This window comes from Sinohyriopsis cumingii, unplaced genomic scaffold, assembly GCF_028554795.1.
Source record: "Sinohyriopsis cumingii isolate HCF-2022 unplaced genomic scaffold, ASM2855479v2 utg000622l, whole genome shotgun sequence".
NCBI classification, from domain to species: Eukaryota; Metazoa; Mollusca; class Bivalvia; order Unionida; family Unionidae; genus Sinohyriopsis; species Sinohyriopsis cumingii.
In genome coordinates, this window is record NW_028315918.1 from 292,915 (window position 1) to 827,500 (window position 534,586).

General features: G+C 35.1%; 4 protein-coding genes and 4 long non-coding RNA genes across 10 annotated transcripts; 5 read left to right on the forward strand and 3 right to left on the reverse strand.

The window, feature by feature from the left end:
* Positions 1-23,926: 23,926 nt before the first annotated feature.
* Positions 23,927-56,373, forward strand: LOC149773636 (cilia- and flagella-associated protein 298-like). The gene is made up of 8 exons (XM_089946271.1): positions 23,927-24,021; positions 25,115-25,305; positions 30,036-30,203; positions 35,291-35,358; positions 35,952-36,110; positions 37,878-38,009; positions 48,988-49,083; positions 54,209-56,373. The coding sequence occupies exons 2-8, from the start codon at positions 25,167-25,169 to the stop codon at positions 54,317-54,319; spliced, it is 873 nt and encodes a 290-aa protein (XP_089802397.1). The 5' UTR covers positions 23,927-24,021; positions 25,115-25,166; the 3' UTR covers positions 54,320-56,373.
* Positions 56,374-61,478: 5,105 nt separating this feature from the next.
* On the reverse strand, positions 61,479-319,742 carry LOC149773637 (protein eva-1-like). Of its 2 annotated transcripts, XM_089946269.1 has the most exons (8): positions 318,738-319,742; positions 204,663-204,889; positions 115,941-116,064; positions 89,949-90,110; positions 83,787-83,930; positions 83,041-83,250; positions 80,928-81,155; positions 61,479-80,327 (listed from the first exon to the last, which is right to left on the reverse strand). In XM_089946269.1, the coding sequence occupies exons 1-8, from the start codon at positions 318,835-318,837 to the stop codon at positions 80,017-80,019; spliced, it is 1,506 nt and encodes a 501-aa protein (XP_089802395.1). In that variant the 5' UTR covers positions 318,838-319,742; the 3' UTR covers positions 61,479-80,016. The 2 variants fall into 2 exon arrangements, with proteins under 2 accessions (XP_089802395.1, XP_089802396.1); XM_089946270.1 differs by lacking the exons at positions 204,663-204,889; positions 318,738-319,742 and adding an exon at positions 125,023-125,311.
* Positions 97,115-111,989, forward strand: LOC149773638 (uncharacterized). The gene is made up of 3 exons (XR_016417341.1): positions 97,115-97,168; positions 108,755-108,862; positions 111,391-111,989. It is a non-coding gene; the product is annotated as an uncharacterized LOC149773638 (long non-coding RNA).
* Positions 227,957-259,685, forward strand: LOC149773639 (uncharacterized). Its single transcript, XR_016417326.1, has 4 exons — positions 227,957-228,384; positions 229,048-229,169; positions 250,828-251,032; positions 253,742-259,685. It is a non-coding gene; the product is annotated as an uncharacterized LOC149773639 (long non-coding RNA).
* A 415-nt stretch (positions 319,743-320,157) lies between the features above and the next one.
* On the forward strand, positions 320,158-345,624 carry LOC149773640 (uncharacterized). The gene is made up of 3 exons (XR_016417338.1): positions 320,158-320,214; positions 327,096-327,166; positions 345,602-345,624. It is a non-coding gene; the product is annotated as an uncharacterized LOC149773640 (long non-coding RNA).
* Positions 321,406-323,020, reverse strand: LOC149773641 (uncharacterized). The gene is made up of 2 exons (XR_016417331.1): positions 322,885-323,020; positions 321,406-321,800 (listed from the first exon to the last, which is right to left on the reverse strand). It is a non-coding gene; the product is annotated as an uncharacterized LOC149773641 (long non-coding RNA).
* On the reverse strand, positions 334,029-393,749 carry LOC149773642 (serine/threonine-protein kinase 40-like). 2 transcript variants are annotated; one of them, XM_089946232.1, is made up of 9 exons: positions 393,688-393,749; positions 390,774-390,983; positions 389,948-390,033; positions 384,274-384,408; positions 367,228-367,464; positions 357,384-357,552; positions 353,921-354,065; positions 351,790-351,909; positions 334,029-341,606 (listed from the first exon to the last, which is right to left on the reverse strand). In XM_089946232.1, exons 2-9 carry the CDS (start codon positions 390,943-390,945, stop codon positions 341,288-341,290), a joined length of 1,383 nt encoding a protein of 460 aa, XP_089802358.1. In that variant the 5' UTR covers positions 390,946-390,983; positions 393,688-393,749; the 3' UTR covers positions 334,029-341,287. The 2 variants fall into 2 exon arrangements, with proteins under 2 accessions (XP_089802358.1, XP_089802357.1); XM_089946231.1 differs by having other exon boundaries at positions 393,621-393,742.
* Positions 393,750-393,755: 6 nt separating this feature from the next.
* Positions 393,756-417,166, forward strand: LOC149773643 (large ribosomal subunit protein bL19m-like). Its single transcript, XM_089946233.1, has 6 exons — positions 393,756-393,899; positions 397,004-397,154; positions 405,509-405,633; positions 410,371-410,505; positions 413,533-413,720; positions 416,778-417,166. The coding sequence occupies exons 1-6, from the start codon at positions 393,845-393,847 to the stop codon at positions 417,078-417,080; spliced, it is 957 nt and encodes a 318-aa protein (XP_089802359.1). The 5' UTR covers positions 393,756-393,844; the 3' UTR covers positions 417,081-417,166.
* Positions 417,167-534,586: the final 117,420 nt, after the last annotated feature.

Sequence of the window (534,586 nt, forward strand, 5' to 3'; positions counted from 1 at the left end):
CCGACACCCCTCTTAGTGCGGCGGGGTGGGAAAGTGGGGGCGGGAGTAGCATACCGTTTACAGACGAATAGGGGTGAGTACCGCCAGTGAGCGGGCTGATGCTACACTTGGCACCTATCATCCACCTCGGCGCCTTGAGCAGTCCAACTGTATAGTTTATCAACACAATTTTTTTCTTTCTTCTCTCCTCTTTTCTCTTACTCACTCTAAACTAACAGTTAATAAGCAGTACATACTGAACTCTGCTTTAGTCTTCTGGAGATAATAAGAGCAATTCAAAAATTCAGAATTATCTTCGGACACCAACCTGGATCCAGAGGACAAACAACAGCCTTTCCTCGCATTTTTCCTCCCTTGCCCCGGCCGGACACCAATCAAAGCGTGCAATGCTCGCATAAAATATGTCCCAACATAACACACTGCATAAGAGTGAGTGTAGGTACCATTCCCACTCATCCAATCAAGTAAAGCAGAAATATTATACATAAGTGCGTGCTGGGTCTATTCCCACTTGCGTCAGCCTTCCATTCAGCTAGCATGAAACAACATGTTTCGCTAGCTGACGGCTAAATTAATAGCACTCTTTGAGGGCATAAAAGCCTGAGAGATGAGGCACTGTTTCCTTCCCTCGGGATCAATTATCATCATGCGGTGCAGGAATAAGCCAGAGGCACATGCACATCTGCGCGCAAACCTCTTTAATTCAGTTAACTAACTAAATGACCATCTTAGCACTTAACAACCCTCTGTGTGACTTTCAATTATAGGGAATAAATATCGACACATTTTTACCCATTGTTTAACCATCTTTTAACATTTTTAACTCATTATATCACTCAAAACCCTTTTTAATTAAAAATCCTTTGTTCACTTTTCTGGCGCCATTTCCTGAAAACAGGAACTAGGAATCATACTAGTATACACCTGGGCACAATCCTCACAAGTTCTCAAGCACAAGAAAACCACTGTAGAAGGATAATAGTAAATTGGACACATTATACTCACTCAGACACTAACTTCTGAACCTTTTAACCCTCTCTCTTGCATATCAACCAATATTTATTTCATTAAAAAATCACAAAACTAACCAAATTCAAATAATCTAGTAATCATACCGATTTAAGCAAACCACAATACAGGAAAATAACATAAATGGTCCAACCATTCTCAAACAAAATGGCCATTAAAATCAGTGTCAATAGGAAGACAAATAAATAAACAAGCAGCTTTACATAAACGAACGACAAATTGTAATGCAAACACACCCACCAGTACAGGAAACCCCAGCCTTTACCAACATAGGACAACTAGATCACACACCTGAACTAGACTGTAGGGAGATATGCGCCGAAGTATTTTCTAACACCAGAAAGGCACATTCTCATTCAGGAGCAAGCCAGGATACTAAATAAATCATCCCCTGTAAGATTTAGAGACATAACCAAATCATTAGAACTTGAGGATTTAGATTCAACCATACCTATGCTGGACTTTTTAGAATTCAGTCCTCCAATCCAGCAAGCATAGTAATTCAGGGAAAACCACCCGCCCCCACCTATATGCAGTTAATACAATCTCCAACCAGAAAACCTACTGGAATCACAATTGAGCTATCTAACAAGCCAATTAAAACAAAAACAACCTCAACCACAAACTGTACCAACCAAAGTGACCAAACAGCCAACAATAAACAAGGGCGGTTAATATCAACAACCACAAAAACAACAGCAGCGCCACCTACGAAGCAAACTCACAGCTCTCCAAAACTAACCCAAGCTACAGCCCCCAGGGACATAAAACATCAACCCCAATAATTGACAATAAGCAGCAGGGGAAAACAACACCAAATACAGTAGCGTCAAGTAACACTCAAACCCCACCATCCCAAAATCCAGTAAAACCTAACAAAAGTAGGTACCATAACAGCCACACCCCAGGTTCCTCTAGAATTCTAACCGAAAGGGATATTCTTCATAACACATAGGAAATTTCTCTAACTAGGGAAAACAACACGCCAAACAGAGAAACGACCCCCAACCCTATTTACAGTAATCAAACCAGTGGTAAAGGGAAGCAACCCATGAAATGGAAAAACGTTAAAGGACCCAAAAACAACAAACCAAACAACAGCTGAAATAAGGAATCAGTCACCAAATAATAAACAACCAAACCCATCTAAACAAACCAAGTTCCCCTACCACTCAAAAGAGCACACACTATACATAAGCAGCACCTCTATCAAATTAATCAATCGAAGCATAAACAGCTTAAAAGAGGCCTTACAAAGGGTACATAAGGGCCAATTTTATTTCGGCCCAACACCAGATACATAATTGTGCACTGTAGAACACTAAACCAAATAGCTAAATTCCTTGAAATGGAATCAATTAACAACACCAAGATAAAAGTGCAAAGACACCGCAAAAAAAGGAAAAACACCACAACATCCCAAACCCCAAAACAGAACCATACCAACTAACCAATAACTGTCAAACCACCTCCCCCCCCCCCCCATGAAGGAAACACCAAATTTAAAGCAGTGCTTAAATTAAAAGGCCCAAATAAAAGGATGGACAACAAAACTCTAACACAAAAATGAAAAGAAAATGGGGCGCTAATTGAAAGGGCTTACATACTCAATAAGTATAAAGGGCAGTCAACCAATACAGAAGTCATTGAGTCCATAACACCCATAACATCCATGGTAAGATTAGGACCGTATGGACTTCGCCATCGCCTAGAACCATACGTAAATAAACCCAGGTTTTGTAGCAACTGCCAGCATGAGGGGCACTATGCGTCCAATTGCAAATGCAACACCCAGTGCAATCAATGTGGGGGCCAACATAAGGGACCTTGTAAAAGGACGGCACCTAGATGCATTAACTGCAGGGGAGAACACAAACCTCAATCCCGTGAACGCCCTTATACAAATAGAGAAACTAGAACAATATATCTCATGAACAGCAAGCAAATGTCCTATTATGCAGCCAAACAAAATCACACAGTTAATTAACACCAACCTAGAACAAAGCAAGAAACACACTACTCAAATCAAAACAAAAGTCGAAATTCACACAAGCAAAACAAAATCCAAGCCCACAAATCCTAGGGAAAAAATAACAGAACCACCCAATCAGGAAAAATATAAACACTCTTCCCACACTCCAGCAGTTAAAGAAATTCTAAACATAAACAAGGGAAACACAGCAGCACCCCCAATTGAACAGGTTATTCATGAAATAATTGCATGCAAAAACAACACAGAGCAATATCTAGGCAAACTCAAACTAATATTAGCCAAGCTACCCTAAACCCCCTCCCCCCAAATATAAAACCAAATGAAATTACAATCATCATCACTCTGCAGATGGCGGTTCAAAACAACCCCAGCAACAAACACCCTAGATGGAAATATGACCAAGCTGATTGGGAATCCTTTAGAATACAATTAACCAAAATTAACACGAACCCCCCCCCCCCCCGAAAATGAGGACGTAAATATATTTTATGAAAATTTAATGAACACAATCCAAGCAGCGGTCACCTCCTACATCCCTAAAACCAGTGGTACACAAACCAAACAAACTGTACCATGGTGGATGAACCTATGCAAGCAGGCGCATAAGGAAAAAACGAAAGGCCCTTAAAAAATTCAAACGATCAGGAAACTCTTTAGATTTCTCAATATATAAAGATTGGGAAAAAAACCTAAAACAAATAATTAAGCAGGAAAAGGAAAGATCTTGGCAAAATTTCTGATCTAAAATTAATATCAAAACTAGCTCCAAGCAAGTATGGGACAAAATAAAATTGATTAAAGGAAAATCAGTAAACACCTACCCCCCAAAAGCAGGTACCACCACAAGCAAGAAAAAGGGAGACAAACTCGGCAACCACTTTATTGAGTAGTAACCTTAACCACACCCCAGCCTTTCAACAACATAGGGATACAGTAGGAAAAAAAAACACTCACACCTCTTTAAAGACATAGGGACAAAGGAATCCAACCTAAATTGTGAAATATCCTTATATGAGTGAAAAATAGTCTTGGGATCTAAAAAGGAAACCTCGCCGGGAAAGATCAAATAGGTTATGTTATACACAAACACCTGCCTGAAAATATTATCAACTCTGTACTAAAGCTATTTAACAAAATCTGGGCTGTAGGTAAATTACCTGAAAAAAGGAAACACGCCATAGTAATCCCAATCCCTAAACAAGGAAAAGACCCAAATGATATTAATTCTTATAGACCCATTTCCCTAACTAACAACATCTGTAAAATTGTCGAGACAATTATAACAAATCGTCTTAAATTCCACTTGTAAAGTAACAATCTACTCTCTGAAAATCAATGTGGATTTAGAAATAGAAGATCCACAACGGATCAACTCATAGGATTAGAAGCGGCAATCAAAGTAGCACTAACCTCCCGTCGCAAAGCAGACAGAAATTTAATAGCAGTATTCCTAGAGCTTAAAAAAGCTTTTGACCTCGTCTGGACTAAAGGACTGATAGCCAAACTAAATCATTTTAGAATCACCGGACGACTGTTCAACTTTATCGAAAACTTTCTAACCAACCGCACAACAATAACTAGAGTGGGGGACACTTGTTCTGAACTATGCTCACTAGAAAACGGTACTCCGCAAGGGAGCGTACTCAGCCCTACACTCTTCAAAATCATGATAAATGACCTCGATCTAAATCTAACTTCTAACCGAATTGAAATGTCACAATTTGCAGACGACAGTGGGCTTTGGCGATCAGGAAACCCCAAATGTCACACAGTTATCAGTGAAATCCCAAATAGTCTAAACAAAATAGGGAAATGGGCAGATAAACGAGGGTTCAAACTATCTCACGAAACACCCATTGCAGTCCTATTCTCCCCCGTACGTCAAATCAAATTAAAATACCCTAAACTTACCATATAAAATAAAATCATTAAATTTGTTAAAGTTGCTAGATTTCTGGGTATGTACTATGACGAACATCTAAACTGGGGACATCATATAGACCAAATAGTTAACAGTTGTAATAAGGATCAAAACTTACTTAAAAACCTTAAAGGGACCACATGGGAATCCAACCAGGAAACTTTACTAACACTATACAGGGCGTTAATAAGATCTAAATTAGACTACGGGTGTCAAATATAGAACTCGGCACCTCATAAACAGGTTAAAAAATTAGACTCGATTCAAAGAAAAGCACTAATAATATGCACCGGCACTCTGCCGTCTGTATCCCTGGCTGAAATCCAAATTATAACTGGAGAATTACCGCTGTACTTAAGAAGGCAGTGGTTAACCTTAAGATACGCAGCTAGATTATCAACCCACCCCAATACACCTCACCCGGGTAGCCATCAATAAATATAATAAACCATTCAGCAATAAATTAGTACCCAACGTACCTGCAGGGAAACACGTACATCAACTAATTGGACGATTACACTGGTCAACAGTGAAATCATTACTGACTTGAAAAGGCCCTAATCTGTAGTATTTTGGTGTGCCGAACACGAATATAACCGTGAAAAATTTGTATTGGCTCTCGTTTTGAAGATATTCATATACCTCATTTTCTATGTTTCACTGTGTAAATTTCTCCAGTAGGACTGCAGCAACATCCGGAATAATGATGTAACATTGCATAATACCATCATGCTCACATCATCCACAGTTGATTGCATCATTTTCTGATGCAATGCAATACTAATGCCATGCGGCTGCTGAAGTAAGTTGACGTCAGCAGTGTACTATACATGTGTAGGCCTATTATACTAATGCCAGGCGGCTGCTGAAGCTGACGTAAGCAGTGTACTATATAAAGCCCAATCAGATAGGTTCAGCATTTAAAATATTTTAGACGTTGTGCGAGACAGTTCAAGCTACTGTTACATAAAACTTATTATTTTATCCATTTACGTACAATAAAGAACAGTAATGCCTCGAAAGTGTGTTAATACCGCGGACAATTTTTGCTATATTTGTGGGGAAGTGACATTTGCCAACCAGAAGAAAAGTATCAATTCTCAAGTGAAGAAGGCATATCATCTTTACTTCGGATGCAAGGTTGGTGACCAAGACAAGCCTTGGGCTCCGCATATATGCTGTGCTACATGTACAACACAGCTTTCACAGTGGTTGAATTGCAAAAGGTCATCAATGCCGTTTGCAGTCCCAATGGTGTGGAGAGAGCCAAGCAACCACCTAAATGACTGTTACTTCTGCTTGGTTCCTCCTCTTTCCGGCGGAATAACGAAGCGAAAGAAGTCGAGAATAGTCTACCCAAACATTCCGTCTGCATTGAGACCAGTTCCACATGGTGAGGGACTTCCTATTCCAGAACCTCCAGCAGAATATTCTCTTGATTCATCTGACGAAGACAAAGGTGAGTCGACCTGTTCTTCTCCTGGTCCATCAGCATGCAGTGATCCAGATTTTCACTGTGGTGCATCATCAACCCCACACAGAATAACACAGGAAGAACTAAATGACCCGATTCGTGATTTGGACTTATCAAAGAACAAGGCAGAATTGCTAGGATCAAGACTCCAACAATGGAATCTTCTAGAAGAAGATGTCACAATTACTGCATATCGAAAGCGCCACCAGCAATTGGAGCCTTTCTTCAGAAAGGAAAGTAATCTGATATTCTGTTCCGATATTGAGGGCCTCATGAATGCTTTAAAAATCACTCATGACCCACAAGAATGGAGACTATTTGTGGACTCTTCGAAACTGAGTCTCAAGGCTGTGCTTTTGCACAATGGAAACATTCTTCCATCTATTCCAGTAGCGTATGCTGTCCACATGAAAGAGACATACGATAACTTAAGGCAGCTACTGAATTCCATTGAGTATAACAAGTACAGCTGGCACCTCTGTGGTGATTTGAAGGTAGTTGCCCTTTTAATGGGACTGCAGCAAGGATATACAAAATACATGTGTTTCTTATGCGAGTGGGATAGCCGAGCAAGGGAAATGCACTACATGAGGAAGGAATGGACTCACAGGCAGAATGTAGCCATTGGAGAGAAGAATATCCAACACCCAGCTCTGGTTGAGGCTCAGAAAATCTTGCTACCACCCCTTCACATCAAACTAGGTTTGATGAAGAACTTCGTGAAAGCCATTGACCGGTCTTTGCCAGCATTCCGATACCTGCATGAAAAATTCCCTCGACTCAGCGAAGCAAAGATTAAAGAGGGAGTTTTTGTGGGTCCTCAGATTCGAGAGCTTTTCAAAGATGACCGGTTCAACAACTTGCTGGAAGGTGACGCGAAACAAGCATGGAATGCTTTTCGCCTAGTTTCTACAAACTTCCTCGGAAATGTTAGGGCAGAAAACTATAAGGAACTAGTAGAAGACATGTTGATGAAGTATAAGAAACTTGGCTGCAATATGTCTCTAAAGATTCACTTCCTTCATTCCCATTTGGATTTCTTTCATAGCAACTGTGGCATTGTTAGTGATGAACACGGCGAACGTTTTCATCAAGATATCGCAACAATGGAACAAAGATACCAGGGAAAATGGTCCACTACAATGCTGGCTGACTACTGCTGGACACTCCTCAGAGATACTCCCGAACAGCTGTACAAGAGACAGGCGAAGAAATCTAAGATGTAGTCAATGACTTGATTTTTTATAGGTAGGCTATTACAGTTGACCTTTTACTACTGGAATGCATTTCGTTATGTAAACATTAATTTCTTGCAGATTACAAAAAAACTAGAGCCAATTTTGCAATTTGACTGTCATATTCGTGTTCAGCACATAAAAATTGATAAGAATTGACTAATTTTATTTCAGTAACATGACTTTTGTAAAAATTTGTTGTCCAGTGTTACCAATAGCCAGCTTCCATGCTGAAATCACAAAAAACTATGACACAATGCCATGGACTAACATAAAACCATCAATCAACATACAATTAACGAAACTTAGCAACACAAAGGAGCATAAGATAAAATCAATATCGACAATAGAAATAATGAATAAATACTCTACTTCAGTCAAAATTTACACCGATGGATCCAAAATAGCAGAACCCCCCAGAACAGTAGCAGCAGTAGTAATCCCTGAATTGAACATTAAAATGGGAAATATACTACCGGATCATTGCTCCATATACACAGCTGAATTCTGGGCCATCATGGAAGCCCTAAGATGGATTAAAGAAAATAATATAAAAAAGCAGTAATGTTAAGTGACTCGCTAAGCGTCAGCTCATCTATCCTCAACAATAACACCGACTCAAGAGAACGTTTCCTTGAACAAACTTATCTGTCAATTAAAGAGCTTAATAATAACCATCAAATAGTTGACTTCATCAAATAGTTGACTTCATCAAATAGTTGACTTCATGTGGATCCCATCCCACATTGACATCAAAGGAAATGAATTAGACTAACCTCTACTACAGTGTCAGTGAATTAATAAATATAACCAAAAATTATATCAATAGAATATGTCAAGAAACTGGAACCGAAATACTACAGGCAGAAAACTATACTCCATCATGAAAAACGTCACCAGATCTAGGAAAGCGCCAAAAGTGAACAATAACAATCAAAGGATCATAAATAGAATTTACACAGGAAAAACCAAATTGGCCAGCAGGTTTGGGCAATACATAGGACTGTAACCCCACAACCCAAACTGCTACCACTGCCGGGTTCCAGAAGACCTAACACATATATTCAACACCTGCCATGAACTAAAGAAAGAAAGAACTAAACTAAAAATAGAGCTAAATAAGATTGGATCCGCGGAAACATACAAGATTTTTAATGAATAACAACCCTAACCTCAATCTGACATATATATAAATATAGTTAACTTTTTACTTTAATCTGGGTGACAAAACAAAATATTAAAAAAAAACAAAATTACATAATTAAAATCTTATCAACTAGGAGACTGGCTAATAAACCAAACGTTAGAACCAATAAAATCAGAAGTCTTTGACCTGTCTTAAGCGACCCGAGTTCTTCGGCAAAGAAATCTATCTTATCCAAATAATTTCAGCCAGACAATACCATAACGCACAAGTACAGGCTAATAAACCTAAACATAGGGAACAAATAAGATCAGATGTCTTTGACTCCTCTTAGCGACCAGATTGATCGGCAAAGACATCTGTCTTATCCAAATAGACATAGCCTGGTAATAAACATCACATAATTAATATTCAGGCTAAGAAACTCAAATATAGGGAGGAAATAAGACCAGATGTCTTTGACCCGTCCTAGCGACCCGAGTAATTCGGCAAAGATATTTGTCTTAATCAAATAGACTTAGCCTGAAAAAGAAAATAACACCAAACAAATCTAAACAAATAAAATACAAATAAGGCAACTAGGAAACAGGATAGATGGGAGACATTTTTTTTATTTTATTATTCCTCACATTCACTCTAACCACTTTTTTCCACTTTCTCTTAACAATGCTTGACAAACCTGGCACGCAGAATACTCTAGCAAGAGGTGACATTAATATCTATACCGCGAGAAATTCTAGGCCCCCAAAATTAGAGCACATAAGGTGGTCCAGCACCCAAGACCATCAAGGCCCGCTACACAAAGTAGCAAAACTATAAACAACTTTAGGAAAGAAGGATCCCAAATTAGCAACTATAAGGTGGCCTAAACACCAACGACCATCAAGCCCAGCAGTACAAATCTGCAAATGATGACAATTTAGACAAGTAAGACCCTAAAAAGAGAATCATTCATATAAGGCAATCTCAAAAGTCCAAGACCATCAGGACCAGCCACACAAGGTGGCAAACTTTATTAAAAACTGTCACCTAAGATACCTCTCCTAAGCTAAATTCTAAACTCTAAAACAGCACCGATTTTTTTCTCTTCACAATTGTGTAGGACGACAATTTAGACCAGATACCCTGACGTGCAGGAGCACCGACCCGTGAACTTGGAGCCGCCTTTCCACCTAGTCATCCCTTGCCACGGCCAGACACCAAAATAAATAGCGTGCAGTGCACGCACTTAATACTACTGAAAATTCAGTACCAACATATGAGTGTGTGATGGGTCCATTCCCACTCATACATACCTAAATGCAGCTAAGTAATAGCGACTGAATATGTCGAGTGTGTGTTGGGTCTATTCCCATTCGCCATCAAGCCCTCCATTCAGACAGGTAGGAACTAATCTTAGTCCCACTGCATGACGGCTTCAATCAAACAGTGCTCCGTGAGCACATAAAGCCTGGGGGAAGTGGCTCGAACTCCTTTCCCTAGAAGTAATCAAACAGCCTACCGTGTAGCATAAAACAGTGGTACATGCGCGACTGTGCGAAAACCACTTAAATCTAAATTAACTAACTAACCAGTCTGACCATCAATCGTTGTATCATTCGCCTATGAAGATATGTTCAAGACTAGTCAAGCTGAACGAAGCTTACGTGAATTTACATCGTGTCATGGAAAGCCTGATACAGAAGTCTGAAGAGATATGGAATGTCAAAATGTTGAGAGTGACAGAAGACCTAATAGAAAAGCTCTTCAGAGAGGAAATCAAGAAAGAGAAAGAAGAATGAACGTAAAAGAACAGACTTCAGAAAAAGAGAGAGCATAGAGAAAAGCAGCAACAGCAGCAGGAACCAGGCAGACACGAAAGATATTTCCTTCTCTTTCCGAAGAAGCAGACCCTATCCAATACACTAGAAAAGAGAGACTAATTCACTTGCCAGTTGTATATTAGTAAGTTAAAGAAATAGAAACGTGTCTATAAGCACTTCATTTCTTTGTTTTATGTATTAAAAATATAGGAGTGCGTCTATAAACACTTTGTTTTCGTGGTTTGTCGAAATATATCTGTGTGTTTTTGTTTGTAGTTAGCGTTTGTATGTAAAACGTGAGTGAGTATTTCTTTTAGGTCCGCGCGTTCTATCTTTGTTAAGGGTTAGTTAGTTAGTTGGATTATAGTGGTTTTCGTTCTTTTGAACATGTACCACTTTTTTATTCACGCACTGCGTGATTTTTAATTACTCCTGGGGGAAGGAAAAGGAGCCTCATCCCCCAGGCTTTTATGTACTCAAAGAGTACTTTTTAATTTAGCCACTCAGGTGTAGGACTAACTAGTCCTTAACAACCTGACTGAAAGGCTAATAGACATGAGTGGGGAATAGTCACACCACACACTCGTGTTTCTTAGTTGGATTGAAATGCCCCAGGTGTCAAACCAAGCAGTATGTGACTCCCGCCACGATTGGTCGGCAGCGATGACGTCACATTCGGACACCCGGTCTTGTGGCATTGACGAAGTGGCCCGCTTTTTTGATATCATCAATTGCCTTTCCCAGTCCCATATTCCGGTAGACAGAGCCTTCCTTTTTTCCACTCTGTTTATGTCAAGGCGTATAATTTTGAATGTAGACAATACGTGAGATGCTCCATCATTACGAAATTCTTTTTTGGCGTTCCTGATAATATCAAACAGATCAGTCAGGGCTCGTCTCCGCGAGTCAGGGGTTAGTCTGTCAAGATCGAATCTAGAAGCTTTCCAGGGTTTGATTGCAGATAATCTTCAAACTCCTCCATATTATATTTAAGACAAACATTTAAATAAGAAATATTATATATATATATATATATATATATATATATATATATATATATATATATATATATATATATATATATATATATATATATATATATATATATATATATATATATATATATATAATGAGTCAGTGCAAGTGGTTTAAAGTTGGACCTGTAACTCCTTGTAACAAATCATACAGGAAAGAATTCTGCGGAGAACATTTACAAAGCATTCGGAAAGGGGGTTTAGGACCAATGCCATGTATGCGATGTGGTGTTGGGGTCAGGAGTAGAACACAGTTATGTGCAAGTTGCGGGGGAAAAGATACCTTGAATTTAAAAGATATTATAACAAAAAAAATAACAATAATGCGTTGAAATGTGAGCGCGATTATATAACTAAGTTCTCAGACAAATATAAATTAGACAAATAACATTTTTATATAAAATGAACCAGGAATTTGTCCGACACCCAATGATCAATAATTACGAAGCGAATCGTGAGGGAATAGTTAGAAATTGCAGGTTGAAAAAACCAGTTGGTTTTGTTACTAATACTGGTTATCTTAGATTTACTGTTGGAAAGAAACAGTATCTCTGTCATCGTTTTGTGTTCGAGGTATTTAACTGAGAGATCAAAGATGATCTTGTGATCGATCACATCAACGGTGTGAAAACCGACAATAATTTATCCAAGCTGAGGGTTGTCACACAAAGCCAGAATTGTAAGTCTGGTAATACTGGCTGTGGTGATAAGAGCGCCAAGAGAGTTGTATCCATAAATTTAGATACGAATGAAGAAATAATATTTCAATCGATGAACTCAGCTGGCAAATATTTTGATATTTGCATGCCCTCAGTACGAAGAGTCGCAGAAAATATATACAAATCTACCCTCTCAAAAAATATGGGCAAAAAATTGTTTTTCATTACTGTCAGGCACTTCACTAAAATTGAAGGTTTTTAATGTAAATGGGAGATAACTCCGTTAAGCATATCTCATGCAATTAGTTCCCTCCCCCTTGACTTCGTCAAGGCGACTTAGTCAAGGCGATTGTGCAACACCTTCCGCGGGTAATATATTATCCTGAAAAGTAGGACTAAATTCAAGTATTATTTTGCAACAACTGAAGTCAACAGTTAACTGTAACAATATACACTACAACGGGTAAACGGTTCTCTGTGCTACCTAACACGGAAGTAAACATCTCCAATTACTTCCCTTGACAAAGTCAAAGTGACAAAGTCAAGGATTTTATCAATAACGGCAGGTGTAATCGTTTATTTACAATTTCTTTTTCACAAACAATATATTTATTTTACTGAATTCGTTTGGTTTCCTGGTTCATCTGTATTTTTTCTGCGATTATATTTAAGAAAAGAAGTACGAAAAACCGAGTGAGCTATTTTTGAATTTCCAAGTATCAGTCAGTTTATATACTATAGCGTCCGAATTAACTACGGGGTTTCGAAACACAACAAAGTTGCACAACTTCCACGTTATCACCTTGACGTGGTGACATGTTACACCTCGCGGGATTGATTTTGGGGAGGGTGTGGAATTTTGTTGAGCGTAGAATATAACCCCGTATCTGTCTGTACTGTCCTTAGTTAAAAAATACTATATGTTGTGCTGTCCCTGTAAACTTGCTAAGATGCGGTGGCACCTTAGAAACTTACAAATGTAAATAGTGTATGTTGTGCTGTCCCTGTAATGCGGTGGCACCTTAGAAGCTTACAAATGTAAATACTATATGTTGTGCTGTCCCTGTAAACTTGCTAAGATGCGGTGGCGCCTTAGAAGCTTACAAATATAAATAGTGTATGTATATAGCTGTCCCTGTAAACTTGTTAAGATGCGGTGGCACCTTAGAAGCTTACAAATGTAAATAGTGTATGTATATATCTGTCCTTATATGAACCCGCTAGCATATCATTTGGGTAAGCTAGAGGTTCAACATGGGGAATGTTTCGTCTTTTGTAAACACACCCTCTGAGCCTTCTAGACTGTTATTTGACAGGTTAGGGGCTGTCATGGGGGTTGTGTTTCCGCTCCTAAGTTTGGTAGGATGTCATAAGACACCCTAGAGACTCAAGGAGATGTGGTGTGCAAATTTTTTTTCTTTCAAATATATATATATATATATATATATATATATATATATATATATATATATATATATATATATATATATATATATATATATATATATATATATATATATATATATATATATATATATATATATATATGAATTACCAAAATATTAATGATGTGATTGTTGCTATAAAAAAATTAGAAGAGCGCGGATTTAATATATCCGATGAACTAAATCCTGAAAAAATCATGTATGATTTTGAAACACTACACGAGGATAAATGCGCAGGGCGTTATATTTTTCCTGCTCAGTACAGATTTATAAAAGGTATCCAGACGGAATTACATAAATCGCTGGCTACAGTAGAAGAAGCACAAATAAATGAATTTGTTTCGTTGTCTCGTGCAATTGAAAAAATTAGGTTGGAATTAGCCCAAGAATATGAAACAAGGAAGGTGATAAATACTCGTGTAAAACAACTAAAAAAATGTATGTCCCTTGACGAAGAAGTAAATACCTAGAAATGAAATCAAGTACTTGGAAATGAAATTGAAAGTAAAAAAAGTAATACAGATACTTGCATTAGATAATTATTTTTTTTAACTTCCTTGATACTATTTCCCTTAGTCGATCGGATTTAATGCAAGAGTGCGCATAATCTCGGTTGCATACAATGCTCGCGTCTGAGACTCTGTGTTAGTAAGAAATCTTCGTTTCCGTATTCGTCAATAATGAATTTCTTTTTGGGTAAATGCGGTGCTCGAGCGCTTGTTTGTCATACACGGTGGTGGATTTATAAATCTAAGATCTAAATACGCGTATATATTCTAAAATTTGAGGTATACTGCAATGCGCGATCACAATATGATCTTTTTTTAGTCTTTGTAGTTGCGTATCAGTCAGTATAAAATCGTCAGTGCCGTATTCGTCAACAATTATTTTGTCCGGGGTAAGTTTTCCAATTTTGACAGCTTCATCAAGAAGTTCTTTGTTATGTATGAAACATTTTACACAGTGGCAAATTATATAATATTCGCTTGATTAATTGTCAGTCTAAATTTTCCTGCAGATTTCTACTCTACTGAATTCGCATGATTTTGACTAGTAAATACCCTATCAAAATTAACAAATCGGTCGATTTTTATGATTTTGACTAGTAAACACCCTATCAAAATTAACAAATCGGTCGATTTCTATTATTTTTACTAGTAAACACCCTTTCAGAATTGAGAAATTGGTCGATGTGCACAAAATATATATAAATAAAATATTCGTGCATAAAAAATACTTACTTGTGAATTTCAGTCGATTTCTATGATTTTTACTAGTAAACACCCTATCAAAATTAACAAATCGGTCGATTTGTATGATTTTTACTAGTAAACACCCTATCAAAATTAGCAAATCGGACAGTGTGCACGATTTTTACTAGTAAACACCCTATCAAAATTGAGAAATTGGTCGATGTACACAAATAAAATACAGTCCACCTTGAAAGTCTTTAAGATTTCACAAGTAAATTAATATGTAGTTTTTCATTTCGCAAATCAAGAAGGTGGCCAGACTGGTCTGTTAGTTTGAAATTTGTTCTGGTCAGCCACGGATTATGACATCGTAGATAGACTGGATTGATCGGCTCTTGCACTATTAGAAATCCAGGTGGTTCTTTCGGGGTGAATGAATAAAGAATAAATCCTTGCTGGACTTGATTTGATACTGTCGTGTCTGTGCTGTAGCTGCCATCGATTACATCACACACAAGATTGACCGCGACCACTTCAGTTATATTTACGATGCCCGGAGATACATGTCGTCCGTCTTCTTGTGGGCTATTATTGTATTTGAGAATAGTTGTGATCGCCTGTACTGTGCAAGTATGTCATCAAAAACCTCATTGATTAGATCGTTGACTGATTTCTTTAGCTCGGGAATATTATACCCCGGAAATTTAAAATTTGGCAGCGTAGCTTCTGTCAGTGAATATGCATTAAAAAATCGTTGTTTGTTTTTACCCACACTGTCAGCATAATTGATTGTTTCCTGAATTATTCGCTGGTTAATATATTCCATGTCGGATAAAAGTTGATTTAATATTTCTACGTGTTTGATGATTTCGCTGCGTGAACTTGACACATCAAAAAGATGTTCTTGGAAACTTTGTCGTAGTCGCTGCAGTTGAGTTTTGTGTTCTTGATTAATGATTTCAAAAGATTCAATAATTTGATCTAATTTAATGGGTTTAGTTGAATCTCCAATAGAATTTATTTTAGTAAAGAGCCAATTAATATCGTCCTTGTTGGAGAAATGAAATAAAACTTGGACATCACTCGAGTACTCTTCTCTTAAATGTAGCAGATGGTGTTTGTTAACTCCGTGGTATGATTTATTTTCCGTGACATAATCAGACTTTTTAGATTCTGGTGGTATTGGTGGTGCCAGTGGTGGATTTTCAGACCATCCTAACACTGTTCTGATCGAACTCTGATATATATCCACGGCGTAGTCTGGGGTGCTTATTTCGATGGCAGAAGACAGCGTTGGCTCATGAACAGTTATTGTTATCTTAGATTCTTTTCCTGTGATATTTTTTATTCGACGTTGTAATTCTTCATTGATTTCTTCGATTTGATAAGACCCGGTTGGTATCGAAATAACATTCCAGTCTGGTGTACCATCTTCTTTATTTTTATGTGCAAATACCAGTGAATTATTCGCTGGCAATCCACCAAATGATTTTGATCTGATATTCGGACAACTGTGACATACTCGTAATTGTGCTAACGCGATCTCGTTTACTGGAATCGCAGTTGGAAAATTAATACTGAATTCTGGTTTAGTCGAGATTACTGTTATTGAAGAAGTTCGTTTTGGGCTTGTATTTTCGACTATCTGTTGAAGTAATTCCGTCATTGTTATTTATCTTTTGTCTTTTCAGATGACTGGTGTATTCCTCGTATATCATTGCCATTTGCGTAAATTCGGAATCTGATATTGCTGTATCGTCGAGACTTGATGATATCAGCAACGATAATTTCGACTAGGCGCTCGTGGCCGCATTGTTTAACTTTTCATATTCGCGCAATTTTGTTAGCGCGCATGAGGATATTTTTTTTCGCGATTATATTAGCAACGCCTGCAATTGTCGTTGATGTTGAAACTGTAACTGTGATTGCGACTGCAGTTGTCACTGGTGTTAGCGCTGACAATAATACTCCCGTAGATGCAACTATCGCGGATACTGAATACACTATTGTGTCTAGGATGATTACACGTCGCTTGTATTTTTTTTACTTTTGATGTGCATTCGTTAATGGTATTTTTAAACTCTGATTGCCATTCGCGTACTTGATCGTATCTATATTGCTGAGCATCTGTTGACTCTGACGCCATTTTATTATTTTACGCAGTAACCAATTGAGGAGTTTCAGCTACAAATTCCAAACACCACCAGTAAGATGTTGCGGTTAATTTCTTGTCGGCGGATTCCAGTATAAATGTTTCTTCCGTTCCCTTGTTTAATATGATACTCACAACCCCGGAAATTTTATCGGTGGAATGTCGCCAGGGATATGTTGTGAAAATGTCAAATTTTGCAGCACTGAACACAGACAACCTGTACACTCCAGTGACTTGCTGTATATTTGATAGTATTATTTTGTTTAGACCATGTTGCAAATCCAGATGATACTGTGTATACTATGTTGGTAATATGCCCGGGAGTAACTCCAGGTGGGATTTTAATCAGACTGATTTTGTTAACGATCTCAGGAATCCCACTTATGATATCCTGTTGTGTTTGTTTGATGGTGTCAATGTTAGTTTTGATATCAGAAAGTTTTGCGTCAACGGTGAGTGGATCACCAAAGAATAGATTTCATTGATAATTGTTTTGCGATCGATATTGCTTTAAGAGCCATCCTCGCGAATAAACCCCGAACAACATCACGAATCCATTTCCATAAGTCATCCTGTATACGGGTACTCGTGAGTTTACAACCCTGACCATGACTGGTCTACGATTAGAATTGTGTACGATCATTTTATTTAATTAGTTATTTATTTAACTAATCGCTGTAGTAGCCATTGACACCGTCCGCCAGTTCATCAATAAGTTCTCGGTATATACTAGCATCCATGATACCACCTTGAAATAATCGCTGACAGATATCAGCTGCTTCATTAATTATTTCTGGTGAGTTATTTCCAGCTCGCTTTCCTCCTATAAGAACTTCTAACCGTGACACGTCATTGATGATATTGTTAGGACAAGTAAGACCACTTCCCAAACCACTGCCAGTTGCTCCTTCTTCTGTTGTTTTCTTAAATAGTCTTAAGGGTGATCTTTCTCATTTTGTATTTTCAGACCTTTTAAGTTCCGACAGCAGTGAAGAAGACTGTTGTTGTTCTATCTGTTGCAGAGGTGGAGGAAGTTCCTGCTGGGGTTCTAGTCGTTTTATTTTCTCTCTATAAAGTCTTTTTACTTCTTCATCAAGAATTCTGTAATTTAAATCATCATCTCTGGCTTGTTTTTTGTTTATATATATGCGATATATCCATTTAATAAGATTATCATCAGTTACTTTTTCAAAACCGGGTTTTAAGATACCAGATTTATTAAATATACTAATTAATAATTTTTCAGGCAATTTTAATATTTCTAATATCTTCGATAAAATCCTCCCTAAATTTTGCAATCAGTCCAATATGTTCCTTTACTGGTTTAGATGCAAGTTCAGTACGAATTTGTTCAATGCCTTCAAGTACTTTTTCACCGACGGGCGGAGGTTGAGCTGCAGCTATGTCAGATGGAAGGTCTCGTAAAAGTTTTTTTGTTTTTTTAGTTCTCGCTGCTATTTTTTCAGTCTGCTTAGCGGTCTGTTTTAATATCGGAAGAATACCCTTCTTTGTTTCGTCCTTAGGATCTCCAAATAAAGCTCTTTCAGTAACCGCCGCAGCTTTTTCAGTAGCTGTTGTAACGGGTTTAAATAATTGCTCTACGTCTGTTGCATATTCAACTTGTGCTTCTTGTCGTTCTTGAAGTTTTTGTTTGATAGAATCTCTAACGGGAAGAAATTTCTTTATTGCTTCTAGTCGCTCTCGAGCTAATCTAGCGGAATGTGCTTCTCCAATGTTGGCCATTATTGTTAACTTAAATTTTTAATTTATGACAACAGACGCGCAAATGGTACCTCGATAAAGACCTTAATTTTCGAAAAGGGACGCAGGAAGCAGCAGGGAGGGCAACGACAACAAAGGGCAGCAACGACAGCGACAATTGCGTTTACATAAAGCGTCATCGCGGTTTTATAAAGGGCTTATTTCGCCCTCCCTTTGCCTGAAAACTTGTAGGATTCGCCCTCCCTGCTGCTTCTGTGGGACATCCTGACTGGATGCCAGAGAAGGAAAAGAAGAAGAAAGGAATTACTGAGAAAGTGAGGAACTGTGGAAGAACTGGAGAAAATATAATACGAAGAAGAAGGAGAAATACCCTTTTAAGGATCACTCATATTCCTCGAAAAAACTTGCTTTCTTTCCTAAAACAATTTTTTAGTCAGTTGTAAAGTTGTTTGTGTGATAGATTGATGTTCATCCATCTATGTCTGTATGCTGTATGTATGTGTTCTATATATCTATGTCTCGCCAAGCGTTCTAGATTTTTTCCCGCTCTTTGATCCGATTGAGGTCAGCCCCTTGCTACATTGTTACCAATCTTCAGTACCGTGACGTCACCTTACCTGTTCCATTCCTATTGTCGCTATACAAAAACTTCACTTTCCCTTGTCCCTCAACAGCCACAATATTCCCCATGTTAATTTTCCTTTGTACCTAATCGTGCCCAGGGTGTCTGAAAAACGCTGTCCCTAATCGTGCCCACGACCATTTTGACTGGGATTTCCATTGTCCCTAAACAGCCCCACTATACTACTTGCGAGTCTATGGTCTTAAACTAAGTAACAAAACAAGCAAAACCAGCAAGTTTTGTAAAATTCAACAAAACAATTTTTTTTTCCCTGGAATACAAAGTGAAAATTTAAAAGGGACGGAAAGTATTGTGAAATAAATTCTAATAATACTAAATGTTATTCATCATTTCTAAAATTATAGAGTGTTTCGAATGAAGTCAATGTCTGGAATGTGCTGATGTACAAATAGCATCGAATGAGTTAAATTTTTCCACACTCTTGATGTATCACGCTAATATAATCTAGAATGTGTCTGAATGAATTCACAATAATTCCAAAATAGTGTTTTAGTTCAAACAGTCAAGGAACACTTTGTAATTCCAATGAGGAAGTTACAAAAATGGTTCCTCTAAAATTATAACTGAACAAAAAAATTAACGATCCAAGATTGATATTAAATATTGTGGTTCTCAACTTTATCCCCATTTGATCTATGTTAAAATATGATTTTCTATTTTTTTTTAAATACCACCAATAAAAACAACCTCAATCATCGTAAGGGAAAATTTCGCTTCTATAACTTATGAGGTCATAATCAATGATAGATCCTGAATTCTAACCCATGTAAACATTTATTTATTAACTACATGCAAGAAAAAAGCACTAAAGCTCTGCCTTAACCAGAGGCAAATTTCAAGCACATAAACTATGTTAAATATAACAGTATTAAATATATGTTTGACTGATATATAAAAGAGATCTTTTATGCATGAATCTTTCTTTTGTAGGTGTTTTGTACATGTAATTTATACTTATATTTTGACATTTGTGCTGATCGTGACTGAGGGTTGTGGAGTTTTGCCCTCCTGATTTTTGCAATATTAAAATGGTGAACAAGGTGTTTACTATAAGTTCAAGGCCTTAAATTTCTAACGTATTAGTGGAATTTTCTACTTGTTTCCAGAAATTACTATAGCGTTGCAGGTCAAGCGAAATATGTATATACAGAGGTTTGGTAATCATGGTTTTCATTCATGTTTTATATCAGTCTTTGGGAATCTCTGATTAGAGTTTCCAGCTATGTTTTGATATTGTTTAAAAGGAATTATATATTGAAGTCATTCACTGGAATTACAAGGTGCTTCTTTCTGTTTTGGACTAAAACACTACTTTGGGACTACTGAGAACTCATTCAAAGACATTCTGAATTGTCTCATTGTAGCAGAACAGGACATTCAAGACTACCAAATTCATTAAGAACATTCTATACCTTTGGACTTGTGATAGGACATTTAGGATTTTTTTAAAGGATTTAATTCACAATACTATAAATTTTCATGTTGTAACTTAAAGATTTTACTAAAATTGTTGATTTCCCTTCTGCGGATAGATCGTTTAAGGCATATAACACCTTCAATATTCTGACATTTATTTTAGTGGTAGAATTTCGAAAGCCAGTGGTTGAAGGTAAATGCTCGCATATGACAAAATAAAAAGAGAACAAGGAAGATGTTAGGAAAATTCTAATTGTCTGTTAATAGAGAAAGTCATACCATAACACGTTTAATAATCATTGCTGTAGTCTACGCCTTAATATAAGTAGCTTTGAAATATCACTTGACAGTAAAAGTAATCAGATATTCCACATTGGATTAGAACTGATATACATCACCATCTGGTTTATGTCATACATTCACTATTGTTTATGTTCCATGGGAAAAATGCTTTCGGGACAGTCTTTACTCTCTTTTTTAGCTGTATTGATATCTTGATTTAATAAATAGTATAGAACGCCTTCTGCAGTTATTCTTTAATAACAAATAACATTACACGGTGACAGCGGTAAAAACATAGGATTTAAATTATCAGAGTTGAAAATGGCTTCATTTCAGTTTACATATTAAGCCAAATTTGACTTGTCGAGGCCTGAAACTTGGGAAAAGTGGTTTCAGTGCTTTGAACGCTTGATTTATTCCATGGGAAGCGAGGCTGATAACATTTTGTGTTCGTTCAACCTGACAGAGGAAGATCAAAAGAAGTGGAAGCCCGTAACAGATAGATTCGTGAGATATTTAATTCTAAAGAGGAATGCAATTTTTAAAAAGGCCAAATTTAATCAAAGAAAACAGGAAGAGGGAGAAACGGTAGACAGTTTTGTTTCAGCTATCTATACGTTAGCAGATAATTGTAATTTCGGGCCACTACATGATGAAATAATCAGAGATCGACTTATAGTTGGACTGCGAGATTCAAAACTTTTGGAAAAATTGCAGATAGATGCAAATCCAACTCTAGAGTCTGTCGTTAGTCAAGCTCAACAAAACGAGGCTGTGAGAAAGCAACAATCAACTATACGAACAACGTGAGAACGAATGACTGAAATGGATGCAGTAAAATTGTCTTCACTGAAATATGGTCCAGCAGAAACAAAAAATACCAAACGTTCAACTGAATAATATCAGCAGAAAAGGATGCATGAGATGCGGAAACAAAGTTAATTATTCTCGGGACAAATGCCCAGCAATAGAAGCAGAATGCAACAAGTGTAAGAAAAGGGGACACTATGCAAAATGCTGTCTGACAAAATCGTCAGTTCGCACAATAGAATCAAGAGCAGAACCTGGATTTCTAGGGACAATACGCACAGAAAAGGGAAATCCGTGGATAACGCGGATAAGATTAAACAACGCTTCATTTGATACTGGAGCTGATGTGACTGTAAATCTTGAAAGTTTTTTTTTTTTTTTTTTTTTTTACGAGCCGTGCCAACCAGTCAAAACGGATATTTCATACGTTCGGGAAGATTGACAAAACCACCTGAGAGACTGAACTTGTAAAAATGAAGTTTAGGTAACTTGTATAGAAATGCAGTCATCAGATCACGTTTCATTTTAATGTTAACTTTCTCAGGAGGGGAGATGTAGTGTAAGCCTTAATCCAAGTAGCTTTGAAATATCATTTGACAGTAAAAGTAATCAGATATTCTATACTGGAGTAGAACTGATATACACCAAACAGCTGGTTTATGTTATACATTCACTAGGGTTTATGTTCCAACCTTTACTCCCCTTCCTAACTGTACTAATGTCTTGCATTTAATAAATAGTATAGAACGCCTTCTGCAGTTATTCTTCAATAACAAACAATGTTACAATATTTATTTCTTATTTCCAGCCATCTCCAAAAAGTCCATTGATAATTTCGACATGACAACATTCCTGGCATTCAAACAATCAAACACCGCTATCTAATTCGAGTAGGTGACATCTTCGCTAGCCAAGGTTCCTATATAATAACTCTATCTAGGCCTTGGCGGATCGAACAGATATATTGGTGTTTGGTCCTAGCGACATCTATTGGAATTCATGAGTTGCCGCCCTTGGTATGCTTTGCCAACTAACCATTAGCGTGGTGCATTGTACATCGGCCGCAAATGGTGGAGGCAATTGGCCTACAAAGGATTCTTTGTAAGTTTAACATAAAAAGTTTTACTATGTACCTGAGGAAAGCTATTACAGGTCTATTCGAGTGAAAGGTATTTGTGCAAACACGTACTGGCAGCGGGTACGTCATTTCAACTTTTTGAGGAGGGGAGGGGGCAAGACTTGAAGGAGGGGGGAGGGCAAAACTTGACGGGCTTGTTAATTTTCGTATATAAGCTACAGCAATTTTACAGCACATGCGAATTCGGGGTGGGATGGGGGTAAATGCCCCCCCCCCGTCCCACCCCCAAATGACGTCCCAGACTGGAAGTCGAAAATTACTTATTTATCAGTCCATTCAAACTGCGTGGTCCCCTTTGTCTCAGTAATGTAGGAACAGTGTTAAGATTTTAATAACTCAGTTTTGATTGGATGCTGTGGCCCAATTACAGAAATACCTTTCTGATTGATATTCCAAGGAATATATAGAGTTATCACATCGGAACCTTAACTAGGCGATTGGCTCAGTTGTTATCCTTTTAAAACTTTCTCTTTGATAGTGAATAAAATCGTTTTAGACTGCTATTTTGTTTTAAAACTAAATATGTTTAACCAATAACATGTTGAAATATATTCCCAAAGTTCAAGTTGAGCCTACGACATCGTAGCTAATATCCTCCCCTATTGGAACCGAAATTATCAATACACAAAATGATGCTGCGTGAATGTTTTGGCTGAAATGAGGAATTATGTTTGTCTTCTTAATCTATATATTATACACGTCCTTGATATTTCTTCTTAGATATATAATCATTAGATACAAAATCATGGCTGATGTCAAATTAGAGATGTTAGCCTTAAAAATGTCAGTTTCGTTACTATTGGTAACCATGGTAAATTTTGTGCGGAGCTGCAAGTACTCATTTCCGGTTTTGTTTTGTTTTGGCATGTTTTCTCGAGTTTCTAGAAGGAATCCTTAAAGCTGACAGGTTATGAAGTATATTTAGTTAAGTAAGTATGTTATGGTCATTGCTTCAGGATTATTCGTTTATATTTGGATAAATATGAGTACTTTTGTAGTTTTGTTTTAAGTAACTGTCCAGGTTATCTTATTTGTGTACTGGTTGCCTTATTTTCGTTGTTTATTATATCATATATGGGAGATTATGCTGAATTACAGTATTTTAACTGTGTAGGTATTTGTTGATGTATTCTGAATTTCCAGACACTTTTGTATAGATCAACAGAGGAGGGATCTAGCAGCTAATCCACAAATATTTTTTGTGTGTGACGAGATTCTCTATCCCAAAATGTTTAAGGGAGTTACAATTTTCGTTCAAAATTGTATTTTATAGTACAAGTTACAAGGGTCATGTATGCGCATTTACTCAATTTGACTTAAATATAAATTGTTCTATAGAATTTAACACTAATTTTCTTTAACCAAACTATACTCAATCCTGATTATTTAATGCTCTGCACCTTAACCGTCACTACGAAACTTCCAGACACAAAATATCTACTGCAATGGACTTTTACAGTGGTGGCCATGTACTAAACTTGGGTCAAAATAAGAGTGCGTTGAGTGGAATCGTCACAATGGAGTGTAGTAAGAATTTGTTTATCAATATGCATAGCTTTCATTGTGACATCACAGCGTGCAACATTCAATCTGGATTGTACTGGATTACACCTTTAGCTTCATTTCATCCAAAAATGTTTATGTACTTTAACATTGATTTTGCCATATGCACCCCATGTGACATCTAAATAATGACCTTCCAAAGGAACATGGACGTATGCCAATCCCAATGAAGGGGATACTTGCCACTTAAAGGTATGTAGAATCAGATTCTAAAAAATGACACCCATTACTGAAATAGTCGGTGTTCAATGCCTACATGACTCATCTGACTTGTACTTTAGAAAGGTCCAGCATGGTCACATATCAAGGTGACGTCTTACATTATAGGACTTTCAAAAAATTATGACAGCTTATCTTTACCTGATTTTACATTGTTCAGGAAGATTAATTATGTCGAATTATTGTATTTTTTATGAAAAGAGATTCATGATTAAAAGAATATGTCCTTTGTTTCATCAGATTGGGTGTTTGTCTTGTGCGTAATTACAAGTCCAGCTGTTTGCAAGAGAAAATGGTGAAGCTGAACATCAAAAGAGGAGACGATAGTCAATTTCTGTATGAAACGACGCTTGAAACAACTGTAGATGATCTACTGAAGGATGTTACAGCAATCTACAATGGTCGGCTGAAAGTACATCGAATATGTGCAGGTGTTTATATAAAATCAAAGAAATTAGTATTTATTGTAGTCCATTACTGTAACAAACACTTTATATTCCCATGTTTGACATGAACCTTATAACAAACAGCTGTCACATTATTAGTTTTAAATTCAATTAAAACTCCATCTGGGCAGGGGAGAAACAGGGTGTGTGACTTTCATGAAACAGTTATGACAATGCAGAAGTAACCCAATTATTCTGTAGGCATAGAAATATAAACTGACAAAAATCTGTATCTACAGCATTTTTATAGTAATACTCCAACAAGTCAGGAGTAATGCTATTTGCAGGAGTCCAAAACGGTTCTACAAGTAAGGGTCAGTGTTATTTACGGTTGGCAAAAATGCACTGATGAGTCAGGATCTGTGCTGTTTTTATCGATATTGATTACTGTAGGCCAAAATGCAACAAGTCAGGATATATGTTATTGGCACTGTGATAAAATATGGTATTCGATATACTCCCAATATATGTTGTTGCCTGCAGGTATTGTAATGTGGATAGATAACACAATGCAGTCATTGCCTGTAGGTATTGTAAAGTGGTAAAGTGGATAGATAACACAGTGCCTGCAGGTGCTGTAAAGTATGGATGGTTCTAACACAGCTCCACTCATTATTCAATGAATTTTGGTGTAATAACTGGTGTTAAATATGCTAATACCTATTACCATACTTTATGCTGTGGATTTATGACAATATTAAGTTAGTGTAAGAGAAATGTAATGTGCACGGTTTCATTTATTCAAGTGAATTTGGAAGCCTGTCTAAACAAAGGATTTTAGGTTATCCAAGATGGCTACCCAAGTGGATTAATTTGAAATTGAACTATGTTTACCATATCTAAACTTTAGATACCAACTCAAACACATCATGCAAGTTTCTTTTTCAAAAGTTTATGGCTATGTGCTGGTCATATATAAGGATTTCATAATATACTTTCTATCACTGTTATGAACAAGCTGAAAATATCAGAATCATGGAAACTTATTTAAATACCAGCCTTGTAGGTTCCATACACAGCACACTTAGCTCAACCTTTTCTGCATCATTTTCTGGCTTTAGTATGTCTGACATAACTGAAGATCACAGCCACACAGATAATCCCGTGCAGGAAAGTCATGTACAGAGTGAAAATGAAAACAATGGTACAGCTGATGATTTGAAGTTATCCAATATGGCTGACATTGTAACAGGATGGACCTGAATGGATGCTTGGATCAAATGACAACACAATGTGATGAAAGATGGAAGTTTATAATATAAACTCATAAAAATATATACACTACAAATACAGTGATTCTTTCACGCTCTAAACATACATCTTCTTCAATTACTGTACCCAAATATTCACAAAGAGGAAAACAAACAATGATATATATATTCAAATGTATGATGTTAAGATTCGTATAATCTCACATAATGGAAGTGAGATTCAAATAATCTCGTGTAATGTCATGTAATGAAAGTGAGATTCAAATAATCTCATGAGATGAAAATAAGATTCAGATAATCTCCTATGATGAAAGTGAGATTAAAATAATCTTATGGAATATAAATAAGATTCATATAATCTTATGCATTCAAAATGACCCAATTGCATTTGTAAAAAGTTGCAAATATGTCCGCTTATAAACCACACATTTCTTCCAAATTCTTGGGTTGGCCCACACTTGTATTGGCAGTACACACCCTTCATGGATCCACCATGCACACAAGTTTACAAATTAGTGGTTTCATCTTTGTATGGCCTTGATGGTTACATCAGCTTCCATATCCATGTAGATACACAGATGGCCAGACAGACAGCCTGATATACCCGCACACACATATGCACCGAAAGCACACAGTTCTCCTAAATTGGGTTTGTACACTTCTTTGGCCATGCCCACCCTTCATGCACAAATTCATACATATAGACATGCATACCAACAGGTACAGACAGCTACAATAAAACCAAACTGTTCATAATAACAGGTATGGAATTAAAATCTTTAGATTACATGCTACTAAATTAAACCCCTAATAGCAATTTGTAACAATTCAAAAGTGTGTACATCAAAAATCAGTTAGGAACTTGGAGGCCCAAATTGAAGAATTAAAACTACAGTTACATGCTATTAAGTCAGCACAGGGAAGGATTAATGAGCAAGTAACCTCATGTGAAATAGCAATTCAGACAGACTCCCAAATAGCAACAGTGTCAGATGCTCAGACACAGACAATCCCAATACCAGCCAAAAGAAAATGTAAAATGAGCATGCGAGTAACACCTGATACCCAAAGTAATATTGCATTGAAAACAACAGTATCCCCCTCTCAGTCATGTGTCACACCTGCAACAGCAATAAGTGTACACCCGTGGTACTCAGCTCAGACAGGTGTGTTGCCTGCACAACAACTGCATTTATCAGTGCTCAGACAAATGTGTCTGCATCAGCTCGATTAGCTCAAACAACTGAAACACCAATTTCAGCACCCCTTCCTCCATGAGATGTGTCTGAATTACAAACCACCAGAGTCCAACACATGAAATCACAAGCCAGAAAAGATAGGACTCAAATAATTGGCTCCTCAATATTGAAAAGTATAATACCAAGGAGACTTTTTAAAACAGATGTACAGACTCTAGGAGGTGCAAAAATCAACAAAATCACGGACAGAATAATGAATATTGACCTAACCAAATACAACCAAATTCTTATTTTATTAGGTGGAAATGATGCCAGTGACGGAAGTTCACTAAATCAAATTAGAACAGATTTTGAAAGTTTACTCTGTGCTTCTAGGTATTGCAGCCCAAATACATATAAAATAGTGATATCAGGATTACCTCCTCATGTGGATGCCAGGGTGAAAGAAATCAATGATCTGATAATTGACCTGTGGCAGTTATTGTCTGCAGGTACTGTAAGCTGGGTAGATAACATGATGGCAGTCAGTGAGAATTAGAGTTGTAACAGTTGACAAAATTTAGATCCTGTTTTTTTTGCAGCACAGTCTAAAGGAAGAGGAGTCGTTTCAGTTATTTGCAAAATGTGAAATGAGTGATGTTGGATGGAATTCAGAATCTTGGTTTGAACAGCTGGGATGAATTTTTTGTTTACATGAAACCAGATTTGTAACTTTAGTAGCCATCATACCTATTGATATACAGCTTTAGTAGCCATCATACCTGTTGATATGCAACTTTATTAGCCATTATACCTACTGATATACAACTATATAAGCCATCATACCTATTGATATACAACTTTAGTATCCATCATACCTATTGATATACAACTTTAGTAGCCATCATACCTATTGATATACAGCTTTAGTAGCCTTCATACCTATTGATATACAACTTTAGTATCCATCATACCTATTGACATACAACTTTAGTAGCCATCATAAATATTGATATACAACTTTAGTATCCATCATACCTATTGATATACAACTTTAGTAGCCTTCATACCTATTGATATACAACTTTAGTAGCCATCATACCTATTGATATCCAGCTTTAGTAGCCATCATAAATATTGATATACAATTTTATTAACCATCATTCGTATTGATATACAAATTTATTAGCCCCACATTTCGGCTGTCATTTAACTAAAACTTGCTTTTTTCTTCTCATAACAAACATACATTACACTAAGTTTATGTTTAATAATGCAAAACTGTCATTATTGTCCACAAGACTGCCATTAATTTGTACATGTGTGTTATCCAGATAAGACTGCCATTATCTTGTACCTAGATATGTACTGTTTGACTTCATGCTATTTTTTCTGATTGCAGCAATTGTGATTTTGATCATGAAGTGTAGACCCTGATCAGCAGTTGCATTATGCAATGGCTGATATATGCTGAAGTTTTTCGTTTGAGTGCTCATTACAAAGGAGTTCGATATGACATTATTAGTCATTATAATAAGCACAGCTTGATTTTCTGTAGTGTAGGCTTGAAAAATGTTTTACTACCATAATCTGTAATGAAATCAGAACAGAGATGTATATTGGTAAAAAGGCAAAGATCTTCAAACAATAGACTAATTTTGATCTTCATATCACCTGCTTAACTATAGACTGTCTTTCATCCTATATCAACTCTTTATAAAGCAGTATTTTTGAATTAAGTGAAAACAAGACAGAGAGCTCTGAAAGTATAAATGGGTCTTTTGTAATTAATATGCTAATCAGATTAAACAGTTTATATCAGTCTTTTTTTAATTACCCTAATCAGATTAAAGTGATGTAGGTTTGACACTATATATCGTTCTGTTCTAATGACCCTAAAAACATTAAAATACTGACTATTCTGACTTAATTTGGAAATATTAATTTAGTTACATTTCTATTAAAGTGTAAAGATCACACCTAGGTTAATTTGAAATTTACTGCCTTTGAGGAAAGTTTTACCATGTCAAATTCTTATTGTCTTGTTGTCCATACTGTTTAACAGACACGGTGATTGACAGGTGAAGCTTGACACCTGATTGGCTGAAGAGTTCGACTAATTGGCCTAAGACCGTGTGATGCGTGAGATCATCCAATATATCTTAGGTTTCACATCTTATTGAATATGGCTTGATCCCCAAGATCCACCTATAGGACTGATCAGATCTCGTGTATAACATATGCTGTGTGTCCCTCTTTCCCTACTTTTCAGTTTGGACTTTTAAACTTCAGATGAATTATCTTGTGAATTACATTGCTGTTTCAGAGGTGGAAGATCTAGCAGAGCATGGTATCACACTACCCCCAAACATGCAAGGCCTCACAGATGAGCAGGTGGAGGAGCTGAAATTGAAAGATGAGTGGGGAGAGAAGTGTGTACCTAGTGGAGGACATAGAGAAAATCCTGATAAAATAGGAAGAAGAAACGGGAAAGGTAAATAGAGTAATATGTTGTAATTGTTTGAAGCATGAATTTGGCAATTAAGACCTATCTGTTTGAAACATGAATTTGGCAATTAAGACCTATCAGTTTGAAACATGAATTTGGCAATGAAGACCTATCAGTTTGAAACATGAAGCATGAATTTGGCAATTAAGACCTATCAGTTTGAAACATGAAGCATGAATTTGGCAATTAAGACCTATCAGTTTGAAACATGAATTTGGCAATTAAGACCTATCAGTTTGAAACATGAATTTGGCAATTAAGACCTATCAGTTTGAAACATGAAACATGAATTTGGCAATTAAGACCTATCAGTTTGAAGCATGAAGCATGGATTTGGCAATTAAGACCTTACAGTTTGAAACATGAAACATGAATTTGGCAATTAAGACCTATCAGTTTGAAACATGAAGCATGAATTTGGCAATTAAGACCTATCAGTTTGAAACATGAAACATGAATTTGGCAATTAAGACCTATCAGTTTGAAGCATGAAGCATGGATTTGGCAATTAAAACCTTACAGTTTGAAACATGAAACATGAATTTGGCAATTAAGACCTATCAGTTTGAAACATGAAGCATGAATTTGGCAATTTAGACCTATCAGTTTGAAACATGAAGCATGTATTTGGCAATTAAGACCTATCAGTTTGAAACATGAAGCATGAATTTGGCAATTAAGACCTATCAGTTTGAAACATGAAACATGGATTTGGAAATCAAGAAGTGTCAGTTGTTCACCCACATGAAAATGACTTCCCTTGAGTGAACAAATCTTCATATATCCCCATGACCAAGATCTTGGCCAAGTTAAAAAATGAGCAAGATTTTCAATTTAAACAACATTTTGATGATTTGTTTCAGTTTATAAGCAAAATTTCTTTGTAGTATTTGTAAATAATGACAAACAAGAAAACCATGTCCTTCTATACTTTAAATTATAGACACATCACATATGAATGAAAGAATTTGGGGGGATTGCAACAGTATTTAAAAAATAACACAGTAGAAAAAATTTAATATTTTTATCAGGTTAACAGATACACGTTATTAAAAGAGATTACTCCTGTACATTTATTAACATTTTGAACTCTTGATTAAAGATAAAACTGTATAACAAACAAAATTAAAATTTGGTCTTTGTAACCAATTATAATGGATTATCAGTTGGTTAAGTGGAACTGATTATCAGTTATGGAATTCTGACCAATTCCCATCACTAATGGTACCACACCCTAGGTCTTATTTTGATCAGATTTGGAATATTGATTATCAGTTATGGAATTCTGACCGATTCCCATCGCTAATGTTACCACATTCTAGGTCTTATTTTGATCAGATATGGAATATTGATTATCAGTTATGGAATTCTGACCGATTCCCATCACTAATGTTACCACACTCTAGGTCTTATTTTGATCAGATTTGGAATAATGATTATCAATTATGAAATTCTGACCAATTCCCATCACTAATATTACCACACCCTAGGTCTTATTTTGATCAGATTTGGAATATTGATTATCAGTTATGGAATTCTGACCGATTCCCATCGCTAATGTTACCACACTCTAGGTCTTAATTTGATCAGATTTGGAATATTGATTATCAGTTATGGAATTCTGACCGATTCCCATCGCTAATGTTACCACACTCTAGGTCTTATTTTGAGCAGATTTGGAATATAAGTTTCTATCCTTAGGATCTCTATATTTATTTCTCAAGCACTGGTCATACTGCATGGCTTTACAAATTTTATAAAGCTTGGGTTGCGCAGGGCAGTCTGAATGGAAGATTAAACTTGCCCATTCGAGAGTTAAGCATGTCCCAAAATATGACAACATACTGTTACAACTGAAGTTAAAACATTTGTTTACACAAAAATATGGAATGTTTTAATGAAATCATGTTATACTTATTTTGCAAATAAAGAATTTTTCTTTTCTTTATATCTTTCTTTGTATATTAAAACCATGTGCAGATGATTAAAGTTACCAAAAAATATATCTGCTAATCGTACACATAGATAGATATGTAGATGTGAAGGAAAAGAAGGGTTATATTGCATATATGGTTAGAAATGCAAAGATTAACATATACAGTAAAACCTGTTAAGAGTAACCTCTATTCTGAGCGACCACCTGTCATTTACAACCACAATCCTAACGCACAGATCAATTTTATTTTATAAACATTCTGTCATGAGAGACCACCTGCTGAACATGACCAGCGATCACAATGTCTTGACAAAATATGCATTTCGACACTGCTATGAACAACAGAATTGCAAAAACTGGGATAAACTCCACTGAACTTTATTTTGTCCCAGTAATAATGACAGCTTATGTCGTTCTAAAAACAAAAATAGGCTGGCTACCGATATATGAAATTTTGTTCCTATGCTTATAGTATTTTCTATTTTCTATTGTAAACTAGACTAAAGTACATGTAGATTATTCCAGGACTTAGTCTGTTTCCCCACCCATATGTATGAATAGGACCCAGTATCAAGCTCTAGGAATGACCGTATTATGAGAACATAGACTCCACTAACTTATATGAAATCATTTGTCATAATGACCATTTGATTAGTAAAGATTGTTTTTATAAAAAATGAAAAAAATAGGCTTCTGGCCACTGGTAATTGATGCTACAGTCTGTAAACCAGGCTAATGTATGTTGCGAATTGTGGTGCTGAAATTAAGGTAGTGGTCACATATATTGTTTGTCTTTAGAATTAATCCATAGTGCCTTGGGGTGAATAAGGTCTTTGTCTATTGAATCAGCAAGAGAGAATCGTTTGCAGGATTTTATTGATAGTCTTAAAGGATTGTGATGCTTGTTGTTTTTTCCCCCAATGTTACTGTTATTACATCCCAATCACCAACCTGTCATCTACTCAAGTTGATGCGAGTGACCAGGTTAAAAATTTGTTTACAGAGATAATCATTGTATGTATTCTTTGAATTAAGCTGTTGACTTTTGTCTTTGAAAAAATGATTCTGTTTCTTTTTATTTCATTAATTGTTAGATATGCAATGCACATGTATAGATTTTTCATATTTCCCAAAGCCCAGTCAGAATCGACTTTACAGTTGATTACAACTGAGCACTAATAATTTTAACACCTAGTACCTTAATAACACTGGATGAACCTCCTACTAAAAAGAGACACATTTTTATGTTCGAGAAAATAATTATTGTAACTGAAAGAAATGAACAAGAGTAGACCACTTGCAGAATAGAAGTTTAATTTTCGGTAAAACAAATTTAAGGTGTTATAAAGGAAAAGAAGTAAATTAGAAACGATTTCATTGGCTTACACACATATATGTGATCTTCAGTTGTAAATTTGATTTCATGTTTAATGATAGAAGTATATATTTGTTGTTATATAATTTTGTTTTGAAATCAATACATACAGTATTTTAGCAAGACCTATTAATAAGGAATAGAATATATGTACAGTGATTATGATTATTTTTCTTGAAATTGTTCTGAAACTGGACCTTGGAAACTGGTCTTTTTGTACAAACCTGTTATGAGAGAACACCTGTCTAGAGAGACCAATTTTTTGTTGGCAGAAGAGGTGGTCTCTCTAAACAGGTTTTACTATACATGTATACATGTAAATGGGTAGACACATAAATGGATAGGTAGATATTTAAGAGAGGAGAGAGAGATATATATATTAGGTCAGAGACCTTGGACTGAATGAGTGAGTAAGTATTACAAGTATTTTTTTTAAAAACATTAGTTTGTGAAACTGTGTGAAGATTATTGTTAACAGACATTTATATGAAAATCAAAGACACAATAACAAAACTAGGCTGAGGGTAAATTCACCATCAAATTCATAAACAGCTTGTGTCTCGAACATTCTTAATATATAAATAAAGTTAGTCCTTAAACTCAACATCTATAACCATGTTTTCCTCCAAACAAAAATGATCTTGAAATATAACCTGAAATCATGCAGAAGTATTAGCTATGTAACATGTTGCTTACCAAAATGACTCAAAATGATGTGAGTAGTCAGGTAGGCCTTAAATTCAATTACTGATCAAAGTCAGTCACACAGTATAGATATCATGAAGTATGATCATGGTGAAAAGTCAAGACACAGTACAGTTATATATATACATAACACCTCCCTTCATAAAGAAAATGAAAGATTTATAAAATAAAGCTTTCTTTTACATAGTAATCAAATATACATAATGATATTTTAAATGTCTTATGAATGTCACAAGAAATACACAAAACAAAACAATATAGTACTTTCTATACATGTGAAAGTATTTTCTTTCCTTTTATGTGCCTGATGTCAATATTGTATTCCTGCAAGATCAAACTCTTCCTTAATAATCTCTGATATTTGGTTTTCATTTTGTTATTGTTGTTGTAGTTGTTATAGAGTTTAATGCCAATTTTCAGCACAAGATAGGCTCTGCATGGCAGCCAGTATAAATGGTAGGAGAAGAACCTGGGAAAACCCATTGACCCACAAGAAGCTACTGGCAGGCTTTCTCACATAACCACATTAGCCAAATCTGAGACTTTGAACCCATGCAGAGATTTTGTTATTGAATGTAAGGGGTTTGTGATCACTGAATACAATAATCAGAGTAAAATATGTGCCTCATATTTTTAAGCCCTACCTTTATATCTTCAATTATAATTCAGTCCTATATTTAAAAACCTCCCAGCTTTTCCATTAGAATAGATATGATGTGTCAAAATAAATTACAAAGCAAAAGTTAGAGAGGTATCTTATGGAAGGAAAAAGTAGACCTGTACACATGCATCATGGAGAAAAAATTAATTTCTAATTATTTATGAAAAATCTGTTGTTTATATTCAGGCTTTTTCATCTTAACACCTAGAAAGCTCCATTATGTCATATGTAGCCCGGAAACCTTTTACATAATAACAATAAGTTATTTGGAGAAAAGGATGTGATTATTTTAAAATAATACATAACAAGTTGGCATTGTAATTTGTTCTTTAAACTCTAACCACAGTTTTTTTTCTTTTTCTTCATTTAACCTCCATAACTAATTTTGTGTACAGCTCCTAATGAAAAAATGACAGAGATGTTGAAGAAGACAGCAAAGGAAGCTAAAGATATGATTTCAAAGGTTTGTTAATATTTTCTCATTATAGCTGCTAGAAAAGTGGAGGATTAGAAGAATGTTATGCTAAAGTATTTAGTAAATAACAATTAGAAATAAAAAGTTTACATATTGTAAATAATGATTAGTAACATAATGTTTACATATAACTGTTAGTAGAAATAAAAAGCTTACATATCTCATCATAATACAGTGGGGGGGAAAAAACATTTTAGAGTCTGCAGCTTGTTTTGTACGTTTTCTGAAGTAACATTTTACAAATGCAAAACATGTAATGGAAAGCCTGGAAAAATTCATAATCTGAAAAAGGCCATATTTTGGCTAATGAGTATATTGCCATTTTATCGTTAGAAACATTTAAAATCTTTATTACTGCATTCTTCATTATTCTGATGGATAAGATATCCAAGACCAAAAATAAAATACTAAAAAAACTGTGATTTTTTTAATAGCCTGTTTCATCGAATCATATAGCACGGAACAAGAGATTTTAATTTTTACTAATTGTTTGGGAGGGTGAGAAGAAGTGTTCTTTAATGCCCTATTTTTTGGATATAAACTCAAAAGTTCAAAATTGTTATAACATTATTCTTCTTCAGAAAAAAGTTCAGGCAGAAGAATATGTGACACAGGAGACGGTACAGGAGGCCCTGAACATACTGAAAGGGGCCGTCATGATTGTGTATCCCATGGGGTTGCCTCCGTATGAGCCAGTAAAGCTAGAACTGGAGAATAATGAGGATTTACAGGGCACTCAGGTATGTACTAATGCTAATTGCTGATTGGATCTTTCACAATGAATTGAACATTCTGATTGGATGAGTCTTTACAATAAAAACACCAGTGAGTGTGAAATAGTCTAAGTCATCTCTAAAATCATTGCTTTAAAATTTTGTGGCTTGGTTAATAAGTACATATTCATTGGTTCTTAATTTTGTGAATTTGTCAGGTGAAAAAAAACACAGCTATTTAAAATATTGAGAGACGATGTATAAATCTCAACTAAAGATGAAACCAACATTCACTTCCATAAATATTTTAGTGATAACCAATTTGAATCGATTTATCTCAATTTACATCTTTTGGGGCGTGAATACCAATTTAAACTGATTTATCGCAATTTACAGCTTTGGGGAGTGAATACCAATTTGAACAGATTTATCTCAATTTACAGCTTTGGGGAGTGAATACCAATTTGAACAGATATATCTCAGTATACAGCTTTTGGGGTGTGAATACCAATTTGAACTGATTTATCGCAATTTACAGCTTTGGGGAGTGAATACCAATTTGAACCGATTTATCTCAATTTACAGCTTTGGGGAGTGAATACCAATTTAAACCGATTTATCTCAATTTACAGCTTTGGGGAGTGAATACCAATTTGAGCCGATTTATCTCAATTTACAGCTTTGGGGAGTGAATACCAGTTTGAAATGATTTATCTCAATTTACAGCTTTGGGGAGTGAATACCAATTTGAAATGATTTATCTCAATTTACAGCTTTGGGGAGTGAATACCAATTTGAACCGATTTATCGCAATTTACAGCTTTGGGGAGTGAATACCAATTTGAACTGATTTATCTCAATTTACAGCTTTGGGGAGTGAATACCAATTTGAACCAATTTATCTCAATTTACAGCTTTGGGGAGTGAATACCAATTTGAAATGATTTATCTCAATTTACAGTTTTTGTGGAGTAAATACCAATTTGAACCAGTTTATTTAAATTTACAATTTTGGAGAGGGAATACCAATTTCAACTGATTTTTGTCTTAATTTTCAATTTTTGGGGAGTGATCACTGATTTATCTAAATGTACAGTTTTTGGGTAGTGATACCAATTTACAGTGATTTATCTCAGTTGACAGCTTATGGGGAGGGAATACCAATTTTAACTGATTTGAGCATATTGAAATCAGCCATGCAAACAAAAGGCAAACAGATGTGATTTTTCCATCTTAAACTATATGATGAGTCCATTTTTTGTTAGTTGTAATGTTTGACAGATGTCATCAAGAATGATTTTCTTGATTATTTTGTTTTCAGGAAAAATAGTTTGTCCTATTGATCATGGAAATGTTTTGATAAACTGGTAACTTTTATATATTACATGATGTAAGTGTCGATCATTTAAAATAGTTAAAAAGATTAAAATTGTACAAGAATGAATGCAAACCAAACAAAAATGAAAACAACGGTCCTGCTGAAGTTTTTATAATTTCAATAAACGTCAGAGTTGAAGTCACATATTTCTGTAACTTGGAATTAGTAAAGTGATTCATTGAATACTCACAGAAATTTATGTTGAGATACTTGTCACAATGTGCTTTTAGAATTTCAAAATCTAATATGTCCTTTCAAACTATTACTTGGACAGTGTTTTGATGAATGACATTTTTATGTCCTGTTATGAAAGCATTAATAAAATGACAAGCAAATTATAATTTGTTGAAAATATTTATTAGAAACAGTTTTTTCCCCCATAAAATTGGTGGATTACTTATTGGTTCAACTTTCAGGCTTCACTTGAAGTGATTGAAGAGGCCAATGCTTCCATATGGTTCTCTGGCAAAGAGATGCTGAGGGGAAAGAAGCTAAAGGATTTCATAGGCAAAAACGAGAAGACAAAAGTTGTAGCCAAGTTACAGAAGGTAAGTTCAATAGGGAATGTGGTTAACCTATAATTTTCTGTGGACATTGCTATTACAGTATTTTTATCTAAGTCTCCCTTAAAAAAAACAATGATAACCCATGCACCAACAAAAATATAAAAAAATATGGTGAATAGTTTACACTCTACATTTTTCATCCATATTACAAACAGATTTAAAACTTGTTCAGTTTATTCTTGGTAGCTTGGCTGCTGGAGTGAAATAGTTTTCCAAGTTAAAGAAACTTGAAAAACCACCGGAGCCTTTGAGCTTGGATTGATGCCCATTTGCCCATACACATTCAGGAACTGGGCATTGAACCAGTAACTGTAGAGGTGCAAAGTGATTGCATTTTCCATTGCATTATCCAGGCTCAAAATCTGTCTCATAATTATAGATTTATAAATTTACTGCTATTATATATGAGGCCTTTAGTTTCAAATTTATTGCCATTATAGATGAGGCCTTTAGTTTTAAATTTACTGCCATTATAGATGAGGCCATTAGTTTTAAATTTACTGCTATAATAGATGAGGCCTTTAGTTTTAAATTTACTGCTATTATATATGAGGCCTTTAGTTTCAAATTTATTGCCATTATAGATGAGGCCTTTAGTTTTAAATTTACTGCCATTATAGATGGGCCTTTAGTTTCAAATTTACTGCCATTATAGATGAGGCCTTTAGTTTCAAATTTGCTGCTATAATAGATGTGGTCTTTAGTTTCAAATTTACTGCCATTATAGATGAGTCCTTTAGTTTTAAATTTACTGCCATTATAGATGAGGCCATTAGTTTTAAATTTACTGCTATTATAGATTAGGCCTTTGTTATAAATTTACTGTTACTATAGATGAGGCCTTTAGTTTTTAAATTTACTGTTACTATAGATGAGGCCTTTAGTTTTAAATTTACTGCTATTATGGATGAGGCCTTTAGTTTTAAATTTACTGTTACTATAGATGATGCCTTTAGTTTTGAATTTAGTGCTATTATAGATTAGGCCTTTGTTATAAATTTACTAATATTGTGAAAAAGCTTTTAAAACCTTACATTTTTATTGGGCATAGAAAGGCTGAAACCCCTACATTTACCTATCTTTTATATGGTACAGATAGGCTGAAACTCCTGCATTTGTCTGTCATTTATGAAGGGAGCTTTTGTATCTCAATTAGCAGAGCATCAGACTCCTATTCTAAGGGTCATTGGTTTGATACCAACCACGCCAGTATGGATCAGCTGCCACAGCATGTCTTTGGGAAGGACATTTACCTCCCTTTAACATTGCATCATATAGCCAATACCATGATAAAAGAAAAACCAAACAAATTAAGTTTGATGATGCTTAAGTGTTGTGAGTTGTGTTCTGAAGGAAAGGACTCCAATGCAAATATAAATCTGGGGTAATCTCCATCAATTTATCTTAAAATGGAATCTAGATACACTGGTAAAAGATAAATAACATTTCATTGTACATCTATATATGTACAATAAAATCTTTTTAATCCAACACATGTTCAGTGAAGCCTTGTTAATCCAACACATATACAGTGAAGCCTTGTTAATCCAACACATGTACAGTGATGTCTTGATAATCCAACACATATACAGTGAAGCCTTGTTAATCCAACACATGTACAGTGATGTCTTGATAATCCAACACATGTATATTGATGTCTTGATAATCCAACACATGTGCAGAAAAGCCTTGTTAATCCAGCATAAACCTCTACCATTTAAAGCATCAAGTTTAACTGTCAGCAAAATGTTTACCCCAGTAAGTCTTCAAATCACGGACATTGCATATGAATATTAGGCCGTATGATACCGTCAGACTTGATTATAGTATACATGCGTGTAAAATAACCTTTCATTTAAAGGTCTTGATCTAAAATTCTGGTCATGATCTAAAATACATGTTCAATTTTTGATCATGATTTAAAATAACAATGTCTGGTCCAGGTCTAAAATACAATTTTCAGGTCCTCATCTAAAACACAATGTCTAGTCCTTTTCTAAATTAAAATTTCTGGTCATAGTTTAAAATACAATTTTCAGGTCCTCATCTAAAACACAATGTCTAGTCCTTATCTAAATTAAAATTTCTGGTCATAGTTTAAAATACAATTTTCAGGTCCTCATCTAAAACACAATGTCTAGTCCTTATCTAAATTAAAATTTCTGGTCGTAGTTTAAAATACAATTTTCAGGTCCTCATCTAAAACACAATGTCTAGTCCTTATCTAAATTAAAATTTCTGGTCATAGTTTAAAATACAATTTTCAGGTCCTCATCTAAAACACAGTGTCTAGTCCTTATCTAAATTAAAATTTCTGGTCATAGTTTAAAATACAATTTTCAGGTCCTCATCTAAAACACAATGTCTAGTCCTTATCTAAATTAAAATTTCTGGTCATAGTTTAAAATACAATTTTCAGGTCCTCATCTAAAACACAATGTCTAGTCCTTATCTAAATTAAAATTTCTGGTCATAGTTTAAAATACAATTTCAGGTCATAATCTAAAACACAATGTCTAGTCCTTATCTAAATTAAAATTTCTGGTCGTAGTTTAAAATACAATTTTCAGGTCCTCATCTAAAACACAGTGTCTAATCCTTATCTAAATTAAAATTTCTGGTCGTAGTTTAAAATACAATTTTCAGGTCCTCATCTAAAACACAATGTCTAGTCCTTTTCTAAATTAAAATTTCTGGTCATAGTTTAAAATACAATTTTCAGGTCCTCATCTAAAACACAATGTCTAGTCCTTATCTAAATTAAAATTTCTGGTCATAGTTTAAAATACAATTTTCAGGTCCTCATCTAAAACACAATGTCTAGTCCTTATCTAAATTAAAATTTCTGGTCATAGTTTAAAATACAATTTTCAGGTCCTCATCTAAAACACAGTGTCTAATCCTTATCTAAATTAAAATTTCTGGTCGTAGTTTAAAATACAATTTTCAGGTCCTCATCTAAAACACAGTGTCTAATCCTTATCTAAATTAAAATTTATGGTCGTAGTTTAAAATACAATTTTCAGGTCCTCATCTAAAACACAATGTCTAGTCCTTATCTAAATTAAAATTTCTGGTCGTAGTTTAAAATACAATTTCAGGTCATAATCTAAAACACAGTGTCTAATCCTTATCTAAATTAAAATTTATGGTCGTAGTTTAAAATACAATTTTCAGGTCCTCATCTAAAACACAGTGTCTAGTCCTTATCTAAATTAAAATTTCTGGTCGTAGTTTAAAATACAATTTTCAGGTCCTCATCTAAAACACAGTGTCTAATCCTTATCTAAATTAAAATTTATGGTTGTAGTTTAAAATACAATTTTCAGGTCCTCATCTAAAACACAATGTCTAGTCCTTATCTAAATTAAAATTTCTGGTCATAGTTTAAAATACAATTTCAGGTCCTCATCTAAAACACAATGTCTAGTCCTTTTCTAAATTAAAATTTCTGGTCGTAGTTTAAAATACAATTTTCAGGTCCTCATCTAAAACACAATGTCTAGTCCTTATCTAAATTAAAATTTCTGGTCATAGTTTAAAATACAATTTCAGGTCCTCATCTAAAACACAATGTCTAGTCCTTATCTAAATTAAAATTTCTGGTTGTAGTTTAAAATACAATTTTCAGGTCCTCATCTAAAACACAATGTCTAGTCCTTATCTAAATTAAAATTTCTGGTCATAGTTTAAAATACAATTTCAGGTCCTCATCTAAAACACAATGTCTAGTCCTTATCTAAATTAAAATTTCTGGTCATAGTTTAAAATACAATTTCAGGTCCTCATCTAAAACACAATGTCTAGTCCTTATCTAAATTAAAATTTCTGGTCATAGTTTAAAATACAATTTCAGGTCCTCATCTAAAACACAATGTCTAGTCCTTATCTAAATTAAAATTTCTGGTCATAGTTTAAAATACAATTTTCAGGTCCTCATCTAAAACACAATGTCTAGTCCTTATCTAAATTAAAATTTCTGGTTGTAGTTTAAAATACAATTTTTAGGTCCTCATCTAAAACACAATGTCTAGTCCTTATCTAAATTAAAATTTCTGGTCATAGTTTAAAATACAATTTCAGGTCCTCATCTAAAACACAATGTCTAGTCCTTATCTAAATTAAAATTTCTGGTCATAGTTTAAAATACAATTTCAGGTCCTCATCTAAAACACAATGTCTAGTCCTTATCTAAATTAAAATTTCTGGTCATAGTTTAAAATACAATTTCAGGTCCTCATCTAAAACACAATGTCTAGTCCTTATCTAAATTAAAATTTCTGGTCATAGTTTAAAATACAATTTTCAGGTCCTCATCTAAAACACAATGTCTAGTCCTTATCTAAATTAAAATTTCTGGTTGTAGTTTAAAATACAATTTTCAGGTCCTCATCTAAAACACAATGTCTAGTCCTTATCTAAATTAAAATTTCTGGTTGTAGTTTAAAATACAATTTTTAGGTCCTCATCTAAAACACAATGTCTAGTCCTTATCTAAATTAAAATTTCTGGTCATAGTTTAAAATACAATTTCAGGTCATAATCTAAAACACAGTGTCTAATCCTTATCTAAATTAAAATTTATGGTCATAGTTTAAAATACAATTTCAGGTCATAATCTAAAACACAATGTCTAGTCCTTATCTAAATTAAAATTTCTGGTCGTAGTTTAAAATACAATTTCAGGTCCTCATCTAAAACACAATGTCTAGTCCTTATCTAAATTAAAATTTCTGGTCATAGTTTAAAATACAATTTCAGGTCCTCATCTAAAACACAATGTCTAGTCCTTATCTAAATTAAAATTTATGGTCATAGTTTAAAATACAATTTTCAGGTCCTCATCTAAAACACAATGTCTAATCCTTATCTAAATTAAAATTTATGGTCATAGTTTAAAATACAATTTCAGGTCCTCATCTAAAACACAGTGTCTAATCCTTATCTAAATTAAAATTTATGGTCATAGTTTAAAATACAATTTCAGGTCATAATCGAAAACACAATGTCTAGTCCTTATCTAAATTAAAATTTCTGGTCATAGTTTAAAATACAATTTCAGGTCATAATCTAAAACACAATTTCTGGTATTGATATAAAATACAACGTCTAGTCTGAGTGTAAAATAAAATTTCTTGTCCTAATTTAAAATACAATTTCTGCCTCTGATGTAAAAATATTTTAATGTCCTGATCTAAAATTCAGTTTCTGTTATTGATCTAAAATAGATTTTCTGGTCCAGATCTAAATACAATTTTGTTTTGTCCTGAAGTAAAACACAATTTCTAGTTATGATACTAAATAAAATTGTTGGTCCTGGTCTGAAACACAATTTCTGGTTATGATACTAAATAAAATTGTTGGTCTTGGTCTGAAACACAATTTCTGGTTATGATACTAAATAAAATTGTTGTTTTCTGGTCTAAAACACAATTTCTGGTTATGATACTAAATAAAATTGTTGTTTCCTGGTCTGAAACACAATTTCTGGTTATGATACTAAATAAAATTGTTGTTTCCTGGTCTGAAACACATTTTCTGGTTATGATACTAAATAAAATTGTTGTTTCCTGGTCTGAAACACATTTTCTGGTTATGATACTAAATAAAATTGTTGTTTCCTGGTCTGAAACACATTTTCTGGTTATGATACTAAATAAAATTGTTGTTTCTTAGTCTAAAACACATTTTCTGGTTATGATACTAAATAAAATTGTTGTTTCCTGGTCTGAAACACATTTTCTGGTTATGATACTAAATAAAATTGTTGTTTCCTGGTCTGAAACACATTTTCTGGTTATGATACTAAATAAAATTGTTGTTTCCTGGTCTAAAACACAATTTCTGGTCATGATAACTAAATAAAATTGTTTCCTGGTCTGAGACACATTTTCTGGTCAAGACCTATTTTTTTAAGAGTTAAAACTGCAACATTTGCTGAAATTTGTAAATGTGTGCATTTAGTACGATAATTGTTTAATCTAAATATTTAGAAACTCCAACTTTGCCCTTGTCTTCAAATTAGACCTCACAGCTGATGGCTTATTATATTTAAAATACTGACAATGTGCAGTTCGTGCCTTACATTGCTCAGCTTGGGATTGTTTTATTTGTGGTATATGCCATACTGTCTCAACTTGGGATTGTTTTATTTGCAGCGCTTGCCATACCACCCTCAACGTGGGATTGTTTTATTTGCATGCTGTACTGACCTCAGCTTGGGGTTATTTTATTTGTGGTTCATGGTTGTTTAAAATGTGGCACATGCTATTCTGACATCAGTTTGGGATTATTTTATTTGCAGTTGATGCCTTACCTTGCTCATCTTGGGATTATTTTATTCATAGTTCATGCCTTACCTTGCTCAACTTGGGATTGTTGTATTCATAGTTCATGCCTAACCTTGCTCAACTTGGGATTATTTTATTCGTAGTTCATGCCTTACCTTGCTCAACTGGGGATTGTTTTATTCGTAGTTCATGCCTTACCTTGCTCAACTTGGGATTGTTTTATTCATAGTTCATGCCTTACCTTGCTCAACTTGGAATTGTTGTATTCATAGTTCATGCCTTACCTTGCTCAACTTGGGATTGTTGTATTCATAGTTCATGCCTAACCTTGCTCAACTTGGGATTATTTTATTTGCAGTGCTTGCCATACTGCCTCAACTTGGGATTATTTTATTCATAGTTCATGCCTTACCTTGCTCAGCTTGGGATTATTTTATTTGCAGTTCATGCCTTACCTTGCTCAACTTCGGATTATTTTATTTGCAGTGCTTGCCATACTGCCTCAACTTGGGATTATTTTCTTCATAGTTCATGCCTTACCTTGCTCAACTTGGGATTATTTTATTTGCAGTTCATGCCTTACCTTGCTCAACTTGGGATTATTTTATTCATAGTTCATGCCTTACCTTGCTCAACTTGGGATTGTTTTATTCATAGTTCATGCCTAACCTTGCTCAACTTGGGATTATTTTATTCGTAGTTCATGCCTTACCTTGCTCAACTGGGGATTGTTTTATTCGTAGTTCATGCTTTACCTTGCTCAACTTGGGATTGTTTTATTCGTAGTTCATGCCTAACCTTGCTCAACTTGGGATTGTTGTATTCATAGTTCATGCCTTACCTTGCTCAACTTGGGATTGTTGTATTCATAGTTCATGCCTAACCTTGCTCAACTTGGGATTTTTTTATTTGCAGTGCTTGCCATACTGCCTCAACTTGGGATTATTTTATTCGTTGTTCATGCCTTACCTTGCTCAACTTGGGATTATTTTCTTCGTAGTTCATGCCTTACCTTGCTCAACTTGGGATTGTTTTATTCGTAGTTCATGCCTTACCTTGCTCAACTTGGGATTGTTTTATTCGTAGTTCATGCCTTACCTTGCTCAACTTGGGATTGTTTTATTCATAGTTCATGCCTTACCTTGCTCAACTTGGGATTATTTTATTTGTAGTTCATGCCTTACCTTGCTCAACTTGGGATTATTTTATTCATAGTTCATGCCTTACATTGCTCAACTTGGGATTGTTTTATTCATAGTTCATGCCTTACCTTGCTCAACTGGGGATTGTTTTATTCGTAGTTCATGCCTTACCTTGCTCAACTTGGGATTGTTGTATTCATAGTTCATGCCTTACCTTGCTCAACTTGGGATTGTTGTATTCATAGTTCATGCCTAACCTTGCTCAACTTGGGATTATTTTATTTGCAGTGCTTGCCATACTGCCTCAGCTTGGGATTATTTTATTCATAGTTCATGCCTTACCTTGCTCAACTTGGGATTGTTTTATTTGTAGTTCATGCCTTACCTTGCTCAACTTGGGATTGTTTTATTTGTAGTTCATGCCTTACCTTGCTCAACTTGGGATTATTTTATTCATAGTTCATGCCTTACCTTGCTCAACTTGGGATTATTTTCTTCGTAGTTCATGCCTTACCTTGCTCAACTTGGGATTGTTTTATTTGTAGTTCATGCCTTACCTTGCTCAACTTGGGATTGTTGTATTCATAGTTCATGCCTTACCTTGCTCAACTTGGGATTGTTGTATTCATAGTTCATGCCTAACCTTGCTCAACTTGGGATTATTTTATTTGCAGTGCTTGCCATACTGCCTCAACTTGGGATTATTTTATTCATAGTTCATGCCTTACCTTGCTCAACTTGGGATTGTTTTATTTGTAGTTCATGCCTTACCTTGCTCAACTTGGGATTATTTTATTCATAGTTCATGCCTTACCTTGCTCAACTTGGGATTATTTTCTTCGTAGTTCATGCCTTACCTTGCTCAACTTGGGATTGTTTTATTTGTAGTTCATGCCTTACCTTGCTCAACTTGGGATTGTTGTATTCATAGTTCATGCCTTACCTTGCTCAACTTGGGATTGTTGTATTCATAGTTCATGCCTAACCTTGCTCAACTTGGGATTATTTTATTTGCAGTGCTTGCCATACTGCCTCAACTTGGGATTATTTTATTCATAGTTCATGCCTTACCTTGCTCAACTTGGGATTGTTTTATTTGTAGTTCATGCCTTACCTTGCTCAACTTGGGATTGTTTTATTCGTAGTTCATGCCTTACCTTGCTCAACTTGGGATTGTTTTATTTGTAGTTCATGCCTTACATTGCTCAACTTGGGATTGTTTTATTCGTAGTTCATGCCTTACCTTGCTCAACTTGGGATTGTTTTATTTGTAGTTCATGCCTTACATTGCTCAACTTGGGATTGTTTTATTCGTAGTTCATGCCTTACCTTGCTCAACTTGGGATTGTTTTATTCATAGTTCATGCCTTACCTTGCTCAACTGGGGATTGTTTTATTCGTAGTTCATGCCTTACCTTGCTCAACTTGGGATTATTTTATTCATAGTTCATGCCTTACCTTGCTCAACTTGGGATTATTTTATTCATAGTTCATGCCTTACCTTGCTCATCTTGGGATTGTTTTATTCATAGTTCATGCCTTACCTTGCTCAGCTGGGGATTGTTTTATTCGTAGTTCATGCCTTACCTTGCTCAACTTGGGATTGTTTTATTTGTAGTTCATGCCTTACCTTGCTCAACTTGGGATTGTTTTATTCATAGTTCATGCCTTACCTTGCTCAACTTGGGATTGTTTTATTCGTAGTTCATGCCTTACCTTGCTCAGCTTGGGATTATTTTATTTGCTGAACATCTTGTAACTCTTATTATGTCAGAGTCAGATGAGCTGTCCATAAATGTGAGGCTTTTGTAAGATCTACAATAAATAAATGCTTAAAAAACTGGAAATGGGGTTTCCGTTAATGAGGATGCATTCCAATGATAAATAATGTGCTTTTTGAAAAATCCCCACGACAGCAGCATCATCCTTATGTACAGTTTTGTGTAATTTGTGGTACAATAAATTTTTGTCAACTTCAGCTTTTTTCCTAGCAATGCCACTTTTGATGTGAGAATGATCCATACATTAAAAACAGGAAATAACAGAAAATTTGTTTAACATTTTGGGCAATTCCTGTGTTATTAAAAGCTACACACATATTTGTTTACACTTGCCAATTTTATAAATGCTTACTAGCAGTCAACTAAAATAAACTGTTTACACTGTAAATAAAATAAGCCATTTACACTATAAACTAAAATAAACTATTTACATTATAAACTAAAATAAACCATTTATACTATAAACTAAAATAAACCATTTACACTATAAACTAAAATAAACCATTTGCACTATAACCTAAAATAAACCATTTACACCATAAACTTAAATAAACCATTTACAGATATAAACTAAAATAAACCATTTACACTATAAACTAAAATAAACCATTTACACTATAAACTAAATTAAACCATTTACACCTTAAACTAAAATAAACCATTTGCACTATAACCTAAAATAAACCATTTACACCATAAACTTAAATAAACCATTTACAGATATAAACTAAAATAAACTATTTACACTATAAACTAAAATAAACCATTTACACTATAAACTAAATTAAACCATTTACACCTTAAACTAAAATAAACCATTTGCACTATAAACTAAAATAAACCATTTACACCATAAACTTAAATAAACCATTTACAGATATAAACTAAAATAAACCATTTACACTATAAACTAAATTAAACCATTTACACCATAACTTAAAATAAACCATTTACACCATAAACTTAAATAAACCATTTACAGATATAAACTAAAATAAACCATTTACACTATAAACTAAATTAAACCATTTACACCTTAAACTAAAATAAACCATTTGCACTATAAACTAAAATAAACCATTTACACCATAAACTTAAATAAACCATTTACAGATATAAACTAAAATAAACCATTTACACTATAAACTAAATTAAACCATTTACACCTTAAACTAAAATAAACCATTTGCACTATAAACTAAAATAAACCATTTACACCATAAACTTAAATAAACCATTTACAGATATAAACTAAAATAAACCATTTACACTATAAACTAAATTAAACCATTTACACCATAACTTAAAATAAACCATTTACACCATAAACTTAAATAAACCATTTACAGATATAAACTAAATTAAACCATTTACACCATAAACTAAAATAAACCATTTACGGATATAAACTAAAATAAACCATTTACGGATATAAACTAAAATAAACCATTTACACCATAAACTAAATCAAACCATTTACACCATAAACTAAAATAAACCATTTACACCATAAACTAAAATAAACCATTTATACCATAAACTAAATCAAACCATTTACACCATAAACTAAAATAAACCATTTACAGATATAAACATTGCTTTCTTATCATTATGACATACTGAGATTGCATGAAAATTAGGATGTGTATGAAAGGTAATCTATCATTATTTTGTTTTAAATATGGATATAAAAACGTATGGAGATAAAGTATGTTCTTTCTTGTTCATTCTTGTTTCCATAATGCAGAAAGGCCAAGGTGCCCCAGGTAGAGAGCCAGTTGTCAGCGAAAATGAACAGAAGCAGATGATGGCATACTACTACAAGAAGCAGGAAGAAATGAAAGTAAAATAGTGATTATTTATTTTTAGAAATACTAGGCATATGATTTAAGATTCACTACTGAATAAAAATTTTAAAACCTTCACAGGTACAGCTGTCAGGATCTGAATAATTGAAATGTCATATCAAGTTGGCAGATTCTTCTCACCAAAAAATCAAATTCCTAAACTTTTAGTTGAAACTATTGTTCTTTGCCTGTACTGTAGATTTGTAATAGAAGATTTAGAGTGGTTCTTATCTGCATCAAAAACAGTATTATTTTTATCTCTGTAATAATAAAGAATTAGTTAATTTCTCTTTGAAAACAACCAAACCAAGTATCAACAGCTTTGGATTGAAGTATGTTAGTGCATTTGAAAGGAATAATAAAGAAGTGTTTCTTCATTTTAGAATGATAACTCACAAAGAAGTGTATACCATTTCTTCATTTTAGAATGATAACTCACAAAGAAGTGTATACCATTTCTTCATTTTAGAATGATAACTCACAAAGAATTGTATACTATTTCTTCATTTTAGAATCATAACTCACAAAGAAGTGCATACCATTTCTTCATTTTAGAATGATAACTCACAAAGAAGTGTATACTATTTCTTCATTTTAGAATGATAACTCACAAACCCACTTCTAATGTGGTCCCAGTACTTTTCTAATGGAAAAAACAAACAGTACCTTTCTTGAAAATCACAATCTCAATGGGTAAATGAATGCACAGTTTACTGCTCATTTTATCATTGAAAGTGGTGGTTCATGCATGTTAATTTGGAATTGGCAGCATTAAATTGACAGATTTTAACAAGAAATCCCATATTTGGAATTGGTAGTATTAAAGACAAATTTTAATAAGAAATCCTATATTTGGAATTGGTAGCATTAAATTTACAGATTTTAACAAGAAATCAAGATCAGTATACCAATTAAAGAAGTCTTGTCAGGTGAAGTTCATGTTTTAATCTTATTTTTGATTTTGTAAAATCCAGTCATTATGAATGTGACGTACCTGCTTCTGTTCGAACATCGAAAGTACTCAGCTTTTTCAGTGATATCTAATAGTGCTTCTATGAGACCCTGATTATGCCAGTAGCTTCTTTTGGGTCGGTGGTTCTAACGTGGGTTTTCCAGAGTTCTTCCTCCACCATTAATACTGGCCGCCATGTATAGCCTATCTTGTGCTGAAAAATGGCATTAAACCCTAGAACAACAACAACAACAACAGACCCTGATTAATTGCTGTCTTTCTGCAGCTTGTCATGTGCTGTCAGTGAAGCAATGTTTAAAATCATTATCTTGAAGAATTAACCAGCCCATAAATATCTATGGTTTGGCCTCAGTAGTTTATGAGTTTGTTTCTAATTATGAAATTTTAGTTCATTGGTGTTCCCTTACAATGGATAACATAGTCTAACCTTAAAAGGGAAGTAACTCCAACTTTACTGATAGATGGGTTTGTGAGCACTGCATGTCAGCTTGATCTTTATTAGGAGTCTGTTGTCACATGACTGGCTTTAATTGTACTTCTTCTGATCTAATATCCATAAGTAAACAAACCTATTTAATGAATATTTGTGTAAAACATTGGAGATTATATTTCTCATGTATCAATGAGTTGTAAACACACTATTCTTCCCACCTCCCATCAAACTTGTAACCAAAATTTGAGACTCTCTAGCTATCCTACCCTTGCCTTTGTTGTGGTTAATGTTTATGGACCCCATCACTTGCAAGCTATCATGTGGTTAATGTTTACGGACCCCATCACTTGAAAGCTATCGTGTGGTTAATGTTTATGGACCCCATCACTTGAAAGCTATCATGTGGTTAATGTTTATGGACCCCATCACTTGGAAGCTATCATGTGGTTAATGTTTATGGACCCCATCACTTGCAAGCTATCATGTGGTTAATGTTTACGGACCCCATCACTTGAAAGCTATCATGTGGTTAATGTTTACGGACCCCATCACTTGCAAGCTATCATGTGGTTAATGTTTACGGACCCCATCACTTGCAAGCTATCATGTGGTTAATGTTTATGGACTCCATCACTTGCAAGCTATCATGTGGTTAATGTTTATGGACCCCATCACTTGCAAGTTATCATGTGGTTAATGTTTATGGACCCCATCACTTGCATGTTATCATGTGGTTAATGTTTACGGACCCCATCACTTGCAAGCTATCATGTGGTTAATGTTTACGGACCCCATCACTTGAAAGCTATCATGTGGTTAATGTTTACGGACCCCATCACTTGCAAGCTATCATGTGGTTAATGTTTACGGACCCCATCACTTGCAAGCTATCATGTGGTTAATGTTTATGGACTCCATCACTTGCAAGCTATCATGTGGTTAATGTTTATGGACCCCATCACTTGCAAGTTATCATGTGGTTAATGTTTACGGACCCCATCACTTGCATGTTATCATGTGGTTAATGTTTATGGACTTGTACACTTCTTTGTGAGTTATCATTCTAAAATGAAGAAATGAAGCCCTAAGTATTCTATCATAAATAAAAGCCTTACTGAAATACACATATCCCTTGATAACTTGCAAGTCATAGGGTCCATAAAAATCATCCACATGATAGCTTGCATCTAGGGCATTCTCACAATGACAGTCCAGTTTTGTGACATCTGGGGCATCCTCACAATGACAGTCCAGTTTGGTGACATCTGGGACAATGTCAGTTGTATATACAGCTATATAAGATGTAAGAAAGCCCATCTGTGTCCGTGACAATTTTCACCCCTGTTTGTACTGTGGAACACTCCCTAAAGATAGTTATTTTTGTGCCCTATTACAGTTTGTGCCAATGGGTACTGCCTAAAGATAGTTATTTTTGTGCCCTATTACAGTTTGTGCCATGGGATACTGCCTAAAGGTAGCTATTTTTGTGCCCTATTACAGTTTGTACCCTGAGATACTGACTAAAGATAGCTATTTTTGTGCCCTATTACAATTTGTACCCTGGAATACTCCCTAAATATAGCTATTTTTGTGCCCTATTAACAGTTTGTACCCTGAGATACTGCCTAAATATAGCTATTTTTGTGCCCTATTACAGTTTGTACCGAGAGATACTGCCTAAAGATAGTTATTTTTGTGCCCTATTATAGTTTATGCAATGGGATACTGCCTAAATATAGCCATTTTTGTGCCATGTTACAGTTTGTACTCTGAGATACTGCATAAGTATAACAAGATTTTAAAGCTAGTCACTGTGGCAGCCATATTAGACCCCTGAGCAATACCATTTTCATTTAGGACCATCTAGGCATTATGAGAAGTCTTTTGGTGAAAATTTCATGTTGATATAAACATCCATTCCGAAAACTAGCAATAACAAAAATTTCAAGATGACTGATGTGGTAGCCATAATAGAGTCACATTGACACCATGTTGATTTTTGGATTCAGCAAGATATCAAAAGAAGTCTTTTAGTGAAAACATCATGTTGATAATACCATCTGTTCAGGAGGAGTATAGTAGTGATAACAAGATTTTCAAGATGGCTACCAAGATGACCATGTTAGATGTCAGATCAGCATCATTTTCATTCAGAACCAACTAAACATCATAAGAAGTGTTTTTATGAAAACTCGATGTTGATATGCTATCCATTCAAAAGAAGTTATCGGTGACAAGATTTTCAAGATGGCTGCCATGGTGGCCATATTGGATGTCAGATTGGCACCATTTTCATTTTAGGACTAACTAGACATTTGAAGAGGTCTTTTAATAAAACTCCATGTTGATATGATGATCAGTTCAGTAGGAGTAGCTGTAACAAGATTTTCAAGATGGCCAAAAGTAGCAACCATATTTGATGCCCAAACAACACCATTTTCATTTAGGACCAACCAAACTGTGGGATGAATTAGTGTGTAAAGGTGCAAGGCAATTTTCTGAGTAGTTTAGGCGGAGTATCAATAAAGATCCATTACATCTCAGTGTCGCATAAAGAAATGAGAGTTTAAAGTCTCTTAAGTGTTGATGATGAGAAGCATTGCACAAGGTAGATGGACTGACATAGGAGTCTCAGGAAACAGTATAACAAAAACATGATAGCAACAAAGAAATACAAGGAAACAGAGTTTGCATGCCATACTCAGTACAAGAAACAAATTTGTCCTTTCTTCTCAGATAATTCTTGTCCCTTGCTCTTGTATACAGGATTTATAAATAAGCTCATTAGATTTGATCTAAGGAAATACCAGTCCTAACGTCTACACATATTAAAGGGATAAATGTGCTTTTCTACAACAAATATAACATAGAGTTTGCATGCATGAAAAGGACAAAATGTACTGATCCATGGGAATGACCACTTCAACTTTTTGTAACAGGTGAGATTAGCCAAATGGTGTAATTCTTGCAAAGGAAATATACTTCACTGTTTTGAATATACTTTAGGCCTGGGGATGCAATAAATAAACACTTCAAAACTACTTTATTTCTCCTATAAAGTTTTACTTTTTTCTACCCACAATGCAGAGAGGGGTGTGTGTGATACAGATTTAGAAACTTTAACATTTGGACCAAAGGGTGGGGAGGAGTCACCTTGTAAGTCTGCTAGTTTATCATAGCTAGACGTCTCGAGATCCCCCCTCCCCTGACCCTCAAGCATTTTGTACATTTCCTCCTTCAGCTGACATAGTCTACATTGATTGGCACACTTTAGTGCAATGTTTTTGTGGAATTGGATGCTGTCTGCTCATCCAATAATTTAATCCCATAATGCACCTTGTCACTGATGGTTCAATTGCATATTATTGATATATAGTGCTGAAATATTATGATATTATGGTTTACCCCAAAAATCAAATAGTAATATCTGAGATTTCTGAATATACTTTAAAGTCAAAACAATGCAGTTTTTGACTTAATTTAGCGCTCAGAATTTATGTAATTTCTCATGTGATAAACAGAAATCTGTATTTATACTCATGTCAGAACCAAATTTATGAAACTTTATTTCACTGTATGGTATCCAGAGTTTACAAATATAAAATATTCAACTGATTTGATATCAAGTATTTCATATATTGATACATGTATCAAGTATTTCATATATTGATATCAAGTAAGCAGTTTATTAAGATTATATATTTTTGCATTTCAGAAACTTGAAGTCCAACAGGATGACTCGTATCTCGACTCACCATGGGCTGACAACAACCAGCTTAAGAGAAGTTTCCAGGGAATCAAGGATATTAAATGGGGACCACGATAACATTCACTCATTATTATGATCTGATGTATGGTATGGTCACCACAGTGGCCATCTTGAAAATCTCATTATTGTTACCTATTTGGACATATCATCAGCATGGAGTTTTCACGAAAATACTTTGTCTACTTGGTCACTAATGAAAATGGTGCTGATCTGATGTCTAGTACTGTCACCACAGTGGCCATCTTGAAAATCTTGTTGGTGATGTCAACATGGCTTTCTTTACTAAAAGACGTCTTATAATGGTCTAGTTGGTCCCAAATAAAATCTGACTTTTGTTATAACCACCACAGCAGTCATCATGGCAGTTTTGTTATTGCTTGTTTTTATGAATGGATGATTATTTCAACATGGGGTTTCACTAAAAGACTGGTTGGTCCTATATGAAAATGGTGCCAATCTGGCAACCAATATATGAAAATCTTTTCACCACTACTCTTGAAAAGTATTATTGCTATAGGGATTTCACCAAAAAAACAACTCATGTCTAAATGAAAAGGGTGCCACTTCCAAATCCAATTTGGTTACCACAGCAGCCATCTTGAAAATCTTGTTATCACTACTGAATGGACTGAGTCATATGAAAATGGGGTATTTGATTGGTCCTAAAATGAAATTGATGCCACCCACTCATCCAGTATGACCACCACAGTGACCATCCTAAGAACCTTATCACTATTCCCAATTGAATTGTCATATCAGCATGCAGTTTTCACTTCGTCTGGTTGGTATAAATGAAAATGGTTCTGATCTTACCTCTAATATGGCCATCTCGAAATTCTTGTTATAGCTACAAATCCTAGATGGCTGGTCACATGGATTTTATGCTTTCACTAAAAGACTATTTTATAATATCTAGTTGGTCTTAAATGAAAACGATGCCAATATGATATCCAATATAGCCACCTTGTTATTGTTACTTCTACAAAATGGAAAGTCCTATCAACATGGGGTTTTCATCTAAAGGCATCTTACGACGTCCTAAAATAAAATTTTGCCACTTGAACATCCACACTGTAGCAATTTTGAAAATCTTGTTATTGCTTAGGAATACCAGAGATGGTTTCAACACTTGAGTTGAGCAGAAGAAATGGTCTAATCTTGAATTTCTGAAAGTTCTCTTTGGCTGTTAGAGCATCCGTAGTTTCAAGGGACTCTTGTCAACCAATATTCTGAGAAGTGCAGTTGCTTAAAAAATCATTTTGTGTTGACTGTTGTTTATGATGTATAAATCGTTTGTGGAACATAGAGCGAACATTATTAGTTTAAAAAAGTTGTGGAATTATCTTGTTATTTTAAGAAAAAATGTCTTCATCATTACTAAATGACAGCCATAAAAACCTACATGCATTTTGATAATGCAACTATACAGAGTAATTCAGATTTCTGGCCATCCTTCTGTCTAGTACCCACTAGTCTCCCAGTTTTTGATGGATTGCCACGATGGTCATCACCTGAAAATGTGCATATCGACAGATCCCTCTGCTATGGCATCATGGTTGTTAAATTTATTACCCTTTGTTACATGCAGCTTGTCTTGCAGTTTCTACAACTCAATGTGAAACTTGATACCCAGTGTGACTATCATCTAAAGATGACAAATTTGTGTGCTCCCAGACTTTGTAAGATTTGTTGCACTTTATGACTTTTGACTGCAGCTGCTTGCACTTTGTAATGAATAGTGGTGAAATTTTGCATTATTGTCATTATCAGAGGGTATGCATGTTGACAAAATTAGGCTACTCATATTTTTCAAAAGAGTTGTGCAGCATTTTATACTTTAGATTCATTTTCATCAAGGGGTATGGGTGTGATGGGGGGGGGTATATTTATGCATGCCAATTACTATTTTTCTACTTAATGTTGCTGGTATATGATAAATAATAATTTATTTGGGCGTTGGACTTGGTTTGTTCAAATAAAGCAGCTATTATATATTAAGCCATGTTTAAAGATTCATTGATTTATCAAATCTCAGATTCAGTTGTTTGTTTGTCAAGATTTGTGTTCTTATATTAATGATGTAAATTATTGAAATAAATGATTCTGCACAATGTCTTTTTTTCTAATTTGCCAACTTACAGTGAGAAGCAGACATAACCTCATTAACCTGACCATTTTATGATATCAGCTTTGTGCGACTGCTCTGGTAGTCTAGTAGTTGCAGACTTACAAAAATGGTACAAGCAGCTGTCTCGCTTGGCACTCAGCTTTAAGAGGTTAGCATTAGGTCCTGTCAGCTTGGTGTCAGGATAATGTGACTGGGTGAGACATGATGCTACATATCTGCGGCATGATGCCCTGGCGCTAGACATCACTATGAACTGTCACACTGCAGACATCATAGCGATATGACTGAAATCTTTTGAAGCCTAAGTTAAAAATCCAAATCACACATACACACACTTAGTTGACTATTTAATAGTCCTCTTTGTAGGCACTAGAATGGCATGGTTGACCGTGTTTATTAGTCTGCTTTGTAGGCACTAATTTTACATGGTTGACTCGGGAGGTTATTGACCCTTAAGTCTAAATGACCAGGACCTTTGTTTTAAACTAATATTGCTGTAAAGAAACTTAATAGATTTTACTACGACCTCTTATTGTTAGATCTCAAAATATAGGTTTCTTTATTTGCTCAAAATTTGGTCAAGAAACTTACTTTTGGTTTAGAACAAAACATTTTTCTTTAAGCTACAGTGACCTTGACATTTGATCTTCAAATCGTTAATTTATTTCCATACCATAAAAGACCAAGCTCCCCACAAACTGGTTGATGTATGTGGTCTTGTAACTAATGTTATTGTGCAGAAATTATTTTTCTTCTTTCATACACATTGACAACCTTTGAACTTTCGAGTTCCAAATTAACTGACTGCTTTGTTTTTTATGTGCAAGTTATTCACAAACTTTGGTGAAATTACATGATCATGAACTTAAACCATTTTTCTTATTTCAGTCTGTAGCCTAGACTTTTGACTTATTCACTCCAAAGTTAATAGATGTTTTCCTAACCCCAGGAAGAAGCCATCCACAAAGTTTGGTCCTTGTCCATTTTGTAGAAATAATATTGTGCAGATTAATATTTCCTCATTAAGATGCATTGACCATTAACTTCCACCTTTTGACCTCAAAATCTGTGGACTTTTTTCTAGTATCAAAAACAAGCTAACCACAAAACTTGGTCCAGGTGACGCAGAACTAATGTTATTTTGCAGAAACAGTATTTCTTCTTTCATTTACCTCAACATTTAACCTACAAACTGTTAGGCTTCTTCCTTACCCCTAGTGCAAACCATCCATAAAGTTTAGTAAATTTAAATTAAATGTTGGAAAACTCCAGATTTTGTGCAGATGTACTAACAACAACAAACAAAAAGACTCCAGAAATTAAATTAGGTATTACTATTATATGGTCTTAAACTAAGTAACAGAAAATATCAAAAACCAACATGTTTTGTAAAATTCAACATATAATTTATTTCTCTAGTATATAAAGTGAAAATTTGAAAAAGAACTTATTACTGTGAATTAAATCCCAAACGATTAAACATTCTACAAGTCCAAATGTATGCAGTTCCAACTGAATTCCAGTGGTAATCCAAATAAATTCCAATATACTGAATGGCTTGATGTGCATGTAGTCTTGAACCTGCCAATGTGCCAATGGCCTGTATTGTGGCTATGTGCTAACAGCCTTTTAATGTATCACAATAATATAATTAAAAATTTGCTTGTCTGAATTCACTATAATTCTAAATTAATGTTCCAGTCCAGGAATATTATTGATGAGCAGATTGTATTTCAAGTGAATAATAATTCAAATTTGAATAAATAAATATACCAAAATGAAAAACACAACAATAAGACTGATTCTGAATCAAGATGTTAAGGCAAGAATGAGTAATTTTTAGATAAACAAGGTTATAGAGCCCTCTGCTTTACCTTGGTCATAAATACCATTTTACATTCTGGAAGATTTTGAGGTTAGATCCAAGGGCCATCTTTTAACTCAAATTCAGGTAAACATATGTTAACAATGTTTGAATATTTCATCCACACTGAGAAATATTATCAGTGTATTTTGCTCCTTACAAAATATGTCCTTGTTCAGGTAAACTGCACTTGATTTTGGACAAGGTCAGGTGCAAAATATAAATGTATATAACATATAATCATTAAGAAAAGCCAATAAATAATAAAAATTAAATATACATAACAGTATATATAGATAACTTAATTAAAATTGTGCATGCCATTTAAATAATTTTTTTCAAATTTGTTGCACTTTGACTTTTGGAATCTTACAGAGCAATTAGCAGAAATGCCTTTATGATAGTGAATACACTCCAGCCCAGTTAATCTATGTTGTGGTGTTTCACAGGGGTCTGTTCTTGGACCCGTTCTCTTCATTCTATACACTCAGTCGCTCTCAAGTGTCATCGATCATCATCCAGTGTCTCACCAATTGTATGCTGACGACACCCAAATATACAAATCTAGCCACCCAACTGAAGTTGATGCTACTATCCAAAGTGTAGAGGAGGTCGTGGGTTCGATCCCTGGCCGAGTCATACCAAAGACTTACAAAAATGGTACTTACAGCTGCTTCGCTTGGCGCTCAGCATTAAGAGGTTAGTGTTAGGACTGGTTGGCCCGGTGTCAGGATAATGTGACTGGGTGGGACATCATGCTACATGTCTGCGGCATGATGCCCCAGTGCTAGACATCACTATAAACTGCCACACTGCAGACATCGTAGCGATATGACTGGAAAATTGTTAAAGCTACATTAAAAATCCAAATCACATCACATCACACCAAAGTGTAGAGATGTGCATTTCTGATGTGAAATCATGGATGACATGTAACAAGCTGCGGATGAATGATGATAAAACTGAGGCCATTCTGATCACAACACAAAGACTTTCTCAGTCGCATCCTTTATTACCTCAAACAATAAATTACAGTAACACCAACATTAAATTCACTCTGGACAGTACTCTCACGTTGCACCAACATGTCATGAACATATACAAGGCTGCATATCTTGAGCTGAGACCCATCAGCTCCATTCGCAAATATCTTTCAGTTGATGCCATTAAAACACTTGTATGTTCATCAGTACTTTCAAGACTGGACTATCGTAACAATTCTGTCTGGTTCATCTCAATATCTACTTAAGAAACTTCAAAACACAACTGCTCAGATCATACTTAGAGTAACACTCTGAGCACACCTACCCGCTGCTCTATACCCTACACTGGCTATCCATTCGATCCAGAATCAAACACAAAATTTGTTCTCTGTGCTACGTTTCACTGATGGACTCCAGTCCAACATACCTATTCAACCTCACCCATGTGTACATACCAGCAAGATACTTATGCTCTTCTTCTGACAATCGTATACTCGTTATTCCCACTATGAAAACGAAGTCATATGGACAACGTTCTTTTGCATACCAGGGCCCAGCAACATGGAATGAATTGCCCACTGAACTTAGACACAAAGACACAGTGATCACATTCAAGAGGGCTCTTGAAACTCACTTATTTCGACTGCAAGAACAAACTTAAAGACTTAATAATATTTCCTACCTTAAATATTTTCAGCATGTTTTTTATATTTTTTATTTCATTGTGTTTGTTTTTTGTAATAATATCATTTTACACTGTATATTTTTTTTATGTTATAGGTGTTGTCTAATGTTGTAAAGTGCTTAAAGCTTCTAAAGATTAGGTGCTATACAAAGTCCTCATTATTATTATTATAATTTACACATGATTTCTAGTTCACATTCTTATGGGTAGGACCATGACCTGGCTCGATTGGTTATGCATAAGAATTTTAAGATAAAACCTTTTTTCCTTTTAACTGCCGAGTATTAAAAACATCTCTGATACTCTTTAGCTATAACTAGATTTTCAAATTAGAATTAGATACTGTGTTGAATATATTAGATGTCAGATTGGCATCATTTACATCTAGTATAAAGTAGAAATCATTAAGTCTTTTGGTCCCCCCCCCATACCATAATGATCAGCCATTCAGTAGAGACGGGAAGATTTCATGGCAGCCATAGTGAATGTACAAATGGTACCATTTTCATTAGCACCAACTAGGTACCATAAAAAGTTTATTGGTGAAAACACCATACGCTGCTATAGCCATCTATTTGGAAGTCGAAACAACAATATTTTCAAGAAAACCACCACATTAAATGTTAGCATTTTTCATTTAGGACCTGAAACATGATGAAAACTCAATGTCAAAATAACTCCTTTTAAGAGTAGTGAAAACAAGCATGACCACATAGTACATTGGAAAAGAACCATTTTTGTCTATATATCATAAGAATTCTTTTAGTGACGTCTTGTTGATAGGACCATCCATGTTGGAGGAGAATCAAAAACAAGCTTTTCAAGATGGCCCCTGAGGCAGCCATATTGGAATCAAGAGCTGCACTGCTTTCATTCAAGACCAACTAGACATAAGAAGTCTCTTAGTGACAATCCATGTTGATAGGGCCATCCATGTAGAAGAAACCCAAGATTTTCAATATGGTCACTGTGGTGGCCATATTGAATGCCAGATCTGCACCACTTTTATTCACGACTAGCTAGAAGACTCCTAGTGACAACCCATGTTGATATGGCAATCCATGCAGGAGAAGTAACCATAACTAGATTTTCAAGATGGCTGATGTGGCATCTTTATTGGACATATATCAGCATTCTATTCATTTAGGATCAATCAGACATCATAAAAAACCTCTCAGTGAAAACACCATGTTCATATGACCATTTTATTAGGAGTAGCAATAACAAGATTTTCAAGATGGCTGCTATGGTGTCCATACTGTAAGTGTGCACAAACCCATTTTCAGCCATATCCAACAAGACCATGGGATGAATGTGTGTGTGAAGTTTCATGACAATCCTCCAATCAGTTTAGGAGGAATAGCAATAATAAACTGGTGTTAATGGACAGAAGGACAACAAACCATCCCATAAACTCTTCTAGTCAATCACCAGTAGAGCTAAAAGCTTATCATTAGAGCAAGAAAAGTGGGTCACTGTGATTGATTTGTTAAGATTATGTCTATAGTTTTGTTTAATTGAATGCATGTGAGAAAAAGGAAGACAAAAACATAATGCTGATTGCACAAGTTTTTATACGCTTTATCAGGATATACATAGTCAAGATGAAACTATACATGCTGTACAAAAGGAATTTGCTGTACAATACTAATATAAGTTAACTAATTTGTCCAAACAGCAAAACAACCTGACTGCTCCTGCAAATACAATCAATAACTGAAACTAGTAATTGTTTTAGATTCCCCCACCCCTTTCATTAATGAAGTGAGACAAACTATTCATGTTTCTGTTCTTTTATCCATCCACTGGTTCAACTTGTTTATGATTTCTTGTTATACTTAATATCCTTTGTACAAGGCTTACCTTACATATGACCTGACCTTACATACGGCCTGGCCTTACATATGACCTGACCTTGCATATGACCTGACCTTACATACAGCCTGACCTTGCATATGGAATGACCTTGCATATGACCTGAATAAGAGTGCCTTTTATACAAGTTCTTCCGCAACAATTAGCATTTATTTTGTAAAATTTGTGCATAAAGTCACAAGTCCCATACAACTTAAAAAAAACTTGAGGCATTTGGTTTAAACGTTTGGCTTTATTTTTATTTAGTTCTCTAGGTTTATAAACAAGGGCTAATTAGCAATGCTACATATTCATGTGACTAGTATCAGAGTTATCCAAGAGTTACTTTACAGATATGGCAAACAAACAATCTTTCCAAAACGTTTACATAATTAAATATCTGGGGGAAGTACAAATAAAGTACATTTATGTAAGGAAATGAATTGGTTATATTTCTCCCTCAAACCACAGTAAAGAAAGAGTTACAAAAAATTTGATCAATACATGTTTATTGGGGGTGGGGTATGTAAACTAAACACCATCCAAACTTACAGTAAATAATTTAAGTTATACAAATTAAATACATCATTTTCACTCAATTTTATTTATGCACTTAATTTTGTCAAAATATATGTTATAAAAAAGAAATAAAGTAGGATGCTGAGCTTAATGTTTTCTTTTAACCCATGTTGTCATACCACACTATACCCAGATGATGGTTTAATTTCTGTCACAGGGTCCATAGTCGTATCACACTATACCCAGATAATGGTTTAATTTCTGTCACAGGGTCCATAGTCATATCACACTATACCCAGATGATGGTTTAATTAATTTCTGTCACAGGGTCCATGGTCATATCACACTATAACCATATGATGGTCTAATTTCCATTACAGGGGCAATATTCTTAGTTTAATTTCTGTCACAGGGTCCATAGTCATATCACACTATAACCATATGATGGTTTAATTTCCATTACAGGGGCAATATTCTTAATTTAATTTCTGTCACAGGGTCCATAGTCATATCACACTATAACCATATGATGGTTTAATTTCCATTACAGGGGCAATATTCTTAGTTTAATTTCAGTCACAGGGTCCATAGTCATATTACACTAAACCCAGATGATGGTTTAATTTCTGTCACAGTGTCCATAGTCTTATCACACTATAACGATATGATGGTTTAATTTCCATTACAGGGGCAATATTCTTAGTTTAATTTCAGTCACAGGGTCCATAGTCATATTACACTATACCCAGATGATGGTTTAATTTCTGTCACATGGTCCATAGTCATAGCACACTATACCCAGATGATGGTTTAATTTCTGTCACAGGGTCCATAGTCATATCACACTATAACCATATGATGGTTTAATTTCTGTCACAGGGTCCATAGTCATATCACACTATAACCATATGATGGTTTAATTTCTGTCACAGGGTCCATAGTCATATCACACTATAACCATATGATGGTTTAATTTCCATTACAGGGGCAATATTCTTAGTTTAATTTCTGTCACAGGGTCCATAGTCATATTACACTATACCCAGATAATGGTTTAATTTCTGTCACAGGGTCCATAGTCATATCACACTATAACCATATGATGGTTTAATTTCCCTTACAGGGGCAATATTCTTAGTTTAATTTCAGTCACAGGGTCCATAGTCATATTACACTATACCCAGATGATGGTTTAATTTCTGTCACAGGGTCCATAGTCATAGCACACTATAACCATATGATGGTTTAATTTCTGTCACTGGGTCCATAGTCATATCACACTATAACCATATGATTGTTTTGATTTCCATTACAGGGGCAATATTCTTAGTTTAATTTCTGTCACAGGGTCCATAGTCATATTACACTATACCCAGATGATGGTTTAATTTCTGTCACAGGGTCCATAGTCATATCACACTATAACCATATGATGGTTTGATTTCCATTACAGGGGCAATATTTTTAGTTTAATTTCAGTCACAGGGTCCATAGTCTTATCACACTATATCCAGATGATGGTTTAATTTCTGTCACAGGGTCCATAGTCTTATCACACTATACCCAGACGATGGTTTAATTTCTGTCACAGGATCCATAGGCATACCACACTATACCCAGATGATGGTTTAATTTCAGTCACAGGGACAATAGCCACATAACACTATACCCAGATGATGGTTTAATTTCTGTCACAGGGTCCATAGTCATATCACACTATACCCAGATGATGGTTTAATTTCTGTCACAGGGACAATAGTCATATAACACTATACCCAGATGAAGGTTTAATTTCAGTCACAGGGGCAATATTCCTACCATTATACCTAGACAATGGTTTAATTTTGGTCACAGGGTCCATAGTCATAGCACATTATACCCTGGCAATCATTTAATTTTGGTCATAGAGTCCAAAGTCATACCACACTATACCCAGACAGTGGTTTAATTTTGGTCACATGGTCCAAAATCATACCCCATTATATCCAATGGTTTAATTTCTGTCATGGGGTACATAGTTGTATCACAGTATACCCATTCAACAGTTTAGTTTCTATCATGGGGTTTATGGTTGTACCACAATGAAGGACAAAATAATGATGAAGTGCTGTCTTTACCTTTTAAATTTATTTTTTCAAATATATGACTGGAATACCATGATTTAACACCAAGTCCTCCAGATGTATCTACTTCATTCTGATTTGGTGTTCATACTAATTCTGCATTTTTACTGATTCAATGTTTATACTGACCCAATGTTCAGTGATACTGTGATCATACTGATTCAGTGTTTATACTGACCCAATATACAGTGATCATACTGATTCAGTGTTTATAATGACCCAATGTTCATACTGATTCAGTGTTTATACTGACTCAATGTTCATACTGATTCAGTGTTTATACTGACCCAATGTTCATACTGATTCAGTGTTTATACTGACCCAATGTTCATACTGATTTAGTTTTCATAGTGATTCAGTGGCTTCTAAGCTTGGTCTTGTCCCATTTCCATAGTATGAATAGTATGAAGTGATGAGCAGCAAAATCACTCCCTCTTTCTGGGAATCCAGTCCATTACAAGCTTAACAATTCACCCTCATCTGATAAGGGCACCATTTACACCAAAGCATGCAAGTTTCAAATTCTGTAGTATACAGTAATGGCTGAGCTGAAGATTAAATCTAAGGATCATCTAATTTTGAATTTACCATGCCTACACAATGCCACATTGCCTCGACTAAATGCCGTTTCTACCACAAATCCATTTTGCTGTTCTACACAGTGCATGGAAAGAGTGAAACTTCCTTAAATAATATCCTCTGTAACATGGCCTCCTCTACAGACTGTACAACTATTCTGGTCCAAATGTGGCCAGATTATTTGGTCTAAACAGTGTCCAGTTTAGAAAAGCTCCACTATAGCTCTTGCAAAGAGATAACTCTTCTGAGGTCACATGACACAAGCACCAACTTGGTATGACTTGATATTGAAATATCATCACATGAGTGTTCAGCCATTGGTCGAGCAAGATGTTCATGTAGAGCACTATGAATGGATTAATTTATCATGATGGAATCAAACAGTGGCTTGCATCCCCTTGGGATGATGAAAAATCGAAAGATTAAAAACAGGTTCATATAATTAAAATATATTGTATCTATGAAATGGATACCTCTTTTCAAGTAATTATATCTTTATCAGATTATACATTTTGTCTCTTGAATAAAAAAATTTGATCAAAAAGTACCAAACACTAAAACAGAACTACATTTCCTGCAGCTCTGCAGGTTTCAATATGATTTCATTTAGAATGGTTTTATTTAGACAGGTTTTATTTAGACAGGTAATTAACAATAACAGTTATCTGGACCCCATTTCACTAAATTTCTCTTCGTTAAATTATCAGTTAATCCTTAAATTATACAATGCTTCAGTCACTAAACAATCATGCTGTTTGGACTCCACAACTTCTGGACAGGGCCTTAAACCCAAGGCTATTTTGGGGCCTTAAACCCAAGGATTTCTGGGCTGGACCTTAAACCCAAGGCTTCCTGATCCAGCAAATGAGAAAATACACATAAAATACATGTAAATGCAAAGAAATTACCCGTGTTTTCTTCTAGAACACATGCATGGGTACATCTATACTGTATGCCATAATAAACATCTCTATCTTGACAGTCTACACAAACTAAAACATGCCCCGACTACAATAAAAAAAAAAGATCATCTACCATTTATTGGTATCACTATTGTTACAATCCTGCAAAGAAACGAAAATTATGATGCTGTATGTTTGAGGACGAGATGAACATGGAATCTTCAACCACCTGTATATCATTTGTACATGCTTGCAAGTCAGGTCCAAATGCAAATAACGTAGAAGCTTATCTGACATAACTTAATGAGCTGGCAGACCAGGGTCCATGCTGTATGTTCTACTAATTGTTAATAATGAACTGCAGTGATGCCGATCTGCTAGAAAATGAAGTTGACAGATTTAGGTCAATGCAGTGATACAGATCTGCTGGCAAATGAAGTTATGACAGATCTGGGTCTATGCAGTGATACAGATCTGCTGGCAAATGCAGTTATGACAGATCTGGGTCTATGCAGTTTGCAACTGGATCCAACTTACAAGTAAGTAAACTTTATTCACACTCAATTATGATAACAATCTATGTATCAGGAAGAACAATGCATTTTCTAACAACGTAGTTTTCAATTTTTAATGAATTAAAAGCCAATAAAAGCTAGCAGGAGTTATCCAGAGATGACACATCTCATGGTCCCTGCTTATTAACAGGAGTTATCTGGAGATGACATATTTTGACATATTTTCCAGGTCCCCATTTATTTACAAACTATCTGGAGATGACATCTTCCAAGTCCCTCCTAAGTAACAAGAATCATACTGAGATGATATACCTCCCAGGGCCCTACTTATTAACAAGAATTAAATAGAGATGACATGTCTCCCAGGTCCCCACTTGCTAACAAGAGTTACGTAGAGATAGCATCTCACAGGTCCCCACTTATTAATAAGAGAGATGAGTGTCTCCCAGGTCCCCACTTAACAAGAGCCATTGAGAGATATATGCCCATAATCCCTACTTATGTAAAGACAGTTTTTTGAATAAAGGTTTTGAATATGAAACTGTTTAATGTTCATTAACAGCCGATAGAAACCTAAGGTCCAGCAATCGCTATTTATCTTTTACTGTGCTCGACGCTGTTTCCAAAACAAGATAAAAATGCTGATATTGTGGAAGATTCCAAAGTACGAAAAGGCATTTCTATGCAGTTTGCCTGGCATGCGTACCAAGTTTGGTTGAAATACTTTTAACAGTTTTAGTTATACTAAAAAATTGCGAACATTAATAAGCAGACAGAGAGTGATAGCTATAAAAAAAAAACATATGTTGTGGAATATTTCATGTATAAAATGGCAACTTTTCACATTTTGCTTGGAATGCATATTAAGTCTGGTTGAAATATGCCAAACAAAATGTTTACATATGGACAGATAGGCTGATGGAAATAGTGATAGCTATAAAGGGAAGATTAAAATTGTCAACAAAATGCATATGGGGCCTGATAGTGCCGACCAGACTTAAATAACTACACAGTTTACTATTTCATCATCTTTTTGTAACATTATAATAATATATCCTATGTAAACCATCTCTTTATGCCATGCTGACAAAAATATATTTCTAAAGATATGGGCATAAATAATATGCAGTCTCTTGCTCATAACTGAAGTCAACAAAGATCCTGATAATGAGAGTGGTAACAAAGTCAGCCAATACAAGATTACCTCATTAATATATGGGTCTTGACTACTTTCAAAATTATCCGTGATGTCGATATTCCAATTTTCATCAAAATCAGACCACAATTAAGTGTGGCAATAGCTCTGCCAATCAGATGCCAAGTTAGGGCTTCAAGAGTGGCAATAGCTCTGCCAATCACATGCAATGTCATCATGCATGGATTTCATTAATGTTACAGTCCAAGATCTTGATGACATAAGCTTGTTTTATGAATGCTTCTCATGTTCAGTGGATGGATGGTTGGTTTTTAAAGGCACCTTCTACACTTTGTTATAACATGCAAAGGCAACGGGAGATAAGTGCTTTTCCCAAGTACACACCAACACAGCCAAGCCAGACAAGTCTAGACTGATATTAAACCCCCACCCCACCCCTTTGATTAAATACAACAAGCCCAAAGCTCCACCAGCTTTGCTACTGTGACTCCTTTGCACATTATCAAACTCTTGATGACAAACTATTACCAAGTTTGATCAAGATCAAATAAATATACAAAGTGTGTCAACACAAACCTGTATACCAAGTTTGATCACAATCTAATGAAATATATACAAAGAGTGTCAACACAAACCTGTATACCAAGTTTGATCAAAATCTAATGAAATATATAACCTAAAAGTGTCAACATAAACCTGTATACCAAGTTTGATCAAAATCTAATGAAATATATAACCTAAAAGTGTCAACAAGCCCAGCCAATAAGATGCAGAATCAACTTGTATGTGTGGATGTCTCACAAAATAAACCTTGTCTATGTTCAAGACGACATATGACTAGTTCAAATTCTGTGTGGTAACGAGTTTAGCAAATCAAATGCAAGATCACCTCATTAATAAGCATTGAGGTAATTTATAATCAAGCTTTTCTCAGATCTTGATGATATCAGGTTGCAAAAAAGTCTATCAAAATTTGATCAGAAATATGGCTTAGTCATGAGATATCCAATCATCTTTAGAAGCAAAGATCTCATTTATAATTTATCTCGTCTATTGTCTTAGCAACATTAGCATCAACCTCATCTAATACGTTAGTGATGTTAACTGTGTTTGATAACGCATGAGTAGTAACAGGATCACTCCCCTGTTTCAGTAACAGGATCACTCTCCTGTTTCAGTAACAGGATCACTCCCGTTTCAGTAACAGGATCACTCCCCTGTTTCAGTAACAGGATCACTCCCCTGTTTCAGTAGCAGGATCACTCCCTTGTTTCAGTAACAGGATCACTCTCCTGTTTCAGTAACAGGATCACTCCCCTGTTTCAGTAGCAGGATCACTTCCCTGTTTCAGTAAAAGGATCACTCCCCTGTTTCAGTAGCAGGATCACTCCCCTGTTTCAGTAACAGGATCACTCCCCTGTTTCAGAAATAAGGACTTTAGTTTAATAAAAAGCAGTTGTCAACAGGCTGATGGTGTATACCTTGCGACAGACACAGGGTCATACCACAAACCCCAGGCTGTGAACCAAAGCAGCCTTAAGGCTAGGCAAACAAACAAATAAACAAAATAAAACAAAAATACAGACTGGTTTGCATTTCATATCTTTGGTCCACATGTTGTATTTCAGAACACGGATTAGGTTTCTAAAATATCATAAAAACTCTTCAATATTTGTTTCAAATGGCATGCATTTCAATGTTGTTCAAAATCATTTACATAATTCTACATTCCTGTAGACTAAATGAATGTGTAAAGAGTAAACATGAAAAAAACACCAAAAAACATAATATTAATAAAAAAGCCCTTGATGTGTATCAAATAAATACTGTAATATTTCACAGGAATCAAAGTGCCCTTCCAAAGCAGTGACAGCTCCCACTGGCACCATTACAATACATTTGTATGAAAAGAACGTGTCTGAAATGATAGCTAAAGACAAGTGTACGATGACCATAAAGCCATTTGTAAAATATAATGATGAATAAATTTAACGGTTGAGAAATGAACACCTGATAAAATTTGGTCATTTTTCTCATAAAAGAGAATATATACATTTTTAATGTGAAAAAGTAACAATGAATATTCTACATATTCTTTATACAGAAAAGAAACCTCTGTAAATGCTCTATTACAGTATAATGCCATTCTAACTTGGAATTAGCACTTGGCAAGAAATAACAAAGCTACTCTATGAATAAAAAAAATGCTTTGATCGACAGAAAAGAGAGAAAATATGATGACACTTTACATGCTTAAAGCACACTGTACATTATAAACTGTTTGTGAGACAGAATTGTTTCATACAATGTGATAAAACAAAATTATTTTCTTACCCATCAAGTGAATTGGTACTTTTGAATTATACTTGGTATCAATGCTTCCCAAAAAGAACAAAGAAACAATTTTGTGTCTCAATGACCCTGTATATTATCAATCACACAGTATTGTATTTAACTCCTGGTTTAATGTGTTGGATGTCTTGCATGGTCTAAGGGAAGTAACTCATGCAGCCTTAGATGAACTGCTTCAGACTGGAACAGGGTGTCACTCGTTTTTACTCATTATCTCTGAAACTAGGCCATATTTAGTGAAACAAATAAGACACAAAAAAAGAGAAATTTGCTAACCTTATAAATATTATTCTTGAAAATACCAAATCGGACTATATGAGGCACTAAGCCCAAGGAATAGCATGCATGGAATATCTCTTCACCAATTCAGTTTAATGGCACATGTATATAATAAACAGAAAGCAATGATAAAATCCTGATTAACACACATTCAATATGTTACCTAGAAACACAAGTCACACAAATATGACTTATGCTAGGTTTTTCAGGAATGCAAAATTTGCATAAATCTGGGATTTACTGTACAATAAACTTTCATAAACTGACCCTTCCAGAATCTGCCCTTCTGTACCGACTGGCCAGTATGGCCATCCTAATCCAACTGCCATAAAATAGCCACCTCTATAAAAAAAATAGCCACCTCTATAAAAACTACCCATGTTTGGTCCCAACAGTGTCTAGTTTAGGAAAGTGTCACTCAAACTACAAAACTAAACAAGAATCTATCAAAGGGACTGACGCTCTACTAACTGAAAAGAATTTCCAGGATAGGACAATTTTTTCCTTTTAATTGCCGAGTGTCAAAACCATCCCTGATATTTTTCAGCAGTAACAAGATTTTAAAATTTGCTGCTGTGGTGAACATACTGGAATCCAGATTGGTACCATTTTCATTTAGGACCAAGAAAACATCATAAGAAGTCTTTTGGTGGAAGCCCATGTTGACGACTTTGTATTTTGGAGGAGTAATGATAACAAGGTTTTCATAATGGATGCCACAGTGGTTATACAGAATATTACATTTGGATCACTTCTATTTTCTATGCATCAATATGATCATCCATCTAAGACCAGCAATATCAAGATTTTCAAGACAGCCATTGTGGCCACAATAATGGAGGTCAGACTGACAACACTTTCACTGACAACAAACTAAGCATCATGAGATGTCTTTACATCACCCTCCATTCGGGAAATAGCAACAAGTCAAAGATGGCCATTTTGGTGGGCAGGCAGCAGCAGTTTTATTTGAGACCAACTAGGCATCATAACAAGTCTTTTAGTGAAAACTGCATGTCTTTTAGTGAAAACCTCATGCTGAAATGACTATCCATTCGAGAGTAGCAATAACAAACTTGTGATAACAGATGAACAGACAATGTACAACAGACCATCCCATAAGCTCTCCTGGTGTATGACCAGTAGAGCTCAATACAATTTACAATGGTACAAAATTATAATATCTTAAAAATTACTTGTTAATTATGAAGAAAAATCAGAATTAAATATTGATTGACCTAAATCAGTGCAAGTCTTTAGTATCGTTCAATCCGCCCTGTGTAACGGGTACAGGTTTGAATTCTACAAATCAAACAGCCCTGGCTGTGATACAAGAAAAGGTACAGGTTTGAATTTCTGGTCAGAGCACATTACTCGAATAGCCTCACCACTAAATAACTTACATGTATTTTGTGCCATAAAAAACATTCAATCAAGCAACTTAGACTTGCAGTATACTTAGACATGCAGCATACTTAGAAACACTGCATACTCAGACACACAGTACACTTAGACTTGCTGTATACTTAGACACACAGCATACTTAGACACACAGTACACTTAGACTTGCAGTATACTTAGACATACAGTATACTTAGACACACAGTACACTTAAACACACAGTACACTTAGACTTCAGTATACTCAGACACACAGTACACTTAGACACACAAGATCCTGTGATATTAATCAAGGATTTAAACAAGGCATTCACAAAATGACTACTAATATATTATACTGAACTTCTATGTATGTAAAGAACAATGCATATAAATCAAGTATAACAGATGCTGTAAAATTCAAGTTGTTCCATGTCCTATGCAAAACCCATCCGATATATATCAGTTAAAAATTATAATAAGCTATCACAGAATATTGCTATTATTATTACTATTATTATTATTATTATTCAAAAACCATCTGGCTGTCACAACCTAATTCAGCACATTACTGGAGGTAAAGCTTGTCACAAATTACACAGGCTGAATATGAACAAAGAGAAATAAAAGGGAAGGCTTTTCATTTCTTCTTTCCCTTCGATATACCAATATATCGATTGGCCTTTTAAATAATATTTCAACTTCATATCAAAGTACAAAAACAACAATGGTCAAGCTAGCATGTTGTATATACATGTTTACAACTCCAGCTGCAAACTACACTGACCCCAATCTGTCAATGCATATTGTGCCAGTTGATTAGGGTCTATGCAGAGATCAGGATATGCCAGTGTATCATGTGATGACAGATCTGGTTCTGTGCAGTTTGCATATGGACTCAACCTTTAGGAAAATACAAATAGTTAGCTAGCCTCCATTTCACAAACTACTGCTTGATCACAACCAAATCCATGGAACCTTTTGCTAATTGTCACCTGTAGTGAAATCTGTTATATCCAACAATTTTATGGGTCAAACTTTGTAGTGATTTTCATCCAAATAATTTAACAGTTACATGTACTTTGGATATGTCTGCTAATATGCAAAAATGATAAATCATACATAAAACACTTCAAAATATAGACTATAAAACTAACATAAATGTAAAATGATATGTGACATGACCTAGATAAAAAGGCAAAGAATGAGGTTCATCTAATAAAGAAAAAACCTAATTAACTGGAAGAAATGAAGGATTGTAACATATACCATTTTAGTAAGACTATTTATTTTAGATCGAAAAAAATAATCTTGCCATTCGAATGCAATTTTCCATATGGTACGAGTGTCATTAGAGGACACACGGTACTAATGGTATGGAAAAATGGGAACCAGCCAGGAAATGGGTGAACATAAAATAGAGTATATATGGGTTAGGCTGACCAGGATTGGTTAATAATATAAGTTATGTTGTAGGAAAAAGAATCTTTTGAGAGCTTATCCTAGCTGTAAGTGAAAAAAAAAAAAATTGTTTTATTGATGGAATTTCAGTCCATTAGCAGTCTTGAGTTTGGAACACTCATTACTAAAATTAGCACCAGACTCTTTGGTGCGGAATTGAAAGCACGTTTCAAACACATGCAGGTCCAGAAAATGCAGCGGGTGATATCCTTTCCTCTACATAGAAGCTAACATCCAGGTTTCTATACTGATAAATATAGGTTTGATCATGAGCACTCAAAACTTTTAAGTTATTGAATTTTTAATATCATGGTGTTTGCATAGGTTTACTATGGGAACTAAATTAGTATCTTGAGTCCTAGAAGCTTCTAGCTGGGTTATCTCCACTGCTAGTAGCCTTTGACAATGATCTGGCCATAAAATCCATGCCCCCCCCCCTTTTTGGAAATTAAATCGATGCCCTCACCCAAATCGTAGTAATGTCACACCTGACTTTGGAATTAAATCCATGCCCATACCAAATTCAGTAAAATCAACCCTGATTTGGGAATTTAAAAAATACTAAAGTTGAACAATGACAAGTAGCCTATATGCTGATATAAACGTCTGAATCCTTTTCCCCCAAGAGGTCAACCAAAATTTTAAATACCTCTGAATGCTTATCGGTATTAAACACAAAAAGTTCTTACAAATCTCCTTATGTAACACACTTTATGACTGACCAAATAAAAAAATTTGAAGCAGAAAAATCACAATACTTTATCAAAACTTTGACCCCACTGTGACTCCCACTGAATGGCAGTAAAGAATTCATCCAGAACTTTACGATAAAAATATTCAACATCCAGTCAACCCTTATTTGAAAAACTCAAATGACTACCATTTCATGCCAGGCTAAAATTCAATGAACCAGTCATCATGAAGAAAGTTCAAAACAACCTGGCATCAGATGATCTAAATAATTTTAATCCAGAAGTTCATAGTTGAATTAGGTACTCTTCTACTAAAAATCAATTAAGTATCCCTGAAGAAAAATGGAGACATTTAAAAGCTGTTTGTAGGCAATGGTGTTTTAATATCTATCACCTTACCCTTGCTGTTTAAAACACAAACACAAAACATTGCTTTTAGTCCAAATTAGAATTGTACATTTTTTTATGAACCTGCCCTATTTGACTGCTTCCAACCTGCAAAACTACATATTTATGTGGTTTATGTACACAATATGAATACAATATATTTTAATGCATCTCAAACTCATGTGAGATGACTCTTTGGTATAAGAGACCGATGAGATTTTATAAAAATGAATGTTACTGAACTTAGTGCCACTTCGAACTAAATGTTCTCTTTCCCACACTGTGGGTAGGATTGCAATTCTTTATTTTTTGTGGATCTAAGGATGCTAATGTTGGATTAGTGCTTGGAAATGTTCTATTGTTGCTTGTACACATCGCTTATAAAAGTGAACCTGAGAAAAGCAACCCATTATTACTCTCCTCAAATCTTGTTATCCTCCAATCTGAATTCTGTGATAGATATTGTAGAAAGACCCAACCAGGTCATGTATGACCCCATGTTTTGATTTGTTTTGACTCAAATCCTGTTATTCCATAATTTGAAATCTGTGATAGATATTGTAGAAAGACCCAACCAGGTCATGTATGACCCTATGTTTTGATTTGTTTTGACTCAAATCCTGTTATTCCATAATTTGAAATCTGTGACAGATATTGTAGAAAGACCAACCAGGTCATGTATGACCCCATGTTTTGATTTATTTTGACTCAAATCCTGTTATTCCATAATTTGAAATCTGTGATAGATATTGTAGAAAGACCCAACCAGGTCATGTATGACTGCAAGTTTTGATTTGTTCTGACTTTGTATCATAAACTCCTGGTTTTTGACCGAATGTATCTCTTTCAATGACATCATAACCACACCATTTGTTTACATTTGTCAACAGTGACCCCAGGATATAGGAAAATGTGTGGAAAATCCTATCAATAACAGTTGTAAATTGAAACAAAGATAAACAAGATGAAAATAACTCTTAGCTAATTCTCTTTCCTCCAATCAGCAAGTCCGCAACACGATCTTCACTAACTGCCCTGACTGGGTGAATGAACTTAACAGGCATTCCGCCAGCTACTTTGCATGTGGGAATTAGATGTCTCAAAGTGGACAACAGTAACACTTCATAATTTTAAAGCTTAATCAGTGCCCTCTTTCTATTATTACTTTTTCTGTTGGTACTTTAGCAAATCTTTCTTTCTCTTTCTTAATGAATTAAGGCTTTTATAGGTATATTTATTTTGACCTATTTACTTACTAATTAACTTAATTAACTGAATCCTGATATTTTTATATATTTATTTTGACTTATTTACTATTCATTATTTGTTGATATTAGTATAAATGATAAGAAATTGAAATAAAACCTTTCTCATGTGACTTCTTTTCTCACCACCCCCCACTTCCTGGCAAGTAAGAATGCATTTTGCATTTCCATATACTGTAGTCCTTCCTGAGATGCATGACACATTTCAAGTCTTTAGTTCACAATGTAAATTCAATACTTTTCACTTAAAAGTAAACAGATTTTTTTTTATATCAGCACGAGTTTTACGAATCTGAATCTTTTAGCCTTTGAGAAGAAAACTCTCTCAAAATGAAAATGATGATAAAACTAAGAACAGATTTAGGAATGTTAACTTTTTTCTAGTGATTTTTCTAAAACATGTCTGTTTTCTATGTGAAAATGTTGTTACTCTGTCATATATTTTGGCCCTGGATCATGTCATATCATCAGCATAAGAAGATCCAGACTGTGGTATGATGTGAAGTCATGATTCAGATTTTCTGATGCTGACACTATGACATGTTCTAGCCAATTACTATGACAATGATCTTTTATTAAATACTTATCAAACTTCAGATAATTTAAAAAAGTCCCTATTCAAAACTGAAGAAAAAAAAACAGCATAGCATTTCAAATACGAACTTCATCATATATCAGAAACCAAATTACATTTTGATCAGCTCACATACAAATGAATATACAGTTTATGAATGAAACGCATGTAGTTCCAGCCTCGTTTATGAGTATGGCAATAACATACGATAGTAAAATTCTGGCAATTTCTTGAGTAAAAATGTAATGGTATATATATATAATATAGGTAAGAATCAAGGCCAAGAAAGATATATAATAAAGGCTAAAATTGTGGCCAATAAATGAGAATGTTTTTAAACTCTCACTGAAACAGTTATGTTATGATACTCATCAAACTGAAATAACTGTAAGCTAGATCAGCTGATCTTGGTTTGCAAAGTTTGTTCAACCAACCATTTAAACTGAAAAGCACAGGTCATATCTTGAGGAATATTATTCAATGGCATATCTGTCGTCTACAGTGGTTGGCACACATTATACATTCAGGAATATTATGCAGTGACGGATCTGTTAAATGTGTTTGCCACACATGAAAAGAACAACAGCAAAACAACCACATTATGAGATTCCAGTTATGAATTAAATTTTTTTACAATTCCATATTAAAGTTTCATGCCAAGAAAACAATCAGGGTGGGTGGGTGTGGGTAATACAAGCTGTCCATACTGGAGTTTGTAGAAATAAATGATAAATTCAGATGATACATACAGTGAAAAGAACTATAGTATATACATTTACATAAAGACACACATATACATTAAATCCATTATTCTCTAAGTTTCATCTGACTAGATAATAAATTAAATAATTCAATATTTTTGTCACATTTATTTACATGTTATTTATTTACATTTGCATGAAAAACTAAACATAACATATTAACATTCACAAGCAATGCCAAGACCATGCGGTCCCAGTCTCTTTTCAAAAATACAGATCTCAATTCCATAAATTAGTCAGTAAAATCAACTTGATCACTGTAAATAGCTAACACTGTTGATCACTGTAAAAAGCTAACCTCTCAATCACTGTAAAATGGCTAACACTGTTGATCACTGTACATGGTAACACTGTTGATCACTGTAAATGGCTAACATTTTTGATCACTGTGCATGTCTAACACTCTTAGGATGAAAACAAAACAAAACATTTCCCAAGCCCCCCCCCGAAACTAAGGGACTTTCATAATGTTTATAATGTCCAAATATTCCACGACAAAAATCTTTTTAAAAAGAAAGATAACTTCCATTAAAGCGTTCAAGTTATTCACTCCTATATGATTTACTGTGACAGTTCATATAGCAATTTCAATATTCTCATAGGATATTTAATTAAAATCACAGTTTCTGGTTCTAATGTACTGACAATATGTTTGACTAAATCTAATACTCTTGGTAATTTTAAAAGAAATGAAATCTGTTTTTTTCCCTTCATTTCAAGACATAACAACGCCATGAAAATGAATAAAGTATAAATCATCCTACAGTTACAAAGACATGTGACATAGCTATATACCCATTTCCCCTAACATGTGATATAACTATATATCCATTTCCCATAACAAGACATGTGATATAGCTATATACCCATTTACTATAACAAGACATGTGATATAGCTATATACCCATTTCCCTTAACAAGACATGTGATATAGTTATATACCCATTTCCCATAACAAGACATGTGATATAGCTATAAACCCATTTCCCATAACAAGACATGTGATATAGCTATATACCCATTTCCCATAACAAGACATGTGATATAGCTATATACCCATTTCCCTTAACAAGACATGTGATATAGCTATATACCCATTTCCCTTAACAAGACATGTGATATAGCCATATACCCATTTCCCTTAACAAGACATGTGATATAGCTATATACCCATTTCCTTTAACAAGAGATGTCATATACACTTGCTACTCATTTAATGAAGTTTTGAGTTAACAAATCTGAAATATTATTACCACTTTATCATCATGTGTAACAATTTTTTAAAACAATGAAAGCATGCCAAACCAGATATGAATAAAATGCCAGCACTACCAACCACCCTTTATACATCCAGTATTGATCATGTACTGTACTCAAGAACCCTAGCCACTTTTGTGAGTTTTATCTTAAATTATCTTACACTCCATCACAAGTTCCAAGCACTTGTCAACATCATCCACAAGAAGTCCAGACAGTCTGTAAGTCTTAATAAAAACTTAGAAAAAGCATAAAAAAGTGAACACTTAATGGTCCTAGCATGCAGCGTCCATCGTGCACCTTTAAGTGTTATTAACATTTGCAACAGTACTGACAAAATAAATTAAAGTGCCCTCAGTTTTGCTCCGTTTTTCCTTTACACTGTATGTTTATTTTAATTTGAACTGTTAATTTCAATTTAATTACTATTCACTGTAATAAATATCTGCATATATGTGTACTATATATTTACCTTCCTTTACAATGATTTATATACATACACCTATCTCTAATTATTACCTTTAAATTAATGGGAAAGTCTTTATTGTTTAATGAATTTTCACTCAATGACCTTAAAAGAACACATCCCATTCAATCAATGACCTTCAAAGAACACATCTCATTCACTCATTGACCTTCAAAGAACACATCTCATTCACTCATTGACCTTCAAGGAACACACCCCATTCACTCAATGACCTTCAAGGAACACATCTCATTCACTCATTGACCTTCAAGGAACACATCCCATTTGTAAAAATGAGGAGTTAAGTGTATACCCATTTCCCATAACAAGAGATGTGATATGGCTACATACCCATTTCCCATACCAAGAGATGTGATATGGCTACATATCCATTTCCCAAACAAAGACATGTGATACGGCTATGTACCCATTTCCCATAACAAGAGATGTGATATGGCTACATATCCATTTCCCAAATAAAGACGTGATATGGCTACATACCCATTTCCCATAACAAGAGATGTGATATGGCTACATATCCATTTCCCAAACAAAGACATGTGATACGGCTATGTACCCATTTCCCATTACAACATCTTTTTTCTCTTCACAGAGTTGTTAAATACATTCAAGTATTAGCTTAAATATTTTTCTTGTTGAGGTATGGCCTTTTTGTAGATGGTACTGTTATGGAACATAATCAACAATTAAGTGAAACAATTTGCTACACTGTCTCTACATATTTCTTAAAATGAAACATTAAAAATTTCCATATTAACATTCTCTGAAAAGTCTTTAGTAGCAATTTCTCACTTGAAACAAAACAAAGTACCTATGACTGAAAAATAAAAAAAACCTCTTTAATAATTTTACTTCCAAATTGACCCTGCACCATTATTTTATGCAGTCCCCAACATTTATGTCCCAATTGCTTTTTTAGTTTTCATTTGATCTCTCTTTCATTCTCTCTCTCTCTCTCTCTCTCAAATTATTTGCCATTAATACATGCCCTATAACGTAATTATGTTTAGTTCCTTTGTAATCACAGAATCTCAGTTACAAATATATTTTTAAAAAATGGCTTTCATTGCAATGGAAGTAAAACATTTCTTTGATTAAATCAGGTAGCATTGGGGCACTGTCAAACTTGCATTTACACAGCAATTAAAGGTAAAACATTAAAAATGACAATGTTTCACTTTTTCTCCCAATACAGTGTAGTCAATAAATGCTTTAATACAGCAAAATAAATGGGAAAAACACTGAACAAATTATAAGTGTTCAGAATTACAGAGATGAATACTGCCTGGTGATATCCAATTTATGCAAGAATTGTAATTACCGCTGTCCCAAAGTATTAAATCTAATTTGTTTAATGAATTTCCAACAAGTTTCTTGAGTTTCAGTGATGTACATGACAATCCATGGAATCCTGAACACAAAACGTTGTCATCACATTAAAGCATAGATGATTTTCATCATGCAATTTACTGATAATACATTCATGATATTGCAGAAAGACAAAATAACTGTCAATTTTGATTGACACATCACGAATCATTGTATAGTAACACTATCCATAATAGTTGGTGAGACTCCGATTTCCAATATCACTACGTAGTGTACATGTTGCAAAGTCTCTATGTCTAGGCGTGAAGCGAACCACCTCTATCCTGTCAACAGAGTCTGATCGCTCCAGAGTTGGAGCCTCAAGGTGATTTGCTGGGGTAGGGTGTTCAGGATGCACAGGCTCAGAAATATCCAGTTTGGCCTTTGCTTTCCTCCTACTGTCTATAGCTAGTCGAATTATTACAAGTAACAGTAAACATATCACTCCGAAGCTGACACCCAATGCAAGATATAGAAAGGCCTTCTCTTTATTTTCTGAAAAGATAAAATTTTCAGTAAATAAGGTGAATGCTGCAAAGACTTAAAACTCTGTATGTATGTATGTATGTATGTATGTATCTACATATATATATATGTATGTATATGTGTGCATGTATGTATGTATGCAAGTATGCATGCATGTATGTATGTATGTATGCATGCATGCATGCATGTACGTATGTGTGCACACATGCGTGCTAGCATGTATGTGTGTCTGTCTGTCGATGTGTCTCCATCAACGATAATATCTGAAAACATATTTAACTACAAGGCTTTGGAGAAGTGATTCAACCATTATTAAGCCAGATCCAGCCTTGGCCACTAGAGGGTCGTCAACATGTAAATTCACGATCTTTGAAAATTTCTGTTCTGTCAAATATAAATTCCAATGAAGTGATGCTCATTAAAGTGAAAACTTTTAGTCACATGTACAATGAAGTCTGACCATTTTACTGAATGCACTTCAAAGGTCAGTAAGTTATTTTATGCTAACAATACCAGTGGTTTATTCTATGCTATAAACACAAATGGTTTATTTTACGACTTATCATCATCACATTCATGGTAGAGAGAAGAAACTTTATGTCCCCTTACGCTGAAAAAAGTAGAAAGTATTAAGCCAGTCTATAAGGACCCCTGATGATGCAGCTTCCCTCTGATTCCCTATCGGCACCGAAAAATTGACACATTCTGTGGGGCTCAATACAGGAAAATCTGCATCATCCTTCCTGGTGGAGACATTCTGGGGAACTTTGTCCCCTGGTTTCTCCTCTTGTATTGGACTGCGAGTTTCAGTATGTGTTGGATGTTGCTGTGCAGCATCTGTTGACAAAAAAGAACATTTAAAATGATGTTTCAATGGAATATTAAGTAATGGAGGATTTCATATAACTTTTCATTTGAATATTAAATAATAGAGGATTTGATATGACTTTTTATTGGAATATCAAATGATAAAGGATATAATATGACTTTTCATTTGAATATCAAATAGAGGATTTAATACGAGTTATCATTGGAATATTAAACTAAAACAAGTTGAATATTACAGCATTTCACAAGTTGCCTGCAGCTGGTTGGATATTGATAAAATATAGTCTGTCATGCTACTTACAAACAAAAAGATACTACATTGCTCAATGATGAATTTATAGGTTACTGCATTTGTATGGGAAAATATTAACAAGTTTTTTGGATAGATATACTGTATGACCTTGGCAGTGCAGCAAATCCATTTGACAAAATGAGTTCATATTTTCCCCCACAAATGCAGTAACCTTTTTATTATATGCTCATTTTTTTATTCTACCTAAGTCTTAATTATATAAACAAAAATACACCATAAGAAACAAAGTAATTGAAGTTATGCTGCATTTTAAACTAAATACACATGTAGAGATTCATCAGTACACAGCAACAATAATGCACACATAACTCTGCCGAGCTAAATTTGAACTTAGTTGTGCAGTCAACATTACATTCGAAAGAAATTGTCGTTTTGGTCTATTTAACATTGAAATTTAGAGTCATATTGTGAATGAATGTGCACTGTAACAACTTTACAATCTGGTCTGGAATGGACAGATTTTGGTGTTTTTGTCAATCCTACTAACTTTTGTGATTATGGACTGGATTTATCTGTGTCAATTCAACATGAAATAACATCTGATTTGTGCAGCAGAGGAACAGTGTGTTGACTCCTCTGCATGTTTGTTTCTGTTCTGTCATTGAATGTTTGGAATCATAATGTGGGAAAAATATTAACTCTTTCAATTGTAGTTATCAAGAAGACACGATAGAATATAATGTTCATTTCATTTTGAGTGCAGTAAGGAGGATGCAATTGCACTTGGAATGTAGTCAAATTTACAGTACAATATTGAAATGTGTAATCATGCTTTGCAGCCCATGACATAGCTCATGTAATTTGGATTTGCAGAACTAAGAAGTACATTTTGAGTTAATTCAGGACATAAAACTCTATGTATATTTTTTTCCATTCTTATTACACTCCAAAATGTCTTTAAATAAATTCACAGAAATTCGAAAAAGCTACTAAATCTGAAAAGTCTGAGCACTTTGTAACTGAATAATGAAAGAAAAAATAAAATTAAAAAATCCACTCAAATGATCACAACTACTTATCTCTTCTAAGACTGATGTTAATGCTAGACATTATCAATTTCAAGTAAAAGAACTCTTGTATAAAAAACAAAATACTGAAAGCAGAATGAGACTAAACTAACCATTTCAAATTCACTTGCAACTACAGACAAGGTCAAGTACTTCAGCAGATAGCCTATCAGAAATTAGGTCAGCCAGATTTCCATTGGGGAATCCCATTGCCTGTACATAACTCATCAACATTTTCACTTAAATAAAAGTAACCTCACTATCTCTGAAACTATGAATGTGTTTACAAGCATGACCTCATCTTTAAAGTACAAACCTAACTATAAAGAATATTGGTATTTAATATGTTATTTAGTAAATGACTCTTTCAATCTAGAATCATGAAAATTAACAAACATAATACAGGTATACATAACACATGTCACCAAGGGATGGGCCAGGTGTGCTATATGACTAAACCAAAGGACAGACCAGGTGTGATACATAACTAAGTAATGAGACAGGTGAGATACATGACTAACAAAGGGATGGGTTGGGTTATACAGTGGCAATACCTGAAGCAGCTTTTACTTACCAGCAGGGAAAACTTCATTAACAGAAGCAGCTTTGGTGGTTTTTGGTGGATCCTTCCACAATGACTCTGTAGATATTTTTGGAATGATAATATTATTAATACTAGCTTGGGAACTTGTGTTGATGCCTTCTTGTTCAATGGGTTTTTTCTTCTTTTTCTCTTTTATATGGCCTTTTGAATGTCTAGTTGACTTCAATATTCTTTTAGGGACTGGAAAATAAACAAAACATGATCACTAGTATTACTATATTCTTGGACATTCTACAAATGACAGAACGACTGAATGAATGAAGAATCAGATTTGGTGTTTTAAAACACAGCAAGTAGGTTGTTTAGTGCCAAGGCAATTAGAGTCAAGTGCCTTGCTTAAAGACACATCGAAGAAGCTTACCCAAGATAATCTGAACCCGGACACTTTTAGCTATGGTTCCTGCATGCTAATCACTAAACCACCATGAATGAATGAATGAACTAGACCTAAATCTATCAATGAATGTAACTTTATATGTACTGTTTTAAGAGGAATCATATGCAGAACATTCATGGTCTTCATCTCTGTAAGTACACAGCCCTGGCTATAATGTAAAGAAGAACATTCATGGTATTTATGTCAGTTTTTGTGTGTGTGTGTGTGTGTGTGTGTGTGTGTATGTATGTACAGGGACTATAAGTACATCAGCACAGCCCTTGCTATAATGCAAAGAAGAACACTTATGGCATGTAATCGTCAAAAGAACTGTACTTACCACAGGTATATACAACATTGAGGTATTTCTGTAAACCAAGTGAACATGGATTTCCAAAAACCTTTTCTACTGCATCTACCACACATTTTCTGTTAGCATGGCAATGTTTCATCATAACTTCGAAGGCACCTTTAGACTGACAATCTGTAATACGAAACACATCACATTTACAATGGAAAAACTTAATTCATATGCATTCCTTACACAATAATATATAATGTGCATACTGTAAGTTCATCACACAAGAATATTTATACAGTAAAACCTGTCTTGAAAGACCACTGTTATGTGAGACCAGCTGTCATGAGAGCCCTTATTCTTAATGCACAGATTTATTGATTATATAGTGTTATAACCTATGAGAGACCACCTGTCTTAAGAGACCATAATTTTTTGGCAGAAGGAGTGGTCTTTCAAGACAGGTTCTATGGTGTGTGTGTGTGTGTGTGTATCTCAAAAAACCATGAAAACTGGTATCTACAAAATATATGGAATTCACAGCATATGCAAATAGAGGGATAAAATTGGCTGGTGCCCTGTTTCCACTCCCTAAGTCAACTGAATCTGTTCTTAACCAATTCTCTGATGCCAAAGATAGATAAATCTGATTATGCTCTCTTATAATAGATGATTTAATAAGACTTTGTCAATTGATGATAGTTGTTGTCTGAGAAATCGTGACTTTCTCGAGGAAAGCAAGATAAGACATTTTTTTCTTTTAACTGCTGAGTGTTTAAACCATGTCTGTTATACTTCACTGAAAAGAAGATATTGAACCCTTTGTAAATATGACCATGGGGATGAGTAAAGGTAATATTTTAGAAGACATCCATCATTAGTAGTGATAACAATATCCATTTGGAAAGTACATGTCGTACACCTTCGCTTTACCCTATGAAAAGCAGCACACTGGAAAACTTACCATACACTGCCCTGCATGGATGCCACAGACGACATCCATACTAATGGAAAGACAAAGAGAAATTTTATTGCAAAGTTTGTCTACTGAGTTGACATAAGGCGTGGTAGAATTCAGTTTCAGAAATTTAAATGAAGTATTAAAAGTGAAAAACATTAAATTAAAATAGATCTTGCATGAAATATTTTCCTGTAGGTAGAAAGTGCGATTATGTTTTTTTTTACATAGAAGTATTGAGGTATGATATAGGGTCTATTTAATAAATGGTATTATTTTTGAAAACAAAGAAAATGGTGGATTGGATCCAGTTTATTTAAGTTCTATTTATAGTAATGCTGTGGAAGCAAATTCATGCAGAAGGTAATTTCAGATTTGTATGCACATCAGAAACAAAACAAAAATCGTGACACCATCACTATCCATGCCAGCAACAAATCATCATTATAGCAGCTCCATCATGATTAAATTCCAAATCTACAAATATAGTAAGGCCACCCCCAAATTATGAGCGTTTCCAGTCAGCCAACTATCTTTGTTTCACAGTGTCCACCTAAGCACGTTTTTTCCACACGGTAAAAACAGAAATCCCATCAAATATATATAATGTTTAAAAAGAAGAAGAAGAAAAACTGACCTGATACCCAAATTTTAAAACCAGTGCAGTAGGAAACACATTTTTTGTGTGCCTAGCAAACATCTGCCAACCCTAATGAGTCCGTCTCAGTAAGGCAGTTGATTTTTGTCCACAAGTTTGACCAGGTTTTAGTAAGGTGTAACAAAATATCACACACTGCTATTATAAAGCTGGAAAACGTAAATAAAAGTTCGGTATTCGAAACATGCAGTGACAATAAATGTTATGTTCAACTGAAAAGTTTGTAAAGTACACGTAGACTTTATTTACCACTAGTACAGTTGCACAAACTTAAGATCCAAACCCTATGCAGCTCAATGGCTTGTTGCTGTCTCTCAACTTGATGTAATTCTAGGAAATTCGTCTTCCATTTCACAGGACGACAGCAATCGTATCTCCTGCCATGAGTTATATTCAAATTGGCATGTGATGTCCAATAAACATAATTGTGTCTCTTCTAGCTCTTTTCACAAGAATCTGAATATTCCTTTTATTTTTCTGTGTTGATTATTAACACTTTTCATCAAGCTTATTTTCTGTCTTAAACATGCATAGTTTGCTGGACGACAATTTTAAAAAAGTCTATAATCAACAGTTTGATCATGCAGATGCTTCGCATGAACAAATAGGTGCAGTTTAAAGTGTCTGAGATGCCCATTTAAAGTTAGTCTGATTCCCTGACTAATTTCACTAATTCTAATATGAAACCCAGCTCCAAATCAAGCAAGGATGAACAAATTTTCTGGATTTTTTTGGCAATGATATTTTTTCTGTAGTTTTTCTTTTATGCTGTAAGTCCATATTTTAAGGGTAATTTTTTTTAAGACTTATGGCAAAATCGTAAGGGTTGGCAGGTCTGCTAACATGTGTATGTCTTACAAGGTCAATACTTTACATGAAAATACCCATCAACAAATACCATATTAATTCAGGATAACTGATGCTTGACTTGGACTTCTTGTAGATTACTTGAACCGTATGAAAACAAATATGAAACTTCTTTCAAACCTAATGCAAGTCACATTGCACTGGAGAATTATATTCCAAGAGACTTGAGAGTTATGACCAGGAAGCAATATGCACATGACCATTTTTTCAGGATGAGTAGCAATAACAAGATTTGCGGTGGACATAATGAATGCCAGATAGGGACCATTTTGATTTATGACCAACTATTTCTCAGAAGTTGTTTGGAAAAACCCCCATGTCAATACGACTTTCTGTTCTGGAGGAGTTGTGATAACAAGATTTTGAAGACAGCTGCTGTGGCAGACATACTGGACATCATATTAGCATTATTTTCATTCATAAAATGTCTTTTAGTGAAAACCCCATGTTCATTTACGAAAACTGATGCTGTGGTGGCACATATTGGATGTTAGATCAGCATCAGTTTCATTAAGGACCAGCTTAAACATCTTAAAAAGTCTTTAGTGAAAACCCCATGTTGATATGTCCGCCCACTGAAGGAGAAGAAGCTTACAACAAAGGTATCAAGATGGCCACTGTGTCAGCCATTTTGGATGTGTGAGCAGCACCATTTTCATTTAGAACCAACTAGACCATGGGATGAATGTATATGTATAGTTTCATGACAATCTTTGAAGCAGTTTGGGAGAAGTGATAATGAACTTGTGCAGACAGACAGGTCAGATCATGGATAACAGACAACAGACCATCCCATAAGCTCTTCTGGTCTAAAACCAGTAGAAAGCTAAGAATACAAATAGTATTTGTGGCATGTCATTTATGCTCTTCGTTAAAAAAAATTGTTATTTAACTTGTGGGTGCTCATTACCTGTGTATTGTCAAATTCACAAGTTTCATTTCAGTGTGTAGTATAAAGGCAAGTTAATGAACCCTCTCATCTCTTCAAGTTGATCATAGAAGCCTTACAGACAAGGGGCACACAATTGGGTAAACAACAAATATTTCACGTAACATAACAATATTATAAATCATAACTGTTTATTGCAAGCTGGGCAAACACTGATCTTAAATAAATTAATGAATTTAGTTTAGAAAGTTGTATTGAATGTGTCAGCTTTACTTAACATTTCCAAAATAAAATAAAATTGGATACAATATTATTTATGTTCACTGCATTTCTCAGTTGCCATTGTAATAGGACATTCTCTTTAAAGTGCCTCCTGTCAGATTATACCTAGCACCTTCGCATACCCACTGATCACAAATAAAGATCATTCATTGTGACAAATGCCTCATATGTTGAAAAATGAAGCAGTAGGATATATACAAAAAAGTTAGGTGCTTTAAGAAAAATGACATCACAAGTTTACATCCGGGTCTCCACCAGAGGTACAATCTGGTCAGTCTCACTAGAGAAGATGGCCTTATCCATTAAAATATACATAAAGGTGCATCAATCTTGTGCAAAATGAACATGTCCATAATAAAATCACAGATAATCGAAGGGTGCTCAGTATTTAGTATTAAGTAAAACTGATGAACAGTCAAAAAATGAGTGGAAAAGGAAGATCTTATCTATGCGAGTAGACGTCATGACAATGGATCATTTTCACTCTGTTGACACCTGCAGCAGATGTTATAAAAATGGGATTAAATAAATTTGCATATTGATTCTTAGGAAATAGGCAATTTAATCACGTGTATACATGCAAGTTGAACTCGGAGATTTATTGTCCTATGCCAGTTTTATTTTAGGAATGACTATGAATCTCCTTGAACTCCTGCCTCAACCCTTAACCCATGAAGCCAACTAAATGCCTGATAGTGTACAAACGAAACTTACAAATCTTAATCAGAACCTTTCTAAATCACCAGCTAAATTGGTGAGTTGAAGAAAAAAAAATGACACTATATTTATATTGTTTCTATTTAATTCCCATATACTATTAACCTCCATAAAGGAATTTGAGTATGCTTAATTTTAACTAAGTACTGAGAGTTGGGGACTGACTATTTAACGATCAGATGAAGATGTAGTGTTTTTCCTTTATCTCAAGGAAAATAATATTCCTACATAATGTCATGGATTTAGAGTTTTCACAAATCAGAGCAATAGTACTTTTTTGCAAGCTATCTGAAGGTCACATTTTTTCCCCCTAAAACATTAACGCCCTCGAAAAAGAAAATATTGCAGTCCCTGACATTACTGATATTTTGCTTCAGCAACATCATTGTAACGATGATGGTTATGACATTGATAATAATGATGACGATAACAAAATCAAGTTGTAATTTTGTTGTGCCAATTACTCTGTTGACTTAAACTTCTATACTTTTGCAAAATCATGGACATGTTTACTCTCTGCAATATTTATTGTCGACTTGAACCTCTGGGAGATACCTGGATGTAATGCAATGACATCAAGACCTCTTTTCCTAAAGTGTTCAAACTGATAATTTGTTGGGTATGTTTACTAAGTAGTGACATGGCAATAAAATATACTGCCTATAAAACAAGGGTGTTCTTAACAGGATGTACTGTCCTATAAAACAAGGGTTATGTTAATAGGATGTACCGTCCTATAAACAAGGGTTTTGTTAATAGGAAATACCATCCTATAAAACAAGGGTTTTTTTAATAGGATCTACCATCCAATAAAACAAAGGTTTTGTTAACAGGATGTACTGTCCTATAAAACAAGGGTTTAGTTAAAGTTAATAGGATGTAGCATCCTACAAAACATGTGTTTGGGTGAATAATGTACAATGCATTCAGCACTGCAAGATACCTCCTTAAACATTACTTACAGATAGCAACAACAATCCTGTTTCTGTCACAAAATGATATTGATTTCAAACCATTTGCTAACACAAGTGAAACAAACATCAGCCTTGGCAATTCTTTTATTGTTTAAAGAATAGTGTTTTTCAAAACCTAAATTCCAGCAACCATACCCGCTACTTTTATTTATGAATTCAAACTAAGCTATCACACATGTCAACAGATAAGGAGTTTGTTTTATAAAAAAACTCTAAAACTACAAATGTCATTCAAGCATGAAAAATAGGTCACTGTGAGCTCTTTTGGTATGATTGTGTTACTGTTAACAAGAACCCAAAAAAAATAACAAATCTGATGAGTCTAGATGAAATAGGAACCAAGAGAAGGAGGGTGTTATAATCAAACTCAAACAACAGAAGAAACAACTCCAGCATGAAAAATGTATCATTCTGACTTACATTTTGTATTAATTGGTTACTCTTTCCAAGGTGTTCACACGCCAATTTGACCAGTGAATGTCAAACAGGGCCAAAGATATGATAGGTGTTTTTAATAAACCTCTACAAATAAAAAGGTCATTCGCACTTTAAAAATAGGTCACAAAGACCTGCGAGAGTACAGCTGACTTATTCTTCCTGAGATGCACAAACAACTGTGATGTGAAATATGGTTCAAGATATCTTGGGGAATTGTGAACAGTTAATGTAGCAATGAATACATGAATGGTTCTATATCTCATTGCATGTGTACTGGCAACACAATGATGCCATCATCACCTAAAGGGGCCAGTCAGAAAGTAATGAATCAAGACTAAGATTTCAGTAAAGGCAATAAAATAAAATAAAAATTAAAAAACAGTTCTGTACATCTATTCATTTTAAACTGAAATATACTAACTTGTTCTGTTAGTGGCAGAACTGTCTACCCTGGTCAGAGGACATTCCAAGATCCCACCTGGCGTTCTACCAAAAAGTGCAGAATAGATAACAATCCGTGTTGACTTGTTACATGAGAGCTTCAACTGTTCTCCTTCACAGACAGTCTTGCTCATAAATTCATCTGGAATGATGCAAAGTCAAAACTGTACATGTGCAAGGTCTAAGATATATAAAATGTGCAAGATCTAAAATTGTACAATGTGCAAGATATAAGACTGTACAATGTGGAAGATCTAAGACTGTACAATGTGCAAGCTCTAAAACTGTACAATGTGGAAGATCTAAGACTGTACAATGTGCATTAACATATCACTATATACTTGCTTATTGAGCCAGGTCCTATTGCAACAACATAAACCTGTCATATAACGTGCTTGCAGATTAGGGTTGACATTACCACAAAGACTCAGACTTGCCAGTGCATTATGCAATGTCAGTTCTGGGTCTGTGCTGTTGGCAGCTGGACTTTACTTATAAGTGAGAATGAAGTTGTAAATGAAATTGCCTTCAAACTGTACAATTTTAAAAAGAAAATACAATTTCTAACAGGTTACACAATCTACAAGGATAATGATGCAGTCAATGATCAAAACTTAATACCAAGAAACTTTCTCTTAAAGTACTAATTATCAAAATGGTGATACTTATAAAGTCGATATAAATGCATACCAAGTTTCAAGAAAATCTCATGGTGCAGGAGATGTCAGCAGGGGAAGAGTGTGCCATATAGATGGAGGAACTCTATTGGTACTAAACATCTAAACAGTACTAAACTGATAAAAATTGTACACAGGTCACAAATGACTCATGATGCAAATACATACAATGTTTCAGGAAGATACAACTGCATACAATGTTTCAAAAAGTGATTCAGGAAGTTACATATGCATACCATGTTTCAGGAAGATACAAATGCATACCATGTTTCAAGAAGACACAAATGCATACCATGTTTCAGGAAGATACAAATGCATACCATGTTTCAAGAAGACACAAATGCATACCATGACTCAGGAAGATACAAATAAATAAAATGATTCAGGAAGATACAAATGCATACCATGTTTCAGGAAGATACAAATGCATATCCATGTTTCAGGAAGATACAAATACAAAAAATGATTCAGGAAGATACAAATGCATACCATGTTTCAGGAAGATACAAATGTATACCATGTTTCAGGAAGATACAAGTGCACACCATGTTTCAGGAAGATACCCCCATATGGTTCAGGAGGTATTAACCAGAGAAAAGTGTGACTGATGGAGAATGATACGATTTGTAATAAAAATGGGGAAAATGCAGAACAAATAAACTGCATTTTAACAGAACTTTGTCTAGTCATGATGCAAAAGGATATCAAGTTTCATGAAGACATCTAGAAATATTAAGTAAGCAAAAGTGTGATGTACAGACAAGCTGACTCCGGTATACCCCAAATTTTGTCTGCATGGGATATAACCAAGGGTATTCAGCACAACTCTGTCTTCACTCATTATGTAACTTAGTTTCCAAGTTACAAGTTGTAGAACATAGTGCAAGTATGCATTCTCAAACCATCCTGATCACATTCAAACATCTGAATTTTCCATATTTAAAATATGGTTCCAAGTTTTCATTCCCATTACAAATGTAAGCCTCTTTGGTAGATCCCTGAGGATGTTTAACTCACACTCCAAAGTGTAAGCACCTTGGGCAGATCCCTGAGGATTTTTAATCTATACTCCAAAGTGTAAGCCCCTTGGGTAGATCCCTGAGGATTTTTAATCCATACTCCAAAGTGTAAGCCCCTTGGGTAGATCCCTGAGGATTTTTAATCCATACTCCAAAGTGTAAGCCCCTTGGGTAGATCCCTGAGGATTTTTAATCCATACTCCAAAGTGTAAACCCCTTGGGTAGATCCCTGAGGATTTTTAATCAATACTCCAAAGTGTAAGCCCCTTGGGTAGATTCCTGAGGATTTTTAACACCCATTCCAAAATGTAAGCCACTTGGGAAGATCCATTTAGATTTTTAACCTCAACTTCAAAGTATAAGCCACTTGGGTAGTTCCCTGATAATTTTTAACCCACACTCCAAAGTCTCTTGGGTAGTTCCCTGTCGATAAGCATTGTCTCAGGAGCAAATATCAGTTATGTATGATGATATGTATATTTAAATTGTGTGCTTAACTTTTATCCAGGACTGTAACTTAGATAATGTAAACATGATGCTTTGGTTCCATAACTGTAGGTTATAAATAGGTTGTTTATGAGCTTAGAATATTGTAGAAAATGACTTGTTTAAAATTTTCCATTAGAATGACTCACATTTAGGTCAAGTGAAAATGTGTATCAATAGGGAGTTGATAAACAAGATAATTTATTCCTGTTTTGGTCAGTCAGTGGAGGAATCCTTTACAATTGTGCTGTGATGCAACACATTATTCTGAAAATTATGCGAACTCATTCAAAAACTTTCTGGACTGAATCACTGTAGTACATCAGTACATTCAATTCTCTTGGAACATTCTGTATTTTGGGCATTTATGATTATTTGGAATTTAATTCACAATACTGTGTCTCTTAAATATTCACCTTGTAAATAAACTGTCTGTTGATTTTACTTAAATTGTTGGTTTCACTTCTTTCTGTTACTTAATTTAAGACCTTTAGGTCATAACAATGTACATTTGTCTTTCCAGTGTTATGAATATCTATATTACATGTTTAATTTTTGTCCATGACTGTAGATTGTAATATTCAAGTGTAAGCAACATATCACACAGCTAATGTTTGTCCAATATCATTGATTATATTTTAAGAAAATGATGCTATAATTTGCTTGCTTGGATTGTAGTTCTAAATCCAGTCTTCATAATGAATCTTTTGACAGTTTGGGGTAATTTTCCAAGGGGTCCCAGTTGACAGTTGGATCACTGATCACTCAAACCAAATTTCAGATATATGGGACAAATGGTCCAGCCAACCCTCATGGACCAGATCAAAATCCAAATCAAATAATCAAGTTTCACATGTCTCACTTTAATCATAGCGAAGGAATTCAAGAATTTTACAATAAGCCTACATACATATGTATGCCTGTAGTTCCAAATGGAATTTACATAAATGGATCTGTATGTACACATGTGGGTCTGTATCACATTATCATGATACTTCAAAGTTTCTGGATAAAAATTGTGCATAAACAACAAATGCACACAGACTGGCAGAATAACAAACAATAATAACAAAAACTAAGGCAACTATATCATTTGCCATTGCAAACCCATGCTTCTTAATGTAAATTATACACACCCACACACACACACACAGACATCAGAGTCATATAGTCACGTGATATCGACAATAAAAAATCTTCCTAAGTTGTTGTACATCGAATTTGGACATAATTATATAGAAGTCACTTAATGTTTGTAAATAATATAATGCACACTTAATTCTCAACGTATTTATTCTGAGAACAACCAACATAAACCTGTTGGTATTGCAGCAGGGTGGAGAAAACCATTTTCAAGAAGTACTGTGAGTGTGTCAGCGATGTTTTTGTTGGTGTCACGTGACTACCACATTGACATGTGCTCTCTGCATAGTGAATCTGGTTTTCTTCAAATTGCTGCAACATTTACAGATTTTTTGTTCTTGTTTCCTTTTTCTACAAAAATTACATGACTTTCAATTATATGTTAGATTTGTTTTCCTACAGCAACACTAGAAATGGTTCACTGTTGATATCACGTGACCATATGACCTCTGATGTCATTGACATGTAGGTTGCTAGCGTTGTGTAGTCATTGGCTAGGAATGCAAATGGCCAGATCCATGTCAATTACATCAACAATATACTTTCGTCTCATCTGTCAGCGGATTAAAGACATAACGAATGCTATGATTGCAATTTCTGAGAAAATAAATCATATTCCTATCGATTTCATGCAGGTATATCTTGATGAAAGGTCATTACAATTTGCTGGGCCTGCTAGTAAGCAGCTACCCCATCTTCCATCTTTTTGATAGGGATTGGACTCTGACCCTACACCCCAACATAAATGTCCAAATATCAAAAATAGGATTACAAGGGTCAGAGGAAACTCGGACACACACATACACACACAATCAGGTATTAAAACTCAGTTACAGGTAAGATTAAGGTCACCATGCTTCTTCTGTAAAACACCCCCGCCCCACCCCACAAAAAGAAAGAGAGAGAGGGGGGGGGTATTAAAACTTTATTAGTTACTGGCAAGATCAAGGTCATACTCTGTAAATTTTATAGGCAGTTCTCCACTTTATGCAGTTATCATCAAAAAAATAATGGCTCAAGTTTACTTCAAAACATGTTTTCTTTTCTTTCTTTTTATTTGATCTCATTTACAGTAAATATACAATTAACATCCTGGTACAGAAGCCTAACCTATTTAATTCAAGGTTATCTGCACTGGCAGCTACACTATCAAATTTCAAATCTGATGATAACTCTTGTACTTTAGAAGGCCAGTATTTGCTTTTCAATCAGCAAAAAGTTACAAAGGAGTGGCACTGTCAAACATAGGGCACTCCTGAACCTAGCAATTTTGAAACAGAAAGTGCATCTATGACAATCATCAAATAATTCCCTTTTATTCCATCCCATTTTTATCAATAGTACACATCCAATTAACCTAGATCCAGACTAGCCTTTGCATATGGCACCAGCAGATCTGGGTTAATTCTTAAATTCAAATAAGAAGTAGAATAAATGTGTCAGGGCATTATATGACATAGGTCTGGTCCAACAATGTTGCCACTTTGGTGTATCATAAATATATACACAGCATCTAGTAATCTGAAAATAAAGTACTTCCTTGACACCCTTCAAATCAGTTTTATACCAGGGTGTCAAGTTTAATATTGAGCAGAGCAGCAGTGTTGAATAAAAGCCAAAAGATTCTCCTTTACAGCTTCCAGCTTCACTTCCAGGAAGCTACTTTGTTTTTGTTTTGGGGCGAATGCCATTTTTCAGTGCATGATAGGCTATACATAGTATAATTGGTGGAGGAAGAACTGAGGAAAACCCTGGTAAGAACCACTGACCCATGAGAAGCTACTGGTTAGTTTTCTCATATACCCACATGGGCCAAGGCTGGCTGGTATGGTGAGTGCTGTAGAAAACTTGGCTACCCTGAGCCCACGAAGCAGTGTATGTGTGTGTGTGTGTGTGTGTGTGTGTATATATATATATATATATATATATATATATATATATATATATATATATATATATATATATATAATTACATGCTTCAATATACACAAGGCCTCCAACACAATTATTTTTCAAAAACTTGTCACTACAAAGCATTTAGAGTTGTTTTCAAGACTTGTCTTTCTAAAGAATTTAGAGTTATTTTTTAAGACTTGTTACTATACAGCATTTAGAGTTATTTTTCAAGACTTGTTACTATACAGCATTTAGAGCTATTTATCAACACTTGTTACTATACAGAATTTAGAGTTATTTTTCAAGACTTGTTACTATACAGCATTTAGAGTTATTTTTCAAGACTTGTTACTATACAGCATTTTGAGTTATTCTTCAAGACTTGTTACTATACAGCATTTAGTTATTTTTCAACACTTGTTACTATACAGCATTAGAGTTATGCAAAACAGGACACAACTGCAATCTTTGTATTTATTTAGGACAAGCAAAATAATCAAACAGAAAATTGCTATGGGCAGGAACTCATCACTCTGCAAAAGAGCACTTGTTTAAAACACCATTACAGCTAACAAAACATGCCATGGATTGATGTGGAACAAAGTGGATTGATGACCCTTGGCTGGCTAAATTGTACTGAAACATGAAATTTTATTTATGTCAAGTACCTTTAGTATGCGAAATTAGGCGGGACAGATGAAAAAGACTAATCCTTGGCACTGGGGGAATACAATTTCAAAATGAACTCTTACATGTTCTCAGTAACCTTGTGATACTTGTGGCAAAATAATATGAGATAGACAATATCATGGAAAATAGTAAGGTCTTGATACAGCATAAAATGTAATCCATGGAATGTTGCAAGAGGAATGCTACACTATGAGACAATGAGCAAAACAATAAAATCCTCTCTCTATACAAACAAGATCAGTTCACATGTCAAGAAGAATGAAAATTAGGTCACAAGGACACAGCTCAGCTGTTGGTAAGACTAACGACCGTTTGTTTAATCCCTCATTTAAACTGTTTATTATTTTTTTCTAAAATGTCAAAAGAATATTTTGTTAAAGTTGTGAATCACAACTTGTGATATCAGGCCGAGTTTTAGCCTTTGGGACATTTCTCATGCCTTTAAGAAGTTGTCTTGGGATTTAACACCAATCCTCAGCATGGGATAGGCTATATATGGCAGCCAGTATACCTGGTGGAGGAAGAACCAACGAAAACCATGGAAAGAACCATTCACCCACAGGAAGCTACAGACAGCTTTCTTACATACCCACATTGGCTGAGCCCGAGACTTGAATCTATGCAGACAGAGGTGAGATGGCAGTGATCGGTAAAGGTGAGTGCTTTAGACCACTAGGCAACCTGGGAGCCCTTCTTAATGAAACAGTTAATAATCACGACTACTTGATATACTCCCTTATAAGTTGGGTCCAACTGCAAATAACACAGATCCTGATCTGCCATTAAATAATGTGCTAGCAGATCATGGTCTATGTTGTTTATTCTACTGAATAATCCTAACAAACCCCAAAGACCCAATAGTGGGTCTGCTGTCTGCAGTTTCAATCACTCTTACAAGCAGGTATATGTGGTAACTCAGGGTGCAGTTGATTTTATTTGTGGAGTGTTCTTATGGTGATAAAGTACTGTCATTTGATAATTGTACAGAATATCCAGAACTTGTACTATTAACATAGTTCATACTGATTTAATGTACCAAGATAACATAATGACTAGCAGGAGAAATATGCTATTAAATGCTTAAATTTAAACCACTTTGTGCACTCCCTGTTTAAGTCATTTATTTACATAAATACACTGCTCATCTAGAACTTGGCAGTGATTTACTCTGATGATATGTACATATCAAATCATGGGACTGTATAAATTAGTACTGGAATACAAAATTGTTTACTTCATAGTCACCAAGCTATGGTGCTGTATTAATCAGTGCTGGAATACAAAATCAGGTACTTCATAATCATCAAGTCATGGTACTATATAAATCAGTGATGGAATACAAAATTATGTACTTAAAGTCACCAAAGCAAGAACAACTGGTTAAAGTAATATGTGGTACAGTTGCTCTCATTGTCATATCCTTATAAAAATTTATGACAGCACCTTATGAGAAAGTGGGAGGAAATAACTTTGATAAAAATCTATGTCACTAAAGTGTACAAAGTAGGTAACATTGACCTACTTTAACTATGGTGGTATATGAACTATTCATGCAATAGAGATAAATTGGTAACATGGCAGAGCACAAAAAGGTGAAAATGCAACTAACTAAACACAAAACAAAGTAGATCACAAGGTATTATGACCTCTCAGAAGATGTAAAGAAGTTCTAGGATATTGTGATAGTCAACATATATCAGACTGGGACTAAAGTGTCGACATTTAATAGACTGGGATGCAAGTGTAAGCATTTATTAGACTGGGATGTAAGAGTCAGCATTTACTTGACTGGGATCCAAGTGTCAACATTTATTAGACTGGGATCCAAGTGTCAACATTTATTAGACTGGATCCAAATATCAACATTTATTAGACTGGGATCCAAGTGTCAACATTTATTAGACTGGGAGTTCTGAGAGATGCATGCAGGATCTTTCCATACCCCTAAGAACTTAGCCTATGGGCCATAACCTCAAAACTATTTGAGACCTGCCCCGTAAAACTAAATATATACTTACTGTCCATGAAAAGTGTGTGTGTGTGTGTGATTTGGATTTTTAACGTAGCTTTAAAAAAATTTCAGTGATATCGCTACGATGTCTGCAGTGTGACAGTTTATAGTGATGTATAGCACTGGGGCATCATGTCGTATGATGTCCCACCCAGTCACATTATCCGGACACCAGGCCAACCTGTCCTAACACTAACCTCCTAATGCTGAGCGCCAAGTGAGGCAGCTGTTGGTACCATTTTTGTAAGTCTTTGGTATGACTTGGCCGGGGATTGAACCCACGACCTCTCGCATCCGAGGCGGATGCTCTAACCACTAAGCCACTGGAGCGGTTTGTGCATGAAAAGACAAAACTTGTACACCAAATGACTGAACCAATATCCTATATCCCAAAGGACTTTATTTAGGATCATAACATGGCAACTATTGAAATCCACATTCAGAAGCCATATATATACTTAAGTGGACATGAAAAGACAAATATATAAATGAAAAGTTCACTGGTCCACAAGTTAATCCTTTGGGCTTTGGGACTCCTGGGGCTTGGTCAAACCTTGAAAACTCAAGATCCCCACTCTATAACCATGTACATTCTTGATAGCCATGAAAAGCCAAATTTAGCACCTAACTCACATGGACTCCTGGAGCAGTAATTACCATAAGTATCAACCTATGAGGCTACATAATAGGTCATAGCAGGGAATAACAGCGCTACATGTTTTACACAATGGTGGAGGTCACAGCAGGGAATAACAGGGCTACATGTTTAATGGAGTAGTGGAGGTCATAGCAGGGAATAACAAGGCGACATGTTTAACATAATAGTCGAGATCAAAGCAGGGAATAACAGGGCTACATGTTTGACAAAATAGTGGGGGAAATAACAGGGCTACATGTTTAATGGAATAATGGAGATCATAGTAGGGAATAACATGGCTACATGTTTTACAAAATGGTGGAGGCCATAGCAACGAATAACAGGGCTACATATTTAATGGAGTACTGGAGGTCATAGCGGGGAATAACAGGGCAACATGTTTAACATAACAGTGGAGATCAAAGCAGTGAATAACAGGGCTACATGTTTTACAAAATAGCGGAGGTCATGTTTTACAAAATAGTGGAGGTCAAAAGCAAGGAATAACAGGGCTATATGTTTTATGTAATAGTGGAGGTCATAGCAGTGAATAACAGGGGAACATGTTTAACAGAATAGTGGAGGTCACAGCAGAGAGTAACATGGTTCCATGTTTTACAGGGCTACATATTTTATGGAATCGTAGAGGTCATAGCAGAGAATAACTGGGCTACATCTTTTATGGAATAGTGGAGGCCACAGCAGGGAATAACGGGGCTACATATTTAACAATAGTGGAGGTCATAGCAGGGAGTAACAAGACTGCATCTTTTATGGAATAGTGGAGGCCACAGCAGAGAATAACAGGACAGTGGAGGTCATAGCAGGGAATAACAGGCATGGTTCCCATGTGTTTCTAAAGAGAAATTTCCAGGCCATTTCCAGGGGTTTTCTAGGATGAAATTACTTTTTTTAAGGTTCACATATGACCATTACTGAATGGAATTAAAACATTTTAGATTATAAAACGTGCATTTTCTATATCTAAAGATGTTTCTTTTTCAAGACTGTCCAAAAACATCTTAGTCAGAAAAGATGATCATGTACAAAACCACAAAATGTATCACATGAAACAAGTCTGATTATGTTCCTACAAATTGGCATGTAAAGTCATTTCAATGTACAGAATAAAAATTCTAACTTTATTTTGCTGCATTATGTTGCTAAGTGAGAACAAGATAATGAACATAAATTATGTTTGGTTTCCTTTCAAACCTTTAATTCTAAAGAATTCTATAGCAATATATATATATATATATATATATATATATATATATATATATATATGCTTCTCATAGAAAGTACCATTTCTTATTACAGTATAATTTAAAAAAAAAACAATGCATGCAAATAATTAGAATCTTGTCTTGTAACGAAAAGAGTTAACCCTGAATTTATCTGTGCCAATAAAATCCCAAACAAGATTTCTCAAACAACCTAATCTACTTCAGATGATCTGGTTTAAAATCATTTAAAAAACATTTTCAAAAGGGTTGCTTTAAATTTTGACAAAAGACCTTCAAAATTATATACTGTTGTATAAACAAGGACTGAATATTCTGTAAAATAAACTTGTTTTCTTTTAATTCATTTAACCTGTCCCCAAACCTGTATTGATACAGGGGCTTGTATCATTTTTTAATATATAATACAAGGGATGACAATTTCTCATTTTAGCTCAAAGATTCAACAATCTGGACTACAAATTTGGCTTAAAACGAATAGCAGTCCGTTTTCTAATCCGAGTTTCCTCTGAATATTCCCATAACATTTTTCATATTTGGACATTTAGGTTGGGGTGTGGGATCATTGTGACTGCAAATAAAAAATTTGGAATTTGCTGCCACCGTGCAGTATGATATATGGTAGTTGCTTACCAACGGGCCTAGAAAATTTAAACTTATGTTATATTGACTCATACCTGCATGAAATCGATAGGAAAATGATTTATTTTCTCAGAAATGGAAAGTATTATAATCGTTATGTCTTTAATCCGCTGACAGACAAGATGAAGCTATGGCTTAGATGAAACCCGACCCAGTACTTGCCAAATGCATTACTAGTCACATGACTTCACAAATCTCAAATGACATTGGAAGTCCGATAGTCACGTGATATCAACAACAAACTCTTTTATACAAGTAATGTTGTTGTACAGAAATTCAATTATATTACACGAAACTCAGATACTTTTTGTAAAAACCAGCAATCAAGACGGACTGATTTATCAAGCAGGGAGCACATGTCAATGTGATGGTCACGTGATACAACAAAACTCCAAAAGCTGTTCTCGGAATATATAAATACGGAGAATTTTGTGTTCTCTTTTCGTTTTTGTTATTTTATTACAACCAATATACGACTTTCATTTAATATTTTTTATTTTTTTCTCAATAACTTTTGAAAATGTGGTCTGTTTGATTTGTGTACTCATGCCACTAGCAATGCAAATCACGAGTACCAGGCCACATTTCATCAATGACATAGTTTTATTTTGTCTTTCAGCAGATTAAAGATAAAACGATTTTAATACAATTTCTGAGAGAAAAAAAGTAATTTTCATATTGATTTCATGCATGTATCACTCGATCTAACAACGTTTAAAGTTTGCTAGGCCATCCGGTAAGTAGCTATGCTTTGCCACCATGTTGGCCTCTTGTGATGCTAGACTGGTTTTCATACCTTCCATGTAAGGGAAGAAAGGGACATAAAGCTGACTCTGAAAATAAAAGTCTACTAGATGAATCTAATCCACTGGGCATTTGTATTCACTCAGCATATTTGATTACTGCAATCAACCAAATGATCCATACTGTACCCTCCTAATATTCTGGTTAGAACCCAATAAATTTAACTCAAGATCAGTTTGGTTATGACTCAATTATGTGATTATTTCAGGTGTCACATGGTGGCAGAAAATTCCCAGGTTTTCCCTGACTTTCATCAATATTTGCAAAATTCATGGACTTTTCACGGTCGGGGAAAAAAATTGTCATTTCTCCTGATTTTTTCCCGATTTCCCAGTAGTGTGGGAACCCTGAACAGGACTCCATGATTTACATATTGTGCTAGTTTGTTACTTTGGAAAACAACACACAGATGTTAATCACAACAAGAAAGTTTCTAACAGTATGCTAATGTGATGTACCACATACTCTCACTTTTAGGTTGGATCCACCTGCAAACAACACAGACCCTTATCTGTTGGTGCATGCTGTGATGGCAGATAAGGATCTATATTCTTTGTTCTACTAAGTACTCCTAAGAAAATGCACAGAACCTGATCTGCCAACACATGCATATCTGATCAGGGTCTATGCAATTTGCAGATGGATTCAGCTTCAAGTGAGTATATACTGCATGCTCCTGTCCTCCCCAACCTGATCAATGCAAACTTGTTATAATTATCATAGAAATATATATTCTGTTCCCTGTCCTCCCCAACCTGATCAATGCAAACTTGTTATAATTGTCATAGAAATATATATTCTGTTCCCTGTCCTCCCCAACCTGATCAATGCAAACTTGTTATAATTGTCATAGAAATATATATTCTGTTCCCTGTCCTCCCCAACCTGATCAATGCAAACTTGTTTAATTGTCATAGAAATATATATTCTGTTCCCTGTCCTCCCCATCCTGATCAATTCAAACTTGTTATAATTGTCATAGAAATATATATTCTGTTCCCTGTCCTCCCCAACCTGATCAATGCAAACTTGTTATAATTGTCATAGAAATATATATTCTGTTCCCTGTCCTCCCCAACCTGATCAATGCAAACTTGTTATACAGTTAAACCCGGTTATCTCGATTACGTCGGGGGTGTAAAAAAATCATCGACATAACCGGGTCCCGAGATATCCGGGTTCATAAAAACCGGTAATTTTAAAAATGTCCTTGAGCATTACTCCTGTCTCTTGCTGGTGTTTACTGGAATCCCCTCCCACTGCATGTTACAATAAAATAAACAAAACGCTTAATTGATAATAAAATGAAATGAACTAACCTGGTGTTGTTATCATTTATTCCTTTTTTATCATCATAAGTAATTTATTAAAGAAAAAATATATCTATGAACTCCTTATATCACATGTAGCGTATGCATCCATTACTGTAGTGTGCATCACTTATGTCAGATAACACACGACGCATTTTTATAATTGATGTGAATATTGAAAAACAAATCATGTTTGGTTGTACTCAGAGGTTTGAATATGTTATCAGATTGAAAGATGGATCAAAGAAAATCACAAACGAGAGAGTGAGAGAGAAACATCCACCGATTGCTTTCAGGCACCCGCCATTCATGCATAACGCGGTGTTAGGTGCAAAATAACCAAGATTGTATTATATCCAGGTTAATATATGACAGTATCTTGCAGATAAAGATCAATAAATGTTTTTGAAAATACATGTACATGTACATGTACATTGACTGTGAGTGCAAATGACACTCCTTTCGCTAGCATGGGTTACAAAGAGTATTTATTAAAGCAAGTTAATGTTGAGTAGACTACTTACCCCGCAGGCATCAATGCGAGTTTGTATCAATTATGATTCCAGATGGCAAATAAATAGATGCGCGGGTGGTGAATAAACACATCCGGTAGCGAGCAGTAAACTAATTCTTTGAACTTACCGGCAGGATATCAAATACAAAGGTTATTTTATTTATATTTATTTTATTTTCTGTGAGATTGACGTTAAAAAGTTGCATTTCGTCGAATTAAGCGGGTCCACATGTTACTTCGGACCGAAACTTATGCCCGACATAACCGGGTTATCGACTTAACAGAGGTCAAGATAAGCGGGTAAAAAATAGCATAACAAAGAAGAATTTTTTCGGGACCGGACCAAAACGCTCGACATAAGCGGGTTGTCGAGATAACCAAGGTCGAGATAAGTGGGTTTGACTGTAATTGTCATAGAAATATATATTCTGTTCCCTGTCCTCCCCAACCTGATCAATGCAAACTTGTTTATAATTGTCATAGAAATATATTCTGTTCCCTGTCCTCCTCAACCTGATCAATGCAAACTTGTTATAATTGTCATAGAAATATATATTCTGTTCCCTGTCCTCCCCAACCTGATCAATGCAAACTTGCTATAATTACCACATATACCTCTATTCTGTAGGGAATTTAAAACAAAATTCACTTTTTGTGAAAACTGCACAACATTTATTATGAGGTCATACTATTTTATTAAAGCTATCACTATGGTTATAATAAAGAGATACAGTTTAGAAGTACAGCAACCTGATGAAAAATAATCTAAACTTATTGTTCTGGTATACTTTCTAATTTTGTAATAGCACCTGTATATTCTCTCCAGGGTACTAGCCATTTGATAGCAATGTACACAAGATGTAGGACTGAGTTCTGCCCGTTATCAACCTGTACCAACTGATCCGATGATTTAAAGAAATGATTATATCCCTGCAGCAGCTCAGATTAGATTCTATCTCATTATATAATTTGATATAGTCCAGATCTCTCATACTGGTTCTAAGTCAAAAAGGTGTTTCCACTCTTCAGTGCTGGAAGGCGAGTTTATGGAACCCAGTAGAATGTACCATATATTTTAAGTGTGTGTGTTTTGGGGGATGCAGGGTTGAGAAGTGCAGGAATAATACTTTACACCTGTACAACTCTGGGTCTGATCCCAATCCCTGACAGGAATAAAGGCTAAGTGGTGGCCAATTCAAGGGCATTATTCAGCATTCACCGTATCAAGAAAACAACCACAACAACAAAATAATGAAGACATATTTGAGTTAACTTTCAGAGTATGATACAGGGATGGAACGGTTATAGGAAGTCTGTGGGGATTGTTTGTGTGAGGATATGTGGTACTGATCAAAACTTAATGTGCCAATGCCAGACCAAGGCTTGCAATTTTTTTCTACTTCATATAAAAACATATCAGAGATCTGAATTTTTTTGTGGGAATCCCTCTTTACCCATAAAATAAAACTATCTTTACCCATAAAATCAAACAGTTGTGGCAGGCAACAAGGCAGGGACAATTCCCTCAAAGAGGTTACATAATACTGTTTACAGATCCCCAAGGCAATTTCACACCTGTTGCAATGTGCACCAAATGTGTAAGATTATGTCAAATAACAGCTTTGATTACATCAATTATTCCATCAGGTCTGATGAGTACAGTTTCTTAGCAAAAACTCCCATGTCAAGTTTGGGCAATTTAATGTCAGTCAAAACTTCAGTCCTGTGACAAATTCTGGATGCCTGATAAATTACACAATTTGATGTTATAATGCAAATCACGTGTGTGTGAAAAAATACCATTTTATGCTGGAAATTAGCAAATTTATGAATGAAAAAATCCAACATAATGCTAATGCTGATATTAACAACGACTGTACCAACCGAATGAGGAGAGTACTTAACCATGAATACATGCCTATAAGTCAGAATGAACTGCAAACTGTACAGACCCAGATCTGCCACTGTATTATATGACAGATTTGTTGTTGTTGTTGTTGTTGTGGGGTTTAACGCCATTTTTCAGCACAAGATAGGCTATACATGTCGGCCAGTATTAATGGAGGAGGAAGAACCCGGGAAAACCTCGGAAAGAACCACCGACCCACGAGAAGCTACTGGCAAGCTTTCTCATATACCCACACTGGCTGAATCTGAGACTTGAACCACCGCAGACAGAGAAGAGATGGCAGTGATCCGTAACGGACAGCGCTTTAGCAGCAGATTTGTAGAGATGCTCCTAGGATTTTATCATAAAGGGGCATTTCTGCTCTTGTCACCAAAAGATGGGGGAAGTAGAAGAAAATAAAGGGAGGTGAGGAAACAGACATAGTTCATTATATTTACCCAACACTTAAATCTCAGTCTCTCTTTATTCCTGCTCCATTCTATAAGGGCTCAATCAAGTCAAAATCTTCACTCTTTAAAACACTGGAGGCTGCAGCTTCAAAGCCAGACTTGAGTACCTTTCAAGCCTGCATATGACCATGTGACTCAGCATGTCATATAAGAGCTGACATTCTAAAAATCCAAATGGCAGATTTTCATGGGGTTTAACTTTTCCCCACAAATATGAGACATACCTCCTGTCTAATTGTGATGTAAGCATTTTTGCACTGATAACCAATAATTCAGAGAGTGTGTGTGTCTTGGATTTTTAACGTAGCATTAAAAAAAAAATCAGTCATATCGCTATGTCTGCAGTGGCAATTTATAGTGATGTCTAGCAATGGGGCATCATGCTGCAGACATGTAGCATCATGTCCCACCCAGTCACAGTATCCTGACACCAGGCCAACCTAAGTTCTTAAAGCTGAGTGCCAAGCGAGGCATCTGTCACTACAATTTTTATGTTTCGTATGACTTGGCTGGGCTTGAACCCAAGACACACACCCCCATCTGAGGCGGATGTTCTAATCACTTCTGCCAAGAATTCTGAAACTTTGCTGCACATTTTGTTTCTTTTTGGCAATATATCTAACTAAACATTTGACTTGCTGTTGAAATAGTCCTCTGTTTCATGGAAAATTCCACTATTTTCTTCATTCTCCTGTTCATTTTCCACATTCTTGCCACCACAGATTTAATGTCCACTTTCCATATTCCCACACATTAAAAATAATCAACAATTTTACCTCCCACCACAGTTAATTTCACTATCTGGAAATTTCTTGTGTTTGAGTAAGCACATATAAAAGGAAAGGGTATCAGATGCAGAATCCCTCAAGGACACACTTGATTTGGTTATAAATAATCAGTGGGATTTCCAACTATACAATTTTGTATTAACATATATCTGCAGACTTTGGAATGGACTGAGTCATGGAGATAAAAAAATATCCTTAGTTTAAATTTTTTTTTTATTCTTATGGTTCAATTTATCATAACAGAAATTGTTGTAGGGTTTAATGCCATTTTTCAGCACATGATAGGCTATACATGGCAGCCAGTATTAATGGTGGAGGAAGAACCAGGAAAACCCCAGAAAGAACCACCGACCCACGAGAAGCTACTGGCAAGCTTTCTCACATACCCACACTGGCCGAATCAAAGACTCAAACACATGCAGACAGAGGTGAGATGACAGTGATCCGTAACGGAAAGCGTTTTAGACCACTCGACACTCAGGGTCTCCATAACAGAAATAATATTTGGATAATGCCCCACAGTGTAAAGTTTTATATGCATGACTTTTAAATAATTTGCAAGAGTTCTTGCGCATCACCGCTTTCCAAGTGCACAAATTGTAAAACTTTTGCTTGAACTGCACACTCTGGGTCATCTCTGGGTCTGGTTCTAGACCCTAATGTACAGGTGCATCAGGATAGACCCTAATGTATAGGTGCATCAGCATAGACCCTAATGTACAGGTACATCAGTATAGACCCTAATGTACAGGTGCATCAGGATAGACCCTAATGCACAGGTGCATCAGCATAGACCCTAATTTACAGGGGCAGCAGTAAAGACCCTAATGTACAGGGGCATCAGTACAGACCCTAATGTACAGGTGCATCAGCATAGACCAGGGGTCTCAAACTTAAACCACCCTGAGGGCCGTATGAAGGGATTTTCAATGGCCCAAGGGCCACACCACCTTTGTTATCTCTCATGACACCCTGTGATGCCAATCGTTTTGCGGGCCACAGGATATGGCTTGGTGTTTGAGATCCTTACTCTATAGTCTTGTAGTGAAACTTGCTCTTACTGAATCTTCGTTGCACTGACTAACATTGGTAAAGAAACTTCTTTGTTTGCATAATGCTGATTTAAGTTGCATAACTTTATCCTCTCTAATTTTGCCCGCATAGGCGTCATATTTCTCACGGTGCATTGTTTCGTAGTCCAACGCACGTTATACTCCTTTGGAACAGCTATCGTTTGTTGACAAACGAGACATTGAATTTTATCGCTGACCTCAGTGACAAAATATAAATCCTCCCATTTGACTTGAAAAACTCTCTTTTTGTCCACGAGTTTTCTTTTTTTCAAAACAGAAGACATTTATACGGGCTTTTATGTTTATAAAAATGCAGCAAAATCAACTTTATAATTCACCATCAACTCGATCACTTTACTAAAAAACCGGAACCGAAGTCCGCATTAAGGGCGACAATTAATAGAAAGACTACAAATAAATAAGTCAGAGTTTCTTATGGTTAAAATGGTGCTAACGTTAAAGTTCAAAAGGCGGCGAGAGAAAAAGAAATAAATGAATAGTCAATTTTTTGAAAATCCCAAAATGCGTCGCAGACCGCACAATATGCCCTTGCGGGCCGCGTGTTTGAGACCCCTGGCATAGACCCTAATGTACAGGTGCATCAGCAGAGACCCTAATGTACAGGTGCATCAGCATAGACCCTAATGTACAGGTGCATCAGCATAGACCCTAATGTATAGGTGCATCAGCATAGACCCTAATGTACAGGTGCATCAGGATAGACCCTAATTTACTGGGGAACAGTATAGACCCTAATTTACAGGGGCATCAGGATAGACCCTAATTTACAGGTGCATCAGTATAGATCCTAATGTATAGGTGCATCAGCATAGATCCTAATGTACAGGTGCATCAGCATAGACCCTAATGTACAGGTGCATCAGGATAGACCCTAATGTACAGATGCATCAGTATAAACCCTAATTTACAGGGGCATCAGGATAGACCCTAATTTACAGGTGCATCAGTATAGATCCTAATGTATAGGTGCATCAGCATAGATCCTAATGTACAGGTGCATCAGCATAGACCCTAATGTACAGGTGCATCAGGATAAACCCTAATGTACAGATGCATCAGTATAAACCCTAATTTACAGGGGCATCAGGATAGACCCTAATTTACAGGTGCATCAGTATAGATCCTAATGTATAGGTGCATCAGCATAGATCCTAATGTATAGGTGCATCAGCATAGATCCTAATGTACAGGTGCATCAGGATCTATACTGCCTGCAGATGAATCCGACATACAAGTGAGTATATGTGGTAGTAGTTGCTACCTCCAGGTGGTTATAAATCTTACCTTTCCCCAAGCTACATACTTTTCAAACCTCATCCAATTTTACTTGTTGAAATCTGAATAAGCAGCCATCAGGCATCAGTATGTCAACACCTTACCTCCCACCTACATGCATTTTGTAACATGTACCTCTGTTGAGATGGCTGGAAGAATCCACTTACAGATTTGACAGATTTGAAATTATCTTTCCAGATGAAAAAAATCTGCTACAGACAATTCAAAAAAAGGGGTCTTCCAAGAAATGGGCTACATACTACCCAAACAGTTTATCCAAGAAAAGAATAAAAAAATCAGAGAAAGGTACAGTATATTTCATGCTTTTATGACTTGTAGAAATAAATGCCATTTCCAGGTTGTTTTCTGAAATTTTAATAAAGTTGTTTTTATTATCAATACATTTATGAATAGGTTCAATGGAATGAATTTAAAGCTAGTTGATGAAATGAAAAATTACTCCAACTGATCACCCAGATATAATAAATTTGAATTGATGACACAGTAAATTACTTTAATTTATCACCTGGATATAATAAATTTTAATTGATGCTTTTCTAAAGATAAATTTCCAGGTTTTTTCCAGGATGAAATTAATATTTTCAAGGTCCACATGTGATCATTACTGAATGGAATTAAAGAACATTTTAGATTGTAAAACATGCATTTTCTAAATCTAAAGATGTCTCTTTTTCAAGACTCTCCAAAACATCTAAGAAAAGATGATCATGTACAAAACCGCAAAATGTATCACATGAAACAAATTTGATTATATTCCTATAAAGTGGCATGTAAAGTTATTTCAATGTACAGAATAAAGTTAGACTTTATTTTGCTGCATTATGTTGCTAAGTGGGAACAACATAATGAACATAAATTATGTTTTGTTTCCTTTCAAACCTTTAATTCTAAAGAATTCTAAGCAATATACACACACACACACACACATATATATATATATATATATATATATATATATATATATATATATATATATATATATATATATATATGCATCTCATAGAAAGTAACATTTCCTATTACAGTATAATTAAAAAAATAACAATAAATGCAAATAATTAAAATCTTGTCTTGTAACAAAAAGAGTTTAATCCTAAATTTATCTGTGACAATAAAATCCAATCAAGATTTTTCAAACAACCTAATCTCCTTAAGATGATCTGGTTAAAAATCCATAATTTAAAAAACATTTGAAACTGGTTGATTTAAATTTTGACAAAAGACCTTCAAAACTATAGACTGCTGTATAAACAAGGACTGAATTTTCTGTAAAATCAACTTGTCCTCTTGTAATTTGTTAAACCAGTCCCCAAACCTGTATTGATACGGGGGCTCATATTGTTTTTCAATATATAATAAAAATGACGACAATTTCTCATTTCAGCTCTGAGATTCAACAATTTGGACTACAAATTTGGCTTAAAATGAATTCGCAGTCATTTTCTAATCTGGGTTTCCTCCGCATATTTCCACCCCATTTTTCATATTTGGACATTTAGGTTGGGGTGAGTGGTCATTGCAATTGCATATTGAAAATTTGGAATTTGCTGCCACCGTGTGTAGTGACATATGGTAATCGCTTACCAGTGGGCCTATCAAATTTAGACTTATATAGACTTATACGTTTATGAAATTGATAGGAAAATGATTTATTTTCTTAGATATGGCAAGTATTATCTGCTGACAGACTAGACGAAACTAAGGCATAGATGAAACCTGACCCTGTACTTGCCATCTGCATTACTAGTCACATGACTTCAAAAATTTCAAACGACTACATCGGAAGTCCAATAGTCACATGATATCAACAGCAAACTCCTTTATAATGTTGTTGTAACAGAAATTCAATTATATTAAATCAAAGTCAGATACTTTTTGTGAAAACCAGCAATCTGGCCAGTCTGATTTATCAAGCAGAGAGTACATGTCAACATGATGTTGTTCTCGGAATATATAAATATGGAGAATTTTGTGTTCTTTCGTTTTTGTATTTTTATTACAACCAGCATACAACTTTTATTTAATATTTGTTTTTTCTACAACATTTGATAATATGGGTTGTTAGATTTGTGTACTCATGCCACTAGCAATGCAAATTGCGAGTATCAGGTAACATTTCATTGATGCCATAGTTTTATCTTGTCTTTTAGCAGATTAAAGACATAACAATTTTAATACTCACAATTTCTGAAAAAATAAGTAATTTTCATATCGATTTCATGCATGTATCACTCGAACTAACAATGTTTAAGTTTGCTCTGCCATACGGTATGTGGCTACGCTTTGCCACAACCATGTTGGCCTCTTGTGATGCTAGACTGGTTTTCATACCTTCTATGTAATGAAAGATACAGATAAGAGCTGACTCTGAAAATAAAAGTCTACTAGACAAATATAATCCACTGAGCACATCGACTGACTCCAAACATTCTGGTTAGAACTCGATAAATTTAACTCGAGAAAAGTTTAGTTATAATTCAATTATGTGATTGTTTCGGGCGTCAAGTGGTGGCTGAAAATTCCCAGGTTTTTCCCCCAACTTTCATCAATATTTGCGAAATTCAACGACTTTTCATGGTCAGGAAAAAAATTATAATTTCTCCTGACTTTTTTCCGATTTCCTGGTAGCGTGGGAACCCTGAATTTATCACCTGGACATAATAAATTTTAATTCATGACATAATAAATTACTGTAATTTAGGTAAATATTAATCCTTTAAACATCTGCCTTTTTTTCCCCACATGAAGTCTATAATCTGACATGTCATGACCTCCCATTTCTAAACCCCCAGTTTTGTTTATCTTTTATACAGGCTCTAATGTGTTCCATGCATTGCAATCCCCTCTCTATAAACTTGAGGATGTGTGTTAGACTGTGGATTTCCCTCTATGAGCTTGGGCATGGAGATGTACAACAGATCCACACTGGATTCCCCTTGATGGGTTTGGAGATGTATAAAAGATCCACAATGGATTCCACTCGATGGGTTTGGAGATGTATAAAGACCCACACTGGATTCCCTATGGGACTGGGGATGTATAATAGATCGACACTGGCTGTGGGGGCGCTCACCAATTAATATGTACTTTAGAGAGAGTGACGTATGTAAGGTGAAGTAGTTCGCATTTAAAATATGCACAATGGAGAGAATGTTGGCATACCTATATGCTACAGTAATGTAATGTGGATGATATTTCTTTGGATATTGTATTTTTTGAAAGTTTACATGATTTAAGCATACTGCTAACTAAAATGACTGCTCCCTTGTGTTAAAAAATCAGCCTGAATTAGTCTAAAGTACACTATACATAGCAGCTATGTCATAGGGAAAATGAATTTTGCCAGACTAGACAATACCAGCTTCTGAAAGTACAATGAATGAATTACCAAATATATAAAATGTAAAAAATGTTATCGGCTCTTTTTATACAATTTACCTCTGAAGTTCAGGAAGCGAAAATGACCAAGTAGAGCTAGCACTTTTTTGAAAGGTGCACATTTGAAGTAAGGCCAAGCTGCATACTCTATAACCCATAGTACACCCATCAAGCATACACCAAAATAAAGGGAATTAAAGGTTCTTTTAATTATACCTAAGATATACAAGGTCTTTTTTAAATAGCCAGTATAACCAGTGAGGAAAGCCGGGGAAATTCTTTTTCTTTAAAATCCTAACCCTATGGAAAATACGAAACTGTATAGCGCCACCTATTGCTGTTGTTATGGGTTTAACACCATTTTTCAGCACATGATAGGCTATACATGGCAAACAATAGAAACGGAAGAACCCTGGAAAATCCTGTGCAGAACCACCAACCAACGGGAAGCTAGTGGCAAGCTTTATCACATACATTGGTCACATACTAGATCTGAATCCACATGAACAAAGGTGAGATGGTTGTTGTTATAGGGTTTAATGCCCTTTATCAGCACAATATAGGCTTTACATGGCGGCCAGTATAAATGATGGATAAAGAACCACCGACCCACAAGAAGCTACTGGCAAGCTTTTCCACACACCCACATTGGCCGAACCCATGCAGACAGAGGTGAGGTAGCAGTGATCCGTAATTGTGAGCACTTTAGACCACTCAATCACCTGGGCCCTGACCCACAATGGATTCTCCTCTGTGAGTTTGGGTTATGTATAATAGACCAACATTGGATTCCCTTCATTGGGCTTGGGGATGGGCTCCTTGAGATTCCCCTCAGTGGGTGTGGGTATGTGTAAAAGACTGCAACCAAGTTATGGTTTGCGACCCAAAGAGGATGGGCAGAGAGATATGGAGAGAAAGAAAAGAAATATGACAATGGTGACCTCTCACCAATGGCGATTTGGAAAAGACCGGAAGCAACCAGGTTATTCTGACATGCCAGAATATGAGTTTGATTAGTCACTCAATTCTATGATGAAATTTGTTTTATCAGTAAAATAGAATGGCTAGCTGCATTTCAAATACATTTTGTAATTCTATTTCTAAGACAGTTTATCATTCAAATATCATGTTCAGTTTCATTTTGTTTTTATAATTAATGAAATTTAGATTTTGCATAAGGGGGCTCATGTTTAATTTAATATTTTATTTAACTGTTTGCTTGATACAAGCAACAATACCATAGTCAATCATCTCCAAGATAATGATAACCAAAGCACTAAAGAGGTGGGGATCATATCATATATATCACACTGCCTCCCTAAAGAAACCCACTTTTGATTCTCCTCAATGGACATGGTGATGTATAATAGACCCAGAACATCATACTGCATGTTTAATGAACAACTAATAGAGACAACATTTTAACTTTGGGATGCATCCCACTGTGAGACTGAAGTGGTCTTGGTCTTCTTAAAAGAGCATAGTTTATTTTTGTTTGGTAACGATCCAACTTTGTGTTTTAATGATGCCTTTTAGAGGATGCCTAAACTTACTTAGTTTATAGTCAGGATGGTGCTCATTTGCAGTATATATATATATATATATATATATATATATATATATATATATATATATATATATATATATATATATATATATATATATATATACACACACACACACACACATACATGGATGGGGCAACATCTGACACTAGATGTGTTATTTCTTAACAATTTCAGCTTTGCTGATGATACATCACTGACAAGCCCTTCTACTGCAGGTTTAAGGAAATTATCAAAGATAGGTGAACATTACACATTTGAGAATGGTATCATATGTACTGTGAACATTACACATCTGAGAATCAACATTACACGTATGAGAATGGTATATGTAATACACAAAAATGATGATAGTATGCATGTGAACATTACATATTTGAGAACAGTATCATACATAATGTGAACATTACACAACTGAGAATGGTATCATATGCAATGTGAACATTACACATTTGAGAATTGCAGTGTATCCCCCAGGGGTGTAAAATTGAGGGTACAAAAAAAAAACTTGGAGTCAAAACTGGGGTCAAATAAAAATTGTGGGGGTCAAAAATGTACTGACAAATTTTCATACGATTCGTACTTTTTCAGCTTGAAATAGGATATTGCAATTTGCACAAAATACTCTCTCTCTCTCTCTAAACAAACAAATAAACCAACATGCACAATTAACAAACAAATGAATTGTCCATTCAAAAAATAATTTTATTAGTTCAATTTTCTTTTAAAGTGGTACTTTTAACAGTCTCCTGAAAAAATATTATAACCCAACACATTACATATAAGCCAATACAAAAAGCCAAATAAATCTTTTTAACCAAATGGGATTTAATTTCCTGCCTTTCATAAAATGTGTACTATCATAGGTTTCATTGTACTTTGTCCGATAACACATTTATCCAAACATCAATGAGGATAATGATTCATCTTCTTTCTAATAAGTTACACCTGAACTTTAAGATCTTTCTTTTATTGCAGCAAAAGATAAAAACCAACAAAATCTGCAATGACCCGCTGACTTTGTAACCCAAATAACACATTTGCCTTTGCAAGTTTACTGATTTCTTTGTTGTGAAATAATGTCTTAGGTTATAATGTGTTCTCCATATATCTTATGGCGAACGAGGGCAGATTTTTAAAAATTCTAAAATCCTGTCATGAAAGGATTATTCACTTTTGCAGTCTTTGCAATCATGCGATCAGAAGTCACACCAGTGATCCTAACGAATGTGCTGTATTCCAGTCAAGGGAATTATTTTCTCCAGTTTTCATTAAAGTAAGATCCACAGTTACTCTTTTGTGTTCTGCTTCTTTCACTTTCTTCGCTAATTCTTTTTAGTGCATGACGTTTTAATCTGGAGATCACTTCTAGTGCAACAAGCCTTGAGGTTAAACATCTAGATGACAGCTTGCTAAGCTCGATGGAAATCGCGAGAAGCTCGCGAGATTAGGGGAAGCTACTCCGTCATAACATTATAACATTGCCTATGCTAGCCTGGTTCATTGTTTCATATGTTCCCTGCGTTGCACTTTGCTATATGAATAGATGAGCGCAAGGCAGGGAGCAAACAAAGCGGGGAACCAGTCAATGCCTATACTCGAAGTATATACGATGCCATCCATCATCCAATGCATTGGGTATTAAATAAATCCTGATCATATTATGAAAATCCTTTGCGTCAAAGGCAACAAAATGTGTGCTTCAAATGTGCGTAAAGGGAAACACTGGAACTGTATCATATGCAATGTGAACATTACACATTTGAGAATTGTATCATATGTAATACACAAAAGTGATGATAGTATGCATAGTCTTCCAGCAAACTTCTTTCAGATTACTATCTCCTCTCTGTACTTCTTTCAGATTACTATCTCCTCTCTGTACTTCTTCCAGATTACTATCTCCTCTCTGTACTTCTTCCAGACTACTATCTCCTCTCTGTACTTCTTCCAGATTACTATCTCCTCTCTGTACTTCTTTCAAATTACCATCTCCTTTCTTTGTACGTCTTTCAAATTACCATCTCATCTCTCTATACTTTTTCACAGTCATGTTCTTGCATATGTCAACAGTTATACTTACTCGAGTCATAGTTTAAAATCCAATCTGTCAGATGATGAAGATATGAGGAAACATTACAATTTTTGAGTTATCAAACAAGCTTGTTATGTAAAAATTAACTTTCAACATCAGTAAGCTACATCAAGGTGTCTGACTTTGGCTTATTTTGTAAAGACCATCATGCTAATTTTTGGTTATTTTGTAAAGACCATCATGCTAATGTTTGGTCTTTTTGTAAACACCATCATACAAATGGCTGGTTATTTTGTCTATACCACCATGCTAATTTTTTGGCTATTTTGTAAATGCCATCATGCTAAATATTGGTTATTCTCCAATTCCAAAGAAAGTAACTTACTTGGTCGACATTTGTATGCCACTTCCAAATATTTTGCTGTTCCTGGGCAGGGGTCTTGCTGGAACGTTTTAGTGCTTGCCACTAACTTACAGTGCTGTTTATCCTGGCATTCATCAAGAATGATCTGAAATACAAACCAGGATGGCATTATTCCATGATAATTTCCAGACTGACCAAATTCTGTTGAGCAGTTTTTGTGAAGATGTTTAAATACTTGTAAATATTTTGAATAATCTGCCATTTTTGAGCATAATGTTTTAAACAGAAATTTCTTCCAATGTTACTGATGCAGAACTGTTGTAAGAATTTTCAATTTACTGTATCTTTCATCCAGATTTAACAACATATCTGTTTGTCCACTAATGAAAAGCCTTTATAGCTGGTTGTATTCCATCAATGTTTGTCAAGTTCTGAAGAATGCTTTCTGATTTAAAGCTGTTAAAATATTATTTTCAAATTTGTGTGACCATTTATGATTGTGAATTTTTTGCATTTGTATAAATTTAAAAGGCATCATGCTAGGATGCAATCTCTCAAATTTAGTCAAATTATTTAGAGATTTTTTTTGCAGATGCTTTTCAAGTTAATTATTTTATTTTTGGCAAGAACAGTGAAACATATTTATTTGTATAAAATTTAAAAGACTTTCATGTAAGGACACCTTATGTCATTTTTCTGTAATGATGGCCATTATGGCATCATTTTAACAAATTTTGAAAAACTTTCTTACCAGAAGCAAATTGTTTATATTTTTTTCTCTAATTTGAGTAACAGTATCCATGTATAATCATCGCAGCATTGGTCTGAACGAACTTTATGACAGAATGATTCCTGTTAAATCAAGTGCAAATTATCAAGTAGTTTTTTTTATTTTATAGATTCAAATAGCTTTGTGAATATACAGTGCAGTGGCCAACAGGAAACATATGATGAACAATGGATAACATGACATATGAAGGATCAAACCATAAGATCATCACTTAGCCTTACAGCTAGTTGAGCTACATACAGCAATGACAATGATCTGTTGTGTGGAAACATGTGCTTGCACCCTGTTGCATGTGCAATTGCAACCCTTTGCTGCCAAAATCACATTTAAATTTTTAAAATTCAAATGGTTTCAAGGACTCTGTTCTCTGGACCTGGAAAAATGCCTCATTTTTAGACCCCAACTGGTATGTAGCCATCAGACCTCTAACCAAACAAAGTTGCAGCCCCTTTAAAACTTTTGTGCAGTGTTCCCAATTTCCTTACTTTTCTATCTGGCCTGAAGCACCAGCAGCTTAAAAACGTTCCTGATATTCAAGAATATTTGCCGATCCTCCATATTGGCGTATGAAATGCTTATAATCACCAAAAGGACCACCACACATGAGAATTATCAATTTTTAACCTGTGAGCAGGTGCTAATTTTCAAATGTTGCTTCTGGTTACAAGCTTGCAACACAGACTAGCAGTAAAATACATTAAAAATCAAAGTTGATTCTAAGTGACCAATATTTACCACCTTTAACATAAACTGTCATGCTCATCTGCTTTGTCCTAACACCACCCAAAATCTGTGTACCTAGGATCAAATCCCAGATGGGTAAACTACATGAATTTATCTTTCCATTTCAAGTAGGTGTACATACAGTTACTGGGTGGGAATCACGAGTGTCAAAATTATGACCATGGGGCTAAGTCCTTAGGGGTTAAGGACAGACCCTAAGGCAATGTCAACTGCATTTATAAAGTTGTCTTGCCATGACCATTAATGGTATATATTGATATAGGGTTGGGATCAATAGTTTATATGATATGGCCTTGGGGCTAAATCAATGGTGGTAACTGAGGGTCCAAAGACTGTTGCACATCTTAAATAATCTTTTCATATATATTAAGTGCATTTAGGGTGGGGATCTCTATGGTTTCTAAGTTCCTACCCTGAAGCCAAAACTATATGCTTCTAATAAATAACACAGGGTATTCATTCTAACCCCTTTCTGTATCTATCTTGACACGAATGGCTTACTGATTACATACAACAATTCAAAGACATGATGGTCTCATAATCTGTGTTTTGTTTTAAATTTATGCAAGATCACCCTTTGCCCTCCCCTAAGGGCAATATCAAATTTTTTAAAAAAAGAGCACATACACTGCCCCCCGCCCCATTATGTCGCGAGGTTTTACATCACTATTTTTTAACCATTTATAATACGTTGTACAACCTTACACCTGCATGTACATGCATATGGGCATGGCAACAAATAAATAGAAAGTTTTAAATAATCCTGATTTTCTCTCAAAAGGAAAGTGGAAGTAACAAAAACAGTTCCCAATACTGTATCCGTAACACCATGCATGATACTGGAGGAACAGAGTAAATATGACACAACAGGGAATGCTAGCTGACTGACAGAAATAGTTTTCACTCTCCCAAGAGTTTTTCCTTTTCTTTTTTGATAAACTGTCTTTGCTTTATCCAAAATATTTCCCTCCTGCCAGATATGACTACAAGATTCTCCAAATTCTATTTAGGGTAGGGAACACAATTCATTATCAAAGTAGTAAAGTCATGTACACTGTAACTTGTTTATCTCAAAACCTGAAACTGTAGACAGGAAGCAAACAGTATTAAATTTCATCCCATTTGATATTAATAACATGCACACATGATGTATCACTGCCAAACAGATTAAAATACTGTTATATCAAAACATTTCCTTTTGAACTAACAGTAAAAACACTAATCAAATTATGCCAATACATATGGAAGTTTTTTATTTGGAATTTTTTTTTGGTTCTGCAAGAAATGTAGTTCTTTTCTATAACATGTACAGTGTTACCTCATATAAAGCCTACAATACACTTTGACCAAATTTATAATGCATGTATAATTATGAACCCATTTAAATTCTTTTAAACTGTATTATTATTACAGCTACTGCTAAATTTATCTGACTTACTGCATATTAAGAAAGAATTATAATGTGGGTTTCACATTTTTTAAATGCCCATTTTAGAGTTTTGTATGCTTTACTAAGAATTCCTATTTATTATTCATTCATATACAAACTGTGCAATATTTGTTTTGTGGTCTAACCACAACATATTACAATGCCAATACCAACAAACCACAGGTATGCTTGTGATTCAAAGATTTTTATTATTAAACATTCCAATTATTCATACGTGTTATAACCCTCAAATATTAAGCTGGGAATCATTTTTAAAATGTCTGGAATTTTCAGTAAAATCACATCTTTTTAAAAATCTGTTATGTATATCAGTTTTCCCAAATGTGTCTGCATATTGTAATTTTTTTGTTTTAATGTTCATTTTTTATTGCATATTTTCATTTGCAAATTTAATTAGGCCTTTACTCTATCTAAGATTAATTTGTTATTAATATTCACCTAAAAATATGGAGGTGTTAAGGCTGAGTTAATGTATAGATGTTAAGACAGTGTACCAAACACATGTTCAGACAGTGTACCAAACACATGTTAAGTCAGTCTACCAAACACATGTTAAGACGGTGTACCAAACACATGTTCAGACAGTGTACCAAACACATGTTAAGACAGTGTACCAAACACATGTTATGATGGTGTACCAAACACATGTTCAGACAGTGTACCAAACACATGTTCAGAAAAGTGTACCAAACATTCAGATAAGTGTACTACACACATGAGTACCAAATACACGTTCAGACAGTGTACCTAACATGTTCAGACAAGCTTACCAAACACTTGTTCAGACAAGTGTACCAAACACATGTTCAGTGTACCAAACATATGTTCAGTGTACCAAACACGTGCTCAGTGTACCAAATACATGTTCAGACAGTGTACCAAACATGTTCAGACAAGTGTACCAAACAGTATACCAAACACATGATCAAACAAGTGTACCAAACACATGTTCAGGCAAGTGTATCAAACACATGTTCAGACAAATGTACCAAATACATGTTCAGACACTGTATCAAACACATGCTCTGACAAGTGTACTAAATATATGTTCAGACAGTGCACCAAATACATGTTCAGACATTGTATCAAATACATGCTCTGACAAGTGTACTAAATATATGTTCAGACAGTGTACGAACTACATGTTCAGACATTGTATCAAACACATACTCTGACAAGTGTACTAAATATATGTTCAGACAGTGCACCAAATACATGTTCAGACATTGTATCAAACACATGCTCTGACAAGTGTACTAAATATATGTTCAGACAGTGTACCAATTACATGTTCAAACATTGTATCAAACACATGCTCTGACAAGTGTACTAAATATATGTTCAGACAGTGTACCAAATACATGTTCAGACATTGTATCAAACACATGCTCTGACAAGTGTACTAAATATATGTTCAGACAGTGTACCAATTACATGTTCAGACATTGTATCAACACATGCTCTGACAAGTGTACTAAATATATGTTCAGACAGTGTACCAAATACATGTTCAGACATTGTATCAAACACATGCTCTGACAAGTGTACTAAATATATGTTCAGAAAGTGTACCAATTACATGTTCAGACATTGTATCAAACACATGCTCTGACAAGTGTACTAAATATATGTTCAGACAGAATACCAAATGTATGTTCAGACAGTGTACCAACATCCCCTTGATTTTGCAAACTAGAAAACAAAACTTTTGGAGATTCTTCTCTATCTTCCAATGCATGTTTAACATCTGCAATTATCCTAAATGTTGGTAGAGCAAATTTCCCAAAATAATTAATTAGGCTTCATTGATGTGTCAGAGGATACATGATCTGAATATACAACAATGATTATTTTCTGTGGCCGTTTTGTTGTTCATTGAAAGCAACTGATACTTTTGATCACAACTGAAGGAGCTTATATCATCTTACCTGTTCTTTAACCAGATATAGGTAAAGTGGCTTTGGCATGTATTTCTATATGTTCTGAGGGAAACAAGTTGCTTTTATTTTCCCATATTTACACAAGGACCTTGTACTGAAAGAAGCACATGGCTTAAGAATGAAAATATCATCAAAATTCGATGACAAATTCAAAAGCACCAACAGTCTCTTTCGTTATAAGTCAATGAATGCGAATTCATTAATACCATTTCAGATTATTCATAATTTGCATCTAAGTGCACACATCAAAGACCCAAATCTTTTCAGCTGGAACATTTCACAAGATGCAGCAAAATGACTGCCTCCATTACGGAAGATACAGAATGCCTCCATGTCGTTATGATATGCATAAGGAAAGATACAGACTGCCTCCATGTTGTTATGATATGCACAAGGGAAGATACAGACTGCTTCTATGTCGTTATGATATTCATAAGGGAAGATACAGATATGTACAAGGGAAGATACAGACCGCCTCCATGTCGTTATGATATGCACAAGGGAAGATATAGACTGCCTCCATGTTGTTATGATATGCACAAGGGAAGATATAGACTGCCTCCATGTCGTTATGATATGCACAAGGGAAGATACAGACTGCCTCCATGTCATTCTGATATTCACAAGGGAAGATACAGACTGCCTCCATGTTGTTATGATATGCACAAGGAAAGATACAGACTGCCTCCATGTTGTTATGATATGCACAAGGGAAGATACAGACTGGCTCCATGTCGTTATGATATGCACAAGGGAAGATACAGACTGCCTCCATGTTGTTATGATATGCACAAGGGAAGATACAGACTGGCTCCATGTCGTTATGATATGCACAAGGGAAGATACAGACTGCCTCCATGGTGTTATGATATGCACAAGGGAAGATAGAGATTGCCTCCATGTCGTTATGATATGCACAAGGAAAGATACAGACTGCCTCCATGTTGTTATAATATGCACAAGGAAAGATACAGACTGCCTCCATGTTGTTATGATATGCACAAGGGAAGATACAGACTGGCTCCATGTCGTTATGATATGCACAAGGGAAGATACAGACTGCCTCCATGTTGTTATGATATGCACAAGGGAAGATACAGACTGGCTCCATGTCGTTATGATATGCACAAGGGAAGATACAGATTGCCTCCATGTTGTACATTAAGATACAAATTGCCTCCATGTTGTTATGGTACCTGCACTGCAGTTTGCCAGTTGCAGTCACTGAAAGAGGACTGTTCACCCTTACTCTCCTATTATGCAAACTACTGAAAATGGTAAATTTTCATAATTCCATGTTGGCCATTTGCTGTTACAAAAGAAGGACCGTTATTCTCATTTTATGCACTGAAACTGATACATTTCCACATTTGCCATTACGAAGGAAGGACTGTTTACCTATACTTTGTTATTATGTACTGAAATTTACAAATCTTTACATTTCCACATTTGCCAGTTGCCGTTATGAAGGAAGAACTGCATCTTTACTTTGTTATTATGCAATGAAATTGACAAATTTTCCTATTTCCACAATTTCTGTTTGCTGTCATGAAGGAAGGACTGTTCACCTTTGCTTTCTTATTATGTACTGAAAATGACAAATTTCCGTATTTCTTCTGGCATGTCACCTGGTGTTGGAAAAGTCATATAACTATAGGACTTGGTTTCTATCTCCTTTGAACCCCTGTTACACCTCCATGTCATTATGGTATGCACAAGGCAAGATCTGATCTATACTACATCCCCAAGCTTGAAGTTCGGAGTCTACATTCTACAAAATGGCTTCAAATTAACCAGGTACACCTTGATATGCTGACTCATAATATGACATCAGACCCTAGTTTACTCTGTTCCCAATCTGGTGCACTATAAAGCACAGACTGGTTCTCCCACCCATCTTTTGAAGCTGTTCATTTTGCAATGAAAATGAAGCCTTATGAAAGGATACACAAATCAGGGGCCATAACTCTGCTGAATGACAACAGAGAAGGCTGAATATTGAACTCTTTTATGGTCTAATCAATATAAAACTGCATAACAAATCTGGTTAAAACAATTCCAAGTAAAGTTATCTTGTGGAAATAGAATTGATGGGCCCCACTAATGGATTACTGATTACAATACAGGTCCACCAATGAAATCATATGTAGACTTGATCGAGACAGGTACAAGAATAGGTTGACATGTCAAACTGAACAAACTTGCATCAATCTCATGTAATATTAATAATGATGGTTGGTGATTACATCAGAAAAGACAAGAGACCATCCAAGGGACTGATGCTCTATTGGGTGAAAAGAATTTCCATAAATTCAAGATAATGTCTTTTTCTAACTTCCAAATGTTGAGACCATCTCTACTTTTCCTCAGTGATGACAAGATTTTCAAATTAGGTGCTGTAGTTGTATTTTGATATCATCCTCATACTATTTTAATTTAAATTACTTTTGGTGAAAACTCATGAAAAAATGATCATCCATTCAGAGGAAGTAGTGACAAGATTTTAATGAAAGTTCTTGTGGCAGCCACATTTTCATGAAAGGCACCATTTTCATTGAAGACTAACGACCCAGAGAAATAAAGTTCTTAAGTTCATGAGCGCTTCATGAACTGTTCATGAACTTGTTGTCAAAAGTCAAATATGTTCATGATCATCATTTCATGAAATTAAAGTTCTTGAACTTCTCTTCCGAGTTCAACTTCGTAGACTCATTTTTCGGTTATGTCAAGAGGGTATAAAGTTGGTGCCTCGAGTCAATGCTATGGGTGCCATAACCCACAGACCCAGGTTTGAATCTCCATATAGCATCAACTTAAATTCTCTAACCTGTACGATATTTCTTTTAATTAATAGGAATAACTCAGGTACTGTTATTAAGCATTCTCCTGTAGGATCCAAGCATAGCACTTTTGCTGCACGTTCATGTCAGATAAATTAAATAAAAGCAAACAATATATTGTACCTGATGAAGGCTATCTCCAAAATTTACTTGTGTTAAATATTCACCCAGTGTATTACACCAAGAGATCAGGGTTTAATCTGCTGGAGTGAAACCAGTACAATCATAAGTAGAACAAAAACACAGCTGACTCGGAGATTTGCCCTGGCAATATACTACAGTATTTATTGGCACTGATATAACTGTTTTTTTCTTTCTTTGCCTTTTAACGGCACTATTATGATATTGTTGGTTCTAACAGGCCAAGGAAATGGGAGCTAAGTTTAACACACTAAAGCATATGACCCAAGCTGGCATGGGCAGGTATCAAACTTGCGACCCTTTGATTACATGTTCAATGCTCTAAAAACTGGGCAATTAGGATTTTACTACAGTCTCTTACTATACTGGAATAAAATGAACCTTGATATAACTGAGGTAATCTATACTGGGTTCATTACTTGGAGAAAATATAATACAACCAGAATAACGGGGTACATGACCTTACCCATGTCATGTCATAGATCATGTTATAATGAAGTATTTTATAGTGAGTTATCTTTGAGGTGTTTGTAAGGAGGACCACTGAAGTATTATAGAGTTACCACTGAGGTGTTTTATAATGAGTGACCACTGAGATCTTTTATAGCGAGAGACCACTTAGGGTGCTTTATATCAAGGGACTAATTAGGTGTTTTATACTTTGGGAACAATGAGGTGTTTTTGAGTGAGTACCACAGGTGTTTTATAATGAGAGACCACAGGAGTTTTACAGTGAGGGACTGCATAGGGTGCTTTATAGTGAGTTACCACGGAGGTGCTTTAAAATGAGGTGTTTAACAGTGAGGGACCACAGAGGTGTTTTTGAGCAAGTTACCACTGAGGGACCACTGACATGTTTTATAGTGAGTTACCACTAATGTGCTTTATACTGAGGGGCCAGTTATGTATTTTATAGTGTGGGACCACTCAGGTATTACAGAGTTACCAATTAGGTGTTTTATGGCAAGTTACCACTGAGGTACTTTATAGTGAGGGTCCACTGAGGTGTTTTATAGTGAGGGACCACCTAGATATTTTATAGCAAGGGTTCACTGTATATAACCGTTCCCAGTTCTAATGCATTTTGTACAGGAATAAATTTCGTAGTAAATAGAAACATAGTGATATGTACAGTTTGTAGGTACATGTAATTAGCAAAATGTAGTAATATGTACAGTATGCAGGTACAGGTACTTACTATCACAAAACTTGTATAAATCCATGCCAATGACTGGTTTCTCCTTTTCCATAGCATGCTTGAGAATACAAGAAAAAATGGCAGTGATGTTCACTTCTTGGAACCAAAACATGAATGTGAATTCAAGAGCCCAATCAGTGATTATTCTTGAAAATACATCCCCCTGCTTCTAACCTTAGACTAGCTCAACTGTCATCACATCACTGGCTTCAACAGCACTGAACATAGAGCCAAACCAATGTGGTTGAAAATATCCCTTTCACACTTTGTCCATGAATCTTACTTTGGAGTGTTCTTTATAAGTGGGCTTAATTATATCAGGAAATTGGACAAAAATCATTTATAAATAGAGGAGTGCCCAGGCTGAAAACACAATAACATCCTACCTCACATGGATAAGCACTGAAACTAGTGAAATTTAAAGTAGTGAAACACATACCAGCTCACTACATTCAAAATTTCCCTAGTAGACAGTCCCAAAATCATTCTCTCTTCCTATAGTTGTGATTAAATAGGGCCAACTGCCTTTTGTAGACCAAACATACTAACAAGTAAAGCTCAAACCAGTTTAAAATATCCCACCTGTTCATTCATGAAGATTCACACATAACAGAACTCGAAGGTGTTCATACCAACATCAGGAAGTTAACAATTTAAAAGATATTCAAGCCCTGAAAGTCTTGACAAAATTAAGCACATAAAAGCTTAAAATTTGCCATGTTCATTTTATCCAGGTCAAGAAATGACACTGCAAAAAATAAGTAATCTCTACTCAATTATTAGTCCAGTCCAAATATACTCCATAGACCCAGATCTGCTATCACATAATGCACCATCCAATCTGGGTCCATGCAGTTTATGTGCAGTAATAAGTAGAACAAAGAACAAAGACTCTGATCTGCTGGTGCATTATGTAGCAACAGATCCGTGTCTGTGTAGTTTGCAGCTGGCATCAACTTCTCAGCTAGTACTTTTAAGCTGTAATTCAAAACAACTAAGCATATTACTTCAAATTCCAAAGATGCTAAATTCTTCAAAAATTTAGGAACTGTGATGCTCAGTGGTTGGCTTGCCAGGCTTGCTATCAAAATGGTGTGCAATTTAATCCTACCAATGTAAGATCAGCCCTGGTTGGCCACAAGGGCATACCCATGGGCAGGGCACTGAATGATCTACTTGAGTTTCTGTGTGGTAAAAGCAAAATCAAACCAATTGTCAAAATTGTTGAAAGTGCATATCAGACAAACTGTATAATGAACCCATCATATTAAATCAGCATTCAACATAAAAAAAGAAGAAATCAACCATATGGTTTCAAAATACTTAAAGAAAGGGGCTTTCCTTGCATAAAGGTGAACTGATATCAGTAGCTGATTAGTGTAACTCATGAATAGGTACTGGCAAATTACTACAGTGGTTACATAAACACTTCATTCATGAATCATATGAAAGAAGACCTCATCCAAGGTTACATACTGACTGGAATGTTGCAAAAGAAACCCCAGAGTGCCAGTGCAGCAGAGATATAAAGCTCTGAATGATTATCACATTTTACAAAGTTCAAACTAGCTTTTTATCATACCCAAAGAACAACTTACAATTCAAACTAGCTTTTTATCGTACCCAAAGAACAACTTACAATTCAAACTAGGAACTACAATAAATGTATAACACAAATTGCAATACACACTAGGAACTACAATAAATGTATAACACAATTACAACTCAAACGAAGAAGTACAATGTGTGGCACAAATTGCAATACACGCAAGGAATTATGATAAATGTAAAGAACAAATTACAATACAAACAAGGAACTGTAAAAAATGTATAAGACAAACTAGGAACTACAAAAAATGTATAAGACAAATTACAATTCACACTAGGAATGACAAGATTATCATTACAAATGTCATAACCCATGGTTTACAATTCATTTCTCATAGATCACAAGGGGAACTTTAGGAAGCAAGAGTTTGACATGAAAAATGACATCACTACCTATGCATACTTTGCCCATCAAAAATGACATCACTACCTATGCATACTTCTGCCCATAAAAAATGACATCACTACCTATGCATACTTTTACCCATCAAAAGTGACATCACTACCTATGCATACTTTTACCCATCAAAAGTGACATCATTACCTATGCATACTTTTGCCAATCAAAAATGACATCACTATCTATGCATACTTTCGAACAAGAAAATGACATCACAACCTAAGCATACTTTGCCCATTAAAAATGACATCACTACCTATGCATACTTGTGCCCATCAATAATGACATCACTACCTATGCATACTTTTACCCATCAAAAATGACATCACTACCTATGCATACTTTGCCCATCAAAAAATGACATCACTAACTATGCATACTTTTACCCATCACAAATGACATCACTACCTATGAATACTTTTACCCATCAAAAATGACATCACTACCTATGCATATTTTTACCCATCAAAAGTGACATCACGACCTATGCATACTTTACCCATCAAAAATGACATCACTACCTATGCATACTTTTACCCATCAAAAATGACATCATGACATATGCATACTTTACCCATAAAAAATGATATCACTACCTATGCATACTTTTACCCATCAAAAATGACATCACAACCTATGCATACTTTGCCCATTAAAAATGACATCACTACCTATGCATACTTGTGCCCATCAATAATGACATCACTACCTATGCATACTTTTACCCATCAAAAATGACATCACTACCTATGCATACTTTTACCCATCAAAAATGACATCACTACCTATGCATACTTTGCCCATCAAAAATGACATCACTACCTATGCATACTTTGCCCATCAAAAATGACATCACTACCTATGCATACTTTTACCCATCAAAAATGACATCACTACCTATGCATACTTTGCCCATCAAAAATGACATCACTACCTATGCATACTTTTACCCATCAATAATGACATCACGACCTATGCATACTTTACCCATCAAAACTGACATCACGACCTATGCATACTTGTGCCCATCAAAAATGACATCACTACCTATGCATACTTTTACCCATCAAAACTGACATCACGACCTATGCATACTTTACCCATCAAAAATGACATCACTACCTATGCATACTTTTACCCATCAAAAATGACATCACGACCTATGCATACTTTTACCCATCAAAAATGACATCATTACCTATGCATACTTTACCCATCACAAATGACATCACTACCTATGCATACTTTTACCCAACAAAAATGACATCATTACCTATGCATACTTTTACCCATCAAAAATGACATCACTACCTATGCATACTTTTACCCATCAAAACTGACATCACGACCTATGCATACTTTACCCATCAAAAATGATATCACTACCTATGCATACTTTTACCCATCAAAAATGACATCACGACCTATGCATACTTTACCCATCAAAAATGACATCATTACCTATGCATACTTTACCCATCAAAAATGACATCACTACCTATGCATACTTTTACCCATCAAAAATGACATCACGACCTATGCATACTTTTACCCATCAAAAATGACATCACTACCTATGCATACTTTTACCCATCAAAAATGACATCATTACCTATGCATACTTTACCCATCACAAATGACATCACTACCTATGCATACTTTTACCCATCAAAAATGACATCATTACCTATGCATACTTTACCCATCAAAAATGACATCACTAACTATGCATACTTTTACCCATCAAAAATGACATCACTATCTATGCATACTTTTACCCATCAAAAATGACATCACTACCTATGCATACTTTTACCCATCAAAAATGACATCACTACCTATGCATACTTTTACCCATCAAAAATGACATCACAACCTAAGCATACTTTGCCCATCAAAAATGACATCATTATCTATGCATACTTTACCCATCACAAATGACATCACTACCTATGCATACTTTACCCATCAAAAATGACATCACTACCTATGCATACTTTTACCCATCAAAAATGACATCACGACCTATGCATACTTTACCCATCAAAAATGACATCACTACCTATGCATACTTTTACCCATCAAAAATGACATCACGACCTATGCATACTTTTACCCATCAAAAGTGATATCACGACCTATGCATACTTTACCCATCAAAAATGACATCACTACCTATGCATACTTTTACCCATGAATAATGACATCACTACCTATGCATACTTTTACCCATCAAAACTGACATCACGACCTATGCATACTTTACCCATCAAAAATGACATCCCGACCTATGCATACTTTACCCATCAAAAATGACATCACTACCTATGCATATTTTTGCCCATCAAAAATGACATCACAACCTAAGCATACTTTGCCCATCAAAAATGACATCATTACCTATGCATACTTTACCCATCACAAATGACATCACTACCTATGCATACTTTTACCCATCAAAACTGACATCACGACCTATGCATACTTTACCCATCAAAAGTGACATCACGACCTATGCATACTTTACCCATCAAAAATGACATCACTACCTATGCATATTTTTACCCATCAAAAATGACATCATTACCTATGCATACTTTACCCATCACAAATGACATCACAACCTAAGCATACTTTGCCCATCAAAAATGACATCATTACCTATGCATACTTTACCCATCACAAATGACATCACTACCTATGCATACTTTACCCATCAAAAATGACATCACTACCTATGCATACTTTTACCCATCAAAAATGACATCACGACCTATGCATACTTTACCCATCAAAAATGACATCACTACCTATGCATACTTTTACCCATCAAAAATGACATCACGACCTATGCATACTTTTACCCATCAAAAATGACATCACTACCTATGCATACTTTTACCCATCAAAAATGACATCACTACCTATGCATACTTTACCCATCAAAAATGACATCACTACCTATGCATACTTTTACCCATCAAAAATGACATCACTACCTATGCATACTTTTACCCATCAAAAATGACATCATTACCTATGCATATTTTTGAACAAAAAAAAAAGAATAATTATCTATGCATTTAGAGATTTGAGATTTCAAATTGCTTGATACAATAATTACTTCCTTAACACACATTAACAGTGCTTCTGTAACACACATTAAGAGTGTTTCTGTAATACACATTAGGAGTGTACTTCCTTAACACACATCAGGAGTATTTCTTTTGACACACTTTAGGAGTGTGCTTCCTTAACCCCCACTAGGAGTATGCTTCCTAAACACACACTAGGAGTATGCTTCCTTAACACACATCAGGAGTTTGCTTCCTTAATAAACATTTGGAGTGTGCTTCCTTAACACACATTATGAGTGTTTAGCAGTGTATGAACTCAAGTACATATTTGTTCCAAACTCTGGTCCAAGTCAAGGTCTATGTTTTGTTGTATTGATTACTCTTAACACACTGTACAGACCCTGATCTGCCTTCAAATCTATGAAATTTTCAGTTATCGTAGAACCAAGTTCTTAGCAAGTATATATGGTATGTAAAGAGTTCTTTTTTTCAGATAATTACCAAACCCTCTGAAGTTGTAACCTATGTTCACCTCATGCATGTAATAACATATGCCTAAGGGAGGGCAACCTTTTGGACTGGATATGCATCACATGACAGAAATTAAACTAAGGTCTTGGACTCTCTTTTAAAGTCTATAAAAAGCCAGACTGTGTATTTAAAGGATTTTACACATTCTGCCAATACCTTGGTGTTCATTTTCCAAGATGCCTAAACTTACCTGGCACTATATAGCCATGAATGTACTGATGTGCCATCAAACCATACCCATACATAGAGCAATTTACCAATGCAAAAAAGATGGCACCTAAGTGGCTGCAATGTTGTTTTTGTCTTTGTTTTTGTTGTTGTTGCTGGAACAAAATGGGGTAATTTAACCCCTAACCTCCTGAGGTGCTGCACAATTAAAGCTTGAAAGATACCGCGGCTGGGCTGGTTTGCTGTAATCAAGTGCACATTTTAAACAAAATCATTACCAATGAATGATGGAAAGGGTGTGATAACAAGCCAACCCAATAATTATTATGCCACTATAGGAAGTAATATAACAGATGTTGTCATTAAAAAAAACAACTGGAGCATAAAACAGGAGGTCCAAGTGGGGATCACATCACCTGGCTTTAGTAACCTAGCATTTGAGCATTTCCTATAAAGCGGGCTTATGCAGTATTGCAAAAACACAACCTATACGTGTGTTTTGATTTGGATTATTAATGTAGCTTCAACAATTTTTCAGTCATATCACTATGATGTCTGCAATGTGGCAGTTTATAGTGATACTTTTGTAAACCATCTTCCAAATAAATTTTAAATCATATTGATTCCACTCTTTTTATTATATCCTGAAAAAAAAATCTACCAAAATATATGGGTATAATTAATATGCCCACCCAAAATCCCTTGTTCAAAGCCATCTAAGAGCTTGATATATAAACCCATTTATAAAGTTTGAAAGAAACTGAACAAAGAATACAGAATAAAAAGTTCAGCCAATTAGATATCAACAAATGATACTGGCAGGTGTCCATTTCTGAAAATGCCTGGTGTCCATTTCTGAAAATGCCTGCATGTTAATGGTATTTGTGACTCCTAAAGGTCTTTACAAGTTTAAAGTTGTTCCCTTTTGGTCTGGTCAATCCCAGTGAGTTGTTTGGTCAGCTTTTGTGCAAATTGTTAAGGTATGGAAAACACAGCTTCATTGACGATATTCCTGTATAAACACATACCTGGAAAGAGCATATTTACATAATAATAATTGTGCTTGACAAACTGCAAGGGCAGTCTCTCAGGGAGATGTGGGGGAACTTTCCTCTTCCCATTAATGATAATGTAAGAAATATAACTTGTAGCATATACATGTATCAGCTAAAAACTGTTCATTACACACCAGAACACTTCAATGATGATAGTGATTAAGGTACACAGTTTCATCATCAAAAGTATGGCATTAGTAACTGCAAGTGAAACTGCCGATGCATCTGATAGTGAGGACATTACAACCAAAGAGAAATATTTATTTCCAAAAGAAAATCAGAATTTGTTACACCATTCTATTGAAGTGTTCGCTGATCCCTGAAACACATAGTGGCACACAAGTCCAGGACAGCAGTGTTGTTGTCCAATTCATGCTTACTTGGTCTCTCAACTGCTGAAACAAATACTAGAATTATTTGAAAGTCCACTAAGATTTTTATTCAATTATTCACTGAAGTAGGGCTGAGTTTAGTCAAAAGTGAAACTGGTCCTTTGACCAAAGAATATTTCAAGAATGTGATATTTGTAATATTTGTAGACTCAAATCTCGACTGATATCATAAGAACAAAGACCATACAGTGAACACATTAATGACAACATTCATTTATTTAATGCCCCAACCCGTAATTCCATTAAATGACACACACACAAGTTCATAATTCTCTTTAAATTTTCTTATTTTAATTATTTATTAAGTATTTTTCTTTCTACAAATATGCTCTTGGCATTTGCCATTCAGCCATATTAGAATGTGATGAAACTACTGGTAGTCTTGTTTCCATATCTATATTTCAGATCAAGCAATGGAATAAATTTCTAGTCAGTGAGTGAAGTTTTTTTACTTTATTTATTTCAAAAACTGTGACACTTATACTAATGAATACTTGATGCTGGTCAAAAGTCATCATATAAATTGCTCTTCTGGTCTATGACCAGAACTGCTAAAAAGTAGAAAAGTCAGCCACCTCTATTGTCCCAGTTCTAAAAAAACTTGTACAAAATAATACTTTCCATAAACTCGGGCATTACGATATTGGATGTAAGATCAGCACCATTCAAGTGGAATAGCAATAGTGAGATTTCCAAGATGACTGCCATGGCAGCCATACTGAATGTCAGATAAGCATCATTTCCATTAGGACAAAGTAGACATCACAAGAAGTCTTCAGGTGAAAACCCCATGTCAATATGAGAAGGTGATACAATTTTCAAGATGTCCACCAAAGGATGCATGACTGACATGAAGCAGGCCACCACATAAAAAAAATCTGGTTTTTGATCAGTAAAGCAAAAATTCAAAACTCAGTGAGTCTGGAATAATAAATCAAATCAACTGGTTGGCCGATCAATATACCCAATATGTGATGAAAAGATTATATGGACAAGAATTCCTGTTATACAGGTAATTAGGGTTTTTCAAATAGGACATTTTAATACCATGAAAAACTATTCTTTTGTAACTTTCTCACATCAAGTTCCTGGTAAATATCAAACCTAATAAAGATTTGAACTCTTCACCATAGCAGCTTGATGTGAAATAGTCACTGGCATATCTTACAAAAAAATATAAAGATGCATTACAAGCTCATTTAATCTTATATGGCTGATCTAGTATTCTCAACAGGTGCTTAATCTGTAAATTTATATCACACGCCTAGACTATACCATATATACTTGCTTACAAGTCATTTTCAACTGCAAACTGCATAGAGCCAGATGTGCCATTGCATATATGCAAGCAGATATAGGTGTATGCAGCTTGATAGAAGTAATTACTAGAACAAACAACAAAGACCAGTAAAAAATGTGACACATGATCATAGTCTGTGTATTTTGTATACCATCATATAGGTATGTACTGTAACTATTTAGGTGTTTTCAATGACATTGACACATCAACATTCTTCTGTGCACTATACTGAATTTGTATAAATTTCAATCTGCTGAGATTCTCTGCTGGTAAAGATATTTGGAAAGTGTGAAAACACATGGCTATGTAATAAATATAAAACTTCGTACATTTTTTGTACCAAGTTAGAGAAAATATCTTGTTTGATATCATACAAGAATATTTTTCAAGCTGATGTCCTTGCTACACTCCTACACCATATCAAACTGAGTCTTTCCACTGACATGGTTGTTGTTGTTGTAGGGTTTAATGCCATTTTTCAGCACATGATAGGTTATGCATGGCGGCCAGTATTAATGGTGGAGGAAGAGCCTGGGAAAACCCCGGAGAGAACCAACGACCCATGAGAAGCTACTGGCAAGCTTTCTCACATACCCACATTGGCTGAATCCGAGATTCGAACCCATGCAGAAAGAGGTGAGATGGATGTGATCCTTAACGGACAGCGCTTTAGACCACTCGGCCACTCGAGGCCCCTCCACATGGAGCAAGTACTAGGATTTTGTTACTTGCAACCTTTTGAAGACAATGATTGACTAAATCCTGCTCTTTTGTATACACATATATTAATGACAACTCCCCACCCATACAATATGTTTCAAAAGATCGAGAGTCAAAACCTGACAAAACTAAAGATGGTTTGTAATTTTTTTTAACCACCCAGTGGTTACACATGTAACTGAAAAGGAATGTGTACAAAAATGTTGCTGTAGATTTCTATTAATTTCATCTGTATCAACATGGTGAACATGGACAGGTGTAAGTGATGTACAATAAAGCCTGTTGTAGTTGATGATGGTTTCTGTCATTACTCTTTATAATGCTGTAGCCATAAAATGAGTCATGTTGAAATGAGGTGGTTACAACTTCAACAAATTTGTGTCAAGATGGTAATGACTTCAACAAATTTGTGTCAAGATGGTAATGACTTCCACAAATTTGTGTCAAGATGGTAATGACTTCCAACAAATTTGTGTCAAGATGGTAATGACTTCCACAAATTTGTGTCAAGATGGTAATGACTTCCACAAATTTGTGTCAAGATGGTAATGACTTCCACAAATTTGTAAGATGGTAATGACTTCCAACAAATTTGTGTCAAGATAGTTACAACTTCAACAAAGCCATGTCAACATAGTTATCACCTCAACAAAGCTGTGTCATGATGGTTACGAAACCAAAATAATAGTAGCTTCTGATCTGAAACTGCCTTATTTCATAAGCCAAAAACCAGTCCAAAGAAAACACTAAGTAGCAATAATACCAAAATTTTGACGAATTTAATTGAATACATGACTCTACAAAAAAATTTAAGAAATTTAATGGAATCCATGACTTAACAAAAAAAATTCTGACCAATTTAACTGAATCCATGTTATAAGAATAGTGGTATAGTGACAGGCTTTATACTGAGGGGACATATGCATCTAAATTAAACACAGGAAACTGAGTAAAAAATTTTCAACATCTGTGCAGTACAATACTTTTTAAAGAATTTTTATGCTCTCTTCCATCTACCTTCTAACAATGAAACCAAACAAACCAAATATCTTGTAGTATTTTCACTTTCATTTACAAAATTGCATGCATGTTCTGTGGTCACTTTACACTGTATTCAGAGGGGCCCAGGGTGGCCAAGTTGGCAAAAGCACTTGCCATTACCAATCGATGCCATTCCACTTCTGTTGTAGGTTTGAGTCTCAAGCATGGAAAATGTGGGTATTTGAGAAAGCTCGCCATTAGCTTCCCATGGGTTGGTGGTTCTTATTGGGATTTTTCCCAGGTTCTTTCTCCACCATTTATACTGGCTACAATGTATCATACTCTGAAAACTGGTGTTAAACCCAAAGCAACAACACTGTATTCAGCTGAAAGTCAATAACTCTATATAAAATAGCATGAACCTGACTGATACATCAGCATGCACATCTAAAGATGATACCTTTTATAATCTCAAGTTTCATAAAAAGTAGCTGCATTCAGTTTTGTCAAATACAGCACTGAACTGGAGACAAAAAGGGCTGCAACTCTAGCAAGCACTGCAGAAGCTAAGTGATTTATCGACAGATGCATTTAAAGATGATGAACATAACAGTTACCAAGATTCATGGAAATCCACTGAAAACAGAGATTCCAGTCAAGTTCATATGACTGTCATACCACTACACTACATTCTGCAAGTCAGAAAGACAAACAGTTTTTAAAATTTGTAGAAGCAAAGTGATTTGTCAATATGTACATCTTTCGGCAATAATCAAACGTTATGACAATCCATCAGACTCTGAAGCAATGGTCAGATTCCCAAGATTGATGGACAGACGGAAAATTTATATCAAAAGATGACAACTGAACTGAGATCATATCTGCTGATTCAGGTGAAATTAACCAACTTTTTTTAATGAGTGAAAGAGGAATGTAATGATGTATCAGAACACTAAAAATATGTGCCCAACTAAGGCGCACATTCTATCAGTCAGAACAAATGCGCCTATTCTGATAGAGATTTCAACACCCAAAATATCCACCAGTTTATACCTGAAAACAGCTTTGGTCACAAATTGATTTCGTTTGAAATCTTTTTGTTTCACTTTATACAAGGAAAGATATGTTTCACTAACTTTTTTCCTTTTTCAATTTAGTGGTTAAATTTCTTTGTTTGCATCTAGTGACATCCACCTATCCACCATCCTGCCACATTTTCACAACTGAGGGCAAGGACCAGTTGCACTTTCAATGGAACTGAGACATCACCATATCAAAACAAAATTGTGAAAACTGAAATATATTCATAACCAGAGCATTGCCAAAACACAGCTCTGAGTAGACCCAGAACTACTGCTGTATAATGCTCTGATAAATCATAACCTACACAGCCAAAACATAACCCCAAGTTGACCCAGATCTACTACATAATTTGATTGATCATGGTCTACAAAGCCAAAATACAGCCCCAAGTTGACCTAGATCTACTACATAATGATTTGATTGATCAGTCTACAAAGCCAAATAACAGCCCCAAGTTGACCCAGATATACCATATAATTATTTGACTGATGATGGTCTCCAGTCAAAGCATAACCCCAATTTGACCCAGATCTACTACATAATGATTTGATTCCTCAGTCTACATAGCAAAATAACAGCGAAGTTGACCCAAATCTACATAATGATTTGATTGATCATGGCCTACACAGCCAAAACATAACCCCAATTTGACCCAGATCTACTACATAATGATTTGATTGATCATGGTCTACACAGCCAAAATACAGCCCCAAGTTGACCTAGATCTACTACATAATGATTTGATTGATCAGTCTACATAGCCAAATAACAGCCCCAAGTTGACCCAGATATACTATATAATGATTTGATTGATCATGGTCTCCACAGTCAAAGCATAACCCCAATTTGACCCAGATCTACTACATAATGATTTGATTGATCATAGTGTACATAGCCAAAATAGAGCCCCACGTTGACCCAGATCTACTACATAATGATTTGACTGATCATGGTCTACACAGCCAAAATACAGCCCCAAGTTGACCTAGATCTACTACATAATGATTTGATTATCAGTCTACATAGCCAAATAACAGCCCCAAGTTGACCCAAATATACTATATAATGATTTGATTGATCATGGTCTCCACAGTCAAAGCATAACCCCAAGTTAACCCATTAACCCAAATCTACAATATAATGATTTGATTGATCATAGTCTACACAGCCAAAATAGAGCCCCAAGTTGACCTAGATCTACTACATAATGATTTGATTGATCATAGTGTACATAGCCAAAATAGAGCCCCACGTTGACTCAGATCTACTACATAATGATTTGACTGATCATGGTCTACACAGACAAAATACAGCCCTAAATCTACTACATGATTTGGGGCCCCTAGTGGCTGAGTGGTCTAAAGCACTCTCGGTTACAGATCACTGCCATCTCACCTCTGCGTGGGTTTGAGTCCAGGATTCAACCAATGTGGGTATGTGAGAAAACTTGCCAGTAGCTTCTCACGGGATGGTGGTTCTTCCTGGGGTTTTCCGGGGTTCTTCCTCCACCATTACTACTTGCCACCATGCATATCCTATCGTGTGCTGAAAAATGGCGTTAAACCCCACAACAGCAGCAACTACATTATTTGATTGATCTTGGTCTACACAGCCAAAATAGAGCCCCAATTTGACCCAAATCTACTACATGGTTTCATTGATCTTGGTCTACACAGCCAAAATAGAGCCCCAATTTGACCCAAATCTACTACATGGTTTCATTGATCTTGGTCTACACAGCCAAAATAGAGCCCCAATTTGACCCAAATCTACTACATGGTTTCATTGATCATGGTCTACACAGCCAAAATAGAGCCCCAATTTGACCCAAATCTACTACATGGTTTCATTGATCATGGTCTACACAGCCAAAATAGAGCCCTAATTTGACCCAAATCTACTACATGGTTTCACTGATCATGGTCTACACAGCCAAAATAGAGCCCTAATTTGACCCAAATCTACTACATGGTTTCATTGATCATGGTCTACACAGCCTAAGTATTTATTATGAGGAACAGTGCAAGATAAAGTGTTTTATATAATATAATATTTTCTCATTTTTAATGACATTTTTAATTAAATTTTTTTGGATTCTTTTTGATACCATGGGTTTGATTTTGTCTAGACTATACTGCACTATGTTACATGTGCTGTCTGAAGGAATTAGTTAATGAGCTTAAATTTCTGGTTCTCTGCCTTTTTGGGTCAGAATTGCTTTAGCCATTTCTGCTGGAAATTGAAACAATAATCTAAGGCCAAGTGGTCTCACTATATGCCTATGGGCCAAATGTGGCCAGCACTCATACATAAAGTCAATTTTATAATTTTATTATAATTAATATAATATGTATCATGTTGTTGCATTCTTCTAGTTTTAATAACAACAGAAATATCTGATGGTAGGTCAGAATCAATTGAAGAAATTTTAGATTACTTTATGTCTGGATTGATGCTTTCTTTCAAATTTGGTCTATAAATATTAAATGGCATTTTAAAAGATGTAAATAGTGAAATGTACATGTATGATAACCCTGGATAGATGAAGGATCAATAATGGTAATAATAATGCTATAAAAGCTAGTAACCTATCTAATGAGAGACACAGACATTAATTGGGCCCTATGTAAATATATTCCTGCTCATGTGAAACCTTGTAAAAAAAAAATGGAGATAAGGGCATTCCCATTTGCTTGATTCATATTAATACTAATCTAATAAGACCCCTAAAAATGGACAAACATGACTATACATAATGAGTCATCAACGACATGGCCAAATGTCCAACTCTCTTTATCAACAATACAAATGTTGCACGTTTGTTTCTCTTTGATGTGGTTTTCAAGTAAGGAATTAAAGTCACTACTCATTAGCAAGAAGATAATCAGTCAAAGGTACAGGTACATGTAAACATGAAGCATTGCCATGTGTTGCAATCAACACTTGTCACTGCACATTGCTGGATATAAAAGGGATGACAGTGGCACTAATGGATTTGTACATATAAATGGGAAGAGTTTTGCTAATGGCCTAAGTTTCACGAACAGTGTGGATGTTAAAAAAATATAAAGTACTGCAACACTGTTACACTGTATCTTTTTTCTATTGGTACTGATCAACACTGATACACTGTATTTTGAGCTATTGGAATTGATCAACATTGTTGCATTGTATGTTCATCTATTGAAATTGATCAACACTGATCAACATTGTTACATTGTATTTTCATCTACTGAAATTGATCAACGCTGATCAACATTGTTACATTGTATTTTCATCATTTGGAACTAATCAACATTCATTGTGCAGCAATTCATAACAACTGGAATTAAAACTCCTTGTAAAAGTCTTAAAATATGAAATAGACGGGGGATTTATTATTGTTAAAAATTATTAAAAATTGTTAAAAATTATTATTATTATTAATGTATTAAAATGATGCAGAAAACTCAAATGTAAGATATTTTCAAGCATTTTATTTTTTAAGCTGAACATTATTTCATTGTTATATCCCTCCTATAATTCCCTCTCCCCTGCTTACAAAAAAAATGAGGATTCCCTGCCATAATTAGTTCTAAATTGGTGAAGCTAAATGTCAAGAATCATAAATAAAAATGAAATGCCTTGTATTATTAATGAAATGAATGAAATGCCTTGTATTATTAATGAAATGCCTTGCATTATTAATGAAATGAATGAAATGCCTGGTATTATTAATGAAATGCCTTGCATTATTAATGAAATGCCTTGTATTATTAATGAAATGCCTTGTATTATTAATGAAATGAATGAAATGCCTGGTATTATTAATGAAATGCCTTGTATTATTAATGAAATGAATGAAATACCTTGTATTATTAATGAAATGAATGAAATGCCTTGTAATATTAATGAAATGAATGAAATGCCTTCTATTATTAATGAAATGAATGAAATGTCTGGTATTATTAATGAAATGAATGAAATGCCTTGTATTATTAATGAAATGAATGAAATGCCTTGTATTATTAATGAAATGAATGAAATGCCTTGTAATATTAATGAAATGAATGAAATGCCTTGCATTATTAATGAAATGCCTTGTATTATTAATGAAATGAATGAAATGCCTGGTATTATTAATGAAATGCCTTGCATTATTAATGAAATGCCTTGTATTATTAATGAAATGCCTTGTATTATTAATGAAATGAATGAAATGCCTTGTATTATTAATGAAATGAATGAAATGCCTGGTATTATTAATTAAATGAATGAAATGCCTGGTATTATTAATGAAATGCCTTGCATTATTAATGAAATGCCTGGTATTATTAATGAAATGCCTTGCATTATTAATGAAATGCCTTGTATTATTAATGAAATGCCTTGTATTATTAATGAAATGAATGAAATGCCTGGTATTATTAATGAAATGCCTTGCATTATTAATGAAATGAATGAAATGCCTTGTATTATTAATGAAATGAATGAAATGCCTTGTATTATTAATGAAATGAATGAAATGCCTGGTATTATTAATGAAATGCCTTGCATTATTAATGAAATGCCTTGTATTATTAATGAAATGAATGAAATGCCTTGTATTATTAATGAAATGAATGAAATGCCTGGTATTATTAATTAAATGAATGAAATGCCTGGTATTATTAATGAAATGCCTTGCATTATTAATGAAATGCCTTGTATTATTAATGAAATGAATGAAATGCGTTGTATTATTAATGAAATGCCTTGTATTATTAATGAAATGAATGAAATGCCTTGTATTATTAATGAAATGAATGAAATGCCTTGTATTATTAATTAAATGAATGAAATGCCTTGTATTATTAATGAAATGAATGAAATGCCTTGTATTATTAATTTAAATGAATGAAATGTCTGGTATTATTAATTAAATGCCTTGCATTATTAATGAAATGCCTTGTATTATTAATGAAATGCCTGGTATTATTACTGAAATGCCTTGTATTGTTAATGAAATGAATGAAATGCCTTGCAATATTAATGAAATGCCTTGTATTATTAATGAAATAAATGAAATGCCTGGTATTATTAATGAAATGCCTTGTATCATTAATGAAATGCCTTGCATTATTAATGAAATGCCTTGTATTATTAATGAAATGAATGAAATGCCTTGCAATATTAATGAAATGCCTTGTATTATTAATGAAATGAAAGAAATGCCTTGTATTAATAATGAAATGAATGAAATACCTTGTATTATTAATGAAATGAATGAAATGCCTGGTATTATTAATTAAATAAATGAAATGCCTTGTACTATTACTGAAATGCCTTGTATTATTAATGAAATGAATGAAATGCCTTGTATTATTATTGAAATTAATGAAATGTCATGTATTATTACTGAAATGCCATGCATTATTACTGAAATGCCCTGTATTAATAATAATGCCTTGTATTATTAGTGAAAATGCCTTGTATTTTTAATGAAATGCCTTGTATTATTAATGAAGTTCTTGCAAAAAAAGGAAATCCTTTTATCTATATGTTCAATGAAATTTCCCCATCATTTTTTTTTTTTTTGGGGGGGCTGCTGCATCATAAAACATTAATGGCAGATAATTATCACTACTAGCTCACCGACATCATGAAGTTCATACACATACCTGCCAACCCTGACAAGTCCATCTCAGTAAGGCAGTGGATCTTTTTCCGTAAGTTTGACCATTGTTCAGTAAGGTGTAAAAAATATATCATAAACTGCTATTGTACAGCTCGAAAACCTAATTAAAAGTTCAGTATTTGCAATATGCAGCAAAAATAAAGATTATGTTCAACTGAAAAGTTTGCAAAGTACGTGTAGACTTTATTTACCACTAATACAGTTGCAAAAATCAAGTTCCAAACCCTATGCAGCTCAATGGCTTGTTGCCATCTCTTAACTTGAGGTAATTCTTATCTTTTTCATTTCACATGATGACGGCAATCATATCTTCTGCCACGAGTCATTCAAATTGGCACGTGATGTCCAATAAATGTAATGGTGTCTCTTCCAGCTTTTATTCACAAGAACATGAATCCTTTTTATTCTTTAGAGTTCATTATTAACACTTTTCAAGAGGCTTATTTTCCCTTTCGTCTTAAAGGACACACGTTACTAATATGGAAAAATGGGAACCAGCCTGGAAATGGGTGAACATAAAATAGAGCATATATGGGTTAGGCTGACCAGGATTGGTTAATAATGTAAGTTATGTTTTAGGAAAAAGAATTTTTTGAGAGCTTATATTGCTAGTTGTAAGTGGAAAAAAAAATAGAGACATTGTTTTATTGATGGAATTTCAGTTCTATAACAGTCATGAGTGTGGAACACATATTACTAAAATTAGCACCTGACTCTTTGGTGCGGAAATGAAAGCACAATTGTTTCAAACACATGTAGGTCCAGAAAATGCTCGGGCTCATATCCTTTCCTTTACACAGAAGCTGACATCTAGGTTTCATCTATACTGATAAATATAGGTTTGTTCATAAGTACTCAGGAATTTTAAGTGATTGAATTTTTTATATCATGACATTTGCATAGGTTTACTATGAGAACTGAATTTGTATCATGTGTCCTCAAGACAGCCACATCAATACAGTGACTCCACATATGCAAGTGCAATTAACTTTACTATAAATGCAATCATTTGGTTCTATTTGTGGATAACAAGCAAACTTGATACCTTTTGTAAACCAAAGAGTGTCTTTCAATGGGATATTAAACACATATTCAGATATATCAACTGTTGACAAGAAGAGGGGAGGGGAACAGTGTGTATATTTGACTATGTAAGGTGGAGTGTTTTGCACTTTGTTTTATATCTAAGCAATATATATATAAAATTTATACAATTTACCATTTATTGAGTAATTACGGTAATTATTTCCAAGTTGTGTTTTGAAACATAATGCTTCAGATATGATCACTTAGGTCTCTTCCACCAAGCTTAATGGTGAAGACGTCTCATGACTTTGCATCCCTCTAATTTCTTTCAGTGAATGTTTTGAAAGTTCATATTTTGCATTTTAACACATTAACCCCTGGTGACGAGTTTACGTGGCATGAGGTAGTAGCCTACTGCCGAGCTCTGTAGTGTCAAGGTCATGTAAGATACATTAAAGTGGGTGGTATTACAGAAAAGTAGACAGATGTAGCTCTACAATGATACCAAATAATCTGGAAGTTCTAGTTGCACTACAAAATACAGAGGGAAAAACCTCATTTCTTGGACCTGATTTTTTTCCACCCAAAATTCACCTGTGGTTGGAATCCGATTGTGTGTCCGGATTTTAGACTTTTTGGTCTCAGATCTAAGGCAGACTGGTATGAACTGCAAACAGACAGATGAACCTTTGCAAGAAGTAGAATAAGATGGGCATTTGGTATAAGGATTGGTCTCGATATGAAAATAATGGGTCCATTTAGCAAAAAATAAAAATAAAAATATAAAAATATCCTAACTTTTACCCTTCTGCTCATGTGCGAGCCAAATATCCAATGAAAAACAATGTTTCTAATACAACTAGGCATTATGTTATTGGGAAATCACCTGGTAGTTGATTTATTAGGATTTATTCAGAAATAGCTTTCAAACTGTGTTTCCTACTCAAATTTCAGGCGAAAACGACAAAAACCTCCAGGGGTTAATGTGTTAATGGACCTTCATGTCTTCTGGGAGGAATTTTAGGTAATTTTTGTTATTTACATATCTTTTTCTGTAATAATACATATACATATAGATGGTCACCTTGACTGTTTACTTATTAATTACATAATATGACAAGGCTGGTAATGTATTTCAGTATTAAATTGAAGAGATAAATGGTGACATAAAAAAAGATGATTCTTATTGGACAGCTTTGTTTTAATATATTTTTCTGATTTTCTTAAATAAAGCTCAAATATTTAAATGTTGCCAGAAATGCACCATTGCTGTTTAGGTGAACATGAACTTCCAATATAAGTTAATATTCACTAATGTAATCTTTGACAAGCATAACTATGCACATCGCTTACTTATGTATTGAACTATTATTATTCCAAGGGCTGTCAAGGGTGGATATAGGACACAATGTACTAATGATATGGAAGAATGGGAACCAGCCTGGAAAAGGGTGAGCATAAAATAGAGTATATATGGGTTAGGCTAACCAGGATTGATTAATAATGTAAGTTATATTTTAGGAAAAAGAATCTTTTGAGAGCTTATCCTAGTTGTAAGTGAAAAAGTATAGACATTGTTTTATTGATGGAATTTTCAGTTCTTTAACAGTCTTGAGTTTTGAACAAAGATTACTAAAATTAGCACCTGACTCTTTGGTGCGGAATTGAAAGCACATGTTTCAAACTCATGCAGGTCCAGAAAATGCTGGGGCTCATATCTTTTCCTCTACACAGGAGCTGACATCCAGGTTTCATCTATACTGATAAACATTGGTTTGATCATGAGGAATTTTAAGTTATTGAATTTTTAATATGATAGTGTTTGTTTGCATAGGTTTGTTATGGGAACTGAATTAGTACCGCGAGTCCTAAACATGCACCTTTTGTTGGATGCCATTTTAACAAATTCTATAATCAACAATGTGATCATGCAGACGCTTCACATGAACGAATAGGTGCAGTTTAGGTGGTGCTCTAGTTTCATATTTTGCATAGGGTTAGGATTTTAAAGAAAAAGAATTTCCCCAGCTTTCCTCACTGGTTATACTGGCTATTAAAAAAAAGACCTTGTATTTCTTAGGTATAATGCAAAGAACCTTTAATTCCCTTTATTTTGGTGTATCATTGATGGATGTACTATGGGTTATAGAGTATACAGCTTGGCCTTACTTCAGGTGTGCACCTTTCAAAAAAGCGCTAGCTATACTCAGTCATTTTCACTTCCTGAACTTCAGAGATAAATTGTATAAAAAGGAGCTGATAACTTTTTTTACATTTTATATATTTGGTAATTCATTCATTGCACTTTCAGAAGCTGGTATTGTCTAGTCTGGCAAAATTCATTTTCCCTATTTTAATAGCTACTATGAATAGTGTACTTTAGACTAATTCAGGCTGATTTTTTAACACAAGGGAGCAGTCATTTTAGTTAGCAGTGTGCTTAAATCATGTAAAATTTCCAAAAGTACAATATCCAAAATTAATATCATCCACATTACATTAATGTAGCATAGAGGTATGCCAACATTCTCTCCATTGTGCATGTTTTAAATGCGAACTACTTCACCTTACATACGTCACTCTCTCAAAAGTACATATTATCTGGTAAGCGCCCCCTTAAAGCATCTGAGGTGCTGCTGTAAAGTTAGTCTGGTTCCCTGACTAATTTCAATAATTCTAATATGAAACCCAGATCCAAATCAAACACTGATAAACAAATTTTCAGAATTGTTTGGCAATGATCATTTTTCCTTAGTTTGTGCTCTTATGCCATAAGTCCGTATTTTAAAGGTAATTTTTGTAAGACTTATGGCAAAATCGTAGGGGTTGGCAGGTCTGCATGCACCATTGCTACAGTAAGTTGCCTTTAAAATGTATTTTTTTTTTTACAATGTAGTTTAACATGCACACATATCACATGTTAAATTAAAATCTTTCTAATTCAATTTGTGGATAACAAAAATCTAACTGACTTCTATTTTAATAGAGTTATTGTTACTTTGTTCCCTCTAATATCTGATCCGGGCATCACTGTCCTTGCACTCATGTTGAATCTAGCCTAGTTCTTCCAAGAATAAAACTGTTAGTTTCAAAAGATGACATGAGCAAAATACAGTTTGTAATTTTCCAAATACATACAGAAGACTTTTCTCTTTTTTCTTCATATTTACAACTGGATACAAATATGAAGGTCTGTGCTTCAGGAAATTCTGCATAATGATATGTCTTGCCTACTTGGCCTGTACGCTATATAATCCAAAATCTTGGCACAGCCAATATTGGAATTAACCCTTTATTTTTTGGTAAGTGTGATAGTATTTTCTCTTGAACTATAATATTGTTTTCTTCCTTAATTCTAGAGTGTCCACCTTGATGTGGGAGGTCATGGGTTCGATCCCCGGTCGAGTCATACCAAAGACTTACAAAATGGTACTGACAGCTACCTCGCTTGGTGCTCAGCATTAAGAGGTAAGTGTTAGGACTGGTTGGCCTGGTGTCAGGATAATGTGACTGGGTGGGACATCATGCCACATGTCTGCTGCATGATGCCCCAATGATGGACATCACTATAAACTGCCACACTGCAGACATCGTAGCGACAGGACTGAAAAATCATGATATGACTGAAAAATTGTTAAGGCTACATTAAAAAAATCCAAAGCCTTCCTTAATGTAACAGGTATGTTTAGTTCGTTTATGGTAATATTTTTCCCAAAAAAAACCCAGCCATGCATCCCCTCTTCCTCCAAAAAAAATTATTGGTGGGTCATGTAGCAAGAAAGGTAGGTCATTACAAGCACACACTGCTTTTACACATGTTAACATAAATCATAAATGTGGATAGACACATCAAATTTCACAACCATAACATGTACAACATTAGGAAACTCGGCTACCAGTGACAAAGGGTGTCTGGTATACTTTGCCAAAGCAAATGATCACTGGACACGTCTAGCTACAATACAAGAGAGACAGAGAGACATAACATTATAGCAAATACTTTCAGTCAGTAACACACTGAAATAATCACCATGATTCCATACTACAATAACTGATTTGATTCATTTATTGCTCTAGAATAAATCAGAATTGCTTGAATCCAGGGAGATTACTGTGGCTAAAATTATTTCATCACAGATATGCAATAGCAGTAAATTATCTTTAATTACCACAGCATTTTAAGGTGAAGCATCAAAGTCGATTCTTGAGCTTGAGGGGCCTTGGGTGGCTAAGTGGTCTAAAGTGCTTGCCTTTATCAATCACTACCATGTTACTTCTGTGCGTGTGGGTTTGAACCTCTAGCTCAGCCAAAGTGGGTATGTAAGAAATCTTGCCAGTAGCTTCTTGTGCGTCAGTGGTTCTTCATGGGGATTTCCCAAGTTCTTCCTCCACCAGTTATACTAACATCCATAGCCTATTGTTTGCTGAAAAATAGCCCCAAAGAACAACTCTTGAACTCGACTTTCTATTTGCACCACTGACTCCATTTTGAAATCTCATGCATTACTCTAAATTTTTAGCCCGTTTACATTTTACACAATTGTAATTTTATAATTTTTCTACACTACATGATTCGGACCCCCTCAGTTTTGGACCCCCTCAATTATTAACAAAACAAGAACTGACATACAAGTTATGAACACATCAAACAATACTTTAAATTTGTACATGGTTCCCACGCCTTTCTAAAGATAAATTTCCAGGTCATTTCCAGGTGTTTTCCAGGATGAAATTACTTTTTTCAACGTTCATATATGACCATTACTAAATGGAATTAAAGAACATTTTAGATTATAAAACAGACATTTTCTAAATTTAAAGATGCTTCTTTTTCAAGACTCTCCAAAAACAGTCAGAAAATATGATCATGTACAAAACCACAAAATGTATCACGTTTTATTATATTCCTATAAATTGGAATGTAAAGTCATTTCAATGTACAGATGTACAGAATAAAGTCTAACTTAATTATGCTGCATTATGTTGCTAAGTGGGAACAACATAATGAACATAAATTATGTTTAGTTTCCATATATATATATATATATATATATATATATATATATATATATATATATATATATAAGATTTTTCAAAAGACATAATCTCCTTCAGATGATCTGGTTAAAAATTCATCATTTATAAAACATTTTCAAAAAGTCTGATTTAATTTTTGACAAAAGACCTTCAAAATTATATACTGTTGTATAAACAAGGACTGAATTTTCTGTAAAATCAACTTGCCTTCTTGTAATTTTTTAAACCAGTCCCCAAACCTGTACTGATACAGGGGCTCATATAATTTTTTAATCTATAATACAAGGCACAACAATTTCTCATTTCAGCTATGAGAGTCAACAATTTGGACTACAAATTTGGCTTGAAGCGAATAGCAATCCGTTTTCTAATTCGAGTTTACTCCGAATATTCCTACCCCATTTTGAATATTTGGACATTTAGGTTGGGGGGTGGGGTTATTGCAATTGCATATAGAAAATTGGGAATTTGCCACCACTGTGTGGTAGCGACATTTGGTAGTCGCTTACCAGTGGGCCTAGAAAATTTAAACTTATCAACTCATACCTGCATGAAATTGATAAAAAGTGATTTATTTTCTCAGAATGGAAATATTATAATCGTTATGTCATTAATCCATTGAGAGACAAGAGGAAACTTCAGCGTAGATGAAACCTGACCCAGTACTCGCCATTTGCATTAATAGTCACGTGACATTCACAAATTTCAAATGACAACATCGGAATTGCAATAGTCATGTGATATCAACAACAAACTTCTTTATAATGTTGTTCTGCAGAAATTCAATTATATTAAATCAAATTCTGATACTTTTTGTAAAAACCAGCAATCTGGTCAGTCTGATTTATCAAGCAGAGAGCACATGTCAACGTGATAGTCACATGATACAACAAAACTCCTGAAGTTGTTCTCGGAATATATAAATATGGAGATTTTTGTGTTCTTTCATTTTTGTATTTTTACTACAACCAGTATACGACTTTCATTTAAAAAAAAATCTTCTTTCTTTCTCTACAACATTTGAAGATCTGGGTTGTTAGATTTGTGTACTCATGCGACTAGCAATCGAAATCATGAGTACCAGGTCACATCTCATCAACGACGTAGTTTTACCTTGTCTTCCAGCAGATTAAAGACATAACGATTTTAATACAATTTCTGCGAAAATAAGTAATTTTTATATTGATTTCATGCATGCATCACTCAATCTAACAACGTTTATAAGTTTGCAATGCCATTTGGTGAGCGGCTAGGCTTTGCCACCACCATGTAGGCCTCTTGTGATGCTAGACTGGTTTTCATACCTTCCATGTAAGGAAAGATGTGGATATTGAGCTGACTTTGAAAATACAAGTTTTCTAAATGAATGTAATCCACTGGGCATTTGGACTGACTCAGCATATATATTTATTGCAAGCAACTAAATGATTCATACTGCACCCTCCAAATATTCTGGTTAGAACTCATTAAATACATTAAACTCATGATCAGTTTAGTTACGACTCAATTACTTGATTGTTTTGGGTGTCAAGTGGTGGCAGAAAATTCCTGGGTTTTCCCCGACTTTCATCAATATTTGAGAAATTCATGGACTTATCACGGTCGGGAAAAAAGTTATAAATTCTCCCGACTTTTTCCCGATTACCCGGTAGCGTGGGAACCCTGTTTGGAACTTTCCAATCAACCCTACACCCAATCGAATCATAGCCACATGGTCTGAATAGATTAAGGTTTGTTTTTCTTGAAATTTGCAGCAAACAAACTGAATAATTTTTCTGTATTATATACTATTCTCCCATTATGGTAAAACTGTCTTTAAAATGGTGTGATGGATAGATAGTCCAAAACAGAAGTACTCTTTTACTTCAGGAAATAAAAAGAGCCCAAAATACCATCCGTAAAAATACCCAAACTAAAAGCTGAGGACCCTTGAGTTTCCTCTAATAATGTGAACTTATTTTTTTCTGGGCATCCATAACATGCCTAAAGATCTGCAGATGAGTCACATATATTACTCCACCACCTCCATGGGACAAATGTGAAACCTCCAATGCCACCCTTTATCACAAAAGTTTATAGTTGATAACCTCTTTGAAACCATAAATTAGCACTGCCTTTCCTAATGAGATAGTTCGAAAGCTATTGTCTCATTTACAAAACAGATATAGCAAGCTCCAGCTGTAATGAGCATGCTTTGGGGTGTACTTTCACTTATCTAGGGCTGAGAAAATGGTAAATTTCACACCCTATCTTCTTTATTTACAAATACTGTTGAACTGTGTAAAAAGAACATTAGAGAAGGAAATTCAATCAAAGACCATAACTAACATGCTGGTGGCTACACAAGTACAAAACCCATTTCAAAGACAAATTGAAAAATCTATGCCTAATCTCAGTTGGGCAAGTACTAAAACATTTGCCCTGAAGCTCTTATTGAACTGGATACTACACATCTCTTGATTCAGCATGATACACACTACCCAACAATGTTCACTGATTAATTTGTGCACAAAAAAAGTGTTAACAAAAATAAAAATCATAAACATTCATTAGCTTGGCAAAATACACAATCTGAAGTACAATTTGTAGTACATAAATTTACTAGCTTCATTTTATCAATACAACCCTTCACCACACTTTCAAAAAATATCTAGGCAACTAAAAAGAAAATCTAAACTGCTTAAAGCAGATATGATTAAATATTTCATTCATGAAGTGCAAACATTTTGTACTGTCATTCATGGCTCTGCAACACATTTCAATGAAATGTTTCTACTTCACTCATGAAACATTTCCTTATATCTAGGGCCTAACCGAGTAGATAATTTTCACCGAGTACCGAATCCGAGTATTTGGATGTACTATTTGCCAGATCCAGGCACGAACCAAGTAGTAGGTGCGATTATTTTACAAATGGCATCTCTACACTCAAATATTTACCGGAAGCAGAAAAGTTACGCCACCTGGGGAATGCTAGTGAAATTACTAAAGGAAATTGAGTTAAATAAATTAACATCAATCACGATTCATGAAGTCCAATGGAATGTTAACTGTTTGTGTAATTATAATTTATTATTAACTAAATTATTATGTATTAAAAAACCTTTTCTTAATAGTTCGATATTTATTGAATTATTTTACTTGTAACCATTTGTGCGCGTATTATTTGCCAAGGCGAATACTTCCGAATAGTACTGAAAAACGGGATATTCAGCCAAGGCGAATGTCTGAGGCGATTTCCAGTTAGGCCCTACTTATATCATGAAACTATGGCATTTTTCACCTCAAGTTAAATTTTTGTGCGAAAAGTTTTGTGACTTGGGCCAACTGAACATACAAAAACCCATGATATGTACCTGTTCATCAGACACTGATTACTTTCATATGTACCCTGTGCGTGCATAGAACACCGATTACTTTCATACGTACCCTGTGCATAGAACACTCATTACTTTTATACATACCCTGTGCATAGAACACTGATTACTTTTGTATGTACCCTGTGCATAGAATACTGATTACTTTCATATGTACCCTGTGCATAGAACACTGATTGCTTTTATACAAACCCTGTGCATAGAACACTGATTACTTTCATATGTACCCTGTGCATAGAACACTGATTACTTTCATATGTACCCTGTGCACAGAACACTGATTACTTTTATACATACTCTGTGCATAGAACACTGATTACTTTCATATGTACCCTGTGCATAGAACACTGATTACTTTCATGTGTACCCTGTGCATAGAACACTGATTACTTTTATATGTACCCTGTGCATAGAACACTTATTACTTTCATATGTACCCTGTGCATAGAACACTGATTACTTCCATATGTACCCTGTGCATAGAACACTGATTACTTCCATATGTACCCTGTGCATAGAACACTGATTAATTTCATAGATACCCTGTGCATAGAACACTGATTACTTTCATATGTACCCTTTATATAGCTGACACTGATTACTTTCATGATTTGTGCCCTGTGCATATAACACTGATTACTTTCATATGTACCTTTTTGCATAGCAAACACTAATAATTTTCATGGTAAATTATGAAACATCATTGATAGGAGAATTGTTTGGACCAAAATATCTTCCCTATTATTAGTCTAGGTTTTGCTTGCAGACTGACAAAAACTTACTAATTTGTTTGATATGCATCAAGAAGCAAACAAACCAAATCGCCAAACTAACCAACTCTATCAGCTCTCATTGTATTAAAGGCCACAAAAGTAGCTAATGTTAGGCCCATGCAAAATGAGGACAACTGAAGAAAACAATTTGCCAGTGCAAACAAAATCGTGCTGAATGGAAATTCAATAAACCAGTGCTTTTCTTTACAGTGCATCCCAATTATCCTTGCTGCCTCTATAGTGATCAACAGATTTTGCTAACTGGACTCCTGTCAGATTATAGGACACCTGTTCTCCAGTTCAGCAGGGTTATCCTCTGGAACTATCTTCCAAGCTTGTTCTTCCATGCCAAATCAATGAGGCCCTTAACTGAAACATAACCTATTACATTGTAATCAAAGTTCATTTCATGCCTAATTCAATTCTTGGTCAATTTTCTACTTCATGGCTGGAAAGACCTCACACAAATTAAACAGGTTTCCCCAGAATATGCATACTGTGAAAATTCACAGTGGTGATATATCCAGTGATAAAATGAGACCCATGTGGGCCTGGGATTGCTCTCCTGGCTGACATCTACATAACAGACAAATGCAAGTACTATTACTAAACAAATCTGATTTAGCATGATGGGTTCTGAGATCAAACAGTTTTTGGTGTTTGTTGTCAGATTTGGTTTAATTCTGCTAAGCAGTTTTGGGGAAGTCATTTAAGTTTTGGAGTCTGTTGCTTGTTTCTTGTCAGGATTATCTGTGCAGTCTTCATGGATGGATGTTTTTGTTTTTTTTTTTAATTTGGATCTGGTCAAATTCTGTTAAACAGTTTTGAAAATTGTTTTAAGTTTTTTTTTTTAAATATTACTTTTAATAATGGCAGCTATATTTAATAGTGGATCAGTATCATTTGTACAAATTTCTGAGGCCTTCCATAAAAGGATCCTTTCTATCCAAATAAAATCTTTTATAAATGTGAAAGCTGTACATGTAATTTGATTGGTGAATCTAAAAGTTAACAGAAAATAATCTCTTACTGGAGTCCAGCCGATTTTTGTCACAGACCATACTGTTATCTCCATTTTAATTAGACAAATCTTATAAAGATAACTGTAATAACAAGAGACCTCAGCAAGCCCGCCACTGCTCACTGGCTGACAGCTGCTCAAATATAAGTGCAATTGAGTAATAAATTTGGACCACAATGATGTTTTCTGAAGAATGCCATACGTAATGAAACATGTTTCAAGGTTTCTCTAGTTTTCAATTAAGTTTATACCATTTCTTTTTAATAATCATGCATGCCAACCTCGAGATAAGTATCTATGTAATTTTTTTAAAATATAACTTTGCCTAAATAAATGCATTTAGAACTTACCTTGTGCATCTTGAGATCACTCGGAGTTGCAGGTCAGCTTATATGTGGGTCATGAACTTTTTAGTTGTTGTTGTTATTGTAGGGTTTAACGCCATTTTTCAGCACACGATAGACTACACATGGTGGCCAGTATTAATGGTGGAGGAAGAACCCAGGAAATCCCCAGAAAGAACCACCGACCCTTGAGAAGCTACTGGCAAGCTTTCTCACATACCCACATTGGCCGAATCCGAGGCTCGAACCCACGCAGACAGAGGTGAGATGGCAGTGATCCGTAACGGACAGCGCTTTAGACCACTCGGCCACTTGGGGCCCCGAACTTTTTAGTGTTTATACCTGTTCTGTTTGGGGGTCGGCTTATACGCAGATCATGCACTTTTTAGTGTTTATACTGTTCTGTTTGGGGGTCGGCTTAAACGTGGGTTATGCTCTTTTTAGTGTTTATACCTGTTCAGTCTGGAGGTCAGCTTATATGCAAATGGGCTTATACGCGAGTATATATGGTAACATTGTAATGCCTTCCAAGTTTAACTGAGACATGAAATTGGTAATAATATGTTTTCAAATCATTCATGTTGTAAGAAACAAAGGGAGTTAAATGGAGGCACCATTAAATGGCCTAAAACTTTGGATAAAACTCACTTTCAACCAACAGGTAGTCCGTTTGAAAGTATTGTTGATATCTTTTCATCAATGCAAAAATCTGATAACTATATGTCTATCTGTAGTCTGCATACTGGAAATAAACCAAGAATGTCAACATACATGAAAGGGTATCACCTACCTTCCAAAGATGGAAAAACCATCAAGTTCATATGTGTATCAATATGTATCGTATCGCAGGCTGCATATCGTTAATCATATTGATACGTGGCACAGGTGTATCATTTCATCCCTAGTAGGTACCAAAAAAAACCTCTTCTGATGAAAACCCCCATGTCAAAATGACTTTCCCTTTAAGAGATGTGGCTAACACAAAAGTTTCAAAATGGCCACATAATAGACATCAGGTCAGCACCATTTTAAGATCAAAAAATCATTATAAGAAGGCTTTTAGTGAAAATCTCAATACAATATGACCATTCATTCAGGAGAAGCTGCGACAACAAGATGTGCAAACTGGCCCTTGTCCACATGACCTTCCTATCAGAGGAATGAGTAGCAATAACTAGATTTTATAGAGGGCTGCTGTGGTGACCATATTGGATGTCAGATCGGCACTTTTTTAAATGTAGGTCCAACTAGACATCATAAGAAGTCTATTAGTGAAAAACTCATGATGATTAAAGCCTTCCAAATTTCTGACAACTTCTACTGGGTTCCTGTTGATCCCAAGGGAAAGTGTATTAAATGTGTACAAACCTTAAGTCAGGATTTTTTATAATTCAAAGTATCCTATAAAATTACTACCTGATGTCATCAAATACAAATTCCAATAATTCATCTTCATTTTTTTGATAAAGTTCTGAAATTCTCCATCATCATCTAATAAATCATCGTGATATAGTAATCATTATTATAGATGCTTCCCAATAAGATCAATAGTAGATGATATTACCTGGACGATGGACAGCCTGGCAGTTTCTCCTCTCTGCAACCACCATAATTGAGCATTCTGAACAAGGCACACTGAGGAAAAATAAATTTATAAATTACAAATACAGATACTAACAGAAAGCCAGATTTGCATTCTGTTTATGTATTTTTTGTAACAGTATCTTGAGATTCAATGAATATATTTCAACATCCAAACACCATATGAACTCAATGGTAAATCTGCCAACATACCACAAATATGGCTGCTGATAACCTCATTTGGGATCTATAGATAGTTCCCGAATGACGTCATCAGCCGCCATCTTTGTGGTCATTTGGCAGATTGACTATTAACTTTATATGGTGTTTGGTTGAAATAAATTCATTGAATCTCTGGATACTTTTACGAAATTTACATACATAAACAGAATGCAAATCGGGCTTTCTGTTAGTATCTATATTTGTGAATTATAAGTTTACCTTGCTTCAGTGTGCCTTGTTAAAAATGGCAAATTTTAGTAATCAGCTATAGGAAAAACGGCCAGGTTACCCATCATCCAGGTAAAATGAGCAGAATATCGTCTGCTAGTAACCTCAACAGGAACCATCTATTGTTCAACTCCCTTTCCTTGGCCTTACTGTAATGTGCTGATGCTTATTTAGAGACTGAGCTTGAGCTTCATAATTGATCATACAATGTGTGAAGTCTGCTCATGTTTGGAACTGAACATTTCAGTTGTGCAGCAAGATCAAATAACCACCCTATGTTACTTGCAACTGTACCACACCTGCAACTCAATCAAAGAGTTGTCATGTGGTTAAACAAACTATGTGATTAGGGTCAATTAATTACTAGAAGAAGCAGACCTCTGCTTGGCACTGAAAATTACATGTATCTGCAACTCAATCAAATAGGATTGCCAGCTTGAAAACAAGGCAGTGCTCCTTTAAAGCACTGCCAGAAGACCTGTACATGTACATGGTAAACAAGTACCCCATGGCTCACTTTATTACTTGGGTTACTATAAACAAGTAGGCATCCGAGTACCCAGATATACATTAACATCTTTAGTGTTGATATGACCATCCATTCAGGAGAAGTAGTAATAACAATTTTATGATGGCTGCTGTATGGTGCCCGTACTGTTATATCAGATTGGCACTATGTACATTTAAAACCAACTGGACATCTTATGAAATCTTTTGGTGAAAATACCACATTAATACAACATTCTTTTCAGGAGGAGTTGCAGAAATATTTTCAAGATGGCTGCTATTGTAGTCATATTGGATGTTAAACTGGCACCATTTTTATTTAAGAGCAAACTATACATCTTTTAGTGGAAACCTCATGCCATATTGGACCCCAGATCAGCACAATTTTCAACTTAAATCAATAAGACATCTTTCGGTGAAAACCCCATGTTGATAGGACCAACCCATTCATGGTAAGCATCAATAACACGATCTTTAAAATGGTTAATATTGTGCCATATTGGACGACAGATTGGTATCGTTTTCATTCAGAACCAACCAGACATCATTAGAAATCATTTGGTGAAATCCCTGTGTTGATACAGCCATCCATACATAAGTAGAGCAATAACAAAATTTTAAAGATGGCTGTCATGGTGGCCATATTGGATGTCAGATAGGCAGCATTTTCCATTACCAGTATGTCAAACTAGACATTACAAGAAGTCTTTGTAAAAACACCATGATGATATGGTTGCAACAGCAGTGCGATAGTGAATGTCAGATTGGTACCGGGGCCCTGAGTGGCCAAGTGGTCTAAAGCGCTCTCCATTACGGATCACTGCCATCTCACCTCTGCGCTGGTTCGAGTCTCAGATTCAGCCAGTGTGGGTATGTGAGAAAGCTTGCTGGTAGCTTCTTGTGGGTCGGTGGTTCTTTCCAGGGTTATCCCGGGTTCTTCCTCCACCACTAATACTGGCCGCCATGCACAGCCTATCATGTGCTAAAAAATGGCGTTCAACCCCACAACAACAACAACAAGATTGGTACCATTTTCATTTTGGAACAACTACACAACATAAGGAGTCCTTTAGGGAAAACCCCCATGTTGATATGACCATCCATCAAGATGGTCAATGTGGCAGCCATAATGGAAAAGTGAGTATCACTATTTTCATCTTGGACTACTAGACCACAGGATTAATGTAAAAATCAGAGGTCTCGGAAACACTTAATCACGCATATTTTGGACACCAATGTTTTATCTTGGACGCCGAAAATCACTTAGGTGGGACTCCTCCATAGATATGTAACAGGTTGGCAGCTAGATTCAAAGACTTGCCAATCCTGCTTCAGCCACCTGCTTAGTGGGAAAATATGTTGATTAATTAACTGTGCTGCTATTTACAATGACATAATTTAGTAGCTGAAAGACCCATTGATGTACATGTTGCCATTATAAGAGTACGTCAAAATAACATGATGCAATAGCTGGGCGACAGGTTCAAAGGTTTTAATTGGCGGCTGGGTGGGAACATGTATTGATATTTACTATGATTCAATTCAGAGGCAGAAAGACCCAGAGATGTACATGTGGTCATTTATAAGAGTACATCAAATAAACAAATTTATACATTATTATTGTGTTAATTTCTGAGCATAGCGGAATAAGCAGTGCATGTGACCTCGGAATCAAGACATGTTGAGACTTAGACAAAATGCCATTCACAAATTTGGATAAGTATTTTGGGGTTAAATGGCAAACTGACAAGACTGTAATGAGTTTCAAAAGAGTACTCAAGTTTCTAGAACTGACAGTTCGGATGGGACAGTAGCTAAGTGTAAGAAAGAGTGTGATGCCTAGCTTTGTGCTTGGAATAAGACATTCTTTGGACTGACACAGATTAGTCTCACTCTGATGGACAAACAAAAGCTATGTCGGTGTTATAAATAATGTAGAAATTAAACTCAGTGGCAACCAATAGTTCTTCTAATTTACATAGTTTTTTGAGAGGGGACTGCATCTTCTGCTGGTGGGACTCCTATTTTTACCAAAATGGGAGTCGTGGACTCCTAGTTTTAAAATCCTAGTGAGACCTCTGTTAAAAATGTATGTAAGTTTCATGGTAGTTTAGGAGGAGTAGTGATAATGGCTAGCTGGATGATGGACATCCCATATGCTCTTCTGGTCTATGACCAGTACAGCTAAAAACCGGTGCTGCCCACATCAATATTGGAGCCTGCGTCTTATCTACTGAAGCATTTATAGTCACAATTCTAATCATCCAAACTCTAGAGTGCCAAATGATACCCACAACCTCCATTCTGGAGTGTGGAGAATCCTACCCAATTACATTAACTATTTGTGTTTTTTATTGCACTTGTTTTAAAATTAGGGTAGGTTGGTTGGCTTTTTTAAAAAAAACAATGGGGGAAAAAATGCTTGGGTTGGCAGTGAGAAACATGGATGGTCGGCTGACCAGAAACACATTTTTTAGTCCTGTATCTTAAATAGCAACTACAAGATGTGACATGATGGTCATTTAGTTCAAAGTCTGTAGTTTTTACATGGGTGGGGTAGAGTATTTTAACCTGAAGGTGGTGCTTTGAAAAGCATGCAGATAAAGCACAAGCACTTGTATGTGAATTGAATGGAGGCATCCCTGAATGGTGCTTCCATTGAATCTAGAAGAGGCATCCAAAAGTGCATTTATGATGCAAAGGGTTAAGAAGCTTTAAGATTAAGTTACTAAAAGATTTTCTATTTTATTAGTAGCAGCCATATATGACAGCAGATTAGCTTCTGGTCAAGATGCTTTTGGTCAAATTTGGCCAAATTCTATTGACAAATTTTGTATAAAAAAAAACAAAAAGTAAATGGTGGACATATTAGATGACATAGTGGCATCAACCAAATAAACTTTAAAGACCTCCATGCCAAGATGCCTTCTTTCAAAGTTGGTCAAATTCAGTTGGGTGGTTCTGGTGGAGAAGTCATTTAAAGGTTTTTCTATTTATCTAGTGGTGGACCATTATAACCTAAAAACATCTGAAAGAGCTTAAATTCTGCTGAATTGTTCTGTGAAGAAGTTGTTAAGAAACAACTGTGAATGGATGTTGGACAATGGATGGCAAACAAGGCACAACTAAAGATGATTGATGGACAAGGACCAAACCCCAAAAATGGCTAATCTATACTCTTAACTCATTCAGCTCCAATCCTGCCTGTAGGCGAGTTTAAGATACATCAAAGTGGGTGGTATTACAAAAAATCAGACAGATATAGTTCTACAATGATAAATAATCTGGACGTTCTAGTTGCACTACAAAATACAGAGGGAAAATCCTAATTTTTTGGACATGTTTTTTTTTTACACCCAAAAATCGCTTATGGTCATAATCCAATTTTGTGTCCGGACTTTTAGACCTTTTGGCCTCAGATCTAAATCAAACCGGTCTGAACTGCACACAGACAGGTGAACCTTTGCAAAAACTAGGATAAGGTAGGCATTTGGAATAAAGAGTGGTCTCCATACGAAAATGATGGGTCCATTAAGCAAACAAAAACAACAACAAAAAACAAAACAAAACTCCCAACTTATACCTTTCAGCTCATGCACAAGCAAAATAACCAATGGAAAATGATGTTTCTAATATAACTAGGCATTAGGCTAATGGAAAATCTGTTGAGAGTCGACGTCTTAGGATGTATTCAGAAATAGCCCCCAAAATGTCTTTCCTACTCGCATTTGAGGCGAAAATGACAAAAACCTCCAGGGCCAAATGAGTTAAAGATAGGACTGCAGTATTGGTAAGAATGACAATTATTTTCTGATGTTAAAACATGTAATTTTCCTTTGGAAGATGAACCTGGTTTCAGGATTTGATGTAATTTTCCTTTAGGAAGATGAACCTTTTCTCAGCAATTGAATCTCTCATGTAAACAACAGCTGAGATTGATCGTTGATTTCAAATCTTTAGCAAAAGTAATTGCTGGTAATATTGATTTTGTCAGCAGCTCATGAACACTAACAATTGTTAAATTAATTATTCAGATATAAACTTGAATTTCTGTTATGTCAGATCAATCACTGTAAGATTTCTCTCTCTTTATCCAAAGATAAGCCCATGCTTCATGACAAGCCCACATTCCAACCCAACCCCATTTTTACATAATGTCTGCAATAATTACAAAGGATACCTTTGTCAGAAACTTAGCCCACTCCCAACTTTTTAAGAAATTTGTCATGCCCCCCCCCCCTCCATCTTGTCAAGTGAAAAGCACTGTTAACTGAATTGACAAATCGATATGAATTTCACTGAGTATGAAAACAGATCAGATTTCTGCAAAACAAATATCCACTCTCAGCTCTCACCCAATGTACTTTCAAAAAACTTAAAAGAAAGTGAACAAGTATTAATGAAGTTTCACCTTTAATTAATGTGATTGTTAAATCTGTTCAAACATCTAATTTCACACGAGTACAACATTGTTCATGTTGGCAAGTAAGTACTGCAATGAACTAAGCACTGGATATAGCCTGAGACTCATTCATTTCAGGATTTACAGTAGATTTCAAGTTTTTTCTTGCAACAAATACCCGATATAAAGCTAGATCACTATGCAATCTTGTGGCAAATACTCCATATTAAGTACATGTAGGCAATCTTGTGAGAAATACCAAATATAAATTACTATGCAATCTTGTGAAAAAATGTGATATAAACTACTATGCCAGGAGTGTCAAACATGGCTTGCCAGAATCATTTGTCTTGCCCACAGACTAGGTCTCTTGTTAGTGTCAAATTAAGTATGCTTATCATAGTTCAGGGTGGTCAAAGCCTGATCTGAAGGGCCCAAAGTGCTGCCAGGCACTTGTGTTGCTGATTCCCAAATTCTGTGATTCAACAGAGGAGATGAGACCTCTGATGAGCATCTCTGCCTCAAGAGGTGCAGTCCATAACCTTCAATATCTCCAAGGTGGCATCCTTGTGGAGGTGAAGAAGCTATGCCGAGATTTCCATAGACATGGACAGTGCATGATGTAATGTCTTCGCCACAGTCTCCAGCAAGTGCCAATTCACCATTGGAGACAATGATTTCTCATTCAAGAGACTCAAGGAGGCCATCAAATAGAGATCAGCATGTGATGCTATCATCGCTAGAGTGCATGCTTTAAGCTCCAAGGCCAGCAATGTTTTAGCAGGGAGGTAAGCCAAGCCCCAGCCCATGTATGCCATTTTTTATTCTCCCTAGTTCAAGGAGGGGGTGGGAAGTTTAAAGGGCCGAGCTGGAGAATGAACTCAGTGGCCAAAATGCAGGAGAGAGAACAGACCACTCCTACTGCCACATGGCAAACTCTAAAGAACAGAAAGCCTCTCAAGACTGAAGAGAATCTTCTTGTCCTTCTTGCACTTAGCATAAGAAAGCTTAGACTGGAGGAATGAGGTGTTAAACTTGGTTCACTGCTCTATAAAATGCCCAAACTTCCTTCTCCTCCAACACCTGATACAGCAGATGGAAAGAAGCAGGGGACCCAATATCTCATGAAGAAGCCCACATCAGATTGATCCAACTAAGATTACAGCTCTACTCTCTCAGGATTCACTTGTCCATGTCACCATCAGGCCAATCTTAAGAAGGCAATGCTCATCCCTAAGCAGGAGGCTCACTCAGTGTTCTTCCTCCCTTGGGAGTGCTCAAGGCTCATATCTCACACTGTAACAAGCATCAGGGTTTCTTGACCTTTCAGCAATCTCCAAAACCATCAAGGTCACAGTGCATTCCTGACCCAACTGGGACAGACCCTTCTTTCTCCTTCTCTGTGTGTGGCAACTTTCTGCAAAGTTCCATATTTGGTCAATCTTGAGACAAGAAATTGAACATACCTCTGTGCATGCACAGTCATTGCATGACAAGCAGGTGAGGTGCATGTCCAACTGAGCATTCATGTGCCAACACATGCCTACAGGAATCTCTGAGAGAGCAAAATTCACACAAAATAAAAATATCTAGAACCTAAAACTTGTAGAAAATGTCTATCCTAGGAAGGGAATTATGAAGGTGGATACAGTTTAGCAAGGTGCACAAACCTTCAAAATGAACAAAAGGAATACATATAAGACTTCAATAAAGCATGGACTGTGGAGATAAACACTCTATGGACAAAAATGATATGTGATACAGTGAAAAGACCATCAGGAAAAACACAGCAATAGCACACATGCACAAGGAGAAAAGAGGAAGATGATATCTGTGTTGGCTTTGACTTAAGAGTCAAATTGGGATCATATTCCTTTCATTTCTGACCCTCCAATACTAACTGGGAGAGGGAATAATTAGCTTGGACTGGGAACAAGGGGTCTGGAGAATTAAAACAATGCAACAGTAGCAGATAACATATAACTGCCATTAAAAGAAAGTTTTATGTATTTGTTTAACTTTAGCCCTGGGGTCCCTGAGATAACAGAGGAATTCCATGACCTTAATGCAAATCTACACCCCACAGGGAAGTCACCAGCCAAGTTTGTATAATGCACAACAAACAAGATTTTGCTTTTACAAAGAAACTTGACAGACAGAGAGACATACAGTGAGATGAAAACAATACTCCCTTTACCTGCTCAATTCCAGACAGAGACATACAGACATAGAATGAGATGAAACCAATACTCTTTACCTACTTATTTCTAGACAGACGGAAAGGCAATGGGATGAAACCAATACTCCCTTTACCTGCTCAATTCCTGACAGAGACAGACATACAATGAGATAAAACCAGTATACTGTGTACTTGATTATTTTCAGACAGAGAGACATACAATGAGATGAAACCAATACACCCTTTACCTGCTTATTTCCAGACAGACAGAGATACAATGAGATGAAACCAATACACCCTTTACTGGCTTATTTTCAGACAGATAGACATACAATGAGATGAAACCAATACACACTTTACTTGCTTATTTCCAGATAAACAGACATAAAATGAGATGAAACCAATACACTCATTACCTGCCTATTTCCAGACAGACATACAAATAGATGAAACCAGAATACCCGTTCTGTCTGTCTGTATAAAATGATGTTTTGTGAGCAAACTATTTTTCACTAAGTCTACTAGGTCTCCCTGCAGTTCTTGTCTACTCAAGACAAAATCAGTCATTTTCTTACTGTGTCTACCAGGTCTCCCTGTAGTTCTTGTCTACTCAAGACAAAATCAGTCATTTTCTTACTGTGTCTACTAGGTCTCCCTGCAGTTCTTGTCTACTCAAGACAAAATCAGTCATTTTCTTACTGTGTTTACTAGGTCTCCCTGTAGTTCTTGTCTACTCAAGACAAAATCAGTCATTTTCTTACTGTGTCTACCAGGTCTCCCTGTAGTTCTTGTCTACTCAAGACAACATCATACATTTTCTTACTGTCTTTACTAGGTCTCCCTGTAGTTCTTGTTTATTAAATCTCCCTGTAGTTGTTTACTTAAGACAAAGTCATACATTTTCTCATTGAGTCCATTAGATCTCCCTGTAGATTTTGTCTACTGAAGACAAAATCATATATTTTCTTACTGAGTCTACTAGGTCTCCCTGTAGTTCTGGTCTACTCAAGACAAAATTATATTCCCTTTGGTGACTATCAAGCATAAAGATTGGCATCATTATGGCTTGATTTAACCAATAAAAAGACAACAAAAAATTATAAAGACCAACATTCAATTAATGTTAATTATGAGTAATGGATGAGAGAGACTAATTTGTATCAGATGACACATTTAATAGTCTCTCTAGACAATAAATAAACAATTAAAATGCCACAATATCCTGTTTGCCAACCAGATGACCAGCTGAATAAGTGCAGCACTAATTGACTGTGTTATCTTGGTAGATGGGTGTGTACCATATACGTGCATGTGCAAGTCCAATTATAAACAACATGAACCCTGATGAAGGTCTATGGTGTATGCATGCATGTACAAGTCCAACTGTAAACAACACGGACCCTGATCAAGGTCTATGATGTATTATGTATGCATGTACAAGTCCAACTGTCAACAACATGGACCCTGATCAAGGTATGTGGTGTATGTATGCATGTACAAGTCCAACTGTAAACAACACAGACCATGATCAAGGTCTATGGTGTATGCATGCATGTACAAGTCCAATTGTAAACAACACGGACCCTGATCAAGGTCTATGGTATATGTATGCATGTACAAGTCCAATTGTAAACAACACGGACCCTGATCAAGGTCTATGGTATATGTATGCATGTACAAGTCCAACTGTAAACAACACGGACCCTGATCAAGGTCTATGATGTATTATGTATGCATGTACAAGTCCAACTGTCAACAACATGGACCCTGATCAAGGTCTATGATGTATTATGTATGCATGTACAAGTCCAATTGTAAACAACACGGACCCTGATCAAGGTCTATGGTATATGTATGCATGTACAAGTCCAACTGTAAACAACACAGACCCTGATCAAGGTCTATGGTGTATGTATACATGTACAAGTCCAACTGTAAACAACACAGACCCTGATCAAGGTCTATGGTGTATGCATGCATGTACAAGTCCAACTGTAAACAACACGGACGCTGATCAAGGTCTATGATGTATTATGCATGCATGTATAAGTCCAACTGTAAACAACACGGACCCTGATCAAGATCTATGGTGTATGTATACATGTACAAGTCCAACTGTAAACAACACAGACCCTGATCAAGGTCTATGGTGTATGCATGCATGTACAAGTCCAACTGTAAACAACACGGACGCTGATCAAGCTCTATGATGTATTATGCATGCATGTACAAGTCCAACTGTAAACAACACAAACCCTGATCAAGGTCTATGATGTCTTATGTGTGCATGTACAAGTCCAACTGTAAACAATACAGACCCTGATCAAGGTCTATGGTGTATGCATGCATGTACAAGTCCAACTGTAAACAACATGGACACTGATCAAGGTCTATGATGTATGCATGCATGTACAAGTCCAACTGGGCCCCGAGTGGCTGAGTGGTCTAAAGCGCTCTCCATTACGGATCACTGCCATCTCACCTCTGTCTGCGTGGGTTCGAGTCTCGGATTCGGCCAATGTGGGTTTGGTAGAAAGCTTGCCAGTAGCTTCTCAAGGGTCGGTGGTTCTTTCCGGGGATATCCCGGGTTCTTCCTCCACCATTAATACTGGCTGCCATGTATAGCCTATCGTGCGCTGAAAAATGGCGTTAAACCCTTCAACAACAACAACAACAACAAGTCCAACTGTAAACAATATGGACCCTGATCAAGGTCTATGGTGTATGCATGCACAAGTCCATCTGTAAACAACACGGACGCTGATCAAGGTCTATGATGTATTATGCATGCATGTACAAGTCCAACTGTAAACAACATGGACGCTGATCAATGTCTATTGTGTATGTTCTGATAATTGCTCCCAAGAAACTAGAGAGACCTGGATCTGCTGGTGCATTATGGGAGGTTTAATATGGGTTTGTAAAGTTTACAGCTGAAATCATAAACAAGTGATGACAAGCATGTTCATACAGACTAACCATAATTGTGGAAATGGTTTCTAACACTTTTGTCTACTGACATCACAGACCATGGTAACAAAATCAAACAAAGTTGAATTGTACTATGTATACAGTACTTGTAGTTTCCCTTCACCCTCATTTGTGCATCAGATACGCCCAAATTTTTTGTTTGCCCCCCCCCCATCACCCCAGTTCTGATGCAAAGTTTTGTTGTTGTTATTTTATAACTTAATGACCAATAGTTCTGACACCATGGAGACTCCTAATTTTGCACCCATAGGTAAACACTGATTTATCATACCATACATTTTGTACATATTTAAGTCCTGAAGCCCAACAAAATTTACCACAATATACATAAACAGTTACTTACTATATATGTGAATATACATTCATTTTACTGTAATATATTCTATTTCATCAACATGAGTGTATTTAATGCATAATTTGTCCACAACAAACTAGTGGGGGGGGGGAGGAGGGTTTGCTGAACACAATAATAGCTGGATATTTAAATTCCATTTCAAACTTCATATAAATAACTTGCAAAACTTTCATTTACAGAGCTAAGAAAGCTGCATGCCTCTGGAACTCAAAGTTTACTCATTAAAGTTTCCTGATTCCACTGTGGTAATTTTAACACATTGCAACTCATTCGGATTCAGCCAGTGTGGGTATGTGAGAAAGCTTGCCAGTAGCTTCTCGTGGGTTGGTGGTTCTTTCCGGGGTTTTCCCGGGTTCTTCCTCCACCATTAATACTTGCCACCATGTATAGCCTATCGTGTGCTGAAAAATGGCGTTAAACCATACAACAACAACAACATTGCAACTCATAGTAGAATCCCCATAGCCCCAATCCCACTGTGGTCATTTAAACACATTGCAACTCAAAGTAGAATCCCAATAGCCCTGATTCCACTGTGGTCATTTTAACACATTGCAACTCACAGTAGAATCCCAATAGCCTTGATTCCACTGTGGTCATTTTAACACATTACAACTCATAGTAGAATCCCAATAGCCCTGATTCTACTGTGCTTATTTTGCAATCATTATATACAACATCTATTTTACTTTATTAATTATCAAATAATTTGCAGTTAGTATATATAGTGTCTAGTTTACTTGAGTAATTTATAAAGCAATTAATTTACAGTCAGTATATATACCATCTATTTTCTTTACTTTATGGCGCTTGTACTTTTTACCTTTGTGAAAGTCACATGCAGTGATCTCAGTTTCTAAAAACAGCCATTTGGACAAGGGGAACCGGCATAATGACATTCAGTCTTCTTTTCCATGTTATTATTCTTATTATTGTTCTTACTGAAAACCATGTACCAGGCATTAAATTTGTTCATCTGAATATAGGTGTGCATTACAATATTTAGTTACAGCGGTGCTTAAGCCTGCAGACTGTATAAAACATATAATGAATTTTGATGAATTTTCTAGAACAGTATAATACACAAATTTCTTGTATTTCATCACCAATAAATATACCCTGAATATTTTGGGATTAAATTCCTAAGGAACTACCAGCCACCACCACCCCCAATTAAATAATGTCGATGAAGTATTCTTGTATGTGATTCATGTTTTAAATAGAGGGGGGTGTATGTAGTAAAGTGGCTATTTCTTATACTTTGTTTAGCGCATACAATTACGCCCTGCTTAGTTGATATGATATTATGTATGTAGAATCTAGAAATGTTGCATATATATTCCATATGTTTAAAAACAATGTATCAATGTTTGTTTGTTTTATTTATTTATTTATTTTGTATTATGCATTAATGATTTTATTAACCTTTTCTGATTCTGATGTGTTAATTGGTAACAAATTTAAGAAAAAAGGGAAGAAACTTGTTATGTTTATTTCAATGTCTGTTTTACAGACAAATTGTCTTTCTGAACATAAAAGAATGCATTATGTTCATTAGAGTTATGGTGTTGAAAAGAGCAGCACTGGTTGATTATGTTTATAGTAAACAGATAATACATTTCCTTAATTAAAAGAAATATACGATTACATTTTGTTGGGAAGTATAATTGTATGCATATATTGATGGAAACAGCAATACAAAAACTGCTGTCCCTAATGATGACAGCCACCCTTAAAATGATACACATTTTACACACAAAAACTAACTGAAATGGAAACATAAATGAATATTACTGGTTTCAACACATTCATTTGGGACACACACACACACACACACACACATATATATATATATATATATATATATATATATATATATATATATTCTTTTACATTGGAAAACAATACAGAAGGATGACAAAGAAAAACTATACAAAATTATTACTGTACACACTCATATATTATAGTAGAATATATAAAAACATTTCATAGCAAGGGATTAGAAAATAAAAATAACTTTATTTTTAGTTTTGCCTATTTTTAGAAAAATGTTTAATTCAGTACAAGTGCCATTCTCAAGCAATTTGCACCTACTTTATACATTGTATGTTTTACCTAATTATCAACCAATTTTCAGTTAATATATACAGGGTATATTTTACTTGATTAATTTGTATAGGTTTCTGTAATAAGACAATCAAGCATGACAACAGGTGCATCCACACCTGTGTCCATACACAATATTACCAGTCACAAAGACAATGATTGTTCTGCATTCCTCATTTTTTCTTGACAATTCCACATTTCCTTTCAAACAATCTCATTTCTTTATCCTTTCTTTTTTCCACACTAAAGTATTCTTCTGGAATGAACTGATAAACAAATTTCAATTTCTTGCAACTCTTTTTTCTTCAACATTCTTCCATGTGCACACTATCAGTAAGTGAAACGGCCGATGAAACCTGTAATTATCTAATGCAATTATCAACCTTGAAGGGTCATTACAGGTAATTTAATTATGTCAGATCTAATTGGCAGGGTTTGTTTTGATGATGTTACAATGGTATGTGAACCTCGGAATGAAATCAAAATCACATCTAGCCATTATCCTCATACCCTTAAACTGTAAAGGCTTTGTCTCCATGTTGGACCATTACTGTCCGAACACAACAAAGGAGATTGACTGCCTATAATGGTCCAACACTGTTAGAATGCATACAAGTGGACACACACTAAGCTTCACTTGTGGTCAGCAAGATAATGTGATAACCTGCATTAACTTTGATTATCTGTGATTTTGAAACTTATCTATTGTACTTGACACTATTACATTCGGATATACCGCAGGTTTGTAATGCTAGATCACATCAATATTTAATTTACATAACATACAATCTGAATTTTATCTTTTTTATTCTGCTATTGATAATGTATCAGTTGTCATGTATATTTAAGTTGCATTTTTGTTGGCTATTCTTAATGATGATATGTTATGCTTTTTGGTAATTTGTAAATGAACTTAGTCCAAAATCAAGATCACTGTATACCTGACTAGGGACACTGGTTTTCTAAACAATGTAACAGATAGTTAAAATTTTCTCTACATGTGTGGACTAAATATTCAGGTCATCTGAGTCTAAGATAATGAAATTCCCCCATGAAAAACCTGGTCTACCTGATGTTTACGATGTTTGTTAGTAACAGATTTTATCTTGGTGACAAATTCAAATTTTCTACAAATGAACTTTTGACTCTCATCCTAGTTCAACTATTGCCTTTTTTAATAAATATAATGTTTATTTTGAGAAATTACTCATTCCTGCATTAACATCTTTAGCAGAATCAGTCTTATTGTTGTGTTCAGTATTTCATTTGGGTGGAATCATTTATTCAAATTATTATCTACTGGAAATAAAACTGCTTATCAATAATAATATTCTTTGACAAAAGTATTAATTTGGAATTACTGTTAATTCAGATTCAAACCTTTTTGGATTATAATATTGTGATACATGTAAAGACTATTCACAGATTGCCACAATCTATGCTATTGGCACAGAACCATGTTCGATACTACAAGCATATAAACACATTTAGTATTTGAATTTCGTTTGAATACCACTGGAATAAAGTTGGAACTTTATATATCTGGTCTTGTTACAGAAATTTTAGGACTATTGGGGATTTACTATACAATACTGTAAGTGCTTTATAAATTTCACTTTTTATTTTTGGAAAATAAAGCATTTTTGAATTTTACAAAACTTGTTGAAGCATTTGTTGAATTTTACAAAACTTGTTGGGAGGCCCCGAGTGGTCGAGTGGTCTAAAGCACTCACCGTTACAGATCACTGCCATCTCACCTCTGTCTGTGTGGGTTTGAGTCCCAGATTCGGCCAATGTGGGTATGTGAGAAAACTTGCCAGTAACTTCTCGAGGGTCGGTGGTTCATTCCGGAGATTTCCTGGTGTCGTCCTCCACCATTAATACTGGCTGCCATTTATAGCCTATCGTGTGCTGAAAAATGGCGTTAAACCCTACAACAACAACAACAAAACTTGTTGGTTTTTGCTCTTTTCTTTTACTTATTTTAAGACCACAGAGTTGTATTACAGTATGTGTGGACCTTGATAAAACTGTGTCATCTATTGATATCAAAGGACCTTGATAAAACTTTATCATGTATCAGTATATACTGACCTTGATAAAACTGTGTCATGTATCAGTATCAAAGGACCTTGATAAAACTGTATCATGAATTAGCATCTAAGGACCTTGATAAAACTGTATCATGTATCAGTATATATTGATCTTGATAAAACTGTGTCATGTATCAGTATCAAAGGACCTTGATAAAACTGTATCATGAATTAACATCTGAGGACCTTGATAAAACTGCATCATGTATCAGTATATATTGATCTTGATAAAATTGTCATGTATCAGTATATACTAATCTTGATAAAACTGTGTCATGTATCAGTATCAAAGGACCTTGATAAAACTGTATCATGTATCAGTACCTAAGGACCTTGATAAAACTGCATCATGAATCAGCATCCATGGACCTTGATAAAACTGTATCATGTATCAGTACCTAAGGACCTTGATAAAACTGCATCATGAATCAGCATCTAAGGACCTTGATAAAACTGTATCATGTATCAGTACCTAAGGACCTTGATAAAACTGTATCATGAATCAGCATCTAAGGACCATGATAAAACTGTATCATGTATCAGTACCTAAGGACGTTGATAAAGCTGCATCATGAATCAGCATCTAAGGGCCTTGATAAAACTGTATCATGTATCAGTACCTAAGGACCTTGATAAAGCTGCATCATGAATCAGCATCTAAGGGCCTTGATAAAACTGTATCATGTATCAGTACCTAAGGACCTTGATAAAGCTGCATCATGAATCAGCATCTAAGGACCTTGATAAAACTGTATCATGTATCAGTACCTAAGGACCTTGATAAAACTGCATCATGAATCAGCATCTAAGGACCTTGATAAAACTGTATCATGTATCAGTACCTAAGGACCTTGATAAAGCTGCATCATGAATCAGCATCTAAGGACCTTGATAAAACTGTATCATGTATCAGTACCTAAGGACCTTGATAAAACTGCATCATGAATCAGCATCTAAGGACCTTGATAAAACTGTATCATGTATCAGTACCTAAGGACCTTGATAAAACTGTATCATGAATCAGTACCTAAGGACCTTGAGAAAACTGCATCATGAATCAGCATCTAAGGACCTTGATAAAACTATCATGTATCAGTACCAAAGGACCTTGATAAAACTGTACCATGTATCAGTACCTAAGGACCTTGATAAAACTGCATCATGAATCAGCATCTAAGGACCTTGATAAAACTGTATCATGAATCAGCATCTAAGGACCTTGATAAAACTGTATCATGTATCAGTACCTAAGGACCGTGATAAAACTGCATCATGAATCAGCATCTATGGACCTTGATAAAACTGCATCATGAATCAGCATCTAAGGACCTTGATAAAACTGTATCATGTATCAGTACCTAAGGACCTTGATAAAACTGCATCATGAATCAGTACCTAAGGACCTTGATAAAACTGCATCATGTATCAGTATATATCGATCTTGATAAAACTGTGTCATGTATCAGTATCTAATGACCTTGATAAAACTGTGGCATGTATCAATATATACTGACCTTGATAAAACTGTATCAGTATATATGGACCCTGATATAACTGGACCATGATAGAATTACATGATGTACCAGTAAAAAGGGACCCTGATAATACTGTATCATGTATCAGTATGAATGGATCTTGAGAAAACTGTATTCAGTTACCATCAGGCAAGAACATTAATGGAAGTTCACATCCCTGTATACTTTGTATGCACGATTTTCTTTATTATACAGAATAACAGCCAAGTAATTGATGATTAGGCTTAGAAACAGTCCAAATTAATGTGTATGCAGTTCAGTTTTACTAACTCACCTGGTCTGGAAGTAACACCTGTGTATATCAGTGACCTATTATACAAGGATCAACAACTGCATTTCTTTATAGTTTCTTGCATCAAAATCTGTTATGAATTTACATCTTAAATTATCCTTGATCAAACAAAGTAACACAGAAATCTAAGACAAAGCTGAAAATAATACTAGTTTTGCATGCTAATGTACACATGTTCAATTCTATTACCTCTACTAATACAACTGTATATTTTTACATGGGCTTACACACCCCAAGTTAAAGGTGAAATTCAAGTGGCATTCTAGCAAATAGTTCAATGGATTTATAGTGAAAATGTCTTTTTTCATTTGAAAGTTAGATGATATCTTGCAGGTGTTGTTTAAATAAAAGTGAAAGGTAAATATGAACAGCAGTTTTGAGACATAATAAGCAGAAGTGAAATCCAATTGAAGAAGGCACTATGTTTCAGGACTGCTTTTAAATTAGATATGTGTTTAATTCTTGGGACAGTAATCCCTCACCAAAGCACAACACTACATGATCCAGTACATTATTTAGTGCAGAGGCAATTGGAGTAAAATTAATTGCCCAATGATGCAGCATGTCAGACAGCCCAGGCAAATCTGATTGCAGGATTCAAACCCCCACCCAACTTTGTGCATGAGTCGGGCAGAGTAACCAATGAGTCACCATAGGTCCTGCCTTTAACAGTCTCCTCTTAAAATGTGCAGATGGAACATCAGGTCTATTCTGCAACCCATAAGTTCCAAAAGAATTGTCCCTGATGAGAAATCTATTACATGATATAAAGAGACACTCAATATCACCATGGATACATAGTGTTTGATATTATTCAAGGATTATCTATACATTCGGACATTGAGCATAAACATATCCATTTATTTCTTGATATTATACATATTAAACCAACCAACAGTATAAAAAAATGAATCACAACATGGTTCAAGGCAAATACATAATAAATATGACATCCAAATTTACAGTTTCAAAGTCTTTTCAATTTTTCATTAACTAAAGACCCCAAAAAACAAGTGACTTTTCTTGCGTGAAAAGTAAAACTTTGATTATTTTTATTATTTATGTAATGTATCTAGAATACAATTTATTATGAAGAAAAAAAATAATTATGAATATTGATTGAAAATTCTGATATGTAAAAACCAAATAATCCAAGTGGTACTTAATTTAAATGTATATTAAAAAAAATTGTGACAAAATTGGGATGGGACTTAAGTCCCAACTGCAGTAGGATTGGCCAATCCCATTAACTTAGTAAAACAGCAAAAGCTTCCTCTAAAATATCTTCCCATCTTCCAAATAAAACCACACTGTATTAGTCTTCTATATAAATAACTGAAATATTTGTGCAGAAAGTGTTTTTCTTTCAAAGTGACCTTGACCACAGACCTTATCTCCCCTAAATAAATTTGCTTCTTCCTTCCCCCAGGTGAAAGCCATCCACAATGTCTGGTCCAGGTCAGTGATAAAGAATTAACATGAATTCAACAATAAAGTAAGATCAAGGCTCTCAAAAGGCCCAGCTTGTGGTTCAGATATTCCTTTGTTTGTTTTGGCAAGACAATTACATGTAAATGAAATTTGAGGCCATGCCATAATCATGTTATATTAAAATTCATATGTTTTATACATTACTTCTCCTATTTTGAAGAAGAAGAAAAATATGAAATTTTGAAGTCACACACCAATCATACTGGATCCATATTCTCATTATAATGGCATATGCTATATTAGGGTTACACTGTATATCCATTTCTAATAATTAATACTCTCTGAAATTTATGGAATACAATGAAATCCGGAAACCTGTGAGAAACTTGGCAGCATTAATGTTCAAGGTAATAAAATGTAAATCAGTTTCCACTTTTATAAGTGCACCTATCCTTGAATAATATCAAACACTATGTATCCATGGCAATATTAAATGTCATGATCATGAAGGCAGTGTAGTATCTACTGTTTCAACACTAATATCATGATAATTAAGGCAATGTAGTATCGACTGTTTATACACTGTCTAATGTCATGATCATGAAGGCAGTGTATTATCGACTGTTTATACACTGTCTAATGTCATGATCATTAAGGCAGTGTAGTATCTACTGTTTATACACTAATATCATGATCATGAAGGCAGTGTATTATCTGCTGTTTATACACTAATATCATGATCATGAAGACAGTGTATTATCTACTGTTTATACACTAATATCATGATAATTAAGGCAATGTAGTATCTACTGTTTATATACTAATGTCATAATCATGAAGGCAGTGTATTATCTGCTGTTTATACACTAATATCATGATCATGAAGACTATTATCTACTGTTTATACACTAATATCATGATAATTAAGACAATGTAGTATCAACTGTTTATACACTAATATCATGACCATGAATGCAGTGTAGTATCCATTGTTTATACTAATATATTGATAATGAAGGCAATTTATTATCTACTGTTTATACACCATCAAATGTCATGATCATGAAGGCAGTATATTATGTACTGTTTATACACTGTCTAACATCATGATCATGAAGGCAGTGTATTATCTACTGTTTATACTCTGCCTAATATCATGATCAGGAAGGCAGTGTATTGTCTACTGTTTATACTCTGTTTAATGTCATGATCATGAAGGCAGTGTATTATCCACTGTTTATGCTCTAATATCATGATCATGAAGGCAGTGTATTATCCACTGTTTATACTGTTTAATGTCATGATCATGAAGGCAGTGTATTATCCACTGTTTATGCTCTGTCTAATATCATTATCATGAAGGCAGTATATTATCTACTAATTATACACCATCAAATGTCATGATCAGAAAGGCAGTATATTATCTGCTGTTTATACTCTGTCTAATGTCATGATCATGAAGGCATTGAATTATCCACTGTTTATACTGTCTAATATCATAACCATGAAAGCAGTGTATTATCCACTGTTTATACTCTGTCTAATATCATGATCATGAAGGCAATGTATTATCCACTGTTTATACTCTGTCTAATATCATGATCATGAAGACAGTGTCTTATCAAGTGATGATACACTGTCTAATGTCATGATCGTGAAGGCAGTGTTTTATCTACTGTTTATAGATTGTCAAATGTCATGTTCATGAAGGCAGTGTATTATCTACTGTTTATACACTGTCTAATGTCATGATCATGAAGGCAGTGTATTATCCACCGTTTATACTGTCTGATATCATGATCATGAAGGCAGTGTATTATCTACTGTTTGCAGACTGTCAAATGTCATGATCATGAAGGGAGTGTATTATCTATTGTTTATACACTGTTCCATGCCAAATATGTTAATGTGAAAGCAATTACCATTTCTGATTCAAACATCCCACATTTCATCAACAAAATGAAGTTTTAACTGCATTTTTGAGTGTGTTGATTACAAGTAGTATTATCTGAGCAAATGGGACATAAAAGCTCTGTTATTACTAACTACAGTTCATACCTAAACTGACTCCTGAATAAACAACCAATAGATCAGTACCACATTCTCAAGCCCATTTTAATCATTTCTGCCCAAAGTGACACTTTGTCATGTGTGGAGATAATCCACTTTGTGTGAATTAGCTTAAGGAGGGATGTTTTCTGGATGAACTAGACTTTACCTGAGAGTGTCCTCCCATTCATTTAGCTAAGCAATCACCTAGACTGAATACCACTTATAAAAGAATGATTTGATACCCGCCCCCCCCCCCCCCCCCCCCGGCAGAATTTACTGACAAATAAATCTATGGGCTACAACATATCAATGTATGTGACTGTCATGAGACAAAAAGCATCTCCATCCAATTTGCTTTCAAAACATCAAAATAGGTTGCTTTTTATGGGTCTACACCTGTGGTTCCCAATCTGTGGGCAATGAACCCCCAGGGTTATTCCAAGGAATGTTACAGGCAAAACCTTTAGCTTGTGGGGAGTCTGCAAATTTCTGGGGAAGTTAAGAAAGGGTCTTCAGACCTTTTAAGGTTGTAAACCACAGGTCTATACCATATTTCAGCACATGACAGGCTATACATGGTGGCTAGTATATCTGCTGGAGGAAGAATGCAGGAACACTCCTGGAATAACCAATCTTTGGGAAGCTACTGACAAGCTTCCTCACATTAGCCAAGACTCAAACCCACATGGACTTAGCTGAGTGGTCAGTGATCTGTAAAGGCAAGTGCCATACTGGGTTTGTGTGGTATCTGAATCAAGTCAACTGGAGTCCTTAAGATCATCAAGGCCTGCAATGCTAGATGATCTTACTTAAATTTTCCCCCTCTTTGACCACTGTGTCTGCAGCTATGTGGTAGTTGCAGCAGTGACACCCAGTTTCCCCTTCTTTGACCACCACGTAAGTAACAATGTGATACCTGTAATAGCAACACTCAATTTTCACCCTCTTTGCCCAATATGTCAGCAACACAGTTATAGCTGCAACAGTGAAACTCAATCCCCTCCTTGCCAAGTGTGTTAGCAACAGTTATAGTTGCAACAGTGACACTCAATTTACCTCTCTTTGACCACCATCAGTGTGATAGTTGCAACAGTGACACTCAATCCATCCCCTTTGCCAACCGTCAGCAGCAGTCAGAGTTACAACAGTGACACTCAATTTACCTCTCTCTGCTGAATGTGTCAGCAACACTGTGATAGTTACAACAGTGATACTCAATTTCCCCCTCTATAACCAATGTGTCCCTCCTCCACCACTCTCAGCTGACACTCAATTTCTCCCTCTTTAACCACTGTGTCAGTGACACCCTATTTCAAATGAACACGTACAGCTTATGGAAAAGATAAAAGCTTTGTTTTGGAATAAGTCTAACTTGTTGTTGGTTTTCTTTTAGCACCTAATCTCTAACTGTCCAAAGCTTTAGGTTGTTATTGCTCTGTTTAAGAACACTGAAAAACCTAACAGCAATCTTAATTTCAGTAGTGAAATTTAGTTTGTTTGATTGTACTTGCATGTAAAGGATGTCAGCATCCTCTTTGATTCAGATCACATTTATGCTAAGTCATGCAAAGGATGTCTGCATCCTCTCTGATTCAGATCACCTTAATACTAAGTCATGCAAAGGATGTCAGCATCCTCTTTGATTCAGATCACATTTATGCTAAGTCATGAAAAGGATACCAGAATATTCTTTGATTCAGATCACAATTATGCTAAGTCATGCAAAGGATGTCTGCATCCTCTTTGATTCAGATCAAACTTATGCTAAGTCATGCAAAGGATGTCAGCATCTTCTTTGATTCAGATCATATTTATGCTAAGTCATGCAAAGGATACCAGAATATTCTTTGATTCAGATCACAATTATGCTAAGTCATGCAAATGATGTCTGCATCTTCTTTGATTCAGATCACAATTATGCTAAGTGTTTGCAATGAATTACTTACTTAATCAATGTAATTACTCTTGTTGAGATTAAGCCTGTTAACTTGAAATGCATTAAAATGAACGTTGGTAGAATAACCGATAGATATGTATATATACATCTTCTGAACTATTTTATCAAGTTTCTTTTTTACACCTCTGACAAAACTCCATGAAATTAAATACCCACAGATACATATTTGTTTACCAAATTGCCAATTCATAGTAGCTATTTTCTAAATAATTAAAAAGAATTGTACCAAAACTCTCAGGACGAAATGACAGAAATTTAAGACAGATCAATACGTGTGTACAGCCATATATACTCCCTTATAAATGAAGTCCAACAGTAAGTTGCACAGACTCAGGTCTGCTGTGGGATAATGCCACAAACAACACAGACCCTGATCTGTCAGCACATTATGAGATAGCAGATATGTGTCTATGTTGTTTGCAGTTGTACTCAAATAATTAGAAACTATACACTGTACCTATATTCAATAAATCCTTCCTGTTTCCAAATTGAGGGTGGAGGATTTCCCTCGTAAATTACCAGTCCTGGAACAGACCTTGCAATCTATATTGATACATACTGTAACATTCCTTCTGGGTACGTAGGTGGATATATTTAATTTTTAAACTGAAGAATCTACTGTAATTTTAATCAAACCCCCATTACTCTTCCTGTGTATTCTTCCCTAACACATCCATACTGATAATGATTAATATTACCCATGATCTCTTGCAATTTATATTTGTGCATCAAACATGCACAGGCTCTAGACATTAGAATATCATATCTGAAATGGAAGAAACGATTTATAAAAATAATCTACTTTATCATCCAACCTGAAATTTTGGGTCATTGTGATGATTCTTAAGTTATCATAAATTTTCGTTTATCAGTAAACACAGTAGGAAGAATTGATTCAGACTTCTCATCCTGTAATTTTGACCGCTAGATATCCTACAATGCTTCTGATAAACTTGTTAAAACCAAGCGAAAATTCTATGTAATGTATGAAATGTTATCATATGCTATGATTGCATTTGTCACCTTCCATTACACCATAACGTGTATCCTTGCATGTAAGTCGAGTCTAGCTGTACACAACACAGACCCTCATCTGCCATCACAAAATGTACCAGCAGATTAGGGTCTGTGTTGTTTGTTCTACTGATCACTCTTTACAAACTGCATAGACCTGGATCTGCTGGCACATTATGCCAATGTAGACCTGTGCAGCTATCAGCTGGACTTGGCTTTTAATTGAGTATATATTGCAGTAATGAGATTTTTTCATTTATGGCAAAAGACCATATATATATATATATATATATATATATATATATATATATATACCTACCTCTCCCTCAATAACTTGTGCACAACAGGGTCCACAAATATAGACCACATTATACGCAAGTTACCGAGGGACCTCCAAAAACTGAAGAAAAAAAAATCATGTTGACATCGAGAAAACTGTTGTGGGGGGGGGGGCATTAGGGAACTGGGCTGTTTATTGACTAAATCCTCATTTTACAATCACGTCAATAAAAAATTTTAATAATGCGCTTTTTCTAATGGAATTATTCGTTATTCTGTTTAAATAACATTTATTTTCAAAATGTCCAACATATGAAAGATAGTTCCAACGTGTTTCAACAACCATCACATGCACGCGAAAAATTCTGTGTATTACATTATTGCTTTTTGTTTTCTTGATGAGTCTGGTTCCCGTAGTGGTGTTTAATATTATTCTGCTAAATCGGGAGTTCAGAGGGCAGGGAACTAGACTAACTGTTGATACACCACCAAACAAGATTCCTTTTTTTTTCAGAAACACATGACATTTATTTCGTGAAACAATCATCAGGTTGAAACTCAATTTTTGTATTGCTCAATTAGTACAATATTAATGTCGTGATTAATTAATTGGAATTAATAATGAAACTTTTTATCATCCTTGAGGATATCCCTAAATGCCAAGAATTCTCTGAAACTCGCTTGCCCACAATGGTCCGTATCTGTGAAATCTAGCTCTTTATTTTATGAAGTATTCATTTCACTTGGCTGCCTTGTTATCTTTGATCACAGTTATGAAAGAGTTGGTTAATTTAAGGTAGTTTATGTTAAATACACAATAACATTTATAAGTGTTTGATTGATCAAATGAAGTGAGTTCACCCAACACACGACCAGGGCTGTTAGATTTTAAGTTTTAAGGATTTTCATGCCTTTTAACTTTTCTTTTATTCCACCTCCTTTATTTGATTCAAAAGACATAATTAACGTGATAATACAAAGGACGCCAGCTTTTAATTCAGTGCAACAATACAACAAATACTTCCGGAAGTCAGTTATCAAAACATGGTCAGCACCTAATTAGGTTCTCAAAGAAACGCTCGTGGACATAGCTGTTAAGTTAGATTGACACATTTTATGTTTAATTACAAGAGGACACATTGCATTTATGATGATTACACTTAAAAGGAACTAAAAGATAGAACTAGAACACAAATTTCAACTGATAAAAAAATGATTTAATTTGTACTGAGTGACATTTTCATTGATCGAAATTTCCATACATATCGTTAATTGTGGTGTACTAGGAATGTCAGAAAGAAAATGTAAATAACTGTATGACCTATTTTTAAATTTGATATTTCATACTGTTGATTAAAATTTCCAGGTCCTATCTACCGTTTTCGACAATAAAACAAGTGATACATTAAAGTTTCTGTTACCAATTTTGATTGCAATTTTCTTCAAGTTCAACAAATAGGGATGAATTTTTGGGGTATTTTCTGGTTTAAAAAATGGGATCCACGCCAGACCCGGCATTATAAGCGGGTTCACGAGTTATCGAGGGAGTGGTGTGTGTGTGTGTGTGTGTGTGTGTGTGTGTGTATATATATATATATATGATCTCTTGCAACAGTTGATATAAAACAATCTTGAATTCCTAGAAACAAAAAAATCATCTTGTTAAATGGCCTAAATCTATAATTAGGATCTGAATTTCCATAATGGTACAACTATAACTAGGACCTCAATTTCCTTAATGATACAACTATAACTATGACTTCAATTTCCTTAATGATACAACTATAACTAGGGCCTAATATTTCCTTAACACATTAACCCCTGGAGCTTATTGTCATTTTTGCCTGAAAATCGAATAGGAAACACATTTTGAAAGCTATTTCTGAATAGACTCGAAAACACCAAATCCCCATTCATCTTTCAATAACATACTGCCTAGTGGTGTTAGAAACATTGATTTTCGTTGGCTATTTGACTCACACATGAGCAGAAGGATAAAAGTTGGACTACTATTTTTTTTTTTTTTTGCTAAACGGAGCCATTATTTTTGTATGGAGACCACTCTTTATTCCAAATGCCCATCTTATCCTACTTTTTGCAAAGGCTCATCTGTTTGTTTGCAGTTCATACCGGTTTGCCTTAGATCTGAGACCAAAAAGTCTAAAATCCGGACACAAAATCTGATTCCAACCACGAGCGAATTTTGGGTTAAAAAAACGTCAGGTCCAAAAAATGAGGTTTTTCTATCTGTATTTTGTAGTGCAACTAGATATTCCAGATTATTTGGTATCATTGTAGAACTACATCTGTGTACCTTTCTATAATACCACCCACTTTAGTGTATCATGCATGACCACGAAGCTACAGAGCTCGGCAGTAGGCTACTACCTCCTGCCCCGTAAAGTCGTCGCTAGGGGTTAATGTGTTAATGACACAACTATAACTAGGACCTCAATTTCTTTAATGATACAACTATAACTAGGACCTCGATTTCCTTAATGATACAACTTTTGTACATAGATGCTGTTACAAGTTAATCTTGCTGAGAAAAATATGATCATCTGATATAATATCACTGACATTGTTTTAAAAAATCTTAAAAACTTTAGAATAATAATAATGAGGGTTTTGTATAGTGCCTAATCTTTAGAAGCTCTAAGTGCTTTACAACATTAGACAACACCTATAAGATAAAAAACATATAATGATATGATTACAAAAACAAACACCATGAAATTAGAAAACATTAAAAAAAACCAAAAAAAAACCATGCTGAGAATATTTAAGGTAGGAAACATTATTAGGTCTTTAAATTTGTTCTTGCAGTCAAAATAAGTGAGTTTTGAGAGCCCTGATGAATAATCATACTTCAAATTTTGGTGCCTTAAAAAAAAACATTTCTGGCAGAATATTATATTTCTCCTAATTAACTTTGATTTGTCAATGGGAGGAGACATAGATTTAAATTTCACAGGTGTATCAGAGTTTATCCATTCCTAAATTTTGAGGTTTGTATCAACTACCAAGTCCACAACAATTTTTATCCACTAAATAAAAGTAACTTCTAAAAATTTCCCCATGACTAAGTATGCTAAATGAAGTAAAATTTCCATGACTAAGTATGCTAATCTAAGTAAGACTTCCTGATAACAAAGTATGCTAATGTAACTAACATTTTCCCATGACTACGTATGCCAATGTAACTAACATTTACCCATGACTAAGTATGCTAATGTAACTAACATTTTCCCATGACTAAGTATGCTAATGTAACTAACATTTTCCCATGACTAAGTATGCTAATGTACCTAATATTTCCATGACTAAGGATGCTAAGTAAAATTTCCATGACTAAGTATGGTAATCTAACTAACATTTCCATGGCTAAGTATGGTAATCTAACTAAAACTTCCATGACTAAGTATGCTGATGTAACTGACATTTTCATGACTAAGGATGCTAAGTAAAATTTCCATGACTAAGTATGGTAATCTAACTAAAATTTCCATGACTAAGTATGGTAATCTAACTAAAATTCCCATGACTAAGTATGGTAATCTAAATAAAACTTCCATGACTAAGTATGGTAATCTAACTAAAATTTCCATGACTAAGTATGGTAATCTAACTAAAATTTCCATGACTAAGTATGGCAATCTAACTAAAATTTCCATGACTAAGTATGGTAATCTAACTAAAATTTCCATGACTAAGTATGGTAATCTAACTAAAACTTCCATGACTAAGTATGGTAATGTTACTAAAATTCCCATGACTAAGTATGGTAATCTAACTAAAATTTCCATGACTAAATATGCTAATGTAACTGATATTTTCATGACTAAGGATGCTAAGTAAAATTTCCATGACTAAGTATGGCAATCTAACTAAAATTTCCATGACTAAGTATGGCAATCTAACTAAAACTTCCATAACTAAGTATGCTAAATCTAACTAAAATTTCCATGACTAAGTATGGTAATCTAACTAAAATTTCTATGACTAAGTATGGTAATCTAACCAAAACTTCCATGACTAAATATGCTAATGTAACTGATATTTTCATGACTACAGATGTTAAGTAAAATTTCCATGACTAAGTATGGTAATGTAACTAAAATCTCCATGACTAAGTATGGTAATCTAACTAAAATTTCCATGACTAAGTATGGCAATCTAACTAAAATTTCCTTGACTAAGTATGGTAATCTAACTAAAACTTCCATGACTAAGTATGGTAATGTAACTAAAATTTCCATGACTAAGTATGGTAATCTAACTAAAATCTCCATGACTAAGTATGGTAATCTAACTAAAATTTCCATGACTAAGTATGGTAATCTAACTAAAATTCCCATGACTAAGTATGGTAATCTAAATAAAACTTCCATGACTAAGTATGGTAATCTAACTAAAATTTCCATGACTAAGTATGGTAATCTAACTAAAATTTCCATGACTAAGTATGCTAAATCTAACTAAAATTTCCATGACTAAGTATGGTAATCTAACTAAAATTTCCATGACTAAGTATGGTAATCTAACTAAAACTTCCATGACTAAGTATGGTAATGTTACTAAAATTCCCATGACTAAGCATGGTAATCTAACTAAAATTTCCATGACTAAATATGCTAATGTAACTGATATTTTCATGACTAAGGATGCTAAGTAAAATTTCCATGACTAAGTATGGCAATCTAACTAAAATTTCCATGACTAAGTATGCTAAATCTAACTAAAATTTCCATGACTAAGTATGGTAATCTAACAAAAATTTCTATGACTAAGTATGGTAATCTAACCAAAACTTCCATGACTAAATATGCTAATGTAACTGATATTTTCATGACTACGGATGTTAAGTAAAATTTCCATGACTAAGTATGGTAATGTAACTAAAATTTCCATGACTAAGTATGGTAATGTAACTAAAATCTCCATTACTAAGTATGGCAATCTAACTAAAATTTCCATGACTAAGTATGGCAATCTAACTAAAATTTCCTTGACTAAGTATGGTAATCTAACTAAAACTTCCATGACTAAGTATGGTAATGTAACTAAAATTTCCATGACTAAGTATGGTAATCTAACTAAAATTTCCATGACTAAGTATGGTAATCTAACTAAAATCTCCATGACTAAGTATGGCAATCTAACTAAAATTTCCATGACTAAGTTGGTAATCTAACTAAAATTTCCATGACTTAAGCATGTTAACGTATCTAACATTTCCAAGACTAAGCATGCTAGTGTAACTAAAATTTCCTGTTATGTATATTTAATTTGTACTATTTGTTGGCTTTTCTTAATGGTTGTATGTTATGTATATTTGTATTTTGTACCTGACACTGACCAAAATCAAGTTCATTGACATTAATTTTGGAATTCTAGACAATTTAGACATGAACATTTTTGAATTATATTATTGTGATACATCAAAAGTCTCTAAGCACATAGCCATAATCCAGGCAACTGGCACATTAGCATGATCAATACTACAGGCACATCAACACATTCAATACTGGAACTTATTTGGAATATCACTGGAATTCAATTGGAACCTTATGCATCTTGGATGTAATAGATTTTAAAACTAGTAGGGATTTAATTCACAATACAGTAAGCTCTTTTAAAATTTTCCCTTTGTATCCTAGAGAAATCAATTATTTGTTCAGTTTTACAAAACTTGTTGGTTTTTGCTCTTTTCTGTTACTTATTTTAAGACCAAAGACTCGTAACATTCCCCATGACTAAATATGCTAATCTAACTCAATGTCTGACATATGATAAACAGTTCTGATGATTTGTATATTTATAACATTTGAACACTACTGAGATGAATGGGGAAAGACTGGTTTGAAGCAGGTTCACAGTACTAATAAGGCTTATTATATGCATGCCTATTACATCATGAATCTGAGTCTGTAGAAAATGAAGTAATAAAATCTGACATGGACCTCTACAATTTAGCTCACTTGGTAAAATGTCATGTGATAATATGGTAAATGGGAAATGGGGTTGGGGGGAAATAATGAGATTCTGACAGCATTTTTCTTTCCTTTGTCATCTGCATTATGTTAATGGCATCCTTTGTATCAAATCAAATAAATTTCAAAGGCATGCAAATGCAACCTGCATAAAAGCTAGTGGTCATGTGTCAGGTCAACTCATACTGTTAGAAATATTATGCAGCTAATATAATTAAACTACCTTAAATTGTGATCACCTACAAATGCAATGAAAGATAGTAAGGCACACCAATTGAAATAAGTTTTTGCTCTATAAAATGCTTTTTTTCACAGATAAAGTTCATTATGGAGATACGAGTTCCAAAGTTCATACTGAAATTAAGACACAAGAGTCTGTAATCTGTAATAACATGTTTGATTTTTTGAGTAAACAAAAAGAGTCTCATGAAGGGACTTACACTCTACTGGGCAAAAAGAATTTGCAGGAATTGAAGATAAGACCATTTCTTCCTTTTAAATGCTGAGTGCTGAAACGATCTCTGATATTCTTCAATGGTAACAAGATTTTCAAAGCAGCAGCTGTGATGCACAGATGGCTGCCATGATATGACCATAAATGTAGAACTGGTAGCTATAAAAAGATTTTCAAGATGGCCACTATTGTGGCCATATTTTACATCAGATTCCACCCATTTTCATTTATGAACAACCTGACATCATAGGTAGTCTTTCAGTGAAAACATCATGTCGATGTAACTATTCGTCCAGGAAAAGACGTTATAACAAGATTTTCAAGATATTGGATACCCAAGCAGCACAATTTTCATTTAGGACCAACCAAACCATGGGATGAATGTGTGTGAAAAATTTCATGGCAATCCTCCAAGTTGTTTACTAGATGCAGCAATAACAAAACTGTGCTACCATACAAAAAGATGGGTGACAGATGAAAGACCATAACATATGCTTTTCTGAGGTACAACCAGTAGAATTAAGAACAGGTAAAGTTATTTGTAATCACTAATCCTGTTGTTTTTTTTCCAAGGCGACCCTACTTTTTGACCTGTCAGGGGCCACTGGACCCTGCTTTTTCCATTTCTGTAATGAACACTGTAGAGAAATTCTGCCAGTATGACTGAACCAATCTAAAACACCAGAATAAAACCTAATCCCATACAACAGGGCCATAACATACACACCTATCCCATACACACATGAAAATCTTGAAACGAAACCTTAAAAAAACAGTTGATAATGATGCGGTCATGTCAGTTATTGCTGTTAGAACAGTTCCTGATGCTCTAATGGAAAAAATGAATTTCCAGAAATTCAAGACAAGACCATTTCTTCTTTTGACTTGCTTAGTGTTGAAACCATCTCTGATATTCCTGATTTTCAAAGTAGCCAAAGATCAGCACCATTTTCATTTAGGACAAAGTTTTCACCAATAGAAGACTCTTGGTGAGAACTCCATGTTGACATGACCATTCATTCTGGAGAATTTTGTACAATAGGCTCATTGTGGCAGCCATAGCTGAGGTTAGACAGCACCATTTTCATTCAGTATTAACCAGATATCACAATTATCCTGGTAAAAACCCCATGTTGATATGACTTTCCATTCAGGAGAACCTGGAGTAACAAGATTTTCAAGATGGCTGCAGTAGTGTCCCTATTTGATGTCAGAACAGCACCATTTTCATTTAGTGCAAACTGGACATAATTAATCTTTCTGTGAAAACCCAATGGTAATAAGACCAACTATTTCGAAGCAAACTTTTTTAGATATAAGTAACACAGCATTTTAATTTAGGACCAACAAGCCTTTGAAATGTGTGTGTGTTTCCTGGCATGGCTCCAAGATATTTATTAGAAGCAATAACTTGTGCTAACAGAGCAACAGATGCTGGACAATGGATGACAGAAAATAGGCCATCCCATAAGCTCCTCTGGTCTGTAACCAGCATAGCTAAAAGCTCAAATGCTAGGAAGGCTTACAGGAAGCTGGTTTGAAAGTTCAATGCCTCTATATGGAGCAATGTGCTAGTGACTTTGATACTGATCAAAATCCAAAATTATTACTGATGGAAATAAAGTTAAGCTTTCTAAAAGAAGATTGTTAATTGTCAAACTTCATTATTCAGAAGTTGTTTACTTCCATATACAAATAATCCCTTCCCTGTGGGAAAAAAAACTCCTGTCATGACTGAACGTTTCAGCAAAACATAGTAATCTTTAAAAAGATTTCTTTTTTTTTACAGAATTTTAAAAAAAATTGTTTAATTAGGTGCCAACTAATACTGCATTGCTCATCTAGGCTTTACACCTGGATGTTGTTGTATTAGTCACAACACATGCAATAAGGAATCTCTTTAGAACTAGCAGCAGGTGAACAGGAATGAAATATTTGGGCTGCCAGTATAAAATATCCTGATCAATACTAACATGATAAAAGGCAAATTTAAGGGGTTCATTGTATTGATAAATTGATTTAAAAGTCATCTCTACCTCTGACAGGTGCAAACAAAACATGCAACAAAACAAATGCAGGTAACATACCTTTAATGCCATATCAGTTCTTCTTCACAACCTGTCAATCATTTTTATGAAAAACATTCAAATTTGGGTTTATAAGGAGTAAGTTTATCAGCAGTAGGTGAAAAACACATAATACCTTTTAAAAGCAGGTAAATGTTTATCGGTCATATGTTCAGAAAACCCATCATTCATCCTGGCAAACACATTGTAATCCAGGCTTTATCAGCTCTACGTTTACAAGCTACACACTTGGAATATGCATACAGGCATAAAAAGGATGAGAATCAAAAACATCCTTCCATCAGAATAAATGACCTGATATGCATGGATCAAAGCAAATTGCAACATTCAATAATATTTGCCAAAATAAAAATCAGAAGATTTTGGGCCACATGATTCAACTTGTATAGAAGTAATGGCAGCATAATGAACTTGATATTGAAGATATAACAAATTCCCCTATTTATATTTTTTTTGTTGATTCCCCACTCCAATAAAGAACTTCTACCAAATTACACTGAGGCCAAATCTTTAATGATGAACAAAATTTTGCTGTTCTCTACTCATGCAAAGGAAACACTGTACTAAATATAATCACTATTAGTTTCTTGGGATTAAAAGTTTACTATTACAATTTCGTATTATATACAAAGATGTGAGTTTGACACCATATTCTTTCTTCAATATTATTATCAGAAGCTTATTTCAAAACATGGTAGATAGAAGTTTACGAACTTAAGTGCCACTGGCCCATATTGCTTTGCTAAAGTGCTTGGATTTTTTTAAGTTTTCTGAGCTAAGTGGTCTTTATCTCTAATTTGTGGTGGTTTAATGACACTTTATTGGTTGTATTAAGGAAATGGGAGCTAAGTGCCTTTCCAATGTGTACAGCAGCAAACCTGTGTTTGCCAGGGCAGGTATTGAACCCACAACCCTTGGTTTACAAGTCCTAATCTCTACCAGCTGAGCTACTGTGGCTCACTCTGTGTGTCTGGATGGACTAGTCATTAAAACATTTATAACAATGATTGGTGCTTAAGCTGTTTAAGTTCTACAATTCAGTGGAAACAAATCCAACTGATTATGAAAACTGGGCAAGAATCATGGCATGTGCAGACTAATTTACAGATTTGATTATGAAAACTAGGCAAGAATCATGGCATGTGCAGACTAATTTACGGATCTGATTATGAAAACTGGTCAAGAATCATGGTATGTGCAGACTAATTTACGGATTTGATTATGAAAACTGGGCAAGAATCATGGCATGTGCAGACTAATTTACGGATTTGATTATGAAAACTGGGCAAGAATCATGGTATGTGCAGGCTAATTTACGGATTTGATTATGAAAACTGGGCAAGAATCATGGCATGTGCAGACTAATTTACGGATTTGATTATGAAAACTGGGCAAGAATCATGGTATGTGCAGACTAATTTATGGATTAGTCAATGTTGCTAATCAAATCTGACATCTTGTAAAGTGTAGTAAAGACATACTTTATTTCAAAAGAACTGATACTGAACTTTACATAGGTATGCTTTGATGTAAAAATAAGTGTCTATTTTGAGCACTTCAATGTCTACATCACTTCTTTTGATGGATAAATAAAGACAGTCATTACTAAACTGATAAGTACATGTTATTCAATTTAATTTACAACCGAGTTTTTACCTATGAGATAAACATTAAGGTATTTCTGGTGGAGTCAATTATGCACTGTAGTATTAAAGACGTATATTCATTCTGATTTGCATGACAACAAGTATCAGTACCATGTAACATTATTTGCTTGAAGGTAAAACTAGAGCATATAAATAATTGTGCGAGTACTAAGCCATAAGCATGTACCTGTTGATTTTAAATAACATAAAGCTCTCTTTTATGTAGTTTTGTAATCTTTGAAGTGACTAATTAGACAGTAGTGTTTGTGGGTTTTTTGGGTAGTTTTGTGGGGCATTTTTGAGGGGGCTCGCATTTGTAAAAAAAAAGGGGGTTAGAGATTCAAATGTTAATTGTGCTGCTATTTACGTTTTATTTTAAAATATAGCTTTTTCCAACCTAATAGATTAATAACATTTTTATAATTATTACAGCTATTTTCAACCTACTAAATTGATGACATTTATCTAATTATTACAACAGCTATTTTCAACCTACTAAATTGATGACATTTATCTAATTATTACAACAGCTGTTTTCAACCTATTAATTAATGACATTTATAATTACTACAGCTATTTTCAACCTATTAATTAATGACACTTATGTAATTATTACAGCTATTTTCAACCTATTAATGACATTTATATAATTATTACAGATATTTTCAACCTACTAAAATAATTACATTTATATAATAATTAAAGCTAATTTCAACCTATTAATGACATTTATATAATTATTACAGCTATGTTGAAACGTACTAAAATAATTACATTTATATAATTACTAAGCTATTTTCAACCTACTAAATTAATGACATTTATATAATTACTACAGTTATTTTCAACCTATTAATTAATGACATTTATATAATTATTACAGCTATTTTCAACCAACAAATTAATGACATTTATATAATTACTACAGCTATTTTCATTCATTAATGCAACCAAGGAGAAAATATATACTAAATATTTTAGAATTATTACCTTTGTATGAATTTATTTAATCTCACATAATTTCAATTTAAAAACTGTGACAATAATTAGATCTTGTATAACAATTTGAACATAAAAAATTTCAATCTGCATTTCATTTGTAAATGTCACAATCTATCCCAAAATATAAGGCTTATTGCAATTTGGGACTGAAATTAAAGGAAAATTTCACATCAAATGACATCAAAAGACAGATGACTGCTCAAGGTTCTAATATGGTACTGTATTACCTTATTATTTCATTCTCAATTCAGGAGACAAGGAACATTGTTTGCACTGAAGTGGACATTGTGTTTATACACTTTTTAATGCAGAGAATCCAATTTGAAAACCTATCATAATTAACCCATGCCCATGTTCACTCCTCCATAGAAGCCATTTTTTTAAAAAAATCACTTAGGTTCCATGTCCTTGGCATGATGAAGCCTAAATGTGATTGAAGTGTCATTAAAACCCAACCAACCATTCCATAGGTGTCAAGATTTTAGCCACTCCCTAAATACAAATGCCATACCTTATAAAGCAGTTTTCCAGAGAATGACAGAAGAGTACTTCTCCCTTCTTTTAGTGTCCCAATCCCCCACCCTCAAATCCCACCACTTTGAGCAATACACTCTACGTCTCTCTTTGGATCCATTAAGATAGGGTGGTTTATTAAAATAAGTAATGCAGTAAATTAGGAAAATATCTGGAAAGTGAAAATAACACTGAAGAGTAAACAAAAGTCAAAGTTGCATATTACCTTCATTTTTATTAGGAGTCCCTTGAAGGGACTTGTGTTCCAGGATAACCCCATTACTTCTTTTTAACTGCCAAGTGCAAAAACCATCCTCTGTGATAACAAGATTTTTATAAATTAGCTGCTGTTGTTAGACATACTGAATGTCAATCTAGCACCATGCCATTTTCATTTAGGACCAACAAGGCATCATAAGAAATCTTCTGGCTGAAACCCCATGTTCATAAGACTTTCTATTTGGAGAAGCAATGTTAAAAAGTTCAAATAGACAAATTAAGAAGTCTTCTGGGGAAAACCCCATGTCAATATAACTTTCCATGCATCAGAAGTATTAATAACAGAATTTTCAAGATGTTCATGGTGGTGACCACAATGGACACAAGATCGACACCACTTTTATTTTGGACCATCTAGACATTACAAGAAGTCTTTAATTGAAAACTCCATATCGATATGACCATAAATTCAGTAGAAGTAACGATAACAAGATTTTCAAGATGGCCATTGTGGTAGCCATATTAAAAAACAGACTGGCACCATTTTTATTTCGTACAAACACAACCCTCCAATTAGATTAGAAGGAGTAACTTGTGGTAATGGATGGATCAATGATGGTCTAAAGACCACAAGCTCTTCTGGTCTATGACCAGTACAGTAATAAATCTCTCAAGTGATCAATGATTGGGAAAATCCTTCCATGTAGAGAATGCCAAGTTACACGAGGTAGGCCCAGCTTTAATTTGCATCTTTGCAACTTTGGCTGCAATGGAAGATATGGTGGGATGACGGTAAACAATGGCAGTCAAATTTACCATTGTGTCCACAAACTCAAGACTGCATTACATTACTGACAAGAGGCAAAATTATAAATTAATTTAAAATTTTTTTGAAGAATTTCAGACAGAAGTGTTGCCAGATTAGTATTTTGCCTTTTTGTTTGGGACCAGCTCATATCAGACTTCAGGCTCCATGTCTGATGCTTTCGGATGTAGCTATGCAACAGATGGGATATCGCCACAAGTCACGTGTCAATCTGCTACACTTCTTTATCACTCATGGTCACCTGTGTTTAGATTTCCTCTTTTCTCACAAATATGCATCAACCTGCTTAACCAATCAGTGATAGAACATGTGACATTGTGACAAAACATAACCTTTTAGTCTGAATTGGCAAATTCAAATTTCTCTTCCAACCAGTCACTTATTGTGTGATGAAATGGAAATGTTAATTGATGTGTAGGAGATATTTTACACATTTGTGTTTATGCTTTTTACATTTTTGTTGATGACACATTTGTGTTTATGCTTTTTACACATTTGTTGATGACACATTTGTTTATGCTTTTTGCAATGTTGTTGATGACACATTTGTGTTTATGCTTTTTACACTGTTGTTGATGACACATTTGTGTTTATCCATACTCATAAAAACAAAACAGGCAGCCATAGGTGATAAAGCAGACTGTCACCTTTGGCAGGATATAACATTTAATTCAATCGTTTTCTCAGTGGTCACATATTCCTAAATATTTGGGGAGTTTTAGAACAACAGACACTGAAAGAGATGAAAACTTGAAATGAAACAAACTGATGCTGTAGTGTAACTTTTACTACTAACAGAAATATAATTTTCATGATGATTTTATTTATGTATAAAAAGAAATGTTTTTCTCTTTTTCACCAAGATTATACTATAAAATACATTAGCCTCAAGTTGAGAAAAAAAATGTCCTCTTTTCATGAAAAGAAATGTCCTAGTTCTAAGTGCTTCCCATCTGGTCCAAAACCTCTAAAAGAAGTTTCTCGAAGGATAGCTGAATACCATGCGCTCTATGTTCCATCCTCTTACTTGGAATGTTGATCTGGGACACACCTCTGTGACCTTATTTCACTCAACACTCCTCTTGAGCTACATGGCTGGTCCCAGGGTATTACAAAACAGTTCACATTCCACCTTGCAATAAATGTTTCAAATGCCAATTTCAGGTTTTACTACTTGGAAAACGATGTTATTCTGCCTCAAAATGAAACACACAGATCAAAGCATTTAATACATAATAATCAGAATGTTAAAAATAAGTTCTAAAAAAAATCCAAAAAAAAATAATCAAACAATAGAGGAAAATCTGGAAAACTGCTCTAATGGCATGAAATGTAATCAGGTTATCTACTTAACTGCATCAGTCTACCTGTAGTATTCTATAGATTTTACCTTGATCTTTTATTTCATATACCTTTAACGGAATTTTACAATCTTCTATACTGATGTACAACATATTTATGTTTATACGGAAGATTTATCTTCATAAAGTTTTCATTTGCTTTTGTGTGGCGTATCTTTATCTTTCAGCTGGCACCAGATAACCAGTGTTGCGCTGATGACCAGTGGTTTCCCTCAGTAATGGTCATAGCTGTTGATCTTTCATGATAGGTAGTCTTCTAAAACAGATCTTTCATGGCAAGTGGTTTTCCAAAAAACAGAAGTGGTTAAAGTTATGTTTTAGTGTACCTTATTTTTTCTTGTACAAGGAAAGGGGATAAACTCTGCAAATAGGACTCCAATATTTATTAATTTTTTTAATGGATTTTAAACTCTATGCTTAATGCTTCTTGTTTACAAATTCAAAAAAGTCTTTTTCACTTACATTTGGAAACATGGTGTATACGTCACACAATCTGAACTTTGAAATTTTTTAAAGATCAATTATTACCAACAGAGAGATACTTGTAATAACAACATGATTAGATACATTTTCAAACTTTCCTATCTGATTTCAAGTAGAACCTGCATAAATGTGTGCAATGAACTGCTATAGCTCAGCTGGAAGAACATTGGTCTCATAATCCATGGGTTGCAGGTTTAATACCCAACCATGCCAACTTGGGTTAGCTGAGGACTCGGTGTGTAAAGTCATTTAGCACACATTTCCTTGTCATCATATAGCCAATAATGTTAAAAGTGCCGTTTCCTCATTAAGTTAAGAGCCAAATAATGTTAAAAGTGCCATTTCCTCATGAAGTTTTAGCAAATATTTTCCATGTGCCATTTCCTCATTACAATATAGCCAATAATGTGCCAAAAGTGCCATTTCCTCATTATGCTGTATACATGATGTGTTAAAAGTGACATTTCCTCATTATGTCATAGCCAATAATGTGCTAAAAGTGCCATTTCCTCATTATGCTGTATACATGATGTGTTAAAAGTGCCATTTCCTCATTATGTTATAGCCAATAATGTGCTAAAAGTGCCATTTCCTCATTATGCTGTATACATGATGTGTTAAAAGTGACATTTCCTCATTAAGTCATAGCCAATAATGTTGTGCCAAAAGTGCCATTTTTTCATTATGCTGTATACATGATGTGTTAAAAGCATCATTTCCCCATGTCTATAGCCAATAATGTGTTAAAGGTGCCATTTCCTCATTACGATATACCCAATGTGTTAAAAGTGCCATTTTCTCATTAAGATATAGCAGAGATCGGCCATGCGTCATGTAAATGCGTTATGCATATCACGTGCTGGGATAGGGTCGCGATGATCCGTCATCATTCTATTCCCACCTATGAAATGTTTACTGCAGATACACGTCCATCTTGTGATTTTGTCAGTAGTATAAATTCCCCTTCCACAAGCACGCACCTAACGCCCGTACTTGTCAAGATTTTTGTTCAGTTTTGGAAATGGAGTCCAAAATACATGCGTCATATGTTCACGATCTGAATAACTACTATAGCTGTTACAAAGTCCAAAGCAACAAGGTCTTGAAGCACCATGATTTTTTTCACTTTTCAATCTCTTCAGTGTGTTCTGCTATTTATATTGTATTAAAAAAAGCTGGTTTATTTGTCCTACATTCTGCAGCTGAGTCTGCGAGCTATAAATAGGTGTGCTATTTTTAGCAATTAACAGTGTCAGTCAATCTCTGCTATAGCCAATACTGTGTTAAAAGTGCCATTTCCTCATCGTGATACACCCAATTGTGTTAAAAGTGCCATTTCCACATTACAATATAGCCACTAATGTGCCAAAGTGCCATTTCCTCATTATGCTGTATACCTGATGTGTTAAAAGTGCCATTTCCTCATTAAGTTATAGCCAACAATGTGCTAAAAGTGCCATTTCCTCATTATGCTATAAACCTGAGGTGTTAAATGTGACATTTCCCCTTTTGTATAGCCAATAATGTGTTAAAAGTGCCATTTCCTCATGATGTTATAGCCAATAATGTGTTAAAAGTGCCATTTCCTTGTCATGGTGTACCCAATAATGTGTTAAAGGTGCTATGATTCTCCTTAAAACAATGAACTTTTCACTGAGTTTTATCATTTTACAATTCTGAAATACAGTCATCCATGTCACAAAGGAGAACATGGTAGCCATAGTTACAAATAACTATAAGTATTATGTGATACATAAGGTCAGATTAAAGTATCCTCAAAGTAAACTTAAAGGATTACACTGTACACAAACATACAGGTCCAGTCAGAAAGGATTACACTACACAAAACCACAGACATACAGGTCAGTGTCATAAAGGATTATATTGTATACATAACCACAAATGTACAGGTTGTGACATAAACGGATTAAATGATATAAACTATAAATGAAACCATACATGTACAGGTCATGTCATAAAGGATTATATATGCATGGTGTCATATATATATATATATATATATATATATATATATATATATATATATATATATATGATACCATGCATGTACAGGTCATGTCATAAAGGATTATATTGTACACAAAACCATAGATTGGGCATTTTATGCATAAACTACATACCACATGTAAGTGGGATCCAACTGCAAACTGCACAGACCAAGATTTGCCATAATGTGCCAGCAGATCTGGGTCTATTCAGTTTGTTAAAATAAAAAGTATAGCAAACAACATAGACCCTGACCTACCTGGCATTATGTGACAACTGGACAAGGTCTGTATTTTTTGCAGTGCGATTTCTTGTACAAAGGGGAGCCACGCAAGATAACCTTGATTATGCTGCAGGATCTTGCCACAGTGATGGAAAGGAAGGTCTACAATTTCAAGACAGTCATCAAGGCAGCCATATTGGATGAACAACTGGCGCTATTTTCATTTTAGACTAACTGTATATAAGGAGGAGTCTTTTGGTGAAAACCCCATATTTATATAGCCATCCTTTTGGGAGGAGTAGAGAATATTTGCAAAATGTGACCTTCCAAACTGGAAGCAATATTTTTAAGATGGCCACTATTGCAGCCATACTGGATTTCAGATCAGCACCATTTTTATTTAGTATCAGACATGATCTTTAAGTGAAATTCAATGTTCATATGATCATACATGTAGGAGGAGTAACAAAAACCAGATTTTTTAAGATGGCCAATGTGTCCTTCATAATGGACATCAGATCTGTACATTTTCATTTAGACCAACTAGACATCATAAGAAGTTTTCTGATGAAAATCCCAAGCTGGTATGACCATTTATGCAAGTGGAGCAACAATCATGAGATTTTCAAGATGGCCTCTGCTGTGTACATACTGGACATCCAATTGGCACCATTTTAATTTAGTACCAACAAGATATTATAAGAAATCTTCTGCTGAAAACCCCTTGTTAATATTCATTAGGAGTAGCAATAACAAGATTTTCAAGATGGTTGCTGTGGCCATCCTGGATGTGCAAGCAGCACCAGTGCCATACAAGTCCATGAAGACCATTTGATGAATGTGTATATGATATTTCATGGCAATCCTCAAAGTAGTTTAGACTGAGTAGAGATTAACAAATTTGTGCTAACAGAAGGATGACAGACAACACCACAAAAGACCATCCTTAAGTTCTTCTAGTCTATGACCTGTAGCCTTAAAAAGCACCAAAACTATTTGTAATCAGTCAGGAATCAAAATCAAGTGATCTGAATAGTGGTAATTAGAACCAAATTTAGTAAATTTATGGGATTAGCTAAATTTTAATGATACATGTATTATACAGTATTATTATTCTACAGTACCATCTATACTCACCTAAAAGACAAATCCAACTGCAAACTGCACAGACCCAGATCTGCTGTTGCATAATGTGCCAGCAGGTCTGGGTCTGTGCAGTTTGTTAGGAGTAATCAGTAGAACACACAGCACAGACCTTGATCTATACATACAATATGCTATGGCAGATCAGGATCATTGTTGTTTGCAGTTTGACTCAACTTGTAAGCAAGTGTATAAAGTACTTTTGAGCATAAGAAACTACTGAATGTATCTACATAGCAGACTCTAAAGGGACCTTCACGATGTGTTTGATACCACTGTCCCATCAATGCACCACACACTGCCCTAAAGGGACTGTCATCCTGTAGTTGACACCACTATCCCATCACTCCACCACACACTGCCCTAAAGGGACCTTCATGCTGTGTTTAATACCATTGTCCCATCACTCCACCAAACACCTGAATTATCTTAGATGACACTTGAAGATACATCATGGTTTTTGATACAGAAACTACTGGTCTTACAAATTGAGGTCACATACCAAGAAGATAACCTTGCTTATTTATAGCCCCAGTGTCATGGGATACAGCTATACACGAGGGAAAGATGTGCATTTGTTTTCCCATAAACAAGAGAATTACAAGAGAGAATTGGATATCTAGGCATTAAAAGTATTCCAAGACAAAGCACAATTCAGAATCCTTTAAATGTGATGTTGGCCCACAATACGCACTATGTTGACCCATGATATGCACTAATTAACTTTATATGTGTTGACCCAAGATATGAACTAAATAAATTATATATATACATATATATATATATATATATATATATATATATATATATATATATATATATATCAGCATCTGTTCATAAAAGTGTCAGAAAATGTAAAGAGCTTTCTGGGTGGAATCTTTCCCTATCAAAACCTATTTTCATAATTTTCCATCTGGAGGCACACACAAAAACCCACCATTGTTTATTTCAAGAAGATTTCTGAATCTGTTCGAACAGTCCCTTAAAATGTAGATTCAACTGAATCTATTCAAACAGTCCCTTCAAATGTAGATTCAACTGAATCTGTTTAAACAGTCCCTTAAAATGAAGATTCAACTAAATAATTTAAGACAAACTATTTAAAATGTAATATTGGCCCAACCATCAGGTAAACTTATCTTACCGAATAAACTGCTTGAAATCATTCCTTTTATCTACACATGTACTACTAAATGAACTGCATGAAATCATTCCATTTATCTACACATGTACTAATAAATGAACCACTTGAAATCATTTCTTTTATCTATATATGTACTACTAAATGAACCACCTGAACTCATTCCCTGTATATGTACTACAAAATGAACCACTTGAAATTATTCCTTTTATCTACACATGTACTAATAAATGAACTGCATGAAATCATTTCTTGTATCTACACATGTGCTACTAAATGAACTGCATGAAATCATTCACTGTATATGTACTATTAAATGAACCACTTGAAATCATTTCCTGTATCTACACATGTGCTACTAAATGAACTGCATGAAATCATTCACTGTATATGTACTATTAAATGAACCACTTGAAATCATTTCCTGTATCTACACATGTACTACTAAATGAACCACTTGAAATCATTCCTTTCATCTACACATGTACTAATAAATGAACTGCATGAAATCATTTACTGTATATGTACTATTAAATGAACCACTTGAAATCATTTCCTGTATCTACACATGTACTACTAAATGAACCACTTGAAATTATTCCTTTTATCCACACATGTACTAATAAATGAACTGCATGAAATCATTTCCTGTATCTACACACGTGCTACTAAATGAACTACATGAAATCATTCACTGTATATGTACTATTAAATGAACCACTTGAAATCATTTCCTGTATCTACACATGTGCTACTAAATGAACTGCATGAAATCATTCACTGTATATGTACTATTAAATGAACCACTTGAAATCATTTCCTGTATCTACACATGTGCTATGAAATGAACCACTTGAAATCATTCCTTTCATCTACACATGTACTACAAAATGAACCACATGAAATCATTCCTTTCATCTACAAATGTACTACTAAATGAACCACTTGAAATCATTCCTTTCATCTACACATGTACTACAAAATGAACCACTTGAAATCATTTCCTGTATCTACACATGTACTACTAAATGAACCACATGAAATCATTCCTTTCATCTACAAATGTACTACTAAATGAACCACTTGAAATCATTCCTTTCATCTACACATGTACTACAAAATGAACCACTTGAAATCATTTCCTGTATCTACACATGTACTATTAAATGAACCACTTGAAATCATTTCCTGTATCTACACATGTGCTACTAAATGAACTGCATGAAATCATTCACTGTATATGTACTATTAAATGAACCACTTGAAATCATTTCCTGTATCTACACATGTGCTATGAAATGAACCACTTGAAATCATTCCTTTCATCTACACATGTACTACAAAATGAACCACATGAAATCATTCCTTTCATCTACAAATGTACTACTAAATGAACCACTTGAAATCATTCCTTTCATCTACACATGTACTACAAAATGAACCACTTGAAATCATTTCCTGTATCTACACATGTACTACTAAATGAACCACATGAAATCATTCCTTTCATCTACACATGTACTACAAAATGAACCACTTGAAATCATTTCCTGTATCTACACATGTACTATGAAATGAACCACATGAAATCATTCCTTTCATCTACACATGTACTATAAAATGAACCACTTGAAATCATTTCCTGTATCTACACATGTACTACTAAATGAACCACCTGAAATCATTCTTTTCATCTACACATGTACTACAAAATGAACCACTTGAAATCATTTCCTGTATCTACACATGTACTACTAAATGAACCACATGAAATCATTCCTTTCATCTACACATGTACTACAAAATGAACCACTTGAAATCATTTCCTGTACCTACACATGTACTATGAAATGAACCACTTGAAATCATTCCTTTCACCTACACATGTACTACTAAATGAACCACCTGAAATCATTCCTTTCATCTACACATGTACTATAAAATGAACCACTTGAAATCATTTCCTGTATCTACACATGTACTACTAAATGAACCACATGAAATCATTCCTTTCATCTACACATGTACTACTAAATGAACTGCTTGAAATCATTTCATGTATCTACACCTGTGCTACTAAATGAACCACTTGAAATCATTTCTTGTATCTATGCATGTAGTCAGTGTTTCCCTTTAACATCATTTATGGATTAGAGATCACCAACTTTTTAATCTGATCCCAAGTTCTGACATCAAGAGAGATGGTGGGTTACAGTCTTGCACCCCTTGGGAAACTGTGTGTACTTTTAAATGAACTGCCTGAAATTCTTACCTTTGTCTATACATGCTATCAATCAAACTACATGAAATCATTTCCCATACCTATGCATGTACTATTAATAAACCACTTGAAATCATTTCCCATACCTATGTATGTACTATTAATGAAACCACTTGAAATCATTTCCTATACCTATGCATGTACTATTAATGAAACCACTTGAAATCATTTCCCATACCTATGTATGTACTATTAATGAAACCACTTGAAATCATTTCCTATACCTATGCATGTACTATTAATGAAACCACTTGAAATCATTTCCCATACCTATGCACGCACTGTTAATGAAACCACTTGAAATCATTTCCCATACCGATGCATGCACTGTTAATGAAACCACCTGAAATCATTTCCCATACCTATGTATGTACTATTAATGAAACCACTTGAAATCATTTCCCATACCTATGTATGTACTATTAATGAAACCACTTGAAATCATTTCCCATACCTATACATGTGCTGTTAATGAAATGACTGAAATCATTTCCCATACCTATGCTTGTACTATTAATGAAACCACTTTAAATCATTTCCCATATCTATGCATGTACTATTAATGAAACCACTTGAAATCATTTCCCATACCTATGCTTGTACTATTAATGAAACCACTTGAAATCATATCCTGTACCCATGCATAGCTGCCAACCTTCCAGGCTCACAATTAGTGAAAGTAGGGATAAAAAGTCGTGAATTTAGAGAAGAATTCGTGAAAAATACCATGACAATAACTCCATCCACTCTGACCACTCCGACCGTCAATACTACACTATATAAAGTTCGCAATATAAAACTAAAACACTACATATATGCAGAAATATTTATTTATCAAGACATGATACTGTGACAGACTTAAACTTCCTCAACTGCTTGATCGTAACTTTGTTTTCTAAACAGTTCAGACTTCTTGCCGGCTAAAGTCTTATTTTTCCTCACAAGAGAAAATACACTTCGCTTGCACTGTTGCTGTGAGGAATGCACAGGAGCTGCAGCACTTTTGGTCCTTCCACAGGAAAATTTGGAATCGATTTTCAAGTCTGGCAACATTTGTCAGAACAAATGTTTAGCATGGTCTCCAGCTGATAAAGGTAGATTGTGTTCGACAAGAAAACTCACAAATAATGCTTCAGTGTTGGTAGCCTGCATTTCCTCCGCCAATTGTTTAAAATATTCCGGAGCTGAAATCTGCGAATTCTTAATTTTCCCAACTTCTATGTGTTTTATGCAACCGACGTGCTTCCTCACATCGTCTTTGCGATGGCGCACTGAGTGCAAAAAGCATGATGAATATCGATGTTTAATAGCAGAATGCACGGCCAATTTTTTATTTATTCCAAATTAAACTTCACTTTTTGAGTAATAGAGTTCTTTTTTCTTAGTGGTGAAGACGTTTTCAAAATCGTACATGCGATGCTGAACCGTAACTCAAATCAGTGTTAGTGACGCTTGCGCGGAGCAAAATTCCGGTTAGGCCCTGGTTTCTCTCAAAAGCATTTGTAAAACTACTCTTATACATACAGATTAAAATAGGCTAAAATGCTTGCTACCGGGCCAACTGTACTAATCGGCTGTAGATCTACTAATATCGCGTCCAGCAGTACCGGACCGTTTCGGCAACTGCTAATATCATGACTAGCGCTTAACGGGAAATCGGTTATTTTATTAAAAATTTAAAATAATTGAGGATTGGAGAATTCGTGAATTTTTGGCTTGCGGCGTGAATCCGTGAATCGCTGAAAAAGTCGTGAAATTCACACCAAATTCGTGAGGGTTGGCAGCTATGCCCATGCATGTACTAAAACCACTTGAAATTATTTCCCCGTACCAATGCATGTACTATTAATGAACTGCCTGAAATCCTTGCCTTTGTCTACACATGTACTACTAAATGAACTGCCTAAAATAATACCTTTAATCTATGCATTCACTACTAAATTAACTGAGTGAAATCCTTGCCATTGTCATTACAGGTACAAAGAACTGTTTCAAATCATACCTTGTATCTACACAAATACTACATGTACTAAAGTTAACGAATCAGTAAGACCGATTGGCCTTGTCAGTTGCTAAATGTTTACACAAGTTCAGAAATTTAAAATACTAAATTGGATAAAATTCAGTTAATTATGTGGGTTCTCCGGAATGTATTAATTTTTTCAGTCCTACAGTGATCAGAGAGCATCCTTGATACCAGGAAAACTGTTTGTCTTTGTCTACTGGTGTGGTATAAAAACAATATTGTAATAGATATAATAACTGGATTGTGCATTTGAACAATTATTTATGTAAATTTCTTGATGTTCAAGCTCATGTCAATAAAACTCACAAAAACGATTTAACAAAGAAAATCCCCATCATGTTTGTGCAAACATTAAAAGTTATCTCCTTTTGTTGATGGCTGGGAGCTCTCCACTTTAGAGGTGCATTTTCTATTCATATATGGTTAGAATAAATAAAACACGTACACAATAGAGACTAAGTTAACATGCAAAGTTAAATGATATGGAGACACCAGGCCATACATGCCAACCCCTGGTGAGGAAAAAGTGTAATCCAAGTGGACAAAAAGAGTAATCCAAGCAGAAAAAGAGTAATCCACATATAACATGATAAAAATTCAATGAGCATATAAAGTAAAACCTGTCTTGAGAGACCACTGCTATGAGAGACTGCCTGTCTTGAGAGATCGGGTTCTCCATGTACAGATTTAGAGATTATATAGTGTAATAACCTGTTATGAGAGACCACCTGTCATGAGAGACCATGTTTTGGCAGAAGGGGTGGTCTTTCAAGACAGGTTCCACTGTATGTACAAAATGATTTATTTATTCCTCTGGAACTTTAAAGAACCAATATTCCTATCATAACCTGACAAAGAAGAGAAAATTTATATCTTACAGTTATTGGGTCTTTTAGCTGCGAAATAAGATGAAAAAATCAACTCTGTCCATATGAAGTACATGTATACTTCTGGAGTTCTTCTAATTTATCTGCAGCCTTTCCTGCAGCATGGTGCATCATATGACAGAAACAACCTGATATGTACAATGACAGAGACATTTTTCAAAATATAGAATGCAATTCCTTTATGAATTCCAGTCATCACTGATGCAGTATCTGCTTAAAAACCCATACAATTATGCCAACTTAAGTATATTCAAAGTATTATCAAGCAAATAAATTAAACAAATTCTCCAGTGGTTAATTCTGGTAATGAAAGAAGAGCACTCTGACTTTGCCCTTTAAGTTGTCAAAGTCTCTTACACAGACTGGGTACAACTTTTTGTCACAATCACTACTCCTGTCTGTTGCAATACTAAATGGCCCAATTTTCATGGCTTCTGCAATTTTAAGTGAAGTATCTTCTGCTAAACACCTAACAATATTAGATGACTTTGTTCTTGCACATGCATATTTTCTGCAATTTTGGAATCAGGAAACAATTGTCTGAACAAAGGACCAATGTAGTCTTCTACTGCTAGAGGCTGTCCGTGTTTTATTACGAACTCGGTAGATAATGCATCTGCATTTATAAAATTCACGTCCACAATTTAGTTCTGCTGTATAAAAAGAAGTTACCTCAGTACTGGAGTTAGTAAACGAGCTAATTCAAGGTTTCTTGTTTTACAACCATGACCAATATTAAAATCCTTTCCACAGAGCCATGCAAGGTGCATGAAGATCACTAGAAAGGAACACTGTATTGTGTAATTCATGTACACTGTATTCATCTCTGATTCGGTTTTTCATCTTTTCCTAATCCATCTGTGAAACTATTTGAAAAATACTTTTGCTCAAACACGCATTGACTAAATTAAATCTGACTTGACTTTTGGCGCCAAATACCTACAGACTGGTTTTGTTCTGAATTAGAACAAAGAATCTGTGAGCCAAGATTAAAAGTTAGAAAACCAGTCTGTTCTCTCCTAACTAAGCCATACAGAGCTGCTATAAATAGAAACCGAGGTCAGAGGTTCAAAGTAGAAACCAGCATGTTTCTTGAAGCAGGGCAACTGCTATACACAGAACATAATACTGTTAGGAAAGTGTATGCAAGTCTTTGGACAAGTGTACTCTTATGTCGTAGTTACATAGAAGTCGTCTTTTCTAGAATACGGTCTGTGGGATTAATGGGATGTTAATAAAAATGAGAAACAAATTAATAATCCGAATAATTATGCGTAATTTGGTGAAAAAAGCTTAATGATACATTCAAGCGTAAAGGTTGGCATGTATGACAGGCACACATGGAGGTCAGATCCAAGAAAATATTTTTGTTATAGATGGGTTTAAGCAGATGCTTCCCCCCATCCACTGGAGACATGGCACTTAGTAATGTGCATTTTATGCAAATTGTTATGAAAAAAATGGGGAAGCACTTATTTAAGCAGGTGTGGGTATCACAATATCATTATTGGATAAAAAGGCAGTCAAGTAAATATAGACTGTATAAGGTATGGAACAAATATACACCAACAATACCTGTAGTGAGGTTGTTGCCAGGCAGTTGGTATCTTCCTTCATTAGAGGTAGGTACCGATAATTAAAGCTGGAAGAGCCTGTCTGGTTACACATCTGACTACTGGGCACTCGTCGGCCATACTGTGCAAACTGGATACTGGTCAATGTACCTTTGGGACAGTGTATAGTCATGGTCTTCCCATCACATGTGCTCTTTTGAAATGTGTGTAGTGTACTTGCTAACAGTCCTAAAAAGACAGACAAAATTTCTTGTCAATACTAGGGGAGCATACTGTACTTGAGGTATTTAAAAGTTCTGAACACTGTACAACAAAGTTCTTTAGCAGTGAACAGCATGTCAATGCATTTCCTCAAAGTACTCACCATTCACTTCTAAGACACTTTCTCAGTCTGGTTATATAATTACTAAATGCCATTTTGTGCTCAAATTTTGATAAGTAGTTCTTACACTTTAATATAGCTCTTCCAATCACATGGAAAGCTTCCAAATCATCTGCATCTCAGGGAACCTTTGAAAATATGATTCAGCCAAAAGTTAATTAGTACTGTAACGAAGTTGTTGATAATTGTATAGATAAGTTCATGCAGATTAACCAGTCTAATATATTAGTATTCAACTGTTTTCATTATGAATGCAAGTCAAACTCTAGATGGCTGAAAAATTTACATGGAACTGATAGAGTGTACAGGGGACTGCATGATGCTACTCTACATGATCATGAAGTCCATTCATATAACCAAGGATATAAACTAAAAGAATAAAACTTGACCCAAATTTTCTTAATGTAAAGTCCATAGAAAATTTTATTTCAATCAACGAAGTCCTTTGAAATTATTGATCATAAACTGAAAGGCAAATTTCATAGTCAAAACAGGGACCATAACTCCTGAAAGTTCTAAAAGAAAATGGTGAAAACTGAACCTAAGTCTTTCTAATGAAAAGCCTGATACTACATTTGTCTGCGATCCATAATGTTCTTCAAAAGTTAACAAGTGGAAAAAATTGATGGGAAAAGGTCTAAGAGAAACAGAGGCCACAAATCCAAAATACTGTTCAGGAAAATGGTAAAGACCACATTTGACCTACAAAAAGGTCAGCCATAATTCTTTATAAGTTTATTGGAAAATAGTGAAAACTGAACTTACTGTATTTCATGTATGCTTTCATACCCTTTAATTTTTCATACACAATCCAGTTATCAAAATGCTAATTATTTAAATGTATAATAATTTTTCATTCATGTTTTAAATTATTTTAATGCTGTCAGTGTACAGATTTTACCTTCTAAATCTGCTCTAATTATATATATATATATATATATATATATATATATATATATATATATATATATATATATATATATATATAAAATTTGGTTAGGGACTGAATCAGAATTTTGAGAACAGCATCCAGACGATAATGCACTAAAAAGAACCGAAGACAGTAGACGGTGTGACATATCCTGTGGTACATTTTGATGTCACAGTGAATTTTCCATTCATTCCCTGTTTACATGGTTTGTATAGCTTCATAGCTGATATGGATTCCTAAGGCCTCACAAATTGTATCAGCATTTGCGTCAATAATTATGTAATTTTTTTATTGCAGAAAAACTACTACAATGTATTGGTAATATGTCAAACTTTATGATCAACCTTTAGTTGCAAAAGTAAGCAAAAAGATACATTTGTCAATTATTGTTTAGACATGCAAAAGACTTCATGTGTGACTACCATACCTATGCAAAGGCATGAAACACATTTTTCATACTCTTATTACAGGGACTAGACACACCATCAGGATATATTGCTGTTCAATGTCAGAAGCTCAGTATTATTATGTAAACATTTGACCTGGTAGACCAAGCACTTTTGAACTTGTTATTATTTAGCGATGATGCACTTTAATTGATACACATACTTATGAGAAATCATCATCTGTGTGAAAACCACAATGATCAGTATACAGTAGTCCCCCTCTTATAAGGCCACCCCTACTGCAGCAGGGAAGTGGCCTTATAATGAGGGTGGCCTTTCTAGAGGGGGATGACAAATGTGAATAGTAAATACATATGAAGAAAGTCACAAGTACATTTAATTCTAAAACATTTGATATTTTCATTAAAATATCACATGCATGTTGTGAAATAAATGAAAAACAAACTGTTTCATCATTTTCAAAAGAATGTTATGAATAACCATTGATATGGTTTTAAAACTGTCTTGACAATTATGTTACAGATCACATCATCTGTCACTCTGTTGGTAACAGTCTAAAAAAACAAACCAGTCTCGTCACAATTACAAATATCCTTTCTGTCATATCCCCTGCATATATCGTTTAGTCTTTTGTTCCAATCTCTGACAACTTCATTATTAACATCTGCTGATTCTTCACTAAGGACAGAACACTTAATATTGTGTCACACTTGAAATCTGTGCAACCATCAGTTACTTGCGGTAAAGTCGTCATATCTCAATTCAGCTGACAAAATTGTTGCTTTTTCTTGTCATTCAAATCAGGATACAAACATCTCCTGGCTCAAACAATCTTCCTTTCTTCGTCCATTTCACCTTCCCACTTCTGCAGAATTGTTTCTTTATCTTTCACGATATTGTTTATCTGAGTCTTTCCGACATTAGTTTTCTGCAAGGATCCTCGACCCAACCCCAACCCCAACCCCAAAACATCTCGGTCAGTTGAATTACTTTCACTTTCTGTTCTAAACTGATAATTTTTCTTTTCCTCGATGACATGTTGATCTTTTTGCAGTAAGTTATTCATGTTGCCAACTACAATACTGATAAAAAAATTTTATGCATCTAAACAAATTGCCATGTGTTTATAAAGGAAGTGATCTTGTCATGTGATTTGTTAGTTGCAGTCTGGTACCTTATCGTTTTTATATATTTCTTTACACTAAGTTAGTGAAGCCAAAACGGCTTCGATATGTACCATTTAACATCATGCAGATTTGATCTTGCAGCCATTAGGATTTGTTGTTGTTGTTGTTTTTGTTGTAGGGTATAACACCATTTTTCAGCACACGATAGAATTTGTAATTTTGACAATCATTGTCATTAGTAATAGCCACTAATTATCAGAGTGAACATGTTACTAAGGGAAGCCACAAAGGCTATCAAACCATTTTCCTGCTGACTTGTGTATTGTACATCGATACTGCCACTTCTCAGCTGTTACTACTGTTCAATAATTGTAATTTTAACAATTACTGAAGCGACTAAACCGGACATCTTATGATAACAGAGCAGTAAGGCTAATTGGATTACATGTACTTATCCTTTTGTATGGATTAAAATTTGAGTCTTTCTCGGCTTTATGGAATAAATGTGGCTTCCCATGAGGCGTAAATGATATAATATTAACCTTAGTGGTACATTTACTTTAGTCAACACTTCTTTCAGTAACGAAAACCTGACATCGGGAAACAGTAATCGGAATACTTAACACATGTTATGAATAAAATACTGGTTCTGGATACATATCAAAATAAAAATGCGGCCGCTTGTGAGGGGTAAATTTTATATTATTGCACTAATATGCTGGCCGCTGGTTGCGTTAGCCAGGTGGCCTTTCGTGAGGGGTACTTTTGAACACAAACTCGTCGATGCCAACGGATTCTGGCCGTAAGGAGTAGGTGGCCGCTGGTCAGGGGGACCGTTCAAAAGGGGGACTACTGTACATGTTTCAAATTCACCTATTACACAGGTTGTGAAGTAAATGTCCAGCAAGTAAAGAGAAGAACAAATGCATTGCAAACTTTCATGTACTTGTCAGCATTCATACATGTCACACTCATGCAAGAAAATGAGCTTACTTTTTCAATGTTCCTTATGCACAAGTCCATTTTTAAAATTTTGGTAAACACATTTAAGCTATGTAAAAGTGACGTCACATTTCAAGAAATAGAAGTATTGTTAATTTTGATCAACACCTTTTTTTCTCTTTTCATCAGAACAATGAAGTGAAGAATAGTTATGACATGGAGAAAGAGGGACTTTGAAGAGCCATAAAAAACTGCAGAACCAGTGTGGAGGTGGACAGTTATTACAGTCAGGCATGTTTAGAACAGAAATGGATCAGAGAGAATATGAGAGCCACACATTATTATGATGTGTGACATGTAGCCAAAGGTATGTAGATATTGCAATTTTTACTACAGTGAATGATACCATTTGATAAAACTTGTATACAAGCAGGTATAGTAATGTAACAGTTGTATGTTTAAAGTTATATTAAAGTTGAACAGTGAACATATCACTAGGAATACAGTCAGCCCTCCCCCATTAATATTTCTGGCCCATCTCCCACCCACCAGGTAAATACATACACAGAAGGGAAAAACTAACTAAAGCAAAGCTACTCGAACTTGAAAGATTTCAATCAAAACAAAGCTAACACAGTCTGTTTTTGTAGGATATATTCACAATCATATATCGCAACAAAAATTATTATAATTATTATTATTCATTCATTCATTAAACTATGATTTATATGTATGTTAAAATTAATACAATTTAAGTCTTGTTTCCATTAATTCTCTTTGGTAAATTGTCTGTGTGAATATAGGCAGTGGATGACATTTTTTAGTTTCTTGAATTACTGGGATAAAAAAAATTTGTCAGACTATGCTGAAGAATTGATGGCAGTGATGGAGGAAGTGGTCAGGAAGCCGGAGTCAGTTGACAGTTATTGCCACCTCTATGCAGCCATGTATCTATTATGACTGAAAATAAAATATACAAAAAATTTTTAAACTTGAATAAAATTATGTTATTTCATGTATCCGGTTTTCTGTTACTTATTTCATGTTTTCAGAGTCAAGGCCTTTAGCATAATATTAGATTTTACTACAACCAGTGTTAGGAAACTAAACGAATCAAATGTGAACATGAACAGAGAGCAATGTTCATAATGTCATAGTATAGAATCTGTACAAGAAATCAAATTACAGAGGATTAAAGAATTTTTCATGAGAATTTCCACAATATGGATAAATGATTTCAACAGGATCTATTATCAAAATGAAAGGTTTGGGTAAAAATTCCACACTCAAGTGATAGTACTGATACATTTTGTCATAAAGGAGGGCTTTCATGAAAAGGAATTTTAAGCATAATTTTCACATGCATATAAAGCAATCACTTGTCCCATAATTGACCCTGATAGTCGCATCATAGCTACTGTAAAAATATTTTGCCTACAAGTGTTCTTGTACTCGGACAGGATTTCCTTGCAATTTCCATATTGCAGATGTAGATACAGTATGCTGCTTCCAGGGCATAATTCATCCAAGCAAACTGTATGAAATCTTGGATGATCAACGATACAATCCACCTTGACCTCCTCAATCTTATTCAAAATCATAATCTCTTTACAGCATCTACACTTCTCGACTATTTATTTACTGCTGCAATTTCCACAGGTACACCAATATACATGGTAAATATATTCCATCATTCATTATTGTGTTACATAGCAAACTTGTGGGTAAAATGTATGAGAAGTTCTTGCATGTTAAAGTATGAAATATATGTATATGTGATGCATGGTTAGACTTTGTTCTACCTTTTATACCACAATAATGAACATTTAATCAGCAATGTATTATTCTGTTTCCCCATAAATCTGTATACTTCCTCTGCCACTAATATTATACACCTAGACCCCAGAGAAAATATGTTTGCTAAACATCTGGATACACAAGGTCAATGATTACTTTTTCTTTTTAATAAAATTCTTAAAGTTTACTATCTGTGGTGGGTAGTAAACAATCACACCCAAAGTAAATTCGGGGTCTGCATTTCATCAAGCTTTAACTAGAGAGCGAACATTGCTGAACAAAGGGAATTATTTTTGCTTCGATAGTGGCAAAAAGAGTGAAAATATTTAGATCAGAAAATGATGAAAATTACAAGAATCAGCCGCTGGGAGTAGACTTTTACTTAATGGACTCGGACAGAATATTCACATGAGGTTAAGCTTGCAAGAAGATGGAATTTCTGTGTACATAAAATATCATGTGTAAATTATTCAGTGTGAATTCATCATGGACTTTATGGATTATTCGAGGCAAGAGAAACAAATTGATAAGAAAATCATTTATTTCATCTTTATGCATAGTTTTATTTCTGCATTTAGCTTGAAATTTATACCATTATGTACATAATTTTATTGAGAACTGCTGTACCAAATTTTAGCTTAATTAAAGGAACATAAATAAGAAAATAACATTTACTGCAGGTAGCTCCATCTGTAAAAATATGCAAACCAAGTACTCTCAGCAAGTCTCTGGGATACAGGCACTGGTAAGGCTAACACTGCTCAAGGTGATCTCTCTGCACTGCTGTAGGAGAATGCCTAGCTCTTAGGCTCAGGGGTTAATGAGTTAAAAGAACAAACTTGAGTCATAAAGTTAATAAAATATTTATTTCTACACCTCACACTGTCTGAGTCTTAAGTGTTTAACTTATAACACCACTAATTACTGATGAACCACACCCACATGAAAATCTGCTCTGAAGACATCCAAGTTTCACCCAAATTCATGCCCTTCTCTTTTCTTTACGAAATTGAAATAACATTAACGAAAGAATAATAATAATTGCCATAGTGATAATAGTAATTACCAGAATGAATACAGTAATTACCAGAATGAATATAGTAATTACCAGAATGAATAGCCCAAGCACTGCTCAGCCTCATTATGCCCTATGTTCTCATTAGGGTCCTTGTCCACGTCTCATTACATTCGCTATCTTCTAGGAGTTCACCTTCCTCATGAGTATTCCAAATCTGCCGTAAATTCACTAGAATCATCACTACATTCAGCCATCATCAACACATATGCTAAACTTGAGGGACTTCCTGACAGTATGTCACTTCCAGAAATCCTTTTATCACCAGAAGTATACAAATATTTCTGAACGTTTTCCGTAAAACATCGATAAACGCACACATCATCTTCATTTTCTTCTCGGAGAGTTAAAATATGCGTTTTAGATTCACATTTGTGAGTTATTTAGTGAAAAATGAATATGATATAAAGTGTGTATTAAACTATAGTAGACCTTTAACGTAAAGCCTGTTACCAAATTTAAATTCAACAATCCAAGTTCTTCAAACGTTAATGATAAAAAACAAATTGAAGGGCAAAATTCTAAGAGAAACCTATAGTGTCAAGTTTAATGCCAAGTTTGAGTTCAATCAATTAGTCCTTCAAATATTATCAAGCAGAATCAAAATGGAAGGGTGGAGGTTTAAGACAAGCAGGGTTCATAACTTTCAAATTCACTGGAAAGTGGTAAAATCTAGTTTGGCCTAGGTCTTCTTAATGTAAAGCATTAAGCCAAATTTGATAAAATCCATGATGTCCTTCACAGGTAAATAAGCACACATAAAATTCAAAACAGCTTTATGTCCAAAAGGGTCCATAATTCTGAAAAATTGTGCTAAAACCTCATACTAAATTTTCTCTGAATCCAAGAAATCCTTGCAAAGTTATTGAGCAGAAAAGAAATTTGTAATACACTTAACAGTGTGGCCTGAAGGGAAGTGAAGGGCATGGGTAACAAGAAATCTGTGATACACCATAACAGTGTGGCCTGATGGGAAAGGAAGGGCATGGGTAACACAAGAAATCTGTGATACACATAACAGTATCGCCTGATGGGTGGAGAAGGGGATAGCTAACACAAGAAATCTGTGATACACATAAAAGTGTGGCCTGATGGGAAGGGAATGGCATGGGTAACACAAGAAATCTGTGATACACATAACAGTATCGCCTGATGGGTGGAGAAGGGGATAGCTAACACAAGAAATCTGTGATACACATAAAAGTGTGGCCTGATGGGAAGGGAATGGCATGGGTAACACAAGAAATCTGTGATACACATAACAGTATCGCCTGATGGGTGGAGAAGGGGATAGCTAACACAAGAAATCTGTGATACACATAAAAGTGTGGCCTGATGGGAAGGGAATGGCATGGGTAACACAAGAAATCTGTAATACATATAACAGGGCCTGATGGGATGGGAAGGACATGAGTAACACAAGAAACCCACTCCCTAAACACAACAGGAGGCATAAATAGGGTTATAATAAAAGTTTTTGATAATTATAGAGACAAGTCTAGAGATTAACCAGAATCTAGTGCATTAGCATTCATTTGTTTCCATTATCAATGCAAGTAAAATTCAAATGATTGAAAACAGGCAAATACTGTAACACGTTCACTTTATTATTTACCTGACATTCCTATTAAACCTTCTTGTATTTCAGAAAGTACAATCTTTAATTTGCTTTCTTTACTCTTTGATACCCTATTTCCTGTTCACCTTCCATCAAAATAAACTTTACACCAAATAATCAAAACATATATCTTACTTTACATTCAATTCACAAAAAATACAAAGGTCTAGTGCAAATTTCAACATATCCACATTCCTTTGCTGTGTTTAACTCCTATGTGATAACACCACTTTCAAGAAAATAGTTACAAAAATCTGAGCAGGCTTTATCTTTTTGATACTTCTTTATGATTTTCCTTTAATAAAAAGTCACCTGAGCATGAACAATAAAAATACAAGTGAACACTGATACACTCTCCTTGATTGTTATTTGCACGGTTTCTGAAACCCTTAATGGCATGAATGCTAATAAAACAACATCTTGTATTGCCTGGAAGATGATTGTACAAGATACAGCTAAATGATTTATTTACCTCGTTAAGCAGGGTTAGATAACCTTTTCAAAACCAATATCATATTTGTGTTCTTGTACAAAGAGCTGTATTGCGATACAATCTATCCAAGATCTTTCAGATTTTGGGTAGCGCAGTGAAACACAAAAAAGGCCAGCCTTGTGCCACTCAGCCACACATGGGAGGTCAAGCATATCTTGTTAATGATATGTTTGATGTGCCTTGTCAAAGCCAACAATCAAACCACACTATTAAATTTCTTTGGGTTCACAAAGATTGATACAAAGTTATGCATAACAATGTTGGTAAATTGTAATTCAATGGGATACCTCACAAAGACAATGTTGGTAAATTTTAATTCAATGGGATGCCTCACAAAGTTGGCAGCCTTACTATGGAGAGCATTATACTTGTTGCAAAATGATTCTTTGCATGTCATCTATCTTGTCCGGTGTTGATTATAGTGAAGGGAGATGAGGTCATGTCACAACAGGTAGATAAAGGTCATGCCATGTATATCCTTTTTATGGTCATACCCTATGTATCCATTTACATGCAGTCTGGCAGGTTGGGCTAGGCCTACTTTAACATGTTTTGCCTTGAGGCCTTATTGTCTCAGGCCTTACGACACAACACCATTTTCATTTTTTAGTCCATTCACAGTAAAACAGATTGATCCTGACTGGCCAAAGTTAAACTGATTATCACAGAATTCAGCCTGTGGTTTTCCAATCTAGGTTCATCTTGCAAGGCCTTATTTTGAAAGAGCGGGCTATTTTGGGTTCTGATAATCTTAAACTCAATATCAGATTTTATACTCCCAATTAGCAGGTGCCATTAGAGCTGTTTTCTTGTTAAGTATTAAATGAACGGCTGTCATCTCCAGGTACCTCTCATTATCAATCTTGTTGTGCCTCATTGTCAAGAATAATCTTTTTGTGTCAAAATTGTTTGGAAACCTTTTCTAGTAATAAAAGAAAGATCGTTTTAAGTTGGTTCCTTATGACTTACCAGATTTGTCATTAAATATAATACCATGTGTGTCACCAAATATTTTGGTCAAAATAGTTAGTAGTACTATTAAATTCCGCTAAGTATACCTGATTAAACAATTTCAGTGCACAAGGAATAAAATATAATAAAAATTATAACAGAGTAACACATACAGCCCAAACTGCATCGGGACAAGATATGCAGCAGAAATAATTAAATTCTGTTACATACAAAACTGAATTCAAAACCACCCTGAAAATGAATACAGCTTGCCCTCATTATTACATGCTTCGTTATGTGATTCCTGATAGAAGTATTAACATGGACCTCATGACCAAAATCATACTAATGTATAACAACATGGGTTGAAAACACATTGTGAAGCTTAGTGATGGATCTTTATTTCTTAAAAAAACAGTATTATTTAGAAATTATTATTTCTGCTATACCACAAATAAGTATATAATGTTGCTATCACATACATCAGTTCCCACCATAATGCGACTTGGTACATGCATCTGAGTTATCAGCATAATGTGGTTCAGCACATACATCAGTTCCCACCATAAAACAAAACTTTGGTACAAACGTCAGTTATCACCAAAATGCAATTCTGTACACACATCCGTTATCACCATGATGCAATTCTGTACACACATCCGTTATCACCATGATGCAATTCTGTACACACATCACTTATCACCACAATGCAGTTCTGTACACACATCAGTTATCACCATAATGCAGTTCTGTACAAACATCAGTTATCATCATAATGCAATTCTGTACACACATCACTTATCACCATAATGCAATTCTATACACACATCAGTTATCACCATAATGCAATTCTGTACACACATCAGTTATCACCATAATGCAATTCTGTACACACATCAGTTCTTGCTCTAATGCAAAATTTCGGTACATACATACGTTATCACCATAATACAATTTATTACATCAGTTCTCACTATATCATCATTCCGGTCCTCACTACAAAGCAGTTTGGTACATACAGCAGTTCTCACTGTATTGCCATTCAGTACATACAGGAGTTCTCACTGTATTGCCATTCAGTACATACAGCAGTTCTCATTGTATTGCCATTTAGTACATACAGCAGTTCTCATTGTATTGCCATTCAGTACATACAGCAGTTCTCACGGTATTGCCATTCAGTACATACAGCAGTTCTCACTGTATTGCCATTCAGTACATACAGTGGTTCTCACTATACTGCCATTCAGTACATACAGCAGTTCTCACTACACATATATTGCCATTCAGTACATACAGCAGTTCTCACTGTATTGCCATTCAGTACATACAGTGGTTCTCACTATATCGCCATTCAGTACATACAGCAGTTCTCACTAAAATACAATTTGGTACATACAATAGTTCTTTCTATATCGCAATTTGGTACATTAATGCAATCAATGGATATGGCCCCCGACTACCACAGTATAATGAGGGACAGGTTCACACAATAGCTTGTTAGTTTTGGCATAACACAGAAAGTTCCATATAAATTTTTATAAATGCACATTTTAAGTCAAAAGACTCCCAGAGTTGCCATGGATCCTTAACTGCCACAAGATCTCCAGGATGTGGCAGCTCCCTGCCCAGGGATCAAAAGAATGCTTGGAGGTGGGGTGATTGCTCAGGATAGACAAACCACCCCACCCACATACCAATACATTAAAGTTACATCAGAAACCAGTTTAATTAATACCTCTCCTTGCTTGCTTTGACATTGCTTTTCTACCACAGTAATATGCCAAAGTTTTCAGTTTTTTTGTGTCCTTCCGTCTGATTTGAAAATTTGTGAACAATCCAATTAAAGTTTTTATAATGCAATTTGTTTTGTGATGTTACTTTTACAATGGCTAGGCTGAATGGGCACATCCAACTTGTTTCAATCAGTAACTAAAGAGAAATTGCAATGAAAAGTCTCAAAGAAAATTTGTACTGCCTTTTAGATGTACATATATACTACCCAATGAACCTCTCCAACTGCATAGTTTTCCCCAGAGTCAATGTTGATTCTAAAAAATGACGACATGACGTCCATTCTGTCTTTCTCTTTGTATTAATTGTTGCATATAAGACAATTTGGAAATTCGATCGGAAAGTTTACGATTTTTCAACCATGACTTTTGGATCATGTTACACATGATCTTTCAAAATCTTCACAAATACAGTAGTGATGATGGTGCTCATTTTTAACAAATGAAATAAAACCACATCAAAGAAACTTAGACTACCTTCAAACTTGATGATAAGTTTGACTCGACAAAACATAAGATGATATTTACACCATTGCTGCTTACTCACAGTCAGTCAAAACAATCATTAAAACGGTATTCAGTAATACTTACAAGCTCCTAAGAATCCAGAGAATTCAGTTCGATATCCAACCCCAAATTATGATATCCAACAACAAACTATATATATCCAACAATAAAGTTAAACTATCACATCTCATATGAAATATATTATTAGAACAAAACCATTACTGGAAGGTGTACACCCATTTTACTGAAATTCAATCACTTACTACTAATATTTCAACATGGCCATACATTTTATATTATATGTTGCATACATGTTACTGAGTTTTAACTTTTAAGCCTTTATATTTTATTTTATAGTACTTCATGTCTACATTTACCTGGAGGGGTTTATCTTCCTGTATTTTTTTTTACAATTCTTCAATCTTAAATGTTTAAATTTTACTTTTAAGTAGCAACATATGGTCAGTACTGTGCTGACGTGCCATTACCTACTAACTCATCAGTGTTGCATCCAGAAACTGATAATTAAGGGGATGTCCCCTTACCCCAACCAATCTCCCAAAAAGGGGGTGGGGGTAACATTGTTTCAAAGGACATGAGGATAAACTAATCAAACTGCAACTAATTTTCCTAACTTACTATTATTATGAAATTGGGGTTCTGGGAAAATAGTCTCTTTTACTGCCCCTCTCTCCAGTATCTGATAATCAAAGGATTCTGGTGTACCCCCTCCCAAACGTGAGCAATCATCCTCAGAATCTTCATTAATGTGAACATTATCTCCGATTCATCTGCCATATCCATGAGTTTCAGTAGCTGGCTTACCCCTCCCCACCCACCACCCACCCCGTCATTTCAAGTTCAACAGGAGCATTTTCACCAAATATTCACATTATCAGGTGACCATTTATATCCTCCCCATCGTCAGTAATACCCTAGAAAAAAAAATCCTTTATCCAAATTGTTTTAAGAGTTGGAATACTTGATAATTATTAAGTATGGCAACTTTTGGTATGGCCATCTGGTAACTATTTTAATACCCATCTTGGCAGAATTACATAAGGAAGAAAATTGGCTGATTTCCCAAGAATCCCAGTTCTAAATATAAAACTCTGCTGAATGGTACTGGCTTAGAGAAAGGTGACCTTGAGATGTTTCAATGCAAATAATAAAACTATTTGAATTTACAATTTTTCTTTTATATATATTTATTGCAAACCATATAAAAGATGCGGAATTCCATCCATCCATCCATCCATTTAAGAACAGAAAACAGGAAGCCTTGGGACTCCGTGTTACACTATGATGGCAGCCTGGTCAAAAGATTAAGCAAGACTATCACATAATAGCATCATCACAATTCATCTGTACTATAAAGAAAACCCATTATAGGGTTTAGGAAACAAATGGCATGAAAAACTTGTACCATAACTCTACCAAACATTTTCTACAGCTGTGATCTTACATCAAAGCCCGTCACAGAATGAACCGTCTTAACTTGATTATGATTCATCCAAAATGAGAAGAAATTCATCAACAGCTTTATGAAATATAAGCAAATACAAATAAGTCAGAGCAAAAAACATAATGCAAATTGTCGCTATGAGCTCGACCACGAGATGAAAGAGGCAAATAAGCAAGCTTCATATGTCAAGAATAAAATTAGTAAGTTACAAGGTGCTCAGGAAATGTATGAAAATGACCACCTTAAACCAAAATCTTATGAAACTACTGATGACAATATCAGTATTCAAAGAAAACTTTAAAAATATTGTCTTGCATCAATGCCTAGTACTTGAATGTGAACTTCTTCCACAACCATGACCTAATGATACTTTTAACTCTGCATGATTGGGAATTTTTCATATTTCTGATAAACCTGGAATTGTGAATCCAATTATCCTCATACAATGATACATGGGTATTTCAATATTTTGGATGATAAGAGCTTAATGCTGAATAGATCAGATATGACCATGTCTTGGCTATGTAACTTTTATTCACTTGATTATATTACTTGCTGGTCTGATAAAAATGCAAACAAATAAACAAAAGACCCATGAAGGGACTGATGCTCTGCTGGCCAAAATGACTTCATAGGAATTAATATGAAGTGAATCTCTTCCCTCCTCTTATCTTTATTTAATTGCCAAGTATGGAATCATCTTTATTCTTGAAAAACTACAAAGCACAGACCATTATCACTCTGACTTGACCCAAAGTTCAAACAGGCATTTTCAAACTTGTTCACAACAGGACAAACATGCTGGTGGTCTTTATTCACAACCAAGTATACATGACCACTGAGAAAAGATGGCATAATGTCACTCATAGCCTGTACTAAATAATGGCAGCCCTACAGAAATTAATAAGTTAAGTGTTACTACAAATAAAGCTGGCAACAAAAATTATATAGGAAGAAAAATGACACAGACTGTACAAAGTATAGGCAGTGTCAGAGTGATTTATTGCAGCTGAAGTAATAGTTGGTAAATTATAGAAAAGTGTGAAAATTGAGTGGAAGGGTCATTCACAGCCATCATGTGACTGTAATTTTTTTTCTTCTGCTATCCATTAGTCAGTCTGATGACCAAGCCTTTTATATATTAAGTTAATAATGTTAGTACCACAATGTAATGGTGCAAAAGTTTGAAGATTACTTTGTCTGCAGAATAATTTCACAGGACACTGGTGGTCAGTGTGACATTTAAACATTAATTTTGATGTATTGGCTAGGATCACTATAGCTTTGGCAACATGTAATAAATAATCTGCGTGGGGCATGAAATGAATTTTGATTAGAACCTTTTTGTTAGAGCCAGATGAGTACAATGTTAACACCAGGTCATAGCAGTAAAATGTCCATTGATGTGAACCAGGGAAAATTTTAGGAAGTTGTGGTCCATTTGAAACAGGTGTCATAAAATGATATTTTCCAGGAGAGTTATTAATAAAGGCAGACTAGAGAGAACTATTCTAACTTTGATGGGAGTGATAAAGATTTTTGGTGGTAATGTAGTAATCTTGATTGGCTAAGCTAAATGAGGGTGTGTTTTACCTGTCAAAATTCAGGCTTTTAAAGTAATCCCCTCATGAGATTAGGCAGGCCAAGTTTTACTGCCAAGAGGAAAAGTCAGAGGGACTTAATAAACAATATCTCTTGTTAAACAAATTATCCACAGGACAAAGGGGTCTGGTTCTATTAGAGACCCATATCCAAAGAAGGACCAAAGGAATTCTCTGATCACAAGAGAGCAAGGGCTCAAATAAAGCACAAGGAGACAGCACCATATGGTTGCAGAGTGGAAAAGTCTGTAAGCAAGGGATGACCTTAAGAGGAGGAAGAGAGGAGAAGAAGCAATATGGGAAAGACTGAAGCACCAGGTGATGCTGTGATGCAAGCAATCTGACTTCAAACTGTCACTCAATCATATGTTTCAATTTGTTCTATTAGCAGAAGAACAGATAACTGAATTTCACATAATTTTGTAAATCCATTTCTGAGAGAAAGTGAATCATTACATGTCATGTTTAATTTCATTTTTATGTAATTGATTAAATTGTTGTATTTTCATTGTGGGGGCTTCTCTTCTATATCTCTGCTCAGGTCTGTTATTCCATCATTAATTTTATATTTTATTTTATTGTTTACTCGATCCTGACAATAACTACATGGTTGATCATCTATATAACGATAACCAAAAACCATAAGGAGTGGGGGAGATCACATATTTCCACCACCTCCTAACACATAATATTAACCATTTCATTAGGTTAATGATGATAATACCAAAATATATCTACCCAGCATCTTGACTTCTCTGGTGGCCTAAGTGGTTTAAGAGCGTCTGCCTCAAGTCATACCAAAGACTTATTTTAAAACAAAACAATACTAGCAGCTGCCACGATTGGTGCATAGCATTAACTCATTAACCCCTGGCGCCGAGTTTACATGGCAGGAGTACTGCCAAGCTCTGTAGCGTCAAGGTCATGTATGATACACTAAAGTGGGTGGTATTATAGAAAGGTAGACAGATGTAGCTCTACAATGATACTAAATAATCTGAACATTTTAGATGCACTACAAAATACAGCGGGAAAAACCTAATTTATTGGACCCATTGTTTTTTTCACCCAAAACTCACCCATGGTCGGAATCCGATTTTGTGTCTGGATTTTAAACTTAGTGGCCTGAGATCTAAGGCTGACCAGTCTGAACTTCACACAGACAGGTGAAACTTTGCAAAAAGTAGGATAAGGTGGGCATTTGGAATAAAGAGTGGTCTCGATATGAACATGACGGGACCGTTAAGAAAAAAGAAAAAAGTTTTATATGATAACTAGGACATTATAATTCTGGTTTCATAAAACACCAATAAATCAGGACATCTAAAAAGTTATAATTATGAATGAAAGATTGATATATCTGGAATCACAATGCAATGAAGGACATTAAAAAAAGACAGGCTACTACATATACTTTGATTCTATTTAAACTATTTATCCAATGGTAGTGTTGAGCAATAAGGAACATCTTGATAACAGTGTGCATGATAGAAGATATTACTAACAAAGATCTCCAATTTCAAGTTCCTCAATTGTAAGGCATTAGTTTTTTGACATTACATAATTAACTCTCTTTCCAGTATGTTATCACTGTCGTCTATCCCCACTTTTATCAATACTTTACATAACTGTAATTGAAACTTCCCTTGAAGTGCTCAATGAAGGGAAAACTCAAGGGTCTGAAGACTACCATTTAACAGTCCCAGTCTTCATAAGAAGGTAGGGGGGTGGGGTTTGAAGTGGCCTTGATTACAGGTAACAGGTGAAAGGATTACAGAGCAGATCTGTGGCTCTACCTGTGTAATAGCAGTTATTACCTGTGGGGTATGTAATCATATCACTACCTACCTATGCAAAGGTGTGTTTTTGTAACTTGTTACATCTACCAAGGTCATGTAAACTAAATCATCACCAATGCTATTTAATTTTATAAACCTTAATCTGTAGCAAACAGCATAAAACCATCTGACACTTATTTACCTCCCTGCGTGTAGTCAAGGTGCATCAACAGTTCTGCAAGCCACATGTTAGATTCAGTTTCTTCTTAAATCAGCTCAATGCTGACTGCTGTGGAGTGTCTGTATGCAAGGCAATTTACTCTTTGGGTTGGCACTATGCAGCTTTGTATGTCATACTGAAAACCAAACAAACAATTCCCTGTGCAGTTAAACCACTACAATCACTTCCTCCCACCTTCATGACCAATTGACACATTTGCATGTCATTACCATCCATTGTATATCTGTTGGCGTGATAGTTTCATCTTTGACAGAAGTTGTACAACCTCTCCATCCACTGTAATATATACTTACAAGTCCAGTCCATTGCATAATGAGCCAGAAAATACAGGTATATGTTGCAGGTTTTTTTTCTGCTGATTACAAATCTGCATGCTATTACCTTCCATTGTCTTGATGTTTTCATCTTTGACTACTGTGAGAGAGAGAGAGAGAGAGAGAGAGAGAGAGAGAGAGAGGGAGAGAGAGAGTGGAACCTCTCCATCCACTGTAATGTACCATATATATATATATATATATATATATATATATATATATATATATATATATATATATATATATATATATATATATATATATATATAACTTACAAGTCCAGCAAATCTGTGTCTATATTGTTGTTTGTTCTACTGATTACAAACTGCAACAAATCAATACCTGCTGGTGCATTATGTGATGGCATCTTGTGGTTAGTGTAGTTTGCAACTGGACTTTACTTATAAGTACGAATACAGTGTTCCCATACAGTGTTATGCATATCTGATTTAATTCATATTTATTTTAATTTAATTGTTTATTCTATTATATGCTATTATAATGTAAATTTATTCACTAGAGATATTTTCCAGAAAACTGGTCGACCTGAATCATTGTTTTCATGAACACCAGGTGTTGGCCTGGATGCTGACCTTGATTCAAAATTAGTAAACAAAGTCCTATTTTTATTTTAAAATAATTGGTTGTTGTCAAGGTCATGATGGGGCTTTGGGTTTACGATGTAAACAACTTTTTTAATTCTTTTATTTCTTAGAGAAAAGTACTGGTCTAATCAAGGCCATATTCTGTGTACATGACATAAACATGATCACGTGCCTCCCCCCCCCCATTTGGCAACTTGGAGGAATTTCGAAACTGCGTCTTATAATACAGTATAACCTTTGTTTTAGAGAGAGAGATCTCAGTTTGGGGCTTTTTACACTGATGTCAAGTTAGTCTGTTGTTGCCAGATTTTAAATTTAATTTTCTTCAGATCAGTTGGATTTCAAAAGGATTAATTCTTTTTTTTCTCTGGAAATATTTTGAGGAGTGCTCACACAGAAATTTTGGAAAGACATTGCTTACAAATTTAATTTGAATTTCCAATACTGGAGTGCCATTATTTGTATTTCTACAAGGAAATGTAGATACGCACAGTGGGGCCCCGAGTGGCCGAGTGGTCTAAAGCGCTCTTCGTTACGGATCACTGCCATCTCACCTCTGTCTGCGGCGGTTCGAGTCTAAGATTCAGCCAATGTGGGCATGTGAGAAAGCTTGCCAGTAGCTTCTCGTGGGTCGGTGGTTCTTTCCGGGGTTTTCCGGGTTCTTCCTCCACCATTAATACTGGCTGCCATGTATAGCCTATTGTGCTGAAAAATGGCGTTAAACCCCACAACAACAACAACAAGATACACACAGTACTGACTACAGCATACATCATTGTCATCCATCTTGGATTTTCCATCGGGGTTTGAACTTGAAATTATTAGAACATTTGTTACTCGGACTTTTGCAAAATAATTCATGGATTATTCTTAGATTATTTCTGGATTTGATTCTTGAAACCATAAGTTCTTCTTTGTTTTCATTTTTACAGAATTTTGCCAGGAAATTAAATTATTTGTTAAATTTTAAAAAGCTTGTTGTTTTCACTCTTTCTGTGATACTGGTTATTCGAGCCTAAACACGTAACAACAGAGATGGTTATCAAATCGAGGAGTAGGATCAAGTAATCCTATGATAATCTTAAGCTGTGGTGACAAATAGTTTTGTCCATTTTCAAGTAATAAAATACCTCTCTACCCAAACAAGAGTCCCTTGAAGAGGCTGATGCTCTACTTAGGAATTTTTTCCCCCATGAATTCCAGATAAAATCATTTCTTATTTTTCAAGTGTTGAAACCATCTATGATATTCTTCAGTGAAACAAGATTTTCAAATTAAATGTGTGTGTGTGTGTGTGTGTGTGTCATTTGGATTTTTAACCTAGCTTTAACTTTTTTCAGTCATATCACAACAATGTCTGCAGTGTGGTAAGTTTATAGTTATGTCTAGAAGTGGAGCATCATGCTGCAGGCATGTAGCATCATGTCCCACCCAGTCACATTATCCTATACCAGGCCAACCAGTCCTAACACTAACCTCTTAATGCTAAACGCCTAGGGAGGCAGCTGTTAATACCATTTTTATAAGTCTTTGGTATGACTCAGCTGGGGTTTGAACTCGCGACCTCCTGCATCCAAGGTGATGCTCTAATGACTAGGCATCTCAAGTGGTCTTTAAATTAAATGCCGAATGTTATGTATGTGTGTGTGTCTGTGTTTTGGATTTTTAGCGTAGCTTTAACAATTTTTCAGTCATATCACTACCATGTCTGCAGTGTGACAGTTTATAGTGATGTCTAGCACTTGGGCATCATGCTGCAGACATGCAGCAAGTTGTCCCACCAAGTCACATTGTCCTGACACCAGGCTGACCAGTCCTAACACTAGCATCTAAATGCTGAGCGCAAAGTGAGGCAGCTGTTTGTAACATTTTTATAAGTCTTTGGTATGACTCAGCCGGGGATCAAACCCATGACCTCCTGCATCCGAGGCTGATGCTCTAACCACTAGGCCACCAGAGCGGTCATGTGTGTGTGTGTGTGTGTGTGTGTGTATATTTCTTGGCTTTTATTAATGATTATATTATATATGTTGTATAAATTTGTATTCTGTACTTGACCTTGTCCATAATCAAGTTTGCTGTGCACCTGACCATGGACATTTATTTTGTGAACATCATAATATATAGCTGTTATTTCTCTACTATTGTGGATTAAATATATTTACATGGGTCTGGGTCAAGGACACAGATTTCAACTGGAATTTCCTGAACTTGTTGACAACCTTCAATGTTTTGCAAAGGAAGCTGTAAAACCCACATCCAGGAGCTATTACTGTGTCCTAGTTTTTATATTACTGTTTATTTAAGAAATTACTCATTCTTGAAGTGGAATCAGTCTTATTGTTGTGTTGAGTTTTTCATTTGGGTGGATTTATTTATTCAAATTATTATTCACTGGAAATGGAAAGTGCTCATCTATATTACTCTTGGACAGAAATATTGATATGGAACTATGGTGAATTCAGACAAGGACATTTTTGGATTATATGATATATCAAAAAGACTTAGCACATTATCACAATCCAAACCACTGGCATATTTGAGACTACAGGCACATCAACACATTCAATATTGGAACATCATGACTTCTAATAGAATGTTTAAGACTATTTTGGGTTTAATTCACAATGCTGTAAGTTCAATTTTAAATTTTCTGTTTGTATCCTACAGAAATAAATTATTTGTTGAATTTTACAAAACTTGTTGGATTTCACTCTTTTCTGTTACTTAATTTAAGATCAATGAGTCATAACACTAAGTACACATAATGGATGCCAGCTTGGTACATGTACCATTTCCTTTAGGACAAAGCAGATATTATAAGAAGTGTTTTGGCAAAACCCTGATGTCATAATAATCATCCATTACGGCAGAGAAGTAGCAGCAAGATTTTTATGGCAGTCGGTATGTCAGCCATATCGTATGTATAATAGGTACCATTTTCATTTAGAACCTAGTGAAAATCATATATAACCATACTGATGGAGATAAGTTGAGGCAACATATTTTCAAGATTCGACTTTCCCTTCTGTAGTAGCAATAACAAGATTTTCAAGATGGCTGCCATAAGAGCCATAATGGATGTCAGATTAGCATTATTTTCATTTAAAACCAAATTGACATCATAAGAAATCTTGTGGTTAAAACTATGTCAATATGACTTTTTGTTCAAACAGTTGTGATAACGAGATTTTTAAGATGGCTGACATCCTGAATGTCAAATTTTCACCATTTTTGATTTAGGACCAGCTACACATCAAAAGAAGTCTTTTAGCAAAAACCGCATGTTGATATGATCATTTATTCTGTGTAAATAGCAATAAACAAGTTGTTCACGATGGCTGCTGTGGAGGACTTCATCTCAGTACTATTTTCATTTATGACCAACTCACTGTAAATCTTTCTGTGGAAACCCCATTTTGACATGACCATCGATGTTGGAAGAGTAGTTATAACAAGATTTTCAAGATGGCTGCCATGGTGGCCATATTGGACATTCAAGTTATATCACTTTCACTTGACAACAACATCATAAGAAATCATTTAGCGAAAACCCGATGTTAATATGACCATCCATTCAGGAAAAGTAGAAATAACAAGACTTACAAGATGGCTGCTAAGTCAGCCATATTAGAAATCAGATTGGCACCATTTTCATTTAGGACCAAGTAGACATCATAAAAATACTTTTCTTAGAGCCAGAACATTATTCTATCAGCTCCATGTTTCTATAATAGAAAAATGGATCATTTGGAAGGACTCAGTCTTATTGGTAACAATCTCCTAGAATCTAAAGAGGAAAACTATGCTTGTTTGATTCATCAAAACCTCAAAGCTATATATATATAGAGTTAAAATGTACAATTACAGCAACTTTTGTTGTAGACATGTTTAAACTATAAACTTCTCTACCAATGATTTTCTTTCAGACATAAACTTGATATGCCAAAAAACAACACTGGCTATGTCCCTCACCTTTTGCAAATGAAGCTGTAGTCAATAATACCTAGCTTTGTGGGATCAATTAAAATAAAAAATATTATACAAAAACTGTACAAAATTATCTAACACTAATAAAATAATAACAATTTATCTATAATATACCATGTATATGGTTTTAGTAAATTTCAGGTTTGAAGTGGCATTGATTACAGGTGACAGTTGAAAGGATTATCTGGAAAATCAATGAATTACCTGTAAAATAGCAGTTATTACCCGAGACATGTATTCAATTCATATAAAGGTACGCTTTCAAAATTATAATCATAGTGGGGAGATCTATTTGAACTAAACTGATTTATGATCAAGTTGTAAAATAGATGTCTTCAATTCATTAAAAAGTGTTTTGTATTTATTCTGTTACCTTTTAAATCCAATTAGTTTGCATGTATGTCAAATTATGTAAAATGGTGTGCATCAACATATCAAATTATCTTTCTCAGCCTGTATCATATTTGTACATCATGCTTTATGGTGTTTAATAAGATATCTGTACATCATACTGTATGGTGTTTAATAAGATATCTGTACATCATACTGTATGGTGTTTAATAAGATATCTGTACATCATGCTTTATGGTGTTTAATAATATATCTGAACATCATACTGTATGGTGTTTAATAAGATATCTGTACATCATACTGTATGGTGTTTAATAAGAAATTTGAGGCTCAAAATATCTTTGCAAATATCACCAGGTTAGATGAGAATATTAAAGTCTCATTTACTGTTAACGAAGTATTCAAATTAGTCACAATAAAATCTTTAGTGCACTGGTATTGTCAGTTACAAAACTTTTGTATATGCTCAATATATGACTGTGTTTTAAATTTTTAATTTAGCTTTAACAATTTTTTGTCACATTGCTACATTGCTACAATGTCTACAGTGTTACAGTTTACAGCGACATATTACACTGGGAAATCATGTAACATCATGTCCCACTTAGTAATATTATCCTAACACCAGGCTGACTAACCTCTTAAAGCACAGCAGCCATTAGTACCATTTTGAACTGTCTTTGGTATGACTCAGCTGCGGTTTGAACTGCGACCTCCCATATCCGAGGTGGATGATCTAACCACCTAGGCCACCGGGGCAGTCCAAATATATGACTGGTATTGTCAATTAGAAATACATGTATTATGGCAATTACATGATGCACTGTCATATAGAAAACATGACAACATGGTAAATATATGACCGATTTACTGTGAGCTTGTGCACAATATTTCAGGTTCAATTTCTATTTTGAAGTGACATTAATTGCAGGCAGGATGTGAAAGGATTACATAAAGAGCTCAAGCTGTACCTGTGTAATAGCTGTTATTACCTACAGAACATGAAATAAGTCACCACCTTCTTGTGTAAAGGTGTGCTTCATAACGTATAATTATGTATATACTAATATTAAAGGGTGTAACATCACTGAATACAGTGGAAAACTTGGTGAAGTAAAAAACATCTGTTACAGGGGATTCATGCAGCTTGAGCACCTCAGTTGTAGAAAACCACTGGTTGTTCAGGTTTAATTTTGTTGACATGAATTTTGGAATTCTAGTTTTTAGTTAGACTTTGATAAAAACTTTACCAATGTGTGGATCTGAATCAGAACCAGCTGCTCATACCAATACTTGTGACCATTCCACAACACATATTTACAGCAAAAAACGTCCTACTCTTATTGTGGTGGAAGGTAAGTGAACCTGCCTCAGACAACCTTAGGATATCATCATATGCTAAGTTTAAATTAATGTTTAAGTATTATTTTTCTGAAGAAAACAAATGAAGTGGAATCATTCAGGGTATTATTTGGAGAGATATAACTAATAACTGGGTAAGATAATAAAAATCCATTTACTCTGAGATATATAACTACAGGCTGGATTAAATATAAGTCCATTCATACTTGTTTGCTTACAAGCCAGTACAACTAAAAAATCAAGTCAAGACTTTTGATCTTAAAATCAACTGTAATGCAACTAGCTACTGTGGTGCATGTACTGACTGTCAGAATGGCACCATTTTAATTTAGGTCTTTTGGTGAAAACCCCATATCATAATGATCATCTATTCTAGAGTAGTGAAAACAAGACTTTTAATACAGTTGTCATGGCAGCCATACTGTATGTATAACTGGTATCATTTTCATTTTGTACTTGATTTAAACCCACTGTCATCCATTTAGAGGAAGTAAAGACAAGATTTTTAAATCAGTCATTGTGGCAGTCACACTGGATGTAGAACTGGTACCACTGTCACTGTCAGGATGAGCTAGTGATAACCAGATGTTGATATAGCCATCTATTTGGTGAGGAGTAGAGATAACAATATTTTCAATATAAGACTTTCCATTCAGGATGAGCATCAACAACAGGATTTTCAAGATGGTTGCAGTGATGACATATTGGACAACAGATCAACACTAACTGGACAACAAAAGAATTCTGGTTTAACCCTTATGTAAATATGTCTTTCTGTGTAAGTATATCTGTGATAACAAAATTTTTAAGATGGCAACATTTTTTATCAGTAGCAAATAGACATCACAAGAAGTCTTTTAGTGAAAAGCCCAAGTTAATATAAGGAGTAGTACCTAAATATTACCTAATCATTCACTAATGATCTTCAGGGAACTCCTTTTGTTGTGTTCAAAGTAATTCTTTCTTTTTGTCAAACTGCAGAAGGTCCATAATTATAAAAAAAACTTATTATTATATAAGTGTCATTGAAATTATACCATAATTAGCTGTGTGGGAGACAGGTTTCTAAGGTATAAAATCTGGATTTGATTTATTATTCATTAATTGCTAATGAAACCATTCTCCAATTACATTCTACCTGTCCTAATTATATGATTGAGGGTTAACTGTCAGGTGTGAACAGGTGAAAAGATGTTTAGCGTTAGTGTGACACCTCAACTTCTTATCTAGATCATCTGATATCATGGCAAATAGTGGTGCACTATCACTGAGCCTGAAGGAAAATGTTTCTACCTTCCAATATGTGTAGTCTTCCTGGCAATTCCACTCATACATCATAACAGTTAACAGTGCTGCAATTATTAATATCTACTTCATCAATTTCAATTTTTGATCTAAACCATACTCTTGGTCTTTCTCTAGGCCAGAAAAGCATGTTACTGCCACCATGCCTTGCGTGCCTGACATGCTTTTTCACAATGCTTCATGGGCACCTGCACATTGGGGTGAGTGGGAGGGAACTCCCCCCCCTTGGATTTCACAGCTGACCACTGCATGTTTGCCCACTCCACCCCACCCACAAAAACAATAATGTGGGCACCCCTGCCATGCCTTAATTTATTGCTAATGATGCCTGGAATTTACCAACTTAATATCAAAACTGTAGCAATTCACTGATAATATGACCTTGATCACTATTTTCTTCAGGTATCCACAACAAGTCCGTAGCTGAAATTTTCTGTCTATTTGATCTGGATCCTAGATAAACTAACATTATCTTCTGTATTAGGTTACCAAAACTGCAACTGTCAACTTGGACAAGATCAGCCTATATATATATATAACTACAGAAGACATTGACAGAAAGCCTGATTTCTGCACATAAATTACAAATATAGACATTGACAGAAAGCCTGATTTCTGCACATAAATTACAAATATAGACATTGACAGAAAGCCTGATTTTGGCACATAAATTACAAATATAAACAGTAACAGGAAGCCTGATTTCTGCACATAAATTACAAATATTGACAGTAACAGAAAGCCTGATTTCTGCACATAAATTACAAGTATAGACAGTGACAGGAAACCTGATTTCTGCACACAAATTACAAATATAGACAGTGACAGTAAACCTGATTTCTGCACACAAATTACAAATACAGACACCAACAGAAAGCCTGAATTATGCACATAAATTACAGATAAAGACACCAACAGAAAGCCTGAATTATGCACATAAATTACAGATATGGCACCAACAGATGGCCTGATTTTATAAATTACAAATATAGACAGTGACAGTAAGCCTAATTTCTGCACACACATTACAAATACAGACACCAACAGAAAGCCTGAATTAAGTACATAAATTACAGATACAGACAGCAACAGCCTGATTATTTCTGTAGATAAATTAACAGTGATAAAAAGCCTGATTTTTTAAACATAAATTACATATGCAAACAGTGACAAAAAAACATTTCTGCAATACATATATGTCTATCCATTCAGAAGTAGCATTAATAACAATTTCAGGATGACCACTGGTGGCCATATTGGCCACCAGATCAGCACCATTTACATTTAAGACAAACTAGACCTCATAAGAAATCTTCTGAAAACCTCATGTCAGTATGACTTTCCAGTCAGAAGGAGCAGTGACAAGATTTTCAAAATGGCCATTTTGGCAGCCATATTGAATGTCAAATCGGTTCCATTTTCATTCATGATCAATTAGACATAATAAGAAGTGAAAACTCTATGTTGATAACCATCCATTCAAGAGGAGTAATGAAAAGATTTTAAAGCTGGAGACTGTTGAAGCCATATTGAAAGATCTGAACAGCACCATTTCACTCAGGACAAACCTGACTTTTGGGAAAATGTGTGTGTAAAGTTTCATGGCAACTGTCCACCTAGTTCAGAAGAAGTAGTGGGAACAATCTTGTGCTGACAGACAGACTATAGACAACAAACCATCCCATAAGCTCTTCTGCTCCTTGACCAAATAGAAAGTTAACAAGAAATTGTAACAAATTAATTATGCAACTGTATGTCATGTCTTTCCAACTACATGATACAGGCATGTTTTCACTTCCACATGACCTTGACCATAAAGGTCAGATGGAGGGTTGGTTTGCATATATATGTAAAAGCAAAGCTTCCTGATCCTAAGGTCCAAATGATATATCGATCTCAAGGGGCTTGGGACCCATGACCATACCAAACAACTTTAATGAAAAATTTTGCCAAGATTTTAAAAATTACACTGACATTGACTTGGGAGCAGAAGGAATACCAGCAATGCATGCAGCTGAAAAACTATAAAAGCTTAGAATGTTTTCTAGTTTTATAATCCAAGCATGACAGCTATCCTTCTAAGGGTTTGTGACTTATAAAGGTCCAGAAAAACTTCAATCAAGAATTTAAATGAAATTTACTTTTCTTGGAGGATAGAAGGAAGGAGAGGCTCCATGAAGCATAAAAAGCAACCCCTAATGAGTATACTATATTATAGCAATGGCTCTCAAAATCTGCACTTAAGACTATAAAACTTTCACCTAAAACCAAACCAGGATTATCAACTGACCTTGACCTTGGAGGGTAAGAGTGAGAAAAATTAAAATGACAATGCTTACTAATAATACTTTCCAAACATGACAGCAATCCCTCAAATGGGACTTTTAAAAATACGGAAAAAAAACTTAACCAAACAGTATACCACGTGACTTTTACCTTGCCTCAGCTGACAGAAGAAGCTACTGCAGCATGGGGATATAAAATCCAATGCATATTTATTATTTTTTAAAAACCTATCCATCAAAATGTTTGAGATTTACGATCATACTTAAAACTTTAAACCAAAACCTCAACCGATTTTAATGCCAATACTGTAGCAAGAAAATTTGGCCTTCCCCTCCCAATAAAAAAAAGTTTGATTGGAATTTTGGGACCCCATTGGGCTGTCCCCCACCCCCACCAACAATTGTATGGATTGCATGTGTGATTGCTATGCTACTGTTGGAATGAATGACCCATACTTCTTACCTATGCTAATGATCAAAATATGAACTATTAATTATAACTTTATTAATCAAAATATATATCAATGAAGTATTAAACATAACTGTATTAATTAAAATAAATATCAATGAAGTATTAGTTATAACTTTATTAATCAAAACATATCAATGAAGTTTTAAAGATAACTGTATTAATTTAAATATATATATATATCAATGAAATACTGACCATACTCACCACTGGCTTTAACTTTTAATGAAATTTTTTAAGTGTCAATTTTTATGACCAGGACTTAATTTCACCAATATAAATTTTAAGTCATGTCTGGACTAAGACACTGATGAATATAAGGCAATTTATCAGATCACTGAATTTTAAACTTAAATCTAAGTTTAGATGAATGCTTTGGTGAAGTTCGTATGTACTAAGTAGTCAGTAAGTTAAATTGTTCCTTTATAATATTAACATTTGTGTGTGAGTCTGTGTAGGTATGTGTGTGTAAAAATGGACCTTTCCTTTTAATCTAGTTTTTTAATTTTCCATTGGCAAAACTCCACTATTCACTGTGTTATAAATTTCTATTGCATCATTTACAAAATAACTTCATTCAAAAGATGTCCCTCAAAAAGTTTGTGTATGTATTACCTACCTGCTCTTAAAATGCATTTGTATGCAATGAACCACTAGATGAAAGAACTTGCTAGCATAGAGGATATGGTGAAGGGAATTTGTGATAGGTCATGAGCAGTAATCATGGTGAAGGGAATCTGTGATCAGTTATGAATGAAGTTACAAATTTTGGTGTTGAGAATTTGTGATGTTTGTTATCAATTTATGTGCTTTCATCTTAATACTATTTATAATGAAGAAAGAACATTCAATTTGCACCACTATGTTTGTTTCTACGTCTCTGCTGGTGCTTAGATGCACTGTGCTTCATGCACAACTTACAAACATGCATGCAAGCACATTTCTTGGCTCAGAGATAGAATAGTTGCTTTCGATTTACTTTTGATTTATGCCAATATTCAATTTATGCCATAACCTCAGGAATGCATGGATGGTGTAATTTAAACGTCACTTGTATCTAGAACTAAATTCTTTAGGCTATATTGTACTTAGGAAAGCTTGCCAATCTGAGGGTGTTTTGTTCTTTAACCAAAGTGGCTGTTCTAACAAAGAATTATTCAATGAGGCACACTTTAAGCTGTTTCACAATTGAAAACAGCTAGATAAGGACAAATATAGTGCCTTCTGGACTGTTACCTTGCTTCAGTTCATATACTGTCTCACCCCAGTACCCCACTCCAGTTGACAATCCCACTACCCACCTGCCACCCCAGTATATGCCATCTTGCATCTGCTGAATACAGGGTAAGCCTAATGGTTGCACTTTGTTTGGAAAAATGATATCACATTACACAACCAAGGTCATAAAATGGCCAATGACAGGCCATAGTGAAATATGTTCCTGATTTTAGCAAAGTATACTGAACACAGCCTTACAATCTACTGACATATATGGTTAAATCACTTTGCATTCCACCTACTTTCTCATTTCCAGAAGAATGCATTCTTTAAAATTCTTAATCAAAATGGATGTAAACAGATCAGCTCTAAATTTGGTTGAATTGTAATTTTATTTGCAAGTACATCCCATTGAATCATTTACACATAATTACATACTTCAGATCTCATACCAGTTACCTGGAGACATGATTCTCAACTTGTCAAATTTAAACACTAAATAAAAAACTTTGAATGTGGCATTACCACACCTAGTTTTATGATCACATTTCATGTTTACATTTTCGAAAAATATGAATGTACATATGTGCCACAAAGTGTAACTTTGCTTTAATAGTGTTCTTTTTTATATGTAAAAAAATGAAGACATCAAATACATTTCATTTTTAAAAGTCAAAATTTGTTCATTGATTAGTTAGCAATAAATATAAATCCAACATATTGTATACACCAGCACACGGGGACATACAGTATTCACAATATTAGGTTTATAGCTTCTAATCTGACACAATTGACAATATTTGTCGAAGAGCGTCTCTCTCTTCTTTATTCAACTGCCCTCAGAAAGGATTTCATTCAAACCAAAATGGCATAAAGTTTGAAGGATGGCGCTGAGTACGATTACCAAATACCCCAGTATGTATAACTGTACCATTCAGATGTACATTACGGTGAATTCCGATGTATTTATGAGTCATCAAGTACGTGGTAAAAAGCTGTATTATTCTGCAGCACGTCCTTCAAACACTGAACCTATTTCATCATAAAACATTTAACAACAGCTTCAGTGCTCTCCAATTTTATTCTACACTATTTATTCTATATTATGTGTCATGTAGAAAAATTGTTCACATACCACAAACAACAATGAATTGATTAGTGACATTTTTTTTATAATACTACTCACATTCTTGACACACTCAGGAATGAGGTTCTACTGGGTGAAAACAATTTCCAGGAGTTCAAGACAGGACCATTTCTTCCTTTTATCTGTTCAGCGTTAAAACCATTTGAAATTTTTCATTGATAACAAAATTTTCAAATTAGCTGAATTTCGGATTATCACGAATTTCATTTATGACCAACTTGACATTATAAGATGTTTTAGAGTGAAAGTTCATGTTCATACGAACATTCATTTGGGTGGGGAAGCTGTAACAAGATTTTCAAAATGTCTGCTGTGGTGATCATTAGACTGGCACAATATTCATTTAGGACCAACTAGACATCATACGAAGTCTTTAAGTGAAAAGCCCGTGTTGATAAGATAATCCATTCTGGAGGATTAGAGGTAATAAGATTTTCAAGATGGCCAATGCAGTGGCCATATTGGACGTCCAAGTTGCACCATTTTCATTTTGGACCAAGTCGACTATGTGGTGAATGTGTGTAAAGTTTCAAGGCAATCCTCTAAGTAGTTTAGGAGGTGCAGCAATAAAAAATGGATGGGTGGACAACAGACCATCCCATAAGCTCTTCTGGTCAATCTCCAGTAAAGCTAAAAAAAATTTGAGAAAAAAGGAGGCTGAAGGGCAAAATTCCAAGTCAAATATGTGTCAATATGTGTCATTACTACCTACAATGATGAGAATGAAACTTTACCAAAATTGGCCTAACATAAAGCCTCATATCAAACTGAGTTCCGTCCATTGAATCCGTCAACTTGAACCATAAATAAACTGAAGGGCAAAGTTCCAAGTTAAACACCATCCATAACATTGTATGAACCTTTTGCATGTAGAATGTGAAAATCAAACTGGTCTAAGTCCCTTTTGATATAAAGCTTCATATCAATTTTGATTTCAAACCATCAAGTCCATTAAAAGTAATTGTGTGTTAAGTAAATTTCTGACAGAACAGGATGGGATAAAACAATGTGATATAATGTGATGGATGGACACTGACAGCACTATACCCCTCCCTCCTCTTGAAAGATATGACAGGGCCATCACAAAGAGTCCATACACTAGTGTTTGCAGCATTTTTTTCTGGCTTGAAATTAAAAACTTACCAATATTTGCCTTTTTTCTTTGCTGATTGTTCAATAATACTGTGAGCATATTCTCTGATTTAAGCATTGAAAAAATATTCTTCTTTGCAAAAATAGATGCTTATAAAAATATACAAATTCATATTAAATACAAATATTTAATATGTCATTTCCTGTGTTTTTTTCTTTTAAAAATTCTTGTCTCCATTATTTCTGTCTCTTCAACACCATGCCCAACTCATAATGACAACAAAAGCCTATGGACTCCACAGCCTTTCTCCTTGTCAAGTGGTGTCAAGATACCCCATACCAGCAATGGATGTCTTTGTTGCTAGAACTTAACACTGCGACATTATCAATGGCGGGGAGAGGGTCTTATAGCTTCAACCCCCTAGAGCTGGCAGGCTTTGCAGCCTTGTACAGGTCAAAAAGCCTTTTAACTTTTGGTAATACAAAGACATATAACCCATGTATAACCCTATATGATAAAACTGAGGCCACTAGAGCTTACTTTGGGCAAGAGAACTCTGTCATACAACCAGCCAAAAGCTGGCCTAAATCAAGAAGACCCATGTCATAAATACATGAAATATAGACCACAGTGACATCTTTAACAGACAGGGTAGAATGTTATATCAAGCTGTATTTCAACAAAATAGGTCATATGACTCTACACTCAACAGTGAACAAGAAATTACAAAATATGCATGACCTCCTTAATCAAAGTCAGCGAAACATGAAATGCAGGCCATTGAGACCTACTTTTGGCAGGAGGGCTATGCTGTCCTCAACAGGATGCGTTGACCTAAAATGAGTCAGTAACATATGGCCACAAGTGTGAAAGAAACTATTATGGATGGATAGATGAATGAAATGAGGGATAAATGTGCAGCTGTACCTAGTGTTAAGAATGATAAACCATCATGATAGCTACTGGTATACATCATTTACAAATGCTCAATGCAAACTGTGTAATACTTAACCCTAGACTCAAAACTCTGGAACTGATCCCTCAAGGTACTGTATACAATCCTGTACAAGTCCTATCCAACAGAAAAATCTCAGACCCAGATCTGCCATCACACAATGCACTGTCAGATCTAGGTCAATGGCATTTGTTAGGACTAATCAGTATTCAAAGCATCATAGACCATGACCTACCAGTGCATTGTGCAGTTGGATCTATCTTATACAAGCAAACCACTGAAAGAAGTAGTCAAACATCAATAATTGATTTAATATTGTTGAAATCAAACAGTATTATCTAAGGCACAAACACAGAGTGACAACAATTGTTAGATTTAGGAACTCAAGTGTTGTAAACCGAGTTCATAATTAATTATACTTCCTTAAACCTATTTTAAAATAGTAAAAACAGCATTAATGGACACTTCCATGCAACGGACATATCTTCAGGGGCCCTGGGTGAGCAAGTGGTCTAAGGCACCGGGTGGAGAAGTGGTCTAAGGCACCGGGTGGAGAAGTGGTCTAAGGCACAGGGTGGAGAAGTGGTCTAAGGCCCTGGGTGGAGAAGTGGTCTAAGGCCCTGGGTGGAGAAGTGGTCTAAGGCACCGGGTGGAGAAGTGGTCTAAGGCCCTGGGTGGAGAAGTGGTCTAAGGCACCGGGTGGAGAAGTGGTCTAAGGCCCTGGGTGGAGAAGTGGTCTAAGGCACCGGGTGGAGAAGTGGTCTAAGGCCCTGGGTGGAGAAGTGGTCTAAGGCCCTGGGTGGAGACGTGGTCTAAGGCCCTGGGTGGAGAAGTGGTCTAAGGCCCTGGGTGGAGAAGTGGTCTAAGGCCCTGGGTGGAGAAGTGGTCTAAGGCACCGGGTGGAGAAGTGGTCTAAGGCCCTGGGTGGAGAAGTGGTCTAAGGCCCTGGGTGGAGAAGTGGTCTAAGGCACCGGGTGGAGAAGTGGTCTAAGGCCCTGGGTGGAGAAGTGGTCTAAGGCCCTGGGTGGAGAAGTGGTCTAAGGCCCTGGGTGGAGAAGTGGTCTAAGGCACCGGGTGGAGAAGTGGTCTAAGGCACCAGGTGGATCAGTGGTCTAAGGCACCGGGTGGAGAAGTGGTCTAAGGCACCAGGTGGATCAGTGGTCTAAGGCAATTGCCTTTACAGATCACTGACATCTCCGCTCTGTCCGCATGGGCCCAAGTCGCTGGCTCAGTCAACATGGATTTGTGAGAAAGTTTGCTGCTAGTTTCCTGTGGATCAGTGGTTCTTTCCAGGTCTGCCTGAGTTCTTCCCCCACCAAATATACTGGAATCCATGTATAGTCTATGCGCTGAAAAATGGCATCAAACCCATATCAACAGCATCTCTTCATCAAGGACAAAATCTATGAACCCTGCTCCGCTAATTGTAACTGCACTAGTGGTCTTCATAGTTTTAACTCAATTCAATTTACATATTAATCAATATAGCAAAAGGAAAAATGGACAACACTGCATGGTCACACTAGTGTTCTGCAATTCAATGCATCAAAGACAACATTTATCTGTGTGGACAGAATTAACTGTGTCAAAAACAACATCATTCTGTATAGATACAATTCACTGCATCAAAGACATTTTTCTGTATGGACAGAATTCACTGAATGAAAGAAAACTGTGTTCTGTATAGACAGAATTCACTGCATCAAAAGACAACTGCTCTGTATAAACAGAATGAAGACTAGTAGTCAGTTATCTACCCTTGGAAATATATAGGAGGGCACTGCTACCGGTCCAGCAGTTGATATACACACATGGTAGAAATGTTGTTAAAAAGAATGTTTAGGTATTGCTCTTAGAATCAAAATTTTGTTTAATGACAATTCATCTGTTGAGAAAAGAACTAAGGAAAAAATTTTTGAGGAATTCGTGCCAAAAGAATGAGCTGGTTGAATTTTTTTTTTTTTAAATGCATCTCTTAGCACAAGTTGCATGATGTCATTAATGAAAGCAAAAGTAGAAATTCATCACAAATGGGTCATATGTAGAGTTATTTTATAACCCTGATGTGGTCCCATGGTTGAACGCACTAACAAGTATACCACAGCCAAGATGTTCATTTGCAAATGAAGTGTAATTTAATCTCCATAAAGTGAAATAGTAAGTCAGTTTGGACACACCCCCCCTTTTGTGTCACCTAGGTAGTAATGATAACTCACTACTAGCTCTCATTAACTGTATCAAAGACAAGTGTTCTGTATAGACAAAATTCACTATATCAAAGAAAAATGTTCTGTATAGACAGAATTCACTGTATCAAAGACAAGTGTTCTGTATTGACAAAATTCGCTATATCAAAGAAAAGTGTTCTGTATAGACAGAATTCACTATCAAAGACAACAGTGTTCAGTCCATATCTCCAAAATGCTACTAAAGACCTTGAATAATTCCTATATAAAAATGAAGTCAATAATTCAAACAATACTGTAAATATTGTTCTAAACCTGGTTATTGTATACCGCATAAAAACCAAGCTTTCACCTCATTTAGATGATGACTCATTGAAAAATACAAATACATCTGTCCTAATGATTTCATTTTTTGTGTACTTTTGGTGGTTTTATCAGCACTATTAACACATTATTGGCCATTTCACTGTAACCCAGTATCTTTCCCAAGGGTACATGTAGTTATCCTGGGCTGGCCTGGATGGGTGTTGAACTTGGCCTGGGCAGGTATTTAATTCATTACTCCAGAGCTACCAAAGCTCACCTGTCCAACTTGCTTTTATGTACCTTGAGTCCAGTAAATAATGCCTTAAATTTGTTTTTCATTGAAAAATCAGCATTTTATTTATTTATTTATTTATTTATTATAAAAAATATACATGCCATATAACAATGTTATCCCACATTGTTTTTCTTTAAGTTAAAATGAATAAGAGACCTGTAAAGTAATTTGTTCATAGATAGTGTGTGCGTGTGTGTGTGCGTGAGTGATTTGGATTTTTAATGTAGCTTTAACAATTTTTCAGTCATATCGCTACAATGTCTGTAGTGTGGCAGTTTGTCTAGCACTGGGGTATCGATCATGCAACATACACTCAGCATCATGTCCCACCCAGTCACATCATCCTGCCACAAGGCAAAGCAGTCCTAACACTAACCTCTTTATGCTGAGGGCCAAGACACATGAAAATCATAGAGATAATAAATGAAAATTCTGATACTTTCCATGCATTAATAAAAAAGGTTTAAAACAGTGCTTAATGTGATGGACTGGCCTGGCAAAAAATTGGAAGAATGACCCCCATTATTGGATGGTGCTATTTGGTTGTAAATCTCTTTAAGATACTTATTTCAGCTATTTGAAAACCATAAATTTATCAACAAAATCCTAGGCTTGCCCCGAATATTAAATTATAGTCTGTAATTGCTGAAAAATGTCATTACACCCATAACAACATCTCCTTATAAAGGACAAAATTTATGACCCCTGCTCTGCTAACTGTAATTGCACTAAATGTCTTCCTATTCTTACAGGTCTATTTCAGATTGTCAGCTTTCCTCAATTCAATTTACAAATTAACCAATATAACAAAAGAATACCATTTAAAAAAAAGGACAACATTTAGTGGTTACACTAGTGTTCTTTGTAGACCGCATTCACTGCATCAAAGACAACATTTTTCTGCATGGACAGAACTGACTGTATCAAGACAAAAGCATGCTGTATAGATATAATTCACTGCATCAAAGGCAACTGTTCTGTATAAACAGAATGAGAACTAGTAATCAGTTATCTACCCTTGAAAATGTATAGGAGGGCACTGCAACCAGTCCAGCAGTTGATATACACACATGGAAATGTAAGTTCCAAAGAATGTTTAGGTATTGCTCATGGAATCAAAATTTGGTTCAATGACAATTCATCAACTGAGAGAAGAACTAAGGAAAATAAATGTGAGGATTTCATGATGAAAGACTGAGCTGGTTGAAAGATTTGCACATAAAATCTATCTCTTAGCACTTGTTACACGATGTAATTATTGAAAGTGAAAGTAGAAATTCTTCAGAAATGGGTCATATGTTAAAGATTTTTAAATTCTAAAGTGGTTCTTTGGTTGAGTGTACTACCCAGTATATCACAGCCAAAATGCTAATTTGTAAATTTAATCTCCATAAAGTGAAATATTAAAGATTTTAAACATATTTTTCCCTCTTCAAATTAACATATGTATTCTGTTAAGTTCAGTCAGACTTTAAAGTTATGCCAGCTGAATATTTTACATGTAAGTGAATTTAATTTCCCATTGCGCTCATTTTTTTAAAAATTTGTATTTTCATATGGATGTAGACATTATTCTTGCAATCAAATATAAAGCAAGACATTAGTCACAAATATTTACTGGGTTCTTCATTTTTAAAATTTTAAATTTTTGGATAGACCAATGATTCTTTCACTATGTACTCTTACTACATATAGTTATTTTTCCATCATTTCATACTACCCACACATAACAATAACACATACTCAGCATAATTAACCTTTTTCAACTTCATGATTCAATCTAGGAAGTGTACCGGCAAATATGTATGGCAAAAAAACAGAACTGATAACGCCAAGTTAGCCAAATAATTTACTACTGTGGCAAATGTCAAGTCTGCACCTTGTTACTGAACATGGGAACAAACACGAATCGATCACTTTACAGGGACGTACATGAAGGACTTTGCGAATTCAGTACATTTCTGCAGACCTGTAGTTTCCCAAAATGTTCCAACTGTCCAACTTTCTTTTATGTACCAGGTCCAGTAAATAATACTTTATTTGTCTTTTCAGCATTTATTTATTTTATTATTATTTATTATTATTATCAATATTATTATTATTATCATCATTATTATTGACATACATGCATATAAGGATGTTATCCCACATTGTTTTTATTTGAGATAAAATCAACGAGAGACCTAGGTAAATTCATTTATTCACAGATACATGTAAATCAAAGAGATAATAAAAGAAAATCCAAAAACTTTCACCTATTAAAAAGGGGCCAAACCAAAAATGTGTAAAGGGATTGACTGGCCTGGCAAGAAATTGGAGGGATGACCCCCATCACTAGCGAAAATCATCTTCTGTCTGGAAACATTCAATACCTACTGAGATTAAAATGAGTGGAAAGACTGCACACAATAATTAAAAAACCGTACCTATTTTTTTTAGATTTTTATCTTTAGCTCTGTCAAAGACGTAGAACTGATATATCAGTTAAGAGTGGGACAAAAGGAAGTTTTTGAAAATAACAACATAGTGCCAAAACTAAACTCCAGTTATGTTGTGTAATTAGGCCATACAAAGAAAACATTAAAATTCCATTCATGTTATTTTTTGTACTATTCTTGTACACTGCCTTGCTAAAAGGAAGGTTTATGAAATGATGCTCAAATAGTAAACAACCAAATAATTGAATTTTATTGTATTCAGGATTATGTTATGAACATTGTTTATATAGATACACTGGTAAATATCAACCTGAATTCGTAGCATTCTTCAGAGTCTTTAAAAGAACCCATCTAATATCCACAACCATATTCATATTTGACCCAATTGAAATGGGCCAAATGCCTGCCATACCTGGCATCTAATCTCTTTCAAAGACAGGAGTTGACCAAATGTAAACACGACAGGACATTGTATTTACCAACCTGGAGAATGCCATAGTGGTTTCATTGCATAAACATATATACGTAGGTAAACAGCAACTCTATTTCATGTCCCTTTAATTCTTAATAGTAAAAAATGTCACTCATGAACCTACCTGATTAATCAAAATTTAATAACCAAAGACAAATGTATGTATGTATGTATGTATGTATGTATGTATGTATGTAAAGTTATCATAGTTATCATAAGCTATGACCAAATTTGTCACCTTCCATAACATCATACCATGTATAATCATATGTAAGTCAAGTCTAACTACGAACAACACAGACCCTGATCTGCCATCACAAAATGTACCTGCAGATCAGGGTCTATGTTGTTTGTTCTACTGATCACTCTTTACAAACTGCATAGACCTGGATCTGCTGGCACATTATGCCAATGTAGACCTGTGCAGCTACCAGCTGGGCTCAACTTATCAGTGAGTATATATGGCAGTACTTTGATTTTTCATTCATGCTAAAAGACCACATACACACACATATATATATATCTATATTAAAGAATCTGATGTGATAAATGTGTGTTACAGCTCATATTTCTTAAATTTCAAATTTATTTAACTTGTCCAAAAATACTTTACATATTTATAAAACAACTGATAATGGGCTATTTATTTTGCAGGAAAGGAAATACTTGCTTCTGTGTTCTCTGTCTTACTGTCCATTTGCTTACTAACAGAAAGTATCATTGTTCTAAAAATAACCCAGCAATATATCCCTACTTTTTGTCACAGTTATTCAATGGGGAATCAAATATTTGGGCAAGAAATTACACCATGAGATGCAAGAAAGATACAAATTATTGTTTTCCTTGCCATATCTTTGTTGAGCAGTTACATATCAATTAATCTCAAGTTTTTACAAGAAATATTATAATATTACATATTATAATGTAATAAGTGAATTCTGATTTTGTTTTCTAAGTGCGAGTATTACGACAAATATCTTTAAATACTCCCAGGTTTGCTAATCTCAACACAATAAATGACACAACACGTGGGTACCGTAGACTCTGGTACATGTTACATTTAAGCTATCTAATATGAAATTACCAGGATGTTGTTACACATTATATGTAAATGTCAAAGTTACCTATTTTTTCTCCCCTGTAATAATTAGTTGTATGAAGTCGTTACTCAAGCAAATGAATAAGTATATTTAAAAAATCCGATGAAGAATAAACAGACCCAAAATTAGGATACTGTAAATGATGTACATGTGACATCTCCAATAATTTTAAATCAGCATGTTGTAATGACTACACATGATAAATATCCTTACCGTTATAAACCAATATAAAAAAAAATGTTAATGGCATATAAAATTTAAATGATTATGTAACAATAGACACGAAAATTAAGCATCATCAGCAGGTTGAATATATATATATTTCTTGAAAGTCATTAGCTAAACTTAACTTGTTTCCAAATAATTTTCAGGCAAAAATTTAAGTAATATAAAACCTGTGCCAAAGTATGAATAAAAGGGATATTTTTCCATCTGTCTTGGGCAATATTAGCTACAGAAACTGTTTTTTTAACAGACGTAACAGCCATATTTAAACATTTATATCCCACTACAGAAACCATTTTTTTAACAGACGTAACAGCCATATTTAAACATTTATATCCCACTCATCTGCCATTCTTCCAAGCCACATGATTTGTCTATCATGCAACACTATTGTAAACTGGTCACATGTTCGAGTCATAAAATAAACACAGCTTGATCATGATAAAGTCAGCCTTTTTTCAAGTTGCTGTTACTTTTTAAAAGTCTTCAAGATATAATATTCTGACACCACACCAATTTACGTTATTGGGAAAAAAGTTCAGAAAAGCTCATTTGTGATTTCATTTTACGACTTATATCATGAATTACATCACAGATTCGTCATTTCATCTCAATGTGAAACATGTCTGAAGTTTAACATTTTGCAATAAACATGTCTGAAGCTTAAAAGTTTCAGCTGAAACATGTCAAAGCTTAACATTTCAACATGTCTGATGCTTAACATTTTAGCATAAATTTGTTCAAATTTTAGTATGTAACAGTTATGATGCCTCATTACATAACAGACGCACTGACCAATAATGTGTAGTTTTACCTTTTTTTGTTTTAATTCTGAGGATGTATTTATTATTCGGAGTGTTTAATTTTATTATTTCTAAGCAGCTTTAATGTCAATGACAGCTCACTTTTTTTTAGAAGATTGTCATTGTGATGGCAACTGATTATGACACCCTCACCTTAAGACTTGAAGAATGTCCTTAACATTTCACACAAATAGGCAGTGCCAGATTACCAAATAGGCCGAGTAGGCACCGGCCTAGGGGCCCCACAAAAACGGATCAAAATAATATTGATAAAACATATTAGAAGATAATTTGCGAGGGGGGCCCCAAGATTTTGACTGCCTAAGGGCCTCCACAGGGTTTAATCTGGCACTGTGAATAGGTGTCAATGCTACTGCTTTATCATTGACTGAAAATGACACAAATAACAACTTTTAAGTTTTATTATTTCTGGAAATATTGACATTTTTCAGATGTATCATTTATTTTATGACATCAAATTCTGTACAATATACATGATAGTGGATACATTAATGCAATGGATTTAAGCCCAGCAAATCTGGACTGTTTACAAAAGAGAAAGAAAGAGGTGGCAAATGAATAGCTTTATAACATAACATCAGAACTGAGAACTCTCCAAAAGTTAAATGTACTGCTTGATAAAAGCAATTTCTGGTCCTATACATAAAAATACAAAGGAGTAAATGAGTTAACGAGTACACGTATTCTATCAAGTGAAGGAAAGCACAAAAAAAAAGGCAACACATTTATGGATTCATGTGATAAAGATCTATTAACATATCCTTTCAATTTTAGTTTGGTGCTACATTTTAATAGTTTATGACCATCATGACACCATGCTGTACTGGAAATCTTTTAAACACTCATCAAGTATTATCAACCACTAATATCTAGAGTTGCATGATAGTACCAGAATACCGCTATATTTTTTCCAGTGGTAAGCAACACTGTGCTTTTTCATTTACCTGTACTTCTGTAGTTTTCATAAGCAAGAAACGTATGGACATTCCAAATAATCTTTTTATGAACTGAATGATATTAATAGCAGGTATTCACTTTTAATGACAAAACAATTATAAATTATATTTTTTGAGTTATTACAAAAAATAAATACATTTATGAACCTTCTATTAACTGTTTGACATGTGTCATGTATGCCAACATTGTGGCAGTGGGATGTTTCTAGTAGATATTTGGACTAAATGTAAATTTTTTATTTTACTAGTGTATGTTAATGAGTCAAGTACATGTATTCCTTTTTAAGGCCAAGAATGCATAGATGATCAGAGACCATTTGTTTTCTTTTCGAATTAAAATAAATTCTGAAGTCCAGTATGTTTTGTTGATTCAGTGCATGCCATGTTTACAGGCCCTCTTCATCTTCAAGCACTGTTTACACTTTCATCTTGCCTGGGTGTTGGCATCCCACTCAAAGTTTCCATGCCTATTATATATATAGTGTAGCTAGTAAACTGTAGGCTTCAGTGTCAACACTTCCTATTTTTATCAACAAGCTCTCCATATTCAACAGTCTTTTACAGGGTGCTAATTAGAGTGCAAGTTTAGTCATCCCACTTTAGTTACAGTGTTTAGGTGACAAATTATACAAAATTATTAACATACAAACAGAAATTTCATGTGCTATAAGATAAAGACCATTTCATTTTCAGAGGGAGGGGGCCGAGTTATTTATTTTATTTTCCTTTTGTCTCCAGATAATTTTTTTTCATCAAGTATTATCATGGATATAATATGGTGCAATATGGTTGTAAATCTGAGCAAGATATTCGTTTCAACTATTTGAAAGCCATAGATTTATCAACAAAATCCCAGGCTAATGCCCCAGAATATTAAATTATTGATTCTCTAATATAAATGCCATATATCATTGTACATATCATAGTATGTTCAGAAGTAAAATATTTCATGGTACCCAGATATAATGTTAATGTAATGGTACCCAGATATAATGCTAATGTAAAATGGTACCCAGATATACTGCTAATGTAATGGTACCCAGATATACTGCTAGTGTAATGGTACCCAGATATACTGCTAATGTAATGGTACCCAGATATAATGCTAATGTAATGGTACCCAGATATACTGCTAATGTAATGGTACCCAGATATAATGCTAATGTAATGGTACCCAGATATAATGCTAATGTAATGGTACCCAGATATAATGCTAATGTAATGGTACCCAGATATACTGCTAATGTAATGGTACCCACATATACTGCTAACGTAATGGTACCCAGATATACTGCTAACGTAATGGTACCCAGATATACTGCTAATGTAATGGTACCCAGATATAATGCTAATGTAATGGTACCCAGATATACTGCTAATGTAACGGTACCCAGATATAATGCTAATGTAATGGTACCCAGATATACTGCTAATGTATAATGTTAACTTTTATCTGGTGCAAGTCTGATCAGCACATACTAAGGTAAACTGTTCAAACAAATCAACCATAATCTACAAAATTCAGTAACTCAAACTTTAATAATTGAGATTTTAAAAAATGTTTACTTTCTTCATGTTAAAATAATCTGTATGCTTCCATGTATGACAGACTTTGTTCATTATGAAGCATTTCTGTACACTTTCATGCATTACAGACATGTTCTCCATGTTAAAATAATCTGTATACTTCCGTGTATGAGACTTTGTTCATTTTGAAGCATTTCTGTACACTTTCATGCATGACAGACACTTTCTTCATGTTCAAGCATTGTTTACTTTCATGCATGACAGATACTTTCTCCCTGTTCAAGCACTGTTTACACTTCATGCATGACATACTTTCTTCATGTTCAAGCATTGTTTATTCTTCCATGCATGACAGACACTTTCTTCATGTTCAAGCATTGTTTACACTTCCATGCATGACAGACACTTTCTTCATGTTCAAGCACTGTTTCCACTTCCATGCATGACAGACACTTTCTTTATGTTCAAGCATTGTTTACTCTTCTATGCATGACAGACACTTTCTTTATGTTCAAGCACTGTTTACACTTCCATGCATGACAGACACTTTCTTCATGTTCAAGCACTGTTTACACTTCCATGCATGACATACACTTTCTTCATGTTCAAGCATTGTTTACTCTTCCATGCATGACAGACACTTTCTTATGTTCAACCAATTTGTATGCAACAGACACCTGAACATTTTATAAACTCAAAAAAGACTGAATGATACAAAATTTTTGAACAAGTACCTTAAAAATGATGCTGACTAAGCAACAGACAGGAATGTATGCAAACTAGCTACAAAAATGCAGTTTTTCTTTTTTCAACTTTCTATCTGACCTAGATCAGATTACAGACAATTCCAGAATAATCTACTTTAAAATTCAAACATGGCAATAGAAAATCTCTCTGCACACACCCTATGCCAACATTAAAACAATCTGAGAGGAATTTCTTTTTTAATACTTCTCACGAAGAGACTCAAAGGACAAATACTCACCAACATGTACATTGTGCATCCCATGCATCAATGCTTCCTAATTTGAAATTATGTCTTGTCAACAAAGATCTAAAGCAAAGAAGAGCAGAAGGAATGGTAGCACTGTATTACTTACCATCTAGCAATGATTATGAATTATTTTTTTTAATACAGTGACGCTCGTCGAAATACTAGTTTCTTAGATCCAATAAATTAAATTCTTGTAGAAATACACCTGTTACTGTAGGTAGGTTGGAAGCGACGTAGGTTACTTATGTATGTACGCAAGTATACATGTATATATGTATGTATATATCAGGGGTGCACAATCCCCAACCTGCAAACATGTTCTGTCCGGCGCTCTGGGAAAATTAAAACAACATACAAATCTGGCCCATGAACAGTAATTATATTAGAAAAATTAGTGTTTGCAGCCCTCAAGTGGTCTTAGAAAATGGAATCTGGCCCTTGGCCAAATAGAAAAAGGTTGGGCACCCCTGGTATGCACATATCTAAGTTATAAAAGCATGTATGTATTTATGTATAGGGTTTAACAGCTCATTGGCACAGTAACGCCTACATAGTGTTGCTCAAAAGGCAAGTTCCAAAAATGCAAGACTAAAAATTATTAAACACTTTAGGAAGATAAACCCTTCCCCCAAAAATTAAACATTTAGAAAGTTACCGATGCCAAGTTCTAACAAACCCTTAGTACAACTTAGAGATTATGGAAATCCCAGAGAACTTTATGGCAGAATGGTCAATGCCAAGATCTGCAACCAATATATGGATGTCTGGATCCAGTTTAGGATTTCCTAGAATTTCAATGAATTTTCAGGATTGTATTTTAGGCCGTTTTTGAGTTCAGGATGAGAAATATGAGCTATACTAGGAAGTAGGGTACTCTTTGACACAGAAATACTCTGGGAAGCCAATTATCCTATAATGTGACACAAAAATATTCAGGGAAGCCAAGTATTCTTTACTGTGATACAGAAATACTTGGGGACACCAAATATTCTTAAATGTGACAGTGACACAGAAATACTCTGGGAAGCCAATTATTCTGTAGTGTGACACAGAAATACTCAGGGACACAAAGTATTCTTTAATGTGACACAGATATACTGAAATAAAGCAGTGTCTGTAATGTTCAAGTAACAGAGTGACACAAAGACAGTCCTGTCTTTGGTAATAGACTGTACAACAGAAAAAAAAAACAAACACAAAATGAAAACAATCAGGTTATTTTTGTGCAATTTAAAGAATGAAGATGGACTTCTCAATACCTGCTGATAAAACCACTAATTGCCTAACAAAATGTAAACAGGCGCCTACATTCAACTTTGATTTTTTGTTGCTGTTGTTGTAGTAGGGCTTAATGACATTTTTCAGCACAAGATAGGCTATACATGGTGGTCAGCATTATTGGTGGAGGAAGAACCCGGGAAAACCCCAGAAAGATCCACCGACCCACGAGAAGCTACTGGCAAGCTTTCTCACATACCTCGGCTGAATCCAAGACTCAAACTCACGCAGACAGAGGTGAGATGGCAGTGATCCGTAATGGAGAGTGCTTTAGACCACTTGGCCACTTGGGGCCCTTTTCAACTTTGACTATTTTAGTGATGAGTAACTGAATGATGTTTAATGGCAATTTGACAACTGATGAGTAACTGAATCTCGTTTAATGGAAATTTGACAACTTTAAGTAAATAAAACTATAACTGTTCAAAATCATAAAAACAAACAACAAAGAAAGTGGTCATTAAATTTCAAAAAGTATGCTATCATGCATACCAACAGACTCCTGAATGCAAACATGAAGATAGAATCAGACAATGAGGGAGTCTGACAAAGGATTGAACATTTTTGTCAGCAATAGTCCTTGTCTCAGGGGAAGATATCTCTTTCTCAAGTTATTATCCATATTGTTGATGTTGGCATCACCTTTACATATTTGCATTTAGCTCAATTTCTGGAACACTGCTGTATGTACAGTCATGATACTTATTCTGTGGTCTCATCAGAGCCATGGTGACCATATTTTCATGCTCCAGTGTCTGCCACGATTGAGGAGAGACTTGTCGTGCATACCTGCTGTATGTCTTATTAGCAAGCTATAAATAGATTGTTTACCTGAACAAGCCTTGATTATGACCCTAGAAGATTCTAGAAATAAATTTATTTACAGTTTGGGGTAATTTTCACTCAAGATACTTTTTTTCAGAAAAGGTTATTGTGATATAACACAACTGGGGATGTGTACGAGTTTGAGATCAACATAATTATTAATTCCTCCTTTAATATCAGTATGTAGAAGTATTCACTGTCATGTTCAGATATAATTTGAGAGGAATCATGTATTTAAATTATTCAATGGAATTACAAAGTGCTCATTCAAGGCTAATGGTTTCATTTCATAACGTAGGGATTTGTAATTATTTTTTTGAATTTTAGTAAACTTATTGGTCTTGCTTTTTCTATTACTTAGACCATAGAGTCATAACAACATATAGCTCAATAGCTAATAATATTTCAGCTTGAAATATATGGCCCAAAAATTATATTAAAATATGCCATTATCATAAAATTAAACCTAATGTGAAATTTTAAAAAAATACTTTTATCAAACTGTGTTTATAACCTAATGCTTCATACTCTCATTTAGCATGTAAATGGTTCTGAATAGCCAATGAAGTACTGATGTGGTGGTAAACAACACTGTCCATGAATAGCCTACAAAGTACTGATGTGGTGGTAAACAACACTATCCCTGAATAGCCGATAAAGTACTGATAGTGGTGAACAACACTGTCCCTGATTAGCTTTCAGAGTACTGATGTGGCAGTAAACAACATTATTCCTGACTGATGGTATGTATCTGTCAACTAGTGCACACAACTGCAAATCTTAATTTTTTAAAAATTTAGGAAACAAAAACTTAATTAGCTATAATAATAAAAAGGGGTTTCATGTATATATTCTACGACAACTTTTAGAAATTTGTGAACATTTTAAGTCACGACTATACCAGAAATATTACATTCCTGAAAATGTATGAATTGAAAATATTTATATGTATCCAAATGTGAATCAAAGCAAGGTGAGCATGAAATTGTATTGTCATGAATGCCTTTTTAAAATCTTGGGATGAAAAATACCATTAGTGTTCAATAAGTACTTAAGACATAGTAATTGACTAAATTACATCTATTACACGAATGTAAGAGAGTTTACGGCCAAAGTATTGGGTGTGGGAATACAATGTGGGTTTTGTCATTTAATGTACTGGTGTCCAATGTTAATGGATTCTTTGTACAAAGATATCAAGGTCCAGACTACAATGTGTCAAATTTTAATTGCAAAAAATACATTTTCTCTTTTTGCCCAGGACTGTTCTTTCTGACAAATCAAATGTGAAAAACCATAATTAGAAAAAAAGATTACACATAACAAATTAACATGCTCACTCAACTTTATGAAGCCAAAATAAAATGAGAAGGTCAAGTGGGATTGATACTGCTCACATCGTACATTTGTCCTTAAGGAAAATAATGAAGGCAATCTGATTTATGAACTTTGATTTTAACGCCATTAATAATAAAGAAATAACATTCAATTTGCAAAAATGTATTCATTTTCATGCAAATGCTGGCAACATGGACTGACTCACGCAGATCATGGGCATGCCTTTACATTACTTTTGATATATGCCGATTTCAATTTATGTCTTAACCTCAGGAATGCATATATATTGCAAATTGAGCATCCCCTCTCTCTCTCTCTCTCTATATATATATATATAATTAAATGATCATGGTTCAGTATTTATCAATGTAACTTTTACCAAATCACTCACAAAGTAAATAATATCCAGGGGACTTTACGTTAAATTTGTGAGTGAATAGGTCAAATGTACACATCGATAAATACCCAACCATGATCTTTTAATCCTTATAATTCCAATTTACTTCCCTTCTGTCATCAGATATATGGATTTCATCAAGAAAACATTCACTCTTATGTAGATCAAAATTTGAACCGATACAGAATACATAGCTTGATCTTTGCTAGCCAAGAGTCGTTGATTCTTTACACAGTGATATAGAGTAGAGTATCATAGTGGGTCATGACAGTGATATATTGTTATGATCATTATTTAAATATATTTAAAAAAATGTCTGATGCTGTTTAAATGAGGCTATTCCTATTTTTTCTTCTAAAATTACGCTTGCATATGGCATGTGTTATTATAGCAACGTCATTGTTATTTAACTACACATTTCAATATTTCAAAAGCAAAATCATGTCCATTTTTAGTGAGATTCCTTGCTTGACACATGACCCTGACCTTTAATAACAGCTGCTGGAACATGTTATCGAGGCAAAATGAAATAGTTTGTGATGACTGGCTTCTAAAGCCTGCCATATGCCTTCTTTGGCAAAAGGGACGAGTGTTGCAGTTCAGGAAGATCTGTGCAATTACATTGTTTCAACTTCAAATGGCTGATTTTAACCTGGGGTTTGTAAATTTTGATTGGATATCACGGTACTGGGTGGGTGGCGGCTTGCAGTTATTATTAGGGTGCAAGGCGCTAATATAGATAAAACTTCACATCAAATGACCTGGAAACAGGGAACCAAAAGTAGTCAGCAGAATTTATCGATGTGTAAAAAATTCCAGATCAATATCATATGCCCGGTTACATCCAATCAAAACTTTGAAAACACGATGAATTAATAAAAGTTTAATTATATAGTGGACATGTGAAGTACTGAATAGTTGAAGATATGACTGCATAACCTATATTATCCAACTAGGCTGTCATGTTCCCAACCAGATCGTGCCTTGCATGATAACTACGAATTAGATTTGTTAAAATTTCATTTCAAAGCTATATATGGGGCTGCTGAGTGGCCGAGTGGTCTAAAGCACTCACTGTTCCAGATCAGTGCCATCTCACCACTGTCTGCGTGGGTTCAAGTCCAAGGCTCGGCTAGCGTGGGTATGTGGGAAAGCCTGCCAGTAGCTTCTTGTGGGTCGGTGGTTCTTCCCTGGGTTTTCCAGGGTTCTTCCTCCACTAGTTATACTGGCCGCCATGTATAGCCTATCTTGTGCTGAAAAATGGCATTAAACCCTAGAACAACAACAACTACATATGATAAAGGTAACTGGATGATTAAGAATGGAGCAAGGGCATCATATTTCTGGACAAATTCTAACGTTTGAGAATACAATTTTCAAAAGTAAGTTGCCAAGATCTGGAACTGAATAATTTTAAAGCCATTAATTTTAAAATTAAAGGTCATAAACACTTATGCTGCATCTGGGACAGTTCTTAAGCTCCAGGGGATGCCAAGACATTCCTGAAAATGGTCCACAATTTATTCAGCTCCTTTAGTATGTTAAACAGCCTGGGGCAAGTTTCATGATTCTAAATGCACAGAAGTTTACAAAGAAAAAGGCCAGCAACAAAAAATGTGTTTCCTAATACAATGGTTTTAAAATTAGGGTAATTAGATATAGTTTATCTTATATATATTATAATGATTAGTATATATAATGTTCTAATCTTTTCAAGTACTGGGCAAAACTGGCTCAATTAGACACTAAATCCCAGAGAAAGCTCTTTGTTCTTGACCAAGAAGGGGAGCAAGGAAATCTGGATGGGAGGTCACCCTGGAGAGTCTCTACAAACAGGAGAGAATTTCAGTGTATTCCAATCCTGAAGGCACGGGACACAATTCCTAGGGATGAAGAAAATAAACTTTGATGACTGCCTTATCGAAGGACCAGATTTCTTCCTCCTTCAGTATCTGAGACAGTATCTGAGACAATATAGTTGGGGGAGAATGAGGATTGGAAGGGAGAAAAAGTCACCTAAGCATGTTCCACGTCAAACTCCTGAGAGTCCATGAGGACTAACAGAATATCTTCATCCTGCTCTCTCATAGGAACCAGGATTTTGTTGCCCAGTATCTCTCTATTGTGGGGGAGACATGGGGTGGTTTGGGAAACTCTGGACCACAAATCCTCATGTTGAGTAAGGGGACTGACCCTGGTGGAGGATTTAGAAAGATGCGAGTGACTGGCGACCATCATGGGAGAAGAGGACATGAACCACAACTACAAACTCTGGTGTAACAGATGTACTGCCATGATTCAGTCTGCTAAAAGAAATTTTTATAAAATATCTGTCAAAAAGGCAGACAATCTAAATGAAATGTAGAAAATTCTGAGTTTACACCAAAAAGAAACAGTAAGATCCCAAATCAACTAATAAATGATGGGTAATAACTGATGACATGCATGATATTGTCAACAAATTTATAGCCCACTTCAATATTATATGCTCATTTTATTCTCTGTTAACTGTATATTGTCAGAATCATTCAGTATTTTATGATATTGCACACCTTCATATTGCATTCACGTGCATAAAGGAACTACTTTCTATTGTAAACAAACAACAGACGCAGACACCAGCACTTTTGATTTGTAAACAAATCATGTACACTCAAGTAGTAGGCGCTTTACGTTTTGGTTGATTAAATTTGTTTCTGAATGAAGATGTTTCATGGACTGCCACATACCAGCTGCTTTGACACATTCTGCGTTAACTTTTCTGAAACAATGTTTTGGATTTAGGCTAGCTATACAGTTGATGCCAGGAAGGTCCTTACAAATTACAAGTGACAAGGGATAAACTGTCTTCTTTGCTGGTAAAAAGAATGGCCAAACATTTCCTTAACAGTTTTACATCCTGAATTCCCTCAAAATGTACTTTCCGAGTTCTGCAAATCCGAATTACATGAGCCATGTCATAGGTTCTCTGAATCTTGATTACACATTTTGAAATTGTACTGTAATTTCGAACATAAGTGCAATTACATCCTCCTTACCGCACTCAAAATGAAATAAGCATTAAATTCCATAGTGTCTTTTTAGATAATTGCAATTGAAAGACTTCATATCTTTCCCACATTATGATTTCAAACATTCAATGACAGAAAGAGAAACACATTTGCAGATGTCAACATGCTTCTCCCTCGCTTCTTCAATCCAATGTATTTCATGTGGAATTGTCACATATAAATCCAGTCCATAATCACGATATTTTGTAGAATTGAAATTTAATACCAAATCTGTTCATTCCAAATCAAATGTACAAATTGTTACAATGCACAATCATTCACAATAGAACTCCAAATTTCAATTGTAATTATACATGCCATTTTCTTTTGAAAGTTATATCGAGCATGTGACTAAGTTCAAATTTATCTGGGCAGAGTTATGTGCGCAAGAATAATGTTGTTGTGTAATGATGAATCTGCGCTTCTGTATTTAGTTTGGAATACGGCATACATTCAGTTATTTGTTTCTTGTAGTGTATTTTGTTAATATAATTAAGCATTAGATAGAATAAGAAAATAAGCATATAATTAAAAGTTTACTGCATTTGTATGGGAAAATATGAACTTGTTTCATCGGAATGATATACTGCACTCCCAAGGTCGTGCAGTATTTACATCTGAAAAACTCATTTATATTCTTCCATACAAATGCAGTAACCTGTAAATATAACATGAATTCCAGTATCTCAGATATTAATGTAAGAAAATAACAAGTTACAAGATTTGATTAAGTCAAATTCCTGAGAACGTACAATTCTCTATTCCATTTATGTAATGTGCAGATGTAGTAAGTGAACTAAAAAAGTTTACTTCTAAGAAATCAGTTGGATTGGTCCAATTATGTCCATTCATCCTAAACAAATGTGTTGTTATTATTGCTCCATCTCTTACCTATAAAATTAATCAAAATAATAAAAGTAATTTCCCTTACCTACATAATTGATCAAAATAATAAAAGGTAATCTTCTCATCATAAATGAAAGCTGCTAAGGTTATACCTGTTTATAAAAAAAGATTCAAAATCAAATCCAAATCAATATAGATCTATTCTGCCAACCGTATCCAAACTGTTTGAAAGACACTTTTCCAAACATGTATATGGTTAATTAAGTATAATTTAATTCATGCATCCCAATCTTGATTTAGATGAAAGCAGTATGCACTAACAAAACTCTCTGGTAAATGGTTGCTTGCAACAGACAATGGAGAATTGGTTGGAACCATACATTTTAATTTTAAGAAGGCATTTGATTTAGTTGACCATACAGTAATTGCACGAAAACTTTAAAAGTAGAAATGTTCTCACTTATCACTCTCATGGTTCAAATCGTACATATCTGACAAAAGCCAAGTTGCCATGGATAACATTACACCAGATATGATATCCATCAACAAAGAAGCTCCACAGGGATCTATTTTAGGACCTGTGTTATTCATACTGTTTATAAATGACTTGCAGTTGCATGCACACCATTCAAAAACTGATATATGCAATGATAATAACATAAGTCTGTGTCTAATGTTTGGATGACGATTCATATCAAGTTGAATAATGATACTCAATGAATATCATGTTTATCAATCTGCTAAAAGGCAATGTTGCTTAGAACTTAGACAAGATTATCAGTGAACAGAAATCCAAATCTTGAGCTGTGTATCATCAAAAATAAAATAGAAAATATTGACACAAAAAACTTTTGAGAATTTAGCAAGTGAAACATGTTTGTCAAGAATTTACTTTAATGGAGGATACAATATATCTGCCAATGAACTATCAGAAATTATTTTACAATGCATTCCTTCTTCCTCTTTTGACTCCTGCTGCACAGTTTGTGGAAATACAACTGATAGTAACATTGAAACAATCCACAAACTTCACTTCAAATTAGGGTAGCAAGAATTATCCTCAATTTACCATTTGATACAGCATCCAAAATTCTATTCTCAAAATTGAATTAGCTGAAATGTGAATACAAATAAGCCTTCCAAAAAATCCCCTATTGAATTCTGACAACTGAAAATTAGCAAAAATCCAGAAAGGTAATACAAAAGAATAAAAAGAAATACTATCCTTTAATGACCATATAGAATTTAAGGGTGTGCTGAACATGAATGCTGGTGTGAGACCCACTTCTTCAATTAAAACTTGGCATAAATAACATGGAATATTAATTTCAGAGATTCTTATCTCAGCAAAGATACTGAAAAGGAGGCCACAAACTAATGTGGCAAGGATAGAATTACTAAATACCTACCCAAAGTCTTGAAAATGACCTTAACTTAATTAAGTCACAACAAAAAGTTACCTTAATATGTTGGATGTGGGGGAAAAAACATATTAGGCAAGGTTATGAATGAATGTACAATGAATGAATGAATCAACAGAGCAATTCATGCTGCAAAGCGAAAGTCTTTTGTGTAGCGTAGTTTTCCCCTCTAAATAATGGAGTTATCCAGAAAAAGGATGAGGACTACTGGGCATGCATCACTGATGCAAGGTTGTGTTCCAGAAATGTCTGGAATGTCAAACAATTGGAGGATGACAGTGGTAATTTCTATTCCAGAAAAAAAGTATGCTAAACACATTGACAAGAAAAATAGAGGATTTCTTCTAACCCTGTTTTTGGCATGGGTTAATTTTTAAGACTAATTTACAACCAAGATTACTTTTTAAGACTAATTTCTAGCATTGTTCTTGGCACGAGTTAATTTTTAAGACTAATTTCCAGCCCTGTCCTTGGCATGAGTTAATTTTTAAGACTTACTTCCAGCCCAGTTTTCGTGGCACGAGTAAATTTTTAAGACTAATTTACAGCCCAGTTCTTGGCATGGGTAAAATTTTAAGACTAATTTCCAGCCCTGTTATTGGCATGGGATAATTTTTAATACTAATTAATGGCCCCATTATTGGCATGAGTTAATTTTTAAGACTAATTTCCAGTCCCATTATTGGCATGGGATAATTTTTAAGACTAACTTCCAGCTCTGTTTTTGAGTCAAATTTTAAGAATAATTTCTAGCCCTATTATTGGCATGAGTTAATTTTTAAGACTAACTTCCAGCCCTGTTATTGGCATGAGCTTATTTTTAGGACTAATTTACAGCCCGATAACTGGCATTAGTTAATTTTTAAGACTAATTTCCAGCCCCATTATTGGCATGAGTTACTTCTAAGACAAATTTCCAGCCCTATCATTGGCATGAGTTACTTTTTAAGACTAATTTACAGCTCCATTATTGGCATAAGTTAATTTTTAAGACTTATTTCCAGCCCTGTTATTGGCATGAGCTAATTTTTAAGACTAATTTCCAGCCCTGTTATTGGCATGGGATTATTTTTAAGACTAATTTCCAGCCCTGTTATTGGCATGAGGTAATTTTTAAGACTAATTTTGAAGCCCTGTTGTTGGCATGAGTTAATTTTTAAGACTAATTTCCAACCTTGTTATCAGCATGAGTTAATTTTTAAGACTAATTTCCAGCCCGGTTATCAGCATGAGTTAAATTTTAAGATTAATTTCCAGCCCTGTTATTTGCATGAGTGACGCAATTTGTTATCATACTAATTAACTTTTTCAGTGCTTGCATGAAGAAATAATGTTTTACATGGCAGCTCCCAACAAAATCGCAATATATATTTTAAATCTGCATACTACATGTTTATATATTTTATCCGACAAAAAAAATGTTAGGTTTTACAAATATTCTAATTTGGAGAAAAGAAAGTACAACATAATTTAATGAAATTTGCATTTTTTATGATACTTCATGATACTAATGACAACTTTTGTTACAAACAAAAGTTTGATTCCCATGACCTAACTTCAACTGAGAATATCTAATAATTGGGGAGGTGGGTAAATTCACCACAACCACCACTTCCAACTCATCTTGACCTAATATTGGGCAAAGACATATCACAAAATCCTCTCAAGTACCAAATGGTTGATCCCCAAATGTTTGTAAAATGATCCAAGCAAACAACCATCCACCCAACTCCATTATCAGAGATAGCTTCAATTAATTAACTTCCTTTGAACTGGAGCAATTTATCAGAATAATTTGTTTCCTGTTGTTGGTGATGTTTATTGTGTAGTAGACAAAAAGTCATTGGATATGGCCATTTGGTAGGATATAGCAGGGCAGATAATTGGGGCTAGTTCTTTGATCATTGATCTTCCATACCATGGGTCCTATCAAGCAAACTGTTGTCAAGACCCAAGCACAGTTCAAAATGGCAAACTCTGCAGACTTAATGGCAAAGTTACACAGACCCTTTAACCTCTCTGGCTGATATTTCTGTCTAATAGACAACAAATAAGAGGAAAACAAAGGAAGATATTTATTTGTACTTCATCTTGGCAAAATATTCCCCAAGTGGTCTGAAGCGCTCACCATTACAAATCACTGTCATCTCACCTCTGTCTGCATGGGTTCAAGTCTCGGGCTCGGCAAATATGGGTACATGAGAAAGCTTGCCAGTAGCTTCACGTGGTCAGTGGTTCTTTCTGGGGGTTTTCCGGGTTCTTCCTCCACAATTTATACTAGCCACCATGCATAACCTATCTTGCGCTGAAAAATGGCGTTAAACACAATAAAACATCAATCATCTTGGCGACTTGAAATTTTTTTAATATATTCAGCTGCAGGTCAATGCAAACACAAAATATCACCAGTGTCACAGAATGGCTCAAAATGGAATACTAAATGTAAACTTGACCAAAGATAAATGTATTCTGGTAGAATCTAAAATGGAAAAATTGTATGCAAACTTTCCACTTTTCCATGGAAATTAAATCTATAGGAAAGTAATCTGAAAGGTGTTCCATTTCTGCAGAACTCAAGCTTAAAGATATTCTAAATTTGGAGTAAGGTATCTAAAAGCATAAACTAGCAATAACAAATACATGTATTAAGAACCTGCCCTAGTCTATAAGGCACTTAATGGGTGCAATTTGATGACATCACCAAATTTGAATATTCTCTGCATATTTATTTAATCACTTGTACATCAACAATGCATATAAATTATAAAATTCTACCATTCCTTCACAATTTGTAAGAAATTTCCAAAACCCTTGTTAACTTATTAATCCCTGGTGCCTCATTTACTTGTCAGGAGCTAGTAACCTACTTCTGAGCTCTGTAACATCAAGGTCATTTAAGATACACAAAGTGGGTGGTATTATAGAAAAGTAGATAGATGTAGCTCTACAATGATACCAAATAATCTGGACTTTCCAGTTGCACAATAAAATACAGAGGGAAAAATTAAATTTTTCTGGACCCTATTTTTTTCTCCACCAAAACTTTGCCCATGGTCGTAATCCGATTTTGTGTCCGGATTTTAAACTTTTTGGCCTTATATCTAAGGCACAAAGGTCTGACCTGCACACAGACAGGTGAACCTTTGCAAAAAGCAGGATAACATGGGCATTGGGAATATAAAATTGCCTGGATACAACAATGATGGGTCCATTAGGCAAAACAAAACAAAACAACAAAACTCCAACTTATAACCTTCTGCTCATGCACAAGTGAAACAGCCTATGTAAAACAACATTTCAAACACAAGTGAAACAGCCTATGTAAAACAACATTTCAAACACAAGTGAAACAGCCTATGTAAAACAACATTTCAAACACAAGTGAAACAGCCAATGTAAAACAACATTTCAAACACAAGTGAAACAGCCTATGTAAAACAACATTTCAAACACAAGTGAAACAGCCAATGTAAAACAACATTTCAAACACAAGTGAAACAGCCTATGTAAAACAACATTTCAAACACAAGAGAACATTAGGTAAACTGGAAATCTCTTGGAAGTTAATATATTAGTTTGTATTCAGAAATAGCCCCCAAAAATGTGTTTCCTACTTGCATTTCTGGCAAAAATGACAAATTCTCAGGGTTAACACATTAACCCCTGGAGCTTTTTTGTCATTTTCGTCTGAAAATCAAGTAGGAAACACATTTTGAAAGCTATTTCTGAACAGACTCGAAAACACCAAATCCCCAGTCATCTTTCAATAACATACTGCCTAGTTGTGTTAGAAACATCATTTTTCATTGGCTTTTTAACTCACGCATGAACAGAATAGTAAAACTTGGAGTTCTTTTTTTTTTTTTTTGCTAAACGGAGCCATTATTTTTGTATGGAGACCACTCTTTATTCCAAATGCCCATCTTATCCAGCTTTTTGCAAAGGCTCATCTGTCTGTTTGCAGTTCATACTGGTTTGCCTTGGATCTGAGACCAACAAGTCTAAAATTCGGACACAAAATCAGATTCCGACCACGGGCGAATTCTGAGTAGAAAAAAGTCGGGTCCAAAATAATGAGGTTTTTTATCTGTATTTTGTAGTGCAACTAGATATTCCAGATTATTTGGTATCATTGTAGAGGTACATCTGTCTACCTTTCTATAATACCACCCACTTTAGTGTATCATGCATGACCATGACACTACAGAGCTCGGCAGTAGGCTGCTTCCTCCTGCCCCGTTAAGTTGTCGCTAGGGGTTAATGTGTTGATGAGTTAAAGGGATAAATTAAGGAAGTCAACTTGCTTAACATTGTATATTTATCTTGTGTTTTGAGTAGACCTCCCTGATTTCAATCTTAATGCAAATATCTGAAGATGCCAGAACCTTGTCAACATCAATGAATACCCCTCTTCTCCTAACTTTAGTTTTCCAACAAAAGCTCTTCTTTTTATGGTTTTGCTGAGCAAATCATACAGAGTGGGGCATTCACTGATGCATCCATTGCTAGCTTCAGTTTTACACAATATTAACCTATCTTGCATTCTGGCATACGTTGCTCATTTGATCCATCTTGCATCCTGGCATAGGTTACTCATTTGATCCATCTTGCATTCTGGCATAGGTTACTCATTTGACCCATCTAGCATTTTGGCACTCATCTGACCCATCTAGCATTTTGGCACAAGTTACTCATCTGACCCATCTTGCATTTGGCACAGGTTACTCATTAAACCCATCTTGTATTTTTGCATAGGTTACTCATCTGACCCATTTTGTGTTTTGGCATAGGTTACTCATCTGACCCATCTTGCATAGGTTACTCATTTGAACCATCCTGCATTTGACAGGTTACTCATTTGACCCAACTTGCATCCTGGTACAGGTTACTCATTTGACCAAACTTGCATTTTGGCACAGGTTACTCATCTGACCCAACTTGCATTTTGTCATAGGTTACTCATTTGACCCAACTTGCATTCTGGCATAGGTTACTCATCTAACCCATCTTGCATTTTGGCGCTGGTTACTCATTTGACTCATCTTGCATTTTAGCATAGGTTACTTATCTGACACATTTCTATTGCTGTATTATTTCTTGATTATCACTTGATACAATTTTACCCGATTTTAGATTTTTTTCAAGCAAGTAAATAAAATATGGCAAAAGACTATTATACAAGCCACACCATGACAATTTTCTAAGCTCACTTTTTAACAAATTCATAATGACTCTCTAAAAGCTTTAAGGTCTGGAATTTATTTTTTCCTTCATGACTCTAAATGTTGCAAATTTGATTCTAATCTGAAGATCGGTGATCAATATGTTTTAATCAGAGATATTTGTTTTGTTTTTTTATGGAAAAAATGTTGCAATATTTGTAAATTTTGCTTTGTGTCCCTGAATTCATGGAGGTATTGCTGTCAGCGGATTATCTTAATCAAATTTTGCCTGAAAGATACTATTCATTAATGACACTAACGAGTACATGTCTGATATGGTCTATCATTAAACATAATGACAGTTCTGCATGGTTACAATGTGCTGAAGACATTAAAAATTGAATGTATGAAAATAATTTTCTGAAGAGGAAAACTTGAATCATTTAAAACTGGTTTTTGAAAATCATAATCAAATGATTGGTTGATGGCTTTTGAAGCAGTCTTTTATGTTCTGATTCATTATCACAATACTGACAATAACTAGTCGAGTACAACCTATCTTATGAAAATATTAAGTTAATTTTAAAGGGCTACAACTCTAACCGAAACAGAATCAACAAAACAACTCTAACCAAAACAGAATCAACAAAACAAAGTCCACAAAATGCATATCTAGAGCTATGAGACATGCATGCACCAAACTGAAGAAGATCTTGAATGGTTCTTGAGCTAATCTGGTTACAAGGATCATCAAAACTGGAGATGCATTGTTGATGGGGAAAAGGCAACAAATCCATCAAAATTGGACCTTAAAAAATGAAACATAGAAAAGGCAAATATACATGTCATAGGCAGCTCACCTACAAAATGTCATTCAAAGCTGTGTAAATGTTGCAGGAATGGTTATAAGAAGTGTGAATGGAAAATGTGATCAATACAGGGCACTGTAACTCAACATTAAACCTTAATTATTCCCAAATTATATAATGAACCATCAATCAATATTGATCATTTTATTCTTAAACTGACAATGAGAAAAAGCAGACTACAGTGACATACCTTCCAACTTTAATTTGTTTTAAATACTGAAAGGAACTCAATTAAGTACAAGTGATGAGGTTTGTTAATCAGCTAAACCTGGATTTCTTGCACACATGTGTGAAAAGAACATGACCTCCACATTTAACACGCATAAATTGTGGTTAGCTATTCTAATTTGTTATGCAAATTAGTTATGCTAATTTTCAACATAATTTTGTATCATCAAAGAAGAGAGCATAAAATAATTGACATCACGCAATGATTTGATGGTCAAATTGCTTATTAAGTAAAACAAACCAATGCTAATTACATTCTATATGTCAAACTCACATAAACGTCAATGATAACCCATTTAATTGTGAATGCTGTATAAAATTAAGATGTCATAAACCTAGTACAGTACACTCCATCATAGCACTCCATTACAAACACAAATTTACAACAGCTTTTTGAAATGGGATCAATAACATTTCATGACAGAAACCCTGTTATAATTAACAATAAACTCAAACACAAATATTACCATATTGTTATTAGATCCAACTAGCAATATTTTCATAAGCAGGTGTAAATAGTAATTACACCCACCCACACATTAATTATGAGTGTGTGACAATGTAGGAGTCAATTTCCCATGAACATAGTATTACTAGAAGAATAACACTGGAAGTTTGAAAAGTTCTAAGATAACAATCAACGAGGCATGAAAGATGCATGATGTATATTACTTCTGCCTACATGTACCCTTTACTGTGGTAATTTAAAATATTGGGAACATGCACATCAAAATTTCATGACTATTACACGTGTCTGTGCCATCTTGACAATGAAAAGTAGTACAATGTGACTTACTTTTGTCACCTGTACCCTCTACAAAGAATGAACAATTTAGCAAATGAGTTACAGGACTGGTCAGCCATGACTTGAAATTTTGTATATGACACAACAGTCAGTGTCTACCCAAGAGTTTTGCTGAATATTTTGCCAATGCTGGATATATTATATGACATTTATTATGCATCTGAAAATTCTGTTTTACTCAAATATCGCCCCTAAATTATCTGCTAACATTCATAACAAAAATTTAAACTACACGATTTTAAGTTGATCTACTATCACGACAAACTATTAAAGCGTCCCACATAATTGTTCAGGCATTATAAAATCCATGTCCGATTGAAAAAGAATATCCAAAGAGCAAATAAGATCATTTTGAAGTCAATTGTTTTTTTTAATCATGCGTTTTGATTTAAAATGCTAAATTGCATCATTTCATGAATCAGCATCTCCAAAGAATTGTGCATGTAAAAAAAACAGAAAGGATATATCAATAAAAATAAAGTGGTTTTTTGGGTAGCACCCCCACCCCCATGAACTATGCATGCACAGGAAGCAGAAAGGACACATCAATAAAAATAAAGTGTTTTTTTTGGTAGCACCCCCACCCCACCCCCATGCACATGAAGCAGGTAGAGGACATCTATTATTAAAAATACAGGTAAGCTTTTTTTGTGTACATTGTTATCTTTACAATCCAGGTATTATGTTGACTGGTCCCTTATTACAGTCAACCTTGATAGAAGATGATGAAGACTGTCCAATTCTGTTTGAACACTATTCTCTGTACAATCCAGGAGCTATGTTGACTGGTCCCCTATTACAGTCAACCTTGATGGAAGATGATAAGACTGTCCAATTCTGTTGGAACACTATTCTCTGTACAAGATGAATGACAGGAATTCCTCTTCTCTTATAAGAGACAACATATTTTGCTCAAAATTAATACAGACAGTCTAATATGGAAGTATTAATTTTCTTCAAGATACAAAAATGACCCAAAAATATCTATATGAAGGAAACAAAATCAACAGAAAAGATGCTTTGGAATCTTCTAGTTAGAAAAATTCAATCTAATCATGCAAGTGCTTGATATAAACAAGCATTTAGAATGTGACTATTTACAATTAAGCAACAAGACACTTTCATTAATGATCTAGTTATTGAAAACATTGTACCAACTGCACTTGGCAAGGTTGTACAAAAGGTAGACATGCAATCTTCAGTATTTAGATGTAATACATAAAATAGTAATTTAAAAAATTCCAAAATCATAAAAATAACTATAAAAAAAGATTTGCATATTCAGACCCATTGACCCAGAATACATTACGTAAAGATGTAAAAGAAACACCCTCATTAAATGTTCTTTTTGCATCAATGAATAAGAAAATGGCTCCTAGCTACATCTGTATCGTTAATATCTTCTTTCACTGCTCCAGTTTCTTCCCGTTTCTGTTTTCCTAAAATATAGTTTTCTTTTTTTTTCTCCTTCAACCTCTCTCTTTATGAAATTGTAAGTAACTGGTGAACAATCATATTTTCGACATTTACTTCAAAACATTTGTATATTATAGGTCTTAAGGTAGACAGGTTTTGTAAACTATTTAGGCTACCTTTTGAAAATAAAGGTTATTATTATTATTATTATTATGTCTCTATTATTACATGCAGTTTTAATGCACACAATATAATGATACTGTCATATTACAATATCACAACTACTCTGCCAATAATGACGAACAACAATTAAGAATCTTATTTTTATTTATATTGATCAATATTTATCACACACACATTTCAAGCATGCTGTAAGTTATTTATATCACAAGCATACTCCATAGTAATAAGCTTATTCATAGACACGCCTCTCAAAGAACACCCAAACACCTTCAAAATGTAAAATCCCCTCTTACAAATACACCAGACTAGAAATTCTTCCTCTCTCTAATACTGGCCGCCATGTATAGCCTATCGTGTGCTGAAAAATGGCGTTAAACCCCACAACAACAACAACAACTTCCTCTCTCTGAAAATTCTTGGGAAATTACCTCATCTTTTTCAAACATTCTCCAACACAATACATGACTCTTCAAATTGTTTTGCATGTGAATTAGCTTGCCAGATATAAAAATGGAGTTTTAGTACACATTCAAAGTTCAGGAGATTCAGGATTACAAGGCCAGAGAACATTCCACTGTGATGAACAACAATGACCTCTTTTGTCACAATAGAAAGGAAATTAAATCTGGACTCTTTTCTTCCTCTTTTATTGTTATTCTTCTTTTTCTACTCTGATCAATTGGACAGGTCTAAATCCAGTTCTTGAGACATCCCTACTGCTAATAGATTTTAATGGCAAAAGAATAGCTGCCAAGTGTTCACAGATGACTGTGCATTTGTTCCAGGCTTGATACTTTGATTTTTAAAATCACTTAATTATTCATTGTCAAGCCAGATTCTTTACATCATGTTGTATATACGGTATACATTGTACCTAACAGATATAAGGCCTCAAGGTAGATTATTTCTGTAACTGAGTTACCTTCTCTAAATAAAGTCTTTATCATTATCATTATTGTTATTATTATTATTATTATTATATTACCTTATACAACCATTTATTAGAGGCTTAATGGAATCCAAAGTCATCTGTTAGAGGCTTGGAACTGATAATCCAGGTGCAAAGGTGGCTCCACCTACTCAACAGTATTGCAGTCTATAATTTTTAAAAAGTGTATGTTTTTATTGGGATCAAAAATAAAAGAAATGAAAATTTCCTGAACACTTCAGTCAACATTAAGTTCTGACAATCTGAATTTGTACATTGTTTTCATTATTTGCTGCTCTATGAAGTTTGGTGACCAGCTCTAAGCCTGGACCTCAGTGGTCAGCAAACCATTGTTAGCATCAATATGTCTGTTTCAGAATGACAGGTGGATGGAGCTGGCAATACCAATTTTTTTGAAGTTAATGAAGCAAACTGGAAAAAAAATGGACCATACCTGTCCATCACACCTAATGCAATTCTGTGTGTGGTCTTGACTTGAAGGTCTCTGAAGCACACTTGACCTTGGCCTTTGTGTATGATTAAAAAAAGACACAAGCAACACTGAACAAGTCAAAATTCCAGTTGGGAAATATGAACAAGAGACCCTCATTCACTAAACTAGATTGCAAAAATCATTATCATTAAGCCTAATGTAACATTAACTTTGATTTAAACTTAGGATATGGGATGACTTACATATGGCCTAATTCTAGAAATGCACACACACACACAAAAATGATGTTATGGTCCACCATGGTGGGCTTATATCACATCATGGATCCAATAATGCTGCACATGCCAGTGTACCTGTCATACTTCCCATTGGAACCAGGCTGTAAAGAGCCATGATGACCCAGTGGTTAGCATGCCAGACTTGGAACCAAAAGGATGCAGGTTTGAATCCTACCATCAGATCTGCAAGGGTATGCTACCATGGCGTATCCTTGAGCAAGGCAATTTACTCCAATTGTCTCAGTACTACACAAAATACCTCTTTGTGGCTGTGCCATAGAACACAAAACCAAACCAAATAAATGCAGAAGATATAACAAATGATTCTATGAGATCCTACTAAATTCTCGGAGATCCATTAACAATCTTTTCAGATCAAATACATTTTTTTATTTATTGTGTTTTACTACATGCAGATTGTGTATAAAATGAGTATATTGTGTATAAAATGAGTATATTGTGTATAAAAGGTGCATAATCAAAACTGAAATGATTCTCATTACATTCCACCTACAGGCACACTAAAACCTTGCACACCATAATGCTCGCTTATAAAACAAGTCCAACTCCAAACAACACAGACCCTGATCTGCCATGGCATTATACACATCTGGCTAAAAGGAAATGAAAAAAAATGTATTTCCGGTCATCTGAGCATCCCTGCTTTTTGCTGCCAACTCTAGCCCCCCCCCCCCACCAAACTAAAAAAAAAAAAACATTCAAAGAACCAAAAATTTTCAAAGAAATTGCTGAAATGGATTTGTACCTCTAAATGAGCTGTGTTAGCATAATACTTGAAGCACTTAGTGCATTATATACACTAATTATTATAAACAAAATAATCTTTCACTAATAGAAAATATGAAAACTTTTATAAATTTTTTTATATAAAAATCCCGAAATTGATTTGTGCATCTAGAGCCAGTTTAGCCCAGCACTTGAAGTGCTTATCAATTATATACACGTATAATTATAATACAAAAACAAATATACCTACCATATCTCATAATTTTAAAACCAGTGTAATAAGAAACATACTTGGGGAGGGGGGCCTTAGGGTCTATGTTGCTTGTTAACACATTAACCCCTGGAGCTTTTTGTCATTTTTGCCTGAAAATCAAGTAGGAAACATATTTTGAAAGCTATTTCTGAATAGACTCAAAAACACCAAATTCCCAGTCATCTTTCAATAACATACTGCCTAGTTGTGTTAGAAACATCGTTTTTCATTGGCTATTTGACTTGCGCATGAGCAAAAGGGTAAAAGTTGGAGTTCTTTTTTTTTTTGTTGCTAAACGGAGCCATTACTTTTGTATGGAAACCACTCTTTATTCCAAATGCCCATCTTATCCTACTTTTTGCAAAGGCTCATCTGTCTGTTTGCAGTTCATACCAGTTTGCCTTAGCTCTAAGACCAAAAAATCTAAAAATCCGGACACAAAATTGGATTCAGACCACGGGCGAATTTTGGGTACAAAAAAGTCAGGTACATAAAATGAGGTTTTTAAAATCTGTATTTTGTAGTGCAACTAGATATTCCTGATTATCTAGTATCATTGTAGAGCTACATCTGTCTCCCTTTCTATAATACCAACAACTTTAGTGTATCATGCATGACCATGATGCTACAGAGCTCGGCAGTAGGCTACTACTAGGGGTTAATGTGTTAATTGATCACTCCAAACAGACTGTACAGATACAGATCTGCCGGCACATTGTGCAATCTGGGTCAATGCAGTTTGCAGCTGTACCCAGCTTTAATAGCAATTATATATGCAAACAAAACACTAGATGATCATTTGGTTCAAATATCAGGACATCAAAAATTTCTTATTCTGGAACTTGAGGAGTGACCAAGAGAGAGTCCCAACACTTCTACAGATTATTTCTCACACTGTGACTGAGAATATCAAAACATGAAAAGATCTGCGGACATTTGTGTCAATTTTCATGCCCAAAAGAACCTACATCTCTAGTGGCAGAGACAAGGTAAATGGTACAGAAAATATTAGTTTATGTTTCACTACTATCTAATTACAATTGCCAAACAATAATTTCTAACTGTCTGAGGAATTTAATGAGGAAGTAAATGTAAGAATTCAAAAACAATTATGCACCACTTTCATGCACTAGGCATATTATTTTGTATAATTTATTAGAGAAAACAGTAATACCCTGGGAATGTCCATTCATCTGCCACATCTTTTCTATTAGATAGGACAGAGTGGTATCTATGTAGGTAACTAATGTACAGTTCCAGTTAAACCTCTACACTGACTTGTACTGTAATGCGACTCAATATACAGTATAATTTCCTGAGAACTTTCCACTGACCTGTACTGTGATGTGATTAAATGTAGTGTAATTTCTTGACAACTTTCCACTGACCTGTGGTTAAATGTAGTCTTATAAAAACTCTGTACATACTTGTACTGTAATTCAATTTACACTATAAAGTCTCTTGAAAACGTTCCAATTTTTTTTCTCTAAACCATGTAGTAAAGACAGCAATGTAACAACGAAATGTCCAAGATAAGAAGAGCAAGTCCCTTTACAGGTCTTTACTAACCTCAAAAACACTCATCCAACCGATTGGTGAGTCTTCATCTTTTTTCAAACAACTACTCTCAGACCTAAAGCTGCATTTATCCCTTAAAGTTTAAATATTAAACTGTGATCTTCTATGAAGAAAATTGATCCTATGCTAGTAATGACTTAATACTAATGATTAGCTTTTTTCCTCCTTAAGATTATTATATAGTGCCTAGTAGAGATTGAGATTAGCAGCATCTAGTAGTCTGATAAAGAGATTAATGGTGTCTAGTAGTCTAATAGAGATTATCAATGTCTCAGAAGTCTATAAAAGAGATTATCTGTGTCTTGGCAGTCTGATAAAAAAGTATCAGTGTCTCAATAGTATAATATTGAGATTAATGGTGTTGATTAGTCTAATTAAGAGATTAATTGTGTCTAGTAGTCTAATATAGGTTATCAATGTCTCAGAAGTCTATAAAAGAGATTATCTGTGTTTCAGTAGTCTGATAATGAGAGTATCAGTGTCTCAGTAGTATAATATTGAGATTAATGGTGTCAGTTAGTCTAATTAAGAGATTAATTGTGTCTAGTTATCTAATAACAAGATTATCAGTGTCTCCACAATCTAATATTTAATCTAATCTAATATTATCTAATATCTCCACATTCTGCTATATCACAAACAGTATTCTCTAATAATAAACTCGTGGCACACAGCCATTAAATTGTTTTCAAAGTTATGCTGGTCTTAAGCTTAATACAGGATGTGGCTTTTTAAAATAAAACATGAAAAGAAATGCTTATAGTTGTGGATGGTCCCACAATGGAAGTATTATGGTACTCTCATAAAAACTTTCATATAAAAAAAATTTCAAGTTGTTACTGGCCTGTTGAGGAAAGAAAACATCATACATGATTCTGCTCGATCAAATTAAGGATTAAGGATTCCTTGATTGGTTTCTAAAAGAACATGAACACAATAGAATACCATGGTGATAAAACTGGCCTACTGGAGCACTAATCAGAAGTAACACAAGGGACATTCCATGGTGGTCAAATTAGCCTGCCTGGGCAGTATTTAAAAGTACATTAACTTTAGAGACACAGCATGTAGTCAAACAACCCCTCCTGAGCAGTATTTAAGAATACATGAACATCAGAGACACACCATGGTGGTCAACTGGCCTGCCCAAGCAGTATTGAAATCTGCATCTTCTGCCCATGACCTACTTTCTAATATCACAATGAATACCTGAATAAGGATTTTCTTATCATTGTTATTTTGTGTTGCTGAAAAAAATATACTGTACTGTATTTTACCCCCTGGCAGTCTGAACACTGGAACTGTGAACCAGTCCAGAGGAAGATCTCAAACTCTTCAATTACAGTAAATCAAGGGCGCAGATGGTTCCCATTTCCTTTTAATACCTGCACTATATTGTGTGATCTTTTATTTTAAAAAATTGATCTTTGGATAATAATGATAGAATGTTTAGTACCATCCAGTACTTTACTGGATATTTGCAGGGAGGTAAAACCGAATACAACCACAATGTCTTCATACCTCATTATTGTCAGCAATGTGCTTTCACTGTCTGCCAAAATCATTATCAAATATGGTGTTAGTTGCTTCTTTTTTTACTTTATATCCTAGGTAATTACAATGTAATTTGAACAGTCTACTACAAGTATAACAAATCATGGTCTCCTTATTACATCCCTATTCAGGGTTTATGAAAAGGTTTTTCATGTAGGATTGGCATGGGCTCCATTTTCGAGTGCACTGTTCAAAATTGTCAGATGTTATCATACTTAGTCTAATTACTGATATCAATAAAGATAGATGTTTTGGATTCCATCAAGTTTCACTTTCATTATAGCAAAGCATTCTTGTCAGTTTTTTAAGCTTAGTAATTTTTCTTTATAAGAAACATTTCTTGGCACTCAACAGAATGATTTAATGTTTTTTTTTAATTTGGATTAAATCTTGCCTTGGCCAGATTCCTAATAACGCTGGGGTGCACAACCTTTTTCAGCCATGGGCCAGATTGCATTTTCTAAGACCACTCGAGGGCTGCAAACATAAATTTCTTTAATATAATTACTGTTCACGGGTCAGATTTCTGTGTTGTTTTAATTTGCCCTGAGAGCCAAACAGAACATGTTCACAGGCCAGATCTGGCCCACATGCCAGGGGTTGTGAACCCATGCAATAAAGCTATCCATGCTGACTGAAGGATGTAGAATTGGCCCGATGTGCCCTCCCACATGTCATAAGATGGGACTAATAGATACAGAAGCCATTTTGGCTCAGGTGTTAGCATGCCTGACTTGTGACCAAAAGGGTGTAAGTTTGAATCCTACCAATGGATCAGCCCAGCTCAGATTATATGGTATGTCCTTGGGCAAGGCACATCACTCCAACTGCTTCAGCTGTACATAAAAAAAACTATGCTGCTGTGCTGTGAAATGCCAAACCCAATTAAGGTGACATACATGGCTGATATCCACTGCATTAATTCCTACTCTCAGACTCAACATAACTTAGCACAAAATGTGATCACTCACTCACTTATCCCTCACTGTACCTTAAGCAAGATACAAGGCAACAAGAGAGTGTGACGACAGTGTGCAGCCATTTGTGTGTCAGTGTTCAATGCTAGGCAGCAATCCTTCATCTCTTTTTCTATAGTCCTCCTCCAGGCCTCTTTTGACTGACCCCTCTTTTATCTCCCATCATACCTTAGCCATTATCTCCATTATGCCCTAGCCAAGATCTCCAATCATGCTATAGCCATTTCCATCTTCCGTTCTTGACAAGCAATGTTCATTTTGTCCTAGCCACTGCCATCTTCGTGTCTTCACAATCTAGACAAGCAATGTTGATTTCGTCCTAGCCACTGCTATCTTCCTGTCTTCACAATCTAGACAAGCAATGTTAATTTTGCCCTAGCCATTGCCATCTTCCTGTCTTCACAATCTAGACAAGCAATGTTGATTTTGTCCTAGCCATTGTCATCTTCTTGTCTACACAATCTAGACAAGCAATGTTGATTTTGCCCTAGCCATTGCCATCTTTCCTTCTTCACAATCTAGACAAGCAATGTGGATTTTGTCCTAGCCATTGCCATCTTCCTGTCTTCACAATCTAGACAAGCAATGTTGATTTTGCCCTAGCCACTGAAATCTTCCTTTCTTCACAATCTGGACAAGCAACATTGAGTTCGTCCTTTCATGAAGATCTGAAGTTTTAATCCTGTCTGGCCAGATGATGACAAGTATCTTCCTCAGACTTGTTTTAGAAGATTTCAAGCCTTTGTGCTTTCTCAGTGTTAACTTCCAGCATTCAGAGTTGCTGAGAAGCATTCTGATGCCAACAAAATGTACATCAGATGTAAATAAAATTGTCATGAATAACAAAACATTAACTGATCATTATGCACCGCCATCTCCACCATTTGTTGCAGGAATCTCCAATATATATATATATATATATATATATATATATATATATATATATATATATATATATATATATATATATAAATGTAAGTAATAATAACAGTAATAATAATGATTTATTTTGAGAAGGCAAGTCAGATTAAACTACCATTATCCCATCAATCCATCAGCTAACTAGTAATACCAGTGAAACTAAATACAAATCAATATTCAACATAAATTAATGGTAAAATATATTCAAACATGCTAAATACATGTGTACACATACATACAACAAAAACAGAAATTACAAAAGAGAAATTGATGTCAACAGTTCAGATCTATGTGCATAATGGAATTCGTTAAATGTGGGTGCAGATTTTGAATTTAATGTGAAGGAATTCCAAACTATAGCATCTGAGCAGTGAAGACTTCATGGCCTTAAAATTTTCAAGATTACTGCTAACTCTATGTATCTGTCCATAGCTTTAAAATTTTTAAGATTATAGCTAACTTTAGAATGGAAATTATACTGATATTTTTTAAATGCATAAAACGAACATGTTTTCAAGATATTTAGGAGCTGCTCGATTAACAGACATGTATACAGGGATTTCCTTTTATGTGTTCAAGGGTTCCCTTTTATGTATACAAGGGTTCCCTTTTAATATTCAAGTCTTTGATTCACACAGTGAAATAAGGGAAATACATCAGAACGGTTAAACAAGCATAAAGAATTACATGTATAGACTTTCTTGTAATCTGTATACTTTGATTAACTGATACCTTGAAGAGCTACCCAATATTGTGGCATAGCAGACAAAAATATATCAAATGTAGGAATTAAAAAATGCTCTCTGATGTCATTAGGAACAAACATTTTAATACAGCACTGCCTCATTATACCACTGATTATTTGAGCCATACAGCGATCTGCCTTATAATGAAGTACCTGATACAGTACTCCCTCATTATAACACCATACATGAGAACCATACAGCACAATACCTTATAGTCAAGTACATAATATAGTACTACCTCATCATAATGCTATCCAATGGAGCCATACAGCACAATGCAGTACATAATACAGTAATACCTCATTATAATGATTTCATATGAAGCCATGAAGAACACTGCCTATTAGTGAGAATGCCTTATAATGAAGTATGATAGTTTTGATACAGTACTCCCTCATTATAATACTGTCCACAGAGTATGCTGCCTAATAGTGAGACTGCCTTATAATGAAGTATATGATAATTACTTGCTCATTATAATACTGTCCATAGAGCTATAGAGCACCATTCTACCATGCAGTGACTATACTGCCTATTGGTGAGAGTGCCTTATAATGATGAACATGCTCGTTATAATGATGTCAATGGGAGCCATAGAGCACACTCCCATATAGTATGATTGCCTTGCAATGAAGCAAATGGTAGAGTACTCCATCATTATGTTTCCCATGGAAGCCTTACAGTATACTGCCTTAAAGTCAGACACCTTATAATGAAGAAGATAATATATACAATTTCACTATCACTTAATTAAATGGAATCCATGACCACACCTGCCTTATAACAGTAACCATGTCAAAACAAATGGAGATACTGTGCATGACCAAGCAACTAAATTGTCAAATGCAAAGAGAGATGGTTAGTAAGTTTATTCCATTATAAATTATGATCTATGAACACGTGTAGAAGTTTTTTACATTTTACATTCTCAATTCTGCTATGTTTAAGTTGGGCATCCTCAAATCTCATTAAATTTTGTCTTGTACCTACTTCCATGGTTTTCATTAATTGATCCACAATATCAAGACTACAATTAAGTTTCATTTGGTTTGTTTAACTGGTCTGGTCACCTGCAAAGGGAAATGATTGCATATTAGGTGTGTGTAATGGAAGCTCATTAAGGGAAATGGTTGCATAGTAGGTGTGTGTAATGGAAGCTCGTTAAGGGAAATGATTGCATATTAGGTGTGTGTAATGGAAGCTCGTTAAGGGAAATGATTGCATAGTAGGTGTGTGTAATGGAAGCTCGTTAAGGGAAATGATTGCTTATTAGGTGTGTGGAATGGAAGCTCATTAAGGGAAATGATTCTGTATTAGGTTGTGTGGAAGATCATTAATAAGTAAGAAAATCAGAAGTGGTCCTAGAATTGTTCCTTGAGGCAGAACTGATATAACATGCAGTACTTCTGATTTGCTAAGTATGTTTGTTGACACCTAGCAGTGAGACAAGATCTAAAAGCAATCAATTATTTGTGATGCAACCTTACCTATTTTTAGCTTGAACTTGGTGATCCACCAAGGTCAAATGTCTTTTCAAAGTGTAGGAAACATAGTCCTATTAATTTCCAATGTCAAATGTCTTTTCAAAGTCTAGGAAACATAGTCCTATTAATTTCCAATGTCAAATGTCTTTTCAAAGTGTAGGAAACATAGTCCTATTAATTTCCAATGTCAAATGTCTTTTCAAAGTGTAGGAAACATAGTCCTATTAATTTCCAATGTCAAATGTCTTTTCAAAGTCTAGGAAACATAGTCCTATTAATTTCCAAGGTCAAATGTCTTTTCAAAGTCTAGAAAACTTAGTCCTATTAATCTCCAACATTTATGTCACTTCCAAGTTTTCTAAAATTCTTTTTGATGCAATGACTTGGAGTCTCAAGATCTGGATTACCCATTATCCACAATTCTTTACATGCATTTACACATAAATGGGAATGTCAAAATCCATATTTCCCATTATCTATAATTCTTTTAACGCATTTTCGCATGAATGGGAAACTTAACATTTGGATCACATGCTATCCATAACTCTTTCAATGCATTTATACATGAAGTGGGTCTCAAAATCCAGATTACAAATTATCCATGATTCTTTAAATGCATTTACACATGAATAGGAGTCTCAAATCGTGATTACCGTATCCATAATTGTTTTATTGCATTTACAAATGAATGGGAGTCTCAAAATCTGGATTTCCCATTATCAGTAATTCTTTTAATGCATTTACTTACACATGAATGGGAATCTCAAAATCTGGATTGCTTGTTATGCGAAAGGCTTTTTTTAATTGTAAGGTAATTGTTCAGCTGCATAAGAATGTTTTTCAAAGATTTTTTATTTTTGTTGGAAGAATTGAGAGTCAATATTTTGCTGCTCCCCTTTTAAAGTGTCACAAAATGAATCTATATCAATACTTACATGGTGACCAAAATGTAATGGTGACATACAGTGTGACCCCACCATAACGCACACCATGATAACGCGAATTTGGATATAATGCAGTCATGGCATGGCTCCCGAAATATAGCATATTCATTCGCACATGAAAACAAAAATTTTGTTGTTCAAAGTATGTGAAACAGTGTATAAGAAATGTATTATCATTTTGGAGAAGAGATCGCATATGGATTCAAATAATTCCTGAAATTTTAAATACATGTATGTGTATTTTTCTCTTTTTTAAAGTATGAGAAATAGTGTGTAAAAAATGTTTATTATCATTTTGAGGAAGAGTTCGCGTATGAATTTTAATATAATATGATTGTGGCATAGCTTCTAAATTTAAAATTTTTACCAGGTTCTTGAAGTGTTATGCCAAAATAAACATTATCAGAAATGTTACTTATGACTAATCCATGAGTAAAACCAGAAAGTCGTCCTTGTGATTGTCTTCAATTGATTCTGTATACAATCAATGTTCAAACAATAGCCAACATGTGTTTTTTCTTTAAATGCATACACAACCAAGCAGCAGACAATGTGGTGGTTGATAGCAAATTCTCACAAATTAATGAACATCAAAAAATGAAAGCCACCAGCATGTTTTATGGGCTTGGCGGTGTTATTAGACACAATCAGTTGACCAGTAAATTATATCTGCTTTATTAGTTTGAAATTGAAAGGGTATGAAATTGTACATGCGTTTAGCTTAAAAAATATTTTATAAATGACTCATGATCATTGCTGGCTTTCTGCACTTAGTTCTCGGGTTTTACATGTGTATGGTGTTTGCTTACAAACTCATTATTAATTTCCTATTTTTTTTAAAAAATATTTTATCATTATGGAAAAGCAAGTTCACAAACACAAGTCGTTCTCTACATTTTGCGCTATGATTTGTATAGTAGTTTTCACATGTTTCTTTCAATATTCACAAGAAGTAAAAGTTACATGCACGCTGAAAGCATGTGTTGATTGTTAAATTTGTTGCTTTAGTCATTCAAACAAATAGGCCTACAAGCGTTAATTATTGGAAATTTACAATAGAAAAATGTACATGGAAATGCATATGAGAAAATTTTAGCAGTATGAAATTTGTACAGACACCGTTCATAGACCCTAGAACGTAATGAATTGTACATGTGCTTCGTCTTTCTTAACCTAATGTTGCTGTTAATTTTTCACATTGAATTCAGACACATAATGATCTGTGACAATATTATTGAATAGTTTAAAAATGTATGCCATTTTTGCAAAGGAATTACATGTACTATAGATTAATTGCAGGTCCAGATGGTACGATATCAGACTGCAAGTAAACAGTGTTAATACTCTGTTTATGCTATGTATTAGATGCTGAATTCAGACAAAATTATCTGGGACAAAATTACTGAATATTGTAAATATGTGTGCTATTTTTCAATGGAATTACATGCATTATGAATGAACTGCATGCCACAATGGCATGATAGTAAACGGTGTTGATACCCAATTCATCATATACATTAGACATGATTACACGTTTCTGTGCCAATGATTTGTTCTCTGAAAAAAGTAAAATACTGTAAAACCCTGCATTAATGCGACCCCGCTATTAATGCGATCCAATTATCTGGACCCCAATTATCGCATTATAACAGGGTTCCACTGTAGTAACCATAGTAACACAACAGTTTTCCACAATGACTATCATGAGGAATAACAGAAACATTAACATTAAAACAAAGAATTAAAAAGACATATCTCAACTAAAAATCTGATATTATATAAAGTTTCTGACAGATATCTTGAACATTTTCTTCTGGAAAGAACAGCATCTGTTTGAACTTTCATACCAAAGGACAGCTGAAGGGACTATAACTTTCATACGAAAGGACAGCTGAAGGGACTATAACTTTCATACCAAAGGACAGCTGAAGGGACTATAACTTTCACACCAAAGGACAGCTGAAGGGACTATAACTTTCATACCAAAGGACAGCTGAAGCGAGTATAACTTTCATACCAAAGGACAGCTGAAGGGACTATAACTTTCATACCAAAGGGCAGCTGAAGGGACTATACTTTTTATTAAGATTTGATAGTGCAATATCATCTTTTCTAGTTCATTTCTGAAATACTTAACAGGTCTATAGAATAAACATACAATCTGAAACCAAACGACCCCTAGAACCAGACTACTTAAAACCAAAAGACCCTTTGGACCAGACTACTTGAAACCATAAGACCCTTAGGACCAGACTACTTAAAACCAAAAGATCTCTAGGACCAGACTACTGACACAAGGATGGATGGCCACCCTGATACAATATAGCAGGAACATAAAAATTCAAGATCCACTCTGCCATGTCAATACAGTGGAACCCCGCTATAACGCGCCCCGCCATAACGCGAATTCGGATATAACGCGGTCGTAGCATGGCTCCCGAAATTTCGTATATTCATTCACACATGGAGAAAAAAAATTTGGAGAAAAGTAAAAAAAACAAAACAAGAAATTAACTTCATTTTGGGCATGAGATTAGTTGTGACTTTTAAAATAATATGATCGTGGCATGGTTCCTGAAATTTGAAATTCATTTACGTGTATTTTTATCGGACCGTGAAAATATTTGTTTAACATACGAGAAATAGTGTGTAAAACGTTTATTATAATTTGGTGGAAGAATTCGCGTATGACTTTTAATAATAAACGATCGGAACTTAACAATTTATCCAGGTTCTTTAAGTGATTTTGGAGAAGTGATCGTGTATGAATTCTAAAATAATACGATATATATAACGTACAAGAAATAGTGTGTACAACGCTTGGCTTCTGAAATTTATCAATTTGAACAGGTTGTGGTGAAGCTCCGTATTCTACTCTAGAAGAGAAAACTGGTTTCATTAGGTTTTTGAATTGTTAAGCCGAAGTAAACATTATCGGAAGTGTTACTTATTACGGATCCATGAGTAAAGCCAGTAAATCGTCTTTGTGATTGTCTTCCATGAATTCTGTATACAGCTGTTGCTCAAACAATAGCCGATGTGGGCTTCTTATTTAACTGCAATCACAGCCAAGCAGCAGACAAAGCTGTGGTTGATACAAGAGTCGCACAATTTAATAAACATCAAAGGACGAAAGCCGCCAACATGTATGCTGTGCTTGGCGGTGTGATCAAACAACAAACAGTTGAAAGTAAATAATATCCACTTTATTATCTGTAATTAAAAGGGTATGAAATTGTACATCCGTTCAGCTTAATTTTGTTTTATATAAAAAGTGATTCGTAACCATTGCAGGCCTTCATTACTTAGTTATCGAGCTTTATCTGTGTACGTTGTCTGCTTATATAAAAAAATATTTTACTGTTATGGAAAAGCAAGTTCAAAAACGCAAGTCGTTTTCTGCTAAAGAGAAACTGTATGCCCTAGATCAACTAAAGAAGGGCAAACAACAAACTCAGCTTGCCAGAGATCTAGGAATCAGCGAGTCCACTTTGTGAGGGTGGAAAACAGATGAAGGAAAGCTCCGTAGTCTACCCAACATTCTTGAAGAGGAAACTGGTTTACAGCGTAAAAGGGTTAAGTTAGCTAATGACAATGTCCTAGATTCAGCTTTGTACCAATGGTTTGTACAAGCTCGCTCAGAAGGTGTTCCAATTTCTGGCCCAATTCTGAAAGCCCAAGCAGAGAAATTTGATCGCCGTATCAATGGAGATGATTCCAAATTTAAGGCCAGTAATGGCTGGCTAGACAGATTCAAGAAAAGGCACGCTATCAGCCAAGTTCTTGTGTCTGGGGAAATCCGCTCCGCTGACAAAGAGGCTGCCAATTCCTACCTGATTGGGCTTAAAAAGTTGCTGGAGGACGGTTGCTACACAGCCGACCAAGTTTACAACTGCGATGAGACTGGTTTATGTTATAAAATGTTACCCGATCGCACCCTTGCAACCAAGACTGACAGTCACAAACGAGAAGGTTTCAAGAAGAGGAAGGACAGAGTGACTATCTTATTTTGTTTTAACATGTCTGGCAGCCACAAAGTCAGACCTCTGATGATAGCGATAGTCTGGTATTATCGGTCAATCTGTATTATCGTTCAAACAAATAAAAATTAGTAAATGTTTTTAATGCACAGTAATAACCTATAAATATATTAGCCATCGATTATTTTGAATATATCTTAATTAATGCATTCCAGTTAATATTCATCTGATGATAAGCCGACTTTTGATCATTGTACATGTATACACATATATGTTCTCAGAAAAAAAGTTAAATATTGTAAAACCCCGCATTAACGCGACCCCGCTTTTATGGACCCCGATCATCGCGTTATAGCGGGGGTCCACTGTATATATTTTGCCATGTGTCATGAAGCATCAACCCTGACACAACAGCAAACAAAGTTGTACTAAATCTAGTTCTCTATAGATACGAAGAAAAAAACATGGCTTTAAAGTCACTGTAGCCTCAAAAACTTTTCCTTCTTGTTTGAAATGACAGTATTACATTAAGATATCCTCATGATTTGTCCTTGTATCTACATTACATAAAATTCTTTTTTCTATATCTGTGGAGTAAAACCTTCCATTTGATCTTGGCGAGGTACTGCCCATTTAATTTTCGGTGAGGCTTGAACCTATTATATACCATTAGTTGAAGAAAAATACATTATCTTGATGTACAAGAAAAAAATACCCTGGCCTGAAAGAAAATCCCAGACCCTGATGGTGGTCTTTCCAGCTCTGCCATGCCTTAGAGCAGCCATTGGCAACTTCCTCATTTGCAAGGGCTGGATAAAAGTGATTTTAAAGCCATACCCTATGATGTAAATTAATGGATAAAACCAGGTCACTAGCTGGATCCTGCTCCTCAGGCCATATTTTGCCCACCAAGGCCCTGAAGGCAACTGTGAGATAATGTGCATGCAAGCTGGTTTTATTAGCAAGACAATCAAAGAGAGTGTGAAACTTCATGACTTGGCTGTCAAGCTGTTGAATAATATCTTTGCAGTGATCTTGCTGAAGCTACAAGCCAAGTGACATACATACTCACTTTTAAGTCCAACTGTAAATGGCACACACCCAAATCTGCCAACTATGCAGTTTGTTACAAATATTCAGTAGAAATAATCAGATGAACACAGGCCCAAATCTGCCATCTATGCTAATTTTTTACGAATATTCAGATGAACAAAGACCCAAATCTGCTATCTATGCAGTTTGTTATGAATATTCAGTAGAACAAACACAGAACCAAATCTGCTATCTATGCAGTTTGTTATGAATATTCAGCAGAATAAACACAGACCCAAATCTGCTATCTATGCAGTTTGTTATGAATATTCAGAAGAACACAGACCCAAATCTGCCATCTATGCAGTTTTTGTTACAAATAATCAGTAGAACACAGACCCAAAGCTGCCATCTATGCAGTTTGTTACAAATAATCAGTAGAATACTCACATACCCAAAGCTGCCATCTATGCTGTTTGTTACAAGTAATCAGATGAACACAGACCCAAATCTACCATCTATGCTGTTTGTAATGAGTAACCAGATGAACACAGACCCAAATCTGGCATCTATGCTGTTTGTAATGAGTAACCAGATGAACACAGACCCAAATCTACCATCTATGCTGTTTGTAATGAGTAACCAGATGAACACAGACCCAAATCTACCATCTATGCTGTTTGTAATGAGTAACCAGATGAACACAGACCCAAATCTACCATCTATGCTGTTTGTAATGAGTAACCAGATGAACACAGACCCAAATCTGGCATCTATGCAGTTTGCTACAAGTAATAAGTAGGACAAACAAGCACAGACCCTGATTCTGCCAGTGCATTATGTGACAACATATTTGGGTCTATGTTGTTTGCAATTTGACATTAATGAATACAATACGGTACATCATGATACAGGTAAAACCTGTTATAATGCAGTTAGTTAGAAAGCAATTCCACTTTTAACGTGATGGCAGAATAGCTCCCATTTTTTAAAATTTAAGGTGACCTCTCTTTTTAACATCCTAAATACATGCTCTCAGAAAAGCCAGTTATTTGTATCCATAGAAGATCAAAAGATCAAGAGGTTAGTTAAAACTGATGACATTGAAATTTCAATGCACTTTTTGCATGGGGAAGGTTTTTGAAAAATTGGTTAACACGATCCTACTTATATTACGATGTTATTCTTTGGACCCCGAGCATCACTTTATAACAGGTTTTTACCTTTATGAGGGTCCCTATAGCTTTAAATCTAGAATACATACTTAGGCTTGTAGCCGCACTTGCTTCAGGAGGAGTGACCACTAAAGAGTACATCCACATGTTAATAATCTACAGGTCAAATGCCTACATGTATTATAAAATACTATAATGACAAAAATATATCAAAATGTGCAAAGGGTGTACATAGCAAGATGTAACTATAATGTCCACTTTTCTTTAAAATTCCTTGTGATCATTCAAAACAGATGTTTTTGGTACAAATAGATTTAGATATGCAGATCAAAACAGGTGTGTACCCTACAACGGATTTAGGTATACAGCTCAAAACAGTTGTGTGCCCTGCAATGTATTTACAGCTTGAAAGAGTTGTGTGCCCTGCAACTGACCTGGCTATGCAGATGAAAACAACTGTGTACATTGCAATGGATTTTGGTATGGAAATCAAAACAGTTGTGTGTGCTACAAAGGATTTAGGTATAGAGATCAAAATAGTTGTGTGTGCTACAATGGATTTAGGTATGCAGCTTAAAACAGCTGTGTGCCCTACAATGGATTTAGGTATGGAGATCAAATCAGTTGTGTGTGCTACAATGGATTTAGGTATGCAGCTCAAAACAGCAAATAAGATTATGTGCATCTTGTGAACAGGACTGAACATTTTCACGGAACAAAGATGTATGCATGAGAAACACCAAATTTCCTTGGCTATGTACAACATCCATGGTAAAAATTTAAATAATACACAATTATCAATTATGCAGTGATCTTCCATGCCAAAACTATTTTAACACAAAAGGATATGACTTACATTTATTTTAACCATTTGGTAATCTACATAGGCCATACAACAAACCATAAGGTTTGGGTCAAGGTGTGAAAAATAGGGTATGCTGTTGTTATTGTGGGCTTAATTCTATTTTTCAGCACACAATAAGTGAGATGTCAGTGATTTGTAAAGGTAAGCTTCTTTGACCACTTGGCCAATTGGGGTCCAAAAACAGGTACTAATTTTTATTAAACCATTTTCAAACTCCAGCTTATGTTTGATCGTTTCACAGTTTGTAATCTAAAGTTACTATTGTAGAAATGGTAAGGACTGATTTTAATTCTGGGGGCATTTATAATGATAGTTATAGGTTCAGGGCCATTAAAATAGAGCAGGTCAGGTTACTTCCAATCCTTAAAGGGACTCTTATTTAATGGTCCTAAATGAAAATGACTTACACTCAGTATAGCCACCAAGTTGGCTTTCTACAGTACGAAATAGTGTTATCTCTACTTCCAGATGGATGCCTACAGTATTCACCAGTAAATTTCTTTTGATATTTAGTTGGACTCAAATGAACAGATGCCAATCATCCTTCCAGTATGACTGCTATGACAGCTATTGTGAAAATCTTATTGTTGCTACACTTCCACCTGGGATTTTGAACAGAAGACTTCTAAAGTGGTATCTGTATTATCCTAAATGAAAATGGTGCCAATCTGACATACAATATGTCCACCACAGCAGCTAATATTTGAAAATCATGTTATTGCTAAATAATATCAGATGATTTATACACTCCGCAGTTAGAAGTAAGAAACAGTCTTATGTTAAATACCAGGAAATTATTTTTGCCCTTTTTTTTTGTTTTGCCAGCTGGGCAAAATTAATTTCCTGGAATTCAACATGGTGGCTATACTGAGGTACGTCATTTTCATTTAGGACCAAGCAGACACCATAAGAGGTCTTTTGATGAAAATACCATGTCAAAATTATGTAATGATGTTGCTGTTAAAAGTAGTGATGAAAAGTTTCAAGACGACCATAGAATGAAAGTAAGATCAGCACCATTTTATGATCAACAAAAGAGTACAAGAAGTCTTTTAGTGAAGACCTACTTAAGATGTGACCATTCATTCAGAAGAAGTGATTACAAAATTTTCAAGCTGGCCACCATGGCAGCCATATTAGACCTGAGATCAGCATCATTTTCATTAAGACCAAATAGATATCGTAAGTATTTTAGTGAAAATCTCCTGTTCCTATGACATCCATTCAAGAGGAGAAAACAGAACAAGGTTGTCAATATAGCTGCTGTTAAGACCAATTGGATGTTGTAAGAAGTCTTTTGAAGAAAACCCAATGCCAATATAACTTTCTGTTCAGGAGGAGTTGCAACAAGATTTTTAAAATGGCTGCTGTGATGGCCATATTGGACTTCAGATCAGCAGCAATTTTATGAAGAACCAACCAGACATCATAACAAATCTTTTAGTGAAAACCCATGTTGATATGACCATACATGTAGTAACAGTGGCGGTAACAAGATTGGGGCTACAACAAAACAGTTTGTGGACCTAATTAAGAAGACAAGACTGAGCAGACTTTCTTCATAAATGTAAACAGGGCCATAAAACTAAGGCAGAAGTAACACTAGCCATTTCAGTTACGCTATGCAAGGGAAAAATTCAGAACATCAAATACATCCATTCCTGAATATGTAATGACCTAATATATACAAGTCAAGAAAAGGTAAAGGTATGTACAGGCCAAGCTGGTATTTGAATTGGCTGGCCATCAAACATCACTCTACTTGTAAATTGAGTGTAATTGGGGGCACAGGTCAATTTCTGGTTTGAAGAACTTGCTAATTGGCAGTTTTTAGTGACAGACAGATAACAGAGTACAATTTCTTATTCAGAGGGTAATGGAATGGATCAGACTCAAAGTCTCAACCTGTCAGTGAACTTTTTCACCCTTTCATAAAAGTTGTTATTTATTAAATTTTTAAACAGTAATATGCAACCTATCTTAACCGATGTCCAATAATACCAAGTTTCCCAATCATTAACATTAAGTGCCAACATAATTCAAAGGTTTTATACCAGAAAAACTTAAACACCCCCCCTCCAACATACACACAAAACAAGAGTCCCTCAAATAGACTGATGCTCTACTGGGTGTAAAGAATTTCGAGGAATTCAAAATAAGACCATTTCTTCCTTTTAACTGCCGAGTGTAGAAACCATCTTGGATATTCTTCAGCAGTAACAAGATTTTCAAGCATTAGCTACTGTGGTCACATATTGAATGTCAGATAGATATTAGTTTCATTTAGGGCAAGGTAAGTCTTTTGGTGACAATCTCATGTCATTATTATTGTCTGTTTAGAGGGAGTGCTGACAAAAAAAAATTTCAAGACAGTCATCATGGCTGCCATACTGTATGAATGACTGGCATCATTTTTATCTATAACCATTTAGATATCATAAGAAGTCAATTGCTGAAAACATCATGTTGACATAACCATCCATTCGGCAAGAGAAGAGATTACAATCCTTTCAAGACTGACACCACAGTGGCCATACTAGGGGTTAGTCGTTTTCATTAAGGACCAGCTAGATACTGTAAAAACTCTTCAGATGATGTTACATTTAAGACGAGTAGCAAAAACAAAGACTTTTATGAGGGTCACATATTGGATGTCTGTTCAGCACCATTTTAATTTAAAATCACTAAACATAAAAAGTTTTGTCATGAAAACCCCATGCTGATATGACCATGTTAAATCCATGACAGGGGTTAAAGACAGAGCTTTAATGTGTATTTTGTGGACATGACTGACCTGTAACAATGTTCTCTATCTTAACTGTCCAGCAAATTAGTCAAATTGAGAAACAGCATTTGTGCTTGCTGAACAATTTGTCCCAGGTTGGGAAGTGCAAAATATCCAGAATCTGTCTAGCTTCAATGGGCATTTGTTAAATTTGGTGGCTAAATAAACCTAAAATCTTGATTGTCTAAGTGACAATCAGGTGTTTTTCATGCAAAGTGTCATGCTTTTTTAATTGTCTTGCATCACAAAAATAGCTAGCCTAGTTGAGATTGTGAATGAGTAGTAGGAAGTATTTTCTTAGAAAATTGTCCAAGGGATATGTACTGGAAGTATTTTCTTAGAAAATTGTCCAAGGGATATGTACTGGAAGTATTTTCTTAGAAAATTGTCCCTGGGATATGTATTGGAAGTATTTTCTTTGAAAATTGTCCAAGGGATATGTACTGGAAGTATTTTCTTAGAAAATTGTCCAAGGGATATGTACTGGAAGTATTTTCTTAGAAAATTGTCCAAGGGATATGTATTGGAAGTATTTTCTTAGAAAATTGTCCAAGGGATATGTACTGGAAGTATTTTCTTAGAAAATTGTCCAAGGGATATGTACTGGAAGTATTTTCTTAGAAAATTGTCCAAGGGATATGTACTGGAAGTATTTTCTTAGAAAATTGTCCAAGGGATATGTATTGAAGTATTTTCTTAGAAAATTGTCCAAGGGATATGTACTGGAAGTATTTTCTTAGAAAATTGTCCAAGGGATGTGTACTGGAAGTATTTTCTTAGAAAATTGTCCAAGGGATATGTACTGGAAGTATTTTCTTAGAAAATTGTCCAAGGGATATGTATTGGAAGTATTTTCTTAGAAAATTGTCCAAGGGATATGTACTGGAAGTATTTTCTTAGAAAATTGTCCAAGGGATGTGTACTGGAAGTATTTTCTTAGAAAATTGTCCAAGGGATATGTACTGGAAGTATTTTCTTTGAAAATTGTCCAAGGGATATGTACTGGAAGTATTTTCTTAGAAAATTGTCCAAGGGATATGTACTGGAAGTATTTTCTTAGAAAATTGTCCAAGGGATATGTATTGGAAGTATTTTCTTAGAAAATTGTCCCTGGGATATGTACTGGAAGTATTTTCTTAGAAAATTGTCCAAGGGATATGTACTGGAAGTATTTTCTTAGAAAATTGTCCAAGGGATATGTATTGGAAGTATTTCCTTAGAAAATTGTCCAAGGGATATGTACTGGAAGTATTTTCTTTGAAAATTGTCCAAGGGATATGTACTGGAAGTATTTTCTTAGAAAATTGTCCAAGGGATATGTACTGGAAGTATTTTCTTAGAAAATTGTCCAAGGGATATGTATTGGAAGTATTTTCTTTGAAAATTGTCCAAGGGATAGGTACTGGAAGTACTGATAGATAATTCTGAAAAATGTGGAACATGGAGCAAGGAACCCAATCCTAGTTTCGTACAATTTTTCTTTGAGAGAAGTTGCAAGATAATTGTTTGAATTCATTTGTCTTGAATGTTAACTGATCATGTATTCTGAGAATTTCTAACATTTGCTTATTAGGTCTTGATATAATTGTTTTAATTTATTGGTTTATAAGTCATACGAATTATGTCCACTAGGAATTAATAACTTTATGGTCTGTAGTAACTTACTCTGAATTGTTAGTAAGCAAATATTGTATAATTAAGATGTGAATTGTCTTAACCTATGAAACTGAGTATTAGCATTGATGCAACAAGGAAGGTTGTTTATTGTCAGCAATATGTTTACATGTGTCTGACATTAGTCAAGAGATTGATTAGTAGTTCACAGGGAAGGGGCTTAACTGTTAATTATCTAGCCAGACTATGCTAGAAATTGATCAGTGATATTAAGTAGTTTGTTACAAAAATACATTAATCTTCCTGTACTTTTATATTTATGGAAGGAACTGAGCTAATATTTGGTAGCATGATATACTGAGGGAATACAATAAATTCCTATACTATTTAACAGGTGGTATTTATACAAATTACTCCATGTTATACAAAGGTTGTGACCTGGAACCATACTAGTAGTAGTATCTGTTTGAATTGGATTAGAATGATAATGAGATAGGAGATGATGTTCTATCTAAGTAGTAAGGATATAACAAAATATTTTGGTTGCATAATTATACATTTTAACAAAAGCATAGCTTCACACTACAGGGACATCAAAGAAGTACAATCCATATTGCAGTTGAGACCCATAAGAGGCTGGATGCAAGAGGGAGTCGTTGGCAGCATCACAATGAGAAGCCAAGAAATAGGTCGACCCCAACCTACTATTTAAGTGTGGTTGAGTCTGGAGTGACCTGTAATCACAAAGTTATGCAGGCATGCTGGACAATGAGTTTCAAAATGCTCACTCAGTTTTATGAAGAAATTTATCACATCTGTGAAAACGTAATTTCTACTGGCATTTTTATATAACTTTCAGTAATTATTTTTTTCAATAAGTGTATCCTTAAAGTATCTTGTACAATTTTAATTTTCTCTTGTACAATTTTAATTTTGTCTATCTGATTAAATTGTTGTATATAATATACGGGGTTTGTGTTGTTTTATTCTATTTTTTCTCATATTCCCATTTATTTCATCCATTAGTTTTATATTTTATTACTCACTTGATCCTGGCAATAACACATGTAGATTCCCCTCTAGATAAGGTTAACCCCATAACACACTTATTGCAGATACTATCAGTAGACATGGCCTTGAATTAACTGAATCTAAACAATGAACATAATCTCACTAAAAATGAAGAACTGTGGAACTGTGCACAGAAAATGTTTTATGCAAAAAAGCATAATTACTATTTTGCTGATTATCATTTGTGTATCTTACATTTCTGAACAAACAAAATACCTCCCTCAACTAATATGAAAAAGAATTCAATAAATTTGCATTAAAATGATGATTTCTGGGAAAACATGCCCTTCTACAAGATGACAGTGGCTAATTGGTTAGTATATAAGATTCAAAACCAAAAGGGTAGAGGTACAGGTTTTATGACTGGATCAGCCCACTGGATCAGCCCAGGTCAGCTCCTGTGGACTCACTGTGTCCTTGGGTAAAGCACTTTATTCCAACTGCCTTGGCACTAACCCCCAACCCACCCAGCTGTTAATGTGCTTTAACCAAAGCCTTGCCACAGATGGCAGTGTTAAGCTATGGTATATACTCGCGTATAAGCTGAATAATTTAGGAAAAAATAAAAGCCTGGAAGAACGTGGGGGGGGGGGGTCGGCTTATCCACGGGCCGACATCTAAACTTGACTATTTTTAGGTCTTTTTGTTGACTAATGTAATGGTTGAAAATCTTGGGACACAAAACAATAATATTTTCTGTGTCTTATGACACTGTAGGCATGTAAAAAAAAGTAACTTTCAGTGACAATTATTAAACCGTTATAAAGTACTGATTTTGTTATTATTTTGCATGTGCATATTTTCTGATTTCTCCAACACGAAGTTAAATAAAGGCAAATACAGACTTCATACTTCGCGGGCTGGTGGAGATCACCAGGGAGACAATGCTGAACTATAATTCACAGTACTTACACAGTGCAAAGCGTGCATAGCGTCACTTAAATCCTTACTTGTTCCCAAACATATTAGATGCAGATTTTGCTTTACTCATTGTTTCAACCAAATTGCATTCTTCTAGAGAACATTTCAGCCAGTCCTTAAATCATTAATTTATGTGAATAATGTTTAAACTTAACATTCTATTTAGTGAAGAAGCCAATTATTTATAGTAAAGTAATTATTTCGTCACAATAATAATTCATAGGTGATACAACAGAACATGTAGGACTTTCCTTGTTTAGAAGAAATGAAAATCAAAGACATAATGTAATAATCAGGAGTTCTCTGCAAAAATTGGAAGATATTATGAAATCGGGAGGTTGGCATAGAGCAACCTTGAATATCGGGAGTTTTTTTTCTCCTCCCGGCGTGAAAGTTGACAGGTATGGTGTAAGGTCGCTTACAAAGCAAACTACAACTCAGCTTTTATGGTATTAGCATAATTTTTTAAGCATTATTTCTGAACCTTTATTATTGTATTTTGGAGATATCATTAAAGTTTAGCGCAATGGTGCCCATGATTCAACTCCAATGGATGTACTTAATTCAGCGATTAATCAAACCTACAATGTAGGTGGCGCCATCATGTAAATATGTTCAGTAGCCTAATTGTGAGTGTTGAATCAAACTGTATTGTTTGTTCACTGTGTTGTCATGCTGGGATTACATTTTAATGAGTTAGGTATTTACAATTTCAAAGCAAAGTAAAAACGTAATTACCAGTGCACTGATATAAAATGTCCAATGCAATAATGCATAAATAAACAATAATCGAGTCAAAAGGGAGAGGTAGTATTACAGCAACTCACGATTGCTAAATTCTTGTCATCGTTCGATCAAATTATACACAAATCTAAATTACGAAGAAACAATAAGAGAACAGAAAATAAAATAAACTACTTTTTACAATTTCTTTTTAATAATCAGGCATGCCAACCTCAAGATAAGTATACATGTATTTTTTTTTAAATATAAGTTTGACTAAATAAATGTATTTAGAAATTACCTCGTGCATCTTGAGATGTCTCTAAGTTGTAGGTCGGCTTATACACTGGTCATGCACTTTTTAGAGCTTAGGGGTCGGTTTATACACAAATGGGCTTATAAGCGAGTATATACGGTAATTTCTGCTAAGGCTGCCTGCACTTGTATAACAGCCAAGTTAAGACTGTGGTGGTGAAAAACAACTGCTATAATCACTTGAACCTTTTAGGGCCTGTTAAGAGAGTCAGGAAATAAATCCTGTATATAAATGATTGTCTGGTTCAAAGGGCTGGACAGAGCTAAGGGTCAGACATTTTTATCAGCTAGTATAGTTAATCGGAAGGGGCTACCTGACAGCAACACTGATAATAACACTTCCACAAGCAAACTAACATCAACATGCCAAGGATACTTCACAAAACATACCGCATTATCTAAATGCCAGATTGCACTATCTAAAATAGAGTGCCTACAGTTTGAACAAGAGATATAAGTGGGCCTGATATCACTCACCTAGTTACATAATTTTCATTCACCATTTCACCAAACAGATTTATGCGATGTTGTAAGAAGTCAACCCTACATAAACTATCTCTGAAGCTGTAGATCATATCGATTTGATCCAATTTTTTAGAAGTTTACAGAAAAACTATTTTTAAAGATAAAGGCAAAATTAATATTTCGTCTCTGGCTCATATTCAATAGAGATCATGGTCATATAAGCATATTTACCAAGTCTGCTCAAAATGCTTTAAAAAATACAATCTTCAGAGTTGTAAATATTCATCCAATCAGATTCAAGGTCTGCACATAAATATGCATAGAACTTGCTAATAATAAAACCCTTCTAACAACATAACAATATCTGCCCATTTACCAGGTCAGAAAGATTGTCTCTCAAGTGGCAAGAACAGGGGAATACCCACCACATTAATATGCATAGATCTTCTAATAAAATTCACTGGATGTTACAAGTACACCTATTTAACAAGTTTTTCAAAATATCATTAGAAATAAAGTTACTAAAATATTGGCAAGCTCAGCTAATCAGATGCAAGATTACCTCATTATTATGCATGGGTCTTGCTCAAATAGCAAGAGTTCCTCAAACGGAACTGAAACACTAATGAGTGAAAAGAATTTCCATGAATTTAATAAGACCACTTCTTACTTTCAACTGCAGAGTATTGAATCATCACTGATATTATTTAGCAATAATCAAATTTTTAAATTAGCTGCTGTTGTGGACATATTAAATGTCATTTAGGACAAATTAGACATCATCAGAAGTCTTTTGGTGAAAACCCCATGTCATATGATCAGTACCATTTTCATTTACAATAATAAAAAGTCTTTTGCTGAAACACACAATCTCAGTATGTCTTTCCATTTAAATGGAGTAATGATAATAAGAATTTCAAAATGGCTGCTATGGTGGTATATTGGACTCGAGATTGTCATAATTTTCATTAAGACTAACTTTATATCATAAGAAGTCTTTTAGTGAAAACCTTATCTTGATATGACTATCCCCTCTGGAAAAAAATATTCATGAAGACCACTATGTGTAAGTGATATTGGATTTCAGATTTACACCATTTTCATTTACAACCAACTGGACATCATAAGAAGTCTTTCAGTAAAAACAACACATCAATACAACTTTCTGTTCAGGAGAAGTTGTGACTCGATTTTTAAGCTGGCTGCCATGGTGGCCATACCATACATTATATCAACACCATCTTTATTTAGGTCGAACTAGGCATCATAAGAAATCTTTCAGTAGAAACCCTTTGTTGAGAAGACCATCCATTCAGGAGAAGCAAGATGGCCACTGTGTTGACCTTATTGAATGTTGGAGCAGCACCTTCTTCATTTAGGACCAACCATACCAGAGGATGAATGGTCCAAGTACTTTAGGAAAAGTAGTGATAACAGACTTATGCTAACAGACAGACTGATTTAGGACAATTGACCAAAGACCATCCATAAAAAATTGTACATATTTGAGAAACCATCCATAAGAATTGGACATATCTGAGAGCCTGATGTTTTAAGTCAAGTTTAATTAAAATGAGTTAGAAATACTGATTCTTAATTGCTAATAAACCAATCAGATCAACTCAATAGTATGCATGAATCTTGCTCATCCTGAAACTTGTCTGAGATCTTGGTATGAACCCATATTTCACACCTGATCAAAACCAGATGTGAATTACAGCGTACTGCTACTAGAACAAACAATTTATTTTAGTTTCCACAAGCACACTAAAATCTGTCCAAGTCCAAAATATTTGAATTAATGTTTAAATTGACCCCTAAGAGAAGCAGTTGTAAAACTGAGATTACTCAACTATCAGTGAGCAGTAAATGCATTCAAATCAAAATCACATGACTATTATCAGGAAAGGCAGTTTTAATTGTAAATATTGAAATACATGCACTCCAAAACACTTTGTGCTTGCATACTTAAAGTAACTGGGCATGCTTTACTATTCTCATTAATTGTTTTGTATTTACAAGTTTGTTTATTCTGAGGGCCTCAGGTGAGAAAAGTATAACTAACCCTGAACTCGTGCAACAGTTGTGTTCCGAAGTGATCGCATAACTTGAAATTACACAACTCAAAATGTTTTGAATAACTGCCTTTTGATTTCAGTGAAAAATACTGAATTCAATTAACTCTTAACACCATTTTAACCATTTACAGATACAATTTTTTTCGTCTTAGACAAATAATTTCATTATTTTGTAGTATTCACTGAAAAAAATTAAATTAAAAAAATTCATATGAAATTGCATTAACTCAAAATTTGCATATGTTGCAATGTCATAAGTTTGCAGATACCTGTATGTAAGGCACAAAAAATGTGTATGGTTCTTACTGCACTGGTTTTAAAAATAGGGTAGGTAGATAGTGTTTTTTTAAACATTGTATATATATATATATATATATATATATATATATAATGTACTAAGTGCTTAAAGTACTGAGCAAAACTGGCTCATTTAGATGCACAAATCAATTTTGGTAATTTATTATCTTTTTATTTTATTTTTTTACCCTGGAGGAAAAAGGTGCTAGGGTCTGCAACTAAAAGCAGGGATGGATGGCAACCATAAACATGCATGTTTTTTGGCCTTATAACTAAGTTACCATCATTAAATATTATTATTATTATTATTATTAAGAGATATGTGCAAGTGCTCTCCTGCGCCTGTAGAAGGGCGGTTTTCAAAACAGGTATAAAATGAATTGGTCTTCTGTAAGAAAATGTTAGAAAATAACAAAATTTAAATTGGATGTTATAGTGACAGTTTAATAAATATATTTACTTCTTTGTGATTACCATAATATAATCTAAACAAACAGAATTAATTCAACACTGATTTTCATCTTTGTAAACTGCTCATCTAACTAACAGAGATCAATGTGAAACATTCTACAATGGCTCTTGTCTTTATAAACAGCTTTACAGACACCATGTTTTAAGTCTCAGCATCATGCCAGCATTTTCTTTTTTTTGACAAGTCAACAGCTACTTAGTTTTATGTAGTTGTTTACTTTATCAGCAGTAAAACTTCATCAAATGCTATGCCTTCATATTCAACTTGCCCCTATTGAAAAAGCCACCAGTCTTATAATAATGTTTCCCATTTTTATTCCCTAATTTACTAATTTGGGAGGTTGCATTATGTACCTTTATGGTCAGAATGTACCGGTACACCTGGTAATTACATGTAGACGCCCCTGCCAATTTAAAGGAAATAATGGAACTGTATTAAACAAAACCCCATTTAAGGCTCAGAACAAAATCTAGTTTGTCAATAGATGTAACAAGTGTCTACTGAAAGCATTATTTAGCATGTTTTTATACAAGTTAATTTGCAAGTTTTTCAAAATTTCAACACTACTATTCTTCACATTTATTATAGCAAGTCAAAGACTTTAACAACCATTACTTTGCACAAATCTTTGCTTGTGATTTTGTTTATATCACTACCAACTTAGGAACCCACTTGTCAATTTCAGGGAGATGGGTAACTTAAAAAAAATTCATACTCCGAAATGCTTGAATAAACACTCTAGCCATGAACTGTAGAAAAACAGAATTAATTATATCCTTCATATTAGCTCAATCAAAAATTATCTTGGGGTAAAAGAAAGAAAATATCAAAATTAAATGGTTTGGTCCAGTTCATTTTTGGGGCTGCGGGTGGGTCTGGGATTGCCTTTTCGAGTAAGGATATGTTTTTTTTGTTTTTCTTACAATCTGTTTCAAACTATCATTAAGGTTATACCTGGTTATATTTTTTAATTAATCAAATCCGGAATGTTTTTTCCCTTCAATTAATCAAAATCGGAATATTTTTTCAATTAATCTAAATAAAACAGAATTTGTTTTTCAAGCTGTATGAGGGCTGGAAATATTTTCCTAAGAATCCCAAGTCTCCTCCTCCCACTCTCGAAAATTAAATGGTTGGTCTCTTTACCCCCAATAATGATATCCATGAAACTCAATTAAACATGACTCTTGTTTTCAAATGTCTCCTATTGCTGATGTTTGAATTACAAAGCTGTTGGGAGAAACACCTGTTCCAAACATTAAGTATAGTACTGTCCATGTGACAGCTGTACCAGGCAAACATCAACCAAATAAAACCACACATCAACATGTTAAGCAGCTCCACAATCAGCTCAAAACAGTGCTTGAGATGCTGACCACAAAGGGCAGGTGTCACATCATTATAACATAACCCTAGCAATAAAGCTCAAAATAAATACTGGCACAACAAGAAGGACAAAATTTATGCTAAATCTTTTAACAAAGGACATGTTACTCTTCAAAATCACTGCCTAGGGATGCAGGCCGTAATGGACAAGTGTCACACTGCCATACCATGTCTGCTGACAAGAAACCCAAAAACAAATACTGCGACAAAGGAAACTGAAGTATCTAAAAAAAAAATAGAAAAGAGAAAAGAAAACGTGATTTGGGATTAATGTTATCAAACTCATCGGCATTCAAATCTACATCCTAATAAGTAACTTCTCTAACTTTGGACAAGTGATAATTTGCCACAGCAAGAGTCCATCTAAAATTTATGTCTACTCAAAAGCAGATTAGATATGCATAATACAACTTAATGTTCTAATCACACACCTGCCAACCCTAACAAGACCCTCTCAGAAAGGCCGTTAATTTTTGTTCCATAAGGAAGACCAGTTTTCAGTAACATGTAACAAAAAATCAAGTCCTGGTACTGTAAAGTTAGAAAACATGCATTTAAAAGTCCAGAAGTATGATTCACGGACTTTAATTACCTATAGTACAGTTTTACAAAATGCAGTTCCTATCACTATGGTGCTCTATTGCTTTTTTCAATCTCTGAACTTGGTACTTTAAATAATGGGGGCCCAGAGTGGCTGAGTGGTCTAAAGTGCTCACCATTATGGATCACTGCCATGTCTCCTCTGCGTGGGTTCGAGTCTTGAGTTCAGCAAATGTGGATATGTGAGAAAGCTTACCAGTAGCTTCTCATGGGTCAGCGGTTCTTTCCGGGGTTTTCCCGGGTTCTTCCTGCACCATTTATTATGGCCACCATGTATAGCCAGCCTATCTTGTGCTGAAAAATGGCGTTAAACCTACAACAACTTTACATAATCCTTAACAAAATTTTTAATTTCATGTGGGCCATGGTGACAATAATTATCCTTCCTGCTACAAGACAGACTGAAATCAACACATGATGTCCACTAAACATAACTCTGCCCTTCGTGCTTTTTTCCACAAGAATATTAATGTTCCTTTTTATTATTCTGCACCATTAAAACTTCATGAGGTTTACGATCCCTTTCATCCTGAAAATATATTACCAGTTGGATGCCATTTTTAGAAAATAAGCAACAGCTTGCTCATGCAGATATTTTGCATCAAAAAATACATGAGTTTAAAGCATAAAGATACTCCTGTAAAGTTAGTCTCGTTCCCTGACCAACTCCACTCAATCTAATATGAAATACAGATCCAAATCAATCACAGAAATGCCAATACATGTATCTGGATTTTACCACAAACAATCATATTTCTCTAATCTGTGCAGGGTCCTTTCCTTAGAGACCAGAAATAAAACTTTTCCTTTTATGTATGTATTTCTCTACAAATTTTAATTATACTCACAGTAATGTTTATAAATTAAATATCGTAGGCGGGTCATGATTATATTGTGTGGAAGATACCATGATTCTGTAAATTGCTTAGTTTTTCTGAGTTTTGATGAGATGACAGATCATGTGGTCCCATGATGCAATACTAGCCAGTCCTTGAATACAAACAGAAACATAGCAAGGGAGACAGACAGGATGAGACCAGATTTGGGTTGCACATTCAAAAGTTAAATCTGCTTCTGAGATATGCTCATAAATATATCTGTTGAACTGTGTGTTAACAATGTGTTTAAGACCTGACACCAGAAAAGTACAACAGTAAGAAGTAGTCCAAGTTTCCTATGACCCTGTCACCCCATTTTTGATATTTGGACATTTATGTTTGGGTGTAGGGTCAGAGTCCATTCCCTATCGAAAAGTTGGAATTCGCCAACACCACTTGGTGTCGGCATGGGGTAGCCGCTTACAAAACAGCCCAGCAAACTTGAATGATCTTTCATCAAGACACACCTGTATGAAATCAATAGGAATTTGATTTATTTTCTCAGAAATTGCAATCATAGCATTGATAAAGTGGCATAGTGATAAGTTTATTGAGTGAAATAACATGACAGGGACAAGTACAAGTTACATATATGCACCCCCACCCACCCCTGAGTCCTGCAAATGTTTAACTGTTACAATCTGAATAAAATCAGTTATCAACCCTTTGGTTCTCCAATTAAATTACAGCTTTCATTTTTATGATAGTGAAAACAATTCTGGACATGTTTTACTTTACAGTAGCTCTCCTTAACACAGAATGCATTGCTGTATCTGATAGGTTCTCACAAATAAGCGGATGGCTGTAAATTTAATGCCATTTTTAAGCAAGTGGCAGCCAGTATAACTGGTGGAGGAAGAACTAAGGAAAACTTCAAAAAGAACCACCAAGCTACTGGCAAGCTTTCTCACAAACACATGGGCCTAACCCAAGACTTGAACCAATGCTGGAAGCCATGTGGACTGAGGTGAGATGGCCATGATTGGTAAATGCAAGAACATTAGACCATTCTGCCACCTGTGGCTCCTGCTAGAGCAGAATTAACGTAATAACAAACCTGCCAACCTTTATGCTTTTGCCTTAAGTCTTATGGTGACCAGAAATCAATAGAAATATAGAATGATAATAAAAGCACTATAGAAGAAAACCTTATTCTCAAGTATCATCTGTGACTGTAATGCCAATATTTAAATATTGGCATATCTTCTAAAAGCTGAATTTCCAAGACCTCATATGCAAAATTTCCGCACATATTCAGTTACTTTTATGATGTATGTCATAGTAGCGATGCTGTTTTGCGTTGCTTACAGGTGTGTGGACAATATTTTTTGTTCTTTTCCAAAAGATAAAGGCATAAAGAAAGTATGGATGTATTATTACAAGCCAGTTGAATTCAAAGCAACACCATACAGCACTCTGTGCTCATTACATACATATTCTCAAAGGAATGTTATGAGAGGGACCCTGAAAAAATGGCAGCTCTAAGATATGCAAATGCTAGGCCTAGTCAAAAGTGAGTTTAAAACATTATGATATATGTCTCCTTTGATAAATGTATTTTAAAAAATGTCAATGTTTGTAGCTTGAGACACTGCACTTTCACACACTGCCCTTGACTTCCTAATGGGTTTTGTGTGTACAGTGATGCTTTTCATTAACCCTGGTGTCATTTTACAAAGTTTTGATTTTCAATGAGCCATCTATCTTTACAAGTTAGACATCTAGAAATCTGGGAACCTGAAAATTTAATTTTTTATATATATTTAATCTGGGTAAAACAGTGTCATGTTCACCTCTGATCAAGACAGTGCAGTGTTACTGACTCATTGTTTCACCAGACTGCCATCCTAGATGGACACTGTAACCATCCAAGAACTTATTGTATAACCTGCAACAGAAATGCCAGGCAATGACCTGGCATTAAGGTGGTATAATATCTTTCACAGTTCTCCCCAGGCTTAGGTAAATATTAACTGTCCATAACCAGAGAATTCCCAGTTAATCTTAATGTCACACCTTAATGCAAATTTTATCCAGCTTTGAAGTTTGACGTTAGCAAATACACCACTACAGAAACACTAAATGCTCTCCAAAACATTTAAAGCATATATGGTACTGAAATAAATTGGGAGTATGCGCATTTGGTTATAGCAACCCATTTTAAGGAATTCTTTGATTTTTGTGATTATTTGTCTGGCTATTGAAGTTTGGTGCAGGCCAAAACCGAAAGAGTGTCCCTGGAAGAACAAAGTCCCTATTAAAATCTAGTGGTGTACATTGGTGGTGTGACTGCAGTGGTAGTGTTTATGATAGGAAACCAGTAAATTACACAATGGAATCAATATGAAGGGACTCTGCAGATAATGTTTATGTTGCCATGGTGGCAAATGTAATGCAGTAGTACTTGTGAAATGTGCCTGGAAACCACAGATTGACTGGCCTAAGGTGGTGTGGTTAAAACAGTTCCCTATAATTGGGGATATGCATAAGGTTTCTACGTCGTAAACTGCTGGCGATACAGAAACCTAACAAAGAGAAACCATGCAGCTTGATAGATATTTGGCAGGTTGTGAGATCTGTGGTCTTGCACTGATTAGGTTCTGTCCATGTCTGTCTATTTATAGTCTTCCTTTATTTGAAAAAAATGTAATCTGCTTTTAAATTTTCATATGTTTAACCAACACTTATAAATGTACTTCAGTTTGATCAATGTGATAAAAACAGCCAACAAAAGTCATTCACAAATCAAGGATAATGGGTATGAGGTCAAAAAATCCACCAAATTTAAGATAATTATGCTAAATAATTAGCACAGCATTTTCTTTAAAATCAAAGATTTTCTTTTAAAATGTTCTTTATTTTAAACTGATTCTTGGTTCACAGTTAAAAAAAAATTAATAAAAGTTGGTTAAATGAAATGCTGCAATTCTCTGAATTTATACATGTTATTACAACTGGTTTTGTAGTCAATACAGTTAACACCCAGGCACAATGGGTAATAAATCTAAACCTGAGAATGGGTAAATAGTGTGCAAATTGGAATGATAAATGAACAACACTTCACTGAAAAACTGGTAGGAAGTTAAAACCTGGGTACTCTCAATTACAATTAGGGATAATGTTTAACCTTGTGCTGTACCATTTTATAACCTACAAATGGGACTAGAATTTACACTGGCACAGCTATAGAAGTGTTGTCTAAACCTCCATTGATATGCAAATGAAACACCCACCCACCACAGTTACTGCTTTGGCACTTAGATTAAATGACCATCAAAGAAAACAGATGGTTACTTATCCTTGGGCTATTACCTGGCTATTTATTACCTATGGAAGAGGTTTCCAAAGGTGAAATTTGGTGCTGATTGATGCTCAGGTCAATTTAATGTTTACCACAAATCTAACTAGCACACAAAATAAACATTAAAAAAAAAAAAGTCTACAAAAATAAACATACCAATGTAAAAATCTAATTTGACTTTGTCAGTTCATATGTATGAACGAGTTTTCATGTAGGGGATAGAAAGGGAAAGGGAATATAATAAAGGGAGAGGGGCATTTGTAATCTTTGTTTGGTTGGGGAATTTTATACTAGTTGAGTGACTTGGATCTTGGGTGGGGAAGTGGCATAGCTGCTGTTCAGTCAACCCCAACAACTGGGAAGGGTCTAGGCCCAAAAGGGGCCCAAATTTCCCATCAACTTTTTTTAACATTCAGTTATACAAAGAAGGTGTGTGTGCATAATTTCTTACTATGCCACTGAGAATATTATGGGCAATGTTAACAGGCTGCCTGTACAGGAATAGTGAATGCAAATAGGCAGGAGCAGTTATTGGAGATCTTGTGCATTTATTTGCTCTCTCTTAAAATGGTTTGGTTTTTCAAGGGTAATATTTTGAACTTGTTAGCTAGGTTTTGTCGGACTTCTATCTGGTCTGGTATTAGTTGAATGCTCTTATACGAGGACAAAAGCTAGTCTTGCTATGTTTGTATCATGTGAATTACCAAAAATAGTATCACACTAATCTAAATAGGGTTGTATCATTTGAATTGCCCAATACAGAAGTATTACAGTATCCTAAAATGGGCTGTATCATTTTAATTACCCCATACAGTATTACAGTATCTAAAAAATGGCTGTATCATTTGAATTACCCCATACACTATTATAGTATCCAAAAAGGGCTGTATAATCTGAATTACCCTAAACAGTATTACAGTATCCAAGAAGGGCTGTATAATTTAAATTACCCCATACTGTATTACAGTATCCAAAAAAGGGTTGCATAATTTAAATTACCCCATACTGTAATACAGCAATCTAATTAGGGTTGTATCTAACTTCTAGCAGAAAATGTCATAGAAGCCATACATCTGAATTAGCTTTATTGTACTGATATATTTAATATGTTCTGTCTGTGATTTTTACCCAAAAAAATACCAAATGCAAATTTAATCCTTCCATGTAAGACAGTTCATCTGAGTATTAAGATTTATTTCCTTTTTAGCTGTGTTGAGATGAGATTTATTTTGGTTTTACCAGTATTAACTGCCATGCCATTGATAGTGCACCAGGTGTCCAGTCCAGTTTATTTAGGGCAGCTTGTCAAGAAATTTCCAATTCATACATTGGGTGTCTGATAATGAGGAGTCATTTGCATCGAGACTTGTTGATGAAACTGAATTGCCCAATAAAAGGAGTAGGTCAGTAATGAATACTATAAATAGCAATGGACCTAGAATTATGTGTGGATGTTTTCATTAGGATTTTTAACGTAGCTTTAACAATTTTCAGTCCTATCGCTACGATGTCTGCAGTGTGGCAGTTTATAGTAATGTCTAGCACTAGGGCATCATGCCTCAGACATGTAGCATGATGTCCCACCCAGTCACATTATCCTGACACCTGGCTGACCAGTCCTAACACTAACCTCTTAATGCCGAGAACCTAGCGAGGCAGCTGTTAGTACCATTTTTATAAGTTTTGGTATGATTCTGCCAGGGTTCAAAACCAGACCTCCCGCTTCCCGGAGCGGTTGACCTAGAATTAAGCTTCTGTGATTCCATATCTAATTGCTCTGGGTTCCGAAAAGGCATTATTTACATAAACATGATGTGACATGTGTTCTCTCATTTATGTACGAAGTAAACCATATAATTGTTCTGTAATCACATTGGCAATTTAGTTTGCTCAAAAGGATTTCATGATAAATCATATCAAACGTTTTCCTCAACTATATAAGTACAGACCCTTATTATTTTACCTTGATCCAGTGCTGGAAGCCATTTATCAATTGGGAAGATAAAGTCTGTCTTACATGAATGATTATGCCTAAAGCCTGAATGGTTATGCTGTAACAAGGAGGGCTTGGTTAAACATGATCAACAGTTCTGGTGATGTTTTTCAATCAGTTTTGATGAGATTACTACAAATAAAGATGCAGTCTGGTGTACAAATCTAGTAAATAATATCAAGTGCCTGGAAGCCACATGGCACCACATAGATATTCAATGAGGAGGTAGAGAAGACAAGGGATCCTACACATACTCCAACTGCAAACTGTACTACCCCAGATCTTTTAATACAGCAGAAGATGTAGGTCTATGCAGTTTGTTAGCAGTAATCAGTAGAACATGCGACAATGACCCTGGTCTGCCAGATTATGTGCACAGCAGACCAGGGTCTACAACAGTTGGAACTACCTAATAAGCAAAGTATATATGGTATATCACCCCCCACCCACCATGTAATTCCACTCCCACACTACAAATAGAAATGTGTTCATGGAATACAAATGCCGAAAAGCAGTGTCTGTAATTTGACCTAATGCAAAATTTAACTGGCTATAACACCCTTACAGTAGCAATTACAAACTGAGACATTAAAAACAAAATGGCATATTTCTTATGTGACTGTTCTGGTAAGAACTTAGTTTCAAAATATACACTTTTAACAGAAATATTGACTATTTTATTATCACACAGATTGTTTCCCTATCAAGGAAGAATTTTGGTAATAACACATAATATATATATATTATTCCTTTTTCACTAATAGTACTTATCAGGAAAATAAGAACTGCAGGTTTAATTTTATATTTGTTGTTGTTGTTGTGGGGTTTAACGCCATTTTGCAGCACAAGATAGGCTATACATGGTGGCCAGTATTAATGGTGGAGAAAGAACCCCAGAAAACCCCGGAAAGAAGAACCGACCCATGAGAAGCTACTGGCAAGCTTTCTCACATACCCACATTGGCTGAACCCGAGACTCGAACCCATACGGACGGAGGTGAGACAGCAGTGATCCGTAACAGTGAGCACTTTAGATGGGACCCCCTTAAATTTGTACATAATTTTTTTAATTTATTAAAAAACAATTTATTTCCATTCAGGTACAACCCATAAAAGTGCAGATTCAGCGAAATTCTGTAAAGTTAGATACCAACTGTAAGGAGGGGTGATTTGCAGTAGCTCAGTTGGTTGAGCACCAGATTCACAAATCCATGGGTCAGATGCTCAATACAAGGTGAACACAGACAGAAAAGGCACTTTGGTCCTACATTTTGCCTGATATCAATATTTTAAAAGTGCCATACCCCCCCCCAAAAAAAAAAAAACATGGGAAGGCAATTGCTAGCCAGAATGGAAGGTAACCTGTACAATACACAACTCTGGAAATAATATCCCCAAGCATCCAGGCACTAACTAATGACATTATATTCACCCTAATGTGAGAATGTATTATATACTGTTGAAATAGGATGAAAATGGTTTTCATCTTTGCATGACTGCATGACTGGTTCCCACCCTGTTCATGTCTATCTCTTACTCCACGATGTTGGTAGTTTTGAGCAGGGATTATTAATCACAGAACAAAGCCTGTACGTGCCCTAATGGACATAACTGTCTCTTAACTAATTTGCACATGTAGCTATACAGGCATAGCCTAATTACACTGGAATTATTCCATGGATGGACCCAATAATTACTTGTTTCTGTAAAACAAGTATGACAAATGACAATATCCCATGTCACTTCTGCAACACAATTCTCAAATGCTTTCTCAAAGTGACCAGAAACAAAAGAAAAGTTCTAAAAATGTACTTACTTGAAGTGACACGTAATTGGTTTACTCTTTAAAATGACTAATGTGTCTCCAAGGAAACAATTTATAATGCAAGTGAGAAAGAAATAACTATACGGATTTAAACCCTTGCCAGGATGCAAAATCAAAGACTTGACCCATGACATTAAAATAGTCAAATGTGTTTTATTTGCCATAAAGGGAACATTTATACTATAATGAAACAGTCTTTTATAATAACCAAAAGAATGTTCTCACTGATTATTATTATTACACAAGCCATTAACAATAATCAAGAGTGATCTCACCAATTACTATAACAAAAGCCTTTAATAATAACCAAGTGTCCTCACTGATTACTACTATAACACAAGCCTTTTATAATAACCAAAAGTGTCCTCACTGATTACTAATATAACACAAGCCTTTTATAATAACCAAGTGTCCTCACTGATTACTACTATAACACAAGCCTTTAACAATAATCAAGTGTCCTCACTGATTACTACTATAACACAATCCTTTAATAATAATCAAAATTGTCCTCACTGATTACTACTATAACACAAGCCTTTTATAATAATCAAAATTGTCCTCACTGATTAATACTATAACACTAGACTTAAGATTTATAATAATCAAAATTGCCCTCACTGATTACTACTATAACACAAGCCTTTTATAATAACCAAAAGTGTCCTCACTGATTATTATCATAACTACAATATTGATCAATAAATTCACTTTCAATTTTAACAATTAAAGTCCATAAAACTGAAATTCAAACCATATTAATTCAAACTATTAAATTTGCATACTCATGCCTAAATTCTCTATGCCATGTACACAGCCAAGCTTTCAGCTCTGAGCAAACTTGTCTATAGATAAACATGCAATGCAAAATACAAAATCTCATTTATAGAAACCTATATCTGCATTCCAAATACCTTACTACTTCCATGTTCATACACAGTTGTAATTGAAACTAGAAAGTACACAGTGTTTGGTGTCTAAATGCAAACCGTGTTGTCAAGTCAAACACACTTTTAAAGTGAATTTGTCTTTGGCAAACTTGTCAGTCTTTGAATGACATGGAGTTTACACAGCCATGGTGAATGTGAAGGGTGTGCAGTATTTTGTATGCACCAAAGCAAATTTTTTTCATGATGTTTGATTTAAACAAAGCTTGACCTTAATTGAATAAAACAGCTTACATTATGTCCCAGAGGCTCTGCACCAGCTGTCACATGAAACCAGTAAACATGTGATGGTTGTTTATTTTTTATTCTGTTCGGTATGTTTTAATTGTTAGGACAGCAAATAAAATTACATAAACAATGCAGTACATTATTCTCTAGTATCATCAAAGCTACTGTACAGGTTAACAAATTAACCCCTGGTGACAAGTTAACGTGGCAGTAGGTAGTAGCCTATTGCCAAGCTCTGTAGCATCAAGATCGTGCATGATACACAAAAGTGGGTGGTATTATATAAAGGTAGAAAGATGTAGCTCTACCATGATATCAAATAATCTGTAAGTTCTAGATGCACTACAAAATACAGAGGAAAAAACCTCATTTTTTGGACCCGATGTTTTCCACCCAAAATTCGCCCGTGGTTGGAATCTGATTGTGTCCGGATTTTAGACTTTTTGGTCTCAGATATAAGGCAGACCAGTATGAACTGCAAACAGACAGATGAACCTTTGCAAAAAGTAGGATAAGATGGGCATTTGGAATAAAGAGTGATCTAGATACAAAAATAATGGATCCCTTAAGCAAAATGTTATTTTTTTTAAAATCCAACTTTTACCCTTCTGCTCATGCGCGAACAAAATAGCCAAAGAAAAATGACGTTCTAACACAACTAGGCATTAGGTTATTGGAAAATCATCTGGAAGTTGATATCTTAGGATGTATTCAGAAATAGCTTTCAAAATGTGTTTCCTACTCAAATTTCAGGTGAAAAAAGAGTGTGTGCATGTGATAGATTTTTAACGTAGCTTTAACAATTTTTTAGTCATATTGCTACAATGTCTGCAGTGTGGCAGTATATAGTGATGTCTACCAATGAAGCATCATGCTGCAGACATGTAGCATGATGTCCCACCCAGTCACATTATCCTGACACCAGGCCGACCAGTCCTATCACTAACCTCTTAATGCTGAGTGCCAAGCAAGGTAGCTGTTAGTACCATTTTTCTAAGTCTTTGGTATGATTCGGCCGGGGATCGAACCCTCGACCTCCCGCATCCAAGGCGGATGCTATAACCATTAAGCCAACAAAAAAGAGAAAAACCTCCAGAGGTTAATGTGTTAACAAATGTAATACCACAGTACAATAAATTGACAACTGGTTCAAACCTTCTACCAGGGTTTATTCTGCAACTGACTAAGTTTTATAGTATCTAAAGCAACAACCTTTCTGCAAAGTCATCAGTAATTTGAAACCTTTAATAACCCCTGCTTTAGATCTGTGGACAGATGCAAAATATCTGTGGACAGATGCAAAATATCATTTGAAAGATGAATGGTCAAAAACAAGTGAAAATTCACTGCTATAGAATTCCTGTCAAGGCTTGGTTGTACTTTCCAAGATTCAAGTTCAGGATTTTACTGGGAACAGTTGAATTATTTTAAACAAGAAATGGGCACTACAGCAATACATATTTCTAAGGAGATCAAATGGGATACAGTCAAATGCCGATCTTTTACCAGTCACAACTGTATATTTTTCTGTGAAAAATGGGATACAGTAAAATGCCGATCTTTTACCAGTCACAACTGTATATTTTTCAGTGAGAAATGGGATACAGTCAAATGCAGATCTTTTACCAGTCACAACTGTATATTTTTCAGTGAGAAATGGAGTAAGTTTTGCAGAATGAACCACTCCTTGTCAAAATCAAATTTTCAGTGTATATATCCTGGATCTGACCTGACGCATACCTCTGTAAAGTATATCAACCCAATTACAACTAAATGGCATGGCCCCACACCTACTTACAACTAAATGGCATTGCCCTACACCCAACATACAACACCCAACTTAACTGCATGGCCCTACACCCCACATACAACAAAATGACAGGCCCCACACTCTCATACAACTAAATGGCATGGCCCTACACTAACATACAATTAAATGGCATGGCCACACACTCACAGAGCTAAATGGCATGGCCACAAACTCACACATAACTAAATGGCATGGCCACACACACAATTAAATGGCATCATGGCCACACACACAAGGAACATTTAGCACAACCATCCTAACCATTCTTCACAACATTTAAGAAAAGAAACAGTAGAACCTGTTTTGTGACATATAGACCACCTGAATATATGATGATCCATTTAAACCATATATACTCTCCTATTGGTCAGGTCCAAAAGCAAACAACACAGATGAGGGTATGTGTTGTTTATTCACTTATAAATACAAACTAAACAGACACAGAATAATTGGTGCATTATGTGATAGCAGATCTGGATATATACAGTTTGAATTCAGATATGGCTTTTGGATCCAAAAAAATTAAGTGTTACCAGAGTCAACCTTATGCTCTATGGACAACACAAGTTTTACCCTATTGTTAACTTTGCAGTTAATATGCAATAAATAATCCAACAGATTGCATGTGAATTAAAAAAAAAAATGTTCATAATCAAGATATTTTTAATAGCTTTCTTATATGAATGCTATTAACAAAGAAGTCTATATTATAAGGTCTACATTAATCTTTATTATAGCCAAATCAATTTTAACCACCATGCAAAATGGCCCTTTTACTCAGACCTGCTATAAAAGGCTGCCTCTATTGAAAAACTACCTTTGCAGAAAAGATGGTCTCTAAGACCGATTTTACTTTACTGAGTTTGAAGATAAACAGGAAAATTAATACCTACACTAACTGTTGTTCGCTTATGCCATTTTCCAGCATATTATAGGTTTGACATAGCAGCCAGTATACATGATGGAGGAACACCCTTGGAAGAACCACCGACTCATGGAAAGCTACCGGTAAGTTCTCTCATACCCATAATGGTGAAAATAGAGACTTGAACTCACATAGAGGTGACATGTGATCTGTACACATTAACACTGATGACTATTCAAGTCCTACCCAAATATATTCAATGAATTCAAGTCCTTCCTAAATATATTTAATGAATATTCAAGTCCTACCTAAATATATTCAATGTATATTCAAGTCCTACCTAAATATATTCAATGAATATTCAAGTCCTACCTAAATATATTCAATGAATATTCAAGTCCTACCTAAATATATTTAATGTATATTCAAGTCCTACCTAAATACAGTGGAACCCCGCTATAACGCGATGATCAGGGTCCATAAAATCGGATCGCGTTAAAAGCGGGATCGCGTTAATGCGGGGTTTTACAATATTTAACTTTTTTTTCCGAGAACATATACGTGTATATATGTACAATGATCAAAAGTCGGCTTATCATCAGATGAATATTAACTGGAATGCATTAATTAAGATATATTCAAAATAATCGAAGGCTAATATATTTATAGGTTATTACTGTGCATTAAAAACATTTACTAATTTTTATTTGTTTGAACAATAATACAGATTGACCGATAATACCAGACTATCGCTATATCATGAAAAGTGTATCAACACCGTATGCTACCGTGCCGTTGTGGCATGCAGTTCATCCATAATGGATGTAATTTCATTGAAAATCGTACAGATTTAAAATATTCAATAATTTTGTAATAGTCTGAATTCGTCGTGTAAAATATAGGATGAACAAAATATTGAAACCATTTACTTGCCGTCTGATATCGTACGGTCATTGCATGCAGCTATTCCCGGGTCTACATACGGTGTCTGTACAAATTTCATACCGCTAAAATTTTATCATATGCGACAACTGCAAGAATAATTAACAATCAACGCATGATTTCAGCGTGCAAATAACTTTTATTTCAGATTTTGTGAACATCAAAAGAAACATGTGAAAACTGCTAAATTAATACTTCTTTTAAGTTGAGTAATGCCAATGATGTGTCGACGGATGCGTTATTATCTGCTACCATTCCCTTTATCATTTCACGGCGATAATTTTGTTTAAATACGGAAATTATGCCTTGGTCAAGTGGCTGGATTTCTGACATAGTGTTTTTCGGGAGGTACGAAACTTTGATCTTGCCATCACTGCTGACAAGATTTTCCGCTGGGGGGTGGGCAGGGCAATTATCCAGCAGGAGGAGAGCTTTTTCCTCCAGCTTGAGTTTTCGTAAATGAGCCCGAACATCTGGAACGAATGTTTTGTGAAACCAGTCATCAAATATGGAGCTATTCATCCAAGCATTCTTGCTGTTAGTGTACTGAAATGGAAGTGCCTTCATATTTACATGATGAAAACATCTGGGAGCTTTCGATTTTCCAATCATCAGAGGTCTGACTTTGTGGCTGCCAGACTTGTTAACACAAAATAAGAGAGTCACTCTGTCCTTCCTCTTCTTGAAACCTTCTCGTTTGTGACTGTCAGTCTTGGTTGCAAGGGTGCGATCGGGTAACATTTTATAACATAAACCAGTCTCATCGCAGTTGTAAACTTGGTCGGCTGTGTAGCAACCGTCCTCCAGCAACTTTTTAAGCCCAATCGGGTAGGAATTGGCAGCCTCTTTGTCAGCGGAGCGGATTTCCCCAGACACAAGAACTTGGCTGATAGCGTGCCTTTTCTTGAATCTGTCTAGCCAGCCATTACTTGCCTTAAATTTGGAATCATCTCCATTGATACGGCGATCAAATTTCTCTGCTTGGGCTTCCAGAATTGGGCCAGAAATTGGAACACCTTCTGAGCGAGCTTGTACAAACCATTGGTACAAAGCTGAATCTAGGACATTGTCATTAGCTAACTTAACCCTTTTACGCTGTAAACCAGTTTCCTCTTCAAGAATGTTGGGTAGACTACGGAGCTTTCCTTCATCTGTTTTCCACCCTCGCAAAGTGGACTCGCTGATTCCTAGATCTCTGGCAAGCTGAGTTTGTTGTTTGCCCTTCTTTAGTTGATCTAGGGCAAACAGTTTCTCTTTAGCAGAAAACGACTTGCGTTTTTGAACTTGCTTTTCCATAACAGTAAAATATTTTTTATATAAGCAAACAACGTACACAGATAAAGCTCAATAACTAAGTAATGAAGGCCTGCAATGGTTACGAATCACTTTTTATATAAAACAAAATTAAGCTGAACGGATGTACAATTTCATACCCTTTTAATTTACAGATAATAAAGTGGATATTATTTACTTTCAACTGTTTGTTGTTTGATCACACCGCCAAGCACAGCATACATGTTGGCGGCTTTCGTCCTTTGATGTTTATTAAATTGTGCGACTCTTGTATCAACCACAACTTTGTCTGCTGCTTGGCTGTGATTGCAGTTAAATAAGAAGCCCATGTCGGCTATTGTTTGAGCAACGACTGTATACAGAATTCATGGAAGACAATCACAAAGACGATTTACTGGCTTTACTCATGGATCCGTAATAAGTAACACTTCCGATAATGTTTACTTCGGCTTAACAATTCAAAAACCTAATGAAACCAGTTTTCTCTTCTAGAGTAGAATACGGAGCTTCACCACAACCTGTTCAAATTGATAAATTTCAGAAGCCAAGTGTTGTACACACTATTTCTCGTACGTTATATATATCGCATTATTTTAGAATTCATACACGATCACTTCTCCAAAATCACTTAAAGAACCAGGATAAATTGTTAAGTTCCGATCGTTTATTATTAAAAGTCATACGCGAATTCTTCCACCAAATTATAATAAACGTTTTACACACTGTTTCTCGTACGTTAAACAAATATTTTCATGGTCCGATAAAAATACACGTAAATGAATTTCAAATTTCAGGAACCATGCCACGATCATATTATTTTAAAAGTCACAACTAATCTCATGCCCAAAATGAAGTTAATTTCTTGTTTTGTTTTTTTTTTACTTTTCTCCAAATTTTTTTTCTCCATGTGTGAATGAATATACAAAATTTCGGGAGCCATGCTACGACCGCATTATATCCGAATTCGCGTTATGGCGGGGCGCGTTATAGCGGGGTTCCACTGTATATTCAATGTATATTCAAGTCCTACCTAAATATATTCAATGTATATTCAAGTCCTACCTAAATACATTCACTAATATGAAAATCCTATTCAAATACGTTCAATGAATATTCACGTAGGACAAATTTATATTCATTCAGCTCGAGTCAATACCAAAGTGAAAAAGAAAAATCCAGACCAGACAAGATGTGAAATTAAGTTTATTGGATTTTAGAAGATTTAGTGGGATTTCAGGAAAAGCCAATTTTTCACTTGACCTAAGCAACTAAACAGTTTAATAAGATTTTTTTCGACAACAAATGAAGGCCAAAATATCTGGCATAAAATCTGCATCATAAATAAATGTTTAATGGCTCAAGATTGCCAAGGTAATTAAAGTTGTGCTGCAAATATTTATCAGCATTTTAAGTTGCACACTTGCTGAAGCAAAAATTTGAATTCATGGATCAGTAACCTACGGCATTATATTCTAATAAGTATTACATTTTACACTATCTAGGATATGCACTTAAAGCTGAAAACACAGTACTGTATATTGCTGTCAGATACTGCCTAGCACATACACTTACAGCTGAATACACATAACAGATTTCTGTCAGACTGATCTATTTATTACATACTATTTGGTACATGGTGTCATACTGGGTCTAGTCATTAACCACTCTCTCTCTCTCTCTCTCTCACTGCAAAACCTTGACAATGAAACTATCTATATAAATCGATGGCAACCCTGACTACAAAATGATTAGTTCTTTTTGTGATTTATACATTTTTGAAAATAATTAATTCCCGAGGTTTAATTAAAGTCAGGAAGAGAGGATACACCTATGCATTATCTCCAAGATAAGATCAATGATTTTGTCCAATAAATCCAATAAATGCACTAAAAGATCTAATCCTTGAAAAAGTACACAACTGATTCAGGCCGTCATTTTTAAGTGTTCTGCCAGCAAACTTTCATTTTCCAAACACTAAATGAAATAAATCAAATAAATTAAATGTAGTCCTATCACTTGTTAGAAGGTGGAACAAATGTAATGTTATTTTTATTCCACATTTTAGGCTTAAATGACTTCATGAAATTTTAAATTGTCTCAATGAAAGGTTTGTTTAGTTTGGTGTTTACCAGAAAGAACTAATCAACTAACTTTACCTTTCTTTCAGACCAGACAGCAGAAAAGTAAAATTATTAGAGGATGAAGTTTGTAGGTTAAGGAGGAAAATTTGAAAACTGGAGGATTTTCCTATGGCCAAGATGGAAGAGACATTAAATTGTGACTGCTGCATCAATGTCAAAGATCCAAATAGTAATCGGATGGAACAGCTTAAGTTGCAGATGGAGACATTCAGTAGTGACAATGGACAGGATTTGATTAAATTATAGGCCCTGAACATCTTCACAAAAGAGTTATCAGACAGGTCAGTCTCTGGAAAAAAGATTGGTCAGGAGAAACCCCATTTGAAAGACAGCCTGTTGATGATGAAATATGCTTCAACAGTTGATTGCATACAACTGCCCCAATATCTCTTGAAAAAGTTTCAAAGAAAATTACAAAACATACAAAAAGTGTTGCTAGGAGTAAAAAAATAATATCACTTGTCAGTTTACAAGTTCTTTGTTGAATATTAAAAATTTATCTGAAATTAAATACCGTTTTTAAGATAATATGTTGCATTTTATACTGTATTAAAAAACCCACATCTAAGGTTATTTTATGATTCAGGATGAAATATGTATTTGTGACTGTCAGGTAATCAATTTTTTTTTATAAGCACTGTTCATGAAGTCATGAATCATGAATCATTGAGAAACTTTGTTCATCATAGTTCATGAATATGTTCATGAATGATGATCCAATTTGTGAACTGTTCATGAATAATTCATGAACTTTTCAAGAACAATTTGTGAACTGTTGGTTCATGAACAGTTCATGAACCTTCTGATGCACTTTCATGAACCATTCATGCCAGTTCATTAATTATTCATGATCATTTCGCAGGGGGACTGAAGTAACTCTTCAAAGTACTGGGCAGAGCGGGGTGGGGGGGGGGGAGAGGGGGGTAACATGGGGGAGTGCTAGGGTTGGCAATGAGAAACAGGGATGGTTAGCTCACTGTTAACACACCATGGGGAGGGAGAGAGAGTACTATATTGGTTTGTGAGTAATTTTTCAAGTCCATTAGCAAGATTGGTGTGTGTGTGTGTGTGTGTATAGAGACAACTGCAATAATTTACTGGGCAAACATATTGCAAAGTTACTTACCCAAGACAACCATGGACTTTCAAATTTTTTATATGCATTAACTGATAGCTTATATGGTCACAAATGTTACACCTACAGATAGATCATGTTATATACTATTTCAAATTTTACAGCTACTGTACACACTATGCCATGTTTGACTAATCTTTAATGCCAACACAATAGAATGTGATACTACACACAGTTAATAGCACAGGACATACTGAAATTCATCAAATGTGAAATGAAATGCACTGTCATATGCATTTTTTCCATAACAATCATGGTCAAATGTAACAAACTGAAAAATGGTATTTACTCTAAGAAGCCAAACACAAAAAGTGTTTCTTGTTGCACTGGTTTTAAAATTAAGGTAGGTTAATTTTTTTAAAACATTATATTCAATTTTTTTACCATGGTGGGGAAAAGTCTTTGGGTTGGGAGTGAGAAACAGAATGGTCAGCAAACCAGAAACATATTATTTTACAATGTTGATTGGTCAGCTAGTTTGTTAGTGCAAACCCAAAATGAGAAAACAAGTTGGCTAACTAGCTGGTTTGTTGATGCAAGTCCTGAATGATAATACAATGTTGGATGGTTGGATGGCTGGGTGAATGCTGATATTAAATTCCTGTCAAAGACATTAATTTGATCTATGGAATAGGAGTCTAATGCTCTTGGAAATTTGCTAACCTGACTCTAAAAGTGTTTAATCAAACTTACTGGTAGATGCAAAATTTGATCTGCATTTTAGTATAATTTCCTCCATTTTGGAAAGAAGGATGAAGGCCTCACCCATCTTTGTTCCAGAAACTCATATCTGTGAGTGAAAGCAACAACCACATGAAATATTCTATTTGGACTAGAATGAGGAACATGGACATCCTTGACGATTTGATGTGCACACCACTGTGGGAACACTGGCTTCAACAACAATAAGACACCACTGTGAATGCTGGCTTCAACAATAAGACACCAATGTGAATGCTGGCATCAGCAACAATAAGACACCACTGTGAATGTTGGCATCAGCAACAATAAGTCTCCAATGTGTGAAAACTGTCCCGGGCATCAGCAACAATAAGAACCACTGTGTTAACGCTGGCATTAGCAACAATAAGACACCATTGCATGAATGCTGGCATCAACAACTTTAAGACACCACTGTGAATGCTGGCATCAGCAACAATAAGACAGCACTGTGAATGCTGGCATCAACAAAAATAAGACACCACTCTGAATGATGGCATGAACAACATGTATGACTCGGCCGATGTTCAAACCCACAACCTCCCGCTTCCGAGGCCACTATCCCACCCGAAGGAATATATATATATATATATATATATATATATATATATATATATATATATGTATGTATGTATGCATGTATGTGTGTGTATATATATATATATATATATATATATATATATATATATATATATATATATATGTATGTATGTATGTATGCATGTATGTGTGTATATATATATATATATATATATATATATATATATATATATATAAAACTTTGTAATTCCAGAGAATATAAATTTAAAAAAATAATTCCAGCCCAAATCAAATACTGAACACAACAATAAGGCAGATTCCGATTAAAGATGTTAAAGCATGAATTACTAATTTCTCAGGCAAACAAGATTATAAAGCCCTCTATCCTAACTATGTCACATTTAGCATTTTCTAGAAATAATAAGACTTAATGGAATTTTCCATTCTTTATTATTCTGGGTTCTCTAAAAGATAATCTGCTATAAATGTATATTACAAATTAAAGTGTAAGCAAAACAATCATTTTCATGTTTTAACACATGAATATTAGAGAATACAAATGAATATTTATCCAATACTAATGCTTAATTAATGAAAAGAACAGGTACATGTATTATGTATTTATTATGCATTAGTGTCTTTAACTGATGTGATATCATTAGATAAACTTTCAATGAAACATGGTGGATGATTTAAGTGTGTTTCAATTAAATGTGATTTAAGTGTGTTTCAATTAAATGACATGGTGATTTGTGAGTTACTGTTTATAAGTAATTGTCTATGTGACTGTACAAATCATTAAATGACCTATATAAATTACCTCTGATATAATATCAAGTAATCTACACACAGCAATTCTTCCTGAAATCAAAGTAAAATCAAGGGATTTGCAGAGTGATTTTCCTTCACAGCTAATTAAAATCAAGGGAAAACACTCCTGTGGAATTTGTAACAATTATTAGTCATGTATTTTGAACACCTCTTTAAAAAAAATTGATGCAAAATTTGAAATAAAAATGTGTATACAAATAGTTTATAACAAAATAAATGAGGGAAGTATGGTACACTACCATTTAATGAGGAAAATGTTTTAAAAAAATATAAAATTAAAGAGATTTTAATGCGAAAGCATTATTTTCCGTAAGTTATCGTAAATAGTGCAATCAACCAATACTATCAATCATTGATAATATCAATGCCCATGTGTGTGATTGCTTTCTTATTTTTGCTTCTTGGTACATTTTTGAGAGCTTTGGTGCAAATAATTGTAATATTGGAGTGTTCAGTGACCACCGCATACTAGGTAAACTTTTACTATTTAATATAGCTGTAAAGTCCTAACATTTTTTTATTGCTGGTAAGACAAACTGCCTGTCAATTTCCCACATTAGAAAGAATTTGAATGAAAAATCCCTCTTTTCATAAGAAATTCATGAAAAATTAGATTTGGAGAAACAGAAACCATTTTAGTATTTACTTCTAAAGCCCTGAACTAAATGGCAAGGAATAAATCACATGAATCAATATTCTTTTAAAATATTACCATGTAATGAAAAATAAATGTTCTTCATTTGTGATAAACTTTTGACAAAAATTGGATAAAAGAGAAAGTTTTTAAGTATTAGTAATAACTACTAGAATGTCCTGCAGCTTAACAGCAGACAGCACTGCCTTTTAGCAGATCCCTGTGTACCTGATAAACACTGAACTGGATAATGATTCTCACAAGGCATTATGGCTGTTGGCAATCCTTTGGAATTTTGAATATACAACAACTGACAGCTCATGGCAGACAGGTGACATTGTGTGATTTGACAATTTTTTCAGTAATTCCTGGACTGCTGATGTATTGTGTAAAGGTAGATTATGCTAGAAACAACAATTAATTTTGGGGGTGGGTTGATCTCCCATCTGCATCAAATCAGAAAAAAGTGTGCATTTTCTAAATACAGGAGATTTAAGAAAGTAATCAAACAGAGCTTACAAATATGATCAAGATAACGCGTGCTTTTGACCCTTAGCATGATTTCCACAACTGCATATCCAACGGACCTAATAGATTTTATAGTATAGTATAGGTCATTTGGAGATGCTAAAAAAAAAAAAAAAACGGTATTATGCATGGTGGTTTTATGCCAGGGGTTTTATCATGTTTATTTAAGGCAGGGTACAGATTTAGTACAAAAATTCAGATGCTTTGTCAAATTAGATTTAAAAACTGAAGAAAACTACCACTTACTGTCTACTCTAAATAAAAGAAGACCTCTTTGAATTGATGTATTCAAGTACAAACACTACATTCAAATTACAAAAGCATTACTTTAAGTAGACAAATGTACATGCCAGTCATTATCATTTGAAGTCTAATAAAGTGAAAAATAAGAGCTAAAACAAACACAAGTTTCTCCAATTTATTTTCATAATGGACACTTATTTATTACTAAAATATTTCTGCAAACAAATTTCAAGAACGAAAGAGCATTCTTAAATGTAAAAAATACTTTAGAAGATCTGTTTATCTCCTTTAAAAAAAATAAAAAATTTTTTGTATAATTTAGAATAAGTTCAATTTTCAGCAATATGTTAAACAGTTCCGTTTAGGGTTATTCCTGTACACCGCGATATAGTCATTCTCAAATTAAAAATTAGCCACAGAAAGGATCAAAGAAAAATCCATTAGTGCATTCAAGGAACCGTAAAATATTATCGCCAGAATGGGTCATTCCTAACGAGCCTGAATGATGTCTTAAATATGGTCACGGCACATTTGTTGTCAATACTGTCAGATATACATAAAACGTGCTTCCATCTAAAAAGGCACTCGACTGAACGGCCGGTAGTAGAACGAGGTGTATCTAATGAATTACACTAGTTACCGCTCTGAATATCACGAGGCTTTTTGAAAATGTCTCACACAATGTTTCAACCGAGACTACTGTAACAATTGGTCATTTCTATCTTGATATTTAAAACCAAAATCATCACATTGAGAGAGAGAGAGAGAGAGAGAGAGATTTAGCTACTTTCCATTAACATTTATTGATGAAAAGTCATATATGCCTGTTAAAAACTTAACACAAATGGCATCTTATGTGTTATTGAGAACACATTTTCAAAGCAAAATCGTTATATAACCTTGTCAAGTGCAAACCTATATACACTTGTCACTGTCAAGTGCAAAACAAAACGTGCGCTTGTTTTTTTTTTTTCTTTTTTGGGAGGGGGGCTTAAATTTCACGTGCAGTTTTTGCGCTTTCTATATTTTTGAGTGTAATGCTAACTTTTTAAAGATCTACCATTAAAACCTAACAATGGCAATAAAATGTGGACATTCCTGCTTTCAATGATTACATGCAGATCTGTCAAAATCAAACGTCAAGGCTGCTTGTAAACAAAATCAAGAAATCACTGTTCTATTACTCTACCTCTAACATGAAAACGTACAACTGTGCTAAAGTAAGGATTAACATACCTGAACTTCCACGAGAACGTAAAACCGCCAGGACAAGAAAAAGAAATGCAGTCAGTGGCAGACGAGTGATAACCCCTAACCCTGTTGATCTTGGGGGCATGTTTACCCCTCGTCACAAACGCTTTGGGGCTATTTTCACCACTCTCCACAAATCTAAGTAACATCCACATATGAAGCATCCATGTAATTCCAAGAAACGGGACTGCTTGTTAGACAGCGCATTTTTCCTGATATCAAACAGGAGTTTTAATTCAAAATACATCCATGATTTTGTATGATCTGTCTTAGTTTTCCATAGTTATGCATTGTGGCCTTCATACCCACTCTACTAGAGTGTCATGCCGTAGCTGTCTTGTACTTAGCACTAACAGCACCTGAACGTGACGTCACGAGCTTTTGTGGACAGAAGAGCGCGTGGTCATTGGAGTGGGCGGGGTCACATTTCTTACACAGAGCGCGGGAAAATCCTCATTGCCGTAGGTCCCAAAGATGTGGGAGTATAAATAAGTACAGAGTTGTCCCAGAAGAGATTAAAAACAGATTCATTTCAATCGTTAGTACTTTGTACTGGTTTATAAGGGAAGTTGGAGAGCATCGCGCACAAGAAAACAGTTTATAACCTGGGAATATTTTATCTAATACCCGATATCAAAGCGCCGATTGCATATTATCATATACTTGACGTAATATCAGGATGATTGTTAGTTTCATTCAGGCGCAATTGAATTTGATCCGTGTAGATGGATTGTTACATTCGATCGTCCTATACTCTGGTCTGATAGAATACCAAGAGAGAAAAAAAAAAAATTAAAGGTAGAAAGTATCCAGTAGTTTGTAATTAAATGCCACGACTTGCAAGCCCCGCTATGTAAGCAAGTATTGTGAATGAAAAAGGAATTCAGATAAACTGTTCAGATCTGCATTAGACGTGACAGTTTTGATAAAGACGGAACGCTATTAGATGGCGGTATGACATAAATGAAAATTCGCGCACGAACCATTTTAGGTGCAAATTCGACCAGGAAGTGTTTGTGCAGTGGCAACGATTGGGGGTGGAGTAAGGGCAACTGCTACCGGGCGCCAGACCTAGGGCAGAGCCGAATGGGGAGGGTTTCCGACCCACTCACCCGCTAAAAAAACAAGTACAGTAGTCACTTGTTAACTTTAAATTTAACCATCGTGTTATTCTTGCGCACGTTTATTAGGTACTAATTAGGTAGTATGCACACTGAGTAAATTAATACTGCGTACTTACGTTTATTAGGTACTAATTAGGTAGCATGCACGCTGAGTAAATTAATACTGCGTACTTGAAGACAATATTTTGGTTTGGTGCCCTTTCAAGGAAATTCAGGGGTCTGTTGAAATTTGGGACCGCCACCCCACCCCCACCCCACTCCACAAAAGCACAGCATATAAAGAAGTTTGTACATCATAAAGTACAAAAGCACAGCATATAAAGAAGTTTGCGCATCATGTAAGTACGAAAGCACATCATATAATAACAATTCTCATCTTAAGACAGCTCTGGCGTTCCATAGGCAATTCTTCAGAAAACATTGAGGTAGGTTGGCAACAGATTCCTTTCTCACGCACAACTGAGTTTCACGATCTGAGCAAGAAATTGACGAACTTTAACAAAATATCGTCTAGTTAGTAAGCTGGTATTCGTAATTGAGCGCTCGATAATAATTATTTCCTTTTAGTTAACACTATCATCATCTTTGCTTTGCCTAGATCATGCCTTTATCTTACATTACAACCTTTTTTTCTTCATTCTTATTTCTCCCCACTCTTTTCTAACTAACCAAGAACAAAACAGAAATTCGTAATTAGAACAGCTACGCTTATTAAGCTCTACGTTGCACATTATTCTAGTATAGGTAGAAAAACGCAGCTGCGGCATTGTTTGATGAGGTGTTTTGCTAAAGAGGACTTATTCTAGCAGATTTGTTTTATATATTACAAGCAGCTTACCTCGTATTCCATTTAAATTATTCTAAACGGTGTTAATGTTTCACATGTTTTTAAAAGTATATGTGTGACATATTTTCAAAGTGTATTTCAGTAACATATACTTTAAGTCAAGCGTATTTCAATAACATATACTTTAATACAAGTGTATTTCAACAACATGTACTTTAATACAAGTGTATTTCAATAACATATACTTTAAGTCAAGTGTATTTCAATAACATATACTTTAAGTCAAGCGTATTTCAATAACATATACTTTAATACAAGAGCATTTCAATAGCATACTTTAAGTCATTTAATATCACGTTTACTTTAAGTCAAGCATATCTAAATATCACATATACTTGAAGTCAAGCGTATTTAAATATCCCATATTTTAAGTCAAGCGTGTTTCAGTATTACATATATTTTAAGTCAAGTCTTTTTCAATATCACATATACTTGAAGTGAAACGTATTTCAATATTAACACATACATGAAGTTAAGCGTATTTCATTATCACGTACCAAAAGCGTCCACAGACTTATGTGTTGGGGTGGGGGTGGGTGGCAATCATGTTGCGCTCAGTCATTAAATTTTATGGATACAGGCCAAAATATGTTTAGAGATGAAACTCGGGTTGGGTTGAAAGTGCAGTGCGGGAGACCATTTCACGCACACTTAAAGTCAAGCATTTCAATAACTCATATACTTTAAGTCAAATGAATTTAATGAATTTCAAATAGGCTTCAGCATTATTTTATTGAAATTCCAACACTCTTTACTTAGAACAGCTGAATGCAAAGTTTCATTCATGTTTTACCAGAACAGAAATTGTTAAAAGCACGCAGGCCTGGCCCTAGGATGTGCGGGGCCCAAGGCAGCAAGCGATGAGAGGGGCCCCAAGCCCAAAACTTGTATTGCGGAGTTGATTTCCTGAAAGCGCGGACTCCAAGGCGGTTGCCTCGTTCGCCTTGCCCCAAGGCCGGGCCTGAAAGCACATACCACCGGATGGTCACTCTTTGCAATGAAAATTGTTTTCTCTTTCTTTCTTCAGAATGTTATGATTCTCGTTATTTTTCCATTTTTGTCTGTCTCTCATAGATTCTGCAATACATATGACATGACACCAAAATAAGTCAACCATGTATTGCTGGACATCTAAACAAGGTATACATGTATTTATTGCTGGACATCAAAATAAGTTATACATGTATTGCTCAATTATGGATGAAACGTAAAGATAAATATGAATTTAATTTTAGTAAAAATCAATATCAACACGAACTAGTCACTTTAATACCATTATTTATTTAAAAACTTTTTATTATTGTCTTTTTCGGAGGAGGGAGAAATAAACAAAAAGACAAAAACACAATATGTGGATACAAAAGTAATATTTCTTTAGATTCGTTGTATGGTTTAATATTAACACATATTTGTACATGCAGTTTGATAGCGGTAAGTATAACTAAATTACTTTCTTCGAACAATGCTAGTTGCAACATAGAATTAATTACTTTGTCACACCTTTGGATATCAGGTTGCATAACCTTGTTCGATATACGTAGAAATATAAGCTTAGAAGAAGAAAACAATGCATTTTAGAGACGACGGTTCTGCACTTTAGTAGAGGTAGGTCCAAGTTGTTCACATACAAAAATGGCTCATATGGATATAACACGAGCTTTAAATCACAGTTTGATTGGCATATGCCTTTGTAAGGATGCTTAACCACTCCCCACACACACTTTAATTGGTTAATTTTAATTAATGGTAATATCCAGAGAGAACAAGCAGGAAGACTACGTGATAAAAGTGATACTGAAGTAGCAAGTTATCCAACACCAAAACAAGAATTATTTGATGTCAGCAAAGACTGATCATTGGAATAATATATATCACTCACGATGCATTGGGAATATATGTATGTATGTATATATATATATATATATATATATATATATATATATATATATATATATATATATATATATATTAAAACAAAATCAGTTTTAAACCAATACTTTTTGAGTTCCAGAGTCAGAGAAACGTCGTTCAGAGGACTTGACGAATTATTATGTCCATCGGTGTTCAAATGATTCTGGGCACAGGAACCTCTCATACATACATACATACATACATACATACATACATACGTACGTACGTACATACATACATACATACATACCTCATCTTCAGACAGTCGAAAGGTAAACAACAAGAATCTCCACTGGCAGAATCTTCGATAAACTTCAAGTGGTAGTTCTAAGATTTCTCTCCTCCATAACCAGTCTTATGCAAGACGTTTCTTACACTCATTACGTATGTATAAACCATGTGATGTTGTATACAAAATTTAGGAAGTATATACGAGCATTTCGAAAGATGAACTGTTGTAGCTGTATGGCGTCAAAAATTTGCCTGATAAAATTTCGTTTTAATTTGTCTCAGTTTTCTGTCTATCACAAAAGGGCATAATGGAAACAGTGAAATTTTTTTTACCATTCGTATCTTTTTTCAACGACGCAGATAAATTTGACCCAGGTCCAAGTATGTTTCCAAAACTGTTATCTTACTTTTATTATTGTTATGTTGTTGATCATTTAACTACCTTCTGAAATAATCTATTGGTGCAAGTGTCAGATATTTTAAACCGGGTCAGTGGACATTAAAGAATGCTCTCCAGTTGGCGACCTACCTGGGATGGGCTTCTTGTGCCTAACAAATGCAACATTAACGCATTCGCCTTCCGCCTCTGCAGTCACAGGTTCGAAGTTGTACAGTGAAGTAAATAATATGTCCAAAGAAAACAATCAGCATACGAAACTGTTATACTTCCCAGTGCAAATCAATGCCAGCTTAATTCATGCTTTGCCCAAGAAGCATTTTCGTTTAATTAGGATAAACTTGAATATAAGATACGTACAACGTAATAAAAGCCCAAACCCCAATCTCAACTCCCAAAAGAGACTGATTTCAATATAATTCTTATTTTTGGCCACACAAAAAAAATAATGACAAACAAAACAACAAAACCCAGAACAGACGTAGACTTTGCAGTAAAAATCGTGCTGCCAAAAACAAAGAAGTTGCGATTTTGTCCAAAATAGGTCTATTTAAAGAAACACATATTGGATACCATTTTAATGTTACGTCACACAAATACATGAAGAAAAAAATGCAGTGTAAAGAATATATAGCATTGAAATTTACTATCGCACGAAAGTGAAATGGGTATACACGATCAGTAAATCATTTGCCAGTAACTGACACAAAACTAATTTCATATCAAGTACGATATTGCACGCTTGGTCGCATCACGATTATCAATTATTACTGCTCTATTAATAGAACACTACAGTTATTTTAAATAGCTAATTTGTCTGCTGAATGTTAACACAACATTCTTGCAAAATCAATTACGCGCTATATTTACCAAATCACGTTTCAAGTTGCCTACAAAAATTAACTAAATTTCCAAAGTAACTAAAAACTAAAATACTAACGTAACTAAAATACCACAGATGTTTTTGCTGCCGATGTTGCTGCAGTTCTTGTTGTTCCTGGAAACACCATTTTATACACTGGAATTAGTGCGACAATTCACCGAACTGTTTAGTCCTGAAATTCTTTTATTATTATTATTATTATTATTGAATGCAAAATTTCAACTGTCTACAGTAGCATCGGCCTGTTCTTGTCCGCTTCCTCGTTGCTATCTATTTTAAACTCTGTTACCGCGATTTAGAAGGTAAAGATACGAAAGGCTGTCCGTTCATACGTTTGTATGTATGCATGTACTAGTATTACGATTCGTCATTACGTCTTGTTACCACCATATGTATATTCCTATAAAACTTTTATTAATGTTGATCCGCACTGCGGACGAAAATGACGGGTTTATGTGTATAGTTGGAAGTACGGTGATGTACACCTTATCTGGTTTGGTGAAGTTATTTACGGTACAGTAACACAAGTATGTTATTTTTGTGCCAAGTCAATTGGATACAAGCGCCTTCCTCAAGGACACACACCGGTAGCTGATCCAAGCTGTTCTGGTGCTAGGATTGGAACCAATACCCTTTCGAGCGTCAGCCACTGAGCCACCACGGCTCTGATTTCTGGTGTGAACTATATCTTTGAAATCAGCGAATAAACCTCCTAAATCATCGTTTTTTTCTGCAAGCTGCATTTATTTCTTCCATAAAATTATTTCACTTTGGAGTGTTACGGCACAGCAGTACAAGTAGATTATTTAGTATCGAGGCAGCTGAAGTAAAGTGCATTATTATATAAGGGCACACCAGGGTGACCTATCTGGGCTGATAAATACAATTTTGATTATATACATTTTTTTAATTATAAAATTGGACGTACACAAGTAAAGAATGAAAAGCATCATAAATCTACACTTCATTACGCCGGTAGAAATACATTCAGAGATCACAAGTAGCACCATCGCATTTGCAAAGAAAATATGGTGACTAATGTGGCTTTCATGACTGACCGCTAAATCGTCACTTAACTAGCGCATGGGAAGCCAAATTTCAGGCAGCGATGTGATAAGCAGCTTAAGTCCTGGAACACTAGTTTGAACTTCCAGGCTTGACTGGGGGTGGTGGTGGTGGTGGTGGTGGTGGTTGTACATGTGCACAGCTATAAAAATACAAAAAAAACAAAAAAACAACAAATAATATAAAAAAAACTGACCAACCCAGCTTCTGCCCCTCTTACATCAAAGATCTTCTATCGGTGCTCGTGATTCCCTATCCAGTAAGCTCACACGAGTTATGCCCCTTTTGCCTCTATGGACAATAGAATTGAACGAATTTGTTCGGCATCTGCATTATATGCGTGGGAAAGGAACACAACAGTCACGTGTGTGTCACATTCGTACCCATTTACGGATCTCTCCATTTTTCTGTCACACAAACACAGAGTTAGAACAAAACTACATATATTAATCAATGAAAACAATGATTTCTTGAGCAAATATGGAATATTTCTGCTCAGTAAATATGGCTGACAAGGTGTACAAAATACATACTAAAAGAATGTCCTCCTCCAGTATTATAAACCATTTATTTACGATGCAGTTTAATACTGTACACAAAGTCACGTGGGTAAAGGAATGGAGATTATTACTCTACACAAAATCATGTGGGTAAAAGGGTTATTACTTACTAAAATGCTAATATTTGGAAGAATCTATAGAGGTATCATTCCCCTAGTTTTCCAAATTAGTAGGTCTAATTGACTATTGTAGAGGTATTTTACCCCACATTTTCCAAATGAGTAGGTGTAACTGACTATTGTAGAGGTATTTTACCCCTAGTTTTCCAAAATTAGTAGGTCTACTTGACAATGTAGAGGTATTTTACCCTTAGTTTTCCAGATTAGTAGATCTAATTGTCTGTTGTTGAGGCATTACACCCCATTTTTTTTCAAAAAAGGTGTAATTTACTTTTAGACTATATAAATTTGCAATGCCATCCAATGATGAATGAATTACATTGTTGCTATTTAACAGTATGTGACATTTATATACATTGTGTTCTTAACCTTTGTCCATGGTTGTAAGTTGTAAACAACATTTTAACATAGCTAACTTTTGTCCATGATTGTAAGATGTAAACATGTTTATGTAGCAAGTGTTCAAGGTCAGACTTGTATACAGTTAGATTAGGATTTTCTGTTGGAAATCATCATATTCTATTAATTGATCAGTCAAGTGAAAATGTGTATAAACAGAGATTTCATAAACAAATAATTCCTTTTTTTTAACACCAGTCTGTTAGTTCCATTACAGTTTTGTTGTCATTTAAGATGAAATATTCATTTAAATTAGTCATTGGAATTACTAAGTGCTCATTTACTTTGGATTAACATATTATTTTGAAAATTACTGTGAACTCATTCAAGGGCATTCTGGATTGCATCATTGTGGTACATCAGGACATTCCAGACTATGGGAATTCATTTGGAACATTCAATAATTTTAGACTTGTGATAAAACATTAAGGATTACATGAGATTTAATTCACAATAATGTGTCTCTCAAATGGTCGCTCTGTAACTAAGAGAAAAAAATTGTTCGATTTTACATAAAATTGTTGGTTTTACATAAAATTGTTGGTTTTACATGAAATTGTTGGTTTCAATTCTTTCTGTTATTTTATTTAAGATCTAGATTTGTAACAGAAATTTATGGCTCATCCAGGATATGTGTTATTTTAAAATATTCTGAGATAATAAATAGATTCTTTCAAAGTTTAGATCGCCCTTGTTTTGGGATTTTCATTGTTCCTGGTAAAGATTTTTATGTCACACACTTGAGAAATATTAAGTGAAACCAGCAAGCATTCACAATGTCATGTAATGTCAAGAACCTTGTTTCAGATCCTACCCAGGATGACAAAGGATGAGTTGCCTGAACTTGCTAGACTGCTTGATCTTTCTGATGAAAAAAGGTAGAAATAAAGAATATTTTGATTCAGTATTTGATGAGAAAGGATATTCTGGTAATTAATGCTTTTGGTTTGATTATTAAGTCTGTCTTTGATTTTTAACGGAAATGACATAAACTACAGCTTTAAAAAAAATTCAGAAAGAAATGATGAAATATAAATTCAGAGAGAGAGAGAGAGAGAGAGAGAGAGATTGTCCAGAGGAAGATGTTAAAGTTTTTAATATCTCTATTAAAGAAATTCAGATCATGGATGAGCCTCTACTGATATCTGTTGTGACTCTATGTCTTAAAATATGCAATAGAAAGTGTGAGGGGGCAAATTTCTGTTGATCTACAAAAGCACATTAGTTTCGGCCAGAGAACAATCAATTAGGTTTATGGGGACAGGCGCTTGTTAAATCACTATACTGCAATGATTTCTCATGTCTGGTCAGTAGAGGCAGAGATTTTTAAATTAAGCATTTGTTTACTTAACCGCAAGATGGACTATTAGGAACACAGCTAACTTCGATTTCATAGTGGAACTGTCAGAATTGAAATTGTGCAGAACTGTTATTCTGGAGTAGATGTCAAGTTGACCCCAATTTTGGCGCTTAGTTATAAAAGGCGGTAAATATATTTCATCTTGGTTGGTTACGCTAAATAAGGGACGTGTTTCCCACACAAAATTTCCTAGCTGTAAATATTCCCTCCATCGAAAAATCTAATTAGTCTAAGCTTTTGCTGCAAGAGTAAAGGTACAGGGGACTCCGAGATTCAGTTTGGAAGAAATTCCCTTGTAAAAAATTTGTCCAAGGGACCAGATGTCTGGAAAGTCAATGGACACAATTTTGGTGGTATAAACGAAAAACACTTGAAAGCACAAAAGGTATTTGCGTCAAATTCATGAGATTTGTTAATACTAATATAATGTTTTGCTTGAATTATTTGATAATAGGAGCATGAATTTAGTTGTTTAAATTCGTAGATCAATTCTCTTGATAAAAGTTTATCTGTGTTGAGTTTATATATATAGTTTATATATATATATATATATATATATATATATGAACTCGTACAATAATCTTCTTTATATAAGGTTGTCAAATTGTTTGAATTAGTCTTCTATTAGTCTTCTTGTTTTTATCGGAATTAGGTTCTAAGATTTCAGGTATTACTTTGGTTGATATAAGTTATGAGAATCCGTGTGAATTCACCAATCTCAGGTAATTTCATGTATGATAAAGACTTGAGTACATATTGACTGAAATTTAACGTTGTTAAGCCATGCAGTGTGATTTTATGCATGCTAAAGACTTGAATGTGTGTATTCGCTGAACATAACATAAAGCCAGGTAGTGAAGTTCATTCATTCATTTGTGTAACTGAGACGAGAGCAGAACTGAGTCTTGTGTTAATGCGAAGTGATGAATTAGCCATTAGGAAGTACATTAATCTTATGAACCCAGGAATGTTTTGGTCTGCCAGGCTTGGGCCGACTAATATCTTTCGTATCTGTTGAATGCCAATAGTATGATCTGATAACAAGAGGGGAGTAATGTTTCTGTCCCCAGTAGGATAAAAGACAGAACATTTAGGTTGTTCTCTGTTTTAAAAGGGGAAACATATTCTCAGACGTATCCTCAAATGTACCTATGCACTGACATATCCAAGTATCTGTGTATCTACATGCTTACATATCCACTTACCCACACAAAGTTTGAAGGCCGAAAGGAGACGAGACAGTAGGGAGTTTGTGAGAGAAAAAGAAAGGAAAAAGGCGAAATGACAGAGAACATAGTGAACATGGAGTGACCAGAGATAAGCAGGTTATACAATTGTACAAGGCAACGACTTCGATTGTCCACTCATTCGCATGATGAACTAATTCTATCAGGAAAACAGATCATCTATTTTTATAAATATATTTGTGTTTTGAAATTCGGTGAAAGAATTATTAAAAAAAGAAAAAGAAGTGCATCTTCCTAATGTATTGTATTATCACCATTGTTTATGTAATTGATTAAATTTTTATTTTTAATGTACGGGTGCTCAAGTCGTTCTGTTCTATATATCTGCTCAGATCTCTATTTATTCTACCTATAAGTCTACTCGATCCGGGCAATAACACCGAGGATGATCATCTCCTAGATAACAAGAACCAAAATAAAGCGGATACAATGAAAGAAGGTACATTCCACGAATCAACCCACCCCTTTTACAAAAGGGGGCAGGGGGCGTTACAGAAAGAGAGAATAACAAGTAAAATAAAAGCAACAAGTAATTTCTTTCTCCTCAATACAAAATGAAAAGTTAAAAGACACATAGTTTGGTGAATCAAATTCCTAATAATCATAACAGTCCAAAGATATAAGATGTTCCAAATGAGTTCCAAAAGCCTTGAATGTCCTGATGTAACATAAAGATGCAATCATGAATGTCTTTGAATGTAATGTATTAATCCAAAAGTCAGGGAGTATTTTAGTAATTCCAAAGATTAATTTAAATAACAACACAACTGTACACTCTGATCACAAATGGATTCCTGCATACCGACCTAAAACAGGTGTTGTGTATATTTAATTTGCTTTGTTAGTTACTCTTTTCATACATTTTTTATGTAATTTTTTTTGTACTTGACATGAATTTTTGAAATTTTTATTCTGTAAATAACTAGTATATAGCTAAAATATTCTCTACATGTATGACTGGAAGGAGGGACACATCATCAAGATCCCAAAGAAAGGCGAACTCAGCAACTGCTCCAACTACAGAGGAATCACACTCTTATCAGTACCAGGGAAAGTCCGGCAGAACAGAGCATGTATGGACCAAATAGCTACTCTTCGCACCATAGTTGAGCAATCGTTGGAGTGGAATTCTTCACTCTACATCAACTTTGTCGATTATGAGAAGGCATTCGACAGCGTGGACCGAGAGACACTCTGGAAACTTCTTCGCCACTACGGCATCCCAACCAAGCTGGTGAACCTGATCAAGAACACTTACAATGGAATGTCCTGCAGAGTCATTCATGCAGGACAGCACACAGACTGCTTCCTAGTGCGGACTAGCATGAGGCAAGGCTGCTTGCTGTTGCAGTTTCTCTTCCTTCTCGCCATCGACTGGATTATGAAGACACTCACCAGTGGGCCAAGAAATGGGATCCAGTGGACATTGTGGAGTCAACTTGAGGACCTGGACTTTGCCGATGACCTAGCACTCTTGTCCCATAGTCAGTAGCAAATGCAAGAAAAAACCCACAAACTGGCAGCCGCATCAGCACAGGTTGGCCTCAACATCCACAAAGACAAGACCAAGATCCTCAAGATCAATTATGCCAGTAACAACCCAGTCACACTGCAAGGAAGTCCCCTGGAAGAGGTGGAGTCCTTCACGTACCTGGTCAGCATTATCAACCAGCAGGGTGGCACAGACGCAGATGTCAAGGCAAGGACCGGAAAGGCGAAAGCAGCTTTCATACAGCTCAAGAAAATCTGGAGCTCCAAAGAAATTTCCTTAACTACCAAGATCAGAGTGTTCAACTCCAATGTGAAATCAGTCCTACTGTATGGAACAGAGATCTGGAGAACCACCAAGTCAACCGAAAAGAGAGTTCAGACCTTCATCAACAGATGCCTAAGAAGAATTCTCCAGATCCACTGGTCAGACACCACCAACAACACCAACCTGTGGCACAAAACCTCCAATCTTCCGGTAGAGGATGGATGAGATCAAGAAGAGAAGGTGTGGTTGGATAGGACACACCCTACATAAGCCGCCAACCGACATTACCCGACAGGCATTAAAATGGAACCCTCAAGGCAAGCAGAGAATTGGACAACCAAGAAACACCTGGCGACGCGACTTTGAGGTGGACATCACTAAGATGGGTCACACCTGGAGTCAGCTTGAGGGGATGGCACAGGACAGAAGCCTCTGGCGATCTTTTGTAATGGGCGTATACCCTGGCAGGGGTGACGGGCAAAACTGACTGATGGGTTTAATATCAGGATCATTATTAACACATTAACCCTTAGTGACAACTTTACGGGGCAGGAGGTAGTAGCCTACTGCCGAGCTCTGTAGCGTCATGGTCATGCATTATTCACTAAAGTGGGTGGTATTATAGAAAGGTAGACAGATATAGCTCTACAATGATACCAAATAATCTGGAATATCTAGTTGTACTACAAAATACAGATAGAAAAACCTCATTTTTTGGACCCGACTTTCTTTAACCCAAAATTTGCCCATGGTTGGAATCCGATTTTGTGTCCAGATTTTAGACTTTTTGGTCTCAGATCTAAGGCAAACCGGTATGAACTTCAAACAGACAGATGAGCCTTTGCAAAAAGTAGGATAAGATGGTCATTTGGAATAAAGAGTGGTCTTGATACAAAAATAATGGCTCCGTTTAGCAAAAAAACCAAACAAAACAAAACAACAGAACTCCAACTTTTACCCTTCTGCTCATGCGAGAGTCAAATAGCCAACGAAAAACGATGTTTCTAAAACAAATAGGCAGTATGTTATTGAAAGATGACCGGGGATTTGGTGTTTTCGAGTCTATTCAGAAATAGCTTTCAAAATGTGTTTCCTACTCGATTTTCAGGCGAAAATGGCAAAAAGCTTCAGGGGTTAATGTGTTAATAGAAGTAAACATGTTTGTTTTGGTCTGGACCTAGGTCATTGGAATTCCCCTACAATTTACCTGACTTACCTGACATAGTCCAGGTTATATATTATAATTTTAATAACACTTTCTAATTATAACTAACATTTTAATTTGTAAACATTAATAAGTTTCAAAAAAATTGTTTTCCATTAGAGTATATTTCTGAAAATGCATACAGTGTACTGTGACCCGAGGTCAAGCAGAGGACTGGATAATCTTGTCACAGGAAAGATTATTCATTCATGCTTTAACATCCAAGCAGAATAGAGTTATTTTTTTGCACAATATTTGATTTGAAATTATTCAAATTATTTCTTATCTGGAAATACAAAAGTTCTCTGATAACATTCTTTGGAAACAGACTTAATTTATACTGAAATTTAAAATAAGATTTCTTCTTGGATCGTATTATTGTGATCCAACAGAGACTGTTTGCACATAAACACTTTACAAGCCATCTTGGGCACATCAACACTTTCAGTATTAGACTTAATTTGGATTTCTAGTCAAGTTTGTTCAGAAACTTTATTTTTAGGGCTTGTGTCTTTAATTCCAGAATTATCAGGGATTTAATTTGCAATGCCATAAGTTCCTCTTATTATTTTCACTATATATTCTAGGGAAATAAATTATTTGTTGAATTTTACAAAGCTTGTTGCTTTTCACTCTTTTCTGATTCTTATTTTAAGAGCATAGACTCGTAACACAGGAATGAGTTATTTTTCAAATCTCTATTTATACACATTTTCACTAGACCTACATCATACTAAAATGTGAAGATTTACAACGGAAAAACCTAGTCTGAATTTAAAAAGACTGGCCTTGAACTCAAATGAAATAAAAACATTCTGTTTACAACATACAATCATGGACAGTAGTTATGTATAAAACATTAAGCACACAATATAGATTAGACATACATAACACACAGTATAACTAATTTTGTGAGATTTGAAATGAAAGGAACTCATTTAATGGTATAAACACCATATAGATTATTACATGTCCTCAGTATCCAGTCATCTTTACTGCTACAGTTAACATTTTGACATGTTTTTATGCCATTGGGTATATAAACTATTTAACAAGTAAATTTGCCTGTGAATGGTACTGGCTTCATTGTACAAGTCATTCCTTTTTACCCGTTTTATCATTTCTCATGAACAGCAAATGTGAAGAATCAGAAGACATTTTTGTATGCCATCATTTAATCATAGCAGGGTTAAATATGGTTTTTCAGGGTTTGACTGCTGTCAGATTTATTGCACTTGTAAATTCCACACTACTTTGTGATAGAAATGGCTCTGCCATCATTGACATACATTAGAACCTGTTTACAAGGCATCAACAGGATCTGTTAAATGTTTCTTTAAAAATCAGAATAGAGTTTTGTTATAGATAAAAATAATTACATCCTTTATAATTTATATTTCAACCTAAAATCTGATCAATCCAAGTTTGTAAAAATCAGGTTTCACTTTTCTTTGCCATGAGTTGAGTTCCCATAACTTTGACTTCTGACCTTGACCCTCAAATCTACAGGTTTGTTTCTTATCCTAAACACAAGCCACCCACAAAGTTTGGTCTAGTTAGGTGATATAATATTAAAGTTACTGTACAGAAACCATTTTTATTCTTGCAGTCTCAATGACCTTGATTATGACCTTCCAATCCCCCTAATAATAAGCTTCTTCCATACCCGAAGTGGAAGTCATACAAAAAGTTTGGTCAAGGTCTGTTATAAAAAAAATTAACTGTGCAGAAACCATATTCCTTCCTTCGATGTCAGAGATATTGACCTTTGGACCTCCCATATCAATTGACTTCCTCCTTATGTAAGCCAAATAAAAGCCATCCACATTTGTCATGCTCAGATCTGTGATGTGGAACTAATGTTACTGTGCATAAAAAAATTTCTCCTTTCAGTCAGTGACCCTGCCATTGACAACTTCATCTCAAAATCTTTCTGTTTGGTCATGGTAGATAACTCTGCCATTGCCGGTCCCAAGACTGGGTGTAAAAGGAGGAGGGTTGGGTGTGGGTTAGCGACCAGACCCTGTAAAACCCAACTTGCTACAAAAATGCAACTGACTGAACTGAATGGTAGATGGTATAGAACTCCCATTATTGTGTGGGAAGGAAATAGTGAACAAACAGATGGATGCTCAAAACTCTCCATTTTTTGGCAAGCATATAAAAAAGAATAGAAACTTAATCATATGTTTTATTTTTAAATGTAACATTATTAATTCTATGTACATCATGTATATATTTAAATAACCTCTTTTATCTCTATACTTCCAACACATATACATAGAAAATGCACTCTTTGTTATAAAAATATTTGAATACATGTAACATTTGCATATGCCGTTTATAATTTATGATCTTACAGAATACAGTGATTATATATGCAAATAAAAACACATCATTGGACAGAATATTTCAAGTAGTGACGTTATAGAAGGGGAAAATGCATGCAACACAAAAATTGTCTGTTTGCATATAATGAGTACTATCTTCCATAAGCAGGAACTTAGGAAATTAAATTTTACATAGTCATGAAAAACATAAGAAAGAGTAAATGTCTTTGAAAGCAGATCCTATAAAGAAAGTGATTTTCTTCTTGAAAATATGAAACATGATTTGGCACATAAATAAAACTTGGAAAAAATATAAATCATTGTGTAGGAGTTGTGACATGCAATGAAAAATCAATTTGTAAAAAGATGACATTAACTTATTGACTTTAGCAGTGATTACAGTATATATCAGGTGTAGGAAAAATATGTCCCATTGGCCAGATCTGCCCCATGAAATGGTTAATCCATTAAGTTACGTCGCTAGGTGTGGCTTTAAAAAACTTGCATGCCACCTGCACATGGACAGATTTGAGATATCATTAATCTGTAAAGGTGTTTTTGACCACTTGACCATCCAGGGCCCCAACCAGACTTTTCTAAGTTGAAAATAAGCCTAAGACAGGTCACCATCAAGGCCTATGGAAGTCTCCAAAGCAACATCCTTGATAAGGTGAAGTAGCTCTGCAGAGATTGCCATGCCAAGGACATCAACAACACATGCCAGGCAGTACTAAACAATGTCTTGATCCCCAAGCACCAATGACTATCAGTTTCTAACTGGGGGCATTGGGGTTGAGAACAAGCACAGGTCCCATGAAAATCCCCACTTGTGATGTCCTGGCATCCAAGGGAGATGGGGTTCTGAGGGGCCTTGCCAGCAATGGACCTTAAAGCTAGCAGCTTAACCCAGTCAAATCATAGAAGGGACAGACTGTTCACCATTTCTATTGCTTAATAAACCTTTCTGAACACTTGCTGACCCTCATAGAATGCATTATGAGCAGAAGGTCTGAGCTCTCATTTGCCTCTGAGACCCACCCCCATAGTTTGTGTTTGAGCTAAATCCTCACAGGAAGTGATGGGACCACACTTTTTATTAGCAGTCCTTTTAGACAGACAAGGACTCTCATCCTTCGTCTAGAGGGGAGATCATCAGCCTCTCTCTTCTTTGTTAAGATCCACTGGTTGGGGGGTGAGGGTATTGACCAATGATGGAGCATCCTGGAAAGCAAGCAATGCAGTACTGGTAGGAATTATATTACTGCTATGAAAAGTTGAGTTTCATGACACACTACAAAAACAGCAGGAATAATTCTGTTTTTTTTCTTCCAAGAATCAAAGGTCCCCGTCTAAGAAAGGGCTTTCCTACTGAAGAGACAATTGGATTAAAATCGCTATTGCTGACATGAAGATCTGATGGGCACAAATAAAAATGTTCCAATAACCTAATAAATTCCAATTCCACGTTTTAAAAATCTGAAAACTGTGATCTGGTTGGTGAATCAAAAAGTGAGCAGAACATGATCTCATATTATCAGATAGATATATCAAAAGATCTCAATTTCAATCCAATTTATTGATTATAGTGATCCATTCTTCTCAGTCAGTAATGTAGAAGGATATTTAGAGTGGAAATGTAGACCATGATCATGCAAAAAATGATGACAGTGAAAGTTTACAAATTGTACATGCCAAAAACTATCACAAAAAGCACACAGCATAACCTTTTGAAAACAATATGGACTGACAATTAGAAGTTATTGTTTTAAACACAATATACATACCAACAAATGACAAGCATATATCTATATTATATATCTATACACCTTGAAAGACAGTTACATAGCACAATGTTTGAGTTATAATTTCTAGAACAGTTACAAGTCACAGCATGTTTGAGTTATACATTCAAAAAGACAGTTCCATACCACAATGTCTTTGAGTTATAATTTCCAAGACAGTTGCATACTACAGTGTGTTTGAGTTATAATTTCCAACACAGTTACATAGCACAGTGTCTTTGAGTTATAATTTCCAACACAGTTACATAGCACAGTGTCTTTGAGTTATAATTTCCAACACAGTTACATAGCACAGTGTCTTTGAGTTATAATTTCCAACACAGTTACATAGCACAGTGTCTTTGAGTTATAATTTCCAACACAGTTACATAGCACAGTGTCTTTGAGTTATAATTTCCAAGACAGTTACATAGCACAATGTCTTTGAGTTATAATTTCCAACACAGTTACATAGCACAGTGTCTTTGAGTTATAATTTCCAACACAGTTACATAGCACAGTGTCTTTGAGTTATAATTTCCAACACAGTTACATAGCACAGTGTCTTTGAGTTATAATTTCCAACACAGTTACATAGCACAGTGTCTATGAGTTATAATTTCCAAGACAGTTACATAGCACAATGTCTTTGAGTTATAATTTCCAACACAGTTACATAGCACAATGTCTTTGAGTTATAATTTCCAACACAGTTACATAGCAAAATGTCTTTGAGTTATAATTTCCAAGACAGTTGCATACTACAGTGTCTTTGAGTTATAATTTCCAAGACAGTTACATAGCACAATATCTTTGAGTTATAATTTCCATGACAGTTGCATACTACAGTGTCTTTGAGTTATAATTTCCAAGACAGTTTCATAGCACAATGTCTTTGAGTTATAATTTCCAAGACAGTTACATAGCACAATGTCTTTGAGTTATAATTTCCAAGACAGTTGCATACTACAGTGTCTTTGAGTTATAATTTCCAAGACAGTTACATAGCACAATGTCTTTGAGTTATAATTTCCAAGACAGTTACATAGCACAATGTCTTTGAGTTATAATTTCCAACACAGTTGCATACTAGTGTCTTTGAGTTATAATTTCCAAGACAGTTACATAGCACAATGTCTTTGAGTTATAATTTCCAAGACAGTTGCATACTACAGTGTCTTTGAGTTATAATTTCCAACACAGTTACATAGCACAATGTCTTTGAGTTATAATTTCCAAGACAGTTGCATACTACAGTGTCTTTGAGTTATAATTTCCAACACAGTTACATAGCACAGTGTGTTTGAGTTATAATTTCCAAGACAGTTGCATACTACAGTGTCTTTGAGTTATAATTTCCAACACAGTTACATAGCACAATGTCTTTGAGTTATAATTTCCAAGACAGTTGCATACTACAGTGTCTTTGAGTTATAATTTCCAAGACAGTTACATAGCACAATGTCTTTGAGTTATAATTTCCAAGACAGTTGCATACTACAGTGTCTTTGAGTTATAATTTCCAAGACAGTTACATAGCACAATGTCTTTGAGTTATAATTTCCAAGACAGTTGCATACTAGTGTCTTTGAGTTATAATTTCCAAGACAGTTACATAGCACAATGTCTTTGAGTTATAATTTCCAAGACAGTTGCATACTACAGTGTCTTTGAGTTATAATTTCCAACACAGTTACATAGCACAATGTCTTTGAGTTATAATTTCCAAGACAGTTGCATACTACAATGTCTTTGAGTTATAATTTCCAAGACAGTTGCATACTACAGTGTGTTTAAGTTATAATTTCCAAGACAGTTGCATACTACAGTGTGTTTGAGTTATAAGTTCCAACACAGTTACATAGCACAATGTCTTTGAGTTATAATTTCCAAGACAGCTGCATACTACAGTGTCTTTGAGTTATAATTTCCAACACAGTTGCATACTACAATGTCTTTGAGTTATAATTTCCAAGACAGTTGCATACTACAGTGTCTTTGAGTTATAATTTCCAACACAGTTGCATACTACAATGTCTTTGAGTTATAATTTCCAAGACAGTTGCATACTACAGTGTCTTTGAGTTATAATTTCCAAGACAGTTACATAGCACAATGTCTTTGAGTTATAATTTCCAAGACAGTTGCATACTACAGTGTCTTTGAGTTATAATTTCCAAGACAGTTGCATACTACAGTGTCTTTGAGTTATAATTTCCAACACAGTTACATAGCACAGTGTCTTTGAGTTATAATTTCCAACACAGTTACATACTACAATGTCTCTGAGTTATAATTTCCAAGACAGTTGCATACTACAGTGTCTTTGAGTTATAATTTCCAAGACAGCTGCATACTACAATGTCTTTGAGTTATAATTTCCAAGACAGTTGCATACTACAGTGTGTTTGAGTTATAATTTCCAACACAGTTACATAGCACAGTGTCTTTGAGTTATAATTTCCAACACAGTTACATAGCACAGTGTCTTTGAGTTATAATTTCCAACACAGTTACATAGCACAGTGTCTTTGAGTTATAATTTCCAACACAGTTACATAGCACAGTGTCTTTGAGTTATAATTTCCAACACAGTTACATAGCACAATGTCTTTGAGTTATAATTTCCAAGACAGTTGCATACTATAGTGTCTTTGAGTTATAATTTCCAAGACAGTTACATAGCACAATGTCTTTGAGTTATAATTTCCAAGACAGTTGCATACTACAGTGTCTTTGAGTTATAATTTCCAACACAGTTACATAGCACAATGTCTTTGAGTTATAATTTCCAAGACAGTTGCATACTACAGTGTCTTTGAGTTATAATTTCCAAGACAGTTACATAGCACAATGTCTCTGAGTTATAATTTCCAAGACAGTTGCATACTACAGTGTCTTTGAGTTATAATTTCCAACACAGTTACATAGCACAATGTCTTTGAGTTACAATTTCCAACACAGTTACATAGCACAGTGTGTTTGAGTCATAATTTCCAACACAGTTACATAGCACAGTGTATTTGAGTTATAATTTCCAACACAGTTACATAGCACAATGTCTTTGAGTTATAATTTCCAACACAGTTACATAGCACAGTGTGTTTGAGTTATAATTTCCAACACAGTTACATAGCACAGTGTGTTTGAGTTATAATTTCCAACACAGTTACATAGCACAGTGTGTTTGAGTTATAATTTCCTGGAGGTTAATACTTCCTACATAAAAGCAAAATGTAAAGGCAATTCAAAATATCATATATATGTAACACCATGTACAATTTCTTAAAACGTGATTGGATGTCAAAATAATTACTGGCAAAAATATAACTTCCAGCCTGTACTGAAATATAAATACATGTATATGCAAAATTTTCCTAAACTTCTTAGCAAAACTTGAAAGGCATGAGAAATTACAAACAGAACATTATAATCCTTTCATTCCGACATTATGTCATTCTGCCTTATTACTGATCAATGAAAAATAGAAACATTTATTTTACTTGTAATTTTTGTTTCATATTCTTTAACATAATGTTAATTTCTGTTACATTTTATTGCTAATTATCTGTTGCACTTCAATATCATGCTAACATTGTCCTGTCTTATTTTGCATTTATCTCTTACAATGGTGTAGTCATGCTAATTCAGAAAACATTTGTACCATGTGGCTACTATTGACTATACATTGTTGATCAAATTTTTGCAAATCTGGAAAAAGTAGACACCATCAAATTACCCTGTTGAGTTCCTGGTATAAGGATTGGTGTAAACATTTCTGACAATTTACTGTATCGCCATATGCCACTCAAACGTTTATCCATGCCGATACCTACGGATTATCGATGAATACTGCTACAGTCTCACTGGAATCTTCATGGGCTTTCAGGCCTAATCTACATCATATATCTGACAAGCACTATACATATCTCCATTGATAAGTCACATACAACAGGGTCCAAAAAAAAATAGACCACACCATCAACAAGGGTGCAAGTTACCGATGGAACTAAAATAACTTATGGGATGCTATACCTCTGGACACTGAGAAAACCTGTGTGTGGGGGGGGTCAATAAGATTATTTAATTATTCAATACTTGTTTTATGACTGCACTCGGAATAATTGTCAATAAACACCTATTTCTAATGAAGTTATTTATAAATTACCTTTCTTTTCAAGATACCCAGCTTTTGAAATATTATCATGAACATTAATTACTTCAAGAGGTTTCAATAACTATCAGGTGTATGGAAAAACTATTTACATCACTGCTTTTTGTTAACTATGGTTCCTTTTTTCCCCCAAAACTAACAACAATTATTTCATGAAACAACAATCAAAGTCAAGACTCATTTTTTTTGTTCTGTTAGTAAAATACTGATGCCATGATTTTGCTACAAGAATAGCAAAACTTATGATGGTTACACTGAAACCAAAATTAAAATATATGACTAAAACATGAATTTCACTTGAAATAAAACTGATTTAATTGGTATTTATTAAAGTGTTGACACCAGTAGGCATTGGTGACACTGTCAATGACCACAATTTTGCTGAATATTATTATTTGCAGTGTACTAAGAATGTTTGGAAAGAAAATTTAACAAAATATGACTTATTAAAAGTTCATGATTCAAAACTCCAAGTATAAACCATCATCTTTGATGATAAGAGGAGTGATATATCAAGAGCTCATTTATAGATTCTGATTGTCTAAAAAAAATTCAGACTAATTCTTTGGGTATTTTCTGGAAAAGAAAATGGGATCCAGGACTGACATGCCATTATAAGTGGGTTTATGAGTTGTATAGACATAAATTATTGAGGGAGTGGCGAATACCATGTAAAAATTAAAATCAGCACAATTTCAACATTTTTCAGCCATTTTTCAGGAAATGTTCAGCAGGCATTAAAAATTAACAATAATTAATATTAGGTAAGTCTCAGCATAAATTAATTTAATTCATAATGCTATGCTAATTAATTTAACACTAAATAACACAAGGTAAGTGCCAGCATAAATTACTTCGATCCTATATACTATGCAAATGAGCAGAAAACATGAATATGTCTGCTCTGGCAATCAGTCAATTCTACTGTGATAGATTTTACAAGTGACCAATTACAGGATAGACTATTTACAGCAATATCAAATGCATATATTATCCTTTTTACTGCATAAATCTATGCCACCTTACTCAATGGGTTCTTAAATTTTTTGCTAAGTCTATGCCAGCTGAGTCACCAGGTTTTTAAATCTAATAAAACAGTTCAATGCAACATTAAAATAAGTGATCAAGATTAATATATAAATCTCTGCTATGTTCTTTGACTGAAAATCAAAGTGCTGTGAGCAACAATCTCTGCTTGATTTAAAGGCCTGGCATCAGTATCTAGCCTTCGTATAGGAATCTGGGTGGGTGGAACACGTCGCTTTATAATGGGAGGTCTTGGTTGTTGTCTGGGTAACACATTCTCAGAGTTGGCAGTAAACAGACTGGTCTCAAAATCACTCAGACTAGCTCTGGTGTGCTGCCCTCTTGACTGGTTATCTGACTGAGTATCCTCCTCATTGTCAGATTCACTACCTATATTAGGCACCACTTGCAGACTGTCATAACTGTTGGCTTGTGTTTGCCTGTGTAAATAATTCCATAACAAAAATTTAATGCAAACATTAGTATTAGTGCAGTAAAACTATTTACTCTAAATCAATGCAACCAACAAATCAATTCTGAACAGTTTCTTTTCACTTTCTATTCTGAATCAATCTTTACTTTCTAATTCCAGTGGTATCATAATTAGATGAACTCAGATCACTGCATTGTTTTAATTATATATTATTGTTTTTAATTACTTGTATAAAAAAAATGAGAAAATCTGAAACTATTAACTTAAAACTATTGGTGAACAACTATTTTCTTCACAACAGTCTTTGACACATACACACATTTGGACTAAGGAAAGCAACTCAGAATCAAACTGGAAGATAAATGGACCTTGCAATAAATGCTGACAAGCAGGTTGGTTCTTCTCAAGCCTAATGTAATTATGCAGTACCTAAATAAGATAGTAACATAGCTGTCAATGTCAGATGCTGTTAATTTATTCACTTTGACGGGAAGGTGGGGAAAGAGTGATTTTAATGGTTTTTTTAAATAAATATTCAAATGCAATGCACATACACCCTCCTCACCCGATGATCATATACACCCTCCTCATCCAATGATCATATGTACCCTCCTCACAAAATGATCATATTCACCCTCCTCACCCAATGATCGTATTCACCCTCCTCATCCAATGATCATATACACTCTCTTCATCCAACGATCATATGTACCCTCCTCACCCAATTATCATATTCACCCTCCTCACCTGATGATCATATACACCCTCCTCATCCAATGATCATAGACACCCTCCTCATTCAATGATCATATGTACCCTCTTTACCCAATGCTCATATTTACCCTCCTCACCCAATGATCATATGTACCCTCCTCATTCAATGATCATTTGTACCCTCCTCATCCAATGCTCATATGTACCTCCTCACCCAATGATCATATTCACCCTCCTCATCCAATGATCACATAACCCTCCTCATCCAAAGATCACATGTACCCTCCTCACCCAATGATCATAATCACCCTCCTCACCTGATGATCACATGTACCCTCCTCACCTGATGATCATATACACCCTCCTCAAACAATAATCATATTCACCCTCATCATCAAATGACCACATACACCCTCCTCATCCAAAGATCATAAGTACCCTCCTCACCCAATGATCATATTCACCCTCCTCACCCAATGATCATATGTACCCTCCTCACCCAATGATCATATTCACCCTCTTTACATGATGAGCATATACACCCTCCTCACCTGATAATAATATACATCCTCTTCATCCAATGATCATATGTTCCCTCCTCACCCAATGATCATATTAACCCTCCTCACCCAATGATCACATGTCCCTCCTCATCCAATGATCATATTCACCCTCTTCATCCAATGATCATATACACCCTCCTAATCCAATAATCATATGTACCCTCCTCACCCAATGATCATATTCACCTTCCACACCTGATGATCATATATACCCTCCTAAACCAATGATCATATACACCCTCCTCATCCAATGATCACATACACCCTTCTCATCCAATGATCATATACACCCTTCTCATCCAATGACCACATACACCCTCCTCATCCAATGACCACATACACCCTCCTCATTCAATGACCACATACAACCTTCTCATCCAATGACTACATACACCCTTCTTATCCAATGATCATATACACCCTCCTCATCCAATGATCATATAAAACCTCCTCATCCAATGATCATATACACCCTCCTCATCCAATGATCATATACACCCTTCTCATCCAATGATCATATACACCCTTCTTGTCCAATGCTCATATACACCCTCCTCATCCAATGATCATATACACCCTCCTCATCCAATGATCATATACACCCTCCTCATCGAATGATTTAAACGATTGAGATAAAATATCCTGTATTTAATTCACACAGTAGCAACCTGGACAAACTTTAAAAAAATAAAACAAAAGAAACTAAGGGTAACAATAAATAAATGCAGAAATGTGTCAGACATCATTTTCTTAATGCATGTCTCTCACATATTATCTATATATATTATATACTTGGTATTAAATGGTCCATAATGTTATGCAAGATCATATTAATCAGTCTTCACAAGGTAACTAAACTGACTCAGATTTTCTTCTTTAAACAAGTTATCCAATTACCTTAGAAGAATTACGACTACCTCACAAATCGAGCCCTCCAAGATAAAAACTTAATAGCTAAAAAGCTAAAACTTATCTGTCCATCAAGGTTGCAGTTAGATAGAATGATCTCCCTTCGATACTGGAATTGGCACCAAATCCTGTGAATTCTTTAGTTTTAACTTCTGCTTGTGCAGAGTAGCATTCTCTCTACAGTGAGACCTCACGAAATACATACAAGCATTTTGGAAGTTTTCATGCTTAAGGTGGCGCTATACAGTTTCGCATTTTGCATAGGGTTAGGAATTTAAAGAAAAAGAATGTCCCCGGCTTTCCTCACTGGTTATACTGGCTATTTAAAAAAGACCTTGTATATCTTAGGTATAATGCAAAGAACCTTTAATTCCCTTTATTTTGGTGTATGATTGATGGGTGTACTATGGGTTATAGAGTATACAGTTTGGCCTTACTTCAAATGTGCACCTTTCAAAAAAGTGCTAGCTCTACTTGGTCATTTTCACTTCCTGAACTTCAGAGGTCAACTGTATAAAAAAGAGCTGATAACTTTTTTTACATTTTATATATTTGGTAATTCATTCATTGCACTTTCAGAAGCTGGTATTGTCTAGTCTGGCAAAATTCATTTTCCCTATTTTAATAGCTGCTATGTATAGTGTACTTTAGACTAATTCAGACTGATTTTTTAACACAAGGGAGCAGTCATTTTAGTTAGCAGTGTGCTTAAATCATGTAAAATTTCCAAAAGTACAATATCCAAAAGAAATATCATCCACATTACATTAATGTAGCATAGAGGTATGCAAACATTCTCTCCACTGTGCATGTTTTAAATGCGAACTACTTCACCTTACAAACGTCACTCTCTCAAAAGTACATATTATCTGGTGAGCGCCACCTAAAGCATGTCAGAGGAGTTTCATCTTCTAAGGGAAGTAAGTCCCTCTATAAACTGCTAACTTTTCTGTTCTTTCTTTTGCTGTTGACAAAGTTTGTGACTTTTCAGTATTATCACTTTAGGTCTTGGTACCGTATTTCATGTTATTTTTTGTACACAAAAAAATAGTTATCAATTTCAGTGTACGAAAAATTATATGTAAAATAAATAATTATCATTTGGTGGTACTGACCATGTACATAAAATAAAGGGATCATACCTGAAAATGTTTTATGGAACACACGCTACTCAACAACCTAATGGTACAAATGTACAATGTAAACATACATTTTCTGTTTTATTCTGCTCTCAAGAATCTAAAAATAAAAGTGCTCAAAGATTTTTGTTGTTATTGGTGAACGAGAGAGAGAGAGCATTATGTCTCAGTGTGCAAGCTCATCTGCTTTTAGAGCCTATGCAGCTGTTATGTTGTGTAATGTTGGCAAAATGTATTATTTATTGGTAAATTGTATGCAACGATATGAGACCACGTTGTCAAGAAATGAAGTGCAACTTGCATTTTTACATTAACAGTAATCTCATCATATTGCAATAAAAAATAAAGAACTTGAAATCAAGTTTTAGGTAATGCGTGCGAGCATGCGCATATGTGTGAGAGAGAGAGATGAAACAAAATTTTGTCAGTGTACAAGACTGTATTTATTCAGGGTAGTTTTTATTTGTATTGTTTGCAATGAGAAAAAATGACTGTTACCTGATGATTGTGATAATCCTCATGTATTACGATCCTACTATATTCCATTATCAATAAACACCACTAAATCAACAATTCATTCTTGTTTTAATTACGATGTACATCGTCACAACAACCACATGGCTATGCAGTGTTATTTACATGGTAATTAAACTTGCTTAGCCTTTGTGTTATTCCAGATGAAACCAGACTGAGAGCAAGAATCGACAGAAGAGGTCAAATCAGCCAAGCTGCCAGTAGGGAAATGGGGCTCTCTTTAGGGTAATGAAAATCTGTTAATGTGCCATTGAAGTTGTTGTCCATATATAGCAGATGTTATAAGGACAAGCGATCATACGCATTACTTGTTATTCGAACTTGCCAATAAGGATAATAGTGGGGTATATCGTAGAATAGATTTGCAATAAAATGATAATTATATCCAAGTCAAAACAGAACAAATACTTAAAAGATAGTATATGTTATTATACAAATCAATTTAACGGAGTCCATGACTTTCATATTTACGATAGAAAATGACAAGGTTTTTATAGTTTATGTTTGTATGACTATAATGAAAGAATAAGACTAGTTGACCAATGGTCTGTCTTCACTTTAGCATGTACTGAGAAGTAATTTTTATTGGATAAGGAAACATCAAAGGTCTTCCGAACTCATTTTAAAATGTACGTGGTGTTTTATTACAGTGACAGACTTAATAAGGAGAACTAATTAACAATAATATTTTAAGGTATGGTCTGTGAAGTCCTTTGTCCATTTGTTAATAAAGACCAGTAGATATCGTAATGACAATAAGAGAGCTTATGCACATGAGCATCTGCAGGATTTTTTGCAATGGTGGGGTCAGTCAGTCATGGTCAGGAGAGTTAGTATAGTATACAGTATGAAACGAAAGCTAATATTTACTAAGGATTTTGAACAGAATCTTGTGGCATATTTTCAGCTTCATTTGCATGATTAAACTTTTTGGAATATATATATATATATATATATATATATATATATATATATATATATATATATATATATATATATATACAGTCAAACCCGGTTATCTCGATTATGTCGGGGGTGTAAAAAAATCGTCGACATAACCGGGTCCCGAGATATCCGGGTTCATAAAAACCGGTAATTTTAAAAATGTCCTTGAGCATTACTCCTGTCTCTTGCTGGTGTTTACTGGAATCCCCTCCCACTGCATGTTACAATAAAATAAACAAAACGCTTAATTGATAATAAAATGAAATGAACTAACCTGGTGTTGTTATCATTTATTCCTTTTTTATCATCATAAGTAATTTATTAAAGAAAAAATATATCTATGAACTCCATATATCACATGTAGCGTATGCATCCATTACTGTAGTGTGCATCACTTATGTCAGATAACACACGACGCATTTTTATGATTGATGTGAATATTGAAAAACAAATCATGTTTGGTTGTACTCAGAGGTTTGAATATGTTATCAGATTGAAAAATGGATCAAAGAAAATCACAAACGAGAGAGTGAGAGAGAAACATCCACCGTTGCTTTCAGGCTTCGCCATTCACGCATAACGCGGTGTAAGGTGCAAAATAACCAAGATTGTATTATATCCAGGTTAATATATGACAGTATCTCGCAGATAAAGATCAATAAATGTTTTTGAAAATACATGTACATGTACATGTACATTGACTGTGAGTGCAAATGAGGAAAAGCGATCCTATAAACCAACTCTGCTAGACGCCATCATGTATGCCCGTGCAGCTTGGAACAGTGTATCGCCGAAAACCATTCAAAACTGCTGGTTCCATTGTATTTTTCCGGAAATTTCTGATGAAGAATTTCACCAGCAGTGTTTAATTGCACAAGAAATTAAAGAGCCTCAATCAGAAATAGGTCTTGAAGCGATGGCTGATGAGATTGCGGACTCCATAGGCATTGCTCGGGATGAATTTTCTAATTATGTTCACGTGGATGATGATGCCAATGCCTATGGTGAACTTACTGATGAGGAAATAATCCAATCGGTGACAACGAAGCAGATACAATCATGCAAGCAAGATGATGATGATGATGATGATGATGATCAGCCTATCACTATCCCAAGCTACAGTGAAATGGCTGAATGCATTAAAAAAATGAAATTGTTTGTGGCAAGTGTCGACGGTGCCGAGCATATGTATGAAAACGTAAGTGCTTTTGAATCGTTCGTTACAGATCAGCACCGGAGTAAACAAAAGCAGACTGATATTACTACATATTTTCTACAAATCGATCGCTTTTGCTGACTATTTCTTGTACAATTTCTGTGAGATTGACGTTAAAAAGTTGCATTTCGTCGAATTAAGCGGGTCCACATGTTACTTCGGACCGAAACTTATGCCCGACATAACCGGGTTATCGACTTAACAGAGGTCGAGATAAGCGGGTAAAAAATAGCATAACAAAGAAGAATTTTTTCGGGACCGGACCAAAACGCTCGACATAAGCGGGTTGTCAAGATAACCGAGGTCGAGATAAGTGGGTTTGACTGTATATATATATATTTGCAGTATGATTTTGGGGGGTCACATGACCCCCTTGACTTATGCTGCAGGCACCCATGCTTATGCATCAATCTTTGTATTTTCTCACCAACAATTATTAATTTTTGTAAAAACAAAATGGCAATATGCTATTTTTTAAAATCTTTTTTGCAAACATAAATCTTCTTAGTAGATAAAATAATGGCTTTTTCGAAAAATACAAAGTGATATGTACAAAAATTTATGATACATTTAAATAATTATTATTTTGATAACTGTATTGTGTATGAAAAATTAAAGGGTACAAAAAATATACATGAAATACAGTAAATACCTGCATGGGTCATGATGGCTATAGTCATATCTGCTGTGCGGTGTAATTTTTTTAATAAATATTGCTGTATATTTTCCACTTCATCTGGATACATACAGGTAAGTTTTCTATATTATCTCATCTCAGTGTCCACTTCATAGTTATATATGTGACACTTTATTTATTATACCTGTAAAGAAGTTCATTTAGTATTTCCTATGCCTGCTTGGTTTACCTCGATGACTCTGCCTGACTGCAGAAGTAATTTGAAAGTAGATTCTTCTTTTTTAGTTAATATATCAACTGAAGCCAAGGCTTTAGTCCAAGGTGTTTTTGAAGATGGTATAGGGCAGAACAATGATGGTAAAAGGCAGTAACTTCTTCAAATGAAGTGTGGAAGGCTAGGTCTTCACACACCATAATAAAATCTAATAATGACAAAGGAACATGAGAGCAAGCATTGTTGTCTTTGGATACAGGTGGTGAGGCTGACATATCTTTTGCTACATGTGATGTAGCTGGAGTGTCAAGGATGGTAGCTCTCTATAATCGTAGAATGTTTTGAGTTAGATGTGGTAATTTACAAGTGGTTACTAAGAAAAGGCTCCGTCTGAGTGGCAAATTCTTAAGAAGCAGCAACATCTCTTGAATACTGAGGCAGCAAGCTGGGCACTGTATGCAGTGAGTGCCTAGTGGGTTAGATACGGTATGAAGTTCAGTTCATGAGGTCAGAATGGGGTACGGGATGCTTGATTCAAGTAACCAGTTGGTGAATCTGATGAGCTAGATAGTAACTTAGGCTCTCTATCTTGCTTCCTACCAAGTGATATGGAACCAGCATGGATACTTATGGAATCTTCAAAATGTGTTTCTATGCCTTCAACTTTGGTGCCGCAAGAACAGTAGCCCATTGACATTCAGTCCATGCTAAACAGAATTTCAGCATGTTGAGAGTTTGACAACTGGAACACACTCCATATTTGGGATGATTGTCAGTCATATTTTTCCAACATTAGCTCTTGCCATCATATAATTTGTAAGACAAATAGAGCAGACTGTAAAAGTAGCTGTAGACCTGCTTATGTTTCTTTTAAACTCAGGGTCTGTGGAGAGTTATACCTTGAACAAATATGTTTACCTGGAATATGGCATAAGTGCCAGCCAACACAATGGTGGTACTGAAGCAACACTATTGATAATTACAAAGCAGATATTATAAAATCAATTAAAACAATGTTACATGTAGGAAGGCCAAATGACAGGTATATTCATCGAATATGACTATATTGGTAGATAAAACTTACCTGTCTATATCTGACTGTAGTGGAAATTATACTGTATACTAAGATTTTTGTGCAGCCACCTGCCCCACCCCAAAATGCGAAGGGATGCTTAGGAAACCGTACAGGTAAGTATTCATGCTTAAATGTGTGAGGATGGCAAAGTTAAACTAATGCAAAGATGGAACTTTGTTGTCAAAGAAAAGTTGCAAATATTAGATGAAGTATACTTCCCTCCTCCAACTTATTAATTATAGTACTTTTTGAAACTGGTAATGGCTTTTACAAGGTCACTTTGTCGAGTGTATTGTGTGTGTGTTTTGAATTTTTCATGTAGCTTTAACAATTTTTCAGTCATATCATTACGATGTCTGCAGTGTGACAGTTTATAGGTGTGGCACTGGGGCATCATGCTATAGACAAGTAACATTATGTCCCGCTAAGACACATTATCCTGACACAAGGCCAACAAGTCCTAACACTAACCTCTTAATGCTGAGTGTCAAGCGAGGCAGCTGCTAGTACTATTTTTACAAGTCTTTGGTATGATTTGGAAAGGGTTTGAACCCCCAACCTCCTGCATCCAAAGTGGACATTCTAACCACTAGGCCACTGGAGCAGTTGAGTCACCCTGTTCAGAATGTGACACAAGTGGAAGTAGTAACTGAGGTATTCACAGTATTTGCCACCAATCCCTTGTGTCATGGGGAGATCACTCTAACTGCCACCTAGGAGGGATTATGATCAGGTAAGTAATACCGAATAATTTTTTAAAGAAAAAATTGGTTTCATTCACTGGTATTTTGTAAACTTATGAGCAAACAAAAACAATTTTGTCAATGAAACAACTGACCACTCTGGTGGCATGCGTGGTTAGTGGTTAGAGCATCCACCTCAGATGCAGAAGGTTGTGGGTTTGAATCTAAATTGAGTAATACAAAGGCTTATAAAAATGACACTAGCAGCTGCCTTGCTAGGTGTTGAGCATGAAAATGTTAGTGTTAGGACTGGTCTGCCAGGTGTCATGATAATATGACAGCTGGGACATGATGCTACATGTCTGCAACATGATGTCCCAGTGCGAGACAACACTAAAAACTGCCACACTGTAGACATGACTAAAATTGTTAAAGCTACATTAAAAATCTAAATGACAAAAAATCTAAATCACAATGCAACAACTGATGATTACTGAGGGACTCAATAACAGACAGACAACCAGTATATGTGGTTTAGTTCTCACATACTGAACATTTTTACTAGAAATAGCACAGTTTCAAATAATTATCACTTTTTAAAAAATATCCATTAAATATTTCTAACTCTAACCCTAACCCAATACTAACCCACAGTACATACCTTTCTCCCTTTGGGTAACCCTAACCCTAACCCAATATCAGCCCGCAGTACATGCCTTATTACCTTTGGGTAACCCTAACCGTAACCCAATATTAGCACATAGTACATGGCTTGTTACCTTTGGGTAACTCTAACCCTAGCTTAATAACAGCCCACAGTACATCCCTTGTTACCTTTGGGTAACCCTAACCATAACCCAATATTAGCCCAAAGTACATGCCTTGTTACCTTTGGGTAACCCTAACCCTAACCCAATATTAGCTCACAGTACATGCCATGCTACCTTTGGGTAATCGTAACCCTAACCTAATATTAGCCCACAGTACATACTTTGTTAGCTTTGGGTAACCCTAACCCTAACCCAATATAAGCCCATAGTACATGCCATGTTACCTTTGGGTAACCCTAACCCTAACCCAATATTAGCCCCTAGTACAAGCCATGTCGGGTGGAGGTCTAAAACAATATGATACAGACCCTAGGTGGACAATTTTTGTATCACAAAAGCAATAACTCAATGATAATTCCATTGACACACTACAGAATGAGGAGGGCCTTAATCTGTAATGTTTTGACACTAGCAGAGAACAGTTACTTGCCATGATGCATAAATGAATGCCAATTCCATTAACATGATACTGTATGGGGACAGCCTTAATCTGTACTGCTTTGACACAGTGACACATGGGGATAACAGTTACTTACCATGATGCATAACTGAATGCCAATCCATTAACATGATACTGTATGGGGACAGCCTTAATCTCTACTGCTTTGACACAGTGGGATAACAGTTACTTACCATGATGCATAACTGAATGATAATTCCATTAATATGATACTGTATGGGGACAGCCTTAATCTGTACTGCTTTGACACATTGGGATAACAGTTACTTACCATGATGCAATAACAGATTGAAGAGCATCTAGAACTTGTGAGGCTGTCATGCGGTCTTGTGGGTTCATGATCAATAATTTACAAACAATGGACTTAGTTCTCTCTGAGATTCGAACATCACTGCAAAAGACAAATAATAATAATAATAATAATAATAATAATGATAATAATAATAATATTATTATTATTATTAATAACAATAACAGCAGTACAGTATATGTACATATACTTAAAAATAATTTTTTTGATACAACTGACCCATGGTGCATATGAATTCACTCTGAAAACACGAAAACAGTTCAGTTTTATTTCTTTATAAAAACATCAAAATGGTTCAGTCTGGATTCACTGTTAGAACATCAAAATGGTTCAGTCTGATTTCTCTTTGAAAACATCACAATGGTTCAGTCTGGATTCACTGTGAAAACATTATAATGGTTCAGTCTGAATTCACTGTGAAAACATGAAAATATTTCAGTCCAAATTCACTGCAAAACATCAAAATGTTTGTCTGATAATCACTGTGAAAACATCAAAATGGTTCAGTCTGATATTTCACTGTAAAAACATCAAAATGGTTCAGTCTAGATTCACTGTGAAAATATCAAAATGGTTCAGTCTGGTATTCGCATTTAAAACATTAAAATGTTCAGTCTGGTCACTGTAAATAAGGTTTCGCTTTTCCCTCTTGTCCATTAAACACTGTAAATAAGGTTTGCCTTTTGCTCGCTTGTCCATTAAGCATTGAAAATAAGGTTTCACTTTTTCTTTCTTGTCCATTAAACACTGTAAATAAGGTTTACTTTTTTCCTTTTGTCCCTATTTTGGAATTTAAATCATCACTTCTCTTCATACACTGGTTGTTGTTGTGGGGTTTAATGCCATTTTTCAGCACACAATAGGCTATACATGGAGGCCAGTAACAATGGTGGAGGAAGAATCTGGGAAAACCCTGGAAAGGACCACTGACCCACGAAAAGCTACTCACAAGTTTCTCACATACCCACACTGGTCAAGACTTGAACCCATGCAGACTGAGCTGATATGGCAGTGATCCGTAACGGAGAGTGCTTAAGACCACTCGGCCACTCAGGATCCCCCATACACTGGTTGGAAGATTGAATTGAAACATGTTAAGTTAGATATGTGGTTGATGCAGATGTACGATAAATCTGACGTTATTGCTCTGGCCCATTAAAGAAATTTGTGTCATTTAATGTAGCTAAAAGTACCTAATTCATTAAAATACTTTGTGTAAAGCAAATAAGGTGCTTTTAGCTACATTTAATGATGCTGATCTGAAAATTTACTGAGTCATAGATAAGATAAAATTTGCGATACTATGTGGAACGAACAAGACCAAGCCAAGGTATCGATCTGGCCTCAACTGATTCTAAGCATCGACTTAAATATAGATGAAGGGTGGAAAGTTTACAAAATATGCAACTTCTACTTGTACATCGACTTATTCACCAGCAAATAAGGTAAGCAAAATTTTCAATAAGACACTATATGTCTGACTCAATAATGTATGACAATAACATAAATCCATTAATCAATTATGTATCAAAAAAATAAATAAAAAAATTTTAAAAAATAAAAAAAGAGAAAAAATTCCTCATCACAACTAGTGGAAGAATTTGTAAGTGTAATTATGCCGTTGTTGTTGTTGTTGTGTTTAACGTTATTTTTCAGCACAAGATAGGCTATGCATGGCAGCCAGTATTAATGTGGAGGAAAACCCTGGGAAGAACCACCAACCCACGAGAAGCTACTGGCAAGCTTTCTCACATACCCACATTGGCCGAATCCTAGACTCAAACCAACGCAGACAGGCATGATTATAATAGATTGTTGAGATTATAATGCTAAGAGTGGATGTTTTATACAAAATATTTTCTCATGTTCACAATGTAAACTTATTCAAATTTACGAAAGATTTTCTTACAGTGGCCTTCAAATATGCTGATGTCATCTACCTGAAAAGTAACTCTGAGAAAAACTGTCATAATATGGAAAGTGTTTGCAATGGATTGCTGCTTTTCTTTACAAAAACTGATGATTTACATAATTTTTCTCATATAAAAATTCAAAATCTGCTGAAACTGGTGAAAAATTCAAGTTGTCTTACGGTGGCAGTCTAAATTCTGCTGACTTAATCTTTCTGAAAAGTTCCTGTGGAATACTGTCATAAAATGGAAACTGGCCATATAGCATGGTGAACAGAACTACTCCTAAAGCCCACATGTCACTTGGCTTTCCCAGGTATGGTTTGCCTGGTAAATAAAGTGAAAAGAAAATAAATATTAAATTTTCATAGAATTTTTTTTTTATTGGGATCAATTTATAAAAACAAAACCATAACTGATCTAAATCTCACTAAATTAAATGCATTTTTGTTACTTTTAGTGCTATTGGACATTTAAAACGTTTCAAGTGAATAATTTAAGGAACTGAAATTATAGACACGGTAACTGCAGCTACCATTACACAATTCAAACAATGTTATCTTAGAAACTTTCAAAATAAGTGCAACCCAGGCCAGTCCAGGTCAGCTACTTTAATGTGTCCTTTAATGTGCTCCCATTTCCTTGGCATGATATAACCATTAATGCATTCGACGTGTCATTAAAAACAAGCAAAGCAAAAGAAACTGAAGTGCATATAAGTAAACCCTATTATAACACCATGTTTGCAATCCATGAAATTACATCATCATGTAAATGGAATCAATCTTATAATATGATCTACCTAACCAATGATGAAATGTGGAAAACTGGTTTTGTGGATTACTTTGTCTTTGCTTTCAAACTCTGATATGTGCTCAGTATTGTCTCTAGCCCATTTTAGAGGGGGGCATTGCATCTTACCTACCTAATAAGCACCCGTTCCCCTCTGGAGTGCACCCTGCATTGAATCTCTCAAGATTTAATACATGGCTAAATTACCCATGAATATGGCATTTTTGGGCACCAACCTGGCATTATCCAAACTATATTTTCACTTGCAAATTCACTTCTCCCACATTAACTTGTGCCAAGATAACTCATGCCCTGATAATTTTCATCCTGATAACTCAAACCTGTTTTTTAACATGAAGTCTGGCTTGGATCACATTTTATGTTTATAAAATACCAAAACAATTGGCCGCTATTTGTAGAAGTTAAGAAAATCATGAACACGAAAAATTCAACCTTGCTATACACCTGATTTTACTGTTGAAAATGGCAGTTACTATTTTAGAATTTACAATCAACATTCTGAAATTCACAGGACTTAATAAGAAATCATACATTTTGTTAGTCTTTCATGGAAAAATATTTTCTCAGCATTCTGTAAAAAATATATGATGAAAATATTAAGCAGTTAAAATGTCAGTAATTCCTACTAATGGGAATACTTTAAGACATAAATACCAGTTAAATAAGTCTTGCAGGGTGAAATCTGAAGTTAAGTTAAAATTTTCTTTAAACAAATGCAATACGCCCTCTTGTATTCAAATGTTAAAGGTATTAATCAACCGTCATCATGTCGGTGAATATACCATTAGAACCAAATTAAGCATTTGTTGTTTTGTTACAATCAATTAAACACTGACCTGCAATTTATTATGACATTAATTAGTCTTCTGTGTCAAATTAAGTAAAGGCTAGTTATAGGGCATGCAAATGCTACCTGTTTAAGAGCTAGTAGTCATGGTTGTGTGCTTAGTCAACTCATTTAAATTGATTCTTTGAACACTATTCAGTACATGTAATGTAAATAAAGCACCTAACATTAATCAGTAGTTTATTTATCATACTCAGTAACAAATGTGATCAAGAATAGCGAAGGAACCAGTTGAAAGGTATACTTGCTGCATGAAAAGCATAGTTTCATGAAAGAATTCATTATGGAGAAGCAAATTCCAGTGAACTTAAAATTCCTTAATTAACACTTATAGGTGTGCTCAAGAGTGAGCCAAAATTTCACTCTAACTAGCAATGAAAACACAGCATTGGTATTTTACAAATACATCAATATTTTACAAAAATAGATACCATGTTTTTTCCTCTAAATAAATAACACTCTTGTTAAAATTAATGATAAAAACTTCTGTTATTATGATCCTAAAGTAACCTTAGAATGTATGCACATTCACATGCACAAAAATAACCAATGATGCAATGCACAGTGCTTTCACTGGTACATATATCATGTGTGCTGAAATTGCTTGGAGTTTAAACATTTGTCAGAGACTTAATATATTGAAAATAAAAGTAATTTATACATGAAAGCAAGAACTTCGTTAGAAAATGTTATTTACTGACATTTATTCCCAACATGATTATCCAAACAAATGTTTTTCCTCTCAAATATTAACTAAGTACAACATAAAACACGCCTGCAGACTTGATGTTACAACAAGAACACAACAAATTACAATGACTATAAAAATAGGAATGAATATTGACTGCACAATTCTCTCCTTATATACACTTTATATTATGACTATATTTCACAATATACCCCCAAATGACAGATCTTACTACTCTTTCTAATGTTTCAAATATCTATTCATGTGACTTAACTCATCCAATTGAAATTAATTCTTCTAAGATACTACCTGATGGATCTGTCCAATGGGAAAGAGGCTGAATCTCATAAGTATGTTTACTAATAATTCTATTATTAGTAACTGTCAAGATGTATACATAAGCAGCTATTTATAGATCTTACACATTTGTGTTCTTTAATATCCTTAAAACAGACCCATCACCAAGGCAAAATCTAGTACAATTTATAGCCATTAATAAAAATTACAAAAAATTAGATAAAATCATGTACTAGGAGTCACCAAAATATAGAGATATACATAAGAGTAGAAGAATAACGTAATACATATAAATACTAAATAAACGTGTTGATATATGTATTGTGGAGAGATCACAGGGTACAAAACTTGCAGAATATACATCATTAGGAACTGATCATGATGCCTTGTCAATAAAATAGCTAGCAAGGAGGTTGTTGTTGTTGTTGTTGTTGTAGGGCTTAACGCCATTTTGCAGCACATGATAGGCTATATATGGCGGCCAGTATTAATGGTGGAGGAAGAACCTGGGAAATCCCCGAAAAGAACCAATGACCCTTGAGAAGCTACTGGCAAGCTTTCTCACGTACCCACATTGGCCGATTCCAAGACTCGAACCCAAGCAGACAGAGGTGAGATGGCAGTGATCCATAATGGAGAGCGCTTTAGACCACTCGGGGCCCCCAAGCAAGGAGGAAGTGTTTTATGTATTTTAGCCAAACCACTGGCATAAACAAATATTCTTGTATCTCATATCTCTCTCTCTCTCTCTCTCTCTCTCTCTCTCAATTTTTTAGACTTGCCCATGGGCAATTGTTTTGCAAACATGAGCTTGCCCAAACATAATCTGAGCTTGTACCAAGCATCGGGCAAGTGGATTTGCAAATCCCTGCTACTCTATAATATAATGTTAAAAAGAAAGTCATGACAATGCAATCCAACAGTATATTATGTATTTTTTAAGTCAATCAATCAAAAAGCACATTAAATTCACAGATGTGTTAGAACAATATTCATTTACCACTTAGGACATCAGGGCTGATATAAGCTGGACTTCCTCTCTGATCCTTTAGTAAATCGTTCTCACACACAAGATGCTTTCCTAAACAAAAGTTTGTTATCAGGATTCGTCTCGTTCTTTTGTTCAGCACCATGTTACCAAGTTTCAAGTCCCTGTGGACAATGTTTTTCTGGAAAAAGAAAAAAATAATCTTGAAGTACAAGAACGATTCCCAAGATATATACATACCCAAGGATACTGACACAACAAACATATGACCATCTCAAATAACATACTGATAAGAAATTCTACTAATGTAGTGTCACCAATTTTCATAGGGTATCAATTTTAATGATCTTATTGTTTCCCTGAACCATGAATTTAAAGACCCAACAAAAAATTAGTCACTTATGAAAAAAACACCCCTACTTTTTTTTACTGTGTTTAATTTCTAGAGATCAACACAGCTAAATCAACATTATTTATGTAATCTGGCTAAAATAGTTGGTTTTATCATGAATGTTTTATTTTCACCATCTAAAAAAAGAATTATAAAACATTTTATATTGTTCTGATGCACACATATCTATACAGTATCCAGAAGTGTAATTTCTACTCATGGTCTTAAATCAGTGTGTTATCAGAAAACAAAGGATAGAAAGAAACAAGGAAAAGTTAAAGGTATTTAAAATCTTTAGTTACTGAAAATTTTGAGAAAGAATAGAAATTTATACCTTAAATGAAAATTAGACTTGATGCATATTCAAACAGACTTAAGTAAAACAGTCATCAAATAATTTATGTCCTCATGATAGCATAATTCATTTTATTTATGCATGCTTAATTCAAATGAGCACCATGACAGCAAATTATTAAAACTATTGTACCAGGCTAAATTATTAATTAAACACCATGTATATACACTAATTATGGCCAAGAACTGAAGTTCACACTTCATTAATTTTCAGGTAATATCACTGAATTAGCAACACATCACTCCTGTCAGATGGTACATACAAGTGTTTGTCAGGTGAATAATCCTGAAATTGTTGATTTAAACAAGTCCACTATTCTCAAAGCCATGGACAATTAGGTCCGATCTTTCAAACATTTCCGCAGGAGCTGCTATTATCAGCTAGCTGACGATGTTTAAATCAGAGTCTATTGGTTGACAGTAGTTTCTAAATGAGGTGAAGGAATATTTCATTGTTTTTCAATCTAGTTAGCATCTTTACATCTTGATGGGCTCTGAACACATCAAATACTGACAATGCTTGCTTATCACACTGAACAAGGGGTAGCTGGTCAAATGTTTGGTTCACATGTGAAATGATGATATATCCTAACATGTGAAATGATAACATTATCCAAATATGTGAAATGATGATATATCCTAACATGTGAAATGATAACATTATCCAAACATGTGAAATGATAACATTATCCAAACATGAGAAATGATAACATTATCCACACATGAGAAATGATAACATTATCCAAACATGTGAAATGATAACATTATCCAAACATGTGAAATGATGACATTATCCAAACATGTGAAATGATAACATTATCCAAACATGTGAAATGATAGCATTATCCTAACTGATGTTGATTTTTATCATTCTTAGACCACTGTGTTAATGCTATGCACATCAGGAAGTAACTGAAGGTGCATCTTTATGGACAGTGTTTTACAGAAGAGATCATATACATGTACTTTGATAACCAATTAGAAGCTTAGTGTTGCTACCTGTACCAGCTCCTCCTAAGTGATATATCTTAACTGTTTTAATTATTGAAATGGCTGCCATTTATTGTCCTCACAGATTTCTTTTTGGTATTTTTTTTATATCTGAGCTATTCATTGAGGTTAATCCATGAAATTAAATACTAAAAGTACGCAACCTTCGACAGGCAAAAACATGAAATTAAAAACCTACAAATATGCAAACTTTAACAGTAAAATAAAGAACTGAAGTATCCCTGAAAATGTCTTTTTCAAACCATGAACACTAAGACCCAGAAAAATAAATATACCATAGTATTCCCAAAGATTATGTATTTTATTGTCACTCAAAGAAAATTTCCTTTACCAAAGAAATCATTATTATTTTTTCTGTGAGTTTTTCCTTTCAGTCCCTACAACAATTGTGGTATTTTATGATAAATATGGTGGTACATTATGAAATGCAATGGTATACTGAGCTAAAAAAAACTGTGGTACCTAGCTCTATCCATTATATACCTATGTTGACCTAGTACATCCATTATGTACCTATATAGACCTAGTACCTCCATTATGAACCTATATAGACATAGTGCAGCTATTATGTACCTATAAAGACCTAGTATATCCATTATGTACCTATACAGACCTAGTACATCCATTATGTACCTATGCTGACCTAGTACATCCATTATGTACCTATATTGACCTAGTACATCCATTATGTACCTATGTTGACCTAGTACATCCATTATGTACCTATACAGATCTAGTACATCCATTATGTACCTATATAGACATAGTACAGCTACTATGTACCTATAAAGACCTAGTACATCCATTATGTACCAATGACAATCTAGCACATCCAATATGTACCTATACAGACTCTGTACATCCATTATGTACCTATGCAGACCTAGTACATCCATTATGTACCTATGCAGACTCTGTACATCCATTATGTACCTATGTAGACCTAGTACATCCACTGTGTACCTATGTAGACCTAGTACATTCATTATATATACACACAGTACATCTATTATGTACCTATACAGACCTAGTACATCCATTACGTACCATATATACTCGCATATAAGCCTACTCACGTATAAGCCGACCCCCAAACTGAACAGGTATAAACACGAAAAAGTGCATGACCCACGTACAAGCTGACTTACAACTCTGAGGCCTCTCAAGATGCACAAGGTAAGTTCTAAATGCATTTGTTTAGGCAAACTTTTATTTAAAAAAATTAAATGTATACTTATCTCGAGGTTGTCGTGCAGGATTATTAAAAAGAAATGGTATAAACTTGCTTGAAAAGTAATTTAATTTTCTGTTTTCTTAATGTTTCTGCCTAATTTACATTTGTGTATAATTTGATTGAACGATGACAAGAATTTAGCAATCGTGAGTTGCTGTAACACTACCTCTCCCTTCTGACTCGATTACTGTTTATTTATGCATTATTGCATTGGATATTTTTTATATCAGTGCACCGGTAATTACATTTTTACTTTGCTTTGAAACTGTAAATACCTAAACTCATTAAACTGTAATCCCAGTATGACAACACAATGAAACAAACAATACGGTTCGATTCAACACTCGCAATAAGGCTAATGAACGTATTTACATAATGGCACCACCACATGTACATTGATTACGCGCTGAATTAAATACATCCATTGGAGTTGAATCATGGGCACCATTGCGCTAAACTTTAATGATATCCAAAATACAATAATAAAGTTTTGAAAATAATGCTTCGAACATTATGCTAATGCCGTAAAAGCTGATTTGTAGTTTGCTTTGATGTAAGCGACCTTACACCATACCTGTCAACTTTTATGCCAGGAGGGAAAAAAACTGATTTTTGGGGTCGCTCCATGCCTACCTCCCGATTTCATATCTTCTGATTTTTGCAGATAACTCCTGATTTTTACATTATGTCTTCGATTTTCATTTCTTCTAAACAAGAAAAGTCCTACATGTTCTGTTGTATCACCTGTGAATTATTGTTGTGACAAAATAATTATTTTAGTATAAGAATTCGCTTCTTCACTAAATAGAATGTTAAATTTAAACATTATTCATGTAAATTAATGATTTTTTTTTACCTCTACAATAATACAAAAATAAAAAAATAAACCAGAACATTAAAATCATCCACAATTAATTTCAATCCCAAGATTGATCACTACAAATGATGTAACTCCATATGCTATAGCTCTATTCCCATGAAAGAAACTTACACGAGTGAACACCTGGCTCTTTTGTAACGTATATACCAATGTTAAACAGGTATAGTTACCGGTCAAAGTTCCCTCTTATCACAAGCCAGTTTCGGGGTTTTAATGACTAACTGGCCTGTACTGCTGTCGCAAAATGAAAGACAAATTTGACAACTATCAACATAGGAGATGCCAAAACATCAAGCTTTCCATTGTGTGGAAAGTTATATTTGTTCAGCTAAAACACAAAACTAAAATTGATGTTGATTTTAGCTGATCTCTATGAGAATTTTAGATATTATTATTACCACTCTTCGTGAACATGTAAATTATGATGGTTATGTGCCTTGTATAAATAAACATGCAAACCTTTTTAAAAATGTTACCTCAGTTTGTAGGAACGCTTATATCATTGAAAATGAGTAACTTGTGAGCGCATGATTCAACGTAAATGAAACAGCTGTTAAGGACTAGCTGAAATGTTATCTGGAAGAATGCAATTTGGGCAAAACAATGAATAAAGCAAAATCTGCATCTATGTTTGGGAATAAGTAAGGATTTAAGTGACGCTATGCACGCTTTGCACTGTGTAAGTACTGTACATTATAGTTCAGCATGATCTCCCTGGTAAACTCAACCGGCCCGCGAATTATGAAGTCTGTATTTACCTTTATTTAACTTCATGTTGGAGAAATCTGAAAATATGCACATGCAAAATAATAACAAAATCAATCATAGTACTTTTTAAGTTTAATAATTGTTGGGTCACCGAAAGTTTTTTATTTTTTACATGCCCACAGTGTCTTAGGACACAGAAAAAATTATTGTTTTGTGTCCCAAGATTTACAACCATTACAGTAGTCAAGGAAAAGACCTAAAAATTGTCAAGTTTCCACACTGGCCTGCGGATAAGCCAAGCCGCCTTCTTCTAGGCATTTATTTTTTCTTAAATTATTCGGCTTATATGCGAGTATCTACGGTACCTATGCAGTCCTAGTACATCCATTATAACCTATGTTTCCACTATTAATTGAATTACATAAGAAACATTTTTAATTTTAATTTTCAAAATTGTATATGTCATCAGATGAGCCATAAATAGGTACAAGAAAGCTTGATAACAGTTAATACAGCAATGGTAGCAGATACAAATTTTTTTTCAAATAAAAAAAAAATTAAACCATTATTTGCAATGGCAGTAGATATGAAATTTGTTTTAAAGAAAATAACTGAAATCATTTTTAACAATGGCAGCAGACATGAAATTTATTTTCAAATGAAAATACTGAAACCATTATTTGCAATGGCAGTAGATATGAGATTTGTTTTAAAGGAAATAACTGAAATCATTTTTAACAATGGCAGCAGACATGAAATTTATTTTCAAATGAAAATGCTGAAACCATTATTTGCAATGGCAGTAGATAAGACATTTGTTTTTAAATAAAATAACTGAAATCATTCTTTGCAAAGTTCAGCACAACAAATACGATTTTTCTTTCATGCCAATAAAAATAAGAATATAGACAACTATCTGGAAAGAATTCTGTGTCTTTTAGACAAGAAGACTGTTTCAAGAAGGAATTCCTTACAAACTGTCAATAAGCAGTGGGGTCATCATTGACTCATTCTGCATGTAAGGAATTCCTTACAAATGGGCAATATACAGCCAGACCATTATTCTGTGAGAATGACATGTGGAAAGTCTCGTATAAGCAAGATAATGTATTTGGTTTCTAATTAAGTTATTCCTGTGACCTTGTTTGACACAAAAAAAGCAAATTTTTAGTAAATTGTGTTTCTCCGAGAATACTTACCTGATCACATTAATGTTAGGGATATAAGCCTTCTACCTCTCGAATCCAGCCCTACTAAAAGACGAAAATTCATCTTTTTGATCTAGCTCATAGACCAAAGGGCAATAACTCTTGCCCCTTACCTCCCCTTGCCATCGCCAGGTGTCACTAGTTTTTTAAGCTGAGCGATATATATTATATAAGGATGCTCGCATAGCGGGGTGGTTGGGAGGGTTTTTAAGTAATGTGATCGGGTAAGTATTCTCGGAGAAACACAATTTACTAAAAATTTGCTTTATCCTTCAAATACGTTCCCCGATCACATTAAGAGAATAAGTAATAGGAGGAGGGAATGCTGAGCATCCTACCTCCACTCCGGATACCTTCTAGGGAATGATGGCTGGATTCCCCATTTGAAAGGTAACCCGTTCTCCTAATTTCATTAGCAACACAGCCTAGGGTCCCGTTATATGTGACCGCTATATACGGTTAAGAAGATAGTTACTGAAATCTTCTTACCTACGAAATTTCACTGGCAAATCCAGCGAAGCTGATAGGCTGTGCTGATTGTTTTAAATGGGTCTGGTGGTCATCTGGGCTGCCGACACCGGACTTACCAGATTCAAGGTTTGCCTCTGCAAAGCCAAATCTCTGAGATAAAAACTGGAGAAGGTTGACTCTGCATGCCAGCCAACAGCTTCTATTATATCTCGGATTGAAACATTGTGTTCGAATGCCAGGCTCACCGAGATTGCTCTAATCTCATGAGCCGTAATCTTCATGAGGCGACTCTGATCTTGTGAGACCTCAGGGTACGCTGAGCGTATAACCCACTTCAGCCATGAAGCAAGGGCTTGAGGGGTGATATCCCGTTTACCAGCTTTGACCGGAAGAAAGAGGCGCTTACGTGTGTCCCGACATGCCTCTGTGCGTTTTAAATAGTGCTTGAGTGCACAAACAGGATCTTGCATGGCTGCTGCTCTTGACTTATCTATGGAAGAGAGCGAGCGAATGATGATTCTTTGATTGCCAATGGATGGTAACCTATTTTTGGCTACAAAGCCTGGTTGCGTCAGGAGGACCACCGAACCATCTGATCTGAACTGAAGAAAGTTTGGGTCACTTGAAAGGGCATGTAACTCACTGACCCTGCATGCTGAAGCAAAGGCTATCAAGAAACATGTTTTGTATGATAGTAGCTTTAACGAAGTGTGGGCTAAAGGTTCAAATTTGTCTGAATTGAGCCATGTTAAAACCCAGGAGAGATTCCATTTTGGAAACAGGGTGAGGGATTTTGGTCGATTGAAATCAAAATTGGCTAAAAGATCTAAAAGATTCTTGTTATGCCCAATATCACATCTACCATGATGGCGGAATGTGTCTAATATCATGGAGTGGTAGCCTTTGATAGTAATTGGGGCCAACTGTTTCTCCTCGAAAAGCCAGAGAAAAAAGTCGGCCAGTTGAGGGATTGAGACACTCAAAGGGACGATGTTATTGATATGGCACCAGTCCCTGAAAACACACCACTTTCCCTCGTAAGCCTTCAGAGTGGAGGGCCTTCTTGCTCTTGAGATTCTCTCCACAATCGAAGGTTTAAATTGTTTGTCTCACAAGGCTGCCCGGACAAGAGCCTTAAGCGTGAAGAAGAAGACGGTCCAGGCAGGGGTGGAACACCTGTGATAGTGGTTGTTTGAGAAGATTTGGGCTGGTTGGAATCTTCCTGGGTAGATCTATCACTAGATCGAGTAGATCGGTGACCCAGGACTTGTTCCATCTGAGAGGGGCAATCAGAATCATCCGACAGTTCTGACCCCTTAACCTCTGGATTATTTTCGGTACCAAAACCGTGGGAGGGTAGGCGAATGCCCACAACCCCTCCCAGCTGATTGACAGAGCGTCCACATCCCAAACCTCTGGGTCTGGAACCGGAGAGATGAAGGTGGGCAACTTGCGATTCCACCTTGTCAGAAAAAGATCGATCATCGGACGCCCCCAAAGTGTGCAAATCCGAAGAAAGACTGATTGATGGAGTGACCATTCTGTGTGAATGACTTGACCTTTCCTTGATAGAGTGTCGGCCAAGACATTGAGTCTGCCGGGAATGTGTTTGATTTGTACGCTGATGTGGAGGTTGTCGCACCAATGTAGAAACTGCCAGATCAGAATGCACAGGTCTGGTGATTTGGTGCCCCCTTCTTTGAGGAGGTAAGTCACCACAACAGAGTTGTCTGACATAATGAGGAACATTTCCCCAAAGAGTCAGAAAAAGCTGTGGAAGTGAGCGAGGGAAATAAGGGTAATATCTGGCCTGATGTCAATAGCTGTGTCGTCGTTTCCTGGATGAAATGATGCATCTGTTCAAAGTTAGACTGTTGTACCCTGTCAACATTATTTTCCTCCATTGCAGCTGATGTTACTGTGGCTGACGGTTGCAAACGACGAACTTTAGGTGGAGGGGGGGACCCCAACGTCCCCCACAAGGCTCGCAATGGAGGCTGTCTTCGGATGTATACAGAGGACATTAATGCTATCTTTCTTCAACTTATTCCGTCTATCCCTCTCTTTTGCTGCCTTCTGGACTACATCAGCCCACGTTTGCTCTGTCCAAATATTACACACGCTGCATCGTATAAATGACGTACACTTGGTACATACAATGCAAGAGTCATGGTTGTCTTCTTTTGCTTTGACCTTTTTGCATTTCATGGATTTGGTTGACATTTCTACTGAAACGACACAAGAAAAGAAAACAAAGCACAAATTATCAATTCAACATGTTATTAATTCGATAATACCACAACTGTTACCAACGGAGTAAGCGAAATTAGTCAGTGTCGCGTTAACTCTTAATTGACAACACGAGTTCCGCGAGTGACAAAGTCACTCAATTTTGAAAAAAAATTGTTAAAATTATGTATATGACCTGTAGAAGAATGATTGTCCAACACAATAAATCCAAATTTAACTTCGGATGGTCCAATTTAACGCTAAGATGGCTTGGATTGTTTGGAGGTATAATGTACATGTTATCAGTACAAGCGAAGCTTAAAAACTAGTGACACCTGGCGGTGGCAAGGGGAGGTAAGGGGCAAGAGTTATTGCCCTTTGGTCTTTGAGATAGACCGAAAAGATGAATTTTCGTCTTTTAGTAGGGCTGGATTCGAGAGGTAGCAGGCTTAGGAGAAACCATGGTGACTGCTCAGCTGGCAGAGCATGAGAGTTGTATTCCAACAGTCACAGGTTTGGTACCCACCCTGGATATATCCTTCTTAAACAGTGCCTTAAAAACTCTACAAAATCAAAACAACAATGTCTAAGAATGTAGCCTGAACTAAAGTTATTGTGTGAAACCATTTTCTTTGAGTTCAATGCTGACTTGATCGCTGACCTTTTGACATCCAAAATCCATAGACCTATCTTTGTACGCAAAGTACCAGCCATCCACAACAGTCTGGTATTGGCAGGTGGTCCAAAACAAAAGCTAAATGTGGAAATGAAAGCAGGCACATGGAAGGCGCCATATCATGATATACTTTGCCTTACAGCAGGCACACACAAAAGTGAGATTTGTTTAAAATTGAAAAGTCATCCAAATCATACGGACGTCCACATACATACACTAAATGATGTTAATGACAATCGGATATCACTTAATTATTCACTGTACACTAAATGGTGCTAATGAAAATGGGATATCAGTTAATTATACACTGTACACTAAATCATGCTTATGAAAATGGGATATCAGTTAATTATACACTGTACACTAAATGGTGCTTAAGAAAATGTGACGTCAGTTAATTATACACTGTACACTAAATGGTGCTTATGAAAATGTGACGTCAGTTAATTATACACTGTACACTAAATGGTGCTAATGAAAATGGGATATCAGTTAATTATAACTGTACACTAAATGGAGCTAATGATCCTTGTTCCTGAATTACTCTATTGACTCTTCTTATGTTTTCTCTTGCCAGATCTCTTTAAGAAAATGACAAAAATGAAATGAAAAGAGAAAAACAGTTTGTTCAAGCTTGACACTTTTTATATAAATAGGAAAAAATTATGCTTGCTTTTAATCAAGAGAAACTTACTTTGTGCAAACTCTCAACAACTCTGATGATGTCATAGAAAATGATCACAGCCTCTTTCTCTGAAAGTTTTTTCTCTTTAATGACATAGTGCTGGAGGTTCATCAGATCTGTATTTTTTTCACTGTATCCATGGGGTATTAGGCAGTCCAGAACTAGACACAACCGTTTTCTTCTACGTCCAGTAAATTCCACATGTCCATTACGATCTAGAGTCTCTCTCTCTTCCCAGGCCTCATCCTACAGAAATTCATCTCAAAGTAATTAAAAAGGTTCCATGGCAGGGTCCAACAAATATCAAAAAATTTCTCTGGGCAACCATAAGTGATTATGATAGTCCAGTTTAAATTAAGTTCCCCAGAGATAGCACAAACTAATTAAAATATTGCTTTAAAAATATTTTTCTTAAAGATTTAGAAGAAGTCATGATATAATGTAGAAAGTTAATGGGCCACCTATATTCAACATATGGTAGCCCAAAACTTGGTATTATGATAGCCCTTGGGCTATTGGTATATGATTTGTTGGACCCTGCATAAAATGCTGTCTTGCTGAAAAACCATGTGCAATGTAACTTCTCTGTATTTGAATTTCACAAATGTTCATTCACAATATTAACAATGATAGCTTCCCATGAAAGCTTGATGCACCCTCATGCATATTGTTTGAGGTGGCTAAGGGAGGTGGAAACAAGCAGTCGAGCTGTGGAACAATGGTTAGCATGCTGAAATGGTGTTGGCTTGACTCCTACCATCAAATCATTCTGGGACAGTCACTGTGGTGAGTCCTTGGGCAAGGAAAGTTACTCAAACCATCTCAGCACCAAATAACATACAGTAGTCCCCCTCTTGAACGGCCCCCCTAACCAGCGGCCACCCGCTCCTTACGGCCAGAATCCGTTGGCACTGACGAGTTTTGTGTTCAAAAGTACCCCTCGCGAAAGGCCACCCGGCTAACGCGACCAGCGGCCAGCATATTAGTGCAAAATCATAAAATTTACCCCTCACAAGCGGACGCATTTTATTTGAATATGTATCCAGAACCAATATTGTATTCATAACGTGTGTTAAGTAATCCGATTTCTGTTTCCCGATGTCAGGTTTTCGTTACTGAAAGAAGTGTTGAGTAAAGTACATTTACCACTAAGGTTAATATTATATCATTTACGCCTCACGAGAAGCCACATTTAGTCCATAAAAACCGAGAAAGACTCAAATTTTAATCCATACAAAAGGGTACGTACATGTAATCCAATTAGCCTTACTGCTGTGTTATCATAAGATGTCCGGTTTAGTCACTCTGATAATTGTTAAGAATACAATTATCGAACAATAGAAACAGCTGAGAAGTGGCAGTATCGATGTACAATACCCAAGTCAGCAGGAAAATGGTTTAATAGCCTTTATGGCTTCCCTTAGTAAGATGTTGAGCTTGTTCACTTTGGTAATCAGTGGCTATTACTACTAACAATAATTGTCAAAATTACAAATCCTAGCGGCCGCGAGGTCAAATTTGCGTGATGTTTAGGGTACATATCGAAGCCGTTTTGGCTTCTATCACTTAGTTTCAAGAAATGTATAAAAACAATAGGGTACCAGACTGCGACTAACGAATCACGTGACAAGATCACTTCCTTTAAAAACGCACGGCAATTTGTTCAGATGCATACAAAATTGTTTTATCAGAACTGTAGTTGGCAACATGAATAACTTACTGCAAAAAGATCAACATGTCATCGAGGAAAATAAAAATTCTCAGTTTAGAGGAGAACGTGAAAGTAATTCAATTGACGTGGGGGGAGGTGTAGGGGTCGTCGAGAATCCTTGCAGAAAACTAACTTGGGGAAGACTCATATAAACAATATCGTGAAAGATAATGAAACAATTCTGCAGAAGTGGAAAGGTGAAAGAAATGGACGGAGAAAGGAAGATTATTTGAGCCAGGAGACGTTTGTATCCCTATTTGAAAGACAAGAAAAAGCAAAAAATTTGTCAATTGAACTGGGATATGACGACTTTACCGCAAGTAACGGATGGTTGCACAGATTTCAAGTGCGACACAATATCAAGTGTTCTGTCATTAGCGGCGAATCAGCTGATGTTAATAATGAAGTTGTCGAAGATTGGAACAAAAGACTAAACGATATATGCAGGGGATATGACAGCAAGGATATTTTTAATGTGATGAGACTGGTTTGTTTTTTAGACTGTTACCAACAAAGTGACGTGATGTGAACTGTAACATAATTATAAAGAGTTTTAAAACTGTATCAATGGTTATTCATAGCATTCTTTTGCAAATGATGACAAAGTTTGTTTTACATTTATTTCACATCATGCATGTAATTTTTTATTTAAAATATTAAATATTTAAAATTAAATGTACTTGTGACTTTTTCATATGTATTTACTATTCACATTTGTCATCCCCATCTAGAAAGGCCACCCGCATTATAAGGCCACTTCCCTGCTGCATTAGGGGTGGCCTTATAAGAGGGGGACTACTGTACCTGTATTGCTATGTTGTAAAATGTTAAACCAAACCAAAATATTGAGACCACAACTGTTTTCATTTGTAAAGTGGTACATATGCCTCACTACCTTGGTACTGCATATTGTTTTAGATTTAATCAACTGACATTACCTTGGTATTGCATATTTGTTTTAGATTTAATTAACTGACACCACCTTGGTATTGCACGTTTGTTTTAGATTTAATCAACTGACACCACCTTGGTATTGCACATTTGTTTTAGATTTAATGAACTGACACCATCTTGGTATTGCACATTTGTTTTAGATTTAATCAACTGACACCACCTTGGTATTGCACATTTGTTTTAGATTTAATCAACTGACACCACCTTGGTATTGCACATTTGTTTTAGATTTAATCAACTGACACTGCCTTGGTACTGCACATTTGTTTTAGATTTAATCAACTGACAACACCTTGGTATTGCACATTTGTTTTAGATTTAATCAACTGACACCATCTTGGTATTGCACATTTGTTTTAGATTTAATCAACTGACACTACCTTGGTGTTGCACATTTGTTTTAGATTTAATCAACTGACACAACCTTGGCACTGCACATTTGTTTTAGATTTAATCAACTGACACCATCTTGGTATTGCACATTTGTTTTAGATTTAATCAACAGACACCACCTTGGTATTGCACATTTGTTTTTGATTTAATCAACTGACACCATCTTGGTATTGCACATTTATTTTAGATTTAATCAACAGACACCACCTTGGTATTGCACATTTGTTTTTGATTTAATCAACTGATACTACCTTGGTACTGCATATTTGTTTTAGATTTAATCAACTGAAACACAGCTGATCATGTGCTAAAGACAACCTATCACCTGTCTTAAGGGAAAAGTAATTTCTTTGGTTTGGGGGTTGGGGTAAAACTAATTTTAATAATGCAATATTTACATGTTGCCTTTGTGAAGCATACACCTTTTTATGCCAAAAAATCTTGTTTGTTTGTGATGTGAATAATTCTCCCACCGAGTCAATAAAACATGATAAACTCATGCACCTTGAATACCCTTAAGCAGAACATTCATCTTTTTCACAAATGATGATTACACCAGGACATCAGAGGTGGGTGGGATGAAGGCAACTAATGACAGCAATGGGTAAGTAATGCATAATTAAAATCAGTTAGTGAGTAGGCTGATGTATTAAAACTGATCCAAGACAGAAAAATAGAATGCACTCCCCATTTTAGGCAGAGAACCACTTTACTTTATGTTGGTGGCTCCCTGATCCACATAATGTCGACAAATATGGGTCCCATTGAAGACAAAAAATGCATGTGCTTTCTTGTGCAAATGAGCAGAGGTAGAAGAAAGATAGTATGGGATTACCAAAATGTTGTCTTCACAAATTAATCCAGGGAAGAATGATTTAGACTGGCGTATGAGGCAGTGAAGGCTCAAAACTCATGGGCTTTGAATTTCATCAAAAAAAGGTCTCTATCAGTAAGGGACTGATAAGTTCTTTGAAGACAGTGGTTATCCACTATGAGATTGTGGAACCCAAAATATCAGTGAGCCCTTAAGAGGAAGGAAAATACATTTCCTACCCATCCATTTCTTTTGGAGGTCTTAAGATAGGAATGTAGAGCCTGAACAGGACAAAAAAAAATTATACTGATCAACTCATGCATCACAATTTCAACTAAAACTGGGAATTTCTATAGACAGTGGAGCTACCAGAGGTTACTGATGTTTTGCTCAAAATCCCAGCTGACAAAGGTGAGAAATGGATTCATGATTCCCATTAAATTCCCATTAAAGCAGAGACAGTCAGTATCACTAGACATGGTATGAAACTCATTCTGTCTATTACAGAGCCAAAGAGAGTAAAATGAATGTGACTTCCTGAAAGGAAGCCTCAATCAATGGTGCATAGGGGTTTTGGTCAAAGAGCACAAAACACAAGAAGGATTCCATCTGGGTGGAAGAGAATGGGAGACAGGTTTCTGCAGCTCAACATATTTAACGAGGTCAGCAAGGTGTGAACCGGAACTGACTTCTGTGTCCTGTGAGAATTTAAGTTTGTTGGAACTGGAAGGCCTATATCGCATGATAGTCGATAGTGAACACTGTTTGATCTTGAAAAGAAATAAAAGGAAACCAGTGAGAAAACTCACAGGGGGACAGCTAGGAATGTGTTTCATGCTGCAGCAATCACAATTACAGAAGATTTTCCATCTGGCAACATAGATCATGGATGTAGAATCTCTCCTGGCCTGGATTAGGCAACTGCAATTTGCATCCTGACCTGAAAATCTTTTCTGGTGGATAGATCACTTGAGACAAGACAAGCATGTAGGTGGAGTATGTATGAGCTGTTGTGTAGGAGGGAGCCCTTGTATTGTAACAGGTCTCTCCTGTTAGGTAGGGACTGGGGTTGATCTACCAAAAAGGCTAGAAGATTGATCAATCATTATCATTAATACCACATTATGGCTATAAAAATGATTTGAACAGTGGAAGTTATGGCTTTATGTAGAACCTGAAGCAGCAGTAGGAATGGTGGGAAGGTAAACAGATGACATTACCAAATATAAGTGTATATACATGTGCAAGGAATGAATCTGCTTTTCCCAATCTTGATTAATTACTATTAAAAAGAAAGGGTTTTTTCAGATGAATCTAGTGAAAGTTGACAGGTCCTACATGTGAAAGGGTTTGTGTCAAGAGTGGATACTGTCTGGGCAGCTACTACAGGACCAATGAGAGTCATCTCCTTATTGTGCTAGGCAATGTCATGCAAATAAAATAGGAAAAAATGGACTGAGCATACAAACCAATTGATTTCATTATATCTTAATCGAAAGGAGAAGGCTCAAAGAAATCGCTCATGAGAAGAAATCCTTATCAGATGTACCTCTACATGTTAGATCAGAGTGTGCTGACTGAACAATACCTTTCAGCCAGGATTATAACACTTGCAGTGTTATGTCTTGTTTGCCTGATTTTGGTGGGAGGAAAAGCATCTGCATCCATTCCTGACGGACTTGTATTCTTTAGATAGATTTGGAGAACATGTGCTCAGTCCTGTAACACTGTCTCTCTCGACCGATGAGATGAGATGTATACTTATTTTCAGCTTCCAATAGAAAGAGGTACATTTTTAGTGATGACATCTGGTAGTGTCATTAAAATTACTGAACTGTCAGAACGAAACTGTAGATAGTTTGGATCAATGGAGAGAATGGAACTTGTTTACTCTTGACGTGAAAGCCAATGCTATCAGGAAGCAAGTGAAGACGAATTGAGACATGTCAAGACTCATTATGGATTCTACTTTAGGAACAAGTTTAGAGATTGAGATCTGGATACATCAAAGTGAGTGACCAAGTCTGAGAGATCTTTGTTGAGACCAATGTCAAGACACCCACGATATCAGTCTGTGTCAGAAATCATGGAGTGATATCCCTTCATTGATACTGGTGCCAGCTTCTTACTTTCAAAGAGAAAAGATAGAGGTTAGCCAGCCAGGGAATGTAGGCTGACAATAATGTGACAACATTCACACAACACCTGTGACAAAATATGCGCCATTTCCCCTCGTACACTTTTAAAGTGGAGGGCTGGCTGGCTGTCAAGATCCTCTCCATAACTGAAGACTGGAAGCTACACTGGACAACAAATTTTTACAAAAGTCATGTTACTGAAATAAAATTAGTCAATTCTTATCAATTTTTATGTGCTGAACACGAATATGACAGTCAAATTGCAAAATTGGCTCTAGTTTTTTTGTAATCTGCAAGAAATTAATGTTTACATAACGAAATGCATTCCAATAGTAAAAGGTCAACTGTAATAGCCTACCTATAAAAAAAATCAAGTCATTGTCTCTTGTACAGCTGTTCGGGAGCATCTCTGAGGAGTGTCCAGCAGTAGTCAGCCAGCATTGTAGTGGACCATTTTCCCTGGTATCTTTGTTCCATTGTTGCGATATCTTGATGAAAACGTTCGCCGTGTTCATCACTAACAATACCACAGTTGCTAGGAAAGAAATCCAAATGGGAATGAAGGAAGTGAATCTTTAGAGACATATTGCAGCCAAGTTTCTTATACTTCATCAAGATGTCTTCTACTAGTTCCTTATAGTTTTCTGCCCTAACATTTCCGAGGAAGTTTGTAGAAACTAGGCGAAAAGCATTCCATGCTTGTTTCGCGTCACCTTCCAGCAAGTTGTTGAACCGGTCATCTTTGAAAAGCTCTCGAATCTGAGGACCCACAAAAACTCCCTCTTTAATCTTTGCTTCGCTGAGTCGAGGGAATTTTTCATGCAGGTATCGGAATGCTGGCAAAGTCCGGTCAATGGCTTTCACGAAGTTCTTCATCAAACCTAGTTTGATGTGAAGGGGTGGTAGCAAGATTTTCTGAGCCTCAACCAGAGCTGGGTGTTGGATATTCTTCTCTCCAATGGCTACATTCTGCCTGTGAGTCCATTCCTTCCTCATGTAGTGCATTTCCCTTGCTCGGCTATCCCACTCGCATAAGAAACACATGTATTTTGTATATCCTTGCTGCAGTCCCATTAAAAGGGCAACTACCTTCAAATCACCACAGAGGTGCCAGCTGTACTTGTTATACTCAATGGAATTCAGTAGCTGCCTTAAGTTATCGTATGTCTCTTTCATGTGGACAGCATACGCTACTGGAATAGATGGAAGAATGTTTCCATTGTGCAAAAGCACAGCCTTGAGACTCAGTTTCGAAGAGTCCACAAATAGTCTCCATTCTTGTGGGTCATGAGTGATTTTTAAAGCATTCATGAGGCCCTCAATATCGGAACAGAATATCAGATTACTTTCCTTTCTGAAGAAAGGCTCCAATTGCTGGTGGCGCTTTCGATATGCAGTAATTGTGACATCTTCTTCTAAAGATTCCATTGTTGGAGTCTTGATCCTAGCAATTCTGCCTTGTTCTTTGATAAGTCCAAATCACGGATCAGGTCATTTAGTTCTTCCTGTGTTATTCTGTGTGGGGTTGATGATGCACCACAGTGAAAATCTGGATCACTGCATGCTGATGGACCAGGAGAAGAACAGGTCGACTCACCTTTGTCTTCGTCAGATGAATCAAGAGAATATTCTGCTGGAGGTTCTGGAATAGGAAGTCCCTCACCATGTGGAACTGGTCTCAATGCAGACGGAATGTTTGGGTAGACTATTCTCGACTTCTTTCGCTTCGTTATTCCGCCGGAAAGAGGAGGAACCAAGCAGAAGTAACAGTCATTTAGGTGGTTGCTTGGCTCTCTCCACACCATTGGGACTGCAAACGGCATTGATGACCTTTTGCAATTCAACCACTGTGAAAGCTGTGTTGTACATGTAGCACAGCATATATGCGGAGCCCAAGGCTTGTCTTGGTCACCAACCTTGCATCCGAAGTAAAGATGATATGCCTTCTTCACTTGAGAATTGATACTTTTCTTCTGGTTGGCAAATGTCACTTCCCCACAAATATAGCAAAAATTGTCCGCGGTATTAACACACTTTCGAGGCATTACTGTTCTTTATTGTACGTAAATGGATAAAATAATAAGTTTTATGTAACAGTAGCTTGAACTGTCTCGCACAACGTCTAAAATATTTTAAATGCTGAACCTATCTGATTGGGCTTTATATAGTACACTGCTTACGTCAGCTTCAGCAGCCGCCTGGCATTAGTATAATAGGCCTACACATGTATAGTACACTGCTGACGTCAACTTACTTCAGCAGCCGCATGGCATTAGTATTGCATTGCATCAGAAAATGATGCAATCAACTGTGGATGATGTGAACATGATGCTATTATGCAATGTTACATCATTATTCCGGATGTTGCTGCAGTCCTACTGGAGAAATTTACACAGTGAAACATAGAAAATGAGGTATATGAATATCTTCAAAACGAGAGCCAATACAAATTTTTCACGGTTATATTCGTGTTCGGCACACCAAAATACTACAGATTAGGGCCTTTTCAAGTCAGTAATGATTTCACTGTTGACCAGTGCTATTCATGCATGAGGCCTGCCAGACAATAACCATGTGTGGAGTAAAAGTTTATCCAGACATGGGTGAAAAACTAGCAACTAGGGCTGTTGTGGTTGATGGTATTTTCCTTGGCATGTCTGTTGCAAAGTTGAGAAGATCAGTGACCAATGATGTGTCCCATTAGAAATATCCAATCAGGATTATTTTGTGATTTGTGCCCCTCATTTTCTGGATTAACTTCAGGATCAGAACTGCTGGGTGGTGGTGAATGCATATGCCTAGATTACCTCTGGGTCAGGCATGCATTCTGATCTAAGAGATGAACCTGCCCAGAATGTGTCATATCTGAATGCTCATTTTATTTTGGGAATATCAATGAAGTTAGTCCCATATCAAAATGCATAGTTGTGGCAACTCCATTCCACCTTGTTTTCAAAGGTATTTTACCATCACTGAATTGTTAAAACTGCTTGAATGCATGTGATGCCTTAAGGATTGCCTTCCTTTCTAAGAGACTGATATAAAGTATTCCCCTTTGTTGTGCCACACATCACTATCTATCTCAAAGTCTTGTAAGTAGGCTCCCCAACATAAGAAGCTTGCATCTTGCATATTCTGGCCTGCAGCGGCAGTGCTTCCAACAGAATTTCCAGTGCTAGTCATTCTCTGTTTTACCAGTGAATTAGAAAGAGATCTATATCAGCCTATTTAATGGATAAGAAATTGGATGGCAGTGAAAGAGAATGGCCATTTGAAAAGACATCGGTAGAGGTGGCTGAGATTCATGAGATCTGCTATTCCAATGAAGAGGCTAAGGAGTTAAAGGAACTACATTGCTGTGATAAATTTTCCTAGAAAAAACTCTCAATGATGCTAGACAATACATCTGTGTTTTGGGAGTCAGGCAGACTAGGTTCATATGGGTGAGGAACTCCATACCCAAATGAATGAAATGTTGGAAAGGAACAAGGGCTTACTTGTTCATATTCATTATCCACCCTAAACTTCAAATGAGACAAAAAAGGAACAGTATACATGTATTATGAAGAAAAACTGAACTTACTGGTACTGAGAGTTTCTATAGGACAGTGTCTAGGTACACTGATGACCTGGATGAGGATGTTGTGCAGAAAAGGGTGATGAAGGAGTACAATATTTGGGTACAGTACCAGGGCTGAGATTAAAGCCCAAAGTAGGGCATGGAACTGATACACTACTCCCCTGTACGTGAGATGCAGGTATTTTCTTGATGTTACATTAGTAGTAATATGGAAGTGTGCATCATACAGATCCACACTTATTGTGTATTTGTTTGATCATATTGACAGACAGACTCTGATGTTTCCATTTTGAGTTTTGGGGCTTGTATGACACACTGAGTTTGCTTACATCTGTAGTTGGGCACAATTTCCCACTGGCTTTTTTGAGCAGTAACAGACTGGGATTGAAAACTGAGGATGCTGGATCTTGAATGATCTCTACTGTCCTTTTGTCTAGTATTGTTGTTATCTTCCGCAATATATTAGCCTTGATGGTTCAGTCGGAGTCATGAATGGAACTGACAATAAGGGAGCTGGCTGAATGAAATGTAAGGCCCCTCAAAAATCAACTGTATCAACCACTCATGATGATGGAACAAGTTGGTTGTTGTTGTTGTTGTTTTTTTGGGGTTTAACGCCATTTTTCAGCACGATAGGCTATACATGGCGGCCAGTATTAATGGTGGAGGAAGAACCCGGAAAACCCCGGAAAGAACCACCGACCCACGAGAAGCTACTGGCAAGCTTTCTCACATGCCCACATTGGCTGAATCTTAGACTCGAACCGCCGCAGACAGAGGTGAGATGGCAGTGATCCGTAACGAAGAGCGCTTTAGACCACTCGGCCACTCGGGGCCCCCCTGGAACAAGTTGGCTCATGAGCCATAGAACAGAAGGAGCCTGGCACCCAACTGAAGGTTGCCATGGGATGGTAAAGAAGATCAGTCATTTTTGCATTTGGGAGGCCCAGAGGAAGAGAAAACCTGCCTTTCTGTGAGAATATTTATTGCTCACTCTGTCTCTTTAATTTTGTCATGTCTGATTATAACCTCTATCTCCAATGCCTTTCATTACATCTCTGAGGCTGCTTGTGACTAGGGCACACTGAGAACAGATTCTGTATCGACAAAACTGTAGAAGCAACTCTTGTGCTGCCTGTTGTCTGATTTCTTTGATACCCCCCCTCAAATATGAGTGGGGACCCAAAAGGAAAGGAGCACAAAGTCACTACATGGTGTGATTTGAGCCACCAGAACGTAATATGAAGGGGTTCCATTTGAGTAAATTTGAAGATGCATGATCTTTTCACCTTCTCTGCCCAGTGGTACACCACAAGAGAGACCAAATGCAAAAGCGAGAAAACAGAAACTGCATTTTGTACAAGTTTTGAAGTGCGTTAAAACCATGTCCATCTACCATGTAATACAGATGGGAGGACATGCTGACAGCAGTGAAATCTTTCTCAAGCCTAGGTATGATAGGTGCTGTAGAGCACCCTGTACCAATATGGAGAAAAGGTGGCCAGAAGTTGACTTACCCCAACCCCAGGATTCATTATTACCTAGACTGCTATTTTTTTCTGATAACTGACTAGCTATTTCAACAATCTTCAAAGATTGGGGTAAAACTCTAAGGACAGATGTCTCTTCATCCTTATCAACCAAAGCCTTCACATTGTTGTATTTGTAACTGATAGTTGGAGACATCCTGTAGAGGATTGGTTACCAAATATTCTTCTATGGCAGCTTTAAACTGAATTCAGTTCTTTTCAGGAGACTCTAAGTCAGAGTGGTCATCAACCAGAGGGTCATCTTCCTCAAGTGGGTATGTAACGGGATGTCATTCATATGGCAAAGACTGCTGAAAATTTTCTGCACTGGAAGGCTATAAAGGGTTTTCTTGGGACAACCCCGATTGCTTGAATTGTATACTAATATGATGATCTGGGATGGTTGGCTGGATCAGCCGGGATGGCACAGACAGTTGGGACAGCATAGCTGGCTGGCCTTGGCTGCTTAAGACTGCTGCACTTGTGTGGGACTGCAAATATATCTGCAATTAAATTGTTGGCAAGGTGGGTATATGGGTTGGTTGACAGAAAATAAATCACTCAAGATCCCCTTAACTGTGATCGTATATGACTGTAGCAATGTAGGATGGACAGATCATTCATTAAGATCATTGCCTGGTAAGACAGACAGAACTTGTAGTAAGATTCCCTGACTAAGATAGCTGGACTATGTTTAATGACATTTTAATTGATTATAAAGTAACTAACAACAAATACGTGTAGATTCAAGGTAACTAAGGTATTACCAAAATATCAAAGTTATACAGTTAAACATCTTGATAATGATTTATATGTTAAATAATGAACAGCAGGATTCAAATTTTCAAATGCAGCCCAACAGTTACTGCTGCATGAAAAAATACATTAGCTTTGAAAAGAAAGAAAGAAAAAAAAACAACAGTCTCTCAACAATGTCTGCCAGTAGACAACATCTGTTGCTGGACAAGTTCTTGCCAGAAGCAATGAATAGACGTTCACATGGGACACTTGTTGGAGGCACTGCAAGATAACATTGGGCGCAAGAACGGAGTAAAGGAACCTGTAAGCATTGGTGTGCCATTATGACACTGGATCACTATCCCTCGGAACAGAAGGCTCATTCAGAAATTTGTTGAAATGGTTGTCGTTATGAATTGAAGTACTCTTTTCTGATTACAATGAGTCTGCTGTTCACGAAGGTTGACCTAATTGTACTATTCATATTCGGCTGCATAATACTATTCGTCCAAATACAAATACCTCCTTTAATAAACTATTTGGGGCCAAAGCAAATACGAAGTGAATATTCGGTACAGGCCTAACTAAAATTATACTATCCCGTACAAAGTATGACTGTCTGACTTACTGTCCTACCAAAAATGACTGTTTGATGGCTAACATAAAAATAGAAATCTGCAGATTCTTGGAGGCCTGTTGACAGTTTCCAGTGAAAGTTGAGACGCACAATATCTGGTATACAAAAGTGACACATAGTGAGATAAAAGGAGGTAATCTGTGAGAGTTACTTCCCCTTTGTATATGCAACGTATTAACAAATAGACTTTTCAAGTCCAGTGGTAGGTTGGATTCTCAAGATAGCAGAAGCAGGGCTGGTGCAAGACATGTGCTAACACAGGGACCATTTCCAGAGGAGCACCAAACAGGAGATGAAAAGGGACAAAAAAGGAGCTAAAATGAAACAAAATGTTTGTTTTTTCTTCGTATGAAAATCTTTTTGTTTGGTCATAACTGATGTGATTTCTTACTGGCAAACATTTTAATGGGGGGGTGGGGACAAATATCTGTCTTCCACAGAGCAGCTTATTGCCTTGTGCTGAATTAATTCTAACATTAATGTGATAGGATAATGTATCTGATGGAGAAACGTCCAAACAAAAATCTGGAGGTATTTGTGATGCGGAGGAAATATCAAGATGTGCATCAAGAAGGTTGATGGAGACCGCCCAATCTGAAGGATGCATTGCCTCACTGATTGAAGATATGGTCTCCATCTTAAAAAGTCCCTCCAGGAGAAAACAGTTTAAAAGCAAATATCAATTATGAGATGAAACTTCCTGCCTTTTTTTGGTGACCAGGAAGATTTTGGAGTAGAATGTGGAGACTGATTGTTCTGGACCCTCTTGAGTGTCTCTTTCTTTAAAAGGGTGTGCAACTCTTCCTTTAATTTCAGCAGAATGGATATATGAAAGAACATGAGGGTCCTTGACAGAGGGGGCTGTTTCCAATATTGAAGCTGGTAATACTCACTCACAATGGAGAGGACCCATCTATAGAAATTACTAAAAAGTAAGCCCATGAATATAAATGAATTCACAGTATGTATCTCTCCAGGTTCAAAATTAACAGTAGTAAGACACAAAAAGACTGGTTTCTGTTGTATACTTTTGAAACTAATTAAAAAATATACAAAAGTCCATTTTTTGGTACCAAAAATATAAATTATAGAACTCTGGATGTCAACAGCATACTATATTACAGACTAAATACTTTATGTAAAACACTACTGATGTCAATATTAAAAGCTGCTTGTGGGCTGATGTCAATATTAAAAGCTGCTTGTGGACTGATGTCAATATTAAAGGCTGCTTGTGGACTGATGTCAATATTTAAAGCTGCTTGTGGACTGATGTCAATATTTAAAGCTGCTTGTAGACTAAAGACAAAATTAAAAGCTGCTTGTAAACTAAAGACAAATATAAAAGCTGCTTGTAAACTAAAGACAAAATTAAAAGCTGCTTGTGGACTGATGTCAATATTAAAAGCTGCTTGTGGACTGATGTCAATATTTAAAGCTGCTTGTGGACTGATGTCAATATTTAAAGCTGCTTGTAGACTAAAGACAAAATTAAAAGCTGCTTGTAAACTAAAGACAAAATTAAAAGCTGCTTGTGGGCTAAAAACAAAATTTAAAGCTGCTGGTGGACTGATGTCAATATTAAAAGCTGCTTGTGGACTGATGTCAATATTTAAAGCTGCTTGAAGACTAAAGACAAAATTAAAAGCTGCTTGTAGACTAAAGACAAAATTAAAAGTTGATTGTAAACTAAAGACAAAATTAAAAGCTGCTTGTGGACTGATGTCAATATTAAAAGCTGCTTGTGGACTGATGTCAATATTTAAAGCTGCTTGTAGACTAAAGACAAAATTAAAAGCTGCTTGTAGACTAAAGACAAAATTAAAAGCTGCTTGTAGACTAAAGACAAAATTAAAAGTTGCTTGTAAACTAAAGACAAAATTAAAAGCTGCTTGTAGACTAAAGACAAAATTAAAAGCTGCTTGTGACTAATTACGAAATTAAAAGCTGTTTGTGGACTAATGTCAAAATTAAAAGCTTTTGTGGACTAATGCCAAAATTAAAAGCTGTTTGTAAACTATAGTCTGATAATACAAACCCGTTTGTTTGTACCCCCTACCGATTTAAATAATGGAAATCTTTAATGTGATAAAAAGTGCAAGGAACTTAGTCAATTTATTCATTGATTTATAGTATCTAACCTGACTCTGAGTAGAGTGGCCCTAACACTGTCATCTTATGCACGTTTCATGCTTAATGGAAGTTTTCAGTGTAATAGGCGGACAATCTTGGATCCATTTCCAGTTTCTGGACAAGTCCATTTTCAGCAAAGGGGTGTATCACGAATACAAATGTACATACATAAGTCGTCTGCTTCCGATATTTACAATGTTGAATCAAGCAAAGGAAAATGACAACTACGCTTTTCATGTGGATTTAACAAGCAGTTTAATTTCTATGTTCATGTATGCAGATGGATATAATTCCAAACTCCCAACGTTATGTAATTTACAACATTTTTCAGCACTGCCGAACAGGATGAACTATGTCATTATGTTGTCTGATGGAAATAAACTAGCCTATAGTGTACACAATATGGTGCTGTGTTAGTATGGAAAGTCCGTTAAGCATGAATTGGTGCAGGGGATGCCAGCATTAGTGCCATTCTGGTCAAAGTCGGGTTAGAAATTATAAATCAGTGATTCAATTGACTTAGTTCTGTGCACTTTTTATCACATTAAACGTTCTCGTTTTTGAAATCGGTAGGGGGGGTACAGACAAACGGGGATGTACAGTCAGACTATAGTAACACAATTAAAAGCTGCTTGTGGACTAATGTCAAAATTAAAAGATGCTTCTAGACTAAAGACAAAATTAAAAGCAGCTGTGGACTAATGTCAAAATTAAAAGCAGTTGTGGACTAATGTCAAAATTAAAAGCAGTTGTGGACAAATGACAAAATTAAAAGCTGCTTGTGGAGTAGTGATAAAATTAAAAGCTGCTTGTGGACTGATGTCAAATTTAAAGCTGCTTGTAGACTAAAGACAAAATTAGAAGGTGCTCTTGGACTAGCGACTAACTGCTTGTGGACTAATGCCAAAATCAAATGCTGCTTGTAAAGCCATTCCGGTACCGGATTTTCAAGTGGACAGCAACAACCTGCTATTTGCTATTGTTTATTTAACTTAAAACTTGTTTCCTTTTCTACATTTCAGGCAAAGCCACTATGGTCAAGAGATTGGCATGATGGATTCAGTCTGTGGGAAGTTGATTAAAGTCATGTAAAGCCATGGTGGTTCAGTGATTAGTGTGCTAGATTTACAGCCTGTGGGCTGTAGGTTAAAATCAGGCATGACCATGGTGGCTCAGTGATTTGTGTGCTAGATTTATATAGCCTGTGGGCTTTAGGTTAAAATCAGGCATGACCATGGTGGCTCAGTGATTTGTGTGCTACACTCACAGTCTGTGGGCTGTAGAGGTTAAAATCAGGTATGACCATGGTGGCTCAGTGATTTGTGTGCTACATGCACAGTCTGTGGGCTATAGGTTAAAATCAGGCATGGTCATGGTGGCTCAGTGATTTGTTTACTACACTCACAGTCTGTGGGCTGTAGGTTAAAATTGGGCATGACCATTGTGGCTCAGTGATTTGTGTGCTAGATTTATAGCCTGTGGGCTTTAGGTTAAAATCAGGCATGACCAGGGTGGCTCAGTGATTTGTGTGCTCCACTCACAGTCTGTGGGCTGTAGAGGTTAAAATCAGGTATGACCATGGTGGTTCAGTGATTAGTGTGCTAGATTTACAGCCTGTGTGCTATAGGTTAAAATCAGGTATAACCATGGTGGTTCAGTGATTAGTGTGCTACACTCATGGTCTTAAACATTCAGGACACTCATATGATTACAACAATATATTTTTTTAGGGTCATTCACTATCACTGGAATACAGGTTCCAATCTCTCAGGTGATTTCCATTTATTTTTTCTGTATTTGTTACTAAAATTGATGTTTGCTTATTGAAAAGCTTTTACTTCCTTCTGATTATTTTTATAAATTATTTAAAAAAAGCATTTGCAGAAATGATTGTCTGTAACATGTAATAATTCTCTCAAAACTCACTTATTTCGACTGCAAGAACAAACTTAAAGACCTAATAATGTTTCCTGCCTAAAATATTCTCAGCATGTTTTTTATTTTTTTTTGATGTTTTTCTAATTTCATGGTGTTTGATCTTATACGTGTTGTCTAATGTTGTAAAGCGCTTAGAGCTTCTAAAGATTAGGTGCTATACAAAGTCCTCATTGTTATTATTATTATTATTATTATTATTCAAGGGAGATAACTCTTGTATCTTTGTGAGAGGTTTGGGTCAATGTTCTATGGTGATGCAACTTCACATTATGAGTGCCTTGAACTTTTAAGAGTGAATCAGAAGCATACAGTCTCCATATAACTTATAAACAAATGGTATAAAGCTATTAAAACGAGAGTCTTTTTATGCTGTTTTCATGAATGCATTGTATATGCAGCATTGGATATGAGGCCATGCAATTTGAAAATGCCTGACTGAAATAAGCTAAGGCTGACTGAGGTTTTGCTATAAAAAATCCTAACTCTGCACCTTAAAAAGTCCATGGTGGTGGATTACTCCATCTTGATTCTTCAGTAAAGACAGAAGAGAGTATTCAGTGTGGATCAACATCTTTCCCTGACGGTCATCTTGACTTTCTTTGTTTGAATCCTCCAGGGTCAAGATCTGCATTGAAAAATAAATTAAATAAACATAAATTTATCAGAAAATAAGATTTTTGTGGAAAAATCATCTCAATGCTGCTTTGTATATACCTACTTATAAGTCAGTTTTACCTGCAAACTGCATAAACCTATATCTGCAGGTTCGTTGTCCATTTTGTCTTTCAACAGACTGTTTGCTGGGTCTTTCAATTAATTGCTCGTTGGGTCTTTCAATTTGTTGTTCACTGGGTCTTTCAATTCATTGGGTCATCAATTCGTTGTTCACTGGGTCTTTGGATTACTTGTTCACTGGTGTCTTTCAATTCATTGGGTCTTCATCTGATATTTCATTTAGTAGTTCATTGGATCTTTCAATTTGTTATACATTGCATCTTTCAGTTTGTTGTTCACTGGATCTTTCAATTCATTGTTCATTGGATCTTTCAATTCACTGTTTGTTGGGTTTTTCAATTTGTTGTTTGTTGGGTCTTTCAAATCCATTGTTTGTTGGGTCTTTCAATTTGTTGTTTGTTGGGTTTTCAATTTGTTGTTTGCTATGTCTTTCAATTTGTTGTTTGTTGGGTCTTTCAATAAGTTGTTTGTTGGGTTTTTCAATTTATTGCTTGTTGGGTCCTTCAATTCATTGTTTGTTGGGTTTTTCAATTTGTTGTCTGTTGAGTCCTTCCATCTGTTGTTTGTTGGGTCTTTTAATTTGTTGTTTGTTGGGTCTTTCAATTTGTTGTTTGTTGGGCCTTTCAATTTGTTGTTTGTTGAGTCTTTCAATTTGTTGTTTGTTAGGTCTTTCAGTTTGTTGTTTACTGGGTCTTTCAATTTGTTGTTTGTTGGGTCTTTCAATTTGTTGTTTGTTGGGTCTTTCAATCTGTTGTTTGTTGAGTCTTTCAATTTGTTGTTTGTTGGGTCTTTCAATTTGTTGTTTGTTGGGTCTTTCAATTTCTTGTTTCTTTGGTCTTTTAATTTGTTGTTCACTGGGTCTTTCAATTCATTGTTCACTGGGTCGTTCAAATCACTTTTCATTGGGTCTTTCAAATCATTGTGATTCTTTCAATCATTTTTCAATGGGTCTTACAAACTGTTGTTTGTTTATTCTTTCGACAGTTGTTCATTGGATCTTTCAATTCATTGTTCTTTAAATGTTTTAAATTGTTCTTTGTTGATTAATTCAATCATAGCTCATTAGGTCTTTTAAATCACTGTTTGTTAGGTCTTTCAATTCATTGTTCATTAGGTCTTTCAAATTGTTGTTCATTAGGTCTTTCAATTCGTTGCTCATCAGGTCTTTCAATTCATTGTTTGTTATTCGTTAATTCTTTCACATCGTTGTTCGTTAGTTCTTTTAAATTGTTGTTCATTAGGTCTTTGAAATCATTGTTCGTCAGATCTTTCAAGTTGTTGCTAGTTAGGTCTTCCAATTCAGGATGCTGAAGCAACCATGAAGTTTACTAAAACTGGTACCCCACAGAAAGAGAAATTACAGTAAATGGTATCATATATACACACTTACTGAATCCAATTGCAAACAACATTGATTCTGAGTTGCTGTCTCATAATGAACTGGCAGAACAGAGTCTATGTTGTTTGTTGTACTGATTAATTATAACAAACTGCACAAACCCAGATCTGCCAGCACATTATGCAACAGCAGATCTGGGTCTGTGCAATTTTGTAGTTATATTTGACTTATAAGCAAATATATGCAGTATCAACAACAATAGAAATCTTACCATACTGAAGTTGATTGATATTGTTATTTAGTATGTAACAAAAAAACTGACTGTGATATGGCCAGATTACATACCATCTAATATACTTCCCAATATACTACTAAAGCGCTATCTGTTACGGATCACTGCCATCTCACCTCTGTCTGTTTGGGTTCGAGTCTAGGATTCGGCCAATGTGGATATGTGAGAAAGCTTGCCAGTAGCTTCTTGTAGGTCGGTGGTTCTTCCTGGGGTTTTCTCAGGTTCTTCCTCCACCATTAATACTGGCCACCATGCATAGCCTATCGTGTACTGAAAAATGGCGTTAAACCCAACAACAACAACAACAGGTTTTTCTGTACACATCGTTGTATAGGTGGAGAGAGCATGGAGAAGATTACAAAAAGCCCCTCCATGCTGTCACCTTGTCAACTTGCAAAGCTGCAGCATTTGAATGTAGAGAATGATATTCATAAAGCCCCCTTCATTGTGGAATCCTGTTGCTGACTAGTAGTTGAGTAATTAGTACATGGAAGTGCAAACCCACAAAGTTTGGTAACTATGAATTGTGGTAGTAAACTCAAGTTATTTTCAACAAACCATTTTTCTTCTTCAGTCACACTGACCCAAGTCTTTGAGCTTTTGACTCCAAAATCAACAGGCTAATTCCTCATTCCATGTACAAGCCATTTAGATAGTTTGGTAAGACAACCCACACTATTTTACCGAAATGAAATTGGGAATGGACAGACAGATGGACAGAGAAAACATCATGGCATATAAATCACCACTGATCATAATGTACAGTTGATGCTGATAAACTACGCTGTTGAAACTGAATTAGGAATGCACACAAATATTTGATACTGGTGATAAAGGTAATGAAAAATCATGCAAAGAAGCAGATGAACATATTACTTGACTCCAAAATGATTAATTATTTGCTAAACATATAACCAACACAGAGATAGTTTTTCCATGGTATTGGATTCTGAATTTCTGAAATCTCAGTCTCTCCCAGGACAATCCTCATCATGCACTGACTTTTCAACTGTCAATCACGCCGACATCTTCGAACAACTCAAATAAGATTGGGATTGATTTAATTTTCAGCGGCAATTAGATGAAGAAATTTAACCATATCTGTCATGTTGACTCAAAGTTGACTTCCGCAATGAGTACCTTTCCCCATCATCAAGCAAGAAAAAAAAAATGTTTTCACCCTCTACCCCAGCACTAAAAATTGCACTCTTTCAGAGCTGACATATTGACACTTTTGAGTTATACTGTCAATGTGATTGGAGTCATGAGTACAAGCAAGATAAGAAATGTTTGCTCAAGAATTCACATAAAATACCTTTATATAACCAATTCCTTCCTAATGAAACGAAAATTGAATTTGCATTGAATAAGCAATCACTGAAGTTACACATCAGTAATCATTTAAGGCAGGGAGAAACCATTTTTTGGTTAGCAAACACTTCATCACTGACTGGAAGGTAGGTGACCATTATACACCACTCCCTTGATACCTCGCGCCCTGATAACTCGCGAACCTGCTTATAACACGGTGTCAGGCATGGATCCCATTTTTTAAACCCGAAAATACCCAAAATTATTATCCCTATTTGTTGAACTTGAAGAAAATCACGATCCATATTGGTAACGGAAACTTTGATATATCGCTCATTTTTTCGTTGAAAACGGTAGATAGGACCTGGAAATTTAAATCAACACTATGAAATATCAAATTTAAAAATAACTTGTACAATTATTTACATTTTCTTTCCAAACGGCATTCCTAGTACACCGCAAATAATGATATGTAAGGAAATTTCGATCAATGAAAATGCCACTTATCCCGAGTGGAGACTTGTTGTTGTTGTTGTTGTGGGGTTTAATGCCATTTTTTAGCACACGATAGGCTATACATGACGGCCAGTATTAATGGGGGAGGAAGAACCCGGGAAAACCCCAGAAAGAACCACCAACCCACAAGAAGCTACTGGCAAGCTTTCTCACATACCCACATTGGCTGAATCCGAGACTCAAACTCACGCAGACAGAGGTGAGATGGCAGTGATCCATAACGGAGAGCGCTTTAGACCACTCGGTCCCCGAGTGGAGGCAGTACTTTAATAAATAAATACAAATTAAATAATTTTTTTATCAATTGAAATTTATGTTCTAGTTCCATCTTTTAGTTCCTTTTAAGTGTAATCATCATAAGTGCAATGTGTCCTCTTGTAATTAAGCGTAAAATGCGTCAATCTACCATAACAACTGTGTCCACTAGCGTTTCTCTGAGAACCTAATTATGTGCCGACTGTGTTTTGATAACTGACTTGCGGAAGTATTTGTTGTATTGTTGCACTGAATTAAAAGCTGGCCTCCTTTATATTATCACGTTAATTATGTCTTTTGAATAAAAAAGGAGGTGGAATAAAAGAAAAGTTAAAAGGCACAAAAATCAGACTAACTTAAAATCTAGTGGTCTCGGTCATATGTCGGGTGAACTCACATCATTTGATCAATCGAACACTGTAATAAACGTTATTGTGTATGAAACAGAAACTACCTTAAATTAACCGACTCTTTCATAACTGTGATCAAAGATAACAAGGCAGCAAAGCGAAAAGAATACATCGTAAAATAAAGAACTTGATTTCACAGACATGGACCATTGTGGGCAAGCGAGTTTCAGAGAATTCTTGCACTGGCATTTAGATATATCCTCAGGGATGATAAGAAATTTCATTATTACTTCCAATGAAATCATGACATTAACAATGTACTAATTGAAAATAAAAAAGTTGAGTTTCGACGTAGATGTGTTAAGAAATAAATGTCGCGTGTTTTTTAAAAGAAAAAAAAGGAATTTTGTTTGGTGGTGTATCAACCATTAGTCTAGTGCACTACCGATTTGGCAAGATACTATTAAACACCACTACGGGAACCAGACTCATCAAGAAAACAAAAAACAGTGACATAATACACAGATTTTTCGCATACACGTGACGGTTGTTCAAACCAGGTGGAACAATCTTTCATATCTTGGATATTTTGAGAAAAAAAAGTTATTTAAACAGAATAACGAACAACTTCATTAGAAAAAGTGCATTATTAAAAATTATTATCGATGTGATTGTAAAATGTGGATTCAGTCATTAAACAGCCCGGTTCCCTAACGCCGCCTCCCCCCTAAGGTTTTCTCAATGTCAAAGTGATTTTTTTCATTTTTTGGAGGTCACTCAGTAATTCACGCCTCGCTTATAGTGTGGTCTATGTTTGTGGACCCTGTTGTGCGCAAGTTATCAAGGGAGATGTGTATATGGGACATATATCTCATACATATGCAGGAATGAAAATAAGAATGGCCTTTGTTAACAGGTGACACCTGAATAATGGTGACCAGTAGGACAGAATTGACTGTACATACTAATATACTACCATAAGTGATTTTGTTTAATCATGCTGTCATTTAAGTTCAAGTCAAAAATGTCGAAAATGGTTTTAAAATTAATGTAATAAACTGAAAATCTAATAAGGTTTTATGCATGCAAATCTGTCTATTTTAGTTGGTTTGTCTACCACAAGTAGTCTTTTCTTTAATTTTGCTAACATGGTTTTCATTTTTTGGTAAAATTCATAAAGTTAAAAAATGTGCAAAAAAGTTCTGTAACAACCTAAAAACATATGCATACAAACATGCCTGCCGAATTTTACTTGTCCATACATTTATCTAAAATATGAAGTTTAATTCTGCTTTTGATCAGTTTCATGAAAATTTTGAGCTTAGGCAAAGAGACCATTTAGGATTTTTCTAGCCCTGTATATTACCTTGATTGTATAGAAGTCATCTGTGCCTTCCTTCCTGGCAAGGCAAGGAACAATGCTTCTTACTGGAGAGGACCCTATTCGTGGACCTGTAAATGAAAGTAAATATACCATGGTTCAAAATTGGAAACAAGGATATGGACAAATAATTCATGAAAATACATTTAAAAGAAATATCTCCCAAAGTAGTATTAACAGATATGCTGAACCATACATATTGCAATTTAATGATTGGCACATCAATACTGTAATTTAATGATCAGCAGAATGATGTTATTTAATGATCAGCACATCAATATTTTGATTTAATGATCAGCACATCAATAATGTAATTTAATGATGAGCACATCAATATTGTAATTTAATGATCAGCACATCAAAATTTGAATTTAATGATCAGCACAACGATATTGCTGTTTACTGATCAGCACACTGATATTGTAATTTAATGATCAGTACATCAAAACTTTAATGATCAGCACAATGATATTGGTGTTTAATGATCAGCACAACAATATTGTAATTTAATGATGAGCACATTGATATTGTAATTTAATGATCAGTACATCAATATTGTAATTTAATGATCAGTACATCAATATTGTAATTTAATGATCAGCACATCAATGCTTTAAAAGCCATTGACACAAATATAAACATCTATGACACCGCTAACACTGGTGGAAAGTGATACCGGCAATGCAGATATGACAAAAATTTGAAATCTATTTTCTGATATCTAATACCAAGAAGGTATGGTCCTGCCCTCTTTATGTCTGCCAATGCAGACATGACAAAAATTTTAAATCCATTTTCTGATAACTAATACCAAGAAGGTATGGTCCTGCCCTCTTGATGTCACCAAGTACTGGAGGAGTAAGCGGTTGATCAGAAGCTTTCTTTTTGGCAGGAAGTGGAGTCACATGACAAGCACTGCAAGGTAGCCGGGGCCGCTTGGCTGACAGAGGCTGCAGTGATGTAAAGCACTGTGTCCTCTTCATTGAATCAGAGGATGGAATTCATTTTAAACTCATTCAACCTGAAATAAAGGAAAAGGACTACACTACTTTATGTGTATATCATTTGCACTGTTTGTTAGTTATTTTTTTAATATTTTTTTTTAATTTCATTAAAAGTGGGTAATGAAGCATTATATCTAGTGGATGACCCTTGTCTAAAATCAGTGACAGTTTTGGTAAACAACTTTTTGTTCTCAAAGTGAGGATCATTATCTTAAGCAGTCAAGGACATTATTTTAATATATAGTTATATTTAATTATGTAATTTCTGTCACATGCGTTACAGTGACAAACTTTCTATTCCTTAAAGAACAATTAATTTTTTATCAACATCTCGGGCTTTCTTTTGTGTCTAAGTTTGTCATATAACTGATGTTTTCTGAATGTCTGTTATTTGTGCTTTAAGATCTAGCAGAATTAATTGTATTATTGTTGTGTCCAGAAGCTAATTTGGGCTGGAATTTATTTCTTCAAATTAGTTATAGGTGTCACTCTACATTTTCATATTTTGCATAGGGTTAGATTTTCATAGTGAAAGAATTATCAGGTTTTCCTCACTGGTTATACTTGCTATTAAAAAAGACCTTGTATATTTTGAGTACCGTTAAAATAATGTTTAATTCCCTTTATTTTGGTGTATCATTGATGGGTGTAATTTTGATTATAGAGCTTACAGCTTGGCCTTACTTCAGATGTGCATCTATCAAAACACTACTAGCTCTGCTTGGTCATTTTCACTTTTTGGAGTTCAAAGGTAAATTGCAAATGAAAGACCATAACTTTTTTTTTGCTTTTATATATTTTTTTTATTCACTGCACTTTCAGAAGCTGGTAATGTCTACTCTATCCAAAATCCTTTTCCCTATTTTGATAACTGACAGTGTACATTTGACTACTTCAAGCTGATTTTTCAAGCACATGGGGGCAGCCACATTGGGAAGCTTGTGTGTGTAGCTCAGGTACAATTTTCATAAGCACAATATCCAAAGAAATTTCAGCTAAAGTATATAAAAGTTAACACAGATTAGAGGTATGCCAACATACTCTCCAATGTGCAAGTTGCAATGAAACAACTTCACCTTACACCTGTCAATTTCTTAAAAGTAAATAATATCTGTAGAGGCCTTCCCATAAGTCAAAGGAAGTCCCAAACTCCATGCACTCAAGCTACTCACAAAGCAAATACATCAATAAGAGCATGCATTCAGGCCACTCACAAAGCACACTCTCATCAATTAAAGCAAGCAATCAGGCCACTCACAAAGCAAACTCTCATCAATTAAAGCAAGCACTCAGGCCACTCACAAAACAAACTCTCATCAATTAAAGCAAGCAATCAGGCCACTCACAAAGCAAACTCTCATCAATTAAAGCAAGCACTCAGGCCACTCACAAAATTCTCATCAATTAAAGTGAGCACTCGGGCCACTCACAAAGCAAACTCTCATCAATTAAAGTGAGCACTCAGGCCACTCACAAAGCAAACTCTCATCAATTAAAGTGAGCACTATGGCCACTCACAAAGCAAACTCTCATCAGTGAAAGTGAGCACTTCACATTATTTGGATCGTCATCGTTATTTACATGTTCTGAAAAGTACATGTGGCAAAGTCAATGTTAAATTATTTGGACATTTTTGGAGGAGAACAACTTAAAGACATGATTCATTACTGGGTATCTGATTACTCATACCAGCCCATTAATAATAACCCAGGTAATAAAGTGTGCCATATGGTACCCACTGACTGTATACTAGTTTCCTGCCAGTGCCAGTGCTTGTAAATGCAGAATTCACTTTGTTTTTAAATCCAATTTACCTGCAAATAAATGTACTTTTTTCACTGCCAAACTGAGGTCTGACTTTGTAGTAATAAATTAAATTAACTTACAAAGCTTGTCTTTCCATGTGATAACTCTTTGATTGAGCCACAAATGTGGTACAGTGGCAAGTTACAGAGGGTGCTTATTTGATCTTGCCACACAAATGACATATGTGTTCAGTTGCAACCGTGAGTAGATTTCACAAATTGTACGATCAAAGTGTTAGTTATAAAGCTCAAGCTCAGTCTCTAAATAAGCATCTACATATGACAGTGAGGCCAAGGAAAGGGAGTTAGATGATTTTTATGATGACTAGACGACAACAATTTACTAGACGACAATGGAGGGTTTCAGAACTTTATCTGACAATGAAGATGTTTTCTCTGACTTTGTACCAGATGGCATTAGGTAGTGATATTTATAGGATACTGTGAATTAAAAAAAGTATTAACTTAAAATCGGCTTTATATACATTTAATAAAATTTCCCTTTGCGCAAGTACTCGGGTAACTCATCATTAGGATCGACAGGTACCCAGTAATAGTTTTCTAAAATTTTGACAGCTTTATCCAGTACAATCTAGACTGAATGTTGCGTGCTGTGATGTCACAATAAAAGTTATGTATGTTGATAAACAAATTAGTTAGGGCTGTACCAAATATGTGATTATCACTATTCGGACGAATACGAATAATGTGTGTTTTAATCAAATAAATGTTTCATGTGATTTTATTTCAAAAGATACACACTAATGATAAGTTCATTACAGTACAGCAGTGATCAGTCGAGACAAGTGCTTTCTTATATTAATACTCCTCTCAATAAATTTAACATACCGTGCCCCGTATATAAGTCTGCCTTCCTTACAAAAATGACTGCGGGGATATCGCAAAAATATGTCACCTGATATTAAGCTGCACAAGATTAATGAACTTACTGCCTCTGTTTTGCCGGAAGTCTTCAACCGGAACATTACGAAATCACTTAGAAGTTTAAAATTATGCTACCTTCAGCTTCAATAAGGGACTAAGCCTTCAAATGATCTAGGTCATCATCCGAAATGGCCTCACCATGTCGAAAAGTCCTTTATCAGTTTGTTAAAAGATCATTGAAGAGTAAGTTTCAGATCGAATGTGTGTTGTTTAAGTACCATATCTGATGTTTTCCATATTAATTTTTGTTTGCTGCAAAATTCAGAAAAGTTGTTTTGCATTTTTACGTGTTTGGAATTTTGTGTACTGAAAAGTTATTGTTGAGGAACATGTTTTCGAGAAATAATACAGCTCTTTGCACAAAGTCATAAGAGCTCGCTGTAGTTTTTTTGGGAGTTATGTTTAGTACAAGTCATGAAGGTCATATCGGCTTTCAGTACCGACAGTAGTTTCCGTAATGGCTATAATCTCTTTAGAATTGTATTATTTTAAATGACATTTATTCACATTATTTTTTATGCACACACATCCATATTCCTTGGAATGTCATTATATACAAGCCATGAGAAATACCTACAACGGATCATTGTTAGAGTATGTGGACATTTTCGGAGAGGGTCAGTCTAAATGTGTGATCTAATTAATACTGTATTGAATGTCAGGGACTAGTGTAGCAATAAAATGATTATTTGTTATTTCCCTGATGATTCTTTTAAATAAGAATTCATCCAAGACAGCTGTCACAGGCATATGCACTGACAGTGTAAATTTTTTTTTACAACAACCACTTCCAAAAATTAATTAAAGGTGACTAATGTGATTTGAAATCTGCACCTGCCAATTCTTTTTCAAACATTTTATCCCATTGGCATGTTCAGGCAATGATTACATAAAACAACAAGGAGAAATACCAGAGTTGTATGATTAATATAGTTTACTAACCATTTAATAATCACTTTTATGTGAAGCATCTCTTTTGATTTGTATCATGTCTGTTTGGTTTGAATTTGAAGGTTACACTTCCATTGTGTCACATAGTGAAATATGTTACATTAAAATCTGATTGGTAGTTATTGTTTGTTCAGCTCCACTGTAAAATAATAGCAGCCAATCAGAATTAATTTTAGATTATTGACAGCATGACACCCCCTAATCATGGTATCAGAACTTGATAAAAATAGATACAAAGCACCTGATAAGCTTAAAAAAATTTGGCTATTAAATCTGTAAAGGAACAAGTGTGTGTGTGTGGGTCTCCTATTTGTTGATTAATATTATCAGCAATTAAACGTAATGAAGGGATAAATGAACATTAGCTCAGGATCGGCAGCAGATTCCAATCTGTGTGACTTATAGTCACCTTGTATTATTAATTTGTAGAAGAGGAGTAGGTGTTTTTCAATGACAGAAACGAGTGCATATGACCATGGTAGTTTACATATGCAGGAAGTACAATGAGATGGATCTGGGTGTTAGTCATCTCCCCTCCTACACATGAACTTGTTCCAGTTGAGATTTTCCATGCAGGAGGAAATTGGAATGTTTCTTCTGTTTTGAAAATAACACCTTAATGCATTTCAAATTTAAGTGAATACATGAAATAAGATTTTTTTCATTGCATTTTTGTTTTGAAAAACAAAGGACATGGTAACCTAAATGAGTCCTGCGTTTGATAAAATCACTTTTAACTAATAGGTAGCCTGTTTGGGGTTATTTTTTGTATTACCTTGTCAAGGATGAGAATGACATATGAATAGATAATAAGTCTTTGTCTGTAATCAGCATTCTTGAAATACAGCCAAGATGTCAACACACATAAAAAGGAACCACCTTATGACTGACTGACCATCTAAAGATGAAAAGATCATTTGTGTATCAATAATATATTGAATCATAGGTTTTTTCATTATAAATCATATCGATACACTGCACAGATGTATTGTTTCACCCCAAGTAGTCCAGCATACATATTGTGAAAGAAAAAGCGGCTAATAAATGTCAAAACTTCAAACACAAATGACAATTACAATTAGTTAGGCAGATCCGATCAGCAAGCTTGTGTTATTTTTAAAATTAGACATGGATTTTGAATTTTGTGATAATTTAGTTTCAAACACACAAATACAATTTCTTGAGCATATCCAGTGTGTGTTTATTAGACTCAGATGTTAAAAGTAAGATTTTCTAATGCAATTTACAACTCATATGAGAGAGAAAAATAGTTTGGGCTGGATGAAAACCTTGAAACTGAACTTGCACCAGGTAACCAACAAGAATATAGTTCATCGTAATGGTATATGTAAACTTTCCTTGGGATTTAGCTACAGTGTTTAAATAAATGTATTAAACAGTTTAATTACCTCTTGTTGGTTCGTTGTTTTGCTTAGTTTCTATGCCACACTTATTTCCATGTATTTGTACGTGAATGGCTTAGCATTCAGTGTTTGAAGTGATCTCCTTTCTTCATTAAAACCATCTTTCATGTTAAATCATAAGTGTGTCTTATATTGATTTAATCAGTGTAAATAAAAAGAGAAACTCCAGAGGAAAAAAAACAATCAACTTATCATTATGCAAAGGTGATTGTGACTCACCACAAAGGCATAGAACTAGATTTTTATGGCGGACACACCTGGCAGGGATGTGAGGTCATTCACTCAGTCAATACACAGTTCCTTGTCATCAATCTAAACTTCGCTCAAAGGGTAAATATATGTATTTGTATGTGATATAAGTATAGTGTGTACACTGTATCAATGATATACCACAAGATGTATACATTTTTCATTTAAAGGAAACTCTGCAAGCCTCATTTTCTTTTAATAAAAATGTATACATCTCATCGTATATGATTGATACAGTATATATATATATATATATTATATAGATTATGATTCTTCAAGCAAGATAGGTATTAGTTTAAATTTACTGAAAGACATGGAATGTCCTGGCAAAATTGGAATTTTGCATACTAACAGCTTAATTATCTGATGCAGAATTTGTACCCAGATTATATATCATTTTTATTTGATGATGAACACAACAGTGATTTCCTGTATTGGGGTTAAATTACTAATCATCTACTGTCTTAGTATGGAAATGTATCTTTGCACTACTGATATTTGGATTTTTAATTATGTTTGTGAGATAACTCATCTAATAAATTAAAATAGAAAGAAATGGCCATATTTCTATCAATGGCTGAGTTGTTTTATAAATTTTTGGAAGTAAAAATTAATATTAGGAATGACATTTAATTCTTTGCACTCTGTAATTCCTCTGAACAGGTTTTGAACCTCGTGTGATACCATGCCGTTGGTCCAACACTCTTAGGAATCAAACAGTTGAGAAACACAGGCATAGTCCATTGTCATCAACCCGTGAGGTTGTCAAGCGGCAAGACAGCCCAAGTGATGTGCTGGTTCCACGAGAATTTAGGTAAATTGAAATCTGTGTGGTTATCTCATTTTGAAGGCCAGTCAAGTTGGGAAGGGATGTAGCATTTTAATTATTCATTTGTTACTTTGTGTTCCTTCATTTGTTATTCTCTCAATATTTTGAATGCTATTTCACATGAAAATTGGTATATGGATGCATCACAGAAAGAGTAATTCAGCATTATCAGAACTAGATCATAGTGACCTAATTTGAACACTTTATTGACTTTTGTAATTTCAACTATTTGTTTGTTATAAACTCATTATCTTTAACCATTATTCTCTTACGCATGAAAATTAATATGTTGATGCATGTCAAAGGAGAGTAACTCATCCACACTAAAAGTGGGCCGCTATGACCTAATTTCAAAGCTTTGGTTACTTTTGTATTTTCAGCTGTTTGTTCTATAAACCCATAATTCTTCGACCCTGTATTACCAAAACTTACCAAATGGTGAGGATGCATTTTAAAGAGAAAGTTAAACCTTACAAAAAATACATCTGTGTGACCTAATTTGCATCATGCTTGAGTGACAAACATTTTCAGCTAATTTTCCTCGACACTTGTTACAACTCTAGGGTATTAAAATAAGTAATAGAAAAGAGCTAGATGCAACAATCTTGGTCAGATTCAACAGATAATTTATTTCCTTAGAATACAAAGTGAAAATGTGAAAACAAAAGAACTTACAGTATAGTCAAAATTTCTAGAAAAATCTTAGTTATAATTAGGTCTGTTACTAAAATTATAACAAAGAACATGGTAACCACAATGTCCTTGACTCAGACCAAAATATGTATGTTTACTTCTGCTGATAATAATCCTAATATTAAACCCACATTCATAGAGAAAATATTACTTATGTATTAGTTGTTAACTAAAATAATTTTAAAAAATCAATGATTTTGGTCAGGTAAAAAATTAATTTGATTTTGGATAGGTCAGCTACAAGATAGAATTTTACATAACCCATATCATTAATGAATAAATAAAAAGTTATAAATATTGCAAACTAAATATACATAACAATATAAAATGTATTTGAAATGTTCTATGTAAAATGACTGTATTTGTAATGTCCTATATAAAATATGGTATTTGTAATATCATTTGTACAAGGGCTGTATTTGTAATGTCCTGTGTCAAAGGACTGTATTTGTAATGTCATGTGTAAAAGGACTGTATTTGTAATGTCCTGTGTCAAGAGACTGTATTTGTAATGTCCTGTGTCAAGAGACTGTATTTGTAATGTCCTATGTAAAAGGACAGTATTTGTAATGTCCTGTGTCAAGAGACTGTGTTTGTATTGTCGTTTTAAAATGACTGTATTTGTAATGTCCTATGTCAAAATACTGTATTTGTAATGTCGTTTTAAAATGACTGTATTTGCAATGTCATTTTTAAAGGATGGTATTTGTAATATCCAATGTAAAATATATAGGGCCTTCTTGGTCTCAGAGTTTTCCTCATGGAAGGGAACTTAATATTTTCTGTTGAAAAACATTCAGGTTAAGAAGTACAGGGATCGTCCTGGGCTTCGCCAATGTCGCAAATTGCGATTTTTTTCCTTATTGGCGACAAAAATATCCCATCTGGCGATTTTTTTGGTGACATAGTTTTTGGTTATTTAATTTGTACATACAATCATGGATTTGGACTGGATAAATTAAAAGGCAGAACGAAAGGAAGCCACAAACTTGACTAAGAAATGCATTGGAATCAGTCTGTTACACAAACGATCCTTTGTTCTTATTGACAACCCCATCTTTACAGTGCATTGTTACATCATAATCTGCTTATGCTGACATCTGGGCTGAGTACTGTATGCTGCGATACAGTCAATCATGCTACCGCACTATACCTACAACTGACCGACTTCTGAAGACGCGAATAGAACAGATACAATTAATTGTATGGCTAATCCTTCTGTTGTTTTTTTTTATGCATATACCAATACAATAGTTTTGCTGAACCTTCATAGAAAACTGATAACCTTTGAAGTACCGACTACTGTGTATAAATACAAAGCAAATGGAAAAAAATCTCAATCACAATTACATCTGTCGCCAGTGCAGCATTTTACTCATTGATCTTTTCCTTTTGCCATCAGTCCCGTGTTACGGCTGCAGAGGCTTAAACTCCGCAACAAGAAATAGCAACAAAAAAAAAACAGTTTTGCATAATTAATAATAATTATTTATTTCTCAAAATACAGGAGTGAAAGAATCCCTAAATTGGGTGTGAATTTATGCTTATATATACGGTCCAGTATTGCCAGGTGTTGACTCGTGTAAGTTTCATTCGTGGGAATGGAGATCCTATTTTTCTTGTCGAGAAAATTTATACAGCATTCAGTGATCATTCTTGGGATTTAGGAAGCAATTCGCTACAAGCTTTGTGAAGCTAGCCATAAAAGGGGGGGGGGCTGCTGAGAGACTAATGGTGTCACCTGTCAGCACTGTAGACTGTGAACGTGGATTCCGTAAGATGAACCTCATAAAAACTGACATCAGAAATAAGCTCTGCATCTCATCTCTCGAGAATTTAATGAGAATTAGCATGTACAGATGTGAAAATTTAGACTTTGAAACTGCATTCAACAAGTGGGCAGCCCTAAAATCGCGACGGATCTTCATGTAACACTTTGCAACATTTTGTTAATACTTGTTGTAATTAAAGTATTAACTAACCCATCTTTTGTAATTTTCATTGCCTGTTACGTTAATAGACTAAATTAACACTTGGAAAAATGTACACTACTTGTTTTGGCGACACTTTTTGAAAATTGGCGACAAAATATTGAGGTTGGCGATTTTTTTTGCGACAGCTTTTTAGAAGCCAGGACCATCCCTGAAGTAGGTGATTTCAGAACAACTTGGATACTGTCTGAAAGAAACATTATAGGATGGCAACTTCATCAACAAGTTGTGAGAATAAATGTTAACATTAAATTTCCAGAAATTAAAAAAAAAAGCATTTTTATCCCCAGGGATTGGTCTTTTTATCTTTAAACTGTTGCTATAGCTACCCTATTTTCAAAACCATAAATTGTGTTTAAATTATGTTCACTGAAGTTGTATACAGTCATACTTTAGTCCAGGGAGGTGCAAATAGTTTTAATGATACTGTAGTATAAAAAGAGTCAGTGTTTTGTTTAGGTAGGGCCAGATAGTCTTAATGCTAGTAGTAGAGTCACAGTTTAGTCCAGGCAGGTCCAAATATCTATAATGATAGTAGTATAGAGTCCGTGTTTGGGTGTAGGTAGGTCCAAATATCTATAATGATAGTAGCATAGAGTCTGTGTTAGGGTCTAGGTAGGTCCAAATATCTATAATGATGGCAGTAGAGTCTGTATTTGGGTCTAGGTAGATCCAAATTTCTATAATGATAGTAGCATAGAGTCCGTGTTTGGGTCTAGGTAGATCCAGATGTCTATAATGATAGTAGTAGAGTCTGTGTTTGAGTGTACGTAGATCCAGATATCTATAATGATAGTGGTAGAGTATGTGTTTGGGTCTAGGTAGATCTAGATATGCAGAAAATCAGTTTGTATGGGCCACTTGCAGACAATTAAATTGTATGGGTCACTCGCAGAAAATCAATTTGTATGGGCCACTTGTAGAAAATTAATTTGTATGGGCCACTTGCAGAAAATCAGTTTGTATGGGCCACTTGCAGAAAATCAGTTTGAATGGGCCACTTGCAGAAAAGCAGTTTGAATGGACCACTTGCAGAAAATCAGTCAGAGTGGGCCACTTGCAGAAAATCAGTTTGAATTGGCCACCTGCAGAAAATTTAAATGGGCCACCTGAAGAAAATCAGTTTGTATAGGCTACTTGTGGAAAGACCACTCTGTTGGCCTAGTGGTTAGAGCATCTGCCTCGGATGCAGGAAGTCGTGGGTTCAATCCACGGCTGAGTCATCCCAAAGACTTAGAAAAATGGTACTAACAGCTGCCTTGCTTGGCGCTTAGCATTAAGAGGTTAGTGTTAGGACTGGTCGGCCTGGTATCAGGATAACGTGGCTGGGTGGGACATCATGCTACATGTCTGCGGCACATACTTGTGGAAAATTAGTTTGTATGGTTGGGTATAATTCTTGATTTTCATTATACGATGTATATTTTAATATGTTTTATCAAAAAATGAAGTAAATAGAAGATATGTGCTTAAAATGAGTGAATAATGTATATATTTCATCAAGTGTATGTGAAAAACTAAGTATTTCCATGTGTGGCAAAGCCACAAGTGACAAAAACTTAAGATGTCACCCATTATTCACTCATACCAACCAAGTTTTCTTTTTATTTTATGCTCAAACATACTGGCTAGCAAGATGTACAGTAAAACCCGTCATGAGCGACCTCTGCTATGAACGACCACCTGTCATTTCCGACCACAATCGTAATACACAGATCGATTTTACTATATAAATGCTCTGTTATGAACGACCACCTGCTGAATGCGACCAGCGACTGCTATTTCTTGGCAAATTATGCATTTTGACACTGCGATGAATGACCGCATCGCCAAAAAAACAAAACAGATTGACACCACTGACCATAACTTAATCCTTTGTAAACACTAGAGCTCGGGATAAATGTAGTATGCAAACAAAGTGCACATTAAATAACACTATAGTTGAACAACCATATATCGAGATAAACACCTCTAACCATCATTTAATCCTTTGTAACAAAGACTGCAGGGGCCCGAGTGGCCGAGTGGTCTAAAGCGCTCTCCGTTACCGATCACTGCCATCTCACCTCTGTCTGCGTGGGTTCGAGTCTCGGATTCGGCCAATGTGGGTATGTGAGAAATCTTGCCAGTAGCTTCTCGAGGGTCGGTGGTTTTTTCTGGGGATTTCCCGGGTTCTTCCTCCACCATTAATACTGGCCGCCATGTATAGCCTATCATGTGCTTAAAAATGGCGTTAAACCCTACAACAACAACAACAAAGACTGCATAAATAGTAAAGATTGCTCTAATAAAGTATTTAAAAAGAATTTGTCTTGCTACAGTACCATTTTTGTGAAATTTACAACTCCAGTGTACGGTGTCATTTGTAAACTGCAGTAAACCAGACTAAAGTACATGTCACTAACTGCCATTGTAGTACCAAAGTCATGTGAATAACCAGTAAGAGTAACATCAAAGGGAGTAATGATGGATATACGCAGTCAATTTAGAGGTTTGTATTTTTTCTTTATCTTTATGAAAACTCACAAAACGCTGGTAGTCCTTATGTGAGAAATCATTTGAAAGGGCTTCAGTGTAGGTTTGAGTACATCGTTTGTCTTTCCAGTTAATCCATAATGCCTGGAGGGTGAATGAGCTCATTGTCTTTAATACTAGTAAGTGAGAATTATTTCCAGATTTTTTTAAAATTATTTTTTATTTCTTTTGTTAGTGTTTCACCAAGCCACCATCTGTTTACCCAGGTGCAGATGGTTGCAACCTTTGTTTATCTAGCTATAACGGTGTTGATTTAAACTTCGTCTCAGAATAAATGTATTGTTTCTTGATGAGTTAATTATGTCTTTTGGTTTCATTCATTGGTACATAATATATATTTATTCCACATTTCCCCAAAACCTGATCAAAACTGATAGTCTTTATAACGTCAACACTAATAACAATGGCAGAACCTTCGCTGAAAAAAAGAAAAATTTTAACACTGGAAGAAAGGATTAATGTCATTGAAAGAAATGAAAAAGGGGAGACTGCTCGCAAAATAGCAGTCAGCTTAAGCGTCGATAAAACGCAAGTTCAAAATGTAATCAAAGACAAGGAGTTCATTCGAAACGAATGGCAGAAAGGTGCACAAGCACAGAGGAAATATGCCATGGCACAATGGACAATTTACGGAGATCTGAACGAGCGAGTATGGGAGTGGTTTTGTGTTGCAAGGAGTAAAAACATACCAGTAAGTGGAAAGTTGATTCAGGAAAAGGCAATAATTGTCTCAACAGAACTGAATTACGATGACTTTGCTGCATCAAACGGATGGCTGGAGAGCTTCAAAAATAGATACAATATCACAGCAAGTGTGCTCAGTGGAGAATCAGCTGATGTGAATTTACAGACAGTTGACGACTGGAAAAAAAGACTACCGACCATCACAGAAGGGTATAATCTATGTGATATTTTTAATGCTGATGAAACAGGACTCTTTTACAGAGGACTTCCTGACAGGTCCCTAGTGGTGAAAGATGATGTTCGCAAAGGAGGGAAAAAAGCAAAGGAGAGGTTGACACTATTGTTAGCATGTAGTGCAACTGGAGAAAAACTGGACCCCTTAGTTATAGGCAAATCGCGCAACCCAAGATGTTTTAGGTCATTTAAGATCTGTGGGTGTTGCCTATGAATCCAACAGAAAGGCTTGGATGACATCAGACATCTTTAGTAAATGGCTTGTAACTGTCAACAATAAAATGAAAAGGAAAAATCAGAACATTTTAATTATTGTAGACAACTGCAGTGCACACCCAGATTGTCAGTTTAGCAATGTAAAACTGGTCTTTCTGCCCCCAAATACAACATCTAAATTACAGCCTTGTGATGCAGGGATAATTCAGACTGTCAAAATTCATTATTGGAAGAAACTGCTGCGACACATTCTTTCCAAAATGGATGAGTGCTCTACAGCAACTGAAATATCTAAGACTGTCACTGTTCTAGCTGCCATTTTATGGATCAAGTCTGTGTGCTCTGTCTTCATACACCATTGAAAGGTGTTTTGCCAAGTGTGGCTTTTCTGTAAGTGTTGAAGCCATAATGCCAGAGAGTGAAGAGAGTGAACAAGATGTGCATCCATCAATGGTACCTCTTCTCAATGGCATGACATTGGAAGAATATGCCAATATGGATCACAGTCTAGAAACTTCTATTGTATTCCCAGGGCCTGACAGGGAGAAGGATATTCTTCAGAGAGGTAAATCTGGTGCTTCTCCAACTGCAGACAGTGATAGTGACAATGAGTCATCTGTTGGTGAAATTCTGCCTCAGGTTATTTCACATTCTACAGTCATAGAACATTTAAAAGAGATTAAAGAATGTGCTTTAAAACATGGTGATCCCAAAATTTTGCTTCTTTGCTCAGAAATGGAGATACATGTTCAGACCAAACAGCTGAGTAAAACATGTCAACAAAGAAGTATAATGGATTTCTTAAAAAACAAGTGAATAAGTGTATTGAATAAGATATATATACATCATATCTATTAACTGTTCATTTTTTGTACATATTAATGTGATGTTGAAATATAAATTTTATTCTCGTTTTTTGATAGATGTATATCTTTATTATATAAAGATATTTTGAGAGGAATGCATGCAATATTTAACAAGATTTATGAATAAAGGATATGATACATGTACAGTGAGTATGGGTATTATTTATTTTTCAACAATGCTAACTATTGACCCTGAAAACCAGTCCGTTTTCACACACCTCTTATGAGAGACCACCTGTCTTGAGAGACCGCTTTTGGTTGGCAGAAGGGGCGGTCTCTCATAACAGGTTTTACTGTACTGTATTGTAATAGCAGATTTCTTACTGGATCCCGTGCGATGTCAGTGGTTTGCCATTTATGTTCAGCTGTTTTTTGTGCTTATTCACACAGAAACTATAAACAGTTACACAATTCACACATTGTTGGATATGAACTTTTGTCATCTTTTTTGGAAAGTGGCAATATTTACCACTCAGCCATGTAAGCACCTAAGAATAACTTTAAATCTCATGCTTATCATTTTGATGCAGCAGTGAAATTATTTATCTTATTTCATTCCATTGAATTGTCAATATTATTTTAATTGAAAAATCCATTAATTCTAGCATAAAATAAATAATAATTGGCTTGATTGCATATTTTGCAACAATACTTGACTTTGCTGTTGGTTAGTCATTTTCTTTGGAATTGTATTTGGGAATTTCTAATTGTTTTACTCCAAATATATATTTTATATAGCATGGGTTTGTTTAGTGAAGGTGTGCATGGACAAGGCTTGTTTAGCCTAGGTTCATACAGTCTAGGCTTGTTTCGCCAACGTGTGCATAGCCAAGGCTTGTTTAGCCAAGGTGAGCATGGCCAAGGCTTGTTTAGCCAAGGTGAGCATGGTCAAGGCTTGTTTAGCCAAGGTGAGCATGGCCAAGGCTTGTTTAGCCAAGGTGAGCATGGCCAAGGCTTGTTTAGCCAAGGTGAGCATGGCCAAGGCTTGTTTAGCCAAGGTGAGCATGGCCAAGGCTTGTTTAGCCAAGGTGTGCATGGCCAAGGCTTGTTTAGCCAAGGTGTACATAGCCAAGGTTTGTATAGTTTATATCAGTATAAATTTTCACTACTACCTTTCCAGGTTTGTTCATCCAGATTTTTTGCCCTACCCATTATGGAACAGAAGAGACAGAGTAAGGGAGAAACTTGAGAGGGAAGATATGCTGAAGAGGAGGGCAGTAATTGATATTCCAGAATTCTACGTGGGTGAGATTAATACAGTCCTTTTACACATGACATTACAAATACAGTTTTTTTACACATGACATTACAAATACAGTCCTTTTACACATGACATTACAAATACAGTCCTTTTACACGATATTACAAATACAGTCCTTTTACACATGACATTACAAATACAGTCCTTTTACACATGACATTACAAATACAGTCATATTACACATGACATTACAAATACAGTCCTTTTACACATGACATTACAAATACAGTCCTTTTATACATGACATTACAAATAGGCATTTTACACATGGCATTACACATACAATCATTTAGCTTACCTGGTTGTATGCTTCTTTGGCCATCATCAGCTTGATATTGTTTTTTGCAACATCTCAAAAACCACTCAGTCAGTTTACACATAATTTACAGGGATAATTCTTGTATTAAGGACTTTCAGATTTGTTCAGTTCATGCTGATCCATCATTCAATATGGCAATCACAGCTATAGATAGAAAAACCTTTGAACAGCTTATCAAAAACTGCTTGGCATAATTTGCTTAAATCTTCCTGGCATAAAGGTCTTTCAGATTTATACACATGATTTTGATCCATTATCAAATATAGCTACTGCTGCTAAAAATAGACAAGCAATATTGGATGTTCTGTTGCATTTAATTTATTGTTGGTTCATAAAGATTTTTAAAAAAGGTTGCATGTGATTTGAGAAGTACATCAGGTAATGTATTATTTTTTGTTAAGTTCTTTTAATTGTTGATCATGTGTGAGATTTCACTTTAGTAAAATAACTTGTTGTTGTGAAGAGGAGACAGTGACCTATTTTTCAGACTCGATTAATCATATCTACCAAGTACATTTTTAGGACTCATTTGCATGCCCAGTCTGAACAGGTTTGTAGTCATAAGTTCCCACCCTTGCAATTCTGTTGAAGATATACATGACTGAAATAAATATTGCATGCCTAATGCCTTTCAATTAAAGTTTTTTCCAGAATGTTCTTGATGCAGATCATGTGACATTTAATTCAACTGTGAATCATGCTACATAAAACTTAATAAATCTCTGAAGCAACATAGATTGACATCTTGTTGACTTACAAATATGACCACTGGCATGTAATCCCTATTTGTATCTTCTGAAAATGTAACAATTTAATTATCAATTGGGCTGTGGTTGCCCATCTTTTTAAATAACTGACACTGCAGTAAAAGAAAGTCGGCATTCCTTGCCTTCACCAGCATGAAAGAGTAATTTAGTATAGCAACATTGTGTCACTTTGTCACATCAGCGAGTCAGGAGCGCTTCTCAAATGGATTTTGTGTACATTTACATAAAAATAGCTGAAATACCTTCTAAAATCAATATACTTCACACCATAATGTGTAGAGCAGAAAACTCTAAACAACTTTTCCAAAAATAGTGTTTATCAAAATTTGATAGAAAGCATCTAAACATTAGGCCTTTATAAAGTTTAAGTGTATAGATTGTACCATTAACATAACCCTAACCTAATCCTATTCCACCATCAAACATAATTCAAGTTACTGCAAAATAGACAAACTTTGAACTTCTAAAAACAAAAACGATGAACAAAATCAGACCACAATGGACAGGAAACACCAAAGCATAAAGGGCTTACAAGCTTATACTAATGATTAGTATTAATAAATATAGAAAAATCTTTAAACAACTTCTCAAAGAGTGATGAACAAATGTAAACCAAATTTAAAAGTTAACATTATTGTATGGATAACTTTGATTTTTATACAGATGATGTCAGGCCACCTTCAGGTATGATCACCAATACAAAAAAATTCATACAGAAAGGATTCTGGCCCAGAGGACTCTCAAGACTGTATTTACTCTCACTTATACAGAAAGCATTCTGGCCCAGAGGACTCTCAATATTGTATATACATTCACATATACTGGAAGCATTCTGGCCCAGAGGACTCTTGAGATTGTGTTTAGTTTCACATATGCAGAAAGCATTCTGACCCAGAGGACTCTCAACATTGTATTTACTCTCACATATACAGAAAGCATTCTGGCCCAGAGGACTCTCAAGACTGTATTTACTTTCTCATATACAGAAAACATTCTGGCCCAGAGGACTCTCAATATTGTATTTACTCTCACATATACAGAAAGCATTCTGGCCCAGAGGACTCTCAAGATTGTATTTACTTTTCATATACAAAAAGCATTCTGGCCCAGAGGACTCTCAAGATTGTATTTACTTTCACACATGCATAAAGCATTCTGGCCCAGAGGACTCTTGAGATTGTATTTACTTTCACATATACAGAAAGCATTCTGGCCCAGAGGACTCTCAAGATTGTATTTACTTTCATATATAGAGAAAGCATTTTGGCCCAGAGGATTTTCAAGATTGTATTGACTTTCACACTGTAAGATGTAATTGTTTTAATGTGTACTCAGTTATGATATTTTAAAATGTACCTACTACCAGATAAAATCTTGGACTTTTTGAGGGAATGTGGTATTTATATAAAAAAATTGACTCTATATTTTAAGGATTTTTTATTCCTATATCTTCTATTTCACTTACCTTTATTTACCTTTCATCTCTAATCTTGCTTTACTACACATTTTAATCATTGAGATAAAACCAGTATTGTGCTGATGGGCCAAATCAGCTATATACATGTACAAAGTTTGCCTTGATGCTATCAGTGATAACAGCCATTAGCGAAAATAGGAAGACCCTTAAACATTCATTTTTTAAAAGTACTAAACAGAATTACACAGAATTTGAAAGACATTCTTGCTTTAAGAGCTTTCGATTAGATCCCATATTGTCACTGTTACTAAAAAGGGAACAACCTTGAAACAGCTCTTTTTCAAAAACTACTAAACAGAATTTGATGAAAATTTGACAGCAAGCACCATATCATGAAGGGTACCAGTGTTATTGACACACTGTCAAGTACAAAATTAAAAAACCTCAAAACAACTGTTTCTTTCTTAACATGTTTGATCAATGGTGTTTCAAGACATTTTTACAGATGCATCCAACTTACTCAGATTTCTTGGCCATCTACTCTTGCATTTCAGCATTTAGCCGATGTCAGTCAGGAGAAACATCTTGGATCTCATTTGTAATCTATATCCCACTGATTAGGGCTGAAGTTAATTGGTAGTGAGATTTATTGGATAATGACTTTGAAATGTTTCTGGGATTTTTGCTTGTATGTTTTCCTAACTGTAATTCTTTCTTTGTGTTCATTCGTATTGTATGCCAGCTTTTGTTTTTTGTTTTTGTTATGAGATGTAATGGGATCATCTGGTATTTAGGTTGTCTGGGTGCATGTTTCTGATTCCATCTCATAATGTTTTAATGAACATTTTATCCAATCCAATTTTGATTTAGAATTAATGATCCTAAGCCCCCTTTTCTTTCTTTACTGTTTTGTCCCATACAGCATTTTTAGCATTTCTGACGAGATCATGGATTATATTTGTGGCAGTTCTGATCATTGTTAATCTAAACTTTAAGGATCCAGGTTTCCTTAAGAGTAAGCTTGACTTTTCCTCACCACAATCACCAATAATGTCATCGTCATTGTAACTACAATGAAACCTGTCTTGGGAGACCACCTTTTTCTACAACAAAAAGCCCCTCAAGTTTCCACTGGTCACCATGTCAGTATGTAGGGTTCCTTTTGAACAACGGTTTTTGTTCCATATCTTACCACTCTGGTGGCCTAGTGGTTAGAGTGTCTGCCTCTGATGCGGGAGGTCATGGGTTCCATCCCCGGCTGAGTCATATCAAAAACTTACAAAAATTGTACTAACAGCTGCCTCTTGGCGCTCAGCATTAAGAGGTTAGTGTTAGGACTGGTCAGCCTGGTGTCAGGATAATGTGACTGGGTGGGACATCATGCTACATGTCTGCGGCCTGATGCCCCAGTGCTAGACATCACTATAAATGTCACACTGCAGACATCATCGTGGCGATATGACTGAAAAACTGTTAAAGCAACGTTAAAAAAATCCAAATCACACATATATTCCATATCATTGTTTTAATGAACCTTTTATCCAGTTCAATACAAATGTGAAATATATAATGATCCCAAATTCTCCTTCTCCCCATGCAAAACAAATTTGGTAACAAATAATAGTTTTTATCTTGATTGGTCATTATCCTTGTATACATACAACCATACATCTATCCGTTCATCTGTCCCACAAAGCTTGGTGAAAGATTGTGCAGAAAGAGTGCTGCATCAACAAATAAACTTTTGATAACACTTTGCTCACTTGATTTCTCCTCGTTTCTTTTGCCAGTCTAGCTATTTTTTGTGCCATAAGTCCTGATGTTTTCTTCTTTAATTGCCATGGTCCCTCATGGCTTAGGCCATCCGTCATTCAACCTCGATCATCATACAAGTATTATAATAGCAGTGGTTGACATCAATCACTGGCCAGGACTATCTGCTTACCTGAGGGTTCCAATCATGTAATATGAGCACACCTAACTGGCTGCTACTCATATCACATGAGGCACTGACTGGTGTGATTAGAGGTGGCCTAATTGTCTGTTTTTTAAACAGTACTTACTGTGAAACATTAATTATAGTTGACTTTTTAGAAATGGTAATTACTGTATAACATTAATTATAGTTGGCTGAATAATTTTTTTTTTAATTACCAAGGCTTTTCACTGATGTTTGATAAAAGATTTAATTTTCTTTTTCTGTTTTTTTCTTCTTCAGGGAGTATAATGGCAGTGTCAATTGCAGATAAAAATGCTCCTGGCAAACAGAATCGATTTGTTGGAATCTGTATTGAGAGAGCAGGCCATGGTCTTAATCATTACTTTGTCCTTAGGAATGCTATTGATGGACAAGGTATACCACATTGTTTTTTATGTTGTGTTTATTTCTTTTTACTATTTCATATGACCCCAACAAATTCAAACTTTCACCTGATCTCTTTTTAAGGACATTAAGATTGGTAAGCCAGATTTAGAATTCCTACCTCATTTTCATTTTCTCAGTTTATTTTGCCCATAATCACTGACTTAAGAGAGCCATGCACAATAGATCATTTTACAGAATTTCACACCTCATAATTTGTTGAAAAATTTTACATATTTGATTTTTTAATATATGTACATAAAATTGAGTTCTTAATTTAGAGAACTAATACCAGTACTTGACTGTAGTCTTTCCATATGTTAGTAGTGAGGATTACCATGACAACCAGCAGTAATTACATACAATCGATATCTAGTCTTATAAGAGTTTTTCAACAAAAGAAATTGTACAAAGAAGCTGGACCAAAGATAAACAAGAATGGGTGTTTTGGTAGTGATGAGTTGCCATTAAATAACAAGAGGCTAGTGTCATAACAAATATGGTAGTGGTGAATAGCCATTTAATACTGAGAGACTAGTTTCATAACAAGAAATCTTGAAAGTATGTTATCTGTAATCCTCTCTGTAGGGATGGCTACATCAGCATGGACTTTTCACCAGTTGACTTCTTATGATACCTAGTTGATCCTAAAGGAAAATGATGTTGGTTACACATCCGTTATGGCTGCCATGATGACTGTCTTAGTAATCTTGTTGTTACTAAATGAAAATGGGGCCAGTCATACATCCAATATGTCTGCCATGATGACTGTCTTAGTAATCTTGTTTTCACTGCTTTCCCTGAATGGACAATAATTATGAATTTAGGTTTTCACCAGAACACATCTGATGTCTAATCTGTTGACTACTCTGTTGGCTTAAGTTGTTAGAGTGTCTGCCTTAGATGCATGAAGTCATGAGTTCGAGCCCCAGCCAGGTCATACCAAAGACTTATAAAAATTGAATTTGGAGCTCAGCATTAAGAGATTTGCATTAGGACTTGTCAGTTAATAGGAAGAAATGAATTTATCTTGAATTCTTGGAAATTCTTTTCACCCAGTAAAGTATCAGTCCCTTCAAGGGACTCATGGTTATTTAGACAGGCACTAAACTTTATATTTTCCACTATAAGAATGGTTTACATTTTAATTCTTTTTTTCTTTGCTGGTTCATAAAGAGGATGGAAAGCCAGTCATTTTCTAGAAACTTGCATTTCAACTGATTTCAGCCATGAGATGTACAAAATATTGCAAGTAAAATGAAGGTCAGTCCCAAAAAAAGGAATTTCTGAAAAGGATTAGTGCTGCTTCCTTGCTGAAAGTAATGTGACTTCTTGCCTGCCTAACCAGAGGGTCAACTTCGAGTGCTGAACATAATGTGACTTCTTATCTGCTTAACCAAACCATCCAAGCTGAAGGATTAATTTTTCCCATGCCAGAGGGATCCAATCATTTTTTGGGGAAATACAGGTCAAATGTGCCCAAACACTTGGTGTACATGGCCTGAGAACTCCATACCGCTACTGAGGGTAATTTTGTCAAGACACTGTGACTTGAAATCATATAAGTTAATATTTAGATGTATCATGTGAAGCCAAACGTAGGTCACTATATTTCATGAAAGTTGGTCACTGATCAATATTTCATGATCCAGGAATTCAAAAAGTAGTTCATTGGTCGATATTTCATGATCCAGTGAATTAAAAAGTAGGTCACTGATTGATACTTCATGATCCAGTGATGCAAAATGTAGTTCAGTGATTGATATTTCATGATCCTTTGATGAAAAAAGTAGGTCACTGATCTATATGTCATGATCCAGTTATTTTGGTTAACCTATTCAATTAGCTAAATTTCTCAGCTACATTTGTCTTAGCAATCACACAAGTTGGCATGTAATTGTATCAGGATTATTTGAGTGTTCAATTTTTATGAGTGTTAAAGAGCGTTAACTAAAGCTTTCATATCTTGTCAAAATAAAAAATGTGCTTTGATGAAATTGCAAATGAAGCTAATAGTACTGCAGTAAGTGTAAATATATAGTTATAAAATATTTGTCAGCAACATTTAATTTCTAATTTAAATTCTTTCAAAAAAAGATGCAGATGTAGATGTAAGTGCATAAGTGTGCTTGTTTCTTATGTTTGACAAGAACAGTGTCACAGCTTGTAAAGGGCTCAGAATGGTCTATAAAAAATCTGAACCTGGATTACCTTGGAAAGGAATTTTGATCCTGTGAATTTAGTGGCAGCTTGAAAATTATTTATTTTCAAATCCATTGTAATGCATTTACATTTTGTTCCATTTTCATTTATCTTTGGGGGCCTCGAGTGGTCTAACGCACACTCCATTACAGATCACTGCCTTCTCACCTCTTGTCTGCATGGGTTATAATATCGGATTCAGCCAATATGGTATGTGAGAAAGCTTGCCAGTAGCTTCTCATGGGTTGGTGGTTCTTTTCAGGGTTTTCCCGGGTTCTTCCTCCACCATTAATACTGGCCGCCATGTATAGCCTATCGTGTGCTGAAAAATGGTGTTAAACCCTACAACAACAACATCATTTATCGTTCATCATTCTGTGGTTTTCATTTAATCTCTCTATTGTTTTCTTAAATCTATTTACCTTTTAGTATGCATTCATTCTGCATATTATTTTATTTGCATTTATTCTGCCTTGTTTGTTTTCATTTTGCTTTCCGTTTTCATTTCAGCAGGAAAATTATCCATTTCATGCTCTGTATATATTGTGCTTCAGTGATTTGTACTCATCTTTGGTCTGAGGTTAGTTTCTCATGGTTAGGATTTGCATTATGGTCATTTTCTCGGACACTATTACTGGTTGAGTAACATTTGTATGCCACTGCCTGTGGTTCATAAGAAATGAAAAACTTGAAAGTTTGGTTGGTACGACATGAATAAAAATATCTTTCTGCAACCTATCCATAATGCCATTGGCAGTTTTTTTCTTCTTGCCTTAAATTATTTAAATATCAACCAGTTTAAATGGTCTGTTTCAGGAGTGGAGATCAAATATGACATGTACAATCCCTTATTACTGAAGATTGAAGTTCTGAAGTTGGAGAAAAGACTGGATCCCCAGCTGTATTATCTCAGAGATGCACCCCTGGAATACTCCACATTTCGGTTTGATATGGAACCAGTCCCAATCCCAAAAGGAGCACACGTGCCACTCAATGCAATAAAGGTACACATTGTGCATTAAATCTCTTATGTATGTCATGTCATGGTATCCATATTGGGTTTTCATTAAAAGAATTCTTTTGATGAACAGTTGGTCCTAAATGAAATTGGTGTTGGTCTGACTGTAACAAGATAACTGGGTTATATTTCGGATTTACAACAGAACACTTTTGATGGTGATACAAATACAGTGTTTAATGATGAATGACTTGAATGGGAAAAGAATTATGATTAATACGTGTGTGTATAAGATCCAGATATTGGACAAATTAACATAATCCACACGAACCTAATAATGCAACAAATGAAAATACAAATAAACGACCTTACACATTACAAGAACAAAGGTGAGTGATTCAAAGTGACTTCACACAACAAAAAGAATAATGTGTTTTACTCAAATAGTAAAAAATATGTGGTACTTTACTTGTATATTAAACTGTATTCACTCAAATAGTGAGAAAATGAGGTATTTTACTCAAAAAGTAAAATGATGAAAACAAAGCTACAGATATACCAAATATCTTTACAGTCCCAAAACGCTGGGTATTACAAACCCCCCAAAATTAGCTCATGGCTAAATGATTACATGTATGGAATTACAGTCACCAGCACACTTGGCTACCAGTCATAACCAATACATTAGCACTAACCAATACATTAGCACTTTTGTGATGGAATGTTAAAAACCAGACCTAATTGACATTGTGGTCAGTCAAAGGTAATTGCATTCATTTTTGTCCTTCACTGAGACATTCCAATAAAGAAATTGATAATTATCACTCTGATGTTGAATGGTCATAATTTGAGCTGTTGTTGTTGTTGTTGCTGTACTGGTTTGTGAGATATTAGCACAAACAAGAATGAGTGATTTTCATCAAACCTAGTTTGTGGATATATCGAAAGAAAATCTGTAATGATACAACTTCATTGAAAAAATTGAAAATATTACTTACAGATTTAATCAAAATTGTGAGTTTATCTTGACATCATCTGAGACAAGTTCATGGATCTTCAGTCCATGATATGAGGTTCAAGGTCAAGGACCCTGACAGAATTTTGTCATGCACTTTTATTTGCTTTTCTTCTTGGGTATTAATACTTTATTTCTTATATGATTCCCAGGAAATGAGAGTTGTTGCTGAATAAAAATTGATCAGCCCTACCTAGATTGAATGAATTCTCAAGATGCAAACATTTCAAACAATTTTGTTGCTGAATGTGGAGATTTTTTCCAATACACTATGATCAGAAAGTACTCACTAGGACAAGGGAAACAACTCTGATTCAGACATGATCTGATTCTAATTATATTTGAATGTTGAATATTTAATTATCATAAATATTCTGTTCAACATGATCACTAAAAATTCATATAGCAAATAAGTGTAAAATACACTGTGTGAAGCATCTCTAGCAAGCATAATACTGCAAAGATATATCCAGTCATGTAAACAATGGTTGGTAAAGCGGTCCAGATCATAGGTTGTAAATTATTTAAAGCATAATCTAAAGTTGTCTTTTTCAATCATGAGACTAACATGTCTTGAAGCATAGTCAAAAGTTGTTGAAAGCATAGTCTAAAGTGGTCTGAAGCATAGGTCTAAGGTGGTTTAAAGAATAGTCTACAGTGTTTAAAGCATAGGTCTAAGGTGATTTAAAGAATAGTCTACAGTGTTTAAATCATAGTCTGTAGTGTTTAAAGCATAGGTCTAAGGTGGTTTAAAGAATAGTCTACAGTGTTTAAATCATAGTCTGTAGTGTTTAAAGCATAGGTCTAAGGTGGCTTAAAGAATAGGCAACAGTGTTTAAAGCATAGTCTGCAGTGTTTAAAGCATGGGTCAAAGGAGGTTTAAAGCATAGTCTACAGTGTTTAATGCATAGGTCTAAGGTGGTTTAAAGAATAGTCTACAGTGTTTAAAGCATAGGTCTAAGGTGGTTTAAAGAAATGTCTAGTGTTTAAAGCATAGGTCTAAGGTGGTTTAAAGAATAATCTAAAGTGTTTAAAGCAGAGTCTACAGTTTTTAAAGCATAGGTCTAACATGGTCTAAATTAATCTAAAGCATATTCCTAAGTGATCTGAAACTTAAGTCTTAGGTGGTTATAAACATGGGTCTACAGCATAGATCTAATGTGATCTAAAGTAAAGTGTAGATGAAGTGGCCTTAAGTGCAGCTCTAAAGTAGCTTTGAATCTACAGCCATGGGTGAAGTTTATCTAAGTCCTAAAGAAAAACTAAAGACCATAAAAAGAACAACACCACCACACATTCTTTGTTTCTCATAGATCGGCCTGGACGCAGGTAAAAAAACAGTGGTTAAAAGGCCAAAATGAAAGGAATGTACTGATATCATATTCTTTGACTATACAAGTCATTTTTACTAATGGGATGTTCTTTGACTGTACAAGTCATATTTACTGATGGGATATTCTTTGACTATACAAATTATTATTTACGGATGGAATATTCTTTGACTATGCAAATCATTATTTGCTGATTCGATATTCTTTGACTATACAAATCATTATTTACTGATGGGATATTCTTTGACTATGCAAGTCATTATTTACTGATGGGATTTTCTTTTTACCTAACAAATCATTATTTACTGATGGGATATTCTTTGACTGTACAAGTCATTTTTACTAATGGGATATTCTTTGACAATACAAATCATTATTTACTGATAGAATATTCTTTGACTATACAAGCCATTATTTATTGATGGGATATTCCTTGACTATACAAATCATTATTTATTGATGGAATATTCTTTGACTATACAAGCCATTATTTACTGATGGAAATTTCTTTGACTATACAAGCCATTATTTATTGATGGAATATTATTTGACTATACAAGCCATTATTTATTGATGGGATATTCCTTGACTATACAAATCATTATTTACTGAATATTCTTTGACTATACAAGTCATTTTTACTGATGGGATATTCTTTGACCATACAAGCCATTATTTATTGATGGGATATTCTTTGACTATACAAATCATTATTTACTGGTAAAATATTCTCTGACTATACAAATTATTATTTCAGGTGAAAATGAATCCACGTCCTTGGTGTCGAAGGTGGGAGAGATACAATCTAAAAGGAGTCGAACCTTTGGATGACTATATAACAGAAAAGATGAAAAAGCAAATGCAGCATCCACAGATTGAGAAACCGTGGGAAAAGCATGACCTTATGCTTAAAGCAAGGAGGTCAATTGATGACAGAGAAGTAGATCAAATCATGAATGAAGTATACAAAAGTAAAGAAAAAATTCAGAAAGAAAAATTACAAAAAAGAGGCCAGGAAGGTAAAAGAGAGGCGAAAAAAGCCCAAGAAGTCAAGAGGTGAAAATTAAGTATAAAACTTTGAAAACAAAGGAAAAATGTTTTATTCTCACTACAGTGTGTTTTGAAAATAAATCTGCTTGTTATCAGTCTTATTGTTTCTCCGACATAGTAGCATTGGTATTGATTTTTTAAAATAAGAATTGTTCAACAGTTCAAATTGGGAAAATATTACATATGTATGCATGTAGGTCATTCAGATTCTCATATAAGATAGTGTAGGGACTTAAAACTTCAGATATTATTGGTTTATGATTTGCATAGGCATCATCCTTTGATTTGAATGAAGCAAAAATCAATGATAGCAAGAAAGACATAGACTGCTGTAGAGAATTTCTTTGTCTTGCTTAATGTGGGACTGAAGAAACCACTAACATGGGCACCACAGTCAACTTACTCAGTCAGCAACCTTGGCCCTTTGTTAGTCTATACTTACTCAGTGAGCAACCTTGGCCCTTTCTTAGTGTATATTTACTCAGTGAGCAACCATGGCCCTTTATTAGTCTATATTTAGTGAGCAACCCAGGCTCATTATCAGACTGTACTTAGTGAGTAACCTTGACTCTTTATTAGTGTATACTTACTCAATGAGCAACCATGGCCCTTTATTCATCTATATTTAGTGAGCAACCCAGGCTCATTATCAGACTGTACTTAGTGAGTAACCTTGACTCTTTATTAGTCTGTACTTACAGTGCTCCATGCTGGTTAGGGTAAAACATTAAGGTCATAGGGCATCAACTCATGATCCTGATGCTAATTCACTTTTTTCTTTTCTTTCTTCTTCTTTTTCTTCTACTTTTCCTTCTTGTTATTGTTCTTCATCTTCTTCTTCTTCTTCTTCTTACCAGATTCTTGTGCAATAGGAGATAGAAATGGTCAGCAGTACTGCATATATCTGTGCATGTATAGGGTTTAACAGCCTACCAGTACAATCATGGATGTATGATACTGATTAAAAATTAAACCCTGAAAAGCTAAAGGAAACTTGCTACAGGTTTTAGTTAGATAAGCCTTTTCAAATAATCATAACCATATACTTGTAAAAGATAAATATCAATGAGGTTAAAATTCCTTACAACCTGTTTAAAATAGAACAAAAGTATAAAACTGAAAACTAAAGTTAAAGCCTTAAAATGTAGGGTGAAAATATATCAGTTGCACTTATTCAAAATGTCCATGATTTTCTCTAGTGGCACATCATCTAAAAGCATCTTAATTGAGTTCACATCTAAAAAAAATTCTGGTTCATGCTGTTGGCACGTATTTGTCTATCTCTCTGTAAGTTCAGATTTGTTTTTGCCCAAGGTAATTGTTGTTGTTGTTGTGGGGTTTAACGCCATTTTTCAGCACGATAGGCTATACATGGCGGCCAGTATTAATGGTGGAGGAAGAACCCGGAAAACCCCGGAAAGAACCACCGACCCACGAGAAGCTACTGGCAGGCTTTCTCACATGCCCACATTGGCTGAATCTTAGACTCGAACCGCCGCAGACAGAGGTGAGATGGCAGTGATCCGTAACGAAGAGCGCTTTAGACCACTCGGCCACTCGGGGCCCCTCCCAAGGTAATGAACACTATATCAGTGGGTGAAAGGTCTTTGTTATTTGATTGAAGTCTATCTTTGGAATGTTCCCACAAGTCGATCTTCCAAATCATGTAAAGCCATTGATTGGGGGTGGGGTAAATGGGTTAAAGTCATTGGAAAGCATTTACTTGGGAGAAAAAAAACATTGCTTAGGGCTGTTCCAGTAAAACATATATCTCCCCCCCCCCCCGGGGGACGGCACTCCAAAAAAACTTCTGTAGAAGGGGTTGTGTTTCGAACTATTTTGATTCTGACAGTGGAAGGTTGGTTATGAAAATCACTTCTGTTGTGGGTTGTGCTAACAAAATGAGAAATCGCTGGTGGGGTTGTCAGAAAGAAGAAAAAAAACCAAACTAATATATATTTAAAATTGCATCACCCCACCACCCCAGCGGTCTAACGTGAATAAAACATTGGGTCAGAAAATGATGCCAGTACACGCGAGTGCACGTAATTTGTACGAATTTGCATACTTTTAAAGTAGTGATACGTGTTAAGACAATTACGTCAATGCCGCGGATATAAAAAATGTGCTTTGCTAAGTATGCAATTTTTAATAAACTTTTAACTTTAACTTTAAAAGTGCATTTCGCGACGTAATTCGAACTGCCGAAGCTGTCTCACAGCGCTTGATGCGACATCCAGATATCTGGATACTTCGGTTCGACATGAATTGCTGTTAAACTAAATTTGATTTGTTCATTGGCCCTGGAACAGGCATTTTATTAAATTTTAGCCTTACTTTCATCGTGGAAGTTTTACAAATGCATGTTTCCAATAAGGGCCACACAGGAAACCAAAATGGTTGAATCACAACACGGTTTGTCTTCAGACGACGTTTTCAATTCGGCAAATACTGGCTGGTGATAGCTATGATGACAATTAATTTCATGTATGTCGATCTGTTGGACATTGGCAAATGTCACTGGAAATACCAGTGTGTGATTTTAAGCCCAAAATTGATGTTGAGTGCGAGTCTGATGTACGTGTTAGATGGACAATATGCCAGTTATATTTATTAAATATACCCATGTCTAAACAAGCAGACTATGGGAATGTTGGACTTAAAACCCTAATACAGCATTATGGAAGAGAAAAATCTGGCATAAGAGGCAGCAAAACACTGATTCAAGGAAGTGAATCTTTGGCAGGGTTCATGTTAGTGAAAACTGACAGAGGTCTCAGAAACGCTTATAATCACGCGTATTTGGACGCCAATTTTTTTTATTGAGGTGGGCGGTAAAATTTAAAGACTTTCCAGTCCTGCTTCAGTCACCTGCATAGTGGGAAAATGTGTTGATCAGTTAGCTGTGATGATATTTACAATGACAGAATTTAGTGGTTGAAAGCCCCCCCACCCCCCATCATCACAATTATCAGAGTACATCTAAAGAACATGATGCAGTAGCTAAACGGCGAGATCAAAGGTTTTGACTGGCAGCTGGGTGGGAGAATCTACTGATATTTACAGTGCTTGAATTCAGCAGCAGAAATACCCAGAGATGTACATGTGGTCATTATAACTGTACATCAAATAAACAGCTTTAGCTTTCATTATTGTGTTCATTTCCGAGTGTAACGGAATAAGCAATGCACGTGACCTCGGAATCATGACATGTTGAGACATAGACTTGAATGAGTATTTTGGGGTTCAACGGCAAACTGACGAAGATTGTGAGATTCGGGAGAGGGCTAAAGTTGCTAGAACTGATAGTTTGAAAGGGACATTAGCCAAGATGCCTAGCTTAGTGCTTTGAATAAAACCTTCCTTGGATTGAAAAAATTCAGACTCACTCTGTTGGACAAGCAAGAGCTATGTCAGTGTTATAAAGAATGTAGAAATTAAACTCTATGGCAACCAATAGTTCTTATAATTGGCATAGTTTCCTGAGAGGGGACTGCAACTTTTCCTGATGGGACTATATTTTTACCAAAATGGGAGCCATGGACTCTTTGTTTTAAAATCCTAACGAGACCTCTGGTTCAAAACTTTTCTTTCTGGGACAGAGATATCCAAGAGAGAATACCCATGGGGCCATACATGTGAGATGTTGAAAATTGCACAACCATAAAGAACAGTCACTTGTTCAAGCTAGTTATGCATATGCGTTTCAGACAGCAGGCAATGAAAGGAGTTCACAGCACAGAATAATATTCATACAAAGAGGAGGAGGATCATATTAAATTCAGAAACAATTAACAGATTAATGCTCATAGGGAACATCAGAGAATCCCCATACAACATAATTAAGTGTGTGTAGATCTCAAGTTGGCAGAACCACTGAGCAACAAAAGAATAAAAGGACAAACTTTTGTATCATGCAGATGTATGACCAAATGATGTACATGCCCTCTATGTGCAAAAATTAAATGACATTAAACATAAGAGACTGACTGATCTGTGTAAACTCAAAGCAAGATGGATAAAATTTGTCCTGTTTGTGCTTGGTTCTTCCTATGTATATTTTGATCATGGTGGTATTTTCTGCGGACCTCATTGGCACTTAGTTCCAAACCATCATTTGGTATTTGTATTGCAAAATGGATAACTAAAAAAGTCTATTATCTAGTACAATACATTTTTAAGCAGTATCATTAACTGTTGATGAAATTGATGAAAAAATACTTGATGTCATTCTGATATATGGATTCTTTACTACACTACCAATCTGTTCATCCTGATTCTTTTATTTTTTACCATCTCCTTTAGTCTTACTAATACCAGTGCTTTTAATAAAATTGTAACTTCTATTTTCTTGGTATCTAAATATTTGTAATGATGTGTTATTGTCAAAAGGTAAAATGTGCTTAGTGTTGTAAAATCTAAAACTTATAATTAGCAAAGGACTAAAGTAAAAAGTGGACAGAAATTATTGCCATATTACAGTGCTGTTAGAAACAACAGAATAGTTGTACAAGATTTATTTTGCACAAAGTTGTAGAACTAGCGCTCGTATTGTCACCACATATTCTACTTAAATAATTATATCATTATTTCTGTATATTCCTATCAGTATTTTCCCAGTGGTAGTAATTTTCTGATCTGATGTTGTTCATTTCTTGCGCAATTTTTACACATCAAGAATTCTCACCGTATCATTAAAAAACAATGTAATTTGCACCAAATTGAGTTGTTTGAGAAGAAATTATTTTTTTTAACCCAAAAATCACTGAAGCTACGAGTTCATGCATTAAAGTCACACATTAAATAACATTTGAAGTAGCCACGATAGTAGTTTAGGATGCATCTGTACCAATTTCACCTTTGGCATATCCAAATCTTGAATGTGATGGAGGAACATAGCTCCAAAATAAACACATCAATTTTAGAACCTGTTCATTGACTATGAATCAAGTATCCGAGTCCAACTGAATTGCTAGAAATTTTTGAATTCTTTTGACAACATCATAATTAGCTGTCAGATATGGAGTAAGCCTAGTCTTTATGCCATCCCAACCAAGACCCCATCACAACCACATGACCATGCCCAATGACATCACAGTAATAATTGCTATACAACTAGAGATGACATCTCTTCGAGAATTTTGATTTCAGTAGAGCTGTAACAGAGTGGAACAGTAAGAAAGAGTGACAGATATTTAAGTGTTAGGGAGATATTTAACAATGGAAATTCCCACCACCACCACTTCCTCATTGGAGATCACACACACACAAAACATAGAGTACATCCTGAAATCGTGGCAGCATCCCTGCAGAGGAGATAACTTGACTATTCAATTTTATTGTTCTCTGGTTATCCCATGGTATTTCTGTTACTTGAACATTATCTTACAGTGTGTCCATCCAGCATGGTCGAAAAAGGCTTACAACCATTGAGAGTTGTTCAAGGACTCGCATTACTACAGATGTGAAAGAACGAGAACCATACTATAAATCAGTGAAGATAAAATAGAGTATATATGTGTTTTACTGTCCCTGATTGGTTGATAATGAAAGTAAGATTTTAGTAAAAACAATCTTTTGAGAGCTTGTCCTACTTGTAACTGAAAAAAGTGAGGGACATTGTTTTATTAACATAATTTACATCCCTTTACAGGCCCGAGTTTGGACGACTCATTGCTGAAATCAGCAGCTGACTCTTTGGTGCAGTATTGAAAGCACACATTTCAGATTTGAATAGATCCAGAAAATGGTGCTGCTGTTATGTTTTTTTTTCTTGACAAAAGCTGTCATCATAGATGTGTCTATACTGATATAAATTTGATCATGAGCACTCAAAATTTTAAGTAACTGAATTTTAATATCGTGGTGTTTGCACAAATTTACAGTGTGAACTGAATTAGTGCAGAGTCCTGAACTCTCGAGTTTTGTGCAGAAATATGGAATCCAAGCAGAATACATCCAGAAATGTAGAGGTTTTCAATCTTGGATTTAGTCTCCCCATTGTGTTTCCCACTGATATGCATATTCACTGAACATTTGTATAGTATTAGTAGTAGGAAAAGTAAGTGAGAAATTTAGATACATATCATAAACAAGACAAACAGTATGTTGGGGGAGAAGATCATAAGTACAGGCTGGAATGGTGAAGTATAATAAAAACAATAATGAGTAGAAGTGTGCCTCTTTTTTTTATGTGTGCAACATTATTTTCTTAGCTTCAGTAGGAAATTTCATCAAAAGGAAGACAATAAAGCGTGTACAGCTAACTAAACCAATATGAATTTAGCTACTTAAAAGATGTATCAAATTGATTTTAACCTTCTGGTCTGTTTCTGTCCATTCTGGTGATATGTCCACTGAATCAGTATGGTTGGAAAAAATATTTGGCAAATTTAAAAAATTAAAAATCTTTTGGCAGATTATGATTATACCCTACTTCTGCCTGAGAGAAGTGAATAATTTTATTTCTTGGTTTGTTGATTGTGGTTGTTACTCAATTCAAATGCATCATTGAAAAACATTGATGCATTCTCATACTTTGTTACAAATATTTATTACAGATGCATATCATCAGATATTGGTGAATATAGCTTGAATAAGTTATAACAGTTCTAGTTGGAACAATGAACATTGTTAAGAGAAAATTTAAGTGAGCTAAAATGTAAACTTTTCGGCAGTGTGTGATGCAGGATTGCTCAAGACTTTTCCATCTCATATGCTCACCATGAAAAATCCATTTGCACCAACTGATGATGACTTTTAGGTAACTGTCAGAAAGGCATAATTGACGATATTCTAAGGTCTACTAAAATTACTTGAGTCAAAAGTTATAAACTCATACAGCTGTGGCAAAAATGATTGACTAGTACCTTTGCTGCTGTTGCCACAGTTGATTAGTTGGTTGATTCAGTGTGGTTTGATTTTGGGTTTTTTGGTGATTTTTTTTACAATATATTAGGTGGAGGAAGAACCCCGAAAGACGACCAACCTAAATTGGTTGATCTGCGACACAAACTCACTCCATGCGATGTTTAAGTGATGTAAAAGCAAGCACCTTAGTACACTTGGGCACATGGAGCCTCTGTTGATTTGACGTTTATCTCCAACAGCTGAAGTCATTTAGACATGAGATCTCGGGTTTTGGTAGATCATTATGGCCTTTACACCATTTTCAGATGAAGAGAATCTATATATGGCAGCCAGTTTTACTGCTGAAGAAAATCCAAGTCCTTTTGAGACACCAAACACCAGTTATGTAGAACCACTGACCTTCCACAATTTACTGGCAACATTCTCATTAGCACATTGGAGGCAAGTAATCACATGACAAACATCTTGTACCACTGCCATGGAAGCCCCTCAGATCTGTTTCACAAGACAAGCATCTTATACCACTCTGCCATGAAAGCCCCTCAGGCCATAGGTATAAGTCTCATATGAAAGACTAGAAGTGGGAGATAGAACCTGTGACAACTTGATTGAAAGTGCAGAATGTTACTGCTATGCCATCAGTGTTGATTATGATGCTGTTGACAATACAGTTAACTGCAATGACATTGATTTTATGAGTGCTCTGGGAAAAATGATTCCTTGACTTTCATCCATTTTTTAAATTGGTGATATAAAAATGTTTGACTTGCCATAATTTTTTATAACTTTATATTAGTCTTGCAACAAGGCGTAAAAATAAGACATCAGTAACTGAAAAAGATGTTCTTACAAGAAATGATATAGTGTAAAAGTAGACAAATGATGCAACATCACTTCCACAGGCATCATTGGTTTTTTTCTGACAAATCATATTAAGTTAACCAAAACATTTATTGGAAAAAATAATAACAATGAATCATAGAATCTGACCACACATTTAAAGTAATACAAGATTTAACTATTATTCTAATCAAAAGCAGCATGCCTGAGAACAAAGAAAAATAGCAAGACATATTGATCACTTTAGGAAACACAGAGTTTAGTGAGGATACAAATTCATGATTTCTGTATTAGAATAGAAATATCTATTATAAAATCTGTATTCATGGATGTTAAATTAGTAGGTATTAAGGGACTGATCAGTGACATCTACAAATAATAAGCCACCATGAAAATCTGTGATTTCACAGTGTCAGAGACATACTTGGCTGACAGACAAACAAACAAAAGAACAAAAGACTGATTATAATGAATGAATACAAATAAAAATATGCAGTAGATTATATGATGTATATGAATTCAGTAGATTACCTCCAGCCAGCTGTCATTTAAATCACTTCTGTCCCCAACCCAATATTAAAATCGCTTCTACCACCCACTAACCCATTGCCAGAAATTATGTTAAAAAAATATACTTCTGTAGGGGGCAGTGTTTCTCAATTAAAACACATCTGATGTTGGGTCATAATTTTTTTAAATTGCTTCTGTTGTGGGTTGGTTGAATTTGAAAGTACCTTCCCCCCAGGAGGTATATGTTTTACTACTAGGGATACTAAATTTTAAACTTTCATTTACTGTTGAGTGAAAAAATGGAAGATTTCATGCAGTATTCATTTCATTCCTCGGATGTGTTCTGCTAAATCACGAAGTTTATACTTCACTCCATAATTCAGTGCCATCTGTGGAAATCCCAGAAACACAAATAACTCAGTCGTTATATTCAACTGCTATTCGATTCCTAAAATTTCCTCAGAGGAATGATAGTAGCTAGAGGGTGCTGAATTATTTGAGTGAGATGCCTTGGCTGATTCTATAACTGCATGCATATCATTCTACCTTTGTTTTCTCTACCCGCTTCCCCTTAGCTTGATAGATTTTTGAAAACCTTTTTTGAAAAATTTGTTGCATTATTTTGGCTTGGTAGTTGTCGGTCAGGACGATTTAAATTTTGCCCAGACAATAACTGCATTTTCTTTTTCATTCTCTCCAGTTCAGTATAGCTACAAATGAATAGTTGCAGTTGCATCAGTTGATAATTGTAGGGAAGATTTCCATTGTTACGAATATAACCATGTGATCAGACACAATTGCTTTTATTTCTGTATAAACTGTACAGAGACTACTTTATAATAACTTATGTAAATAGAGTCATGTGCAATGCAACTAATGTAAACACTGAACCAGAAGGAATGCACACTGCATGCCTTTAAAACAAAATAAAAGCAGTGGGTTTATATTTTTTAGAATATTTAATGAATTGATTTGACAGAATCAAATAGCAAATCTTTGTACTGTTTCTGAAGATAATTCTTTCTTTGATTACATTTTTTTTAAAAAGCTGGGAAACTAAAAATCTGCCAGAAAGAACACGAGCATTTGGGCGGCTCTTTACAAATGAATTTAAAACTATTGGTAAATGGATACTGGAATTGGGAGGAGATTGGGGTCATATACTAACACATACATGCCAACCATTACGCTTTTGGCATAATCATTCCTCTTTTTTTTTCACTAAATTTTGCCTTATGCGTAAACATATTTGGATTACACGTTTTTGGTATGTCACCCCTCCAAAAAATTAATTTGTTTTCTTATGTTTTTAACATCCCATTCATCTATAAGACTGTATTCTTGAAAAGACAGCCTTTACCTAACAACTACGACATAAGAGCACCCTTTTCCGTCCTTGCATGCACTTTCCTAACAGTATTATGTTCTGTTGATAGCAGCTGTCCTATTTCCAAGAAACATACTGGTTTTACTTTAAAACTTTTGATCTCAGTTTATATTTATAGCAGCTGTTTGGCTTAGTTAGGAGAGAACAGAATGGTTTTCTAATTTTTAATCATTGCTTGCAAAATTTTTTCTTCTAATTCATATCTGATACAGAACCAGTCTGTACATATTTGGTGCTAAAAGTTGTCAGATTTATTCTGGTCGATGCGAGTGATAGAACAAAAATGTTTTTCAAATTATTTCACAGATGGATTAGAAAAAGATGAAAACCCAATTCAGAGATGAATACATGAATTACACAATACAGTGTTCCATTCTAGGGCAGCTTCATGCCCACTGCAGGCTGTGTGGAAAGGATTTTAATATTGGTCATGATGGTAAAACAAATAAAACTTCAATGAACTTGTTTTACATACTTCAATACTAAGGTAGCTTGTAACCTCTTGTTTATAGCAGAACTAATAAATGCAGAGGCATTATGTACCGAGTTCTTAACAGAACTTGAACTACCCCTAGCAGTAGAAGACTATGTTGGTCCTTTGTTCAAACAGATGTTTTCTGATTCCAAAATTGCAGAAAATATACATCTACAAGAACAAAATCATCTAATATTGTTAGATGTTTAGCAGAAGATATTTCACTTAAAATTGCAGAAGCCATGAAAATTGGGACATTTAGTATTGCAACAGACATGAGCATTGATTATGATGACAAAAAGTTCTACCAAGTTTGTGTAAGGTACTTTGACAATGAAAAGAGCAAAGTCAGAGTGCTCTTCTTTCATTACCAGAATTAGCAGTAGATTCTACAGGAGAAAACCTTTTTTATATGCTTGATAATGCTTTGAATAAACATAAGTTGGAAGAACTGTATGGGGTTTTCAGCTGATAATGCATCAGTGATGACTGGAATTCATATAGGAGTTGCATTCTGTATTTTGAAAAATGTCTCCATCAGTGTACATTTCAAGTTGTCTCTGTCATAAGATGCACCTTGCTGCAGGAAAGGCTGCTGATAAATTAGCAAACCCCTGAAGTATCAAGTTGGCATTCTACCTGACAATGTACTTCATGCGGACAGAGTTGATGTGCAATGGCACCTTATTTCCCAGTAAAAGATCCAATAACTGGAAGATATAAACTTCCTCTTCTTTGTCAGGTTATGAAAGGAATATTGGTTCTTGACCGTTATAATGCTGACTGTGAGAGATTGTTCAGTCTTGTTAACAAAAATAAAACTGAATTCAGACCCAGGCTCAGTAACTCATAATCTCAGCTGGTACAAAGTGTTTCGAAAAGCTCAAAGTGCTATATATGAAAATTTGAAGCAGCAATTGATATTAAAAGACCAGAAAGGGTACATAAATCATTTGGTCATTTTATACATATGCTCATTGAATTTTATTTTGTTATATGTGGATTACTCTTTTTCTGCTCGGATTACTCATTTTGTCTACTTGGATTATGCTTTTTCCTTGCCATGGGTTGGCATGTATGCTAACATGCTGACTAATTGGATTCACAATCCTACATTGTAAGAAATTGATAGGTACAGTGTGGGATAAAAATCCCTCTACTCGCCCAAACTTTACTGCCAGGATTGGAGTCTTGCACTGTTTGACTGTGGGACCCCCATCAATATAATCTTTACGGATAGTCTTGATTTCATTTGTAAGTAGCCCCTGTAGGTAACCTAAACTGTTAACTATCACAAAATTAGATTTAAAGAAATGAAAATTGGTTCCTCATGCTACTGGAAAAAATAATTCAGCCAAGACTCAATCAACTCATGAGAGCATCAAATCCAAGAGTCATTTGTATGTTAAACAAACAACACATCCTTTGCTTTGAATATTAAACTTCTACTCAGATCACATATGCCAATTTAGATAAAAGATTAAGACCATGCTGTGAAATATTCAAAACTTTAGCTCGCCCACCATTGATAGAATTATTTGTTTGATATTAATGTAACTATTACGTTGCAAATGGAGAAACCCCATATCTATAAATAGCTATGTAGCAGACGCTCACAACAAGAATTCATACACTTAAATAAGGCTCTAAAACTGATAGGAAATGTATCTTAAAAACAAACTAAAAAAAAAACAAACATTAAAGTTATAAAGAATTGCAATTATAAGAGTATAATGTTGTTTTTTCTGACTTTATTGTGGTATAAACTGTCATTTCCCGACTCGCATAGCTTACATAACACCCTTCGGGCATTATTTGCTGTGTGATTCGGAACTGACCGTTTATACCATGATAAACTAAGAAAAAGCAACATTAAACTCTTCAATAACCATGTAACCATCTACTTCTCCTGACTGCTGGTTCTGTATGGAGGAAAAAGCATTGTGTATTTCAGCAGCTTGATGGAATGTATATCTACTGACTAACTTTCATGGTGAGAACACTCCAGATGCAGTCATTTAGAAAATAAAGAATGTATTAACCAGCTTGATCTCAACAGATTTGTACTGAATAAAAAATAAAACAAAGCACGGGAATTTTATCAGTATTTAATTGTCAAAAGTTAAGAATATCTGATATTTTTGGAGTTATCCATTGTGGGTACATGTTTCTTTTTTGATGCTTACTGTTAGTGTTGGATCATTTTTGAATTCTGAAATACCTGGATTTCTCTTGGTTCTCTCTCTCTCTCTCTCTCTCTCTCTCTCTCTCTCTCTCTCTCTCTATATATATATATATATATATATACTTGAAGAAAACATTTCCATTTAAAGTTTATGATCAGATTCTGAATTGTCACATTTGCAAAGTGATAATGGAAAAATTGTGTTGAGAAAGGATGCACATTTTTTTCTTCAAAATTTATAATGAGAAATTTATGTATTAATGATTCCATAATTGCAGTTGCATCGATTGATAAATGTAGGTAAGATTTCCATTGGCCAGAACATAACCATGTGATAATACCCAGTAGCATTTATTTCTGTATAAACATTACAGAGAACAACTTTATAATAACTTCTGTAAATAGAGTCACATGTAAACACTGAATCGGAAGGTGTATAATGCTTGCCTTTTAAATGAGGTAAAACAGCATGTTTATGATTTATTTGGAAAATTAAATAAATTGATGTGACAGAATCAAATAATAATAATAATGAGGACTTTGTATAGCACCTAATCTTTAGAAACTCTAAGTGCTTTACAACATTAGACAACACCTATAAGGTAAAAAACATATAATGATATGATTACAAAAACTAACACCATGAAATTAGAAAACATAATAAATCATGCTGAGTATATTTAAGGTAGGAAACATTATTAGGTCTTTAAGTTTGTTCTTGCAGTCAAAATAAGTGAGTTTATAGAGTACTCTTGAATGGGATCAGTGTGTCTTTGTGTCTAAGTTCAGTGGGCAATTCATTCCACGTTGCTGGGCCCTGGTATGCAAAAGAATGCTGTCCATATGGCTCTGTTTTCATAGTGAGAATAATGAGTATACGATTGTCAGAAGAATAGCATAAGTAGCTTGCTGGTGTGCACACATGGGTGAGGTCGGATAGGTATGTTGGACTAGAGTCCGACAGTGAAACATAGCACAGAGAACAAATTTTGTGTTTGATTCTGGATCGAATGGATAGCCAGTGTAGGGTAACACATCTCTCTAGTTTTTCTGAAGATAAATAATTTCTTTCTTAGACTAGATTTGAAAGAAAAAATAAGAGCTGAGAAACTCAAAATCTCCAGAAGAACATTGAGGCTCCATCACTTTCACTGACCCAAATGAATATAAAACTGCAAGTAAATGGATACAGGGATTGGGAGGAGGTTTTTTTCAAAGACTAACATTATAACAATTGGATTCACAGTCCTACAATGTACAATGCTGACCCTTATAGTTATAATGTGGGGGTGGATGGGTGATAGATGCCACTACTCCCTCATTGTAAATGTCAGTGTTGATGCCTTGCTCTGTTTGACTATTGGACCCCCATCACTATAACTGTTTACTGATTGTCTTAATTTCATTTGTAAGTATCCCTTGTAGGTATCCTCAACTGTTAGTGAACTCGAACATTGATCTAAAGAAATGAAAATTGGTTACTCAGGTGTCTGGACAATAATGATTTGGCCAATTCACAATGAACTCATGAAAGTATCAAATACAAGTCATTCATATGTCAAACAAAACAACACATCATTTGCTTTGAATATTGAACTTCTACTCATATAACATATGCCAATTTAGATTTTGATTAAGACCATGCTGTGGAATGTTCAAAACCTTAGATCGCCTACCATTGGTAGAATTTATTTGATGCTGACTTAGCTATTACATTACAGATGGAGAATCCCCTGTTCTATAAATAACTACTTATCAGAAGCCCTCAACACGAATTCATATGCTTAAACAAGAATCTAAAACTGATAGGAAATATCTTTAAAAAAACAAAAATCAAAGAATAAATAAAATTATAAAGAATTGCGATTATAAGAGATTTATGTTGTGTTTTTCTGAGTTCGTCATGGTATGAACTGTCAGTTGCCCACTCGGCTTACATAGTGCCCTCGGGCATTATTTGCTGTGTGATTCAGCAACCTCAGTTTATACCACGATGAACTCAGGAAAAACAACATTAAACTTAAATGGCTGTATGCATCATACCAAAGAATTCTGGATTGTTCAATTACAATTTTCTTACCAAAAAATTGGGGGGCCCTCGAATGGCCGAGTGGTCTAACGCGCTCTCCATTACGGATCACTGCCATTTCACCTCTGTCTGCGTGGGTTCGAGTCTCGGATTCAACCAATGTGGGTATGTGAGAAAGCTTGCCAATAGCTTCTCGTGAGTCGGTGGTTCTTCCTGGTGTTTTCCCGGGTTCTTCCTCCACCATTTAATACTGGCCGCCATGTATAGCATATCATGTGCTGAAAAATGGCGTTAAACCCTATAACAATAACAACAACAAAAATATAGTGTCAAAATTACTCCATTTTTAGCTTCCAATGGGGCTTTGCCCCCAAAACCCACAAGGGCTTTGCCCTGGACCCTAAAGAGGGCCTAGGTTGACCCCTGACCGACATTTAAGTTATTTGGTTTTTTCCAACTCTCACCCATGTATCTTCCACATTTTCTGCTTGATTTGAACCAAATTTATTATGAAGCTTTATCCCAATAATGGCTAAGAAAACAATTTTCCTACATTTCTGAACAGTTTGTCGTCCAAATCACTTGTAAAACTACAGCATTATTATTTTCTAAACTGGAGATATTGCACTATGGCATTGTCTATTCATGAATCCGTAACATTTGCTTATGTGGGCCATGACTTTGCGATGGTTAGAGATATTGTAACGAAACATCTGCTGTCATGTAGAGATAGTGTTTTATACTCTAGCTATGCCTCCTGCCTGAAGGTCAAGGTCATGGCTATCAGGAGTATAACTTCAGAACCACTGAATATATTTGAATGAAATATATTTTAGATGGTCTGATCCATGCCACAGCCTCAGCCTCTGCCTCAAGATGAAACTCAAAACATTTCTATATCATCACAAGACAGTCACAGACAATAGCCATACACTGAACATATTTGAATGAAATATATTATAGATGGTCTGATCCATGCCACAGCCTCAAACTCTGCCTGAAGATGAAACATTTCTATATCATCACAAGACAGTCACAGACAATAGCCATACAAGTATAAATCAGTAAACTCTCTGTATGGGTATAACTTTTAATCTGATTATGATATTCCAGTCTATTATATATCTTGACTTGATAGTGTCACATATCCTTTGTCATACCTCTTGCTACATGGTCAGTGACTCAAGGGATAATGCAGATTGCTTAGAAAATGTATTTTTTGTTTTGTTTACTTTTTAAAAAATTCAGTTTTCAATGTTTCTGTTTGAGCTTTACTTTATAAAGATTTTCTTGCCTAAAATTTTATTGTTAAAAATGGGTTTTCTGTTTTAAAATTTTTTGTTTCAAATTTATTTGCTAATAATTTGGTTAATAAATTATGAAAATTTGTTTCTGTTTTTATAAAGTTTTAAATTTTGTTTGTTTATTATTAATTTTTTTATTTTGTTATTTTGTCTTTTGTATTTCTGCTGAAAATGTTATTTAAATTTGCTGTCTAAATTCTGATTTGTTATACATTTTCCTGCAGTATATATTTTTTTTTCCATTTTTTTCTCAGTTGTTTTCAAGATCGTTTTTGAAATGTTGACTATTTTTAATTTGGTTTTGATTTTAATCCGATCTTTACCATGCGAATGTTTGTGCAACCCAGGAATCATCATTTGTAGGAAGAAGAAAAAACTAATTCTATCCATCACATTAGTTGGAGAAAACTTATATTGAACCCCATCCCTAGCTCTTTCCTCCACCCAAAATTTAATGATTGGTCCGCAATGCTAAAGGCTCCATCTTAAAATACACACCTTCTTCTTCTTCTTCTTCTTCTTACTATTATTATTATTATTATTATTATTGTATAATCGGGTGGAATCTACTGCTTGGACTAGTAGATCCCATGCAGCATGCTGTATTCAAATATGAAAATAACTTGTAACTATTGTGCGGTGTTTATTCTAAATCCTTCTTTTTGTAAGCAATTTAGACAAAATATCTATATGATCCTAAATCACGAAATAACAACAATCACATTGTGCATCCTAGGTTCAAACATCTGTCAAAACCGAGGTCCCATCTTACCTCTGTCCACCTGAGTTCGAGTCTTGTCTCTACCAAAACGGGCATTCGAGAGAAATTGGCAATACCTTTCCGTGAATCGGTGATTCTTCCCGGGTTCTTCCTACACCAAATAATATACTAGCCACCATATATAGCATATCACGTGCTGAAAAATGTCGTTAAACCGCCAAAAAGTAAAAGCCTTGCCGGACTGATCTGGAGAAATTTTTTTTCGCCAGAGGACACTTTTGCCTGAACACGTTATAAAGAATACGATCACAAATATGATCTTGTTTTAAATCATATTTTCTGGGATCATCAATAACTAAAAAGGACGTATAGTATAAGTAGAGTGACAGCAGAATTATTGGGTGGGCGGTGGTAAACATGTAGAGTTCGGCTATTACGTTTTACGGATGTAGGCCGAAACATATTTAGATGTGAAATCCGGAGATGGGGGAGCAAGTTCTGCAGTCGGCAGTATGTGTGTGTGCCCATGTCTCTTTCACGAGGAATGTTTCTTTGAGGTTTTCTTCTTAGGAGCAGTTAGTGCAAGGTGTGAGGTCACTGCAACACTGTTCTGTTTTGTCTGTTTTGGGGTTTTCAAATAAGTAATTGTCGTTTTCGTTATGATTATCCAATTGTCGAAGCAAACGAGTAATGACCCTACTTGGTTACAATATAATTTGGGTTGACTATCGATTCTCAGATGAGTATATTGTGTCAGAGCTATTTAATATTTTCCAGCAAAGTTTTAGAAAAAATATCTGAAAGAAACCTTTTGTTTGACGAGGAGTGTGAATAATTCCTTTTAGTAACTGACGTGCTGTCAAAGAACAATCATCGTAACACATCTTTATGATTGTTGTATAACAAATGCAAACACCCACTTGTTCTATTCCTTTGCGACTGATGGCATAAAGTGCACGAATCAATGTCACAGGAGGAGGATATTTATTGGACGTCATCTTGAATACTGTCAGAGAGGAATAAAGTATTTTCATAAGGATAGTTTGCTTACACCAGAAATACGAAAACAATGAAGGCGACGAGTAAATTACTGGTGTTATGCTTGTTTAAATTGTATTATTTTTGTTGTTGCTTTTCTTAGTGATTTTATGTTATGTAGTTCTATATTTTGTACCTGACTTTGTCCAAATCAAGGTCATGGTGTTCCTGACCAGCAACATTTATTTTGTAAACAACATAATAAATACATAATATTATCTATAACCGAGGATTGACTATTCAGATAATTATTAATAATGGTAAACATGTTTATTTTAATCTGAGTCTAGCACAATAAGTTTTTAACTTGGAAATTATTAAACTTGTTGACAACTTTGAATGTTTTTAAGAGGAGTCTGAGCTACATCCTAGCTCTATTATTGTGTATTAGCTTATTTCCTAATTACTAATTCTTGCCTTAACTTCTGAAGAAGAACCAGTCATCTTGTTGTGTTCATGTTTTCATTTTGGGTGGATTTATTTATTTAAAAAATATTATTCACTGGAATTTTAAAGTGCTCAATAATATTCTTGAATAGAAACATTAATTTGGAATTAACATTTTAGATTTTATTATTGTGATGCATTTAAAGAATGTTAGCATGTCGCCACACTCAAGGTCATGTGCACATTAGCATGTTCGAGACTACACGCGCGTCAAAACATTCAAGATCTTAATTAGAATTAAATCAGATATACGTTACACTATCGTTAGGGCTGAGAGATCAGATCATCAAATTACTGTAACTGCGCCATCCCATTTACATGTTGATTGCCGAATTTGTTAAAAATGTGATATAACAAAGTGAATGGAATTTGCTGGACTCCTTTCAAAAGATCAAACTTATTGAAATATTTGGCATTTCCAATTTTGTCAATGCAGTCATCGAGTTTTGGAAATGGAAATTAATGTGTTTTGGACATGCCGTTCAGTCTTCTATAGTCCGTGCACATGCGGAAAGTACTATCTCGTTTCGTCACTATTTCTTTAATCTATGAAATCATTCTCCAGAAAATAGTGATTTATTTTAAATAAACATCCTTGTTTGAGATGATTCATTCAGTACGGATTCTGTTTCACAGGTGTGGAATCTACAATTTCAATGTCACGGTAGATTTTCTTTGTTCATGTTGGAACACATGGAAACAAGTGTTCAGATTCAAACAATAGCTATTTTCACTCTTTTCTTTTAGCTGCAGATGTGAAAGTTTCTGTTCAAGATTATTCAATATTTATGAATTCCCAGAACTGGTTACACCAAGTCACTACAGTAGGATTTCATTCCATCTCTTAAATCGTCACTGTGTGGGACATGTATAGTTAAATTTACTGCATTATTAGCAGGGCTATCCCTATCAACATATTCCTTTAATACATTTATATGGCAAAGCTGTTTTTTATTTTCGCCTCCCATAACTATTTAAGTCACTTTTTTTCTTGTCAACTGTATTATGGCCATACTACTTAGCCCGAAGAGGATTTTTAGGTATGGGCATAAGAGACAGAACTATCATAGGGTTGAAAACTCATCTCCCTTGTATTTCTTCCATACATTAATTTCATTTTAGTTTTGCCTCGGTCATAGGTAAGTGACCGACACAGTATACCATTATTGTACTTAATAGTTAGTCAAATGCAGGAATAGGTTCAACATGAGTCTTAAATATTTTCTGATTTGGTTTGAAAAGTGTTACAAGATTATTTACAAACATCACTTTTATATTTTGGCAAATAAAAATTATTCATGATCATATGATACGTCTTATTGACCTATAAATTATCAGGCGGACGAATTTAATGGGCTAGACTAAGAATTTCATGTCTATACAACTGAGAATCAACCATTCGATAGCTGACAGACCATTCGTCGCCAGTGGGTGTCTCTTCGTGTCTCCATTTCATCATAAGGACCCCATTTGTAATAGCCCTCTGAAACAACAGGAGATCTTAGGATCTTTTTCGATTTCATCCATGCGTGATTGTCGTTAGTTACCGTGACTAGAATAAAGGGACTGAGCAGTAAAAAGTGGTTCACTGTGATCAATACATTTTGGTTGATCCTTGCCAGGAGCAAAATTGACCTCATCAAAAGCTTGAATAATACACGTGTCAGCTAGATGAATAATTTCCTGATCAACGTCATTCTCAAGGCTTTGTTTATCCAAGTTCTAATAACAGCACAATCTGGGTATAAATCAGAGATTCCATTTCCAATAGCAATTACTTTCTAATCCAAACAAGGCTTGACAGTTATTAATGGACTAACCACAACCTTATCTCCAGCTGGAGCATTGCATATTTATAAATGAATACCTCGATAGGTAAAGCAGACACTCTTCCGACTGTCACGGTTCCTGCGATTAAACCTGGTGTGGAATTTACACACTGTAGAGGAACATTAAAAAAGCTACACTCTACTCCCTGAATAAGATCACTTTAATTAGAAGTCTTTTCAGAAAAATGGAAAATTCCTGATAATAAGCTTCTGCGTCCCTTAAAATTGTAATAGGGATAGGATTGGCAGAATCACTAATGAGTGATATAGTACCATTCGACAAGAATGGTTCATAATTATCCATTATAAAATCAGACTGGGTTTGTTTGACCAAACAAATGTATTGCTTTCAATATATAACCGTGACCCTGACCTCTTAGTAATGAGAGCATTTGAAATCGATCTGTTTTAATTCTTTTGCGTATTTGTAAGTTTGCATTAATCAGAAATAAAGTGCCCTTTCTTCTTGCGATAAGGATTTCTAATCAGTTTTATCAGAAACTTCAGTCCTTTAAGTTGTACCAGGTTTGTTAGTGCTCTTATGAGACTGAAATGTCTTTTACCAACAACAAAAAAAGCTGCTGAGAGGAAGACTTGCTGATAAAAGGAACTTTGTGAATCAAGATAAAATCGTCAGTAGTATGAGCAACATTTTCTAACGTTTCGTTCTTTTTGTGCTTATGAAGTTAAGTTTTACCCTCACTGTTGACGCAGTTCTTGAGCCCTTCAATTAATAAGAGTTGTCTGAGATTATCATAGTAAATTGATCAATCGTCTTGGCTGAGAACCACTTATGAAAAATAACATCTATTGCTATTGAAAATTCGATATGGGTTTGCCCAGTTTCTTTTTACAGTTTCTAAACCTTAGTTGATAAGTCTAATGTACCAACTCACAACCCTACAAGATACATTCCTTAACCACGTCATAATCAGTAATTTGTTATATTGACAGTGAAGTGTAGACTTAATTATCTTCGGCAATAAGTACACTTTGGAATAACAGATTCCAAAACTCTCATCACCATTTAACGTTTTTAGCAATATTTTCAAAATTAGAAAAATATTTGTCTATTCTTTTTATTTTAAAGGAGGCACCAACTTAGTATTTCTGGTAGCATCAAAAACTGAATTTGTGTATAAAGGGGCGGGGTGTTTTCCACTTGACAGTCCTAAGTCTTTTAACCTAAATTGAAATTCTCTTTCTTAATTTGCCCTTTTTCTCTGCATATGAATTTCTGTCTCTCCTCCTTTAAACTTTGCATTTGCATTAGCCTATCTTCTCATTCTCTCTTCCTTTCCTCTTTTTTTGCAATTGCTTTTCGCTTTGTTTCTGTAGCTGCCTTTATCTTTGTTTCCACTTTCTGCAGCTATAATTCTCTTCTTTCTGTGCTACACTTGTCTCTCTCTCTCCATTTCTCCATTTCCATTTGTCTCTTCTTTCCTTCTCTGAAACTGAAGCTTTCTTAAGTCTATTTCCATCTTGTGTTTTGATTTCATTTCTATTACTTTCATTTCAGAGCCAGACAGAGACCTACTAATCAAATTCAAAGCAATTTTATCCCGAAATTCTTTTCTTCTAAATATTGGACCAAAATATTTTTTATTTCTTGCTTCGTTTAAGAAACCATCATATTGTCTGCCAAGCAGGAGTAATTCATTCTGTTGTATGGAGTTTTACTCATCCTGGGTAGGATGGAAAACACAGTTCTCTACTTTAAATGACATTGTGAAAGCTTGTTAGTTTCACTATAGATTTCTCAAATATTTGAAGCAATACCTGGGACTTTGAAAATTGTGAAACAAAGTTAATGTACATTTCAAGAACAAATCGAATTTTTTCTGAAACATTTTAGAGAAGTTTGTAATCTCCGACGAGTCACCGATTTTCTTGTACGACTCTATAGTCTTAAAATAAGTAACAAAAGAGCGACAACCAAGAAGTTTCGTAAAATTCAACAAATAATGTATTTACTATAAAATACAAGGTTATAATTTAAAAAGATCATATAGTATTGTGAAATAAATACCAAGTAGTCCTAAAAGTTCTATCATACGTCCAAATGTGAAGTTCCATTTGAATTCCAGTGGTATTCAAATGAAATTCCGATCTTGAATGTGTTGACGCGACTGTCAATCTCGAACGTGCTAATGTGCCAATGACATTGAGTGTGGCGACATGTTAACATTCTTTTAATGCATCACAATAATATAATCTGAAATATTAATTCCAAGTTAATGTTTCTATTCAAGAATATTATTGAGCACTTTGTAATTCCAGTGAATAATACTTTTTCAATAAATAAATCCCCCCAAAATATAAACTTGAACAAAACAGGAAAACTGGTTCTTCTTCAGACGTTAAGGCAACAATTAGTAATTAGGAAATAAGCTAATACACAATAATAGAGTCAGGATGTAGCTCAGACTCTTCTTAAAAACATTCAAAGTTGTCAACAAGTTTAATAATTTCCAAGTGAAAAACTTATTGTCCTAGACTCAGATTAAAATAAACATGTTTACCATTATTAATAATTATCTGAATATTTAATCTTCAGTTATAGATAATATTAGGTATGTATTATGTTGTTTACAAAATAAATGTTGCTGGTAAGGTACACTATGACCTTGATTTGGACAAAGTCAGGTACAAAATATAGAACTACATAACATATAATCACTATGAAAAAAAAAACAAACAGATAATACAATTTCAATAAACTTAAGACATAACACCAGTAATTTACTCGTCTCCTTCATTGTTTTCGTATTTCTGGTGTAAGCAAAATATCCTTATGAAAATACCGTTCACTTTATTCCTCTCTGACAGTATTCAAGATGGCGTCCAATAAATATCCTCCTTCTGTGACATTGATTCGTGCACTTTATGCCATCAGTCGCAAAGGAAGAGAACAAGTGGGAATTTGCATTTGTTATACAACAATCATAAAGATGTGTTACGATGGTTGTACTTTGACAGCACGTCAGTTGCTAAAAGGAATTATTCACACTCCTCGTCAAACAAAAGGTTTCTTTCAGATAATTTTTCTAAAACTTTGCCGTAAAACATTAAGTAGCAAAGACACAATATACTCATCCGAGAATCGATAGTCAACCCAAATTATCGTGTAGCCAAGTAGGGTCATTACTCGTTTGCTTCGACAATTGGATAATCATAACGAAAACGACAATTACTTATTAGAAAATCCCAAAACAGACAAAATAGGACAGTGGTGCAATGACCTCACACTTTGCACCAACTTCTCTTAAGAACAAAACCTAAAAGAAACAGATTCCTCATGAAAGAGGCATGGGCACCCACACATAAGGGCGAATGGGGAACTTGCTCCCCCATCTCCGGATTTCACATCTAAACATGTTTTGGCCTACATCCGTAAAACTTAATAGCTGACCACTACATGTCTGCCCCCTCCCCCAATAATTCTGCTGTCACTCTTGGAAAGTGCGCTCATTCTTATGGAACGCGCATGTGTCCCAAAGCCTCAATCTGTTACTGTCTTCCTCGTCTCCTGCTGTTCGTCCTTTTTAGTTATTTATGATTTCAGAAAATACGATTTAAGGCAAGATCATATTTGTAATTGTATTCTTTATAGCGTGTTCAGGCAAAAGTGTCCTCTGGCGACAAAAAATTGCTCCAGATCAATCCGGCAAGGCTTTTACTTTTTGAGGGTTTAACGACATTTTTCAGCCCGTGATAGGCTATATATGGCGCCTAGTATATTTGGTGAAGGAAGAACCCGGGAAGAATCACCGATTCACGGAATGGTATTGGCAATGCCCGTTTTGGTAGAGACAAGACTCGAACTCAAGTGGACAGAGGTAAGATGGGACCTCGGTTTTGACAGATGTTTGAACCTAGGATGCACAATGTGATTGTTGTTATTTCGTGATTTAGGATCATATAGATATTTTGTCTAAATTGCTTACAAAAAGAAGGATTTAGAATAAACACCGCACAATAGTTACAAGTTATTTTCATATTTGAATACAGCATGCTGCATGGGATCTACTAATCCAAACAGTAGATTCCACCCGATTATACAATAATAATAATAATAATAATAATAATAATAATAATAGTAAGAAGAAGAAGAAGAAGAAGAAGAAGAAGAAGAAGAAGATGTGTATTTTAAGATGGAGCCTTTAGCATTGCGGACCAATCATTAAATTTAGGGTGGAGGAAAGAGCTAGGGATGGGGTTCAATATAAGTTTTCTCCAACTAATGTGATGGATAGAATTAGTTTTTTCTTCTTCCTACAAATGATGATTCCTGGGTTGCACAAACATTCGCATGGTAAAGATCGGATTAAAGTCAAAACCAAATTAAAAGTAGTCAACATTTCAAAAACGATCTTGAAAACAACTGAGAAAAAAATGGAAAAAAAAATTATATACTGCAGGAAAATGTATAACAAATCAGAATTTAGACAGCAAATTTAAATAACATTTTCAGCAGAAATACAAAAAACAAAATAACAAAATAAAAAAATTAATAATAAACAAACAAAATTTAAAACTTTATAAAAACAGAAACAAATTTTCATAATTTATTAACCAAATTATTAGCAAATAAATTTGAAACAAAAAATTTTAAAACAGAAAACCCATTTTTAACAATAAAATTTTAAGCAAGAAAATCTTTATAAAGTAAAGCTCAAACAGAAACATTGAAAACTGAATTTTTTAAAAAATAAACAAAACAAAAAATACATTTTCTAAGCAATCTGCATTATCCCTTGAGTCACTGACCATGTAGCAAGAGGTATGACAAAGGATATGTGACACTATCAAGTCAAGATATATAATAAACTGGAATATCATAATCAGATTAAAAGTTATACCCATACAGAGAGTTTACTGATTTATACTTGTATGGCTATTGTCTGTGACTGTCTTGTGATGATATAGAAATGTTTCATCGTGAAACAATTGCTTACAAAAAGAAGGATTTAGAATAAACACCGCACAATAGTTACAAGCTATTTTCATATTTGAATACATCATGCTGCATGGGATCTACTAATCCAAGCAGCTAGATTCCACCCGATTATCAATAATAATAATAATAATAATAATAATAATAAAATTAAGGAGAAGAGGAAGAAGAATGTGTGTATTTTAAGAGGGAGCCTTTAGCATTACGGACCAATCATTAAAATTACTGGAGGAAAGGGGTGAGAGTGGGGTTCAATATAGTTTGTCTCCAACTAATATGATGGATAGAATTAGTTATTTTTTTCCTACCATGGATGATTCCTGGGTTACACAAACATTCGCATGTTAAAGATCGGATTAAAGTCAAAATCGAGGCCAGTCTTTCTTAAAACGTTTAAATTTGAGTATGTAGATACTAGGCGCGAAATTGTGTCTTTCTGGTAAAACTGTTTATAAAGATAAATTTAAGATCAGCTACGCAATGTTAAGATGAATCGATGTTTGGCGAATAATCATCACAAACCATTAAGGAAGATTAATCAAACGACCATCAGTACTTAAGTCCCATTGATGTGTACTCTCGTAACAGTTGTCCAGCATGAGAGAATTTTCTATTGAAAAGCTGATCAGTCCACTCTGTCCAAGGCATACAGGTCTCGCGAAAGTAATTGAATTCATTAGATGGCAGTACATGTTATTTCAGAATTCATATAAATTAATGTTTGGAAACAAATACTACAAAACAAAAACCTCAAATGTAACTATCTCAATGTGCATATTTTCAATACGCATTGAATGATAAAGAATATGGCTAGCCGTACGGTTCTTTAATGAAGTTATTGCGTCTTGACCAGCAAATCTGCATGCAAACATTGTACCGGAAGTGGTCTTTAAGTCCTTAATTTTGAAAAATTCCATGCATATAAGTGTAATAGCCTGCAAGGTACCATACGAGTGTTAGTCTGAGTAAAATAGACATCCACCTATGCAGAACAAATGTATAGCACCTAACGTCATTCAATGCGTTGTGGTACACTATAGAAACATCAAGTACTACCGTGTTTTGAGGGACACCGCATCACATTTGATGCGTACAGATTATTGTTTGTACACAAATTGTATAACTAACATTATATAATGTATCTGCTTTGTGTTCTGTAAACTAAGTTTCTTTTTTGTCCAAAAATAACATTAATTTGCTTCGTTTTGTTTTCGGTTTTATTTTATTTCTATGATGCTGTTCTAGAGGTGTTTTTCCTTAGAAAAGTGTCACTATTCACCCAATTATCTCACCCAATTATCTCAGATATTTTCCCCAGGAAATACCTCTTCATGAAGAGAGACAATTCAGCTATAAAACATGTCAAAGGATTGCGTTATGTTCCAAATGCACAAATCTACGTTGTGCATCACGTTACCTAAAGTTGAGACAAAATGTTTTAATTTGTGCGTCCTGCTACCTAAAGATGGGACAATATATTTTATTTGTGCATGACGGTAACAAAAGATGGGACAAAATATTTTAATTTGTGCATCACGTTACCTATAGAAGAGACAGAATGATGAAATTTGTGCATCACGTTACTTAAAGCAGGGACAGATTGTTGTATTGTGTTCATCGAGGTACCTAAAGAAGGGACATAATGTTTTAATTTGTGCATCACGTTACCCAAAGAAGGAACATAATGTTTTAATTTGTGCACCACGTTACCCAAAGAAGGGACAAAATGTTTTAATTTTGTGTATCACAGTACCCAAAGAAGGGAAAATATGTTCTGCTTAGTGAATGAATTACCACTCGCTATTTTTTTCCTCGAAAAGAAATGATGCAGGTGGCAAAAATAAATCGGCATAAATAGCCAGAAATGTCTTCTCATATCACACGATCCACATTCTTAAATGATGGTTCTAACTTTATATTTTGGAGTTCGCTTGTGACAATCATTACGGCTTGTAAATACCCCATAACGGTTATTGGGTCAAACTAAACAAACCGATCCATCAATAATTAAAATAGATATTGTTCGATGATAGGAAATTACTTTTCAAAACAACAGAAAAAGAAAACACCTGCCCCGTTTGCATAGTATTCTTCAAAATAAAATAAAAAAAATATTGGCATAATTATAGGGATGCAGATATGTCAAACTAATAGCCAATTAAATGTCTTAGGGCGGACCGTTGTACTTGTTATTAATTTTATTTCTACTCGTGATTATCGATATATTGTTAGCCGTCTCCTACCTCCTAACGACACCGAAAAAGTAATCTAGTAAAAATAGCTTAGTAAACAAAGTTACTAATTAATACATGTTGTCAATTTGATATCCTATAACTGATTGCCAAAGATAAATGGCATGTTGATGACGTTCTTTGATCAATCTACGGTTGGAAAGGGAATTGTTTATCAAATTTGCCAGATCCTAACGAGCCTATGAACGTAAATTGTTTTTATTTTCATTAAGGCAATGTAACAATCCGGATTAAAATAATCTTTATTATGTCGAACATGAAATATTTTCCTAAATGCAATTTTTTAGTTACATTTGTTTGCTAGAATTATATCGATTGTCTATAATACAAACAGTACCATGTGTGTGTATGTGTGTGTGAGAAAGAAAGAGACAGACATACATACAGACTCAATTAAACTGTCGAGTAGTCATTAAAAAGTTATTCAGTAAAGTCCAAATCACACACACACACACACACACACACATATATATATATATATATATATATATATATATATATATATATATATATATATATATATATATATATATATGCAGACAGACAGTTCCACAGTTTACTTGAATATAGCTTAAACATAATTTTATTTTCTTCTGTATCAGATGGTTTGATATGCAATGCAAATTTCATTGCCAGATAAAATTATTATCTCAATATTAACACTCATGTCCTGATAGTCTCAGAGAAAAAGATAACTTCTTGCGATGTTAAAGAATTAACTCTTTAAAAAATTATGCTAGATTTGTATTGGAAATCCACAAGAAACGAAGGATCGGCCTGAAGATTACAACTAACAAATTGTAATTACGTGAACTGCATTTGTGTCTTAATCGGTTGAATAGCACTGAAGCTAGTCATTACCAAAAGCTAAATAACGGGGAGTGTAAACTTCGCGCTGGATAATGTCTTTCTGAGAGTTAGTTTTGAATGATAGTTTTGAAGGGTAGTTCTGAATGTTAGTTTCTTGTGGAAAGTGACAGATATTTCTATGTTTCATAAGTGTTGGTATACCGGAATATAACTTTTTTTTAATAGACTGGTTCTACGACGATGCTAAATAAAATTGTTCGAGATTGTCAGATTGTTTGGCATTACTCTTGAACAAGGTGAGATTGAATCAGTTTTGTAATTCAAAGAAGAACACAACTTGAATGGACTGATGAATTAGCACTTTTACAGTGCCGGTCTATGTTTTCACACATACCTTTCAATCAAATAGATCTGTAATGGCTTCCCTCTGGTACAAAGTCATACTTTCGATGTTAAACTTACAAAATATCCTGTTTAGGTCAATTGCTACAAACGTTTTCGGCTGATATACAATGTACCACGCTGTTGCATAGTTGGCATTACATACTAAGGGAGGCAACAAATGAAATCCAATAGATGTCGCTAGAACAAAGCACCTATATAGCTGTTCGATCCGTCAAGGTGTATATAGGTTTATCGGAACCATGACTAGCGAAGATGGTTGCGAGAGTAGGTCATTCCGTTTAAAAATAGCGTTCTTCTCAGCGTGCTGAGTTTGACAGACACCAATCCGGCCGCTCCAGATTTTATCCTTTTATGTTTCTTACAGACTGAATTAGTTCAGGGAGACAAAATTTCAGATGCATATTCCAGAAATGAATTATAGAAGCAGTCGTATTGTTTCTAGAACCATTTCATGATAAATTAATTCCCATATATCGATATAATTTAGCAGAGTAGATCTTTCCACTCAAAAGTTCCAGGTCTGGAAAGTATTCAAGTCCCCAGTTATGCAAAGGACGCACTCTGTTTAAGATGCATTAAAATTAACAAGCCCGAGATTGGCCCACTCCGATAATTTGTTAAGATCATCCTTTAATACACTATAAACGAAAAGACGATTCGGCAGCATGCCATGTTAAAAGGAATCGTCGGGAAAAAAAACTCCCAGGATAACCAAATATCGGGACCTGGTTTTTCTGAGGCGCCACCTGTTGGAAAAATAACTGGCTACGATCCCTCATTGGGTCATGTCATTAATGAATAAAAGAGAAAGGAAGGGTGTAATACTGATCCGAGAGGAACAACTGCATTGAGTCAGTCATGTTCTGAGAATTCATTTCCTACCAAACTATGAGTCTGTTAACGAAGAATGATCGATCCATGCCAATTGATTTCCATTAGTTCTATAACCTTTCAGTGTAATTATCCTTGTGCCACACTTAGCCAAAGGCTTTGGATATGTCACAGATTATACTACGCTCAGTTTGATTATTTTAAGACGTTTACCGGCTTCTTCAAAAAGTTCAATACGTGAAATAAACTTCTAAGAATAACACTTTGATCTTGATGTAAACATATTTTTAAAAGGTTCGCCGTATTTATAACTGCAGAAGGATATAAATTAAGTAGTATCACACCAATGAGCACTTTGTAAATGAAATACAGTGGTTGCCGCGTTCACAAAGTACATTAAAGCTTGCTGGTCGATAGTGAATTAAATGTGTATAAAATTCGATATAAAAAGTACATGCTTAAAACTATATGAACAAAAAAAGAAAAAGAAAAAGAAAAGAACTCATTATTAAAAAGCACATGAATAAAGAATACTTACACCCAATATATTGGTTGTATTTCTATCTAGCTTAAATCATGTGTCAGACTCAATGAAAGGTTATGTGCTAAATTTGTCACCCATGCCCAATCAGGCTCAGATGAATGGTATGTTAAATTTGTTGCCAATGCCCATTCAGACTCAGATGAAAGGTTAAAAGTCTAATTTGTTACCCATGCCCAATCGGACTCATATGCAGTATTGTGTCAAATTTGTTGCCCATGGCCAATCAGACTAGGATGAATAGTTAAAAGTCAATTTTGTTAGCCTTGCCCAATCAGACTCGCCTGAAAGGTTATATGACACATTTGTTGCCCATGCCCAATCAGACTTAGATGAAAGGCTATGTGTCAAATGTGTGCCCTTGCGCAACAAGGAGACATAAGGTTAAAAGTAGAGCCTGTTGTTTTTTATATGTTTATTTGTGCATTTAATTCTTTGATTGTTTCATTTTTCCATGATAAGAATTTGTCCATTCTTTAAAGTTTAAATGTGTGTATACCTCGAATTAGAAAATGGCTCTGCAGACCGATTCTTGCATCAGAAAATGACGTTGCACACCGATTCTGGCATTAGAAAATGACGATGCACAACGATTATCAAATTAGGAACTGACGTTGCACAGGGCACACTGATTCTTTCATTAGAAAATGACGTTGCTCACCGATTGTCGCATTAGAAAATAGCGCTGCAAACCGATTCTCGCATTAGATAATGACGTTGCACACCGATTCTTACATTAGAAAATGACGTTGCACACCGATTCTTACATTAGAAAATGAAGTTGCACACTGATTCTAGTATTAGAAATTTACAGTGCACTGATTTTGCTACTGCATTAGACGTTTCTTTAACGTTTGGTGCTCGAATCAAGACGCCTACGCGCCACCCCTTCTTCAGCATCATTGTAATTTAATGGTCTTTAACTTGCAATCGACACAACTAGAAGTGCAAATATGTATGCATGAGATAATTAAAAAAGTACATGGATCTTAACTCAGAAATGTACGAAACCCTATTGATGTTAGGAAATTAAAGTATTTGACGGTGTCATTGTTTTGAGAAAAATCTCTTTTCCACATTATGTATAGATATGATGTATACAAATTATTTGTTTTCAAAAAATGTATAATTTACTAAATTTTGCATTTACTTTAGCTATCATATTAGGTTCTTCAACCGGAATTTCGCGCATGACCGAAATTGCCAGAAGAATTGTTATCATTATTTTCAATTCAGTTCAACTGCTACTTTTTAGACAACTGCAGAATTTGCCCATGTCACGTGACCACAAACAGCGTTTCAGTTAACCCGATATATAGCTTTGGGACAGTACAAAATGGCCATCCATAATTTCATCATGGACGTCATTTCTAGCCTTGACCAATGGCGAGTGGATATCTATTAATTCAAAATGGCAAACTAGTAGTTAGCCTTTTAACTCATTCAGCATTTTGATAAACATAATTCTAACATAAAACCATTTTTGTGCAGAAAATGGTGTCGCTTTCAGTGTGGTATGTTTTAATATTTATTTCCCCGATTTTGTTAACTTTACTGTTAATAATACTGAGAATAAAAATCAATGAGCATTAATTTTAGAAAGGTGGATGAAGTCTGAGGAAACCAAATGGTTCGAACCCGTATGTTCAATTAATGACTTTCAAGAGCGGACTAACTTCTTTGCAGTCAGACCAAGCATGCTTTGGTTTTTCCGACATTTTGCGACCAAAAACATATTCTTGCTTAGAACTGAAAGTAACTTAAGCAAAAATAGATAAGTTTATTTTATTAAATCATGAATAATGTCATTTAAAATATTTACTTTTAAACTTTCCATTTTTAAATCTAAATGCAAATTACAATATCAAGTTATTTTTTTCTGATAGTGAGCTTTCGTTTCCGCCTCACGCTAAGTCGTTGTTTTAGGGAAAACTTAACCGATCCGTATTATTCTTCTCTGTCTCTGTCTTTCATTTCTGCCCGAAGGCAAATAATACTTTTTTCAGAGTAATTTTATCATTCTTTCATAAACAACGTCACCGACTCGTCAGGACAATAACCATAGGTCAGACTTGTTTATGTTCACTGACTGCATTCGTCCAAGCATAAAATAAAATTCAAATTGTGTTGTGTCATCATTAGATAAAGACAGCGAATAATTTTCTGAATGAGACATTTGTATCATGTCTCATTTCCTCTCACGGATCGATTTATCAACTCAGCCGTCAAACGTTCTCCACCCCTGAGATTCGTGCACAATAATTAATTAGACTTTAGCAAATGAAAATGCAAATACTTGAATATAAAACTGTATGCAAATTAATAACTTCCTTTTTGAGTATCTCCTACCGTTAAAAAGAGCAAACAAACGATTAAATCATTTTCACCTGCTCTGTTGGCATGGAAGAAGCCGTTACTCATTATGTTGTCGTATTCACTCAGTTAAATCACACTGCTAACTTGCAAACATGTTGACAAATGCATGCTCTTGCTTTTTGTGTGACAGAACCCACTATGCTCGTATATCATAGGGATGTAAACCAGGCCCTATTCTTCCATAGCGTATAGTGTATGGAAACATTTGTTTTAAGATTTAAATGTCATATGAATGGGCGCATACGATATGCAAATGTTACAGGTATTCGAATCCAAATTATTCAAATGGCTGATTAATTATTTAATCGATTTGATTATAGGGCAACAACAAAAAAGCAAGGTTCGACATTCATCATATGATGTGCCATACAAAATGACAAATGTTTGGTGATTCACAAGTTAGGTATTGTTAGTAACAAGAAAAAAAAAGCAAGACACATTGTAGAGCTGACCCGAAAAATCATCTTGAATGTTCTCTGTCCTAACTGCCTAAATATTTATTGACTTTCAGTGTATCGTACGTCTATTATAACGCAATATCATTTGAAATAATTTCTCTAAACACTTAAGTAAAACTGTGTACTATACCTCCCCCCATCTACCCGCCAATACCTATTTCCAATTAAATTCTTACTTTCATACATTATGCAAGACTTTCGTTCCCTCTTTTGAGCACCCAGTAAATTGTCAACCTATTTTATTAACAATATTTTTTGCAATTTAGGTCACTGATTCTTTATTTTGTTTTATTGTTCTCACATTTACCAAACGTCATCTGTCTAGATAAATACGATATTTAAGCACTTATCTTTTCCAAAGTTTATATTTTGTTTCATCCAACAATTAGTACGATGCGTTAAATTTTCTTTAAAGGTCTAAATATAACTTATTGACGAGGATAATGTGAGTATTCTATTGAGGATGATGCCGTGTGTGTTCTATTGAGGAGGATACACTGGGTGTTCTATTAAGGAGGATACAGTGGATATTCGATAGAAGAGGATACCGTGGGTGAGCAGCAGAGGGGCTTAAGAGACCAAGGGAATTGAAGGAAAGTGCGATCTCAACATAAAAACATTCCAAAAATATACTCACGCAGACAAATGCTTGGTTACATAATCTCAAATCATTTAGATAAAGTAATTGAAAACTTCGTGGTCTTCAGAAGAATGTGGTAAATGATAGAGCCTCAGTAGGGGGCTGCTGAAGATGTGAAATTATTTTTCGTTAATAATCGCGAAGAATTGGTCTGGGCCCCTCTGCTGCTGTACAAAAGTTAAAATAATTGGTCGAAGTTATTTGTTAAAGTAAAATATTTTGTATATCATGGTTGGAGAACCACATTCAGCTATAATAGCAAGGGAGCATTTAGCGGCATTAAGGAAATTAATTCCCGTTAGAGAATCTGTCAAACAAAAAAAAAAAATACGAGCGTATCAAGATGAAAAACTTGGATTTAAAGATTTTACAACAGAATTATTCGAACCAGTAACTAAAACCACCGAGCGAGTCGTGTTAGGAGATGTCGAAGATCCTGAAGTAAGAAAAAGAGGAATTCTACCTGTGTTGAAGAAGATTGAAGAACAAACTATACCACGTGCACCTGTGGTTGTAGTTGAACCTCAGGTTGATATTGAGGTAGAAGGAGCTATTGGTGGGGTTTCCGGAGCTGAAAAATTTACCGATGATGCTGTTGAAGGAATAAAATCAATGAAACTAATTGATCTAGTTAAATTTGCCATCGATAATTACAATATAAATAAACGAAAAAATATCATGAAACCTGAACATTATAAAAATGTTTCTGCAGAACAATGGGGGAGATGGATATTTTATGTGCATAAAGGTGTCAGCTCGATTAAAACTAATGATCCTGAATATATAAATTTTATTACTTTATTGAATAAATATGAGCAACAAAAAAAAAAACAATTGCCGTTACCAGCTCCTCCTACTAAACAAGAAAGAAAAATTTTACCACATAATATATTTACCGAAGAAACTCTTGATAAATTAAAAAATAAAGATGAACTAATTAATATTGCCATTGCTGGTTTTAAAGATAAAGATAAATATTTAAAAAAGGAATTTGTCGAAAAACAACAAATAAAACTTGGTGATTGGATCCCGGAGATATATTTTGCCAGTAAAAAAAGAGCCATTAATCTGGGAGATCCAGAGTATATAAAATTTAAAGATGAATTAATCAGTATAACAAAAAGTAAAAGAAAACAACCTAAAGTTCCACAAGAACAACCTGAAGTTCCACAAGAACAACCTGAAGTTTCACCTTATGATTTATTAAAAGATATTTTTGGAGAACCTAAGGAGAATTTTACTCCCCGTCACAATCACCTGGCGCTACCGGTAGTGGTTACAACACAATCTGCCCTAACAGTGTTGTTAACGATGTGTCTCGATTAGAAGTACTTATTGGGATGAAACGAGCTGGAAATAATTCACGTGAAATAACTAACGAGGCAGCAGATATTTGCAAAAGATTATTTAGCGGCAAAATTATAGATGTTCAAACTTACAGAAATTTAATCGATGAAATTATTGAGGGGTATAGCGATTAATTGTTAGATAAATAATATAAAGATGATTGTTCATAAACATCACCGAAGGCCAGCACAAGTTCATGTTGTTAATTCCAGATTACCTGTATATAAACTTGTTCATGGCAGCGAAATTTCTAGTTTAGTTACAAGAATTGCACCTAAAGTCGGACCAATTGCTAAACAATTAGCGATGAAAGCAATTGGATTTGTTCGAGATAAAGCTACTGCTGCTATTGGTGATTTAGTTGGTAGTGCTTTTAGTACCATTAAAGATAAAATTACAAAATTAATGCGAAAAAAACCAAATTAACTAGCACCGCTGTGATGCCTAGCGATATTAGTAAAATTATTAATGGTGCGGCGAATCAGAAATTAGCTGAGTTAACGAATAAAATGGAAATTGCCCAACTGGCAGACCCTCAACCAACAAACACTAGCTTTATATCAGGCAGCGGTCTTCATTTTAGAAGATAATTATTAATTATAATAAAATGTTTGCAAGAGTATCAAACGAAGCGTTTGACATGGACGAGCCAGTCAGCAAGGACACATCGTTGCGTGATCATCAATATTATTCATATGACGCGGTAATGCCAAACAGCCAAAATCGTGTTGGAGTTCAAATTCATGACATGACAAGATATTTTCTTCCATCTGAGGCATTTATCGAGGTTGTTGGTGAAATTGTTAGGGCAGATGACACTAATTATGGCGCGAATGTTAAAATTGGTTTTGTAAATAACGGAATTATGGCATTATTCAAGAGCGCCACATACATGATTGATGGAAGAGAAATTGAGTCAGTTACTAATGATGTTGATTTAGCTACAACAATTATAGGTCTGGCGAGATATTCAGATGATTTTACTAGATCGGCTGGCCCTAGCATGATGTTTGCCAAAGATAATTCTGATGCAGCTGATCCTGAGCAATTTATTAAATTACTGATGATACCAACAGATGGAACTGTCGCTGCTCAACCTGTTGATGTTGAACACGAGGCCAGACCGGCTGCTAATTTTGATGTCATAAAAAGAGCTAATCCCAATTATAACTTAGGTTTTGCTACACGAAGAGCAATGTTGGTAGGAAATAACAGAAGTTTTTCATGCGCGGTTCCCCTATCGCATATCTTTGGATTTTGCAGAAATTTCAGAAAAGTAATTTTTGGAGCGAAACACACTTTAACACTTATTCGAAACGGTAGCAATAATGCCATCTGGCGGACTGGTGGCGATGACGGTAAAGTTAACATAACTAAATTTACCTTGTGGATGCCAGCGCTAGTTCCATCAGTAATTGAAGAAGAAAAATTAATGTCATTCATGGACAGCGGTGGTAAATCAATAATGTCGTGGCTGACAACATCAACTGATACAATATTAACAAATATTAACGGTGATTACACCTGGCGTATTGCAGCTCAACAGGGAATTTCGGCACCACGACACATTTTCATTGCCTTTCAAAACAACAACAGATACGATCAAGCTCACGGTCATATGATATTTGATAACGTTGAAGCTACCAATGTCTCGTTGAGAATTAATGGGCAGCAAGAACCAACTGAAGAAATATCAATAAATTTTGAAACTTATTCAACAGCTCGTGCATATCATCGATTGTTAAGTTATATGGGGCGAGATCAAAATATTGATACGGGATTGCAAATATCGCAGTTAGATTTTAATACGCGATACCCAATCTATTATTTTTCACTAGAACATCTTGATTTGGTAAAACAATCTGTCGTTGATATTCATTTTAAAGCAAGAATTAACACAGCTGGAGTTAACCACAAAGTTATTGCTGTGATTCTCAGCGACAAAACCATGATGTTAGAAGGAATTAGTGGTAGAATGCGAGTTGTTGATGCACCTGTGGAAAATATGTAATTTGTAATTTAAATTCCTGCGATAAATATAAATGCCATACGATCATGTTAGTGTGACTCTGACTCCGGGTCAGATAAAAAAACTTCAATCAAAAAAAGCCAGCTCGATAAAATTAACGTTAAAAAGCTCACAAATTCATGGTAGACCAAATAAATTATCGTTAACCAAAACTCAACACAAGCGTTTCAACAGGGCCAAATCGGCAAATACTGGAGTTAGCGTTAATCTCAGTCCAGGAGCTATCAAAAATATGGTTAAAGTTGGTGGATTTTTCCCATTACTAGCTTTAATTCCTGGATTAATGGCTGCCGCTGCTCCGGCTATAGCAAAAGCTGCTGCATTAGGTGCGGTTGGATATGCAGGTACCAAATTAGCACAAAAAGTAACAGGAGGAAAATACAGCAAAAAAAAAAAAAGGTCGCGGCCTGAGGTTGCCAGGAACTTACCTGGGATACGGCAGCGGCCTACGGTTGCCAGGAACATACCAGTAGCGATGTCAAATTTAGATCTATCTAATGAAGTAAAATAGAAGAAAATAAAATTTTTTAGAGGAATATTTATGCGAGATCAATTACAGCCAAACCAAATTCTTTGGAGACGGGAATTATAAATCTCGATGACAGTATTGGGCCAGGGACACATTGGGTAGCATGTGGAATTAATCCGCGTGAAATTATATATTTTGACTTGTACGGGCTGGCTCCACCAAATGAATTTATCAATTATGCGAAACAATTAAAAACTCCGATCTGGTATTCAACGCTACCAACACAAACTTTAACTGATCCACCAATCTGCGGCAGTGAAAGTAATTAATGTTCTTGATGCGATATCAAAATCATAGTTGCCGTATCACAAAATCGTACTTAAATACACATCAGATAAATATAATGGTTGACATTTTTGGAAGGTCATTAATAAGAGAAAAAAATTCTGACGTTGATTTATCAAAATTTACAACAAAAGATGACCTTAACAATTTATTATCGATATCAGAAATAAATCCTGACGAGATTGTTATTTTTCAAGATCAACATGGAAAATTAAAAACGAGTAATGTTAAAATTGCTGATGTGGTTCAGCGGGCACATGTGACTGAATTGCGAGGAATTGTTAGTGAAACTGACAAAAAAATTGGTGAAACTGACAAAAAAATTGGTGAAACTGACAAAAAAATTACAAAAGTTCAAGGTGATTTTACCAGCCATGTAACTGATTTTGCTAATTTGCGAACAACTGTTAGTGAAGCTGACAAAAAAATTAGTGAAGCTGACAAACAAATTAGTGAAGCTGACAAAAAAATTAGTGAAGCTGACAAAAAAATTGGTGAAACTGACAAAAAAATTGGTGAAACTGACAAAAATATTAGTAAGGTTCAGGGTGATTTTACTGGTCATGTAACTGAATTTGCTAATTTACGAACAACTGTTGGTGAAACTGACAAAAAAATTAGTAAAGTTTAAGGTGATTTTACTGGCCATGTAACTGAATTTAATAATTTACGAACAACTGTTGGTGAAACTGACAAAAAAATTGGTGAAGCTGACAAAAAAATTAGTAAGGTTCAAGGTGATTTTACTAGTCATGTAACTGAATTTAATAATTTACGAACAACTGTTGGTGAAACTGACAAAAAAATTGGTGAAACTGACAAAAAAATTGCCGGTCATGTAACTGAATTTAATAATTTACGAACAACTGTTGGTGAAGCTGACAAAAAAATTAGTGAAACTGACAAAAAAATTAGTAAAGTTCAAGGTGATTTTACTGGTCATGTAACTGAATTTAATAATTTACGAACAACTGTTGGTGAAACTGACAAAAAATTTGCTGGTCATGTGACTGATTTTGCTAATTTACGAACAACTGTTGGTGAAGCTAACAAAAAAGTTACAGAAGTTCAAAGTAAATTTACTAGCCACGTAACTGAATTTGTTAATTTGCGAACAACTGTTGGTGAGGCTAACAAAAAAATTACAGCGGTTCAAGGTGATTTTACTGGCCATATAACTGATTTTAATGGTTTAAAAAAAGATTTTGAAAATATTAAAGGAAAAATTGAAAAATCCCAAAGTGATTTTACCGGCCATGTATCTGATTTTACTAATTTACGAGGAATTGTTAATGAGGCTAATGAAAAAATTGCGCGAGCTAATGAAGAAATTGAACGAGCAAAGAAAGAAATTGAACGATCCCAAGGTGATTTTGTTGGCTTGCAAGAAACTGTTAGAAAAGCTGATGTAGAAATTACTGAAACTAACAAAAGAATTAAAAAATCTCAAGATGATTTTAATAAAAAAGTTGAAGAAATTGAAAAATCTTGTGGTGGTGATTTTACTGAGTTACAAAGAGCTGTTAATGAAGCTAATGCAGAAATTAATAAAATTAGTAAAGATATCAAAGAATCTCAGGTTAAATTTATTAATGAAATTAATGCAAAAATTACAAAATCTCGAGGTGATTTTGCTAACTTGCAAAATGCTGTTGAATCAGCTAATGCAAAAATTACAAAAGCTTACGAAGATATAAAAAAATCTCAAGATGATTTTACCAAAAAAGTTGACGAAAAAATTCTTGCAGCTTACTTGGCAATTACGAAATCCCAAGATAATTTTGCTGGCTTGCAAGAAACTGTTACAAAAACTGTAGGGGAAATTGAGCGAGATAATGAAGAAAATAAAAAAGCTAAAGCCCAACTTGAGAAAGATACTCGATTAGTTTTTGAAGATCTCAACAGAATAATGCACGAAAAATTCGAAGAAATTAAAAAAGCTCAAGCTGATTCTATCACAAAAAATGAAGAAAAAATTACGCGAGCTAATGAAGAAATTATAAAAGCTAACGAAAAAATTACAAAATTTGAAAGTGATTTTGCTGACCATATGACTGAATTTAATAACTTACGAAAAAATTCCAGAAAAGCTTTTAATGATCTTACAAAAATTCAAGGTGATTTTACTAAACATGTAACTGAATTTAATACTTTACATGAAACTGTTAGTAAAGCTGACGAAAAAATTACAAGTGATTTTACTACCTTGCGAGAAACTTTTGCAAAATCTGTCGGAGAAATTAGTAAAATTAACGAAGATGTTAAAAAAGAAAAAGATAATCTTGTTAACAAAATTGAAGAAAGACTTGTAAAACTTTTCGAAGATTATGTAAAATCAGTTGAAAAATTTGGAAAAGAATTTGAAAAATTTAAAAATGATGCTACAACAGCTAATGAAAAAATTGCAGTGGTTCAAGGTGAATTTACTAAACATGTAACTGAATTTAATACCTTGCGAGGTGAAGCTGACAAAAAAATTGGTGAAGCTGACAAAAAAATTACTAAAGTTCAAGGTGATTTTACTGGCCATGTGACTGAATTTACTACTTTACAAGAAACTGTTGGTGAAGCTAATGCAATTATCACAAAAGTTCAAGGTGATTTTACTAAACATATAACTGATTTTACTACTTTACGAGGAACTGTTAGTAAAGCTGACGAAAAAATTACAAAAGTTCAAGGTGATTTTACTAGTCATGTAAATGAATTTAATAAATTGAATGAAACTGTTAAGGCAAATAAAAAAATTGTTGATAAAATCGCTCAAACAAAAATTGAAACATATTTAGCAATTAACACAGCTGCTAAACGAGCTGATGATGCTATCGATGAGATAAATAAAGCTAATGCAATTATTACAAAAATTCAGGGTGATTTTGCTGGCTTACAAAATAATTTTGAAATAGCTCAAGGTAAAATCAACGAGGATAACAAAGATTCAGCTAAACTCATTAAAGATATTAGAGGCGATATTGAAATTATTAATGAATCTATCAGGAGAATTAATGAATTTTCCTGGCAGATTAATGAAATTAATACCAAAAATGAACTTATTAAATTTCCACCTGGAACAGAACAAAGTCATATCAAAAATTTAACGTTTACTGTGGCGTCCGGAAAAGGTACCTGGACTCCAACCGATAATAAATTTACTTATATGTCGCCAATTATTGGCTTGTGTAGAATAACTGTTTTTTCTTCGCCACAATTTAAGATAATTTTTAGTGACAAAACTTATCCAAATTCCTTCATTATTATAACGAACAAAGATGTTGAATTAAATTTTACGCTAGAACCACCAGATCGAACAACAACAGATTCAGTTATATATTTGTGGTTTGTAGAATTTATCACTAAAATTCCATCATTTGAAGATATTTGAAAATTAAATAATGACCGAATACAGATACAACCAAGCTAGATCATGGCAGGATTCGTTAAAACTCACCATAGATCTGTATTTAGCAAAAATAAAAAAATACCAGCGACGATTGGTTGTCATTGATGTAATTGTTTATTCAGTCAGCGCTGCTGTTGCTGGTGCAGGAATAATATTATCCGCGATACCAACCACTGTCATCGCAGTTTGTGTGATTACGGTAGTTGCTGGCGTATTAAATATTATTGCAAAACGCATAGGCAAAATTATCTTCGTTGTTATCGGAATTTCTAAATGACGGAGTTATTTCTGATGATGAATTTTCTGCTATTGTAGTGATGATTAATAATAATGTCGCTGGAACAGATTGTAACGAACACGAATCTACGAAGAACAACAATGATATCGGCGAGCTCAACAAATCCGGAATTTAGTATAATTTTTCCAATTCCGATATCTGTTGATGAATTTCTCTATCACAGTTGCGAGTTTATCATAGCTGGCCCAATATCAGATCAAAATCATTTGGCAGCTCATAATCGAATAATTCTTTTGTTTCTGCTAATAAAAACAAACCAGATGGTACTCCAGATTGGATCGTTATTGGACTACCAACAGGTAGTTATCAGATTGAGCAAATTAATGATGAAATATTAAACAAAATTAAGAATTTAACAGGCGATAATGAACCAGGAATAAAAATATCTGCACATGAGCCAACACTAACTTCAATTATTGAGGTAAAATCGCCATATATCGTTGATATCTATCAATCTTCGATTAGAACAGTTCTAGGTTGGCCTGAAATAGAACCAGAAATACAACCGGCGTCACCAGAACCTAACAAGGGTGATTTTATTACTGACAAACAAAACTATCATGGAATTATTCCATCGTACAAAAACAAATTAGATGAGATTAAAAAAAATCACAAAATAACTGAATTTATTTTCATGGACGATCCAGCATGGAACTTTAGGCAACATGAAAAATGGTCCAGCTATGGAATAACATCAATTCATATGAGTAACATAAATATATATTTTGCAGAGATTAAACAATTACATAAAAAATATTTATGGTTACTACAACGATACTTTCACGAGTGTGCAATTAACGTGTCAGGATCATGTGGTGAGGTGATGAAACACGCGGAAGTATTAAATCAGCTTGCATCAGATATGGAACATTTTAATAAAATATTAGTTCAGATAATAATTGACGATAAAACAAAAAATTAACAAATGTTTTTCAGATATAGAGAAATTAACTGAGGAAACATTAAAATTACCTGGCTATAACGCGCATAAATTAAGAAAATTAGTTGCTGATATTATTGATGAATTATTCTCTCAATTACATGCCGCGTGGAGAAAAAAATCGCTACCAAAATCGTTATTAGGTCATGGCAGGCATATTTCGCCTGAAATTGTAAATATTTCTGATGTTATCGCGGTTATTTTACACGCAGATATTAACGACGGTAGTTATAGCGCGGATGCATCAATATCAAATCAGGTTCAACAGAGATCGATATTATATTCGTTTTCACCAACAACACCTCCTGGATCATTAATTGTGAAGGAACCAATAAATCCCGTTTATCTTCGATGCCACAATCAATTACTGCCAAGGATAAATTTTAGGCTAACAAATCAACATGGGAATTTGCTTGACATGCGCGGGGAGACATTAAATATTAATTTGTTGGTAAAATATTGATTTTAAATATTAATTTGTTGGTAAAATATTGATAATCTCTACCATAAAAAAATGACAAAAAAATGATACAAAATTCAGTAAAATTTATATTTTTTTTAATAATTTTAATTTTTGTTGGTTTTTTTTTAAATTTGTTAGTTTTTTTTAAAATTATTTTTGTAGGAAAATTTGATCCAAATTTCAATTTTATGTGAATAAGCTTCGTTAGTTATTTTATCTGCAACACATTTCACTGACGCGCGATTAATACCAAAATGTCTACCAGCAGATGTCATTGATTGAAATGTCATTTCTTCACCTGTATCTGTATTAAGTGATATAACTGCTTTGGTGTGTTTGGGATGTTTGCCAGTTTTTCCTCGTGTTGAATTTTCACTTGAGGTGACTGCTTCTAAATTTTCTATCGCGTTATTTAATTTATTGCCATCAATATGGTCAATTACAAGTCCGTTTGGGATTAATCCGAAATAACTTTCATATACGAATCTATGATTATAATAATTTTTATCTTCGTTATTTACCCTAAAACGAAGATAACCAAATTTATCAACACTACCGACTAGTTTTTTCGTTCTGGTATGTCTGACGTAACCATCTCGGCTAGCTTCATATTTATTGATTGTTGGATGCCTCGCAAATGTAGCTTCCATATGTAATTTATCATTTGTTTAAATTGATGTTTGTTTTAAATCTGTTAATATAATCTTCTTCACACTTAATTATTCTGTCATTAACGTTAATTTTTTTGTCATAATGTCGTTTTAGCTAGCGATATTTTTTGCCACCACAATTTAGACACAAGCGAGTTTTGCCTCGCAATCCAACATTACAAATCATGCAACGTTGTGGTCCGTAATTGTTTTTTCTTATAAATACCATGTGTTCGCCACAATATTCATTTTTGCAAGATTTACTACAGCAATTTAATGATCCAACCAATATCCACTTGCATTTATTGCTCATTTATAATTTAAACATATGCTTAAAATAAAGTATAATGAAATTATTCGACATTGATGATATTGAATATGTTATTGATGAAACAAATCAGGCCAAAAAGGAATTTTATGACGATGGAGCGATTCATGTGTGGTCGACTTGCAAAACAAACTTGATCGATAACACAATGACGGACGAGCGAGCTAATGAAATAATCAAATATATTTTAAAAAATCATGGCGAGGAACAATTTATTTTCTCAATAAAATTTATCGTACAAATGAACGATGACGTGTGGATAATTCGCGACAAACGAGACCCTATTATTAAAGCAAAAAAAATATAATTTTATCTGCAAATAGCCGACCTGGATTATTAACAGGAATTGATAAGCCGTATTATGCTAGATCGTATCCTGTTAGCGCAGTCGTCTATGGAATTTATAAGTTAAATGACGAACCTGACATTAAAAAATTAAATTTAATGAAAATTTCTTCGGTAATTAATTGTGTAGCCGAGCGAGTGATTGAACATTTGAAATATTCGAAACGCGGGTCGGGTTTAACTTCACTAAGGTTAGCGAAAATTAATAATTGGGCCGAATCAGTTGTTGATGGCGCGTCGATAACTGATGTTGCTGCGTTATCGTGTAAATTAAAATTTCCTATAACAGTTAAAACAATTACAGGTGAAATTTTATTTGATTCAGCTTATAAATCACGAGGTGCCTCTATAGAAATTATCGATCACAACTCGCATGCATGGACAAATGCGGTAACTATATTTCCTCGGCAACGTGTTGTTAAATTTTATCCACTAGAAAATTCTGCCCTACATAATTCATTAAATATGTTTAAATTTATTTATGACATAAGCAAATCTGATCCCGTTTCAGTTTGGCTATTCAGCAGCGAAGATAAATATGATCAATTTGTGCGGCCCAATGGTGAAATTTACAGAATAAAATCTCTACATGACTCAATGACAGAATTAATTGATAAATACTCGACAAATTCTGAATTACTAACCAATTGTTTTACTTGTTCGTCTGTTGCAGCTCATGCCGCTAGAGAGAAAAACTCATGGAAGCCAACGCGATGTGAATTTCTCAAAGACGTTCAAATGAGTTGCGTTGAATACGGCCATGGCGGACTCTGGAACACTAAATATAATTACGCAAATATGATATCAGTTGATATGGCCGCGTGTTATCCTGGAAGTTTTTTAGGATTAGGAGATTGTGGCGAGTATTTTGCTAAATTTGGTCATCCAACAAGCGAAATGACTCGTGTTGCGATCAACGGGCCGTTACTAAATTTTCCTTTAACGGGTTTTGCTCGTGTTGTATCATTTAAATTTGCTGATAATTTGCATAAAATCTGCTATATTTGGTTTGGAAAACATTTCTCGTGTCAACGTTGGGTTAATATAGCGCTGCTGCAATATATGTTAGATTCAGCCATGTTGACGTTGTTGACGGTCAGTGAGGCAATTATTTCGTATAAAAAACAAACTACAGTTTGGCTACCAACATGCGACGAAAACGCGAAGGATCTGGGTAGAAAAATTATAGGTAAATTCACTCAAGGTGGCGCGTATGATCACAAGCGGCATCATGCCAGATTAATTATGGACGACGCTGAATTAGATTTTATAATCGCCGATACAACATCAAAAGGTACATTCTGCAATCGCGAAAATATTTACGTCAATGATACGAAGATTGGTACCGTAGTTAACTATGTTGAAGGAGAATCACCGCAATATACGCATTTAAGGTCCTCGATGTTGGCTTATGTTAGTATAAATTTACTTTCGATGATAAATAAATTTCCTAAAGACGCAGTTAGGGTAGCGACAGATTCGTTCTACATTGATGGAAAACACGCGTCATTGCTGGAAAATCTGGTTAGTGATGGCAGTTGGGGTACTTGGAGAATCAAAAATGAAAATATTCTGAATTATAGTCAATCTGCCGACGTTGCTGATGCTGATGAATTTCATCAAAATATAATGCCGGATGTTTCTGTGGCGCCATCTGTTTACGATCCTATTTCGCGACATAAATTTATATATATAAATGGACCAGGTGGTAGCGGAAAAACAACACGAGTCATCGAATTATTGAAAAATACTGATTTGATTGTATTAACGCCGACACACAGATTAGCAAAGGAAATGAAGCAGCGTGGTGTTGTTTCTTGCACGTATCACAGCTATTTCAAATACAGCGGCGGAGATTGGAATTGCTCGCGCATGGGAGAGAAATACATAAATAAAAATATAATTATTGATGAAGTTTGTACGATAAATTTAACGGTATTAAAATTGTTCCTTGAGTTTTTATCAACGAAAAATACCGCCGTAGTAATGTGCGGAGATCACGGCCAGCCAAATCCTATAGACGGAATGTCGCCTCATGATTGGTTGAAGAATTTTGTTGATTATTACGAAGAAGTTGAAACTGATTTTAGATCTTTAGATATCTCACTAACTAATTTTAAAAAATGAATTCGACTACAACCAGATAAAATTCAATGTGACGTTATGAGAAAAATAATTGATGAAACATTAATGACAGATTTTCTAAATTTATGGCAGCTTGATCATTTAGTTGTTGCTAGCAGAAAAATAGTTCGTGATGAACTTCAACAAAAACTTTTACAACATCATACAGAGAAATTTCCAACACTGCCAGTACCACTATGTTATCGACCAATTGATACGCGACAACAAAATATTGATGTTGTTTTACCAGAAGGAGAAATAAAAAATTTAGTTTTAAATGATATTGTCACTGTTGATATTAATCTTGTCAATGACGCATTAAATGCTGAAAAATCACCGTGGAAATTAGGATACGCCATGACGGTACATTCATCGCAAGGACTAACTATTGATGGTACTGTTTGGATTGTCGATGACAGAATTATGTGGTCAAATTTGGTTTATTTAGCTGTATCACGAGTTAGAAAATTATCTCAATTGAGACGAATTGTTCTTGATGCAGCGGTAATTAACGATGAAACGTGCGAAAATATAATTAAGAAAAAAATATTTAGTTATAATCGATATGACAGAAAAAATAATTATGAATCTGACCTTGACGTGGACTTCATATTGACACTTCGACGAGAACAAAATAATAATTGCGCCATTTGTAATTGCGTTATGGCCTGGCAGTATAAAAAAAATGATCCACGACAATTCACCGTCAACAGGAAAAATAATGATATCGGTCACTTGCGAAGTAATGTTAATCTTTCTTGCTTGGAATGTAACAGAAGAGTTATTATTTAAGTGATTCTGGCGGCAATTGAGTGTCAGCAGGAATTACTTGTAGTTCTTCACGAGTAAAGCCACGCTGAAGTGCCAGCGAATCAAGAACATAAATTGCAGGTCGTCCCGATGATCTTGTTACGGTAGATATTTTGTGTGTTGTTACACTCCAATTTGGGTCAGTTGCTCTTTTTCGGCCTCCTTCAGCCTCACCTTGCTGATATAAATATCTAACAATAATACTACCTAATACAGGATCTTTTGAAAAATCTCGTCTAATTATCGAAATATTTAATTTTTTAATCGCTATTGCTGGCTTCATTGCTGTTGTTCTAGTTTTTTCATTATTGATCGCGTTAATAACTTCAGGTAACCTTGATACCCAGTCACTTGATCGTTTGTCTGAGATAAATTCTTTCGCATATTGATATCCAAATAACCGCTCAGCTAATGTTTTGTTAAATCTTTCGACAATTGCTTGATTTTTGTGAATTCCAACACCACCTCGTCGTATATTTGTGTTATTTTTTTTCATTAACGATAAAACAGAACCAAAAAATTCCCTGCCAGGATCAATCTGAAGTAAATTTGGCCAGGTTAATGGTCCTCGTTGATAAATTCTGTTAAATGCGTCTGATACCTCAGTTGCTGTTTTAGTTGCTAACGGCATAACCTCTTTATATCTACTAGCGATATCAACAACAGTTAGTACATATTTGTAGGTTTTACCGTCAACAACATCATGAGGCAGAAACATTATATCAGCCTGATGAACTTCGTTAGGTACACTAACATCAAAATGCGCGTAATTGATTTTTTTAGGTGGAGGAAGATAAATTTGCCAGATTGCCTGTTTGGCTAACCAATCTGCAGCTGTTTGATATTTTACTTTAGCAGCTTTGGCAAGTTTGGCAATTGCTGCTTTTCCTCGCCAGTAGCCACGAGGAGAATAATATATTAGGTCCATTATTAATTACTCGCGCCGAATACTAATTTACCTTTCATGGCTGTTTTTATTAACCACGAAGCAAGTTTTTCTTTGAAATTTTTATCAGGAATTGCATTTAGTGCGTGAATTAATTTTACGTCAGCAATATGCCTTTGCGCCAAATCTCCGCTGCGATAAGCTAAATCATGAACATAACAAGCGCCATCAATTGCATTTACGGGAACTTCACCAATTTTGGGATTATTATTTTTGTCTAATCTGATATCGAGTCGAGTGCCGGGACCGCAATAATTATAACCTGGCATATGTTTTTCTCCGGGGTATTTTGCCCAGGGCAATCCTGGTAGTGATGCTAATCCTGCGGCAATATCACCTCCGTATCTTTTTTTTCGCAGTGAATTTAAACTTTTTTGTTCCACAAATTTCACACCTGCCTGTTATAGCAGATCTGTTGTTCTTTGTGATAACCTCGTTTAATACCAATGTTGGAGTTCGCGTGCGACATTTAACACAATATAAATCCATGAAAATATTAATATATCATGAATGTAATTGATTTTTCAGCTACAAAAAAAAACGCGAGCAAGTTAAACATCACGCGACATTACCAAATTCAATCAGGATGATAATAATTGGTCCGTCCGGGTCTGGTAAAACACAATTATTGCTAAATTTGATAATGAGGTGGTTGAAGTGGGACAAATTATATTTAGTTGCCCCGTCTGTTGACGACCAGCGCTGTTATCAAGTTTTAAAGGAATTTAGCGATAATACATCAGAAATTGGTGATAACATTATTGAATTTATTACAGATATTGATGAAGCGCCATCAGTTGATGATCTTGATGGAGAAATTAATAATTTAGTCGTTTATGATGACATAATGTTAGACAAACAAGCAAATCCATCTAGGATATTTTCTCGTGGGCGGCATAAAAATACAGATGTTATTTATGTAACACAAAGATACACGCAAATACCAAAGGTAATTAGAGATAATTGCAATATTTTGGCAGTATTTAATGGTGTTGACACGCACACGCTACGAAATATTCATGAAACTTGGTGTAACGGCGACATGGATTTTGTAAAATTTAAAAATCTGTTTAGTCGTGCGCAATGAACACCACAGGGATTTATAACGATAAATTTGCATGATCCGCGATCAAGATATAGAATTGGACTTGACCAAATATTTTAACAATTGTACAGCAGCAGAGAGGCCGTGACCAATTTTTCGTGCTAGAAACAAAACCAAAATCTATTTAAACAATTTTCCATTTGCTTGTGGGGGGGGGGGTTAGTAAAATTTGCTTGCGTGGGTATATTTTTGTGATAAACTATGTATATGCGGCAGATTGTCTGTCTTAATAACATCTCCCAGCAGCGTTTATTTTTACATTTGGGGCCTTCCTGGCGAATGTTTCTCGTAGGAGCGTTTATTTTGGCGAACGGCCCTGGTCTGTTAAGCCTCTTTGCTGCTGTGGGTGTTCTATTGGAGAGGATATCGTGGTTATTTATTAAGGAAGATGCAATGATTGTTTTATGGAGGATGGTACAGTTGGTATTCTACTGAGGATACAGTTGGTATTCTACTGACGAAGGTATCGTGGATATTCTATTGATAAAGATATCGTGGATATTCTGCTGATAAAGATATCGTGGATATTCTATACGAGGATATGGCGGATATTCTATACGAGGATACCGTGGGTATTCTATTGAAGAAGATACAGTTGGTATGCTATCGAGAGTATTCTAATATTACTTTTACAGACTTACGTGTTTGCTAACGAGTAAAAGAGAAAGATTGCATGTACATGTACAACCTTGATTGAAGCCATCAAAGGCATATAATAACTATATATGGTTATTAAAGAAATGCTTATATTTGGTTTAGACCTGAAAAGAGAAATGATGTCTAGCCACAGGATTTCAGTATAAGACAGGACTAAAAATAGGTGAATTTATGTTTCATAGTTCATTTCATAGAATATAGAGTGATATATTTGTTTAATTTGCATTGTTTGTTCTTTATTCATTTTTATTTTCGTTTGTTATATGCTATTGTAATGTAACATTAAATGTTGGACTTAACATTGTCCAAAATCATGTTTATTCTCTACTTGATCTAAATTATTGATTTTTTTTAAATTCTGTAAACAACTAATACAAATATAAATACTCTGAGTGTGTATGGATTTAAAATCAGGATCAAACATGTTTCTTTGGGTCTGGGTCTAGGTTTTTGGAGTTCCCCAACAATTTACATGGCGTACCTGACATATTCCAGGTTCTATATTATACTTTTATTAACAGACTTTCTAATTATATTTAACATGTTAGTTCGTGAATATTTAAAAGTTTCTAGAAAGTTATTTTCAATTAGGCAATGATTTTGTTTTAGAAATTGTTAATTGTGACCTGAGGTCAAGTGTAAGTCTATATAATCTTGTTACTAGAAAGATTATTCATTCATGCTTTAAGATCTAGCAGAATCAATTTTTATTACTGTTGTGTCCAGAAGTTTATCTGGGCTGGAATTTTATTTCTTCAAGTTATTCAATTCAAGTGATTTTTCTCTGGAAATATAAAGTGCTCATAAAAAATAATATAAAATAATATTCTTGGACAGAGACATTCACTGGGATTGATCGTGAATTCAAACCTGGAAATACATTACTTTCATTATTAGGACTTTTGTCTATAATTCATGATTATTTTGGGATTTAATTTGCAATACCGTAAGTTCTTTGTTTTCATTATCACCTTGTATTGTAGGGAAATCAATTATCTGTTGAATTTTACAAAGCTGGTTGCTTTTCACTCATTTATGCTACTTATTTTAAGAGCAGAGACTCGTACCACTTATATTTCGTTTGTGTTTGTGTCTGTGTCTGTGTAATCAAACAACAACGAGCAGTGCAAAGCTAGTTTTTAACTACCCGAGTACATTCGACTCGCACAAAGCATTTATCAAAGGCAAACACAAAACGGAAACAAGACAAACAATCAACACACACACGCATTGAAATTACAATTGAATGACTGTTTCCAATGGAATAAAAGGCTAAATATGTTTGATGGTTTGCCGAGCTGGTATTTGCTATTGATGCGGTAAGATAGTTCGTATTTGATCTACAAATGTGCTAAGCTAGTTGGTATTGACTATTGATGTGGTAAGCTAGTTGGTATTGATTATTCATGTGGTAAAATAGTTGGTATTGACATACAAGTGTGGTAAGCTAGCTAGTATTGACTATTGATGTGGTAAGATGGTTGGTATTGACCTACAAATGTGGTAAGCTAGTTGGTATTGACTATTGATGTGGTAAGAGTTCGTATTGACTTACAAGTGTGGTCAAGTAGTTGGTATTGACTATTGATGTGCTAAGATGGTTGGTATTGACCTACAAATGTGGTAAGCTAGATGGAATTGACTATTGATGTGGTAAGATAGTTGGTGTCTGTTATGTATATTTAATTTAATTGTTTGTTTGTTACTTTTATTTTTTTTAATTCCATTACATATTATTGTAATGGTAATATTCTTTACTGGACTTGATTTTTTGTCAGAATTAAGTTCGGTTCTATTTGACTTGATTGATTTTTTTAAAATTTACTTCAGTGATGTAATTACCTAATAATAGAAACGTTGTATCTAGTTGCTGACCTTAAACTTAATGACAGTTTTGGTAAATAACTTTTTTAAAAATTCTTTCTCAGAGTAAGAATCATTTAGTTCAGTCAAGGTCATACCTGGACTATGTGACGTGAGGCACTTGTTAATTCGTAAACAAACTTCTATTTTTTCCCAGAAGGTAGAACTCTTGACCCCCATCCGGGAATCTGTTTTAGTTAGTCTTATAACTGATGTTATGATAAGAATTCAGTCAGTCGTGCCTTAACACTTGAGACGTCCAGTTGTTTCATGTTGTGTCCAGTTGGGGGATGAATTTTTATCTTCTTCAAATTTTTGAATTTAAGTGATAGTTTTCCCATGAAATACAAACGTGCTCTAAATTAATTATTGGGCATTGATATTTACCGGAATTTATACGGTATTCAAAAACTGGAATAATATTTTATGTGATTCAACAAAAGACCGTTGACACATTAGTACAACGCTGGTTATTGCACACGTCATCGCCTTCCATTTTGCATTTTCGGGATTTGAACTGTGATTCACTTAAAACTTTTCATTGATAGAACTTGTGTTTTTTTTAATTCTTGAATTACAATTTGGATTTAATTCGCAATACCGTAAGTTCTTTTATTTATTTGTTTTATTTTGTAGCCTAGGGAAATAAATTATTCGTTGAATTTTAAAAAGCATGTTGTATTCACTCTTTTCTGTTACTTATTTTAAGAGCACAGACTCGTAACAATATCGACCTACAAATGTAGTAACCTAAATGATATTGACCTACAGACGGAGGAGCCAGATAGCGATATATGTTGTATAAAGTAAAGTTGAGTAACCGTGAATTATGTGCACAGTTGGTTTGTAATGCTTTACACTGATATCATCATTTTGAGTAATAACGAGTACTCGAGTGGATGCTTTACATTCATATCATCTTTTGAGTAATGACGAGTACTCGAGTGAATGCTTTACAAATCATTCGAGTAATGATGAGTACTCGAGTGAATGCTTTACAAATCATTCGAGTAATGATGAGTACTCGAACGAATGCTTTACAAATCATTCGAGTAATGACGAGTACTCGAGTGAATGCTTTACAAATCATTCGAGTAATGACGAGTACTCGAGTGAATGCTTTACAAATCATTCGAGTAATGACGAGTACTCGAACGAATGCTTTACAAATCATTCGAGTAATGATGAGTACTCGAACGAATGCTTTACACTGATATCATCATTCGAGTAATAACAAGTTCTCGAGTGATTCATGTTTGAATTATTTAAGATCATGAAGATTACCAAAATAATTTTGCGTATTTGACAACATCTGTCTAGTAAATAGATAATTATTTTAAGTGAGTATATTCAAAATTGTATATCACGAACGGAGTTTATGTAGACACTAAGGTTTACGAGTTTTGTAAAGAATTGGGCCTGTTTTCAATCAATTGGTAAACAAACACTGTAATTCCAGAAAGAAAAAAGAAAAAAAGACCCCATTTTTTCCACAACACAAGCAAGATAGCATTGTTATGAAGTTGACCTACAACTTCTGCGTAGTGTTAATTTGGGTAGCAAAATTTTAATATGGACAACGTTAAAAGCATGGGCCAATTACTTACTCCCGTGTCTTTCGATTGAAAAACAGGGATTATGTGATCCTGATATTCTGTACGTACAAATATTGCGGCACAACTCCTACATTGTTATAGATAGGCTGCATTTAAATATGATTAGGGGTGGTCTCTCGATGCACACAACATACCTTTGGGTCTGGAGCACTACTGCTTCTACACAGTTGTACATTAAATTTGTATATTTTAACAAACATGCTATTTCATGGTATGTTTTTCTTTTTAAAAAATAATTTTAGCGGTTGATTCTGTTATCTCGTGTGTGTGTGTGTGTGTGTGTGTGTGTATAATAATGTCTTATATATGCCTGTCTGTCAGTCTGTGTGGGCTTTAACAGATAAATTCATATATCAATGCAACTTACATTGGCCCCTGTGTCTACCGGACCCTAACCACACCCCACCTTATCCCTTTTTCTAGGATACAGATGGAGAGATTTTATAGAAGGGATAACGCAAAGGGGAGCACGATGGTGTCATCTGTCTTACAAACACTCACGTTTTTATTTAAACGGAGGAATTAGACTCTTTGAAAAAAAACCCCAGCGAAATTAGCAGTCTGATTTCTATTCCTTTTACATTTTTTTTTTGGGGGGGGGGGGAGGGGAAGGGGGCAGGGAATGCATTCTCAAAAGGTGTGTCTGTATCTGCCTAATTCTCCAATAGGCATTTCAATAAACCGACCCTACGTCATAACCGGATGGCCACAATAGACATGGCTGTTAATGGCATGGGACAATAGAAAGTCCCAAAGCGTGATCAAATTTATGTGATGCAAAAACGTTTGAAGTAATTAGAACATTAGATTTTTACATTACTCATCCAAATTTTGTATCGGAATTACCGTCATATCGGAAGACTTTTAATTTTTTTGGCAATTAATTTGAATATGTACAACCTTCGGATGGATATAATTTAAGCCAAATCGTTAATCATAATCGTTTTTTAATCTCTGATGATTTCATTTTTTCACACTTATGTCCATCGATATTGTTTGGTTGTGACTGCCCAAATATTAATTCAGACACGTGATATCTTATCACGTAATCCATCAGGCTTTTCACGTAAATGTAACCTTCCAATCTCCCAGATGTAAGAACGGGACATAAATTGTAAATCTGCACTTCCGCCTTCATCCAAGGGAGGTGCCAAGAGGTCCGGTGCAAATTTGAATATATTTTGTCCGCGATAAGTAAATATATTTGTAAATATATTCTCCCTAGATTTAAAATAAAGTCTTTTTGGGAAGGAAATAATTATACCTCTTTACATGGGTTTCATTTATTAATTTCACATTTTATTCCATTTGTTCTCTCTATCTCTCTCCATATTATGTTAGTGAGAATTTGCCAACAATTAGATCTTAGCTCGCTCTTTATCTTGAGGAAACATTTCTTAAACCTGCCAGATTTTCATCTGCAGTATTAAAATAATGATTTAACATTCAGTTTACAATTGATAATTACATAAGGTAAAAGAGTTGATTCAGCCCCTATGTATGGTCACATAAAAGCTTTTTGACTGTGTTTAAAAGGCATTAATACGACATATTGACTATGTATGGTCACATAAAAGCTTTTTGGCTGTGTTTAAAAGGCATTAATAGGACATATTGACTATATCATATCGAGAAAATGGGAAATTAGGTGTCTTTTCCAAAGGCCTAGGCTGCGATGAACCGATATTGAACCTAGGCTATTGAACCTAGGCTCCCTGGATACCCGCTCCTCCCTATTGATAAGCAAAGTTAGTCATTAACTCAAGTACAATAGTATAAACGAAGGAGCACAAATATGCAATTCCCCCTTCCCCTTCCAAATTAAAGTCGCTCTCTCACTCTGTCTCTCTCTCTAGATGGTGGAAAACATGAAACGTGACCTGAGTTCGTGAGGTCAAATGGAAGACAATATAATTTTGTTACTGGAAAGATCATTCATTCGTGCTATAAGATCTAGAAGAATTAATTTGTATTATTGTAGTGTCCAATTATTCATTCGGGCTGGAATTTATTTTTTCAAATAATTTAATTCAAGTGAATTTTTTTGGAAATAAAGAGTGGTAAAATACTATTATCGAACAGAGACATGCACTTGGATTTATAGGGAATTCAAACCGGGAACTATAGAACTGTGTTTCAACAAAAGACTGTAGGTACAACAACATGATACAGGCACAACGAAACCTTCAGTGTTGGACTTAATTTCGATTTAGGTTTACTCAGAAGTTTGTATTATTAGGATTTGTATCTGTAATTATATGATTATTTTGGGATTGAATTTGCAATACTGTATGTTCTTTTTTATTCTCACGTTGTATTATAGGGAAATAAATTATTTGTTGAATTGTATAAAGCTTGTTGCTTTTCACTTTTTTCTGTTACTTATTTTTAGAGCAAAGACTCGTAACAAGAGAGATTAAGAGGAACTAGTCCACATTTAGTTTAGAATGAATTTGTATTAATCACTCTGTGACAAAGATTATACAGACTGAATTGGTATTAATCACTTTGTGACAAAGATTATGCTGAATTAATTGGTATTAGTCACTCCGTGGCAACGATTATACAGACTGAATTGGAAGTAATCACTATGTGACAGCGATTGTGCTGAATGAATTGGTATTAATCACGATGTGACAAAGATTATGCTGAATTAATTGGTATTAATCATGATGTGATGAAAATTATAGGGAAAAGCTTGACAGTTTGTATTAAAACAATTTTTGTATATATTAACTTCTAACTTTCTTTCCATACATTTTTCTCACTCTGTTTTTGGAAACCCGTTTCTCGACTCTTAATATGTATGGATTTATAACTTTCCCAAAACTGATTAGAATTTTTACGATAAAAATGTTTTAATACTTCTTTTTCCCAACGGTTAATGGGTAATCAGTTTATTGTACATAAAGCTCTGTCATCAGTTCCCACTCTTTGGATGGAACGACTCTAAAATCGAGAGAGAGAGAGATAGAGAGAGAGACTTCCTTAAGCGTCGGTGTCACTCTTGCGATATAGGTGTTACATCACTAATATGGGAAAAGAGGTACGGGATCAAAGGAAAACAGGAAGTCGAGGTCTAAATGTACGACAATTCTTAACGAAGATTTGGGTGCGTTGGGTATATATATATATATATATATATATATATATATATATATATATATATATATATATATATATATATATATATATATATATACAGTCGATTTCTATTCTGCGAGAGGTCAACGTTTGCCACAATAGGGCATGCCTTAAAATCTCCAGCTTCACTTTACCCTTGGATCACGCATGACCTTCCTGCTACAGTGATGCCTGGCTTGGTCAGAACCGTTCTATGTACACTCAGACCCTGGCTAGCTTTTGTTTACACCAATGTCTGGGAATCCGTAAATCATAGCCTGTAATGGATATAGTTTATTAGATAGATATGTTGTCTTATAATGTAGTTGGCGTAGAACCACAATATACAATGAATAATAGGATCTACTTAGTTTACAATACATAGCTGTAGTACTGATGGCTTTGCTAAACTCTCCATGGAATAATCAGGTAATATTAATTTAACAATTACATCGTAATAGTTACGCTCAGACCCTGACTATCAGTTGTTTACATCGGTGTCTGGGAATTCGAAATCATAGCTTGTAACGGGTATAGTTTATTAGATAGATATGTTGTCTTATAATGAAGCTGGCGTAGGACCACAATATACAATGAATAAAGGCGTATACTTATTTTACAATACATAGCTGTAGTACTGTTGGCTTTGTTGTACAATCAGTTAATACAGAAATTCTAACAACCATTTTCTTTCTTTCATGAATGTAAATTACAATTCGAATAATCATACTGTTATTAAGCAAAGCAACACAAATGGGGTATTTATTGCTTAATCAATTGGTGTAAAGTGCCTTCTCAATGAAACACCATGGTAACGGACCCAGGCTACCAAGCTTTCAAGGAAACACCGTGGTAACGGAACCAGGCTACCAAGCTCTCAAGGAAACACCATGGTAACGGACCCAAGCTACCAAGCAGCTATTTAGTATTTTCTATCTAGATATTCCATCATTATTTTTGGTATTTTTACTAAAGAATGACTATTAAATGTTCGATAAGACGATATGAAATATTGCATATTCATCAAAGGTTAAAATCATGTTTTCGTTAAAAGTTAAAAAAATTCCTTATAAGTGATGGGCTAGTAAAAAGGCATTCGTTTTGGTTTGATTTAAGAATTTATGCATGAAAAATAAATCTAAACTTTCCAAAGGTTTAAAGCTTTGAACAAGGCTGGCAATATGGTAAATGATGATGTTGTATTCATCTATTCAGCTTAAATGTATAAAGACTTATTTATACTGGTTATTTATACAGGGTATATGCTATTTGTATTTTACATTTCCTTTTATAGCTTTTTTAGATTTAAGTGATTTTTTCTTGATTATGGGGTGTTGTTGTTAGTAAGATATGTCTTAACACCAATAATTAGCCAATTTATAGGAGCAGACGTCATAATGTCCAGTATTCCGGAAACTTAGTGACATCAATGATTAGTTTCGTAAACACCCTCCCTATTCTTAACATTCGGAATTCCCATGAAATGTTTTAGGTACATGTGTTTAGTCATTTGAGCAAGGAATAATTCTTTGCGTAAGGTGCTTGAGACGTATTTTATGTAGCACTAATATTAGGCTGGAAAAGGCTACTAATACGATATACAAGTGTGTAATAAAAGAAAAACCACGCAAGTGTGAAATATGAGTTGCGCGATTTGTGATCATTAGGTAATTAGAGATAAAAGGAAAGTTACATTTGCTTGTTTAAGAACATTTAAACTGTTATGTTGAGTCCTTGTAAATGGGGGAAACATGAACACGCACAGGTGTTTGATTCAATCGGTCTGAAACCCATTTCATGTACCAGTACGTTTAATGTTTCTGTCTCTTAGCCAGCATGTCTGTTGTAGCTAGATAACCAGGGTGGATTTCGGGTTTATAACAGAACACGTTTGATAGTTATACAAATACAATGTTTAATGATGAATGATTTGAATGAAAAAAGAATTATGATTAATACGTGCGTGTATAAGATTCGAATATTAGACAAGTTAACATAATCCGCACGAACCTAATCATGCAACAAATGAAAATACAAATAAATGACCTTACACAGTACAAGGACAAGGGTGAATGATTCACTAATTCCAAACGACAAACAAATGATGAGTTTTACTCAAATAGTAAAAATAAATTCACTAAAATAGTGAAAAATGAGGTATTTTTGCTCAAATAGTAAAATGATGAAAACAAAGGGACATATATCCTACAAAATATCTTTACAGTCCCAAAACACTCAATATTACAGACCCCAAATTATCCCAAGGCTAAAAGATTACATGAATGTAGTTACACACTCCGTCACCAGCATACTTAGCTACCAGTCACACTGGTCAATCATGTAGTCAGTATTCCAGGTTGTCACCCAGCACCATTCAATTCCTTGGTCAATCAAACAATCAGCGCACACCAATCGGTCAGCAAAGCCCGATCACCTGCTACTCGACAAGCAACACTGTTCAGTCAGCTCTACGGCTGCTATGGTTCAACTTTACAGCTGCTATGGTCAATTTATATGGTTAGATCTAAAGCTGGTTCTACGTCGACTCGGATCAGCGGAAAATACATCTAACACCGTGTACTATGCATGACACGGGCATATACGATAAAATGTAATGACATTATATACGGTAAGTTATACAGATTACATTATCGGCACAATAGTTACAAAACAATAAACAGGTTCAGAAGTGTCCCTACCTGTGCCCGATAAGAATCCTACGGTACTAAACGTTTCTTAAAAATGCAATTTTATATTGCTAGTATAAATCTCTTACAAAGTCACGAACAAGAATATAAAATATTTGCATTATACTACGTAAGCCGAAATCAACATAGAAAATATACAAAAATAAGATAAGATTGATAAGAATTCTTTATTTCATTCTACATAGTCTATACATCTAAATTAAATATAGATATAAAATAAAAACATTGTAAACATAAACATACATATATATCATACGTATAAGTATACAGATACATCTACACAATTAACTGCGCCCTGTATTGTTAAGAATGAAATTAAGTGGCTTATTTAAAGAGTTATTTGTTCCATCTGCTAATAATATGAGAATTTAAATGAATGTGGTTGTGATACACGTGGTAGGACAATAGTTATAACTAATACACAAGAAATGAATAATTCACATACCTCAACAGCTGAAGATGAGCAAATCCTTAAGTAGACCGCTCACTGACAAGACGTTCCATAACGTGAAGATTTAAGTCTTACGGTGAGGCATTTATACACAGACGATGCAGCCATACATCGTCTGTGCGCTGGAAGTATTCGGTTTATCCCACTGAAAACAATTCGCACGTGTGGCATTGGTTGAACCGAACTATTTCGAAATATTGTACAATATACATAAATCACCCTTGGGTATCGTTGTACACAAAAAACGAAATCCGAGTAAATGTATTTCATAAATAAAGGGATTCATACATTTCCGTTACTTTTTTGGAGGGGGGGGGGTGGCGGGGACGGTGGGGGAAGAAATAACTAGGACATTTTGTGCAACTGCGTGTAGGAATACATGTACATATCACTATATACAATTATTGATGTGTATGCGTACGCGTTTTTGCGCTTTTTAGACCCCAAACCGTATTCGGTGAAAATCACTTTTACTATGGAAATCACACCCATTCGATATTATTTTGGAGGTTTCTCGTAAATGGGACTAGATCAGCTCTGAAGCCAGCGGTCGTTGGTTCAAGCTCAAACGGAAATGTTTTCCATAAGATTTATTTAATGATCGGGTTGCAAGGTCCACATCAAAGGGAAGGTGAACAGCCTTTGTTTATCACTGAGCTGCATGGTGGCATGTAAATAATAAATACATAATATGAAGGTTTTGCTGTTCTTAGGCAATTGTGTATTCAGTGACATTTGCATACGGTTCCTGTTCTACTGCAATGCTGGAATGGAACGAAGGACATCAAGTCCAGTAATACAAGCAACATAGCTGACTGACTGATTGGTGTTTAATGAAACATAAGCACAATAAAGACTATATTGTACTTCCGCAGTATAAATACTTATGTATATGAAGTTAGCAATTAGTAATAAATACACTGCTTTCTACTACTGACTTTTTTTGCACTGAGAATCACGGTTGGAGGAATGTTAAAAAAATTTCTTTCTTAAAAGTCTTTCATTTCGATAATTTTTCCCAAATTTGAGTTATCGCATGCTGAAATACCATTCGCCTGCCCGTTCTCCCAACCCCCTTTCTCTCGATCCATCCGTCTGTATTTCCTTCATCACATCTCCAAAACAGCTGGATGGTAATCCGTCAATATTGTTTCATATGTTTTCCATGTAGTTACAATCTTCGAGAGGTGTATGACTTAAGGCCACTACCAAAGGTCAAGAATATAAAAAGGCAATTACAGTGATATTTTAAAATACTTTTAAAGAACCAAATTTCGCACCTGCATTTGTAGGAGTATACTTAATATAGGTAAGAACTTTGGGGTTACGATCACCGGGTCTGAAGCAGAGGATATGGGACATGTAATAAGATTATAGAGATTTACTTGGACCATTCATTAAAGTAGCACTAGTTTAAAATTTGTACACAAAATTTCCCGCAGAAGTAGTTTTGTACTTTAGTGTCTGATGATAAATTTTCCATAATAGCCGTAGCTATAACAGCCAGTATTTTAAATACCAATGCATTCGTCTGCCTTAAAACAGCAAAATGGAATATTTAATAAAACGTCTCAGATAGTATACCCTCGAAATTAGACATCTATTCACACCAAAAATTTAACACGCGCACACATGCAAAACTATACCGAAAATATAAGACTACACATTATCAATCGCCATTACCCAACATTTCTTGCCAAAAAATAGTTTCCCAAAGAAGTGGCACATACCTAGTAGTTCCCCAAGGACCCATATAAACAACATCTCTGGTGCAGTCTAGTTTAAATCGTCCAGTCCGACTGCCCTAAAGATCCAGGAGCATTCCTACCCACCTATTCTCGTCAAGAGAAACATACCGGTTCACCCCTCCCCTCGAATGTAGAAGATGCTTACTGATAGGTTGACATTGGCTGTTGGAGAAACAAGAGCTTTCCCCCGTACGTGACGTATACTAGACTTTCGCCCATGGCCCCATGTAGGGCACAGGGAGAGAGAGAGAGAGAGAGAGTCCGGTGTAGTTTTATTTTACTTTTTGTTTTCCTCGTTATCTCAGCCGTAGAAAGTACTTGGAGTGATTTTCGTTTTACGTCATTTTAATTCCTGCAAGGTATAATAATCTCTGGAACCCGATTCTTAAATCACTGGAAAATCGGTATCTCTTTCCTATTGCTGCTACCATTTTGTCTTTATTTTACTTATATTTTCAATTTTATTTTTATTTTAAATATTGTGTTGGTTACTTTAGGTACTAAATCCCATGTAAAAGTCTATTGTGTAATTTTAGTGCACTTTCCGTACTAAAATAAACTTATGATATTATATTTGCACCAATGGTATAATATTACATTTATGACACGATATTATACCTATGGCATGATATTAAACCTATTGTATGATATTATACTTATGGTATGATATTAGACCAGATGTTACACTTATCGCATGGTATTATATTTTGCATGATATTACACCCATGATATGATATAACACTTATGGCAAGACATTACACTTATCGCATGATATTACACCTATGGTATGATATAACACTTATGGCAAAACATTACACTTATCGCATGATATTACACTTAGGGCATATCATTATACTTATATCAAAACATTCTACACAAATGGCATGATATAACACTTATGTTATTATAATTATGACATGATATAACACATATGGCATGATATAACACTTATGCTATTATAATTATGACATGATATAACACAAATGGCATGATATAACACTTATGCTATTATAATTATGACATGATATAACACATATGGCATGATATAACACTTACGGCATGCATTCCAATCATGTTAGGTTTCGTTTTTCTGCTTCTGTGCACTGGTGAGCACGAACAGAACTAGTTTATACATGCAGGGATAAAAAAGTAAATTGTTCTACAAATAATGAAAATTTCGGTTAAATTCAATTAGGCTTTGTAAAGGAAGTATCTATTAACATCATAGTCAGTTTAATAAACACACACACACGTATATATATATATATATATATATATATATATATATATATATATATATATATATATATATATATATATATATATATATATATAGTTCTTTAGCTGTCTTCACCCCCCACAAAATTTGTTTTCATCCTACAGTCTTCAGAAACGTGAGTGCCACCGTAACATTGCCAATGACAGAAAGTTGTATACTGATCGTTAGTGCTTACTGTTAACTTCACGTGCATTTTCTGTGATCATACGGTTGCCCTCGTCAGCTAGGGTGGACGGGATTCAAACCCTCAACACAAATTGTTTGGCAGGCTAATAACTTAAATATATATTCATTGGCAAACTAAACCTCGATAAGCATCTATTTTTTTTTCTTTTCAATGCTGATTTATTACGCTCGAGGGGATGTTGCTACAATTGCACAAATGAAGTGCAGCATGCTAATATGGCTAAATGCTCCACAGGGAAAGCATCAAATTCAAATTTATCTCGGTTTCATAAAAAAAATGTTGAAATAAATTCAGCAGCAACATGTACCAAAATAAATACATCTAACTTAAATATCCCTTTTTCTTTCCGCGATTAACACAGCATATTAATCTTTTGCAAGAGAACTAAAATCGTGACTTCATTCCAGTGAGTTACTTCTATCTTCAGCAAGGCCCCTAACCTGTATTGAACAGAATGCGCACAATCGAACCAATTTAACTATTTTAAAGTGAAAACAAGTTCTTTGATCAATGAATCATCAAAGCGAGCTGAATAGCTCTGTTAAGAGCATATTAATTACAGATTGACTCGGTCGATATTCTATTGAGAGTTTCCCCTCCTGGTACTTGCTTCTTGCAAGTAGAATAATTATGCGGGATAATCGGACTAGGCGACACTGGATTTTTTCTGTATGAAGAAATCACCACTTTTTCTCTATAGGCTGCCAGTTATCAGCTATTTGATTACAGTGTATCGGGTTTAGCTATTAACCGCATGAAACGCAATAGTCCGCATATAATTTTCGATATTAGTTTTCCCTATAAAGAATACAGTTTTCAAATATGAACATGTGATTTAAGTTATATTTCCGGTTTTGGCCGTGTAGCTATTATAGCATCGTTTGTATTATTTGACTTCAAATACATTATAGAAACGTGCCTATTTAGTCCGTATTTGAATTCGTGAATTTATGGGGAAAAAATCGGCAGTCTTAGATTTAGATTGAACAACTGTTGTGTATTCAACGTGGAAATGTTTAAAGTTGAACAGATTTTGAGATAGTACTAATGAATTAAGCATCCCCGATGCAAATGCTAAAACTGCCTTCGCCCTTCAACATGTCATTATGTAAATATAGTGAGTTTTAAACAGATATTAACCTATATTTTTAATTGATCTCCAATGTGTCCGCATATTCAGAAATTGAAAATTGTTCGTTTGATCTGCATAACTGAACACAAACATTATATTACAAAAGTTGTCTAAATAATAATCAATAACTCTGTATGACATCTAATTGGGTTTTCCTGTAAAGATAGCCTTTATCACCGCTGATTTTCCCTTTGCACATTTATAATACTAAACGCTTATATTTCTAAAATGAAGGGTTAGCATACACCCTAAAGCAACCTTAATAAACCGACTGTATAAACCTTTATCAGGTTCGCACGGTAAAACATATCCATTTAAAACTCACATTTGGTAAGCTTGCCCATCGATTGGCACTGTGGAGTTAATAATGGACATGTATGTGTCCTTAATGACCTAAATATACACTGGTCAAACAGCCAAACTTTAAAAGCCTTGCTTTGCCAACTAGAACGTCCGCTATTTCAACGAAACTGTTTGTATAATGTTAACATCACCAAGTCACAGCGTAGTACTATTTACAGTAATACTGATATGTTATCATAACCAAGTCACAGCGTATACTTACGGTAATACTGATATGATATTATTCCCAAGTCACAGCGTAGTACTTACAGTAACACTAATATAGTAACATCACCAAGTCACAGCGCAGTCACAGCTTAATACCTACGGTAATACAGATGTGTTATCATTACCAAGTCACAGCGCAGTACTACTTACGGTACTACTGATATATTATAATTACCAAGTCACAGTTTAATACTTATGGTAATACCGATGTGTTATCATTACCAAGTCAGAGCGAAGAACTTACGGCAATACTGCTATGGTAACATGACCAAGTCACGTCGAAGTACTTACTGTAATACTGATACGTTATCATAACCAAGTCACAGTGTAATACTTACGGTAATACTGCTTTAAACAGTAAGATTTAAAAATTTTGCTGGACTATTTGACTAATAAAAATCGGATTATAAAGGTATGAGGTTCCATAACTACAAACGCAAACAGGTGAATCACTGAAATAGGTAACCAAAGAAATCAGCGCATGCAATATGCGACATGGCTTCACGTGTGAACATGCTTGATGCATAAACAAATTTGTCTGGATTTCACGAGTTGACACGCTTGATACATAAAAAAATTTGACTGGATTTCACGAATGAACATTCTTGATACATAAACGAATTTGACTGGATTTCACGTGTGGGCATGCTTGATGGATAAACAAATTTGACTGGATTTCACGAGTGAACATGCTTGATACATAAACAAATTTGACATGATTTCACGAGTGGACATGCTTGATATATAAACAAATTTGACTGGATTTCATGTGGGGACATGCTTGATACGTAAACAAATTTGACTGGATTTCACGCGTGGACGTGCTTGATGCATAAACAAATTTTACTGGAATTCACGTGTGGACATGCTTGATACATTAGCAAATTTGACTGGATTTCACGCGTGGACATGCTTGATAAATAACAAAATTTGACTGGATTTCAAGAGTGGACATGCTTAATACATAAACAAATTTGACTGGATTTCACGAGTGGACATGTTTGATGCATAAGCACATTTGGCTGGATTTTTACGTGTGGACATGTTTGATACATAAACAGATTTGACTTGATTTCACGCATGAACATGCTTGATACATAAAATAATTTGACTGGAATTCACATGTAGACATGCTTGATATATAAACAAATTTGACTGGATTTCATGTGGGGACATGCTTGATATATAAAGAAATATGACTTGATTTCATGTGGGGACATGCTTGATAATAAACAAATTTGACTGGATTTCACGCATGAATATGCTTGATACGTAAACAAATTTGACTGGATTTCACGCGTGGACATGCTTGATGCATAAACAATTTTTACTGGAATTCACGTGTGGAAATGCTTGATACATAAACAAATTTTACTGGATTTCACGCGTGGACATGCTTGATACATAAAAAATTTGACTTGATTTCACGTGTGGACATGCTTAATACATAAACAATTCAATTATCCGGAAAACTCATTATTCCGAACACTGGGAACGAATGTGTCTGGATTAACGAGGTTCAACTGTGCGTGTATAGCCTGTCTCTTAATACTGCACGACACTTGGGGGTTAATAAATTCTAATGTTTTTGACCTCATTTTCATTGGTCATCTACAGCAAAGGTGTGTAAATTGTACGGTAAAGCCAGATTCATTTTCTTAGCGTTATTAACCATGTTGGTTTATTTATCAAGCATGTCCACACGTGAAATCAAGTCAAATTTGTTTATGCATCAAGGATGTCCACACTTGAAATCCAGTCAAATTTGTTTATGTATTAAGCATGTCCACACATGAAATCAAGTCAAATTTTTTTGGAGTCAAGAAAATGGAGCTGCTAGCTCTCCGAAATGTCGTCCATTTTTCCATATTGCCAGGGATGGCTCTCGCTAGAAGTGGCTTGATTATGTGCTATGGCTTTTCACTAATTCCACTGAAGTCAAATTCATCCCTACCAGACAGCTGTTGGCTACAAAATATACGCATAACTCGTCGACATTTGGTTTACTATTAGAGAAAGATCTTTGATCTTCAACGTTATTTTCCTCCATAATACTATTCCCATGTTAAACCTATGGACAGTTTTACGTAAAATTTCCCGTTTCTCCTCCGCCCCGATGTATTGTCATGAAAAAAACAGCACATAATGTTCATTCCCATACTTTACATGTTACTACGCATGAGTCATGAAATTTGGCCTTGTGACCCGGAACGTTGTCTCAAAGCCCTCGCCCCTGTTCCAAATGTACCACCTCTTGAATCAGCTGGTCAGTTAATTAGCTCGGGCACGTCCTCCTGACACCGAATACACGTTCCCCAATCCTAGCACAGAATACACGTCTCCAATCTTAACACAGACCACACGTCTACCAATCTTAACTCTGAACACACGTCTCCCAATCTTAACACAGAACACATCTCCCAATCCTAACTCAGAACATACGTCTCCAAGCTCTAACACAGAGCATATGTCTCCCAGCTCTAACACAGTATACACGTCTCCCAATCCTAACACAGAGCACACGTCTCCAAAACCTAACACAGAACACACCTCTTCCAAACCTAACACAGAACACACGTCTCCCATCTTTACAACACTCTGTAACTGACGTACCTGGCTGCTTAAAATTCACAATCTTGTGTATCTAGGCCACTGTTACTTACCTAACTGTGATGGTCCTAAAACTGTTCCTAGGGACATACCATAGCTATGATAGCCCTATAGCTAAAACTGTCTCTAGAGATATACCCTAGCTGTGATGACCCTGAAACAGTTTCTAGGGATATAACTTAGCTGCGATGACCCTACAGCTAGAGTTGTTCCTAGAGACCCTAGCTATGATGACCCTATAACTAAAACTGTTCCTATGGTCACACGCTAGCTGTGGTGGCCCTAAAATGGTTTCTAGGGACATACCCTAGCTGCGAAGGCCCTATAGCTAATACTATTCAAGAGAACTTGTTAAGACTCTATGGTCTTAAACTAAGTAACAGAAAAGATCCAAAGTCAGCCATTTTTTAAAAACTTTCAGCAAATAATTTATTTCCCAAGAATACAAAGTGAAAATTTAAAAGAAACATACAGTTTTATGAATTAGATCCCCCAAAGTCCTAAACATTCTATCAAAGTTCAATTCTATAAAGTTTTAACTGAATTCCAGTGGTATTCCAAATATTATTTAATGGGTTGATGTGACCGTTGTCTCGAATATGTTAATATGTCAGTGTCCTGTAGTGTTGCTATGTGACAACAGTTTTTTATGTGTAACAATTATATAATCAACTATTGTTCTCATCTGAAATCGCTATAATTCCAAATTTATGTTCCAGTCCAAGAATATTATAGACGAGCACTTTGTCCTTCCAGTGAATAATAATTTAAATAATAATTCCACTCAAAAGAAACACTGAAAAGAACAGTAAGACTGATTCTGTTTCAAGAATGAATAATTTATCAAGTAAACAACATTATATAAAAACTAAGACAAAAGTAGAACCAGGATGAGGGTCACAAGTTCATTCCTAGATAATTCTAAGTTGTCAACAAGATAAAATCTGTTACCAAAATTATAATTAAGAATGCGAGGAACGTTCGTCAGGCAGATCCGGTTTTGATTGGGAGGAATTCCAATGTCGCAGATCCCGACCTAACTAAACATGTTTATCTTTACTGATAATGATCTGAATATTGAATAGACCCTCACAGAGACATATTATATATGCATTATCTTGTTTACAAAATAAATGAACTTGATTTTAGATAAGTTCAAGTACTCAGTACAATTATATACGACATTTAATCATTCAGAAGAAACTAACAAGCAAGAAACACACACACACACACACACACAGATATATATATATATATATATATATATATATATATATATATATATATATATATATATATATATATATATATATATATATATATATATATATATATATATATATATATATATATATATATATATATATATATATATATATATATATATATATATATATATATATATGAATAATCATCTGGTTGAAATTTAAATCGGTTGAATAAATATTTCCTAGATATTACTTTACACAGTGATATCAATAACAGAAGCGAGTTTTCATTTTTCTACGCGATTCAACGTTCAAGAAATGGCTGTTTGTTTTGTATTCAGTGGCTGACTTTCTGTTTTGCACCATCCCAACCCCAACAGTTCACTCTCACTATCCGCCAATAACTATGAATCAAACACCTTGTATCTGAGTCTGAGTGCCTAAACCATTAGGCTTGTGGTCTGTGGCCTAAAGGACCTAAAGAATAGAGGTTCTTCAGTCTTATAAGAATACACTCGAAAAAGGAGGGATGGAAGAAATAAATCCATTTTCTTTATTTACAACAGGAAGCATATTTTTGCAATCTACGACAAAAGCAAACCATTTTTGGGAAGAAGGTTTCTATTGCATTCTTTAGAATTCCTCTTTAATACTTACATCAACAGTATAGACTCATACGACTCCGCTGAACATCTAAGTACGCATCTGATTGGCCAGTTACTTTACATATTGTCTTTTCATGAACACGTATCGTCATTCTTATAGAAACCAAACCGAATGTCTTTAAAACACCATTTCAAGAATTTGTGCCATCTCAGTCGATTTTAAGTTCAAGGAGATAAATGATGCTTTCTGGAATTTCTGATGATGTCTCAGTTATTTAGCTGTAATTTTTATGACATGCAGGCTGCCACGTACAACAATCAATAGGATGTCAAATATGATAAAGATACGCAGAATAAAATTGGTATAGAGCCGTCGATCCAGAGACGCACATTGGGATTATGAGACTACAGATCACCGTTTCCAACAAAAACATCATGGCTGCTTCCTTATTTAGTATACACTGGTAAATTAATAAACACAACAATAACATCATGAACCCTTCCCTATTTAGTATACACTAGTAGATTAACAAATACAACGATAGCGTCATCGACCTTTCCCTACTTAGTATACACTGGTGGATTAATAAACACAACAATAACATCAACGACCCTTCCCTATTTAGTAAACACTAGTGGATTAATGAACACAACAATAGCGTAATCGACCTTCCCCTATTTAGTATACACTGGTGGATTAATAAAAAGAATGCTAACATCACGGACCCATCCCTATTTATTATACACTAGTGGATTAATAAGCACAACGTTAACATCATTGACCATTCCTTATTTAGTATACTCATATGTTACGTGTATAAGCTCGAATAAACATTAACGCAAGAAAGAGTGAAAACAACAAGCTTTGACAAATATAATAATTTATTTCCCTGGACAAATTCTGTAAAAATGAAAAAATACGAACTTAGAGTTTTATGAATCAAATCCAGAAATAATCCAAGAAATATCCACGAATAAAATTTTAGAAGTCCTAATAATAAAATGTCCTAATGATTTCAAGTTCGAGTCCCAACGAAGAATCTAAGATGGAAGACGATGAATGTAACCTGTAGTGATGAAATCTACAGTTCTTTGTAGAAACAAGAAATATCACTCCGGTTTTGTAAATATGAATATAAGAGCTGTCTTTATTCAAGAATCTCACATGAGCACACGTATTTTACAGGAAAGAATAATTAATTCCTTTGAATCCAATTAATTTGAAATAACTCCAAACGACAGAACACATTCCAGTGTAAAGAAAAAGCCCATCTGAGATTATTTCTCCAAAACAAAGGTTATATCGTAGTCTAAAACGCAGTTTTGAAAATCCCCAAGTTGCGAAATCGAAAAGGGGGAGTCACATGATCGTGTTTTTATCACGCAAGCTTAACATGACCCTGAAGAAATCCAATCATTTTACTCTAAGAAATAAAATACAAAAAATTGTTTGCTTCTTAACTCATTCGGCCCCAGAGGTTTTTGTCGTTTTCGCCTGAAATGTGCGTAGGAAAGACATTTGGGGGGCTATTTCTGAATACACTATTATACATCGGCGTTTAACAGATTTTCCATGAGACTAATGCCTATAGTCTGATAATACAAACCCGTTTGTTTGTACCCCCCTACCGATTTCAAAAACGAGAAGTTTAATGTGATAAAAAGTGCACAGAACTAAGTCAATTGAATCATTCATTTATAATTTCTAACCTGACTGTGACCAGAATGACACTAATTCTGGCATCCCCTTTATCATTTCATGCTTAACGGACTTTCCATACCAACACGGCGCCATATTGCGTACACTATAGGCTAGTTTATTTCCATCACACAACATAATGACCTAGTTCATCCTGTTCGGCAAATGCTGAATAATTGCGTAAATTACATAACGTTGAGAGTTTGGAATTATATCCCTCTGCATACATGAACATAGAAATTAAGCCGCTTGCTAAATCCACATGAAAAGCGTAGTTGTCATTTTCCTTTGCTTGATTCTACATTGTAAATATTGGAAGCAGACGAGTAAGTACATCAGTAGTCGTAATACACCCCTTTGCTGAAAATGGACTTGTCCAGAAATTGGAAATGTATCCGAGAATGTCCGTTATTGCACTGAATACTTCCGTTAAGCATGAAACGTGCAAAAGATGACGGTGTTAGGGCCACTCTACTCAGAGTCAGGTTAGAAACTATAAATCAATGAATGAATTGACTAAGTTCCTTGCACTTTTTATCACATTAAAGGTTTCCATTATTAAACCGGTAGGGGGGTACAAACAAACGGGTTTGTATTATCAGACTTGTATTAGAAACATCATTTTGCATTGGTTATTTTGCTTGCGCATGAGCAGAAGGGTGAATTTTTTAAAATTTTTTTTTGCTTACTGCACCCATCATTTTCGTATGGAGACCACAATTTATTCCAAATGGCCGCCTTATCTTAGCTTTTGCAAAGAATCTCCTGTCTGTGTACAGTTAAGACCGGTCTGCCTTAGATCTGAGGCCAAAAGGTCTAAAATCCTGACACAAAATCGCATTCCGACCTCGAGCGAATTTTGGGTTAAAAAAAATCGGGTCCAAAAAATGAAATTTTCCCTCTGTATTGTGTAGTGCAGCTAGAACTTCCAGATTATTTGGTATCATTTTAAAGTTATAGCAATCTGCTTTTTTTTAAAAAATGCCACCCACCTTTTTGCATCTTAAACGACCGTGATGCTACAGAGCTCGGAAATAGGGTACAGCCTCATCACGCCTACAGACGGGATCGGGGCCGAATCGGTTAAATCACGTAGTCCCATCATGACCTAGACAACAACAAATCATTCAAAAATAAAAATAGAACTTATTTACGTGGCTGCTACTAATGTTGAATCAAGGTTATGATCTAGGTCAACACCTGGTGTTTACTAAAACGAACAGCGAAGGTCAAACTATTTTCTGGAAAAATTATCATGTCCAGTGAATAAATTTACATCAAAATAGGATGTAATGAAAAATATTTTTTTTTTAAAACTGACAAACAAATAATTAAATTGAAATAAATATATATTATATCAGATAGAATTAAATCATAAGGCTTTAATTTTACCACAGACTAATTATACATGAGGTTAAAAAGTACTTATGTAAATTACACACAGTGTACATGATATAATACATTGTTATACACAGGAAAGAGCGTCTGCTATTAAATTATCTTTAGATGTGCCTGATGTCAAGATTATATTCCTATAAGAACAAACTCAACCTTAGTAGTCTTTGATTTTTAATTTTCATCCTGCCGATAAAGTAAGGGGGTTGTGGTCACTAAGCACAATAATCGAGGAAGGAGCTGAACTAAGGTAAACTTCAAAATTTTGTAATGCCAATATCAAAGCCAAACATTCCTTCTCGATCGTTGAATAATTTCTTTGGTGCTTTTTTAATTTCTTAGATGAATATCACACTGGATGATCAATACCACTTTCATCTTTTGAATCAAAACTGCTCCAACCCCAAGATCACTTGCATCAACAGACAGTTTAAATGATTGGCGGAAATTTGGTGCTGTAAGAACTGGCGCGCTTTTAGGTATTGCTTTCAACTTGTCAAAAGCCTTCTGAAATTTTTCAGTCCAAAGGAACTTGTTCTTCTTACTCAATTAATTTGTCAGGGGTTAAGCAATTATAGAAAAATTGGAATAAAACTTTCGATAGTATCCGACCATACCTAAAAATCGCATCAGTCGCCTTTTATTAACAGGCACGGGAAATTCAGAGATAGCCCTGACCTTAGCATCTATTGGTTTAACTTGTACATGTCCCACGATATGTTCTAGAAAAGTTACACTAGCACGGCAGAACTCACTTTTAGATAAATTAATTGTCAAACATGCATCAGTGAGTCTGTCAAAGAATTTCCGAATTGCTGCTAAATGTTCTTTCTAGGTGTCGTCATCACAGTTGTCTAGACCAGAGTTAATCATATTCATGATACGTTAGTAGTGAAGTGGGGCGATTCAGGGACAATGGAAAAATACATTACAGACCCACCCACCCTGGGCCTGTTTAGGGACAATGGGAAAATACATTACAGACCACCCTGGGCCAGCTTAGGGACAAAATATATAGGAACAATGGAAAATTCAGTCAAAAAGATAGTGGGCCTGTATAGGGACAAGGGAAAGTGGAGTGTGTAGAGCGTCTGACGTCACGGTAGGGGAGATTGGTAACAATGTGGCAACTAGGGGAGGTGACGTCACAGTACTGAGCAAAGAGCGGGTGTACAGAGATAACACAGACAAGAGACAAATACTTATACAACATTTAAAAACAAATCGTCTTGGAAGCAAGAAAGTAAATTTTTTTCGAGGCATATGAGTGGCCCTGAAAAGGGCCTTTGGGGTCTTCTTCTTTTCTTTTCTCCAGTTCTTCAGCCATCTTCTAATTTTTCCTAATATTCCTTTCTTCTTCTTTATCTCTGACTCTGGCATCCAGTCAGAATGGCCTATGGCTCTAAATTTCTCCTGTATCCTTATCCAATTGTTGTTTAGTTTCTCAAATCTTTCTTTTGTCTTGCTGTTCTCTTCTTCTTTCCTTTCCTTTGACCACTTTTCTTTTATCTTCTTCACTTCTTCTGTCAGCACTTTCCTCATCAGTTCCTCTGCATTCATGAGTTGGTCTCAGCCCCACTTCACAAATGACCACTCACTCCATTCCAAGATATCTTCTAGGAAGCACCTGACTCTCGTGACATGATCCAGGGCTTCCTTCAAGCTACCTACTCTCACATACGGAGGGTCAATGAATGTTCTTAATTTTTTTACTTTCTCTTCTATCATTCCCTGGAGAAGATCCATGGCTACTTTGAGACGTGTTGGTAAATGGATATCTCCATTCCTTCTCAAGCCTTTCCATCACGTATGTCCCATCCACTATCCAATACCAACAGTCCTTTTCTTCATTGAACAGTTGCATGCTCCTCTTCTTTGCTTATTCCGTAGAATGGCGCGAATGACGAACGCTTTGAGTTTTTATGTGTAAAGCACGGACGTGAAGGAAAACATCCCCTACATTCACTTCACATATTATCTACTGTCCACACAGAGGTGAGGATACAAAAAAAACTAACCACAAATCTACTATCCACACACGGGAAGAAGCAAAACCAACACAAATTCTATTATCAACTCACGCGAAGAAGCAAAAAAAAAAATCAATAATATACTATCCACACACACGAAGAAGCAAAAAAGCAATAACCTAATTATACTATCCACACAGAAGGGAAGGTCACAAAACCTCACATTCTACTATCCACACAAACGCACGTGAATGCTTACAAACCCCAATAATCTACTATCCACACAAACGTACGTGAGCTCACACACACACACACACACACACATATTAGTACAGGAGTGAGTGTTTATAATCACACTACTCCTCATTCATACAAATTGGCAAATTGAATAGTTTCTTTTCTACAGCTTTGGTTAGCCATGAGAAGGGCTGTTTTATTTTTTCAAAACTTCAGATGCTCCTGGCTAATGGTAACACCTCCCAGGTCGAGCACCACAGACACAACGTTGACTCCAATCATTGTTCCAATTAATTGTTGTGGCTGGAACGGCAGACGGGGCTTGATTTGCTTCACTATCCGACTCCTCCGTCTGAGGGATAGTGAACATTTGTTGCTGTTGTTCCCTCTGACTTACGTGTCTCACCCGAGGATGAATTGGTCTCCTTGCCTCCTGTGTACGTTGTACTGGTTGTGGCTGTGGCTGTGGTGTAGCTACTGGCTGTGGTGCTGCTATTGCCTGTGGAGGTGCCTTCACCATAGGCCTCACCTCACAACCTTTCTTCAGCATGAGGTGAGGCAGGATCCTTCTCTTCGTTTCCTCTTCTACTTTCTTTTTCTTCTCCTCTTCTTCTTGTTGTATACGTTCTCTTTCTTCTAAGGCTTCCTGGGTCAGCTCGTCCAGGAGTCTTCTGGCATATTCGAGGTGCATCTGAAGTTCAATCAGTTTTTCGAGTGTGTTATTTTTTTTCGTTCTTCACGAATCAACGATGGGTAGCCAGACTGACGAGCGTTCCGTATTTATTACCCAAGCACGGACGTGAAGGAAAATATCCCCATGTACCAAAACTTATATTGCCCATATTATTACCAAAAACTGCCCATATTATTACCAAAAATGCGCGGACTTAAAAGAAACACTCATTCACTTTTTTTACTGACAATCACTCATTTAAAATCTTTGACAAGCTACGGAAACAAAAGGCTTATAGTCACACTTTCTAACTAAGATAAATAAATGATGTGCTTATAGACGCACTTCTATTTGTTCTAACTGACTAACATACCATTGGCAATTCAATGTGTATTTCTTTTCTAGAGTATTGGGTAGCCTTGAAAAGGGCTGTTTTTTTTGTAGACGAGGAGCTATGGCAATCTTTTATGATCTAAGATTGCGACCTCGTCTGGCGGCAGCTTTCCCACAGGATAGGGTCTGCTTCTTCAGAAAGAGAAGGAGAACATTTTGGTGTCGACACGGCAGTCGAAAAAAACCTCTGTCAGGTTCCTGATGATGTTGCTTCAACTCTCTCTGCTGCTTCTGAAGTCTGTAATACTCCGTCCATTCTTCCTTCTCCCTGTTAATTTCCTCTCTGAAGACCTCTTCTATTAGGTCTTCAGTGACTTTTAACATTCTGACATTCTCTATCTCTTCAGGCTTCGGTATCAGACTTGTGATGACACGATGCAAATTCACGTAAGCTTCGTTCAGCTTGGCTAATCTTGAGCACATCTTCGTAGGCTGATGAGTCGACAATGGATGGTCAGACTGGAGACTATCCCGCTTTTATTGTTAAATCGCGGACGCGATCGAAAACATCCCTACACGGTATCGAGTCAAAACGCTCAAACAGTTTGATGTGAGGGATAGAGAGAAGTCAAAGAGCATGGTACATGATATTAATGGCAATCAAACGACAGACGCATTTTGTTTCAACACACATTTTTTATTCAAATAATTCACAACTAACAATTAACAATTACATTTTTTATAAAAAAATTAACAATTCAATTCAACATTTAACAGTTTTTCAATTAAATATCTATTTTGGACAAGGTTGACAACGCTGTGAATTAAATTGAAATTTCCACTGTTGGAAGTCATTGGGCCATTGATTTACACTATGTTTTCTAGCTAAAGACAAAAGATAACCATAATGGTCACAAAACGATCGATCTACGTTCTCATCGTTTCTTGAACAATGACGATCACAATAAGTCACTAAATGTTCTAAAGAATATCCCAGACTGCGTTGATGCAGAAATTACACACAATATTGTCCAGACACCAATGAATCTGTGCCTTGTAATTTCGCATTATTGAATCGTGTTGTCTGAGCATATCTTCTCATAAAGTCAATGATATCGTCTTCCAAATCTTTGCAATCCATACGAATCGAAATACTCCACACATCCTTTTTGAGGAACGTAGACGGCTAACCATTGGATGAGTGGGAGATGACTGTCGTCCGTGTTGATGACATAAGCTTGATGGTCTTGAGGTTTGCAATGAGGTAGTTCATCTTTTGCACACACGACAGGATTCCAAGAAGCAGTGTACGAACTGTGGTTCAAAAGTTAATAAAGTTCCCAGGTATCCATTTTTTGTGTTGTTTTTTCTTCACAGGAAATGATAAGTGATCAATTCGAGCCTGACTTTCTCTTGGAAAATGTCTGACAAGTAAACGGCTATTAGCTCCGACTTCGTACCCTGGTCCAAGAGAGTTTCGATGCGATGGATTTCCAGAGGCGTTAATGGAGGCCAAGAATGTTCACGCAAGCCTTTATACCACTGATGAAACACGGCTTCTTCCGAGATGAGACCCCAAGCTTTGTCCAGATACTCGTCCAATTTTTCTTCTTGACTTAGCATCAGACATTTATCGTGCTGAATTTGACTGGGATGGTCGTTTTGACATCCGTAGCAATCTTTCTTGATCAATTCCGTAATTTTTTTCGGCCAAGTGTTTGGCAAAACAGGAGACTAAATGCTGCTGTTGATCTGGCCATCTCGACTTTATCACTAGGTCCTTTTCGTCTTTGTCTTGGGGTTCTTCTTCCACGGTCTCCTCACATTCCATGTCCAAAGATTCTCCACTAAGTAAAGAGGAATAACATTCTTCCATTGCTTCTAATAGTCTAGAATGACTTCTCTCAAACTGTTCATTTCTATGGTATTATCGAATGCGGCATACAAGATGACGTTCACCGTTTCATCGGGAATACGGTCTTAAAGCTGAATTTCCACACAAATCTGGCCGGATTTTATAGGATCGCTGCCTTGGTCGGGAGTGAAATCAAAACGATTCAGTCTCAGGCGGACATCCACACCGTTCAGCAAATACTTCTCTTGCAACCACATGTCCAAATGTAAACGATCCATCCGTTCTAAACTCTTTCCTTCTTTGATTTTGTTTTTTCGTTCTTCAAATCCATCATTGTCTTTTGTTAAGTTGTCAAAGTCGCCTGCATCGCCAGGTTCCCATACCACGCAGGCACTGAGGTGAGTGTTCTTGGCGTCTATTCCGTACGTCAAGAGATTTTCCAGGCAGGCACGATATGGGTAAGTATCCATACTGCTACTGAATAGTTTGTTATTCAAGTACAAATCCACTCCGCTAAACAAGGAATGCATGGAATTGTTGACGGGAGCTACTTTCTAACTGTTGTCTATACCACATCCATCCTTATCTAGAACTTTCACTTTCAGGTACAAGTAACTGCTATTCAGATCGATGTAATCTTCGGGTTGTCCTTTGACTTCAAACTCAATGGGAGCTGAATCCGTCAAGGAGGAGACGGGGTGAAATTCGACCCATTGGGATTCTTGCATAGTCATCATGGTGGGTGGCATAGCAAACAGATCTTGTTCCGACTTGGAACAGGCGCAAGACTCTCGGTGCATCGTTTTTTTCTGTCTCTCTATAATTTAATAATCGAAAACGTCTAAGTCTCGGACGGTTCTTCTTTTCTTTGTCTTTCTAGCTTTAGGGGTAAGAAGTCCTCTGAAGGGATGTTTTCTTCGTCGTCTCTTTATGCCTTGTCCTTGCTGTGTCGTCAGGGAAACAGGAATGCCTGACTCGGCAGAGTTCAGGGCATTTATAGGCGTTTCTCGTCGGCCCAAAATGTATTTGTCCGTCTGAAGGAAGATATTTTTGCCTGCTCTCAAGAAAGCTTCTTTAGCGTTTTGTTTGTCGATGATAACATTTTGGAGAAATTCTTTGCCGTGCGTCAATGCGGCATCTTTCAAGGCGTGTAATCCTCGTGTCACCATCGGTTACAACACCGGAGTCACCGAAGGAAAGGCTGATTTCAACATGTCTCCTAAACCGTGTCCTCGCTGTCGAGCGACACCTCGGTACACTGGATACATGACTTTCGAGTCGTTAGAGAATCGTTTTCGAAAATGGAGTTTCATCGTGACTTTCCCTTTGGTGAATGAAATATTTTGTCCCAGATCTCCTTTTAAAGCAATGTTGACAACGTCGAAATACGACTTGCTGATGGGTAATTAGTGAGGATGTACAAATTCGCGGTGAACGTGATAGGTGTTTCCACCTTCCTGGTCATTGGTCGTGACAGAATCCACTTTGAAAGGAATGACACGCAGTAGCGGTACGGAGGCGTGTCCCACCACGTTGTACTCCACCACATCGGAATACACGAAGATCAAATTCAGGCCTCGGTTGAGTTCTACAGGGGATTTAAAATACTTATAAAATCGATCGTTGTTGTTAATGTCTATGGATTTGGGGCCCATATAAAGTCACCTCCCAAAATGTCAAACAATTCAGGACAAAATGTAATGGACGACGTTTTGGCATCCTCATATTTCAGCAGCAGTCGACGAGCTAGTTTATGGTACTGAAGGGTGACACTTTTCTTTAATTTGTTCAAAGCGGTGCCAAACTGAGCGTTGCAAATACTAGCAATCGTTTCCACCAAATGTTGACCACTAAAATAATAGCCTGCTTGAATTTCCATTTTATAGATGCTTAAGGTAACTTTGGCTAGTGATGATTTTTTTTGTCTTTATAATTTTTTTTATATCTTCTGCAATCAACTCTTGTTGCACTTGTTCGTTCAGGATTTCCACGTGAAAAGTGTTTTGATGTTTTGGATTTGTGTCGGGTGAATCATTTCTATCAAAGCCACTTCCCAATGGGCTTCGTGATCTAATTGGATGGCCTGAGGTAATTTGGCCGTGTAACAACACAAAGTGTTATTGGGAAACACCTCCATGGAACTGTCACTGGGTAACGTTAAGTAAAATTGGTTATGGTGGCTCATATATTCCAGAGTTCTGTGGTTGTCCGAGGGGTTACTGGAAGTCAGAGGCGTGCCTACGCCCAAAATGGGGTTGCTGTTGTTGTTGGAGTGGTGACAGACACTGGACGCAAGATTCCTGTTGTTGCCGTTGGAGGAGAATTTCAGAGACGGATTGTGAAGAAGGCAACCGATGCAACTGCTCAATAAAATGCTCCACAATTGTTTGTCTCCTTGTTGAAAACTCAAATTGCCAATGGCTGAACCGATAACACAATACACCACAAAGATTTGGCAGAAAAAGGCGATTTGCGTTTTAGGCACACGTTCTCCACACCATACTCACAAGGGATACTTTTGCAGATCTTGCAGAGAAGAACTGGGTGAAGGAGTGGTCTCTGCAGTGGTAGTGTCAGTTGAGGCTGATGGTCACTTCTTTTTATAGTCGATGACTTGCGAAGCGTCGATCAAGAATAAAAACTTGGAGGATATCCTTTCCAACGCACATTGACTTCTTTGACACGTCTTTTCCCACTTTACGGGTTATTCTTTCGAGAATGCTTTTTTGGTGACACGCTGTAACTCGGGTAAGTAATACTTCTCCGTTCATGTCTTACAATTTATAAACGGTAGGATGACGACCATGCACTCGTCCAGTGACACGAAACAATTCGGTCGTCCAGTTGGGTAAGTAACCTTTGTCGAAAGTACGTTTGTTTTTGCCAATGCGTACCCAATCTCCTACGGCCAACACATCACCTTTCTTGGGGACAGCCACTGTCGGGGACGTACCAAACAGGCGATCAGAAACCAACACTTCGTTGTCCGGAGTCACATCTTGGGGGGGGGGGGGCACGTCCAAAGCTTCGATGGTAAGATTGGTTGTACGCTTGAACCAGGTGCGTTAAGATGTCGATGTACTTGAGAGTGTGGTGATGCGTAAAATATTTCCACATGCGTTCTTTCTAAGTGCGTTGAAAACGTTCCACGATGCTGGCTTTGGTTTCGGGATTCTCGGTGGTAAAAAAATGAATGTCACGTTTATTTAATTCTTTTTGGAAAGCTTGGTTCAGAAATTCGGTATCTTTGTCAGGTTGCCATCTAAGAGGGTGACGACCGCTTTGTTTCAACACCCGTTGCAGGGCTCTCACTAACTCGCTGCTTGATTTGGAAGTCAATGGCACTACCCAGGCACATTTGGAAAAGACATCAATGACACAAAACAAATATTTGTAGACGCGATTGTAGGTGGCCAAATGAGAGACATCGGCTAAATCGGCTTGCCATTGATGATCTATGCCTTCCACTCGGGTGCGACTTCTGGAAAACTTTCGTCGAATGGGTTTGTGTAAAGTGTAGGTAGCTTGTTCTTGTAACCATCGTTGCACTTGAGGTAAACAGAAACTTTTCAGTCGAGTTTTAGCAGCACGATACAATTTCTGAACTCCTCCGTAACCTGCAGGATGGGATGGATCGTTGTAAATGCAGGCTAACACCTTCTCCATTTTTTTTGTTTGTTAATAAGTTACCCACTCTTCGCTGATGCTACTTTGGACGGGGCGAAAGAGTGGCTTGGAAACAGATTTACGTGTCCGATGGGCCACGGGAGTAAAAGTCGAAGCAGATGGTGGAGGTGGTAATGGAATGGTTTGGTCTTCTTTTCTTTTTTCACTTCTAGTTTCCCTTCTTTCTTTTCAATTCTTTCGAAGGCGGAGTGGACATCATCTTTTTAACCCAAGCTTTCATTCCTTCTCGTTGAGATATAGGGGAAGGGGTCAACAAGGACGATGCAATCTTGCTAGAAATGGGAGCTGCTGACGGTGTTTGAAAGACTTTTAGATCTCTTCTTCCTCAGGCTTTCTTGGGGTGACGTCTCTCATGACCACTGGGAATGGTGGTGGTGGTGGTGGTGGTGGTGGTGGTGTGGGGGATGGACTTTTCATCAAGGTCCTAAAATCTTTCAGAGTGGGTAGAGCTGTTTCGTCTAAAGCTTTCTGGTGAAAGAGTTGCAATCGTTGCAAGAGTTGACCATACTTTTGCGAATTTTCTGTTTCGGACAAATCTTGGCGATCCATCAACGACTGCAGTTCGTGTTGTAACTGGGACATCTCGGTCAAATTGGGATTGGGAGGCAAATGCCGGGTTCGTTGTTCTTGCCAACGATGGTATTCCATCCATCGTTTGTAAAGCACTAAAGCTAGTTTTCGTCCTTCCATTCAATGTCAAGGGTCACGTGTGAGATATTGGGACTCCAGAGGTCCTTTTTATCTTGCTCCCAAGAGTCCTACCAACATGGTTCCCAATACTCCTTTCAGCAAAGGTCCTAACAATAGAGGCAAAATTCATCCACGTTGGACCAACATCTTCTTCTTTTGACGAATGGATGTTTTCTTTTGAATCATTTGGCGAAGAACGTGACGATGCTTGTCTAAGCATTGTTTCTGGTGTTTTGACAAAGGTATCGTGCCTTTCAAGACGTTCAAACAACATTCGCACACAGTATCGATGACATCTTTGGAGGCCTTTGAATCAGTTTTTTTTTCTCTTGCATGGGTGGAGAAGCTTTGGACAGGACAGACAACATGTCCCCATGTTTGACTAAACGAGGAGGCAGTCGTTTCCTTTTCTTTCCCTTGGGTTTAGAAGAGGGATGTTTTCGGGGTGGGGGTGGCATCTTTGGGTCTTCAGGAGCACAAAACGCTGATGTCCATGTTTTGTGTCAGACCATTTTTATACTGGAACGCGTCGCCACTGATTGTCTTTACGTCGTATCAACTTGATGGAGGGGTTCGCAACGGACTGAGTCGAGTCAGTTCTTGCTTGGACAAATCCAGTAAACTCTGTAACATGCCCGATCTCTCTTGGACTTTGGGAGCAGGTACTTTGTTAGCAGCTGCCACTGCAGCTAAAGAGGAGGAGGGTGTCACCACTGGAGGAGAAGTTCTTGGAGACACGGGCTTCCATGGTGTCATCAACTGAGGACGAACGGGTGTCAAATGGGGTTGGGCAGGTATCGTCAGCAACGGAGAAGTGGATGAACCTGAGGCTACCGGAGACGCGGTCACCGTCGTTGCAGGTCGTGGTTAGCGAATGTAAGGTTGCGTCCTGGTCGAAGTGCCGCTCTTGCGAGTAGAAGCTGTTTTCTGAGGACTTTTCTTTTTCTGGGGACTTCTATTTTTCTTTTTCTGTCGGCTTTTTTTCTGGGGTTGTGACCTGGTCTTGACATTGTTGCTCTTTTTCTTCTTGGGGCTTCGTTTGGCTTTTTTGCGAGTGGCTTTTTTCTTGGGGAGAACTTTGGGAGCATTAGGATCCCATTCTAAGATGAAGCGAATGCTGACACCTCCTAGAGTACCTCTCCCTCCAGGTTTCCAAATAATTTGTTTTTTGGTTTGAGTGTCGATGCGGAGGTTGGAAAGTTGTGTCAAGGCTACTTTGTTTCTATCAAAAAAGCGTTTGGTTTGATGAGGAATCTGAATGATGCCTTGCAGTAATTGAATTGCTGCCACCGTAAACCATCGTGAGACTGGCTTCTAAGATACGAGCACGTATTTGTGGATTTTTTCGCGACTGATGCCTTACAAGACACGAATCAATTTGACGGGAAGATGAGACTGAAGAAACGTCATGTTGAGATGTGTGAGACAGACGGAAAGTGTCCGAAGTTTTTATAGATTTTTTTGGTTAAGTCGAGGACGGAGACATGTACAGGACAGGCCATCCGTCTTGACACCAATGGTAAAACAAATGGGTACGAAATCGCAAATAATTGGGGGTAGTGGGTTTCAAATCGACCAGTAAATAGGCGTGTGGAGTTTGATTGGCATCGTCGTACGCATGAGTTAGCCAAGGCGTTCCTAACTGTTTGCTAAGACTTGCACTTGCGATTTATCTCTAGGGCTTTTAAATAAGACCACGTAATGAGCATTGAGACTAATGGTGCGATGGCCTTTACTTTGTTGAAACAAATTTTTAGTGATGTAAATGATACTGGAATTACGATGATGCCCTTTGCGCGTAAACCACAGATTAATTTCTTCTTCGTCTTCTCCTAACATGTCGTCAAAAATGACCAGACGGGTTTGACTGGGGTCAAACACGATTCCGTCGTCTTCGTTAGGAATGCCTTGCATAAACACGATGGAATTGCCTTGACTTTCTCGCAAGAGACTGTACGCCGATTGCCACTCTTTGTAACAACACACGATTCGTTGAGGTGGACGATCGATCAAATGATGTTTATGTTCGATCAAACGTTTGACAAATATCGAGTATCGTCATTAGTCATGCTCATATCTGTGTTCGAGTTAAGCTTTTGCTGAATCTATTTCTTGGTCAGCGCTATAGATCTTAGGAACACCTCTTTCGCGTTATCCGCTCAATTTGCCCGCCGCATCTAACAACAATATAACAAAACCCTCATGGGGTTTGTTTCCTAAGTTGGACTGTTTTGTTAAAATCTCATTATTTCCCGATAGAACATTAAAACATTTGATGTCCTCGTAGATGGTATACTGGACTTTCGTATTCCGCTGCACCTTGGTCAACCATAGAATGCTTTTGTCAAGCTATGACATGAGAGAACGCTGAGCTTTTCATTAACTCTACTACAATAAAGTTCATTGTCGTCAGGCAGCTGTTACGTGCTAAATAAATGCAAGCTAGGTCGACACGGAAGTCTTTTACCATGATACTTGCTGTCCGAATTATGTGCATTAGCCATGATGTTGAACTCAATAGCGACCAGATTTCTTGAGAAGGCGTCAATGATGGTTTTTATCGAGTTCAAGTAACATTCGTCAATGTTAGCAAATCTCAATGAAAAATCAGATTAAATTGTTCAGTTAGAGAGATGATACTATAACTCTTTGGATTATTGATTGCAAGAATTCAGTCGATTTCGGGTTATAGAGGTCCATGCCATAAAGTCGTCTCAGGATGACTTTAGTTATTAGGTTGGAGCCCTTTCATGTATAAAACTGCAGTTGTCACGTCATGCTTACACACGCTCTTTTTTCCAATTGAAATGCATTTAATGATTTGAACAGCAGAGCAAAAGGGATAGATGCCACTTCTTTTTTCGTTAAGTACAGAAGCGGAGTTGATCAAATGGAAAAGTTGAAAAGCTGTAAATTTTATAAATTTAATAAGTTATTTAGTTGAAGGAAAAAAAAAAACAATAAATAAAACCTTAGCAAGCAGGGCGAGTTCTCCAGAAGTCATTATCAACAATGCCAGTGTGTAGACAGTGTCTCAACGTTTGTATTCCTTAACTCGTCCCTTTCTGATGACTTATGAGTAAGCGGCATAATCAAATGCACATTAAGAACAATGTCCACCTAACTTTGGAGATGCCAGAGAGCAGTTGCGTGGAAACGAGTCCTATGTATCTTCATAGATGTTTTATAGCGTCTTTATCTGGTGTACACGCGTTCAGAATAATCGCATGGTAATCTGCATAACCAGCCGGACGTTATGTAATTTGAATTCTGGAACTTAGGTAAGTAGTATTTGTTCATCCCCTACTATGAGTGCAGTTTCCGTACTGTCAGACATTTTTCGACTGTAGCGTAAGAATATCTGCTTTTCTGGCGCCTCTTGGTATTTCTATTCCACTCTTTCTTGTGGATTGTTTCAGCTGATATACAGTTGGTGCAACTAGCTGTGGTTTATCTGGAATAAATTGTCGCGCAACTAGCTGCGTTTCAATCAGGAGTCCTAACAACTCAGTTTAGCCGGCTTTTCACATAACGCTTGAGATTCGTATTTCACAGAGTATAGCGCGAGTTGCCTAAGTTGAATCATGGCAGGCATACTTGTCTTATTGGATATATCGTCAATAAATATTTTAAACAGTATTACTTTACCTGGATCAGAAACTAATCGCTTCAATCTTGGCTTTTATTTCAATGAATTCGGTATCGTTTCTCATCATTGGTGTTGACATTATCAGATGTTTCTATAATAACAGGTTATTTCTTTGATAATACTCCCGAACAGATCCGTTAGTCGATAAAGCTGATTGCATGACTTTACCACAGTTAAGATATGGTCGAGCACCGAGTCCAACACTTGACACGAGTAAATGTAGTTTACAATATTTGTAATAGCCACTTCTGCGGCATAGTTCTTATTCTTTCAGGCATACACCATTGCACCGATTGCGTCCCGATGCTGTTGATTTTTCTATATACATGTAACGATAGGAAATTAAGGTATTGTAAGTCTGTAAAGTGTATTTTATATATGGTACCGTACATCCTTACACGGTATTGCACCTTTATATGTTGTATTGTACGTCTTTACAAGGTATTTTACCTTTATATATGGCATTGTACGTTCTTTCATGGTATTGTGTGTCTTACATGTGACCGCTCCGGTGGCCTAGTGGTATTGTACGTTATTACATGGTTTTTCAATCCTTACATGTTATTGTACGCCCGTACATTGTACTGTACCTTTATACATAGTATAATACGTCCTTGCATGGAATTGTATGTCTTGTATGGTGTTGTACATCCTTACAATATATTGGGCTTTTTAACACGGTATTGTATGTTTTACGTGGTAGTGTACGTTATTACATGTTTTTGCAATCCTTACATGTTACTGTACGCCCGTACATTGTACTGTACCTTCATACATAGTATAATACGTCCTTACATGAAATTGTATGTATTGCATTGTATTGTACATCCTTGCAAGATATTGGGAGTTCCTACATGGTATTGTACATCCTTACATTGTAATGTACGTCCTAATATGGTATATTAACTTGATACTTAGTTTTGTACGTATCGGTTAACCTTACATGTTAGTGTTTCTCCTTACATAGCATTTTATGTTTATTCATGGTATTGTATGCACACACATGGCATCGTACATCCTTACATGATATTGTACGCTGATATTAAGGTATTGCACGTCCTTACACGGCATTGCACGTCCGTTTTTAGAGGTTATTGTAAATCCTTACGTATTATTTGTTCGTCCTTACACTGTACTATACAATTATACACGGTGTTGTATATTCTTTTATGGTATTGTACGTCTTGCATGATACTGAACGTATTACATGGTACTCTATATCGTTACATAGTCCTTACATGTTATTTGTACACTTATACTTGGTATTGTACGTCCTTTCATGGTATTGTACGTCTTACATGTTATTTTATATCCGCATAAGGTATTGTACATCCTTGTATGGTATTGTACGTCTTGCATTTGGTTGCACGTTCTTGCATAATACTGTATCTTCATACATGGTATTGTACGATCTTATATGGAAATGCATGTTTCACGTGGCATTGCAGGTTGTTACATGGTATTGTATGCTCATTCATCTCGTGGGTAGGTGGTTCTTCCCGGGGTTTTCCCTAGTTCTTCCTCCACCATTTATACTGGCCACCATGTATCTTGTGCTGAAAAATGACGTTAAACCCTTCAACAACAACAACACCAACAACAATGCTCATTCATGGTATTATACGTTCTTAAATGGTATTATATGTCCTTACATGGTATTATACGTCCTTACATGGTATTATACGTCCGTACATGGTATTATACGTCCGTACGTGGACTAATACGTCGTTACATGATATTGTAAATACTTACATGTTATTGTACGTTTATACAGTGTACTGTACCTGCATACAGTGTTATACGTTCTTACATGGTATTGCATGTCCTTACACGGTATTACACGCCCGTTTTTCATGGTATTGTACATCCATGCATATTATTATATGTGCATCCATTATACGGTACTTTTATATATGTCATTGTATACTTCTGTATGGTATTATACGTCTTGCATAGAACTGTAAATCTTAAATAGTATTGTGCGTCATACATAGTATTGTACACCCTTACTTGGGATTGTAAGTCCTTACATGGCACTCTACGTTTTTATTTGGTATTGTAAGTCCTTCTACTGTATTGTACGTATTACCTAGAATTATTCTTCCTTACACTGTAATGTATCTTTATACAGTACATGGTAATATGTGTTTTACACGTTATTGTACGTACATACATGGTGTTGTTCTTCCTTAAATGGTATTGCACGTTCTAACATTGTATTGCACGTCTTACATGGAATTGTACGTCTAACATGGTATTGTACATCCTTACATGGTATTTCACACCCTTATATGATATTGTACGGCCTTACATGGTATTATATATTCTTACGTGTGATTGTACGTACTTTCATTACATTGTAATTGCGTACATGTTATTGTAGTTCTTACATGGTAGCGTGCGTCCTTAGATGATATTGTACATCTTCAATGGTACATGAAAGTTGTCTTCCTTATATTGCATTGTACGTTCATGCATTTTAGTGTACGTCCTTACACGGTATTGCACGCCCTTGCATGTTATTGTACATCCTTGCATGTTATTGTACGTCTTTACATTATGCTGTACCTTTATACATTTTGTACGTTTTTACATGTTACAGTACATCCTTCCATGGTAATGTCCGTCAGCCACGGTATTGTGCGTTCTTTCATGGTAATTTGCGTCCTTACATGGTATTGTACATGCTTACATGGTGGTTTATATCCTTTGATGGTACGGTACGTCATTACCTGGTATTGTGCGCTCTTCATGGTATTGTACGTCCTTACATGGTTTTGTATGGTCTTACATGGCATTGTACTTACTTTCATGGTATTGTAAGTTCACATTTTGTATTGTACGTCGTTCACGGTATTGTACGTACTTATGTTGTATTGCTTGTCTAATTTAATCAAGTAGCGAATAAACAGGTAACTACGGTTATGTACTGCTCCCTTTTTGTAATATTATTATTGGAACAGTTGATGTAAGAAAGCTGCCAGTAGCTTTCCACGGGTGGTTATTTACGGGGCTTTTCTTTGTCCCTCCTCGACTAGCTATACAGGCCGCAACGAACAGCTTTCTTACGCTAAGAAATGGCCTTAAACCCCAAATAGCAACAAGACCATTGGAGCCATTGAAATGACTAATGTTGTAAGTGATGGGATCTTGTATTGAGGTATGTTCTAACGAGGTTGTGTCAAGTAGAGCAATGAAACACAAACATAGGGCATATAGTCAAGGAAATTCACATTATGATTTGTTTTCATTAGACAGGAAAAAAAATCACGAAACAATTTAAACAGACAATTGCGGTTACGACTAATCGGTACATGGAAGAAAATTTGCCATGGTTTCCTAAGGTCAAGAATGTTATGGCCAATACAGTCATTCAGACTAAGGGATGACGAACTTTGAAGGTACACTTTTTTGCATTTGGACCACCTCAGATTATTCTGCAAGACAAAAATACTCTTGGGATATACGTCAGCGTAGTAATCAACAGAAAAATCATACATTTTGTTTGTTGGGAATTTTTTTGCAAGAAAGAAATCGCAATATAGTTGGACCACCTCGGTTATTTCTATGATTGGGCTGACCATATGATCGACCAAGATGTTGTAAAAGAGACTATAGTTCGGTGCATTCAAGATTCATTTTTTTTCTGCTTCGTTACTCTTCAAACGGTCGGGATACTGACTTGTCGATTTATGCCAAGTACCAGCAAAAGGTACATGTACAGCGTCACTCTGACTTGTTCAACATGTATGATTTCGCTCTGACGTATTCAACATGGCTTAAAACTTCCTCAGCACATTTCACCTTTTTGTTCTAGAAAGACCTTGGAAACCAGAAAGTTATGGTTTTAGTAAGACGAGTGCCATATCTACCATTTAGTGGACTGTGTTTGAAAATGCCTCAAATCTTATCCCAGTAAATACGAGTTAAGTGAGCTGATGTTTATTAGGACGAAGACGATTTATGTATGTGTGAGATGTATGCAGTATGAGGTTGGCTGTTATCTTCTTCTTGGTGCTTTCATGCGATACTCGGATGCCATTTTGTGATCACAGACAGCTGACCTTAAAGAAGGATGTTCCATAAATCTGATTATATGCAGGCTTGATTGCAGATGGTTGAATACCTACTTTGCAAAGAGCGCAGCGGTACACCCGAGTAGAACAAAAAGCCATGAAACCTACTGGACCAAACTGGAGTCTGAAAACAGACCCAAAAGGAGATCCACAATAAATACAGTGGAGATCAAGAAAGAAATAGAAACCTCAATCGAAATCAAGAGACCTAGATGAAAATCAAGAAACCCAAACGGAACTGACCCGAACCAGTTCAATTCTCCAGACAACGGATACCTAAGCACACTCGAGTAGAATATAGTCGACTCAAGTAGAGACCCAAACAACCTCCTTTCAGACAGGGGACTATCCCAAGGGTAGATCTATAACTAATCGGCTTTGTCTGGAATATATATGTCTAATGAAGACAAACGGCAAGCTTTCTTGAATGCAGTACGTCAATATCAGGATTCCGGCAAATTCAGTAATTTTTAAAGAGTCAAGGGACAAATTACTACTGTCCATCAAAACGGCGAGAGGAAAACCCCAGAAAATGGGCGTTGCTGCTAAGGTGGTAAATATGTCACTACATACAACATTGTAGTAGAAAGAGGTATAGGTTTAACAACCCGCCTATACTACTTACGTTATGGGAAAAGAACACGGATGAATATTCCATGACTGTATTTATCTACACCTTACATATATTAAATATTCACTTCAGATGTTAGGCTCTCAGCATAACTGTTGATATGCGTATATATATATATATATATATATATATATATATATATATATATATATATATATATATATATATATATATATATATATATATATATATATATATATATATATATATATATATATACACTGAATGTTGATTTGAATATTACTCCACTTGACGTCGTCACTCCTAAGATGAACTTTAGTCTGATACGGGAAGGACTGTATTCCCGTCATCACTACTGTGTAAACGTATCATTGAGTCGATAGGTTAGTGTTCATACACAGGTGTAATGTATCATTGAGTAGACAGGTTGCAAATAAATTGGAATATCTTTAAAAGAACAAAATTATTTTGATAAGTTGTTTTTCTATCTATCTATCTATCTATCTGTCTATCTGTTTTATTATCTGTCTCTCACTGTATCAGTATAGCTCTCTGTATCTCGATTTATCTATTTTACTATCTTTCGCTTGATGTGTTTTTGTAAAGTTATCTCTCAATCAATGCATCATTTTAGCTGTCTCTCAATAGCTACATTTAGCTATTTATCTATCGATGTCTGTATCCATCTATTTATCTATCGATGTCTGTATCTATCTATCTATTTATCTATCGATTCTGTATCTATCTATATATTTATCTATCGATGTCTATATCTATCTATCTATTTATACATCGATGTATGTATCTATATATCTATTTATCTATCGATGTCTGCATCTGTCTATGTATGTATGTATGTATGTATGTATCTCTCTCTCTCTCTCTCTCTCTCTCTCTCTCTCTCTCTCTCTCTATATATATATATATATATATATATATATATATATATATATATATATATATATATATATATATATATATATATATATATATATATATATATATATATATATATATATATATATATGCAAAATTATTCTATTTTCACAAATTCTTTTTCATTTTGTTTAATACGACCTTGTGGAAAATACGAACATATTCTGACAGTTTTCAGGCGTTCTTATTAACGATAACGGGCTGCAGATAAAAAAGTGTAAGATTCTAGGTGTAGAGTAAATACAACAAAACACAACATATATATTTCGAATAAAATAATAGCAATCCTTTATGATCCATTTATGAATAATGATATTCGATTCTTTTCTGTGGAAACGCCTGTGTTTTTGTAATGGATATGACATTCGGGAACAAAGCAATGTCAAATAAAGTATGATATAAAGTAATGGAATAAATTCAATTTAGAGACATCGATCAACAGTCTATCAGATTTAAGATAATATCTTCCACGATGGCACCAACGTCACAGTTTATAAATCTCTTAGGAATTTAGAAACATAAAATTCGATTTTTATGTCTGGAATTGTTCTCTCGCAGCTTTCGTCCAAAGAGAAAGGCCAGTTCTGTGTCCTTTCTCAAATGATAAGTACGATGATGAAATTAATGTGATTGGGATTTCGCAAAGATGAAGAAGACAATGAATAATTACCTCACCCTTACACCTCATATCCATGGTGATGCAAGACAAATTTCATAAACTATAATAATAAGTACTTAAAATAAGAGGATACATACAAAATAACGACTTAAATAATATTATTGGTTTTATTGCATTGACTGAAACATAAGTTGCAAAATTTGGCATACCTACATTGCCGAAAAGCGTTACTTTCGTGACTATCCGCCACATCAGAGGCACAAATCAGTGATGGTTCCTGGTTAGTTTTACTGTTTTACGACTCTATCATCTTAAACTAAATAATACAAAAAAAATATCGAAAACCAGCAAGTTTAGTCAAATTTAACAAGTAATTTGTTTCCCTAAGATACAAAATGAAACTTTTAAAGGAACTTACAGTATTGTGAGTTAAATCATAAATTATCATAGAAGTTCTCTCACAAGCACAAAGTATAGAGAGTTTAGAATGAAATCCCGTATTGCATATGCTGATGTGCCACTAGCCTTGAATGAGCTGATGTGCTAATACTTTTGATGTAAGAATGTCCAAGAATGAATTCACGGTAATTCCAAAACAGTGTTTTGGTCCAAAACGTCAATAAGCACTTTGTAATTACAATGAATACTTTAAATAAAAAAATTTATCTCAAATTACCACTGAACACAGCTAACATTGACTCTAGAAAGGCTGATATTAAGATGGGAATAAATAACTTTGTTGATCATGACCTTTAGACAAACACACAGGACACAATGAGAGGATCAGTGGTCATTTTCCCACCAAATGCGTTAATAAGGTCACGTGTGTTGACTTAAAGTTTGACACACTACCTGACAAAGATCTGCAAAACCATTTTTGTAACGGAGAACAACCAATCTCCTGAACTTAAATCCGAATAAACACGTTGTTTACAAATGGTCATTATCTTAATTTATAGTCTTCAATCATGAACAAAAGTTAGATATGTAATATGTTGTTTACAAAATGATCATCACAATTTACAATCATAGACATATGTTAAGCACACACACACACACACACACACACACACACACACACATATATGTACCCCAACTTGTTGGCCAATTCGGCGCGTCGGGTAATTCTGTGCAACGATACGACATTCCTGCAAACATTGGATAACGTGTTGTTTTTGGTCGAATGTCCAATTTGTATCAAGAAAGAACAATCGTCCTTGAATTAAGGAAGTGATATTCAGAAAGTGTACAAAAATATCCCACATTTCTATCCTAAATGCAAAAGAAAATAAAATGTGATTTCTAAATGCCAACACGAAGACCGACTCCATGACCTTCTGAAACTTGTAACCCAGAAATTCCTATTTACGCTGTATCTTTCAAAAAATACATTCAAATAAATACATTGTATAAAAGATATAAATTTATAAATTAAAACAATACTGCATTTAAATCCAAATTTTCAATTTTGCAAGAAGTTGTCCACACAAAATCGTCTGGTATCCAAAATGTCAACTTGCCGCTAGAACGGGATTCTCAAGAAATTCCCCGCGTATAGTCTATATCTAAATTCTTTAGTAATTTGTTCCTATAAAGGATCCCTATCTTGTAAACATATAACATCTTCTTTATTCTTGTTTTTCTTCAACATAATTCTTATTTTGTTTAAATAAAATGTTGAACTTCACTATTTTTGTAAAGATCGGTTTAGTTTGCTAATATCTCTAGTCATTTATTGTCATAATTGCGTTGAATTTGTAAAACTAACCATAAACCTGACCTAATTACTCGACTAAAATGCTGACAGAAACAGTCCAAAGCACTTTATTTAATTTCAACAGCCCGATGGATAAACATTACATCTTTTCGAAGCTATGCGCAGAATAGGCCGACATATCGCGAGTAATGAAAACACAGGGGTGGTATCCAGTGTGTCCAAAATTAGTATTTTTTTAACAGAATATTATGGTGACAATTGCCTCTTTTCAAATGGTACGCATTGCAGTATTTTATTGTCGTCATTCGGTCGTTTGCTTGAATATTGGTGATGGAAATGACCGTGGGCAGTGCACATAGATTGGCCGATATATATATATATATATATATATATATATATATATATATATATATATATATATATATATATATATATATATATATATATATATATATATATATATATATATATATATATATATATATATATATATATATATATATATATATATATATATATATATATATATATGTTTTAATTATATCTGATTTAATATATATTTCTTTCAATTTAATTGTTTGCCAGTTTTAGTTTTTTTTTCATCACATGATACTGTAAGGTAAATTTATTCACCAAAGATGATACTTTTTTTCAGAAAATAATTTGACCTTGACTGTTCGTTTTATAAACAGCAGGTATTGATCTAAATCCTGACCTTGATTCAAAATTTGTAGCAACCACTTAAGCAAGTTCTATTTTTATTTAAAAATGATTAGTTGTTGTCGATAGAACGTTGTGTTTAAGAGGTAAACAATTTTTTTTTCTTAGAATAAAATGATTGGTTTTCGTCAGGGCCGCACTGGGTAGACGTGATCTTTAACAAATACCTAATTTATATAAGCTTCTAGAACATGATCATGTGACTCCTTGTTTACGTTTTATGAGACGATATAACCTCTGTTTTGGAAAATTATTCTCATTAGAAGCTGGGCTGTTACAATGGAAGTTGTATGTTGTGCTGTTTGGAGTTATTTCAAATTACTTGGAATGGAATTATTTCAAATTACTTGGAATGGAATTATTTCAAATTTACTTGGCATCAAAAGGATTAATTCTGTTATTTTCTGGAAAATACGTATGGTCATGTAAAATTGTTGAAAAAGGATACATTTTTATAAAAATGTATTCAGCTTTCAGAAACCCGAGTGATAATTCTTGTTTCTACAAGGAACTGTAGAATTCAACACTACAGATTTCATCATACGTCATAGTCTTCCGTCTTGCACTCTTGGTCGGGATTCGAACTTGAAATCAGTAGAACATTTTGTTATTAGGACTTTAAAAATGTTATTCGTGTATTATTCTTGAATTATTTTTGGATTTGATTCTATAAAACCACAAGTTCATATTTTTTATTTTCACAGAATTTTTCCAGGGAAATAAATTTTTGTATTTTTCAAAGCTTTGTTGTTTTCACTCTTTTTGTGTTACTGTTTATTCAAGCCTAAATACGTGACATAAGAATATATATATATATATATATATATATATATATATATATATATATATATATATATATATATATATATATATATATATATATATATATATATATATATATATATATATATATATATATGGGAATACTGCAATATTCTTATTTTTTCAAAATATTACTATCTGCGGTGTTTCGTGTTTATTTGCTTTCTGGTACTGCTTTCTTCTTCATTCCACCTGATAATTTATGAATATAAGCGGATTGAAATTGCAAATTCATTTTGAATTTAAAAATAGCCTTAATTTTAATAGGAAAAGTCCTAAATTCATGACGTTATCGTGCTTTACTCTAGTTTAAACATTGTGTCAGATTGTTTTGTCGTATTTGTCTTTCATATGCATATAGCTGCAAAGCCATACTGTCAGAGCACTGATCGAAATGAATGATGCTTTTCTGCAATAAAGTGAATCGGCACTTGCATGGAAGATATGAACGATGATTTTCATTTTCTTTGGATACGTCCATTTTGGTGTGTTTCACGTCGATTTTTAATAAATAAATCATTAAGTAGATACAAAACGTTTTGTTAATGGTATTGTAGGATGTCACATTGGAGACAGTGGGGCAGAGGCAGGAGGGAATTCTGTGTTGAAGTTAGGGTTTAAAACGAACTTAAAATTGGACCACCATCTTGAAGGTTTTTAGTGATACCGAGAAATTAAATATTATAAATGTCCGTCGGTTTAACATAAGGGATGAGTTTAGGGACAACGGGAAATTAATGTTAGGCTGCCATCTTCTAGGCGCATGAGCAAAAGGTGTGAAATACTATGTTAAAAATATCTTTACGGTTGTTCCATCTTTACAGATTGAAGCTGCTGGAGTGTATTCTCTAGAGTGGAGTTCCGTGAAGGCAGACGTCGTGGCATAGCAAGTCTTTTAAGATGTATACATAAGAGTACAGCCACAAATTACTTCATGCTTTCAAGCTCTCTAAATCTCTGTCCTTTAGAGCGAACAGTCAAATCACCTACATCTGTAACGTTCTGAGTCGGTGGCGTCTAAAATCTACTCAGCAAAATTAGAAAGAGTTCTGAAGCCAAGACATATATTTTCAGTTCATTCCGGAATCACGCTACAGTTTTGACTTAGATGAAATAAAGATTCTGAACTGCGATGACTCCTATATAAGCTAGGATCGAGGAGACTGCAAGTAAAAGAGATAAAGTCCACACTAGGGTTCTGTTTCATTTTCTTGTTCTGCTAGTCATTCAGTATATTGTAACATGTTAGAATATAACACTGGTGATTCAACTCAACAACTTGGCCACAAACGTGTCATAGCTGATTCTTTCACAAATATGAACGTTTTTGCGATAAATTAACACGATCATGCTTCCAACAAGCTGCAGTGTAGACATACCCTACTATCAGTCTATTTTAAGTGTTACTAATGGAACCGATGTATTTACTAAACCTGATTAAAGCTAGTGCTCATGCAAAGCACGTGTACAAAATGTTTAAATACTAGTGCGACACACCAGCTTAGCAAACACATAACAATTCAAGTTATGCGTCGTATATATTAAACAGGACGGAGAGAAGAACAAACACACGTATGGGATCAACATGAAATATAATGTTAAATATCTATAGGTTTATTGATACGGGTCTCTATGGTATTTAACGAGTAATTTAATGTTAAAATACACCTACTAATACGTGATCTGTGAGTAGCCAACACCCAGTTTTCTGCTATCCAAAGCCTAGTTATCTCCTATCGAAAACTCAGTCAATTACTATCCAACACCCATATATCTCCGATCGAACACTCAGTCAATTAATATCCAACACCCATTTATCTCATATCGAACATTCAGTCAATCAATATCCAACACCCAGTGATCTCATATCGAACACTCAGTCAATTAATATCCAACACCCAGTTACCTCCTATCGAATACTTAGCCAATTAATATCCATCCCCCTGTTATCTACTATCCAACTTTTGAATAGTAAAAGTTAATTTCTTCACAAAAATGTTTTCCCCTCCACTAAATTGTACGCCACTGCAATAATAAATGTTAGTAAAATTACTACTGTTATAATAGTGAAAGTGAATATCTTTACTACAATGTGGGCTGATAACATTAGAAGCCTTTTTGTCTCTAACTAAATTGTATTCTACTGAAACAGTGGTAGTCACGTTTTTAACTAATGTATGTGCTGCTAAAACTTTAAAGAACAATTTCTTCACTAAAATGTGTGCATGGCAATAGTTAACGTTGTTATTAAAATATATGGTATTGTAATAGCAAAGTTCTTTTTTCCCCATTAAATTGTGTGCTATTGCGATAGTAAAGGCACGTATTCTTTCCCATTAAATTGTGTGCTATTGCGATAGTAAAGGCACGTATTCTTTCCCATTAAATTGTGTGCTATTGCGATAGTAAAGGCATGTATTCTTTCCCATTAAATTGTGTGCTATTGCGATAGTAAAGGCATGTATTCTTTCCCTAAATTGTGTGGCATTGCACATTTTAAACTGCTGACATACTTTTATCTATAACTTCAGACAAGCTTTTATAGCGGTAAGTCCTCCTTCAGTGGTATGTGTGCACATACTTTCTAGTGTAATTGAATAGACTTTTAACTGCCGTACTAGGATTTACATATGTGCATTCCTATGGTAATTTGATTTACAGTATCTTTGAATTTCCATAGAAGACAATAAACATGAATTAAATAAATAAAACTTTTCCCACGCGTTTCCTTTATTGTTCATTCAGATTCCACATTGACAAAATAGCCACCCAAAGCATAGTTAACCATGCCTTGCACATCAACTTGATTTGTGCCAACTGTACATGCATATGAAGAAGGCAGCTATCAATAAACACTGATATTCCAACCAATGAATCTTGGATTCAAGATGTACGAAACGATCCTATTACAGAATGCAAAATTACAGCTTACGGGAATCTTCATCCCTTAGTCCTCACTTTGGCTAGGAAAATATAACTTTTTTTTTTACTGCTTACTGGATTTGTTTATCAGCCGAAATGAAAAATAGCAATATCATTTATTTTTTTTAGACATCCGGTAGCAACATTAACTGTAACGTCTAAGAAAGTCATATTAAATGTTGATAGTTTGTTTCACAAAAGATTATCAAGACCTGCAGTTCTTTGCACTCTTATCTGAACCCGAGGAAAAAGATACTTAAGATTTTCATCCGCAGTAAGCCAATATGTTTCTCCGGTTCGCTTAGTAACTGCCATTCTAAACACTGAGCTGCGAATTAAAAGCAACTAAATGATATCTGATAACACCTAATCTCTATGTGAAAGCGACTGACCGCTATCATGTGCAGATAACCACTATCGTTAATTTTCCCACTTTTTGAGTCTCATGCATAAAGAGTATAGTCTCAGAGTGCTGAAAATGAGATCAGATCATATTCACTGGGAGGGTGGTCTTGGTGTAATTTGTTAAAATACAGTTATAATCTTAAGCTATAGAAAGACATTCGGCTGAATCGAGTTGGAGAAAGGGATCGAATTTCTATACAATATTATTTGCAATAACACACTCTTCATTAGACCAAGTAAATATCGACTACTTCCTTGGACTGAACAATCCATTACTCTCTTGCATAGCAACAGCAATGGAGTTTGTCAATTTCGTAATCATTTCTCATCAAGTACAGACGAGACAGATGTCTAAGAATACACAATTATATTAAAAAGAACAATGGAACACAAATATTATAGTTCGTAAAACTGTAAAATGACAAAGTTTTATTTTTTCTTGTTGTATAGCTGTTTGTGCACTACCCAAAGCCAGGTTACATATATAAATAGTTTGTATTAGACGCACGGAAGTAATGTCATCTCGTAATTCAGAAAATATAATGGATATGACTGATCCTTAAACACAAGATCGATTCTTATAACACTGCTCCATATCTTTTACATAAATAACTTTATTTCGTAGGAGTGAAATTATTTAATTAAACCTTACTTTGGGATTTTTCCATTCTCCTACTATTGTATATACCTTAACGTAACATCAGAAAGCGAAATAAGCAACTTTAGTACAATCAACAAACATTTATTTTCTCTTAGAATGCAAAGTAAAAATTTAAGAAATACTTACGGTATTGTGAATTGAATCACAAATTATTCTAAATATTCTATCACAAGCCCAAAAGTATCGAATAGTATTGGATGTCCTGATGAACCAATGACGCAATCCAGAATGTCTTTGAACGAATGCACAATTATTCCAAAATAATGTATTGATCTAAAGTCAATGAACACCTTAGTAATTCCAAGGAATGATTTAAATAATTCCTCTATAATTATATCTGAACACAATTGCAAATTCTAATCATACATTCACAAAGAATGATATTAAACGGGAATGGAACATTTGTTTGACTAACCTCTCTATCTTAAAATTTCACTTGTCCTGGGACGCAATAGATTTCAAACGGAAAAATCCTATTTGACTGTAAACAAGGCCGAACCTTTACTCAAATTTAATAAACATACTGCTTATAACTTAAAAATCATGGCAAAAATCCGGTCGGCAGTCAGATACACCAAATCTCTACCTTTACTCATGGATAAGAGTCCGGCGTACACAAGCACAGACACACACAAACACACACGTACACATACACAAAGAGAAGCTTTACACATTTCATCGCTCCTCTGTTCTACGAGCACTGTACTAGTAGACCACGTGAAATTATGTACCATCCAGTACAGCGAACTTTTAATAATGGTTAAATCAATTTTCAAGAAAACTTTCTTATGTCCATATAGAGTATAACGACTGCACTGTATAGCATGCTTGGTAGCGATCAATGCTGACTTTTTATAAGAGCGAAGAAAAGCATGTTTCATTGAAACTTATTGGTTACGTTACATTTTCATGACATTCTGTAAGGCCAGTTTAGGTGGATTGATTGACTAGTATCTGGCGCCCCATCAGTACATAAAATACAATTTAGTTCTCAGGCAGTGGCAGTAAAGTGCATTGCCCATGCATACACAGTACAGTAAGCTCTGCAGCCGACACGGGTTGGGCTGGTAGGGCTGGTAGGGATTCACACACACAGTACTAACTGTGTGTTCCTCAAACGTGCATTTAACCACACCACTGCGACTATCAATGTCATAAATGATACTTAAAAGAGAAGCCTTTATCATTGGGAATTTACCTCTGAAACTTTGACTACATTAGTAAAGGAGCATTCAGTATTTACCTAGTTGGGAGAGTTGGTGTATCTCAAGAGAGGGTCCAGAATTATTTGTTTACTTAACATTAGAAGGGTTCATATTTTGTACTAAAGTAAATATAAACCTTGAATGAAACTGATGATGATCGGATATGCTATGCTTTGCGACAACGTCAAGGAAGGGTAGAAATTCCATGCAGTGTAATTTACAATTGCAAATTCTCCATTATAAGTATTGACTGTTCACTAAGACATCATGATCTGTCTTTTTCTAGGACCATACCATATTAACTTTCTTAATAAGGATGAGTCAACCGTTCGTTGAACCCACCTTTTCAATCTACGTCGTTTTGACTGACACAAAATCAAACAATTTAAACAAAACCATCTAATATTTAATTGTATCAGTTTTCATTCAGAATTATGCAATAAAGCAGTAGTCTAATCCCTTGATATAATAAAACCTTCAGTGAGACATATCTCAGCGGACACTTGAAATCAATGAACTGGCATCGGTTAAAATGTGCCTTCTCCAGCAGCTTCTCAGCAAAGTAGCAGTTGAATGCTATCCTCGTGTTACCTGATATTCTCGTCATGGTTAAGTTTTCTATGATTTTGGTATCGGTAATGTGGTAGATTTTACTGGCTGGCGTCCTTGCTTCCTATCATAGGGTGACCATCTTCAATGACGTAGGAACATCGTATCTACGTCGCTTTATCTCTTCAGTATATAGTCAGTGAATTAATCAGCCAGTTGGCTGAAATTCTTGATTCAGTCTGGCTTTATCAATGGCTGTAATAGTCTGATGTTGCATCTACGTGTGCCACCCTAATTGTGGCAGGTTACCACCACCGGATCTGCCATGTCGTCTTTGTCATTACTGCTTCTGCCTTTTATTTATGCATGCTAATTTATGTTGGGCGCTGTTTCTTCCCCTTTGGGTAGTATCGCGAGGACTGCCACTAGACTACTCTTCACTTAGCAGTGTTGCACTGTTCATCAGCTGCAAATATCAATCTTGGCAGAAATGAAAGCTCGTGCCTTCCTACAATTTATTTCGGCTGATTTTCAACATTGACCTTGACATCAACATTATATGAGCAAGAAGGGGTTCCTTCCTTCATCCCCAGCAACGGCCTTAGCAAGCGCGAGGACTAAATTAGATCATTTTGTTTGAGCCCCCTGGATTTACGCGAAGGGCCCCCTGTGTACACGCATTTGGAAATACACTTTTAAACAAGTTATATATGATATTGAACTTACAATGTTCTTCCATCGCTTTAAAATTACTCTCTCTCTCTCTCTCTCTGGTCCTGCTTAACCCCATTGTCTCCGGTGTTCAGTCGTATTATATTCTTTGTGCTTTCCCAAGCCTGTAATTTAGACCCATAGATTGTTTGTCCCTGACTTGACGCGGTTGCTTGCTGCCAGTTTTCCCCATTGTCCACAGAGATCTTTCTTAAACTTCTCAGGAATGACTTGTGTTTGTCACCAAGTTGAATAACTCACCACGTTCCTTGAAGAATGGACCAGTATTTTCTGTAGCAATCATATGTAAGGGACTTTTGTATGATGTTTCATTTTCCCAGAAGAAATACAGATTCATGTAAGATTCTGACGGGTGATTATGTCATTACCAGATGAGTGGGGGCCCCGAGTGCCCGATTGGTCCAAAGCGCTCACCGTTACGGATCATTGCCATCTCACCTCTGTCAGCGTGGGTCCGAGTCTCGGGTTCGGCGAATGTGAGTATGTGAGAAAGCTTGCCAGTAGCTTCTCATCGGTCGGTGGTTCTTTTCGGGGTTTTCCGGATTCTTCCTCCACCATTTATACTGGCCGCCATGTATATCATATCTTGTGCTGAAAAACAGCGTTCAACCCTACAACAACAACAACAACAACCAAATGAGTGATTTGAACTTGATTCTCGTCTGGTACTCTTGGAAGCCATTCTCATTTCATAACGTTCTCTATCTCTGCTTCATATTCCTACACGGATTATCTCTTGAGAGCACTTTCTGTGCCATATGACACTTCTTGATTCAAGATCCTACATCAACAATTCGTCTGCTTGTTTTATAAGAGTCTTAACTGCAATAGTGATCAATCCTTTCTCAAGGGCAACGATTTCTCCACGAATGTTTCACCTGTCGCTGTTTGACAGCTGTTGCAAAGCGAGTACTAGGTGACATACGTTGAAACTTTTGCAGCTTGAACTCGAGTAGCTGTCTCCATAATGATAAAAGATAAATGCCTTTGCAGCAGATGTTCGTGCAATCATAATAATAGTTTGGAAAAGACACAAAAAACCTAACAATTTATAAGCATTTTGTTTATGGGGATCAATACTCTAATCTGTACAGTTCAGGTTAATTTCTGTACTATTCGTACTGTTTGTATTAGATGATGCTTTCGACCACCACATCACTCAAATGCAACATTCAAGAAATACAAGGAAGGGTAAAAATTTACGAAATTTCCTTGAGTGACGTCTTTATTCTTTAAGTATCATATCTGATTTTGTTGCTTTGAGTTTAAGCATGAGTTTTGTGCTTCAAATTGATGTAGAATACAAGGCTATTGCATTGTTACATGCAATGTGGTAATTAAAGTAGGATAAGGGAGCAATGCCTTATTACAAGCATGTAGTAATTAAAGTAGAATACGGGGTAACTGCTTTATTACAGGCAATGTCGCAAATAAAGTAGAATGAGGGAGCACTGCCTTATTACAAGCATGTAGTAATTAAAGTAGAATATGGAGTAACTGCCTTATTAAGGCACTGTATTATTTTAAGTTGATTGAAGGTGCACTGCCTTATTACAAGCAATATAGTAATTAAATTAGAACACAGGGCCAGTGCCTTATTACACGCAATATAGTAATTAAATTAGAATACTAAGCCAGTGCCTTATTACACGCAATATAGTAATTAAGTTAGAATACGATGCCAGTGCCTTATTACACACAATATAGTAATTAAATTAGAATACGATGCCAGTGCCTTATTGCACGCAATATAGTAATTAAATTAGAATACGATGCCAGTGCCTTATTACACGCAATATAGTAATTAAGTTAGAATACGATGCCAGTGCCTTATTACACGCAATATAGTAATTAAGTTAGAATACGATGCCAGTGCCTTATTTCGTGCAATATAGTAATTAAATTAGAATACGGGGCCAGTGCCTTATTACACGCTATATAGTAATTAAATTAGAATACGGGGCCAGTGCCCTATTTCACGCAATGTAGTAATTAAAGTAGAATATAAATAGTAGCTCGAAATGAATGCTTTGCATTTATTTTACCTTTGTTTTGAATGGAATATTAAGACTCAGTTCAATGGAAAAAATGGTATGCATGCAAGATACGCATAGATAACTCCTCCAAGTCATATTACCAAGATGCCACACATCAGTACAAAATTTACAAGTGAACTACGCCCTCATGAAAATGTAACATGGTGAGTTAACGGATTAAGCAGTTAAATTAGATTTTAAGTCGTATCAGTGAGATACTAATTAAAATCTTAATCTTACGTATATTGCTAAAATAGTCTTGGTGCACTTTCCCAAGGCTTCCTTTGTTAAGCAGAAAACGGGTGGGACCAAAAATGGTATTTTGTTATCTTAATATTGGTTCTATATCATGATTACATTATCATTCATGCCCGCTCACAGATTTTGATTTTGCCCTTTTAAGAAGTCGAGTCCATGTTCAAACTGACTCAGAGTCAATCCTGTGGTAGTTACTACATATTGGATTGAGCGTGTCGTTTGTGGTTTTCGTTTCGAATGGACTGCTTTCATACAGCAGCGACGGTTCGTACACATGCCATGGTCACCATATGAAGCTAGCTACTTAAAATACACTGTATATAGAGTCGCCTCTCACTCCAGGGGTGTACTTTATCATTTCAGTGTGTCACGTTGTGAAGACAGCCCGCATGTACACAGCTTACCTGGGATGGAGAATGTCGCCGTGAAATTGGCGACTGACGTTTGTTGCGCAAGATAGCGGCTTGAATCGACGCTGGACGAACAAAGGGGCGGCTATCTTCAAAGAGACGAAATGACTGGTAAAACCGGAACAGGTTGTTTATTCACAGACAAGCCTCGACCTAGCCGCGAGAGAATGAAATTTGACTTACGCGTGAGAAACTAGACTGACTACAGTATCAAATTAAGGCTGAGTTAGGGAAATATGGGCGGGGGCACCTGTTCGAAGCAGACCCTAATTTTACAGGTCATTTTACGATCAATTCAGTACTCGCCGCGATTTTGACCAATGCAGAGGTCTAGTAAGCTAGAGAGGGAATTCTAATAAGCGTACTCCGAATGCACGGCATTCGTAAAAGGTAGCTGACCCCATATATTAATAATATTTATTCTGCAGGAACAATGGTTCTTATTCACAGTATCTGGCTGGCATACTTTTCCAAACTAAACGAATATGTCTAACCAGCGACATCATGTAGAGAACAGAGCTCTAAACATGTTTTTAATAAATTATTCCACACTGTCAGAATCTGCTAAACTTTGAACCAGTTTAATCATGTGTTTTTATTCAAGAAGGAATCCATAATATATTACCCACCAATCTTGCTAACGACTTCACAGGAAGTCTCAACAATGTTGAAAGATCATATTGGAACACTGTGGAACACTATGGAAAAATATTAGGAGATAACATAGCATTTGATTGTTATCCTTTCTGTCAGATACCATTTCCTGGCGACAGATTGCATTTTCCACATGTAGACAAAAAGGGAAACATTATAACCCAAAACAGGAGAATAATATTACGTAGTAGATTTCCGGCCATGTTCTCTCCAGCATGTAAGCTATGGAGTCAAAGAGTCATAAACCACATCCATGTTGTTCAGAGACTCCTTGGAACATAAGATATATCTTGCTTTTACAATTCATTGGATACTCGTTTTCGAAAAGTAGTTTCAACGTGACTTTTCCTTCAAGAATATTTTCTCCAATACCTCTTGATATGCTAATGTTGACAATGCCAAAATAAGATTTACCATCAGGAACTCAATGAGGATGTAGAAATGCTTTTGATGGGTGGGTGGGTGGGTGTTGGAAATCGTACATGTACCTGCCCTTCCCTCGAATGCCGAAATTATTTTTTTTTAAGGTTTGCAGTGTTGTGTAGCAAATTAAAATATTTTTTGAACAAAAATGTGTTTAAATATGTTTTTGAAAGGGGAGTATTTTTCCTAATGTTGAGGTACCCAGGCTAGTTTCTCTCGCTAATCGGGACCGTACATCTGACCATAGACCTTTGTCTTTTGCTTATTACCTTCCTCCTGTTGTTTGTGTGATCTTTGACAAGGATCGCCTATGTCCTGTGTTTGCTATATGTGTATTTGCTATAGTGTTTGTTTGCTATAAATATTTTTGTAAGGACGGCATTATATCATATTTTCCCCTGTTTGTCTGTCTTTTTTTGTTAAACTTTTACAATTTGTAAAACTTAATTTTTGGTCTACATTTGTTTGTGTCACTTAAAATGATAAGTGTGCATGTATTGTTTAATAAAAAGGTAAATAAACATTTAAAAAAGAAAAACAAAATTAAAAAAAAAGAGCTTTATGTGTGTTTTTCTGTTTGTATGTCATGGATTCAATTTTCCTCTCAGTCTTACACAGGCGTAAAAGGGCACGCCGTCCTAGCTCTATTTCTTTATGGTGCTGTTCTTTATTTGTGAGTACAGTCTTGTGTGTCGCCTATAGCACTTTAAGGATATGTGATCGTCTAAATAGAGGAGGCCGAAAGTCCCAAATTTAAAAAAAAAGAAAACTCTCGGGAACGGGTTACTTCCCCGTGTGTCATTGTATTATGTGTGCCTGAGTGTCTTATTATTAAGGAAACCAGCTTGTTAGTACTGGGCTCGCGTCTTGTCGTATGTTTTTTTGTTTGTTTGTCCATGTGCTGTATCTGGGGTTTTCTTGAACCCCCTCACAGGCCTGTTCACTTTGCGAAGCGCCATGTTGCAGAACCATGTGTTATCTACGCTCATTATTTCCTCCAGTACGCAAGTTTCCTGTCCCTGTCTGCATTGCTTTTTTTGTTCCTAGCCAATATAGTGTTATGGTTAGTACTAGATTAGTAGGTTTCCATTTTAGCATTGTGTGGTTAGCTGTTAGTTTTACGGATAGCGTTAGTGGAGAGATCTTCTGTTATCTAAACCATCTCCTCCTAGACCCCTATGAGCCTGTGAAATGTGAGAGAGGAGCATCTAGTCTGCACACTGGTTAGAATAGCCTCCAAAGTGGGACGATAAACTGGTGCACATCTCCCACAGTGGTCTCCCTCGCGTGGCCTGAACGGTTTAGTTAATATACTCTTGTTTTCAGTGGCGTCACTAGGGTGGTGCGGGGGATATGGGTGCGGACCGCACCGTGTGATACCATCAGAGGGGGTGACACCAAAATGACAGTACTTAGGATTCTGTATTGTCTGTTACGGAAGGAGGTCCATAGGGGTGACACCATGAGTTACAGCACTGGGTGACACCAACCCTACTGACGCCAATGTCTGTTTTCTAAGCTTTTTAAATTTTTGTTTATTTCTTAAAATCGATTTTATATATAGGGCATGTCTGCCTTTTTATACAATGGTCACTTGACCGCATTGCCTCATTGTTGTTATTATAAAGTCAATTATTCTGTGTAATATTTCTTTATTTGTCGTCTTATCTAAACACGGTATTTGGTTCTCGTGATATCTCCATTTTGTTTCTGATTGTTTTTGTATCCCCCTTTCTTTTTCGTTTGATTTGCAATGTATAATTACATGATTTTTAATAAATATGTCTCTCTTACACAACGGGCTCTTTTTTCTCTAGACCTGATCCCGCACATGCAGAATACAAATCAGGGATTTAATTCTCAATGTCTATCGATTGATCTTCACAAGGCTAGTCAGTTAAAAGTGGATTAACTACAACCTTTTCTCCAGCTAGGCCATGGCCCAGTAATAAGACCTAGTAATAAACGAATACTCTCAATAGACAAGGCAATCAGTTTTACTAGAAGCAACCTTCTCAGACGAAGGCAGAGTACCTGATAAAAAATCGGTTTTGGCATAATTTCATGTTACCAGTAATATATATTAATAGGGATAGGTTTGGCAGAATCACCAGTGATATACAACCTTTCGACATAAATGGGAACTATCTTTATTATATTGTTTATGTGTCAACCGGTAGCAATCAGAAAAGTCACGCCCTTTCTTCTAACAATAAATGCACGTAGGAAGAGATAAGGATTTCTGATCAGTCTTATCAGAAGTTTGATTTCTAAACGTTATGTCGCATTGAGATTTGCATGAGACTGAGATGATTTTTACAACAAAAACTGCTGGAATGAAGACGTATTGACAAAAGAATCTTTGTGTCAAGAAATAATTGTCAGTTGTTTGAGTTTCCACGTCTTGTCATTAAGATGGGTATTGACATTATTATGGGTGGAATTCGTGAAATATGATACATGTGAAGTTATCGTAATCTGTATCAATCTTCTTGACTGAGCATCACGTGGCAAATAGTTGTTCTTTTTACCATGAAATTTCGACATGGGTTTGTCCAGTTTCTGTTCTACAATTCCTAAACTTTTTGGGTATGTCTCAGGTACTGTCTCACAACCGTGCAAGACACATTCCTTAAATACATAATGTATTTAAGGAATGTGTCTTGCAAGGTTGTGAGATGGTACCTGAGACATAACCAAAAAGTAAATTTGTTGTATCTACAGTGAAGTACAGACTTCACCAGTTTGCCAATAAGAACACCATGTAATAATAAGCACAAATTATCTCTGGGTCATTTCAAGTTTTCGGCAATTTTCATAAAGCGAGGTAAGTATTAATCGTCTTCTTTTTCTTTAACAAAGGTACTAACTTGATATTTCTGGTAAACTAAGCTTACGTTGTATATAAGGTGGGGATTATTCTCCGCCTCCAGTTTTAATTATGTGAATTTATTTTGCATTTCTGTTTCTTCTCTATGCATTAGCATTTCTTTGTCTCTCTCTGCCTCTCCCTTTGCGCTCTCTCTCTCTCTCTCTCTCTCTGCATTTGTATTTCTGTATCATCTCTCTCTCTCTCTGTCGATCTGTATTTGCTTTTCTTCATTTTCTCTCTGATTCACCATTTCCACACTCTACATTTAGTATTTCTCTCTCCTTTCCTCTTTTTGAAATGTCTCTTTCTTCTTTTATCTCTGCCTCAGTATTTCTTTTCCTTCGTTTCTCTCTGCCACTCTCTTCCTCTTTCTGCAGTAGCTACATAAGTTCTTTCTGATGCGGAAGTTTTGTTAATTCCATTTCCATTTGCTTTTTTATTACTGTAATTCCTTTATGTTTCTAAACAATCAAACAGATTTTCTAATAAAACAAGAAAGTCCTTGATCAATAATTTCGCAACTTTTTGAAGTAAAAATTTCAATTTTATTTTCACAATTTGTAAAGAAAATCGAAATAAAAATTTGTGGTTACATTGTTGGGTCTCCACTGAATGCTATATATTCTGCCTATTTTGTATTTGTTAGAAAACTGGAATTTGTTTAATTTGTTACTTTCAAATTTTTCTGGAACATATTGTAAAAACAAAATTGTTATTTTTTATTTTCGGGGAATTGCTTTTTAATCAACACTAAATTCTGTATTATTTTAAACATTTTAGCAATACATTAACCATGACCGTATTTTAAATTCTTTCATGTTTTTTTTTTTTTTTCTTAAGTCGCCGATAAAGTTCGTACGAGTTTTGGACTTTTCATTTTCCGCAATAGACTCGAAATTGTACTGCTACTTTTAGACTCAACTTTTGGGATATTAATGTTCCCGATTTTCATCATCTGTACTTCATCTGCAAAATGTATACTACTTATGTTCGTCTTTTGAATTTAAGATTTCTCGTCCATGCGCATGTGAGTAGTTGTGCCTATTTTTTTATTTTAATTTAAGACACTCAGTCATGTGGACCTCTATTTTGACATTTGTTATTGATAAACATTTTGAATGTTCATTCTCCTTTGGCAGGTACTAATGTGTTCGTCTATTATTCCGAGATGTTTATTCATTTCTTTGAATGATGAAAATTAAAATCTGGCACATTCGTAGAAGCATTTGGGTATCACATTATTTGTTTTTGTTAAGCAAGATTTACATGAAAATCTACTGATAGAAATGGATACATATTACATTAATCAAATTGCGCAATCAGAGAGAAATGAATTCAAAGAGTAATGGCAAAAATTACATCAGTGTATAATGTCTATACATCTATATATACTGTGAATACATCCATTCATGTGTATACATCAGTGTATAATGTCTATACATCTATATGTACTGTGAATACGTCCATTCATGTGTATACATCAGTGTATAATGTCTATACATCTACATATACTGTGAATACATCCATTCATGTGTATACATCAGTGTATAATGTATATACATCTACCTATACTGTGTATACATCCATTCATAATGTGTATACATCCATGTATAATGTGTATGCATCCATATATACTATGTATACATCCGTTCATAATGTGTATACATCCGTGTATAATGTGTAAACATCCATATATACTGTGCATAAATCTATCTATTTATAATGTGTATACATTTATAATGTGTTTATATTCAGTTTCAATGCATGTTCAGTTATAATGTTTATATATTCAGTTATGATGCGTATATATTCAACTATAATGTATATACATCCAGTTATAATATGTATAGATCCAGATATAAGATGTATTCATTTTTGATGTGCATATATTTCGTTCCAATATGAATACAGATGCAATGTGTATGCATAAAGTTATCAGTGATTAAATGTATACAGTTATAATGTGTATATAATCAGTTATAATTCGTATACAGTTATTATGTGCATGCATACAGTATTATGCATATTTAATGATTCAATCTTGGTCAAGTGAATATGTGTATAAATAAAGGATATGATAAACAAATAATTCATTCCTGTTTTAAGTCAGTCTGTGGGAACCATTTTGATCAGAGTGTACATTTGTGTTCTGATGTAGTTCGAGAAGAATTATACACTTAAACTATACATTGGAATCATTCAGTTTGGATTTATAAATACTGCTTTGAATTATGTCATACAAAGACATGATGGATTGCATCATTGAAATATATCAGGACAAACAAGAATTTTGGAATTCATTCGGAACATTTTATATTTCTGGACTTGTAATAGGACATTTAGGATTATTTGGGACTTATTTCACAACACTGTCAGTGTTTCTTAAATTTTCACTTTGTAATATATGGAAATACTTTGTTGTTGGTTTCACCTACTTTCTGCTAAATAATTTAAGTCTATATATCCATATATCTATATATATCTATCTATCTATCTAGTTACAATGTCTTCATAGTTATAATGTGCATATATTCAGTTATGTGTGTATAGTTTTAAATTGCACACATCTAGTTATAATGTGCATGCTGAATCTTATAATGATGTTACGTATATATATAATCTGTATTATTTGTTGGCTTTTCTTGATGACTATATTTGATATATATTTGTAATTTGTAATTGACCATTGTCCAAAATCAAGTTCAATGTGTACCGGACTAGGTACATTCATTTTGTAAACAGCAGTACATAGCTAATATTTATGTGCGAGTATAGATTAAATATTAGGATAATTATCAAATTAAGTAAACATTTTTATCTTAAAATAAGTCTAGGACAACGGAATTCCCCTATGGAAAAACCTGGTATATCAGATGTTTGCATTGGTCTTTATTATAATTTTAGTAATAAACTAAATCTTGTTGACATCTTAGATGGTTATGGAAAAGAACGTTTGACCCTCGTTATGTTTCTATTTTTGTGTCTTTGCTTTTTGTGAAATGTTTACTTGAGAAATTAATCATTCTTTACTAACATCTTGAAGCAAAATCAGTTTTGTTGTTGTGTTCAGTTTTTAATTTTGGTAGAATTATTTATTCAAGCTATTATTCACCGGAAATACAAAGTGTTCACTAATAATATTCTTGGATTGAAGCATCAATTTGGAATTATAGTGAATTCAGACAAGGACATTTTTGGATTATATTTTGAGCTTCAACAAAAGGCTCTTAGCTCTTCGCCACACTCCAAGCCAGTGTCACATTACCACGTTTCAGACTACAGACGTTTTAAAACATTCAATATTGGAATATATTTGTAATACCACTGGAATTTACTTGGGACTTTCTACATTTGGGCCTAGGGATTTAACTCAAAATACTGTAATTTCTTTCTTTAAATGTTTACTTTGTATTCTAGAGAAATAAATTATTTGTTGAATTTTACCAAATTTGTTGGTTTTCGCTCTTTTCTGTTACTTAGTCTAAGACTTTAGAGTATTAGCGGTGTAAAAAAAGTTATAATGTGATACATCTAGGTATAATGTGTTTCAATCCATGTATACTGTGTATCAATCCATGTATAATGTGTATCAATCCATGTGTAATGTGTATCAATCCATGTATAATGTGTATCAATCCATGTGTAATGTGTATCAATCCATGTATACTGTGTATCAATCCATGTGTAATGTGTATCAATCCATGTATAATGTGTATCAATCCATGTATAATGTGTATACGTCTACTTATTACGTGCTTATATCTAATTAGTACGTACATGTATCTAGCTATTAGGTATATATATATATATATATATATATATATATATATATATATATATATATATATATATATATATATATATATATATATATATATATATATATATATATATATATATATCTGGTTACTACGTGTATACGTTTAGCTATTACGTGTATACGTCTTGTTATAACGTGGATACCTATAGTGATAAGGTGTAAAAGTTGTGTCATTAAAACATATAAGCCCTTTTTAGTAATAGATTGATTCTCTAAAAATTAGGAGAGGCTCATCACAAAGCATTGAATGATTAATTTGTTATCTCCTTTTTAATGTCGGTATAATTTTTATCGTGCACAATTTTGTATCGCAAAATATGAGGAGATTGGATTTAAAATTTCTGAATCTAACTTTTGTTCTGAACAAATGAAAGTTCCGGGAAAGCGGTAAAGTTGTCATACACATGTTCGTTTGGTAGTAGTTTACAAGTCAACTGAATGTTAATGATTATGTTAAAAATCGTCTATGCCTGACATCAAGCATGTTTTACTGGCAAATTGAAGTCTTCACAGGAAGAAATGCACGTTGACGGTAAAATGTTCCTAACAGAGGAAAACCGTTGAAAAAATATGTTGACTTAATGCATGTATAGCAAAAAGTATGCTCGATATAATGATATTTCTGATACAAGCTTATTCAACAGTACACGGTATGTAGGAGAATTCATATATCAAATGAAAAGTCTCGTTTCTAAATTTTCCGGCACTTAAATACATACTATGTCATTTATAGTTGATTTGTTTGCAAAAGGCGCGGTCTAGTCATTAGATCTTTGCAGACTGAACAATACAACTGCCTTTGTCTAGAAATAATATGCCATAGTTTTGGTTGCCAGACTGATCCCAGTTTGGGGGCCTAACATCAACAAGTATTTAATTGAAATTACAGAGTTGATAATCAAGTTTTTTTGCGAGTTCCACAGAATGAGACGTTGTGGGAAGGTAAACAATAATTTGTATTATAATTTTGTTACAAAGAATAATGTTTTAAACGTAGAGGACCTAATGATGCATGTTTGCAAGATTTTATGCTCGCACAGTTTGCTCTGAAATTACTGAATTACAAAGCTGGATGAAAATAGCATGTTTTACATCGCCTCATATGTGTGTATTCTATCTAGAAGTTATCTAAAAAAGTAGTATGTTTTACACCATCTCATATGTGTTTATTCGATCTAAAGTTAGTTGAAAACAGAGTTCTTGTTGAAATACGTCAAACTATTTCGATAAAACTGTTCCATTCCTTATATCTTATCTGTAATGCTGAAAATAGTATTCACACACACACACACACACACACACGCGCGCGCGCGCGCGCACACACACACACACACACACACACACACACACACACACACCTATCAATCCCGAATCACAAAACCGATGTTCTTCAATCTTACATGAAATTATTGTTACTTTACTGTTTCACGGTTTTGACTTCTGATTAAAGTTGCACAATGATGTGAATTTTCCTTTGTCATAATTACTAGTCTTTTTGTCATAATGACTAGTTCCTTTTGTCGTAATGACTAGTTTCTTTGTCATCATAAATATTCCCTTTGTCATCATGACTATCTCTTTTGGCATAACAACTAGCTCCTATGTCATAATGGCTGCCTTCTTTGTCATAATGACTATTTCCTTTGTCATAGTGAATAGCCCCATTGCCATATTGACTAGTTCCGTTGTCATATTGGCTGCCTTCTTTGTCATAATGACTATTTCATTTGTCATAATGACTAGTTCCTTTGTCATACTGTTATTTATATTTAATTTGTGTTGTGTGTTAGCCAGTTTTATTTTAATTTGTTTATATTTCATTACATGCTATTGTAATGTAACATTGTATGTTGGATTTGACTTTGTCGAAAGCAGAGTTCATTACTGTTTGACCCCCATTTACTCTTCTTTTTAATTTTATTCTGCGTAAACAAGTAATACAAAGCTGAATTATTCTCTATGTGTATGGGTTTAAATCAGAATTATTATTAGTAGAAGTAAATATGTTTATTTCTGTCTAGGTCTTGGTTTTGGAATTTCCTTAGTGTATTTTACATAATCCAGGTTGTGGTTTTTATTTCCGGTTATTTTCCATTAGGTCATAGTTTTTATTTTATTTTATTAATGCTACTTAGGTCAAGTAGCGAACTATATAATCTTGCAACTGAGAGATTTTTTCAGTCATACTTTAAGACCTAGCACTTAGTAGTTTGTTTCCAGCTGGGCTAAATTTGATTTCTTCAAATTATTGAATTCAAGCGATTATTTTCTCTAGAAATAGAAAAGTGCTCTGATAAAATTCTTGGATAGAGACATTCACTAGAATTCATAGTGAATTAAAAACTGGAATCATATTACTGTGATTCAGTAAAAGACTGTTGATAAATCAACACTCCATAAGCTACCACATGCATCATCGCCTTCAGTCTTTTGATTTATTCTGGACTTCTAACGAATTTTATTCAGGACGTCAAATTACTAGGATTTGTGTATATAATTTTTGGATTATTTTGGGATTTAATTCGAAATACCTTAAGTTCTTTTTTCTCATTTTCACTTTTTATTCTAAGGAAATAAATTATTTATTGAATTTTACAAACCTTGTTTCCTTTAGAACTTTTCTCTTATTTATCTTAATAGCATATACTCGTAACAATAATGACTAGCTTCTTTGTCATAGTGATAATTTCCTGTGTCATAATGACTAGCTTCTTTGTCATAGTGATAATTTCCTGTGTCATAATGACTAGCTTCTTTGTCATAGTGATAATTTCCTGTGTCATAATGACTAGCTCTATTGTCGTAGTAATTAGCTCCTCTGTCATAACGACTAGTTCCTTTTTCATAATGACTAGCTCCTTTGTCATAGTGATTAGTTCATTTGTCATAATGACTAGTTCATCTGTCATAACGACTAAATCCTTTGTCAAGATCTTCTTCGACCATTATAGGTACTCAGATAAGATATTCGACCATTATAGATCCTCAAGTAAGATTTTCATCGACCATTATAGATCCTCAAGTAAGATTTTCTTCGACCATTATAGATCCTCAAGTAAGATTTTCATCGACCAATATAGATCCTCAAGTAAGATTTTCATCGACCAATACAGATCCTCAAGTAAGATCTTCTTCGAACAATATAGATCCTCAAGAAGATTTTCTTCAACCAATATAGATCCTCAAGTAAGATTTTCATCGACCATTATAGATCCTCAAGTAAGATTTTGATCGACCATTATAGATCCTCAAGTAAGATTTTCTTCAACCAATATAGATCCTCAAGTAAGATTTTCATCGACCATTATAGATCCTCAAGTAAGATTTTCATCGACCATTATAGATCCTCAAGTAAGATTTTCTTCGACCAATATAGATCCTCAAGTAAGATCTTCTTCGAACAGTATAGGTACTCAGATAAGAACTTCGACCATTGTAGGTACTCAAATAATTTTTTTTAAACGAAAAATATACAGATTTTAATTGTTCTAATTTAAAGGAGATAGGATATCTTTTGCCAACACTTATCAGAAACAAAGCACTAACAACGACTTCAGTTACGATTTTAGGCGAGTGCTTACTCCTTTAAATTCGGGAGAACATTTTTCAGAAGTAAAAAAGGAAATAAGAAGAAAGAAAAAAATGAACTAAAGAAAACTGAATGATTAAAAAAGAATAAATGCGAAGATGTAACTTTTTAGCATTAATAAATCCTTTTCGATGTTTCGCATGCTTGACAGTATGATAAAAAAGTCATTTTTTCACATGTGAATATATTAACATTTACAATAAGTTTTGATAAAATCTTGGATCATACCCTTAGATAAAGACCGATCCTACATATCTCAGATAGAGTTTTTATTCCTACTATTGAAAACGTAATTGGTCAAAAAGGCCCAGGTAGTTGCTATACTTTTCCAGTCAAGTGAAGACCATTAAGAATTAGGTAATTGAAGATCACGTACTACGAGCATAGTTAATATATAATCGCACCTTATCAGTATGTGATGATATCAATGAAAACAAGCATAGTTTGATGCGGAAAGAAACATCAGGAAGGAACAGAAAGTCATGGGAAGCCTTTTTAACCTGAATTACATCCATCTGGTTCAGAAACAAGACTTTTCTGTTATAATCACACTTGATGGCACATACTGATATAATCAAGTGAGATGAAATCTCAGCGTTGAACATTTGCGCGATAAATTTTACCGCTTTTTATCGTTTATGTATGCCCAGATACATGGTGTTCTAAACGTTAGACATAAATTGTAGGTGGAATATATAATAAATCTGCTATGTTTCTAAATGTACCTCCGCCCCAAGACTGTCACCCTACCGATCTTATTCAAGGAAGAGAAAAGGTACATTCAACATAGATTTATCTGATACTGATTCATTCATAGAATTTAATGGTGACTTTTTCGGTCTTGCCTAACGAGTTTGTTCTGAACAGGATTTCCTAACCAACCAAACTGTTCTTGTTACGAGCGAAATCAGTTGAAGTCACCATATACAGTAACGTATTTTCATATTGCAATTTCATTTCTGTTTCACGTTTGCGTACTTCTAACTCGAACTGAATAGAGGTATCAACTTTTTTAATCTCTGAAGTAGTGAAAGTTCTTTCGATGACATGTTATTTGCATGTTTCCAGGCACGCTTATTACTTTGACACCAAACTTTCCCATGACTTTCTGTTCCTTCCTGACGTTTCTTTCCGCATCAAACTATACTTGTTTTCATTGATATCATCACATACTGATAAGGTGCGATTATATATTAACTATGCTCGTAGTACGTGATTTTCAATTACCTAATTCTTAATATTCGGTTACATTTGGCTTGGACAAAAATAACATCATTTTGATTGTAACGACAGTCTCCGACACAGCCGAATACTGGTCAGAAATTACTCTTGTATGTTTGTCAGCATTTAGTGAAGATATTCGATCTAATACTTATGATGTCTTATTTAATTTTTTATTCTAAAACCTACCAAGGGTGTTGAAATATATGATCACGTCAATGCTGTTCTTTGTTTGGTTTAATAAATTTAATCAACGGGATAAGATACGATACACGTACTTTGAATATTGCAGCTTTATCCTGTTACGGTTGAACCTTTTTATTTCTTTTCTTGTTTTTTTTTAGTGTGGTAATTCCATGCACATAAATTACAAAGTTTCTATAAATAACATAGGAAATATTTCAATCGTCATAAACCAAAAAGAAAATCATGTGATTTGTTGACACCAAAACCATTAAAAATGGATTATGATAATCCTTAGGAAGTGGAATATTTTGACGGATTACAAAACACGCATTAACCGTGAAGGCTTCGTATTATCTGTCTGGTCAAATGACAGATGCAACTCACATTGCGGCAATGACATATACAACTCACATCCAGGACGAAATGACAGATTGAACTCACATCCAGGACGAAATGACAGATGCAGCTCACATCCAGGACGAAATGACAGATGCAACTCAAATCCATGCAATGAGAAAACAACTCACATCCCGGACAAAATGACAGATACAACACGTACCCTTGCAAGATCGTTTCATTGAAGTTTTGGTTGCGCGAAGAAATCTGAAGTCACATTAGAGGCTATAAAATGTATATGTTCCTAACAGAATTAAAATTATTTTTTCACATTTAAATTAATTCACAAAGGTCCTGTAGTCGGGGATAAAATTTAACTCTGCGCGAACTTATGGAGAGTCTTATGATTTTAAGTACGCGTAGTCCGATTCAATTACGACTTCTACGAGTTCGATTAAATGTTAAAATTTGGACAAAAATAATGATGTAGCAACTATAAAAAAATAGTTGCAATCCAAATCGATTTAATCAGAAGGTTACAGTATTAAACGACTGCGTCATTTATATTGCATGTTCAGCTGTGACGGCTTTCATTCAGTATACTGCACAGAAAATCTGTAACCCCCAGTAAAAATGATGAATGGTCCTGTTTCTTTTAGACAAGTTATATTTTGAAATGAAAACCAGGCGTTTATTAGTCTTGCCAAACATTATACATCCAGGCTCGACAATACTCAGGATTATAATCAGAAAGCCCTCTGAAAATTTATGAGGCGGAAAATAGCTTTCGATTATTTCACATGGAGTCAAATACACTTTTCGAGATCATTTTTGAAGATATTGGTGTTCAAAATGGAGCCTTCCTACAATGTATGTAAACACACTATTCTGTATTCTTCAATGGCTAACCTCAGATAAAGCCGCTTATATTATTGAATAAAAGTTTTTAGTGGTAGAGCATGGTTAAGACGATATCTGTAAGAACGTGGGGACCATCTCTTACAATAAAAGGACGAAGCTGAGGATGCTGAAGCCAAATCTAGAAATAGAAGTTTTGTCAAAATACGTACTTGCATATTAATAAAACCTCAAATACGCACTTGCATATTAATAAAACCTCACATTTTCCACATAATGTGTATGTTCTACTAAAATAGTGTGTATATTATATCCGTCTTCTTTGAAAGATATTCATGTATATATAATAAGGATAATACTTAATCCAATCTGTACTTCTCTATTACACCCCGTAACATTTCTTTTTGTTCAGTGGGAAAGTCCTGGAGATACCAAATACTTGCATAAA

Coding starts and splice junctions, on each gene's coding strand:
- LOC149773636 (XM_089946271.1), top strand. CDS start 25,167: ATGGTGAAGCTGAACATCAAAAGAGGAGACGATAGTCAATTTCTGTAT. Junction 25,306..30,035: donor AGTACATCGAATATGTGCAG/GTGTTTATATAA, acceptor TTGCTGTTTCAG/AGGTGGAAGATCTAGCAGAG. Junction 49,084..54,208: donor AGAAGCAGGAAGAAATGAAA/GTAAAATAGTGA, acceptor TTTGCATTTCAG/AAACTTGAAGTCCAACAGGA.
- LOC149773637 (XM_089946269.1), bottom strand. CDS start 318,837: ATGCCCCCAAGATCAACAGGGTTAGGGGTTATCACTCGTCTGCCACTG. Junction 204,890..318,737: donor ACGTTCTCGTGGAAGTTCAG/GTATGTTAATCC, acceptor CTGTCTTTTTAG/GACTGTTAGCAAGTACACTA. Junction 80,328..80,927: donor TACTTTCTACTTTTTTCAGC/GTAAGGGGACAT, acceptor TTATCTTTTCAG/AAAATAAAGAGAAGGCCTTT.
- LOC149773643 (XM_089946233.1), top strand. CDS start 393,845: ATGGCCTCACCATGTCGAAAAGTCCTTTATCAGTTTGTTAAAAGATCA. Junction 397,155..405,508: donor CTGGTTCCACGAGAATTTAG/GTAAATTGAAAT, acceptor CTACCTTTCCAG/GTTTGTTCATCCAGATTTTT. Junction 405,634..410,370: donor TATTCCAGAATTCTACGTGG/GTGAGATTAATA, acceptor TTTCTTCTTCAG/GGAGTATAATGGCAGTGTCA.
- LOC149773642 (XM_089946232.1), bottom strand. CDS start 390,945: ATGAAGAGGACACAGTGCTTTACATCACTGCAGCCTCTGTCAGCCAAG. Junction 354,066..357,383: donor CAGCCCTGATGTCCTAAGTG/GTAAATGAATAT, acceptor TTTATTTACCAG/GCAAACCATACCTGGGAAAG. Junction 351,910..353,920: donor GCAGAATTTAGACTGCCACC/GTAAGACAACTT, acceptor TGTCTTTTGCAG/TGATGTTCGAATCTCAGAGA.